This window comes from Podarcis erhardii, assembly GCF_964252035.2.
Source record: "Podarcis erhardii genome assembly, chromosome: 12".
Lineage (NCBI taxonomy): Eukaryota > Metazoa > Chordata > Lepidosauria > Squamata > Lacertidae > Podarcis > Podarcis erhardii.
In genome coordinates this window covers 19965460-20542175 of record NC_138513.1, presented here as the reverse complement: position 1 = coordinate 20542175, position 576716 = coordinate 19965460, and the positions used below count along the sequence as shown (strand labels likewise).

At 40.8% G+C, this 576716-nt stretch overlaps 7 protein-coding genes and 2 long non-coding RNA genes across 30 annotated transcripts in view; 5 read left to right on the top strand and 4 right to left on the bottom strand.

Annotated features, from left to right (window-relative positions):
- The window catches only part of LOC309353005 (macrophage mannose receptor 1-like), a 45993-nt gene extending 24677 nt beyond the window's left edge, over nt 1-21316 (top strand). The window contains exons 19-30 of one of the 3 annotated variants that reach the window (XM_081881848.1): nt 1411-1511; nt 3099-3241; nt 4477-4591; nt 5967-6112; nt 7436-7538; nt 8341-8573; nt 9947-10112; nt 12183-12335; nt 13472-13582; nt 15503-15691; nt 18349-18387; nt 19713-21316. In XM_081881848.1, the coding sequence (XP_081737974.1) occupies nt 1411-1511; nt 3099-3241; nt 4477-4591; nt 5967-6112; nt 7436-7538; nt 8341-8573; nt 9947-10112; nt 12183-12335; nt 13472-13582; nt 15503-15691; nt 18349-18387; nt 19713-19942 (1729 nt within the window). In that variant the 3' untranslated portion in view covers nt 19943-21316. Of the gene's footprint in view, nt 1-1410; nt 1512-3098; nt 3242-4476; nt 4592-5966; nt 6117-7435; nt 7539-8340; nt 8574-9946; nt 10113-12182; nt 12336-13471; nt 13583-15502; nt 15692-18348; nt 18388-19712 lie in introns of all 3 variants that reach the window. The other 2 variants (XM_081881847.1, XM_081881849.1) reach the window with 2 other exon arrangements.
- LOC309325755 overlaps nt 1-61307 on the bottom strand; it is a 111445-nt gene extending 50138 nt beyond the window's left edge. For 4 of the 5 annotated variants that reach the window (XR_014149961.1, XR_014149962.1, XR_014149963.1 and 1 more), the window contains exons 1-2: nt 60497-61307; nt 55090-55245 (exon numbers count right to left, since the gene is read on the bottom strand). This is a non-coding gene — a long non-coding RNA (uncharacterized lncRNA). Of the gene's footprint in view, nt 1-15699; nt 16154-55089; nt 55246-60496 lie in introns of those variants that run through there. The other variant, XR_014149965.1, reaches the window with a different exon arrangement.
- Nucleotides 25990-52446, top strand: SLC39A12 (solute carrier family 39 member 12). The gene is made up of 9 exons (XM_081881764.1): nt 25990-26236; nt 28103-28442; nt 30649-30816; nt 31899-31964; nt 32902-32999; nt 34333-34552; nt 44372-44548; nt 45044-45119; nt 51796-52446. The coding sequence occupies exons 1-9, from the start codon at nt 26166-26168 to the stop codon at nt 51837-51839; spliced, it is 1260 nt and encodes a 419-aa protein (XP_081737890.1). The 5' UTR covers nt 25990-26165; the 3' UTR covers nt 51840-52446.
- Nucleotides 61308-61486: 179 nt separating the features above from the next.
- CACNB2 (calcium voltage-gated channel auxiliary subunit beta 2) lies at nt 61487-194996 on the top strand. 10 transcript variants are annotated; one of them, XM_081882087.1, is made up of 14 exons: nt 61487-62083; nt 71154-71246; nt 149855-149974; nt 169237-169359; nt 172892-173028; nt 174230-174306; nt 179081-179142; nt 181744-181824; nt 182056-182114; nt 183855-183964; nt 189768-189919; nt 190478-190573; nt 191303-191488; nt 192931-194996. In XM_081882087.1, exons 1-14 carry the CDS (start codon nt 61976-61978, stop codon nt 193408-193410), a joined length of 1884 nt encoding a protein of 627 aa, XP_081738213.1. In that variant the 5' UTR covers nt 61487-61975; the 3' UTR covers nt 193411-194996. The 10 variants fall into 10 exon arrangements, with proteins under 10 accessions (XP_081738213.1, XP_081738214.1, XP_081738211.1 ...); XM_081882088.1 differs by lacking the exon at nt 179081-179142 and adding an exon at nt 178618-178637; XM_081882085.1 differs by lacking the exon at nt 179081-179142 and adding an exon at nt 178338-178471.
- Nucleotides 194997-200974: 5978 nt separating this feature from the next.
- Nucleotides 200975-224895, bottom strand: NSUN6 (NOP2/Sun RNA methyltransferase 6). Of its 7 annotated transcripts, none has more exons than XM_081882216.1 (13): nt 224872-224895; nt 222064-222173; nt 220307-220462; nt 219373-219452; nt 218574-218686; nt 217716-217869; nt 216523-216604; nt 212081-212200; nt 208123-208267; nt 207351-207499; nt 204335-204460; nt 202191-202238; nt 200975-201646 (listed from the first exon to the last, which is right to left on the bottom strand). In XM_081882216.1, exons 2-13 carry the CDS (start codon nt 222136-222138, stop codon nt 201440-201442), a joined length of 1455 nt encoding a protein of 484 aa, XP_081738342.1. In that variant the 5' UTR covers nt 222139-222173; nt 224872-224895; the 3' UTR covers nt 200975-201439. The 7 variants fall into 7 exon arrangements, with proteins under 7 accessions (XP_081738342.1, XP_081738337.1, XP_081738338.1 ...); XM_081882211.1 differs by lacking the exon at nt 224872-224895 and adding an exon at nt 224006-224848; XM_081882212.1 differs by lacking the exon at nt 224872-224895 and adding an exon at nt 224006-224847 and having other exon boundaries at nt 218574-218683.
- Nucleotides 224896-225389: 494 nt separating this feature from the next.
- On the top strand, nt 225390-233340 carry ARL5B (ARF like GTPase 5B). Its single transcript, XM_081833967.1, has 6 exons — nt 225390-225580; nt 228080-228140; nt 229772-229919; nt 231196-231279; nt 231986-232137; nt 232751-233340. The coding sequence occupies exons 1-6, from the start codon at nt 225535-225537 to the stop codon at nt 232797-232799; spliced, it is 540 nt and encodes a 179-aa protein (XP_081690093.1). The 5' UTR covers nt 225390-225534; the 3' UTR covers nt 232800-233340.
- Nucleotides 233341-246174: 12834 nt separating this feature from the next.
- LOC309325732 (uncharacterized protein) lies at nt 246175-321722 on the bottom strand. The gene is made up of 6 exons (XM_081834031.1): nt 321623-321722; nt 294964-295042; nt 290881-291030; nt 271969-272040; nt 253950-254071; nt 246175-246896 (listed from the first exon to the last, which is right to left on the bottom strand). Exons 3-6 carry the CDS (start codon nt 290933-290935, stop codon nt 246720-246722), a joined length of 426 nt encoding a protein of 141 aa, XP_081690157.1. The 5' UTR covers nt 290936-291030; nt 294964-295042; nt 321623-321722; the 3' UTR covers nt 246175-246719.
- Nucleotides 315864-554074, top strand: MALRD1 (MAM and LDL receptor class A domain containing 1). Its single transcript, XM_081881827.1, has 43 exons — nt 315864-316162; nt 320352-320489; nt 326753-326847; nt 326932-327093; nt 329592-329688; nt 340116-340235; nt 340954-341100; nt 349748-349893; nt 354135-354230; nt 358590-358797; nt 359450-359596; nt 363340-363449; nt 364123-364302; nt 367985-368099; nt 369649-369795; nt 370719-370871; nt 371701-371806; nt 373235-373602; nt 374338-374759; nt 383387-383474; nt 383998-384174; nt 385528-385702; nt 397936-398092; nt 399868-399978; nt 400993-401206; nt 407048-407295; nt 408180-408468; nt 416541-416786; nt 418924-419081; nt 452832-453012; nt 468182-468310; nt 474202-474363; nt 479675-479832; nt 484916-485117; nt 498508-498783; nt 506673-506798; nt 508393-508456; nt 533291-533373; nt 533466-533562; nt 542852-542915; nt 546644-546709; nt 551409-551505; nt 553024-554074. Exons 1-42 carry the CDS (start codon nt 316000-316002, stop codon nt 551490-551492), a joined length of 6675 nt encoding a protein of 2224 aa, XP_081737953.1. The 5' UTR covers nt 315864-315999; the 3' UTR covers nt 551493-551505; nt 553024-554074.
- LOC309325795 lies at nt 431598-477786 on the bottom strand. Its single transcript, XR_014150013.1, has 3 exons — nt 477596-477786; nt 449749-449823; nt 431598-432500 (listed from the first exon to the last, which is right to left on the bottom strand). It is a non-coding gene; the product is annotated as an uncharacterized lncRNA (long non-coding RNA).
- Nucleotides 554075-576716: the final 22642 nt, after the last annotated feature.

Sequence of the window (576716 nt, the reverse complement as noted above, 5' to 3'; positions counted from 1 at the left end):
CACCACCCCCACGATAGCATCCGCCACAGATCTAAGCTCCCTTCCCACACCCTCCCTGTCCCTGCTGTTGTGCCCATGCTGCTGCCAGTCCTGACACAGCAGCTGCACCCTTGCCTGCATCTGCATTATAATGCAACAGCGGCAGAGAGGGTGCAGTGGCAGCAGCGTGGTGGCAGTGGCACAGGTGAAGCCCCAGTGGGGCTGGCAGCTGCATAATGATGGGAGTGGGACATAGGTCAGATCTGCCACCTGAGGCAAATGGCTTCACCTTCCCGCTTAGAGAGAGCTGAGAGCTGATTGTTGTCATACTTCCCCACACCTGGTATACTCCCCCCCCCCCGTTTCATTTGAGTTGGCAAGGAAGCAGTGCAAAGGCAAGCTGCCCCTTGCTCCCCCACCAACAAGCTTTTTTCAGATCTTCCTCACTACTGCTTCCCCTCAGACTTGAAGATTACAGCCACGAAAGGAGGCTTTTATGTGAAAGAAGAACCAATTTAATCATTTTTCAAATATAAATATTACATTCTACCTATAAAATACAGACATATCATTTTCCTCTAATTAAAATAAACGGCCCCAGTAACTGACAGCCCCCTTACTTCTACCTGCCAGTCATAGGTATTTTATTTTTATTTTTATAGGGCTAGGCCATGGCTGAGGTCAGAGTGAGTCAGAAAGGTGCAATCCTGGAAAGACATAGAGAGGCCACTTAGACATCATAAAGAAAAGAGGAACTGCATTACCAAAAAGCAGGGGCAGGGAACAAAAGAAGGCACTGATTTGCATAAGTCCTGTTTGGGATGTTTTATAATTGTATGTATGAATTTATAAATAATTGCTATAATTTCATTATATTTTCAATACATCTCACCATGCTGAGGGAAGAGAATGACCAGGAGACCTGGGGTTCTTTAAACCAGCTTTATAGTGGACAGATCTTCAAATAAAAGATTGTCCCCTAAAAGCCTGTCAGATAAAGGACTGTTCACTTTAAAATGCGGCACATGACCACTCTTAAGAAGACAAGAAGACAAAGGAGCTCAGTGAGCAGGTTCTTGTGTTTCCATATTTAGCCTTAGAAATTGCTATGGCTGCTAATCATGAGACCCTGCATTTTAAAGAAAGTCCCTCTAAAGGTAAAAGGAGAAAAAGTAATGCTAGATATATACAGTGCCACCAAGAGATGCAAAGCCTGGTGATAAGAATGAAATAACAGTGTAAATAATATTCTTTATCATTGTAAATTAATATTGTTAAATGCTCAGTTTTGCTAAATAGATTATCAGCCTGGTGTTCCCTTTGCTAACGCCCCACAACCCTGCCCCCAATATTTCTTTTGTAAAAGTATGCAATGTAAATGAAGGGCAAATTACATTATTCTGTCCCGTTTTCTCTTACTATTTTCTATAGCTGGTTGGATCAAACTCCAGTGACCTATGCGTCCTGGGCACCTGGTGAACCCAACTCTGGAAATGATGATGAAACATGTGTTGCTATGAAGGCTATCACAGGCAAGTAGAATAAAAGTTTATCATTGGGGGGGGGGGTTATAAGAATCTGCAAACTTGACAATAAATACCTATCAAATATTGAATCTGTAGTTACAATGACTATTCCATCCATAAATATACATTAAATGGGAGTGGAAATCAATAGTTTTACAGCTCTTTAATTGTCTTCTTTTGAATATGACAGGATATTAAAATATTTTAAAAGACACTATATATTTATCATGTGGACAAGTTTATACAGTAAGAGAGATTTTGGGAACTGCCACATGGACTTTTATATATGCTACTTTACTAACTCTGGGACTTTAAGCAGTTTATATTCTGGATAATTGCCAGTGCCTTTTTTCTAGAAAAAAAGGTGCTGGTACTCACCATGTACCCTTCTTGGGCCAGAGAGCTGAAAGAGATTATGCTGAAGGATAAAGAAACCTCTCAGTGTTACTAACACACCTGAAGCCTCCCTCTCTCTCCCTCTCTCCTGTCACCTAATGCGGAGACAGAGCCAACGCAGAGAAGACAGGGATGACTCACAAAGGGAGGAAATAGCCTCAGGGTAGGTGGAGCAGTGGGAGCTCCTAGCTGGGGACAGTCATTGCCATTACATAAGAGGGAATGGGATGCTTCAGCCACTGTATGACACAGCGATGCACCCACTCACTGGCCCTGCAGGCTTTGGGCCTCCTCCGCTCCCAAGCTTTGCCCTCCTGCATCAGTGACAGTTGCCCTGGCTGCTCGGCATCCTCATCGTTCCTTTCACACCAGCCTCGGCCCTGAGCAGCTGCTTTTGCTACCAACTCAGTGGCGAAGAGTCCCAGGAAATGCCCACAACTCTCCTGACTAGACTATGAGATTGCAGTCCCATGGACTCCAAGGCTGGAGACCAGCAGCAGCAAGAAGCACAAGGTTTTTTGAGACAGAAAGGAAAATGCTGTGTAAGAGAGATGCTGACTGGGCCTAGTGGCTGGAGGCCACGCTAGATTGGGGGGAGGATGCCAGTACTGTGTACCATTGAGTACCATTGAGTGCCAGAAAAAAAGCACTGATAATTGCGTATTACATTTACAGGCGACAACCGTTTTAGGTGTGTCTGAATGACGTGCAATTATGCACGCATGCACAGCACTGCACCCAGAAGTAGCTCCAAAATGTCCTAAAGATGTCATGAAAAGAGGGGGAATGGGACAGAGCAGGCTTATGCACATTCCACAAACACCTGCAGGGGTCCGGAATGTAACCCCTGTGCAAAACAAGGACTTCCTGTATACATAATCCCCCTTCCATCCAATATGGAACTTAAAACAACACAGAGTTCATGGACAGGCTCTCTTTGAGGCTTAACCCACATAGGTTTAATTTCAGCATGGCTTCTGTATCATGTGCTTGCAGATCGCAGATTGGAATGATTGACATATACCACAGAATGTAGGAACAGTATGGTGTCTCTCACAAGCTCTATTTTCAGGAAAGTGGTGGCTGCTCTTTGTTGTTACCAATCTTTCATTTGCAATATATACTTGAAGGTCTCTGTGTGCTTTTTCACTTGGGAGTGATTTAATCTTACTGATCAAGACATAATTCCTCTTTCAGGTTTATGGTATGATACAAATTGTGGTACTGCTAATAAATTCATCTGTGAAAGGCATAACAGTTCTGTCCGTTCAACTGTTGCTCCCACAATGCCTGTACCTGTTGGGGGCTGTGCTGATGGCTGGCTTTTTTTTAATAACAAGGTAACTAAGGATCAGGTTTAAGGTGCTGGTTTTAACCTTTAAAGCCCTATACGGCCTAGGACCCTCGTACCTACGGGACCGCCTCTCCTGGTATGCCCCACAGAGAAACCTACGGTCTGCAAATAATAACATCCTCAAGGTCCCAGGCCTCAGAGAGGTTAGGCTGGCCTCAACTAGAGCCAGGGCCTTCTCGGCTGCGGCTCCAATCTGGTGGAACGCTCTGTCACAAGAGACTAGGGCCCTGCGGGACCTGACATCCTTCCGCAGGGCCTGCAAGACAGAGTTGTTCCACCAGGCCTTTGGTCAGGGCGCAGCCTGACTCCCTCCTCTGGCAACCTGCTTAGAATCTTGCTTAATTAGTTGCCATTAATTTGATTTTAATTGATTTTTATAATGTAATATTTTTAGAATGTGTGAATATTTGATTGTTTGATTGTTGATTGTTGTTAGCCGCCCTGAGCCCGGCTTCGGCTGGGGAGGGCGGGATATAAATAAAATTTATTATTATTATTATTATTATTATTAAGAAAGTGACTGCAAATATAACTGGTATATTGTCCCTTCTCAGTTATTATAGTGCATACAATGAGCTTATGACAATGCAGAGATTGCTCTCTGTGTCCACAGTTCTATGCAAGGGCTCTTTACAGAGCTTACAATGAATATTACAGTCAACTTGCATGATGGCAGCCTCATACATTTGGTGGCTGGTCAGCTGCGATCAGAGAAATTAAATGCACACAAGATGGAAAGCTTAAAAGCTCACTGCCCTGCAAAGGGGGCAAGGCCCATTCAGTGCAAAGCTTCCAAAAGGTGTGTGGGCTGTTCCAAAATATTCTGACTATACACAATTGTGGGGTTTGCACAAACCTCAGAACGTAACCCCAGCGCAAGTTGTGAGTGGGCTGTATATTACAAAAAGCATACAATTAAAAGAATATGTTATTCAATCACCCCTTTGTAAACTCCTATCAGTGGTAAATCTACACTTGTAGAGCTATCAGCAGATATAGCTGTAGTTGCCAGGGAGTCTCTCCCCCAACCTGCAGCAGGTAGGCACCTCTGCCCCATCCTCCACTCTATGATAACCCTAGTCAACAAATTTCAGATTTCTGATTCCTCTCTGAAGTCATTAAATAATCCATGTCTGCTACTCCAGTACCATTTCATGATTGTTGATTTCATTAACCATATCATGATTGATGAGAGTTTTGAGTTTGTATTCTTTCCCCCAGTGCTTCCAACTGTTTGGGTTTAATGAAGAAGACAGGAAAAATTGGTCTGATGCACGAACTGCTTGTAAAAAACAAGGAGGAAACTTGGCTTCTATAACAAGCAAAGCTTTTCAAGGTCAGTTCTTTTAAAACATATTGCTCTTATGGACTTAAAGTTTTAGAAGTCCAAGTCCTCCTGCTCAACTTCTCCTCATGCCAGAGGAACTGCTACAATGTGGCTCCTGCTCTTGCCACTCAGGTAACTTGACTAACTGCTTGTGACTTGGAGGAGCTGGAAACCAGGGCAGCGTTGCTGCAATGCACAGAGTTCCCTCCTTCCTTACATACACATATGACTTTAGCCATTCGGGTCCCCAATTCATGAACATTTTACTTGGGAGGAAGCCCCATTGAACTCTGTTGGGATTTACTTGCGAGCTTGGATGGAAACAACCCCGTTTTTGCAAATGGCACACAGTCCCAGATTAAACCCAGTGGAGGCCCCTAGGCAGTCAAAATCTCAGGGGGGCCCTCATGTGCGTGATATAGTGGGATAACATTAAACTAAGAAAGATTGATTGTAATTTTCTTTCAAGATCAAATCAATATTATTTTGATTCGTTGTCATGGGGCTCCTAAAAGGTGTGGGGCCTATAGGCTGCTGCCTACACTGCCTGATGACACAGGCATGCAAGCTACTTTTCACTGCCTCCTTGCCTCCCTTGCTGGAGAGATCTCAACCGCCATCCCTCCTCCCACATTGGCAGCCCCTTCATGCACTTGGACAGGCTCTCCAAAGTGCAGATTTATTCCTGAGTAAAACCTTCCCCTCCAACGTCACTGTAGTATAAACCCCCCAGTTGCCTGCATTTTAACAATAGACAAAGGCAGCCACCAGGGAATCTCCTTGCACCAAATTGGCACGCCAGAAATGGAGAACCGGGAGGGGGGAGGGCACAGAAACTAGGAATCTGGGAAATGACTGGGAGGCATCCAGGAGGAGGAGGACTCAAGGAAGGATGGCCATAGAGGAGAGAGAGAGAGAGATGCAGGAAGATAATGGGCTGCAAGTTAATTAAAGGATGGGCCCCCTGCAGCTCCCTTGGATGATCCTCAAGTCTCCCCAGCATGCCATGGCACACAGATTGACAACCAATGGCCTAATTCATTGAGGGTTTGAGATCCATCAGTTACCCTCACCTGGTCATTGCCAGGGTGTGGCTGCTGTTGCATGCTGAAAGCTTCTAGGAGCCACAGGTGAGAGCTGAGGGCAGGGTGGGGACCAAAGGTGGGACAAACTATCCCAGATGGAGCACGACATGCCCCCCACCCGAGGTACTATCCACCCTGTAACACCCCATACACCTCTCAGCAATATACCTGGTCATAAAATGCTTTAATTACATGGCCAGAATAGATGTGAACAACTTGGAATCTTGGTTCACTTATAGGTTAAGGGGATGTGTTTGTCGAATCTTTTACGGTGAAACGTGTCTTTTGTTTTTATTCAGCATTCCTCACGGTACATTTAAAAAGTGCTTCAACTGATGCTTGGATTGGACTGAATGATATTCATTCGGAGCACACATTTCTGTGGACAGATGGAAGTGGAGTCCACTATTTAAACTGGGCCAAAGGTTTTCCACTTTTTTGGAGTGTAAGTACTGCCTGCAAAGGTTCCCCCACTGCCAAAATAAAAAAGGTCTTCTGTACTGCATCCTGCAGTGAGACTACTTATTCAGAAAACCCATTTTATGTACCACTCTCCCATCAAATATTCATCTGGCTCCTAGTTTGTTCATTTTTAGTGCCAGCCATAGACCTTCCTCAGAATTGGTTATAAATGTACATGTTGTGCACAGAGAATGAATAGTTCCTATTTTATTTGCTAAGGGCTTGCAAAGAGTCCCAAGCAGCACTTTGAAGTTGTAATCATCAGCTGATTCTCAGGGCTTCAAAGTGTCTGCTGGGTCCAGTTCCCTACCACTACTTAAAAACTCTACAATTACTACTACTTTTTTTACAGACCAGTTTTCAGGCAGTGCCCTTCTGGGCACCTTACTCTTAGACATATAGTAATTCACATTATCTCTGATTCATCATCATAGCACAATATTCAAATACATTTTGGCTGGCAAGGATCAGCTCTAGTAAAAACAGGAGGATTTCCCCCATCTCATCTCACTATGCCATCCCCAAATCTACTCCAGAGCACTGGGGAACCCCATCAACTGATGTAGGAAGCACATGGAGGAAGGAGACAGGTAGAAGGTTCTATTGCACAAGAAGAAATACTTGTGCTGATGGAACATTCACCTTAGCACTAACTGAATACACCGCTTGTGTGGAAATGTATCTTACTGGTTGGGGTACTCATTGTGTACTATTCCTGCCAACACTGAAACTGAAAGACTCCCTGTTTCCTGGTGAGTCAGAGGAGTTGCTAGTAGAGCAGAGCTGATGAGAAAACAAGGAGAGTTGTTCATTCAGGTAAGAAGCATAGGTGTCTCAAGTCAAGGAGCCAGTCTGAAAAGGTGTTGCACCAGCAACAGCTAGGTTTCACCTAAGCAGTTTTATAGCTGGCCCTGCTACCCTACCCCACTTCCTGAAAACATCAGCATGCATCAGTTACAGATTCCTTCTCAGAAGTAGGGTTCAGAGATAGGATACCTGTTGCTGTCAAACTTGCACTGTCTGTTTAGTTAGGTTTTGGTGTGAACCTCACACCATCGCTGACCTGGAATCACAGAGGTGATTACGGAGTCATTAAGTGGTGGAGCTTGTTTCTGGGCTGGGTTCAACAGGACATTATAAGAAGTGAGAAATAATAATCTACAAACTTGGCTCAAAATAGTATAGATTAATATTTTCATCTAGTTTAAGTAGTAGAAAAGCATAATATGTTACAAAATAATCAAACCCTACATGTTATAGGTGGCTCTTGTGTTACTTGTTCCTTTGTTATATTTTTATTCCTTAGGAAGACTGTGTTTTTATGATGAAAGAGCCTGAAAATCAAGCAGGAAACTGGAAGGATGGACCATGTTCTGCTAAAAAATCCTACATTTGCCAAAGAAACTCCGGTATGTTTTTCAAAGAGAAGTAACAGATTTTTTAAAAAAAAATTATGATTGCCTGATGGAATCCAAAGCCAGTTTTCCATGTCATATTGATCAAAAAGAAAACAACATTGAAAGCTCTTAATGCATAAGAGATTCCACACTCGCCAGAATAAATCAGCTGGCAGGGGTTAGGGGAGCAGCAGTCACGAGAACCTGTTTTTATAGATGCAAAGAGGTGAACTCTAATGCCAAAGAGTTGCCACAATTATATGCCTCATTTTTTACACATCATCTCTAGGACAGGTAGGAAGAGGATGCTGGCACAGGATTTTTCAGTTTAATGTTGTTGTATTATCACTGTTCAAAGTGATAGGCTTCTTCTATGACCTATGCAAATTCATTTGAATATACGTAGAAAGTCCACTTTGAATGACTGAACTAAAGTTTTATCATCTGAGAAAGGATGGCAGATAGGAAGCTAAGTGAAATCTCTAGACTTCTCTGGAAAGAAATGAATATATGTTTCAAAAGTGCCTGTTGACTACATGTTAAGAATTTGACTTTTTTGTAACTGTAAGGAAAATGTATTCTGAGGCCTCATCCATATCATCTCTAACTATAACTTTCCTGTAATGTTATTGTTAACTCTTAAAATGTTGATTTTCAAGGTTTTTAAATGTTTCACTTCAGATTTTTAGTACTTTGAGATGTTAAAACTTAGGAGATAATGGCATTCTGAAATTTCAGTATCAAGTGAAATCAAATTTTAGGATGGTGTAGTCTAAACTGATCTCTGCCTTTTCTCTTTATTACTTTCCTATAGACCCTGCATTATCACACCCTGAAACGACAATTTCAGCCTCTGGCTATACTGTTTTTGGGAACAGCAGTTACTCTCTCATTGGCCCCCAAATGACATGGGAAGCGGCCAGGAAAAAATGTCATTCTATACAGTCAGAGCTTGCCAGCATTGTGAATCCATACATCCAATCGTTCTTATTGCTACATGTGTTAAAATACAAGGAGCCTGTGTGGATTGGCTTAAACAGCAATATGGTAAGAACATATGATATACATGAACATAAACCTGCTTATCCACATCAAGGGCTTGTATTGAGGGCATAGTTAGAAAACACAGAACTTTTAATAGCTGACTTCATTCAAAATACCCTCAGCATTACTTCCCACAAACAGCTTTGGATATAATCTGTGGGTTACCTATGAGCACGTAGGGGTAGTGCAATGGAGGAGAGTCCTCTATGCCACCCAACTTGCTACCATGGCCACTGCCCACCCACTCACTTTAAAGAAAAGTTCAAACTGCTTCAAACAGCACTTTTGCAAAATGCTTTAAGGCAGCTCCAGTGCTCCCATTGCAGGCTGAAACCCAGGAATAAGAATCCAACAGGGCCACATACACATGTATGCGCATTAGCTGATGTGATGGGAGGTGATTCTGCTTGGTCTGGGTGCATGACAAGCTCCACAGAGAGCTTTCTCATGCACCTGAAGCTGCTTGGTTTGGCTGCACACGTAGCAGGCAGCAAGGAGCTGCTAAGTGGATGGGGTCTTTCTTCTTCTAAAGGAAGAGATGTGGCTGATGTGATGGGAGGGTGATTCTGCTTGGTCTGGGTGCACGACAAACTTTGCCAGGTAGGTTACTGGCAGCCAGTGCAGAGTGATGAAGTGTGGTGACATATCATCCCATCATGCTGCCACCAATCTACCACATTCTGCACTAGCTGTGGCCTCTAGGTCATATTCAAGAGCAGGCACATTGAAGAAGTCCATGTGGGAGATCACCTGAGCATGGACAACTGAGACCCTACTACTGTGGTCCAGGAACGGCTGCAGCTAGCAACTTAGCTCAACCTGGACATAAGCAGTCCTAGCCACAGAAGCCATTTGAGACTCCAGTGATAAGTTGGAATCCAGCAGTACTCCCAAACTGTGAATCTGTTCCTTCACAAGGAACCTCCTCTCAGAGAAGGTTGTCAACCAAATTCTTTGACATAGGAACTGTCCACCTACAACACCTACAACTTATCAGGATTCAGCCCTTCTATTGACCCCTACCCATTACTGCTTCTAGACATGAGGTCAACACCTTCCTAGCCTCTCCTGATTCATATGGAAAGGAGAAACAGAGCTGTGTGCAGTCAGCATTCTGATGACATCATGCTCCATATTCCTGGATAACACCTCGCCTATTTCAATTAGATGTTAAATAGTATAGGTATTATCTCTGGTGTCACCCATATAGTAGTACTTTAAGTTAACCCCCTGAAAGATGATGGTATGTGAGAGTGTGTGTAAATAAAATGAAAAGGAGAAAAAGTAAATAATGTGGAGTTGATGTTATGGGATGCAAATGTCAAAGTTTTTTCCTAAGCCAGCATGTGATGTTCCCATGTGCATTTGAATTTTAGACTGGTGAGCGTTACAAGTGGATAAGCAACCAGAGACTAGTATATACTGATTGGGGCCCTGAAGAGCCAAAGCAGAAAATAGCATGTGTCTACTTACACCCTGATGGTCACTGGAAAACAGGAAATTGCAATGAAACATTCTTCACTGTCTGTGAGCGGCATCATGGTAAGCAAAGGAATGTATCTTTTTTAATATGGGACTTTGCCTACTCCATTTGAAGATAGAGCTGAGAAATGTGCTATTGAAACTTCTGCCTCTTTCATATGGAAAGAACTGTTACAGTTCGAACCATCAGGCCATAACTATCAGGCAAACAAAAATATGATGGAGTTACAATAAGTAATCTAGGATTTGGTAACCACATTTAGTACCCATTGATTTCAATTGAAGAGACTTAGGCAAGTGTTTTTAAGGCAGCAACCCTATATATATTAACACAGGAGTAAGCTCCATGCAACTCTGTGAACATTACTTTGAGTAAACTCTCATAGGGTTGCACTGTTAACCTACCATTGAAGATTTAAAATAGCTCACGTTTCATTAAGAGGATTCTTTTTTCTTTCTTTCTTTTGGTGGCCATTTTATGCCCATTCAGGGCATTGATTTCTCCGAGAGCAATGACATGTAATATTACAAATAGTTGGGAACAATGCCAGCTCTAAATTTGAGATTTCTGCCAAAGCACCAGCTGATGGGCACAGCACCCTATGCTGGGGTGTCGTCCTGCTGGGCTTATCAGGTGGTGACAAGAATGCTCTGATGAGCACCAAGCATCCCCCAGTCTTCCTTACAATTTCTCATAATGCTCCTAATGTAGCATCTGCCGGAAGCCCATGTCCTCTCCTGGTATGTCCTACAGAGGAACTTACGGTCTTCAAACAAAAGCATCTTGAAGGTCCCAGGCCACAGAGAGATTAGGCTGGCCTCAACTAGAGCAAGGGCGTTTTCGGCTGTGGCTCCGATCTGGTGGAACGCTCTGTCGCAAGAGACTAGGACCCTGCAGGACTTGACATCTTTCCGCAGGGCCTGCAAGACAGAGCTGTTCCACCAGGCCTTTGGCCAGGGCACAGCCTGACTCCCTCCTTTGGCAATTTTCACAGAACTCTAGCCCAATGGTTGCCATCAAATTGATTTGAATTAATTTTATAATGAAATTAATTTAGCATGTTGTATTATTTTATTGGTCAGACATGAGTCTGACCAAACTGCGAGAGGCAGTGGAAGACAGGAGTGCCTGGCGTGCTCTGGTCCATGGGGTCACAAAGAGTAGGACACGACTAAACGACTAAACAACAACAATTATTTTATTGTTGTTAGCCGCCCTGAGCCCGGCTTCAGCTGGGGAGGGCGGGATATAAATAAAATTTATTATTATTATTATTAGTAGTAGTAGTAGTAGTAGTAGTATTATGTGCAGGGGGGTGGGAAGGCAAAGCAGGTATTACTGGTGGGCCCTGCCACTGTGCCCAAGGATGCCATGAACTGACAATGGTTTTGGCTATGACTCAAATGAGATAAATTTAAATATTTTCCAATAAAATATTTGAGGGTACTGCCCCCCAAGTTGATTGGCATTGCCATTCAAATGGCGGGAGTGTCATTGATTATGTGGGGCAGGGCTTAGCTCCCCCCCCCAAATATTTTTTTCAAGTTGGCACTCCTGGCGCAGTTGTAACAGTTTTGGGATGGGTAAAAAAAAATAATCACGTGATATCCCCTAGCATTTTGCCAACAAAGTGATCTGAAAAATACAGACATGATAGTTTGTAGGTAAGAAACCTGCTATCAGTCGGGGAGTTATTTTGCTAGGCACCTTTAAAATTGATTCTGCAGAGGAAAAGAATTAAATTATTCACTTTCTGTGTAAAATTATTGACTCTAATTATATGCTTAACCTGTCAATCGCAGCACAGCTTTCCCTCCTTGCCTCTCCCAGTCTCATATTTGCTCTCCTTCCCCCCATCACTTCATGTTTATGTTCTGGACACTTATCTGCAACAGTTTTTTAATGCCTGGATTGGCACCATGAAGCTCTTCTGAGGGCCCTGCTTTGACATGTGCAAAGCTGCAGACATCTCATTTCACTAGCCCAAGATGCCACTAGCCCAAAATGCCACCTTGATATTCTGCTTCATCTCATGGTTTGGGATTTGTTTGCACATCCTTAGTATTTATAGGTTTCTAATATATTTATTTATTTAAAATAAATAAAATAAAATACTTGTTTCATAATAGGCAAAATCCCAACTGAACCTCCAGAGGCACCAGGAAAATGCCCTGAATCAAAACAGAACCTGATATCTTGGATACCTTTTCGGGCACATTGCTATAAATTCTTCACTGGTTGGTTTGATCGCCCGAGAGCACACTTCAAATGTTCTCAGTTAGGTGAGTATTGTTTTGAATTAGATCATGACATAAATTTTCCATGCTAGGAAACTCCTAGTTAGTATGTAAAACCAATGTGGTAAGTGGATGGTGTTGCAGGGAAGTCCTATCCTATGCATGTCTATCAAGAAATATGTCCCATCAAGTTCAGTGGAGCCTAAGCTAAGTAAGTGGGTACAGGATTTTAGCCTTGGACTTTGACCAGAGAGACAGAGGTTCAATTTCTTGCTCACCCACAAACCTCACTGGATGCCTTGGGCCAATCCCCCACCTTTTAGCTTAATATGTCTCACTCGGTTGCTATGATGATAAAGCAGGAAAGAAGGTAGCCTGGAATTGACCCTGTAGTCCTTGGAGGTACTGTAGAATGGCAAGGCACAGCAAGTGGGGTTTCTGGCTGACGATGCTGCCCACACTTACTTTGGGAGAGGCCAAGTTGAGGGAAGATTGGAAGAACAGGTGGTTTGTCCTTCAGAGCACTCAGGTCATCAGCAAATGCCTGACTGTGCTGATCCCTAATAATAAATCTTTCTATTGTTGGGTGCTTCTGTGTGAGGTGGGTTGTGCTGTTCTTTTACTTATCATCCTCATTTGTCGAACCAAGAGATTTATGTATGAATCTTACTGAATGAAAGTTCATTGGTGGGGTGTTAAAAAGCCACATGCCATATGCACACACACATTTATTAACTTTCCATTTTATTTCCTCCGCAGTACCTTTGAGCCCAGATAGAATGTTGCTCCACTGGGGCCAGAGAAGCACTGTGGGGAAACAAAAATTGTGTGTGCCAGCAGCAGTGCTTTCCTTCTAAGCTGACTTATGATCATACATAACAGATGGACATCTAACTTCTGCTTAGAAACTTCCAAGGAAGGGGAGTCCACCACCTCTCATGGGAGTCTTTTCCACTGTTGGAATCTCCTTCCTTGTAATTTGAAACTAATGGTCAGTTTTGCCAGTGTGTATCTATTAAACATGTTGTTGCTTCTGTTTCGTCTTACCTGCCCCTAAGGTCCCAGAGCAATTTACAATGATAAAAGTATGCAGTATGAAAATTGTAATTATTTAAATAAATTAAAGGTGGTATGACAAATTCTTAATGAATTAAGAATTTAACTCATCTGATGTTTCCTAGGTAGCACCTTGGCTTCTATAGAAGATTTAGCTGAACTGAAATTTTTAGTGGAGCACACACAGCAAAACACACGTTGGAATTATTGGATAGGATTAATTAGAAATATTGAAGGTAACTGTTTTACAGTCAATGTTTATACTATAATAACATTTATAATACTTATTTCTAATATAGTTATTTATTAAAACAATGTATATATACAATATTCTCTATGTGGTTTACAAGAAATGCAATATAAGAAGGTAAAAATTGGTTAAAACTATAAACACTTTTGGAAGTGAAACAGCTCAGATGATACCTAACTCCCAGAAAACCTTTGTACATCAAGCCCAACAGTTTTTCCATGTGCTTGAGGGGTCACACCAGCATAAGAATGTAAAGCAGATGTGGTGGGAATGTTCAAAGGTGAAGTTGTTTTAGGAAAATGTTGTCCAGGGAATTTCTTTAATTGCATCTCAGTTTTCTCCTTTTTTTTTTTTTGCATTAGCTAATATATGGAAGAAATTGAACAGTTGAAAAGCATAGAATTTGTAACACTTCTTCTAATGGCAGCATGTACAGCCATAGGTAGTAATTGGAAAACTTAAAATTTTCTAGAAATAGACTAATGTTATAACACAGTTTGGCAAACAGCCTTGCTGGAATTATTGAAGATAGACACCAGTTTAGAAATGAGACAGTTTCCTTGGATTTAGGTGGAAAGGAGAAATAGAGCTGGGTGTCATGGACCCTCAAAACTCTCCCAGTGGTTTCATGTAAATGTTAAATAGCATAGGCAACAGAACAGAACCATGAGAGACCCCGCAGGCCAACGGCCAAGCCATCAAGCAGGAGTCCCCCAGGAGTCCTCCAGGAAGGAATAGAGCCACTGTAAAACAGTGCCTCCAAGTCCCATCCCAGCAAGGTGGCCCAGAAGGATACCATGGTCAATGGTATTGTAAGCCACTGAGAGGTCCTGCAGAACCAACACACTCCCCAGTTCCTGTCATAAGTCATCCACCAAGGCTACCAAAGCCATCTCTGTCCCATAGTCAGGCCTGAAAACAGATTAAAATGGATCCAGATAATCCATCTCCTCCAGAAACCGATAGGGCTGAGATGCCACCATATGCTCCAGAGCCTTGCCCCAAAAGGGATGTTGGAAACTAGAATATTTGTATTTAGCCTAGCAAACTAAAAAAATAAATATGTTGTTCCCAGTGAGCTTGAGGTAAGTGTGCTTGAAGCTATAGCTTCAGATCAGAAGAATAACAGTCTACATTAGGAAATGGCATCTATATGTTAAAGTTCACTTTATGAAAAAGCAGAGCACTTGTGGGAGTTTTGGGTACTGATCTAGAAAAAGTTTTAGGTATGAAAAATATGTACAGGGAGCCCCCCCCCCAATTTATGCGCATTCAGTATGTGTGTGACCATGTATACGTGAATCACACCAAATGCAGAAGTGACCTGGAAACGTCATAAAGACAGCACTGAAATATCACTAAAAGGGCAGAACAGGGTTGGGATGGGGTTTTTGCAGGCTTTTTTCAGTGGGTTTCAATTATACACGATGTGATGCCTTTGAATGTAATTCCCATGTAAACAGGGACCTGCCTGTAATTCCTAGTTTAGAGAAAGGAGAAAAAGAGATGTATCTACTAGTCATTTTAAAAAGAAATACTACATCTAATCTGGTTTTGATCCCAAGCAGTGTGAGCAGTCCCTGCTCTTCTATGTTGTCTATAAAACTTCTATGTTGTCTATATAAAAAAAGCTGCTCCTCAGAGCCAGGCAGCTGTCCAAAATAGAGCTCAGTATGGTCTGGGGGAATGCGGGGGGAGGGGGCACTGTAGCCAGAAATCAGACACCCTCCCCATACTGTTAGTGTATTCAGTGTTCTGATATAATATGGCTGGTTGCTTGTATATTTTCCAAACTAAAAATGGTGAGTGTGTTTTTAAATTGTGTTTCCATATAGAACACCTTGCAATCTTTGTGCTGCTCCTTCCCTTTTTAGTCATTACAGCATCTGTTGATTTTAATAATTAGGAGAATGGTTATGGGAAGATAAGACTGAAGTAGATTTTGTCAACTGGAAAGCAAATGAGCCCACATTCGAGCCTGAAGATTATTCCTCTTACTATAGTGGCATCTGCGCTTACATGAAGGCAGATAATGGGGAGTGGTACAAGGAACACTGCAGAAGATATAACGGATTTATTTGTAAAAGACACAAAAGTAAGACATTTTCTTATTTATTAGCAATAATTCTTATTCAAAACAGTATTTAATTGTTGAGGTGAGTTGTATAGAACTACAGTGAATGTCTTAGTACAGTCTTGTGTAATTTTTTTCTGGCTAGATTCATATTACTATAAGTTTATCCGTGTCATCTCTTTATCTGCCCTCCTCTTAAAGTTGTGTAACAAAGGTGTTTCTGTGAGACTACTGCCCAGAGAGGGACTGTTTCCTGTCTCTGCATGTTTATAATAATCTGCCTTCTTCTATCCTTACTAGCAAGTTCTCAGTGGGGTTTTTTTTTGGGGGGGGGGTGCAATCTTTCCCAACTGCCTTTCTTTTTCTTGCACATTCCATCAAATTGGTCCTACTTTTGTGTGTGTGTCCTCCATACTCTTTGTTACTTCCCATTCTCTTTCCAACCTCTGGCTGACCTTACTGGAGCTTCCAGTCATCAACTCTCTAACAACAAATGGTAAAAGATAGAACCAAAGCTAGAGAATAATCATTTTCACTACTTCTATATTTAATAATGTTATTAACATTTGATAAATATATAATAGCAAAGGTTCCCACTATTATTTACAGTCCTCAGAATGGGTGTATTCAACATTTTAATAAATCGTTCCTTTTATTCAATAGTTTTAAGGCTAAGGTCACCATGCCTGATTTTGCTAAGCATAGGGATTGAGTGAACAGACCGAACATTTCAAATTCAAAACTTGGTCCCCATTTTTAAACAGTAACATATTTTCTAATTGAAAGAAGCACATCTGGAAGCAAATGTCCTATCTGAGGTGCATTTTTATTCTCTCCCTGTAATATTATTACACTCACACCAATTTCCAAGTGATAAGACCCTCTCCAGTCATCTGTACTCTTCAGTTGCAAAAGAGTAACTTAATACTCTCCAGGGCAATTTTACTTAAAGAAACAGATTTGGTGACTTAATAGTCCCCTTTCTTTTTTGTCCATTACCTCCAAGGAAGGATCTTGAGAATCAGGAGTGCAGACCTACTGAGAGATATGTGCACAGCCAATGCATACATGGCAGATACACTGGCAGTCCCCATCCTAAACTCCCAGACCTTGCCATATCTCCAGAATTCAATGTTTACACTAGGCTAGAGACAAAGGAACTGGCAGAGTCCTTGTTTACCTAGGAATGTCCCATCAAGAATCAGTTTTGCTCTAGTTTATCCTCTGAGTATTATATAGAAGGGTAAAAATGTGCAGCACACTAAGCTATTTCTGGAAAAGTTGAAATACAAATGTGGTAAATGGATAATAATTGCGTATTTATTTCACAAGATTTATATATTGCTTGGTTGTAACAAAACCGCAGATAAGACTTGTAGGTAGCAATTGATTACACTGGATGGAAAAGCAGAAGGTTAGCTTATTGAGACATTTGTTCCAAAAGGTGATATATTTCAGTCTACAGGGGATCGGTTCTTGGCAGAGAGTTACAAGTGTGCCACATTTATTCAGAATTCCATGCCAATGAAACCAGCAGGACCTGTTTCCAAATAAATTACTTTTACTGCAACACTTTTCTTAACAAGAACAATGAAATCAGCTGAGGGAGAAATGGAGAGGGACCAATTTGAAAGCATAAGAAGCAGTTATACTAAAGCTAAGCAGGTCTGAAAGTTACCTGGATATGATACTACCCCGAGCCATATGTAAACTGCCCTAATCTCTTGGGAAGAAGTACAGGATATAAGTATACCAAGCAGAGGAATAATTAGGAGGTCCAAGGGCCCAATCTACTTGAATGCAATCCTTTCAATAAACTCCCTCTCCCTACCCCCCACATTCCCCATTAAATCCATTCCATGTACAGTGGTACCTCGGGTTAAGAACTTAATTCGTTCCGGAGGTCCGTTCTTAACCTGAAACTGTTCTTAACCTGAAGCACCACTTTAGCTAATGGGGCCTGCTGCTGCCGCCATGTCACTGGAGCACAATTTCTGTTCTCATCCTGAAGCAAAGTTCTTAACCCAAGGTACTATTTATGGGTTAGCGGAGTCTGTAACCTGAAGCGTATGTAACCCAAGGTACCACTGTAGTTTGTTTCTAGGTACTCCAGTCAATTTGATAATGTCACCTGACCACCTATTGGTTCCTTGTCAAATGATGCTTGAAATAGCTTGCTGCTTACATAACACAACTGATTTTAAAAGCTCACATTTATTTTTTGAAAGTTATTTCTGTAACCTGATCCTGGTATTCCACAACAAAAGCTAAAGAGAAGAATCATTCAGTGAACCATTCACATTTTAAACACTTTTCTAACTTGTGAGAACTTAACATTCATTTCAATTTTTAAAAGCTACTCATGGTAGAATCCATTATACGACAATATTTGAATGTTCAATTGACCATTCCTACATTTTTTTTAATAGATAATGCTGGCTGAATTTGCTGGCAAGCAGACTAACTTTCCTTTTACTCTTCCACATTAGTCTGGCTCACTTTATTGCTAATCAAAGCTCTGAACGGAAAAAAAAAAGGTTAATAATACTGTCTTGCATACCTGTCTTACCTACTATGTTGAAAACATTTGCTTCTGTAGTTTGCTATTACTGTAGATAGATGATAAATAGATACACACAACAATCACACACACCTTAAACATTTCTTTTGTTTTACAGTTATTGAAGAGACAACTAAGTCACCTACAAAAACTGCAGGTAAGACTGGGTTTTTTTAAAAAAAAACCTCAGGTAAAATTACAAGCATCTGTGCTATCCAGAACATTGAGCCAAACATTCTCCAAAAACAACTTCTGACTCAAATTTCTAGGCGTGGGTTGATGCAATAACTGGGACCATAACAAACCCTCAACTCAGCATCTTTCGCCATAGTGGTCTGCTCCTTCCTCTTGTGCACAACAATTCTGAGTTGTTCCACTATTCCCCAGTGAAGTAATGTCTTCAGTATTCCTTTGTTTATTTTTTCAGATATCTATATACTGTATACTGTATACTATATACTATATAATGAAGAAGTGTGCATGCACATGAAAGTTCATACCAATAACAAACTTAGTTGGTCTCTAAGGTGCTACTGGAAGGAATTTTTTTTTATTTTGTTTCTATATACTGTTTAATATTCAGAATTTCTAAGCCATGTGCATAATATGTATTTCTAAGTACTCTCAAACTGCCTCTGCTCTGCTATATGCATTTATGTAAACATTGTTTGATTAGAGAACTGCATCACAATATTCAGATAGATGTGAATTCCAAAGGATAGCTGTGTTTCAGTTTGTGTGTTGTTCTAGAAAGTGTATTTGGTAGGTTCACCTTTATATGTGAAATCAAATTTTCCCCATGTTCCTACCACACCCAGGCAGGCAGAAATCAACAACTGAAGCTTCTTCTAGCATAAGCTCTTCAGTTTATGTAGGCACTAATACATTTCCCTACTGGGGGAAAATGATGGCAACTCTTCTTTCTTCTGAAAAACTGCTACTATGAAGCAGGACAGTTGAGGAGTGGGTGAGAGATCTCGTTGTAATGGAGTATTCTATAGTGTTTTGCGTATAAGATGGAAGCACAAAAGGCAAATCGTCTTTAATCTACAGATGCACAGAATAATAGTATCCTATTTAAGATGTGGTGCAAAGACAACTGGGTGAAGGTATACTATTGCCTTGACATTTTGGGTTTTTTTCAGTTGCATTGCAACATCCAGCTTCTTTTGGGCTGGATTCCTTCACAGCCTGCCAAAGCTATTTTCTTTTTTTAAAAAAGGGGTGTACTCCTATTTTAAGAGGAATCTGAGCTACTCCAGTGCATCTTTTTTGCTTCTGCGTCCCCTTCCCTCCTTGCAGTCAGGTGACCATTTCATTGGCTGGTAAGTTTTCAGCACACTATGCTTATGTGCAGAAAATACCACCCAGACATCCCTCCTGTTCTTACAAGGGGGTTGTCACTGGTTTGCCATAGTATATAGTATTCAGTGTTGTCTATTATATTTTATATATATATATTACATTTTCCCCCGTTGGCAGAGCAAGAAGATAGTTCTGCATCAGAACGTGGCCGAGTTATAAAGGTGGTTTTCCCAGTGTTCTTCATCCTCATCCTCATTGGTGCAGGCACTGCACTTTATATTGTCTACAGAAGAAGATTTCGACAACAACAAACTACTGGTAGCTTCGACAACGCTTTGTATCATGACAATAGGATTCTTATTCAGAATAATGAGTCAGAAGTGCACGTGGAGGACAAAGGAATGTAATGTTATATGCACTTACCTGTGAGTAAGTCCCAGAGAGCTCAATAGGAGTTACTTCTGAATTGACAGGTATAGGATTGCACTGTTTATTCATTCATTTCCGAGAAGTAACCATTGTTGGGAATGGTTTGTCCCAAGCCTTAATATGCAAGGGTACTTTCTATGATCATGCTTATTATGTGGCATTCTCTGAATGCATAATTATTATTTAGTGAAAACATATTCACAAAATATGTTCAAATTAAATATTACTTGACTTGAAAAATTAAGGATTATGTCATTGTTATCCTTTGGCAACCCAGGTACTGCACAATATTTTTGCCATGCATGAAAAAAAACCCACTTGTCCGGTGTTGTAGAAAGAGCAAGGGGTGTATCTCACCCTCTTTCACTCTTCCAGAAAAGATAATAATCAAGATGCTTTTTGTTCTTTTTAAAGGATTCAATATGTGCAGCCCAGGTTCTGATTCAGTACCTAATTTTGTATCCATAGATAGGCCTATTTCTGATTGCATTGTATGTCTAGCCTTTGTTTGTTTGGTGGCATTTCTGCTTATGGCTTAAAATGGCATGGTTTTATTTGTTTTCTTAAATATGATAGTGAAATGTTTCTTTGTGTCCACCCTTGCACTTCTCCTCCAGAAGTGCCAATCATCAGTATGAAAATAGGCTTCCATATGTGCAGCCCAGGTGCTAAGTAAGAAAGAGTAACTGCATACATAGCACCTAGTTGTAAATGCATTTTCTTACCTAAGACTGTTTCTGCCTATAGAGTGTCTTGTTAGAGGGCATGTCTTTGGGTTAGGGTATCGTTTAGCAGGTTTTGTTGGTATTATTATTGCCCCGATCGTCTAAAATGTTTTAAATTGTTTTAAACTGCTTTTAAAGTTGTGTGTTTTTAAAATTGGGGTTTTGTTGTTGTTTCCATTGAAAATTGCAGTGGTGACCTCAGTGGCCCAGCTATTCTCCTATCTTGACAGGTTAGCCTAAATTCTGTTGGCTATGCTCTGGTAACCTCTATGTTAGATTATTGCCACATGTTATATGTGGGGTTGCTTCTGAAGACAGTTTGGAAACTTCAGCTGGTACAGAATTTGGCAGCCAGGCTGTTCACCAAGGCAAGATGGTTTGAGCATATTACACCAATCTTGGCCCAATTACACTTCATTACATATCTTTAGGCATTGGGCAAAAACATTTTGCTTCAACCCGGACTTTGACTGATTAACATTCTAGGGCCTTTTAAATGTGTTGTGGGGGCTTGTTTGTTTTTGTTATATTAACTATTTTGTGCTCTCATTTTGTATTTTTAAGTTGTGAACCCCTCTGTGATCTTTGGATGAAAGGTGATATACAAATCTAACTAACTAACTAAATAAAAATTAAACCATACAAATCAGTATCTGCAACGTGTTCCTTAAAAATTCTACACTGGCATCACACACCCATTCAAATATTATTACAACACAGCAACAAACTGCTGGGAAAGGTGATGGGGACTTTTCCCCTCTCTCAGGTGTAAATGGTTTATTCTGGAATCAAATTCATCAAGAGATATCGGAAATTATTAAAACACACATTCACATTTCTCCTCAGTTATCCTACTAAATATGTGGACAGATTCTATGACGACATTTCACCAAAAGGAACTTTTGATATGGATGCTGTTAGCTGCCAGGATCTCTACAGCACAACAGTGGAAATATTTTTTTTATTTTTTAAAAAAATCTGACTATATCCTGCAAAATTCCCCAGAACATTCAGGAATCCACCAAATTCAATATGTCTCCATGGGAAGACCACCTGATGGCTTAGGTTAGGGGAGAAGTATTGTCTGATCTAGTTCTACACATTTACACTAGCGCATGGTACTTCTCTTATTACTCTGAAATGTGGGTATTATTTATGTCATCATTTCTGCATTGGCAGACTTGCCACATGTACTCCTCCACCACTTCATTTTGTCCAGAGAGTAAGATTCTTTCATTAAAAATGCACCCCATGGATCTAATTACAGAATATATGCACACAGCACACTGATAGCATAGGGGAAATCTGAAGTGTGCAGGTTTCATCCTTTATTCCTCACAATTGCTGTGCAATTGTAAGGCAGCTCAAAGCTCATTTACTAAGTTCGTCAAGATAAGTAGTTCACTGGTTCAGTAGTGGCTGTTGCTCAGTAAATTGTGGTCCTCTATCAGAAAGCTGCACACTACCAAGGGGGCATCATTAAAATATAATATCCCACACTGCTGTGTAAATAAAACTAAACTCTTATGCTGAACTGCTGGCACATATAGAGTTGTTTCTGCTATTAGCCAAGAAGTGAGTATGATAAAGCTTATTAACATCCCCATGTTGTTCAGCTGCTGACAGTGATGGAAATAACTGTGCAATACAGAAATCTGGGGCCCTTGTTCATGGATGTCAGGGGTTCAGGGAGAGAGGCGCAGATGAGGGAGGAGACAGAGAGCGAGGGGGAAGGATTCCAGGGTGACGAGGAAGAGGACGACAATGACCCAAGATTGTCCATGAGTCCGTCCAGTGAATCGGAGGACTCCCAAAAGGGAGCCCCTCTGGTCAAGCCAAGGGGAGCTAGAGGGGGAAGCAGTCAGGAGCAGGGAAACGAAGGGGGAACCCCCAGTGGGAGTTGGAGATCGGGACCGGCTGCTCCGCCGGAACGGAGTGAAGGGGGTGGAGTGACCAGTGTGTCAGAAGGAGCAGAACAGGAAGCAGACTTCCACTTAGACTTCAGACTTCACCTGAGTTCCCCCAATTCCTGTTTTCCCATGTAGAGCTAAGGAAGTATTTGTGAAGATCACCTTCACTCTTGCTCCAGTGAGAGCATCAACTGAATCACAGCAAATCTAAATCTAACTCATGGTGTTTACTGTATTAGCCCGAATATAAGCCGCACCTGCAAATAAGCCACACCTTTAAAATTCAAGGGGGGGGGGAGTCAAAATATGATGTGTGGAATTACGTTTCAGGTTGTTTACCCAGTACAGCCTCCAGACATCAATTCAGAAGTTCAGCAGCCTCTCTGGGACCAGCAGACATAGACAGAGGTCATCTTCACACTGCTGATACTTCAGATCTCCAGAAGAATAGGAGGCAGAATAGAACCCTGAGGCAGTCCATACACATGGAACAGAAATCCGCCAACGGCACCTTCTGAAAATGATTCTCCAGGAAGGACTAGAGACACCATAACACTGTGCTCCCCCGCCTCAGTCCCAATTCAGACAGCTGATCCAGAAGAACTTTACAGTTGGTATTAAAAGCTGCTGAAATGTCCAGGAAAATCAATAGGGTTGCACTCCCACCATCCATTCCCTGGCAAAGGTAATCCTTGTCGTGAGCTAATGAGAGATAGATGCCCTTATCTGTGGATTCAGCGATCCAAATGCTGGCTAACAGTCGTATGCATGACTTTAATGGAGTGCATCCCTCTGATTATATTTGCATTTAGGGAATTATTATGCATTACATAGCACTGGCTGTCTTGACTAAACCATGCATTCATCCTTAGAAAAATTTCAGGCAACCGTGTGATTGGCCCAATTGGGGGGGGGGGGGGGAAATCCAGCAGCCTTTATTAGGGCTGACTAATATATCACAAAGTCATGTTACATGTAAAGCAAAACCATAACATTAATGGAGGGGAGAAGGGAGATTATGGAAATGCCTGGAATTCCACATAATCTAACTATCTTGAGGTGGAACATGGGAAGTTTTATGTAGACTGAATTAAATTACAGTATATTGTGGTAGGGTGCAAAATAGATTTCAGACTGCATCAAGGGCTACTGGGACATAGAAACATGAATGGTTGTTACCCCCTTTTAAAAAAAAATATACAAGTTAGCCATTATTTGGCTCTATCTCCAGCAGTGAGCAGAGAATAAGAATCCAAGTGGGCCACAGAGCATGCCCTTGTCTGCAATGCTTCCATTTAGAATCCAGCACCCCCCTGTCTCCATGCCGAAATACAGCAGCTCCAGAACGTGGGCAGAAGGTAGCAGAGTAGCAGATGTGTCGGATTCAACTCCTGTGCAAAGTTCAAAATAAAATATATATACTCAGGCAGTAGAATTCTTCAGTAATAGTTTACTGAGGTTCAAAAGCGCACAGGATCTTTCTGGATCCCCAGTAAGGTTCAAAAACTTCAGCTCATAAGACTGTATCCAGTTACAGAAGCAAAACACACAGGATAACAGAAAGTAGAACCACTCAGGCAGGAGATATTGATTTGAACGTATTGCAGAACAACCCACTTCCCCAAAAAGATGGGAGACTTTTTGCAAGAAGGACTTTTTTGGGGGGGAAATGTGCTGGGAAGAGTGGGATAACATTGGCATTGACCCAACATCATCTAACCTCCCTGCAAGCAAATCAGAACGAATGTTTGATAAATAGCCAATGTCATCTACTCTCCCTGCAAACAAATCAGGATGAATGTTTGCTACCGGTAAATGGGTTGCCTGGAAGGAGCCCAAATAATAAAAATGGATATAGATGTTTCTTTCTTAAGTTATTCTTACTTTAAGGAGTGGAGGAGGGCCTGGAATCTAGACATTCTGTGAATGAAATAGAAAGCATTTACATTTTCAATACTTTTTTTTCTTTTGCAGGAAAATATCATTTAAAAGACAGAAGTGCTTCTTGATTACTTTATAATTTTTAATGGATAAATTGTTCTGCAGATATGTATCTAACTAGGATATAGTTGCATAAGATATACACTTAAAATAGTTAGCTATATTTTACAATGTACTTTCTGAAACCTGCCAGGAAGAACTTGTACAAAATGTCTATCCACCTCCCTTGTTACCTTAAGTACAACTCTCTCCATAGCAACCAGAAACTTTTCAAAGCAGGAATAAACTAATCCTCTCTGGCTTGCAGAGCAGAGCCAAGGAATTTAAAAAACACTGGGCTTCCCAGCAGCTTAATACTTTGAGGGATTCAAAAGGCCACAAAGCTAAAGATACACAGTCCTCCCTTTTATCCCCCAGAGCAAAGGTAAGAGGAGAGAATTCAAGATGGGGGTTTCCTTCTAACATTTTTTCAGTTTTAAATCCTTTCCTGGTGCCACCCTAAAACTATTTTTAATCATCAAAAGCCCTTCTTCAACATCCACACAGTTGTTAATTTCCCATCTGACTGTACGCCAGGCACTGTTTTGGCAGGCATTATTAGCTGCTTCTACTTTTATAGCTTCTTAGCACTGCTTTATTTTGTAATGAAACCTACATTCTTTTACAGTAAATCAGGTCTGATGTTGTGTATAACAGGCATGAATGCTGTATGGAGGATGCTTCCAGTAAAGGGATGCATGCATACATTGATGTGTTTGTTTAGGGAAGCTTTTAATGTTTAACAGACCACTGTATTTTAATTTTTTGCTGGAAGCCACCTAGAGTGGCTGGGGAAACCCAGCCAGATGGGCAGGGTATAAATAATAAATTGTTGTTATTATTATTATTATTGGCTACAGTAGGTCAAACTTCCTATTTCAAAGCAAAAGTTTGTCTTTTGATACAGAAGGTATATTGTATTGGGATGAAGGACATTTTATGAGCGATGTCCTTTGCCAGTGCTTTTTTTTCTAAAAAAATGTTTAGGGGTACTGTCATTTTCCTACTCATATTTAAATACTGCCCCCCAATGAGGCCAAACTTAGATTCACACAATGTTTAGGGGTATGCTTCCCCCTGCGTCCTCCCAGAAAAAAGTGATGTCCTTTGCGGTATCTGGAATTAGATATAGAATAAATTGTATGTCTATAGGAGTTTCCTGGCATGGGCACAAGCGAATCTTCATACATTTCTAATCATGTTTTGATAAAATTACATATTTTCAAGGTTCTTTTCAGCATGATGAGAACATTAATAACTTTAAGCAAAATGTGATGTTAGTCTGCTTTTTTTTTTTTACATTTCATTTCCCTCTAATCTCACTGTTTTACACTGTTTTCTTCACTACCACTTTAATCTCATTGTTTTCTTCACTACCACCACCATGTGTATGCAAGCTTGCTAATTCAGGATTACACTTCAGGCATCTGATGAAATGGATTGTGGCCCTTAAAAGGTTACGTCTTAATAAATTTGTTAGTCTGTTTGGTGCCACAGAATTCTTTGTTCTTTACATTTAAAGAAAGAATGGTTTTGGATAATGAAAAGTTCACTGGTGTGTTCTTTTCTGCAGGGAGGAAAACTGCATGCAACTAGAAGCAGGTGTTTCCTCACATTTTAAAAGTATTTGTGTCTGTTTTTGGCAGTGGGCGTGTAGGTACAAACAATAAATGAATTTTTAAAATGATGTCATGCTCTATGGCTTAACTGCTAAATAAGAAGTGTGGATTCAATCTCGTCTGAAAATCATACTTGTTGGTCCTCTTACATGGAAACTCATTTTCTGTCTATAGATGTGTAGAGACTAACTGATTTTTTAAAAAATGAGGAGGCAAGGGCATTCTACATATGTGCAATGGCATACTATCTTAAATAAGAGTTGTACAAGTGTTTGCACAGGTTCTATTTTGATGAAAACAACATGACAACTGTCTTCACTTTGTTTTGGGTTCTGAGGCCAATAAAGATAATCTTAAGTCCAATGTGAATCCAGTGTGTGTTGTAGTGGTTAGTGTCAAGGCTTCAGGGAATCCTATCCGTTTTACAGCGGGATGCCAAGAAGTGGAAAAACAAAAGGAGTTTTTACCAGGTAGTTTATTCAATATTCAAAAAGAGAGACTAAGGAATGTGGTCTCTCTTAGTTAATGGCATTGCTCCAAGTAAAGTTCCACCACATCAGTTCCCCCTATTCTATGTCACCCCTGTGCTGATTGACCTGTGCTTTCTGCCTTTCAGTTTTCTGTTCTACCACCCTCAAGGCACACCTTGTTCTGGGAGAGTGGGGGTCAGGAATGCTTTCAAGAGACACTGAGTCTTTTAGCTGTCTCTCCCCTGGTGCTTCTTCTTCCTGCTACTCCCCAATATTTCCCAGCTTCTCCCCTCTGTAGCCTCTGAACCTTCTGCAAACCACTGTTCTAAATCGATACTATCCTCCTCTTCTCGGGAAGGTGCTGGAATGGGGGGGGGGGCACGGTTCCCACCATTCCACCTCAGTCCAGCCCCTGACAGTGTGTATGACAAGGAACATCAAATTCAAATCCCCACTCAGTCATGAAGCTCATTGGATGATCTAGGGCATATAACTTTCTCACAGCCTAAGCTAAGGATAGTTGTGAAGATAAACTGGGATGCAATTTCATGTATGCTGCCTTGAGCTCCTTGAAGGAAAGGTGAGACATAAATGTAATACATAAAGAAACTGGATGTTGCAGTATTATGTGTGTTTGTGGGAAGGCAGAGCACTAGAACTGCAGTGACTGAGAAGTTATGATGAGGTGGTGTTCTGGACTGTACCACTCAGTCTGTGGGTGGGTGATCACATTTTTAATACAGCCCTATGCCTTTGTGAATAGAAATCCAGCACAAAAAAGTGCTGGAATAGTGTTCTTCACCTTCTCTCATTTAGAAACATTCAAATCCAGAATACACACCTACAATTTGAAGCTGTGTAGTGCAGAATACCACCTCATTCTCCCATAAATGTAGACCAAAGCAGAGATGCTTCAACACAGGTAAAATAGAACCTGCTGTTTTCTATTAGTTCAGAGGCTCATAGGTTCAAGCTCTTTGTTGTGACTGGAAGTGACTGGAAACTGGTTTGTATGTACACCTGCAGAGCTCTTATACTAATATGCAATCTTCGTTGAATTTTCCTAGTCCTCCTGACATTATGCAGTGAAAGGGAAACATAAAACCTTTTCATAAACTTATCACAGAAGCCTACCATTATCAAATTGGTTAATGAAGAATGGAGCAATTTACTACAAGGATTTTATTATTGTTGTTGGGGATGGGGGAGAGGAATGATCCATTTGAGTCACCCTTTTACTGTGTAATGCTACTGAACCATTCTACCCACAGTCGACTTAGCTTCCTGCTGTTTCCCTGCAGACCCCCCACATTATTCAGAAACAGCTTGTCGCTGCAAATCAGCTTAGCCAACCATATAAATCCTTCCAAACATATTGCAGCCACTCTAATTGAGGGTTCCCCCCTTTATTGTATAAATTCTTCAGGTTTCAAGTTTAAAGCTGCCAACTGCAAACCAGAATTCAACACCACCAATGCAAACACAGACTATGGGAGGAAATATGTTTCCTGACTCTACCTGTCTCATTCTTTGGATAGCATTTTTGACTTTTATATTTGGACCAAATACTGCAGGAATGCATCCTGATAAAGAAATGAAGGAAGACAACAGCTCTGCCTCTCACCATAGGTATCTGAAAGTTGATTTAGGTATCATGTCAGTTAACAACTATAGTGAACACCACCAGAACCAAAGAGGAGAGATTATCAAGAAAATACTGGAGAGAACTTTATGTCCACAAAGGATTGGGGGGATGCAAGAGGACTGTAATCTGGTCAGTGAGTCAAGTGGTGAATGGAAAATTGTATGGATAACTTAGTAAGCACAGCATTTTCATGTGATTCACTTCTCATCTCAGCAAAGGATTGTGTTGCTATTTATATATTTATTCATTTTATATGTTGTTTTCAACAGATGTGCTATATTCTTCAGGTACATGTGTACATTTATTTGTTACCATTTAGTTTTTTCTGCTTCAACTGTAGCACTTACATAGACACTAGAAAGGGATTCACAAACACTAAAATGGTTCTCTGGAACTTCCTAAGCTAGTTTATTTTGCAGAGCTAAATATATAACCAAAATTATCTTAGATCCATTTGCCATTTCCTGCAAGCCTCAAGTTCAAAATGTTGGTAATGTGCCAGGGATTCAGATTAACAGTCTTTTAGAATGTCATTCACATAAATGGTATTTGGATGAATAGGATCTCATCTAGTTGGGCCCTTAGAGTATGCTGCCTATTACAAGCATGTCCTTTCTGTCTGTCAGATTTTGGAGGGTATAACACCTGTTCTTAGACTTTTTAAAAACCAATGTAAGACAGTGTTTAAAGCAAGGGGGCATTAAATATGTGGCTGAGAAGGGGCATGATCTAAGGAGAGTCCCAAGGGCCAAAGTTCTGAAGGGCTGCATTTGGTCCCCAGAACTAAGGTTCCCCACTGCTGGTCTAGAGCATTTAGACATGGTAAGGGGCGTGGCCATAGAAGCCAACTCCTAGTGGCCAAGGGATCTTCGCTCCCCCAATAAAATATTTGAGGGGCCTGGCCCCCCCAAAGTTGATGGGTATTGCCATTCAAATAGTGTGCATGTGCTGCATCATGTGATTGATTATGCAGGGTGGGGCTTACCCCTCCTATTTTATTCAAGTTGGCACCACTGGATGTGGCTGAGGAGCAGGTGGGAAACACAGGTTCAAATTCCAACACAGCTATGAAGTTTACCAGATAGCTTTCAGCAAATTCTTCTGCTGCTGCTTAAGCTTTAAATATTAACTTCCAAAATGCAACAATAAAGAAAGAACTCATCACACAGTTTTTCTACCTCACTAATGATGCCACATCCAGAACCTTGCATCATAACCTAATACCATGGCTCCAAAAACGGTAGTAGCCAGGAAGTGGTAGCTGTGGTGAAAAAAGCAGGTGTTACAAGAGTAACTGGGGCGAAGTCTAAGGAGAGGAAAGGAAGGAGGTCAGCACCAATTTTCAGAGCAACAAACAGAGATAAACTTTAAGAGGTGCTTGAACAAATTGCTTCTGTTTACAGAACCTCTCCAAACTGCTAAATGCATTTTGAGTATGGTATATTCTTCATCAGAGGTAATAACCAGTTGTTCCCTTCTGGGAAGGGAGAAAATGAAGAAGCGATGAATCATAATTGCATTTGCACATACTTTGCATGTGGTAGGTCCCTGGTTCCAATTTTATGTGTTTGTTTTTCATTTAAAGATCAAGGAGCAGGCGGTGTGAGAAAATGGTGCCTGAGTCCGTGAAGAGCTACTTTCAGCCAGAGTGGGCAATACTGAATTAGAAGGACTTGATAAAAGGCAACTTCTTTTAAAGAGTTTTTCTTTTTAGGCACAGCAAAGGGTTCTGATGAAGAGCAGTGGAGGCTGATCCATAAGGGCAAATGGATAGGATTGCCATATTTCAAAAAGGAAAAATCAGAACACCTAAAAAGATGTTGACTTGTCTAAGAAATTCCTCCCCAGTATTAATTTCACCTTTGAAATCCCCTAATGTCTGGAAAAATATGGACATATGGCAGCCCTACAACCTGCTCCAGCAATGTAGTTCTGCTCTCAACCAACCTGCCTTCTTATTTATGATTAGTTGCTGCCATCTTCCTCAGCCTCAGCTTTGCCCCTGTAGAACTCAGCAGGGAGCATGATGGTGACAAAACTAGAATTAGTCATTGACTTTGGCTCCACCTACTGTTGGTCTCCTTGCCCTCAGCTCTTTTAAGTCCCAATGGACACCAACCACTGATGAAGAGTGTGCTAACAAATTAGAAAACTTGGAGTCTTTCTTTTGGAGTATACCTCTGTTGGCTCATCCAGACTCGCCTGCTTGTTTTGCAGCCAAACTTGCGGGTAACATTCAAGACCTGAGGAAGTAATGTGTACCCTTTCTAATATTATTTGAGATTTGCTGCTGAGCCATGTTTTAAATTTTATGTGGTTTTTTTCTTATTCACAGTGCCTTGAACCAGACACTTTTATATTAGTTGCTGGAGGAGATTTAGAAGCTATTTTAGTGAAGTCTTCCAAAAAATTTCTTCTTTATTATATTACTCATCAAAGAGATATCTGTCCATCAATGTTTAGTCAGAGGAACCAGGATTATAAATTTTACCTAACTAGTATGGTCAATTGAAGAAGCAATGAAAACTTTTCTCTTGGAATGAAACCGAAGATGTAGTGGAAGCAATAAGGAAACATTTAAAAATATCTGAATACCAGGTAAAAGTAAATTGAAGGAAAGCACAGGTAAAATGATGAGCAGATTCTTGTACTGTAGCTAGCTGGTACGCACTCATGCCCAAAGTACAATGGCAGCTACAAAGGGTATTACCCTTTTTTTCTTTAACACCATCACTTTTTACTAATTAAACTCACTAAACACATTTGATGGGCAGTGCTGCCCAAACTTCAAGGATATGGTGAAACATGAAATCAACACAAAGCAATGAAGTTCATAAAAAATGAAATTTGCTTATCAGCTTTATCAGTGAGCTTTTCAACTGTATGTACTGTAGATGAAAAGCTGTGGCAAAAATGGGCATGAACTGGAAATTTAGAATGCTGGCCAAACCTTGCATTATTTTCCAGAAGAACCTCATCTATTTTATGTCTGTCAGGATGGGGCAAAATCGCCACAGCAATACTGTAGTTGGAAATGTATTCGAAATATCTTTTCCTGAGGCTGGAGTTCTATGGATCAACCCTCTGCTAGTTAATCTGTTTTATATCTGAATGCTAAAAGGTTTGTGAATTGCTCAGTATCTAAAGTGAGTAAAATAGCATTCTTTTATATAATGGAGAACATCCTATTCTCCTTGATTAAACATTCAATTTAAAGGCCAATTTGCAGGTTCCTTTAGACTGCATGTGATCATCACAAAACAAGAAGCAGGATTATTAAACTGGCTGTTAGAATTAATATATGTTGCTATTGAACAACAGCCACAAGCCTCATTCTCCCCCCAACACCAGAAAAATGTAGTTTCCCCAATGTCTGGGTGCCCACAATGATAATATTTAATGGATGCTGCAGCAGCTAGCAAGCTTTCTCATTGTAGCCATCCTGAAAGGGCAACAGATAGTTGCAACAGTAGAGAGACCACAGTCATTTGTACCTGCAAGAATTTGTACTCCTGTACTTCTGAATTCTAAACTCTGTGTTCATCACTACTTCTAACAAACATAGTTTGTACTTTTGCATTGTAGACTGATACTCCTACAGATGACCCATTTATTGAGCATTCATTTTGGTTTTCTTGCACAAAGCTTACTGTAAGAGTATCAGGGGGTTGCTCGAGAGCAATCAGGCAAATGCCTCCCTGGTCGGCTGTAAAGCCTTGTTATTAGTGCCAAAAAAACCTTCACCATGCAGAGCACCACTATTCCGTGGCTCCCTCATTCACTGGCAGAATCTGAGAGTGGGCGGTCCTTAAACCTTCCGCAGCAGAGTAGTTTCTTGACGCCCAGTCTGTGCTTCCCCTCTCTGCGCGGAAGCCTACTGCGCAAGGAGGGCGTGGGTAACAGAGGACCTCTCTCCTCCCCGCTTTGCTCAGGCAAGGTGTCCTGGCACCGCCTCGCCTCCCCCGAGCCCTGCAGCTCCTCTCCGCTGGAGGCGTGGTTACTCTCCTCCGCTGAGGAGGTGCTGCTTCCCACGATCTTTGGGGGCTCTCTGTAATCCATCTGGCTTTCCCCCTCTCGCCCCTGAGCCGATGGCAGTTCCCTGACACTTATGTAGAAATTAGACTATCTGGTCTTAAATTAAGCATTCATCCTGATTTCCTTGAATGGTGTTTATATACCTTTCCACTAATCATTCATTTACCCCACACTTCTAAGTGCATTTCCTTGTCATTTTGCTAACAGCAATAAGTCTAGTTTGTTTGTTTGTTTGTTTTAAAAAACACAACTGGATTTGTTGTGCTAGGGCAGCATAGCACTTTAATCCATTTTAATTGTTCAACTTGAATGCTTCTTGCAAAATACTCTGTCAGGAGACAACTTTAAGCCCCATCTATGAAAATGCTCTCATGTGCCTTTTGAATATCATTATTCATACTACAGTGTGATTAAGTTAATTAAATGTTACCATATGTTTGTATATTTACTTCTTCTTTTTAACATCCTATGACCATTTTGGTGAATGGTGGTAAAGGAATCTCTTGATAAATATTACATTGAAAATATTCATCCAATTTTCTTCTGTTTTCAGTGTGTACACATAAGTGTTCTGGAAAGGAAAGCTGCTTTTCTGAACATCAGTGGTGCTGATGAAAGTACCATTCCCCAGCAGGGTGCTGCCTTTCTCAGGTTGACCCTGCATGGAATCTGCCTGACTAAAACATGTTTACCTTCACCATAATTCTTTATGCAATGTATTTTCCATTCTTCAAACAGTATTAATGAACTCCATATAACAGGTAGATTTCAAAATATATCTTTGCTTTCATATCTTTGGCTGGAGAGCCTCCTCTCTGTACTATAGTTTAACCCTCATAGAACCATACCCTCAAACCAGGTAAACTGTAGTCAGGGTGAAATCAAACTGGTTTATCTATGGGATTAAATTGGCAGGAATAAGACAAAAAACAAGATTTACATGGTTTCTAGGTTGACTAGTAATTCTGAAAGCATCTTTAGAGAGAGCCATTTTTTCTAAACACACTTTATTCTTGTTTCTCTTAATTGCCTCATTAATGACATGAGCATCTTCCTTTGAGAAAGTAATTGCTAAGATGCTGTTACTAAATTTTATCTTCTGTTTTTCACACTTACATAAGAAACATTATTTGTCACTAGTAACAGATGGTAGCAGTTTTTGCTACTGCTAATTAATTTAAGAAACAAAATTTTCTTCCTTCAGATAAAATGCCATACAATTAGGCCATCAATTTCCAAAAAAATAGTTGATAAAATAAAAGTCATTAGAGACCAACTAAGTTTGCATGAAAAGTCAGGTATCTGAAGAAGTGTGCATGCACATGAAAACTTATACCCAGAACAAACTTAGTTGGTCTCTAAGGTTCTGCTGGACAATTTTTAATTTATTTATTTTGATACAATACGTTATTTATCAGGAATTAAAAAGTGGTATGACTTTTAATCCATTCTCCACCTTGTCTCATTTCTCACTATTTAACAGCACAATGATTGCATATACTATTTTTTAATGTTTTGAATGAGCATCAGTATAACAAAAGTACTGGTTCTATCACCTTTTCTCTACTTGTAAGACGTACGTATAATCAAGCATTACCTTTGCCTCCAATGGTTTAGTGTATTATCTTACATTAGGCATTGCTAATATATAACCTTCAGATTCACTTGATTCTGTTTTCCCAATTTTACTTTGCCTACTGCAAGATGACCTGCTCATTTGTTCAGCATCTCTGTTTGCTCTGCTTTGTTGTGTTGTGCTGTGCTTTGTTTCATCTGCCTTACATCACAGTCTTGCCTAATCCTCCCAGCATATATGAGCTCTGACCTATGGTTTGTACCCTGGGGTCAGGCAAAAATCCTATTTAATGGAAATGCTGTTGAAATTCATGGAACTTACTTTCACCTTATGAAGTGCTTCTTTGCCCTTTTCTTTATTTGACAACTGGATTTCAAAATCTGAGCTTTCAAGTTAATTTAACAACAGAAATGCAAGAATTGTTTTTAGCATTGCTTTCATCTTTTCTTCTATAGAATATAGCTATAGCACTCTTGCAGATTTACTTAAGACAATTGGATCTATGTTTGGCACAACTCTCATTCTATTTAATTCCTGTCAAGAATGTTACACCCTCATTTTACAGCTATTTGTGAGGTTAGATGTAGGAACTCTTTCTGGAGATTTCCTACTACATCTTATTCCACAGGTAATATTTGTATTTCCTTAAGTTTCAGTTCTTGCACATTAAAACTGCTGATTCCTTCCCCAAATAAACACATTCTACACACACACTAAACTTCAGTATTTTATGATTTGTCTAGATGCAAGGCAGAATTTGAGTATTTTGTAAGTCAGGTAAGAGGGAGACTCAGGAGAGAGGGGGCCCCTGACTTTAAAGATGTTTCAAAATATGCTGGTAGGTTTTTGTTTTTGGGATGTTATTGCTTTATTACATTGTATCACACTTTTGTTTAATATTGTATTTTTATTTCTCAGTCTCATTGTTATGTTGTATTTTTTTGTTTTCTAAACTATTTAGAGATGATTTTAAGTATTAAGCAGTATACAAATATATGAAATAAATGAATGTGAAAAGAACTATACAGAAATGTGGAATAGTCCTACCTCCACCATTAACTGAGCCAGAGTCCCTCCCCATGTGGAGGAACTCTCCACATAAATCAGCATGGGTAGAAAGCCTTTCTCTATGCCATCCAAATAGTTGAATGACAGGGAAGCATTGCTGCTATAGGTGGTAGGAAGTGAAGACATGGTGCGTGAGGCTATCCCATTGTTTCATGTGAGGGGTACATGTGAGCTTCCCACTTGTTATGCCTCACTTGTTTATATCACACTACCTATATTTATCATTTTTCTTACACAGTAATGCAATCTGCTGCATTGTAGGATCTTCCACTACCAGTTCCGCAAGAGTTCATTGAACCACAGTGATACAAATTCACTCCTGGTTCTCTGGATTATAAGAGTATTACTTGTCATTAAGCATTTGAAATGGCAATTCTATCTCTATGTATTGCTGGTAACATCACCACAAGTTAAGACAAAGCGTAGGTACATCAGTCACTACAACCCATACCTAACATTTATTAACTCAACCAGGATGTTTAAGGATTGCAATTCCCTTAAGTTATTTTTAAACATTGCCCTTAATTTTTTAAATATAGAATCAGAATATGTTGACATTAAAACATTTCCTGTAATTAGCGAGTGCCTCCAAGAATTCTGCAATGTAACAATGCAAGTATATTCCCTAGAGGCAAGGAGGGCCAAGAGATAAAACCTGCCCCATGTATTAAATGGATTGTTGATGATGAACTAGGACATAGTTTTATCTTCAACAATTGGAAATACACCAAAAGGAAAATGTACAAAGAAAAATGATTTCTCTCTGCCAAATCTTCTAAAGCACGCCATCAGGACAATGATCACAAACTAAACTGGCCTACGGTGCAATTAGTATATGTATATCTACATCAGGCTTCCTCAACCTCGACCCTCCCGATGTTTTTGGCCTACAACTCCCATGATCCCTACCTAGCAGGACCAGTGGTCAGGGATGATGGGAACTGTAGTCTCAAAACATCTGGGGGGCTGAGGTTGAGGAAGCCTGGTCTACATGGAAGTAAGTCCTTCTGACTTCAGTGGGGCTTAATCCCAAGCTTTTGTGTACACGATTGCAACCCTAATGATTTCAAACAAATTTAGTAAAATAAACTACCATTAATATATTAATATGTGTAAAACTTTATCAAGAACTGCTTGCTTTATTTGCCAACTCCACTTAACTTTCTCACCAAAGCCACCCACTCCTTCCTTCATACCTTGCCACAGACATCCCCAATCTCCTTACTCCTTGACAAAGACACCCCCATCCCTGTACTCCTTCTTCAAAGCTACCTTCCTTCCTTTAAACCTTGCCAAAACTACCACCTCTCCCCTCCCCTTAGATCTAGTAAAACCTCCACTTGCTAGCTTGGGCTACCCAACTGCCTGGCTGCTCACTGACTGGCCTGGGCTGCTGTTCCTTCGTAAGCCTTGGATACCCACCTGCCCACCCACCAGCCTCATATGAATGCTGCTAATTAGATGGAGACACAAGCAGTTTCAAATACACATGTAACCATGTGGACAAGCCCATGATCAACCAAACTATTGCTGTCAGGGACTGGCAGGGCTCTGACGAGCGTGTGACGAAGGCAGGGGAACTAGAGGCTGATTCAGGAGAGGGGGCCAGTGATTTATGTGGTTTGGGGTTCTGGGGTTAGCAATTTGAAAGCACGCCAGTGCAAGTAGATAAATAGGTACCAATGCAGTGGGAAGGTAAACAGCGTTTCCGTTTGCTGTGGTTTCTATCACGGTGTTCTGCTGTGCTAGAAGCAGTTTAGTCATGCTGGCCACATGACCAGGAAAGCTGTCTGTGGACAAACATCAGCTCCCTCGGCCTGAAAGCGAGATGAGCACCGCAATCCCATAGTAGCCTTTGACTGGACTTAACAATCCAGGGGTTCAGTTCTCTTTCCATACTACATAATCACATTCTATGCTACCCATCATGGCTATAAAACGACATTTCCCCTTAAATTATGGGTATTAGGGGTGGCTAACCACGGCTTATAGAGCATATCTGCCCACCAATATTTTTGTCACTTAAAAAAACCAACTGCTGTTTTTCATCCCACCCTGCGATGTCTTGATGCCATAAGCTTTTTTTGTGGAACCTTAAGGACTTAAATTTTGACCATTTAAAAAGAAAGAAAAAATTAATTTCACAACTCTCAATTCTCATGACAAAATTTTGATCCCGGAATCAAAGCTATATTTTGATTCAGAGGTAAAATGAATCCTAGCGATTCAGGATTGCCATATTACAGCACAAATGTATGCATGGATTGCATTGCAATCTTAATGAAGGATGCTTAAAATTTGGGTTAAGAGAACCTCCCCCTGCCACACACACAACATATCTCTGTCATGTAATACCTTGAACCTTGCAGAAGGAGCCAGATACAGATCATATTTTTCAGTATTTTTATCCATAGAGGTGTATGTATTTCTATTGATTGTACCACTGCATCTGCTTTTACCTATTTATTGTGCTTTACGTTTTGTTCTTAGAGTCATTTTAAAACTCTGAGCTCCTCTGAAAGTCTTTGAACTAATGGAGCAGGTTGAATTAATGTGTAACTAGGGATGGAAGAGAAATTTGATTCAGTTCCCACTCAAAGGGATCTAATTCATACTTTCATACTTTCAAAAACACTATGTGAACCAAAACAGAACCATCCTTTAGTAATTCTCTGAATTTTGCAATTCAGTTCTTCAGCCAAGTAATGTGTACTAAAATATACACATATTACTGAATATAATATACAAAAATGAATTATATTAGGGAAAACTACATTGTAACAATGTAAATTTTCAAAAGGATATATTTTTAAAAATCATAAACTGATGTGGAAATTTGGAGAAATTAAGACTGGAAAAATAAGAAACTGAAATTGACAGATTCACCCATCCCTATGTCTAACTTCATTTAACCCAGATGGAAACAAATAGGTATATAACTGCATCTCGTAATGATACATTTCAGTTTCCTTTAATCTAGGAAATTTCAAAACATGACCCCTAAATGCTCTGGAATGATCCTTAGCAGTCCCCTGGCATATACGACTTGCTATCCATTTCAGGGATGGCATAATGCTGTCTTTTCTTCAGGGCTAGTTTCCATGCTATTATCTTAATCCATCTTTGGCTGTTTCTGTGCTGTTCAATCATCATACTCTAATAACATAAAACATATATTAGGTAACAGAACAGTAATTTGCTTCAATCTAATTGTGCCTGCATTGGGGATAATTCTAAGAAAGTGTCCTCCTTTATCTCATCATCTCTCTCTGCATCAAATAAATAGATATGTGATTTTTTTGCTTTTTTGTAGTTTTGACAGGAAAGGCTTCCAACTTCTGCATTTCTAGTAGCTAAAGAGCAATGCTATGGCCCAGTTTAAGGTTGACAGAGCATACATAGCTACAACTTCTAAGGGTGCTTCCAAACAATGGCTATTTTTAAGTTTTAAATTTAGACTGCACATTTATAGTTGATTAAGTCAACCTCAACAAACCTGCCCCAGCCTACAAATAGGACTTTTTTGCAAAAAAGAAAGTGACAGGAAAATGTAATGGAAAGCTTGAGATTGAACTTGCTTTGAAACATTAGCTAAGCTCACTGCTAACAAATCAGAATGAATGCTCAATAAACAGTCAACATTATCTAATCTCTCCATAAACAAAAGCTCAATAAACAGGTCATCTAGAAGTGACCCAAGAGTTATTGCATTAGAAATAGAATGGTTGCACAAGTGGAGCACCTCAAGACTGTGCAACAACTGGTTCCTTTAAGGACTTGTGTAACGCCATTTTTCTTATTCAAATGTGGATTTTTACACTAGAGCCTCCTTTCCAACAGCTAGGAGTAAGATATAAATCTCCCAATGAATTGTTACAGGTCCAAGCACTGAATATTTTACCTAAGCCCTAACCCTCCACCTCCTTAAAAAGGTGGATTTCTTCTGAAACGGATCTAAATTTGCAACTATGCATATAAATCAGCTTTAAAAAAAGCTCAGTTTTCTATCCTTATATATCTTTTTCTTCTTAGTCTCTTTGCTACCTCTTCTTCTCCAATGTCCTTATTTTGTTCTTATTATTTTGTATTTGGTTTCCATGTAAGGCAACAACCACTTGATTCCCCATTTTAATTTGGGACATGCATTAAGCAGACTTAGCATACTGTCACTTTTTCCAGCTTAAGAAACTGACTACAAGCAGTAGCCATCTATATACAGGTTACTTCCATAAGCACTTATTTTACTACTGTCTATTATTAGCAGCTACCCATAGTAAGTATGTACAGTGGTACCTCGGGTTACATACGCTTCAGGTTACAGACTCCGCTAACCCAGAAATAGTGCTTCTGGTTAAGAACTTTGCTTCAGGATGAGAACAGAAATCATGCTCCGATGGTGTGGCGGCAGCAGGAGGCCCCATTAGCTAAAGTGGTGCTTCAGGTTAAGAACAGTTTCAGGTTAAGAACGGACCTCCGGAACGAATTAAGTACTTAACCAGAGGTACCACTGTATATGGAATAGAGTACCATTAGCTGAATGGCTTTTGCTTAATACTACAGTACTGGTAAATGGTAACAGTGATTTCTGCCTGTTTCTCCATGGTCTATCTTTAGCAAATACAGTAAGGTCATGGAAAACAAATTGTTTTCCATCTAGTCTGGGCTTATTATGGTGCTCAGCAGCCCCATCACCCCTGCATGCCAAAGTACAATATGTTAAGACCATTTAGTTCTGTCTTTTACTACAGCCATTACATATACATATACATATACATATACATATACATATACATATACATATACATATACATATACATATACATAATCTATCTCAATAGAACAGTCTCAGGTGTGGCATGCTAAGATTTTGACCTAGCTAATGTGCATAGCCATTTTCAAACTTAAAGTGGTAAAGAGAATCTTTTATTTTTGTGGTAATAATAATAATAATAATAATAATAATAATAATAATAATAATTAAAAAAAATAATAAAAATAAAATTTTTTATTTATATCCCGCCCTCCCCAGCCAAAGCCGGGCTCAGGGCGGCTAACAACAATCAAATAATCCAACATTCTAAAAACATTTCATTCTAAAAATTAATTAAAATCAAATTGATGGCAACCGTTAAGCCAAATTCTGTGCAGGTTGCCAGAGGAGGGAGTCAGGCTGCACCCTGACCAAAGGCCTGGTGGAACAGCTCTGTCTTGCAGACCCTGCGGAAAGATGTCAGGTCCCGCAGGGCCCTAGTCTCTTGTGACAGAGCGTTCCACCAGATTGGAGCCACAGCCGAGAAAGCCCTGGCTCTAGTTGAGGCCAGCCTAACCTCTCTGAGGCCTGGGACCTTCAAGATGTTTTTATTTGCAGACCGTAAGTTCCTCTGTGGGACATACCAGGAGAGGCGGTCCCGCAGGTACGAGGCTCCTAGGCCGTATAGGGCTTTAAAGGTTAAAACCAGCACCTTAAACCTGATCCTGTACTCCACCGGGAGCCAGTGCAGCTGGTATAGTACCGGATGAATGTGATCTCGCAGCGAAGACCCCATAAGGAGTCTCGCTGCGGCATTCTGCACCCACTGGAGTTTCTGGGTCAATCTCAAGGGCAGCCCCACATAGAGCGAGTTACAATAATCCAGTCTGGAGGTGACCGTCGCGTGGATCACAGTGGCTAGGTCAGGGCGAGAGAGATAAGGAGCCAACTGCTTAGCTTGGTGGAGATGAAAAAATGCCGCCTTTGTTATAGCTGTAATCTGCACCTCCATAGAGAGGGAGGTATCGAAGATTACACCCAAACTCTTAACGGACGGTGCTGGCACTAATTGCACCCCCGCAAGAGATGGGAGTTGCCCCCTCAATCCCATATCGTCCCGTCCCAGCCAGAGGACCTCTGTCTTCGAAGGATTTAACTTCAACCGGCTCCCACGTAACCATCCAGCCACAGCTTCCAAACATCTGGTCAGTGTGTCTGGGGCCGAGTCAGGATGGCCATCCATCAACAGATAGAGTTGGGTGTCATCGGCATACTGATGGCAACCCAAAACTCCGGACAAGCTGGGCGAGGGGGCACATAAAGATGTTAAAAAGCATCGGGGAGAGTATCGCACCCTGAGGCACTCCACACACCAAGGAGTGGCGCGATGACAATTCCCCCCCAAGCGCCACCCTCTGTACCCAACCAGAGAGAAATGAGCACAGCCATTGAAGGACTGTGCCCTGGATCCCCACATCCAGGATTTTGTGGTCGACCATGTCGAAGGCTGCTGACAGGTCTAGAAGAATCAGCAGCCCTGACCCGCCTCGATCCAGCTGCCTGCGGAGATCATCTGTTAGGGCGACCAGAGCCATCTCGGTCCCATGACCAGTGCGGAAGCCGGACTGGAATGGATCCAGAGCCGATGTTTCATCTAGAAACCTGCCAAGCTGTTCAGCAACTGCTCTCTCAATCACCTTACCCAGGAATGGGAGATTCGAAACCGGGCGGTAATTGGATAGATGTAAGGGATCTAATGATGTTTTCTTTAAGAGCGGGCACACCACTGCCTCCTTCAGTTCCCCTGGGAATATCCCAGTGCCAAGGGACAAATTGATGATATCCCCCAGGGGGGCCCGCACCTCGTCTGGACACGCTCTAATCAGCCAAAATGGGCACGGGTCGAGAGGACAGGTGGTGGGCTTTCCAGCTCGGAGGAGTCTGTCCACATCGGCTGGGGATATCCGGTCAAAGTGGTCCAATACTGGACCCGAGGACAGTCGAGGGGCCTCCAGTTCCTTTATTGTATCCAAATTGGCAGGGAAGTCATGGCGGAGCAACAGGACCTTCTCCGCAAAAAAGCTCCCAAATGCCTCACAGCTGTGTGTCAAATTGTTATTTAAATTTGGCTGTCCTTCAAGGGACGTTAAAGACCTAATTATACTAAATAATTGCGCCGGGCGAGAGCTAGCGGATGCAATGGAGGCCGAGAAGTAAGACTTCTTAGCGGCCTTCACTGCCATCTCATAGGTTTTCATAAAAACTCTATAAGATGTTCTTGAGGCTCCGTCATGGGCACCCCGCCATACTCGCTCTAGCCATCTGAGGTCCCGCTTCATTTTCCGAAGCTCCTCGGTAAACCAGGGAGCCCAGTTTCTGCGGGGTCGCAGAGGGCGCTTAGGTGCGATCTCATCGATGGCTGCCAGGAGCTGGATATTCCAGCCCTCAACAAGCTCAGTCAATGAGTCGCCAGGGGGGAGCAAGGTCCCGCAAGGCTTGATGGAATCTATCAGGGTCCATCAGCCTCTGCGGGCGAGCCCAAATCGGCTCACCACCTAAGCAGGGTGGGGGTGGAAAGTCAATCCTGGCTTTCAGAGCGTAGTGATCAGATCATGGCACCTTCATCGAAGGAGACATGACCACATCTATACCGACGCCAAAGATCAAATCCAGCGTGTGGCCTGCTTGATGTGTGGGGCCCGAAACAAACCGGGAGAGCCCTAGTGTCGCCATGGAAGACACCAGGTCCAGAGCCTGTGAGGAGGGAGTGGCATCAGCATGGATGTTGAAGTCCCCCAATACCAATAGGTTAGGGAACTCCAAGGCCCAGCTGGCCACCGCCTCCAGCAGGTCTGACAGGGTGGCTGCTGGTGCGCTAGGTGGCCGGTACACCAGCCAGATAGCCAAGTTCACCTCAGAGCCCCACACTAGGCCAACACATTCAATGCCGGGGATCGATGGCGATGGTAGAGCCCTGAAAGAACAATCTTCCCGGATTAATAATGCCACCCCTCCCCCCTGGCCCACAGTTCGTGACTGGTGGAGGACAGAGAAACCCAGGGGCGCCATCTCTCATAAGGTAACAGTTTCCCCTTCGCGCACCCAGGTCTCCATCACACAAGCCAGGTCGACCCCCTGCGAGGTAAAGAAATCTCGCAGGGTGGCGGTTTTGTTGCTTATAGACCTGGCACTGCACAACACCAGTGACAGAGGTGAGTAATCCTTGCTCACCCTACCCTTGTCCCTCGGGATGGGGCGCAGATTGGAAGGGGTATGAGCACATCCGTATCTCGATCGCCTTCGCCTATAACATCTGCCCCCACCGCCATACCTCCCTCACCCCTCCACGGTAGCAATCCCAAGCTCTTGTTCTATGCTCTACTGTGCTTTTCATGATTTTAAAATGGATATACAAGTTGATATCTAGGTTTAGTCTGTAAGTTGGCAAAGAAATCTAGGAAGCCTGCCAATGTTACCAAGTGTGAAGAACTACCAGAAAGCTAGGGGGGGTAGGTTCTGAACCAGGTGAGGGTAGTCAATGGGTGGGTCTAAAACCCCTGGTGAGTTAGAGACTTGTTACTTGTTACTTGTGTGATTGATAGATCCAGCTAATCAATTTTGAACCCTAGAAAGTGAGGGAGATAAGATTTGCCCCACTGGCAAGATCCAGTTCCCCATGCCTGCTATAGGTGATCTTTCAGATGACCTTTAAAAACCAATGTGCAAGATCAGAACTGGGTCCTAAACTTCTAATTCCGAACATGAATCACTTCTTAACAAGGACCTGTAGATCATGTGGGATGTAGTAATATGATTCTGCATCACATTTCCAAGTGAGAAAGATTGGGAATTCAGAGGGAAAGCACGCACATTAACTTTTGTCAGCGAGCCAGGCTGGAACGATAGGAACTGAGATCCCTATGTAGTTATTTAAATACAAATTGGGATGTGGGTGGTGCTGTGGTCTAAACCACAGAGCCTAGGGCTTGCTGATCAGAAGGTCGGCGGTTCAAATCCTCGCGATGGGGTGAGCTCCCGTTGCTCAGTCCCTGCTCCTGCCAACCTAGCAGTTTGAAAGCACGTCAAGTGCAAGTAGATAAATAGGTACCGCTCCGGCGGGAAAGGAAACGGTGTTTCTGTGCGCTGCTCTGGTTTGCCAGAAGCGGCTTTGTCATGCTAACCACATGACCCAGAAGCTGTCTGTGGACAAACGCCAGCTCCCTCGGCCAGTAAAGTGAGATGAGCGCCCCAACCCCAGAGTCATCCGCGACTGGACCTAACGGTCAAGGGTCCCTTTACCTTTACCCTTTAAGAACAAAATACAGTACATTACATGCACGTTTACTCAGAAGTAACAAGAGGACATACTCCTTAGTAAGTGCATTTAGGTTTGCGCTGTTATGCCAATATAAAACGTTCTTTGGCCAGAACATACCCTTGCTTCCCCTCAATTCTCGCATTAAAAAAATGTTCAGGCATTCACACAAAGAATGCAAGGGAAAGGTGATTTCAATGTCACATATAGAAATGGTGTAACATTTTGCACAGAAAGGTCCATCTTAATTGTAGCCACTACTGTGAAACAGTACCAGCCTTTTATGGGCTAATTAATATTTTATGTCTCTCTTCCTCTCCTTAGGAGATTTTGCAGTACTGTTAAGTACAGGTCTTTCTTCAAAGATTGCCATTTTAATGAACTTCTTAAGTGCTCTAACTGCTTTCATAAGACTTTACACTGGCCTTTCAATATCAAAAGATCCTTGCATTAATTACTACACCACACTGACTTTCTGTCAGCATCCAACAGTTGGATAGCTTAGCTCATAAATATGGCGCTGTACTACTGGATCAAGTCTCTGGATGCTTCTGGACTACTGCTAATTTCGGGTAGGATTCAATTATGTAACAGCAAATGTAGGTTGCACAATTAAAGTTGATTTGCAGCTCTTGTGTAACAAACCCACTTCCAACCAAAATAGGACTTTCTGCTATAAGGAAAGCGTTCATCAAACATTCTTTTCTTGGAAGGATTCATTTCAAAACTCTATGCATGTAAACTTCCAGTAATTCTTTATAGTGATGGTGTAAGAGCTGAAATCTCGGAACTGTATTTCTCATTTGATGAAGTAGAAAATATGTTCCAAGCTTACTACAGATTTTAATCTTATATTTAGAAACCTTGGGTTTAAAAGCCTTTACTAATGAAGTTTGTCATGTTTCCCATAAGACTCAGCCTGCCCCACCCACAGTCCCAGATATTAATATATTTGGCTCTCTTACTGCTGCCTCATCTTTTTTTAGCTTCCTGAAATGACTCACATCCAGACACAGAGGCCCTGGTTGATGTTTCTGCTACAGAACCTTGGATTACTATTAGGTTGGTTCTCCCTCTTGCTTCTAACTATATTCTTTCTAACCTTCTCACATTGTACATGGGCATGACTTGTAGGCTGATGGCAATAATGGATCTTTGGATTGCAAGCATTGTTTGATTGCTTTTGGTGCAGAAATCAAGATCACATTGATCTTATGATAGGAAAGAAGGAATGAGATGTCAAGGAGATGAGTAAATATATGACCTTTAGAAGAAATCTGAAAACAGCCTTGTACGGGGAAGCTTTTTAATATTTAATGTTTTATTATGTATAAATGTATGTTAAATGCTGCCCAGAGTGGCCGGGGCAACCCAGTCAGATGGGTGGGGTACATTTAATAAATTATTATTATTATTATTATTATTATTATTATTATTATTATTATTATTCCAACTCATGACAAGTGGCAAGCATGGTAACAGAGGACTGGAGCTAGTGAGCTTGTTCCCATCATGCAGCCTCCCTTCATGTGGCAATTTAGCCGTCATTGTTAGTGCCTGAAGAGGTCTGCTAACTGTGCAGTACAATCCTGCGGATTTCTACTAAGGCTACTAAGAACAAATGAGTTCCTTGGAACATTCCCAAGGAAGTGTGTATATGATTGGTGTGTGTAGTTTTAGGCTTACCATGTATGGAAGAACCATGTATGGCAACTTGAGCTCCTTAGCAAAAAGGTGCGATATAAATGTTAAAATAAATAAATATGAAAATGAATTGCACTGTGAAATTGGTCATTACTTTCATTCAGCAAATCACAGTTCCCATGACTCTTCAAAATAAGCTATGACTAGTATCAAATTAGTGATGAAAATCACAGTTCCCTCTTTTAAATTTGTAACCAATTTGGCAGAATAAAGTATTTTCCAGTATGGTGGGAAAGCAGTAGCTCAGTAACAGAACATGAATGTTCCCAGGTTCGATCTTTACTATCCAGTAGTTTATAGTAGTTTAGTAGTTTATTCTAAGCCCAATCATGAGTCAAATCAGATGCCAATGATATAATTGGGTGCACAACTGTGCCAGCCCTCATTGAAGAACTTGAACTCCCAGTTTGATGACTATCAAAAAACTTAAATGCTTAAATAAGAATGGTACATAAGCAAGGTACTGCTACAGGATACAGCAGGCATAGAAGAAGCTAAACGCAAGCTAAGACATTGACCTAATAAGTGGCACGTCTCCAGAACCTTCTTTTTGAAGGATGGGGTGGGCACAGCACTTAGTGTGGCAAATGACTGGAGTCCCAAGACTAGGCAAGTAAATGGGCATTCCTCTTTGTGGGCTGGGCTTGCAAGGTCTGTTCGTAGTGGTGCCTCCAGCTTCTAGTCACTTTAATGCAAGTTTAATGGAAGAGAATGTGAAAAAAGACCTCTCTTTCTCTTGGAAGGGATAGGATTTACTTGACTAGCTGTTTTCCATTAAGACGTTTTCCAACAAACCATGGTGTTGAGTGATGAAGTAAAATAGATTCTCAGAGTATAAATGATATGTATGACTAATGACCTAGAGTTAAGAGAGCAAATTGAATATACTTTTCATATAATTTATCCTGGTGTAAATGCCCTATCAAATATTTTATTATTCCTTCTCCATTTTATTTTATTTCAAGAATATAGGGAAACCAGTCAAACATCTTTTTCCCCGTGCCAAGAGATGCATATGGCTACCCAACTGGTTTGGGATAATAGAACTTAATGATTCCAAACTGGATGCCTAAAAAGACAATTTTGAATCCATCAGTACAATGAAAATATGAAGCTTCTTAGCAAATGCTGCATTTGAACTACACACATATCCATGCTAAACCAATCTCATTTTCTTCTTCATGCATTCTTAAGCTGAAAGGGTTATTTCATAGTGCTGTGTGCATGATAAACTGTATACTGAACCTTCATGAAGAACAACAGATCAAACAAATGCAGACAGTTGTAATAAACCAGAACCATTTTATTGCAGTTTTAATAACGATGTTTCAGGCTGATTGCTCAAAAGCTGCCAAGATCCCTCGAATAATAAAATTGGAAACATCTGATCTTTCTCTCTTGACAAACCTATCTGGCCATGTTCACAATACCTGAGATATTTCCAGAACTTGTTGTGGAACATTCAATCACTTTTCTATGCAAAACCTATTTGTGATAATGCCTCAGGAGGAAATTTTGTTGTGCTTAGTGTCTTATGCCATTGTGCTTAGGCCATTCAGATGACCCAAGACATGAAGCTTAAACTCTAGTAAACATACAGCCCAAAATGCAATTTTAAAAGAAAAATCTGCTAATGGAACACTTGTATGTCTTCTTCAAAATGGAACTGCCGTATTTTTCGCCCTATAGGACGCACTTTTTCCCCTCCAAAAATGAAGGGGAAATCTGTGTGCGTCCTATGGGGCGAACACAGGCTTTTGCTGAAGCTTGGAGAACGAGAGGGGTCGGTGCGCACCGACCCCTCTCGCTCTCCAGGCTTCAGGAAGCTATCAGCAAGCCTGGGGAGCCCGCGAGATTTCCCGCAGGGCTCCCTAGGCTGCGGATAGCAGCCTGCTGCCTGGAGCGCGGGGAGCGCTGAAGCAGAGCGCCCGTGCTTCGGGCAGACAAGCTCGGGGGACAGAGCTCGGGCAGACAAGCTCAGGGAGTTCCCGCAGGGCTCCCTAGGCTGCGGATAGCAGCCTGCTGCCTGGAGCATGGGGAGCGCTGAAGCAGAGCACCCCGCGCTTCGGGCAGATATCCGCAGCCTAGGGAGCCCTGCGGGAGTTTCGGGCAGCACAAGCTCAGGGGACAGTGCTTCGGGCAGACAAGCTCAGGGGACAGCGCGCTTCGGGCTTCGGGCAGACAAGCTCAGGGGACAGAGGGGAGCCGCAGCGCGCCTCCCCGCTGTCCCCTGACATGGTTTGAAGGCTGGCGGCGGGGTGAAGCGCGCTTCTCCCCGCCGCCTGCCCCACAAGCTCGGGGGACAGCGGGAAGGTGCAGCGCGCCATCCCGCTGTTCCCCAACCTGCTTTGGATTCCCCAACCTAGTTTTGGGGGGGAAATAAAGGGAAATTTTTTCCTTTATTTCCCCCCCCCAAAAAAAAAAACTAGGTGCGTCCTATGGACCGATGTGCCCTATGGGACGAAAAATACGGTAGTTAAGACACCTCTAAACTACCTGGAAAGCTGAAAACAGAAAGCATGTAGTTTATGCCACATTGCCTATAGAAAAGTATGAAAGACAAAAATCTCTCCTTCTAAACAAGTAGACAAAAAATTACCCAAAAAAGGTTACATTGTTTCTACTGTAGCTAGAAAATTGAAATTTGGCACAGGTATAATCTATAGCATCCTAATTACTAGAAATGTCTGAAAATTTGATATTTTTACAACTGACAATCCAAATGTGAGACATTAATATTACTTCATAACATATTAGCATTCCAGTGAAGTTGAAATCAAGTGACATTTTGTAGTTATATATCCTACTTTACAGCAGACAGCCCCCTTTTGAAGACGTCCTGTATGAAGGTCTGATTGGCCCAAGTCCAGACAAAGAATTCTAAGGGGGATTGGGAGCCATCAATAGTTAGTACCTGGATAGCACCTGAGCAGGTAACTTAGTCACTATTTTCCCCATTATAGAGTGCTGCATTTTTAACAGACTTGTAGTAATTATTTCTAAGTTGGCTCTATAATGAAAAGTTAGCATATGTAATTTTTATGCAAATCTATGCCCTCTTCTGACCTCTTTGTCTGGAAATGCATTTCCTCTTTTGGGGCCATCCTACATGAAAGAATATGTGCTGCTAAGCAAATTTCATTTCCCCCTCATCCTATTAAAACAGACTCAGAGACACCAGAAGATTAGCCACAGCAGCTTGAACACCCCAAGGATGATCAGAGGAAGAAGGCTGTTCTTGTAGTCAAGCCTAGGTGGTTGATGAAATAGAGGAAAAGTTGCACCATGTTTTTTAGGACCCACCAACTGACAGCATTGTCTTATATGCTTTGGGACACAGCTTTGCTGTGGAGGGAGAAGTTACACTGAACTGAGCTGTGAGCTAATGTGTGTGTGTGGACTGTGGGGAGAGTGTGTGTGTGTTCAGACTAAGAGAACTAAGAAGTTTGTGAGCAGAGAATTTCTACCATTCCACAACATTAACAAACTGTATTTTAGGAATAGTTGGGATCCCTTTTGAATGTAGTGTTTAATTTAATATCAGACCTCCTTAAGCTCCCCCTTACATCTTACAAACATATCCAGGGTCCTTGATCTGGCTGGGATTCAGGGAGGGAACGTTTTTTTAAAAAATAATAGTAAGGTTTAGAATGCAAACTGCATTTTCAGTCACACTATAATAGGGATTAAACTATTCATATTGTCTGTAGGAATTGAAAGGAGCTGGAGAAAATAAATTTGCCATATTGGCTTGAAGAATTTTATAATGTGTCTTAGTAGCTGATTCTTGACAGCAACTTGTCAAATTTTTAGCTGAGGATCAAAAGCTAACTCAGTTAGGGTATGTTCACATTAGCGGCTTGAAATGCAGCAAGGTCATTTTCCCCTGCGTCATTTCAAACTGCATTTGCACGGAGTTGTCCACAGTAGGCAGGGGATGGGAATGTCTCAATACACACAGGGAACTGTTGGATCAATCCATCAACCTCTGATGGATGATTTAGAAGGATGAGATCTGGCATCAATTTCACTGCATGTGTGTGCCAGTATCCATACTCAGCAGAGTTACATCGCAATGCAGCTCCTTTCTTGGAAGCATCTTTGGGGTTGAAGGTACACACAGTAGGCAAGAACAAGTTGCAAAGCTGAGAATCTCTGCTTTAGATCCATACTTTTAGTTTTATACGGAGATGAGAAAGTGTTTGGATGGCTAACTACCTCAATACTTTTTTATATTCCTTGCTTCAATAGTGTCCATATTGCTAACGGTTGTGATTTGATTGTCATGGCCTTATAAGCAGTTTGTGAACAACTCAAAGCACAAATTCCAGTTATCCACATATGGGATACTCAATCACCAGACAAAAGTTGTACCAGTAGCCTGCCAGAAGTGAATAAGGTACATTTTTGTGGTATTAGGAAACATGGTTCTATCCCCTCTGATTTGAAAGAGAGGCAAACATCTTTGCATAGATTTTTATTTTTACCGTGTGCCTTTGCATCACTTTGCCCCCTTATCTGATGTGAAAACATTGGTTTTGCACTCTTTTTGCTTTCTTTCTTTCTTTCTTTCTTTCTTTCTTTCTTTCTTTCTTTCTTTCCTTCTCTCTCTCTCTCTCTTCCTGCTAGTACTGTATAAGAAATCTGGGGAACTATAATGACAAGTCTTTTGGCTGTCTGCTGTTTTACATTTTCCTACAGTGAAAGTGAATAGCAATTACATTAGCCAATACTCTACAAACCTTCCAAAACTAAGATTAATTACCAGATGTTCCAAGAAGCTTATCATCATCACCCCTTTCAGGCCCATTGTTCTTGCTTTGAATGTACATGCTTTAGTTGGCCCTTTGACACTTCACACAATACGCTAGACTGTTTCAGGGAGCAGCATGCTGCTCCTTAAATGAATTGGTTTGGTTTCAGCACAAGTCCTTTCCCTCTGTCAGTAATTCATTTGCAAGCTGTACAAGAAAAATGAGGACTCTATATGGCTTCTCTTGATTACACTACAGATTCCCTCACAATCTGAATTTCAGTTGGAAAGAATCACCACAGGAGTCTAATCTTCTTTTGCTCTCAATGGATAGGGATTAGTGTTGATAGAAGCTGTATGTGAGACTCCCTCACTGCATCAAGAGAACAGTCCCTTCAGTTAGTATCACTGTTGGAACAGGGACTCCAGCAGTGTTAATATCTTGGAGAATTTGGAGCACAATTTTTATGGATGTGGCCACAGCAACACAATACAAAAAACCTCTTAAACTTCTATTAAATTGGACAGTTGGTACAGCAGAAATGCTCTTAACATGAAGCCGTGATGTGATTTATGCACAGGATAACATTATTATGATCCTTGGTTCTGCAAATACAATTATTTGCCTATATTTGCATAGATGGTGTAGATTCGATGTTTATTGACTCTGTGAACTAGCAACCATCTCTACAAATCAGTCTTGCAATCACTACCTGAAGGGACAGTAAGGCACTAACAGCCTTCAACAAACCTATGAGTGAACTTTCTTTTCATTCTTGCTTGCAGAGAAATTGTGTGAGGCTTAAAGCTTCCATTTAATTTCAGTCTCACAAATGGAAGCTATCAGAAGTTACCATTTGGCTTACTTAGGATGCAATAAAACAGAGATGAGAAGTGCTGTATGAAGGGGCTATAAAAGGTAAAGGTAAAGAACCCCTGGATGGTTAAGTCCAGCTGAATTCGACTATCACCACATTCCCTGCCATTGAATTATAATATAAAAAAGTTTTGAAGCAAAATTGTACAAGGAAAAATGTTGTTTCTGCTCCTGAGATTATGTGTAGGATCATTACACCGGATCCACACACTTCAAATGTAGATTCTCACATGGTCAGCAATTTTGTGACACATGAAACAGTCCTAACAGTTGTTCTACATGTTTGTCACTGCTTACTGGTGTGTACTTCCATTCAAGGAACGAAGGGTATTTGTTCAAACTGGCACATCTCTGCACTAAGACAAAACTGTGGTGGGTCCTTATTCAAGATATGTTGTTTGCAGATGACACAGCCTCGACAGCATCGCATAGCAGGACAGAGTCTTAAACAAAGATGTGCTCTCCCAAGCCCACATTCCCAGCATGTTCGCACTCCTGTGTCAGTGACATCTACACTAGCTTGGTCATGTCCACAGAACAGAAGATGGAAGGATCCCCAAGCAGAGTTGACTTCAAGTACCAGGCCCACTGACAGATCAACTCTGCATTACAGATGTCTGCAAAGGTGATATGAAGGCTGGCAACATCAACCCCGCCCTGTAGGAATTCCTTGCAGTACCTGGAGACAGGCAGTCAGGTCATGCATCCATAGCAGTGACCAGAGAAGGAATGAGCGTGGGGAGGAGTGCAAAGAGAAGAAACATCTGTAGCAACACAACTAGATGCCTTCATCTGCCCCAGCTGCAACAAAACGTGTCTCTCCTGTATCAGTCTCTACAGCAACAGCAGGCGCTGTAGCCTTCCAACAGCTTGACAAAGGCGCACTCCTCTACTGTCTCCGAAGACAGAAGGGATATAGCATTCGGAAGAGGCATTTTGCTATTGGAAAGGTACTCTTTGATCCAACACACATAATGCATTTATCAAGGCATTTATCAGACTATGGGAGAAACTTTTGAACATCAACATAGATCTTAGATTACTTTTATTAATCTGTGAACAGACGGATAACCTGATGACATGGTGCTGCTATCACTCTCCTGCTTTGGTCTCAATAATCTACTGGCAGCCTTCAGTATGTATTGCTAGCAGGATGTGCTTTCCGTGAATTATTCCAAGATCAAAATTCTGGTTCTTGGAAAGCATAGTCCCAGATTCAAATAGAAAATGGAGCAGTAGAATCTAGAGCAAATGCGTTCCTTTATATACCTTGAAGTCCTTTTCGCTGAGACACTGTGGTGGAAGGGGCATATCAAGGCTGCAAACCTAAGGTGCAGAAAGCTTGTGAGACACTAATGAAGTTTTATTGCATGGTAGGTGGAAAGCTGTTTGTAACTGCTCTTAATTTTTTTACAGTACTAGTAAATTGGTTCCCCAAATGCTTTATGGTACAGAGGTTTTGGGTATCAATATGAAAGCCAGTAAAGGACTAGAAATGGTGCAGAATAAATTTGTCAGAGCAGCACTCTCCCTACCTAACGGGACATCAGTGTTAGATGACTGTATATTTTTATTGTATATTTAGTGTCTGTCAATGTTTTGGATGTTGTCATGGTCATTGGCTAGCGCATTAAAAGTTTGATTTGATTACAATACATCAAAAAGTAAAATACTGTTTATATATAATAGAAACCTTAATACTTACGCTATTTTAGATAAGAGTAAGAACTGATTATTGTCTTCTATAATCTTGCTGCTAGTAACTGCTTATCTTTATTATATATAATAATGATCATTTGTTATTTGTACCCTGCCTTGCCCCAGCCACTCTATAAAGAAAAGTTCTTTCTTTATTATATAAAATAACAAATATTTATTGTTCTTTTATTTCTGTTTATGTAAAAAATTTAAGAGAAAGAAATTCTTAAGGTAAATACTGTATGAGGAATACTGTTAAAAACAGGTTTCTTTAAATTTGAGGGACTATACTTCAAACCGCTTATTCTAGATTCAGTTTGTTCCTTCTCTGTAACTAACAGCCATTTATACACAGTTGGCAGTTGATAATTATCTCAATGTTGTTCCCTATTTGATTCCACAGATTAGATATTATTATCACTTTTCACTGTTTACTTGTTTACATTAACATTATTTCATATGGCATAAAGTAGATTTTGGAATGCTGTAAAATGCATAAAGTAAAAACAAAGGAAAGATCTTCCTTCCTTCCTACATGTTGTGAATAGGCAAGCAATGTCTTACACCCTGTGGGGAATAAAAGCTCTATACAGTACTGAGAGTGTTACTGAGAGTGTTACTTTGTCCCTGTTGCCATGGTGCTTCTGCTCTCTATTAGCTTCAGATAAGCCCCAAGTTTTAACTTTGCATCTCACAATGAAGTTTTCTGGTTGTCATTATTTGAATCTCTCTCCTCCTGACCCTATTACACATTCAAGTCTCTAGGTAATAAATCATGAAACATAATTTTAAAAAAGGTTCTTTTTAAAAAGGTTTGATGCTACCTGCCCAACCTAAGATATCCACAACATTCAGGTTCACAATGTCTAAGCACCATAAACAAAAGCTGAGTTATACTTTTCTATCTATTCAGCTTATCAATAAAAATATTTTATGCTAGTGTAATTTAGCTAGGGTTTTCTAATTAGGTACATGGTCTCCAGGAACATAATACAGTACAATGTTATATGTTTTAAACTATTATGTGCAGTGCTTTTATTTTCTAAAAAAAATGTTTAGGGGTACTCTCATTTTCCCACTCATACTGAAATACTGCCAAAGGATTATTTCATGTTTCAGAGATAAGCTCCTCCTGAACGGCACTTTGCCTCTCCCACAATCAGACCTGAAACAGAAGTATTGTGCTATAGATATGGAAGCGGAAGTTCACAATTAAAGGTGAACCTATATAATTCACTCTCTCCAAAACAATACAAGAACTGTAACACAACTATACTTTGAAATTAACACTCTTCTGAATTCTCCATAAAAATGCATATATTTGTGCAAATAACATAAAAGTGTATTATTTAAGGGGAAATTGGTTTTGGAAAATGAGTATATTATGCAAAATTGTATAAAAATGTATACAGTAAGTGATATTCTCACTAAGATGCTGATAGATTTTCATGACGGCCTTTTTTAATAAAAAAATCCAAAATGACGTACAAATACAGAGAACTGAACTTTAGATTAGAAAAATGAGTAACGGAGAGAAATTGAACTTCACAGTCACCTATCCATAGCTATAGGAAGTGTGTGTGCAATGCCTCTTCCCCTGATATACCCCTTCCAGCTCCCCCTTCCAGAGAAGCAGGACAGTGATCAGAAAGGAGCATGTGGGTAAATTTTAGGTGGGGAAAAGATGAAGGTGAAGCAGGAGATGATCAGGAATGGGAAGGAAAGGATCAGTTAAAATTTACAATTTCTTCACATATAATTCAGGTTAAGTTAACTGTGAATAATTCCTTTATCCTTTCTTCAGCCAAGCATATAATTGAGAGAAAACATGTCAGAAATGCCTTATGTATTTTCAGTCATCACTTGTTTTCTTTGTGTGCTTTAGAAGGCTTTCCCCTGCCCCCAGTCATATGTGCAATTTGTTTTGATGAAAACCTACCCTCCTCCCACTATAGTGCTAACAATTCCATTTATCATGACAGAAATCTAACATTTCCTACCTGTATGGCTCCCTCTTCATAGCAAAATGGTCATCTGACTTGTTCACCATGAGGAAAGTGTGCAATTTTCCATGCCACTATTCAGTTTGCAGAAACATGCTAATTGTAGGTTCTGCTTGTGACAAATGAGTCAGTTTGATAAACTTCAAAGGAGACCTGAGAAGGAAGAACAAGTCATTCAGATTATGAGAATACACAGCAGCGCTAACAGGTTTATTTTGCATTTATAAAAGAGCACATCCAAAGCAACAACAAATGCCCCTCTTCCCTTCCTCTTGCTACCAAACTGGGCACCACTCAGCTATTATTATAGGCATAAATCCTACCTATTTGCCCGAACTCATTTCCTGTGTGTTGTAACCTGCATCTCTTCCATTCCAATAAAGCTCATTCAAGCATTATCCTCCTTAGTATTCTCAGGACCACATTATATTATTAGGGAAGGCATTTCAAGTGTACACTTAAACATGTAAAGTATGTTTAGCAAAGAACCATATGCACCACGTTCAATCTCTGCTATCTCTGGATAGTGTGTAGAAACACTCGTGCCTAGAAATTTGGAGAGCTGCTTCCAGTCTGGCCAAGCTAGACAAAGATGCCATTCACACATGAACAGCCTTAAAAAGTAAGTAGTGTGACTGGGATCCTAACTGGGATCCTTGCATGAGTCTGGGGAGCCTTAATCCTTTGCTTCCTGTTGCAGTTCCAATTCAGTTTGCAAGGCCCACTGCCTGAGCTTTGCATTGGGAGAAACATTTCCACTGGTGCAAATGAAAGGTTTTATTTCAGTACAAATAGCACGAGTGAATGTGTGTGTGAATTATCCATATCAGGACTGGAATATGGGGGAAAGGGTTAAATTGCCTCTGACTGCCCTACCAGCGCCCTGATCCAAACTGTGGCCCTCACACTTAAAATTTGCTTTTAAGATGTTTGGAATTGCCCAAGAAAGATGTAAAGTTATTTTTGTATGCCACAACTGCTGCTCGAATCTTATTAGGCAAGAAGTGGAAAACACAAGAACTACCAACTATGGAAGAATGGCAGATGAAGATGATGGACTTTTTTGAGCTAGCTGACCTGACTGGAAGAATCCGCGACCAGAAAGAAGAGGACTATCAAGAAGATTGGAGGAAATTCAAGGGGTATTTGAATAAATATTGTAATATTAAAAATTAGAAGTTACTTGAAAGTATCAAACAGGCCTAGGATTAAATTAGGATTTATTTAAATAAACGGGATTTAGAACACTAAGAAAAGTGAAGAAATTTGATTATAACTGGAATATTGTTGTTTAATAATGATATTGGAAAGCTGTTACATTCAGATACAAGGAAATTCAGAAGGGAGGAACTAGAGGAAGTCAAGTAACATGTTTATAAGGTTGGATTTTTAAATAATTAAGTTTGTTTGTGTTGTTTATCTGTTTGCTGTTATTTTTTATAGATGTATTTTTTCTTCTTTTTTGTTTTTGCTTTGGTTTGTTTTTTGGTTGTGCAACATTTGTTGCAGTATGTGTTATAATTATATAAAACTTAATTAAAATTATTGGGGGGGGGATAAAATTTACTTTTAAGATTGCTTATTGCATATATGGCATCTGGTCTAGTTTTGCCCTCAGGATGGGCAATACTAAAGCTAAATGGAGCAACGGTCTGGCTTATATAAAGCAGCTTCCAGTGTATGTAAGAATGAAACAAACCCAAGAGTAGGAATAAAGGTTCCCAATTATTACAAATACCATAACTATGCAGTTCTGCCATCTGCCTATCAGACAGAGATAGTCAAATAAGTAGCCAACTCCACTGGGGTGTGTGGGTGGGTGAGAGGAGACAATCCCCATCTATTTCTGTATCTGCAAGAATTAGGGTTACCTCTGTCTGCTTGCTGTTCCTTCATGAGGAAGCCTTTGGCTTATCGTTACTGCAACTTCCTCTTAGGCTTCTAAACCATTGGGAGGCATGTGGAAACTACTCCAGCAGCCTTCTCCAATTGCATTGTTCTTGTACTGCTGGTCAGACTACTCATGAGTAAGCAACTGGTTTAGCAGCTTCTGAAAGTCTAAGGTAAAGGTACCCCTGACCGTTAGGGACAGTTGCAGACGACTCTGGTGTTGCGCACTCATCTCACTCTATAGGCCGAGGGAGCCGGCGTTTGTCCACAGACAGCTTCCAGGTCATGTGGCCAGCATGACTAAGCCGCTTCTGGTGAACCAGAGCAGCGCACGGAAACGCCGTTTACCTTCCTGCCAGAGCGGTACCTATTTATCTACTTGCACTTTGATGTGCTTTCGAACTGCTAGGTGGGCAGGAGCTGGGACCGAACAATGGGAGCTCACCCTGTCGTGGAGATTTGAACCGCAACCTTCTGCAAGCCCTAGGCTCTGTGGTTTAGACCACAGCGCCACCCACGTCCCTTAGTCTAGCTGCCACCAAAAGAAGTCAATGACTACAGGGGTTTGTTTGTTTTTGTTTCCCTTTTGAAATAAAGGTAATAAGGCCAGTTTAGGACCACACTGAATGGCTTTGTCCCATGATCTCACCAACCACCTTAAAGATATCTATCCAAAATCATATTTTTCCACAGTGCCACATGTAAAGAAAGATCCAATCTCCTTGCACTCTCTACAACAATGAGGACTCATTGCACTAAACATACAGCTAAGAGCTTGCAGGGAAAGTGACTTTTAAAAAGGAATTGGCCCTTAGCTAGTAGCTACTGAATGAAAAGCTCATTTTCTGCATATAACCTTCCATGCATCAGCATCTATTGGCATATCCATATCCTGCTTTCCATAGCACCTGTCGTCTGCCATTAGCTGTGCCTGAAGAACTCTGGGGAAAACTTAAATAATTTTAATATTGTTACACAAGCCCAGTGCCTGCCTCTCTCTCCACCAAGCAAAGGCCACCAAGCAAAGGGTCATTCTCCCTTTGGAGAACAGAAGACACGGCAGAGACTGTCATGCTTTAAGAAATAGGATTTACAGTCTGCGTGGAGAGAGTCCAAATCTTATAGCATGGCCCAAAGCATTGCAGGCAACCTTCTCTCTTCTCCACAAAGATGGATCTCAGCCTTACTTCCTCCTTTTCCCCAAAAGCCCCTTGCCCGCCCCCCCAGCAGTTACACTGGCAACCTTCCAAATCTCCAGACTCTGGTCACACCTGGGATAAGAAGTTACACTGTCTTTTTAACGACCCACAATGGCTCTCTCCAGGCCCCTAGTTTGGCCAGGCTACCCAGGAATACCTTTGCAGCTTATATTCTCCCTTCATATCACAGATCTTAGCATTTATTAATTTTAGTGTTTAGGGGACCCCAACCCCATCCCGTTCTGTAATAATATGATTAAAATAAGTTTAAAAATAGGGTTTGTGTGAAGGTTTGCATGCACAGCTGTATAGCTTGCCACTAGAGTTGGTGATAGAAAAAAAAACAATAAGGCAAATTTTCAGGTTTTTGTTCAGATAAAAAAGTCCAAGGAATTTCAAAGAAACTAATAAGACTTTTATTAACAGTGGTACATTTTGTCAGTGGGACTTCATTGTAGCTCTGAAGATTTGTGTCTGTTTAATTAAAAGCTGTGGTTACACTAACAGCAAAGAAACATAATTTTAACTTTCTAACCATATGATAGACTGTGAAATCCTTAGACCTCTCCTTGGATATATTTTGAAAAGAGACTAGCTGCATTTTGTTAGATTCTTTGTTTGACTTTGGAGATAAACAGACATATGGGTTTGTGAATGACGAGTGATGACAAAATCCATCTTGGTAGAGCTACTTTGCATTCCTCCCTTCTGACTCTTTCCTTATACAGTTACTTCATACAACAGTATGTTTAATGTACCAAAAGCCTATTACTGTGAGGTGTTTTTTAAAAAAACTACCGTATTTTCCCATGTATAGGACTAGGTTTTTTTCCTAATAAATTATATAAAAAATTAGGGGCGTCTTATACACAGATAGTGCTGAGGCCATTTTCTTAAATCTGAGTTTTATACATGGGGGCATCTTATGGACAGAAAAATATGGTTCATGAGCAGACAGTGTGGCCGGATTTCACACCCACTGCTTCTGCATTTAAGCACTTCTATCTCATGTCAGTGAAAGCAACTGTCTACTTTATAGCTGCTGTCACATTCATTCACTAAAAGGAGGCAAAAACAAATCCACATCTAAAAGCAGCCAACATGTTATGATAAAAATAGCCAACAGTGCCACAATTTAAACTGCAAAAGGGAAAATACTGTACTGCACAAGGGGAATAATAATAGACACAGGGGGAGGGAGATCCTTATGAACAAATATATTGTTAAAATATGCTAAAGGTTGAGTTATTTGTGCCAATAATTTTAAGAAGACTTTCTAAAGTGCAACAGTAAGTCCAGTCTATAGCATGGTAGAACGTGCACTTTGTATGCAGGATGAGATTCAATCTCTAGTTCCACCATATAAAAGGATCTCTGACAATAGGGATGAAAAGGTCCTGGTCTTAGGCCCTGGAGAATTGTAGCCAATTGGGGTAAACAACAAGGTTAGGATGGGGAAGCAGTGGCCCTCCAGATGCTGTTGGACTCCTATCAGTCCCAGCTAGCATGGCCAGTGGCTAGAAGTGATGGGAATTATAGTCCAACAACATCTGGAAGGACACCAAATATTGTAGTACAGGGATAGATGGACCAAAGGTCTAACTCAGCATATTTCCCTACCATTTGACAATTTATCCTCACCAGTAAATGCTGAACTGCTGCTTTCCCTCCAAAATAGAAGTGGCAGCAAGAAACATGCCTTTAAAGAATTGCACATTATGTTTGGCTTGATTCTCAGCATGCCTGACTCAGGAATTTTAACTGTTTGCTTGGGCTTTTTTAAAGAAAGGTGTTTGCTTATGCGGTAGGATTTCCTAATGCTAATTGCAGCATGCGGGTAGTGCTGGTGTTGGGTGTGTGTGTGTAGATTTACATCAGGATAGTGGCTGAGAGGGAAGGGTTAAATCTCCCTTTCCCCACATACTGCAGTCCTGGTGAAAATCACCACCTCCCTCCAGTACAGTGGTACCTCGGGTTAAGAACTTAATTCGTTCTGGAGCTCTGTTCATAACCTGAAACTGTTCTTAACCCGAAGCACCACTTTAGCTAATGGGGCCTCCTGCTGCTGCCGCGCCGCCGGAGCATGATTTCTGTTCTCATCCTGAAGCAAAGTTCTTAACCCGAGGTAATATTTCTGGTTTAGCGGAATCTGTAACCTGAAGCGTATGTAACCCGAGGTACCACTGTATCTTGCATCTGCTGCTTCCAGAGGTGGTTGCGAGAAGCACCTCTCAGCAAAAGACAACCTCTCACTTCTGTCCCTCTTTGGGCCAAGGCAGAAAGCAGAAACGAAAGGAAGCGCTCTGCTCACTCACCTTCTCTCTATGGCCAGGATGAAATAGAGAGAGTTGGCCATCACCTCATATTCTCGCTTGCTCACATGCCCTCTCCTTCTGCTGGGGGTGGGGGCACAGTGGTGGGGAATAGGCCCAGGAAGACCAAATTCTCTATTGTCCTCCATGCTGCTTAGTGAAAGAGGGCAAGGAAGGCGCAGCTGCTGTTCCGAAGATTAGCCAGTCTCTTTTTTTTGTTCACTCGCACTCGAGATCTGGAAGGCTTTGTTGGGTTTGATCCTTCCTGCTGCAACACCCAGGGTTGCCAACTTGAATAAAATAATTGGGGGGTGGGGAGGTAGGTAAGTCCCACCTGGTATAATTGATCCCATGACACAGCGCGCTCACAACATTTGAAGGGCAATACCCATCAACTTTGTGGGGCCAGCCCCCTCAAATATTTTAATGGGGGAAGGGAGCAAAGGGACCTCAGGCCCTAGGAGCTGGTTCCTCTGGCAATGCCCAAAGAGAGAGGGCATATGAGCACATACAGTTTCCCACAGGTGAGATCCAAACCAGTGGCACTTAGTACTTGCACCTGAGGGAGGAAAAAAAATGAAAGGCAGAGAGGGTGCTTGTTTGATATATTTTCTTTACCAGCACCAGATGCTGGCTGGCTCCTTGGCTGCCCTTCCTTCAGCAAAGCGGCAATGTTAAGCACTTTTCCTCTTTTTTTGCTTTGTTTTACGTGCAGCTTGTAACCAGCGTGCCTGACTAGCCAATGCTACTCTTCGCTCGCTTTGGCGTATGTGCCTTGTGTTTTAAAAAAGAAAAACACTTTGTTCGACGGCGGCTTGTCTTGGCCTTCCGAGCAGGAGGATAAAATTCAGGGACCGGCGACTTTCTTGAGGAGAAACGACGGGGCCGCCACTCGACGACCGCGCGGCGGCCATTCCACACACGCCTCCCTCAGCGTTTCCCGCGCTTTCCCCACCGCCCACCTTTCTCGGGGCGGGGGGAAGAAACAACAGGGTGGTCGAGATTTCATCTTCCCTCAGGCGCCTCCTCCTCCTCCCCGTCTCCTCCCCCTTTTGCTCGGCAGTAGTAGCGGTTGCTGCGCTCTGGGCTCTACGAGGCACCGAGCAGCCGCGCTGTTACTTGAGGGCTGGGCGAGGCGAGCAGCTGCGGCAGGAGCCCAGAGTCTTTTCGTTTTGTTTCTCACCATCTCCCTCAGTCAAGCAACCGACCTAAGCAAGCAAGCAAGCAAGCAAGCCAGACGGGCGAGCAAGGAAAGGCACTTGAACCGTTTCAAAATGGCCCATCCCTGAGGGAGAAGAAGCAGCAGCAAGAGCCATCCTCGTGCACCAACCGCCGCCGATTCAAAAAGAGAGAGAGAGAGAGAGAGAGAGAGAGAGAGAGGCGGCGACTACTTGGCGACGGCTTCGCTGAGGCGCTTTGTTGTTGGAAGTGTCGGCGAGTTGTTTCCCCCCCCCCATCCACCCTCCCCACCCGCTTTCTCCAATGGTCCAAAGTGACATGTCCAAATCGCCTCCCACTCCAGCAACGGCGGCGCAGGAGATGCAGATGGAGTTGCTGGACAACCCCCCGGCTCCAGTCCCGGCTGTGCAGGTACAGTTATTGAGGGGTGGAGGGGGACAGAGAGGGAGGGGCTGCTCGCCTAAAAATTAGGGGGCGGCTTTCTTTCCGTGCGGCCCCCGCCCCCTCCATATGGCCAGGGGAAACCTTAATGGTGACTCCGCTTCCAGATGGTTGCTTTTGGGAGCCAGAGTTTTCGAGGCTTCACTTGGCAGTAAAATCCCCTGCCGCCGCCGGCCCCCCCCCCCCAAAAAGAATCCTGCTGGCTTCCATCTTTTTTACTTTACAAGGTAAAGCTGCTATTCGAGGGGAAGAGCAAGAGAAAGGCGAGGAGACTCCTCTATTGAGCAATCTCAGATTAGGCACAGGGTGAAATTCTGCCCCCAACGGCGTGTCGACTCGGATTTACTTCCCACTGAGTTCAGTAGGACTTGCTCCGGGGTCTGTGAGCACAGAATTGCAAGCTAATGTTCCAGCCCTGTGAGTGAGTGGGTTTACTCAGAAGTAGGTTTTGTGTGTCCAGTGGGATTTTGTCACATGCCAATGTATTTAGGGTTTGCAACTCAGAAGTGAGCGCCTCTCTGTTTTTATAAGATTTATGTCCTAGTGTAACTTCAGGATTTCCATCTGGAACAGTTTCGCTCTTGATTCTTTATTAGCATGCACCGGTGTGAATGAAAATCTTTACCTATAAGCATGCGCTCAAATGTGGGTGGGATTGCTGGCTATTTGTGCCCTTAATTATGACTGCAACAGGGTGCTTTTTTCTCCACATGTGAGTGTTCATCACCTGATCACGGTACCATCACAAATAACAGACCCATATTTCGCTGGTCGCCTGCCCCCATCCCACTCATCACACTGTGTACTTTAGTGGAACCTGCTCATGCTTTACTGCCACTCATCAGTTAGTCTGCAGTGATCAAACGTAGAAAAAGCAAGTGTTGTGTGAACCAGGCCAGCGGTGGTTATATTTTACCTTAAATGGTCTGTAATAGGTGCCTATAGATCTACCAAAATCTTGTCTTTGTTCAGAGCCAGAAGCAAGTTCAGAGTTAGAAGCAAGTATCTGTTGTAGGGAAATCAGAGCAATATGAATGGCTCAACTTTGGAAAGTTGGTGGGAGAGGGGAAACTCTGGGCAGGAAAATTCATGTTTTCCCCTTATGGGCACATGGAGAGATATGGCCAATGAGGAGTTATTAAGGCAGGTTCTTGTTGCATCTGTTTTAATAAAACACATAATATGATTTGTTGTATACTCACAATAAAGGTGTTAGAGGACCAGAGTGAAGAGAAAAAATGTGCATGCGTAAGTTTAAGAGCAGGGCAAAAATTCTAATTCATGTAATGACAGTACAGAACAAGTACTTTTGTATGTTGTTGGGTTTTTGTTTTTGTTTTTTTGTTTTTGTTTTAAATACTCTGTATCATGGGGTGTGTTAATGTAAGCAAGCCGTGATGTTTAATAGCTTTACTTAAAGCCAGACAAATATTTGTTATCTGAAAAGTACACGTGTAGGACTATATTGCCATGATTTCTTTCCTTAGCATATCAGTTGTTTCAGCAACAATTTTCTACATGTTACTTTTGGTTTTTAAACCGATATTTCTTTCTCTGGTTTTCAATGTTACTGACAAGGGAACTATTTTATAGATATATGTGTGAGCATGTATATGAAATGTGTTCCTTACTGTAGTTCACACTTCAATTCCATTTTTGAGTTAGTTAACTGCATAAATTGCTGCTGAATGTTTTAAACTCATCAGGGATATGGCAACATCTTATTGTGCATGGTGTTTTTAACCTAATTAATTATTTTAATGTTGGTGAATGAACAAAAACAATGATAAATGCATTACTTGATTGGAATATTCAGCTAAAAAGAAGTATTCTGGAAGGACTCTATTCGTATTGCTAATAAATATTAAAAGATCATTGGCATATCCACCAAGCTTGTCTAACTCCATTCATTACTTTTGCTCAAAATCAGACTTTATAGATTTCATCAGCTAATATCCCCACTACCTGTACAAGTACATTACATGGTGATCATAATTATGCCCCAAAATGTATCTTTTTCTCAAGATACATTTCCCATTCTCTGACTTGTTTCAGGGTTGCATTGACTGGTTCTTTGTAGTGTAAAGTGACCCTGACCTTTTGTCTTAGTATTAAAGATCTGATATCAAAAATATGGACCGCTACAATTGTTTTATTTCATACTGCTGTTATGCTGGTGTCGATGTGATAAATTCTGCATCATAGACCTTCTTTTGGGGGACACTAATGATGAATAAATGAAACATCTACAGTTGAAAAATATCTTTCCTTTTCACTGCATTTTCCCTTTTATGGACTTTTTGCAGTCATAACTGTTGACTATTTACATAGAATAGCATTACAGCTTTTAACAATGAAACAGGTGGGTTGGGAAATTGACTGATTTTGGTCATATGAAACAATAGTGTTTCTCTGTTTAGACAAAAACAAATGATCCTAATAACCTTTTTAAATAAGACAAGCCAATGCTGTTTGAATAAACATGCAATTCACTGGCAATTAAAAATTTAATGGCAGGTTTTTTTAAAAAACAACAACCCTGATATATTTCTCTGTTAATTAAACTTTTAATTTTAATTGAGTGACAAAGCACTGCCTGTGCCTTTTATTTATTCATTTATCAATTTATTTTATTTTTATTTTTGGAAAAACAGCTTTTTGCAATCGTACTCAAAGTAGTCTTTAAATAAATCCATATTGAAAATAGTAGAAAAATTAAAAGTGAAGAACAAATGAATAAGATGAAATGCAGTTAGAGTTTATAAACCTCCAACTGGGAATGCCTGGCCTGCATAACTTTGCACACAAAGATTTTGGCTTGAAGAGTCACTTGAACCAGTGGGAATCATGGTGAGATGGGGTCATGTACCTCCAATGTGTTTCCCTTCTGTCTCTAACCATAATAGGCTCATTAGCTGTGAGATAAAGTACAACATGCATTTCTCAAATTCAGGATGCAACAAACTTGACATTGAACATCTTTGTTATTGTCATACATCACAGGCAGGTCCATCATTTGCAGAAGCACCCATAGGATTAACTACTGTTGCTATTGATGGAAAGCATTACATTCGATAGATAGACAGATAGATGGCCAATTTGTTATCTCTTCTTGGAGCTACTGCAAGATCTGGGTCCTTCTGCTCACTTTGCTTTTTCTCGTCTTATTCCATTCTTCCTATGGAATTAGTATGACCTGGTGGGCTTCTCTCTGGGAAGAAGTTGAATTGGTGATGCCATCCTCCTGCTACACCAGAGATTTAAAGCGGGATCCCTGCATACAGCAATGGGCAGCTTGGTAGGACTGCATCACTCACCTCTACTCCATCCGACAGAGTGGCTGCAGCATATCGGGATGGAGCGAGGAAGAGGCGAAGGAGTTGTGAGGTTGGTATGGTGCAATCATGCCAAGGGAGCCAATCTGATGCTCCTGCCACTGTGTTTGTACCACGCCAGCCTTGCCACCAATATGCCACTCTCCCTCTGTCCTGGTATGCTGCAGCAGCTCAGCAGGATGGAGTTCAGGTGTATGGCACACCCGCACTATGATGTCTGCTGCTGCCAGTTTATATGTTGTTATCCTCAGTATGTCAGAACAAAGATCTTGCAGAATCATTATTGACTTGTCTCTGTCCTGCAGCACTTGCAGCTTACACAGCTCAACTGAGAAAGCATCTTTAACAGGAAAGGTTGCCAGCCTAAAAGCAGTGTCTCTGGGCAGAGAACAAGTAACAGTTGGTTTGGGTGCTAGAGAGCTGTGCACTTGCTCAGTGCCAGCCACTCCAGAGGCAAAGTCCAGCAGTATCTCTTTAATTCAGGAATTTCACCACATTCCCTCCTCTGGAATGTCAGGAGCCTTAAGACCATAAGAGCAGCCCTGCTGGCCTTTCTAGTCAAGCACTCTGTTCTTAGAGTTGCCAGCCTGATGCTTATGGGAGCCCACAGGCAAGGCAAGAGCTGTTTCCTGCCCTTGATTCCCAGTCACACTGCCTTTGATATTGGAGCTAACACAGCCATCATGACTTGTTGCCACTGATACTTTTATCTTCTATTTAATTAACTGGATATAGCTTATTTGGAGAGAAGGGAATTGCTATCTATAAACCATGCTTTTGTAATCTGCAAGCCTTAATATTATAATGTGCTCCACATAGGATCATGCCTGAAAAGTGTTTGAAACCTTCAGATGTTGCAGAATATGAAGTTCTACCTTCCAGTCAGAGTGTACTTAGTTAGCACCATGTGATACTGATATATTTTTTATTTTGTGTTTTATGCTTTAACATTGTACACCAACCTAATATTTTATGGCATGGAATCATATGTTTATAAATACATGAACTACACTTCCTACCACTTAATATCCAGTTAAAGGCAGTAAGTAAATCTTAAGTATTTTGAAATGCAAGTGTACTGAACTGATGTTTGCCACTGTTGTTGCTTTTTGATTCTTCTGTTTGTTGGTTTATCTGGATTTTTCAGTTATTGTTTGGCAGTTTTCCTTAAGGCTTTTGTTTTTTATTCTGCTTTTTTGTTATTTAGTTGCTGTATATTTAATACTTGCTTTGGATTGCCTTCTGAAAATATAAGGCAGCGTAGAATGCTTTTAAATAAAAGCATAAGTTTTATATAAAAATAATTAACATCTTAAAAAAACAACCCATGTTGCCTGTTTAATTAGAATTAATCAATTATGTAGGGACATAGGAAGTTATAGGAGTCAGGCTATTAGTCCCATCTAGCTCAGTATTGTTGACACTGACTGGGTTTAAAGCAGCAGTCCTTCCCAGTCCTATCCCGAGATGTGAGGCAAATCATATGTTCTTACACTGAGCTACATATGTTCCCCAAATCCATAAATGGTTTTGGCCCTAGTTTTCACTAAGCACAATATTTTAGTAAACATTATTTAACTAGCATCTAATGAACAGGACCAAACTACATTTAGAAGATTGCTGGCATCCATCTGTCTCAAGAGGCAATGGAGTGTGCCACCAGGGCTGAACACAAACTGCTGGAGAATCACAGTGCCTGCTGTGGCTATGGAGACTGGTAACTCGTAATTCCTGCCTCCCGCATTGTTTTTTGCAGTGTCAGCAGCACCAAATTTACCTTTCTGGGGTGTAAGCATGGGGCAGTGTGTACGGAAATTCTGGGCTTCCCAGATGGCAAGATGTCTCTCAAGGCCTCATTGATGTGGTCCAAAGGAAAGCAGAGCACCAGCTTGACTGCAGGAGTTGCGAGAAGGAAGATAGGATGCATGTATTGCTATGTTCTTAATTTGACCCTGTTTTGTCAAAATTGGTGTCGGGGGGCGGGGGGACATCATTACACTCTGGACAACCTTTGTAAACGGAGTTAGTACAAATGGATTTTAATTTTGTTGTTGTTGCTTTTGATCTTTCAGCATGTTTGCCATCATTTTCAAACCTTGGGAATAACAATAACAAAAAACCCATTATCCATAACATTCTCCCAAAGGTTCTTTAGGATACACAAGCTTTCTGTACATTGGGCTGCTTTGAGTGAGTGAGCTGCATTTTTAAATGCCCCTGCTAGGGAACAGACCCTTCTGCATATAAACAAGCATGACAGTAAAAAAAGGAAAAGCATGTTTGTCAGGATGTATCCTGACATACAATCCCTATCTGCAGCTTGAAGCAGCATAGCCTAGGAAACCTTTATCACTTGATTGTGCTTGTTTTATAAATTGGCATTGAATGTCTTTTATTTTTAATTTGACTTAATTTCCCTGGTTGGAAAATATGTATTTTATGGCAGAACTTTCCAACATTTCCCGTTGGTGACACACTTTTTAGACATGCATCATTTTGCGACACAGTAATTCAGTTTTACTATCAAACTGGAGGTTAAACTAACCCCTTTCCAGCTCCGGGAGGAGCACAGGGGGTGTTCACACGACACGCCTACACACTACAGCTGACACACTAAAGTGTCGTGACACACTGTTTGGAAAGCTCTGATTTATTGGTTTGTAATATAATGTATATAATATGGCTATTATAACTCCATATTGCACACTTCTAATGTTGTTCTGCTAGTTGAAGCTTATCCCTGCCCTCCTTTTGGATTTACACCTTTTGTTCATCCTTGTTCTCTTTATTCTGGCACCATTACCTCTGACAGTGTAATCTCAGTAACATATATTCATAACAATAAAGAACTCTTCTCCCAGGCCTCAGGGAGGGTAGAAATTCATGGCAGAGCTTAATTGAAATAAATTACTAGTGTCTCCTCTTTAATTAGCCATTTTCCTTATTTATTTATTTTTATACAGCTCCTGGTACTTTAGCAGTTACTTTGTGTTTTTTCCTTAAGCTTGCTACTCCTGATGGTCTCTGTGTTTCTAATTTGGAGCTATTTTCTTTCCTTTTCTTAAATAATCATAGTCTTCTAATTTCCCCCTTATAAGTACATCTTAACATTGCTAAAATTAGATTTCTAAATACGACGGTCTCTGGTTTGAGTAACCTCTTGAACGTTTACATTTTGTCATAGCTTTTTAATTCCTACTTGTTGAGAAATATGCATACCTTCGGAGCCCTGTTTTTCCCCTGAAGTCTTGTCAGTGCCTTATCTGAGTAGCTAACTTCCTTATGTTTTTATTTCCAGTCCCTCTTGTGTAGCTTTCATATTTTTATACAATCACATTCATTGCGCCATAAAGTTAAGCTATGTATTGCTAGATTTTCACAGCTAGGTCATGAAACAGTGGACCCCTTGATTCCGTTTATGACATTTAATTGAAGGGATACTGCTTTAAACAATAGCTGTGAAAAGTTGTATTTGAATATTAACCAAGCTAAACTTTTTTGGACTAGTAACCTCCTAATAATCCAAGGAGGATATTATTGTATAACTACTTGCCTTATTACTCTTTTACACTTGTGGAGAAGAACAATTCTTCTCCTTTAACTTTTTAAAAATCGTTTTCAGTATGTTTGGTAAGTCAATTTTACTATGTGTGTATTAATGTAGTATGTATAAAAATTGACCTAGAGGGAACCAGGAGAGCATCATGGCTGAAGCACTGCCCTAAAGCACCATTTTCTGTGATGTTTACCTATTGCTTTGATTTTTTTCCCTTTAATGTTGGTATTATATATTATAAGTGCTACAACACTACTGCCTGCATGCAGCAGGGAGTGTTCTCTCTAATGCCAGAAGCTGATATCTATTCCAATGTATAATCTTAAGAACTCAATAAACATCCAGTAGTAAACTATCTTCTCTGTGATTATTCATTTGCCTTTTATTATTACCGTATTTTTCACCCTATGAAGGGGTGAATGAAGGGGAAATGTGTGTGCGTCCTATGGGGCGAATGCAAGCTCCTTGGCTTCAGCGATAGCAACGCGAAGCCTCCGAAGCCTGCGCTCCGGAGGCTTTGTGTTGCTTTCGCTGAAGCCAGGAGAGTCTGCTCTTTGAGGCTGGTGGTGGGGGAAAGCAGCGCTTCCCCCCATCACCAGCCCCAGAGGATCGGGGGGCAGCGGGAAGGCGCGTGACGCCTTTGCGCTACTCTCCAACCTGGTTTGGAGGCTGGCGGTGGGGGAAAGCAGCGCTTCCCCCCATCGCCAGCCCCACAAGCTGGGGGGGGGCAGCGGGAAGGCGTGCAACGCCTTAGCGCTGCTCCCCGACCCGGCTTTGAGGCTGGTGGTGGGAGAAAGCAGCGCTTCCCCCCACCACCAGCCACACAAGCTGGGTCAAAAAGCCTGTGCGCTCTTTAAAGGCTGTGCAGCTTCTGCGGGCTTTTCTATGAGGTGGGGGAATTCCCCCATCTCGTAGAAAAGACTGCAGGAGCCGCGCACCCTTTAAAGAGTGCACCGCTCTTGGGGGCTTTTCCCCAAGGAGGGAGAAGGGACTGACTGGCTGAGTCAGTCCCTTCTCCCTCCTGTAGGCTTTTGCGGGAGATGGGGGAATTCCCCCACCTCCCACAAAAGCACGCAGAAGCCGCACACTCTTTAAAGGATGCACGGCTTCTGCTCGCTTTTCTACAAGGGGGAGGAATTCCCCCACCTCGTAGAAAAGCCCGCAGGAGCCGCGCACCCTTTAAAGAGTGTGCCGCTCTTGGGGGCTTTTCCCCGAGGAGGGACAAGAGACTGACTGGCCGTTTCAGTCCTTCCTGGTCGAAAAGCCCGCAGGAGTCGCTGCGTGGGGGGGGAAATCATATTTTTTTCCTTAATTCCCCCCCCTCCCTGAAAACTAGGTGCGCCCTATAGGGCGAAAAATACGGTATTTAATATTGTGTTTGAAGAACTGTGAGTGGAAAGAAAATAGCTCTAGTTACAGGTAGGTAGCCGTGTTGCTCTGCCGTAGTTGAAACAAAATAAAATAAATAAAATAAAATTCCTTCCAGTAGCACCTTAGAGACCAACTAAGTTAGTTATTGGTATGGGCTTTCCTGTGCATGCACACTTCTTTGGATACACTGAAACATAAGTCACCAGCCCCTTATATATAGTGAGAGGGTGGGGAGGGGTATTACTGAGAAGGGTGGTGGGAATGGATGGTTGGCTGATAGGTCTGGTAAACCTGTTGATGACTGTTAACAACTGCAATTGGTCTTACAGGAAAAAGCAAGGGGTGAGATGGCTAAAAATAGCTTTATCATGTATAATGAGATAAGAATCCAATGTCTCTATTCAGACCAAGTCTCTCCATGGTTTTAAGTTTGGTAATAAGTTGCAATTCAGCAACTTCTTTTTCCAGTCTATTTCTGAAATTCTTTTGTAATAAGACAGCTACTTTGAGATCTTGTATAGAATGTCCTGGGAGACTGGAGTTTCCCAGGAACTGGTTTCTCCGTCTTGTGATTCCTGTGCTGTTCATTCAGCACAGTTGGGCAAACACTTGTGTAAGGGGTTTGTTCACTTTGTGCTATAATATGTAGATTCTGGTGCCTGGCTAATTTCTAAAGCTGGCATTTGCTAATATAAAAAATTTAATAATATGTTGAGTATTTGTGTCTGCTTGATATATAGACATGTATGCATAAAGTAATAACTTTTCTTTTTAACAGTCTTACAGCAAAGGTGCAAGAAGAAAACACCGATTCAAAGGTTCAGATGGGAGTACATCTTCTGACACTACCTCTAATAGTTTTGTACGGCAGGTATGTTATTTCCTCCACTTTCCCCAATGGTGTATTATTGTGTTGTGTATAATCAAAACCAAAGGTGATATGGTGGTAACTGTAGAATATATAATTTCATGTTGATGCATCCTGTGAAGCTTAAAAGCCCATATATATTCACAGTAGATCTTATTACAAGTTGTTTTTTTCTGTTCCTTAGGAGTGTTGAAGACCAAGGCAAAGCACTATAATTGAATAGGTAGATTCCTGGCTTGTAGATTGAGTATATAGATTCCTGGCTTAAATATGCATTTAATTCCTGTTGGATACAATAGCATAGGCAGTGCCCCCCCCCCCCCCGTTTACACGGGGGTTACATTCCGAGGTACCGCAATGCTAGTGAAATCATGTATACTGTAATTGAAACTCATTGAAAAAGTCTGCAAACACCCCGTTCCTTCCCTGCCCTGCCCCTGTTCTGCCCTTTTAGAGACATTTCAGTGATGTCTTTATAATGTTTCATGGCCACTTCCAGGTTCAGCACTATGCGCGTATGCACAGTTGTGCACATATTGGAGCTGAAAGAGCAACTCTTGCAGTCATCAAGACTTTGTGGATTTCAGGCTCCAGTGGTTTCAGTAATACTGAAACAAAGCAGGTGTGGATGTCATCAGTCCTTGGATGGGAGATGACTGTACCTTCTGAACATAAATGTAATATATATAAAGTAATTTGACGATACTTCTGTATCCTTGAACATTTCAAATTCAATATTTTAAATTTGGGGGCCAAACTAGATAGGATGTTAATCAGCTTTGCATGCCCGGTTATTTTTTAACAAATAGATGCTTGCTATCTGTAATGGGAAGAAAACTCCCAGTAGCGCCAGTGGGAGTGTTATGCCCATTGTGGATAGTAGGCACAGGCCTTGACAATTTTGCATTGGAACTGCAGCAGGGGGTAAAACATTAAAGCCTCCCCTCCCCCATTCTGTGCTGGCTATTTGTTTAAGAAAATATATGTGCAGGACCAGATTACATGTTATTGCTTTGGGTCTGGCCCCAAATCCAACTTGTCTGAAATAATTGCAAAGGAATTATACTAAGATATTTATAACAATTTCAAGGAACAGTTTGATCAACAATATCAGAGTGGACTGGTGCTTTATGCTGAAGGAGTGTAGTGGATCCAGCTCTTAATAGCATCATCTTGAGACTTTGATAATGTATAATAGATAATATAATTGATATTACAACAGAGCACATTCTGTACACACCTACACAAAATACCACTTTTTAACTTATTTGGCTCAGTTATGTAGCTTTTTTGAATGGAAAATAAACTATCTTTTCAGTATGGATTAAACAGCAGTAGCAGTTTGTTTTACCATGATGATATATGGGTATTTGAAGGAAGAACTCCTGTACTGAGTTACTTACCTGAAGGCATACATAGTTTTTTGTACTCTGTTGTAATCTATTTTATTTAATTAATTAGATTCAATTTATTTTTCTGTAGGCGTTTGACTAGTACTGATGGTGATGATGATGATGATGATGATTTAGAGAAGTCCATAACTTTAACTTTCAACTGTTTGGGTAATGAGATTAGATATGGAAACATAGTTCTTAAGTTTGCAAAATTTCAAAATAGTTTACTTTCAAGTGATTTTTTTGTCTGACTATGATTTCATGTTAAGCGTTTCAAGTAGATCACAGCTATATAATTATTAAAAAGACTTATAAAAGTACAGATCAAGTAAACTAAATTGTGCAAGCAAAATCACTTTGATGAAAGGCACATAACTGTTATAAAGCAATTCTATATGCTATTGGTACTTTATATAAAAAGTTATCCTTGTGAGCCTTGTATTCAGATCTTATTTTAAAGCCTGATGTTTATTAAAAAGAAGCAACCTTATTTAAAAATCACTTTTGTAAATATTAAGGTGTGATAAAGACTACAAGCTAGATGGGCTGCTTTAGACCAATATTTTCAGTGTAGCCCCACAGTGTTTAAATACTGGCAGGATGCCTATTACACTGTGTTCAGTCACAAACAGGGTTATAAATAATGGCAAAGTGAATTTATTATCCATGTGATTTTCTGTAGAGGTCTTTTCTGCCTTTAGCACTGCTTTACACATGATGAATTGTGTACTTTGATATCATTCCCAAGGAGGAAATTACTTGTATCTTTCATTTCCAATACCATGAGTGACAAAATGTGCACATCTTTTTCTTTGTGACTCACTCATCAGAGAGGCCTCATTAGCAACAGGTTCCCAAAACATGCATTTGTTGACTGCATATACATAATAATGGAAAGAAATGATTATATAATAGTTAATAGGAGAAAACTGGCAGATGACACAAGCTACAGAAAAATAGGTTCAAACCCCACGGCACATAGTCAGAATTTGGTAAGGACTATTATCCAGGAGGCTATGGAACTGGGTTACCTATCGGATAAGGTAGGACAATTTTTAATACAATCTCATCCCGTGTACGAGTTTCTTACCTTTTACTAAAGGTACACAAACCTGAGAGACTGCCTCCTGGTCATCCAATTTGTTCCAGCACAGGTTCACTCCTGGTACTCTATCGAAATTTGTTGACCATTTTTTACAGCTTCAGGTTAGTTAAGTCAGATTCATATATTAAGGATATGGCACATTTCTTTCAAATTATAGAACAACATACAGTTATTGAATCAAACATTCTAGTCATTTTAGATGCACAGTCTTTGTACACATCTATTCCCTTGGATGAAGCAAGGTTAGTTCTGGAGGATACTCTAAATGCTCGGAAGTCTTTGGACCCCCCCCCCCACCTTCTTCCTGATGGAATTAATTGACTTGATTTTTGAAAAGAATTATTTCAGATTTGGCCATGATTTTTATTGCCAAATTAGAGGTATTTCAGTCGGCTCACCATTTGCCTCTAGTGTGGCAAATTTATTAATGTATCAGTTTGAAAAACAATGGATCTTGGATCCCAACACTAACCCTTATTTCCATGGCATTGAGTTATATAAATGTATAGATGACATATTTATTATCTTTTCCAATGAACCACATTTGGATGCCCTGGACAATTGGCTTAATTCAGTTCATCCCACGATTAAGTTTAGTTTGCAACATAACAGACAGGTCATCTCCTTTTTAGACAAGATCATATATAGGAGCTCCAATGGGCAATTGAATGTTACATTTTTTACTAAATTTACAGATAAAAATTCCTTTTTAAGATATGACTCCTTTCATCTATGACGCTTAAGAAACAGTCTCCCTTTCAGACGAATGATTAGACTCAAACGGAACTCAATCTGGGGAATTATTAAGAGACTCCAGAATATTAGCTAAACAATTTCAAAATAGAGGATACCCTGATCACATCATCAACAATACAGTCAGGAGAGTGTTCAGTATTAATAGGGAGCAACTTTTTCAAAAACATTTGGAAATTGGATGCATTTGGAAATTGAACATACAGCCTTTGACGTATAGCAAGAGACTATGAGTTTGTGGGTAAGAAGCTGAAGGGCTTTGTGGCCCAGGGTTTTTTAAAATTATTGCTTCCTGTTGAAGACTGTAGCCCAGGAAGAGAGGAAAATACTGGTAGTAAGCCACTGGCTGTTCAGGTGTTTTCATCAGGAAAGGTTTGCCTTCTTGGAGCATGGCCTCTGCTTCTTTGAGGAAGGACTTCCAGCAAGAGATGGGTTGCACCTCGCAGCAGTTGGCAAGAATGTGTTTGCTAAGAGTCTTGCAAACCTGATCAGAAGAACTTTAAACTAAATCCTGAGGAGGAGGGAGACAGTATTATAGATGACAGGGGAACACCTGGTACTGGGAATAATCGCTTCATTGATGCACAGGAAACTGAGTTGTTGCTCGAGAAACCTGCTAAAGGATAGGACGCTACAAGAAGGAAGCAGCTGGACTTGTGGTTTTAGTTTTCTCTATTCTAATACTCAGAGTATGGAGAACAAGCAAGACGAATTTGAGCTCTAAATGCAGAATGGCAAATATGACCTAATATGCATTACTGAAACCTGATGGGATGAGACTCATGACTGGAAAGTAGGAATTGAGGGGTATAACCTGTTAAAAAGGAATAGACCAAACAGGGAGGAGAAGTAGCATTATGTGTAAAGGATGTGTACACTTGTGAAGAGATACATGTCCTGAAGCATGGAGGACAGACAGAGAACATATGTACAGGTAAAAATTATAGGAGTGGGAAACTACTATTGTAGCAGTGGGTTTGCTGTAGACCTCCAAGTCAGACAGAAAACTTGAGTGATACATTCCTACAGCAGATTACCAAACATTCAAAAAGGAGAGAGCTAGTAGTCATGGGAGACTTCAGTTTTTCTGATATCTGTAGGAACTCAAACTCTGCCAAGAATGTAAGGTCCAACAAATTCCTCTGTTTCCTCACCGACTATTTCATTTCTAAGAAGAAGCAACAAGGTGATCATCTATATTCAACCTGGTCCTAACCAACAGAGGAACTGATCAATGAGACATTCCCCGCATGTTTGCACTCCTGTCTTAGCAACGCCTACACTGGCTTGGTCATGTCCACAGAATGGAAGATGCCAGGATCCCCAAGGACATGCTCGATCCATAGCAGTGACCAGAGAAGGAATGGCTTCTGGGAGGAGCACAGAAAGAAGAAAAACCATGGTGCACCTGCAGTAGCACAACTGGATGCCTTCATCTACCCTAGCTGCAATAAAGCATCTGTCTCCTACATCAGTCTCTACAGTGACAGCAGGCGCTATATCCTTCTAACAGTGAGATCTCACTCTCAAATGTGCACTCCTCCATAGTCTCTTGAGACAGATTGATGCCAACAAGATTTGGAGCACAGGATATCTTTTATTTCACTCGCTGTCAAAAAGGGTGCTGTGTTCACAGTGATCTAAGCATTATCTTTTCCCTCTGTTTCCCCCCTCAGCTCTCTGGATATGAAAAAATAATTGAAAGTCATGTGACAAATTGAACTATTCTTCACAAGACTTTCTTCAAGAAAGAAATGATATGATCAACATACACAAATATTACATTTTTTCTCCCTACTGATTTAACTTTTCATCAGCTATAGTGTTTAAATTTTGTGTAGTTATAATGTTGGTTCTTTAAATATGTCTACCCTGACCTAGAAATGTCATACAGAGTGCTAACCTAGGGGACTGGGTTGTAAGGCCAAATTTAAGAATATCATTAAATTCAGGTTTCGAATTTAATGACTAGCTTTCTCTTCTAAAACAGGACTTAGAAACTGGCCAATACCAGCAGATTTTCAACTTGCTTTGCAAAACATATGTTAAATTACCTATAAAAATCCTTTTTGCATTTAGAAATTGTACACAAAGGCCATATTATTGCAAAAATTATATGAAAATGTTCATCCAGTTTATTCCCTTTCCACCTATTCTTCTCCAGTTCACTAATCCGCATTCCAAAAAGTTTTAATTTCCCTGCATAGCTATTCTGACAATTTTTATATCCAAGGAGTAGGATAATTTGTTTTTATCTCCACTGACCATTTCCATTTTCATCTCAGCAGGAAAGCAATTAAGAAAGTAATACTGAGGTCAGGCTGTTCTCTTGGCAGTAAAAAAAATGCACAGAAAGTGCTAACATCTTCCAGACATTGCCAGACAATGAAGTTTTATTTTCATTATTTTATTTTCTTCCATTTATATCCCATCTTTCTTCCATTAAGAAAGTGAACACATAGTTCCCAGGTGGTCACCTACCCAGTCACTGGTCAGACCTATACCTGCTTAGCTTCAGCAAGATAATAGGCTAATGTGTCTGAGACAAGCTCATGTACTCTTTGACAAATTATTGCCTCTCTTGCTGTTTAGTCAAGGGGAAATGAATCATATTGCAAAAAATGTCTGAAGATAGGAAAGCAACCCCTGAGGAGGAGAAACGTGGCCTACTTGTACCTTGGCAACACCATCACTACTTTTACTATCATTTTCAGCACCCATCAGCATAACTGTTGGTGGCGTTGAGGAAGGGGGTTTTATGGTGATAGAAGAATCAAGCCAGGCTAAACAAAGAAGTGATTTGGGGAGGAATTAGCAGCCAGCAGCTCACATTAGCTCAACAAATTAGAGGTTTCACTGTTGCAACTGCCACAAAATCCCCTAGTTATTTGTAATATATGGAGTTCTGCTTTTAATTCCAGTGATACATGGATTGTATCTCTAATTTCATGGGGCTTCATTCATTTCCTGAAATACCTTGAATGTCACAGACAGATGATCCATTGAATTACCGTATTTTTCGCCCCATAGGACGCACTTTTTCCCCTCCAAAAATGAAGGGGAAATGTGTGTGCGTCCTAAGGGGCGAATGCAGGCTTTTGCTGAAGCCTGGAGAGCGAGAGGCATCGGTGCGCACCGACCCCTCTCGCTCTCCAGGCTTCAGGAAGCTATCCGCAAGCCTTGCAAGCCCGGCGGGAGTTCCCGCGGGCTCACAAGGCTTGCGGGCAGCAGCCTGCAGCCTCGGCGAGTGTCCGCAAGCCTTGTGCGCCCGGCAGGAGGCCCTGCCGAGCGTGCGAGGCTTGGGGCGGCAGCTTGCCGCCCCAAGCACGTGGAGCCCTCCGGAGGTCTCCCCGTGCTTCGGGCGAGTGTCCGCAAGCCTTGCGCGCCTGGCGGGAGGTCCTGCCGGGTGCGCGAGGCTTGGGGCGGCAGCCTGCCACCCGAAGCACGCGGAGCCCTCCGGAGGGTGCCCCGTGGTTCGGGCAGGTGTGCGCAAGGCTTGGGGCGGCAGCCGCGGCTGGGGGGGAAATATTTTTTTTTTATTCATTCCCCCCCCCCAAAAAAACCCCGAGGTGCGTCCTATGGGCCGGTGCGCCCTATAGGACGAAAAATACGGTATCTTTTATATTTTAGAAGGTTCATCAGCCATGTTGGGCACAAACTTGCCACTTGTTGGTGAATGCCCAAGCACACCCTTTGCGCTGGTTGATTCCTGCTGACTGAAACTACTCTAATTACAAGACTAACGATCAAGTATCCATGTCAGCCTTCACTGAGAACAACTAGAGGATTGTGGGGAAAGTTGTTGTAGAACTAGTTTACTTTTGCTGCATTGTTACTCTCTTGTCAGATTTCAGTGACAGTTTTGGTTCCATAACAATGATAGACTAAGTAATAGAATTACACATACACATACGCTTACCCTTGATTTTTTTATGGTTTTGATCTTTTATTTTCTTATCCACCTAATATGATTTAGGTCTTTCTCAGTTCTCCTTGTATTTTAATGTTCTCCTTAGTGGAGCATTAGAACTAAATATAAAAAGAGGAATACAACAAAAGGCTTTCGTTTCACATAGGTGTCAGTACTAGGTTCAGGTGTCTGTTTTCTAGCTCTCTTTGATCCTATCACCTTGACACAAACTTAATACTTGGACACTCACACTTAAATGTTTGTGAGGAAAGTTGTCTGCCCTGTTTTATGCGTTCAGAATGGCAGAAGACTTTGTTGAAGAAACCTCCAATGCTGAAGAACTATGGAATTCAAATGAAGCAGAAAATACAGATACTGATATACAGAATACAGATGAAAAACAAAATGCAGATACGGTTCCAAATACTGAGGAACTGCAAAATAAAGATGAACAAGAAAGCAAAGAAGAACCATCAAATAAAAATGAAAGTGAGAATGCAAAGGAAACTCTAAATCCTAAACCTGAAAAAGAAAAGGTAACTGAAATGTAATATTTATGCATTGCTTTATTATTTTAATAGATTTTTTTATGACTAGGTTGTCATACTTTGAACTTTTGGGAGGAGAACTACACTTGAATTACATAGATTGGGGAAAAGAGATATGTTGTCTGGGCAAAAGCTTCATGAAAAGTATAATATGTAGCAGAATCATCTGAGTATTCAAGGAACAGTAAGGTAGATGGTTTGTTTATTTATTTTTTTAAAAAAGATACAGATTCTGAGTGAAAACTTGTAATTTTCATTTATTGGATGATAAATTATTTATAATTTGAGGGAGGGTTATAAATGCTGGTGCTCATTATGCAACTGATTCTAAATGAGCCAGGCTCCCTTTCAAGAGACCTTGATTTTGTGAGACTGAGAATATTTCTTACAGATCTCTCTGTTTTCCTTTAATTCATATTAGTACATTTTAAGTTGAGATGAAAATACTTTAGTGGTTCCTCTTGAGAAAAGCATATTCCATTAGTATTCTCCTTTTTTATATATAGCAAAATCAATTTTAAAACAGACAATAGTTGTAATGGCTTTTAAATACATTTCTATTGCAGTTTTGAATTAATGGTGTTCCTTTTTTTTCTTTTTCTGTTGAAAGACATTAAAGAACCATCCCTAAAAGCAACAGAATGCTATCATTAACAGGGCAGAAAGTTCATTCCTTCGTTTTAAAATGCTTCTGCCTTTTTAGGAATATGAAGACATAAACATACAGCACATAATTAAATCTAAGCACTTGCATAATAGGATAGCACATTTGTATGGTAGTTCTTGAACTTTTAAGATAATGTTTTGGTTACGAACATTTCATCTGATATAGAACAGACTCTGTTTGATGACAGAAAGCGGAAAAATGTTCCAATCTGAAGCTTGGGTGGATGCTTGTGCTATCTTCTATTGGGATTCTATCAGATTGCTCTGAAAGTCATTGGTTCTGTTAAAATGTTCTGCCGTGGACAAATCAGTAGGTTTGGATGGCACTATTTTTATATCTGAAATATTTCAAATTTTCTATGATTGCTATCAAGTCATTCGGTAGAAAAATAATTTCAAATAAAAACCGGTATTAAACTAACATTAATGATGTTAGGACCAAACTGTATGTTATTCAACATATCCATGACTGGATCCCTCAGCTTTTCTTTTCCCCAGCCCAATCAAATTAAGCTATACCTCCTTCTATAGTGATGTTTCACTGATAGAGTTGGCAGCCCTCTGCAACTTCTTTTCATGGAAAGTTAAAATGTGGCCCACCCAGTTCAGCATCCTTTTATCAATGGGAAGTCCAAAAGTAAGGCAAGGACTTCACATCCTCCAATATGGATATCTAGTGCTCCAAGTCTCTACTCAACGCATATCATGCATGTTCTGTTTGAAGGGCTATTATTCTGTCATGAGGGCAGTAGAGTGGTGTCTCCCAGTGTGGTCTGCAAGCGGCATGGCTCAGTGTCCTCCTAGTATGTAAAAAGAAAGACTGGTTGCCAGAAACACTGGCAAATGGCGTACCTACACTTCTCCTTCTTGTCAGAACTTCTAGAAAAGTACCTGATGAGCCTTCCCTCCTGCCATCAGATTTGTATGGGTTGTACCATCAATTGTTAAAATAGAATTTATATTTTGTATTGTCTGCTAAGGAAGCATTCTCATATTTTTTAATGTTTTGTTGCTAATGGTTAGGAATAATCCCTGATTATGAGAGACCAATCTATGAGCTGTGAGTCAGCAGAGAAGTTCAGATCTGAAAAATTCTAAATATGAAAGAGACTGCAGAGTATTTGCTATGGGGTGGCTACATAAAGAATATAAACTTTGAGGCGTTTTATGCTGTACTTGAAAATAAGAGTGCTGTATTCAGCTTATTTGGGTAATTTTAAAGTAAACATGTCTTCCATTAGGCCAGAATTTAGTAAACTGTAGAGTGACTGTGATCTGTTCGAGACTACTACTGCCTCAAACATTACTGAATAGATACTGTTTGCATAAGTAAGTACTGAAACATTTATATTCCACAGAGTGGTGTAGATTTCTATCTTCAACTATTTTCCTAGAACAGCAGTTGCTTACCGTTCTGTTATGCCACTACAAAATTGCCCTTGGGAAAGAAAAAGAGAAAAACAAAGGCACAAAAGATCAGTACAGTCTTTGTTTATCTTATTACAGATGATAAGTTACATTTGGGACCTTTGAATAGAAAACTCCCATGCCACTTAGCAAACTGCCTGTTATATCCCTTGAGTTTAAAAACCAATTTTCTTGAGTATGAGAATTCTAAGGAAAACGAATCATATAGGTGGATATAAATGACTGCCAAACATTTTTTTTATATAATAATTTTTATTAAATTTTTAAACAATAAACAACAACATACATAAAAACATGTTCTTTTTCATTAACCACATTTCATTCTCATCTTTGGACTTCCTCACATCTCTTGTTCCTGCACTCTAAACACATAAATTTTTCTAGCAAATTATTTACTTAGTTCAATTTATATTATATAATTGTCCAATATTGAATCTCAAATTTTAGAGTTTAAATAACTCTTATTCTTTAAAAGTTAATTCTAGGATATTTTTTATCCAAAATTTGTCTTATCTTTCAATTACATTTAAATTTATATTCCTTGTTACTAATTTATTGGAGCCATATTGTTACGAATCTTACATCTTTCTTAACATTCATACAATTTACAATATTTTTGTAAATAGTCCTTAAATTTCTTCCCCTCCTCCTCCACCAGTTCCTCTCCGAGGTCTCGGATTCTGCCCGTCATTTCTGCCAGTTCCATATAGTCCATCAGTTGCATCTGCCATTCTTCCAGTGTGGGCAAATCTTGGGTTTTCCAGCCTTTAGCAATGAGTATCCTTGCTGCTGTTGTGGCATACATAAAAAAAGTTCGGTCCTTCTTTTGCACACTCTGGCCGACAATGCCCAAAAGGAAGGCCTCTGGTTTCTTAGGGAAGGTATACTTAAATACCTTTTTCAGCTCATTATATATCATTTCCCAGAAGGTCTTCACTCTAGGACAGGACCACCAGAGGTGAAAGAATGTTCCTTCAGCTTCTTTACACTTCCAACATTTGTTATCAGACAAATGGTATATCTTTGCAAGCTTGACTGGGGTCATGTACCACCTGTATATCATTTTCATAATATTTTCTTTCAAGGCATTATATGCCGTAAACTTCATACCGGTGGTCCATAACTTTTCCCAGTCAGCAAACATAATGTTATGCCCTATGTCCTGTGCCCATTTTATCATAGCTGTTTTAACCGTTTCATCCTGTGTATTCCATTTTAGCAGTAAGTTATACATTCTTGAAAGTGTCTTAGAGCTGGATTCTAACAGTTCTGTTTCTAACTTTGATTTTTCCACCTGGAATTCTATCTTTTTATCCAACTTAAAAACTTCTTTAATCTGAGCATAATGTAACCAATCTCGCACTTTATCTTTTATTTTCTCCATACTCTGCAGCTTCCAATTATCTCCATCTTTTTCTATTATTTCCCAATATTTCGGCCATTTGGCCTCCATATTGAGTCTTTTCGGGGCCTTAGCTTCCATTGGTGATAGCCACCTTGGGGTCTTGTTTTCCAATAAGTCTTTATATTTTATCCAGACATTGAACAATGCTTTTCTGACAACATGATTCTTAAAGGCCTTATGTATTTTAACCTTGTCGTACCACAAATATGCATGCCATCCAAAAGCATTGTTAAATCCTTCCAAATCTAAAACATCCGTGTTTTCAAGAAGCAGCCAGTCCTTCAACCAGCAGAAAGCTGCTGATTCGTAATACAGCTTTAAGTCTGGCAGGGCAAAGCCCCCTCTTTCTTTAGCATCAGTTAATATCTTAAACTTAATTCTGGGCTTTTTGCCCTGCCAGACAAATTTAGAAATATCTCTCTGCCACCTCTCAAAACACCCCATTTTGTCCACAATCTGTAGAGTTTGAAACAAAAACAACATTTTTGGCAATACATTCATCTTAATAGCAGCAATAATGCCAAACATTATTGTTAATTATTACAATAAGGATATGTGGGAACCTCCCTCAAATTGTGCCCACTATGTTGTCAGGTGCAGCACCAAGTGTGACTGGAGGAACAGCTAGCCTATAAAATAGGTAGTAAATCTGTGACTATACAGGGACTGATCTTAGGGGCAAGTTACATATTTTTGTTGGAAGATTAGCAATTTGAGATTTACGTTCTTTAAAAACTCTTCAGTGATGTCATCTTAACCTGGTGAATTTCTCAGTAAAATCTAGAACTTCCATCTTTTGTCACAGCTTTTCTTCGCCACAGTACTTAGAGTCCCATGCAGGCACAGGGATCTGCTGTATATCTTTCCTTCTCAAGGCAGATAGTAAGAATTCGTTCAGCATCGCTGCAATCTCATTTTCCTTCTCTAGTACACTTTCGACTCCCTTGTCATCCAAAGATTCAACCACTTGTCTCCTGCTACTAACATATTTGAAGAATGTATTTTGTTGGGCTTTTGCTTTTCTCAGTGTGCTCCTCAAAATCATTTTTGTGTGTGTCTTATTGTCCATTTGCATTTATTTTGCATTTTTTATTTATTTTGTTTGTGTTCCTTTTTGTTGTCATGTAAGGACAATACTTCCATTTTCTAAAGGAAGACTTACTGTCTCTAACAGCTTCATTTACTCTGCTTATTAACATTGTTGGCATCCTCTTGGCCTTGGTGATCCTTTTCCTGACCTATGGTATACTGTACGTTCTAGCTGAGCTTCCATTATTGTGGTTCTGAACAATTCCTAAGTACTTTTGCAGAAATGTGACCCTATTGCCTTTTCACTTCCTTGTCACTAATCTTCTCATGTTTTGAAAGTTTTGTCTTTTGAAGTCAAATGTAGTTGTTGTTTTTTATTGTTACTTGAATGTGTATTGAATTTGGCATGACATTAACATTCAGTAACAAATAAAAATGTGTAAGTTTAAATTAAAAGCACAGACTGGTTTGATATGGCACCAAAACTTATTTGATGGCAAGTGAATCTCAGCAGGGTCTTCTTTGGCTGAGATGCCACCACGGAAAGGCCTTTTCTTTACTTGCCATCAGTCTAACCTGCAAAAGTGGGTACATCCAGAGAAAGGCATGTGGGAAACATCCTAATAACCTATCAGATCTGTCAGATGCTGCTGCTGGTTGCTCGTGAGTAACCAGGCAGACCTCCAACCTGTCTTTTACAAGTTTTATCATGCAAACTACCGTATTTTTCGCTCTATAAGATGCACCAGACCACAAGATGCACCTAGTTTTTGGAGGAGGAAAACAAGAAAAAGAACAGCAAGAAGGATCGCTGCGCAGTGAAAGTAGCAATCCCTCTTGCTGTTCTGGCTTCTGGGATAGCTGCGCAGCTTGCATTCACTCCATTAGACACACACACATTTCCCCTTACTTTTGAGGAGGGAAAAAGTGAGTCTTATAGAGCAAAAAATACGGTATTTACAGTGCAGAACTACAAAGTCCATGTCCGTGTTAGTCCCTTGCAGAAACCGGGAGTGGCCCCTTCTGGCTTCTGCCCCAACATAAGAACTTCTGCACCCCAAGCCTCTGCCTCCCTTCCTTGCGTTTTACCCCTCTGCACAAGCTGGGCGACGGAAGAGGAGTCTGTCCCTCCTGGCCAGCCTGGCAAGATGAGGCACTGGGGCTCTCAGCAGCATCCTCGAGCCCTTTCCCCTCTCCTCCACTGGAGGTGTGGCTTTCCCCACTGCTGGAAAAGGAACTGCTACTCAGGATTTTCAGAGGCTCCCTGTATCCCAGCGGCCCCCCTCCCTCCCTCCCTGCCCTGTTCCGATGGCAGTCCCCTGACAAGATCTGAATTCGAACCTTGGGGATATTGGGTCACAAGCAGTAAACAGCTTAATAGGTAAAATTTTTAAAGATATTCTTGCAACACTGTTTCAGCGCCTAAACACCATACCTCACTCATCTGATCTTTTTCAGTTTTGATATATGTTATCACATGACAGGAGTGCAGTGTAGTTTGTTACATCACAGAAAATGAATAAATGCGCACAAATCTGTCATCAGAAATAAAGCGTGCAGAAAACAGCAGTAGGGTAAAAATCAGGAGAGACTGATTGTGGCAGGAAATTCAGCTCCACTTGCATGTCCTGTGAATGTGTTCTTTGACTAGCATGTTTTTTGCTGTTAAGGGGAATGTATTCTCCACCCTGCCTTAATCCGCTTCCCTTTTCTCTCAGCAGCCACGGCTTCTGTCACTTACTTGTGACAGAGAGTGCATTTGCATTGCTTCATTTATTACTGTTTAATATGTGATAGTACTTAATTATGTTAAGAAATAAGTAATAATGCTGAAGCAAAGCTGCAAAACTTTGAGAAGTTTTTATATACAAATAGTTTTAAAATGTGCAGAATTGCTCATTTTAGTTTCCCTGCCTATGATCCCATTTGATTACAGATGGTCGGAAAGACAGTTACTATAGAAACCAGGCCATTTTACTTCAGACTCTTCCTGTTGCTATGGCGTGCTGAGGGCTGTTATGTGAAAAGTGCCACTTATGGTAGCTAGTGTAATAGAGAATATTGATTTCGAGATAACTAATAATAGTACAGTATAAAACGACATCCTAGTTAGCCCAATGAACTAAAGATTGCTGGTCTGGGAAAAATTAGTAAAAGTTTGGTTTAGAGTAATTTCATTTGGAATTCTGCCTGTCTCTGACTAATGCTAATTTTCTATTTATCATTAAATAGGTTTTAGCAGTCAATGCCCTCTGTCCTGCTTAACATTTGTATGTGGTCATTTCTTTATCCCACCAAAATTATTTATCATTCTAAGGAAACAGGGAATGTATGGAGGAAGATGCTGACCTAAAAAGGAAATTTCCCAGCCCTCACAACTTTCAAGATAATAGACCCAGAAGGGCTTTCCAAGGGTTCATTTTAAGTCTGCAGCATTTAATAATTACAGCTGAAGTCTGCTGCCATCTCATGGCAAGAGGTTGAATAAAGATAATTTAACTAAATAAATTTAATGTTTACATGCTAGTTTCGTAAAGGATCAGAAATACTTATTCTTCCATTTCCTCCTTTTATTGTGAACTTTTCACACTTCTTTGTATTAGCTAACAGAGTCACAGGGTGTTATATTCATCCCACTTCTCTGAGGGGCAAAACTTACTGAGATTTGGTTTCCTTTGGAAACAGGTCAGAAATGAAGGAACAGCTTTTAAAGTACTCCACCAAACAGCCAAAGCCCTACTCCCACATCAGATTTATAAGAAGACAGGTGACGTCCTAAGGTGCTCACAGGGTCCAAACCTAGCTCTCCCTGTTTTTTGTCTCCATACTGAAGTTCTCTTCATAATAATAAAATTTTATTATTTATACCCCATCCATCTGGCAGGATTTCCCCAGCCACTCTGAGCGGCTTACAGCATATCTAAAAACATAAAACATCAAGCATTAAAAACCTCCCGATACAGGGGTGCCTTCAGATGTCTTCTAAAAGTTGTGCAATTATTTATCTCCTTGACATCCGAAGGGAGAGCATTCCACAGGGAGGGCACCACTGCCAAAAAGGCCCTCTGCCTGGTTCCCTGTAAATGCTTCTCGCAGTGAGGGTACCAGCAGAAGACCCTCAGAGGAGGAACTCAGTGTATGGGCTGAGCGATGGAGGTAGAGACACTCCTTCAGGTACACTGGGCTGAATAATAATAGTATCTTCACACACAGTCTCCTAGATAACATTATCTGAGATTAGGGGAAATAGTTATCATCCCTTCAGGTATTTTCTAGTTGTTCATGGTTCCTCCAGATGATCAGTTTATTGAGTTTATTGAAACTGAGCCTACAAACAGACCTCTTGGCTACCAGATCCAGGTGATTCTTTTCTTTTTGTGTTTTGATTTTTCACCACCGTCTGCCTTGTGTAATTCTCGCCTCCAGAAGATGAAGACTTCTGGAGAACTTAAAAGCTTGACACGTCTTTTGTGACTTTCAAGTTGGTTCTAAAAATGATATTAACCAACTGTGGATTTTAAAGTTAACTTTGTGGTTTTTGAGATGAAATTATATTGGTGATATTTTATTAGGTTTATAAGTAAGAGACTTCTTTTAGATTTCACCAAGTGATTTGAATAGTTGAGGAGGATTTCAGTCAGCAGGGAAGTCTAGAATATTTGTTTCTTTGTGTGTGTGCACAATAACAAACTTTTCAGAAATAAGATGTAGAGGTGTGTCAGTTCTGTGGTCAGCTTTGCCATCTAGTGGCCAAAACATAATTTCCATCCCATGGCCCATGAGCAAACTGTGAGAGTGCTGTATACTTTTCTCTTTTAGTATATGGATCTTAATATATAAATATTCCATATTAACTTTGACAGTAATTAGTAGTTTATTCTTTTTAAGAAGCAAATACTATTTTTATCTTAGCACTGTCTGTTGAAAGAGATGGTGCAGTATTGGTGGTCCAGTGAACCACTATGTTCCCCATAATGCTTCAGTTGAAATTTTGCTACCTTGTAGTATAGGGCAGTGGTTCCCAAAATACCCCCCCCCCGCAAAAAAAACCCTCAGTGAACCACTTGAAAATTGCTGAAAGTCTTGATTTATATTCAGATTAAACTTCTGAATTCCAGCCTTCCATTAACTTCACTACATTTAAAATAGGAGAATATTCATTTTAATGCATTGAAAATCTGCTACATGAGTACGTTCTTTAATATCTACATGGTATAGTATTTTCAGTGCAACACTAATAAAATCAATATAAAGTTTAAAATAAATGCTATTATTTCCAGAAAATAAAACACAAATAATCAGTAATATACATAACATCAGAAATTCAAATTACTTTCTGCTTAGACAAGTAAGGCAATGCACAACATATTTAAATTATAACTGATAAATTGTCACAAGAAATAAAGTCTTAAATGTTTATAAATTTATATTGACTCCTCAAACATCTTAAGAGGATAAGTCACCATCTTTGTCTCCACAAGTAACAGAGCTTTCAGTCCACACTGATCATCTGCGAGATCATAGAATGAAGTTGATGGTTGTGTAAAATTCAATGAGCTTGTTAGAAGCTGTGTTTTCTTCTCTTCTAGGCTTTTTAAGTTATGAACTACATATGTAAGCTTTCCTGCTCTGTCTACAGTAAGCCTATTCCTTTTTGCTGAATGAATAAGTCCATAAGTACTGAAGCTACGTTCTGTTGCAGCTGTCATTGGTGGCATATTTAAAATGTCCACAGCCACTCTGCTATGCTTTGAACCAAAGCATGTTCCCTTCCACCAAACCACTGCAAGCACTTTTTCAACTGACTTCAATACATATGACTTGCTAAAAAATATCTTCCTTAGCATGATATGCTGCCAGCTCTGCCAAAATATCTTGTGCATCATTTGGTGCACTTGCTGATATTTTGAGATTATTCATTACTTACACTGGCAATATCACAGCTTGACTTATTATTTACTAGATTTTTAAAATGTGGGTTTTAAAACTTATTCTTACATTAGAGTTTACAATTTGTGGAGAATATTCTCCACAGAATTTTCTAGCAGAGAATATTCTCCGGAGAATATTCTCACCTCACATCACTAGTTTTTATGCTGCCAACCACCTTGTGATCATTAGATGAAGGGTGGTATATTGAATGAATGAATGGTTTTTTCCCCTCTCTCTTTCTTCCACCCTTCCCACTCCCAGTTGCTCAGTGAAAAGCCTGATGCCAAAAGTGTTGGCTCAGTTAAGATTAAAGATATGTACTAACTCTACTCTATGCTGCCTACAGGAGCTTTTCTAAAGGTTCTCAGACAGTAGCCAAAAGAACAGGTAATAGCATCTGTGAAGAACCAAAGACGTAAAAAGGGGAAATGAATTTGATACACTATCAGCAAGTTTTCAAAGTGTTTATTTACGGCAGACACATTTTATCTGTAAGCCACTTTAAGTCTCTGTGAGAAAAGTGGGGCATAATAAAACACTGAACATATTGTAATTTCCTGCAGTATAAGCAAAAAACTTTATGCTGTGTCTGAACTTCCTGGAGCCCGACCAAGTGGGCAGGGGGGAGATGAATGAATTAAACATTTGCAGGAAATGAACCCAAGTACTTAGAGGCCATCTTCTTTCTGTTTGAGTTCCTCCATTATTAGTACACTGCTCTTCTCATTCACAATACAGAAGGCCATTAGAGAAGATAACTAGGCATTCAAAACTGTGGTGTCCTTAGTGTGCTGGCATTAAGCTATGTGAATACATTTCATCAGTTCCAGACAGTCATTTGATCAGCTGATTCAGTGTCTGGCTAGCAACAGTCCTGGGATGAGAATGAGCCAGCTCACATAGCTCACTTTTGTAATACTTTATATTTGGAGTTAGCTACTGACATTTTGAGTAACTTTTTAGGGGATTCTGTGATGCTCACCCTTGAAATCCATTTTTGAAGGGTAATAATTATTCATCTATGCATTATAGTCCTCAATAAATATGTTAACAATAATTCAGATTTTATAACATTAATGCTAATAAATATATTAAGTCCTATTTCCTGTTTTCAAACACACTTATATCAACAATGTTTTCCTGACAATTGAGTTGCAGATATAGTGCTACAGGGTTTTATTTTTCAGGTGAAAGAACTTGGGAAACGTTTATCTTTGTCACTTTTATTTGCTTCTATATATGTACTTTAAATCAAATCAAAGCATAGTGAAGGCAAGTACACTCCTACAAGTAGGAAGTGGATCCTGAGAGAGCTGCTTAATCAATCCCTCCAAGGCTAACTTCATGTAGAAAATCTCCCCCTCTCTCTGCTTCTAGCCATTTGACATTTCAAAAGTGCTGTTTCTTTTTCATATGCACATCCTTGCAAGGTACTTCTGAAAACAACCCCTTCCTGGCCACCTCTGCCAATGCATTGTCCTTTCAAGGGACCAACAGTTATTAAGAAACAGTAACTTTCTTTTGTCAAGAGCTCTTGCTACACTTTGAAACTTGTAAACATACATTGTTCCTCCTGTCAGAAAAAGCTTGAATGCCATGCTGAGATAGCTTAAAGAACAGTTGGACATGTTAAAAATTAAAAGCTCAGGCTCATGGTTAGATAGGTATGCACATTTTAAAAAGGTTTTTCACCATCACCAACAAATGTTTGCCCAAGCCAAAAATGGTCTCCAGTGAAGATTTTCAGTATTAGCAAGAAAAATACAATGTTTGATTCTTTACCCCTTGTCCTATACCCAGACATACACTTCTCTACATGATGATAACAGTCTCTTCACAGTCCCAGTTTATTTCTTATCAGTCTCAGAGTAATTCAAGGAACAAAAACTTGGCAGCCCAAAATTGTAAGGCAACCCAATCTCCTGCTACAGGGACAGGGGTATACCTAGGAGTTGCCAGGTTGGCCCTGACAAAGGGCCCAGGCCCAGGAGGACTTGGAGTGGCTAGGAGCCTACCTGTCCACCTGCCCATGTACACTGCACTCCCCAGGCCACTCCTCCACTGCTCTGGGTGGCTGAGCAGGACATGTAGGCTCCTCTCCTCTGGGCTTCTCAGCGAAGGAATCCAGTCACTGGCATGGGCCATCACAACAGCCCTGTGGGGGCTCCTCCACAGTCAGGTGAGTGCAAAGCAGGGCTCAGATGGAAGAAAAATGGAGAGAGTAGATGAGAGTTGCAGGAGGAGGTAAAGGGGAGGAAGGAGACAGAAGGGAAAACAGCAAACAGAGGGAGGAAGGGAGGCAGCAAGGCAAACATATGGACCGGCGGAATAATGGAGGAAGAGGAAAGGCAGAGTAGACCTGACCCAACCCAACCCAGGAGGAAGTTACTGGCGGAGCACGAAAGACAATGAAAAGCAAACCTATTGAGTTTCTGGTCCATGGTTTCTCCTGGCTTCTGAAGTGCTGATACAGCTCCTTGCCAAGGGCACAAGGGCGCCTAAGTATGCCTCTGCACAGGGATGCTATCAAAACACCCAGTTCCAAAACATCTTCACCACAAGTGCACATTTCCCTTCCGTTTCTGTGTGTTGGTGCTGAGTAGAATTCAATGAATATAGTGTTTCTTTCAAGGCAAATTTCCAGGGAGAGAAAATGAGTTCCCATTGAATTGTCTTCTCTGTGGGACATTGTGGAAAGGTCCCCTCTTTCTTCATTTTGCTGCTTCTGAACATGTTCTTGGACCAGTCTAACTCAGGTCTTTTCCAATCTGTAGATTTAAAGCCCATCACAATGCTTTATCTAAGGCAGGGGTGGATGACCTGTAGGTTGTCTACAACTCTCACCATCCCTGACAATTGTCCATGCAAGCTTGGACTGGTCAGAGTTGAGAGTACAACAACATCTGGAGATCCATAGGTTAGCCACGCCCAACATATTCTGCCTGACCAGCAGAAATGATCTCTTCAAGCCAGTTGTCAGTTTCCTTTCTGTCATCACCCCTGTCATTTACACAGGCTGTGATATCAAACTGATTTCCCAGTCTGTTTTGCACCCATAATTCACAGTTTCTATATTATTCTCAGTAGTGGAGCTTGAGGTTTTCAGGGTATACAATTGTGATGAAGAAACCACCTCCTTCCATTACTATAGGCCAGGTCTGGAGAACATGTGGCTCACCAGATATTGTTGGATCTACACTTCCGTTATATAGGACAACACCCATGATCCAACAATGCCAGTGGTTAGGTGATAGGAGTTGTAGCACAGCAGTATTTAGAGGGCCACAGGTTCCCCAGCTCTGATCGTCTCTTGCTTCAACTTTTCCTGTTGCTTTTCCTTCCCCTTCCCCTTACTGCTGGCCTGAATGGACAAAGTCTCTTGATTCTGTCAACTCCTCATTGTTCTCATGCAACTTCTCAATAACCAGTAATTATTCAGTGGGTGCTTGACAGCTAGGCTTCTGTACAGCTTTATCCCATATAGGAAACATGCCTCTTGTTTTTTCCAGAACAGCTTCCAAGCTCTGCTTCAGGATTGCTTTATAGGGTCCTCCTAAAACCTTGCTGTAAAGCCTCCCATTTCCTTACAAAGATTATCCTGTGAGTCTTCTGTTCATGGCTGGGCTGCTGCTTAAGGTGAAACAGGAAGTGCTGCCTCTGGCACTGGCCAAGAATATCCAGCAAGATCTTGCATGCTCCACAAGATGTCATTGGAAGTTGATGGCAGGGGCAGGTAGGGTGCCCATGGGGTCACCACCTCAAGGGCTTCCACCACTCGAGGCAGCTGCTGCACCCTCCCTCAAGGGGGGACCTGGCCTTGCTGCACAGGAGTGCAGTCCATTGCACATTTTAGGTCAGTTACAGCAGTTCAGTTTTTCCTTTACTGAAGCACTATCCCACTCCTAACTAAAGTAATATCTTCCCATGAACATGAAGAAATCATTTGGGCACGTCTGCACTACAGGCCTTAATTTCCTTTGGATGTGGCAGTGCAGGACCGGGGTAAAGTGTTTTTATAAACTTTTTGTGTGTGTGTATATATCATAATGGACGTGAATGCACTCCTATAAGTGGATCCTTAGAAATACTTATGCTTCCCTCCCTCCCCCAAGTATGTATCCCCATTTAGCTAACTTCAGCTATACTTCTCACCCTTCTCTGCCTCTGTAAATTCAGAGCTGTCACCCCCTTTGCAGGGCATCTGCCTCCCCAAATTTCTCATAAAAGGGACCATCTTCATTCTTTGATGAAGCTTAGCATTGCTTTGTCAAAGGTGCTGGCTAATCACAGTGATGCAACTCACAGCAATAAAAATAAATAAATTATAAACATTGCAAAAGGTTACCACCAGAGAAAAATACTTATCTCCAGTACTGTTCTTGGTTGTTTTCAAGGTGCATCATAACTAAATTTGTGCTTACCTTTTACTGTTATTGAAAATATTATGTCAGTTTCAACAGGAAGAAAACACTGTGCAACTGCAGCTTCTAAGCCAGTCAGGTATTGTAGCCAGTAAAAAAAATCTCTGCTTGAAATTCATGTGAAACACGTACTGCAAGACAAAGCTTCTGACAATTTGTGCAGTGGTTCTGTAGTCCAAAGAATCCAGAGAGAATTAAAGTCTAGACTCAGTCATTTTTCAAGCTTGGAGGTGGGGAATAAACAACAGATCAGATATGTCCATTGTGGACCAGAGGAAGCATTGAATCAAGGATGCTCTTGCTAGTTTGTGTATTGGGAAGAAGCCTGTAATAACAGCAGCAGCAGCAGCCACGGCAGCATGAAGAAATCAAACACAAGAAGGGTATTTCACTAGTCACAGAAATAAGATTCTTCTATTTGAGATTATTTTTTAAGTTCAGAACAGGTAATATAAAATCTTCAAGTAGGAAATAATTCATCTCAGTAGAGATGCATTATAGTAGCATAGGGATGAGAACACAGACATTTGGTAATTATATATTCAGCTGAAACAGAAGGGATTGATTTACTTAAAGGAAACACACACACACACACACACACAATTTCATCAGTCGCAAGGGCACTTTTAACAACATTGCTTGGCTGAATGATTTTTCTACCTATTCTCTTTTTCTGGGGCTGGAGAGTAAAGAGGAATGGACAGTGTCTCAGAGGAAATGACAAGACAGTCTGAAGCTTGGTGAGACCATATACTGAGTGTTTTCTGCTGTCCTCTTCATGCAGTGCTGTGGGTTGGCACACCGGCGTCGAGTACGGGTTTCGTATGTAAGTTTCTGATTGTTTTAGAATGGTGATGATTGTGGAGGTGAACATAGTATATTTGATAGTGCAGTTTACTTTATGCAGATGCTTTATGAGATGTTTGTTGGATGAAAGACTAATGAGCAATGGCTTTCTTGCACAGAGCTTAAGAACAGTTCTAACAGGTATTTTTAAAAAATGAAAGAAAGAAAGAAAGAAAGAAAGAAAGAAAGAAAGAAAGAAAGAAAGAAAGAAAACAAAGCAGTAATTCATAAGGAGCAACACAGAAAAAATACTGGAAGCAACTTGTAGCAAATAACTGACCTTTCTGAGATATTCTATTGACAAAAATGATAGACTTAAAAAAAATACATTTGTATGGCAGTTAGGGGTGTATTTGGTCCAAGTATGTAACAAATATATTAAATTTATTTACAAGCCTAAGTGTCAACTATAGACATGTATAGCAGCTACCACCAGCTGCTTAGTGTGGGAAATTCTTCCTTTTTTTATTTTACCTCAATGTAAACATCAGCATGGTGGCAAAAGTATGGCATAAATGTTAATCAGTTTCTGGTGTTTTCTAGAGCATAGTATATAAGTCCTGATTGTTTTTCCATACCTGTATTGCAAAAAAGCTGTTTGAATGTTAGCTCTTGCTGTGAAATTTAGGAATAAAACTGATATATTAGAAGAAATAGAAGGACTGAATGTTAATTGAAATGTGCTGGAGATGCACTTACCTGATGTAATAAGTCTCCTAAGTTTTATGCTTTATGCTTTAGCAGTTCTTTTCTGGTTTACTGTGCAGATGTTACAGGAAGCAGAAGGCTTATACGATGTGGCCAAGCTTATAGAGTTGAATTGCTTAAAGTAGCAATTGGCCTATAATGGTTGGGGAGGGGGGTGTATTTTTGTGATGCAGTGTGTTTCTCTGTGACATACAGTGGATGTGTGTGTTTTTTCTATTTTGATTTAATATTGTATGGCAAACAAAACCCAAGATAGCTAAGAAGGGTTTTCTGTAGCTTCTTTTAATTTCATTTTCACTTCTCATCTTCTTGGTGATGCAACAGTTGACATAACGAATTGCTTTACTAATGGAATAGCACACTCTGCAATCCTATAATGTTGGCACTCTGTCTCCTTTAGAATATGAGTAAGCAACAGAAAATATATGATACAGTTGGAACACAAGAGTCATACTACTGGGTAAAAATAAGTCAATAATTTTGATGTATACAAGGCAAATATTGTGGCATCAACTTTCATTTATTAGTAGCAAATGTCAGGCCCACATATATTTATGAACAATCTAAAACAACACAGGCATACTTGAGAATAAGAAATTCATTGCTTTAATAACTATGTGTTCTACTAATTAAGTTTTAGTTTTGTAGCATTTAATGTTGAACCCATAATTGTTAGTTTCTCATGGAAGCTGTTTCTGGGGATCTATCAAGCAAGACATAGGTCAATATTTAGGCAGCTGGCTGAAACTGAGATGCTTATCTCATAGGAAACAGATTTCAGAATTTCACCAAAAGTTGCATTCCACACACTGTTTCAGAGCCAAATAGGATCAGACTTGATGTTGGCAATGGGAAAGTCTAAGGATGAGTTGAGATAGCAGCCCTTATGGGCACTGATAACCACCTGTGTTGCAGTCTTGGAATTTATCCTAAGCCAGGCACTTGCAAAGAGTCATCTCATCAAGCACTATGAAGCTTTCATTTCTCAAGTTCCTACCTAAATCTGAGTTTCATGTTTCTCAGTTGTATATTCATCATAATTGGTGCCTAAGTCAAGATAATTTTTCATGTGTTTTGAATTTATTTCATAAATCTTACTCCATTACCTCCCCTCCCCAAAAAAGAATACTAGAAAAAGAATGTACTAGCCAGCTTGTATATTCTCTGTAGGCCTGCCATATATTTGGTGAATAAGAAAATGTCACAACTTTTTTTGGGTTAGGATCCTAGGGAACAAGTAGACTCCAGAGCACTCATATTTTGAATGATGAGATCATGATGAGTTAAGGTGAGTCAGTAAGTCCAGCCTTACATAATATGAGAGGGGACATCCAGAGGTGAGGTGCTGAGAAGATGAACCCTGGAACATTCCTTTAGGTCAGGTTCCTCTGAGTCAGACATTGCCTCATCAGCATGTTGATGCCTACTGATGTCTTATAAAAATTAGCTTACCTGATCGTTCAGCCCAGACACAGAGGTCCAGTTCCAAGGACCTTCTGGTGGTTCCCTCATTGCAAGAAGTGAGGTTACAGGGAACCAGGCTGAGGGCCTTCTTGGTAGTGGCATCAACCCTGTGGAATGACTTTCTCCGAGATGTCAAAGAGATAAAGAATTGTAGAACTTTCCATAGACATCTGAAGGCAGCCCTGTATAGGAAAACTTTTAATGTCTGGTGTTTCGTTGTGTTTTTTGTATTCTGTTGGAAGCTACTCAGAATGGCTCCGGCAGCCCAGTCAGATGGGCAGGGTACAAGTAATAAATAAGTATTAGTATTAGTATTATTACCTCCTGCTGATTCTTTCCCTTCTCAAGATATCTGGTTTTTAAAGCAGTGTTGCCCTGTCCTGGAGCTGCTTGCTCTTACAATAGAGAGGATGAAGGCTCCCAAGGAGGGGTGTTTTGGTGCCAGAGTTGTTGGGCAAGATCATATCCTCTGGTCTGGAGTGTCTAGGAATTTTGGGGTATGTGGGTGGGTGCTGGCTTCCCAGGCCCTGACTCATATTCTGCCAAGACTCCTCTAAACTGGGCTGATTGTTGCTTAAGTACTTAAAGGAACGGTTTTCCCCCTAGTGTGCACCCAGAAGCCTTTCAGATTGCAACATTTGTTTAGAGAGTGCTCCCCACATAAGCGGGCAGTTGCGTGTAATGAAGAAGGTATCTTTGGCTATGTTTGAAGCAAGAGAAAGAACATGCAAGTAGTTGGTCCTCTGTGTAGGGAAGAAGGAGAAAAGCTACTGGATACCAGAGAGAAAGCAGAACTGCTCAACACCTATTTTGTCTCTGTCTTCATTGAAAAGGAAAACAGTGCCTAACCTGGTAATAATAGAATAAACAATGCAAGGAGGGAGCCACAGCCCAAGATAGGAGAAGAGGTGGTAAGGGAATACTTATCTACTTTAAATGAATTCAGATCTCCAGGGCCTGCTGAGCTTGTAGATGTAATCTCAGAGTGTCTATCTACTTGTTGAGAATTCATGGAGAACAGGTGAGGTCTCTGCAGACTGGAGGTGGGCAAATGTTGTCCCCATCTTCAAAAGGGGGGAAAAAGAAGGGTTTTAGTACACCACAAGCTTAACATGAGTCAACAGTGTGATGAAGCAGCAAAAAAAGCTAATGCTGCTCTAGGCTACATCAACAGTCTAGTCAAAGTACCCCTCTATTCTGCCTCGGAACAGACCGCACCTGGAGTACTGAGTTCCTCCTGGAAAGAAGAAGATTGAGAGGAGATATGAAAGCCATCTTCAAATATCTAAAGTGTTGTCACATGGAAGATGGAACAAGCTTGTTTTCTCCTGCTTCGGAAGGTAGGACCTTAACCAATGGCTTCAAGTTACGAGAGAGGAGATTCTGACTAAGCATCATGAAAAACTTTTTGACAGGAAGAGATGTTTGACAGTGGAATGCACATCCTCAAAAGATGGTGGACTCTTCTTCCTTGGAGGTTTTAAAGCAGAAATTGGATGGCCATCTGTCATGGATGCTTTTCTTGAGATTCTTACATTGCAGTGGGTTGGACTGAATCTCGGGTTCTCTTCTAACTTTGTTGTTGTTTAGTCGTGTCCGACTCTTCGTGACCCCATGGACCAGAGCACGCCAGGCACTTCTGTCTGCCTCGCGCAGTTTGGTCAGACTCATGTTTGTAGCTTCCAGAACACTGTCTAACCATCTCATCCTCTGTCGTCCCCTTCTTCTTGTGCCCTCAATCTTTCCCAGCATCAGGGTTTTTTCCAGGGAGTCTTCTCTTCTCATGAGGTGGCCAAAGTATTGGAGGCTCAGCTTCAGTATCTGTCCTTCCAGTGAGCACTCAGGGCTGATTTCCTTAAGAATGGATAGGTTTGATCTTCTTGCAGTCCATCCCCCTATGTGTCTCCTGATGGATGCTCCAGAGGTCAGCAAACAGTTTCTGTTCCAGAGACATGTTGAAAACCAGTCTGAAAGAGATCAACGATTAGTTTCATCCAAGAAAATTTCTAACTAGATTGCCATAACAAGTCAGTGTCCTAGGAATGGAATGTTAGAAATGAGGCGGTGGTTATTTAAATCATATGGTTGTGTAGCTATTTTTTAAAGAAAAGATTACACTAAGGTTTCCTTTAGAAAAAGACCTGCTTTCAAAGAGGCATTAATATTCTATTGTCCAGCTAGATAACCCTGACCTGACCTTTTTAAACCTGAAGGGTATTCATAGAAACCTGAGTTGAGGGTACATGATAGAAGCTCCCAAGTTGTTGTACACGGGAGTCCAGATTGGAACGGATACAAATGTTTTTGTCACCAAAGTGTTTCAGAAATTGATTGTAACAAGTTTCTGAATACTCCTCTCTCTCTCTCTCTCTCTCTCTCTCTCTCTGGACTCAGCTGTAAAAGGCCCCTCAATACTGCAAACAACTGCTGGCTGATGCAAAAGTGGTAGAAAAGTTAGGATTCTTCCTGGTGCTATATGTCCTGAGATGCATCAGACAAGGAGACATTGGTACAGATGTTGAGAGTCTCTCAGGATCACCATTCTGGGGAGTAAATGGTATGCAATAAATCTTTATCTTGCCCCAGACACGCATCACCAAGTATATACACTTGACGGAGTACCAGGTGGACAGAAAGTGAGACGGAATCCTGATAGGAATTGCCCCCTTTCTATCATATTTTACAAACTACTATAACATTATTTAGAAACCCAGATCAAGTTTAATGTCTGCTTTTTTGGAGGCTTGAAAAAGATACTGGGTTATATATTGAATGAAGGTGAGTCGTATCAGCCTTAATCCAATTTTGGACTGGAGATATTCAAGGAAACTCAAGGGTACTGGCAACTATGAAATTGATGATACACAATTCTTTCTTCTGACTCAGTGTTAAAACAGTGCTCCATTGTGCCTTGATCATCTGGGTATATGGCACTCCTTGTACTATTACATTAAGATGTTGTGCTTGCCAAAATACTACTTTGGTGATTATATTCTTTCTGTGTATTTTGTATTGTTCTTTTTTACTTCTGTGAATTTGATGAGTTGAATTCCTTATGTAAACCCAGCTAAACTGAGTTGTAGAGTCGAACGCACAGCTTTCCTGTATGCAAGTTACTTCTGCCTATGTTTTTATGTCCCATAATAGTCTAGTATCATTGTTCAAAGCTGGGTAATTGATTTGTGTTCTGATTGTTAATGTATAAGGTTGCAATTAAAGGACATATGTGCATAATCAAAAACTAGAAGAGAAAGCAAATATAAACTTATTGTCACAATCCATAGACTCTTTAAAAGCCCACTGCCCACTGGACAATATGAATACAAATAGGGATGAGAAATATAACACCTCAATACTAAGGATTCCTCCCACCCCCACCCTAAAAAGTAAGGCTGCAAAAGTAAACCACAGAGCCTAGGACTTGCCGATCAGAAGGTCGGCGGTTCGAATCCCCACGACGGGGTGAGCTCCCGTTGCTCGGTCCCTGCTCCTGACAACCTAGCAGTTCGAAAGCACATCAAAGTGCAAGTAGATAAATAGGTACTGCTCCGGCGGGAAGGTAAACGGCGTTTCTGTCCGCTGCTCTGGTTTGCTGGAAGCGGCTTAGTCATGCTGGCCACATGACCCAGAAGCTGTATGCCGGCTCCCTCGGCCAATACAGCGAGATGAGTGCCGCAACCCCAGAGTCAGCCACGACTGGACCTAATGGTCAGGTGTCCCTTTACCTTTACCTTTTTATTTATGGGTAAGCATGCAGAAAATTTAACTGCTGGAAGCAAAAGCTAACAAATATTGAGTTCATTTGGATATTATAAAGAGACTCTAGGGCACTTTTCAAACAAAACCATTATCTTAATTTAATACTTTTTTCATATTGATGAAACTGTATAATTTAAGCAGCACTAAGAAAACTGGTATTGATTTTTACCAGTAGAAGAGTATGAAAGCTGTTCAAAATGCCACATTGAGAATTCCACATTGGACAAGGAACCCACAATGAATGTATCTGGATAATATAAATATAGTCCAAACTTTTCATAATAGCACACTGAGCAAATGTGTGAATGATAAGTCATAAAATGCAACCAGCAATCATGTATTCTGGCCTGCCCCGGTGGATTTTCTTATATGAGTAATGATCTAGTATCTGTATTCAGTTTTGTGGTTCAGAAGTTGTGTAGGCCTGTTCCTTCTTTGCTTGGTTAACACATTATCACATAAACTCAAATCCTGAGAGAATTTCCCCCATCAAAAGATTCTGGTTTAAATTCAACATCTTTCCATGATGCAAGTTCCATCTGCACCAGCAAAAGGTGCACAGGAAGTTTTGTATATATGGGAGAATTTTAAAAAGCAAGTGGTCCTCATTGACCTGGTGCGAAAAGATATTGTCATCCAGAGGAGCTCTGGCAGCCTAGATAAAACACTATACCCCCCCCTTTCCTGGAGTAAGGCCCACTGAACTCAATGTGGCTTTCTTCTGAGTAGACAGTTATTTACTAGATGCAAGTGAGCAGCACCAGAAAACCCTGCTCGACTAGGCGCTGGGTCAGATTTCACCCTGCACCTAGCAGAGCCGGGCCGACACTGCAATATCCAAAGGCCCTGATCCACTAGGTGCTGGGGTGTATTGCACTCTGCACCTTGCAAAGTCAGGCCTAGGCTGCCACCGGGCCCAGCACTGGAGGCAGCAACAAGCAGCTCTGGCTCGCCCAGCACTACCCATTGCCACCCCATTACTGCACTTACCTGACCTAAGAATTCTGGATTGTGGGCTCTACTGTTCAAAACAGGAGCAATTGCCCTCTTCCACTGGAAACAAACCAGGACTGCTCCAAGAAAACATACATGGCAAAAAGGAGCGCTAGGCCCTGGTGGGCTGCCCCCTTACCCGCTTGTGATTGATGAAGTGGATAGCCAGCCAATCAGGATTTTTTTTAAAAAAAATGATTTCCCCCCTTCACTTCTCACTTCCCTCTATGGACCCTAGCCTCATGCTGTGGCCCCCCACTTACACAATTTTTACCTGTGCCCCCTCTGGAATATCCTAGACCCCACCGGGGGGCCATATGGCCCCCAGATGGGAAACACTTAACTATGCCATCTTTAGTCTTCTAATGAAGAATAACCATTGTATGAGATTTCTGCATCATTATGAATTGAAGAAATAAGAATTACTGTCCTTCATTTTTTTAGTACAGGACTTAAAAGTGTCTTAATCTTTTCTGAAAACAAAAAGTGCTGACACTTCTGGATTATGAGGAAGGAAGTTTGAGAGAATTTCTGGTTTGTTTGTTTGTTTGTTTCAATGTGGGTAAATAATACTCCAAGGAGAGCAGGCAGTACATCTGTGGATGAGTACTCAAGGGATTTACAGTGATGTATTAGAATTCTGACTAGAACATTTCTCATCCAGATCCCAATGGCCTGTTCATTGGAGGATTTTTAATCATCATCAAACCTTTATTGGCATCACATACAAACATTCAGAATAAATAGGCCAGTGCGATCTCGTCACCATTTCAACAGTACAGTAACTTGTCAAAGGGAAGAAGAGGCAAGCAATCTATTTCATCTCTGTGGTCTCCAGCAAGGGCAGGATCCTGTAGCATACTTTGGCAACAAAAAAAATCAAACAGAGGAACTTAGCTACTGTCTTGGTGAGCTCCTGGTCTCTCCCCTGTAATAAGAAGCATATAACCTCTGTCTCTGGTTTCCATGTTGGAATACATAGGTGGTCTAGAAATTGTTGGCGGAGATCATCATACATTTTACATTTAAGGACCATGTGAGCTAGAGTTTCCACCAGGTGGGCATTGCATGGGCAGATCCTATCTCCTTTTGCCATACCCGCAAACCTACCCCAAAGAAGGTTAGAAGGATTAGAATTGAACCTAGCCAGCGAAAAAGCCCTTCTTTCTTGCAGGTTAAACAAAAATAGTAAATAATTAAGGTTAAATTGCTGTGCCCAAGAGAGTCGAAAATAAAGAGGGGAACATGTTTTTTCCACAGCTGAGATTAGTTCCTGGCGATCTATGTCAGAAGAATAACTGCAGTGGTTTTCTTGTAAGAGCTTCCTTATGGAGTAGCTAAGAAAAATATTCACTTAACCCCGCTTAGTGTCTTATGGTCAGTTGCTCTGACAACTGCAGACTTGGCAAATCACGTACAAATTGGCCCAGGAACTCTTCTGCTGAGCACAAGTTTGAGCTGTCAGTCACAGCACAGGTCTCCTGCTGACCTATTCCCTCTCCATCCTGGCATCTTCCTTAAGCTTCGGTTTGCTCTTGCAAAACTGTCTCTTCTTCCTCCCCCAAAGCCCTGGGACTGGACAGTGCTGCTAAAATCATTCCCTTTGATTACAAGCTGGAGCTGTCAGTCTTCCTCCCCACTCCCGGAGTTTTTTTGTGTATATTTTCTTACATATATAAATATATATTTTCTTCAATAACACCTTATGTTATGGAACCCGAGTCACTGGTTTCCCTTAACCTAGATACTAAAGTTTGGATTTTGCAAAGCTTTTTCCTCACCTTCCACCCACCACATCCTGATATTGACAGTAAAACGTAAACACATAGTTTTTCACAGATACTTGTCCTCAACTTTTTAGAATGTCTGAATTGCTGAGTCACGTGAAGTTATTCAAGGGTCTCAGCTTTGACTTGTGCTCATATTGTAAAAGCCCACCTTGCTTCATAGGTACCTCAGACCCCTCCCAAGCAATCACCTTGGCGTGTTATTCAGGATTACTAGGACTTTTTTGCACACCTGTGTCGTCTTTGTTTTCTAACAATGATCTTATTTTATATATTGCATTTTCTCTGCACAGAGTGAAATCTGCAGGTTTTTATGATCCTGACACATGCATGTAGTGGTTAGGAACTATTTTTTATTTTTTGCAAGCCAGTCACTTTTTACGTAACTTTTTTGTTTAACCAGTTAATCAGAAAATTAGCGATCTAATGTAATGTTTTGTCCAGAACCATTAAGGTGTGGCATTGGTTTCTTAGCTGCTCTCTGGCCTAGGTTTTAAATTGTTGAGGTTATAAAGATGCCTGAGAGCAAAAATCAACAACAATTTTGTAGTTACTTTCCTGTAAACAGAGATTGAGAATTGTCATTAAGTCTTGCTACCTTCTGAAATGGGGGTGTATCATATGGAAACATATGTGGTTCCAGCTGGGGTCAAAATGATCCCCAAAGCAGAAATAACAAGTACTGCTCAGTGTGGAAATAGCTACAATACAAAAAGCAAAAAACAACACGCAAACAAACCGTGGTTTTGCTGGTCCACAGTGAAATTTTTGTGACACTCGGCAAAAATTCAGATTTGCAAAAGGGTTTGAATGAGTGTGGGGTACTATTGACTCATAAAACCATTGGCTGGGGTAATAAACATACCCTAATGGCAAAATCCAATGCATTCCTGGGATACTTTGTCACACGTGTTTTGTTTTGTTTTTTCCCAGAAGGAAAATCATACCCAAGCTGAAATTTTGGGAAATTGTACAGGTGACAATTTAGGGCAATGTCCTAGAAATAACCCCCTATAGGTCTGCTTACAAATTGTACAATTAAAAGTGCACAATTAAAAATGCAGCTGTGGTAAATGACATATACAGTATATTATACCACACACATTGTTTCATTACATTCTATAGTCATGTTTACTTGCTTCCCATTGAAGTAAATGAGAAACTAGAATTACTTTCACAATTTTGCAACATTAGAACTGTTTTATCCAAAGTTACTGAAATTGTTGTTAATGTGTATTTTATTTGGGTTAGTAATGTAACGTTCAGAACCTTTAACTAATGAGTAATTTTTTTCAAAGAATACATATTAAAGCATATAGTCCTAATCATTTACAAACTAGTAAATAATCACTTCAATCTCTCAGGGAGATAATGCTTTAAATCACGTACTCAAAGCCCTTAGAATATTAGTGACAAAATGCGAAACATTTAAATTCTGCAGTGTGTTTTGATTTTCAATGCTTCCTTGTAAATCTTCAGAAGCTGCTGAAGTGTTCCAACTAGAAGACAATTCAGGTGTATTTTTGTCTTTCTCTTTAAAAGAAACCACAAATCTAGCTTGCCCATGACTCTGAAAATGGATTGTTCCAAATGCAGTAATGTTGTGAGGTGAAGCATAAATGGTTTTCAAATGGTACTGGCCTGTTTGCTGAGTGAGAAGGCAGAGGTCTTCTTGTATAATCCGATTTCAATCAGCTCACGCTAATCACTACTGATAGTTGCAAAATTTAGCCTGGATCGGCTTTGGTAATCTAGATTGACAAGAGGTAAAAGTAAAGGGACAGAAGGACAGAGATACAAAAGGAAAGAAGCAGGGAGTCTGATCTTTCAGTTTTTGTTCTCCCTTCTAGGGCTTCTCTTTAAACAAATGCTGATTGGTTGTTAGGTTACCAGTCTTTTCACAGTGGAGATACATCAACAACAGGTGCACTATGAGGCTCTGAATCAGCAGCAGCAGCAGCCGCTGGATAGGGAGAATGCGCAGAAGGTAGCAACAGGTATATACAGTGTACCTGCTTCTATACATTATTTATGGAAACTGAGATCTTAATTCTTTTTATATGTCAGTAGATTCCTGGAGTTCAGAAATATTCAAGCATAGCAAATCTTAATCAATGCTACCGGAAACCAAACTCTTCAAGGTCTTCTGAAGGCTACTTGATCTCAGTCTCAGTATTTATTTCTTAATTCTCGGGTAAGCTCTAGCCTCAAAGCTTTTATTAATCGGGTGAAGCATTTTTAGAGCTAAAGGAGGACAACTGCACTTCAATATTGTGTGCTTTTGATTTAGATTTTTTGACCATTTCGTCAACTTTTTGTATATACCGAAAGTACAGATTTTTTTCTTTCTGTGAGCATTTCTCATTTTTTCTTTATTTCTGGCTGGATGAAACACTAAGGAGAAAAATGGCTTTTTTAATTGTTTCCTTGCATGATACTCACTGCGCCTGTATCATCTTGGCTAAGGGACTTTATACATTTGGGTAACAGCGAGACTTGGATTACCCCTCCATCAGATTTCACATGCTGGTGGGACTGTTGTTGGCCATCTCAGCACTGCATGTTGCCATGCTAAAGACACCCAAGGGTAAAAATGTGTCCTGGGTAAGTACAAGTAGGTTACCAAAAATGTTCTTCTAAATGCATATTGCTAATTAAGAATTGTAGTAAATAAAGATATCTGTGTAGCATGTTGTTTTCGTTAGCTATTTTGGGACCCAATTATAGAGTAAGTAATGATGACCTATTTTAAACTCAGTCTCACACTATTATATAATCGTGTCCACACACAGCCTGCTGTCAAAAATAAAACACTTTGTGGTATTTCACAAAGACTATGCCATATCACATAATATGCAATACATATTTTTATTTGCAGTTGTTTCAGAGCTAATGCATATATCCCCTTTTGTATGGCATTTACTCTGTAGTAATCCAGCAACCCTGGCCTAGTATCGGTCATATCTTCACAGTATGTAGTGTAGTAGGGCAGTGGCTATGTCTATCCTTTCCTTGTTAGTGTCTAGTACATATTTTCTTACCTTTGAAGTACCTCTGGTCACTGCTTAAATGAATATATTTAGACATAAAATCAGCAGTTGCCTCTTGGCCCCTTGATTGTTCTTCCTCAGTACTGTATAACATACACTGCTTAGAAAGAATATTCTCACTGAGAGAATAGTGCCGCATCAGTTACTGCATATTGCTGCTATATCTAGGTATTTATTTCATTAAAAGAATGACATGTGTAGTACAAGATGAGATGGTTCTGCACATGTGAGAGAGCACGGATAGTGATGGAATCTGCTGCTAACAATAACCACATTCTACAGCAGGAATCTGTACATGTGCAGATCTTCCTCCCACTGTGCTACAGTCTTGCAAAGTATATATCTATAGCAGAGGTTGCAGCATATGAGGGGAAAAGTTGTTTATCTTCCAATGGGGCATTCATTGGCCTGAATCCTTACCTGCATTCACTTCAGGCTAGGATAGTGTTGTTGCTCTTACCTGGAAATGTCACACTTCCAGACCTTTTTCAAGGACCTGAGAGGATCTTAAGTAGGTCAGGCTTGCAGTGGCTTCCTGCTTCCAGAAAGCAGAACAGGAACCATATTGATTGCTGGAACCTGAAGGCCACTGAACAGTCAGCTAATCAACATCCCCTTATTCCCTGTCAGCCAAGGGACATGGCTTGTAAGCAAGGATATATAATTAATTCAGCATTCCTTCACCTTGATTTTATAGCTGCTGAACAAAAAGGAAGAGTGCTAAGGGAAATCAATGGAAGTTTCAAGTTCTTCAAAAAGCAGATAATATTTTTTATTGTTAAATAACATTTATACTATTTAGACAGTACCTCTCCCAGCATCATTATTTTGGCAACATATGGCAGATGGTGCAGGAGAAGCATGGATTAGAAGTTCTAAAAATAGTAACTACCAACACTAAATATTTACGCTTGGACTCTATATACAATCATTTTACTGAAGTGTACAGTAATGACAGTTAGCTGGGACCAAAATCCGAGGATAGGGTTACAGTGGCTGGCATATTTGATGTGCGCTTATAAGTCTGCGTGTTTATGTACCATACCTCTTGTTAATGTTTCTACAAGCATTCCATAATGTTAAGTGCTGAATTGGTAATTAAATTACAAATTAGCTAAGTATGGGAAAGAGAAAGTGTGTGGTTGTTCATTGCACGGAGGTGAGATGAAATAGATGGACTGGAGCATGAGTTCTATAGTCCCTGAAAGGGACATTAATCTGTTTATGTAACTGTTGATCTCTGTTCCTTATGACATGCATATCTTTCCCATTCACACCCCTCCCCTTCATTATGTCACTACTGTGTTTCGAACCCCAGACAGTGGAAATAACAATCCTCTGTTGTGGAGGGTGGGGAATTAAAATAATTAAGAATTAGCAAAACATAATTCTATATAAACATAGACATATGTGAACATTATTAAATTTTGGTAAGAACAAAAGTAATCTGGAACCATAGAAATATGATGTTATAGCTTCTACTCAGTTAGCAGTTTGCCTCTATGGTTTGTTTCTTTATTTTAATGGATATTGCATTTGGAGGATCAGACTCTCAGCCAGGACTTTCTTCTGTTGTGTTACATTGTTTGAGAAAGTTAATTCTGTGTACAGAATTAAGGCTAGAGTGCAGTCATGTTATTTATATAAAATATATAGAGGTAAAGGTTTGCTTAAACAGTTAAGTTATAGTTTGCTTTTATATCGCATACCATTCTGCATAATCAGTGGGGCAGATACTGCAGGTGTTTACAAGTGAATTTATTGGATCCATATTTAATCATATTTAGAATAGTTGAACTCTATGCAACATAGCTTAAGTTTCTTTGATTTCAGTGATGAACTCGTACTATGACTATTGTCAAATCCAAACCAATATTGCAGCACAGATGTATTTAGTTGTTTGTACTGAGGCTCAGACTAATATATTGTAGAATTTGAATCTAGCTTCTTTCTTTCTTAGTATAATATATTAATGCTAATATCACTCTTCATTGCTTTTGTCTAGAATATCGTCTTTCAATTTCTCTTAAACTTCTAACTAAACTTGCTTTTTTATAGTCCCCTTGCTCTGTGGTCATTCCTGCATCTATTCTACATTCACTTAAGTCTTCCTCTACTGAATCTCCATTTTTTGGTGCCTTTAAATAGTTTTAAGTTTTTTCAGTGCTGTTTTTAAGAGGGTTATTTATAATAAATTCATTGTGTGTGTTTTTGTTGTTGTATCTGTTTTCATTTATGCTGTGAGCTGCCTTAGGTCCTGCATTGGGAGAAAGGTGGGATGATTTAAAAAAAAAAAAAAAACCCAAGGCAAAAGTTTGTCATTAGAACCACACAAATTGGACTTGCAATAGTATGCTGTATATTGGAACGCTCTAGCTCAGGGTTCCAGCCATCCACCTCATACTTTCCCCGATCACATGTTCTGTATACTGTGACCACATAGCATGCTCAGATCTCAGTTTAGGAGGGAGTTCCTCCTTAGGTTGTATTTGGCGAGGGAGGGCTTTCTGGATTTTTCTGCTTTTGGCTGCAGTCCTGCCAGCACACACCAGCCAAATTCATATTAGAGAGAGTGGATAAATGCAGTGTATAAAAGCCAAATCTCTTAACTGAAATACCCAGAGGAAAAAGCAACAATATCCTCATGTGTATTTATTAACCTATATTAATTATTTGTTCCATAATTTTCTTAACTTGAACAATTCTATTTGCTAAGTAAAACCTATTTGCTAAATAAAATCACACAATCTAGCCATATACAAAGCATAGCTAGGAATTAAAACAGAATATAATTGACAAATATAGAAAAAGTTATCATTTCACAGGCTCCAAGGTACACACAGGTTGCACTCACACTCAAATTAAGTGGGGAATGTTCAAGCCCAAAACTTTCACAGGCATGTCTTTGTAGTGCTAAAGTTTTGCAGAGGTTTGATAGCACTTTGAAGTCCCTCCAGCTGGGGATTCAAGGCAAAGCATCACCTGACATCATTGCGCGGACAGGCGGAGTCCCCAGATCCCGCGCAGTCCCCCCCGTCATGTGGAATAATGACTCAGGACAACGTGCTATGGGATTAAATTGGCCACAACTTTATTAAATTTCAAATGTGGGTAGACCTTGGCTCAGGCATTGGGCGTTCTCCCTCCCCAGTCCCCAACCGGGGACCTAGGGAGCATCAGGGTTATCCAGTGTGGGGGGGGGGGGATGGGCCGGCTCTGGAGAACATATGTTCAAGCAGAGATAGCCGCCCCCGTTACGCCGCCGCCGCCGCAGGGGAGAGCAATGATGACCTTTCGGCGTACGGTCAAAGCCTCCCTTCAGAAACCCCTTTAACGGGGAACCCTGGTATCGCCGCCGCAAAAAGGAAGATGGACTAAAGGATTCCACCCAAGGCCTGATACCGCCAAAGTTGTGACGTTTTGCTACGGGAAAGGCGAAACCTGCCAATGCAGGGGAATTCCTTTCCGGCCCTTTAACAGCGACCTTAACGTAGCAGCGCCCGCATACCTGTGAAGAAAAGTTAACCTGCAAAACCTGTGAAGAAAAGTTAACCTGCAAAATAAGACATTAACTGAGGGTGGGTAGGGTGGGAGAAGCTCTGGAGCCAAGTGAGGATTCCCAGGTAAGATCCTCCCTCTATTGTGTGGGCAGGTAATCCCTCCCCTACCTGGCCTGGTCTCCTTGGCAACGCTTCCCCCAGGTGGGATTGGACAACTGACTGAGGTAGGCGGAGACCTCCAGGTATCCCACCTGAGGGAAGGCAAAGCCAAGCCTATGCTGATGGGGCCGCTCCAGATCCAGGGCTGTGCGCGTCCACGCAAAGGGCGCCCCCCGTTTTAGGCAGGGAGCGGTCATTATGATGTCAAATGATTGACAGGTTTAGCCTGCTAGTTATTGGGGAGAGGTTCCCAAACCCTCTATTAAACCATGGTAGTGTGTCATGCAAATGCAGTGATAGAGTTATCTTCCTTTCCAGCAAGGGCTTTCACATTAGCTGCAATATTATGGGGCAGTTCTGCAAGTTTAATAGTGTGCAGAAGCTTTATTGTATCGGTTAGGGACCAAAATAGATGATACTTTGCTTCATATCTATGACATTAAGTGCATTTTTTTAAAAGATGTATTGCCAGTTCAGGGCCCCTAATCCATATCAGGGTGACTTTAGCCTTTGTCATTTGCTATGCAATGAGTACAAAGGTGTGAAGGTGCAAAGTGGTTCTTGGTGCATAATTTGGATGAAGATATTTAATCTTAATGAGTGCTAATGTGTTGGTGATTGTGGTGCCTTATATTATTTTAGTTATAAAAATATTAGTATACTGCCGTGTCTCTCATATATGCCATTTACAGCAAGAAAACATTACACCACATAATACAAAAAACCATTGTTGTTTAGTCGTGTCCGACTCTTCATGACCCTGTGGACCAGAGCCTGGCACTCCTGTCTTCCACTGCCTCCCGCAGTTTGGTCAAACTCATGCTGGTAGCTTCGAGAACACTGTCCAACCATCTCATCCTCTGTGTTCCCCTTCTCCTTGTGCCCTCCATCTTTCCCAGCATCAGGGTCTTTTCCAGGGAGTCTCCTCTTCTCATGAGGTGGCCAAAGTATTGGAGCCTCAGCTTCAGGATCTGTGCTTCCAGTGAGCACTCAGGGCTGATTTCCTTAAGAATGGATCGGTTTGACCTTCTTGCAGTCCATGGGACTCTCAAGAGTCTTCTTCAGCACCATAATTCAAAAGCATCAATTCTTCGGCGATCAGCTATGGTCCAGCTCTCACTTCCCAAATTTTTTTTTTAAAAAATGACCATTGTGGAAGCATATGTTCTTAACTGCCTGCATAGGCCTGGCAGAATAGAAAAGTTTTTAATAGGTCTTTAGAAGCTGGCCTTAGGCATAGGTTGATGCAAAAGTGAGGTACAAAGCTATTCCTGTCATTAGGAACAAGTGGACAGCTTTCCATTTCTTCAGAGAACTACAGACATTATGGCAGCTTTGTTCCCTGGGTGGTTGGAATGCTCATAAACAACATTACACACCTCGACAACATACGGTAATTCTGTCAGAATCTTCATCATCTTAAGCACAGTGCAATTGTACATACAGTATATAGTTTTAAAACTACGTGAAAGAGTTATTTTATAATAAAATACCAGCATAAAATATCTTACTTGATAATTCTTTCTGATATAACTATGCCTCTGACTACTGTTGTTGAACAGTGTTCTGTCATCAAGTGCAAATATATTTATTTTATTCTTGTATTGTAAGGCTTGGTTCACACAGTTCCATCTTGAAGTCCTAAATTATAATCCACTAATAGTAAACAGAAATCTATTTATATCTGCTGTGCCACATGCCTATTTTAGTATGGAAACAAGCCATACTTCAAGCATGAAACTTCTGTTTGATTTTCTACATACCATACCCTTGGGATATAGTAACAAATCAGTGCTTTTCTACTTGGTATCTCAAAACAAAAATAAATAGTGAAGAATATTATGCAAAATGCCTTTTCTAATGTACAAATTCTGAATTGATTCAGTTCTGAAGTGCCAAATGGATAGAGCCTGTTTAGACAAATGGAGAACCGAACTAGCTGGTCTTGCAAAAATGTAACAAGACATAAATAGGAACTTTTTTAAAAAAAGACATGAGTAGGAACTTAAAAAAAAAACTTTTAAAAAACTTTTATTTTTAAAGAAATAAAAATAAATACATTTTTGTTGATGAAAGAATATCCAGGCATTGAGTTACACTAAACTGTAACCTAAAATTTCTATTCTTCTGTACTGCAAATGCATGTATGACCATCACAGATTGAAGCCAAGTGCATGCAGATGAAACATTCCCTGCAGAAAAACCCTAGGTTACTTCATTGTGTAAATGAAATTGCACTTACACCACTGAAATAATTAAGTAACAGTGTCAGTTTTCAGTTTCTTTAAGAATAAATTTAATGGCCAGCAAAACCTGGTATTACTTATTATTCCTTAAGAAATTATTCAAATATAGCATATGAATATGTCATTGTAATTTATGAAGTAGCTATCTTTTAGCTTTCGATACCTTCCCAGTTAGGTCTGTTATATGTTTTTCCTCTTTGGATTTCTAACACTGTATTTCACTGTTTCTAGTCAGAGAGGATTTAGGGTCCATTCATGCCATATTTTCTTTACTGTTATTGCAATATCTCACCTGTGCACAACATTATGCCATCATCAGCCCATTGTTCTCTGGTAATTTCTGCTCTTCGAGCAATTTTTTCAAAATATATTTTGTGATTATTATTTTTTATTGAACTGTCACTTTGCTACGTTTGATGGCACTGTCAAACAATGTGCTATACAAACTTTGATTGAGGGAGTAGCCTTAACCTGCTTTACTGGTCTGGCATCTTTCTGCCCCACCATCACCTTCTCTTTTGGCAAGGAGGCAGGGCAGGAGGGGTCTTTGGGGGGGCGGGAATTGTTTTCCATTTCCTGACCTCCACTGATCAGACCAGATGATCAACCATTCAATGATACATTTCAGTCCTCTTGAATTAGCGTGATCTTTTTTTACAAAAGAGACCCCCCCCCCAAAAAAAACCCACCATCAGCTTACAGAATACACCTGTGCTCTCACAGACTGTACTGTAAGAATCAGGGATCCAGTCCTACCATATTGCAAAAACATTGATCCATACAACTCTTTTAAACAGGATGCCACCAAAACCAAAGTCAATTATCACATTATAGTTGCGCCTTTAGAGTGAATCATAAAAATTACAGAGCCTATAAAGGAAAGGCTTACAAATACTGCAGAACTCATTTTGATCTCTTTCCTCTTTAAAGAAGTAACATTCTAAATGTCTATTATCACGTTGCCTCTTTCATTCTCTTCCTTCAATGTGTGGTACTTCAAGTCTGATAGCCAAATCCTATGCATGTCTATTCAGAAGCAAGTCCAAATTATTTCATTAAGGCTTACCCCTAAGTAACTGATTGTCATATATAAGAGTGACCTGGAGGACAACCTAAACCCCCAAAATATAGTGGTTGGCAAAGAATAGGCAAGAGGGTGCCACCAAGGTAGGGAAAGGAAAGTAGTGAGACATTATAGTGGTGGTGTCACAGGAGAGGAATGCACAGGCTTTACTGTTGGTTTAAAGGAGGGTTTCTAGAATGCTTTTAGCTGGAGGTGAACAGTGGAGCATAAGGTAGACTTAGGGGCAAACAGGTGGTGAACAACCCATTCATGTTAAAAGTGAGAAATAGCTTAGCAATCCATGGCAAAGGGAAAGCAAGGTGCCTGGAAAGATTAAATTGCTTCAAAGAGAAACTTGGACAGTCACAGAAATATAGTCAGAACACATATTTTTTAAAAGGAGATAGTCCATTGGCAAATGCTACGGTAAAACAACTCCCAAAATATTCTGTGCATTCATTTATGGGGGAGGGAGGGTGTGAGAAGTATGCTCTGGAACAATCCACCTGACCTAAAAACCACCACCCATTTTTCCTGCACCTCTTACTCCATACATTCATATGTTGCATAATGTGATATTCACTTATGTGTGGATATAGCGATTTAAAGGAAATACTACCACAGCAATGCTCCCATTGTGGACATGGCCTTAGATAAAGGTAAAGGTAAAGGTACCCCTGCCCGTTCCGGCCATCTTGCCAGACTCTAGGGTTGTGCGCTCATCTCACTCTAGAGGCTGGGAGCCAGCGCTGTCCGCAGACACTTCCGGGTCACGTGGCCAGTGTGACGAAGCTGCATCTGGCTAGCCAGCACAGCACACGGAACGCCGTTTACCTTCCCGCTGGTAAGCGGTCCCTATTTATCTACTTGCACCCGGGGGTGCTTTCGAACTGCTAGCTTGTCAGGTGCTGGAACCGAACAACGGGAGCGCACCCTGCCGCGGGGATTCGAACCGCCGACCATGCGATCGGCAAGCGATCGGCAAGTCCTAGGTGCTGAGGTTTTACCCACAGCGCCACCCGCATCCCATAGCCTTAGATACTGAGCATCATATCCTTGGACATGGCCTTAGATGCTGAACATAATAAAACCCAATAATAAGCTCAACCTATGCTTAAGGTGAAATAGAAAGGGGGGGGGAGGACACCAAGTTCTAATCAAAGTGTTAAAAATGTCACCTCTGCATTAAAGAAAGCAGAATAATTGTTGACTAGTGTTGGCAGTGGTGAGATCTCTGATTCAGTCATTTTTGTAAAAGGTGCTAAGTTATTTTGAAAATGCAGAGTAAATGAAATATGAAATTGCTAATTGGGGTGAATGTTTTCACTGTGTGACAGTAGCTCAGTATGTCTATACAAAGGACTTATTGACACACTTCATGTTGATTATCATATTCTGAAAACAATACTGCTGCAAATTGATTGCTAGCATTGAAATCTCTGGCAAAGTGAGTCTTTCCAAGATCATTTGTAAAAGCTCATAAGCCCAATGAAGCAAATTGTTTCTCTGTCATGAAGAACAAGTAGGAAAGTGCAACCTGTCTAATTAAGATTTCTCCCAGTACAGAAGTGAACAGAGATGCAGCAGGGGCCAAAACCCAGGATTACGTCATTGTGGATTACAGTCTAGGACCACAGAACTATTTCCCAATACCTTTCTGTTACTTTCCTTACAAAATGATACATGCTTTTATTTATTTAATTAATTTGTTACTTGTTTTTCAACCAGTCACCATAGTACTTCATAACATTCATAAATCTAATAGAACCATTAATAACTTTATATCTTAAGCAAACAAACATCCCCCACACAAAAGAAATCCAGCTGAAACAGGAGCAAACTCAAAAGCCTGTCTCCCTTCCCTTCCTTTTTGTCTCTTGCAGGGTAGTTGTCACGTTTACTTAACTTGTGCTTAAATCCTAACAGCCTCTCTCTCTAAAAAAATGCAGTGCTAATTAGGACTCTGCTGAAACTTCACTAGAGTTGAACACATTCTTTCAATAGGATCATAGGAGCCAACTCCAAGGGCTGAGGTCCCTTTGCCGCTGCCCCTAAAATATTTTAGGGGACCAGGCCCCCCCAAGTTGATGGGCATTACCATTCAAATGGTGTGCATGCACCGCATCTTGTGATTGATTATGCTTACTTGCCCCCCCCCCCCATATTTTATTCAAGTTGGGATCTGTGAACATGACCCAGAATGGCCACCAAGCCATTTCTACTGCCTTTACAGCATTGTTGTAGCTGCTCACATTCATTCTTTCCATGGGTTGTTGCTGCTTTGTTGCCATATTTTCCTCCGACCCCTTCCTTGAGTGATACTACATAATCAGAAATTTTGTAGCAAGAGTTATGATCAGTAATGTTGGATTGGTAAGCAATATTGGATTATGTGTACTTATACCTGGAAAAAGTTAGTCACAACCTTTTCAGTTTGACTTCTATTTTGTCCATTCATAAGTTGCTAATTTATCTTATGAAACAATGCAGGTAGGTGTGTGTGTGTGTGTGTGTGTGTGTGTGTTTCACCCAGCCTCATTTGTGGTGATATCACTGATGGGAAACATAACTGAGTTGGAGTGAGGACGATGTTTCCTGGGATGCTCACATGTTGAACGTCAGAAGAGCCCTGCTGAATCAGGCAAAGACTCATCTGGCACCTCATTCTGTTCTCAACCAGATGCCTGTGGGAAGCCTGAAAGCAAGATCTAGGTGCAACTGTGCTTCCCATGCCTTTGATTCCCTGCAACTGGAATTCAACAGTAGATTTAGAACATAGCCATTGTGGCCAGTAGCCATTGATAAGATTATATCCATGAATTTGTGCTGTCCTCCTGTAAAATCATCCAAGTTGAAGGCAATCACCCCTTCTTTGGGAGCAAGTTCCATAGTTTAACTATGCACTATGTCAAGTATTTTCTTTTGTCTGTCCTTTCAATATTCAGCTTCAGTGGATGTCCTCTTCATTGGAAACAGTGTTATGCCTAGCCGAAAACAATTTCTCTAACCACTTTCTGCATACCACGAATAACTTTAAATACCTCTTATTTCTATACACCCTTATTGTCTTTTCTCTAAATGAAAAAGTCCCAGATGTTGTGACCTTTTCCCATAGAGCAGTTGCTATAGCCTCTTGGTCATTTTGATTGTATGAAAATTTACATACATCTACAAAAATAAATCCCAGAACACAAACAGTTAAGTGAAATCTAACATATACCAAAATGTTTGATATACAAACAATTTTATTTTAAATGTAGATGTTAGGGACTGGACAGAGGAGGAATGGTGGAGACCGCCTCCCCAGCCTGACCCTTCCAGAGAGGAAGATGAGGGGGGAAGTTGGGAAATAATGGGAGAGGAGGAGGAGGCAGAGCCGGAGCAGCAGCTGACTGACATGTTATCACTAGAATGCATTCCAGACCCACTTTCTCCCGGAACCTGACAGGCCTTGAAAGTGGGAGAGATAAGAGTTCAGTGACAGATGACCCTAAGTAGCAACCATAAAGGGGGTGGTGGTGCTGTTCATGAATGAGGAAGTGGGAGAAAAGTGGGGTGGAGATTTACTTGTGCCAACATCATTATTCAGAGAGGCTACATTCCCAAGCCTCTCTGTGAATATTGAATAAAAGCAGATGGTAAGGACTTTTCCTTGTCTTGTCCATTCCTGGCAACCTTCTGTGGGGGTTGGTTTGTCTGTCGCCTGACAGTAGAACTACTCACGATCGTACAAGTTCAAAATAAACTGACTAGAACTGTATTTTCAATATGTAATAATGGCTATACATCATTGCATTCTTACAAATAGACTGTCATCTGCTCTTACCATCTACATTATTATATAATATTGATATTGCTCTTCTAAGCTATAAATGTCATCATCATGCAGGCAAATAAGAAAAGCCTTTCCCTCGAGCAGCTTACTGTCTAAATAAAGACTGTGCTTTTAAAGTGGATATTTTGACCGAAGCAATTACGGTATATAGTCTAGACCTGAAAGTAGACAAGCAAAGGTCATGTAAATAAAGGGGGGGGGGAGAGACAGGGCCTTTATCTTTCAATGAAGGGATTCACAATTTATGTAATTCAAATAGTTTTTACTGATCCAGTAACAAATGTAACAAATACAAATATAAAAATACAAATGTAACAAATAAAACTGTACGGTTCCCGTTGTCTTAGGAAAGCAAACAATATCCTGCAGGATGCATCTCACCCGGGACACAGTCTGTTTGTACTACTGCCTTCTGGCAGGAGATACAGAAACATCAAGTCAAGGACAAATAGACTGAAAAATAGTTTCTATCCAAGAGCTGTGGCCTTCTTAAATGCAGTAACTCGATAGTGTGACCTGGGAGTTTGATGGGTGTGGGTGTGGGTGTGGCTGGAATGTGGTTTGTTTGGTTGTTGTTGTTGTTTTGCTTTTGTTGTTTTTAAGGGATGGCATCCAATTTCGTTGCACTTGTGCAATGTTGCACTTGTGTAATGACAATAAAGAATCTATCTATCTATCTAATAATGCAGTAGGTATTCATATTTCTGATAGATCAATTTATATCTAATACTCCCCCCCCCTCAAAAAAATACATGATTCCTTAATGGATAGATTAACTTTGTATTGGTTTAAACTGATACCGAACAAATATAATTTCCTTGTGTATTGTGGCCTGTGCTTTTTCTTTGTGGACTCCTGCATAATAGCCACAGTTGGTTCTAGGGTGGAGGTAGAGCACCATCATTTGTAATACTGTTGCATTTATGTAGAATAGGTATTTCATTTAGAAACTGTAAATAATTTCTCTGTTTCAAACTCATGCCCATGCTTAGAACCTTTCATAGCATTTCCTCCTGAAGAAAAAAATATATTTAATTTGGATACCTGTACAAGGCCACTAGTACAAGTTGATAAGATGAAACACATCAACACTTTGTATTATATTTAGTAATATACTATTTACTTGCTGATTTGCTTTCTTGTGTTGTGACTTTGTTTCAGGTTTTACCCTTTGCAACAATTTGCCTCTTCTTGTAAAAGATCCAGGAGAAGGCTAGCTGCTTGGTGGCAAACTCTTTATAGGTTGTGCATAAAACTTACAAGAATAAGGTCCAAAGAATAGTCTCTAAAGAAGTAAGGAACAGTAGAACTCCAGGAATCACAGAAGTATAGTCAGGCCTACCAAAATACAAGAGTGAACAGAAACACTGAAGAGAAAAGTAGTCTGAAACAAATTGGAAGCAGGGATTCTATTAATAACGTTTATATTATTTTATATTCTTTTCTGGTGACCTTCATTAGAGGGGCAGGAAAGTCCAAACAGGATTAATCCAGAAGATTAATCATCTTCTATTATGGCAACTTCTATACTCCTTCCCTGAATTTGAGCTGGTCTTGTCATCTAGACCAGGCATTATGGCTTAGAGCAAACTCTGATCAGTACTCAGAGTAAACAACTTCAAACCCTGATTTCTGAAGCTAGCTTGTTAAACTAAACAGAGTTTGTTATAAACCACAATCCCTGGTTCAGATCACATGCAATCTGACTTTTTTCATTTTTCCTTAAAAAGCTGCCAGTCCTCCTCTAGCTATATGGGAGAGGGAGGGTGAGTGCAAGCTTGAAGCCTCACGTTTTAGCATAATGTGCAAATGTGGCCAAAGTGTCTTTCCACTTAACGCTCTTCTGGCACTGACTCAAAGGCAATAACCTGTTTTAGGCCGCAGAGTAGGGCAAAGTGAATGCATTCAAACTCATTCTTATAATGGCAATGTTAAGAGTATGCTAAAAAAAACTTTTTAAGGGTATCTAAAATTAAATACAAGGATGTCCTGGAAGTGATGGATGAGCAGAAAGAAAATGAGGGAAATACAAGCTGTGGCAACAATTTGTTTTTAAAAAATCCAGAATAATACAGTGAGAATGTACCCAGAAGTCTGTGAAGAAATAAAGTTGTATTTCACTTTACTGTATAAACAATCAATGCAATAATTACAACACATAGCTAATGATGCATAAATCTATTGTCTTAATCAAAAGACACATATTCTATGGATTTTGGAAAGTGGTCTGTCTGTCTGTTCTTTATAAGTTCACCCACCTCTCGAGATACCATTGCAAAATTTGGCCCAAGGCTTCTTGAGGTCAGGGCAATGGTTTTCATCAGTGTTGCAATGTTAGTCACATTTTGAATCAGCGTGGTAAACTAAAATGACTTTGGTGTGACTTCACCCATTTTTTTGGCATATGTATGGCCACCTTCTGAGATATCTTTGCCAAACTCAACATGAGGGTTTCTGAGGTGGGAGCGGTGGTCTTCATGGATGTTTGGAAGCCAGGCACCATTTTGAGTCAAGATGGAAGAGTGAAACAGGACTTTGCCTCATTTCCCTCATAGGTTCAGTCACTTCTCTAGATATCAAATAGGCATGAGGTGCTTTATGTGAGGGTGGTAGTCTTTGTCAATGTTTAGATGCCAGGTACCACTCTGAAACAGCATGGCAGACCAAAATGTGATCTTGACATGACTTCACCCAATTTTTCACTTAACTGATCCAAACTCACAAATTACACTATCCACTTAAAAATCACACACTAAAAATTGTTTCTAAAAGTTCCTGAGCAGTGCAAAGCTGGTACAGACTGATTTCGGCTTGAATTGTTTGTTCTTTATAGTTGTCACAGAACATGCCGGCCAGTTAATTACACTGTTTGAGCTGGAGTTAACTCTCTATTAACAAAAACATGGTCTTCACTGACTTTGCTGAGTGTCAGCCTAAGGAGTACAGCAGCTCATGCCCTGTGGGTATTACTTTATGAAATCAGTTGCTGAGACTGAAAGTCCCTGCCTCCCCACAGCCAATTAAATTCCCTCTTCTTTAAGGCTTTTTCCAAGCAATCAGAGGCTGCGCCTACATGAAGCCTGTTGCTGCTCTGCCTCTTTCAGCCCTCTTCTGGTTCTAAGGAGACAGAGGGGGAGGGGAGCTTGTCACAGCAAAAGGGGCAGACACCCGTGACTCTTCACCAACCTGACACATCTCTGCCTCTTAGCCTCCCTCCTCCCACTCGCCTGCTTCATATTCTGTCCCTGATTCTTGACTTCTTTCTGCCATAGACTCTCCCAGCTCACTAAGCCCTGTTACCTTTCATCTTCCAACACCTCCTCTTCCTGGTGTTCTTCTGACCGCTCATCATTGTCCCACTACACCACTCCCCAGGTTCTGAGCCTTCTTCCCTTGGTGGTTCCCTAGCTGGTTCCTCCCACCATTCCTCTGTGTCCAACCAGTCCATGACTATATTTCATGGAGAGCTAGTGTGGTGTTGTAGTTAAGAGCGGTAGTCTCGTAATCTGGTGAACCAGGTTCGCGTCTCTGCTCCTCCACATGCAGCTGCTGGGTGACCTTGGGCTAGTCACATTTCTTGAAGTCTCTCAGCCCCACTCACCTCACAGAGTGTTTGTTATGGGGGAGGAAGGGAAAGGAGAATGTTAGCCGCTTTGAGACTCCTTAGGGTAGTGATAAAGCGGGTTATCAAATCCAAACTCTTCTTCTTCTATAGCTAGAAAAGCCTGACTCTAATACAGTTTTTCAAGGCATAGACCATGAGTGTGCAATCTATGGCCCTCCAGCCTACGTTAGCTCCAGCCAGTATGGTCACTCTGTCATGCATGTTCCATGGTCATTGTTAAACACTACATGCAGCTCTCACTGTCTGCCCACTTGTTATGTAAAAATTTGCTTCTTGGAACACATACACAGCTGATACAGATACCCAAACAACTGGGTTTTGCCCACTTCCTTGTTTGTGCTTTGCTGGCTTACGGCAGTCATTTTGAGGCAGACGCTGTATAGGGAGGTAGGGGAGAGAGCAGGGCAGAAGTGATTGGACAAATCATTTTTTTCTTTGTCTCCTTTTTGCTGATTGGCTGCAGCTGTTTTAGGAAGAAACCATGGTGGGAGGCGGAAGAGAGATCACAGATTAGAAATGTTCCCTTAGGAAATAAGGGAAATTGTCAGCTTGTTATGCGATCACTTGCCTAACGAATGATTTTCTAGGAATGCTTTGTGTTCAGAAAGCAGGGCCTGTGTGTATATACAGTATTAGCATTGCTCTCCCAACATTTCCAATTTCATCTTCCAGTGTGCCAGTGTAAGGCAAATGCCTTGTATAAGTATTAAACTCTGGTCTTCAGTTTATTTTATGGCTTCTAAATCATATATTGCATTCATTGTCTTTTCAGAATTAGTGAAATAATTACATAGCACTAATGCAATGGAATAATTTCAGTGATATTGGGTGGAGGTTGTTAATGTTATTTTGGGTCTTGAAAACAAGTGACAAAGTAGCTAAATAATTGCTAACTATTGGGCATACAGCCCAACAAAAATTATCTTTAGAAATGGATAGAATGGTTGTGGGTAAAGGAAAGAGCAACAAATGGTGTGATACAAAGGAAAAAACATTATTAAGTCGTCTTAGAAATATTTAATAAGGACTGCATCAAAGCATAAAGTGGTCTAAAAGATGTGCTGTTGTTGCTCAGCTGCTTGTAAATATATCATAAGTTTTTCACAGCAGGGGCACGTAATGCTGATGGTGTGTGGTACTGTGTTTCTGATTTTGTGTTGAAGCATAGAAGCTCTATCTGGCAGTATGCAACAGCCAATTAAAAATCTTGCAGTATAGACTCAGAATCATGTGAGATTAAAAACAAGATGAAGTTGTATATAATGAGGTCTCTTGGGTCATGGGCCCTTTTGTTGTCTTCAGTGGAAACTAGTTCTGGTGTTGTATACTCCCACATCTTTTTAAAAAACAGAATTTTTAAAATGCAAAAGGGGTGCTCAAAGTAGGTTAAGAACAGGTAAGTAGTTAATACATCCTCACCAATAATGAGTGTCATGTCTAGTAAGAAGGGGGGGGGGATATTTTAATATCCTATAAAATCACAAAATATACTCACCATACTATCTGAATTAATTGGTTTGTGACAGATGTTGTGTTGTAGATTATTTGTGGCCAATCAGAGCAATTGCTGCTTTTATAAATTGAGCATAACTGATAGTATAGAAGTAAAATAAATAAAGTTATAGTGTTAAGTGGTAAGAGACATAGCATATTTGGAAAATTCTTTTAATATACCCCAGCATGACAGCAAAATTGACATTGTTGTTGCTGGCACAATAATCCATGCATAGGAAGCAAAAATCATGGTTAGTAGTTAAACTATGGTTTAAGGTAGAACATGTGGCTTACTGGTGCATAGAGCTAAAATTGTGGGTGCTTTACTCCTCTCCTGTTCCTGCTGCTCTTGGTTTACCACTCGTAGTTTGTTTTAGGGAAACAAACCTCAGGCTGGGATTTAAACATAGCACTAAGCCAAATCATGGTTAACTCCTCCCAGTGCAGCAACAGGGGAGGAGTGAAATGCCTGTGATTTTCACTCCATGCACAAGTGAGCTGTGTGTTCACCTTTAAACCACAGTTTAGTTTAAATGTGATTTAAAGTAGCATGCAAACAAGACCACAGATAACACACCTTTTTCAAAATATTTTTCTTTCATTAGTCCAATAGCATTGCAGTAGTTAAATCCAGAAGTTACTAGGTCATGAATATGGTAACCATGGCTAGACTATCCCTGTCCAGGACTGGCTGTAGTTGGTTGACCAGCCATAGCTTGTAAAGGATACTCCATGTCACAGAATCAGCTTGAGTCTCTGGTTATGTCAGAAAATATATTCAGTTTATTAGCCCTCATCCAGCCCATCACTAAACTTAGGAAACTAGTTTAGCACTTCCACAGACTCACCTGATTCAGATGTTAAAGAGAAAGAAGTGGGACCTGAAAATAGATGCTGCAATGAGAAGTGCTCCTGTTCAGTAGTAACCTTCTTCATGATACTCCAGTCCTCTTCCCCCTCAGTTTTCAGTCCCATACCCTAGTCTGTCAGCATTTTGTGACTGTTGAGCAAGACAGGAAGCAGGTCCTCCAGGACTCACAGCCAAGTTGTGCCGTGAATAAATTAAGAGGAAAAATATCATCATTTGCATTAAGTTTTATGTCTAGCTGGAATGTGTCCAGGGATCCTACCTCTTGCCTGCCTTTTTGGATGGGTTAGGATGTGCAGAAACGTAGGCTTTTCTGTGGCTTGAATGTATCCTGCATGGCTGGACTGTACAAAGGTTGCATCCATTGGCCCACCTACGTTGCCTCTGGCCTCAATCATCATTTGCATATGGTCATTGGACTGGAAAAGGTTCTTCACCGCTGCAGCAGGGCTGGACGATATCAGCTTTTCAACATTGCGGTGTATCACCAGCCAAACATTGCAGCCTGGCGATATACCGCAATGTTGAATAAACAAGCTGCATTGGCCTCAGCCCACGAAGCTCCAGGTGAAACTGCTGCAGCTCTCACTGTGGGAGCTGAGGTGGTTTCACCACAGTGCATTGTGGGGTGGGACAACGCAGCTTGTTTCCACGGCTCAACTGGGGTGCGGGAGGACTCCCCAGCGGAGCCAGCCCCGGTGCTTTCCCTGCCCTGATACATCACCCAGGCCTACCCTGAAGTAAAGATTGCCTACTTAAAGTACAGTATGCATACTATAGAATATCTCAGAGATAAAGTACCTAGTGGTGGGTACAGAAATCTGCAAAATCTGCAAAACAGCAAAGTATACTTCAGACAGATTGAACATTTCACTGCTTCATTCTCCCTCTACTACGACTTGCAAGCCTCTTAAATAGTTCTTACCAATTTATTCTAATACAGCTTTCTTGAGGTTTATTGTTTTGTCATTGCAAGCAGGATTGTAAATGGAGTATAGATATAGATATAAATATTCACATGGTCGTTTCACTCATTTTATGGCATAAAATGAGAAAAAATAATCCTAGAGTAACCCTTTGCTAGTCGTTTTGAACAAAACAGCCTTTTTCCTGTGTTTTAAATCAGTCGTTATCAGCCTACATAGTGGTTCAGTACAGATGTTTCCTACACAAGTGTTGTGCTCACATGCTCTTTTTCTCTTTCTCTCCTTCTCTCCACATGCTAGAAAAGGAAATCAACATCATCTGTTTTTAAACTAACCATGGTTCTTTGAGACATTTGATGTTAGAGAGCTGTGATTTGTTTAAACTATGATAAGTTTAAACTATGATAGGAGGGACGCGGGTGGCGCTGTGGGTAAAACCTCAGCGCCTAGGACTTGCCGATCGTATGGGCGGCAGTTCGAATCCCCGCGGCGGGGTGAGCTCCCGTCGTTCAGTCCCAGCTCCTGCCCACCTAGTAGTTCGAAAGCGCTCTTAAGTGCAAGTATATAGCGGGAAGGTAAACGGCGTTTCCGTGTGCTGCGCTGGTGCTGGCTCACCAGAGCAGCTTCGTCATGCTGGCCACGTGACCCGGAAGTGTCTCCGGACAGCGCTGGCCCCCGGCCTCTTAAGCGAGATGGGCACGCAACCCCAGAGTTGAACATGACTGGCCCGTACGGGCAGGGGTACCTTTACCTTTACCTTTTATGATAAGTGAAAAACAACTAGTATCAATCTGTAGTCCTAGATCGTGGCTTGTTCGCAAACCATAGTTTAAATAAAGCACTGCTTCTCAAGTTCAGTCATCAGGAAAGTTACTTAGAAGGATAAAGGCTGGTAGTAATAGAGAAATTGTAAAATGTTCCTAAAATAGAATAAAACAGGCAAAACACACAAATCCAACTTCCTTCTGTTGGATTATATTTGCCACACAAATGCCAATTAAAATAAAATATTCTAGAGCGCTTTTCAAATGTTTGGACTTTTGTTTGTCTACAATTGTACTCAAAAGGACAGAATATTGCTCAGTTCTCATTTAATATTAGGGGCTGCCACCCCTGCTCACTCTGTTTGCCAATGCTGTCTTCCCCTTACCCCTTCCTCCTCCCCTGACCAAATGTCCCCTTTCCACCTCACCCATCCTGCCACCTATCACCCTTTCCCTGCAGCTCACCTCAAGCCCCTCTGCTCTCACCCCAAGACCTATATCATTTCAAAGGCTTGCTAAAACATACATTTAATAGAAGGAGCACTGCACAAGAGGCTTGATAACCGCTGTGTGAAGGGCCTCCCCCTGCCCCGTTAAACCTTGCACTTCACAGTTGGTTCCCACTCAGTAAACAGCTCAGCTGGGCGAGCCTGCTGTTCTTTGTGCTGCAGTTGGCGTGACCACCTGTTATATAGACAGACTGAAAACAGCTTTGACGTGATTACTTTTCCATGCTGACTCCATAATTATGTAGTGCTTGTCATCTTATTCCTGCATCAGGCGGGCACCGCTTTCACACCAGCATCAGCTGCCATCAGTGATGTGGGCCAGGCAGAAGAATCACATCATTTAGCAGTGCAACAATTTCAGCTATGCATAATAGCAGCCACTTTTCTATGTTCTTTTGTAATGTATAGCTTATATAATACTTAAACTGCACATGATGGCATCATACTCCTGTCTCCAATTGTATATTTTAATCATGTCTAAAGTGAAGTGGAGCACTGTTAGGTGGTACTAAACTCTTCCTCTTATTTGCATCTCTTTTCGCTCAACTAGACTCTAAATTTGGGAGTATAGCTAAGAATAACACACCTGTATGAAGGAAAAGTAGATAGAAAATGAATTGAACTTAAATAATTTCTCTTCATTAAATAAGGCGGGACTGGAGGAAAGATGTCCTTTTGCTATAGCTTTTTGAGCATGTGTAACATTTCTGTTTTTTCAGGATACAGTTTGGATAATATATATGCTGTAAAAAAAGGCTAGTGATTTGTGTGTATATACTCAATATTCAAAACCACATACTAAGATCGGTTCATAATTCTCATTACACCTTGCCATCAACATTGAATGTGGTGTGAATATGAATAACTCAATATCTGCAGCTAAAATGGAATGTAATTTTTGATGTTATGCACTTTGCTTATAAATACAGTAAGCCTACAACTTGCACTTGCTTTACTTAAGTGATTGTAACCTTAGGTGGGTGGAGGACAAACAAACAAACAAACAAACAAACAAACAAACAAAGAGTTAAGAGAACTGTCTGAAGTAATCTCAAAACATGGGCAAACAAATAGCACACAGAACTGATTTTTTTATAGTTAAGCAAAATCTATGGTTTTCGACCTGGTTTGGCCTTTGACTCACAAGCCTTTGGCTCACCATCCTTTGGCTAATTCATGTAACACAAAACCATAGTTTACCATTATATCTAAAGACATTGCTTCTTAGCGACTTATGTGAATTTTTCCACATTCTTCTGGATTTTGGGAGTATGCACATGGAGATGGAGAGTGCTGCAACTGAATTGTGTGATGGCCTTTGAACTTTTGAAGTTGCTATTACAGACATTGCAACAGGATTCCTAAAATCAGTCTCAGAGATAACATGAAGAAAGTATTTATTAAAATAAAATGGAACAAGTGACTTGAGAAACTGATATTACATCCTTGATTCTAACCCTTTGTTTTGCTCCTTTGCATATAACTATGTAACATCTAACTATGGAAGGAAATGCCTAATTTTCAGTCATTGAAATTTTTTACTATAAGAAGGAGGAAAGAAATGTGGCCATTATATATTTGTACATATGAATATTTTTAGCCACAGCTTTTTAAATAAAACACATATTGTTTCTGTCTTATCAGAAATTACATCACCGAATCACTGGCCAAGTATGCTATTAGTATCCCTATTCTTGATTTATGATTGCTCAAAAGCTCTTCTGTGCTTAAATTAAAAGTTGTTTCATTCTAACAAAGCCCAATCTCTTTTACTAAAATAGATGTTCCCCCTAAAGAGAGTAAAGGACACTCTGTTAAGTGATGTTGAAGAGTTTCTTTGAAAAAGCAGCAGAAACTGAATCAAATCAGTATTTTAGCAAGACCTCTTAAGGAATTACATTTTTATAATAACTTTCATGTGATAGTTTATTGTGACCTCTTTACTAATATATTCCTTTTTTCAGTGGTTTTTTCCCTGTGATAAATATTTCTATTGGCCTTCTTACAACCCATCTTGTATAAATTACAAGGTGAATGGTGCACTTTATTCAGCTATGAACTTTATTTCTGATGTCAGCAGATGTTAAGCAATACCATGACGAATATGTACATACAGGAAAGTGTCAGAGAATATAATAAACTGAAGCTAGTGGTATTTTACAATGCATTCTTATGCATGTCTACTCATATAAAAGTCTATAGGATTGCAACCTTAGTAACTAACACAATTACTGTAGAAATAAATAATTTCAGCTCTCATACTATCAGTGTGAAAGATTAATGACCAGGAGTTTACAAAACTGAAAATACTATTAAGTAGTTGAAACAGGTTAATTTGTTTGCTATTGCCCATACTTTTCTTTTTGGAGTGGTAGCAAATAGAGCCATAACAGTTTGTTCTCCTTCATGTGGTGAAGTGCTTTTTTTCTGGGTGCTTTTTTTTCAGTGCTTTTTTCTGGGGGGACTCAGTGGGACACATACTCCTAAACATTTTGTGAATCTTTGTACTTTTGTCCATTTACTGTATTTATTTTTCCCTATTTGAACTATAAAATAGTGATTTTCTTGAGTCAAAATGAGAGTAAGGTAAAGGTAAAGGGACCCCTGACCATTAGGTCCAGTCGTGACTGGCTCTGGGGTTGCGACGCTCATCTCGCTTTATTGGCCAAGGGAGCCGGTGTACAGCTTCCGGGTCATGTGGCCAGCATGACTAAGCCGCTTCTGGTGAACCAGAGCAGTGCACGAAAACGTCATTTACCTTCCCACTGGAGTGGTACCTATTTATCTACTTGCACTTTGATGAGCTTTCGAACTACTAGGTTGGCAGGAGCAGGGACCAAGCAACGGGAGCTCACCCCATCGCGGGGATTCGAACCACCGACCTTCTGATCGGCAAGTCCTAGACTCTGTGGTTTAACCCACAGTGCCACCTGCATCCCAGAATGAGAGTACCCCTAAACAATTTTTTAAGGAAAAAAAGCACTGGTCTTATTCATATGTGAGGTCTATGGGCCATCAGAGTTTCCTTTGGGAAGGTGACCATAGCTCAGTAGTGAAACCAATTTAACTGCCTGAAGCCCAGCAGAGCTCCTTTTATTGCAACTTCCTGGCTGGTTTCTTTGATGTGGGAAAGTGCAGTATATGTACAGAGCATGGTCTGAAGGCGCATTATTCAATGGAATTACTGAAACTTTGCAGTTCTAGGTCTGATCAGTGACTGCATAGAAGATCACCTGGAAAACCTAAGTATATTATGCTGGATTTCATCATGAAATAAAGGCAGGCTAGAAAAGCAATATATTCATTTTTTTTCTCAAAGATTTATGTATTTATAGAGAAAGCAATTAAAAGACAAGGAATGAAAGTTCTGCAATGGTGACATAGACATGATCAATTACTCATTCATTTGGTTCCTTTTGATTGGTGCTTAGCCTGTGATCTGCTCATGATCATTTTACTGTTGCCTTAATTTTATGCTGAATATGATTATGGTTTTATATCATGAACTGTGGTTTTATTGGTTATATCCTTCCCTGAAATCAATTGTTAGTGGGCAGGTTAAATATATTTTAATTACATACATATATATATATATATTAAATTAAATATATATATTAAATTAAATATATATTAAATATATATATTTAAATATATATTAAATATATATTTAATTACATATATATATATACACACACACACACACACACACATATATATACAACAACTATATATGTTGTTTAGTTGTTTATGCTGTCCTGTGCCTTTCCCACGCTTGAAGAGAAATCTAATCTACTTAACAGTTTAGTCGTGTCCGACTCTTTGTGACCCCATGGACCAGAGCACGCCAGGCACTCCTGTCTTCCACTGTCTCCCACAGTTTGGTCAAACTCACGTTGGTAGCTTCGAGAACACTGTCCAACCATATATATTTCAAAGGACGCTGACTGCAATTGACCCCAGAGTTTTCCCTCTTGCCATGCTATGTGGTGCTGCTTTGAGTGATTAAAAATGCATAATGTAATAAAAGGAGGAATAGTTTATGAAGGAAACTATTCTTGCACAGTTGCATCAACATGCCATACTCAGTAGGCACTGATACAGAAATGATAAAAATGAGAAATGAATTCCTGCAAAGTATATTTTGAGTCAGATTTTGATTTCACTTTTGCGATTGGGTATTTTAGTCACTAGGAAAGACATAAGTAATGTAGCAGTGCTCAGAACAAAAGTTAATACTGCACAGGAAGGGAAGCAGTCCAGAGAAGGATTGAAAAAAAAGGGGGCTTATGTCTGGCGGACTGATAAGATGGATAGCATCTATTTCTGGAGTTGAACTTCCCAGTGATAAAGAGAAATGCTGTTCAAAGTATCATGGATAAACGACAGCAACGTATTCAACAGGAAAGCCTAGAGATGTGTCACTTCTCCCAGATAAATGTAAAATGGCACTGATGCTGCACAGCCTGTTTATTTCAATAGAGCTTATGCAGAAGCTGCAGTAGCAACACTTCAGTAAATACTAAATTGGGCAGAATATTGTTTCATCAGGTAAAAAGAGGTGAGGAAAAATATGTATATAAAATAAATCCCATTTTAAGTTACACTACTGACATTCTTTTACTGAATTATGCTTCCCAGTATTAAATCTGGTTATATATAATCCATGCACTTTGTTAAAGTGATCAAAATAAAAAGCTTGTTGAGAGAGAGAAAATGAATGCATCAGGTTTGTTAAGAAGAATATGTTTATTCTATTAATATTGCCAACTAAAGCTGTGGTGTCTTTCTGTTGCTTTTCCCAAAGGCATTGCATTGCAAACTTATGCAAACTTATTTATAGTGTGCCTAGTTGTGTAACTGGTGTTTTTTGTAGCTTTTGGCTAAGATTCCAATACCAAGACTTCCTGCTAATTCAACTATGATATGATATTAACAAAAAGTCAACCTGTCAGGTTTTTGAGACAAATTCATGTTTACTAATGTATTACTGATCTTATGGGGAGAAAGTGTGGTAATGGAAAGAGAATAAAATTCATTGGGAATTTTAACAAGCCAAGGGAGGCTGTGTTATGTCAGGAGTGGGGAACTTTTTTTGAACCTCAGGGGCCACATGCCAATAGAGGGTGAGAGCAGAGACAAAGCAACAAAGTTCCATTTGTACAGAAGGTTACTTTCTGCACACATTCACACATCCCTCAGTGTCCTTCATACAGGCAACCAACAGCCATCATCAGACACATTCCAGTCAGGCAAAACACTTGAGTATGAAATAGGGCTAGTGAGTGGTGTGGACTGAGGAGAGAGAGGACAGCTGATGAGGGTTGTGCTTCATAGTCCAAAAAGAAATTAAGGGAGAATTAGCAGCACTATAGGGTTCCACAAGAACCCCAGATCTACTACCTTTAATTTAAGCGAGATACAGTGAGTCCCTTATTTTCTTACCAAGCAAGTCTGGGACCATTCTTGTCCCTAGGATCCCTGGAATACACATACAAGATTAAGCTGCCCCCTTTCTCCAACCTATTAAGTCCTTCCTGAAAGCTCTGCAGTTTCTTCCAACTAGCATTTCTTCACCTCAGGTTGGCTCCTCCCTCCAGGTAAGTTAAGCAAGGTCTTTAATTTTCTGCTTCTGCCTCTTCAGGGAGACGTGCCACTCTGCCCTTCCAGTCTGATCCTGCCTCAGCTGGGGTAGGTGGGGTCTGATTGGAGCTCTATAAACAGCCATTACTGTTTTTTCAGAGCAGGGGAGAAACTTGTTTTTTCTCCTTTTTCTTTTCCTCACACTGTCAGTGAGTTACTGCCTTCTTCCCCTTAGTCTTCCTCATCACTGGAGGATGATTTGCAAACAATGGCAAGCAGGGTAGACCAGTACCCTGAAATGCTTTACTGTGGGACATATGCACTTGGTGTGGCTGATGGTGTTTTGCCAAGGAACATGGTGATGGGTAGCTGGCACCTTTGTCTCCTCAACTGGTCAGGGCATGCTTGGGCAGCCTCCTGATCTGCGGATGCAGCTTTAACACGGGTGCTGATGTTTTTCAAATAGAAGCATTGTTTGAAGCAGATCTGCCAACTGGAGCTGGCTCAGAACTCCTTTGCAGGTTACTTGAAGTGTGCATACAGCATGAGAACCTTCTTATACAAGGTGCTGCCATTGATGAGGATACACCAATGGTTCATGCTTTCTAGCCATAGGTTCAGTGCCTCATCCCACATGTGACTGGGGATCTTGGCAGTTGTAGGTGTACTGGGACTTGCTGCCCCTGAAGCCTGGAGTTTCTTCTCCCTTATATTAATGGCACATATGTTGGACTCATTCCTGCTAAACTTGCATGCCACAGCACATGCTCATGCAGTCCTGTAAACAGTCCATCACTTCCAATTTCTCCTCAGGCTTGGGCACCAACCGCTGCCTCTTGGGTTTGCCATCACTCGAGGAAGATGATGGCACTGTGTGTTTAGGTGCCATCTCATATGCTTTCTAACCTCCAACAGCTAAAAAACCCCTCCAAACTCCACCACAATCACCCCCTCCCAACCTCCTTCCTCAAACTCCAACTCTGCACAAGTCTCAGTGCAAGGGCTCTTGGGATTGCAATTACAACGGTTTATGGGATTGCTAGGTGCTGTTTTCATGCCTTTTCTAACTGCTTCGCACCTCTTCTGGGGCTGTTTTAGCAATTTTAAAATTCACTTCCAGATTCGGCGCAATGTGCGTATACACGGTCATGTGCATATTGAACACGCATAAATAGGGGGCTGCCTGTAAACATCATCATCACAATCACACACACACACACACGCGGCATATTTAAAAGGCCATAGGTTGTTTAACTTGATTCTTACAGTTTCAGTATTTATACCCTGATGGAATGGAAAGGACTTTAAAAATTATTTTGAAAATAAGAACTGAAAAAAGTTCAGGCAACAGAATAGTGTTTGATTAGAAAACGGGATGCTCTGATTATTTTCCCCATATCTCCTAATGAGCAGCTTGTTCTAACAAAGGTTGTAAGTGAATTGCTTTTTGAGCCTCTGCCTCTAATTCGCCTCTCTAAGGATCTGCCCCCTTTTGGAGAGCTAAATCTTCTTGAAGTGCCAGTCATGTCACCAGATGAGATCTCAAAATACCCATTTCCTTGATCATTAATACTATCTTGTACATAAGTGATTGTATAGAAAGAAAAGTGTGCATATACTGTAGTGAGATGAACCGCAACAGCCCTTGGCTATTCCTACTAAGTGAACAGGATTCTTGCTGTTTTTCAAGTACAGCCCTATACTTAGAGCCAATCATTGCAGGGCCAGCTACATGCAATTAGCATGGGACTTTTGAATAACTGACCTATGCCTTTCAACTGTACACTTCTACTTATAGAAGTGGATTAAGATAACACATCTTTGTGGCTGTCTTTCCTTGCTTGTGGAATATTTTTACTGGTGCAGCTTGCCAAATCATAATTTCCTTAACTGCCTACAGCAAGAGGTTTTGTTTTTGTATCAGAGAACAATATTTAAAGACCATTTCAACCGTGGGAAACAAGTACTGAAGCTCTGTATCCCAGCTGTAGAAAGTATATCACGAAGATAGTGAACTTTTAAGAGAAAACTAAGGAACTTCAAGACTATATGAACACAGTGAAGAAGTGTAAAATTCGACAAAGATATGTACCTATACGACAATGAAGATTTTGAAGGGGTAAGTTGTGAACATATTGTATGTGAGAGGGTTGGGTAGACATGTAAAATTTCTGATTATTTTTGAACCATAAGGGGAAATATACCATCACCCCACTTTTTGAGGGAATGGGGAAATGGGTATTTGTGAAAAACTGAAATACAGGCAATATTCACTTTTTGTGTCTAACCTAAACTTAGTTTATAATCTTTTGTATATTTATAAAATTTAAAAGTAGATATGCTTTCTAACCTCCAACAGTAATTGCAAATATACCCACTTTATTTATTTTATTTTGAATGTTTTTAAACTGCCTTTCAAGACTACATCATTCTGTTCTATTAGATGAAGGTGCAATCTGCTATACCCTTAGGTATCTAAGTATGCAGTAGCTTTTCCCAGTTGTGAAAACAAGGACAAATAAAATAAATAAAAACAATGTCATAATAAACAAGAGGAAGAGTTTCTTATCCATGCTTTGAGCTGCAACATTATTATGTAGAAGCATAAGTCGTACTTTCAGGGACAAATAAATGCCCTAGTAAATTTGGTTGTGCTGTTGAATTTATCAGTAGTACAGTATCATTATACATATCAAATATAGTAATAGTGGACAAAATTAGCTATCCTGGAATCATATATTAATATGAGATCCCTTTCCAACATGGTAAATAATATAGCTTGATAATATATCTTAATTTTATTTCTTGAATCAGAATTAATGTTACAGCTTCTGATTCCTTTCTTTCAGTTTGAGCTTCACATGCTAGTTTGTTCCTTGAATAAAAATACACCCATACAAACAGTCATCAGTTTGTTTTTTTTACTACAGTAGATGGAGGAGTTTGAGACAACTGAGTGTTGTACAAATGCTGCAGCACAGTTGTTGACAAGAGTGATACCCTGTCAGATTATAATACCTGCACTTGGAGTTTTGTACTGGTTGCTGATTTGTTACCAGGACAAGTTCAAGATCTTACTATTGGTGTATAAAACTTTTAATGGCTTGGAACCTGTTTACTTGCGGGATCACAAGTGTGTCCACTCTACCACTTTAGTCTGCAGAACTAGCATTGTTACACATACCACATTGTACTTGTTATACAGCTATAAGAAATCGGTATTTTAGTGTGGTACCACCCACACTTTGGAATTCCCTGTGTGTTGACATCAGGCAGTTCCTTTGCTTGTACTCTTTTCCGCACCTCCTTAAAATATCCAGAAACGGTGTTGATGTGTTTTAATTTTTTTACTTTTAATATTAGTGAACTTTATATGTTTTAAATAGTTTTAAACTTGTTATTTTAACATATATTGTCAATCAAGCATCATATATTTTTTTTGTTAAATAAATAAAATAAAGACAAGACTTTGTCCCCATGCTTCAGGAGAAATATGCTTTGGAGTCTCTCAAAGTGCAATTCTGCACCAAATACCTGAAACATGTATTCTGCGTTCTGTGCTTTGCAACATTTGAAAGTAGTTTCCTTGCATTATGTTTTGAAGTACATTACTTCTCTAGTATAGAATCATAGAATTGTAGAGTTTGAAGGGAACTCGAGGATCATCTAGTCTAACTCTCTGCAATGCAGGAATCTCAACTAAAGCATCCATGACAGATGGCCATCCAACTTCTGCTTAAAAATCTTCAAGGAAGGAGAGTCCACTACATTCTCAGGAAGACCTTTCCACTGTCAAAGAGCTCTTACCGTCAGAAAGTTCTTCCTGATGTTTAATTGGAATCTCCTTTCTTAGAATTTGAAGCAATATATCATAATATTATATTATTAAGAGAAGGATTCCAATAACCTTGAAAAAAGTAGTTAACTTATTGCTTGCCTATGTAATGTGTGTAATGTGGAGGTGGGATATAAATATTTAAACAGTAACATCCACATGTAATATTTGCTTTGCTTTTTCAATATAAGATGGCGGCACGTGTAGATGCAGCGGCTGGTTGCTCCTCAACTCAGAATTTGGCTTTTTTGTCCTGCCAAAATAGACTTGTTTATAGTCGGCAGGACATGTTATCTATTCGGCTACGGAGTGTGTGCTGCATAAATTGTGAGTGTCTCCGCGTCTGCAAGGAAGATTTTTTGACTTCAAAGAACTGGGGGTTAAAGAGACACAGGAGAGATCGTAAACAGAAGAGAGGCTGCAGAGGAGGAAGGCGATTAAGGCAATTAAGCAAATTCCTTCCAGTAGCACCTTAAAGACCAACTAAGTCAGTTCTTGGTATGAGCTTTCGTGTGCATGCACACTTCTTCAGATATTGGTATCTGAAGAAGTGTGCATGCACACGAAAGCTCATACCAAGAACTGACTTAGTTGGTCTTTAAGGTGCTACTGGAAGGAATTTGTTTTGTTTTGACTATGGCAGACCAACACGGCTACCTATCTGTAACTAAGGCAATTAAGGTTGAAGACACAACATTATAACTTACCGCTTCCCAGCATTTTCTATGCGAATGTGAGATCTTTGGTGAATAAGCTGGAGGAGTGGAGATTGTGGATAGCAACTGAGAAAACTGTGAGTGAATGCTGTCTCCTGCTGCTTACAGAAACTTGGCTGACACCAATTATTCCTGACTCAGCCATAGAACTAACAGGCTATACAGTGTTCCGCCATGATAGAACAGAGGACTCTGGTAAAAGGAGGGGGGGAGGTTTGTGTGCATACGTAAATAATAACTGGTGCACAAACCACGCTGTGATAGCTAGTCATTGCTCCCCAACTGTGGAATTTATGACGCTTAAATGCAGACCAATATATATCCCCCAAGAATTTACAGTAGTACTGATAACTATAGTATACATTGCACCTGATGCGAACACCAATGAGGCAATGGGTCTTCTGCATGATGTCATTAGCAGACAACAAGGCAAGTATCCCGAGGCTGCATTTCTTGTATGCGGGGATTTTAACCAGGCAGATTTGAAAGTGGCCCTACCCAAATTCTATCAACACATAAAGTGTGCAACCAGGGGAGAAAGGACTCTGGACAGGCTGTATACAAATGTCAAACAGGCCTATAAGGCCGAACCACTGGCACATCTAGGCCAATCTGATCATGTGTCCCTGCTCCTGACTCCTGAATATATTCCATTGAGGAAACGGACTCCAGCTGTAAAGAGGGATATTACAATATGGCCAGCTGAAGCATCCCAACAACTACAAGACTGTTTTCATGACACCGACTGGGAGGTATTTGCCCAACAGGATGTAGAGACTCATACTGAGCAAGTGTTGGACTATATCAGGTTCTGCACTGACAATGTAACACAGAGGCGCCGGATAAAGATCTACCCAAACAGGAAGCCCTGGATGACAAGGGAGGTCCAGGGGTTGCTAAAGGCAAGAAATACTGCTTTCAGAAGTGGAGATAAGTCGTTGTACAGCTTAGCTAGAGCGGATCTAAAGAGAGGTATCCGTGTAGCAAAGGAGGCGTATAGACAGCGGCTGGAGAATCATCTACAAAGCAACAACACCAGGCAGGTGTGGCAAGGCGTACAAGAATTAACAGGGTATAAATCCAAGGATTCCCTGGCAGACGAGGGAGGGGCATCCCTCGCAGAGGATCTGAATGCCTTTTTTGCCCGTTTTGAAGTAACATCTGCAGCAACACCTGCTGAGGCTTTACCACCACCACCACCACCACTCCCTGTGAAGGCTTTGCCACCATCACCACCATCGTCATCATCAGTACAAAGGAATGTGGTAGTCTCTGTGGAAAAAGAAGAGATGAGGAAGGTGCTGAAGGGAATCAACCCAAGGAAGGCCACAGGGCCAGATGGGGTAGCTGGAAGGGTACTGAGAGACTGTGCAGATCAACTAGCAGGAGTTTTCACTGGGATTTTAAATCGATCCCTAGCCCAGGCTATTGTTCCATCCTGCCTAAAGTCCTCTACTATCGTTCCAATAGCAAAAAAATCTAACCCGGAAGATCTGAATGACTTTCGTCCAGTAGCACTCACACCTATAATCATGAAGTGCTTTGAAAAGCTGGTACGAAATTATGTCATTGCCTGTTTACCAGAGGGACTGGACACATTCCAATTTGCTTATAAAACAAAAAGATCGACAGAGGACGCTGTGGCGATTGCCCTCCATGCCGTTCTTGCACATTTGGAGCAGCGGGGGGGGGGGGGTTATGCCAGACTGCTTTTTTTAGATTTCAGCTTGGCATTTAATACCATTCTACCACAACGTCTGGTGTCTAAACTGGAAGATCTGGGGCTCCCGTTATCACTTTGTGGGTGGATATTGGACTTTCTGTCAGACCGCACCCAGACGGTTCGGTTGGGCCCTTATACCTCTAATACACTTAAGACTAACACAGGAACACCACAGGGATGCATACTTAGTCCGCTACTTTATATTCTCTACACGTACGATTGTGTCGCTGCTCACCCTAGTAATAGGGTTGTCAAATTTGCAGATGACACAACCGTGATTGGGCTCATCTCTGAAAGGGAGGGTGAAACGGACTATAGAGATGAGGTGGAGCGGCTGACAGAGTGGTGCAGAGCTAACAACTTGCTCATAAATACAAGGAAGACAAAGGAGCTTGTGGTGGACTTCAGGAGACAGAAGAGCAATGTCCAGCCACTTTTGATTGATGGGGTCTGTGTGGAGAGGGTAACAACGTTCAGATTTTTGGGTATTGAATTACAAGAGGATCTGTCCTGGAGTGTCAACACAAGGGGGCTTGTGAAGAAGGCGCAGCAGAGACTGTACTTTTTGAGAATCCTAAGGAAAAACCATCTTCCGCAGAAACTGCTGCTTGCCTTCTATCACTGTGCCATTGAGAGCGTGCTCACTTATGGCTTATGTGTGTGGTACGGAAGCTGTACTACCCAGGACAGGATGGCGTTGTGCAGAGTTGTGAAGGCAGCAGAGAGCGTTGTTGGCTGCCCACTCTCCACCTTAGAGCAGATTTATGCCACAAGGTGCCATAGGAAGGCACTGGACATAGTAAAAGATCCATCGCATCCTGGTCACTGTCTCTTCGAGCTCCTGCCGTCGGGACGGAGATACAGGACGATGATGACAAGAACGAGCCGTCTCAAGAACAGCTTCTTCTCCAGAGCGATCTCGGCCCTGAATGGGAAACCTGGACTTTGAAAGTCATCTAATCTTCCTTGCTGTATTATATTATATTGTTTTAATTAGTGTTTTTATAGTTGTTCTGATTTTGAGTGGAGTGCCCTACCTGGGTGGATGGAGCAGCCAAGTAATTTCGTTGTCCCCAAGAGGGGGCAATGACAATAAAGATATTATTATTATTATTATTATTATTATTATTATTATTATTATTAGAGTTTTGCAGTAGAATTAATTGGCTTTAATAACATTATTTTAAACACAACTTCTTATATGTAAAAATACTGTAATCATCATCCAGATTTTTCAATTTCCTCCCAAATTTCAATTCCCTCCCCTTTTTATGCCCCCCCCCAATTTTGGACCCCCCTCCCCCGCCTAGGCTTACAGATTTTTTGTTTGGTGTTGGTATATAAAGTTGAATGTGTTTAAGAACCCATGAGGTCCCAATTGAAGAAAATATTTTCATATCCTTATACTACACAAGCAATTATTTCTGAGTCACTGCACAACAAAGTACAGCCGGAAGTGTGACAGAAAAATTAGGGGTTTTCACTTAGATTCAAAACGTGCTGTTAATTACAATTACAGGAAAAGATTAATTCTGAATCACAATAGTGTAGACTAGAAACACAGTGATATAAATTCAACCTACTCCTTGCAAATACAGTACAACAATAAAAACAGCAGTTTATTATTGAAATAATCCAGTATGTTTTTAGGGGGGGAAATTTGCTGTAGCATTGTGGTCATTAGTAGCTTTGTGGTCATTAGGTGATTTGGGGCAAGGGGCAAGCAGGCCTTGGACTAGTTCCTTGATGTCGTGATGGGCTGGATAAGGGCAAATAAACTGAACTTGAATCCCAGCAAGACAGATCTCTGTGGGTAATGGTTCCCATGTCTGAGAAATAGAAGTTGTCTGCCATGGATGAACTTAGATGGCTGCCTCATACTGTGTACTGGATGAGAGCCAACAAACTGAAGCTCAATCCAGATAAGGCTGGGGTACTGTTGGCCACTTCCCTAGACTACCTGGCTGCCTGCAGAGAGGTTGCCTGCTCTTGATGGGGTTTAACTCCTTCTGAAGGAGCAGATAGGCAGCTGTGGGCTACGTCTGGATCCTTTTGTTGTCACTTGAGGCCTAAGTAAGCTCAGTGGCAAGGAGTGCCTTTCATCAGCTTTGGCTAGTGGCCCAGCTGTGCCCCTATCTGAACTGGAATAGCTTAACTGCTGTTGGCAATGCTCAGGATACCTCTAGGTTAGATTATTTCAATATGTTAGACATGGTGCTGCCTCTGAAAATGGTTCGGAAACTTCAGCTGGTACAGAATTTGGTGGCCAGGTTGCTTACTGAGGCAAGACAGTTTGAGCATATTGCACTATCCTGACCAACTGCACTGGCTGACAATTAGTTTCAGTGCCCAATTCAAAGTGCCGGTTTCAACCTATAATCCTTAAATGGCTCAGGACCGCAATACCTTAAGGACTGCCTTTCTATGCCTTGAGATCACAGATGAAATGTGGAAGAAGAAGAAGAAGAAGAAGAAGAAGAAGAAGAAGAAGAAGAAGAAGAAGAAGAAGAAGAAGAAATTAGAGAAGCAATGGCTATATCAAGATATGAAACAAATATGAAAATATCTTGACCGCTCACTACAGTACTTCAGATAGTGTGAACGCCTAACTTAGTGGAAATATTTCCTTTTCCTTTAATTCTATGATTCTGAAGGTGATAGTTCCTTTCTAAAACTAACAGGACCAGTGGTCAGGGATGATGGGAGTTGTAGTCCCAAAACATCTGGAGGGCCAAGTTTGGGGGTGCCTGGGATAGAGGCACACAAACTGTATATATATTAAAGAGGTAAGACACCGTCCTAATTAGAAAACAGATAATTCATTGTTGAAATACTTACTCTTGACGAAACAAAAACCATGTTTGCAGTATCTATAAATTGTCGCCTTTCACCTCCTCTTTCTAATTGTATTGCTGTTTTGTTGTTATGGTTATCCTGAATGCCTACTGTGCTGGTAATGTGGTAGCTGAAGTGAGAGAAATACTTTATCATTTGTTATATATTTCTGTGGTAAGCTCATTTATATGCCACTCTTAATTTAGAAGATTCCAGAGCAGTTATTAATCCAGAAACTATAATTAGTATCATGTCTTCAAGTATGTTCTTTGTGATTCAGTCCTAATTAAGCATTTCTAAGTTCCATTTATTTCAGTGGTAGAGTGAAGTATATTCAGTGGGAACTTAGAATTGCTTAACCTTAATGAGCTCATAGTTTCATGCTAGTAAATACAGGACAGGTTCAATTTAATTTGGTTTTTTTTCTTTTACAACATGTTTAGGCTCCTCTCCCCCCTCCCCAATTAAATGCATTACCAGTCCTTCACTGGCATCTACCAGGGCAGGTTACAACAATTTAATTTTTTAATGGTTAAACAGATTGCAATCACTGGAATAGGAAAGGCCCTGGAAACATGGATCTCATGTAGCAAAAGCCAGTCCAAAGCCGTGGGCTTTCAGCATTAGCTGAAAGCTGTTTGGTGAAGAAGCCAGACACACCTCTGTGCAGGAGGAATTTCACAACTTCGCGGCTCCTGCAGAGAATGCCCTTTCTCAGGACACCCCTACCCCAACCTTCTGAGGGCAGAGGAAATACCAAGAGGACCACATCTGCTGATCTTAACACCTGGGAGGGTCTGTAGAGAAAGAGAGAAGGGCTTTCAGATATTTGAGGCCTAAATCATTTATGGCTCTAAACACCACCATGTTTTGCACCTTGAACTGCACAAGAAATGAACTGGCACCCAGTGCAGCTATTTTAGAACAGGGGTTATTTGATTTCTAAAGGCAGTCCCAGCTAGTAAGGTGGCTGCTTCATTTTGGACCAGTCATCATCAAGGCCATTCCCACTTATAGCACACAGCAATAATCCAATCTGGAACTTTCCAGAGAATGGAATACCATGGCCAAGTCACCTCACCAAGAGGCTATAGCTGACCAACCAGCCATAGCTGGAAATAGGCAGTCCTGGTCAACAAGGGCTACCTGGGCCTCAAGTCACAATGTTGGCTCCAGGAGTATTCCTAGGTTACAAACCTGTTCCTTCCAGTAGACAGCAACCCTGTCTAAAACAAGCTGTCTTCCCAGCTGGACTTGGGAACTTGGAACCCATAGCACCTCTGCCTTTTCAGGATTCAACTTCAATTTGTTGACTCACATGCAGCCCATGACTGTTTACAACAACTGTAGTATGAGAGCAATTGAACTTATTTGTGCAAGGATGCTGAGGCTTCTGGATGCTGGTGTCTTCCTGCCTGTGTCACCATGGTTTACATTGCTGGCAGGTTGTGTGATAGCAATGTCTCTCTGTCAGCATGATTTCAGCCAGTAGTTTTATAATGTACAGCAAAAACAAACAAAATATTTTGTTTAGTCATAGGAGCAAAAAAAAAGTGCTTGTATTCAGTATTACTGATCTTTACAAATTAATCCAGTTGACCTACATTTTTGTACAATTTAAAATTGTTCCTTCAAGCTAATAAATGAGCTGTCTCATCTGAAATGTAGCTTTTATTCTAATTGTACAATTCACCTATTACCTGAGGCAGAAATCTTCAAATGTTGGTGCTTCAGAGTTTAGAATGACTTTCTGTTGTTCATCTTGGTGTATACCCAAGGCTACAACTTTTAATTCCCTGCTCCAGGATGTATTTCTGTGAGTATACGTGCATAGCATTTAAAGGTAAAATTGTACCAGTAGTAGATTCATGAACTAGCATACATTGCCCATTCCTGAACATGCTTATTCAAAAGTAAGGTCCAACGTGTTAACTGATCTTACTTTGGATGATAACATTGTTCACTGAACACTGGGTAAGGGAATCGAGCACAATGAGAGGCTCAACTCCTGACTTTCTTGTGTATCGCCAAACCCTTCTACAGAGTCTGCATACTAATATGAACCATGAAAAAAGGAGAATATAGTATTTCTTTAGAGAAGATTTATGGTCTCTGGGGTGGCAGGCAGAACACTATACAGAACAGGTGAGCTGTTTGCTCCATCTTGGTACCTACTCCATGTTACAGTGGAACCTCGGTTGTCAAACGTAATCTGTTCTGGAAGACCAGTCGACTTCCGAAACGTTCAACAACCAAGGCTCAATGGGTGGTCGGGAAAGTCTGTGGTGAAAATTGAGAAATGCGCCTTGGAAGCCATTCAACTTCCCAGGTACATTTGAAAATGGAAGCAATTACTTCCAGGTTTTCGGTGTTCGACTTCCGAAACGTTCGACTTCCAAGAAACTCAAAAACAGAGGTTCCACTGTATTGCTGTGTTTTTTACCTGCAGAAGCTGACATTCTTTGCCAAGATATTTTTTTTTATATATATAAATATTTATTAAGGTTTTTAAATATAAATGCACACATAATAAACAATCTTACTTCTATCACAACAATTTCATCACTTCTTTGGACTCCCTCACGTCTCCCGCTCCCATTTACATCATTAAAAAATTTTTTCCAAACAAATTATCAACTTGTTTACAATCTCATGTCCACTCATTCAAATATAATCTAGCACTTCTTCCAAAAAATTTTATATTTTCTTTAGTCTCACTTATCATCAAATTTAAATCTAGTTTAGTGGTGACCAGTTTTTTATAATCTAGCATCCTTCTTAACATTCAACCAAATTACAATGTTTTTGTAGATACATCTTGAATTTCTCCCAGTCTTCCTCCATCTTCTCTTCTCCCAGATCACGGATTCTGCCGGTCATCTCGGCCAGTTGCATATAGTCCATCAGCTGCATCTGCCACTCTTCCAGTGTGGGTAGATCTTGAGTTTTCCAGTTTTTTGCGATGAGAATCCTTGCTGCCGTTGTTGCATACATGAAAAATGTTCGATCCTTCTTTAACACCTTCTGGCCGACAATACCCAGAAGGAAGGCCTCTGGTTTCTTTGTGAAGGTATACTTAAATACCTTTTTCAGCTCATTATATATCATTTCCCAGAAGACCTTCACCTTAGGGCATGTCCACCAGAGGTGAAAGAATGTTCCTTCATTTTCTTTACATTTCCAACATTTATTATCAGACGAATGGTATATTTTGGCAAGTTTAACTGGCGTCATGTACCATCTATATATCATTTTCATAACATTTTCCTTCAGAGCATTACATGCGGTGAAGTTCAGCCCAGTGGTCCACAACCTTTCCCAGTCCTCAAACATAATGTTATGCCCAATGTCCTGTGCCCATTTTATCATAGCCGATTTAACCATTTCGTCTTGTGTATTCCATTTTAGCAGCAAGTTATACATTCTAGATAGTACCTTGGTCTTTGGTTCTAACAATTCTGTTTCTAACTTCGATTTCTCCACCTGGAACCCTAACTTTTTGTCATTTTTAAAGACTTCTTTAATCTGAGCATAATGTAACCAGTCTCGCACTTTGTCCTTCATTTTCTCCAAACTCTGCAATTTCCAATTGTCTCCATCTTTTTCTAATATTTCCCAATATTTTGGCCATTTGGCCTCCATATTGGGTCTTTTTCGGGCCTTAGCCTCCAGAGGTGAAAGCCACCTTGGAGTTTTATTTTCCAATAAGTCTTTATATTTTGTCCAGACATTAAACACTGCTTTCCTGACAATATGGTTCTTAAAGGCCTTATTGATCTTAACTTTGTCATACCATAAGTATGCATGCCAACCAAAAGCATTGTTAAAACCTTCCAGGTCCAGTACGTCAGTGTCTTCGAGAAGTAGCCAGTCTTTTAGCCAGCAAAAAGCTGCGGCTTCATAGTACAACTTTAAGTCTGGCAGGGCAAAGCCCCCTCTTTCTTTCGCATCTGTTAATATCTTAAACTTAATTCTGGGCTTTTTGCCCTGCCAGACAAATTTAGATATATCTTTCTGCCACTTCCAGAAGCACTCCGTTTTGTCCACAATCTGTAATGTTTGAAACAAAAACAACATTTTTGGCAATACATTCATCTTAATAGCAGCAATTCGGCCTAACAAAGAAAGCTTCAATTTTGTCCAACTATCCAAGTCTCTCTTAATTTCAGACCAACATTTTTCATAGTTATCCTTGAATAGACTCAGGTTTTTTGCTGTTATGTTTACCCCTAGGTACTTTACCTTTTTAACCATAGTTAATTCTTTGCCAAGAGAGAGCCTGACCTCTGATGATTGTCAACTTGTGCCAGCTGAGACCAGTAGGGGCGGGCAAAGCTCCCCTCCCTTGGGGGAGCATTGAGGGGGTAGGACAAGGACAAGGATCACCATCTTCACATCTTTATGTTTTCTTGGACTTATATTATGGGCCTGGGAGGAGGGAGGAGTCAGCTGAAGGGAATAGGGCATAATGAGATGGCCCTGTCATGTTTTTCTTCATAGTACCAAAGCTATGGTAATGTCACTGAGAAGAGATCATGGATTTAATTTTAAGAGATGAGGCTATGTTCCTATGCACAACTGTTTGGCAGTAATCCTTATTAAACTCAGTTGAATTTATTTCAGGATAAACAAACATAGGATTGTATTGCATGTGTAGATTTATTGTTGCATTCAGATATTGTAAGCCATTTTTAAGGTAAATGTACTAAAATAAATTAAAATCTATTTAAATTTTAAAATATGTGATATATATTTAAAGACTTAATTCCCCCCTTCTTTTCTGCCCTACGTCAGTAGCTAGTGTACTAGTGGGTAAGAATGCATAATGAAAAGATGAAAGGAATTGCTTTTCCATGAAAAGGCATTATGTACTCCCCCTCCGGGACTTCTGAGATTTTTCATAGAATTCTTGAATCATCCCCAATACAAATCTGGTGAAATCTTGGAAAGACCTTGGAGAAATACAAGTCAGAAATCTTGGAAAGACCTTGGAGAAATACAAGTCTGAAATCTTGGAAAGACCTTGGAGAAATACAAGTCTGAAATCTTGGAAAGACCTGGCTAATACCAAGTGCTTCATTGCCTGCGCTCTATCTTCCCTTTAGCCAGTCTCTCTCTAATTCACAGGTCTAATTAAAACCTCACAAGTATTTTGTCTAGGATTGTAAAAAGTTACTTCTGAATGGATAGTATGGGTAATATCTTTTACTCACTGTCCAGATGTCAAACTCCAGGACATCATTATTAGAAATAGTTACTATAGCATTAGTGAAATAATATTGTAACTCTTATTTAGAGGGCATCCCTGGTCAGTTGTATCTATGCGAAGCCCCAGGAAACATGGGGCTAGTTGAACTGCAAAAGATCTGATAATGACTTCAGACTCATAATCATAATATTATTTTATATCCCACCCATCTGGCTGGGTTTCCCCAGCAACTCTGGGTGGCTTACAACATATAAAACACAACAAAACGTAAAACATTAAAATACCAAGATATCCTATATAAGCAACAAACGAAGAAGAAGAAGAACACGTTTACAGTTATACCCAAATTAAAATAACTGCCAACCCCAACTAATCATTTACCCAACACCAACCCAACAAAAATGAAACAGAGTAACAAAAATTAGAATGATTAATCAATTCATTTAATTAAAATGAATTAAAAGAGGGCGGACCAAAGCACATTGCTGTAAGTATAATAGGGTATAATATACCCTAAGTATAATAGGGTTGATTTTGGAGAACTTTAAAAGCACCCTTTGTATATTCTTGAAATCACCCAATTTACTCTTTATTTTAAAAACATAGACTACCGTCTCACACATCAATGCCTAAGTTGGTACGTTTATGCTGTTCAATGAACCATTGTTATGCAAGTGCTAAAAGCATTCACCACTCATCCATTCACCTAGGCTAGTTTATATGTTAAAAGTTGAGCATATGGACTAATATTTGTCTCTGGCTTTAACATTTGGGCTGGTTTTGTTTTGAGACACATCCAAAACGTTGGCTGTAACCCAGATGCATTTTGAAAGCCTAACATGTATAAGGTACTTTGTCTTCGTGGGCCCTCAATTTCACTGCTGCATTGACTTTTTGAAAAATGCTCTTCCATTCTTAACCCAAGGAGGTTTATATCAGCATCTGGCATGTAGAAAAGAAGACATTGCCAACTGTCTCCATGTTATCTTAGAACCAGTTACCTTAGCAGGAAAAACTCAGCAAACATCCATTGTGTTTACATTCCTGCTGAAAAGTATTACACATTTGATGAATGCTGATGATCCGTTTTAGATTGTGTTAGCGCTGTTAAGTTCTAGTAGTATGGGGAGATGATGCAGAGGTGCCTGGTATGTAGACTAAATACTGGGAAATATATAAAGCTTTATAATTCCTAAATTCAGTAGTTAGATTGCGAGCCCTTCAAATTTAGATGATTTCCCACAAGACTCCCAAATTCTGTATTCAGGGGGGAAAGGGCACATAGAAACTGTAAATAGGGATTGTGACATATTAGATTTGTTTAAAGAAACCTTCAACAGATAAAATGTTATAATCAGCTGTTTCTAGGGAGGGAGAGAACTGAGGTTACCTAGGGGTAATGACTAGTGTAATTACTGAGACATTGGAACCTGCAATTATAGAATCTTCTTACTGAGAAATGAATAAAAGCCATGAGAGGTTTCACTTCCCATGATGAATTGTTTGTATACTGTTGTTTGCAACCAAGTACGTTTTGGATATGAATCCCTGCATTTTAATTCTTAAATGGCAGTGTGTCATTAGTTAGCTTTGGAATTATTTGCCATTCAATGTATAGACTAGGAAGTGTATAGTTTGATGATATTACAATTTTCTTTTATATTGCTTATAAGAATTTAAACTTTGAATATTTCCCATTTTTTAATTTATATTTTCAATGCAAATTGTTATCTGTAGGTAGAATCAATGGTATTGCACTAAGCCTCCCCCCTCCTTTTAATGAGTGGACAGCAGGTGGTGGGATAACTTGCTCCAGGGTTTGAAGGAGAAGGGGGCAGATGCTTTAAAGAGTTTTTTTTCAACCCTCCCTCCTGTTTGTGCCTTCAGGCTGAAATGTGGTGAGGGAGGGGACTGTCTTCCCATGATCATTTCTTAATGTCAACAACCTCTTAGCCAGGCTTCCTCAAGCTCGGCCTTCCAGGTGTTTTTGAGACTACAATTCCCATCATCCCTGATCACTGATCCTGCTAGCTAGAGATCATGGGAGTTGTAGGCCAAAAACATCTGGAGGGCCAAGGTTGAGGAAGCCTGCTCTTAGTTATAGAACATTGGCAGGATTTGTGCCTCATTGCCAATTACATTTGGCTTCCTTAGTTTGTTATTAAGGATTATTTGTGATGCTTTAGTGGGATAAATTCTATGGATGTGGGTTGCCTAATTTGGAGTGGGGGGCTGTTCTGGTTTGCTTTTTCTAATTTAGGTCATTTTGTGGGGAGCAGACCTTTTGAGGCTGTGTGTTGCTCCAGGAAGCATTTGCTGCTCATGTTTGTAGGCTTAAATAAATGCATATAAATAATATAGAATCAAATTAATTGTATATAGCTTTACTCACAGGAATCTTTGACATTTGTAACTGATAATGCTGAATCTACGAGGAGGAACATATTGCATTAGTGACAATTAATTGTTTCTTTTTAATTCTTTTGATGATTACTTCAATTGAGTTCACTTGGAAATAAATTTTGTATCTAGTTCAATTTGTTTGATCAGTTGGATTGTTCATCATTATGATATATTGTTTTGTTATGAGATTGCTCATAGTGGCTTACAACCATTAAAACAGCAATGCAAATGTACTGGACGAGTGAGAATTTTCTAAATTAAACAAGCAGTAGTAGGCTTGATTGTTAATGGTCAGAGACCATTAGGGGACAAGTTTGTTCTCCACACCAACATTTACCAATACAGCCTGTTTACCTTTCACATGCACAGCCTCTACCCATATAAAGCAACCCGGACTCTGTTATCATCACCTGAGGCCCTTCTTTGTGTGCCTCCTCCACAAGAGGTCCAGAGGGGCCAACACGAGAAGGGGCCTTTTCTGCAGCAGCTCCCCATTTGTGGAATGCTTTGCCCAGGAAAGTTTATCTGGTGCCTTCAGTATACATCTTTAGGCACCAGGCAATGATGTTTCTCTTCAACCAGGTCTTTGGCTGATTAATATTCTGCAGCCTTTTCAATGTGATTGTGGAAGGGGGGCGGGGCAGGCGGTTATTGCTTGTTTTGTTTTTGTTTTAACTATTTATTTTGTGCTTTTATCTTGTGAATATCCCTGAGATCTTCAGGTGAAGTGTGGTATATAAATTTAATATATTTATAATAATAATGTACATGCATGGCTGCAATTTATTTGAAAGGGGAAAATATGGGGAGTAGGGAAAATATGGTAACAGACACATAGCTATCACCCCCAATAGTGAAAAATTCAGAAGCAGAGTTGAAGAAGGGGAGTAGGGGTGAAGGTTATGCAGAGAATTTCATTTTTCCTTTGCTCACAGCTTCTAGCAGGTGCTTGGAGGTGGGCAGGGACAGTTCCCAAGAGTGGACTGGTTAGGAATTTTCATAAGCATGAAGATAGCAAAGGGTCTGCTGGTCCAGCACTAACACCATTCTCACTATTCATAGAATGCCCAAGGAAGTCAGAGGAAGAAAGGCAAAATTACATGTTTCACATCTTCAAGGTTAAGGGGTCTCCCTGAAAATGACTTGTTCATCACTATAGAGACTATAGTGGGAAAAGGTGTTAGAAGTGTTCATTTTTGCCTTATAAGGGCCTGAAACCCATTGTTGGTTCAGGGTATCATGGGTCAAAAAGCCTGATCCCCACCCCTTGTTCAGGTCAATTGCTCCATGTTCTATCCATTACAGTGGCCACGGTGTTGGATGGGGAATATGTAATAGGGGATTCTTCCTCTCTCTTCCTCACATGATAGCACAATATTAAATACATTTTAATCCTTCAACATAAGCCCTGCAGTACGTGATAACACACGAGTTACTATTATCAACACAATACTGTACTCTATTGGGGGGGATCCAAATCTTAATCTGGCAAAATAAGTGGTGTTTGTCTATGCAGTATGATTCTAACTCATTAAAAACTAAGGAATGAGCAGTATGTGACATAGCCTAGACATTGAGTGAAAGAAATACATTTTATGACAGATATTACAAAAATAAAATAGAGCACAATAGCAGCTATTTCTGCTTTCAAGAGACCTTGCCGTTTTCCAGCTGTTTACCCTTGAGAAGTAAAGTGGTAATTTGACATAGACTAGCAACACAGTGTGATGTGAGCATCTGCGTAAAAGGCTGTGCATATGGAGCATGCCCAGTGATGTGAAAAGCTTCTAGCCCCACCCCCCACCACACACCGAGCTCTGAAGAGATGATATGAACTTTGCACTTGCAAATGTTACATTTTGCCCAGGATTTGTAAAGATTCTTTTATAAGCACTGTATTCTAAACAGTTAAAAAAATAGGCAACAAAGGCAGTTAACAAATAACAGCAGCAAAGGCAGGGGTTTTTTTGTATGTACTGAGGATTGCATCAGTGTAGCATCTCTTACATTATATTTGGTCTGGAAATTCCCCCCACTGAATTAATTAAACATCTTTGCTTTTTGGTGCCATGGGAAAATTAAAAATTTACTTACACTAGAACAGAGACATTGAGGACTTGCAAAACTGAGGAAAGAGCTTGCAGCAGAGCATGGATAGGAAAAGAACAGTGATTCTGCGGTGTTCAGTGTGCACATGTTTTATGAGAATCAGTGCTGGGCTCTGCAGCTGCGGACAATAACTAAGCTGTCTGGCTAATGAAGGCCACCTGGATCAGGCTTCTGAAAAGAGCCAAAGGAGGACGGCTGAAGAATTCTGATATCTGTGTAAGCTCTAAATTTCAATTCGCTGGCATATTTTGCATTGCAGGTGGGATGGGGGAAGGCTTTCATTCTGTTTGAATTAGCAGTTTCCATTCTTTTGCTTGCAACAAGGAGGAAAATCTGAGATGTAAGTTGTTTACATAGTTATTCTAGCATTGTGACCAGGGGTTGGACATGTGCTTGACTCCAGACATGTTCTGTCAGCTGCAATTTGATTTGTGGTCATTTCTTTGTTTTTGCTGAAGGGCTGAGATTTATGCCGTGTTATTTTTTCTGATGGGGAAAGATAGTGTCAGGTGAGGAGGTGCTCTGCAGTTAAGATAAAATTAATAGCTTAAAGCAGAAACTGAGGTGTTTCTCAGATGTAAGGATTTCTCTTAGCAACTTCGTATTTTTTATCTGAATGCTGCTTTTAGTGAGACTCAAATGGCCTTATTTGTGGCTTGCTTATCTAAAGCTATCCTTGAAACAGCTGCACGTCCTTCAGCTCTGCACTGCACCATTACGGTTACTTCACGGAAACTAGCTCTGCATAGCAAAAGGCATATGCAGATTAGAATGAAGGAGAAACAGCAAGTATAGAGCTGGAGAAAGAATGCTGGTTTTCAGAATAGCCTCAGGGTTAAAACAATTTACATAGTAATTCTTTTTCTCATTGATGCTATTGGGAATCACAGGTTTTTAGAATTTGTTAAATGAGGATTTATATCAAAGTGCTGCAAATAAGAATTCTGAACTAGTATATATTTTTAAAGAACACAACACAGTTTTCTTCATTTGTAATATATTCCTTTTGTCCAGGGTTCGGCGGACTCCTACACTAGCCGTCCATCTGATTCAGATGTATCTCTTGAGGAAGACAGAGAGGCAGTGCGGAGAGAGGCAGAGCGACAGGCCCAGACGCAGCTGGAAAAGGCAAAGGTAAGATGCTGTTTCACTCTCTAGATTAATGGAAATGTTGTTTCTAGTAGAACCTGTTGTCTTACTAAATCATCATTGACATATTTTCCTATGCATGATAAAGGCACAATACAACGCTCATTTGCCCCTAGTATGTTCTGACTACTATAGTCAGTTTTACAGAAAAAACGAAGCACTTGGATTTTGCATATGAAAAGCAAACTAGTGAAAAGTTGCTTTTCAGTAATTATATAGAGATATTCCAGAATCTTATATAGAACATGGAATCCCAGATTCTCTCCCTGCGTATGAATACTACTATTTTTCTTTGGTGATTTTGAATTGTGAGTATATGGGGCTAAAGATGTGTGTGATAATATTGTTGGTAAAAGGATGTTGTTTAAAAGAAACTCTTGCATCACTCTTTTTATGCTGCTGCTGCTCCTTTGACTTCACTTGTTGCCTTCCATATATGTCTTAGTACAATAATTTTAATGTAATTTTAATTAACTATATCTTTAGTTTCTTTAGAATGTAGTCTTTCACATCTATATTCTCTATTCTCTTTACCTCACACTGTTCTTTTAAAAAATGTTTCTAATATTCCATATACTTGTCCATCCTATTTTTCTCATTGTCTGATTATATGTGTATATATTTATTTTTAAATGTATCTCCCACCTAATTCAGAAATTGTATTGCCGCTTGCAACTAAGTTCAACAAAATCCACCCTGTGTTTAAAAACATCTTCCAAATAAACAGTTTAAAAGGTCATGTTAAAGCATCATCAAGGTCTTCAGCATTAAAGCCTCTTCTTTAGGGAAAGGCTTTGCAATGTTATTCTGAGGATTTTAAGTTGTGTGGTTTCACTCTTAGTATATTGATGAATGTGCATTGATTCCAGAAACAAGCATTTACCTAATTTTAAAGATTTGGTCCAATCTTTGGAAAGGTTGCCTGATCCATTTTTCATAACTAAGGTATGCTAGATCAGTGGTAGCTTTTTGAGGATGTTACACATTTATTGGGGGGGGATGCTTATGCTATGACATTCTTAAATAATGGGCTGTTCATAGTCATAGCCAACTGCTTGAAGGCTTCAAGCCCTTTGCAATAAGACAAATTTGTGGTACTGGCCTTTGAGGTGCACTTTTTTAGATGGTCCATTTAAGAGCCTTTGAGCTCTGTCTTTTTAGGTTTCCTGCTGAATCTGATGTGCTCTCCCAGCTGCCCTGAAGGAATACTGTTGTGTTCTCTCCCAGCTGCCCTGCTTTAATTCTGAACTATGGAGACAGAAAGCTGCTAAAGGGTTGCAAAATTTAGATCAGTAACTTTTGTTAGTGATGGCCACCCTGAGAAGTAACTAATGGGTCTGGGTTGTCAGAGTTTGATAGCTGTGAATATGTGTGACAGTTTCTTCCTACTCTTACAGACTGCATTTTTATGATACAAATCAACTGCTCTAGGAAAGAGTATGTATTTTACTATCAGTGAAATTAAACTTTCAAAGAAAAGAGATGATAAGAATTTACAGAGAAATAGGAATAGCATTAGTGCACTCACTAATGCTAAGCTGATGCATCTCTTACTGATGAGTAAATCTATGTGAGTGTTGCTATGGGAATTTGGCTTAGCAATGCTGACTTGAATGCATGGACAGCCCTTATGTAATATTCATGACCTCTAGCAAAGCTGCCGTAGGAGTTCACAGAGAAACTGCCAGCAGACCTTGACTTTTTAAAACTGTATTTCCATGCATCAAAACGGTGTTCTCACTTCGGTAGGCTCAGGAATAATCTCCAGGTCTGACATTGTCTCTGACTGTGAGACAACTTGTAAACAGTGGACGTGGGAGGGCACTGGCAGTGTTAAGCTGGTGTTTCAGTACTGCAAAGATGTTAATGTTTGGCATCATTTTTTGCATTAATAAGAATGATAACTGAACACTAAACGACAAACAAGACAGAAAAATGTATATTGTCCGATACTCATATTTAACAATTCCTTGCCATTTCAAAATATTTAGAAGCAGTTATTTATTTTTAATATTGTGGATGAAAATAGTGATCCTGATTAATGTGATCTCACTTCTTTTTGTCATAAAAATGCAGAAAATGTTGGCATACATGAATAATGCACAATACGTTGATGGAAAGCTAAGAGCACATAAAAAGGCTTGTGAATACATAATCAATGGTGTCCATTTTACTTCCTAACTTTAAGGGCAATCCTCCCCCAAACGATAAGCAGTGGTGTACATAAATACATGTAAATAGGAAACTGTTCTTGTTTTGGAAACTGTTCTTGGCTCTTAAAGTCTGCTTTGCTTCTCTTGTTTCAAGGTTAGTTAACAAGTTTTCCTGAATTGTAAAATCTTTTCAACTCCTATGCAACTGTGGAAATGCTGCCAACATGTGGTTATCTTAAAAAGAGTTTTTAAGTAAACAATTCCCTTTTTAATGCTAAAAATTCACAAATTTATTCTCATATAGCCAGTGCTTTTTTTTCCCTAGAAAAAGAGGTGCTGTAACTCACTATGAACACTTCCCTTGTTCTCTTTGAATGGCAAGGGTGCCCATCTGAGAGCTCTGGCAAGTTCTGGCTGGAAAAAAAAGCCCTGCATGCAGCTAATACAGGCATAGGCAAACTCGGCCGCCCAGCTGTTTTGGTACAACTCCCATCATCCCTGACCACTGGTCCTGTTAGCTAGGGATGATGGGAGTTGCAGTCTCAAAACATCTCGAGGGCCGAGTTTGCCTATGCCTGAGCTAATAAATGAAAGATTACGCTAGAACAGGCCAAATCTACAAAAGAAGGGTAGTGCTGCCCAAAAATAAAAGGTTGGGAAACTTTGCTCTCCTCTATACTCTTTAAACCTACCAAAACCTTTGAAGGAGAACCAACATAAAAGGTGGAGAAGACTTAACACATCTTGTCCTTATCTAAACTAATATGTAATGCATAAATCCAAGAGTAAAGTATATAGTGATAATGATAAAAAGCAACAATGTCTTACATTACACAGAGAGTTTCATGTTGGTGACCCCAGAGACAAACAAATTCATCTAGAAACATGTGTGAAGAAACAATGTTTTATTATTAGGTAATACTCTATATAGCATTGTAATAAGAAACATTTTTAGTTCATTTTCTTTCATTCGCAGAGTAACCTGTTGCAAAAGAGGAGATAATTTCTGAGTTCTTAATAGTTGTATAAAAGAGGACATTTAAGCAAGTTTTGCTTGTGTGGGAACTAGGGATGGCGTAGATATTCAAAGTGGAGTTCATCAAATGTAAGCATTACTGCTTGAACAATTAAAATGGCTTGAATTCATTGTGGGCAAATCATTTTAAGCTTGCTTTTAACCAAGTTGGGACTGGCAAAGACCTCCATCATTTTCAGCTAGAGATTGTGAAGCTTGCAAGCACACAGGATCTTGGGCTGCGTGGGGCTGGCCTGCCTTTTCAAGGAATTCTTTGCAGCCTGATCATGTGGACCGTCCCTGGAATGCACAGACCCAACTGCTGCTTGAGCCTGGGAGATACCCTGTTTCATGAGAAAAGGTGGAAATTAGGCTACTTGGTTTTTCAAGCAGCCCAGTTGATTTATGGGCCAAACAAGCCAGTGCTTGCCCATCTCTAGTAGCAAGTTGCACCTGCCAAAAACCCTTCTTTTAACAAACAGATGCTTTCCTCTGCGTCTGGAATATGGTAAATAAATAAAAATGTGGTTTCCAAAAGAGCTTAGAATCCTGGATCATGAGACATTATTATTATTATCCAGTATTGGACAACCTAAGAGCCCATAAGGCCTTGTCTAAGTGTTGTCTAGGGTTCAGATAGAGTTGAAGTAACCTGGGGTGTGGTGAGGTGAACAGGATCCAGATAATAGGGAAGTGTCAAGTATTACAGGATGTGGGAAGCCTTCCAGTGAGAGCTCCCAAGCAGCTTATGCATTGCTTTGATAATAATCTGAAACCAACTGAGGACCTAAACAACAAAGCAGGATTGTCCCTTAGCTGAAAACAGGAGTGGGCAGAGACCCAGTTTGAAGCCAACAGTGTTGCTGGATAGTTCCCAGGTTTATTCCCTTTGTTTTTTTTGCAAGGAACTTTTGTGATACTGAAGATCTTTGGTTGACGGCTGTAGTAGTGAGTTTGTAGAGTTCCTCATTTGGAGTGTGCAAATCTCCAGTTACAGGTGCAGACACAGGCCCCAAACTTCAGAATTCACTCCCCACCCCCCGCCATTCAAGTGTCCTGGAAGAATGTGGGAAAGTGGCTTATATCAGTTCAGACTACTGGTCCTTCTAATTCAGTATTATATTTCCTCTACCAGGTGTCCTCTGGAAGTAGTGTTATCCAATGTAACACTAAGTTAAAAATTACTTAATAGTATACTTGTTTCACTGGTGCAATATTTTGTACCAGCAGAACGTTGTTGCACAATAATATTTAAGCAGTTTGCTTGTAACTTTGTTGTACAAAAGATTTCTGTACTAGCTTACACTAGTGCAACTGTTGCGTTGGATTTCTCTTTTGCGCACCATTTAAACTCACCTGTCTGTGTGCACAACAGCCTTTGCACTAGCAAACAGAGACCATTGGATAGAGTCCCAGGTGTTTGGAACTACAGCATGGTCAGACAGCATGGTCAGTTACGATGAAACATGTTGTCAAAAATACCATATTTTTCAGTGTATAAGATGCCCCTATGTATGACAACCCCTATTTTTTTGAACCCCAATTTAAGAAATCAATATTTCTTGAGTTGCTGAGCTTTGTGGGCAGAGCTTTTTTTGCAGAGATTGCCCTTGAGTTGTTTGGGAGGTCGCCGTCACCCCCACCCCCCACCAATCGCTCGCCACAGCCACTGCCAATCACCCCCATGCCTGATCCCCGTCTAAATTCACTATCCGTGTATAGGACGACCCCCACTTTTTGCCTATTTTTTTTTAGCAAAAAACATTGTCTTAAACACGGAAAAATATGGTATCTGTAGGGCATGAGGTTGGAGAAGTCTGCTTTATACTTTCATTGACTTCCCAAGGATTCAATCTTTCCTAGGTGCATTTGGGGATAGGGTCATTATGGTTAATATGTAATGCAATGGCTTTAAAATTAACATATTACAATTAGCTGTGGAAGGAACCAAACCTTTTGGAGAACATCTTATGTTGTCAAATAATTACTTGCAGTGATACTTAGAACAGCAAATTAGGCAAGCAATGATGCAAAGTATTTTAATACCTCCACTATTGTGAATTGCCAGAGAGAGATCGAGAGATCAGGTGACTTCATTTTTGAAGCTTAAAAATGAACATAATTGGACCTCTTGCCACCTGCCTACCAAAACTATACGCACTATACTTGTGAGAGATTATAAGTTAACAATCATATTTCTAAACTCAAGTGTTAGTCATTCACCAATCTGCCACTGTGAGGCCTTTACAGAATAGCAGTGATTAGTCTTACCTGTTGTTATTGTGTTTAATCATTAGTGTTTCCAGTCTCTGTAGGAAAATAGACCCCCTCCCCAAAGTGCTATAATACATTAAAGACTAGCTGATTCATTGTTGATTTATCCTTAGAATGTAGCGGGGGGCGGGGTGAGTGGAAAAGTAGTTCACTGTAAAACTGAATAGACAAAACAGTTAATATTGAAATAGATTTTCTTAACAATGAAGAAGTCATGCTGCCTTTACCATTGGACATGGAAGAGAATCCTGAACTAGCTGCTTTACTGGAAAGGGACAATTCTTTGTCTTCTTGCAACCTAGACCCATGTCCTCTCCCACTCAATGATTCTTTTCCCCTCCTAAATATTTTGCCCTAACCCACTTCCCTTTTGAAGTCCCACTTATCAGCTGAGTAAGCAGTAGCATAACAGCTTCAGGGAGAGGAGTAAAGATCCTTTTCTCCCTTCCTGACTAAACAACAACAACAACAACAACAACAACAACGCTCCAGTGCCTGGTGTGCTGAGTAGCCCCCAAAGCCCTTTAGAAGTGCAAGTTTTCCCAAGGGCTACCGGCATATTTCATCTTACTGGTTCACTACGGTTTAAAATGTGGTGTTAGTTTTCAAAGGTAATTTGTGCTCTTTCAGTGAATCTACATCCTATTTTAAGGACCATGGGGTTACGTAAAAAAATTAAGTGTCAAGCAATACTGCAGAATTTTGAAGGATAGGTTTTCACTGTCACATGTTGAGATGGACTGAGCAGACACATTAGATTATGGTGTTCATCTAGTAGATGTGGATCTTGCTCATTTTCATGACCAATAAGATAAAATATACTGTGGCACATTAGAGAATAATTGCAATGTTACATATTCAGAAGCCCAAAATTTTCCCATCTATTTTTGATGTGGTTAAAATTAGAGAGATAAAAATTAAGAGGACAAAATATGAATTAGTGCACACAGCCACATATTCTGTATTTTCTGTTAGTGGGAAATTTGAATACTTTGTGCATTTTCTAAATATATTTTAAATGTTCAGAAGTAAAGGAATAAGGATGGTTCTCTGTCAATTCAGGCATTTTTGAGGGTCGTTAATTCCAGTAGAATGAATTTAACCAGATGCTTAACTCTCATCAAAATTATTGTGCCTTACCTAGTCTGAATCGTGACCTATAAAGTTAATGACTTTGAAATTTAATTACATAATCTTTCTTATTACTTTTACTATATTAATACCATTTGTAAAATGTAAAATATCAGAGGTAGATAACTTTTACTCTTTTGCTCAGTTTAATAATTTAACTTGAATGTACCTTAGAGAATCACTCTGTTCCAAAAATACTTTCTACTGCTTCAATATTTAATAACCTTAAAATATCTTCTCTTAGATTTTGTCGAGTTCATATGCTCAGTTGGGAATTTCAAGGTGGTCTGGCCCTTTAACTATTTGAAATTATATAATTTTTACTCAGAGTAGTGTTTCTTACTGGCTGGAGCATTAGGAGAGCCTGATAAGCGTAGAAATTGGCTGAGTATACTATTCACCCCTACTAAGGCCATCTGTTCAAAAGAACACTCTAGTTGGTCTGTTCATTAAATATTTACCTACACAATCATATGGGAGTTTTATTTTGGGACAGAGTTAGGCATGACTAGATATCTCAAAAAACAAGTTGCTTCATCCCACTCCACATAGCTGACTGGGCCTGGTTTAGGTTATACATATACAGAGTGTGCAAACCCTGTGGGTGGTTTCCTGTTTTGATAGGAAATTTCAGGATGAAGCTGTCTCTTACTCCAAAACACTTACCATATTTCTTGTTATTCACAAGAGGGAGTGCAGAAAGCAAAAATATAGACAATAAAGGTATGGGGAAATTGTTGTTATAATAATAATAATAATAATAATAATAATAATAATAATAATAATAATAATAATAATTTATTATTTGTACCCCGCCCATCTGGCTGGGTTTCCCCAGCCACTCTGGGCGGCTTCCAACAGAGATAAAAAATACACTAAAATGTCACATATTAAAAACTTCCCTGAACAGGGCTGCCTTCAGATGTCTTCTGAATGTCAGGTAGTTGTCCATCGCCTTGACATCCGATGGGAGGGCATTCCACAGGGCGGGCGCCACCACCGAGAAGGCCCTCTGCCTGGTTCCCTGCAACTTGGCCTCTCGCAGTGAGGGAACCGCCAGAAGGCCCTCGGAGCTGGACCTCAGTGTCCGGGCAGAACGATGGGGGAGGAGACGCTCCTTCAGATATACTGGACCGAGGCCATTTAGGGCTTTAAAGGTCAGCACCAACACTTTGAATTGTGCTCGGAAACGTACTGGGAGCCAATGTAGGTCTTTCAAGACCGGTGTTATATGGTCTCGGCGGCTGCTCCCAGTCACCAGTCTAGCTGCCGCATTCTGTATTAGTTGTAGTTTCCGGGTCACCTTCAAAGGTAGCCCCACGTAGAGCGCATTGCAGTAGTCCAAGCGGGAGATAACCAGAGCATGTACCACTCTGGCGAGACAGTCCGCAGGCAGATAGGGTCTCAGCCTACGTACCAGATGGAGCTGGTAAACAGCTGCCCTGGATACAGATTTGACCTGTGCCTCCATGGACAGCTGTGAGTCCAAAATGACTCCCAGGCTGCGCACCTGGTCCTTCAGGGGCACAGTTACCCCATTCAGGACCAGGGAATCCTCCACACCTGCCCGCCTCCTGTCCCCCAAAAACAGTACTTCTGTCTTGTCAGGATTCAACCTCAATCTGTTAGCCGCCATCCATCCTCCAATGAAGCTAATGTTAGCTTCATTAATTGTATTTTTCCTCACCCAAAAGTTTGAAGAATGATGGCAAGATGTAAAGAGAAATTTAAGCTGTCGTATAAAAGAAAATGAGTTTGTTGGTTTAACTTGGGTTCCACAAAAGTTTAGTCATGACTTTGAGACCCATTACTTCCATGTCATTTTCTCTGGAAAGGTGAAACAAAGCTTAAACCAAAATCCACAAACAACCCTGGTTTTCTCAAAAGGGACTTCCCCCACTTTGCTGAACAACTGAACGACTGCTATAAGGGCCTGGCACATTCTATGGTATGACCATACTTGGATACTGTGTACAGTTCCAGTTGCCACCTCTAAAAATGGCATTGTAGAACTGGAAAGGGTGCAGGAAAGGACAATCAAAATAGTCAGCCGGCTAGAGCTAATGTCATGAGGAAATGTTACAACATTGGGCCTTTTTAATTTGGGAAAAAGTGAGGACCTGATTAAGGCATATAAAATTATGCATGTGTTGGGGAAAGTGGGTAGAGAGAGGTTTTTCTTCTTGTCATAGTACATGGGACCAGACTCATCCAAATAAGCTGGATTTTGGAAGACTGATGGCAAAAAGAAGTGCTTTTGCGCACAGCACATATGGGATACAGTGATGCTACAGGATATAGTGATGGTCACCAACTTGGTTGTCATTAAAAAGAGGGTAGACAAATTCATGGAGGACTATCCATGGCTAGTAGTCATGATGGCTGTGTGCTACCTCCAGTGTCAGAGGCATACCAGTGTCTCTGAATTGCTGGGGAACACGTGGGGAGACTACTGCTGTGCTCATGTCCTGCTTATGGGCTTCCCATTAGTGTCTGGTCACTGTGCAAACAGGATGCTGGACTGGATGGGCCTTTGATCTGATCCAGAAGGGCTCTTCTTACATTCAATAACTTTCATGAAGCAGAATTATCCTTATTTCATGCTTACAAGTGACACTGGTTTAAAAGGAAAAACAACAACCCTGAAAGCAAATAATGCTAGCAATTTATATTGAAACTACTTTAATTAACTAGCCTTATTAGCAATGCTAGTGCAGTGTTCCAACAAGACCTTCCCATTTAATTCTAAAGCGATTATATGTGCTGTCCTTATCTTAAATACTGCTTGCAGTTTGAAAAGAATGCTGCATGTGCATAAGAATTCATAAGCCTCATAACAATGTGACATTTAAACTCTTACTTTTATATTCATGCTACTCTAACATGTTTTTACAGTACTTATTTAACAAATTATACAGTACAGACATTTTAACAAGCACCATGATAACAAGTGCAGAGATTACAAAGGATGAATTCGTTCTAAAAATGTGTGCTGGCATATGTGAAAACATAGCTTTTAGAAATGTAATTATTTCTCTTTCTTTATAATGATAATTGGTATGCTCAACATTTTTCATGTTACATGATAACAGTGATGCTGAAGAGTTTCAGTTAAACGCTGAGGTCAGTAAAATACTTGTACAGTAAAATACTTGTTCAAGGAAATATATATTCTGTATGTATAATTCATTTGTCTACAACACTAACAACAGTATGAATGAACAATGATACCTGCATATTATTATTTTGAGGGTATTTTATAATACTTGGGAGAAGGAAGATTTCTCTCAGCAGTAAAATACATTCTGGCACACTTAGAGCGAACATGTGGGAAAGGCCCTTTTTTGCGACTCAAATGCCTGGTTCATATAGTCATATGTACAAGCAATTTGTCTGCACATGAAGCCCCTTTGCTCATCCCTTTGCAGAAGGTGTGCTCAAACCAGTAAGTCTCTAGTTAACTATAGTTTGTCCAAACCACATTGGCTGACAACTTGCTACGGTATTAAACTGACTTCAAACCATGGCTTAAGATTCTGGTTAATTTTGATCCATGTGACCATAGTTTCCCAGTTTGGATAAAAGAAAAAACATGGTTAATTAGAGATGTATTGGTTTAATCATGGCTTGTGGGAAAGGAAAGGAGTGAAGGGGCTCACTAAACAAACAATAATACATAATACGGTACATAATACCTTACTATGTAGTATGTTGTGTTGCATTGTCTTGCAGGCAAAGAGAAAGACAGGTAAAGTGACTGCAGAAACTAACTGCATTTGTATTCCAAGTGAGTCTGTTGTCTAGAAAAAAAGATTTACCAGTAGTTCAGATATTTGATTTGATAGTGTTGAGTGTAAAGTCTCTGCATAAGCAACAGATTTCAGTCTGTTTCCAGCAAAATAGAATAATAGATAATATAGTTTGAAGAGCCTCTCTGTCAGTGCAGTCCTGACCTATATTTGTTTCTTTTCCTAAGGATTTCAGGAGCTTCCATTACTTTAAGCATGTGTGTATCATTCTGCCTGAAAGATGTGAAGTCACACTGGGAGAATAAACCATCCTTTCTTTGTTCATTAGCACACCTTAAAATGTTGCTGTTCCAAGTGTTTGGGTTACTTGTGAAGTCAGGTTGGTCCTGAATGCACCACAGCTCCACAGTGTCCCTTGTTTGTTTGTTTTTTTACATTTGGAACTGACAGCTATAAAGATCTCAAACTTCTTTTTATAAAACTAATTAATTCATCATCATAGCTCATCAGCAGTTTTATTAAAGCACCACCACTTAGAATAACCTAATTCAAACAATCATGATACCATAGGCAAGCTGAAGAGAAGCCCCATGATAATTTACTTTCACAAGAATTCAAAAAATATGAATTTCAAAACATTTGGCAGTGAGCTCACGGAACATGTTTCTTAACTATTGAATAAAATGTTAAATATCTGATTTAACATTTGATGAATATGAATACATGCAAAGGGGCATAGGAAGTTGCCTTATAACAAGTCAGGTCATTGACTAGCTCAGTGACTAGCAGCAGCTCTCCAGGGTTCATGCAGGAGTCTCTCTCAGCCCCACCTGGAGACTGGACTTGGAATCTTCTACATGCAAAGCAGATGCTCTGCTACTGAGCTACAACACCCATCCCTAGTAGGGCTCCTGAATAGTCTCTTACATGTTCAGTTTTAACATAGATACTGTAGTTCTGCTAACACAATTCTGTTTGACTTACGCATTGTATAAATCAGATAGAATTGTATAAGGAGAGGCGAATTTAGCAATGAAGATTGCTAAGGAAGGATTAAAAATCAGGTGTGGTGGGCACCACCTGACATCCTAGATAGTTACTGGGTCCCCACTTTCCAGGAGAGCCCACCGGGTTGACACTTACCGTGGGCCTCCATATCAGGCAGCTAGGTCTGCAAACCTCTTTTTTAATTCCCCCAGTGCCCCAGAATAATATTACATCAGACTCTCCTGCTGCTGCTACTTAATAAGCCCATGAGGGGTAATATTTTGGTCCTCAACCTTGAAATGAGCTCTTACAAATAAAACCTTCAGTAATATAATACTTTATGTAACTCTAAGGTAAACACAGTTCGGAATACTCTGTGCACTTCTGGCCACACTGTCTCAAAAAGTACACCATAGTGCTGGAAAGAGGAAAGGAAATGATAGTAAAAATTGATTAATAGATATTAGCCACAATAGTTAAATGACTGCTCCACATTCAAAGGCAACTTCTTAAACACCAATTGTTGAGTGTCAGACAGTGGGGGCCAGCTGTTGCCGTCATACAGTTTTTGTAAGAAAGCACAGAAGTATCTGTTTGGCCAGTAAGGAACAGGATGCTGGACTGATCTAGCAGGGCTCTTCCATGTTCTTATCTCTCAACAGGAATGCTGTTAGACCATTTGAAGTAGTTTGAGTTTATTTTTAGTTTCTGAATCTAGTATCGACATGGAACTCTGTGGGCTTTTTAAATCGGTCAGAAAAATAAACCTCTGGTTTCCATAAATGCATTGTTCTCATGGACAATAATGTATTAAGTTCCTGAGTTTTGATAACTGGCTACAGATAATACTGTATGCAGTTCTGTAAGTATGAAACGAAGGAGAACTGATAAATCTTTTGCAATTGGGTGATGGTGGATTAGAACTTTTGGAGCTAAATTAGCATCTTAGCAATTTATAGTCCAATTAAAGTCCAGTTCTATCCATGTTTATTCATAATTAAATTCCATTAGATTAATGGTGTGCATATTTACTCTGAATATAAGTCCTACAGAGTTCCAAATGAGTTACTCCCATGTATGTACTCAGGATGAGATATTTAATCCCAGGTAACTGTGTTTTGGTTTGCAGCCTTAATTCAGCATTGGTGGTGACTTAGTGGGCAAAATTATAATTAACCAAGTGCTTTAAAAAAAGAAGAAGTTCACCCATTAATTATACCTTAATGCCTAAATAATATTGTGCCAAATTGCATTGGTAAATGTACTTCTGAAATTACCTCAGTATGGGCTGCTATACTCCCTGCAAAGAATATAAACCTGCACACAATAGTTTCTACATTTTCTGCTTTAGTTTCTAAATATGATTCCCCTTTCCCCCTGATTGACTAACATTCATAACTCTAAATCCTTGGCAATGCAGTCCCATATGTGTTGACTCAGAAGTGGGACTCACTGCAGCCTCTTCACATATTAATCTCATGAAGGGGGTCCACATGTAGAACGGGGCAATGGGGCCACATGGCTGGGCCTTTGCCTGAGGTCATGTGGCTTCTTCATGTGGCTCATGCATACATTGAGCATGGTATCTGAAAAGGGGAAACATATCCATAGAGACCTCTTCATGTGTAAGCTTCCACAAGAACTGGGACCCTTGTCATGCGGGTTTCCATCTCCCATGGAAGTCTACATAATCTATGCATGTAAACTTCCCCTGCTCAATATCAATGAATGGAACTGGGGCAGGCGGGTTACAGCAAGAAAGGTCTCATGACCACAGGAACAGGGTCAGCGGTGCAATGCTGCTTTACCTTTCTACACATGGATTCCCTTTGTGTGATTAACACATGAAGGGGACTTACCTTTATTTTCCTGTCCTTCCAAAGAAGCCCAGAGTGGCAAACAACTAGTGATAAACTAGTGCAATTCTTTCAACAGCAGGGTAACACGTTGGTAATACCCTGCTCCAGTGAACAGTGGAGCTGTTCCCCCTTTTTACTGGTGCTTGCCAATCTAAATAATCTTTCCATATTGCTGCATTGCAAATTTAAGCATGGGACCTGGGTGCAAGAAAATCTGAAGCAGAAGGAATAAAGGAGCAGGCAATGTTAGGCCAAAACAGAAATCAGTTAGCCATAATTACTGGTAGTCATATGAGAATGCCATCAGTGTTGACAGCTGCTTTGATTTTGCAGTTTTATATCTTATCTTTAATCCTTTAATCTTTTGTTGGGCAGCATGCAAATAATGACATCAAATAAGTTGGAGCCAGGTTGGGGGGGGACTTTTATTTCTGGCCTGAGACAACCCTGGAAAGGACCAAACTTTCATAGAATCATAGAGTTGGAAGAGACCACAAGGGCCATCGAGTCCAACCCCCTGCCAAGCAGGAAACACCATCAGAGCACTCCTGACATATGGTTGTCAAGCCTCTGCTTAAAGACCTCCAAAGAAAGAGACTCCACCACACTCCTTGGCAGCAAATTCCACTGTCGAACAGCTCTTACTGTCAGGAAGTTCTTCCTAATGTTTAGGTGGAATCTTCTTTCTTGTAGTTTGGATCCATTGCTCCGTGTCTGCTTCTCTGGAGCAGCAGAAAACAACCTTTCTCCCTCCTCTATGTGACATCCTTTTATATATTTGAACATGGCTATGATATCACCCCTTAACCACCTCTTCTCCAGGCTAAACATGCCCAGCTCCCTTAGCCGTTCCTCATAAGGCATTGTTTCCAGGCCTTTGACCATTTTGGTTGCCCTCCTCTGGACACGTTCCAGTTTGTCAGTGTCCTTCTTGAACTGTGGTGCCCAGAACTGGACACAGTACTCCAGGTGAGGTCTGACCAGAGCAGAATACAGTGGCACTATTACTTCCCTTGATCTAGATGCTATACTCCTATTGATGCAGCCCAGAATTGCATTGGCTTTTTTAGCTGCCGCGTCACACTGTTGGCTCATGTCAAGTTTGTGGTCAACCAAGACTCCTAGATCCTTTTCACATGTACTGCTCTCAAGCCAGGTGTCACCCATCTTGTATTTGTGCCTCTCATTTTTTTTTGCCCAAGTGCAATACTTTACATTTCTCCCTGTTAAAATTCATCTTGTTTCTTTTGGCCCAGTTCTCTAATCTGTCAAGGTCGTTTTGAAGTGTGATCCTGTCCTCTGGGGTGTTAGCCACCCCTCCCAGTTTGGTGTCATCTGCAAATTTGATCAGGATGCCCTTGAGTCCATCATCCAAGTCGTTGATAAAGATGTTGAATAAGACCGGGCCCAAGACAGAACCCTGTGGAACCCATTGATGAGCACCCTTTGGGTTCGGTCAGTCAGCCAGTTACAAATCCACTGAGTGGTAGCATAGTCAAGACTGCATTTTACTAGCTTCTTTACAAGAATATCATGGGGCACCTTGTCAAATGCCTTGCTGAAATCAAGGTAGGCTACATCCACTGCTTTCCCTTCATCTACCAGGCTTGTACTTCTGTCAAAAAATGAGATCAGGTTAATCTGACATGACTTATTTTTCAGAAATCCATACTGACTATTGGTGATCACAGCATTCCTTTCTAGGTGCTCACAGACTGTTTGCTTAATGATCTGCTCCACTTTGTGGCTTTGGGGTTTCCTCTAACATTACCCCAGCCTAGGCTCTGGAGGAAATTTAATGTCTTGCAGATACCTCCGTCTCTGTCTAAATGTGTGGCTTTGCAATCAAGCAAAGAGATCTGGTTGCCCCATTTTAAAGAGCTAGAAAAACTGAAGGAATAATGATCAAACCTACCAGGGGGCCTGGGGCACCTTCAGGGCTTCAAATCCTCCACTCAGCTGTAATTTCACAGGGTGTAACCTTGGGGGGGGGGCCATCACTGCCTGTCAGCCTGACCTACCTCTCAGGGTTGTGCAGCTAGAAGGGCTGTGGGGGGGGGGGAGAAGAACCACATACACCACCTTGAGCTTCCTGTAGAACAGATGTGGGATTTATTTGCAAGTAGAAGGAATGAAAAAAAAATCCCTTTTCCAGAGCAGGGATAAAAAGTCTTCCATAAATGGCACTCTTCCCTTGTCCACCCCCCCCCCCACATACGTGCTTGGATTTAGCCATCCAGGTGTTTCATGTACTTGATAGTATTTACTTGTGAGTAGAAGGCAGGCACCAGAGCATTCCCCCCCCCCCACTGAAGAGATCTCAGCCTCCATCCCTTACCCCACAATAAATAAGGCAAACTTCCCACTTTGCATAGGCAAAGTAGTTATGGAGCACCATAACCAAATCCCTCGTGCATGTAAGGTGCCTCAAAGCCAACTCTACTTGAGAGCGAGCGGAGGGGGAGAAGTCATCTGGGACATGATTGGAAGGCAGAAGGCAGCAGCAGGAGGAGCACCCCATACCAATTGTTAATTCACCCAAGGGTGCCAAAGTACCTAGGTTGAAATCCTCTGCCCTAGGGCATTCAGAAACCCACCAGAACCCAATAGTCTCTAGGGGTTGACAATCTTCACTTGTTCACCCCACCCCACAATTCGGGGAAGGATTAGAGCTGTAAATCCAGACTGCATTTAGGTTTAGTGGTGTTTACTAGCTTGTAAGTGTGCTTGAGACTTAAGCTTACAGAATGTTTGCATAGTACTCTGATACTGTTACCACATAAATATATCTGTTTTTCTTAAAATATGGACTTTGAAACTCTTTCAATAAAACACAAAGCATTTTGAAGGCATGCACAATTGCCATGATCATCAGACACACTGCTTCTGCCCTCTACCTTTCAGTCATTAATCAGTTGTTCATACGTGTGCAAAACATCTAGTTGTGTACTGCTGTGCAAAAATGCTGGTTTCTGAATACCTCTTCTTAGGATCTAAGATAAGAAGTTTGACTTTTTTACATGTTGAGTCACTTTTCCAGCTTTATTCATATACATTATTTATAAGCAGAGCTGTGGAAACGACACATTTACAGTGGCGCCTATATTTAGGTTAACACCCTTTTTTCGAAAGGCTCTCTGGAGACTGTTTCTTTTGAAAAACTCTTTCTTTTTTCCCTGTTCTTTTTCATATCTGCTCTTTGATATGAAACACTGAAAGTCCCCAGCTGCTATTGCACAAATACCAAGGGAACTATCAGATAATTTCTAGAAGCACGCAGCATTTTTAGAGAGCTGATTATACATATCACAATATTTTCCTTGCTGTGTTAGATAGGGCAGTCTCACCTTGAATATGAGTGAATGACGCACATAGTAAGAGGGAATAAAATTGGCAATATTAACAGAATTGTTGTGAAGATGTGTGAATTAAGAAAATTAGCTTATTATTATTCTGGAACTTTAGAAATGAGACTTCTCAAACCAAACATAATTTTTAAAGGAATACTAATGCAAAACAGCTAACTCTTGGGACTTCCCTTTGGTAGCATTAGTGTTTTTTATCTGACTAAATCTCTGTTGAACCTCCCCAAGGCTGACTACAAGTTGAGGGGGCCCTGAGCAAAGTGTCCTTTAGTGGTCTCCAATTGGTAAGTGCTAGCACACTACCCTGGCAGTGTTGGTGGGCAGCAGTAATTCTCCCAAGCAGCATCAGGTGACTACGGGACTGCCACTTTAATTTTCTGCAATGCCATAGAATGATGCTGTGATGGGTCATTGTGAAAACTGAAAATTGCTGCTAGACCCAGCTGCCTAGTGTTTAGAGCACTGTGGCAGAGTTTAAAAGGGGCAGGCAGGTATTAGTGGTGGGCCCTGCCAGGTTGTTGAGCTGATAACACTGACCCTGAGCAAGGGATTGGACTAGATGGCTTACAAAGCCATCTCACATTTTTTGATTCCACTATTCTATAATAGATATCTTTTGATTGTCTTTGAAAAGCTGTCCCCCCTTAAATTCATATAGACCCAGAATTTATCTCATTCTTTGTGCTTTCACCTGATCATAACTTTCTCTTAAGCTGTTTCCCTTTCTTCTGTGAGATGTCAGCTTAACTAAGATTGCCATCTGCTGAAATTTACACCCATTTCATAAGCTATACTGGAGGTACAGTTGCCAATGGAGATATATTGTGTGGATGCCAAACCACAGTTAGTCACTGGTATGAAATTTTGCCCAGGTTGTTCAGTTCAAACCATGCCAGAATTTCTTCTGAATGAATCTGCCTAAACTTTGTGGATGTACTTTATACAAGCTGCAAAAATTGCATCCAACTTGTGAATCAAGCTTTAGTTCTCTGATGTTCAGATCACAGGTGGGAACCTCAGGCCCAGGAGCCAGATGTGGTCCTGAAGTCCTCTTTTACTGACCCTCAGAACTGTCCCCAAGCCATGCACCCTCTCCCTTGGCAACACTCCTCACTGGCTTTGCTTTGCAGCCCAAGTGTTTTTTGCCTGTCTGGAATGTGTGCTCGAACATTGATAGTGTCTCTTGCTTGTCTGGCTAATGGAGAGAGAATTGTGTGTGTGTGTGTGTGTGTGTGTGTGTGTGTGTGTGTGTGTGTGTTGGAACTAGCCGACTGTACAAAGATAAAATTTATTGTTCCTCTGCCTACTTTTGCTTCTGAACCTGTTCTCACTGAACTGTGATGCTTGTGTTCAAATATTCTAGTTTAGATAACATGTTAAGTGTGTTAGTACCAGCATATAAAGCCCTAAATGGCTTTGGACTCAAGTACTCACACTAGCCTCTTTCCATTTAAAAAAAATAAATAAATACCAGTTTTAGTAAAATATCAGTTTAGACCTATGGCAAAAGTCCTTTGTCCCCTGGCAGACTGTTGTGGAGGGAGAGGGTTGTTAAAGAAGTGGCAAAAAGGTGGTAATCTGCACATTTTTTACTTTTGCTCATCATTTGCATGTAGCCCTCAATGGATTACCTCAGGCGATTGTGGTCCTTACCAGAAAAAAAATGTTCTCTACTCCTAATGTAAAATAATATATTTCTACCATGAAGGCCACAAACATGAATAGTTTTATAATCGTATTAGTTATATCTTCTAAGCATGTGATATTACCTGTTGTCAGTTGCTAACTTAACTTCACTGCAGAATCTGCTTGTTTGCAAAATAGAGGGGAGAATCACATTTACTATACTATAATGTTCACTGAATTGAAATCACATCTAATTCATATATTGTATCTTTATACATATGTATTCATACTAGGCGACTTGGGGTAACTTTGAGGTTTGCAGGAGTGCAAAACATCTTTAGTAAAATAAAGTAAAAATGGCAAAGCAACCCCAAATTGAGGTGTAACCCCCCCCCCAAGAAAATAGTCCAGTGAGCATGCCCAGTAAGTTTGGAATGCTCACTGACTGGTGGTGTAAGGGGAAGAAAACCATGGGAAGTAGTTGGAATCCTGAACAACTCCACATTGCAACCTTTTGTTTTAGAGCCCCATCACTGATTCCCCCCCCCCATCCTGTTGCAGAGAAGCCATTTCTCCCAACAATATGTATGATGTTTTCAATAGGCAATCACCACATAAAGATGCTGTGTCACTTAATGGGCAAGGGTGGATATAAATGAACGAACTTTCAGATTTGTTGGAAACAGACTCCTTGCATTTGTTCTTCTTTATAAGCTTCATAATTAGGTTACAAAAGAGACTTGTCTGGTACCACAGATGAGATACCAAAGCTGCTTTACTTTCTAATGTCTAGGTAACTGTTAACTATACTTGCTGGGAGAGTTGTCAGTGGGCAAGTCTGGGAAACTTGTCAACAGGCAATGAGTCTTCTCCCTGACCTTGTGAAGTGCCTCTGGAATAATCAAATTTGTTACAGGTCTCCCACTTCTAAGTTATTTGGAAAACTGCCATCTATCCTCAGCATAATATCATCACTTTGATTGCCTCTTATGAAATACTCCCCAGACTTTTCAGTGTTTTCATTGAAGACAAGCACATTTTAATGCCGGGGGAAATATCAACTCTCTTTCTCTCATTTTGCTCTACAGACAAAACCTGTTGCATTTGCAGTCCGGACAAATGTTAGCTACAGTGCAGCCCACGAGGATGATGTACCAGTCCCAGGCATGGCCATCTCATTTGAAGCGAAAGATTTTCTTCATGTTAAAGAAGTAAGACAGCTTATATTTCACTTATAGCTGTGATTGCAGTAATATAAAGTATGCTGCTTTATTTACGCTGGATGGAATCCAGCAAGATTTTACATATGATAGAGACTGTGTGCCACTCTTCCTTTCTCATTTTCGTTTAAAAGTAATGTTTATACATCATGAACAAACATTTGGGTTCCCAGATTGCAGCCACTTTGCCTCATCTCTGTTCCTGCTGCTGCCATACAGCTATGAGCTAAGCCATGGTTTGGCATAGCATTATGTCCAAACCTGGATTTGTGGTTTGTTTCACTCCAGACAAACCATGAACTGTAGCCAAGGGTTTTGTTTTGTTTTTTGCTACAGTTTGTTGTTTGTCTGGAGATAAAACATAAGCCTAGGCTTTGGACATAATGCTAACCAACTCCATAGTAGCAGCAGGAAGAGAGGAGGAGCAGAGTAGACATGATATGATATTCTCTCCAGAAAACCACACATTTGCTCATTCGCACTAAACCATGGTTTGTACAAACTGGGTCAGTTTAAATGCTGCAATGCCTTTGCCCTTAGTAATCAGAAGATTCAGTGAATTGCTTTTGTCTCGTTTTTTCTTTTTCAGACAGTAAGCTAAAGTGCTACATAAATGTTTCTGTGACACTTACAGTAGACTTCTAAGTCAATATACCTTTGGTGTCCATGCAGTTTACCGCGATAGCAGCAAATAAGAGATAATGTCTGCATAAAGTGATTGAAATGGCTAACCTGTAGATAGTAATACATCTGGATACTCTTTTAGACTAGCCAGATTTTTACTCAGGAAAGTAATAGCCATTTAAAGCAGATATGTAATATTCTATTAAAGAGTCTTTTGTGGTTTGAAGAAAATAAAAATGTTAGCAAAAGAAAGAGTATTTGGAAAGAGTATTTGTATTTGGCTGTGTAATGATGAACAAGAAGTATATAACAAATTGGCATTTTTCCTTAACCTAGTCTGATAGCAAATAAGGAGTAACTCCTTCCTTCCTTTTTAAATGCAAATTGTGTCTTGTATGCACACCAGTCTTTTCTGAACCATGAATAAATCACAAATGGTTGTATCCCTTCTGAAGGCCAATTGTCTGCAGTTATAATGCTGTTGTTGAAATACTGCCACTCCTTCCCCTCTCTTCATATATTTTCCTCTCTTTTCTTTTCATTTCTTTGATTTTTTTCTCCTCTTTACTGTGGTTATTGCTTTTTGTGCATTATAAAGTGAGAATGAAGCAATTACAAAAAATGTAGTATTCTTTGTTAATCCTACTCAGATATGATGCATTGAAAATAATGGACATTACTAATTTCAGTCCATTAATTAGACATTAATTAATTATACAACCCTATTACTTCACCCCCAAAGGCACACCCTTCCATTGTCTCCTGAAACAGATGCCACCCAACCAGTCTATATATTTCTATGTAATTCATATGAAACAAACAAAAAAGATACACTGTATTAATAATAAATCCTAGTATTGGAGTCATATTAAGGAAAGAATGATCCTGAAAAAATGTGGCACTATTTCCAATCTTTCTTTTTATTTCTCCAAACATTTATTAGGTATTACAGATACAGACCATTTTAAAGTATCCATATACAAAAGAATTAAAAAATATACAAAGAAGCAGCCATATAAGATATAGTATGTCTTCCCACTGCCATTCACCACTCTTAAGAGATACTATTGACAGAATGTTACCTCTGGGTTAATATCAGACAAGTAGAATCTGATGTTTTCATTGTGCCCTGATGTTAAACTACCCAAAAAGGGGGATAACACACGTTTACGTAACTGGTTGTACAGTGGACAGTAGAAAAGAATATGTTCTACAGTGTCCAGCACATTCAAATAACATCCACAATGTCTATCATTTCAAGGGATATTTAAATACCTGCCTTTAACAAAGGCCCAGGGAGAAACATCAGGCTAAGGTAAATGCCCTATGTTGGGCTGGAATTATTCACTTTGAGATATAAGTAATCCTGTTATTGGTTGTATTTAAACCATAGAACTTGGGGGAGCAGATTTTATTTACAGCTGACTCAATGTCCCCCCCAATAGCCCTTAATCTAATTTTGATATTGTGATAAATATATTGCTCACTAGAATTATACAATAATTTCAAGACAATACCAATAGATCTAATTTCGCTGTGTATGGGTTGGAGCCATCTGGATTTATAGGAGTCCTTAAGTAAATTGGAAACCAGATTTGAAGGTTGGGAACAAAAATGGCAATGCAGCCCATATTTTATAGTGCTAATCCACACCCAGTATTCTGTTATGTGTCTACTTAATTCTGCACACATTGTCTCATACTTGATTGTATCCATACTGGGATCCCAAAATGTAGCTGGGCCAACACTTCAGCTTGAAAAATCTGAATGGCAGCTTGTATAAATTGGTTACCTTTTCGAAAATAAAAACGAGTTACTGCTGAGGAGGTACAGTTTGCTTGTTTATAGCACTTGTGCGATGGTCTTCCGAGATATCTATTGCTGGATTTCTTGTCCTCTTATTTTCCATTTCTCATGTTTCCATGAATTAGAGAAGAGACTACCCATTTTCTCTTTTAAATTATTTACTCTTGCTTTATGGAAATTCAGTATAATGTGCTTTCTAACACATGGGTGCTCCACCTCATGTGTAGTTAATGCATGTCATCTTACCAAATATTTCAGGACTAAGTAAACATGGATTGCTTTGTGGATGGTGACATGATGCTTAATCGTTCAAAACTTGTAGTGCAATCCTTATCATGCAGCCAAACTTAAGTACACAAGTCCCATTGCACATGCGTGATTTTCTCCCATCAAAGTTAATGAGACTCAAAAGCACTTAATTTTGGTTGGATAGAGCCCATACTTTCTCCAACACCTAAAAGTCATTCTGTGTTAGCTTGAAATAGCATTGTCAGGGTGAAATACTTTTCTAAATTTCCTGATGCATCAGGAATGAGTCAGATACTAGGGTTCCTGCCCATTTCTTCCTTAATCCTGTTGTCTGTCCCTCTTCTCACTCCACACCTGCTGTGTAGGGGATTTAGAATCCTTTTATTAAAGCAATTACTAGTTGGCCGAGAGAGTAGGTGAATAAACAAGTCTTGACTGTTTTGTCTTCTACTGCATGAGGGGAATTTTAAGGTACAACATGACTCTTTGGATTACAGCCTGCTAATTCTAGCTTCAAGCTTTTACTTCTTTATTTCAGATATACATCTTTCCTTTCTGTATCCTTTCATCCACATTCTTACTCATTTTGGTTAAGGGCTAAATTCTGATAAATCTAACAACCCCCAGACCCTCTATCTACATTCACACATGCTTGATGATATTTTATTTAGACATCTACTTCCTAGGCTTAAAAACACTATGTAGATACATTATATGCAATTACTAGCATGATCATTTACCAGCATGGTGAATGTGATATGTTAGGATGAGGGGAGAATTCTTTGGCAATAGCAAAAAGGAAAACTTCTGAAATTTAAATTCATTAATCTATTCTTTTCTCTAGAAATTTAACAACGACTGGTGGATAGGACGATTGGTAAAAGAAGGCTGTGAAATAGGATTCATACCAAGTCCAGTCAAATTAGAAAATATGAGGCTGCAGCATGAACAAAAGGCTAAACAAGGGAAATTTTACTCCAGGTAATCAATAACAATTACACAGAGACCGTGATTTAATCTATGGGAAGTTGTTAAAATTAAAAAGCCTGGATATATTTTTCTTCCTTGGTGGTGGTGGTGGTGGTGGGGTGTGTGTAAAAATCCTGTTATTCTCATTCTCCACTCTTATTTACCAGAGCCATTCTTTAAGTGAAGCTTTAATGCCAGGATCGTACTTTGAAGGGAAAGGCTATGAACATGCTTCCAGTTTACATGCTCCTTCTGTCTCTCATAAAGGATTGATGAGAGGCCTTGGTTTTCTGCAAGGAGATTAAAGAAATACAGGAACTTGCTAATTCAGTCTCCCTGCACAAAACCAAGGCCTCTCTGCATCACTCTGCAGCTACAATCCTTGGAGTCAAGTATTGTCTGAATTGGCTCTTTTGATTTGAATTTGTTTCCACATGTGTAGAACTAAGACTCCCTGAGCAAGGTTCTCTTCCTCAATATTGTCGTAAGCTGCTAATTGCTATTTTACTTCTTTCAGAGAGAGAATAAAATTTCCACTTTAGTTATATTTGTGAAAGATGGTATTTTTATTGTTGTCATTTCACAATAATAGCCAAAAGTGGTGAAAAGAGAACTTTTAAATCTCTGTAGTCTTTTCCTCCTATAAATTGTCGACTATATATATATATTCCTTGATGATTGATGGTTGACTACAGATGTGTGGTTTTTTAATTGAAGCTACCATCAACACCCATATGTTTATTGTGGGTTTTATTTATTTATTTAATCTGTCAGTTTTTTGCCATGACAACTCAGAGCCATCAGCAATATTTTAATATGATCTTCAAACTCTATGCAGTCCAAAAATATTGTTTCTGTGGACCCTTACCAGGGTATATCAGGCCTTTTAATATTGAAGTAGTCATTTTAGGGAAGTTTTTAATGTTTAATTGCTTTTTATTATTATCATTATTAATATCTGTTGGTAGGCTGCCCAGAGTGGCTGGGGAAACCCAGCCAGATGGGTGGGGTATAAATCATCATCATCATCATCATCTCTGTTTTGTAGAGACAGATTAAAGGCATCATGTCATTTGGCCTTCAGGACCAAGATTTGGTTTCTGTGGAAATTCCTAACAATTCCACTAATCTTACAGTTTTCACTGAACATCATCACATTTATACCTTGTGAGCATTATATTAGAAAAGTGAATGTTTATTTACTTTACTCTAGTAAATCAGGAGGAAATTCATCATCCAGTTTGGGTGACGTAGTACCTAGTTCCAGAAAGTCTACACCTCCATCATCTGGTAAGTGGGCCATTGCTTTTTTCACACTTATAAATAATAATTAATATAACTATTGTCTTCCTGCACATTACACTTTTCAGTAGAAGTGTGAAATCAACCCTTTTTCATTTTTTAATTAACAGGTTCAGGGTATAGATGATTTTAGCAAGACTCATTCATGTAAAAACTGGTAATGAGGAGTAGAACAGAACTTAAAGAGCATCACTCTGGCTAGTTCATGTATTTATGTTAGAGTGATAATGTAAGTTGTGGATCTTTGTTGAAGGTGATAGTCTCTTAGTCCAGTTATTATGTGGAATATGCTATACATCTACCAGCAGTTTTGCCAGGCAAGTAAAATGGGTAGAGGCCTATAGCTGAGGCTGTGGCTTTACATGGTTTACTGGAACCATGCCAGCAGCAGTCATGGTGGCCTTTGGGGGGAAGGGGTGAAAGTTCTTACATAGAGCATTATGTTCCTACACAGTTAAACAGTGGAATTTGCTACCAAAAGATGTGGTGATGGCCACCAACTTAGAGCCATTTAAAGGGGAATTAGAGAAATTCATGGATTATCAGTGGCTGCTTGAAGGATAGCTGTATGTTATCTCTAAGGTAAGAGGCAGCATGCCTCTGAATAACAGTCACCAGAAACAACAGCAAGGACCGGATTATTGTCCTACTTGTGAACTTCCCATTGAGGCTGCTAGTCTGATCCAGCGGGACTCTTCTTAGATTATTAAACAAATATTTTTAGATCATCTCTAAGATCATGGAAAGAGGATTGGCAGCATCACATTTTGTTAGCCTCTAGACTGTTTATGTGGTAAAACATGTTTTGAAATATTAAATAGATTGCTTTTGATACCTGGCTTCTAAAACTTTCCTTGGTTATCTTGAATGATAATCTCTTTGCCATATGAGCAGTGAGCTTGGTGCTTTCTGTTTGATGGGGCACCAGGAGAAGCGCTGCAGAGCCCAGGGCCAAGAGGAAGGGGCCCTCCAGCAGTCACTGGCTGGGTGGACCTGGAAACTGCCAGGCCATAGCTTTGGCTTGGCAAGAGAGTATATGGATCCAGTTCCTCCAGCGATGGCCTTTGTTGGGCACCTTTGTTGGCGACATTCCAAAGTGACTGGGTGTGTTGTTTCAGTCACAGTATCAACACTTCCAGGAAAATGCAGGCTGTCTCCAAGCATCTACTGAGTGCCTTCACCATAATCGCTCATCACAGCCAGGCCCCCGCAAACCACACTAGTTGGTCATTCTTCTTAAGTCTTGACATCTCCTTGGTAGGAAGCTTCCCTAACTCCAAAAAGGGAAGGGCCCATCAACGTCCTTTGCCATAGTTTAAGTTCTTCTGCTGCTGCCATCTCCCACCCAGGTTAAACTTCTTTGGGGTTATTGGTTTGGGTGTTTTTTGTTTTAGTATGTGATTTGTATTTTTATTTTGTGAACCACCCTGTGATCTTTGCATGAAGAGTGATATATAAATGTAATTAATAAATAATAGAGGAAGAAAGATTAAACATTTTCGCTGAGATCTATAAAATCTCTTAGAGGAATACTTTTTAAATTGATAATAACAATATATCCAGATTTTCTTTTTACAAAATTGATTGAGCATGTAAACTAGAAACATGTTTACAGCCTTTCACTTCCCTTTAATGTACAATCCTGGTATCAAATCATCACTTAAATAATGGCTAAGCAATTGCTGAGTTCTGTTGCCAATGGCACTAATAGTAATAGTAACAGTAGTAGTAGTAGTAGTAGTAGTAGTAGTAGTAGTAATGAAACACCAGCAATGCATTAGGTAATCCACAATGAAAAGCATCATAGAAGTTTAAGCATAGAGAACTTAAGCATATTCATTGCATATTTTTGCTACACATATATGTTCCTTTGGGAGTTAAGACAGGGAGATCTTTGTACTGCTTTCTTTTCATCATACAACCCAGCTCCCTGTTGTCATAAAGACCCTTCTTTTAACATTTCTGAATATATTAACAAAGTTGCTTCGAAGTGTATATACCAAAATTATTACAATTATTGCAGATATAAAATGATATATAATAATGTGTATTGCTTGGATTGGTGACCATAAATAAAAGGTATTTTGTATCAATAACAATTAGAATTTATAGGAAGGAGGGAGGGAGGGAGGGGAGAAGAGGGTAATTAAAATATGCACTTCATGAGCACAAGACTGCTGCAAACTATGGGTACTATTCTGCCATATGCCTCATTATTTGTGTGATCAATAAAGTCACACCAGATTGTGTAAAAATTGTCTTGTTTCTTTTGGCTTCTTGCTATTTTTATTTTTGTGGGTGCGTCAGTTTGCTGTTTGTCAGACTGGTGCGTAGTTAATAATTGTAATGATTTCTATGTTCTGGCACTAGTTTTTCTTGCAGCAGTTAATAGATGTGTTATGAGTTCTTTGTTTCAAATTTGCAACATATTGTGACTATAAAAGTAGAGCCAGTCTTGGGTTCATGGGGACTCTCTGCCTTGTAATCAAATATATTTCTGTACATTATTTCCCCCAAACTTTTCTGTTTTTGCGCACTCCTTCCACATGTGCTGATACGTGCCTATAGTGGGACATCTTCTCCAACACGTGGGAGAACTGTTCTCCCACTGTTTTATATATGCTAGATGGCTACGGGTTAAATACCAGCCATGCACAATTTTAAGGGTTCTTTCTCTGGTTGTTGCCAGTATGGATTTGTTTGGCACTTTTGTCCACAGCCTGTTCTGTGCATCTTCTTTAGTTTCTAAATCCCAATTCAGTTCTCACCACCTTCTGAAATTTTGCTGAAACAAAATTGAACCTCCATGATAGATTTATACAAAGATGGTATTAACACTTTTGCTATTATTTTTCCTTCCACTATTATTTTTTCATATGCCATTAATTGTCTTGTGGCTTCATGTTTAATCTGGGAACTTGTTAAAATGGACCTAAATTGGTAGCCTAATAGACATAATGCTTGAACATTTTCAGTTGAATTTGCATCTCTTTAATGGTAATTGGTCATCTATCTTTGTTAATTTTTCCAATCAATATAATTGTTAGAAAACCCTTTCAATAAGACATTTGTGTGCTCCATAGTGTCCTATAATAGTCTTTCCCTCCTCCTCCCCTTCTTCCTATTGCCTTAAGATGCAAGGCTTTATATAATAGGAATGTATCCTCAGTTTATTGTTCAGTTTTCACTTAAACAAAAGCAGCTGGAGCCCTCAATACCTATAGCATTTCCTAGATGACTATAGATAACTTTCATTTAAAAGACTTTTAAAACTTCAGCTATATAAAACAGGTTTGGTTTTCTGCCTGTTTCACATAATCAAACACTTATTTTTTATAGCATTTAAAATTTTCTGTATGTGATACATTAAAAGTTTTCACAAGAGGTGAATGTTGATCTGTCAAATCATTATAGCGATTCACAACTTTTCATGAAAGGAACCAACAGGTTCCAACCCCAACAAGAAGTCAGACCCCCTGCGGTTAATTGCCCTTAACTACCACTGGCAATATGACCCACTCATTTGAATTCCATGACCCATCAGTAGGTTTTAATCACTTGGGGGGCAGGATACTACAGGCCACAAGATAAGTATGTGTGATATGCATTCTTTTTTGAGGTTAAGTAATCTATGCCACTTGGATTTGGGATTTGCCTAGGGCCCAACCTAGGTCACTAGTTCTGAGAGCTTGGTTATGGATTCAAAGTTGGTATAAACCTTCAGTCATTCTTGAAAGTGTATATTCCAGTATAATGAAGGATACATTTGTATTGGTAAAGCTGGAAAAACTTAAAATTGAACAAAAATTAAATACAATTTATAATTGTATATAATTGTATCTGTATGCCTACATTTAATCCCTGAGTATTGTACATTTTAAAATTCCCCCTTTTGTTTTTATTCTGTTTGATATTTCTGACGGACATCTGACCTGGGATACTGTTGCTTACTATTTCTTTTTAACCCTTTTCTCCTCTCCCTGCCATCTGATAATTGTACATTGTTTATCTATATATAGCTATAGACATAGATGCCACTGGTTTAGATGCAGAAGAAATTGATATTCCAGCAAACCATCGCTCCCCCAAACCCAGTGCAAACAGTGTCACATCACCCCACTCCAAAGAGAAAAGAATGCCCTTCTTTAAGAAGGTAACACCTACTTCCAAGCTGCCATCTGTACACCTGCTCACCTGCACTGCGTCACATTTTGAGTCCTGTTGACTGTCTGCGTCCTTTGACAAGCCAATAACATGCATGCTTTTGTTATTCTTTGTTTCTTTTCCATGCTGCTGTAGCTAAGCAGAAGCAGAAATCGGTAAGTTTACTTGACACGAGTTGTATTTATTCTGCCACTGGCATCATTAGCATCACCTACAGTTTATGTAGTGCAATCATTTCAGTACAAAGGAAGAAACTTATCAGACTGCTAGCTGTTCCAGTACAGTAGAAACAGGCAGACCAGGCCCTGTGAGTGACTTAGTCAAATGTTGCTTATGGTACTTTTCCTTTTTGATGGAATAATAGGCTGCCAGGGGAATTTCTTTAAACATCCACAGAAGTAAACAAAAATTGACAAGACCAGATAATGCACCGATCTAGTGCATGCTTATTCTTTGTCATTTTTCCAGATTTTTTACTTGTAATTCAGTCTTATAACTATAATTCATTTTTGTTAAATCTAAACAGATACTCATCTTGTTCTTTAAAAAGAACTTGCAATTTTTAATTTAGTCAGTATTTAAACTTCTAATCCACTAGGTGCAAAATCTGCAGATGAGCAAGACCAGTGGAAAACTGCAGGCTTGTTTTGGCGGTCTACTGTGAGTTTTTCCTATTGTCATATATAAATTCTTTCCCATTGTTCTTGCCTTCTCCTCCAGCAGTCAGACTATAGCATCTTGCCTGTTAGATAACAGGACTGGGGACTCCCTTCATAGTCAAAAGGTACTCAATAGGGAGGCTGACAAATGTGGTGTATTCTCATACTCTTTTCATCCCTTGTCTGGGAAACTACAAGATGCTCCCAAAGACCTGATTAGAATTTGTTATTTAGCAGCCAATTATGAGCAAGTGGAAAGCAAAGCTAGCTATTAATATTTATTTATTTGTTTATTTTTACTAAAACAATCTCAATTTTTTTTAAAAAAAAATAGATTCACACCTAGCATTATATATACATGATATACTTGTTCTTCTAGAGACCAATGTTTTGCTAGTGTGGTCTATGGCATGCTCAATGAAACAACAAATTCACTACTTTCACAATAGTCCAGTCGTCTTCAGAACTGTTCAGTTCTTCTTGAATTAAAAAATTCCCTTGCTTGCCTTGTTTATCTACATATGTCAGTTGATATGAAAGTTACATTGTCCACTGCTTTACAGAGTACTAGTACATAAAAACGTTGGGCACATTGGGTGTTTTACTTTTTCTCCCCAGAAAGGCAAGATATAAATCCCATAAATAAATATATTTTTTAATTCATCACCTCTGTGATCCCATGTGTATTTTCTGTTAAATATGATTCACTTCCTTCTTTTTACTGGGCTTAAATCTTCCTTAGTAATGAAAGGCTATTTCCAAGAGCCACACCTAATAATTCTTTTTTAGTCCTTTCACTTTTAAAAAGCAGATATCTCAAAATCTCAACAAAATTGCCATGTGCAGGAGAAATTCATGTCATGTGTTGACATTTGCTCACCACAATCTGGATAGATACTCTAATTAACTCACTGTAACAGTCAAAGCACAGCCATCAGATGAAAAAAATATTCCTCCCTAACTGTCTGGAATGAATTTGAAACAGTAACATGGAGGTGAAAGTCTCTTGTTGCACATTTCAGTCCCCTAACATATTGTCACTGACAGCATATTTAATTAGAGCTGGGGAAAGCTAAAGGCTAGCATACAGCTGATTTTAATAAGTACCAGTATTCCATCAAATAAGGTAATATCTGTACCTACCCTAATTTTCAAGGGTTATTAGAGTGAGGCTGGTTTTTGGATAGCCACCATAAAACATAGAGATACAATATAGTGGGATGTTGATTTGGCAAATATAATAGAGTTGTAACATTATTCATGAGGGCTGATACAGTAATGCATGCACCAGGTTATTTATCTTTATAGCAAGAATAATTCCAAAAGTATATATTCATAATTACACAGCAGAGTCAACAGGCTTCACTTCTAAGCAGTTAGTGGATCTGGCATGCAAAAATTAAATTCACATGCTTTTGATGCCTTGGGCACTGTTATTCATTCTTCTTACTTTAACAATTATGTGTCAAATTTACATGTAAACAGAAACAAACACTGACACAACTGTGTTCCATGTTTTAGACTGCTGCTTGTGTGGCATTTTGTGCTGTTGCTGTATTAATGTTTGTCTTTGTTTTCTTATGTTTGTATTCTACCTTATTGCTTTTATTATTATTACTACACTTGGGACATGTTGAATACTGAAATAATGAACAATGACAACATTCTGTGATGTTGACTGATGTATTTATACTATGTAGGCCCTTGAAAAATAGATCTGGCATACCTACTTTTAAGCTTTTTCCAGGTTGGTGGTTTTGAATTTGAAACATTTTGCCCACTGCAAACAAGCAAAACTGAAACAATGTTTTAAATAAGCCACTTTTGGTGGTTTTGGTAATGTGTTTTTTATATATAAAAAACTCTTTTGACCATATTTGCATATAATTGTATGACACATTTTACACATTGAATGGTCAATTATCCATTCATAACTTTTGCATGATAAATCAAGCAAGTAATTTACAAAACATGCATTACCATTAGCAGGAGTCTTTTAGAGAGGATTACTGTTTAGAATTCTGCTAATATAGCATTCAGCAGTTGCTAAGATAATTGTATTTGTGAACTTATATGCCAGTTGATTTGAAAATAAAAGTGTAAGTTTAAAAATCCAATCAAAAAGATTTCAAATTAGTATCATGGTTTAATGAACCATATTTATATTGAGGGGTGAAGACTGGTGATTCTTACCTTTTGTTTGCCTCTTGTCTCTACAGCCTCAATTCTATTATTAAATTGTCTAACAGCTTTGACTATACAGTAGTCTTCAGTTACCAGAAGTTGATGGCAATAGAGTTCTATAGATATAGTCCATTTGCCATTCTTTCAGAGTGATGGTTATCTTTCAGTTACATGGAGTGAATATAATTTAAACTGGCTATGCAAATAAGGTTGGATGGAAGCATTTTTAAAACATTCTCCCAAATATGAATAATCTTTTGATACTTTTGAAGTTGTTGCTGGGAGAGCCCTGGGGGGAAAATGCACCTCAGATTTCCCCCAGTGACACCACTGGAACCTCAGCTAGATAAAAATAATAATATATTAGAATTAACCTTTATGTAGGAATTAGAAGTTTAGTGCTTTTTCTCTTTATCAGACAGAACACATCCCTCCGTATGATGTAGTGCCTTCTATGCGACCAGTAGTCTTAGTGGGGCCTTCCTTAAAGGGATATGAGGTAAGAAATTTAATTTAATTAGGTATCTTTTTCCCCCTGTGTGTAAATATGAGAGGATGAGAACTAGTTCAATGATTTTAAAAGGTATTGCCTACCTTGATGCTGCCGAAGTGTGTGAAATTTTATTAGATTCCCCCACACCTGTGGTTGGCAACATTTTGTTCATTTAAGAGTAAAAATATTAATTCACTAATCTCACATTAAATTGGTTTGTTTCTTCTTTACTTTCAGGTGACAGACATGATGCAAAAAGCATTATTTGATTTTTTAAAACATAGATTCGAAGGGCGGTAAGTATTTAAGAATCTAGACTAAGTTGCATTAGTTAAGACTGAATCCCATCCCCACTTCTAAACCATATTTCTAAATCTGAATAGAATTCACATTTATTTTTCTTGTAATTGCTTTTACTCTTATTTGGGTTTTCTCATGTTTGTTGACATCCTTCTTGAAATAAGCTACCAGAGATCACAGTTGAAAGACCTCTCCTTGAATTTCATCCATGTAAGCCTTAAGGGCTTGAATATGCATGGATGGATTTTGTTTTGTCCCCTTATGCTATATCCAACTTGCTTCTCAAGTGTGAACAAGTTGGTCTCCTTTCCTGTTGTCTGCAAATGTTACAAGCATATTTTCTAAGCTTTATCCAAGCAATATAGCAAAATATTGTCACCAATGAACCTCATGTGTAATATTTTTTTCCTGTGTAGAATTCTGTTTGTTATTTGACATGAATTACAAATCTTCAGAAACTGATATTATTTGATTAGTTTTGAAATTAATGTTGCACTTTACCTTTTTTCAAAAACATTGAAGGTAGCAGATTATGGCTGCAGTCCTATTCCTACTTACCTAGGAGTTCTGGGTAGGATTGACGTCTTAGTGTATATTAGCTGTTTTTAGCAACCAACAATTCAGAAACAAGAAAGCAAAGTGGTACCTGGATACATAACTAAATATATAAACATATAAATAAAAGCAGATTAGGGATACAGGAATGGGCAGAGGGCAGTGGGAGTTGCAAATTATCACCTCAGTCACTGTTATACTGATGGATCAGATGTTACTCTGTCAGCAACATAAATGTATACAACCCCTGGGTTGCTTTTTTAAATCAACTAGCCTCATAATTGTAATATAGTCTTGTTAGCAAGTATTTTGTTTCTAGTCAGCTAGTTTTAAGCATGTGTTGTGTAGTGGAAAAAAGCAATCTAAAGACGATGATCGCTATTTGCTATGACCTGGATTCCACTTTCAAGTGGTAAACTGTTCAGGAAATAGTTTCACGAGTCTCAAGTCTCTGTTAAACTATCTTCTGTACATTTCTGGCAGTTTCCCAACCACTGCTTTAAAAAACAACAACCCACCCCCACCAAGTGTGGGGACATTTTGGCTCTCCAGATGTTGCTGAACTCCTACCCTCATCATCTCTGGACATTGGCCATGCTTGCTAGTGCTGATGGAAGTTGTAGTTCAGGAACTTCTGGAGGGCCAAAGGCTTCCCACATCTTCTCTAGGGTAATGGCAGATCCCTTGTTTTATAGTTAGTTGTTCATTCTGGCTGCATGTGTTTTTCTATAAAATATAATTCCCATTGTGAAAGGCAACTTATTTGATAAAGCTATATTGTATAACTGTTTTAAACACAATTTTTAAGGCAAATTTCCTGTACAGAGATTATACCACTGTTACTGTTTCTGCTGTTACAGCATCTAAGTTGTATTTGATGCTTGCTTTTTTTTTTTTAAAGTTCCTTGCCTAGGCAGTTGACAGTCAAAACCAACACACACACACACACACACACACACACACACACACGAAGATAATTACTGTACAAGGTTTAACTTGGGAGCAGATAAGCAAGAATAAAGTCTGAAACCTCAAGATTTTAAGTGCTGTGTGAAAACCCCTTTTGGCTCAGAAGGGTTAACAACAAACCAAAAGGAGAGGCCCTAACTTGGTGTGCTAAAAGTATCCTAGATTTCTCTACAGTGAATTATAACACTACTCTTTTTTCTTGTTTTGTTCAGTATATCAATCACACGGGTCACAGCAGACATCTCGCTTGCCAAACGCTCAGTATTAAACAATCCCAGCAAGCATGCGATAATAGAACGGTCCAATACAAGGTCAAGTTTAGGTAAGTGAATGGAATGATAGTATTAAAAGTCATCACTAACTATAATAATCTAAAACTTGAAAACTCTTCATTTTATTTAAAAAAGGATTATTCATTATAACTCCACAATCAGTGTCAGGTTTAGGCACTGCCTCCCTGTGGAAGTCAATTTGGTACATCCATAGATCTTACTGAGGTAACACATGTACTTCTTGGGTAATTGTGCACCTGAAATTATGTGCCTGTTTCAAAGTAGCAGGTTTTTCAAAACCATTCTTAGATTCCTTCTGTAGCTTAGTAATTTCACTCATAAAGAATGAAAAAATAAAAAAAAAATGTCCGTGGTATTACAAAAGTTGGTCCAATATTCATCTAATATAAATTCTTATGTACTGGTTTGCTTCATATGTACATCTCACAAACCTTTAGAATAAGTTCAGGCATCTTTCTTGTAAGATATGAGAGCAGGGGCACCAACTCATGGGGACTAAGCCCTTTTGCACCACCAATGTCCCCAAAAAATCAGGGGGCAGAGCAAAGACAAGCAAGCAAACAAAAGCTGACCATATGCTTAGCATGGTATGTGTAATCTTTCTTCCTTGTCAGTATTTATCTTTTTTTCTCTCTTGGCACCATGTAACTGTGGTATTTGTTTTCCTCAGTGCTGCTCTCTTCTTACTCTGTTGTGGCTGATTTCTTAGTCCTTTTGAACCCTTCATTCTTAAATGTGTAGGCAATCACTAATTCTCTTATTAGTCCTATTAGTTAATAGTTTATATTCCAACTTTCTTCAGTCACAGAACTCAGATCAGTGTTTATGGGGTTTCCATAATCCCCCGTCCAAGCACTGACCAGACCTACATGTGCAGGAGGTATTTGCATCATGCTTCCTCAAACCATACACTGGGACCATGGACAGTCTCACAGCTAAAAAAGAACTATTCCAAGTTCATGTCAAGTCATTAGCAATTCAAGCATTTCCTCTTATGAATCCTTCTGGGCATAGCATGTTTGTTGTGTTTCAAGAACAAATAGCTGTTGAAAAGTTATTTGAATCTACATTTGTGTGAGAAAGGAAGCTTTACTCGGAACACATGGTTAAAATCCAGTAGCCATATATGTGTCTGTGTGTACATGACATCTGTATAAGTTGCTGAACCACATCTATGGCTTTTGCTTCATTTAGTCAGTTTCAAGAATCCAACCCCCTTTTTCTTGTTTGTTCCCATGTATGTTACATTTCTAGCTGCTTTTGTTGTAACCTTATCTCATTCTGTATGCTTTGCACAAGAACCTGATTCTCTTGGGTTTTTCCATTCTTTGCTTCATTAATGCCCTCCCTTTCCAGATGTTTTGGGTATGTATATATGGTTGCTAATTATTTTTGCTTTTGTCTTTGTGTTCATGACGTATTGCACCTCACAAAACCACTATCTCTTTCTGATAGCTGGTTTTGTAACAGTAAAAACAAGTTATTGGTGTAGTCTGTATGGAATTCTCTATTCTAGAGGGTATCAATGATTTTAAATGTCAGAAATCAAGTCACAGTTGGCAGGAAAATACTCAGAAAAACTAAGATTGGATATCTAAATTGTGTACTCAGAATCTGTACTGCACTAGTCTAAGATAGTAAATGTGCAAGTACGAAAAGAGTTGTACACAGCTGTTTGTAGAAACAGTTCTCCTTTGTGTAATATATGCACACATTCTTGCATGTATATTAGAGGAGCTTTGCTTTGAAAATCTTGTCTTAGAAGCTTTGTTTACTTGTTTTGTTGCTATACATGCCATGCCGGTTGTGTTAGAAAAGACAACCTCCAAATGTTTGAAAAATTACTGTATTTTAACTAATGTGTAGTTGATGTGTGTTCATCCAACATCCCTTGTTTCTAGCAAAAGATACCACATCCATTGTATAGTGGTAGCCCTTAATAGCATTATAATCTATCACTATAAGGAACTAAAGTTTCCATTGCTTTTTAAATATGCCATTTTTGTAGTAAACTGTTTACCGCATTGTACACAGAACCCAGTTCTTAGCCTCAGAGGATCATGAATCTAACAACAGTTCACACACCTAATACAGCCCTGATCAAGAGTTCTCCATTTCAAGGATTAGAACCGCTAATTTGCACATATTTGTATGATGAGCCTTTCACCCATCTTAATTCTCTTAATACTGCATCATTCATGGCCAGAACGCCAGAGGGTTGGCTTATAATTCACAAAATAATCGTACTGAAGAAGAAACCGTTACAAGGATAGAAATCAGCAATGCTTAAAAATCTATTTTTAAGATATTGTTCTTTATTTTTTTATACCATAAAATATACCTTTACCTTTAAAATCTTCTCTCTTGGAGAAGAAAAATAACATTCCAGGCAAACAAAATTTGAATAGAGCCAAAACACCCTTTGGGAATTTTTCAGTTCAAAAATGGGGAAAGCGGGGAGCTGTTTCACCACTGCCTATCCCATGATCTTGTTGATTGTGTGTGTGTGGCACCCACATGTAGCTGTGGAAAACAAACAAACAATTCTCTATCATGAGAGTGGAAAGCACTGCACTCCTACTTGGTTTCAGATTTTAGCACTGTGACAAAGTCAGACCATGATACATTCAGTGCTTTCTGCCCTCACCATGGAGTCTTTCAGGTTAAAACAAGAAAGGCACCCACCAGCAACTTGTAATAAAATTGTGAAAAGTAAATTGGGGATTTAAAATGACATATTGATCATTCTGCATAATTTCAAATAATAGGATATAAATATATATATCTATAACTAACAGAATTATTTGATTTGATTTGATAACTGGTTAAGATAAACAAATCCCAAAAAAAGATATAAAGCAACTCCACTTTTCTATAAAACTATTTTCCCACTGTCTACCTTCCCTAACTCTGATTATGTTTGTTAGTTTTATCAACTAACATGTACTATGTCCAGACTTCAAGCACCCAGGCTTCTAATTCAGGAGGGTCTGTTTTTTACCCGTACCTGACATAATGGTCATATGGGCTGTTAAGAATTGACTTTAAAATCTTCATGCAGCACTAAATCTTTAGTATAGCTAAATAATAATAATATTAAAGGGTTTCTTGGTCATTCATAAACCATAATCTATCCTTCTCTAATAATACTTTATCCAAATATAACCTCATTTGGCGCCAAGACCACAAAATGTGAAAAAAACATCTATTTGAGATCACCAGCATATACTACTGAAGTTGGGATATATTTTGTTTAATCTTCTTGGTGTCAAGTATTGTCTTGTAATATGTGTTCCTCTTTCACATATCTATTTCCATATTTTAAACTAAATATTTCTGGACAAATCTGTTGCCCATTGTCTTTGATAGCAGTTTCTTTGCATTTCAAAATGCAGTAAAATGCCATGAGCCAATGCATTCGAAATTCCAAGAGCAAGTTTACCTCACAGTGCATGCCTGTTTGACCTCACTAAAATTACCAAAATGGATCCACAGTCTGATAGCCCGAGTACAGGACCAGCTTGCTGATGGGATGGGACAATTTTGGCTTCAGCCATTAAGGAGAAAACTCTGCTTCACACAAATTTCTTACATGGGAGCAATTTTTGTGTCAAGCATTTTATCATGTAGCACATTATCATGATAAGTAGCAGGGTTATTTTACTGAATTAATTTGTCCTCAAGACAGTTCAGTATTGGTGTACAATTCTTTTTTATTGATTAGGCAGTGGGTTTTTTCCTCTTTTGAACACCGTTAAATAGCTTCCTTCTTTAGGAAGACATTCATTTCATTGACTGGCAGGTTCTCATATTTAAATCTCATTAGTTGTTTGAAGTGAAATCTGGTGAAGTTAATAAAGAATAGAAATGTAGAAATGTACAGAGGACCTAGTATCCAGAAGTTGTGTCAGATTAGATTTGATATTATATATTTTATATATATATAAAGTGTGTGTGAGGGGGGCGGGGATTCCCATTCATAGGAAATGTGGCTTATATCTAGAGGCAAAGTTCTGATATAAGCCCAATTAAATATGCTGGTGTCAATCCACCAGCATCTAGATGGGATTGGGGCTAAGGCATTTAGTGTGGACCACCTTTGTTCAGAACCTAAAAATCTGTTCCTAGCCTAGATGGATAGATATTTCCTATGTTATATTTTGATATTTCGTAAATTAATGTATTTTTCTATAATTGTTCCTGCTCAGTTTGTGAAATACAACATGAAAAGGTCAAACATATATATATTTCCAAATACACCTTTGCAAATTTAGGCCACAATCTAGCCAAATTAAGCCATATTAATATCTCTGGTTTCAGTTAGAATTTGTACTTAACGTTCCCATTGAAATCATAATTCAACTTTTGCTGAACTGTGTGGTTGTTTGCCATTAAAACAAGTAGCAATTTATCAGCTTCTGCAGAAAATTAAATATCAATCCACCACATGAGATTCTTTGTCTTCCTAAATATCACAAAAAATGCCACTGTAATTACAAATTATAAGACTATAACCCTGTTGAAAGTTCCAAGAGCTAATCCTCGCTTGAAGTTTTAATAAATGTTAACACCTTGCTGCTAAAACATACTTGCCAGCATAGCAACTGCCCAGTTGCAATCTGGAGACCTTTCCTGGCTCTTAAATAGACTTTCATCATGAAAGAGGGAGCAGCTTTTAATGTGAAATAAAACTGGGTAAAAATGTTTTAAATATAAGGCAACCTCTGGAATGTTGCCATTTTGTGTATCCTGGATCAGTCTCCACTGAGAATACTATGCTTTGACTGAGGCCAAGGATGGAGGCCTCCTTTTCCTTCCATCCCATACTTATCCTCTTCCAGGAAAAAGTAGCAACTGACAGTGCTTGACACTGCTTTGAAAAGGCTTCCAGCACAATGACCTTTAGTCACACACACAAATTTGTATGGAATCACTTTTAAAGAACTGCTTTTTGAGACTGCTTTTGCTCCATAAGGTCCAGTGTTACACATGAGACACCTTTCTAGTGAATTATTAAGCCATTCTTTATTATTTCTTTCTGATTTTCAGCAGATCTCTGGACATGTTTTTAACCTTTGTACTTGAGACCTTGTGACTCTTTTGTTCATGTTACAAAAACTAGTGACACAGTTGAGGAAGGGCTGAAAGCACTGTAAATACATTTCATTTTTTTTAAAAAAATTGCAACTATATAAATCACTGATATTCTCAAGGCGGCTAGCACGTATATTTCATTGACATGCCAAAGACAGATAAGAGAAGTGCCTATTGAAATAATTTTTTTTAAAGTTGAAGTAATCCAGTACAGAAGCGTAAGACAAATATTGATAGAAACAGAGAGAGTAGGATTTGGTCACCCATTACTTTGATTACTATCAGTTGAAGATGGTTTACTGGCAGCTACAATGTGGGATAGTGATAGGTGTGGTTTTATTTCTCTTTACTTTGACACGCAGTAGTCTTAGGGCAGCAGCAATGGCCCTTAGAGAGTATGCTATATGAGTGCAAAGCATTCAGTTTGATTAATGTTCATACGCCACTCTTATTCTTGGGCCCTCGGTGGTGCCAGGAACGGCGCTGGATCGGGCTAACCACCCGAATGAAAATGTGAAGAAAGGCCAGTATCCCAAGATACTGGGCAGGAGATGAAAATTCTGAAAGATTCTCTAATGCGTATACCCAGAGCTCCTGACTGTTATTAAAATGGCCATAACCTGTTGGCAATTTAGGCTTCTCCAACCTTTTAGCAAACAGAATCATCATGTTCTATATAAAGAGTGAGTGTGGAAAATGAACCTATCCATAAACAAGTGTCTCTTTGCTTTTCCACAGCTGAAGTTCAGAGTGAAATTGAACGAATATTTGAATTAGCAAGGACGTTACAGCTGGTAGTACTTGATGCCGATACTATTAATCATCCAGCTCAACTTGGTAAAACCTCTCTGGCTCCCATTATAGTGTATGTAAAGATTACTTCTCCAAAGGTAAATATTTTCCACTGGTAGTTCAACGTTTGGCCTAACCTTTGCTTCCAGTCCCATGCTGTGGTGTGGAGATACTTGCGTTGCCTGGAAATATTGATGAATTTCAACTTTGAAGTACTGTGTGGTAAAATATATTTAATGAGTGCCTGGCGTGCTCTGGTCTATGGGGTCACGAAGAGTCGGACACGACTAAACGACTAAACAACAACACATAAGTACAGTTTGCCGCCGTATTTCTGACTAAGTCCAAAGGAAGAGCTTATACAATTGACATCTTTTGTATGGGATCTGGCTTCACAATATCAAGCAACAAGAGTGAAATCGCTGGCCCTGAATGCAAAAAGAAACTAATTTTAAAGAATTTAAAGGGGCAGTGTGGCTGCTTGCTGGTCCACTGTGACCGACCCTGCAGTTGATCAGTGTTTTCTGTGCCCCTGCTTTAAAATACTTCCCTCATTACAGTATCTATGCATGCAATCTGTTTCTTACATGGTTCAAAATTGATTCCGTTATATTTTCATTCTTTCATATTTTAACTGTGGTCTTCTTTTCCCACAGGTTTTACAAAGGTTGATAAAATCCCGAGGCAAATCTCAGGCGAAGCACCTTAATGTTCAAATGGTAGCAGCTGATAAACTGGCTCAGTGCCCTCCAGTGAGTTATTCTTAACATTATATGGATAGAGCTGTGGAACTGTAACTCATTCCTTTTTCTACTGATTGAAAACGACCTGAAATTAAATCTGTGTGTTCATTTTTGCAGCAAGTTCTAGCCATGAGTTCACAAATCTCTGTAATTAATTATTCCACAGTTCAACTATCTACACACATGCAAAACCTGTTCTAAAAGCAATAACCATGTTAATCAAATGGTGGGAAAGGATCCTCCCAATTGGTGCAATTACTGTTTTTGGAAGACAGTTCCATGAACATAGCCCAGCCAGCTGGATTTGAGGGGATGAATAGTGCATGCAGCACTATGTAGCACAGTTCCTTATCCAGGTCAAAAGGCCACTAAATAACTCCTACATCAACGGTCTCTTCCTCTATGTACCCAAGTATTGGATATTGTATGCTGGGTGCTATATCCTGGTCTTCTAGCTTTCTGTTGTAATAATGGGTTTTCCCTTCTTGCGAAAACCTCTCTCTTGTACTTTCTGTTGCCAAATGAAAACAAAATCGTAACCAGAATGGTGGAAATAGTGATTCCCCACACCCCAGAGTAGTAAATTTCTGTGTTGTATGGCAAAACTTTGGCTGAGTTTAAGTGTCACATGAGTTTAATGATTTGAATATTATGAGCATGGTTTTCCATAGTTCTTTGGTTATGGCGTTAGATGATTTATTTATTTTGCATTGTTTTGACTGAATTAATCATTTCCAGGAAATGTTTGATGTGATTCTGGATGAGAATCAGCTTGAAGATGCTTGTGAGCACCTGGCTGACTATTTGGAAGCTTATTGGAAGGCCACACACCCTGCTAGCAGCCACCCTCCTCATGAGCTTCTCACTCGCACACTGGCAACCGCCACTCTTCCTATCAACCCAGGCCCAAATGTTAATTTGCAGGTAAAGGTATTTTTTGGGTGCCATTTGGTTTTAAGGCTTTCCTTCAAGAGTCCCTGCTGTGTACATGCACTGTGGTGGCTGTTTGTGTTACAAAAATGGATCTAATTCCCAGTATTAAAAGATCACAGGTGTCCTCTCAGCTTTCAGATCCGATGCAGCTGAAAGATGAGCTGTTCCATTTCAGCCTAAAATAAGTAAAATATCTGAAAATGGAGACAGGTTGTGCAATTTACAACAGCCAGATTCCAGCCTAAAGCAAAGCCCCCAGTTCTGGCTTTATTGAATTAATAACCAAAAGTAGTCTATATAAGGTTAAGTAGAAGTACTTTTTCTAGGAGTTATGACTGTAGAAAACATCAAAAGAGTTCTGCTCTTGCCTTAACTCTAGTTTTGTAATAAAAAATGAAATTGTAATATTTAGGATAATATCTTAAGTATGAGCATTTCATTAGGAGTAGCTAAATCTTTTGAATTTGCTTTTAAGTGATTTTGTGAAAATTGTAAAAAAAATGATGCAAGTTAAGATGATTAATCAAAACTGTTCATTTTTCAGTGATTTCAAAACATTGTGCTGATGAAGATTAGGTTTGATTATGCTTGGTAATTTTCACTTCTGTTTTCAGTAATGTGCTAGGAAATTGAAACAATAATTTCACTCTGTTTTTGTTTTTTGTGGCAAAGTTCAACCCTTCTGCAAAAATAAATTGGCAGTTTAAAAAGACATCTTGCCACAACTAGAATGCACTTACAACACAATCCAAACATGTTTACTCAGAAGTAAGTTCTGCTGAATTCAGTGGGGCTTACTCCCTAGTATGCTTGTGTAGGACTTAAAAGCTTAAGTGCCTTAAAAAACACTACAGCAGTGATATTATTGGTGTTATAATACAAGTGCTATCAAGCTTGAATCTCTGAATAATTTTTATTTTAAGGACAGTATCCTGTTTTTAAAATGAAAACTCTTGATTCACCTACATTCTGTGGTTTGCTATTGATCTTTTTTGCAGTGATGTCTGCTTTCAAAAATCTTTCAGGTTTATCTCATGCCTGATTCACCCACCTCATTGCCAGATCTGCTCTTTATTTTCCATGTGGTGTTTCTGTGCTGGGAGGTGGGGCTAATCAAAATGTTCTGAAAGTTGATATGATCACCAGAGCTCAGGGCCTAACTGAAAATAAAGTGAAACTAACTTTGGTTTCTTTGTGGCATGAAGGTTCACTTGTATTATAAAGCAGTATCTCCAGTAAAAGTTCCAATTCTTGTATTCCTAGATTTGACTATAGTTGTTAGCCATAGGTTGACTTCAGACAGCTTACTGTAGAATAGCATTGTGAAAAAGATGTCTGCTTAACAGTTTAAGGATCATGACATTACTGGTTTATGAGGCGTTTTCTGCTCAATATTTGCCAGTGTGAAATTACAACTCTGTTGTATTAATCAGGGCTCTCAAGGAGATCAGAGGAATGAACAATCAGCCCCTGAACGAACTGGTTCCCAAGCTGAAGAAGCAGCACGGGCCGAACCCACCAGGAAATCTCAACACCGCTCTTCCACTTCAGGCCATAACCATCGTAGTGGAACTAGTCGTGGCCTGCCTAGACAAGAAACTTTTGACTCTGAAACACAAGACAGCAGAGATTCAGCATACGTAGAGCCAAAGGAGGATTATTCTCATGAACACTATGATTCTCATCGAGATCACAGTCACAGGGATGAGTCCCATGGGAGCAGTGATCACAGGCACCGAGAATCAAGGCTTCGCTCAAAGGAAAAGGACCGAGAGCTGGACCATAATGAAGGCAACAAGCAGCGTAGCCGTCATAAATCAAGGGACCAGTATTGTGACAAGGATGGGGAAGTGATATCTAAAAAACGTAATGATACAGCAGAATGGAAGCGAGAGGTGTACAGTCACCAATAACGTTTGGCAGTTTTGTGTTTCTTTTGAAGTTGTGTATGACAAAGCCCCACCCCACCCCCTTTTTAAAAAGAACAAATCTGGGTTTTCATTGCAGAACATGTGGTATCCTGTATGCTGCTTTAAAAAAAAAAATTGCTGTTGCTATCACAGCAATAGCGTGAAATAGAATATTCATTTTGATTAGTGCTATAACACATTGGCATAGTACAACTGCGAAGTCCCTGGTGTTGTACCAAGCTTTTCTCCCCCCAAAGCCGTTTTTGGTAGCTGCCACTTGAACAATATCTGTTGTCATCAAGGTGTTGTTAGTGTTTTCAGACAAAATACAATTGGTGTTTATTAACTTCCCATGTTTTTCAGCAAGCCAAAATCAGCACATCCAAAACTGAAGCTCTCATCTGTTTTGATTTTTTTTAATCGTTAGGCACCTGATTTGCCATTGATTTGAGAGCCACTTTCTGTTGATTGTACTTCTAGTGGACTACATTTGGAGACAGAATTCAGTTTTGCCTTACACACAGGGGATCATAAAGTCAAAATCTCTTTTCTATGTACTGGTACTGTGTACTGTATAGACAGTTTATAAATGTTATTTCTGCAAACACCTTCTTATATAAGATTGACCACACTGTTTAAAGTCCTAATGCCAAGTCAGCAGATTTGTTTTTGAATTACTGGCAACTGGAACTAGCCTCATTCAGGAAATTTGTTAACAAGGTTCACTCTAGACACACTTTCTTCAGTAGCAGAAAGCTTATATTTAGTGTAAATAGGAATACATTAGGATAAAAGGTTGGATTGTCCTTGCAAACTTAAAATCATTTTTGCATTTTTAAATCTACAGCAAAAATAATGTGACACTATAAATGCTCTAAACAGGACACACTAATTGCAGTGAGCACACAGATAACGTTTTTTCTTGTCAACTTGATAGGCCACATTTGACATGGTGCAAGTGTGTGTTTGTGTGTAAAACAATTTATGACAGGAGTGGTTGTAAAGGGTACACAGAAGACTTTATAGGCAACCCATATGTTATGAATCAACCATAATTTCCACCTTTAGCTGCTCAGGTATTACGATTTGTACACACATGCAGTACAATGTCAGGAAATCCTTAATTGTACTTTCATGAAAAGGGATTCCCACACTTTCAATACGCCCTCTTATCAAAGGACCACATGATCTTCCAGGCTTAGATTTCAAGCACCACACTGGCCATGGCAGCAGAGAACTCATTTGAGCAGCTAAATATGGCAATTGGGGCTGAATCATAGCACATCAGTTGGTCCCGAGAATGTAATTATTCCAAAAATGAGTAAAGGTTTTCCTTCTGTCTGCAACTCTGAAGGTCCAAATTGCAGGCAAGCAACATGAGGAAGTTTATGTCTACAGGTAATTGGGAAAGCATCAATCTGCTGGCTCTTCGTTGAGGATCCAGGAAAGTAAAAAACACAGGCAAATGTGACTGAGTGTTTCACTGGAAATGTAAAATCTTTTTGTGTTTTAGAGTATTTGTTTTAGTAAGAAAAGTTTACACTGCTTGTGGAGAGTTATTTTGTTGGAAAATAAATTTTTGTAGCTTCTCCACTTTCCTATATTTGACAATCTCTGTATCCTGGTTAACATGGCCTTCCGACACTTGCCTCTGGATTTTAGCCTCTAGCAAGTTCCTAAAAGGCTATTGTAACTTTCTGACAGAAGCAAGCAAGACTCCAAACTGAATTTCAGGTTTGCCCTGTACAGCTAGTATACTTGTAATGAGAGCGAGTTAATACAGTTGGAAAAGGGAAGGCGGTAATGGAGACAGGTGCTCCACACACACAATTTATGTGCTGGGGACTGGAACAAGTTCCAGAATACCCAGTGGGAAAGACATTCACATCATTCTTGTGGACAGTGGTTCCAAATCGGGGGGTCAGCGTAACCCACCCAGGGGGTATGTGGCACCATTCAAATAACAAAAACTACCAAAGAGAAATAAAAAATGTCAATAATATGGGGTACTTGGCTTGGCTTTTGAAAAACGGAAGCTGCAGTACTTAGCTAATTGGTAACTGCTGCGCTATGAGACTTTAATAGGACTCGAAGAATTAGAAGGAACTCAGGGAATCAGCAACTCTGTCTCTCTCTCTCTCTCTCTCTCTCTCTCTCACACACACACACACACACAAAACCTACTACAGTACTATGGGGTAATTACAATATAATGCTAGACTGCCAATGTCCAGGGTTAGGTGAACAGGAAGCTATTTATCCCAGAGCTCTGTAGACACTTTCTAATTAGGGAGAGTATTCCCACCTCTCCACCCATGATTCCTTGGTGGGGGGCTTCTCACTATTTGTTGTATTTCGGCTCAAATTCCCAATATTCTAAAGCCCTACCCCCCCCCCACTCCCCTGGCTATAGTCATTACTCTTAATACTTTGAATCTGGCTTTTAAAGCCCATTCTTTATTGCTGCAGGATTTCTTCTACTTAAAGTTAATCTTTGCAACACTTTGGCAGGATTTCAAATTCTTCAGCTTCTGCAACAAGCTTCCATATAAAGCTATGAACTTTGTAATTGTCCAGCTGGAACTGGAAACTCAATGGGTTTGATTCAGATAGTTCATTTGGACTGCAATTCTATTCACTTATATGGATGCAATTCAACTGATCTCAATGACACTTTTGAATAGAAATATATAAGATTGCTATGTTAGTTTCCATTGAAATCAATAGGTCTTAAAGGTGACAACTAGCTTGTCTCATTGATTTAAATGGGATTTAAGTACAACTAACTTGGTTTAGATGCAATCCAATGTTTATTCATTTCTTCATAGTATGCACGATTAGCAAACTGATGAATTCTAACAAATCTATTGGTGTCAAGGCTGAGTACTATAGCTCATAATCTTTTAATGATTACTATTTGGTACTTAATAACCCTATCCATAATGTGTTTTCCTCAATTACTCTTAAGAGAAAGAGAAGAGGTAGGCTGGCCTTGTACTTCTTGCAAAGTGATGGGTCATTTTTCTGTTACCAAGCTGCTCACCAAGAACCTGACATTCAGGCAGACTACAACAGGGTTTTTAAATAATCAAATCAATACTAAAACACTCAGATGAAGAAAGTGCTATGCATTGAAGAAAGTGCTATGCATATACAACTTTGCTTTATTTACAGCATTGTAAAATGGCAAATGCCCTTTGCCCTAATAATCAGGATTTGTGCTGAATACTAAAAGCTTTTTAACTTAAGTGTTTTTAACCTTGGAGAGGGTTGCTTGTTTGTTTTTTAACTGAAAGCTGTGGGAAGAGAGCTGGAAAGAGCAGAAGCTCCCCAATTAGTCATTCAGGGTAGGGGTAAGTATGGTAAGGGGCACTTGGCACAGGCACTTAGTGGAATCCTTCCCCCAAAGAGTCTCGCCTGGTGCCTTCACTGCATACCGTTGGGTGCCAGGTGAAAACGTTTCTTTGTGACCAGGCCTATGGCTGATTAGCACTTCATGGCATTTTTAATGGGGATTTGGGGGGGTTGCTTTTTTTTTTTTTTGTGTTCTCATTTGGTATTTTTATGTTTGTAAACCACTCTGTGGTCTTCAGATGAAGGATGGTATACAAACTTAATAGAACAGTAATAATTAATGATGGTAATAATAATAATATGTTGACTGGCAATAATGAAGATGCAACAGTACATTTAAGAAGGATTTTGATCTTAAGTCAAGATTATGAAGAATGGGTAAACATTTATAAGTGAAATTTATACTGTTTTTATTTTTTCGTCTCCACTAAAAGTTTGGAAACAAAACAGGTAATGTAATGGTTTTCCAGACACTAAGAGGGCTTGCTAGGTATGCAGAATTAAACTGCAGTATGTATGCTAGTTACCACGGAGTCACAGTCAAGTTAAATTCCTACCCTCAGGCTCATATAATTCAATAAATTTCCTTTAAAAAGGCAAATCTCAATGAATAAAGAGGAAGAAATTTTAGGATTTAAAAAACCCCTTCTACTTGATTGAGTTAATGCACTTACAAATTCAAATTCTTGCCACGACAGATTCTTGCACATTCTGTGCCATGGAAGTAACAAACATGTACATAGTAGACTCTATATATTAACCTCCACAAACTCACATTTCCCCCTCGGGATTTCCACTCCAATTCTCGCCCTCCGCAGGAAACACTGAGGCTGGGCTCCCTGATTTTTTCAAACAATAGCTAGCTTCTTGCAAAGCTTATGTTAAGGAATAGAGTGCAACTGTTTAAGCAAAAGTAAAACAACCCAGCATTACTGTAATGTATGTGTTGCACAGGCTAGGCCTATTAACATTTAGTCATAAATGCAGGACCTAGTCATTGCCTCCTTTTTCTTGCTGACTTACATTTCACTCATGGTGAAACAGATGCTTTAATTCAATGCCAGGCTGCCTCCACTCATGCCTTCTCTTAATAGCATCTGTCAACCTTGTTTCACCCTCCCATCTACATACAGCCCTGTTGACAGTAAAGTAAGTCATTAATGCAAATGAAAACACATGGTAAGTAGGTCCTTGGTGGAGGAAGGCAATCACTGCACTCCTACTGTCCTGAATTTCAGTGATGACTCCAACCTGTATCAGATCTGAAAAACTAAAGGCAAGGGAGGACAGATGGAGGCTATGTTGTAAAGCCAGCTACACTGGAAAACGTTTACCTAGCATGCAACTTAAGGCAGATTTTTGGTCCATAAATATGTACCTCCCTTGTTCTCTTAAACCAAATGTTTTTTGATACAAGAATACGTGAACCACACTGCTATGTTTTAATACTTGTAAGAAATCCTATGGATTCAAGCGAATGTTTAGTGCTGGAAGCAACTGTGTGTATGTGTGCACACGCTATAGAAATGCAGCAGCCTCTGATGCTCAGGCAAACAGGAAACCTCTTGCTGTCTCTCACACAATGCCCTCAAGAGTGGTTTGTGGAAGTTGTAACCTCCTCTACACTGAAGTCAATGACTCAAGTTCACATTAACTTCAGAAATAAATTTAGTTAGATCTTCTAGCAGAAAAACTTACAGCTTTGCGCAGCAAAAGCCAATTGTGCCCAAGCCCAATTAAGATTAACGAACAGAACTTAAATTCAAGATGACAACAATAATAAAAAAATATTATTTATACCCCGTCCATCTGGCTGGGTTTCCCCAGCCACTCTGGGTGGCTCCCAATAGAATATTAATAATAAAGCAATAAAACATCAAACATTAAAAACTTCCATAAACAGGGCTGTCTTCTAAAAGTCAGATAGTTGTTTATTTCCTTACACAGTTCCACCTGATTTATCTGTTGCTGAGTCTTCCCGTTTCAGACAGGATTTGTATGATCACATTTGAATCTCCCCTCTCATATACACAAGACTTCCTGTATCTACAGTGGTGCCCCGCAAGACGAATGCCTCGCAAGACAAAAAACCCGCTAGACGAAAGCGTATTCCGTTTTTCGAGGCGCTTCGCAAGACGAATTTCCCTATGGGCTTGCTTCCCTTTCCCCCCCTTTTTCTAAGCCGCTAAGCCGGTAATAGCGCTAATCCGCTAATAGGGATGCTTCGCAAGACGAAAAAACCGCTAGACGAAGAGACTCGCGGAACGGATTATTTTCGTCTTGCGAGGCACCACTGTACATGCAAGGACACAATGTTCCAGGCTACTTTTTATGTGTACATAAAGCAGGGGAAGATCTAGATATTTCAGTCCCTCGCTACAGTACAAAACTCAATTACCAAGTTTCATTCCATTGCTCTCAGTGAAACTTGTTTATGGTATAGAAAACTAGCACCAAATTGATTCAGTCAGGCTTTCTACTTGATGGTGATTTCCTCAGCAAGCTGAAACTTCCCTCCCGTGTCATAGTCTTGTTGCTGAGCAAAAACATGCAGAGCTCAGTGCAGTGGGAAACCAGCCAACCCAAAGGGTCTCTGAGGTGTACTTGCCTGGAGGCAGAGTCGGCATCCAAAGTCAGGTCCAGTCCTAGGGTGGGGCAAACAGCAATCCATGTGGTTAGACAGTCCAGGGGTCAAAGAATCTGATGAGCAGGTGGCCAAGGGTCAAGACGAGCAGGGAGCAGCAAGTTAGGCCCAGAAACTACAAACGTTACCAGCATCTCACTGCTGCTGGAAACTCTGCTTAAGAAGGCTGAAAGCCAGCTGGTTCTCATCAGGGCCTTCTCCTCCTGATCAGCTGCAGGTGGAGCCACTCTGCCTTCTTCCCCTTCAGGCTGCTGTTCAGCAGGTGAAGCTGACTCCTGGCCCATGACACCCTGTGATTCCTATGATGACTGCCCCAATGCTGTTTTTTCCTAAGCTTAATAGCATTGGGCAGGGGGCAATTTCCATCAAAATTGGGGAAGATGGTGGGAAGGTTTAAAGCTTCCCCTACTATCCCTGTTGTGCTGCTAAGCTGACTGGGGAACAGCTGAGAGTGGTGTAAAGGGCTGGAATGCAAAATAAGTTATTTTTTTAAAGATGGATCCCTTCTTCCTGCTGCTAATCAGTTGATCAATAGGATCTTGATTAATCAGTGGACCAACAGAAGAGCAGAGGAGATGGGTTGTACTCTTGCAAACAAGAGATAAGACTCAGTTGGTTAGACCATGGTGCTGATAACACCAAGGTTGCAGGTTCGATCCCTGTATGGACCAGCTGCATATTCCTGCATTGCAGGGGGTTGGACTAGATGATCCTCAGGGTCCCTTCCAACTCTACAGTTCTATGATTCTATGATTCTAAGACTCTGCATACTGACCAGAGAATGTGCTTGCTGCCTGCAGAACGTACAAAACAAAGGTCAGATATATCCCCCCTCCCAATGACTCTTGGAGATTTACATAATGACCAGAGGATGTACAGGATTCTGTAGATATATGTGCATTTCCCAAGTTCCTCTGGAGACTATGCATATTGCCTGCAAAATGTGCACTATTCATGGATGAATTATGTGCACATTCTCCCTGATGCCTGGTGCATCTGTACACTGGCCAGTTATGCACATTAACCACTCAACATTCCCCATTCCATATATATTACATCATTCTAAACTGCTTGGTGGCATTTGTTCTAGTAAGTGGTATATAATTAAAAAATAATAATAATTACTGCTGGAATTGAGTATCCACTTGTTGGTTCCTGAAATTCAGTGGAATACCCAAATCTATAAATCACAAACATATTACAATAGAAGCATTTCTAGGATGCAAAGGCTATTTAAAATAAAAATAAAAATGAGACAATATAAAAGCAATGTGAATGCTAAGATTTTGAGTTGCCACTCCTTCTAGGGCCAAAGATGATGGTGACGCTTGAAGGAATTTTTGGTCTGTTAGCTTAATAGTATTTCTTTATATCAGTCTCAGAATAAAATATGGGACAGCTGATCTTGGAGTTCACAAATCTGCATTCTCCGGAAACAGAATGTTAGAATGCTGCTAGAAAGTCAAGATACAAGGAAAATAGGATTAGGCCTTGAAAGATATCTGCTTAGAAGACATGGATTAATAATTTAAAGCACCAAGATGTACAATATCACTTAAAAGATTAATATTGTTTTGTAAGAAATGCCATTTAATAATATAAAATTGTTTTTCAAAAACAGCAATTTGAGAGTTCGGATCAGGTTTTACAACATGTGACAGTGTATTTAATTACTGATAAAATACTTTGAAAGCAGATTTTCTACTGTACATAATTGCAGCTTTTTTTCTAAAAAAATAAATAAATCTTTTAGACAAACTGAAAAACAAGCATGTTTCTAGAATCAGTGACCTACTGCTAATATAAAACCAAATGGAGCTTTACAAATTGAAGCTGCCCCTTCCCTCAGACTTGTTTCTCCAACCTGTGGATCTCTCCCAAAGGAAACAGCTGGCAGATTTTGCTGCTGCTATGGCAACTGTGTCGTCAGTCCGTTGGCTTGGCAACATTGCAGCAGCATGAAGGTAGCGTTCAGAATGCTCCAAATGTTAACAGAAAGGGTGCTTTTTATGTTGACTTCTAAAGCCATGATTTTCACGGTACTTTTATAAATTTTGCAATAAAAAATCCTATGCAGTCCTTATTTGCCATGCTTATCAAATCTTCGTATCTGAATTCTTGCAGTGAATTAAAATCCATTCCCTGCAAAACTGCTTCAGATGGATCAAACCTCTGCAGCTTTTTCAACTGCTCAGGTGACAGCCCAGCTCCCATCATGCCTTCTCCTCCAATATGGGGCTCCTTTTAGAGAGGAAAATAAAACAAATGGGCTTAATTGCTCTGCAGTTCATTATTTATTTACCCAAAAATGAAAGCCAGTATTCACAAGGGTCAGTGCCTCTAAATCCACCACCGTAGGCACACCCTTGGAGTACTTTTACTGCAATCTAAACTGTCCTGGAGTTTGCCTTGCTACATTCCACTGGAAGGAAATATATTTGTAGAAAGGCTGAGACTAAGGAGGCAGCAGAATAACACCGAAAATAATTTGCTCATTATCAGTTAACACTGATGAAATTTACACTAACGAAACACCACTTTTTAAAAAAATGAACATCATATGCAATCTAATTTATGCTTGAGTTGCCATGTTGTGTCAGCAGCAAATCAGTGATGGAAGGCTGAACATGGATGCGCAGGTGTTACAGTACTGAAAATATTGAGATAATCACACTATTTTGCTACCCAACAGGGGTGGGCTTTCCCAGGACCCGAGGGCAAGTAAATCCTGATACTACTGACCAGAACATGTTGAGACTCAAGCTGCAATCGTATGCATACTTACGTGGGAATAAGTCTCACTGAATTCAGTGGGCCTCACTTCTGAATAGATCTGTATAGGATTGCACTGTAACAGTGGGTGGAGCTTCACTTAATAGTCACTGCTGCATATACTTGTACACCCCAAAAACCTTGCAGGGTGGCCAGGAAGGATGGAAGATCCTTGAGAATGGTCAGCAGCGGGACCTCAGGGCTGTAGCATCAAGCTCCAACAGACCCAAAGGCCTGTGATCTTTCCCTGCCACTGTCTATTGCTGGGAGGAGTCCAAGTCCCTGGGTAATAAAGAGAGAGACAGCTCCCCCCTTAGCTTTGTGTTCAAGGAAGGATGCTTCTTTGTAAAATACATAAAAGGAATGAGTGGGGGGGCAGCCTATGAGAGTCTTTTTCTGGCTCCAGCACATGGTGCCAATGAGATACACACAAAAATAGCAGATTTTTGCATAATCAGGCAGATCATATATATAACCGATTTAGGGACCTCGTAAATGGAAACCCTGATTTATGTGTGCTTCTTTTACATGTCTCCTTCCTCAGAGAAATGTAGTAAGACACTTAATGCTGTTAAAGGTTTAACCAAAGAAAGCCTCATACAAAACAGTTCAGTTCATCAAGTGCTTCTTCTAGTCTTTACATCTAAGGATGGCATTGAATCACTTTAATACGTTATGCACTGGAATTTCAAATGTAACAAACAACCATAACAGTGCATCAGCATTTTCTGTAGACATGCAATAAGACAAGCATGATTACAAAAAATACACAAAACCCACTATCAAATTAGAGGCTGTCTCAGCCATTTAATCCTGCAAGATTAAAACCTAATCCCTTTAGCCACTGTTAGTGAAGGTCTGGGAGAAGCGAAGTGCAACTAATTAAACTCAAAGTCACACAATTATCTGATGCCTTCTGAATACACAACTTTTCAGAGTTTTGTGTCATATCTGATGCAGTGTTTTGGTAGGCATGTATTACAAACGTATTAGATACTAACATTTACATTAGTTAATGATTCCCAAGCAGCTGCCAACTCATAAAACACTGGCACAGCCTGCTGAACCCTGCACAGGGAAGGGCAACAGAGTCATAGAAGCTCATCCACACAGATGTTTCCCCAGCCCTCTCTCCCTGCAGGATCAGCAGAGTGCCCAGACTCAGATAAGTCAATGCAGGCGTATTCTGTGTCCATCTGCTCCTCCTCCCTGTGCCCTTTGTAAGGGGGAAACAAATGCTCAGAGACAGAAAAATGTTGAGCAGGCCACATGGTGCTGCAGGTTCTGGCCTTCTTGGCAACCTCTGCCAGCTCATAGGACTCGATGATTCTGTACCAGCAGGTGTAAAGCACTTGAGGTGCAGCTTGCACTACGATCAGGGAAGCTACCTCACTGGGGAAAGACCTCTTAACTGTTGGCGGGATCTTAGAAATCACTTTTAGCATGAGCACTGGGACAGACATGAGGACAGGCAATGACCATTCTTAAGAAGGCATGGAAGGCTAAGGTTTGGGGAGAGGTCTCCAATCAAGTCTCTGCTTCCCTGTCTGATGAACTGGAAGCTTTGGGAAGCAATGGCTGGTTTTGTGTGCATGTGAGGGAGGGTGGGGAAACCTAAAAGTATAAAATAATCATAGAACTGCACAGTTGGAAGGGACAACGAGTGTCATCTAGTCCAACCTCCTGCAATGCAGGAATCTTTTGCCCAATGTGATGCTCAAATCCACAACCCTGAGTTGTGTGTTCTCTACCGACTGAGCTATCCTGAGTACAAGAATGCCAAAGCTTTGGGGCTCCCCCCACCCGCTGAGGATGCTGTGCATGTTCTGGGTGGAGTGTGTGTATTTAGGCGCATTGAGGTGTTTCAGAATATGGAATGTTTCGTTAATTTCTGTGTCATCCTTTTGCAGGGGCCATGCTAATCTTCTCTGTATCATTCCAATTTCAGTCTATGTGCTGCCGAAGTAGCCACAGCAGAGTGAGCATAGGAAGCTGAGCAGAGCTCAGAGTGGCAGCAAGTAAAAGACAGGGTTGTTGTTTTTAACTGTCAGCAAGCATGTAATGTCATATCCTAGTGAGAAAGATGCAATTTTTTAAACAACAACAACAACAACAACAACAACAACAACAACAACAACAACAACAACGTGTTCTTACCTGTGACTGAAGCTGAAGGCATGGGAAGGTCTCCAATGCCCAGGCAACTTGCTCCTCATTTTCAGAAAGCGTAATTGTGCAGGTACTGTATACCAGGATGCCCCCTGGCTTCAGCAGCTGCACTGCCTAAGGAAACAATACTCTCATTTTTAGGATACCAGCATTTCTCAAGCAAACTTACTTTTAGAATGCAGAATTACACAGTCCATATTCATTTTGAAAGGACCAAGGACAACTTCTCATGATGTTGTTTCAAGCTGCCTTTGTGTTGTGAGCCTTGTGTGTGTACCAGTGTGTACTGTCCTCCGCTGCACTGCCTCCCCTGTATCCTGCAGACAAATATATTATAGGCAACTAGCCTAGAGTGGCAAGTTAACAAGCAAGGGTCAATCTATGTGGCCAGTACACATGGTTGATAAAAATCTAACAATTAAGATCTTACACCTTTGATGTTTTCAGTCCCGCAAAGACACAATATATTTTAGCAGATATTATCAGAAGGTAAACAAACACTTCCAAAGTTGCCTCTCCTTTAGGAAAAGTGGAATGCATATACAAAAGCTGGCCTTGTTTAAACAAATATTTGAAGGGTTCTAGGACACGACTGAAACTTCCCTTCTTTTTGGCTCAGCAGATTCCAATACACAAGGGAACACAGCTGAATAAATCATGATTGTTGATGTTCCCAACCTCCATCTGAGCACAGCAGTGATATTAAAGATGTCTTGGGACAAGGCAAATAGGGCACAAAGCCATCTTCCCACTAGATTCGCTAACTTTGTCAATTTGACAGAAATGAACCCTCCTTACTTCTGTCAATACAAGAGCTTAGTATCTGAGATGGTTTTCGGTAGCCAGGGTTACACTTCCAGTGGATTTGAAATTTTATTTCTGTCATTCTGTTTGATGTTTGAGGGTGGGGGACTATTCTATGCACATTTAAGTAATATCATGCCCAAGCCCTACAGATGGGGCAGACTAGCAAGCCAAACAGATAAGTAAACTACGCCCTAGGAATTCTCAAACATCTCTGACTATACTGAAGAAATTATGTACTACCCTTTTTATTTTAAAAGGGAAAGGGTTAGAAAAGACATCTCTTATCAATTGAATCTTTACCAACAAAGGTGAATGCCTGTGCTAAATTTAACTAGATCTTTTTATGTTCAAAAGATATTGTCTTCCAGCTTTAGAATTGATTGGCCGTTCTGTATGGTTTGCCTCCACATCACCATAGGCTCTGCCGCCAGGATAACAACAATGTGTTTTAGATAGGGAGCTTGATTTAGCCTTGTTACACATCTATTCCAATGTTGCTATTGGTTCGAGAACAATGGAGCTCAGCGCAACTCCAACCAGCTGAACTTTTGCAAGTGCCATGAACTGGGTGTGCTCAAGAAAGGATGGCCAAGTGCCAACTTCTACAGTGTAACCATGTGCACTTCCCTTGCCTCCCTTGTACTAATAAGACAAGGCTGTGAGCTAAAGGGTCAATTCCTTTTCCTTTTTTTTTTTTTTTTTGCAGAGGGATCATAGCTCGCAGATATGCAGGCAACCCCAATAATTTATTGTAGAACCCTACAGAACTATGAATCACTCCCATTCCCCACCTCCAAGGAACTGGATTGAATTTAAAAGATACATTAAGAAGCTGCCATTTAAAAGTACAAAATCCACAGAGTGGGTTTCAAGTACTTGGAAGGGGCTTGGGCTGGCTAGTAAGCTGGAGTTCCTTGGAGAAACTTGATGAAGGGAAGCCAGGATTGCAGACTAAGATTATGCAATGGATGGAAGCTTTTCTTTTAATCCAGTATATAAAGACAAAGCAGAGGAAGCTTTTGAGGTGCTTCGAATGAGGAGTAGGGCTGTACAACATTGTTGGATACCTGCATTGAAATAACGTCTTGGAAAATGTCTCAACAAGGCAATATACCTGTGAACAAAAGGTGGAGACTCGACAGCTTCCCAGGAGGTAGCTCGGAAGAACACATACTTTACAGGCACCTTGTCTCTTGCTTTGTTTGCTCTCTCCCTCCTTCCTCCTAACCATAAAGCTTCACTTAGACCTCAGTTAATTACGCAGAGCCTCCAAACAATCCAGGAGAAACCCCCCACGGCTAGACAACCAAAGATCCAGCCCCAAAGTAAACAAAGAACTGGAAAACACTTCTTTCTCCCCTCACACTCACCCCCACTGGTGAAAAAAAGAGAGGAAATTTTTGTTTTATTTTCCGTGGTGTTTGTGTTGGTGGTTCCCCCTAAAGAGCTTTCCTCCATATTAAAAAAGGGAAAGATTGTGGGATGAGGGCTTTTAGTGGGAGGCCTTCGGTGGAAGGGGGATGGAGAAGAGAAGATTTAGCTGGCTTCCTTATGCTGAAATGGAAGGTTGGATACTGTGTGAGAATGATGGGGAGAGTGTTTTTCAATAAGCAGTGCAAGCAACTGCGGGTCTAATCACAAGCAAGCCCTACTGAATTCAATTAAGCTTACTCCCAGGAAAGTAGAAGTTAGTTTAGTTGAACTCAGTGGGGCTTATGCATGCATAGATTCCACTCAAACCTCTGAGTGGGGAAGCAGATGCAACTTGACTAGTAAATCACTTGAACTCTTAAATTAGTTGAAAATATATTAAATATATTATATGGAAGTTATTATATATATTATATGGAAGTTTATTTAATATTTTTATTAAATCTACTTTTTCCTTAGATTTTAAGTCCCTCCTCAAGGCCCTCGGCTGCTGTGAGGAAACACGGCGCACCCTCTGCCACTGCGGGGAGGCCCAGGAAGGCCCTCCACCGCTGCAGATATATATCATGATATATTGAGATATCATCATATTTAGCTAGTGATATATTGTGATGTTGAAACCAGATATCTCCAGCCCTAATGAGGAGCCAGTAATGAATGTAAGAATTCTCAATGAAGCACTGCTTAAAAGCAAGAAAGTGTTTGAAGTGATGACCCAAGGGTCAGGTTACTTATTCTTTGGTAGTTTTTACGGCAAAATACATACCACTCTGAAGAGCTTGCGCTGCAAGGGCCTGTAAGAAGTCACTTCCTTTAAAGACCAGGAATACACCATATTTGGTCTCTGCCCCATGCCACTACAGGGAGCATCGAGAAGTATTCTGTCAAATGATTCTGGTAAAAATGGAGGTCCTTCTGCAAAGAGGAACATGATCAGTTAAAAAAACTATAGCCAATTTATGTTGCATACTTAACTTTGCTATTGTTTGGGGAAATGTCACAAAAGAATTTATTTAAATAGCATGAGCTTGACATCAGCTTAACACAGCTAAATTGGTATAAGCTGCAAATACAGTCATACTGGCCTTGGTTTCAAAGTCTTTATAACTGCTGATAAATCACCATTATGTTTGGATATAGAAAGCAAAATGTCCTTTCCCTCCTACTTTCTGACTGAAAGATCTGAGTCACATTCTATTGCTGCACATGACAGTTTCCTCAAATTTGTATTGCTGATGTTGAGTGAAGACTGAATTTGTGTGCTGAGAACCACCAAAAAGAAACCTGACCTGCCAACTGCTACCTCACTTGCACTTATGAAAGATGCCCCAAATTACCAGCCATTTATAAATTATATAGCGTTTTTGAGGTTTAAAGGATCTGGATAAAATGGCAAGTCAATATTAACCAACATCCAAATTACACTAAAGCAATAGTAGTCCTAGTCACAACAGGGTCTTAAGGATTACCATAAAAATCCTGATCCTCCTCAGAAAACACAGCTACAACAAGAACACCGAAATGAAAAATAATATTACCTTGCCCATCCTCTCCTTTGCCAATGGCAAGTGCCTTAGTACCATCATAACAAAATGCTTTAATGCAATTCAACTTCAGTAACGCAGCATTTTGCTTTATCTTTTTCACTTTTTCTGCAGTCTTGTCCAGGGCAATTACTTCTCCCTGAAAAACATGTTGGAAATCAAAAGAGTAGGAATTTATTACTTATTTGTTTCATAAACTCCTATATACCACTCAATTGTAAAAAAGGGAAAAAAAAGGAAAAATGAAAACGAAAAACCCTCAAAGCAGTTTACAAAAAGTTAAAACAGTAAACTGAGGAAAAACATCATGACTATACTTTGAAATATACAAGTTAAAATACTATAAAACAGATTAAAATCACCTCAACTTTCTTAGCATCTGAGTGGGCTTGTCTAAAGAGGAATGTTTTTAGCAGGCACTGAAAAGAGTACAGTGGTACCTTGGGTTACATACGCTTCAGGTTACAGACTCCGCTAACCCAGAAATAGTACCTCAGGTTAAGAACTTTGCTTCAGGTTGAGAACAGAAATCGTGCTCCGGTGATGCGGCGGCAGCAGGAGGCCCCATTAGCTAAAGTGGTGCTTCAGGTTAAGAACAGTTTCAGGTTAAGAACGGACCTCCGGAATGAATTAAGTACTTAACCTGAGGTACCACTGTACAGTGAAAGTGCCTGCTTGATATCAATAGGCAGGGAGTTCCAAAGGGTTCTTACAAAAGCCCAATGGGTATTATGTGGCACCTGCAGTAATGCCAATTCCACCAACTGAAGCAGTCAGCTGCTGCCCTGCCAACTCCTATCAGCCCCCACTGGCATGGGAGTGTAGTCCAGCAACATCTAGAGGGCCACAGGTTTCTCATTCTTTCTTTAACCACTGCTTTGCTTGACCAAGCAGTTACCATTCAATCTGCACATTACACATAAAGACTTCTTTGTACGGGAATGGGTTATTCCAGGAGAACACTGTATAATGTAGTCAGCTCCAGCCTCTTCCAATTGCTTAAATCTTGCAGTTGTTGCTTTTGTTTTGTTTTTTATAACAGCCTCTTAAGGTATCTTTTAAATAGTACAAACTGCTAACTAAAATGTTTATGGGACACGCTGACTTAGCAAACATGTGTCCATTAAAACTAAATCAAATTGATGGAAACAAACACCACCACACATAAACACTTTCCAGTACGAAAATGGTTGTTTCTTTAAAACTTCCAGGCTGTACCTCATGCCAGCAATTTCTCCATAATGAAAAACTGAACAGTTCAGTAAGCAAAATATGATTATGTCAAGGAGGCTGTCACATATCACAAATTGCATGGCTCCTCTGTACACAACACATGGCTGGCCGTAACAAAGTTTCCCTGCTAAAGAATGCACAGGTCACAACTGGAAGCAGATCATGCTACAGCCCACTTGAACTTCCCAACCTACTTGACATTTTATATACAATCCCTTTTCAGTTGAAATATGATTCATCTAAATGCATACCACCTTATTCCAAATTTCTCAAAGGGGTACTTTTTGTTTCATACATACTAAAACTTACTCAAACAATTTATTGCAAGATAAAATGTCTCGTAAATTTTCTATGTACTTAGTACTCTTTGCCCTATGTTTCCTCCAGCCAAAATATAAGCATTTTAGTAGACTACTAGAGCTGAATGGCATGTAAAAATACAGTGGTACCTTGGGTTACATACGCTTCAAGTTACAGACTCCGCTAACCCAGAAATAGTACCTCAGGTTAAGAATTTTGCTTCAGGGTGAGAACAGAAATCGTGCTCCGGCGGCGCGGTGGCAACAGGAGGCCCCATTAGCTAAAGTGGTGCTTCAGGTTAAGAACAGTTTCAGGTTAAGAACGGACCTCTGGAACGAATTAGGTAAGTACTTAACCTGAGGTACCACTATACACTAATTTAACATGCAGCCATGCAAAATTCTGCAAAACTGCAATATGGATTTCCATATTTCCTGCTCAGATTCTTAATTTATTGAATACCGAAAAGCTGAACACTTCAGTGAGCATGATACAACTATGTCAAGAAGGCTTCTTTGGGACCCCATAAGAAGGCAAAAGTCAGAGCACAAATGGTAAAAAGGCAGAAAGCAAGCTTTTTGACTGCTGCACTAGGGGACAGCTCCTCTCCTTGAACCCTGTTTCCTTGCACCTCAAGCTAGCACATCTATTTTATTGGATGGTTTGATGAGCAGGCCCATAGTGAGTGTGCCAGGATGTAGCAATCTTAGAGGCCATGTCCCACCCATCCGGTTCAGGGAACCACCCACTGACAGCAGCTTAGTTTTGTCTGGATTAAGCTCCAATTTGATGGCTGTCAACCAATCCACTACAAAGGCGAGACATCGGTCTAGTTCAGGCATGTCCAACCGGCTGGCTACCAGCCTATTGCTGGGTTTCCTTGGTTGATCCTGGTCGTTCGTGGGATCCTGATGGCCCCTCCCCCCACCAAAGAAAAAACCTCAACAACATTGGCTCATCCTCACCCCCAAAACCTCAACAAATCTGGTCAATCCTCCCCCCAAAAATCTCAACAACTTTGATGAAGCCCTGGTCAATCCAGTGGGTAGATCACTTCCAGTTTTTTTAATAGTGGGAGTAGATCGCAGTCTCTTGGAAGTTGGACGTGCCTGGTCTAGTACATCCACTGCCACATCTGCAGATGTAAAATGGAAATGGAGCTGTGGACCATTGGGATACCTTCCCTATGTCTGGGCAAAAGACTGTCTGAAATATCGGGGCATTTCACTTTGATTGGGCGCACAAAAAGAGCTGCTCTTCATCTGCTGACTGATAAAGTAGGATGCTGCCCCAGGTTCCCTGGGCACAAAAAACGGAATACAGGGGTCTCCTCAGCATGGGCCAACTCCAGCTGTGCTGTCTGTGAATCTCCAAAGTATGTTCTAGTTTGTGGAAAAGTGTAAATCCTGGATATTGAAGAGAATGCTCGCCCAGCATTATGCAGTAAATGATGCAACTATAGGAGCCCCACCTCCTCCTTAGTCTCTAGGGATGTGTGTAATTTCCAGATAGAGGTGATGACCTTTGTCAATCAGGCTAGATAGGTCAATTCTGCTCAGAGAAACAATATAGTCTTCTGAGAAGTTCCTCAGTCCTCTCAGATGCCCTGAGAGTGTATGGCTAAAGAGCAGCGTATACATTTCTTTAAAATGAAACAAATAAATCCTGAATACCAATGAGAAAGTGTGAAAAGGGGTGGCCCAACTGTCAGAAGCAAAGAGAGATGACTGGAGATGGGGGAAATTGAAAGAGAATGAAGGGAAGAGGTTCTGTGCTCCCCAAGTTAGGAAAGACGGGTGCCTCTAAGAGATCTAAAGTCCCTTCCTTCTCTTTACAAGCAGAAATTGTCCCTTTAGATTAGCTCCTGCCAATTTCCAAAAGGCACAAGATGTTAAACTACTCCATGCAATTTAATAACTCAAAAGTCACAAAATATAGCAGATCCTAAGGCACTCATGATTAAGTCATTATTTGATCTTATTGAAAATGGTGGGCAAAGTGTCATGTTGACAGTTTGGTTACTCAGTACTCACTTTGTTTTTACACAATGAAAAGTACTGAAGTTTAAATTTATTTTAAAAACCAAGCTTCTACACTAAAAATAGCCCAAATTAATTTGTATTAGTTCTTGCAAGACTTTTCTACTTATTTTTTTTCCAATCTATCACATGTCCACCGAAAGGAAATCTACTTGTTCGAAATATGTTGTGATAGGTAAGCCAGAAAGATTTATCTTTGGTTCAGCAATTCTGCTATGCTGCAAAAATCAGCCAGTAAATCAGCAGCGTGTTCAAATATTAATGGTGTGCTACTTTGAGTTATCTGTGGATCTCAGCAAACGAGTGAAACAAGCCATGCTAATGAAGCACAGGTCAAACTTTCCTCACTGAGACAGAAAATGCTCAGTGACTTCACTTACCTCATCACACATTAATGTTGCAAGATGGGTTGTTTTCCCCCCGGGAGCAGCACACATGTCCAAAATTCTGTGTCCTGGCTGAGGATTTAAAACATAACTCACAACTGAAGAGGGCAAATTCTAGTAATGGAAGAGAAAAAAACTAGATTTGCTTCAATGATGACCAACACAGGAATATCTTACTTAAAACTAATTCTATTGTTTGTTTCCTCCACTAAAAGGCAAAATTGTGTGTGTGTGTGCTCTAATTCTGTAAGCAGTGTTCAAAACATTCACAGCATGATTGATTGTAGCAACTATAAACATGAGAAAGGAATACCTATTTTGACAGAAAATGGTGTTTCTTAGGAGCCAATACATTATAATCAACCAAACTGATTGAGGCAGCAATCCTAAACACTTACTAGGGGGGTCATTCCACGATAAATCACCTGATTTTAATACTCAACCGAGCTCTTACATCTCAGATTTTGTTCAAAATCTTTTATGTGTACATACTTACAAGATAACCTCAAATTAATTTTTAAAGATTTTATGGTCCAGAATTGGGCGCAGGAGAAAAATTTCGATTTCCGCATGATTTAGGCTAATACAATTTCTGCGTCAGTTTAGAAAAAACCTCTTGTTCCGCTTATTTTTCAACCAATTGGGCTTATTTTGGTATCAAAATCAATTTAACTTTGGTCAAAATAAGATATAAAAATAGGAAATAAAAATGGTATTAAGTGCCACAGAAAAGGGACACTGACCAAAGTGAATGTTAGTCATTTTCTACCTTGGTAGGTTTGATAAGCCATAGCACGTAATCCACAACCAACACATGCATCATACTTTTTTTGTAGAATGGGCTAACCATGAACTTGCTATGTTTTAAAAATAAGAAGGGTGTATTTGTGGTTATAACATATTTTAAAAATTAAGTTTTATTAATTATTTAATAAAAACAAAATATGTCTTGGAACCCTTGTTCATTTTATTGTGTAAAACACTTCTGCATAGCTATTTTGTTTCCCATGTTATATGGTCAATGATGCTGTTTTGATTTAATTTAAATTAATTTGAGGTTATCTCATAGGTAATCTACACATGAAAATTTTTTGAACAAAATCTGAGACATGAGAGCACATGGCATCAGGTGATTTGGCGTGGAATGATCCAGGGAGGCTTGTGGAACGTATTTTAAAATCTTCAATTCCAAAACATAGTGTTTTTATTCTTGTGTTTGGGGAAAACTCTAGCAAACTTGTAAACTTGCACTGTGTTAAGATTTATTTAAAAGTATGTATTACGTTTCACTACTTCATTGTATCTCCTAGATAAATGTCAAAAACAGAACTTAAAAGGTTTCTGCTTAATGGGATACACTTCTGCCCACCCTACTGAACATGTGCAAAGGGCAAGGTTTATTTAGAGCCCTTGTACAGGAAAGAGACCCATGCATGCAGCTACCAACCAATGACAGTGCTTAGTGCCTATGAATGCCTGGATCTAAAGAGTCCATAGGAGCAGCACAGTGCACAGCTGAACTGCAGTGTAAGACTCTACACTTCCAGCAGCCCAGTCCCCCAAGTATGTGACAAGATGCTTGAAGGTTTCACTTCCCATGGCATAGAAGTGAGGACGCACAAAATGGGGCTTCAACCCCAGTACAAGCTGCAGCAAAGCACTTCCTCTGGGGCAAGGGCAAAGTAAGTCACCAAGTCACCAAATGTATAAGATAACAAAACGTGTCTAATTTTACATTAATTGTGTGTTAACATTTGTATCCCAAATTGTCCTACAGATTTGGACCATTTACTTTTTAAATGCACTTCGCTTTACTGCAAATTGCTTTTTTACACACACAACCTACTTGTGTCATCCCTTCAAAAACATCAAGACAATACGTGTTTACCTGGGAGTAAGCCCAAGCAAGTTATACTTCCAAGTAGAAATGCACAGGATTGCACAGCCAATAAATTATATATTACATATTTAAAGGCTGACTGTTATATATACACAGCTAAGTCACATATATAAACACAAATAATTGCATTAATTCTCCATTAAAACATATATACAGAAGAAACTGCTGGTGCCTACAGGCAGAAACACATATTACCTAATAACATACATGGTGAAAACATTAATCAATAATATTGGCTTAATGGTACACAACATTAACAACACAGTGTTCATCAATATATTTTTTCCACACTCTCAGTAATCAGGCAGTATCTGTTTCTCAGCTACATGAGCTTACATGTATATACTGAAGTGTTCTTGCATTATAAATCAATTGGTGAAGCATGGAAAATAGGATACACAGGGGGCTGGTACGAGATGATTTGATGACACTTTCAGCCAAATTATGTGTATTGGGTATGATTTGACCAGGAGGTATAAAGCTCTGTCTGAGATGGTCATCTGTGATCACTTATTCATATACAGTGGTGCCTCGCAAGACGAAATTAATTCGTTCCGCAAGTTTTTTCTTCTTGTGAGTTTTTCGTCTTGCGAAGCACGGTTTCCCATAGGAATGCATTGAAAATCAATCAATGCGTTCCTATGGAAACCGCCTTCAGACCAGGTCCGGGGACAGTCTGTCCCCCGACCTCTTCTGAAGGCTGGGGGGGGGGGGGACAAGGGCTTTTCTTCCCACCGCCAGGCTTCAGAAGGCTGTTCTGAAGGCTGGCGGTGGGAAGAAAAGCCCTTCTCCCCACCTCCCGCCCCGCAAGCTCCGGGGACAGGGCTTTGCTGCCGACCGCCAGCATTTTAAAAGCCCCCGGGACAGCAGAGGTCTTCTGAAGGCAGGCGGTGGGCGAAAGTCTTTGCTCCCCCCCGCCTGCCTTCAAAAGCCATCCGGGATAGCGGAGAAACGCGCTGCGCTTCTCCGCTATCCCGGGAAGGCAGGCGGGGGGGAGCAAAGACTTTTGCCCCCCGCCGGCCTTCAGAAGAGGTCCAGGACCTCTTCTGAAGGCCGGAGGGGGGGGCCGAAAGGCTTTGCTCCCCACCGCCAACATTTAAAAGAGGTCCCCGGAGATTTCCCTATGGGCTTTCTTCTTGCGAAGCAAGCCCATAGGGAAATTCGTCTTGCGGAACTACTCAAAAACGGAAAACTCTTTCGTCTTGCGAGTTTTTCGTTTTGCGAGGCACCACTGTACATTCAACTTCTCACCGAATGCTACAAGTGATGAGCATACACATGTCCCTTAAATCTTCTAGTTAAGAAGTAGTGCAAAGCTGCAGCAGAGCAAGCTTACATACTTTTGCTTCCAATACGGGAGAAAAGTCAACAAATGTTTTGGAGAAGTGAAACACTGGTTTATGTTCTATAGTTGAAATAACACTGGAAATGTGGATGGTGGAAATCTGCAGCCACAAAGTGCAATGATAGATAAAACAGAAGGTAATTTCTTGTTTCATGACAGGTTAAATTTGTCTTCAAACAAAACAAAACGCAAATTCAATCGACGGCACCTACACACACACACACACACACAGGCATTTCTTGGGAAATGTAACAAAATCAAACCAAGGTTTCTTATTGCAGAGCTTTCCTTATTGGAAACAATATATAAATAAAGACTTCTGCTTTGGATGCACTGACCACTTTAGATCAACAAGATGAAACAACATAGATCTGCAGAGTTGTGTGTCAGCTCAGGGACTGGATTCAAGGCTTATGTTGAAATGAAATGCCCTCCAAACTTTGTCACTTTGTTCACAACCTGTGAAATGGGAGGTGGGGGAAAACTTACCAGAGGCATCAATCATGCTCCACACTGCGGACAGGCACCATTTTTCTTCAATGCAAATTCAAATTCTTCCCTAGCAGATGCAAAACTGAGGCTAAAACAGAAAGGGTGGGAGAGGAACCAATGCTTCCTGACCCCCCCCCTTTGGTATTTGCTGAGAGGAAGCATGGAAGAAAACTTCACCTAGCAGGAGCTGGGACTGTCAACACAATGCTATTAGGACCCATTGGCTGACAGCACAATCACCACCACCTGGATCATATGAGCATGCGTTAGTGGCATAAAATGTGAGGGAAGTACGATTTTTGTAAAACTTTTGTTCTCTCTAAGCCATTTCAAAGCCAACGCACTTCTCAAAAGAAGTTTTGGATCACCTCTTGTTCAGACCCATTGAAGTCCACTATCACCCTATTACGTCTAAACTGAACTATAGATGAAGCTGTCCATATCATTTATTGATATCTTGCCAAAGGCAATAAAAAAAACAGAATTAGGTAACATTTCATTTCACAGCACAGTGAAAACAGTCCACGCCTAGCATGTCAGATATAAAATACTTACAGAGCTATTTTAATTGAATTTCCCCCCAAATTACTTATTTGCTTAGATGTGAAGTCCAACTGTGTTCAATGGGGCTTAGAATGCAATAGAAAGGGTTGTGACCTCAGAATTCAGAAAGCTAGTGTTATTTTTAATATGACTTACCTGCAGAAACAGATAACTCGATAACATTTTGTCAAATGAAGGACTAAGGTAAACTGGTTCTGTCATTTTTATTCCCATCCCTCTGAAAGGCACAATGCACACCGGTAAGAAAAAAAATCCTGATCTGAATTTCTAAAACTGTATTATACTAATAATCTTTTAATAAAAGATCCAACACTTCAACATAATATTGGCCAGTAATTAAACAGATTCTGATCTGACTTTCATAAACACAACTAAGAAGGGAAAATTGAAAATTTGCAAGATATACAGTGGAACCTTGGGTTGCGAACGTGATCCATGCGGGAGGCACATTTGCAACCCCCAGCGCCACGTCTGCGCACACGCGGGTCACAATGCAACGCTTCTGTGCATGTGCAAAGCACGGTTTAGTGCTTCTGCGTGAGTGCTGAAACCCGGAAGTAACCCGTTCTGGTATTTCCAGGTTTGGTGCAGTGCGCAACCCGAAAATGCGTAACCATCTGTAACCCGAGGTACTACTGTACTATAAACTCAGCATAAACTTCTAACTTTCTCTCTCTGTAATCTTGGTTTAATGTTTAGTTGCCTCTCTTGTATGTGGACTAGTTGTCATCTGATTTCAAAGCTAATGTGGTGGTTCAGTTCCTAGGATAAAAATGTAAAGGTGGTCTCAAATTATTGCAGTTATACACCCTGACTTACAAAGACACAAATTTGGAAGATGACACCACTCAGCGGCTTCATGTGGATGTTAAAGAGAATTGTAGAGTTGGAAGGGACCACAAAGGTCACTAGCCCAACCCCCTGCAATGCAGGAAGCTTTCTGCCCAAGGTGGGGCTTGAATCCATGACTCTGAGATTAAGGGTCTCATGCTCTACCAACTGAGCAGTAGCTGTGTTCTGTTAGAAACTGAGCACTACTAGGACTTGTTTCTTCTTGATTCCCAATGTATTTCTTATCAATAAAAAATTCAGTGGCGTGAGCAAATTTTTATTCTGAAAGTGTGGCCCAGAGAAAAAAATTTGAGAACCACTGCCCTAGAAGGTGATGGCTGGGAGATGATACTCAACCCCATGCAGTTTCCAGTGTGGAGTGCACAGGCCTCAATCTTTTTACCCATTCTATGGTACTTTATAATATGATCATGGGACATCCAGAAAGTATAACACATACATATTATTCTCAAACTTTATTACAATTTCTGACTTACTTCAGTGGGCCAGTAGAATTAAAGATTTCATTTCGGCTCAGTTCAGAAATCCCATTTCCGATGAAAACTTTGCTTCCGAGAAATTCTTTGGCCCCTCTTTTACACTTCCCTTCAATATCAGAGTATACTGAAACAGTATCTCCAGCTTTCATGACTAAGGGAAGAAAGGGAGAACATTTCAAATAATATTTTATTTGGCACAAGAACTCACTAGGGACTTCAAGTAGGCCACATACTTGAGCCCCGACTATTTACAAGAATCTGTTCAGGTCAAGAGTAGCTCTGGAACAACTTCAGTAATGGCTATTCCGCATGCATACTTGGCAACTTCTTCTGTAACTTTTTAAAGCATGTAATCTACAAGGAAGAATAGTTAATACTCAAGTTACTAAAGCTTAGGGACCACAGAGTCTGAGGCAGAGAATGAAATAGATGCAGTGGTAAATGTCTGGTTTCCTGATTTTGTCCTTTCTTACCAAAACCATAGGACAGGATAATCAAGTTTGTTAGGAAATGCATTTCTTAACAAATTATTTAAATACTGATTACATAACTTATAAACTTCCTCAACTGGAACTTGACTCTCTTATAGTGCAAATCTGCCAATTTAGTAGTAGCACCTACTCTTTTACAGAATCCTTTTAACAGAATTTCAGAACAAAGGATGGTAGGGAAGTAAGACAATGGCTGCAACTTGCATTCAATCTTACATTCACAAACTACAGTTCTAAACAGTCTAGTATTGGATATTTGAAGAGATATTAACACTTAAAAAGGGTAGCTGCTATCAACTACAAAGTATTATTTTCCATCAGTCTTACAAGATGAGGAAGCGTGAAGGGGGGTGTTACTACATACATTTTGAAGCAGATATGATTCCTGGAGCATAGACGTGTGCTCCTCGAAGCACCGCATTCCCACACTGTGCACCAACAATAACTTCATTTGTCAACTTTTGTACCTCCTTTCTGCTGGGGGCAGGGGAAGGAGAGAGTTAAGAAAAACCAATCGGCACAATTATAATTCACATCTGCTGTTCTTTGCTGCCTTTCTAATACCACTACTATCCACCTTTTTGGCGAGCTGCAGTACCTGCTACAGCCGTAGAGTTAGTTGGCCAAGCTGGACTGCATTGCAAGGAAGGCTGAAATCCTAACTCCACTTTTCAGGAAGACACACCAATGAATTTGATGTGATTTACCTCCGAGCAGACATGGGGCTCATCGAGACTTCCTTTTGCAGCACAGGTCCATGCTTCAAAGCTCCGTGTCCAAGCACTATAACAACAACAACAACAAAACCCAAAAAAACCAACCCGCTGAATCAGAGCAAACGGCAATACACGGAGAACCCAAATCACTGCCTGTTCTGATTCAGTGTTATGGAGTGGGTTTTCCTGGGGAAAGCGGCAGTGCTTGGATGTAGGAGTTTTAAAGCATGGACCTGTGCCTAGCGAAGGAGGGGCAAAAGGTAAATGTGGATGAGCCCATAGTTAGGCTTCTGCTGCAAAACATTATCTATTTTACAATGACCAATATGCCAGTTCTAAATATTTGCTCTAGCACATATGTTTTCATGCTCCAAATCAGTCTATGAGCCATCAGAAGATGAAATACAGATAAACTCCATTAACATTAAAATTCTAAAATACACAGACCTGGGCCCAATAACAGGAATAAGTAAGATGTCAGGAAGTTTTGGATGCCGAAGAACCGGAACAGTAAGACTTGTGTACTGCTACATATGGAAGAAGAAAAAAAGTATATTTCTTAGTTTTGGTTAATGAAAAGGACCTGAGTATTTTATAGCTATTTTATTCATTGACATTATTTATTGTCATTATTTACTTACTAGGTTTCTTACCATCCTTCATCATGTTGTTTCAGGGCAAGTTAAACAATTTAAAACAGTTTTTGTTTTTTAGAAAAAAATTACACTAATATTTCTATTAGACAGAAATGTTTAAGGTCACAATACATTATGGACTCTCTAATATAGCCATAGTGCTAATGAATCAAGATAGTTACAGCAGTGATGGAGTTTACTTCAGAATTCAAAACTGACGGCCAAATACAGAGTTGTTGTTTTTAGTTACTCTTCCTTATACAGGTATGACCAACCCATCCATTTCTATTATTATTAGTGACTACAGAAAAAGTGTGCTGCCTTGCATCTTCATTCATGGGTGCACTTAGAAACTGGCACAGATCCAAATCAAACACAGAGAAAAAGAAAAACCTGCAGACTGGACGTGAAGGAAATCATGTTTGCATTTCCCCGCTTAATTTCCTGCTTCCCTGCATGAAAAGCTCCCTGCTCATTAAAAGCTGGCATGGCAAGAGAAGCTTTAGCATGGGCTCCATACTAATGTGACCCTGCTTTTGCCATGCATAAGCTGCCTCTAAATTCCAAACAATCAAGCTTCTTATTTGCAGGAGGACAGGGGGCACTTGGATCTTCCTAGGCAGGAAAAAATATTACAGCATTTCATAATGTCCTGTTACACAAATCTACTAATGTGAATCTAAGTTGCACCACATTTAGTGAATTAACTGATGGCAAGACCAGTAGTAAGGAGACACTACACAGACCTTGTGGATCTCTTCAGAAAGCAGACCTCTTACATCTTCCACAGATGCCAGGTGGGTGTTCACTCGAACAGTTGTGAAAGCTGGTGGATGGGATAAATTATTTAACAGAGATTCATATTTCCGTTCGGCTTCCACTGCACCCAAAGCAGTTAGGAGCTTAAAAAAGAGAAGAAAATACATTAGGTCTGCAAAAATAGTGGCTTATACTATAATCCCAGGAGTACAGAATTGCTGATTCAAACTCAAGGCACAAACCAGTTAAGCCACAGTATATCAGGTTTGGATAGAATCACACTAAACTATGGTTTAGATAGGTGCAAGTCTAGCCTCTTTCCAGGTGTATACACTCTGCCCCCCTTACCTTCTCAAAGTGGTAGAAGTTCAGAAATTTCCACTTTTAACCATGGTTACTGTGGTTAACATTAAATACAGTTGGTTTAACTAAGCAAGCTTCAGAAACCATGGTTTGAAGTTTGCTTGTTTAGAACCAACCAGAATTAGGGTTGATCACAATTTGTTGGTATGTATGGATGACATGACAATCCGTGGTTAACCAAAAGCAGAAGCCTCCAAACTCCTCCCCTCCGTCATGTTGGAAGAGGAAAGGGTATGCAAGCCTAGGAGGACACTTGACTTGTTCACGTACTGTGTAACAAAAATTAAGCATGATACCTCTTACAGGCTGCATTAGGGTAAAATGGCAATCCTAAACATGTGTACTAAGATAAAAGTAAACCCATGTAGGATTTGCTATAAATTAAAGTACACATTCTTAACCAACTGGATGAGCAACAGCCTAAATGGGGAAGAATTTAATGGGAATAAGCAAGCATGATTATCTTGTGTTCTGTTCAAAAAATCTATTTTGTTAAGATTGTTACCCACCACGATCTTCTGTGGATGGGATGAATGATTTAAAAAAGCATTTATTGTGAATATATTTTTTTGCCAAAAAGATTAACCAAACTTCCCTTTGTGCTGGACTGGGAGGGCGGATTCAGCAGAAGTATACCTCCACTGAGCCCTGCCAGTCTCTGCCCGCAGAGTGGCATGGAGCTCTCTCTCTTCTGTCAACCAAATGTGAAGGAAAATGTAAGTGCCACCAACAGAATCTCTGCTGGAGGACAGTCCTCAAAGGGGAATTCCAGGCAGGGCCTGAGCTGACCTAGGATCCACTGGATCCCAAACCAGCCCAACTGTCATCACGGTAATCCACGTGCTGCCTCCACCCACATTGCATTCTAGCTGGTGTGTGCAACAGGGCTCCATCAGTGGCTCCATTAAGCTCCGTCAAACAGTGGCGGGGGTCAGAAATCCACCCCAAATCTTTTAACTCAGACATACCAAAATAAGAGAGAAAGTGTGCCTCATTAAATTTTAAAAAATAAATACAGTGGTACCTCGGGTTACATATGCTTCAGGTTACAGACTCCGCTAACCCAGAAATAGTTCTTCAGGTTAAGAACTTTGCTTCAGGATGAGAACAGAAATCGTGCTCCGGCGGCGCGGTGGCAGCAGGAGGCCCCATTAGCTAAAGTAGTGCTTCAGGTTAAGAACAGTTTCAGGTTAAGTATGGACCTCCGGAACGAATTAAGTACTTAACCCGAGGTACCACTGTAAATGACAGATCTCATCTGAGCAGCTACCTTAGCTGGAACTAAAAGTATTCCTGACAGCAGCCATCACACACACACACACACACACTTGTGTACCTCTTCCAAACATCTCCTTTCTTGGACTCGCTTTACGGTATTTACCTCATCGTTTTTAAACGTAGCTCTCAGGTACTCTTCAACCTTTGCCCTCAATGAGATTTTGGGGAAAACAGACATAGTCTTTACTGTCTCATATTCTTTTTGGAACACATCTGGAGAAAGAAAACCATTTTCACATGAACAATTCAAAACCAAACAAATTCAGATTAAAAAGCTTCATTTATCATCTTTTTCTCCTACATTGTCATAGAATATGAAAAAAAATTAAGGCAAGACATAAGTAGACATCGTCAATTCACCAACTTTAACATTCAGCCAAACAGTGCCATTCCCAAAGTGAATGTTGGTTTATAGCAGTAATAAGCTGCATTTTGTCTGCTATATGTTGCATCTGGTTGTATCATAAATTATGTAATGTAATGATTATTGAAGCAATAATTTAATATTCTATGAGAATGAGTGGCACTAAATAAGCTAAATGGTCCTGTACAACAGTTAGTATGAAGGAAGCATGAGGAACAAGGCCAAGATTCCAAGCCCATTTTTAAAAATGGCCTGACAATAATCTTATCATTGCATCCATCTTTTTCCCTCTTGGATTGGCATGGAAATACTCGGGGGGGGGGGCCAGACTCGTCCAGGAGTGAGCAGTTACTAATCGCGAACTTTTTCGGCTGTGTCCGTATTTCCATTTACTGTAGCGCACTCGCTGGATTTAAATTGCTGGATTTTTCACCTGTGTTCACAAGACATTACCCAAAACGCCTAGACACCCTGCACTTTACTGGGAAATGCCGCTGCTCGATTTGCTTCACGCAAATTTGAGCCCCTAATTCGCCTCTAGTCGGTGCCAAACAGGCGTGACGACATTATAATCCGCTTTGAAACGGGGAGGGGGGGGCTTTGGAGTACATGTTAAATTCGGTCCCGTGTCTACTTCGCCTCACATCTCTTTCCACCCGTTTTAAAAGGGGTGTGCGTGTGTCCTCGAGGGAGGCCATTTGCAAAGGGCTCCCTTTTCCCCTCAGGAGCCGAAAAGCAGAGCCCGCCTCCGTCGCGGCTGCCTCGGATTGGGGCGCCATCTGCTGCCGGGCGCCGAGAGCGACCCCGGCGGGGACTGAGCACCGGGACGTGGCTTCCCCTCTTCTCCCCGGGCTGGGGCTGAGGCACCGGGGTCCCCCATGGCCGTCGTCCTCCCGCGCCCCTTTGCCTACCCCAGCGCCTGAGCAAGGCCGCGCCCAGCCTTCGGCCTCCCTCCTGCCCTCATCCGGGGAGGCGATAGGAAATGCCGCCCCGTCCTAGCCCAGCTCCGCCTCCCTCCCTCCCCCTACTTGGAGAGCCCCCCCCCCCCCAGCACGAAACTGCAGTTATTTAGGGTTCCTCGGGAGTAAGCTCCGTTCAGGGCAATGGAGCTTTCGCTCCAGAACGTGGGCGCCCACGGGGGAGGACGTGGTTACCAGCCGGAGAGGGGAACGAGGGAGGCAGCAGCCAAAGACTGCTACAAGTGATATCCAGAGAAGATGAATCCCAGGGTAATGGCCCTATCCCATGCGCATTTACTTGAGAGTAAAACCCACTGAACACAGTGGGATTTACTTGCAAATAAACATGCATAAACTTGTGCTGTCAACAATATTGATAATCTATATAGTTATTACACTTGCTAATGCCTCTATAATCATCCTGATTCTTTTAACACTTGGTGAAGAGAGAAATAATCACATTTCCCTTCTACTATAAGCTTTCGGGGGTTATTCTTAAATGAAGTGGTTGGCAAGGAAAAATAGGTTAAAAAGATACTTCCTGAATGCCAAGATCTAAGTTTGAGGCAAGTGCTCTTTGATGAGATTTAAAATCAAAAAGCATGCAGCAAAGTAAAGCGTTGAAATAAACCCATTTAAAATATGCCCTTGTGAGTTCCTTCCAACGTTTCCCTTTTCCCTCAGCATAGAAAAATCTACAAATTTAGGAATGGTTTACTTACAAACTCTCCAAAGGTCAGGTTCATGTGATTTCCCATACATCAGTCAGAAAACACAGGCTGTACAACTTGGCTCAGTTAGTGGTGAATGTTCCTAAATTATTGGTACAGGGACACAACAATGGCTTGTAAGAGCCATGCAGCTAAGATGTAGCAACTACCTTAGCCTCTTCACACACTAAGTTTCTCTGGTAGACAGAAGCAAACAAAGGCATTGATTACCCCCCACCCAAGGTGAGAGGGAGTGACCTAGCTAAGCTTGGCAGGGCAGCTTACTCTATGGCATTAACCCCTTCATGCATTAATTAAACTTAACCATGTTAGTTATATGAGGCTGGTTATCCCATAATTCTCTTAATTGCAGATTGATTATTGTCTACATGTGTACTTAGAAGCAAGTTACACTATAAAAGCTCAAATGTCTTCCTCCGCAGGATGCCAATTATTAGGACCAAGCAGACTCTATTAAACCTTATTACTATTGTGGCTTCAGGATTTTTCGACATGGCTACCTACACTTTTCCTACATAATCAGACATGCTGACTTCAAAGTGCTGAGTTGGGCGTGGCGTGGGCAGGGGAGTTTACTTGCACAACTGAGCCCTCGGGGAGACTCAGTAGTTTACAATCCGAACTTTTTTAAAAAAATAAAATTGAAAATAGCCTTTGACCGCCACTATTCTCCATGCGAATATCTTCGCATTTCTATGGTGATACTACTCTAATCTGCATCGGAAGTCATTGGTGAAAATCGACTTTAAGTCACGGCTGCGCGATATTTGTATCATTCCATATCTAAAAATCTAACTCCGTGTGGAAAAACCCGGCTGTCCCTGTCAGGAACCTTCTGAAAGAGGGAAACTATTCACCACGGGCGTGGGAAAAGAACGCCTCCCTCACGTCCGGGGCGGAGGATGACGTCACTCCCGCGGCCCCTTCCTCGTCCAAAGGGAAGCGGCGAAAGACCGCAACGATACTAGTCACTTCCGGCGCCTTGCTGAACCAATGCCAACAGAAAAGGCCTGGCTCTCGCGCCCCTCATATGGCGCCGCCCGAAAAAAAACAGGAAATGCACGTAATGTCCGGGCGGGCGTATCAGCTTTGACCGTTTTTTAAGCCGGAGCAGTTGAAATCACTGATCATGACTAAGTCACGCCCATTCCCTGCTCTGAGAAAAAAAAAAAAAAAAAAAATTCCACCCCGCCCCACAAGGGAGGGTGCGCGTGAGAGGGAAACTGCCACCCTAATCCCAGTTTCGGCCTTTCGTCAGCGGCAGTCGTGGAACGTGCGTCGTTCCTGCGGACGCGGTGACGTCAGCGCGCCTTGCGGAAGGAAGGCTTGGGGAAGGGCTCTCGCGCCGCTGCCGTGGTCGAGAACAGGGGGCGGGGGCGGGGCGGGGCTTAGGCCCCTCCCACTTTATCCGCCGCGTTGGCCACGAGAAGACAGAACCGACGGGAAGGAGGGAAGGCGCTCGTCAGCAGCAGCGGCGGCGGCGGAAGAGGAGGTCGGCGGTTTCTGCTGGCCAAGTCGGGATGGGCTTGATATTTGCCAAGCTGTGGAGCCTTTTCTGTAACCAGGGTGCGTAGAGCGGGGCTGGGGCTGTCGGGGCACCTGCGCCGCCGCTACCGGGGCTGCTGCTTTTGCTGCTCCGTGTGGCATTTTTGCCGGGAGGGTTTCGTCTCGGGGCGGGGGGGGCGTGTTTCCCGGGCTGCCCTTTAACGGGGGGGGGCCGTCGGGGAGCTCGGTTGAGGGAGGGCAGCAGGGGGAGAGGATCGTGATCGTGAAGAGACCTGGGGGGATGTCTCAGCTGTGTCTGTAACAATTAGGGCTTTGCATTGGGTGGGAAGCGGGGTATTTATTGAGCCCTTTCTCCCAAGGAAGGAGGGGGCAGCGTGCATGGGTCTATTCCCCTACCCTCCCGCCGTATGCTCACAAGAGCCCCTGGAGGTAGCTGAGGCCGAGAAGGAAGAAGTGTATGGCTGGCCACTCGGGGTCTTTTTTTGCGGGGGCTTGAACTTGGGTCCCCCCCGCCCCCAGTCTTGGATCTCCCACGTTACGGAGGTGTACGAAAAAGGCAAGAGTGGCGTTGGGAGAGGGGACCGTTTTTATTTATTTTGACAGGGCGGAGTAACAATAGGGTAAATACAGTAATATGAGGAAAATAGTGGGCTGAGAAAGGAAAGGACTGTGAAAAGTTAATACAGTAAAGTTGGGAAATTAGGGGAGAGGAGGCCACTTGCTGTGAGTAGGAGCATCCTGTCTGTTTACCAAAGGTGTTTTAATATAAACAGGGCAACAAGGACTGGTTTTGAGTCAGCGGGAAGGTGAGCTGGAGAAATAGGTATGATGAATAACAAGGGTGAATAATGGGGAGGCCAGGAAGTCAATTAGCCTGTAGATTGTAAGATGCTAAGTGCCAGCACATTTCAACCAAATTCAACTGGTAGTATACAGAACCTGTGAACAGGAATGTGGCAAAAAGTTAAAGTTGGAGTTTGAGTTTTCCCCAAAATGTAAAGAAATTCCATGAGTTCCTCAGCCTTGGCTGTTGGTGAAATCTGTGCAGGAAGTAATAAATTTGTGTTAAAATGTTGCAGTGTCTGTAACAACTTGCGAACCACCTTCTTTCATTTTTCTTTTGTGTTTCTTGAGAAAACACCCTGTTGAATGCATTTGCAGAGAACAGTCATATTGCCAGCTGATCGTTTTTCCTTTTCTCTGTTCAAATTTGCAAGACGTATATGCTTTTGTCTAATCTTATTTTAAAAGCTTTGCCCGCAAAATAAATGCACCTGTGTTCTCCAAGGCATGCTGTTTTTATACAACAGCAATCTGTTTTAATTTTAAGAACTCCAGCAATGCAGCATCTGCCTTGCATTCTTTAAGCTAAAATAGCATGCCAGATATATACATGAAGAAGCCATTCTGATGTCGTTCCTAAGGTGTGGGGGTGCCATGCAAAGCTGCCTTAGTGCATTCCTTTCTTAATGGAATACCTGTTAACATTTTATGAGGCATAATCAATAACTCCACTATCTTGAAGATGCTGAACAAAGAATTCACACAAGCCTACATTGTTTTAATTACATGGTTCTGATATTGGACCTCTAAGCTAAAGAAACTAACAGTGGTTTCATGTAAAGAGATTGATGCAACAGCTGTCATGCAAGACTTGCTCATCCCATGGATGTGCGCAAAACCTCTTGCCCTAGTGGTTGGCCACCAGTGTGTGATGAACTTCATGAGGTGTTTTCTCACTTAAGACCTGCTGCTTGGATTTGCCACCACGTGGAAACACTCAGTTTCCATATGCAGACCTAATGTCCGCACCACTCTTAAACTACTGCCAAAAACAATACCTGCTTGGCAGTAGTTTATTCTGTAATGGCTTCATTGAAAGACTGGTAAGAATAGCAGAAATCGTGTGGAGAGCGACAGTGGTAGGTTGTCTTAGCAATGATACATCTTTGCAAGAGTTGCATTGGGGAAAGAGGGAAGACCACTGAGCTTGATAGCTCACAATCTTACCTTTATCATGGGCTGCTGAGGCTTGGAAAGGTAGACTTCCAAGGAGCTAGTCTTCACTCTTTATTTGCCAACTTTGCCTTGGTTGATAATGAGCTCATGGGCTTCTAAGTAATTCATACTTGATTTTCAGTGACACCTGTTGACTTTGGAAAACAGCCATAGAGGCATCATTGGCTGTCAAAAGATCACTGTTGTTTTCTATCCTAGATACATCTTCCAGTCTTTTTGGGGAGGGAGATGTTCAACATGTTTGGAGTAACAAGGATGGGGTGGGGGCTCAGATCTAATCGCAAAACACAGCAAAATTAATCTATGGTGAGCCAGAAAAGACTTGGGGGGACGGGATTGAGTTATTGAAAATATGGGTAGAGGTTGTCTTACCTAGTTGTATATGGGAAATGGTTATTGATAGCTATCCAGATGGTCATATGAACTACTACACCAAGAAAAATCTAGAAGCATCATTGTATTACACTTTCATATAATCTATGGTATGTGATAACCTCAAGTTTACAGCAGCTTACAACTGTTCACTATTATGTATTGTAGAACACAAAGTAATAATTGTGGGCCTTGACAATGCTGGAAAGACCACCATTCTATACCAGTTGTAAGTATTTTAACAAGATAACATTCATTCCTTCAGATATGATACTGTTCACAATTTGACCAACACTTGGAGCAGGGTTTTTAAGCACAAAGAGAACTTGGGACAGCCTGTCTGTCAAAATATTTGAAATTATCCAGCTTCAAAGGTCTAGGAATCCTGTTGTCTTTGAAGCTTGATTTTTTCCCCCCAGACCTGAGCAGATACATGGAAGCTTTCCTATGATCTTCTAGTATGTTAGATTCTCTAATTATGAGTCATTCATAAATGCAGAGAGTTTATCATTCAGCCCAGCTATTACCATTGGTGGAAGGATAAAATCTTATGGCTGACCTATCACCTACTTGGGTTACGGTATAATGTGGGCAATACAATGTTGCTTGAAAGTATTACTTCACTATAGTGCAGTAGCTACTATAACTGTCAGAAGCTGTGGCTATAAAAGAGGCAAACAAGGTAGCTGGCTGATATTGCTTACAGGAAGATACAGATAAGCTCTGAAAAGGCAAAAAACCCCATTTTGGTATAATCTTGCTAGTTATTAAATAGCTTTGCTAATCTTGTTACATATAGAATGCTTTGAATTATGTAACTCTAAGCAGGGTGGATATAAATCAATGATTTTTTAATTTAAATCATTTTTTTAAAAAATATGGATTTAATTTTTAAAAATTGCTTTTGAAGGGAAAATCTTTCTATTTAAGTTACATTATAGTCCAAAGGCTATTCATCAGGAAATAAGGATTTGTTTAAGTTTTTCGTGTGTGCTAAAACTCAGTCTAAGGTTGTTGTTTTTTTAAAAAAAAAGTTTAACCACATCAGTAAACATACATGGATACATATGCTATAATGTCATTGTTTTAGTTTAATAAATTGTTTAAATTGTTATTAAGGAAATGATTATTTTTCTCCTTCCAATAAAGTACAGCAGAAAACTTGTCCAAATATAAACAGTTAACTTATTAAACTTTACAATAATTATTGGTCCATGTATTTCTAATAGTATAACCAACTCATTGATTTTTGATATAACTATAAAAACTACTCTGAAAATGTATTAATCCAAAAATGAAACCTTCATCTGGTTGTAAATATTAAGATTATACCAGCAAGAATGAGTCTTTGTGTAAAAAAAATGATTTAAATCGATTTTATTTAAGTCAATCCACCCTGACTCTAAGGGTACATTATAGAATGCAATATATAATAGCTTACCATCTTACTAAAGGGACAGTTAACTTCCTCTACATGGTTGTGCCCAAGGATATACAACCATCTTAATAAAAGGTAAGGTTGTTAACACAGTTAGCTGGCAGCTCTCTTTGATCACAGATATACCTATTCATGATGAGAGGCAGCAGTGAGCTCACTATCTGCCTTCCAGTTCACCGGAATCTTCTTAAACAATTACAAGCACACACCTGTGATCATATGGAAGAATTTCACGAAAACCTATAAGCTATTTCTCAAGAGCTTAAATTTAAGTAAAAATAAAATTGAGCATTTTCAGATAAATTCTGATTGAGCTATTTTCTGTACAATCTTCTTTTAATCCAAAGACAGGAATTGTTCTATGATGGCATATTTCTGTATGGATGACCTTGATAAACATAAAACTTTTTCATCCCCTTTAGCCTAATGAATGAGGTGGTTCACACATCTCCCACTATAGGAAGCAATGTTGAAGAAATAGTAGTTAAAAACACCCATTTCCTCATGTGGGATATTGGAGGACAAGAGTCTTTAAGATCGTCCTGGAATACCTATTATTCAAATACAGAGGTATGTTGATGCTGTTCTTAATTTAGGCAACCCAAAAGACCCAGGACTGTGCTGGCAAACGTGTGTGACAATTTTCTGAGGGTTCCATCCCCCTTGGCCCACGAGGCTTAAGGCAAGATCCAAGAGAGAGGAAGGGAAGTAGCTGAGGAGAAAGCAGTAGAAAAGTTTTTTGTATTAAGCCTCTGAAAGGCTTTTTAGACCATCGGAAGTGCTCCCCCTTCCTTGGCCCACCATAAGAATGAGCTCTTGATGTTGATCTCTGGTAAATATGAATGACGGGGTTGAACTGGGAAGCATTCCTGACTCTTTCTAGTGTGCCTGTGTGGAAGCAACAAGGGTCCAGACACTGCTCTTGTTGCTATTGTCATTTTGTTTTATTGAGCTCACTTTCCCCACCCTGTACTGCCTCAGATAGCAGTAGGAAATTAAAGAATGCTGTGTACAGGGGACTCCCCACTTACACAGGGGTTGTGTTTCAAGCCCCTGCCCCCATAAGCAAAATATGTGTAAGTAGGTAGCTTGAAAGTTTTTTTTTTGAGTGGCTGTGTTTCCCCTCCCCCTTTTGTTTGGAAGGGTAGGAGCCAAGCAAGAGCTATCTAAGGGGCAGCAGATACTCCCTTCCTCCCCTCTCCTCACCTTCAGTCTCACCAGTAAGGGCAGAGAAGCCGCACAGCTGAGCCCACTGCAGGGAACGGTTTCCTGCCCATCAGCTGTTGAGCGGGGTGGCGCAGCAGCAGAGAGGGTCCTGCATGCCATTTTGGGTTCAGCTCTGGAGCCAGTAAGCTTTATAAAACAGAAACCTTTTTTGCGATCCACTTTGGAAGCAGAAGATGCCCCCACCCCAAGAAAAGTATCCACAAGCTCTGTGACCTGAGAGAGACTGGAAAAGTCATGCAAGCGAGACCTGCTGCAAAGCTTCTTCCCTGCCTCTCAGGTGATGAGCGTGGTAGCGCAGCAACAGCAGGGGTCCCTGCATGCCTTCATCAAGCCAGCGTTGGAACCCTGCTCCTTCATAAGCTAAAAGAAAAATCCCTCTTAAGGCTCTAGGGAGGGGCTCCTCGCAAACCACGAGGACTCTCCAGCTCTCTCTCACCCTTTCCAGGTTTGAATCACAACATTTATTTATTTCCCAGTGATCATGCGCAAGTTGAACACGTGTGCTTGTATAGCCATTTTGTTGTAACACAAATGTATCATTTCATTCAGTCATACCTTAGTTAGAAACATGGTGGCTACCTTTAGCTTTTTGTCCACCTTTTCTTCTTTCTTTCCACAGTTTATTATCCTTGTAGTGGACAGCATTGACCGAGAGAGACTATCTATCATAAAAGAAGAACTATACAGAATGTTGGCACATGAGGTACGATATTCTATATTCTGTGTGTATTCTAAGAATACAGACAATGGCTGGGACACAAAGCATTGCCCAAAATATTACACAAGTTGAAATTGGCAGAGCCCCAAGTTTTGCTACATCCCATAAAGTGTGAAAGATTTCTTGCCCCTCAGGAGCAGTTTTTCAAGAAATGCAGGTGGCTGCAGTAGATAGGGGAGAGGGGGTTGGCAGAGAAGAAGGCGGGGTGGGGGTGCTTCCCTTAGGTAAGTCTAGTGCCTTTTGCTTTTGCAACAGCATATTTGGATCCAAGCTATTCTTTTTAAAAAATAGCCACAGAAATGAAGAGCATTAGCTAATCTCCACAATCCTACACATATTTACTAGGCTTTTGAGTTCAGTGAGACTTCTACCCAGGAAATTGGGTACAGGGTTGTACCCTATTTTTTTTAAAGTCTAGTACTTGTCTCCATATACATCATAATGAATTCTGATTTGGTTGGCTTTAACAATATGTGTTGAGACTGGTGATAAGAGTTGATGCTTTGGAAGGGGAAGTGTAGCAGGAACAAATCTGCAACCTATGCTTATGCAGTTGGCAGAATTGCAACAAAAGCAACCTTAAATATAGTGGAAAATATCTATTTTTGCTTTCTTTTTTTTAAAAAATCAAGGATTATGTAGCTGTTAGGGCCATGGAAACATAAATTTTCTAAATACACGTCATTTACAGGATTTGCGGAAAGCTGCAGTTCTCATCTTTGCAAATAAGCAAGATATGAAAGGCTGTATGTCGGCAGCTGAAATTTCCAAGTACCTCACCCTTAGTTCCATAAAGGATCACCCATGGCACATTCAGTCCTGTTGTGCGCTAACAGGAGAAGGGTAAGTAGTCATAGTGTTAAATAAATGCTTGTGTACAGAAACTGGCAACTTGTCGGAAAGTATTCACGCTCGACAGGAAGCCATGGGTTAGCACAGCAATACCCAATGTGCTGCACTCCAAAAGTGTGAAAGCAAAACCTCAGGCTCATTTGCCCCTCCTCCTGATCTCCAAAAATCAGATGCACAGCTCCCACCCCATCACAGATAGAAGTGTATTCCACTTGTGCAACCATCCATTTGGATTAAATCCAATATTGGGGTGGATTCCGTGCTACAATTCCCATGCAATATCACCTGCTTGCTGTGCCATAAATTTCAATCCCTCACAGTATTCCCAGATAGCTTTCAGAAAGGCCTCCAATGACCAACGTGCATTTGAACACACAATTTGTCATAATAATAGAAGTGTGTGTGTTTTTTTCCAGCAGCATGCTCACATTTATTTGATTCAAAATATTTTATTTTTTAAAAAATGTTTTGTAAGATCGTTTTAATACTTTGGTAACATTTAAGTAGAGAAAAGCAAAATCTGTACAATTGGTGACACTTAGCATAGTGATTTTGCCCCCTGTATGTTTATTATTAAGACTTGGGTTTTCTTCCCCTTTTTCAGATTGTGCCAAGGCCTGGAATGGATGACTTCCCGAATTGGAGTAAGATAACTTCTTTTCTGGAGTCAAAGTGACACTTGCCTATGGACAAACTCCTTTGCGGTACACTTGGCTGCTGAGGCAGCAACAAACTTAACTTAAAACTTCTGAAACCTCCACAAGCAACACTTGAATCAAGTGCAGCTGAACTTAAACTCAAAAGTATTTTTTAACATTTTTAAAATGCACTAATCTTGGATGGATGAACAAGTGGGACTATATGAAAGCTCTCCTATATAAGCTAAATGACTGCCTTGTAACAATTTGCCATTGAAAATGCTCCTTATTCTTGCTGCTTACAGTAATTGCCTCTAACATAGGTCGGTCTCCTTCCTTTCCTGTTTCTATGCTGCAACAATTAGCTTTAAGAATCCCAAGGTTATGGGTACTAAAGTCAACGTGATTCCAGTTGATCGGAGTTCAAATATTGATGCACACTACAGGAGTTCTCTAACATTGAAAGTTATTTATTTGCTGTTGTTGCCTTTTTGTTTATGTATTGCATTTTAAGACTTGGTGAACATACACCTTTTTTAAAAGAAAGAAACTTAAATTGACTGCTAAGTGTTTTATATATTCGGTTTACCTGAATTTTTTTGTTTATTTTTATTTTTGGTAAATCAGTGAATATGCTGCATGTTGGCAAGAAGGACAAATTTGAGTGCATTGTGTTTTAGCAATGCAGGTTTGAATAGGGGAAAGTGTTCAAATAAGTGGAGGTATAGCTTCTCTAACAATATTGTCTCGTAACAGTACGTGAAAGCCAAACATTCAGCATTTGTATTTGTTATTTTCTGTATTACCCAACCTTCATCCTTAGGTGCCAAGGAGCATTGCAACAGTTTTAAATACAAACATTAAAACGGCTCACAATCACAAAAATAGGATGGGTCCTACAAAGTATACATCTCAGGGTGTCAAAGGCAGATGAAGAGTTATGTCTTCTGCCCCAAAAACATATAGTGAAGGATTGAGGCAATTCCACAACTTAGGGTCTGCCACAGTGTATGTGCTCCTGTAGGCCACTGCACCCCTGAATATCTTAGGGTGGTTGAAGTTCGCCTCTGCCAATCTTAACATACAAGAGGATCTGTAGAGGAGGAGGTGGGCTTTCAGATATCTGGGCCTGAGTTGTTCAGGGCTTTAAACACTTAACACAGAGGGCATTGCAAGGATCCAGTCTGTAAGTCACTAGAACATGGAGTGCAGTGGCCAAGTCATTTCTGTGAAAAAGGGACTGTAGATGGCGAGCCAGCTGGAGGTGGGAAAAGGCACCCCTTGCCACTGAGGCCTCCAGTAATGGGTCTGAATCCAGGAGCACCCCCCCACCCCCGGCTGTGGACCTGCTCCTTCCAAGCAAGTGCAATCCTTTGGAAAAGCCAATTTTTTCTGGGTATTCCGCTTGTCAGTGAAATTCTACAATCAGATTCTGGATGATTGTGGCACAGAAATCATTTATTTGAATTGTGTCTGTAAAGTATGCACACACCTTCAAATGTGAGGCCTACCTACATCTCTGTTGGAGAGAATTGGAGCAAAAAGTACGCTTGAAAATAACTACTCTGTTGGCACAAATTGAACTAGCTTTTCTACAAAAAGCATTAACTAATGCATTAAAGTGGTTTGCTTTGTTGTCGTCCCCACACCAAGAAATCACTGTAAATTTTTCAGTAACAGTTTTCTGTGGTGTTTTTAAATACCATTTTGTCTGCCTTCTATAATGTCAATTGATTCCCCTCTCAGTTGTTTTCTGTCTTAAGGCAATGCTGGTAATGTATGTGATCTGACACTTAGCATTACGTGAAAGCTCTTGTATTCAGTGCTTCCCTGAAATGCCAGACAACTTCAGAGGCTGCAGAACAGCTGCCCTTTGTGGCTTAACCTGTGTGTGGATTGGGGTAGAAATACTGCATTGCAACTGGGGCTGAACTGAATTTCCATTGGGTTCATTTTCTCCCGGTGAAGGTGACATACTTTAGTGCGCACTAATTTTTTCTCTCCAACCCCCCCCCCCCGGCAAATGGTGTTCTGTAAGAAAAGAACCCCTCACACTTTGGAATCGTGATCTCCCCCAGCAATTCAGTTTGAAAGCAATTGTTATTTGCCTCTGTTGTTGCAATGTGTAAGGGGTGAACCCTCATGTCATTTTGCCTTCTTTCTGTTCAGCCCTAGCATGCCAAGCAACGGTACAGTAGCTTTCATCACTGGGCTTGTCAAAAAAAAACATGCAGTGAGATCTGGGCTTTTTTCTCTTAATGGCGTCAACTTCTTTGACTTGCACTGTCGAATATAGGCACATGTTCCTGTAAAATTAGATGTGCAATGTTATATTTGCTAAAGGCCGCACACGGCAAGAGTTAGAGGTATAAGCTAAGCATCAAACCGAAGACCTTTGCTGGGATAAGTTTAAGCTGCCTTATTTGTGTGAAGCTCCTTGTTCCTGTAGCCCAGTATTGTTGACTCGGGCAGGGGTCTTTCTCATCACCTGCAACCTATTCCTTGTTCAAGCTGGAGATGCCTTGGGTTGAATTTAAGACCTTCTGCATGCAAAGCATGTATTCTGTTCAGCTATGGTTCCTCCCTGTGTACGTTTTCATAGCTATTGAAATATATTTAGAACTTTTTTTCTTAGCATCTTAACAAATACATTTCAAATGAAGTCTATTTCTGATCTTAGTCCCTGGTCATTAAAAAAATTCTTCAGGGATGTTTGTGCTAAATTGGAAGATTTTTCTTTACTGGTACTATCTGTTGAGAATACCATAATTTTTCCAATTTGCCCTGCCTTCTTCATCTTGGCTTTGCTCAAGAGCTGCACAGGAACTGTGAATTTACCAATAGGCAAGGAAGCATTCAGTGTTTAATCTGTACTTAATGATGCCACAGGGTTTGAAAAACATGGCCCTTTTTGTCCAAGATAATGTTTGTCATTTGATCACTCAAGTGGTTTATCAATCTTGTACACTTTTTTATAACAAATGATCAGCATGGTATTACATTGTAATTATTTTGTTGGGGTGAATTAAAGTGCTTGGCTGTGTAAAGCAAGACTTATGTTTTTTACACTTACAAATACTGCTAGCAGTGAGTGCAATATTTACTCTGAAAAGGGCAAGAAGGGAAGTGGGGACTGATTTGCCAGTAAAAGAGCTCTGCTAGGGGGCATATGTACAGTAATTTTACATGCATGTAAACTGGCTCTTTGGACTGGAACCGGTGCATCTATTTTTAACTTTGGTGTGTTGCAATTTGAATATTTCAACGGTGAAAAATTAGTTGCACCATTTGAATTGAAAAAAGAACACAGAACCAGCATTAAGGAAAAAAACATGATGAGGGAGAGTGGAGATGAGTGCTCTAGCTGCACCCCAGTGCAGCTGCCCTCCATGAATTGGGGGGATAACTTCTAAGAACATAAACACCTTGCTGGATCAGGCCAAAGGCCCATCTAGTCTAGTATCCTGTTTGCACACTGGCTATGTGAAGCCTGCAAGCAGGACATGAGTGCAATGGTGTTCTCATATGGGAATATGTCTGATCTTTTAAAACTATCCAAGTTTGGTGATCGTCCCTACCTCTTGTGGGAGTGGATTCCATAGAAACCTGCTCTATTCTGGTAGGGTCCCTGTGATTCCCATCCCCATGATAATGCCTCCAACTTGTGAAGGGTACCTGCAGTGGTGGGTAGAAATAGCATACTAATCTTTACTCTTCGCCATCCCATGAGGGATTTAGATTGTCTGGCTAGTCCAGCAAGAATGCCCTTGTGTGATAAAGAATTAGCCTACAGTGCTTAATTAGCAAAGCTTCTCTTTAGAATACAAGCTTTTGTAGAAATGACGCTTAGCTTGTAAGCTGGACGATGTGACTTAAGACCATTGGCCCACGTAACTCATTATTGTCTACGCAATAATGGCTCTCCAGGGATTCAGATGAGGGGCATTCCCTTAAACCTTCTGCATGCAAACAGATACTCTACCACTGATGCTCTTCTGCATACCACTTTTTTGTTGATCACTTGGTAAAATTCTGGAGTACATCAGAACTTGATCTAAGAATGTGTTTGAAAAAGGATCTTTCTCACCTTTTCTTTTGAAATAGTGTTATGGTTTTATTTTACACTGCGTATGTCAGAAGGTGTTTTCAAGGGCTAAAAGGTAAAGCTGGAGAGGTGCTATATTCAAAATGTGACGTACACATCTCTGAGTAGTCCAGAAAACTGAACAGATGTGGGACCTTAAACTGATCCTTTCCCGCAGGGTGGACGAAGGACCCTCCAGCACTCACTTGGTTTTGTTGCTTGTTCTATTTATTTTGTAAAGTTTAAGGTTTAGAGTAGTTTTATCTGACACCCAAAAAATTAGTATAAACTCTTCCATTCCAGCAAGGCAGCATGAATTTGCCAGTTACTGCAAGTGCTGGTTAACCAACTGCAATCTCAGGTACGTCTTTTTAGAAGGAAGTCATACTGAGTTCAGTGACGCCCTCAGGTAAATGTTTGTGCGTTCACAGCCTTAGTCTTTACACTGGTAGTGAAACGGATCTGCCTTCGCAACCAGAGATGCCACTGTAAAAGGACACATTCTACTCATGTAAAAACATGCTGATTCCCGGACCGTCCGTGGGCCGGATTTAGAAGGCAATTGGGCTGGAGCCGGCCCCCGGGCCTTAGTTTGCCTACCCATGACTTGGAAGGATGCTTATGTCACCTCCATTGTTTCCAGCTTCTAATGTAAGAGCCCTTCTCTACAGCAGTCAGGAACACTCAGGCAGGCAGAGAGATGTCAAAGGCGTATTTTGGACAGTGAATCAACATGGAGAAACCGGAAGCATGATGTATGCAGAGAGGCCCTATAGCTCAAACACCCATGCTTTTGAATAAAAAGGTAAAGGTAAAGGACCCCTGACAGTTGTCCAGTCGCGAACGACTCTGGGTTGCGGTGCTCATCTCACTTTACTGGCCAAGGGAGCCGACATTTGTCTGCAGACAGTTTTTCTGGGTGATGTGGCCAGCATGACTAAGCCACTTCTGGCGAAACCAGAGCAGCGCACGTAAACGCCGTTTACCTTCCTGCCGGAGCGGTACCTATTTATCTACTTGCACTTTGACGTGCTTTCAAACTGCTAGGAGGACAGGAGCTGGGACTGAGCAATGGGAGCTCACCCTGTTGTGGGGATTCGAACTGCCAACCTTCCAATTGGCAAGCCCTAGGCTCAGTGGTTTAGACCACAGCGCCACCCGCGTCCCTTTATGCTTTTGAATACAGGAGCCCTAAAGTTCATTCCCCAGCATCTCCTGGTATAAGGATCAGGTAGCAGGTGATGGGAGATACCTTTGTCCAAGGCCCTAAAGAGCTGCTAACTGTCAGAATTAGGTAGTCTTAACATCACATAAAGCAGGTGCCTACATTCCTGTTCTGTTACCAGTTTAATGTTAAATGTCACTCTGAGCAAACTAGCAGGTTCTTGCTTTGTGGCAGGAACATGAGTGAGATGATCTTCAGGTTTCTTACAGGTCCCTAATCCTGTGATATTAATATGTTTCAGGATCACCACTCCTTGTTTTATAGCCCAGAGGTATGCTGAGGATTCCATCCAGTTCAGCAGCTTCTATGGAGTTTGAATGCTGCATCTTGGGCTTAAAGTGCCTTATTTCCTGCTACTTCAGCTGTGACCTCGAGGTGGCACTAAAGGACTTAGCTATGAAATGTTGGAATTATACATCACTAATTTAAAGGTGGCCAGAGGTGCAGGGTGGGAGTCATTCACCTTAAATTAAGAAAATGTCAGTGGGCAAGACTGTAATTTAAAGGGAGGAGAAGCCTAGATAGGAGTACCCATTAATTAATGTTCTGGATGTAACATAATGTATAGCTCGCTTTTCGAAATGGCTTATGTGCACACATGACATACAAGCAGGAGCTGCCTACTTGTTGCAGTTGTGTGTTCATGTTCTGTTTCGTCCAAACACAATTTGGCGAATGTGTTTTAGGTTCCTACCTCTCCGCACTCCTATGTACCACTTGAAAATTGCTCTGGGTCTTAGTGGGCCACTTAATGATTTTTTAAAATATATTTTTGCCATGTTGTAGCAACTGTAAAGCAGTACGCTAGATACTCTATGATTTTTACTTGCTTCTTTTATTTTATTTTTTTATTATATTGTATTTTATTGTATTATAATAATTCTATGGAATAGAATAAAATACAACACAATCAAATACAATATAAGAAATAAAAGAAGTGATTGAAATACAATAACATATTAATATGAATATTTAATGTGATGGACTTGCCATCTCCCATCCTTAACCACAGATCCACAGACATGCTGCAGACCACCGATGGTCCACAGACCACAGCCTGGAAACCCCCGAAATAGAGAATAGCTGAACATGGCACCATGTACACACACCGTTAACAAAGCTTTTTGATCCTGTTTGTACTGCCTAGGATCTGCCAGATGTGGAGCAATTTCTGTTCCTTGCCCTGTGCAACTAACAGCATTGGATGCATAAACAGACAGACAGATGGGGCTATCCAGGAAGCCCAACTTCTGCTGGCTCAAAACAATGAGGGTGCAGTCTGAGACAGTGGCAGACAATGCTGCCATAGTACGAGAGGCAAGCTGAGGAGCAACTGGGGCAAGTTGAGGTGGGGACGGGCCAGCTACAGAATCCGTGGTGGAGCACAGCAAACACAGACACAAACATATACCTCAGTGCAGATGCTTCAAATAGACAGTTCATGAGACAAGTAAGGTCGTCAACAAAATGTAACATGGAGCGCTCTTGTTCAGGATCCTACCCAACCATTTATGTCCTCTTCCTGGGATGGGAGAATATGTGTCTATTTCAACTACACATACTTTGGCTTAGGGGTCCTGGGGACTTGACCAGGGTGGCAGTGATCCAAAGGCTTCCCAGAGTAGGTATAATATGTCTTTTGTATTACTTGTCACAAGACCAGTGACTTCACACACCTGTGTGGTTTGAATGCTAGAGAAATGTATGAAACACATCACTTGAAAAGGGAGGCAAAAGGCTGATACTTCTTATCAAATGCTAAGAAAGGAATGCCTAGAACAGCATCATTCTTGATGTGTGGTGGAACTAAACATAGGTTAATTATCTCCATAATTTCTGTTGCAATTTGTAGAACACATTTTCCTTTAGCTGTCTAGACATTGCATTAGTGCTATACATTACCATTCTGCAGGTGCCAAACACTGCTAATTTATCATTAAGCAATTCAGTATTTGTCAATAGTGTTTACAACTGCATTCAGTGATTTATCCAAAAGATGGATTTTCTATTGCCTTGAAAGGGAGGTACAAATATGACAAAAGGAAGCTTTCTGTATTGACTAAGTTTCTTTCCCCCTCCACATCCATTGCTACAGATAAGCCAAGCTGCAACCTTATGCACACTAGGGTAAGGGACCCCTGACCATTAGGTCCAGTCGTGGCTGACTCTGGGGTTGCGGCGCTCATCTCTCTTTAGTGGCCGAGGGAGCTGGCGTACAGCTTCCGGGTCATGTGGCCAGCATGACTAAGCCGCTTCTGGCGAACCGGAGCAGCGCACGGAAACACCGTTTACCTTCCCGCTGGAGCGGTACCTATTTATCTACTTGCACTTTGACGTGCTTTTGAACTGCTAGGTTGGCAGGACCAGGGACTGAGCAACGGGAGCTCACCCCATCATGGGGATTCAAACTGCCAACCTTCAGATTCGCAAGTCCTAGGCTCTGTGGTTTAACCCACAGCACACTTACCAGGGAGTAAATTCCTTTGAGCTCACTTCTGGAAGAAAAAAATCTGTATAACTAAGCTGTGAGCATTTGTTCACTTTGGTCTCCAGGTGGACCCAGATCTCTGGGCTCAGGGGTTTAATTGGACTTATTTGTAGGAATGGAAAGTTTCATTCTGTCCCGTCAGTTACCACATATCACCAGCTCAATTCAGTTTACATTTAAAGGCAAAACTAATTTGGCACTTTCTAAAGCAGTATACAAACTGAGATGTAGCCACCCTTCAAAATTTAAATTTTCCCTTATTCTCAAGCTAAGTAGTACAAATATGCAAATACCAAGATAAAACTTTGCATCACAATTCACAGATTAATGAAAATAAATGTACAAAAAATGTTTTGTGTTAGGGAAAATATGCCAAAATGTGCAGGCTATGGCAAAATTGCATGCAGAAATGTGTTTATTATGAGAAAGGCGCACTGAATTTTCATGAGGACTTTTAAAAAAGAAATTGCAAGCTGCTGTGGAACTGTGGAGAACTGAACTTCATATTGGAAAAATGAGAAACAGAAATTGAAATATGTACCTGCCCCTATACCAGTTTGTGCTGGTTTCATAAGCACAAAAATGTACTCATACATATGAGTCCAAGAAGGAATCTGCTGCCCATTCTTTGTAGAATGGGCAAAAAAGCACCGTAATAGAGTGCAAAGAAAGAAAAGGAAAGAAGATGAACTTCCTTGCCAGCACTTAAAAGTGGAAAATTCAGCATAAGCTGATTTGTAATTCAAGTAATGACCTTTCATACACTACAGTTGTATGACATTTTCTCTCAAAGCAGTTTTTATTCTCTGTGTATGTAGGCATGAAAAAGAAGAGGGGAGCTGGAGAACAAAATGCAAGCTATCCCTTTGGATGAATAGGGGACACAATAGCTCACAAGTGTGATGCAGGATGTAAACAAGTCCCAAGAACTAGCCTGATGTGGGATACAGGAGAACGTTACAGCCACTCTCATAGAGCTTATTTATAAAATGGCACGTGGGAAGACAACTTACCACAACTCTTTTGCAAGAATTGGTTCTCGGCCCATCATTATCTGATGACATTCTGGTTTCATCACATTTATATGCCCATGCTACTTCTGTTTAGGGTAGTTTGCAGCAGCATGCAATCTTCTCCAAACCAATGCATGATGGTGTCTTCATATGATTTCTGCAATACAAACCAGCCATGAGCAGCCTCATCTATGTGGGCCACACAAGAGAGACTATGTGACACTTGGGAGGGTACTGAGTAGTTCTGGGGCCAACGTTTCCAGGTGATGGGGGAAATATTCTGTCTGATATGCTAGCAAGCAGCAGCCAGGCAGAGTTGACAATAAACTCCTCCTTTTCCATTCGCCAGTGTGGTGCAGTGGTTAAGAGTGGTAGACTTGTAATATGGTGAACCGGGTTCGCGTCTCCGCTCCTCCACATGCAGCTGCTGGGTGACCTTGGGCTAGTCACACTTCTCTGAAGTCTCTCAGCCCCACTCACCTCACAGAGTGTTTGTTGTGGGGGAGGAAGGGAAAGGAGAATGTTAGCTGCTTTGAGACTCTTTCGGGTAGTGATAAAGCAGGATATCAAATCCAAACTCCTCCTCTTCTTCTATGATTTTAAAACTCTCCACGTGGAGCTTTCCCATAGAGAAAGCTGCATGAAAGTAGCCACCCCCTTGACCCATTGTTATGTCTTTTTAGCCACCACTTCCTAGGGATTCACTTGGGGCATGATGTCCCTTACTTTTCAATCCATAACATTCATATAGATTGTGGACAGGAAGCGGTGACTGTCAGTGTGTCATGCTGAGCCAAGCATTGCTTCCTCTACACCAGAGATGGGGAGCCTGTGAACCTCTAGATCTTGTTGGACTACAACTCCCATCATCCCTGCCCATCGACCATGGTGGCTACAGCCAATGGGCATTGGAGTACAACAGCAGCTGGAGGGTTACAAGTTCCCTATCTCTATATCCTTGGATGCATTCATGGAAATGTACCATGGAGGCCGTTCTGGAGTGTCTTAACCAGGCTCTGCAGTAAGGCTAATGCTGGAGTGTGGCAACATCTGGACAAACTGGAGGATGGTGAAATTTGGGTGAGTTGGTGCTTTTTGCCTTTTCATCACTTGCATTCCATATGTGACTGCTACCCAACCTGACTTTCTATTTGTCTTTGTATCTCCTCCCTGATCCTGATCCTCCCTCACCCTGTCTCCTTTTTTCTTTACACATGGCTTCACCCCCACTCTAAAATCCTCAATGTTCTTCCAAATTAAACAAATTACCCTATGCTTTACAGGCAGCAGAATTGATCAGGGATTGAAAGCCCAGGACAAGAGGAGAAAAATGTAATCAAGAGCCATTGCTTCTAAGCTTGAGAGCAAAGTATTTACTTAGAAAATATATATAGATCACGTACACAGAAAAATCTCTAAGTGGTGCACATAATAAAATTATCAAAAAAGATAAAAATCAGCAACACCTTTAAAAAAAAAAGAGAGTGTACATAAAATAATTATCAGTAAAGCACAATAGAAAACCAGCTAAAACTTCTGAAAGCAAATGTACATTACTAAATTATATGACTAGGAAGACTTGATGAAACAAAGTTTTCAGCAGGTGTTTAATATGGCAAGGACTGTGAATAGGCAGGGGCAATCTCTCAAGTAAACTGGTCCCAGGCTGTTAAAAGATTTGGAGGGGTTGTCTATAGTTTGGGGATTTAAGTGAATAACTTTCTATTTTAGCTTTACAAATGACAGTGGCAGTTCTAATCACGGATGGTAGTCTGTTCTCAGCTAGAAAACATATGTATAGAATTGTTCATTATCTGCAAAGCAAGAAAATGAACAATATGCAAGAAAAACACAATATAAATGTAAATAAACATCCATAATTCTTTCTTTCTTTTAATGGAGTGAAAGCAATTCTCTATTGATGTATTTTTAAATCTCTTCTTCAACACAAGCTTTTTCTGCCTCTTAGCAGGGAATTGCTTCCAAACGCCCACACACCTCCTGCAAACACTCAACCCCAAAAGTACAATAAAAGTACGATAAAAATGTTTTAGTCCTAGACATGTTGTGGTCCTACTGGAAGTTGCTTCTAAATTGCCACTTCTCTTTGCCATTTTTCTCTTGCTGTGGCTTCTCTTAAGGGAACACCTCAGAATAATTCTATCATAACATTTTTTTCCAGAGGGAAATTGCCACTCTTCAGTCGTTGCAAGACTAATGATAGGAAAAGGGAAAATGTGGACCTGTGATATGGATGAAGAGCAGGCATCTACTTTCCACTGGTTCCAGTGGAAAGTTGCATAGATTCAGGGGAAAACCTTTGACATGTTTTGTGTCAGTTACTCAAATGCACCCTCTTCAGTGAAATGTTGTTGAAATAGCTCTGTCCATTAGGACAAATAAATGCATGTGATAATGAAATATTAGTACTGTAGTAGTAATAGTACCCACCCTTCACCAGCAGGTCCCTGGCTCGGTTAAAATTTAAAATTCTGTATTAAAAACGAGTTGACCCTGAATGGTATGGAACTCACTGACGCAAAATTCCACCACATCTTCTTCTGATTTTGTCTGCCCATGGCAGCCATTTTGTGCTGGCACCCACAGCACTTGTAGCAAGGTATGAGTACTGGCACCTCAATTTTATTTATTTTTTTACTAAAAGAAGAAGAAGAGAGCACAGGATATATTTGTTAGTTAACTACATTTCCTCAAATTTTCCAGCACCTTTCTAAATTTGAAGCAAGACTTCAATTTGCATTTTGAAAAAGAATCAAGATACAGCTTTTGGGCTGTGTCCAGGCTTAGTCCTACCTGGAGTAGGTACATTGAAATCAAGTTAGAGCCAACCCAGTGGTTGCTTTTATTTTTATTTTTCCTGCAAGATGCAGCACATGCTCTTTTTATTAAGGGGAAAACATGCAGTCGTTATATATTCAGTTCTTGTGGTTTCTTCAGACAAACACAGAATAGGGATGGAATGTATGAAACAGTAAGCCATCATAATTTATTGCTTCAGTGATGCCCTCTAACAGAAATGAGGGCTGCCTGGTTAAAATCAGTAAGCCCCACTGGACACAGTAGAGGAGGCATAGGCAAACTCGCCCCCCCCCCAATGTTTTGGGACTACAACTCCCACCATCCCTAGCTAACAGGACCAGTGGCCAGGGATGATGGGAATTGTAGTCTCAAAAACATCTGGAGGGCCGAGTTTGCCTATGCCTGCAGTAGAGCTTACTACTGCATACATATGCCAAGGAGTGCTCTGCAAGGCTTCAGTCCTATGCACTTGCATGGGAGTAAGCCCTATTGAACACAGTAGGATTTACTTCTGGGTAAACATGCAGAGGATTGCACCATAACCGAGTGCAACCTTGGCTTGGAGTTCCACGTATTCACTGATATTCCACATACTTTGCCAAATGTTTTCTGTCTTTCTTCTGCATTAATTCCTCCAATTCCTTTTTGTTTTTTGCTTCCTTTCCTTGGACTTCAGGTAAAGAAGCATCTTGTACTGATATGAATTATATGTACTCTGATCCTTAATAATTGAAGACAATTGCTTTCCTTCTAATTCAATTGCTGCTGTGACCATTTCATCCAGTCAGATAAAGTGAACAGTAGCCATTGATTTTTGCAAAGCCTCCAAAAATGTTGCACTTATCATAATGATTATCCCAAATGTAGATTCCTCTGCCCCTCCCAGTAAGAAAATAAATCCTTTGAGTTTACTGTCAGTGTTCTCTAGACTCATTATTTTGTAAACTCTGTAATTAGTAGTGACCAGCATACTTCCTAATGGCTGTAAAATTAAGAGCCAATGTTACTATGACAGAAGCAAACCTGTTTAGTTTGACCCTGGTCTGCCTCAACCATGTAAACAGGAATTATAGAGAATGTCCACATTTCAGTGCAACCTTCCCTAACCTGGTGCCTTCCAGAGATTGTCAGACTACAACCTCCATCATCCCCAACCATTAGTCATGCAGATTGGGGATGATGGGAGCTGGAGTAAAGTGATATTTACAGAACCCTAGAGGAGTGTTTAAAAATGTGATTTCTCCCCCACAACTGCAGTCTGAAGTGGTGCATCCTATTCTCTCATTTCAGAATTCCACCACTGTTTTGCCACCTCATTCTGCTGCATGTGAACTGTAGGACCAGGCCTTGGTCATTGTGGGTGTATCCATCTGGTGTCCCTTAACTGATGGAAGGTGTCCGTCAGTTGAACAGGAAAAAAGGCCATTTTTGGTGACTCCTGCCCATCCCCACCCCCCGATACCCTTTAGAGGATCCCCCAAGATTTGGGAGAAGATTTGGATGAGGGAAACTGCAAGAAGGAAAGACAATCTCAGATAATTGCCTCCCTTCTCATTTTGCTGACTGATGCCTTCCGCCAGCAGAGAAATACCAATTGAATATCTGGCATCTAATAATAATAATAATAATAATAATAATAATAATAATAATAATAAAACAACTTTTATTTATATCCCGCCTCCCCAGCCAAAGCCGGGCTCAGAGCGGCTAACAAGAGTAATATAATGCAACATTCTAAAATCATTTCATTATAAATATATTCCATTATTAAGGACAATAGGACATGTTGTTGTAATATTTCTACTTTTACCTCACCATTTTCTTCCCTCAAAATGAGTCAGATTTCTTCTAGGATACTGGTTTCAAACTGGGTTCTGGAAAGCCCAGAAACATTTTCCTCAGAAGCTTATTACCAATGAGATGGTTGGCAATGGCATATATGTTTTCTTGAAATACAATTTGCATCCTATTGCTGGTCTTCCCCTCCAGGAACAGGGAAAGCAGCAACATAGGAAACTGCCTTATACTAAGTCAGACTGTTGGTCCATCTAGCTCAGTATTACTGACAATGACTGGCAGTCTCTCTCCAGTGTTTCAGATAAGAGTCTTTCCCAATCCCTGGAGATGTTGGGGATAGAACTAAAGTTCATCCTCACAGTGAAGCCCAACAGGCCCAGTCAACATCCCACACCCTGCATAAGCAGGAGTTTCATGACTGTCAGGCTTGTTGGTGTTCCTTAGAAGTGTTCCCTAAAGCTACAAAATCTGAAATACGAATGTTTTCTAATAGCCGTAAGTGAAGACATTAGAGGTCTACTGTAGGATGCTTACAGTTAATGTTTCCAAGTAACCTTCTCTGTCTTGATTTTGTTGATGAGTAGTCTTCACTTTCAGAAAGAATGAACACTATTTCAGAGTGATGTGATAAGTGCAGCAGTTCATGTTTCAATGCAGAAATCCACTCAGTTTCCATTCTTTCTTTCTTTTTGAAAAAAGGAATTGTAGTGAATTTGCAGTCTGAATAAAAAGTTAAGGCTGCAATAATTCTGCACACAGAGAGCACGGGAACTTCAGACAAAGCACTCCTAAATTAGGCTAATATATGTGTTTCGTTCCAAGGGAGCCAAGCAATAAAATCCTTGAAGCAACCATTACCATAAGGTAATTGACTGTATCTGCAAGTTAAACGTTCCAAGAAAGAGACAAAGTTATTTCCAACTGACAAGGTCAGTTATCACCTGTCTGCATCCCCACTGGTGAGTGTTACTGTGAGTAACTTTCAACACAAAATAGCAAGCAAAACTCGGAAGGTTTTTCAAATTACCCTTTTTACATACTTCAAAATAAACAAATGTAACAAGCTTTTATAGCTATGCGATTAATTGCAGTCTTGAAGTCTGACCTTCATCTTCACACACCTGCTTGGGCATTATATAGGGAGTTAACCAGCACTGAGGACCCAGTGTGGTGCAAGACCACTGAGATTGCGACCACTGATGACTTGAGATGGCGACTGGCAAGCACAGTCCCCCTGAACTAAGGCCAAGAGCTGTTTACCCTTCAGGACCTGTTAAGGGGAGGTCCCCTTATTGTCTATATCCTGAAGGCTAGGTGGAATGGTGACATGTCCTCTTAAAATGGTGGCGTGTCCACCAGCCTGTCCATTCCCAAGATCTCACTAGGCTTTGAAAGATGAAGAGGCTCTGAGATCTCGTGGGAGGATCGCCCTCTCCCTCCAGCCATGGTGTCCTTCATGCAACCCTGCAAATCATTCAATGGTTTCAACAGGTTTGTTGGGCCACAATTTATTGTATACGTACTCAAAGGTTTCTCCTGACCACTAAAGGGGCCTAATGATCTAAGAGAAGTAGATGTTACTATTTTTAAGTGCCGCTGAGTGCTGTAATGATCACTTACAAAGGCTGCTGCAATTCCTGACCCGTAACCCAGATGTTTTATTTTTTAATAAGTTCAATTAATTTTTCAATTATCTGGAATGAGCTAAAAGAAGAGAATGGAAGCGGGGGATGACACACAAGCTACTTTCAGGGAGATGGAGAAGACTGTCACTTTTTAATTAGCGAGGGCTTCCTGTGAGGCAAAGCTGCTTTGGAGACATTTTCTGAAGAGGCTGCCTTAGCCCTTGCACCAAGAAGATGTTGTCAGGACGATAATTATAACAAATATACAGACAGAACTCCTGGATGCTTTCAGACTAAAGAAGCATAATGAAACCGACGTGATAACTGAACGAACTCTCAGCTGACCCTCCTCGCTCCTTCTAGCAGGTGACAAAGGCCTCTAGCAGTAAGACAAGGGGAATTAAAATAAGAAAAGCTTGTAATAATTATGGAGGCCAGCAGGGAAATGAACACTCTAAAAACACAAGAAACAGCAAGGTGGAATTACTCAAGCAGCTTCATAAAGTACATTTATTTTGAAGTTTGCATAATGCCTGTTAAGGTGCGTGTCAGAATCCTTAAGGTAACAATGTAGATAAAGTTGGGGGCGGGGGTTTAAGCAAAAAGCAAAATGTTTTTGGCTTGTATCCATTAACGATTTGCACTAGTAGAAAGTGCTTCCACTTGTGCGAGGCAAGGCACCTGATTTTCACTGATTTCCCCCATCTAGTGATGAATAGCATTACAGTGGTACCTCGGGTTACATACACTTCAGGTTACAAACGCTTCAGGTTACAGACTCCGCTAACCCAGATATAGTACCTCAGGTTAAGAACTTTGCTTCAGGATGAGAACAGAAATTGTGCTCTGGGGGTGCAGCGGCAGCAGGAGGCCCCATTAGCTAAAGTGGTGCTTCAGGTTAAGAACAGTTTCAGGTTAAGAATGGACCTCCGGAACGAATTAAGTACGTAACCAGAGGTACCACTGTATTAGTCTATGCTCTGGGGTGGTGGTGAAGGATACAAATGTTCTGATGAAAACTAGTGGACCCCTTGCTGATAAATTCAGCAGGTGGGGATCTGAGAACTCTAGAAAGAGAACAGGTACATAGGTAGAGGTGGCTGCCCTTGGGATTATCAATTCAAATCTAGCAAAAGGTTGTCATGATTATGTCCTTGAAATGAACCCATCAATCAACCATCATGACTAATGGGTCTCACACATTCCAATGAAATTTAAGCATGACATGGTTTTTTTCTGGATGAAGCCCATTTTGTGCCATGTTAAAGGTGGAACTGTAGCAATACAAAGCTGCCTTTCCCTGAGTCATACCCACTGGTTCTTCCATCTCATATTGTCTACAAAGCAGTTCTCCATAGTTTCAGACAGGGATTCTCTTCCAGCCCTACCTAGAGATGCCAGGGGCTGAACCTGGGACCTTCTGAATGCAAAGGAGATGGTCTGCCACTGAGCCATGGCCCCTCCATTTAGCCCTGATGTTGTTGGACTCCAATTCCCATCAGTCCCAGCTAGCATGGCCAGTGGCCAGGGATGCTGGGAGCTGAGGTACAACAACATTTGAGCCATAGATTCCCCATCCCTGTGCTAGAAATTTGTGTTCACTGCAGCGCAGCTCACCTATAAAACGAAGTTGAGATGTGGGGTAAGCTGCTATTTTGTGCCATGTCTCATTTGAGATTTTATCCTTAGTTCTGTAATGTTCTAAGGAGTGGTTGTTGCTGTCAGAAGGAAGGGAAACAGCTATCAGTGGAACAGAGCTATAAAAGGATATTTCCTTTCTCTCCCCCTGGGCTGTTAAGTAAGTTGTTTGCAGCAAGAGAATATCCAATACCTCCATTTCTTTTGTTCTCTAGTTGGAATAAGCAGCTCAGCTACCTCTTGAGGAATAAAAGAACCAAGAACTGATTTGCAATAGTGTTGGAATCTTTTTATTTTATTTACTTTTTAATGGCTGTGCTCATCAGCGGTTACTGAACTACCCAGGCAACAAGGCTGCAAATTTTCTGCTTCACTCTTTTTGCAAAAACAGGGGGAAGGATGCTTACCAAGATTTTTGTAAACACTTAGATAATAATGCAAATAATATTGCATTCAGCCAGTGTTGGAAACCTTAGGATTTTGGTTTATCAGGTACAGTATTAAAAACAGCTTTTAAAACAGGTAGTTTTTTTGTTTCAAATAGTAATTAAAAAAACCCCTCTCTTGCTTTGGATCCCTGCATTACTGAGAGGATTGAATTAAATTATTAAACATGAGTCTCCCATAAACTTTAATTTGACAATTGCAAATGTGATATTTGTATTGGATACAGGGTTTTCTACTATCCAGGCTTGTAGTCTTGTGGATGCAGAGATGAGTTCAAAAACATTTAGTCACAATGCATCAGTGACTAAGCTTCTAGCCAGCTACAATTGCTTATTTGGTGCTTTGCTCTGCTTTTTACTCTCTGTTTCTGGTCGCTTGCTGGGGTGGTGGTGGGAATTGTTTTCTCCTGGTGGACTTGCCTTTTTGTCCCCACTATCAAGATAAAGTGTCACCAGGCAGATTAAGTTTAGCATGACAAAAGCACTCCAGTTGTTGGGGGAGGGGTTTCTAAGCCAAACTGCCAAGGATCTCTCCATCCAGCCTACTTCTGGAAAAAAAGCAAAGGAGCTGTAGATTTACTTTCCCAAAGCCTGAGAATTCAGGCTTTAAACAAAACTTGTGAAATTCCATTAGAACACAAGAAGTTTAAGAACTATGCAGCTTAGCATCTGGGGAAGATTTTAAGGAGAAATTCCAGGGGAAACACTTTTCAGAACAGTGAAATTTCAGTATATATGACATTTATTTGGGGGAAAGGAGGAAACAGATCACACAAACAGAATATAAAATCAAATCAAAGAGTCAATCTAATTCTCTTAGTAACAATTTAGCTACTTCTGTAGAGTCTTGGGTTTTAGAGAATGTGTTGAGTTCTTTGCAGAAAAGATGGCCTGAGAATACTAGCCTCTTGCAGAACATCTGTGGTCACCTAAATTGTATGGTTCTGAAGGAGACAAAGGTGCTGATGCCAGTAAAAGTGTTTTGTGAATCAGTGGCATCTCTGGTCCAGGTAGTTCAGGTACCTAGTACAGTATGTATTTAAATGATGAGCCTAACTTCTTAATGGTTTTGAACTTCCATCATAAAAGTTCAGACCAGTTAGACTACTGTGTGAGAGAGAAGGAGGGAGAGAGGGGAAGGAATTAAATTGGAAAGGGGGATTGGAGATAAAACCAAGGCTATCGGTTTATTCAGGTGGTGGTCAGCAGGCATCCAGAGTCTCAGAGGCTTTAGATGTTGCTGTTGATCTTCTGTGGAATATGTTATACCCTTCTTCATGGAAGCAGAGTCAATTATGCAAATAAATCAAAACAAAAATATGCTCAATAATATGTCTAATTCAGATCACATAATTCATTAGTTTTCATTGGCACAAAATTTTGGTATACTTTGAATGCAGAATGTGGATTTTTCTTCTTGTTCAGGGATATTTTTCACAGTTCCAAGTACTATGAACATCTGAGTTGGAAGATCATTGTTGTTATGTATATTTGCCATCAGACGATTAAACAACTCAACTTACTGTTCAGCTCAGTAGCGAAAGTCTTTGAAACTAATTATTACTGCAATTATACTTGCAATCTTCCCCAGGCTGCAACTGCCTTTCCAGCTCTGAGTCAATTAATAAAATACCCTATACCACAAAACTTCTACTAATAAATGATAGTCACTTCTTCTTTTTACTGGCAATGAATTGGCTTTTAATTTTTATTCTGTTCCTTTATGAGGAAGTTTATATTTAATAATTCATGTTTCTGCTGCCTCTAACTAAAAGATGGACAGATGTAGAAGCAGTGGTAGTCAATCTTCAGGTACTCCTGAAGTTTAGTTACGTTTCAGAGAAGTGTCCAACAGTTAAAATCCTCTTCCTATAGGTCAGGGGCACCAAGCCAAGTACACAATACTCTGAAACAATTTTTTTCATTACTGGGGATCTCAAGGTCCTAGGGTGCAGGGACTTGAACCCCTTTCCATAGAGTCAGTGGCACAAACCACCTCTAAAACCCTGTTTAAGAGTAGCACCCCAATATAGTCCTTTTTAGGGGGGAATCCTAAAGCATTAGAACAGAAGATGGGCCTTCCAGTGAAAAGCAGGTGGAACAACTGTCCTGTTTTTGTGATGACAGAAAATAGGCTCTATATTCTATGTTGTTGGAGGAGACTCTTGAGAGTCCCATGGACTGCAAGAAGATCAAACCTATCCATTCTTAAGGAAATCAGCCTTGAGTGCTCACAGGAAGGACAGATCCTGAAGCTGAGGCTCCAATACTTTGGCCACCTCATGAGAAGAGAGGACTCCCTGGAAAAGACCCTGATGTTGGAAAGATGGAGGGCACAAGGAGAAGGGGACGCCAGAGGATGAGATGGTTGGACAGTGTTCTCAAAGCTACCAGCATGAGTTTGACCAAGCTGCGGGAGGCAGGAGAAGACAGGAGTGCCTGGCATTCTCTGGTCCTTGGGGTCACGAAGAGTCGGACACAACTAAACGACTAAACAACAACAACAATGATTATGAAAAGACAGTATTGATAGTAAAAGAATTAGTAATTAGATATTAGCCCTTGTGAAGTAGAAGAAATGGGGCTTTATAGTAGACACCATGTGACTTAAACTGCAGGTGGGAAATCTGTGGCCCTCCAGAGGTTTCTGTGGCCCTCCAGTCACCATGGCAAATGGCCATGGAAGATGGGAGTTGTAGTCCAACAACAATGCTGAAGAAGCAGTACTTGTAAACTACTTTGTAGCCTAATTTGGCATTACGCAGCACTTACATTAATAAACAACAAGATCTGGAGGGCTACAGTTTGACTTAACACATGGATGTGAAAATGCTAATAATTAATAGTAATATTTTTTGTATTCTACCTTTTTTCTAAGTTTTGATGGTTTGTCTAATTAAAACGCTTATAAACCAATTGCTATTAGAGATATTTTTAAAATAAATCTAAGCAGTGTGCAACTTAAAAATAAAGAACACCATTAAAACAAAGTATACTGTAAAACCAGTAAAATTCAGGGAATTGAGACAAATGAAGGTCCAAACAGGGGTAGGCAATATTTCTGGTAGAATTCAGGTAACATGAAGTCATACTATTAATACTATAGCTTTGTATTTATTATTTACTAAAATAATACTGTTTACCAAAATAGCACTGTTTGCCAAAATAGTACTGGTATGTATTTCAGCATTCAGAAAACATGACACACAGTTGCTCTGGTGAGAGAAATCTTTGTGGACTGGCTTTTCCCTGCTGCCTCCATCAATGACTATGTCACTTTTTAACACACTTTATGAAAATATACATTGATATAATAAGAAAGACACATTCAGTTATAGAAGAACTCCATCAATGTCATTTTTAATTGAGAGCGGTCAGAGCTGTCACAGGACTGTCACTTCTATAATGGACATGTTGAAACATGGAGGAATTACTAAGGCGATAGAGACAGAAGTCTATGAAACTGACTGAGTGCTGGGGACGGGCTGCAGCTCAGCAGCAGATCATCTGCTTTGCATGCAGAAGGTTCCAGGTTCAGGTCCTGGCATCTCCTGGTAGAACTGGGAGAGGCCCTTGTCTGAAATCCTGCTCTGAGTTACATAGACCAGTAGTCTGGTTCTGTATAAGGCAGCTCTCCCTCTGACTTACGCACAAAAGGAAAATACTGGTGAACAAGCCTGGAACCATTCACAGTTGGAAATTATGGCTGAAACAAGACGAATGAGCTGCCAATATGCTTTGAGATCAAATTTAAGGTTTTACAGTTAGCAAGACAACTTGGGAGGAGGATATTCCCTATATACCTGCTGATAATTGTGGACACCTAGAAGGGCCCTTCTAGAGGGGGCCACATGTGCTGGAGGTTTGCTCCATGGTAGCTTGGACTAGATCCTTCAAGACAGTAACACCTGCCCTGTGGAACACACTACCTGTCAAAACTCATTGACAGGCTGCAACGCTGTGTGCATTTCATCAGATGCTAAAAACTTATTTGTTTTTACAGGCTTTCCTAGAAGGATAAGTTCTTACTTGTTTTATTTTGTTGCTGTATACAGTATTGCTGTTGGCAACCATCTGTTTCAGGAGGCAATGGAGGAGTGCGCCTTTGGGGGTAAAGTCAAACTGTTGGGCAGTCGCGGTGCCTGCTGTGGCTGTAGAGACAGAGACATGTTTTGTTTCAGCTGGAGCAGATGAAGGCATCCAGTTGTGCTGCTGCAGATGCACCAAGGCATTTCTTCTCTCTGTGCTCTTCCCACTGTGGTACTGTTGTGATGTTCATTGTGATTTAGAAATATTCATAATACTAACAAACCACTACAATACTCTTAATTCAGGATTTCCCAAACTTGGGTTGCCAGCTGTTTTTGAACTACAATTCCCATCATCCCTGACCACTGGTCCTACTAGCTAGGGATTGTGGGAGTTGCAGTCCAAAAACAGCTGGAGACCCAAGTTTGAGATACCCTGCTCTAATTTAATCTCTGTTTTCCCATCCTGTTCTGCTCAAAAGTGAGCATTCTCTTCCTAAAGAAAATAATATTGCCAAATTCCTAACCAAACTTGTTTTTCAGAACTGAATTTCTCCCTGCAATGCCTTTGGCCTTTAAAAAGGAAATTTATTTGCTACTGCCTATAAAACTTTACTACTTTGTTGCAATGTTTAATTGCATTACTGCCGAACAGAGCCTCAGGAATGTGTACATCAAATTCCACTATTAAATCTGACATTCCTAATCTATAAAATATATACACACGGTTCCAGTTTGTCATTTATGATATCTTCTTTAGGCTACAAATCAAAACAAAGCATTTGTATGCACATATGGGAGAAATTGTAAGGTGTGGAGGGATGTCTTGGTGTCCATGGTGAATCACACAGCAAACAAGGGTTTTCATTTAAATTACTTTCATAGGACCTGTATGTTCCTACTGCCTGTATTCCAGAGAGTTACCATATACGTGCAAATGGCTCACACTAGGCAAGTGATATAAGCACATTAGCTTTTTCCTTTCTGATAGCTCCCCGCAGAGAAACACTGCTGGAGATCATCCTACGTGTTGAATTGATATCATTTCTTTAGGGTCACTGACATTTCTTAAAGAGACTTCTATGCTCTGTGATAATTAAGCCAAAACATATTGCCATTATCTGTCTCAGTAGTAATGTGGGGTTCCCCCCCCCCAAGGTGTAATGGGCTGATCAAATATTTAAGGAACTTAGCAATATTTCTTAAGGTTGTGACTACAAGTTTCAGAAAAGGCTCGTCTTCACAATCAAGCACCGTTTAGCTCCATTTTATATGCCTAAATAAGAATGAAGTCCCATCCTCTTGTGCCCTACACAGGTCATGATTGAACTGTGAAGTCTTCCTGTCAGGATCTAGAGTCCTGATTTCATTTACAAGCCCACATACCCAAGAACTCTTGATGTTGCAGAGGGTCATGCAGCTTACATCATCATCTTATTTACCCCTGAAATAGTGTCTGAAGCTAGTCCAAGGAGCTGCTATCCCAACCTGAATAACAGGCTAGATCTCAGCTAACAGCTCAATCCTAACCATGTCTCCTCATAAGTAAGTCTCATTGAGTTCCATGAGACTACCAAGTAAATACATATAGCATTACTCTTAACTGGGACAAAGCCCCATTAATATCAATAGGACTTACTTCTGAGTAGACATGGTTAAAAAGTAAAGGTAAAGGGACCCCTGACCATTAGGTCCAGTCGTGGCCGACTCTGGGGTTGCGGTGCTCATCTCGCTTTACTGGCTCAGGGAGCCGGCGTACAGCTTCCGGGTCATGTGGCCAGCATGACTAAGCCGCTTCTGGCAAAACAGAGCAGCGCACGGAAACGCCATTTACCTTCCCGCCAGAGTGGTACATATTTATCTACTTGCACTTTGACGTGCTTTCAAACTGCTAGGTTGGTAGGAGCAGGGACCGAGCAATGGGAGCTCACCCTGTCACGGGGATTCGAACCGCCGACCTTCTGATTGGCAAGTCCTAGGCTCTGTGGTTTAACCCACAGTGCCACCCGCACCCCTGACATGGTTAGGATTAGACTGGTAGGGTTCAATCCAGTGTAAACAGGTGCTTCAGACACCTTCAGTATCTACAAATTAAAGCAGGCGTGAGGAACCTGTGACCTTTCAGATGAATGTTGGACTCCATCTCCTGTCATCCCTGACTGCAAGCTGCGCTGGCTGGGACTGATGGGAGCTGGAATCTGATAACATCTGGAAGACAACAGATTCCACATCCCTGGCGTGTGCTGGTCCTGCAGCATTTAGCTTAGTGACTTCATTGTGTTAGTTATAGCAATTTTTTAAGGTTTATATTCTTTCCCTCAGATAGCTGCATTTTAAAGTCAGGTCCATTTTTCTACCCCCACCCCCACCCCTTCATTTGTCATACTAAATCTTCATACTGTCAAAACTAGCCCAGACTTTGGTAATGGACATGTCAGTCTTCATCTCTCCAATGACCGCAGTTTTCTCTCACCTCCATGTTTTCCCATCATTGGCTCATCATGCCATCTGCCTTTCTCTCTCTTGTATATTATCAGCCACAAAACTACTTGGTTCATTCTTCCTTTTCAAACAAACATTCTGAATTTAATTACTAAATGGGAGAGTTGGCAGATCAGTTAGCTTTCTTCAGGGTAAGATGTTGTCGCTTAAAGCAAGAAAGAAGAACCGATCAAAGAATTATCAGAGATATGAAGGCAGTCACATATAAGGATTGTATTTATGTTTTGAGATGTTAAAACAGTAGCATTCACTTTGTTGGGCACACAGTGGGCACCTAGTCAACAGGTGAATGGTGCCACTCTAGTGTAAATAGGTGGGCTTTCACTTTGGTGAATGTCCAACAACCTTAAGATGAATGCATGAAGAAATTCTGACTTTCTTTTTTGTGGTTACCAAGCTCAAAGAAGCATTTCCCTGAAAATCTGCCTTAAAACTGCAGAGTGAACTCATGGGAAGATGCAATTTAGCAAAATAATTCTTGCAGAGAAACTCGCATATCAGAATAGTATCACTAAAATATTAATTGAAGAATTTTTGGGGGAGGAAGGATACTTTTATTTCCTTTATTTTATGACATGGTATTGGGGTGGGGCTACGTGATCCTATAAAGAGACACAGTTCCTGATCAACTTCAGAAGTTCTGCCCAAATATAATCTGCCTGCAGGCAACACACCATAATAGGCCGACACGCTTGCTGGCTCACAGATACTTTGGGGAGGATTTCTCAGCTTCTCAAGAAGTGTAATTATTGATGTGGCTGCAATTATTGATGCACCTTTCCTGTTCAGGGTCAAGAGAGATCTTGAGGGGGATTATATATTCTTGAAGGGAAAATAGGGACCAAAATCCTTAACTATTGCTTCTATCTTAGGTCCAAACTCCCACTAGTAGAGGTTTTTAGTGTGTATGGCTTTTCCTTTCAGAGAAATTGGAGGGTGAAGTCTTGATTGGTGGTGATCCTGATATGTCACATTGTGAGGGTTTGGGCAGGAAGGGTTGAGGAACCCCAACCCTAGCTGTCAACTTTTCCCTTTTCTTGCGAGGAATCCTATTCGGAATAAGGGAATTTCCTTTTAAAAAAGGGAAAAGTTGACAGCTATGACCCCAACTTCTCTGTTCAGGGTGTGCAAATTTGCAAGTCTTTTAGTCTTCCATGGACACATGGCAGGAGATACATTCTGCTGACCTAGGTTTCATTTTCTGTTCCTCTCAGTATGGGTTCCCCTGCATAATCAATTATGTCTCAATTGACTGTTCTTTCCATGACAGCTTGAAGGGGGGCTGTAGGCCCCAGGAAGATAGATAATAATTAACCTTTGGATTCTGGGCACTAAGCAGGAATCCCCTGTATGGTATCGGAAAAATACTCTCCTAGCACGTCAGGAATCAGTGCAGGCGTCAAGTGATGTGATACAACAATAGGTAAAGGTAATGGGACCCCTGACCATTAGGTCCAGTTGTGGCCAACTCTGGTGTTGCAGTGCTCATCTTGCTTTATTGGCCAAGGGAGCCGACGTACAGCTTCCGGGTCATGTGGCCAGCAGGACTAAGCCATTTCTGGAGAACCAGAGCAGCGCACGGAAATGCCGTTTACCTTCCCACGTGGAGCGGTACCTATTTATCTACTTGCACTTTGATGTGCTTTCGAACTGCTAGGTTGGCAGGAGAAGGGACCGAGCAACAGGAGTTCACCCCGTCGCGGGGATTCGAACCGCCGACCTTCTGATCGGCAAGTCCTAGGCTCTGTGGTTTAACCCACAGCGCCACCCATGTTTAATTGTAATAGGGATTCCTCCTGCCCTGTTGTATGGGACTCTATGCAGTCCTGAAGGGAGTGGCCATAAATGAATCATCTAAACAATGCTGCTCCCCTGTTTTTACCTACCCTCTCACCATATATCCAATTGTGGTGGGACATGAAGCAGGGACTCTCATGCCAGTCTTAAGACTCAGGTAGATTCATATGAGAGATGGATCCTTGTTGTAGGTAGTTTACTTGCACATGCTATTTCTGTGATACAATATGAGCACAGATATACTGCGGTCATACCACTGTAATAATATATAGTAAGACTCGCTTTTCTTTACTGTGTAAATCTCATTAATTTTTAGTGCAACACATCTCTAAAATAAGGTCCGTATATCCATTTACAAAACAGACAAAACTGCTAGCATTTATAACTTTCTCTAGCTATTTTATGTTCTAACATTTTATCCATTATTACTCAACAAGCTTCTCACTAATTTGATAATTAAATGGCCTGCTTGTGTTTTTTCTGCAGAAAAGCAATGGAACTATTCTGTTATTGAATCTGATAAGCTCTTTCTTTATATGATTAGAAATGCTAAGGGAGGATTTTTCATTTCCAGTTCGCAAAGGCAAACTTTTAAATAAATAAATAAATAAATGCAGAGATAAATGAGGGAATCTGAGCTGTTTTAATGGCGTTTGACTCATAAAAGTGTCTAAGTGGTGTTTGAAATAAAAAAAATGAGTTATGCATTCATAAAAGACATACAGATTTGTTCCCTGCTGAAAACTACTTGCATATTTGGAACGGGAATAGTAATAAGATTTCCCCTAATTAGAAAACTAATCATATTTTCCCCACCAATCTAAGCCCTGTTAACTCATGATACCAAAACCTGGTAAGATGTTGTTCCATGATGGAAAAAATGGTGGGATAAAAATGAATTAAATAAGAAATAAATAAACTTGAGTATACCTAAAATAGCTCCTGCGATCCCATCTGTGTTTTTTCAGAGAAGAGGGAGAGCAATTTCTGAAAAAAACAGAAACTATTTTAGGTGCTATTTTAGGGAACTATTTTAGGTTCACTCAAGTTTGTTTATTTCTTATTTAATTCATTTTTATCCCACCATTTTTTCCATCATGGAGCGACATGCCAAAAACAAACACACATGAGGTGAAGGTACCCGTGTGTGTGCCACAATGGTCAAATTATCTCTGCCCAGTAAGGGGTGCAATGGATGGACCAGCCAAAGCTGTTGATAGGTGTATTTTACTACAGAGGCCACCTGAGTCTACATGGACAAAGATGGCTCCAAGACCCCCCCCCCAAACTGCTTATCTGTGTTTTTTTTCAGAGGGAGTGCAACACCATCTAGAACAGGCAGATCCCCCAATTCTTGAACCTGGGAACCACTTGCCCACAGTGTCCTAGCAGGATTCAGCTTCAGTTTATTGACCCATATCTACTCCATAAAGTGCAGTGGTTCAGCTTATGCACAGCCTCTCCTTATATTTAATAAAAGAGTAGAGCTGAGAGTCAATAGTATACTGATGACACTGTGTCCCACACCTCCTGATGATTGTTCCCAATGGTTTTATGTAGATGTAAAATAGCATTGCGGACAAAATAGTGTCTCGAGTCATCTGGCAACTAAGCTACCAAGATGTAGGTGTGAGTCTCCGGTACCAGTCATGCGGGTAGGAGCAAAACCATCATAAAACTGTGCTTCCAACACCCAAGCCATGGCCCTGCCCATCCGTCAAAATGGACCGCATCTTCTCCGTGTCTTTTTGTTGTTTAGTCGTGTCTGACTCTTCATGACCCCATGGACCAGAGCACACCAGGCACTCCTGTCTTCCACTGCCTCCTGCAGTTTGGTCAAACTCATGCTGGTAGCTTCGAGAACACTGTCCCACCATCTCATCCTCTGGCGTCCCCTTCTCCTTGTGCCCTCCATCTTTCCAACATCAGGGTCTTTTCCAGGGAGTCTTCTCTTCTCATGAGGTGGCCAAAGTATTGGAGCCTCAGCTTCAGGATCTGTCCTTCCAGTGAGCACTCAGGGCTGATTTCCTTAAGAATGGATAGGTCTGATCTTCTTGCAGTCCATGGGACTCTCAAGAGTCTCCTACAGCACCATAATTCAAAAGCATCAATTCTTCGGCGATCAGCCTTCTTTATGGTCCAGCTCTCACTTCCAAGCCATGGCCCTGCCCATCCGTCAAAATGGACCGTATCTTCTCCATGTCTTATATCTGTCAAGTATTAGTCCATTCCAATTATACATCCTGAAGGTAGGTTTCACTGGGCTGCAAATCACAAGGACAAAGTGTCTCTTGAAGAGCTATGGAAGGAGTAGGGACTAATAAGGAAGCTGACGGGAAGAGGGAGAGGACCTTCTGCTGCCTGTGGTGAATGAACTATTTGGTATATGGGAGCTGCTTCAGGCTATGCAAGCCAAATAAGGTGAGGTAGTATATCTGTTGGTTGGGCTTCAGCCCTTTGGCTCTGGGCAACTAACTATTCATATCCTATATAGAAAATGGAAAAATTACCTACCACTACAAGAATGTTTCGGAAGGATAAACGAGGTAAACTTTATTGCAGATTAACATATCCTTAGGGATTGCAATTATGGCAATAAATCTAAAAGAGCTCGTGAGGTAATATATGTTCATAATAAAGTATTTAGCTCCTATCCATAATCTCATGAGCAGAAGGGGGAAGAGAGGTTTGGCGAAGAAAACAACATAATTAACAACCCACTTAATGGCAGGCATTACTACACCTCTCCAGAAGAATATGCGACAAAACCTGAAATGCTTAGAAAGCATTTTCAAAATAAATTTTATATACGTTGTGGCATGATTGCTAAACACCAATAAATATTAATGGTTGGTGTTTCTTTTTTGTGTTGTTTTTTTCTGCAAGTGCAGTAAAACACTTTATTTACTCTAAGCAAATGAATGACAAGGGCCGTGATTTAAGACAATGATCTGGATAAAATTTATTAAACAAGAGATTTGTGTGACTGGATTCTGAACTAGTTGTGTTTTAACTCAGAGGTGTGTTTTAACTCACTGACCCTGACTTCCTGTTAGGTGTTCTTCATTCAGCAACCTTAAACACCTTCTGCATATGAACATAATCCTGATTCTCAAGGATGTTTTCATGGCTAACAGAGAGGCTATACCACGACCAGCATAATGCAATCAAGATATGTTATGGTACTTTGTGATGCATTTCACAGCTGCCATGGCGAAGATCCAAAGACATAGCTGCAGCCACACATGAGGCTTAGGCTATTTTAGTTAAATTGTTGGCTTTTCTCCTTTTGAATGCCTGACCCCAAATGCCCGAAAGAGTAAGAAGTCTTAGTTGCTTTGTGGCATGTTGTGGTTTGAAAACAATAAGCCTAAGGTCTCACCGAGCATAATAAACTGTAGTTTTGCGCATCTTTGGATTGTGGCTAATATTACTGCGTTATATAAATGTTGTTATAAGGATGTTGCGGCATCCTTTTTGCATGCACTTCTGTTTAAAAACTGCTTTCATTCTGTGTTCTTTTGTGATGCAGTTGATTTTAAGGAACACCCACGCTCTTTTGCAGGAACACTCATGGAACATAATGACCATGTCTATTTACAGCTACACAGAACCCAGTAGACATTATAGATAATGTGTGTGTAAATGATTTGTTAGTGACTTTCACTTTGAATCATTGCAATTAGATGTTTGAGGGGGTTGTTTTATTAAAAACATTAATCCCAAGCAACAGCTTTCTTTTTACTGGGAGTTGGTAAGAACTCACTAGAAAGGTTCAATCAATCCAAACAAGGAGTAAGCAAAACTGTTATCTCTCAAATTGTGTTTGTAGAAAAAAAGCACGGGAGGAAAGAGAAACAGCCTTACTCTATGAAATTCCCCAAACTATTTCATTAGTAACTCTGCTTTAAATTGATAAAATTTTAATGCAGCTTGCAAAACTATCGTTTTTGGGGGAGAACATTAATGACACCCCTGAGAAACAACTATATTTCTTTAGATGGTGTCATAAGATGGTGTGTCACTTTGATTTTTTAAACGGCTTATCTCACTAAGAACAGTAAAATTTCCTGGACAAAATAGCAAAAAGGTATATTGACTTTTGTTCTCATGGCTGAATCCAGGCCATGCCAGAATGAATCTTCCTTCAATGAAATGTCAATGAAATGAAGTCCAAGATTTTACAGATCCTCCAGACTTCAGTGCCATCCTACAAACCCTCAGCATCTTTGGAGAAGTGGTGGCAGGCCCATCTGCAGCAGAGTGTTTTCAACTTTTCATTTTTAATGTTTATAGATTACGTTCACTCTTAAAATAAACTGCAGCCATTTCATTAAATCAAGCCGCATCAAAGAATACATTTGCTCTGACTCTAAATTTGGACTCTGTCCAACACAGTAGAGCTGTGCCAGAATTTACTTGTAATAGTTAACATGTATTTTGGTGCATTGTCCTTTTTTACTGATATGGGGTATAAGTTTCATAAAAGACTGCAACTGAAATAAATAATGTGGGGAAGTCTTTTTTAAAAACCTGAACCTGTGTTTAAAAAAATCCAGCATGCTTAATGTATTCACACCTAAAAGTGCTAAAAAGCATTGTGGATATTGAGCTGAACCAGCAGGTGGGAGTATTCAGCCTAGAATTTGATGTAGTTTGATACCCAATACTCTCATGCTCTAATGGTAGCATCAAAACCATAAGACTTCTGGAAATCAGTGAATAGAATATGATCCATTTACCATTTTGAAAAAGGCAATGATCATGAAGATGAAGACCTTCTCTGTTTATATTTAATATGCAGCTGGTCTGGTTTTGCATATTAGGAAGTATTGGCTTCAGGCAGGTTCAGTTCCTTAATTCCTGTTGTCAGAATCTGTTCGATCTTAGTAATGCTGTAATCCTGCCAACACTTACAAGGTGGTGCATCTTGCTGAACTCTGTGGAATTTATTCAGAACTCAAAGTAAACTATTCAGAATATGTATAGAACAAGCTGCAATCACATGTACATTTTACTTGGGGCAAGCATCACTGAGCACAGCAGTACTTATTTTTGTGTAAATATATACAGGTCATTGCTGTTACTTTTAACAGAAGGGATGCTTTGACGTGTATCGTGTGCAGATCCTTAGCATGCTATAAATAAACAAACACAATCTATCTGTACAAACAAGCACAATTAATAAGTGTAATAGTTCTGTGTCTGTCTTTATTGAATGAGGAAGTGTAGAATAAAGATTGGGTTGTCTCATCCTGTCCCATCACATTCTTCTACAAGCAAACATGTATGTTCTGTCCCGCTCATTATGCTGGTGATTATAGAGTAAGTTGGCCAGGTGCAAATTACGACAAGGGTCCTGTGTCTTTAATAGTTGTATAGGACAGGAAGGTTCAGCAGGTGTATATGACATTCCTTCCTCTTTATAGCTATTAAAGGTGCAGGAGTCCTGTTTATTTTTGCATCTGGCCATCCTGATGCAAAGTTATGAGGAAGACCTACTGGTCTGTTTATCTGTCAGGAATATTAAAAGGAAAATATAAGGGAAAGTTGACTGAACTGTGGACAACTGCAGGAAGTAAGAGGTAAATGCCTAGTTGAGTAAAAAAAGCCACAGCAGTGACAGCATTAGAGGAAATTGTACAGGATGAGGCCATATATGAAATGGTGATGCTATGAATTCATACTGCCCGCCACAGAAATATCACTGCAAATTTGCAACAGATTACTAGGAAGCCTTTTTTTTTGGTTTACAAATGTAGTTCCTATGGGCATTTACTGGCCACATGAACTAGATGAAACCATGAAATGAAAGAGTGAGACAAATGAAGCATCAGTGTACAAATTCCAATTGGTCAGGCCATGTGCTGTCAAGCAGCATTTGACATGAAATGAATCAAGGCAGGTGAGACAAAAGAGATCAAAGGGTAGTTCTCTGGGGGAACCAAATGAGAAACATGTGCTTCATTCCATTGTGCAAATGCAGCGCAAATAAACTTCATGATGAGACGCTGTACACATAGATCAGCAAGGAGAGACTGTGTTTATTTTATAATGTGTGGCATTATACATTTATCACTAAATGTTTGTTTCTGAAATGGTGAAAAGAGGACCTTAGTCAAGGATTAAGAACATATGAATGTGGGGGGATGCTCCCCTAAAATCCAAGAAATAAATGAATGTCAGACTCTAGATAATATTTGGGATATTGAAGGGAAAATACAAGCTGCACAGGGATTCTTGAGCTAGCCTATGCAAGCCAGCTGGCTAGTTAAGTGCAGAGCCATTAAGAGAGTCATTAAGGGTGTGCTGGGAAGAAGGAGGAGAACAAAGGCCAGACCTCCATGAGGCACTGGCAGAAGGAGGCTGCACTAAGAGACCTGGAACTATGACTGACTGCTGCTTCAGACACAAGTTTGCTGAATCTATGAAAGATGCTCTTGGGATATAATGTTCTGCACCTTGGGATATAATGTTCTGCACCTCCTCCAGGTGTAAATATGGGTTAATAATATTCCTTAAAGACAGTAGCCTCCACTGTGCCTCAATCCTCCCAATGGAAACACAATCCTGGGTGAGCACCTGGGACCCCTGGAATCTCACACCCTTTGTGGAGATTGGGGTGGTGTGTAACAATATATTCACGGATTTCACTGGGTTAGAATAATGCTCCAAAATAGCCCAACACATCTGGATTAAAGACATGATAGAACCTCTGGAAAGAACTTAAAAGTCCAGAGTGCATTTCTGAGTACACTCGGTTTTCCCTTGCCTCTGTATCAGGAAACCCAAGAGGACATGATCACTTCCTCCAAAGGTTCCCAGCTGCTTCCACTTCAATGTTCAATTCCTTCCTGTTGGTGAGGACTAGAGTCTTCAGTGTTCGCTGCCAAACATTCAGTCAGCTTTTCTTGCTGAGACTTAAGTGCTTACTTTTACTACTAGAAGCTGAAATCTTGCCTGCGGCTGTATTTTTGGTTCATGAGTAATGCAATGCTTGTGTGAGCACTCCCATCCTGCCCTGCCTCCAAGTTGATTTAAGATTTTTAAAAGGCCTTGCAAGGATCATGCATACTCTCCAGGACAGTCTGCCTAAGGAAAATAGAATGTCGACCTAGTCTGCTTGCTGTTCCCTTAGGTATATCCTGCCAGCTTCCATATAACATTTTTCTCAAGTAGAACCTGCTCCTAGCAAAGCAACATTTTAAAAACTGCTTTGCACCCACTAAAATTGCTCTAGGGCTTGTTGACATACTTCTCTGTGATAAGATCAAGAACACAAGGCTTGCTGGGGATTTTATATGTACTTCTATACCCTTAAGAACGACTTGTAGATGCTAGTGAATATGTAAATGAGCCAAGGCTGCAAGTAAGTTATTTATTATGGATTTATATGCATTGTGCAACTGGCAGCTACATTTTATTGCAGCAGGAAACAAATCTCTCAGTCTCCTGCTGTTTGAAGGTTTGGGAAGATTTATTAAAAGTTTAAAGGGGGATTTCTGGATTGGATAGAACATATCAAACCAGTGTTAAACAAAACAAAAAAGTCCTTAAATATAACAAAAAAAAAGATGACTTACTGGCTTTGAATATTTGCATTTTGTATTCTATGTACAGTGGTACCTCAGGTTACATACACTTCAGGTTACAGACTTCGCTAACCCAGAAATAGTACCACGGGTTAAGAACTTTGCTTCAGGATGAGAACAGAAATTGTGCTCTGGCAGCATGGTGGCAGCGGGAGGTCCCATTAGCTAAAGTGGTGCTTCAGGTTAAGAACAGTTTCAGGTTAAGAATGGACCTTCGGAACGAATTAAGTACTTAACCTGAGGTACCACTGTACATGTATCCACACATGGATCACATGTGCAGCTGTTCTAATAATGCTGTTAAGGGAGGGGAGGTTAGGCTGAATGCTTGGGTCCTCTTCTAATAGCCAAGCTACCTTTCTGGGTGACAAGCCATTAAGGGGAACAAAGGAAGGGGCTCAGTGCAAGATGGCAAATGGGTGAGGGCTCCTCCCTCAATTCACAGGTAGTTAAAAGGACAAAGGCAGAGTTGAGAGTGGAGAGTGAGTCATGTGAACTAGAAGCAACAGACTGGGAACCCAGAGCGATGCTTGATTTCTGTTTGTATCCAAGGCTATGGAGGAAGCAAGGCCCACTTGGGGTATTAATGCTATGAACCCGTCCATCATAGGTTCAGGTTGTAGATATGTGTAAAGAAACCATATATCACAAAGGAAACACAAACCCTGGGTACACATCTGAAAGCCCGGAATCTCGCACTGCTTGGAGATTGTGATGGCATTCAACAATACATATTCTTGAGAACATTTCTTTTCCCTGAGGGCTCTATGACTTTGCCATCTGTTACTCAAGCTACCGATCAGCCTGAACTCCATGACTGTTGACTTGCTACAGTGGCAGCATTTGTTCTGGGCACTGGCATGGGGGAGATGGAGAGAGCTCTTGGACTATTGCTGGAGTAGCAGTTGTTGCCAGAGTAGTGGCCCATGTGGTAGCAGTAGTAAAGGAATTGGATCTGATTATGGGGTTGGAATTGCAAGTGTGTGTATGTTAGCATCCACCTATGTCGGTCATAATTCCAAGCTGAGTCCAGGAAACTTCATGCAGCTCCCATCAGCCCCAGTCATCATGGACAATGGCAGGCTAGGAGATCCTTTTACTCTCCAGAGGTTGCTGAAGCATAGTCACCATCCCTGGCCATTGGCCATGCTTGCTGGTGCTGATGGAAGTTGTAGCTTAGTAACATCTGGAGGGCCAAAAGTTCCCCATCCCAGGCATAGCCAATTGAAACAGGATTATGGAGAAGAGCACATCCACCCAAAGAGGAAAGAGGGCTGCTACACCAGCCAAGAGCCAGGTATACTCCACTCACCTTTGTACTGATGAAGAGAGTGGTAGAAACCCAGGAAATGCCTATTGACTACCATTTGCTACTGACTAATATAACAGATCTGGAAAATCATGAAAAGAGAAGCATTTCCCCTTGATATTGCTAGCAAAATGCCATGGTGAATGGTACTGAATATGAAATAAACTATTTCAATTGTGTGGAATGACTGCTACCATAATACTCCATTATGTCTCCTGACACAAAAGACTTCATCCTTCTAAGGCTTCAAAACACATTAACCTCATTTTTGTGGGGGGTGCAGGGTGCAAAGCCACTCTGATAGTCATTTTAATCAAGTGGAAGCTAAGCATAGGGGCCCACTCAACCAGCAACTGAAATAATTCTGATTTCAAGGGAAAGCGTTGATCTGTATCACTGCATTCACTCAGCAAAGCAGCAATATTAAAATGGCTGAAAAAAGGGCACACTTTAATCAAAGTGATTTTCTTTTGACAGTCAAAAATATATTGTATTGCCTTAAGCAATATCTCTGACAGAATGTTTTCCTTTTAGATAAGATTTGATGTATGAGGAATAAAGAGCATCTTGGGGTTCTTTTGTTTTATTAACGGGAAAGAAAGTGAAAAAATTTTTAGAGAAAAAACATTTGGAGCCTTTCAAGGAACCTCACATTTTAGGTTAGCATAAAATATATGCAGTTAAAATCTGAACTACATCACCAGTAGGTTTTAAATGGTCTATAGATCAACCCAAGTCAGTGTCAATGACTAGTCCATTGAGTCTAGACATTGTCTTTGTCTCCATTGTAATGGTGATAAGTGTTGTTCAAGGAATGGAGGAAACCACACTGACATTTTTATTACCCCCTGCATGCTTAGGGAGTGAGTTGGTTGCTTAGAGACTAATCTTGGGAACTGCAAATAAAGGCAGATGGCATTATTCTAATCTAGAATGATATTGACAGAGGTCAATACTAGCCTTCGTTTGTGCGCCCTTCACTCTGTAAAATACTTGATTCTTAATTACCTTGGTTGAAGCATCATGTTTGTTTAGGCTAAGCAGCATTTTATAGTAGATGCATATAGATGGTGGGGGTGGACAATTCTATAGCACAAAGCTTATTTCTCACCATCCTACTTGGCTGCTGCTTATATTGTACCTTCACGGTTGGAGGCAGTATGTCTCTGAGCACCACTTGGCTCAGTGGGGAGAGTTTTGTTGCACCGAAATCCTGCTTGCGGCCTTCCCATAGACATCTGGCAGGCCACTGTGATAGCAAGATTTGGTGACTTCATTTTACCTCTTGCTCTGTGGTCACATATCAGACATCAGAAACATTCTCATACCTTCAAATCAAACATATAAATATTGGCGGATGCTATTTTCAGGTAATATCTAGTCTTCCCAGAGCTTTGAAAGCATATTGGTTCCCTCCCACCCATCCAACAAAACCCTCTCTGGGCCAGTAATAAAATGCTGATTAGGAAGTAACAGATGACCATCATCCATGGCACACTGAAAACACAAATGCATTTGTAAAGTGAAGTGTTCCATAAAGCTGATTTCCCCCCACCCTTTAAAGTGTCTATAAAAATGTTACGTTCTTATTCAGCATGTCTTCTTTAGCTCTGCAGCATTAAGTTAGAGAAGACTAGAGGCAAAAACAAATCCAATTTTCTATGGGCAGAAGAAACTGGAGAATGTACTTTTATTTTAGTACTGGTAATAACCCATACAATACAAATTATGTAGCTTGACATTAAATCCCATGTTAAGTACACAATAGGGAGGTGTTAGGAGCAGAAGATGAGTTTTGTGCGTGTATGGGTTCAGGATTTTTCTGAATATGATGCATACCTCTACCTAATACTACAAAATATTTGCACACTATTCAAATGCAGAAACTTTCATCTGCAGGAAAACAGCCCTGGGCTTCCCACAGCAGAGAATTCAGAAGCCTGGGCACAATTGCTGAGAAGGCCCTCATATTTCCTGCTTGGCAATCTGCTCCTCTTTAAGGGAGCAGAAAGGCATGGAGTGGGGCCTTAGATTAATATGTGAGTCATTAAGCAGGGTGATATTGGACAAGGCGGTTCATCAGGTATCCTGGGCCTAGTGTTCCTCACTATATGACTGCAGCTTCCAATGATGCCTTGTCTATAGCCCTATTCAGTCATTTGTCTTCTGGGATGGCTAAACATATGAGCAGGAAGAGCGGCAATGAGTGAGCAAGCTCCAGCCACTCTCCACCACTGTCTGCATTGCCCTCCACAAGTTGGAGCGTGATAATCTGCAGGGTTCTGCATCAAGCGAGGAGGCTAAATGACTGGGTTTGTGTGAATTACAGATGAATCACAGATAAAAAGCCAGAGAATTAACATTTGTATTCTGGAACTCACAGTGCTTTTCAACTGAGTCTCTTCATATGTTTTGTCAATAAGTGTTAGTGAAATCCAATTATGTATATTTATGTGTGGTCCATTTTAAGAGATCAGCAAATGTTATTGTGTGCTAACTGGGCTGTAGCAATAACGGGATATCTTCTATGTCTGTCTGTCACTTGGATTCATAGGTTAGAATCCTATCATTACTGATGGCTTTTACAAAGACTTTGAGCCAGTTCTCATCAGTTCATCTACAACCCAGCTTGCCAGCTCCATTCTTGACAGCTGCCTTAGGTGCATTACTTAATTTCCTTACCCATTTTCTCATGCTGTCTTTGATATGATGAAAAACATACTTTTGTAACAACATATTTTGATATACATCAGGATGGTGTAGCAAGTTTCTACTACTACAGGTGACCAGATGCAATGAAGTAAGGCAATCGTTAGGACACTTCTGCCTGCAGGCTAAAATTTGGTAAAACTTTTTAAAAAAAGACTAAGTTGTGTTTGACAGTAGAATACTACTACAAGAAGATCAAGCTCTAGAAGAGTCTGCTAAAAAGGAAAGTTGGAATTAATGGAGTCTAAAATTGATTTAGTAAACTAGCTCTTTGATGGAGTGGAAACTAGAACTGCAGAAAGAAAGATACAGCTAATTGAAGAACATAATTTAATTCTTGAAGCAGAGTGTGAAGCTCACCGAGGGGTAGATTGCAGCTTTAATTGAAGAAGGATTTGTATGTTTGTATGCATGTGTGTTCCAGATCCTTTTAATGTGCTGTTTGTCCAATGATATGCAGAAAACTATTACTTTCAACAGTGATATACAAACACGACTATGCCACGAAGACAAATGGTCCCCCCCCTCAACTCACTGGTAGTTAGAAAGACAAAGGCAAAGTTAAGAGTTGAGCTATGTGAGCTGGAAGCTGGAAAAGCTGCAGGCTGGGAAGACACAGAGAGAGAGAGAGAGTCATGCCTGGTTTCTGCTTGAATCCAAGGCTGCAGATAGCTGCAGAAGCAAGAACCTGTTCGTGCCCCTCCATCATAGGCACAGGTTGTACATATGTATAAATAAACTATAAATCATAAAGACACCACAGTCTCCATTGTGCCTCATTCCAAAGGAAACATGAACTCTGGGTTCCTAGAATGCCTGGAATCTCACATCGCTCAGAGATCAAGGTGCTGTGAAACAGTTTGTTCAGTTCATCCCTTTCTATATTGGCAGCAGGGCTGGCCTGAGACATTTTGGCACCTGAGGTCAATCGCAAAAGCACCCCCCTGAACCAGGGAATAAGGGGTGAGTGAAGATCTACAACAGGAACAAGGGGGAAAATAAAGATCTGTATCAGAATCTGCTGTTCCTGTGGATCCTGTTGCCCCAACCTTCCTTGTGGGTGGACCGGCTCTGGTAAGTAGCATCCGTACATGCACACAGAGGGTCAAAAGCAGCTGTTATTGTTTATTAGATTTCTTACTGAAACTCTTCACCATGAGGTCCTAATGCTGCTTACAACAGCAAAAACAGTACAAATAAAATACCGTATTTTTTGCTCTATAAGACTCACTTTTTCCCTCCTAAAAAGTAAGGGGGAAAGTGTGTGTGTCTTATGGAGCGAATGCAGGCTGCGCAGCTATCACAGAAGCCAGAACAGCAAGAGGGATTGCTGCTTTCACTGCGCAGCGATCCCCTTTGCTATTCTGGCTTCTGAGATTCAGAATATTTTTTTTCTTGTTTTCCTCCTCCAAAAACTAGGTGTGTCTTGTGGTCTGGTGTGTCTTATAGAGCGAAAAATACGGTAAGTACAAATAAGACCAACCTAACATGCCCAACAACCAGCAGTTTAGACCCCATGCTATACTATCCTTTGCTTCTCTATACAGTGGTACCTCGGGTTAAGTACTTAATTCGTCTCGGAGGTCCGTTCTTAACCTGAAACTGTTCTTAACCTGAAGTACCACTTTAGCTAATGGGGCCTCCTGCTGCCGCCGCGCCGCCAGAGCACGATTTCTGTTCTTATCCTGAAGCAAAGTTCTTAACCTGAAGCACTATATATGGGTTAGCGGAGTGTGTAACCTGAAGCGTATGTAACCCGAGGTACCACTGTATAACTGGTTAAGAGGACCTCTTCTGTTTAAGTGAAGGCAAGGGTAGCATCCAAAACAGCAGCATTTCCGAAACAGACAATCAGGCAATTAAGCATCTCTCAGGAAGTTAGTTACCATGGAGAGCAAAATACTGTCACCGCCAACTGCGTTCTCTGAACCTACCTGCTAGAAGCTAATCAGAATGAAGCAGAAAGCCATGTTAATTAGAAAACAAATTATCTAAACCCTGCCAATCAAGTCAGATGTAATGAAAACTGCAGTACATTTGCGGAAGTGTAACACTCAGAAAGTTAAATGGACTCTACAATGTACTTAAGCATCCAGACCACATAATTTTACCTGCACAGATATGTAACCATTTCCAAAAGGGGTAGCGACATAGTGTCTTGCAGCAAAAGTGACTGGTGGCACCTGAAAGACAAACAAATTTATTATGACGTATGCTTTTGTGGGCTACAGTCTACTTCCCACAAAGAATCTATTAGAGGAGAGAAAAATGACAGAACACTACTTGTTGTCAATTACAAGTCAAAATTAGATTATTTGTTTATTACCCCAGCCACTCTGGGTGGCTCCCAACAGAATATTAAAAAAAAAAAAAACACAACAACATTAAAAACTTCCCTAAACACTGTATTCCCTAAATCACTATATGTTCAGTTTTCTACAGCCCATCCCAGACAATGACATTTCCCTCTTCCAAGCCTTGGATAGAAGGCCTGTAGTTGCTTACAAAGAGCATTCACACAACCTAAGACAAAGCTAGAATTTCCAAACTCTTCCTCTCATTGGCTCTAGCTCCACCTACTGCTAGGCTTCCTGCCTTCCACCCCATCATTCCCAATGGACACCAGCCACCACTGCTTAAAACAGCTACTCAGCAACAATGACAGGGATATCTACACAGGGAGCAGACCCTGGGGCAGACTGATGCCACCAACTCCATCCACAGCAGTATTACAGGACCCGGTAATGTCATCCACCCCACCAGTGGTTCATTCACCAGCTCATCTTCCAAAGGGACATAAGTGATCATCCACCATCACTGCTCTTCTGCATTGTACATGGTGCAAAGAGGCCAGTCTCTATGGAAAAGAATAATGGAAACAAATCTGTCATTGGACGTGGCTTGTGGAAATACTTCAGCCTCCCAGGACACTTTGTAACTGGCCACCCTTAATCAAAGGAACTTCAGAGGAGATTACAACATAAAACCACTGGATACATCAAGAGGTTCAGTGCTATCACTTGTGGACTGAGTTGGCACAACTGATTTTTATCATGTTGGCTTACCAGTGCCAGGATGTGTGTTAGCACCTAGTTTTTTTATGAATGGCCACCGTTAGTAAGGTGATTTATCACCACCTGTACATGTCATATCTTTCTGACCTCACTGTTTATAATTCACCACACACACACAATGCACACACAAGCAAAATCATCTATGTGTGTAGTCCACAAAAGCTTACATCACAACACATTTTTAATTTTTAAAGTGCCACAAGACTCCTTGTTGTTTTTGCACATATATTTTTTAAAAAAGTGAGTCCATGGCATTGCTTCTCTGTTTATAATGGAATCTCAACTAGAGAATGACCACAAAGAAGTAAATCATTTTGGCTGATTTGGTCAATCGTTTTGCTAATACACAGGGCTTCTTGGGGGAATATGTAGAATGTAGAGTTAATGAACTAGTCCAAAATAATAGGTGCTCTGTGGTTTGAAATTCTGGAGGTGACACACTGCCTCCCACATACCACCTACTGTAAATGGTGCTCCTGCCAGTTGGGTGGTGCTGCCATGCAGGAAAGGTTTAGACACAATGGGACTTTGGGGTCATCTAGTTCTCTAATTCTAGGATTTTAACTTTGGTAATCTTTAATGCAGCTTTGCAAATTCTTTAGTAGCTTATGATGACAACTGTAGCATAGCAAATCTATACATGGCCCAAGGACACAGATTTTCATAAACATCTGCTTAAGCATTTTACATTGTGCTGAGGGATTAGCCTCCCCCCCTTTTTTTCCTGGAGGCCAAATTACAGTTTATGTTTCCAAGACAGAGTTGTTTAAGGATCTTCAGGAAAACCGGAGAGAGCAAAAAAATATAATTTCAGTATTTAACGAATAGGTAATTGATTTCATTGCAATTACTTAAATTGTGCTCATTCTAGTATGTGAATCATCAGCGAAGTCCTAAAAGCTTGCTGAACCACTTTCACAAATTTCAGGACCAAAACATTATAGGATGAAGACTCAAACCTATTGGGCCTTGTATTATAGTTTTAAGATGTTCGACTGGGTAATTTGCATTCCCTACAAAGTTGTGTTGATTTATATATTAATGATGTGCTTACTTATGGAGACAATGGTTATTTGCAATTGTTTCTATTGTTGTTGTTTTGGATTGGCATACCTATTGTTAATTGATATGTTGTGAGCTGTTTTGAACACAAACTTCTGGAAAAGCAACATGCAAACAAACAACACCTGGATTGCCAGTAGTACATGTGAAAAGGATATTTAAATGTCTTTAATAAGAACAGAAATTGTGCTCCGGCGGCAGCAGGAGGCCCCATTAGCTAAAGTGGTGCTTCAGGTTAAGAACAGTTTCAGGTTAAGAACAGACCTCCGGAACGAATTAAGTACTTAACCCGAGGTACCACTGTAGTACAAAAGGATCTAGGGGTCTTAGTAGACCACAAGCTTAACATGAGCATGATGCAGCAGCAAAACAAAGCTAATGCTATTCTAGGCTGCATCAACAGAAGTATATTGTCAAGGGAAGTAATAGTCCAACTCTATTCTGCCTTGGTCAGACCACATCTGGAGTACTGTGTCTGGTTCTGGGTACCACAATTTGATGCTAAAGTTCCATTTCTATGATGCTTGCTGTGTTGCTGACATATGTGGGCCCTTCACATGCATGTGTGGTCCTTAGACATGACTCACACTCCATGTGCACATCTGGGCTGGGCTAGGCATACTCCAAAGAGGTTCCCATGATGCTTCTGGGTTTGTATGTCATGAGTATTTATATAAGGTTCCATCAGTCAACAAGTGATGGACATGTATTTCAGAAACAGCTACAGTTCTACCTTAGACACCACTAACTACAAGCTTGCTTCCCCCAAGAATATCTGTTTTAATATTTTATGCCCAGCTGACACTTGAGCACCAAGTCATAAAACCGACATTTGGGAAGGAAATATTACTTCTCTTCTATGCACCCTACCCTTCCTATCTGAACTCTGTGAAGGAGACTAGACTGAGCAACTGTAACTTGCCCAAGGCCACCCACTGGATTTCATAACTGAATGGAAATAATAGTAGAGCCATGACACCATATTGGTTCCAGTGAATCTGGCATGTACTGTGTAGAAGAAGAATGATGCAGACATTTAGTATTCTACTAAAATAGCAGTTAGGCCTGTTTTGCTACCTGGAGCCTATTGATTCCTATAAAACTATATCAATATAAATGGCTTGTGAACCACCCCTTAAATTTCCTAGGATTTATATACCCATGGATATTACAGATATTCTCAGAGGTAAATTCCCCCCCCCCCCTCGTTGTTCCTATAGCATGCAGGGAAATTATTTATGCTATCATCTGTATCCCGAAATAATAAAAAAGAAGGGTTCAGGGTTTGTTGTAAACCACTCTGATGTTTTTACTATAGCATTCCCTGTAATTACCTGGACCAATGAATTAGCATGTCCCTTGAAATCCCGCATACATTCCCCCACAAAACTCTGTTTGCTAGTGTGTGTTGAATAATGAAATTTATCTCTTTAATTCTTGCAGGCCAGAAGAAGTTGGTATTGTGATAGGAAAACATAATTTTAAAAACATGTCCTTTATTTTTTTACCAATTAGATGCACAGATAAAAGTGAAGACTGTTTTCTCTGGCCTATTTATATAACCATAAAAATGATTTCAAATCACAAAGGCTAATCTAAAGTTGATATTATATGGATTTTTTTTGGTATCCAGCAAGTCACCTTGTAAGAACAAATGCATGTTGTTGTTCTACAGTTGGGGAAAGGTAGGCTATAAAGGTATGAAGATAAGAAAATAATTTTAAAAATGGGCTGCTTGTCAGTTCGAGGCCCTGAGGCATTTTTTTTGTACCTTTCAAATTTTGCAGTTCCATGCCTGACTTTTGTGGAGATCTGAATTAAGAAATAAGAAAAAGTTAGGAGGAGGTTGAGCTTTAAACATTATCCCCCCCACCCCATTTAAGAAAGTTTTTGGGTGTGTTTCATTTTGTTTTACAATATTATTTTTAAAACTTAAATGCCATTTATTTGTGGTTGGAATTCCATGCTACTCAAACTGGAAAAGGTAGAAACAAAATATTGTGCTGCTTCTGGGATTAGTGATAATATTGATTTAAAAAGAGACCCACACCAAAAAAGACATTCTTCTAGCAAAGTGCTAAATTGCCATTTCTGTCTTTGTAAATCTTTAGAAGTTCTACACAGTTAAATCTAAAGCCTTTTGCAAATGCTTCTCTTTAGTTCCTCAGCAGCAGATGGATTTGCAGATGACCCATATTAATTTATGATTTAATGTCTCCTGATAGGGAATCATTGCATGCTGTTGGGACTCACTGCAGTAGTAATGCCTTTTGCTACGGTAAATGTCCTCAAAAAAGCAGGATCCGGATCAATGCCAATCTTATATTCAAGTATCAGTGATTATTAATGGATAAATTATTTTGCCAAAGTGCTTTAAGTATTAACTAAAACGGAAGCAGATAAATTTCATTTGGGAGTTTCTTTTTATGTTGCAGGGGGAAAATGATTGAAAAATAAAGAAGTATGTTTTTAAATAAAATCCTTATTTCATATACTGCAATGTATGAGTTGTTGGCCGTAGCCCAATCTGCACTATGCATTTAAAGCAGTAAAATACCTGAGTTCTATGGGAAAAGGAAGTGTTTTAATAAACACTCTGGGAATCACAGCTTTGTGAGGGGAATAGACATCTCTTAACAACTGAGATTACAAAATCTTTGTGAAAGATCTTTTCCTTTATCTGTCCAAGGGATGTGGAAACTGTGACCCTCCAGATGTTGTTGGATTCCAGCTCCCATCAGTCCCAGCCAGCATCATCAATGGTTAGGGTTGATGGGAGTTATAGTCTAGCAACTTCCAGAGGGCCACTGATTCCCCATCCTAACCTACCCCGTGCAGAATAAACATGCAGAGATGCACTTGAGCCTTGCATCACTTGCAGTGTGTGTGGAAGGAACCCAACCTGAGCAGAGTTCATAGCCCTTATTAGCATGATCTCCACAGGCTCCATCCCATACTTCAACAGGATGCAGTTACACTCCAGACAGTTATATTAGCTTGCATAGTTTTTATTTTGAATGCTGGAAGCAAAAAATCCCTTGGGTTGTCTGCCTATCACCTATCTTCTCAACCTTACAGAATGAATAGGTAGCATTAAGTGTGGTGTTAGAACCTTTGAAATAAGTTCCTTCTTAACTCATAAGAACATAAGAATAGACTTCTGGGTTGAGTCCAGTGGCCCATTTAGTCCAGGATCTTGTTCTCACAGTGAACAGCCAGACGGTAAATTTAAAGTCCTCATGGTCTCCATAATGGGGTGGTTTAAATGGAAACAGGAAGCTGCCTTATACTGAATCAGACCATTAAGTCCATATAGGTAGCTCAGTATTGTCAGCACTGGGTGACAAAGCCGATATGCTATCACTGAGATATGGCCTTTCCTTCACCTGGGCTTCAGTCCAACTTTAGGGTTGCAATGAGGCTGATGTGAGGGCAAGGAGGAGATACAATTAGCCAGCAACCACAATCTTCCATAAAAGAATTGGATATAATAAATATGCTCCTCTGTACTCAAGCTTTTGTCCTTTATTTTTCTTTAACTAACAGAACCCCCAAATCATGTTTATATTTATATATCTGCAATACAATCTCTTTAAAGATATACAAACATGCCCCATGCCCTGTATTGCTCGACTACATGTAATAGCAAGAGAAGTCTCTCTCTGTCTCTGTCTCCCTCTCCTTCTCTCTCTCTCTCTCTCTCTCTGTGTGTGTGTGTGTGTTTTCCACATGAGGACGTTCAGATCCAGAAATAATGACTTTGACTTTAGCCAGACCCCTACAGGTGGCAGATAACAAGAAAGGTGGGCCTGATTGAAGAAGACAAGTGTGGGCCGCCAGGGTCACATTCCAAATGGTCTTTAGGGGATAAAACTGAAAAGAATTTAAAGCCATCACTAGACAAGATTTCAGTGACACAGAATCTTAATGAATTTGATTTCTATCAGCCTGGTTTTTCCTCCACTAGAATATAGCTTTAAATAACAAAAGGGCAGAGGGCCAGTTGCCTTATGTTCACTGGGTCATGAGGCCTTCTTTCTGCACACAATTATCAGCAGCAAGCATTTTGTGCCAGTCCCCGCTTCCTCGAGAGCTTAAGAACTGAGGGAAAGGAAAGGTTTCTTTTCTCACAAAGGAATTGGTTGAAAGCCTTGTTCTCTGAGATGGTAGGTGAAATGTTTGTTCATGCCAGTCCCTAGACCAGGGGTCGCCAACCTTTTCAGATCAGCAGGCACATTTTACAATTTTGAAAGAGTGCTGGAGCTGCCAGTCACAAAACAGCTGCTGCTATGGAGGTGCATGTCGTAACACAAAATGGCTGTCAAAACGAGAGAGGCAGTCCTGCCTTCCCCTGACAAACATACCATGGGAGGTCAGCTATGTCCTGATGGTCCTGAATGTGGAGGGCACTGCCATTTTAGTTTCAATTTCAGTATTGTTTTTATTGCATTTAATACTGTGGTTTTAATTCTTATGAAAGGTGCCTTGGACAGTGGTAAGGCAGGCTACATTTAAAAAACAAAAACAAAAAAAGAGATAGATTATTATTATCATATCTGTGCAACCTTTTGAAAAACAAGTACAAAAGTTTGATGTAATCAAAGCCACATACTGAAAGACGTGGCTTGAATCCAGGTTCCTCCAGCCTGAACCACACTTAATATGAACTGGGAAAAATCATTCCATGCTTACCTCAATAGTGAAAGGCACATAATTTCTCCTTTCTTTTCCTTTCTTCTCCCTTTAGCCATGAGCATTGATAGATAAGATCTGTCTACTTGCAAAATCGCTTTAGTTGCTTGCTACCTACCCCCTCAATCTCTGCACACACACAACACTTAATTACCTTTAATTATTTTTGTTACATTTACAGTTAGAGCAGCTGGGAGGCACTCATTTTTCCTTTGCTCAAGTTCAAAAAATGCCTAGCTTGTGGTTAGCTGCATATTTTAAAAAACACACACAAAAGATGTCGTGAAGAATGAACACGGTGGAAACTGAACACACCAGTATTTCCCCAGAGGTAAAATAAATCCAGTAATAATCTTCCAGAGGTTCACTAATCAAACACCGACATCTTTTTCTTTTGCAATAAATATAACAAAGAAAGTGATTGTTAGTCCTATGGCACACTTCCGAACACCTGGACTCTGAAAGAAAGAGCTGAGCCTCCAAGAATGTAAAACAACAAGGAACACAAATATGACAAGATTGCTAAGGCGGTAGATGCGCAGAAGGTAAGACTAAATAACAAAGGAGTGAGGAGCCGAGTAGCTTCAACCCTGCTGTTGTGTGCTACTCCCTGATGTCTACACATACAGCATGAATATGAGGCCCTCTTGAGGGATGACGGCTGTATAAGCAGACACCAAGACACCATGTGCAATGTCCAGGACAGAGCCATTCAATATAGCCCTGCTTCTTGCGCCCATGTTCAACAAGGGGTTGGACAATACCCAAAGAGGGCTTAAATCTGTCAATAAATGGGATTGCTAATTCCTGACATTGGGCAGGGCTCAGAGAAGGCCCTTCATTTTTGTACATGTGGGGCCTCCGCATTCCCTCTCCAGCTGAAGCTTCCTAGTTCTGCTTCCTTCCATCTGTTGTCTTCAGCCTTGGGTCCCCAGATTTTGTGGAACGACAACTCCAATTTAGCCAATGGCCATGGATGGTGGAAATGGTAGCCCAACAACATCTGGGGACCCACGATTGAAGAACACTGCTGTAGGGGATCCCTTGACCCTTGACAATGGCTTTTTAGGAGATGTACTGGGACGCAGTGGAATGGAGAAGGTGAAAAAGAACCATCGCATGGGCATAACTCTGCCTGCAATTTTCTGGATTCCCTCCATTAGAAATGTGTTCATGGATGCATTTGATATACTTTCTGAGTAGGGAAGAGTCTGTACTAGAATAGCAGATTGTGACCAGGGATTAAACTCCAATTCCACAACTGGTGTGGAAACAGCTTCCTTGTGGCTTCTCACATTGGCCCAGTAATCTCAAGACAAGGTGGGGGGGGGATGTTCATTTGAATGGTGTAGTGTTCATCTCAGTTGAATTTACTTAGGTGCAGGGCTTTTTCTCATTCGGAACTCATTGGAACTCAGTTCCAGCACCATTGCCATTACAAGGGAGCTGTTCATGGTAAGTTCTGGCACCTCTTTTTATCGAATAGCATTGCAGGTGTTTCAGTTCAATTTCATGACAAATTGCACATCTGAAAAATAATAATACTTAGGCTGGGTCCAGATTAAGTAGGTAGGATTCATTTCCCAAATAAGCCAGTAAGATTTAAGCCACACCTAACTTGTTCCATGGATTTCAACAGTACTTAATTCAGTCTGGATCCATCCTATGGTGTTTACATTCTGGATGTTTTTGCAGTATTACTAGCAAAGTCTAAGTCAAACTTTCTTTTTCTAAGTTCTGTCTTGATTGGTTTATACTTCTTTTTCTTTTTCTTTTTTTGAGAAAAAGGAAGAGAAATAACAATTAAAACTTTAACTTGATTCATTTTGTCTAGTACAAATAGCTTCTCATTGAAAGGAACTTCTGTCTCAATGATTCATTAGAGGTAACCACCCATATCTTAGTTCATAAAAAGTTCATTACATTCCAATCTCTTTAAAATGCTGAGTCAGAGGAACATGATAATGGAAGAAGCCTAGAAAATAATATATCCAAAAACTGAGTACAGTTGTAAACGTCTTATGTAGGGGTTGTAGTGCTCTTTATTTCTTTCCTATAACATTTGACAACTGACATCTTTTATAACCAAGAATGCAGATCTACTTTGCATTCTCTTTGCATTCAGACACCTGAAAATTTCATTTTCGGGACCAATACTAGGTCAGTTTTTCTATTTAAGGAGATTCAGTTGGTGGCTCCATATCCTGGCATCTTCTGTGCCCACTTTGGGAAGCAAATCTGCACTCCTCAATTTTAAGTGCAAAACTGAGCTATGGCTTAGAGACCGATGATAGCTGAGGTCTGGTCTCCCATAGTCCAGTCTTCCCTGAGTTTAGCATCTGCACCAGCCTGCACTAATGGCCTTTGCAGATGATCAAAACTAATTTTAAAAATTCATTAAACACCATTTGCAGTTCACTGTTGGGCTTTAAACATTAAACAGCACTTGCTCAGATCAAGCACTAGTAGTGTAAGATGCTGGGTTTTCTCAATGATTAACTATTGCAGATTTGAGATATGATTTCTCTTAGATGAGGGACCTGGGGGCTGAATATAGCCTTCCAGGCCTTTCCATCTAGCCCTCAGCTCTCTCCTCAGGACACCCCCCTCCCACTTCCCTAATTCAAACCATCCTTTAGGGTGGGATTTCCCAAACCCGGGTCTCCAGCTGTTTGTGGAGTATAAATTCCACCATCCCTAGCTAACAGGACCGGTGGTCAGGGATGAAGGGAGCTGTAGTCCAACCATAGCTGGTGAACCATGTTTGGGAAGCCCTGCTTTAGGGCTTTTATTTCCTTTTCTGGAATGTGTCCTTCAACTTTAATAACACTTTTCTGGAGGGAGAATAAAGACTTCAGTGTGCTATATTATCCACTTTATCATGAGATGACTGGAAAATGGAGTTATGATATCATCTCTGAAATTAAATATATACATGCATGCTGAATCAAAAAGTCCATGGAAATAACGATTTCCCCTCTCACATGTGCTGTTACCTCAGGAGAAGATTGAAAGCTGTTTTAACATTCTTGTCTTAACACCAGGCGAGTCTACAAATCTGTACATTGTGCGATATTTCATTTGATTGGGAAGAACAATGAATATTCAGAAGTTAACCCTCTTAGTTTTATTGCACCTCTCTTTTCCCCCATCTGGCCATTACCTTATCTGCTTTGAATAGAAAGCTTAATTGTTGCCAAGGTTGCTTCACTTTCTCTTAAACCGTAGCTTTGCCTGACTCAAAAATTCCAGTCACTACGAAGTTTGTAGCAAAAGGCCAATTAACTAATTTCACCAGCCTACTGAAAGGAGTAGACTTTTTCTAATGAAAGCTGTTTAGCAAACGTAAGGCTATATAGTAAAGTTTCATAAGAACATAAGAGGGTGCCTTCTGGATCAGCCCAAGGCCATCTAAATTTGCTTCACCACATCACAAGTGGGGAGAGCGCTATTTCACTCAGTCTGCCATGTAGACTTTCCATAACCATCAAGCTAGCCGTGAGGACAGGATGCTGTACTAAATGAGTCTTTGATCTGATCCAGCAGGGCCTTTATGGCAGCAAATTACTGTGTGTCTCTCCTGAATCTTCCTCCATTCAGTTTCATCAGATGACCCCAAATCCTAGTGTTATGGGGTGGGGGGACTTCTCTGTCTACTTTCCACACACTGCAAAAGCTTGTCAGAACAAAAATGCCTTCAGTTGTGGGAGTCCTTGTAGCTTCCCTACATCTTCTGCTGCAAGTACAGATGCAATGATTTATTTTTTGCAAAGCTTTCCTGCAATTTCCTTATCCCCCTTATCTGATTTTTAAATGTATCTTTAATACTTTAAAAGCAGTGTGTGTGTGTGTGTGTGTGTGTGTGTGTGTGTGTGTGTGTGTATTTTGGTCCTAATGTTTTGTTCACATTTTTGCCTGAGCTAGGTTGTGTTTAGTTCTCATTTGAGTAAGAATTTCATTTTCTGACAGAAACCTTCTTGCATGCAATAGCTGCCTAGAATCTGCTTTTTAAGAATGCCAAAGTCTTCTTGGACATGGAAGATGTATTTCAGACTAGGAATCAAACTCCTAAACATGTTTTGTGGAATCCCCCACCCACCCACACAAAACCGTAAGTGTGATGATGGTCTGGAAATACATTATTGGCTTATGAAGTATCATCATTTCCAAAGACAGTCAAAGCTTTCTCTCAAACTATCCTCTTCCCTCCCTCTTATGGCCCCCAAATGGCTATAATATGGTATCTCGCTATCTTGTTAGTTTCTGCAGGACTGCATTTTGTGTGTGCAAGATGTACGTTTTTGCTGACCTGTTACAAAGACACCTGAGTAATGAGCCATGCAGTAAAACTTCCAGAAATCCTCTATAAATAGCATTTTCTAATTCAAGGGAGGATGTAACACTCTTCTCTTTTGTTCAGGCACATGATTTAAGAATACCAAAATGCACTATACAGTATAACCAGTTACCAAGTAGGGCTGGCAGATTTAGCAGTTCTCCAGCGACAGTACAAAATGTAGAGAGATTATCTTATTTGGGACACTACTCAACATCCACATCTTCTTGTTGTTGCTGCTGTGGTTGTTGCTATTTTACAAATTAGTTTTTTGTGACCATGCCCAAAGGTCACACAGGGCTCTTGTAGCACAGGAAGTTCAGAAACTGCTGTACAAATGGTTGAGAGAGCCTCCCATTTTAAGTTGTGTTTCATGGCAGTCCACATTCTATGGGCTATATTCATGGACCCAATCATGTCACCAAGAGTGGCCCATTAGGAGATTTCTCTATGGGTACCAAATGCACCGTCTTAAGCCCATACTCTTTTGCTGCTTCTTGCAAGCTCTTAAAGTGCCCCCACAATCCTCTAAAACAGTAGAGTGGATTCTGGGACACCCTCTCATTTTGTACACAGGGTGACACAAAGCCTGTGATGACACAAACACATCAGGTATCCCTGCAAACACTTCCTCCTACAAATTTCTGGCAAAGAAAGCAGCTATCCTGTTACTGTTCAGGTTGCTGTATTTACAGTTTTCATTTGAATTCAACCCTTCAGCACCAGCATTCAGAGGAAAGCAAAGCAAATACCTCACAGCCTGTAATTTACCGGTACTCAAAATAATTTAACTATGCTTTCTGTACCCACAACACACTTATTCTGTGATTTCCAGTCTTTAGGAATATTTCAAAGGGGTTTCCTTTTTTCCATCTCTGGTTTAGTATCAGATTGTGGATGATGTCTTAATACTCAGCAGCTGCATTTTAATGCGAACCTACCAAATGTACAGGTCCCAAACTAATACACAAATCTAAACACTGCTCTCCTTTGAAATTCTCATTTCTCCAAACTTTGCAATGCAGTCCTTCAATCAAGGAACATGTGTAAAAATATATTATTGCAAAAATGTATACAAAGAGATCTATACTAGAGAAAGGTACATACAAAAAATGTCTTCTGTTAGGGGGAAATGGCTTGAGAAATTCATATATCCTAGGCAAAATTTCATACAAAATGCAAATACTGAGACCCCCAAAAACATGAATTTTCATGCAGACTTTTAATGGATATTAATGAAAATGCAGACATATATTTCAATGGGGTGAACCAAATCTGATTGGAAAAAGGAGAAACTGAGAAAAAACAATGTTGACAGATTCACCCATCTTCAGCTCAGTCATTTGTGCAGTGGTAATAGGTAAGATTTTTATGCTGTTGGCCAATGATAGCTCATTGATAAGTGTACCACATATTTGTCACATTCACACTTCACATGTGTAGCAGTTAATTTAAAATATAGGCTTACATATAAAAATGTAATTTGTGAGTCAAACTACTATATTCCTATGACAAAATGTTTTGTTCTATTCTATTTTTATCCTACCCGTCCTTTGAGGAACTTAGAGCAACACAGAGCTCATGGTTCCCCTCTCCACACTTTATCCTCACAACACTGTGAGATAGGTTGAGCGGAGAGAGGCTGGGCAGGAATTTGAACAACTGGAGTCTCCCTGGTCCTATGTAATCCCTGATTGTTGGACTACAAATCCCATCAGCCCAAGATATCATGGCCAATAGTCAGGGATGATAGGAGTTGTAGTCTAACAACATCTGGAAGTCCAGAGTTTCCCTATCCCTGCTCTTTACTTTGCTGGCTTCCAAAATAGGAATTTTGACTGAGGTAACAGATAAACAGATATCTTTTTATTTTTGACATGATTAGGCTAGCATAGATTATAATGATTTTGATCCACCCTTCCATTTAATTTTCCTGATTTCATTACAGCAGAGCAGTTTTCTAATATAGATGCAATATTTAATCCACGGCCATGCCCTTCTGCTTGTTTGCGTGACTCTTTTTGAAAAACGGTTCCTGCCTTCTGAGAATGCTTAGAGAAAGGGCAAAAGTTTTAGGAGACCAGTGAGAAGAATAAATTCACTTCCTTCTAGGGTAGCTACCTGCAGTGTAGCAGAAAGCTTAAAATTTTTAGTTTTTAAGAATCCAGGGACCTGCACTTGTGTTACAGCAGCACAGAGAATTGTTAGGGTTTTTTATAAAAACACCACAAACAGCAAGTCTCTATATAAAGGGAGGCAAAGGAGAAATATTATTCCTCACCACCAGAGAAATAAGAGATTGATTCAATCCCTTCCCTCTGAACCAGTTTTGCTTTGAGGTGGCTGGAAATACCATATTTTTCTGTGTATTGGATGGGGGTTTTTGACTCAAAAATCATGTCAAAAAACTGGGGTCGTCCAGTACACGGATAGTGGCATCGGTTGGTGGGAGAGCGGCTTCCCCTGATGCCACAGCAAGCGGGGAGCGATCTGGGGGGTTTTCCTGCCCACAGCTGCATGGGGGGGGAGAGAAGCTGTGCGCTGCCAGCCAGCTCGTTGGCAGGAGTGCGACTTCCCCCGATGCTGCTGTGCGCAGCTAGCGCTCCCTGGGTCATTTCCCACATGCGGCGGCATTGGAGGAGGTTGCGCTCCCGCTAACCAGATGGTTGGCAGGGCCGCAACTTCCCCTGATGCCGCTGTGCATGGGAAACACTCCCTGGATCACTTCCCGTGCACGGCGGCATCAGGGGAGGTTGCGCTGCTGCAAACTGCATGACTGGTGGGAGTGCAACTTCCCCCATGTCACTGTGCGCAGAAAACAATCTGGGAGTGTTTCCTGACCACAGCTGCGTTGGGGGAGAGACTCAATAACTTTGGGCCATCTCCCCTCATTTTCTTAAAATGGAGTCCCCGCAAAGAGGGAGTGTCTTATACAAGGGGGCGTCTTATAGACAGAAAAGTATGGTATGTGTATTTCTGGGTAGCTAAATGTTTGTCACATTGAGAAAGCATTATTATTTTTATTATTAAAAAGGGAAAAGGTTGAGTTTTCTAAAAAAGAGAAGAGTGTTACAGCTATGAAGATAAATGCAAACACCTTAATGTTTAACATTTCTGTGCTAAAGAACAAGAACATTGGAAATATTACTGCAAAGCAAACCCAAGTCCTTATTTAAACTATTTGTCATCCAAGTTAGTATTTAGCTTTGCAGTTTCTGGTGAAGAATATGCCAACAGAGCTTCTACCACCACCACCAGCAGCAGCAGCAGCATTATTAAATAGCCTTCTAAGCAGTTTACAAGTATAAAATACAATTACACAAGCATTAAAATACTGTTTGCGGGTGCAAGACACCCTAAATTCCAGATCCAGCTATGTGTTAGAATTAAATTAAGGCTTAGACCGAGTGTTAAAACTGGTTGCTAGACTCATGTGTGTATTTGAACTGTGTACTAGATGCCTTGAGCCCTCTGGAATCAACATGCATCAAAAGCTGATTAAGCCAGGACTAGCCTCTTACATGAGCTGATAGTCTGGGGGCAATGAATGTTTAGGATCAAGGGCAACTTTCATTTGCAAATGAGTGGGCTTACTCCTTCCCTCCCTCAACTGAGAGTTAGTTTAAAAAGACAATGCCAGTGTTTTAGGTTAGGATTTTAGAATTGCAGTTGGGAGTTATGTGACAGATAGTAAACAGTGGGTTTGAGAGTAATGTTTGAGACAAATGGTTGGGTGACAAATCTAACCCACCCACCCCCCTCCTGACATTGGATGCAATAGGAGTGAAGCTATAGGAGAGAAGTTATCCCTTTCCCTAAGGCAGGGGTCAGCCTACTTTTTCAGCAGGGGGCTGGTCCACTGTCCCTCAGACCTTGTGGGGGGCCAGACTATACCCCACAAATAACCCAGAGAAGCATTTTAAATAAAAGCACACATTCTACTCATGTAAAAGTACTAGGCAGGCCCCACAAATAAGCCAGAGATGCATTTTAAATAAAAGCACACATTCTACTCATGTAAAAGCACCAGGCAGGCCCCACAAATAAGCCAGAGATTCATTTTAAATAAAAGGACACATTCTACTCATGTAAAAACACGCTGATTCCCAGACCATCCACAGGCCAGATTTAGAAGGCGATTGGGCCAGATCCGGCCCCCGAGCCTTAGTTTGCCTACCCATGCCCTAAGAGATGTCCTGTTTTCCTATTAGCTTCGCCATGTGATTTTTTATTCAAGAGCCATTGGAGATTCTAGAGATTCCTAAATCTCAAGCGAGTATTCCATGGCATATGCATTTCTTACAGGGAGTTTTGCATACAAAATGAAAACCCACCCTCCAGTGTGGAGTAATGGTTTTAGTTGTTGAGTATGTGTGATTAGCATTGGGTCAGGAATGGCTGAAACAACTTCATTTATGATATGCATATTCCTAAGATACTTTCTCTTCAGTAGTTAGTCAGCTTTAGTTAATATAAATCGGTCCTGCTGCCAGTGCAACATAAGCAAAAATGTGAAGGAGTGAGTGTCTATCACTTGCTAAATGTCATGCCTCCTCTGTGCATTGTACATTAAATCCCAGGACCAATATTTAATGTCTTTTCTGTCTCAGAGTGCAGAGCTAGCCCTGCCAATTCACATTGAATCAATTCAAGCAGTAATACATGTTTAATTTAGCACAGAGCAGATGACTCGCACTGGCAAGAAATACCTACCGGATGATAGCTTTGGCAGTAATCCACACCCAACAAATGATAGTCCAAATATTTCCATCCTATTAGTGAGAGTTATGGGGCAATTCAGTTGGGTTACAGCTTGATAATTAAGGTTTTAACTTGTTCATAAATGACCCGGAGTTAGGGGTGAGGCAGTGCAGTGCCCAAGTTTGCTGGTGACACCCAATTATTCAGGGTAGTTAAAACAAAAAGGGATTGCAAGGCGCTCCACAAAAAGCATGAATGGGCATGAAACATCCATATGCAGTTCATCTCAGTGGTACAACCTCTCACTTATTTACTGCTGGATATGGCACCTAATTTATTCTTATACGAAGCCTGATTATTAATGAACAGGTCAGTTTGTGTGGCAAAATACATTGTCGGCATAACCAGGTGACATCTGAAGGTACAGAAGTTGGCCACTGATCCCCCTTTATGGTAGATCATTGCTAACTATCTAAAACAATGGAGATACAGTGGTACCTCAGGTTAAGTACTTAATTCGTTCCAGAGGTCCATTCTTAACCTGAAACTGTTCTTAACCTGAAGCACCACCTTAGCTAATGGGGCGTCATGCTGCTGCCGCACCGCCGGACCACGATTTCTATTCTCATCCTGAAGCAAAGTTCTTAACCTGAGGTACTATTTCTGGGTTAGCGGAGTCTGTAACCTGAAGTGTATGTAACCCGAGGTACCACTGTACTGATGAATTACCACACCTACTCATGTCTCAAATTGGTGAATATTGTATGCTGATTGCTAAGTCAATCCTCTTTATCACCAGTTCCAGCCCTACCATTAGGCAGATCTCCTTAGATGGCAGTCAACATTTCAATCAAGCTATCCCAATATTTTTTTTTCCTAATTAGTGCAAACCCCATTCATGTATTATGTTAAGTTGGGGGGGTTTTTTGCCCACATGTAAATCATTTTACATGTTTACACTGAAATGCATTTCCAATTTTAATGCCCACTCACCGTGTCTGGAGCTCCTCATGACACCTCATCCTTTTTTAACCACCATGAATAATTTGGTGTCAATAATACAATCAGTGTAGCATATAAATGGATTAATTTTATTGTATACTAGAGTACACATTGCTGTCATAATAGGAGTTTGTTTTTGTAATTTTTGCTGTAAGTACAAAGTGTACTTACAAAAAGGTAACTTCAAAAGGGCCCCATTTCATTTGACACAAGAAATGCAATTTGAATGGGTTGCAGATCTCAGCCAAAACAGTATGCTTAGGTTATGACCTGCCATTGATTTTACAGAAGAAAATATTAAACTTCCATGGAATCCTTTTTAACTGTTTTAGAATTGATCCATGCTAGAGCTCCAATGGAAAGAGAAAGAAATCTGATAATCAGATTTGACATTTTTGTTATTGTATACTTTTGCTAGCTTGATAGGAATTAAATTAGAGCAGATTTGCACTTGGGCTCTAAAGTCTTGTCCCAAACATCAGGAATCAAGGTGGTATTTTAAAATCTACATTCTTATTGAAATTGATTGGCAGGTATTTGTGGAACAATAATTGGGATATGTACATAAATCCCTAACAATGCATTATCAGGGTTTGATTTTGTTATCATTAGGGTTGTCAACCAATCCAGCAAATTACAGTAAATGGATTTCATTAACTGATTAAATCTGCATTAAATCTGTATGTGAATAAAACAATAGTTTTGAAGAAAAAAAGTGTTATTTGGCCTTTTTAGCTGATGCCTGCCTGTGCTGCAGCAGGCATTTTCTTAAAAAAAGAGATTCCCTCCTGGCTGAGAGAAAAGTGTTTTCCCTCCAATAATCTGCCACCTATAGCTTTTATCAGTTCTTACATCAAAAGTAAAAAATAGTTGCCTAATTTAAATGGAGACACCTTTTAAGTTGATCAGAAGATTTTTGATCTATTTGTCTAACCAATTACTCAGTGGGGAGGGTGATTTTGTGGCACTCACTCTTGTGTTGGTTGACGTCTGCAACAGGGCTAACATAGTAACACATTTGGGTACTTCTACAAGTTGAATCAGCAGCAAACTACAAGTTGAATCAGCAGCAAACATTAGTTGTAAAAACACCCACGGACACACTCACAGAGTGTGAATCATGAATTAGGATGTTGGTCACTGATCATGACCATATTATGTATGCAGAGAAGGCGCCATCAGTGTGTGTTAATAGCTGGAAAATGCTCTGATGTTGTTGAACCTAGCACATAGATACCCTCACTCCAGATACAGAAAGCAAGTACTGCACCTTTTCCTGCTTAAGTTGTTATGGTCTCAGTACAGAACCAGAAAATAAGCTCTGGTCCCTCAGTGGGATCAATGTCCAAACACTGAAGATGTACACAGTGCTTTTTTCTGGGGGGACACAGGGGTATGTATACCCCTAAACATTTTGTGAATCTAAGTTTGGCCTCATTGAGGGGCAGTATTTCAATATGAGTAGGAAAATGAGAGTACCCCTAAACATTTTTTTTTTAGAAAAAAACACTGGATGTACATAACACAACATAGTCATCCAGTTGCGTTTTTGAATGGTGGAAAAGTCTGAAAAACACCCCATTTTTTATTGTTTTGAAAAAATAAAAGTGTTTTGCATGTCTTCTAGCCATTGCTCTCGCAATCAGTTGGTTCATGAGCACAAAGTTTATATTTTAATAGACGTTGCCTACACTCTCTCTGCTTCCCCACCCCAGTTAGTGTGTGATTAAAGACTTTTTGCTGTGCAATGATGTACTAGATGTTAATTAGTAATATTAAGACCTTCTCTGCACATTAAATTCTGAAGCACACACCTATTATGTACAGCTAAAAATGCAACGGGTAAGTATAACAAATATCCTTCTACCCCAACCCTTGCTTGCTTGCTTAAAAGTACTTGGTTGCTGTGACAATCCTCCTATCAGTGGATCAAAGATTCCCTTGCTTTGAATGATGCTATGTGCTGTTCCAGAGGTATTGTCTGGGGGAAAATGGTAACCAAGCAAAACTTGTGGTGGCAGCCAAACTCCATTTTAACAACATGCTGGCTCTCTTTCTCCATGAAAGGTGGGACATTTTATTTTACAATCAGCATACATTTTTCTTGGGTTCATTTGCTATGACAATGAAAATGTGAAATTCTGTTTTGGATTTACCTCTACATAGATGCACAGCATAGCACACTCCAGTCTGTGAAAGAACATTCTTCATGAATGAGTCATTGTTGAATTGGCTGCTCAAAAGGAAGCTCAGAGTAGTCCATAAATCTTCCTTACATTTTGTTATTAAAGAACATGGATTTTTGTCTGGTAAATAAAGGGAAAACACTCATTAATCCACTTAGTTCTTGTATGAGGCAGGGAAGGGGAAATGATGCTTTATGAACAGCAAACATTTTGTAGACAAAAGAATGGTCTAAAAAAAAATCCAAAACACCAGTCTGAAAACCTTCCAGAACTAATACATCATGACTTTGAATCTGTTATGTTGTCTGCACAGCCTTGTTCTGTTGTAGTGGGTTAACTCAGTTGAATTATATATATTATAGAGAGAGATCTCTGTCAGAATGAGCCAGATGTTTGCCAGCCTGGGATCTGGAACATCTGTCCTCTACCAGTTTCGCTGTTTCACCAGCATGGTGCATGTCATGAGAAATACCACCAGAAAGCTGAAAGGGAGAGGAAAATAATAGATTGTGGGGCAGTATTCAACATTCGTCATACTCTGAGTAGACCAATTAAAATTAATGGACATGACTAACTTAGGTCTGTTCACTTCAGTGGCTCTACTCAGTGTAGAACTTAGTTGGCCACACTCTTACGTGCGAGGAACTACCATACACATAATAATATTCTGCTTGGAATAGCAGTAAGGAAATGGCTTTTTCAGGCAAGGTCATTAAAACAACAGTAGTCGGCAGGTATCAGTAGCCAGCAATCAACTGGGCTCATGGTTTTAGAGAGCAATCCAGAACAACTCCAGGATCAGAAGAATAAATCTACCGGATAAAAATGCAGCTAGGTTGCCCCCCCCCCAATTCCAAATTTGGATCGAAGTTGGTTTGTGGGGAAACGTCTGAAAAAGTTGTATTTAAAAAATAAATAAATGACAGGATAGATACAGGATAGAGATGAATTGTGGCTAAAGGTGTGTGTACATCACTTCCCAAACCAGCAGTGGGTGTGCACTGGATTGCAGAATAAACAAGGGTGTGTATACAGCTTTAGTATCAAATCAAACAAATTCAAATTGTATTATGTGGTCACAGATCTGTTAAGAAAAATGTATACAAGGTGTCCACTACCTGATTGACAGAATTTGATTAAAGTAATGGGTTTTTTCTGAGGTATTCAATCATCCCATCCATCAAGTATGTGCTCAATATAAAGCATATTTAGTGCCTCAAACTCAGCAGTCTATTAGCTAAAAGAGACAGTTCTCGTATTTCTGAGAGCATATTGGCTGTCAGTCCTGCTCCCTGTTTTGCAGGCCTTTTTCCACCTGGCCTGGTGGGGCTGGGCCCCGACTGACTCCCGCTTTTTGGGTTGGTGTGTTTGGTGGGGGTTTGCTGTTGTTGGTTTTCTGTATCCTTATTTTAGATCTTTTTGTGATTTAGGTGGAAACTGTTCAGTTTCTCTGTGTATTTTTTTAGTTTTTTATTATTGTTTATGACTACTTGTCTTATGTGGTAGTTATGTATCATATTTTCATGCTGTACGCTGCCTTGAGCATGGTTTGAACAGTGGAATATAAATAAAATATAAATAAAATAATGCATGTATGCGTGAGAGTACTGATAATATGGGTGTTTGTGGGTTGTTGTTTTTTTTTAAAAAAGAACACAGTACTCAGCAAAGGAAATGCAGGCAGTAATTTAGGCTTAAATATGTCTCATGGGTATCACCAAGCATAAGTACAGCTATAATTTAACTTGTGGTATTAATATTACTAAATGTGTATATTTTTAAATAGTTCAATGCATCATTTAGCTAGGTGTTGAGAAAATTATAGTTCTTTTATTTAAAGATGGAGGCTCTTTATGCAGCCAATATATTTCATCTATCTTAGTTTATTATCTCGTTTGATTCTAGACAAAGGGTGTCTACAACGAGGGAATCCAATCTCAGTTTTGACAAGGCTTCTCAAATCCAATGCACAAAATTCAAGCTTCAGTGTACTTTTAAGTAAAGAGCCCTTGCTACTCTCCTTCTGTGTATAAGTCTCTCTCTCTCTCTCTCTCTCTCTCTCTCTCTCTCTCTCTCTCTCGTGTGTGTGTATTTGTGCATGGCAGAGAAGTGCTCTGTGAAGTTGCTGCTGAGCTCAAGAGGCTGTGACATTATTAATTGAGAAGACTACATTTTATTATGGATTGCTCGGTCATTTAAATATGTATGGTTTCCATTTTGGTACTCACAGCACAATGAGAAAGCAAGTGTGGGCCTGAAAATATTGTTGTAGGCATCCTGTTTGGATGGGCAAAATGACATTTTTGCTAGGTTTTTGCATGGTTTATGTCTGACGATATTCTTTCCACTTGCATTGATGGCTAGATGGTTGCTTGAATGAGCATGGATGGGTTTTGATGGCTAGCAGCTACTAGCTACTGGGAACACTCCACTTACTTGCAAATGTGTGTTTGTGGGTTGGAGAGAAAAAGTTCAGAACTTACAAATGCAACCAGTGAAGAGGAAAATATCAAGTACAAGTTTTGCAGCTGGCTTGCAAGAATGAGCTTTGGGGTGCATCAAGAGTAGGTTGTTTGTGAGCCTAGGTGTTGGTTTGCTCCCCTTGTCTGTACAATGCTACCCCTGGAATTAGTCTCTTGGGAAAATTGGGATGTATGCAATGTACTTGGTAGCCATGAAGTAGCAATGAGAACCAATGTGATTCAGAAAAGAATGACTGCTGGGCTTCAGTATGAAAGATCTGAATCTGAGTCGCCTTCTCTGTCATGGAGTGGCTTTAATTCAGCAGGAAAATAATAGAAGAAGAACTACAACCCACCTTTATCCCAACTTCTACCTTACTTTAGTAAATGAATACCTTAATATTTGCTGGGTCAGCATTCATATACGTCTATATCATTTAGTGTCTGACAGTATACTAAAGCTGAAAACATGACTGCTTACAAAGAAATTAGCATGTTCCCCATATTATATGCAAATAATATGTAGCGGATGTTATTTCCTCCCAGGCAAATTGCTTACTCTGCAGACACTCTTAATTACTTCCACTATCTCAGTTTGACTTGCTGTTGAAAATCTATTTGGGTTTTTTATGGTGGCATTTAGAGTCTTCCTTTTGCTTCTGAGTCTGACTTTTTGTACCAGCACTTGGAAGATGGGATACAAAGTTGCCCTTCAAAGTTGGCCATAATTCATGCTTGATTTCTTTGCTCATGAAGGGAAAATAACAATGTTGTAAATATTCTTTAAGCAAAAAAGTTTGCATTAAAAGAGACTCGGTGCTTTTAAAAATGTCTGCTTAATTCTACCAGCCTCTTGGTTTGCCATTGTTGTGCTCATATTCACCTGTTCAGTGTGCAACAATTAATGCTCTCTTTATCAACTCTCCATTGTGCGCATACAATTGATCTGTAAAGCTTTGGAATATTGTTAAGCAAAGGGCTAAGAGCCCAAAATCTAGAGTATTCTGTAACTTCTCCTTCTCCTTCTCTGTCCCTGCCCCCTGCTTTAAAAAGAGAAAAGAAAAATACTGCATCAGTTTAATGAAAAATCAGAATTAAAGACCCTTCTAAAAGATAAATGAGCAGCTCTTTCGAAAAACTCTCCACTCTATAGTTTTCATGATCATACCTTTTCGGTATCATTTTGGGGGTTATCCTGTGGTTGGAAAAAATGATAATGGCACTTCTCTTCTTCTGAAGATAGTGCAGTCTAGCCTAGTATATTATTGATTTGTGGATTACTGCTTGCTTCTAATTTATCTGCAGGAGACAGAGCAGATAATGGAAACAGCCATGTTGACAATGCAGCCTGTAGAACACAGGAGACACTGCTTCATCGTCCCAAAGCTCTATTTATCTCATTTGTTTACATCTATTAGTATAATTCTATATTAATTATAACTGGCACCTCAGCCCTATAGATCTGCTGGAACAGCAATATCCTAGGATTTGGGATTCTGTTCTTGTGGCAGTGGCTCTGTGGAGGATGTACCACATTAATAATTACATTGCCCAGTCTTCTCTGTGATCAGAACTAAATGTTTAGACTCACCTCTTGAGGGGAAAGCCAGTTGGTCTGAGTTGCATGGAACTGATTTCCTCTTGGCTTCTTGTAAGATTTGCTTTGGCACCTGCAAAAGCCCAAAACAGTTTATTACTTGCTCATAATGTGGTAAATAAATAAGATTGCATGCTATTGTAAATATTATGTTTTTTTGTAATTATTCTTAATTGTTTACTTATCTTCTGTTGTAGCTTATGGCTTGCTGGCTGGCTGGCTGACTGGCTTTATAAGGAGTAAACATAGTCCAAACTGTCATTCTGATAACTTACCATAAGAAAATCCACCCAAAGGTTTGCTTCTATTTTCCTGTTACTGTAATTTTTGTTTTGAAAAGTTTGCTAGGATGCGCTGTGGAAACACCATAACTTCTGCTCCTGCTATTGCCGTTGCAAGAAACAACTTTGTGAACAGTAGGATGAAACACTAGTACAGTATTGTGTCAGTGGCTTCCGCTGAGTTGTTTGTAAGTATAACATCATTAGCTGGGGCATGACACCAGGAGGCTAATCCTGTGCCCTTTTTCTCTCTTTCTTTATAGTGAACTTTATAAGCAGTGAGTTTTCTTCATTTGGAGATTCATGGGTTTCCTGTTCCATGCCTTGTAGTACTCTTAATTAAGGTCCACATATGGGGTTGTGCCAGCAGAGAACACCATACAGGAAATCTTCTCCCTCCCTTTGTGGAATCTCAGGGTCTGGGCAGTAGAAATCCTTCAAGCATTGAACCATGGAAGGATGTACATTCAACATCAGAACTTTGAACTGGACTCCGAAAATCAATAACATGGGGACTGGAGGAGGAGGTATTTGGGAAGATGTAGATAGATGTGTATTTTATTCAGGAAATGCTAAAGAAATATCCACCGCTTTTATTATAATAACTGCAGTGAAGCTTATTAATTTATGAAGGTGAAGCACCTTGAAAATAAGCATGCCTCCACTGATGGTAATAAAAGCTCCATTTATCATTAAGTGTGTCAGGCTGAAAACATTATCAGCGCTCACCTAATAAGCAGCGATGGAAGAAATGGAGTGCAGCACACTCAGGAATGCACCCATGCACTAGTCACGCTGTAATACCGTCTGATTTGCATTATGACACCCTCGGGAAGAAAACAGTGTTGACAGGTGCATCAAAGCAAAGGCATGAGACCTCTGAGATGGATTTATTCAAATGGGCAAAGGAAGAAATACAGCAGACATCAGAAGGAGAAATGGGGTGGGCAGAAGCAGTCAAAGAAAACAGTCTAGCTGCAGCTCAGTTCTGAACATCCTCTCCATTCCCATGAACTGAGTGGGATTTACACGAATATTAAACATGTAGGAAGTTAAGAATTGCTTCCAGTATTCGGAGCACCCAGTAGTCAGAGGTATGATGAACCAGCCCAGAGACAGGCCTATCAGATCTCCAGACAAATTATTCAGAGCATGGGCTAGCGATGGCTTAAAATCAGGGCTGGGGTCAGACTTCAGGGTACTGCCAATGGGTGGCATCCCCAACATATACCCCCAATGCATGGTATTTTTCTTCTTCTGCCACTGCTGTTGCTGCCAAGGCTACAGCAACACCACTCACCAAGCTTTGCTGAACCCCTGGGCAGTTTTTTTAAGCAGTGGGTCAGTGCTGGGGCCATTTTTAAATAAGGGTCAAACTCTGTTCCCATCTGTGGTGACCACATGCTACTTTAATTTATCCTAAATGCACACACCAATTTTGGGTAAATCCAAAATGCAACATCTAGGCCTGTAGGTCTATGAAAAGATTTAACAGATCTATAGACCTGGGCATTGCATTTTGGATAAATTAAGATGGAAAGGGAGAGATGGCCACTGTGAATGGGAACCAAGTTTGGCTCCCACGCGAAACAGTCACTGCCACTCATTCACTACTAAAACAGCTGTCTGAGGCCTCAGCAAGGAGTGCGGGAAGTGACTGCATGGCTGGTTCACATCTTCCTCTGGACCTCTAAGGCCCTGAGCCAGTGCCCCACCTGGCCAGCTGCTGTTGCTGGGCCTATTTAGAACCATATGCCTCAACTGAATATGTATATGTGTGGTGGTGTTTTTAAATGAAAGTTTAATGCCCATCCATTCTAGAAGCATCTTGCCTCAATGTCAGGCTTGCCGTTGGCATCCACGGACCTTGCTTTATGGCTCGTCTGCAAGTGACTGATCAGCTAGGGATCTCCCCAAAGGATAAATGTGTTTTACTTCAACATCACTGCTGAGTACCATGAAATATTAACTTTATACATAGAACTAAAACTATCTTCAGAGCCAAAGGACTCTTTGAAACTATTTTTCTTGTTGATTTATTCATTCATTTTTCAAGAGGCAATAAGACATTTAGCATCTTGAAGTCATTTGGTACCTTGGAGGTTTAAAAAAGCAAAAAGAAACCCTACTGAGCAGTATTTATATAATAACATAATGCCATGGGTAGCAAACATAAGACCTTATGAAGCCCCTTGTGGTGGCTACCCTTACTCATGCTACACAAATCACTGAATTATCTCCAAGGACCATCCTAGTTGCAAGGAACTTGATGCCTTCAATACAGCAAAAAATCTAATTCACTAGTGCCTGTTATTGCATGTTTTTGCAACAGCCTACACTGTGCACCCATTTCTAGTGTTATTGTTGCTTCTATAAATGTATGTTGGGTGTTATAGAGCTTGCAAATACTGTGCAGTGTTGCATATCAAAGTAGACATGGCAATAAATTCAGATGAAACTGACATTTTTGTTGAGATCAAAAGGAGATGACTCAAGGGCAGGGGTGGGGAACCTCCAATCTTCTAGATGCTGTTGAACTACACCTCCCATGAGTCCCAGCCAGCATGGCCCAATTATGAAGGAGTTGTAGTCCAACAGCATCTATAGGACTGGAGGTTTCCCATCATCCCTACTCCAGGAAGCTACTGTGTGGAGAATATGGCCCTTCACACCTTCATTTATACCATGTTAGCATTAAATAATATATACGCATATGCTATCTTCTACCTTGGAAATCTAGAATAAGAACTGCATGCCTGCCCTTTGATTAAGACTGCAATCCTATGTAGATGTACTTGGAAATAAACCCCCCGAACCCAAATACAGTGGAACTTACTTCTAAGTAAACGTGCAGGATTGTGCTCTGTAAAGTCAGCATATTTCCTCCTCATGTGAAGGACAAGAACCGTTCAAGAAAGATCTTCTTGGACTTTTGGAACATGGAACATGAAAAGCATTGCCTTATTCCCAATGTGCTTGCTCTTTCATTTACAACTCATTTACCTCCCACATATAAACCTATTTGGTACTTGTATTATACAGTGAATGATTTTCCAATTTAAGTCACATTCATTCATATTTTATGTAGTGTCGGGGGGGGGGGGTGGAAGGCTTTTCTGGTTTAAAGCTTAACATTTATTGTCATAATGATAATCCTGTCTTAATTCTACTTCATTCTTAAGACATTTAGTTCTGCAGAGTGGTGGAAATGAAACTTGCCCTCATTACATGGTTGCACAGAAGGAGGTTGGAAAGTTCTTGCAAATGGAAAAGATTTGCTTGTACAAAAAATGCCTTTCATATTGATATCAACATGCCTTGTCTAATTCTCTCCACGAGCACTCTGTGACATTAATAGTTGAAATTTTCAAATAGCAACCTCTAACAACCTATGGATACATTTTACATCAAGAATTGGGAACTTGTGGCCCTGCAGTTGCCGTTGGACTTCAGTTCTCATCAACATGGCCAGTGATTATGCAAGCTGTAATCTAGAGAACCACAGGTTAGCCATCCCTGTTCTGCATGTTGAATTTTCCCAATGGCTGGGATGTAAAAAACATTACTTGTTCCACATACTAAAGGTCTGGCATTTCTTAAACAGGAGCCCACGGTGCCACATGTCAAACCACCTGAGGGGACTTCTAGAAATAAGACACACCCTTCAGATGTTGTCAGACTACAATTCCCATTATTCTTGATCATTGGTCTTTCTGGCTGGGTTTGATGGCAATGTAGTACAATAGCATTTGGATGACACCATGTTGATTACCCCGGTAGATGGCATGGGAATCTGCTCTTTAAAAAAGAAAATAAAAAATCCCACTGACATGCCTATGAATCCCAATCAATTTGTCATCCAAGATCTGTCTGTCATGTATAAAGAGTGCAGCAGTGGAGGAGCTCACATCAACTCTTACCGTTGGTTACGCTGAGTGGGACTCAACAACACCAGGAATACCACAGGTTCCCTACCACTGGAATAGGGAAATATGTTTCCCACTGGAGTTGAGTCAGATCTACTCACTAAGGAGAGCCATTCCAGTTCAAGAAATAAGACTGGAGCCCTAAACATACCCAACTCCCTTGACTGTTCCACATAAATATTGGTTTCCAGACCCTTGATCATCTTAGTCACCCTCTTCTGTACATGATCCAGCTTGTCAATATCCACTTAACAGTTACCTCATCTAGCCCACATTTTACCAGCTTCTCCATAAGAATATGATGGGGGAGTTTGTCAAAATTCTTACTGCACATCCAGCACATCCACAGCATTCTCCTGATCCACCAAGCTTGAAACATGGTCAAAAGAGAGAGAGATTCATCCAGCATGGATTGTTTTTGAGAAACCCAAGCTGGTCTTAGTAATCACAATATCCTTTTCCAAGTGCTCACAGACTGACCATTTAATTATCTTTACTAGTTAAACCCACTCCCCTTCATATGAGCCAGAACTAGATTGAAAACCCTTTCTTCTTTCTTTGACTATCTATGATGTGACCTCCTTGGTTGCAGATTTCACTTCTGGAAGTGATACCTATACTGATTACCTCGCTAAGTTTTAGATAGTTATATGACCATGGAATTGTGTGATTTTGACCTCTGCTGTGATGCAGTCATGGATTCATAAACTTTCATTAAGCATAAGATCAGTTGAGAAAGGCGTTAAGTCAGCAGTGAGCTAATAAAAGAAGAACTGAGGGATGAGACTGAGAACAGGAAAGATGGAATATTAGCAAGCAAATCGAACGTGAAAAATGTCAACAAGTGGCACACAAATCCATATCACACCTTAAGCCACTTTACACTTCTAGATTTTGAGATATTGATGCATTTAATATTAGAGTTGTGAATAAAAGTGTATTTGACTAATGAATGTGGGACCAATCTGTCAGTCAAATTAAATTAAATTAAAATACGCATTGAGAACTGTGCCACTTCAGAGCTGAGGTATTTAACAACATGACGGGATATTTTATCCTCAGCAAAACCCTCTTGCCCCATGGAAAGTCACAGTGTTAGAAGACTTCAATCAGACTTTTTCCTGATATGCTAATTTTCCATGCACGTATGGTTTGGATTATTATTTTTTGTATATGGAAACAAATCATCTCCCTCTTGTATTCTGAAGTACAGTCTCAGGAGAACAGCATCTTGTGGTGCTACTTTTTCCTGCTGAAAATGTACACTAGTGGCAATGTGGAGACACGTAGGAAAAATCTCCAGATAAAACACAATTTTTAATGTGTGGTAAGATGTAATTTCTCTTTCAGAACCACTGTTCTGGCTTTTTGATCCAAGAATTGAACACTTTCTTCTTCTTACAGATGTGGACTGCATGATTTAATTGCAGCTGTTCTTGCTTTTGAGAATCACAGTCATTCTGTTTCCTTTTCAGATTTGAGCTCTTTTTAGAAAGTCATTTCTCCTTGATCTTTGCCTTGTTTTTTATATCTTCTTTCAGTGCTTCGCATAGTGCTATGCAGCTCTTCTAGAATGTTATATCATCAAAAGTGAAGCTTCAAAATTGGGATGCATCGAACCATATAAAGACAAACATTTGTGAATACATAAATAAATTAACCTCAAAGACTTGTCAAAACTAAAGTGTACTATGTGTACAAAGTAGAAGCATCAAGAAGGAGACTTGCATGTCTGCATATATGTAGTTGTCGAAATACAGTTACATAAAATGCTGGCCAGATATATAAAGGAGTCCAAATAGCCGTATCTGAGTGGAAGATCGTATGTTTTGTATATATAATCATCTCCACTGACTTCTAGTCTATTTGTAGCTCTAATTAAATGTCATTTACAACTTGGGATCAGGATACCTAAAGGGTCTTGAGATCTTCAGACCCCCTTCTCTGAGTGCCCCTGCCAGGTGAAGTGCAGTAGGTAGTTAAGGGTGAAAGGGCCTTTTCAGTAGTGGCACCCTGGTTATCATACGTCCTTCCCAAAGAGGCTCAACTAGTGCCTAACTTTGTTGTCATTTTGGTACCAGGCAAACACGTCCCCTCCAGCAATGTCTTTATTTATTTATTTTATTTAAAATTGTATCATTCATTCAATCAATCAATCAATCAATTTATTGTACTAGCCAAAGGCCATGACAAATACATACAATCAGTTTATAACTCAAATAACATTCACCTCATTGGGGCTTGTGCTCCTTGTTTCAGTACATGGCCATTCATGATTTTTGAAGTACCTTTCCAACTTATATTACACTAATTGAACCGTAGGGGCAGGGAGAATGGATAAGTGAGATGGAAATCAAATTAGCCTAAAGGAAGCAAAACAAAAATAAAACCACTGCTTTGCACAGGGAACAATAGGCAATAGTTGATTTTAAAAATCAGCATAAAATATGAAGAGGGTTATTGGCTATTGGGGCTTCCTTAACAGCTGGAGTAGGGCTTTTAAACTATCATATTTTGCTCAAGAAGCCAGCTGCTTTAGAAATTAGGCCACAGGGACTTTCAAACCCTTTTCAGCAGAAAAGAAGGAAATATACTGCAACTATTTTAAAGTAGAAGCAGGTCCCATTTGCTTGAGACCAGAACACCTGTGCAATACTATCACACTTCCTTAAAATAATCCCTCCTCAAAAGCCATCTTTTCATGATGACTTCGATTCAGCCAGTAGTCTCCATACCCTACTGCAACTGAAGTCATGTCTATATTGAATTCAGTGGGGCTTATGTCCAGGTAAGTAGTATTTGGAGTGCAGCCTTAGCTGATAACTAAGTGCTGGACAACCTGTTTATTGAGCATTTGATTTGTTCTTACAAAGCTTGTGGGGAAGTTATTAGCTGTCACACCAAGCAATTGTTATTTCACACTTTCTAGTGTCTTTCTCTATTACATTCCTTACTGCTATAAGCCTGTTTTGGAAGTGGGGTTTGTTGCTCACAAGCTCCAAATCCACTTTAATTGAATGTGCTGTTATATAACTGAATCCCAACTGCAAAATAGTCTGGACAGTCTTGAAGTGTGCTAAGTACTTGCAACAGAAGTAACATATGGTCTTTCTCTGTTTACCCAGCCTCAGTTTCCCTCACTTTCATATGTACTTCCCCCAATATCACATTTTAACTGTTAAGCTCTTTGGTGCAGGGAGGGATCTGTCCTCTGGTACTCTGCAAACAGCTATGAACACTAATGGTGCTATGCAATTAAATAAACCCATTGTGTGCCCAGCTACAGAGTCCCCGCCCCAGTGTGCCTAATATTAAAGGGTGTGTGTGTGTGTGTGTGTGTGTGTGTGTGTGTGAATGAATGAAAATGACACCTATCTGGGATTTAAAACTTGAGCTATGAACGCTGATGAGGCTATTCAATTAAAGAAATCCATTATAAAGCAAAATTCTCGTAATCTGCACACAGGGAGCACTTGCTTTCTTTAACTTCCACTTTCTAGTTCTCTCTGAGAAGTAGGAATGACCAGAGCTCTGATCCTTCAATATTTCCCTTTCTCTGTGCCAACTTTCTTGATAAACAATGAACAAAACAATGTAAAGGTCATGCTAAAGTAGGTTTCAGAGACCAAATTACTCCTTGGAAGGGGAATCAGCCTTAGATTTGGGCTTCTCTGGAAATCTGTTTCTCTATATAAGATAGAAAAACCGTTTGGGAAACCATATGCGGTTTGCATAAGGCTGTCTTAAATGTCTTCAAAATGTATGTAATCTCTTATCATGTTATGTTATATTTTTGCCATGAATATAAAACCAAAGGAAGCCAATGGACCCTGACACAATCTGATAAATTCTCTTTTTGAAGTACCTAGATAGGCTAAAAGGGAGACATCTGAAATGGTAAATTCAAAAGTGAGTGAGGAAAGTGGTCAGTGGCCTATATTTCTGTTTCTATTTGTTTTAATTCTGCAAGCAGGATTTGCCCAAAAGCCAGCTGTTGTAATATCGAGCTTAAAAAATGTGTTGACTCCAGATAATTAAGCTAAGGTTTGATTGATTGCTAAAAACCTATGTCTTTCTATACAAATGTTTTTAATGCTTAAGAGCATTAAATAAGGATTGGGGTTTCAGTACAACAATCATTTCTACACACCAATCAGTGGGCTCATCTGTCTAGTAGTCAACACCCATTTTTCCCATTCTGGTTAATTCATTTTTCACTTGGTATTGGGTCTTGCTGGGATGCTGATAGACCAAAATGAATGGCTGGTGGCAATACTTTGATTTTTAATTTCTCGAGAGATTGCTTCATCCCATGAAAGCCTGTATACTGTTTGTGTTGTATGTAGATTCTAGTTTCTCTGCTAGGTGTAGCCGTTGCATTGCAGGCAACCCCATTAGGAACACTGTTAATCCTCATGCCCTCATATCACACAGATAGATATCTTTTATCTTATCTTTTCCAGTGTTCCTCTCAACTGAACCCAACTTTTCAAAACATTTAAATAGCTTCTTGTGTTTCTTGTTTTGAAAGCTTACTAATTTTAGTGAATCAGAGAAGAAGAGAAGAAGAGTTTGGATTTGATATCCCGCTTTATCACTACCTGAAGGAGTCTCAAAGAGGCTAACATACTCCTTTCCCTTCCTCCCCCACAACAAACACTCTGTGAGGTGAGTGAGGCTGAGAGACTTCAAGAAGTGTGACTAGCCCAAGGTCACCCAGCAGCTGCATGTGGAGGCGCAGAGACGCAAACCCGGTTCCCCAGATTACGAGTCTACCGCTCTTAAGCACTACACCACACTAGCTCTCAAAATACAATTTGGGCAGCTTGAATTTCCCATCATGATATAGATTTCAAGCAGTATTCCGTTGGCATTGCAGCTACATTACAGTAAATCAACCACACAGTTTTTACCTCCATGTCTTAACCTGTATGTGTACAGGTGGTATTCAAACATTCTATCCCCATGGCTTCTAACGGAAATGGTGGACATGGAAATGGTGTGCGAGAAATGTCATGGAGAAACTCCATGTACTTACTGGAGAGACACTGAGAGGTTGTTTATTTAAGAAAACAAACAATCCAGTTTTAATAAAGAGAAATAGCAGAGCTGAATACAACAGAGAAACTTACATCAAAAAGCTAAACAACAGACCCTTTCCAACTCCATCCTCACTCTACTTAAACCTTGTTTTAAACCGCCACTTCCCCTCCTAGCATCTCCCCTGCTCACTCTATTCAGACCTCTGCCATTGTTTAGAATCACCACTGTTATCATCTCAGTATTCCTCCAGCTCTACTTTATTCAAACTTCTGCTGTTGTTTAAAATGGTGACTTTCCCCCTCCCAGTATCTCAAGTCTCTGCCATTGTTTAAAACAGCCACTTTTTCCACTTCAGAGTCCTCATGTCTTTCTGATTATACTCAAACATTCTCCTCCTTCCATTCCTCATCCACCACATGCAAGAGGGATAAAGCATGCAGTGTTCTCAAATATTGCATAGTACGAAGGCACTTTACTCAGATCTCTGCCGTTGTTTAAAAGCACATTTTTCTTTTCAGTTTTCTCCATCTCCACTTTACTCAATTTTCTGCCTTTGTTTTAAATAATGTTTTCCCTTCTTAGTGTCCATTCTTCTTCACTCCCATACCATGGAACCAAACAATGAACTTCTCTGCTTGGTATCAAATAAGAGAAAATATGCTAAAAATACAATGCCGATGTTATTTGACACCGGTTAAATTGGCCGAAATGTATAGAAAAGACTCAAAAATCTGTTGGAAATGTCTAGAAGCTGAGGGTGCATTTATGGTGGAAATGTAATCAGGCAAAGGATTTTTGGGAAATGGTGTATAACAAGTTAGAAAAAATATTTTAATTTACATTTCCCAAGAGACCAGAATCATTCCTTCTTGGCATAATTGGAAATGAGTTACCAAAAAAAGCCCTTAATTTATTCTTGTATGCAACAACAGCTGCAAGGAGAGTATACGCAAGATACTGGAAACAAAGAGAGATTCCAGGGAAAGAACAAATGTTAAATAAACTAATCAAATATGTTGAGCTTGCAAGTATGACATCTAAAATAAGAAATGTAGACAATAAACAGACGAAGAGTGAGTGGGTGTATTTAGGGGAATATTTACCAAAAAAAAAAATGATCTTAAATATAAATTCCAGATAGGGCTTACCTCTTCACCAGCAGTTCACAATACAAAGGATATAGGAAGGTGGAAAATAAGGTGAAGGTACTGTATTATTGTATATGCAGCTAATTAAGATGTACAAAAAACCGGAGCCCGATTTCTGTTCTTATCCTGAAGCAAAGTTCTTAAGCTGAAGCACTATTTCTGGGTTAGCGGAGTGTGTAACCTGAAGTGTATGTAACCCGAGGTTCCACTGTATAAGAATGGAAAATGATATGAGTGTATAACTGAAAATTTACAAATAAAAGCAAAAAAAGCAAATGCAGGATTATGAGGATGAGGCACTATAAATCCAATGGAGCCTGAGTGATGATATTCTAACATTTTTATTACATAGAGAAAGACCACTGAAATGAAATTTCTATGTGCTCCTGAAACATCACCTTACTCCCCCTCTACTAATTGGTATTAAGATATTTCAATAGTATGAGAATTATTATTTCAGTTTTAAATAATTCATGTTACATGTGATTTTTTTTCTTGTCCTTGATGGATGACTGATCATTTATTTATTATATTTTCTGGTGCTTTATTTTCTGAAATAAATTTTTAATGGGCATCAAATCAATTAGGATGCATTTTGCTATCGTAGATTTAACTGTTAACACATGGGTGCTGATGGCTTAGAAATTGGTGGTTGACTTAGGGAGCAATCCAAACCCAAGATCCACCAGGATGAATAAGTTAGACTGAATCCAGTAGATACCCAGCTTGTTTGGATAAAGCTTGTGGCAAGGGTCTAGAGCGCAAGTGGTCGCCCTGACCGATCCAAACACCAACAATTTAATGTTAAGCCAATGAGAAATCTCATGGCACCAACTAGATAATTACTAACAATGGACGAAAATGCATCATTCCAAATGAATGCAATAGAACATGCCATTCTGATAATAAATCCTCTTGATAAATTCTTGCTTGTTGTTTAGATTAAACATGATTACAAAACTGGCTGAATCACAGAGTATTCTAAATATAATTATTCAGTCTTCTTCCAAGATACTCTAATCCCATCCCATTTGCCCTCAAAGGACACCCATTTCCTCACAACCATTATATCAGGCATAGGCAAACGCGGCCCTCCAGATGTTTTGGGACTACAGCTCCCATCATCCCTGACCACTGGCCCTGTTAGCTAGGAATGATGGGAGTTGTAGTCCCAAAACATCTGGAGGGCTGAGTTTGCCTATGCCTGCATTAGAAAATTCATGGTGGTAATGATGAGTTTTTCTGTTTGTTTATTTATAGCATTCTTATCCTGTCTTTCCTCCAAGGAGCTCCAGGTGGCATATGATTCCCCACCCCCCATTTAATCCCCACAACAACCCTGAGAGGTAGGTTAAGCTGAGAGCCAGTCACTGGCCCATGGTCACCCAGTGAACTCCCTGACCGGGTACAGATTTGAACCCTGGTCTCCCAGGTGCTGGTCCTACACTCTGACCAATACACCACACATTTATTTCCCACCTAATCAAAATCATTTGAAGGCTGCACACTAATAAAAATAAAAGAATCATAAAACCTTTTTTTAAAAGTCATATTTACAGATTGCACCACTAACACACAAATAAGACTAACTAAAGCAGCAGTATCTAAATAAACCATCACACAAAAATGTTTGCCTTCCAAAAACCTACAAAAATGATGAATAAGCTGAAGCTAACAGCCGGTGCAAATAATTGTTTTCACCTGTGCAGGCGTGAATCGCAGATGTAGGGAAAAACATTTAAGTCTGGGATACAGTATTTTGTTGGCCACCCCGATTGCAAAACAATCATAAACAGTTGATAGCAGCCCTATCCAGTTACTCTTTCATGCCTCTGATCCTCTTGTACTGTAATTCCCATTGCATGAAGGGGGCAGCAAAGATCACTTGCCCCCCTGCCATGTCCCTATTGTGGGAATTAAATTTTATTTTCCATTTGCGGAGCATGTGAAAGACAGCTCTGGGTTGTTTATACCTTCAATTAGTTGTGTTGCCCGCCCCTCCATATAAACTACCCAAGACACTTTCTTTTAAAGTTTAAATAACACAGAACTTTTACTTACTGTACTTGCAGTTGCAGATTAAATATACAATGTGGGTAGGTGATACGTCAGTTGCTAAAACATCTTCCATAGATTAAGCTGTTACAAACTAACTAACTCTGAAGCAGACAGCAGCACAACGCAACATACCTGCTGCTCTAATGGTTAAACTGACTTCCGGGTTGGCGCCTCCGGCAATGGTGGAGTTCCTCCGATCGGGAGGAATTTGCTCCGTGGAAATCAGGGTCTGACCGCCACGGCGAAGGCGGAGACCTACTAAAATCACAGGCGGGAGAAGCTTGTGAATGTGGGATTCGGCTGGCACCCTTTGCGTCTCCCCTGCTCGTGGGGAAACCCAGTTTTGGGGATCCGGAGCGACGTGGGGTGAGTGGCGCGGTGCTTCGAATTGACTGCTTTTTTCACGGAGTGAAGCCGCATTGCTGTTGCCGGAGAGCGCTGACTTTATCCTGTGGACAATTTGACTTTAAACAACTACCCATGAGTAGAACGGAAAATTGGATTTACAAAAGTCTTAATTTGGTACCGAAACGGGAAGGTTTCAAACAGGAAGTCCGCCTTCCCCTTTTGTAAATAGATTGAAGCAAAGAAGCTGCAAGCTAAGGTCTTGGAAAGCCTTATGTAAAGGATTAAACTTCCATCGATTAAAATCATTAAACCCCCCTTGGAAGCAGGAGAAGAGGGGGGAAATTTTGGATTGTGTAAGCCTGCAGGAGAGAGTGATAAAAATTAAATTACCACTGCTCTGAACCTGGAAACGGGCTGCCAGTAGATTGAAGTTTTGGGAGAGTTCATTGACTGTGAATAAAACATGTTGACAGTTAGTTAAATAAGAGAAATATATTGTTTCCATTGTCCTCTTCTGCGTTTAAAAAGGAGGAAAAGTAACTGAAAATTGAAACTAACTTTACTTTTTGAACTGTGCTTGAAATGATTGATACAAGTGGAGACTGTTTCCCTCTAGAGGGAGCTTTGGAAACTGTTACAAGAGTGGAGCTGGGGAATCTCCAGCTGCAGGATAAGAACTGTGAGAATCAGGGATTGACCTTGGACCATTTAAGAATGTCGACAGGAGAAGCCTTAGTGAATGCATTTTGTAAGATAAGCTATTTGTTGGAACAGCTTCATAAGAAGACTGATGTTATGACTACTAAAATTGATAACTTGGGACAAAAAGTGATTAATCTGGGACAAAAAGTGAGCACCAATACAGAAATTATTCAGGATTTGGTACAGGAATTTACAGAACAAATTGTGGAGAAGGAGAAAGTTGTTGTTGTCGAACCTAAAGTAATACAAGTGGGAGCCTCAGCCTTACAAAGGCAAATTGAGGACTATAAGTTGAGGCCTTTTATGATTGAACCTAGAAAAAGTCAGATTTTGAGGATCGGAGCCCGGCCTGGACTGGAGAAGGAAAGCTGGAAAGATCCCTCCATGCAGGGATTAACTGACTTTTAGGACATGGACTTGGGTCAGGAGGAGACTGGAGTTCTGGGGGCCTTTGGATTTGGAGGAATCTTGAAACACTTTATGAATCTTAGCTTTAACTATGGAATCTTAGCTTTAACTAACTATGGGATCTTAGCTTTAACTATGGAAATCTGGCTGACCTGTCGAGAAGGAATAAAAATATTGTTAGGCCGGAGTTTCCCTGAGATCTGCTCTATAGTATCAAATAATATGAAGAAGACCTGCAGAAGGGACTTGGAAAAGAGTTAAGAGCCTCGGACATAAGATCTCCAGGTTGATGGACTGTATGGAGTTGACGGAATTGACTGGCAGAGTCCGAGACCGGGGAGAGGAGATGGTGGAAGAGGATTGGAAAATTTAAAGTCTGTATATAGAAATACTGTAAAATTAATGAGTGATAGAAAAATGTTGGAATGAAATTTTATGGCCTTAGTGGAAATGTTATAAGGAGTTAAGCTTAAATATGTATATTAGTTTTAATGGAAATAAGATTAAAAATATGTTAAGACATTTATATGACAGAAAATAGAGAAAGATGGAAAGGAATTGGTGAAACAATTAATAGAAGTGGAATACAAAAAGGGAGGTGAGAGGAGGTCGATGAAACAAGGGAATGAAAGACAGAGTATGGAAAAGGTATGATGTATGCTTTTAAATTGTTTTTGTTTTGTTTTGTTTTATTTATTGTGTTTAGTTTAATGTGTTAAGGTTGTGTTTTGTATTGTTTATATATTGTATTGCATTGTATTGTTTTTTCTCTTTCTTGTTTTCTTTCTCCTGTCTTTTTTCTTTTCTTTCTTTTTTGTAAGCTTTAAAAGTAATAAATATTAGTTTTTTAAAAAACACAACTGTATGTACTACTAGCTGTCACGGCAGTACCAAAAGCCATTACTGCTTCAGGCTTATAGCATCTCAGAGTTCTACAACTCTTTACATACGCATTTTGGATGCTAACATCCCACATCTATTGCCATTCCTGCAGCTCCTCAGTTTTGTAATGGGAAGTCTTTTCTTCTTGAGAACTTAAGAACATAGGAAAAGCCTGCTGGATCAGGTCAATGGCCTGTCTAGTCCAGCATCCTGATCTCACAGTAGCCATCCAGATGCCCATGGGAAGCCTGAAAGCAGGACTTCAGTGCAACAGCACACATGTGATTCCTGGCAACTGGTATTCAGAGGCCAGTAGAGTCTAGACCAGTGGAGGTAGTGTAGAACCCACATAGAGCTTAGAGATCACGGCTCCCCTGGAAATCTCCCTGCTGCAGAAGTTCAGCCTCCAGCATATAGTGAGCTGCAGGAATAGTGACAGGGATGGACTAAGGTCGATAGATTCATCCCTTCTTTCCTGCTTGCACAATCATAATTGCTTATGGAGGCGAGAACAACTGTATGAGTAGAGCTAGTGTTCAGCTCCATTACTTTGATCTCATTTGGAAATGGACAGTCATCAGTCATTAATGCCATTCCATGTATCTACAGTGCCACAGTGGAGCATCATTATACCAATATGAACCTCCTATGAATAAAGTGATTGTGATGTTGTATATGAATTTCATGGAGAGGTAATCGCCGCCATTAGATCAGCAAGCAGAACTGTGTGGTTAGATTAAAGCTACCCTCAGTGACTACAATGGATCTAGGTAGCTGATCAGTGAAAACTAAAATATAATGTTTACATTATATGCCTGTCAGTGTCAAAATTAAAGCTCATGGCTTGTGTAATCAAAACAAGATGCTCTAATTCCCCATCCTACTTAATTGTGATTTTGTCATCAGCATTTTAAAACAGTATCGTATTTACATAATAGACTTTAATTGCCTTGTTTTCACATGGATACAAGCAATTAAAGCTGTTTTCATGGCCCAAATCTCGTAATACTTTAAGGAGTTCTAATACAGAAAGTGATTTGCAAACTATTTTTATGGGTGGGGGGTAGTTAAAATGAAAGTTTACAGCCCTTTATTGGTGTATCTGGATAGGATTTGGCATTTCATTTCATCACTCCAGTCAATAACAGCACTGAAGGATATATATCATAAGTTGCATTGCAAAACAACCGTATTTCGGAATTGCAGTTTAAAAATTTAAACCTTAATATTTTCTTGGTGGGATACTTAAAAACTTGACGGTAAATGAATAATGCATTTGAAAACTGTATTCATGCTATTGCAAACATTTATAAAGGAACAATTTTATTCCAAAATGAGAAACCTGATGGGAAGATTAATGTACTGACATCATCACCCCTACTGCATGGCTACAACTCCCACATGTTTTCTTAGGACCCAGCTGAATTGCAGCCTTCCAAGGGTACTGTACCCTTGTTCTTTGCAGGCTCACTATGACAATATGACATGCTTCCTGGGTCGAGGCATCCTTACTGGTAGGCAAGCTCAGCAGTGAAGTTTCAGAAAGGTGGTGAAAATACTATGGGTTGGGGATTGGAACCCTCCTAAACCCCCAAAATTAATAAATGGTACTTTTTTGATTATTTGGGATATGAAGAGAGAAATACAAGCTGCAGAACCAGACAAGGAATCCCTGGACTGGCTTATGCAAACCAGCCTGGCCGGGCTACTGAAGAGAAAAGTCATTAACAAGACAAAAGGTGTTGATGGTCCATCTAAGAGGAATCACTGGGCCTGGGCAGAGAGAGGTTGCCAAGGTGGTTCCCTCACTTCAAGAAGTGGTCTTCTCAGTAGTGGCGCCTGCCCTTTGGAACCCCCTCCCATCAGACGTCAAACAGATAAAACAACTACACAACTTTACAAAGACAACTGAAGGAAGCCCTGTTTTGGGAAGTTTTTAATGTTTTAGATTTTGCTGTGCTTTCATTATGCTGGAAGCCACGCAGAGTGGCTGGGGCAACCTAGTCAGATGGGCGGGGTATAAGTAATAAGTAACTATTATTGTTATTGTTGTTGATGATGATGATGATTAAATAATGAGAGAGGCACCCGCATGTCAGCGCTCTCACATAGTCTCTTTGGTCTCACTTTGTGCAAACTGAGAGTTCATTACCGTTCTCCTATGACTGCACATTGGAGGGAAGGACAAACAATGGTAGCAGTGAGCAAGTCATTTTTCTGGGAATTGCTGACTTTTCCACTGAGGAATCCCTGATAAGCCAAGGAACTGCAGGGTTCCTAGTAAACAATTTGAAAAGCATTGGTGTGTAGAATATCGATTCAGCTCATCAGGGGGCAGTAATTTAGTAGAGGCAATTGGTGGGAAGAGGCTATACATCAGTAGTAGTGCACCTGCACTGCATATACAAGACTCCCTGCATTCTTCAGCTAAAAGGATCTCGAGTAATAGATCTAGTTCCTTCCCATGACTTGAAGAGCTAGTCCAAGTGCACTGTACTGGGACTAAATGGACCAATAGTCTGACTAACTATAAGAGAGGTTCATATGTTCACACAAGCTGAAAGCCATACTTGCCTCCTGAAGACTTTTTTTTTTTTTTTTTTTTTTTTTTTTTTTGCTGTGACAGATTTGGAAGCTAGCTCTAGCTGTTCTTTTGCTGGGAAGTATAAATAAGTTTGTTGTCAGGGCACTCATTAAGTTGGTCCACAGCCCCTGCTGTATCATGACTGTTAATGTTTTTCAGGTTAGCACCCCAGTCTTAAGAAATCACATTACTATATGCATATAATTCATTTGTAGTGCCACCTTCTCCTCCTTCTCAAGTTGCACAGTTCTATACTTGTGAGTGCAAACTGTTTTGGAATTTTTTGAAAATAGGATTTGCTTTGGGTGCTTCCACCCCCCTCCACTTGTTATGCAATGAAACAGTTTTTCTGTAAATACACTTAGACAAATGCATGTTCTACAGTTCATGATGTTTATAAATTTGGAAAATTGAGTGGAGTGTCAAATGGGATTATATATTAAAGGAAATATGTACAGTGTTGCCGGGCACTTCCAGATTCCTTAGCACAGCATAGGTGCTGCACACAGGCTAGAGCATTATGTTTTGGCATTCAGGACCTATTAAATTTAATACAATTGCAGTCCTTACAAGCACAACTTTTCTCCTTGGGTAAGATGACTGCTACCTCACTAGGCATGAGACAAACAATACTGCCAGAAGCATATACATTTTGTCAGATAAAACTAGCATTATTGATTTTAAACTTTTCCTTATTCCATTCCCTAATCATATCTAGATCACATATGGGGAGCCTATGGCCCACGGGCCAGTTGTTGTTGTTAATTAAATTTATATACTGCCCTTCGTCCAAAGATCTCAGGGTGGTTCACATGTGGCACACAGCTGATTTCCATGCATGTTGGGCCGCTTTGCTATCTGATTTGCCTCATCTGGTTTTCCTCCCCCACTTTCCTGATGGTTGATTGATTTATATTGTTGTTTTTATAACATTTTAATTTAAAAGTGTTGGCAAAGTCTTCTTTCATACTCGCGAATAAAGGTAAAGGGACCCCTGACCATTAGGTCCAGTCGTGGCCGACTCTGGCGACTCATCTCGCTTTATTGGCCGAGGGAGCCGGCGTACAGCTTCCGGGTCATGTGGCCAGCATGATTAAGCCGCTTCTGGCGAACCAGAGCAGCACACAGAAACGCCGTTTACCTTCCCACCGGAGCAGTACCTATTTATCCACTTGCACTTTGGCGTGCTTTCAAACTGCTAGGTTGGCAGGAGCAGGGACCGAGTAACGGGAGCTCACCCCGTTGCGGGGATTCAAACCGCCAACCTTCTGATCGGCAAGTCCTAGGCTCTGTAGCGCACCCGAGCAGACCCTTGCAAAAAGCTCAGTCTATGCTTTTGTTTGAAATAATGATTTGGACTGCAGCACCAGTAGTATTGCATCTAGCCCAGTATTGGCTGCTTTAACTGGCAGTGGGTCTCCAAGGTCTCAGGTGAAGATCTGTGCCATACCCAACCTGATCCTTTTTATAACTGAAGATGCCAAGGGCTGATCTTCTGCATGCATAACATGTGCTTACCACTACGATGTGGCACCTCTAGGTTTGTTTTTTGTTTTTTAAATGGTCTCATCCCTTCTTGTGGACACTTACTTGTGAATAACTTGAGAATAGCAGTGCAATTCTGTACATGTCTGCACAGAAGTAAGTCCCATGGTGCTAAGTGGGACTTATTCCCAGGTATGTGAGAATTACAGCCAAAATATGCAAAAGTTTGGGTCGCTGTTCTCTTTGGTCAGAATAGATAAATTTCAAAGTGTATATTCCAGGGTGGGGAACCTGTGACCTTCCTGATATTATTGGACTCCAGCTCCCATTATCCTCAGCCAGCATGACAAAGGGTCAGGGATGATAGGAACTGGAGTCCACCAACATCTGGAAAGCCACAGGTTCCTATCCCTGATATAATGTCAGAAGTTAATCATTGACATAATTCCCTGTCTAGAAATCCTTTTGTGAGAATAGTTCACAAAAAGCACCTGGGATTTGAAACTGTATTTTAAAAAAGCTTGAAATACTTTTAATGTCTTTTTTTACAGTGGGTGTCAGGTGTGAAGCTAATGCATAGGGGAAAGGAGTTTATGTCAAGTTTTTTTTTTGTTCTTTTTCTAAGAACCACAGAGCAGAGAAGCAGAAAGACAGAGTGAGGTGGAATTTTAATCCTGGAGGCTTACTTGAATGTTCATATTTTATGAGGATTTAGCTATTAAAGGTTCATGCATAAGGGTGCCATATGTGAATATTAAATTACACTAATATTATTCAATCTCTAATATTGAATTACCCAAGTGCTTACAAAAATACATTCTACAGTCTCATGCTGCTGCCGGAAGGTAGGATGTTAAGAGGTAACATATGATATGTAATTACAGAGGGATATTGACATCCCAGGCTTGCAGCAGAGCAGAGTATCATGTGGAACCTGCCCTTTGGGCAATTTTCAAACTTTTGTATAATGATGTATCTCTGCTGCTGGGACTACATTTCTATCCTTGCAATTGTATGGATTTCCATTGGTCTAACTGCCTACCTTCAGGCACTATCCAGAATTTTATGACTGCATTTATGTTCTCAAGGCAAGAGTTTCCACATTATCAATGCAAATCCTCATTGCAGCAATTTACCTGTCCAGAGGAGTCATGTTGCTGGCTGATCTTGCCCTCCAGGGAGTTCTTGATTGGTGTTTCCCTATCTAGGTCCTGCTTTCATAGTGATGTACCACCCAGGAATGATGTTTGCAGAAAAGGAATGTACATCACAGCAGCCGCATTTTTTGTAAAATGTCTTGCTTGGGCAAAGAGACTGGGTAACTTCAACATTAGGACTAATCTGACAAGAATTTGACCCCCTCCCAAGCAAGGCAGGTTTATTAATTTTAATGAAGTGAGATAGAAAGTGCAGAACTCTCTTTCCTGCCCGTGCCCCTCCCCATAAGCACTGGGGGCTACCACAGTACCTTGCTTCCCTTCTTTCTGTCATCAGAGAGTCTCCCATCAGGGCTGATGTCTGTTTTCTGGTGAATTGTGACATGTTCCTCCTTGAAGCAGGTGAACAGCCAGGAGGAAGAGCAGAAAAGTTGGGAGATCCCAGGAGCCAGCAATGCCCCTACCCTGCAAGAATGTGGACTTTGGCTAATCCAATATGCCAATCCTGGGTCCAAGGAATTATGATATTGTAAGAAATTTGATTAATTTTGAGAGGTTACTAAAAACCCTGATAACTGAATTTAAAAATGTGTGTGTCATACTTTTTAATCAGTTTATCGCTGCTGCCATTTGATTTTATTAATAAGGAGAAATGGCCTTTAGTACTGTCTTGCATACTGTGTGCCACTGTTAATTCAATTTATCTGATGTTCTTTGTAGCACCAGGCAACTGAGTTGCACTGTAAAGCCACAAACTACTTCAGCTTGTCATAAAATGTGGAGCAATCCGGTTAAATATTTTCCAAGTTTATACCTGTATGAATATGAAAACTGAACACATTACATAAGCCATGCCGTACTAGAAGGAAAACTTCTTCTAGACCTGCAAAGTTTGAATCAGTTTTTAAATGCATTTGTATTTTGAAATGGCATTTTTGTATACACATTTTGCAGGGTAATTGCTGCAATAATTCCATCAAGGACAAGGTATCTACAGAAACATTTTCAATGTACACAGCCAGCAACTTTTGTGCCTTGCTGTGTATCAATCTGGCAGCATTTTGGCCTTCTAAAGGAGACCTTTTTCAATGTTGTGATGGCTCTGTGGTTCCATCAGTGGAGTTGTGTGATTTCACCTACCACTGCAAGGATTGTAGTGATGCAGAACAATGTAAGTAGATGTCACTAGCCTTCAGTGCATTTCCTTTTTATGATGTTAAATAGATTACAATACAAATCAACAGTTTCTCAGTGTTGTCCTAGAATCCAGTATTAGTTGGATGCAATTAGTTCCTACCTCAGATCAGCTTTAAAACAAGTTGTGTAAAACATTGCTGTGGAAATCAAGTTCATATTTTGAAAATGGTAAGAGATCATAGACCCAGAATGTGATGATTTATTAACTTGGTAAGCCTTTAGTAAGACCTTAGTATCATGGAACATTTGCTCCAAGGAAGAAGACAGTGGAAGACAGTGGGGGGGGGGGGTTGTGCGGGTTGGGGTGGGGTGGGATTGTGATAAGGTTGGGTATTTTGTGATTTTATATTTCTCTTGATTACTGTTCTATGTACATATTTATATTTGCAGGGTTATTGTCCCCATTTTATTTAAGTATCGTTTAGAAAACCAATGCCCCACCTGCCCTTCTACTGCTTTTGTATCATTCAGGACAGGCTGCAACAATTAAAACAAAACAAACCTACTACAATGAATAAAATAACAGCATAAAAGCTGAAATAGGCTTAGCAGTTAAAGCATTCTAAAATAAGGGTCTAAACTTGGCTGAATATCTCTCCTCACTTTTGCAAGATCATTTTGCAAGATCATGTCCTCCATGAAAGTAGATTGGGGGTATATGGCAACATTAAAGGAATGGTGATCTAACTTTCTGAATGTTCAGGGTTGAGGCCTAACCTTAAATCTAAGATGGGTGAGACCATCTTTCACTCCTAAGAATGCTGTGTTCCAGGAATGCCAAGTGCTTTTTAGTATTCAAGCAAGCAAGCAAGCAAGCAAGCAAGCAAGCAAACAAACAAACAAACAAACAAACAAACAAACAAAAGAAATAAGGAAAGACCCTTGGCCAAATTTAAATAGACACCCCCCCAGCAAATTCTTAGAATTTGTCTGCCCCAAGGATTCATCTAATATTTGGGAATGTTTTTACCCACCCTCCACAATCTGCATAAGATGCTAATTAAAACAGTGTACCTTATTCTTGTGCAATCATGCTTAGAAATGTACTGCACATGCCACAATGCACCAGTTCCTTCTAACTAGTATGATTTTTTACCTATCATTCATCAAATGCCGACAACATCTGTTTTAATGACAAAAAGTTAATGTATGTCTTCTAAGATTTGAAGGGGCACCTGGTTAACAGCCAGTTTACTTACTGCAGCCATCTTGGAAATCTTTGACAACTATCAGTGAGTTTGGACTGTGGCATTATAAGAGATTTAAAAATGGACACTAACCAGACCGGTTTATTGAAAAGCAGAGTTTGTTTATACATTACTGGAATATGAAATACCAAGATTATATTCATCTGTATATATTGCTTTCTTTAATATAAATCTGGCCTGCATTGTTGCTACTAGAAATTTCAATTATATTGCCACATAGATTGATTTAATGATAATTTTCATGTCATGATGATTCCCACCCCCCCATTGTATGTTTGCATTTTCATAATAATAAAGGGCTCAAGCTATGAGCTGTAGCTTCTTCTCCATGCCCTGTCCCCTTCCAAGAAGTTTACCTAGAATTCATAGACTGTGTGGCTCTTTTAATCTTGGAAGGTTTACACATAAGTCCTTTTAAAGAAATGTGGCCTGCATTTCAATAAGCTATTAACTTCAATATTATGGGAGGTAAAAACCTTACATTTGAGTAGGACATGCTAGCTGAGAGTGAGCCATATATTTTACTGTGCTCAGTTCTTCATGAATCAGTTTTCAGCATGGGGCATCAAGTGTTCACATTTTCATTAGCTCTTTGAACTGACTTTCAGATCTAAGCTGCTTCTGCTTTGCAGTTGTGTAAGAAGAGGAAGACAAATGGCTGACAGAGTGATTGCATATTGAGTCAGGTTCAAGATAACTTAAAATTATTAACCTAAGGAGAAACAGTTTCTCCTTAAAGTATATACATTCCATCCCCCCAAAACATATACTACCAGATACTTTTTTAAAGTATCTTCTGTGGCCTGGAAAATTAAACGGGCATGGCTGAGCAGTAGTTTATGTTTAGACAGAAATGTGAGATACTGTGAAATAATGATAAGATGTGTAAATCTCAGACAGTGTAGGGAAACATGTGTAAAACAACTCACCCATTTTGCTCCGTCTTGTATGTTTCAGTTTTATCCAACAGGTTTATCTCCAAGCTGATTATATTCAGTGATGATTCTGAAGGGTATATAGTATAAATTAAATTCTTATTCCAGAAACAATGGTTTTTAACACTTCTCTGCTCCCTGAAATTAGTTTTTCTGGTAAGGTAAAGGGTAAAGGTACCCCAGACCATTAGGTCCAGTCGCGGATGACTCTGGGGTTGCAGCGCTCATCTCGTTTTACTGGCCAAGGGAGCCAGTGTTTGTCCGCAGACAGCTTCCGGGTCATGTGGCCAGCATGACTAAGCTGCTTCTGGCAAAACAGAGCAGCGCACGGAAACACCATTTACCTTCCCACCGGAGCAGTATCTATTGATCTACTTGCACTTGACATGCTTTTGAACTGCTAGGTTGGCAGGAGCTGGGACCGAGCAATGGGAGCTCGCCCTGTTGTGGGGATTTGAACTGCTGACCTTCTGATCGGCAAGCCCAAGGCTCTGTGTTTAGACCACAGCGCCACCCATGTCCCTTTTTCTGGAGTCACCCCTAATTAAATTAAATTAGATAACTTTTAAAGTATTATATTGTGAAAACTATACAATCAAATAGAATTACAAATCAGCAAACTTTTTAGTATTAAAAGAGCATCATATTTTGATGTCTTTAAATAGTTTAGGAAACTGAAGAAAACTCAACAGAAAATATTTAGTGCACAAGCCACTTTTGGGCAGTGCAATCCTGCACATGTATACTTAAATGTAAACTTCCTTTGGAATTTTCTCCCAACTAAGCAGGTATAGGCAAGCTGAATAAATGCAAAGGAAATTGCAAGGAAAAAGTGCTGATTGCTTAAGTCAAATGACATTATTCTATACACCTAATGTTATGCTGTTCCATTCATTGTCAGTTTTCCCCTTTAGACTTTCATCACTGCACCATTTCAATCTTGCATGCTGATGTAAGTGTTGTTTTAAGGCTGGTGTGGTTTTTAAAAAATGCCTTCCATCTCCATTAATATTTTGCAACCGCCCACCTGAGAAATGTGCAGGATCAAGCCTAAGAGATCTCCCTCTCCATCAACAATGATTATAACTTTTTTTGAAGATGTTATGAACATATTGCTGAAAATGCAATCTAGCAAAGCATTATGTTGATGAAGTTACAAATGTTTGAGCCAAATGCTTGTTTTCAGTGATTAATCTTCATTGCTCTAAAGGAAAGGGCAATGCTGCTGACATGTACAATATTGAATCATTAGTGCTAAATGCTGCCTTGGTTATGTTAGCAATATTTGCGAGAATTATTTTTTATGAATATCTACTTTTGCTAGCCTCTTCAATTTTCCAAACATTTATACAGAATAGATGAAAAAGCACAGAAAGACAGATTATTTTTATTGCAGGGGGAGGATGTTCTGCTGCATCCATCTTCTTTTATACCTATTTAATTTTTCCTTTTATCATGTACAATGTTTAAGATGTGCAGGGGAAAAACAGGTTGCAGAGTTCTTCCTGGGGTATTCTTCCTGTAAATGGGGTAATCTCTTGTTTGAAAACTCCCTGCAAATGGAGTGCTGGGCTAAAATAATTCTCTTTGATTTGCTAGTCAGTCATCCAGCTTGGTCATATGCTTAAAGGTATGTTCATAATCAGAACTGGACTCTATGTTTCAATGCAAATCTGAAATAGTACCATTTGCTTTTGCTCAAATGCTGGTAGATTCAGAGAGATGATCAGTCATTCCAGATTTGTTTTATGTGGAGTAAACTTCCTTTCCATGTCTAACTACCTGATAGAGATGGCAGATTTTGATAGTGTTTTTAACATGTAGGAAATAGACCTGTGATCTTTTATACTTAAAGTTCATTGTTTTAGGTAAATTGTAATCTGAAAGCAATAGAGCAGAATTGGCATGCTTTTTATTCATGAAAAATGTTAATAAGTACATGTTATATATTATGGCATTTTGTATAATGCAGGTGTTCATTATGGAATGCAAAGTATGCAAATAACCCTTTTAATATTAGGTTCCTATTATGGAAAATGTGATTTTGAAAGTGATTTGTGCAATATGAACAATGAGAAATCACCTGTTGACTGGATAAGGAGAAATGGAAGGAACATCATAGGCTCTCCTCATTCTGACCACAATGGGAACAACACAGGTAAGGGCAACTTACTCTCTTGCAAATAATAAACAAATCTATCATCATATAAATTAGTGGTGAGGAAACTTTGGCCTGCTGGATGTTAGACTCCAACTCCTATCAGCATAGCTCTACACCTGAGAGCATATGTATATGTGTACACATTTATCTACCTATCAACTAAAGATAACATTTCATGCATCTGTTGAAGTAATACTTTTCTTGGTCTGGAGTCCACAAGACACATTATCATTTTTTATTCAACAAATTAACACAGCTACTCTTCTGCAAATTATTATTTTCCGTTAGGATTAAAACTGTCTTCTTTGAAAACCTAAACATTTTATATATTCAGTGATACTGTTTGGCTTCTGGCCCTTTTCGGCCTTCAGGAACATGAACCCTATAGTTTGTTTTAGTATGGTTGCCACAGAGTATTCGGGGGTAGAGGACGGAATAAGTCAAATGATAAGGGACAACAGTGGAGAGGAAAAGGGAAGAATTCTCTTGCATATAATTATGTTGAGACCAAAGATATTATCAAGTGATAATTAACCATCATAAGAAGATTTTTGATGGTCCCTCTAGATATACTTTGAACCTCTGGTAACACTGGAAACAAGTATTCTCAGTATTACATTGCACCCGAAGAAATCCTTTTACAGTACTCTGCTTTTTTTTTAAAAAAAGACATCTTTTAAACATTTCTTGAGTTGGTAATTTTAAGACTTGGAAAGTGTACTAGGAGGCATAAAATTGGTTTCTGACCTAAAGTAGTCTTGGTCATTTTATTGAATTTAAATGGTCATCAAAAGTAGGAGATTGGTAGCCCCATTACAAATGGGAATTGGACTCAAATACGGTCACAGCCTCTGACTTAATACCAGTCAATTTTCAGCTGCACTTTCAGGAAATTCTTTTTTTATTCAAGCTGGATGTAATGCATGGCAGTCATAGTTCCTGCCCTGGGTGACTCTCTGAAAAGGTATGGCCTGCCACTTTCCTGGGTTTGCAGTGATATGTCGTGCTGGGTCGAGAATAGTGACTGCTTGCAAGCCTAGGTGGAATTGGCAAATGTCAAGTTGTGGATTTGTGTCTGAGCAGGCCAGGGGTCAAAGTCAGGAAATCAAAATGAGAAAAGAGTGACTCACCCAATCAAAGATAACATATTCCTGAAGTTCAGGGTCCAGGCCAAGGTTTGAAGTCCGATAAAAAGGAAGGAGCAGAAAGCAAAGACAGCCCAAGGAATGATTTTAGGCAGCGAGATGCAGAGTTACAGAAGGGTGCCTTGAGCACAGCCCTTTTTTGACCCTTAGGATATGTCACAAGGGTTCTGGCTGAGGAGACTCTGAGGGGATCGAGCGAGAGGTGGAGGAGCTTCTGAGGAGAGAGGAAGAATGGGAAGGGAGAGTTTAAAACATTGACAAAGCTGGAGGGAGAGAGAAGGAACCATTGAGAGAAGGCTGTGGAGGAGAGAGCAGCCTCTGCCTTTGCATAACAACACCAATTCAGCCAAAGCTCCCACCAGGAGCAGAGCTTGAGGCCTACACCTGGATTCCAAGTTTGAGAGATTCAGACTGCTCACCTGGGTCTAACTCGGTTATTTGGCCTCCATCCAAACTCCTGGGGTGGTTCAAATTGTATGCCTGCCTCTTGCTCCCTCACTATTCCCCCCCCCATCCAATTCTGTTAAGTTGGCTATTTTTTGCTGTTTCCTTCCAGGGTGACAACAGAGGCTGATACACTAGAGATACCACACACTGTTATTGGGGGTGGGGGCTGTCATTCTTTCCCCTCATCCACCTCACTATGATTTGAACCCAGATCCCATGGTTGTCTCCACAGCAAGAGGTTGCTGTTATGGAATTTGGGGTCACTTTAGGAGTGCCAAGGCAAGGCACCTCTAGGAGTACAGTGGTACCTCAGGTTACATATGCTTCAGGTTACAGACTCCGCTAACCCAGAAATAGTGCTTCAGGTTAAGAACTTTGCTTCAGGATGAGAACAGAAATCATGCTCTGGCGGCGCGGCAGCAGTGGGAGGCCCCATTAGCTAAAGTGGTGCTTCAGGTTAAGAACAGTTTCAGATTAAATACGGACCTCCGGAACGAATTAAGTACAGTGGTGCCCCGCAAGATGAATGCCTCGCAAGACGGAAAACTCGCTAGACGAAAGAGTTTTCCATTTTGGAGGTGCTTCGCAAAATGAATTTCCTATGGGCTTGCTTCGCAAGACGAAAATGTCTTGCGAGTTCCTGCGGGGGTTTTTTCCTCCCCCCCCCTTTTTCTAAGCCGCTAAACCGCTTATCCGATAAGCCGATAAGCCGCTAAAAGCCGCTAAACCGCTAATAGCGCTAATCCGATAAGCCGTCAATGGGCTTGCTTCGCAAGACGAAAAAACCGCTAGACGAAGAGACTCGCGGAACAGATTCTTTTCGTCTTGCGAGGCACCACTGTACTTAACCTGAGGTACCACTGTACATGGCAAAAATCCAGGCCCTGCCTCAAAGGCATTGCAGCCTGGTCTCTGTTTAAGGGTTAGGCCGGGGTTGGGAACTTGAGGCCTGGCCACAAAATTCAGCCTTCCTGGCCTCTCTGTGGCCCTTGGGATTCTCCCATGGCTGCTCCTCCTCCTCTACAATCACACAGTCTCTTACCAGGCCTAGCTTGTAAACTGCTTGAGTGCTTTTGCCTGCTTTTGAAGTCTGGTAACACCTCTTGCCCAGATGGAGGATAAGAGAGGGCAGACCCTCCAAGTGTCCCTATTTTCCAGGGACGTCCCTGATTTAGAGAAGCCGTCCTGGTTTCTGATTTGATCCTGGGATGTCTCACTTTTCCTTAGGATATCCTTATTTTCACGGAAGAAATGTTGGAGGGTATGGTGGGATGTCCCAATTTTCATTGCAGAAATGTTGGGCATCCTAGCTGTTTAATGTTTAATGCTTTTATGTTTTTATATATGTTGGAAGCTGTCTGGCATGGCTGGGGCAACCCAGTAAGATCTGTAGGGTATAAATAGTAAAATTATTATTATGGAATGGGATGTCCCTATTTTCATTGGAAAAATGTTGGAGGGTATAAAACTGAGGAAGTGGGACTTCCGGGTTGGCGACGCGGGGACCCCTAAAAACCATGGGCGCTGAAACCCATGGACATGGTGACTCGGCTGGCACCTTTTGAGCCCCGCCCCCGACCCGCGAAGGAGCCTTTTTAAAGGCTACGGAACGGGTGACAGGGGGGGTGGTGGTGCTTTGAGTCCTCTGCTTCCCCTGCCGAGCGAAGCCGCATGCCATTCGACGGAGAGCGCTGACTTCTTCTATTGGAAATTTGGACTTAAAAGCATAACCCGTGAGTAATCGGAACTTGGATTAAAAAAGGCGAGAAATTTTTTAAGAATTCGGTACGAGCGGGGGAGGCGTAAAAAGGAAGTCAGCCCCCCCCCCCCCGTTGTAGAGGAGCTAAAGTAAAGGACTTAACATCTAAGATTGAGCGCAACCCTATTTTGATAAAGTTATGAAATTTCGCGATGGAAAACTATAAGATTGAGCTGGAGGAGAAAAGTGGAATTTAATCAAAAAGCAACCCCCCCCCCCCGGAACCTGGGAGCGCTTTAGTTAGAGCGCCGGGAGAAGACAAGGAGAGGTTTTGACAGCTGTCAAAGAGCTGTCAAAGCAGAAGAACAAAAATGAGAACTTTGTTACGAGGACTTTGCCGGTTATATTTGTTACAAATTGGATACAAAATGTTTAAAACAAGGAATAATAAGTTACTTTGACTGGTGGACGTGATCTGGAAGGGAACTGAGTTATTACAATCCACCTAGAGGAGCCGAGGGATATTACAAGTTGTTGGCATCGAATTTGACAGAACTTTTTATCTCCTGGGAAACTGCAGAAATGGAACACTATTTTGGCTACAGAGGTTTACACACTAAAGTAGACAATAGACTTATCTATTGAAGAATGGAAGGGACTTGGCATCATGTTTCGTTCCTGAATAACAGAGCCTCTGCAGTGGAATTTAGAAGCTTTTGGAATTAGAACATTTGTGCAGGAAAACAGGAAAAGAAAGAGGAGAGAGATTAACAAGAACAACAAGAATAATAAGAATTGGACAAAGTTGGAAGTGGGAACATTTGGGACATCCAGATTTGAAAGGTTTAAGAAATAAAATTGGAGTTTTTACTCCCAAGTATATAAAAATCTGGATGGAAAAAATGGGCCTTTTTGAGATAGACTCCTTCCAAGATTGGACATTTAAAATTAAAGAAGACTGGTAAAGGACTATGGTTTTAAACAAATGTGGGAGCTCCAGGAAGACATCAGATGTTGATTAATATGGGGAACGCAACCAGGAAAAGGGGGAGGGAAATTTGGAATCCAAAGGGTGTAAAATCATATTTTATTTTATTATATTTTAATCTATTATGTATATTAAAGGGGGGAACGCGTGGAAGGGAATAGGTCGATCTTAGGAGATGGGAAAATATTTTTAAATTGGGTTAATGATAATAAGGTTAAAATTTGGGATAATAAATTGCTGAATTTATTTGTAAGAATTGGAATATAAGAGGGGGAGGGGAGGGGAAGTCCTGGAAAGATGTTACGGAAAATAAGATCTTAAATTTGGATGTTTTGTTTTTTTTATATTGTTATAACTGGAAACTTTTAATAAATATTATTAAATAAAATAAAATAAAATAAAATAAAACTGAGGAAGTGAGGGCTGAGAAATTTGCCCTGTTGGTTGAGGAAGGAAGAAACCTGGGTGGGATGGTGGCCAGTCCTTTAAAAGGAGACTGGCATCCTGCCCCTCTTTGAGATCTTGCAGGGCTGTGAGATGTAGGCCCCCTGAGATCTCATGAAAGAATCACCCCTCCACACCAGCCATAGCAGCACCTGCCCTACCCCAGAAATTGCCCAACAGCTTCACTTAGCCACTAGCAATCATTTTATTTTCAAAAGAATCTCAAAGAAATATACAAAATACAAATACAATGCAGCATATTAATAATAAAAACCTATTAAAAAACACCATGCTATTTAGTCAGTAACACAGCTATCCATATCCCTCAGTACAAAACCCCAGCCAGTCACTTTGTATGACAAAAACAATCATGTCTATAGCCTTGGAATACAAATTAAAATAATCAATTCCAACTGGGTTAGCACATTCACTGTTGCATGCCTGTGGAGGGCAGCCTTGTTCTGATAAGACTCTGAATGGCTGTGAGCAACTTTATCTCATCAGTGCTCTTGCCCTGAGCTATAAACACCAATGCCCATGTGCCTATCAAAACAACGATTGCACATCTATACAACCATACAGCAAATAGGATCTGTGAATATCATAAAGCATATGACTTCCCCACAAGAATCCTGTGAGCTGTAGTTTACCCCTCACAGAAGTAAAATTCCCAACACCCTTAGCAAACTACACTTTCCAGGATTCTTTGGGGGGAGTCATGTGCTTTAAATGTATGGTGTCCATGCAGCCTTTGATTTAGGAAAAGGAAATGGAGAAAGTAAACTTCAAAAATTAAACAACTATAGAGAGTGGGTGCAGTAGTAGCACTCCTTAAATTAAAGTCCACTGGCCAGGTGTTTCAAATTGGTCACAGCTGGTTTCAGTTCTCCTAGATCATCCACAACATAAGGACCCAGTCAGCAGTGGAATATCTGAGCAGATAGATTTGATGGCCTTGTTCCCATGTTACTTACTCACCTGGCACTAATTAAGCTTGTGAGTGTTCAAAGGAGAGGGTGGTGGCTTGATGGACAGAAAGGGAGAAGCTGTATATAGTTAGGATTTGGCACGGAAGGGGGCAAAACTGGTGGAGTGGAAGAAGGTAAGAAAGGTGCTTTCTGAAGAGTCATCAAAGCTTTTGAACCCCAAAGTTTGCAGGAGGAATCTGATTTACTGCAATGCACCTTGCAACATCTTTTTAATTGTCTTAATATAATCTAAAAGCAGCAGCAGCACATGAAAGCTGGGGTATGAGAAAATGTGGCATTGAGTTGCTGCTCAGTTTGTACCAAGAACTCTCAGCTTGTAAGAAATATATCAGCCCTGATCAATCTGTTCATGGAATATAAAGTAGATTGTTTCACTTTAACATCTGATGTGTGACTCCCAGTTGTCCTAACCCACAGTGCTCAGTACTGGCTACAGGCCACTTGCCTAATCCATTATCCATTTTCTTTTCTTTTTTTCATACTGAGTTTTCCAGAATTCTACAAAGTCCAGGAAACCAACTTCTAATTTTTTCCCTTCCTATCAATAGCCCATTTCCTTACACTGTCCTCTGAACACATCCCATTTCCGGCAATTCTGAGGAGCAGAGTGGTCTTTGTGGCTAGCAACCAGCTCACCTGCCAGGTAACTGAACTATCTCCTCTTCATATTGCCTGCTGTCACTGCAGTTTGCCGACACACTTGGACTGTTCCTTTTTTTCTTCTTAGATTTCGTTTTACTATTGGATTGGTCAAATAAATGGAACCCTCACAGTGGGACTCCAAACCAATTCTGATAGAGCCTTGGGGACCGTATGGCAAGAAAGAGGAGGAATAAAAAATCAGTGGCAAAGAGCTGTGATCACAATCAACAATACTCTGAATGTCGAGGTATGCAAGCTGCTTGGGCATATTCCAATACTGGGATGAGTGAAATGTCAATTTAAAGAGAAGAACTTGCACTAGAAATTTAATTCAAGTGAATAATAAGGTGGAATTCTGATGAAAAATTCATGGCTGGTATTACTTGACCTTATCTCAATGATTTAATGGAAGCATTCATTTTGTAATTATGCATGTAACTCAAACTGAAATTAGCTGGATAGTCACATGCTAGTATATGAAGTGGGAGGACATAATAATGAAACCCACTTACAGTAGCCATGCACTTACACTTAATTTTCAGTAGCGTTTTGCTTTGAATGTTGAACCAGACTTGTGCAACTTATCCCCCTCCAAGCCTAACATATCCTATGAGCCACGTAGGGCTTCATAGGCACCCTATTTGTCTTCCTTCCTGGCACTGAAAGAAAATGAGGTTCTTAGTGATTTGCCCAAGATCCATGTCAGTCAGTCCACAGTTGGACAGGGATTTCAATATAGGTTTTCAAAGTGCAAGTTCATTGTGCTGATTACACAACAGTAGTGAATCTACATATGCTTTCCAGTTTCTCAGAAAAGCAGCAGCCTTCTTTAAACCTATTAAAACAATTTAGGAAGATACATATAGTGGTTTATATAGAAAAAGCATTAATTTAATAGTAAATTAGGTTGTTGTAAAAAATAATAATACTGTTGTACCAACTAAAAATGTAAAAAGCATTTTCTTCTGGGTACTGTCTGGTTCTCATAAGTCAACCTATTAAGAAAATTGATTATTCTGATATGTATGTCCTTATTCAGTAGGGCAATAAATAAAATCATGGAAGACTGAAATACTAACCCTTTACATTCAAGCTTCTTGGATTATAAATATTATGTCCTTCGAGATTCCATATTATGCATTATTCCTGAAAGTAAATGTAGAATATACCCTGCCAAGATAGAGTAGATACCTAGTTGCAGTCAGATCTCTAGTTATTCCAATAAAAACTTATTCTTGCTCTCCATTAGCCATCCTGTACAATGCTGCCTTGCTTGTCTCTAAATGCAAGAGGAAATTTCTCTCTGACAGACCTCTGACTAGCACAAAATTGTACTGTTGTTTTTGGATAATTAACAGGATTGGATCCTGGCACTATAGTATTACTATAGTATTACTGCATCCCTTTTCATTTCCTTCCTGATGCCTGAAGAAGTTATAAGTCTAGGCTTGTGGTTTGCTACATGTATTTATTTCTTTATAATGGCTTGCTTAGTTGCACTTAGTTCCCATTAAAATCAGTCGGACTTTTGACAAACTAATAGGCTAATAGTGCAACTAATAGGCTGGATCCAACACATTATTCATATCAAGCTTCTTAGTCATGTTGATTTACAAGGTAGCTAAAAGTATAAAATCACAATAAAACAGAAGCAGTGAAGACTTGCTAATATGCATAGGTTATAATTATATCAGTGCTTAGAACTGTATTACTACAGTTTTCAAGCCTATAGCAAACAAGATTAATGAAACTTCCATTTAGGGACCAGCCCTTTATCTAACGTCTGTTCAGAAAAGAGTTTTTAAAATCTAGGAAACTCAAAAAAACAACATCTTTCCTATCTCTAGTAGGCCTAGTAGCTTAGATCCTCTCTGGTCAGTAGAAGAAGGAGAAGAAGAGTTTGGATTTGATATCCCGCCTTTCACTCCCTTTAAGGAGTCTCAAAGCGGCAAACATTCTCCTTTCTCTTCCTCCCCCACAACAAACACTCTGTGAGGTGAGTGGGGCTGAGAGACTTCAAAGAAGTGTGACTGGCCCAAAGTCACCCAGCAGCTGCCTGTGGAGGAGCGGAGACGCGAACCCGGTTCCCCAGATTACGTGACTACTGCTCTTAACCACTACACCACACTGGCTCTCAGTTATGTTATGTGCTGCATAGAAGTAATGGGTGCACAGGGATGTAGTTATATTCATGTTCTGCTTTTCCTCTAAGGCATTCAGTGTGGCATATGAAGTTCCTCAGCCACCCATTTTTCTTCCCAGAACAACGCTGTGAATTAAGTTAGGCTATGAGAGAATAAGTTAGGCTATGAGAGCAGAGTTTCCCTGCTCCAACTTTGACACTTAAACCTAGCCTTTCCCACTTGCTTCCCTCCAGAAGATTTGGACATCAACCGACACCACCCAAAGGCCAGGGATGATGGGAATTGAGGGCACAAAGTAGGGAATGCTACTCTAAGCACTATGACACAATGGCTTAATGGGGGGGATTTTTGGTGTCTGTTCCCCTGTCCTATCTTCTAACACTGATGCCAAAAAGGAGTGGGCACAGAGGACATGTTTAAAGAACACATCTGTGTTAGGCCGTAAGACCTTCTGTTAAACTAGAAAGGAACAAAGAGAGAGCCACAGCTTCTTCCAAGCTCCCTTATAAGCTTCCTTGCAGATAATTTTAGATACTTCAGTATTGTAATAGACAGTATTACTACTGAATAGCCATGTCTCCCTAATATTCTGGTTATGCAGGTTTCCATCAAAGGACAAATATTTGAAACTTGGACACCAGGAGAAACCATTGCTATTGATGATGTTTCAGTCACTGAAGGATGTCTGCTAGCTTTTGGTAAGGATGCATTCTTGTAGCTGTACTAAATTATTTCTCTGATGCTTAATTAGGAAAAGAAAAAACCCACAAGGCAAGAATGCCTTGTTGACATTCTAAGCGTAGATACTAATGAACCAGGGATTTCAGGCATCTTTTTTGAATTTACTTGCATAGCTGATCTTAGCTTGTGGTGAACCTTTAGTATGCAACAGATGCCATGGGGAGAATCTGACTGTTCATGTGTCATTGTACCTGGATGCTGGCTTGCTGGCAAAACAAGCTAGTTCAGTGAGTAATGCCTGCCACATGCAAACAAGTAATCAATCTTGTGATTTTGTACACTAGGAACTTCAAAAATTAAAAGCACAGAGTCTTGATGTTGACAAAAGGTGGCAGTAACAGATGAGTTTTAATGTATTGGGGACTATACATTTACATGGCCAGACCACAAGCTGGTGCTTCTTTCTAGAATACCTTCTGGCCTCCTAGATTTGTGCCAGGCAAATCTGTTATTTTTGTGATTTTTTTCTTGTGTTTCTGGTGTTGGGTCCAGGTTTGGGGGATCTTGTGGATAAGATGCTCTTGAGGCCTCCCCTCCCTACCCCTAGCAGCCCACTTCGTCCTAATCATTGATGTTATTGCCCATTTGCATACCTTGTGCCCTGGGCCCAGTCTACACTGGGAGTGAGAGTGGAAGGTGAGTGGAAGCTGCTGCTCTCAAAAACTTGTTCATTTCTTCCAGAGAGGACAGATGTACAAGCAGTGAGTGGAGGAGTAGGTTCAGGAGGTGATTGGGAGTGGGCCCCCTGTTTTTTGGGCCTTGGCAGATGCCTAACAATGCCAACCTTTGCAGTCAGCCTTATAAAACATCTGCCTTGCACCTCTGCTCCATTGATACTGACCTTCTGGAGACTGCAGTAAAAGAAAAATGTCAGGGGCACAGGGCCAGAGTTTTGTTGCCCTAAATATGTGACCCCAAATAACTGTCTGCATTACAATAATTTGGGTTTACTGGCAATAATGTGGAGTGCAAGGCAGCAACTAAAACCTACAAAAGATACTGGGAGATTTGCCAAGCACATTTAAGCCCTTGGAGTTGCAGAGTTCAAAGATGACCTCAAATTGTCTCTTACAATGCAGCACTGGGGGCCCATCAGTTTATTTTAGTGAGGTGATTCATGTTATATTCTAGAATGTAGTGTTTATGTCTCAGATAAATTTAGCTCCAGCAAATAGTTCTGAGCACAGGAGTCCAAAACAACCAGAGTCTCCTGAGACTGAAGGAAAAACTCGCTTCTTCACTACACATGTAGTTCCTTACACCTTTTAGGATTCTGAGCAATATTGTTGCATCGTAGAGCAAACATAACTCAAATGCCCTAGGAATTTGGCAGTACTGTGAGATTTATTTCACATGGTACCTTTATCAAAGTAAGAAAACAATACATGAAGAGCATACGTTATACCTGTGGAGCTGGGCATTTTACTGTTAGGTTTATGTGTGTTCTGCTTTAAGAGTTTGTTGTACTTGCTTTTTATTGATTATATTATATTATTTTATGAGTATGCTCTAGACATGCATATTTATGAAATAAAAATAAATAGTAGTAGCAGTTGTTTATGTATTTTTTATTTTTATGTATAATTCTTATACACAGTGCTTTTTTTCTAAACAAATGTTTAGGGATACTCTCATTTTGACTCAATAAAATCACCATTTTATAGTTCAAATTGGGGAAAACAAATATAGTAAATGGACAAAAGTACAAAGATTCACAAAATGTTTAGGGGTATGCGTACCCCTGCGTCCTCCCAGAAAAAAGCACTGCTGATATAGTATATATATTTTATCTTTGCATGTTTTTGTTTGACCTGTCCTGCATTTGGATTTGTATAAGCAATATATGTATCTTGTACCAAGCATGACATACATTCCTTTATCAAATGTCTGCTAGCTTCCAAACAGTGCCTCTGAAGAGTTTTGAACATATTAGACTCTACCCCTGTAGTTTAGTTATACATACGGTATTTCAAAACCAAGCGTCTGAATCTAAGTACACTGTGGATTTAGAGCCAGGCTTGTAGCACCTTGAACACTAAAGAGATTTGTTGTAAGATAAGCTTTTGTGGATCACTTCATCAGATGCGGCTTATGCTGCAATAAATCTGTTATACTTTAAGGTGTCACAAGATTCTTGGTAGTTTTTGATGCAATGGGCTAACATCAAGGGTCTCCAACCTTTTGGAAGAGAGCGCTAGGGGTGCCAGTCTCAAAACAGCTGCCTTGGAAGGGGTGTGGCAGAACACAAAATGACTACTATGGGGAGCATGGCATAACACAATAGAAACAGCCACTCCCAATGACGTTATGCTTACCATGGGAAATCAGCTATGTTCTGCTGGTCCTAGTGATGCAGATCACATTGATGCTGTTGCTGTCTAATAACAGGGAACATTCCTCACTACTAGCAAAAATGACCTCCAATGGTTCCCCCCCCCACACACAATTACATTTTCTATCTTGTGCCTAATATTCATGCCTAATATTCATAGCCTGATATGGGTCCTTCAGTACACAATACACAACTGCTGTGTCTGTTGAGAGGGTCGCATTCATGTGTTATAAGTCTGCTCATCCTTTTTGAGTAGTGAAGTGCAGTCTGTTTCTCGCCGCCGCCCCCACTAACAGTACATGAATGCTCCCTTAGAATGCCACTCATGTGTTTTGTGTGTGGATAATCATGCCTGAGTATGAAAAGTCAAGTGTCAAATGGTCCTCAGAAACTGAGTTTCAGGTAGTTGCCGCTAGGTTGAATGGATGCAATTGCTAGAGTGAATAGATGTAACAAAGGGCAAGAGTCTATGTCTGTATCTTCAGTAGTTGTATAGAAGAAGGAATTTTGGCAGGTGTGCAGCTTGTAATTTCATGGCACCGCAGGGGTTCAAAAAGCTGTCAACCCACTCTATTGCCAATATTCTTTTAGAAAACCTACTATCTTGTTTCAAATGTTTTTTAAAGAGACCAATCTGTTATAAAAAGAAAGGATATAAAAAGTACAAAAGAGCTGAAGTAGATATTTAATTCTATCCCTATGAAGTAGTAGCAGATTTGGACTTTAAACAGAACCTCTGCTCTTAGAACAGATATTTCTCTTTCTCTGCCTAGCTGTTCTAGGTTATCTTGAGAATTTAAACATTTCCCCAATCTTGCTTGATATGCATAGGAAAATGTCAGTTTGATAATGACTCCTGATATGTAAGCTCTTGGTCCCTATCGCAGCCCATTTTCTGTTCACATAGACAAACTATAATGAATTTGCATCCTAAGTTTTTCCTGAAAATTATCTGTGAATGTTTTGTGCTATATCTTTTCCAAATATTTGCTGAATATTTGTAGTATTAAATTTCCTTATCTGACAGTTGATAATTGATGATATTTTATAGTTCTTCTATGCCTTTTGACAGTATTTGATAGCTTAGCTTCAATGATTTAGCTATGATTAATAGCTGCTGCATAATGGTGTTTAATAATTCACAGTATTAAGCTAACATATACCACATACCTGTCTACTTGGAAGAAACTCTACTTAGTTAAATGGGGCTTACTCTCAAGTAAGTGAGTATAGGATTGCAGCCATACAGTAGTATTTTGTATTCGGTGGCTTTGAAAGTTACATGGTATATAATTCCTGATAATATGTAAGTGCTGGTAGCTTATGATGCTTTATAATACAAAAATATTAAAGCGACACCAGCAAATATAAACCACTTGACTTTTCATGTGAAATGAATGTGAATGAATTTGAAATTTCATATTAAAAATGTTAATACAATTGGAAAAAAAGATTAGTTTTTGAATAATTAAAAATACTAGTTTCAGCTCTAATCTAGGCACTGTAGAACACAAAGTAGATTTTTCCTTCTTCTTTTTTAGTTTTCCATTGTTTTCAGATTTATCGTGAATCAGCATTTTTTCTCTGTAGCTCAGAGGTAGACTATATGCTCAATTTCTGACATCTGCAGGTAGGGTTGGGAAAGGCTCTTATCTGAACCTTGGAGAGATAGCACCAATCTAGGGCAGCCTTATGTCCAGATTTTCCCAGATATTACAAGGATTTCAAAGGCAGAATTGATGTCGGGGGGGGGGGATTTCCAAAATTGCCGGTGGGGTGGGGTGTATTTTTGTTTTTTTAAAAAATGCTCAACAGTTTTCGGGTTGTCCTGGTTTTACCTTTTGAAATATGGCAACCCAAACCAATCAAATGTGCACAATATACGTTGGATGGACCAATGGTTTGACTCGGTATAAAGCATCTGCCCAAGACTCATTCATGTACATATGTTCATAATATTTGATGACTTAGGCCCAAGTGTTGGCTTTCTCTTTGAAAAGGTAGATTCCCTTGGGAGGTGGTGGACTATCCTTCCTTGGAGGTTTTTTTTAAAGCAGAGGTTGAATGGCCATCTGTCATCGATGCTTTAGCTGAGGTTCCTGCATTGCAGGGGGTTGAGTTAGAGGACCCTTGGGTCCCTTCCAATTCTAAGATTCTATGATTGACATAGAGCAATATTTTATGCTACTAATTTATAATGACTGATTCACATATGCAAGTTGTCTCTTGTTACTATAGTCAAAGAATGATGGAAACAAGTATATATGAGCTAAATAATAAGATATCAGATATATGAAATTGCTGTGGTGTGTCACATCTGCAAGATATGGCTTCTGTGGAAATGCTGTTCACTCTTTAAATTAGCGATTTCCCACTCCAGGTACTGTTCTTTTTCAAGAACCCTTGAGAATCTGTTCTAGGCCTGCTCACCCTAATTTGCTTCTCTCCAGATAATTGGTGTTGCATCTGGCTCCTTCCTATCACAATACTTCGGCAATTTCCCATATGTCTAGCCTCTCCAGTGTATCCCCCACCCGCCTGCAGTCTTCAACAATCTTTCTTGTTGCTTCTTACAGTTTAATTCTTAGCTTCTGTTGCTGCATGACAAGTTTCAGCCCAAGGCCTATATTATTCTCTATTAATATGTTCTCTTGTCCTGTGGTTTTGGCCTAGCTCTGGTGTTGTTGCTTTTTAAGTTACAATTAATTGACATGAGATTGGGAGGGGTTTATTTATTGTACAGGCATCCCTGTCACTTACATTCTGGGCCCCCACATGCATGACCGGAAACCCATAAAGTGGGGAGCACCCTCTAAAAAAGCCTCCAAATCCTGCCCCCCTACTCATCTCCAGCTTTCTGTCCACTCTCGTGCCAATCCAGACAAAAATATCTAGAGTTGAAGCTCTGGGGTTGGCTGGAAGCTGGAGGATGCATGGGAAAGCGGCTGCTGCTGCTGCTACACTACCCCACATGTCAGCTGTTAGGCGGGTAGCCTGAGCAGCCAAAACAAAGACCTGCTGCACCTCGGGTCTCTTCAGGGCTTCCTCCTCCCTCACTGATGTCCTCCTCAGCCTCCTAGGAGGGTCTCCTTGCTAGCCACGAGGACTTTCCAGCTCTCTCCTGCCATTTCCGGGTTTGAATTAAATTATTTCCCGGCCTTGCACATATAGGTGGTCAAATGCAAGTTGATTGCACTCAAGTGGGGGGGGGGGGCTGTATCTTACATGGTGGCTTTTTCAGTATAATTGCATAATCCAAAATGGTTAAAACTCTGCTACTTCAACAATTATTGAAATACTGTCAGACCTTGCCAAGAACATGGAAGCAAACTCTTGTTGATGTTCAGAAACTGAATCTGCTTTCTGCTTGAGTTTTAGCACAGTAAAGTCTGGAAGCTTCCCTGAGCTTGGTAAAACAAGGGATTGTGCTGTCCCTTTGCTTCTGTTAGCAGAACTGGGAGGAAACCATTTTTCTGGCCATTCTCTCCCCGCCTCCGCAGCCCCCATAGCCTCAATTTGCTCCAGAGAGTTGGGGACCCTTCTGGATCAGATTTACTGGGCCGGGGGTGTGAGGCTGCAAGAGGGAGGAGGAATAACTGAAGAATGATTTCTTTCCAGATCTGCTAATGGAAGCTTTACCATCAGCTAGAGTTTGGATTTGGATTTGAGCTAAGCGACACTGTTGAATACAACCCATAAAATTTGCCCTGAATTGTGATTAGTTTGTAGAACATGCATTAAACATTTGTCTTTTGCATAGCTGTTTGACAAAAGGCTTTATTTCATTCAACCTGCAAATTTTGACATCAAAACAAAAGCTTTGAAGAAGCAATCCTTTTCTTTTAGCACTACCAAGAAAAATAGAAAAGTGAGTCCTACTGCTCAAGGGCATGTTCATCTTGTAGTAGTGTAGAAGAAAGTTATTACCTCAAGGACTGCCTCTCCCCATATGAACCGGCCCTGACCCTGAAATCACTAACTGAAGCCCTTCGTCATGTGCCTCCTCCACAAATGGAGGGTCCAGAGGGTGGCAACACAAGTGCAGTTGTACCTCAGCTTCCGAACACCTTGGGAGTCAAACATTACGGCTCCCGAAAGATCGAAAACTGGAAGTGAGTGTTCTAGTTTTCGAACTTCTTTTGGAAGCCGAACATCCGACGGAACTTCCACTATTGTTTCTGGCGTGCCTGTGCAATCAGAAACCAATCGGAAGCTGTTCCTTGGTTTCCGAATGTTTCAGAAGTCAAACGGACTTTTGGAACGGATTCCCTTCGACTTCCAAGGCACAGGCCTTTTCTGCAGTGGCTTCCCGTTTGTAGAATGCTCTCCCCAGGGAGGCTCGTCTTGCACCTTCATTACCTATCTTTTGCACCAGGCAAAAACAGTCTTCTTCTCCCAGGCCTTTGGCTAATTAAATAATCTATGGTATTTTAAAATGTGTGTGGGCTGGGGTTGCTGTTTTTGTTTTTTACTATGTTATGCATTTTTTATGTTTTTACATTGTGAACCACCCTGTGATCTTTAGATGAAGGGTGGTATATAAATGTAATTAATTAATTAAAATAATAAAGTGTGGTCCTTATTGACTTTCCACGAGACAGGCCTCTCTATGCTTCATTCCTCTGTGATATAGATTGTTGTTCAAAGCAGTTAGCATGCACAACGAGCTCATCTTTTCTGTGTGTACTTAGAGATGGCAAATGACACATTGATTCTTTCATATCAGTAAAATTAAAGTAGAATGCCTTGGAGAAGAGAAAAAAAGTAATACAACTACATTGGCTACTCAGTGCTTAGCCATGTAGCCCAGAGGGGACAATGTTTGCAACTTTAAGGATTACAAGAAAATGGCTCAAATAAGTTTGGAATATTGTTATAGATCTATTATAAACATCCCATTACTAACCCTGATTTATTTCTGAAGCAATTCTCATTTCAAATGATTTATTGATCATTTCTCTTTTCTTCTTTTTTTCTGGCTTCACCAGTTGTCAAAATTAATTTATAGTAGAGCAATGCACAGTACAGTATTCATTGTCAAGAAGCTTGTGAAGTTGGAAAGAAAAAGGGAAATGCTATTCTTCTCAGGTTGTATCCATGGTGGCCTTGCATTAGTGCTTCTGCTTCCATAAGATGGGGGGGGGGGGACGAGGACAATGAGACAACCCAATTTTTGCCAAGTGTCACTGTTTACTGTGGCCTTTACTGCAGTGTCCCATGTTGTTCTCTAGGGTCCTCCAATTCTTAAATGTTGCTTGCTGTGTGGCATGGGGGACTGTGGTGGGTAAGGATTTCAGAAAAAAAGTTGATGCCCTGCCTAGTAAAAGTGTGTAAAAGTCCATTCTGCTGATGCAAAGCAGCCATTAGCAAACGCTCCAAATGTCCCTATTTTCCAGGGACATCCCTGTTTTAGAGAAGCCATCCCGGTTTCTGATTTGATCCCAGAATGTCTCTTTTCCCTTTGGATGTACCTATTTTCTTTGGTGAAATGTTGGAGGGTATGGTAGAAGGTCCCTATTTTATTGGAGAAATGTTGGATGGTATGGAGTTATCCGGTCTCCAAGCTGTCTGAAGGCAATCTTGTATACAGAAGATGTTCTTTTTTTAATGTTTAATGCACTAGATAGTGGCGCCATTCAAGTCAAACTTCAGGGTATTGGTCTCAGGCTCAGCAGTCTGGGAGTGGGTGTCCAAATGTCTACCAAAGACAGCAATAAATGGTGAGGGCAGCAAATAGTCCCAGTTTCTTTTTTTTTTTTAAAAAATATTTATTAAGGTTTTTTTAAAATATAAATGCACACATCAAACAATCTTACTTTTATAACAACAAATTCTTCACTTCTTTGGACTCCCTCACGTCCCCCTCTCCCATTTACATCATTAAAAAAAGAATTTTTCCAAACAAATTATCAACTTGTTTACAATCTCATGTCCACACATTCCAATATAATTTAACACTTTTTCCAATAAAGTTTTTATATTTTCTTTAGTCTCACTTATCATCAAATTTAAGTCTAGTTTAGTGGTGGCCAGTTTTTTATAATCTAGCATCCTTCTTAACATTCAAACAAATTACAATGTTTTTGTAGATACATCTTGAATTTCTCCCAGTCTTCCTCCATCTTTTCTTCTCCCAGGTCTCGGATTCTGCCAGTCATCTCGGCCAGTTGCATATAGTCCATCAGCTGCATCTGCCACTCTTCCAGTGTGGGTAAATCTTGAGTTTTCCAATTTTTTGCGATGAGAATCCTTGCTGCCGTTGTTGCATACATGAAAAATGTTCGATCCTTCTTTAACACCTTCTGGCCGACAATACCCAGAAGGAAGGCCTCTGGTTTCTTAGTGAAGGTATACTTAAATACCTTTTTCAACTCATTATATATCATTTCCCAGAAGGCCTTCACCTTAGGGCATGTCCACCAGAGGTGAAAGAATGTTCCTTCATTTTCTTTACATTTCCAACATTTATTGTCAGACGAATGGTATATTTTGGCAAGTTTAACTGGGGTCATGTACCATCTGTATATCATTTTCATAACATTTTCCTTCAGAGCATTACATGCAGTGAAGTTCAACCCAGTGGTCCACAACCTTTCCCAATCCTCGAACATAATGTTATGCCCAATATCCTGTGCCCATTTTATCATAGCCGATTTAACCATTTCGTCTTGTGTGTTCCATTTTAGCAGCAAGTTATACATTCTAGATAGTACCTTGGTTTTGGGTTCTAACAATTCTGTTTCTAACTTCGATTTCTCCACCTGGAACCCTAACTTTTTATCATTTTTAAAAACTTCTTTAATCTGAGCATAATGTAACCAGTCTCGCACCTTATCCTTCATTTTCTCCAAACTCTGCAATTTCCAATTGTCTCCATCTTTTTCTAATAATTCCCAATATTTTGGCCATTTGGCCTCCATATTGGGTCTTTTTAGGGCCTTAGCCTCCAGAGGTGAGAGCCACCTTGGAGTTTTGTTTTCCAATAAGTCTTTATATTTCGTCCAGACATTGAACAGTGCTTTCCTGACAATATGGTTCTTAAAGGCCTTATTGATCTTAACTTTGTCATACCATAAGTATGCATGCCAACCAAAAGCATTGTTAAAACCTTCCAAGTCCAGCACGTCAGTGTTTTCGAGAAGTAGCCAATCTTTTAGCCAACAGAAAGCTGCGGCTTCATAGTACAACTTTAAGTCTGGCAGGGCAAAGCGCAAATAGTCCCAGTTTCAACACTTAGTGTGGGAATACCGAGTCTAATGCCCACAGCTACCACCACCCCCACTTTCCCCCTTTTAAAATCTTTGTATAGTGGTCTGGCAGTTGTGTTCTGTGCAGTGAAGCTCCAGCTACACCTGCCATTTTCATTTCCCCTGAAATGCCTCTGGGCCCCACAGGGGCAAGTTACACTACACATTACATCCAAATGCGTATACCAAAGTCTTGGCTTTTTAAAAATGAAAAGTCGGTCATGGGAGGTTGCAGTGTTGAGTGGAGGAATGGTGGAAGTGAAGGTGATTCTTAGCCCTTTCCATGTAGCTTTATTTCCACTCAAAAGCAATTCAATAAATTAATATTATTTTTCACACTACGTTCTTTTCAGAAAGGGTGAAAGCAAGTTTCTTCAATTCCTCCCTGTCAAGTAGTGCTGCTTCTAATAGCTCCAAAGAGCTGGGTTCTTCCCTTGTTGCTGCAGTTTCCCCCCATGAACATTCATGTTTATAGATCTATGTATGTCTATTTCTCAAGTGCATGACCTAAACATATCCAGAATATTATTTGATTTTGTTAAGAAGCAGTGCTACTTAGTTATATTCAAAGGGCTCATCCATGCTTTTCCCCTGGGCCCAAGAGCTTTTTCCATTGTTCCACGGCTGTGCCTTGTGAAAAACTGATCTTACCTGATGAGTTGGATCTTAACTGTTCTTACTTGCGGAGTTGAAAAATCAAAAGAGAGATTTTGAGTGACCAAGCTTCAATTCAGTGTAGCCATAATACTGATTTTGTATGTAGGAATCTCAACTTTTCTTCTTAAAGTTTTGATCTTGCTCTTAGCAGATACTTCACTGTGTAAGGAGAGAGTCCATGCTTGTGAAGAGACCCAAGTTCCAGATCAAGAGCACTTCAGTAATCCTTCCGGCATCCCTTTCAATGGCACACACGGAGGATTCTGCTGTAAGATTTATTGAATATAACTTTATTATAATTAATTTATAAAACTAACTCTTCAAAATAACACCCAGTCTACATTATTTTTATTACATGGTCATATGCTGCTGAACTCTGTAAACAGCACCTGTAAACTTACACAGGGGTTATGTTCCAGGGTTCATGCCTAAAGCCAAAATCGTGTATAGCCAAAACCATTGCATTCAGTGGCGGATGGGATTACCAAAACCATTTTTGCCAGAACCCTGCCCCCTTTCTGCCCCCTTTTATTTTTATTTATTATTATTTTTTGCCAAAGAGCTTATATGGAAGATAGACTACAACCAGTCTTTATTGAGCATTTATTCTGATTATTTTAAGAGGCAATTATATAAGAACAAGCTTTCACCCTGATTTGCTTGTGGGGTGTTTGCTTTTCCTCCCACTAATGATTTGCTCATCCCACACATTGCAATGCATTTTGTCCTACCTTTCCAAAATGTAAAAGCTCATTTTTTTTGCTAGGGCAACAGACTTTAATTGTGCAATTCCAAAATTCTGGTATGTGTTTGAATCCCTCCCGCAACATATTGACAGATTCAGGGGCACCCTGGATATTTTCTTTATGTGGGAGCCCAAAGAAAGGGAATATGAGGAATTGAAGGAACAATGAATTTCCCAATAATGAAAGTAATGTGAGATTCAATTAGCTTAAAGGGGAGTAACACATTGTTCTTTCATTCAGTTCAACAGAACTGCAGTTTTAAGATTCACATGTGTGACTGGAATTCTGATGCATCTGCAGAACATGTTTCCTGGGTTCCTGTGAAAGAATTAGATGATCGTGGCTTAAAATCTGTTCTTCTGAAAGATAGAAGCAATGACAGCAATGGTAATAAAAATGAATTAAATATGCATTTGTCAGCTGATGTGAAACCTGTGGTAATCATTTTTTATATATAAAGAAGGACCTTCATGAATATAGAATAAAAAACTGCAGATAAAGATAAGAAATTTCAATGAAAGGAACATATTCAGAGTATGAGGTATGATAGTCAAGGCTCCCCCTTGTTCAGTTTCCAATTTTTGTTTGCTCATTGGTTAATTGTAATTAATTTTTATTATACTTCCTCTTGTTGTCTTTGAAAGGTACTTTACCTTTACCCTGCCCTCCAGTGAAGCTTGGCAGCAGGTGGTATGAATTCTGAGCAGGGATGCTCACATAGTTGAGGACCCTTTCCTTAAATTCTTATCCCATTCCTAGGTTGCAACTTCTGTTACTCTTTCCAGCTGGAGAGGAATCTAGGGAGACCTTCTGCTCTTTAGAAGAGCTGCAGCAGTGACTGCCCAGCCTTGGCTGTGAAAAGGATATGTGAGTGAGTTTGCTTTCCATAGATGTTGCCTGCAGATCCATTGTAGGGAATTGTCTTGGCCCAAGACCAAATCCTTTGCGTGGGATTCTTCTCCCTTCCTTCTTAGATTCATAGTGCAGTGTTGTTGAAGGCTTGTTGAAGAAGGGAGGGCCTAAACGTGGAGAGAGAAGTGAATTAGCCTCATGTTATTTGCTTCCTTCACTTGTGTCCATGATCTCTATATTTTTAGGAGCTAATATGTTTTTGTATGCTTATCTAGAAAGTAGCTTCTGTACTGTCAGGCGCTGGTGGTGGTTGCTCGTGAGTTTCCAGGCAGGACTCCGACCTGTCTTTTACAGGTTTTATTGGTGCAAACTATGTACAGTGCAGAAATCCAAAGTTCATGTCTGTCTCAGTCACGTGCACATTCTGGGAGTGCCCCTTTCCGGTTTCTCCCCCAGCATAAGAACTTAGACACCCCAAATCTCCACCTCCCCTCCTTACGTTTCAAACCTCTGCACAAGCAGGGCGATGGAAGCGGTGTGTTTGCTTCCTGGCCGGCTGGGCCTTTGCTCTCAGAGGCATCTTTGAGCCTCCCCTTCACTCGGCTATCCCCTCCCCCCCCACTCCGCTGGAGGTGTGGCTTTCTCCACTGCCGGACTAGGAGCTGCTTCTCAGAAGCTTCGGAGGCTCTTGGTATTCCCCTGCCTCCCTCCCCCATTCCGATGGCAGTCCCCTGACAGGTACCATTATTAAAATAAACAGAACTAAGTTTGAAGAGTCACAGCAGATCGCTAGAACACATTCTTTGCACAGAGAAGATCCTATACAGTGGTACCTCGGGTTAAGTACTTAATTCGTTCTGGAGGTCCGTTCTTAACCTGAAACTGTTCTTAACCTGAAGCACCACTTTAGCTAATGGGGCCTCCTGCTGCCGCTGCGGCGCTGGAGCACGATTTCTGTTCTCATTCTGAAGCAAAATTCTTAACCCGAGGTACTATTTCTGGGTTAGTGGAATCTGTAACCTGAAGCGTATGTAACCCGAGGTACCACTGTACCCTTATGTGTGGTTTCTCTGTTGCCATCAGTCAGAGTAGGCAATGCTGAGCTATTCAGATTCAACTGTCACATTTAGTGTAGGGCGGCTTTATCTGTTCATATATAGTTCAGTGTTTCATCTTAAAATAACTGCTGAAGCACTTTAAGGTCAGAAAAGTATAAGATGCACAGAAACATCATAATTTCAGGAATGTACCCCAAGGTTTCAGTTGGTTCAGTCTCACTCATGATAGCTCAGACACCAAGCCTTTCTTTTCCTTCTATTTATTCCGAGGATAAATGGATAGCAGAGATCAGCTTTATAGCTGAAGCACAAAAAACAAAACAAAAACCTCTCAATGTCACATACCACTCTCAAAGGCGGCTTGCTGAGGTTGAGATTTGCAAAGAAAATGTTTTATTTTCTAATTTTGTTCAAGCCCCCTCCCACATAGAGAGTGAGCATAAAATTAAATCATGAAGGCGACTGGACAACAGTATTCATGAAACAAAATTGATTATAGAATATTTGCGAGTCTTTTAATGTACTCATACATATAATAAACTTCTCTTCCTGACCTTGACAAAAATTTTTCTAGTTGTGTGATTTCTATTTTCTGTGTTATTAAACTCTTGAGTTTTATGGCACTTGCGCTAGTTGGAACTTTATTGAAATGGATGAGCTTTGCATCAGAGGAGTCCTTGGACTAAAGAACAGAATGCTGGCCGCTAGTTTAATTGTCCTAATGTTAAGAGATCTATTACCTGTTTGTTTATAGCATTTTCGGTATTGTTGTTTTCCTGCTGTTATAATTGGTATCTTTACTGGATTTTTCTTTCCTATTAGCTATTTGCAAATATAGTGGACAATTATAGAGTTTCAGAATAAGCACATCATTTTAGCAACATATAGAATTATGTAGTAAAAATCTTAATCACCCAACAGAGAGTATCTTCTGGTTTAGTATTGTATTTAGCAAATATTTTCTTCCTTTTGCACTGTAAAACATAAACAAAAAACAAAGCCCAGCTATTTAAGATTATTCGACCGTTGCAGATTAGACTGCATTCCCCAAATCTAAGTTGGTGAAATATATACATTGTTTTTTCTGCCTTCTCCATAAGTGATTAGATTAAACTCACTGCTCATTGATAGATGAGAACATGTAACATGATTTGGTATGAAAATCAGAAATGTTTAATTCATTGCATCTGAATGTACACCATTAGAGCAAAACTGTATCAAGCACAAGCCACTTTAGGGCGTTACTTTATTTTTTATTTTTTTTATAAATATTTATTAAAGTTTTTAAATATAAATACACAAATAATAAACAGTCTTACTTCTATCACAGACATAATTTCATCACTTCTTTGGACTCCCTCACGTCTCCCGCTCCCATTTACATCGTTAAAAGTTTTTTCCAAACAAATTATCAACTTGTTTACAATCTCATGTCCACTCATTCAAATATAATCTAGCACTTCTTCCAAAAAATTTTATATTTTCTTTAGTCTCACTTATCATCAAATTTCAAATCTAATTTAGTGGTGGCCAGTTTTTTATAATCTAGCATCCTTCTTAGCATTCAACCAAATTACAATGTTTTTGTAGATACTTCTTGAATTTCTCCCAGTCTTCCTCCATCTTCTCTTCTCCCAGGTCACGGATTCTGCCAGTCATCTCGGCCAGTTGCATATAGTCCATCAGTTGCATCTGCCACTCTTCCAGTGTGGGTAGAGACTTTAGGGCGTTACTTTAAAATCCAAGAGTGTAACAAAGGAATAAATGTATTTCTATTTACCAGTGAAAGTCTATGCAGCATTTTCACATGGCTGTACAGGACGCTGATATTAAAATTTGTCCATAGCCCTGTTTACACATCTCCCTCTATGTGATTTTAATCATATGAAGGGAAAGAACTAAACCATGCCCATTGTTCCCATCCCTGCCAGCCTATCCCACAGTCTATGCCAGGGGTTGCTTACCTGACACCTGCAAGTGCAGTAACATCCACCAGTGCTTCTTATGGCACTCATGAATTGTCTCAGTAAATAAATATCCTCTCAAATATCTACAGTGCATGCTTGCTGTTCCTGCTCAGTTCCTGTTTACACTGGCTTGACTTACCCTACATTAAACAAGGCCCCTTAAACATGCACACATTTCATTGGGTGCCAGGATTTGACAATAATGTCAAAAAATACCCAATTAATGCAGATTACATAATATTAATGACAAATGTGTCTGGGAGCTGTTTCATTGATTATTTATTACATTTTGATCCCACCTTTCATCTAAGTGAGTTTAGGGCAGTGTACATGACTCCCTGTGAGATAGATTATGTTGAAAGGAGGTAAAAAACCTACATTTCAATACTATAAATATAACAAGATTACTTAAACAAAAATAACAAGGGAGTTTCATAGTTTCACCTTAGTCCTTTTCCATGATGTTTCTCACAGTCCCTCATAATGCTTCCAAAGACAAAGAGTGGGATAATCAACCAGTCTTTACTAGCCAATACAAATATTTGTTTATATTCAGTGGAGGTTAGCATAAGCCCTGGTTTGCAGGATCTGAGAAGATTCTCTCTTTGCCTACTTTTAAATGAACAGATTCCCTAATCCAGTACATCTAATCATGAATCTCTTCACATGGAAAGTTCTGAGAAGCACTCATGTGAAAATCATTTTGGGGCAAAAGGTATTTCCATAAGCCTAGGGAATTCCCAAGTGATAAGGCAAATCCATGTTCCGAACCCCTTACGTTCACCCACTGTAGGGACCTCTCACCATGTGGAAGCATTTCTCAGTGGCCGCCTGAGTGCTGCAACATGTTAAGTGCTCTGTTGTGAGTACACCTACAAAATCTGGCTCATGTTATCTTGCCTAGAATGTTACCCTTTGGACATGCAAGCTGGGTTATCATAGCATTCATTCATCAAAGACTGACCTGTAAACTTAGTCCTTTTAAAGTGGTAATTATTGTCAAGGGAAAGTTTACTGACAGCTCCAAAATGAGATGCAAGGTCCTGTGCCTAGTGAGCTTCAAGGATATAGCCGTCTCAAAGCATAACTCTCTAACAAGGGCTTTTGATACACAGATGCATACAAATGAGTGAGATTAGAAAACCTGCTTGAATAAAATCTAATCTTTTTTCCTAGATACAGTCTTTGAGCTATTTGATCTCAAGTTTCTAAAAAGGGAAATTGAAATAGTGCCGGGGGGGGGGGGTCCCCTATTAATACCCATGCCATATTAATGTCAACCTATGCCCTGAGTGCAGAGGAACTTACAACTATCATTGAATATTTGTGTTTATTCAGGAACCACTATTTTGTCTTAGGCTGCAGTCTTGTGCACATTTACCTGGGATTAAGGTATCCTGAACTCAATAGGACTGACTTCTGAATACACATACAAAGAATTGCGCTGTTAATTTGTTGCTGTGCATAGTCTTTGCTAGACAATGCAATTATCTGTTTATATCCACTGAAGTTGGTGTTAAGATCAGAGTAAAAAGGTAAAGAGACCCCTGACTGTTGAGTCCAGCCACAGATGACTCTGGGGTTGTGGCGCTCATCTCGCTTTACTGGCTGAAGGAGCCGGCGTTTGTCCGCAGACAGCTTCCAGGTCATGTGGCCAGCATGACTAAGCTGCTTCTGGTGGACCAGAGCAGTGCCATCTAACTTATTTGCAGTACCTAAGAAAATTCTTTCCTTGCACAATTGTCAAACTACATATGGGAGCTTTAAGGGAAAATAGCAGTGGGAGGGAGAGAGTGTTGGCAGGGAATTGGTGTAGAGCCCTAACCCAGATTGGGAGAACATTGTGCATCGGATCATAGCAACTGCCTTTCCTTCCAATACAAATGGCCTCCCCCCCAATAACCTAACATGTAGTTCAGCCTTTAAAGAACTCTCATTCTAAGAGCCTCATTTTAAATGTAATGGATCAGCTGATCTGTTACCGTGATCGTATCTTTTTTTCTACCATGGGAATATTCATGACAGCAATGTTATACACCAGCATGGATGGCAACTTGTAATCATTTAGCCTGAGGTCTCATATTGCAATGTGCTGCAATCACACAATGGGAAGTTAATATCTAGAAGCCAGTCTGCATGGTGAGAATAATTTTACTGCACCCCTGCTTTCCCCATTTTCATTTGGTAGCAGGTATATGGTAAAAGTACCCTTGCTATATTGCCAGATAGTAAAAATAAGCAGATTCCCATACATATGGACATGGACAATAGTGTTATGAGTTCATGGGTGCTAGACATTTCTAAATTCCTGGAGTCAGTAAGTGTTAGAATTTAATCAGACCCATGTGTAGTAAGTTGTGTACTAGACACTTCTAATCCCCTGGAATCTGCAAGTGTCAAAAGCTGATTAAACCAGAATAAATTTCCTAAGTGAGGTGATAGTCTGGGAGATGAGCCATTAAGAAAACAGAGGATGAAAGGGGCTTGGTGTGAGACAGCAAATGAGTCAGGCCTTTTCCTCAGCTGATAAAGCTGGACTTTAGAGAGTTAGGAGTTATGTGACTGAGAAACAAAGCAACAGAGTGTGATGTTTGATGTCAGTTTGGATCCAAGGTCATGCCTATGGCAGAAGCAACACTCTCTTGGGGTGTTGGTGCTAGGAACCCCTCCATCGTAGGCTCAGGTTGTATATTTGTTCAAATAAATCATATATCATAAAGACAACACAGTCTTCACTGTGGCTCATTTCCAAAAGGAAACATGGACCCCCAGGTAAGTGCCTGAAATCCCTGGAATGTTTCACTTCTCAGAGACTGGAGTGATGCACAACAATATGTTGAACGCTAATATAGGGCATGGTCAGTTGTAGCCTCCCAATATTTTCTTTTGTACAATGTTCTGAATCACATGTTGGTGTGCTGCTAGTGGCCCTGGTTCTACAACCTGGGCAGTAGGCAAAGGGTAGCCTTGTGCCCTACTTTACAGAGGACAGCCCACTATTTGAAGAGCGGTTTGTAATTTAGCATATGGAAACCTGTGGCCTCTTTTTTTGGGGGGGGGCTGGTACTGCATGAATGGCTACCCTAAATTGTCATGAAGGAAAAAGAGAGAAATATGCAACACAGAGGGCCTGTGGTTTACACAAGAACAACCACTCCTGGAGCTTAAGCCCTAATAATGAGAAACTCTCAAAATTCATATCAACAAACTATGAATCTCCAGTAGCAGGAAGCTGTGAAAATGTTCCCATCCTGACACTGATTGTCCTGTAGATAAGAAGAGCCCTGAACTTCTGTTTGAACCAGGGTTAAGTGAAGAAGAGGTCAGCGAGCCACATGAACAAAAATGCCAGAAAGCCAGGGATACTACTGCCTTAAAATTTTCCTGCCTTGCCAATCAACTCAAATTAGCATCGCCATCCGGTGTACTTTAGTGCCAAGGTCAAATTAAATGACTCGATGCACAGCAGATCAGCAGGAAAAAGAGAAATGCCTGACCTCATTTTAGAATTTGCCATTGCCCCATTTGGCTACAGGGCCATCTTTTTTGTTTGATAGAAATTGTTCTGAGAACAAGCTCTCTATTTCCCATCCATAATGATATTCACAGAAGCTGAAGGGTGAAGTGTTAGAAGATTTTAACTATCAGCTTCTGAAAATAGCCGGATAGTCCAATGATTCAAGAATAAGAAGTGATCATATATTTTTAAAAGAACAGATGTCTGCTCTTTTTATTTCAGACAGTTAAAGGAAAATATGAAGGACACAAGTCATTCTCTTAGGCCTCCATAGAAATCCTGTTATCGGGAGCAAAAGGTCAAAAAGATCTGAAATTACAGCTTTAGCTGTAAACCCGTGTGCTTCTGCAACTTGGTTGCACAATATGCCTTGCTATGAAACTACTGCAGGGGTCTTACACTGATTAGATCTCACCTCCTTTGGTACTTTCGTCAGAAAAATAGCTTTTTAAAAGCTGAAAACATTTTATTTTGAAAATATTTGTTTATATTTCCAGTATAAAACATACGTGGAAACTCATAGAGAATGGAAGCAGATTGCTCCATATTAGGAGGGTGGAAGGGCCTGAGGACTTCTTCAAATGAAAGCTACAATGGAGACAACACACTGGCCGCTGGGCAGACGCGATGCCTGTATAGCATTAAGTCTATGGCGGTGGTGGCTAATATGTGGCCCTCCCATTGTTGCTGAATGGCAATTCCACTTACCCTTGATCATTGGTTGTACTGTCTACACCAGCAACATCTGGAAAGTCACACTTTAGCCATCTCTGGACCATGGCTGCCAGGATTTTTCTGGTTACAGATAGGTAGCCGTGTTGGTCTGCCATAGTCAAAACAAAACAAATTCCTTCCAGTAGCACCTTAAAGACCAACTAAGTCAGTTCTTGGTATGAGCTTTCGTGTGCATGCACACTTCTTCAGATACACTGAAACAGAAGTTTCCAGACCCTTCTATATAGTGAGAAGGTGGGGAGGGGTATTACTCAGAAGGGTGGTGGGAATGGGTGATTGGCAGATAGCTGTGATGAGCCTGTTGACGACTCTTAACGACTGCAATAGGTCTTACAGGAAAAAGCAAGGGGTGAAAAGGTGAAAAGGATTTTTCTGGTCTGATTTCAAATTTGTTGCTGGTGTTTAAAGCCCTAAATGGCTTGAGACCTCAATACTTGAGGTAGTGCCATTCCCCACATACTCGTACCTAGGCGTTAAAATCTCTTGGGGGGGGCGCCTCTCATCTGTGTTCCACCTTTAGTAGGGCATACATGTGGAGATGCTAGGGAAGGCCTTATCTGCTGTAGCACCCTGGCTGTGAAATGGCCTCCCCTTGGGGACCAGTCCTCATTGGCTTCATTTTGGCACCAAGCATTTTGGCAGCATGACCTGCTGTTGCATTTGAGCTAACTATGTTGATTCTTACTGCTGAGCATTGATTTTATGTTGGCTATGATTATTAATGAGTACTGATTTTTGTGGTTTTGTGTTGTCATTTTATGGACTGTAACCCATCTCTGAGATCATCTGATATAAGGTAGATTAGAAATAAGGTTACTATAAATTGTTATCATTGTTATCATCATCAATATTAAAGGAACAAATCATTTATTTCTAGAAAAACTAATGGAGAGATTCTTTTTCAGGCTGCTATAAAGGGGTCAACACATCATATGAAAGCCCAACTCTGAATGGCTCAATGTGTCATTGCTTTGGTGAAAACTGCCATATTTGGTTTCATTACACCATGGTGGATAACAGTGTTCTCAAAGCAGTACTTTATACTGATGCGGTGAGTAAAAAATTGTGGATATAATTCAGTTTCAGACAGAAAAACAGACTTCCTCTCTTGCAGCACATGCCCAATCTCCCTTCCTTTTTCATCCAGTTCCCCAGGAACAGGAACGAAGCTTTTATAGAAACCATTGAATAGTAGCACATTGTTTTAAATAAGTTCTTTGTGCATTTTTAGTAGGAAGGTATAATATACTAAGCTCCAGCAGAAAAGCTGGAAGGATGGAACATGTCTGCAGAAACAAACACTTTTTAAAAATAGGATTAATTGTTTTTGCAGGCTTCAATGTTGTGTTTCCCTGAATGATTTAATACATTCTTTTCAAAATGGAAACAACAACAACAACACCAGTAGTGGGGAAAGGGTATTTGTGGTTTTTTAAAAAATACAATTTCTTAATTTTACAGACCTTTACATTCACCAAAGCATATATCATATATTTAACATCAACTTCCTTTCCCCTCCACTTTAATAGTTCGTTTTAGTTACCCTTTTCCACTGCATATTCTAATCAGTTTGTATTCTTTCCTTTTTCAGTTTTGTCTCCACTTTATATTGCTGAATTTATTCTAATCCTGCTAACGCCTTAATTTGTTTACAATGTTTTTTTCCCTAATATTCTGCAAATCTTTTCCAATCTTCCTTAAAAATTCTTTCTTCCTCTTCTAACCTTCTTCTAACCTCTTATTCTATTAGTTAATTTAGCCATTTCTGCATATTTCATCAATTTCATCCGCCAGGGAAAGGATATTTGTAGTCAGGACATAGATCTTATCCTTCTCCAGAAGAATCGAAAGAGAGGCAATGAAGAATACATTTGTCTACCACCTTCCTGCATTGCTTTTGTAGTAGCTTCACAAAGGAGCTGATAGCACACCATGCCATTTACTATATAGATCTTTCACACTGTATAGAGTACCTGCACATCATTGTCAGCTACTGTGAAGAATGATTCACAGGGACAGAGCACTGACCCAGAAAACAGGAGATGGACATTTCAATCCCATGCCCGGGGGGGAACTGTAGAATTCTGGCTAACTTGGGAGAGGCTGAAACTCCTTGGTAAACATCTGATTTACCTGTAAAAGATCTTTAGTTCAATCCTTGCACTTCCAGGCAGGACTGGAAAAGGTTCCTGTCTGAAATCATAGAGAGCTGCTGGCACTCAATGTAGACAATACAGAAGTAGATGGAATGTTGATCTGACTTGATACAGGGCACTTTTTTTGTTTGTTTGTTTTGTTCTAATAAATATGTGGCACTAGTATGGAGGCTCACCATGTGATGTAGAAAATCCATGTCGCAGGTGATGTTACTTTCCCCTTGCAGAAGACCCACCATATGGATTTCCCTCCCAGCAACTTGCATGTGGGGCTGTAACATGTAAATTGGCTCACAGAGTCAAAAGAAATCTGTGAATTCTATGGCATGGAGAGAAAGTGGTAGAAAAAGAGTAAATGATAGAAAAAAAGCTCACCAGCTAAATTATGCCTGTATGTTCAAAGGCAAAAAAGCACCATGGTTTTTTCTTCTTCTTCTTTAGCTAGAAGAAAGGGTTTGCAAGTCGAGTTATGAGTTTCATTTCCACAGACGAACAAACAAAGCAAAAACAAATTAAGTGTTTTATGCCAGCAAGTCACATATATTCAATGTATCCTGTGGCCTCAGAAGAATTCTATTAAAATTATTTCTTCTTCTTCTCCAAGTACTTAACCAAAATCATAGGTCAATTAGGCACAATTTTTGTAAATAAAGTAGGGAAGAGATTAAAAGACTTGGCACAGAGATTAAATCAATTAACTGAAAATAGGCATTGATATACATAGTCAAATATAATTTTGACAGCATACATTATCAGATCTCAGACCTTTCTTTGCAGCAGCCTATTTACACTTTTTATGATTCAGTCATTATACTCTTTTCCCAGTCAAAATACAATTGCTTTGTGGGTTCAGCTAGAGTTGCTATTAGCATTTATCCGCTATCCACCCTGTTTCTTGCTGCCCTGCATTCAAGGTTGCTGTTGCTGTTTTAAGATCAAAATCTTGAGGTTAGGGGAATTAATGTAACCCCATAACCTATGGCACAGAGTTCTTGATGACAAATGAACCTTCAAAAAAGCAGCCAAAAATTGAGCCACAAAGGTACCAGGAACATTTTTTTGAGGATGGAAACCAATGGAGCTGATGAACTGTAGGGCAGTGCTCAGAACACAGTGACACTTAGATGATCTATTACCAAATTACTTACTTTTTCTTCCTAGAAGGAGTGGAAAGTGTTTTCCAAGCCTTTGTGATGGGAACGGAGACAAAATTAGGCTTTCTGACCTGGAGGTATTATAACAAAGCAGGGGAGTTTTCACCTCTTGAATGGGGTTGAGCTTGACCCTTTCTGACTACTGAATAGCTTCATTCCATCCAATTAATTTTTTTCTAGAGTTTATGTGAAATGTGAAGTCACATTCCTAAGGAATTAGTCTATATACTACACAAACTAGCACATCCTTTGCTGCCTTAAGAGCAGCAAAGCCTTGAAAACTGTGACAGGTCTGATTTTTCAACCTGCAAATGAAACTTAAGAGAACAGTGACAAATTGAAGTAGCTGACAGGGCACAAAGAGAACTTGTTCTTTTCCATTCCATAATGGCAGCAATGCTACCAAGTAATGTGCAATATAATAAAACTTTTGGTTTTTGAACTGTAAGGAACTTTGACCCAAGAGCCTCAGAGTCCTGCGACCAAGACCAAACCATGGCACCATGGGCAATATAGTTTAGGCCCCAGAGAATATTTCCATTGTAGAAGAAAACTGGTGTGTAAACCACCATCTTGTGATTGAAAGGGAATCTGAACCCTCTGGATCGGCCAGGGCTGATATCATAGGAACCTTGCCGAGTGCCTTCTTTTTTCTTGTACTTTATGTTCCAACTTAAGCGACCACCTCAGGAGACCCTATAGAATTATATATAACCTATGACATATCCTAGAGGTGCGGGTGGCGCTGTGGTCTAAACCACTGAGCCTAGGTTGGTCTAAACCTAGCCTAGGTTGGCGGTTCGAATCCCCGTGACGGGGTGAGCTCCCGTTGCTCGGTCCCTGCTCCTGCCAATCTAGCAGTTCGAAAGCACCTCAAAGTGCAAGTAGATAAATAGGTACTGCTCCAGCGGGAAGGTAAATGGTGTTTCCGTGTGCTGCTCTGGTTCGCCAGAAGTGGCTTAGTCATGCTGGCCACATGACCTGGAAAAACTCTGCGAACAAACGTTGGCTCCCTCGGCCAGTAAAGAGAGATGAGCGCCGCAACCCCAGAGTCATTTGCGACTGGACTTATCTGTTGGGGTCCTTTCGCTTTTTTATGGCATATCCTGGTCCTGCCAAGAAACTCTTAGGTTTAGATATTTCTGTTTATGATTTATGTAACTTCTTAGCCTCTTGTCTCATGCAACCCTGTAGTGAAATCACTTCTTATAAGATCCATATTTCTTCACCCTGGCCTGGAGGGAGGTACAGCTAGAACTGCTCTGGCTATTTTGGCTTCCATGGTCTTAGCTTCTTTTGACCTATACAAAAGAAAAGATTAGGGCTTGTGTTTGGAGCACATGATGCAGTGTAAGGCACAGGAAAACAGATACTTCATCTCCTGGAAGTAAGTCACATTGCATTCAATGGGGCATGCTTCTGAGTAGAAATTCATAAGATTGTGCTGTTTTCTAAACAAAGTTTCATGAGCATTGGCAGAGTAGATTCCCATTAACCTTTTGTCTCATGTGGGGAAACCACCCCACATTTGTCTTTTTGTCTGCCTTGTAACTTTCCATTGCAGTTTATTTTACATTTACATAGATACCTCCTGATAATTGCTCAATTATTGTGCCTAATTACTGCAAATGCCTTGTCTTCCCTGGAGTCCGTGCAATCAGAGCAGTAAACACAGCAACGAAGTACAGAAAGCCGTGTTTCTCCAGGCAGCAGTGACAGGCTGATTATGGTTCAGAAAGTTCGGCTAAGCCAGCCTTTCCCAAACTGCTGCCTTCCCCATGTTTTGGACAAAACATCCACCAGCCCCATCCAGCATGACTATGGTCAGGGATGATGGGGGTTGGAGTTCAACACAACTAGAGGGCATCAAACTGGGGGAAGGCTGAACTTAAGTGGTTTGACAGAAGCCATAGATAAAATGGATGCACATTTATAAATATGTATGTAAATTTATGAACATATATGTGTCTTATACCTGTCAGGGTGAACAAGTGGTGCTGTGGAGAGCCAGTGCACCAACTAACAATGAGTGGGTGAAAGCAGAAATACAGATACCAACAGATCTTAAAAAAACCAAGGTAAGAGAAAAACATTTAAGCATCCCCACTTTGAAAGGTGATCCTAGGGGTGCTGCTGAATATATGGAGAATTCCATGTTCTGGGATTTTTCTTCTATGAACTAATGCATGCTTGCAGCTGGAAGAATATATTTCATGTAAGAGAACAGGAAGCACCCTGCAGGCAAAGTTCTTTGGTCTACAACTTCTTTTTCAAGCATCTCAAGCAGTGGTGCAGCTAGGGCTGGACCTTGGCACCAAAGTCCAGAGCCTCCCAGCCCAAGGGAGCCCCAAATGAGTACCGAGAGAGTGGCCGATTGTGGAAGGAACAGCCAAGTGACCCCACATCAGCACTCAGGCTGGCATGGGCATGCACTGGGACTCATGCTGGTCTCCCTGCCGTCTTATCTTCTTCTTTTTAGAAACAAACAAACAGAGTCCCCTGTTTTATAGCTGGGGTGGCTGTACAGGTAATCATTATTTTCAATAAATATTAATTATAAGTACCATAATTTATTATAATAATACTAATACTAATACTACTAATAATAAATGTTTACCTGCCAAGATATTATCCTTTTATACAGCAAAACAGTACTTATACCCAAGTCAATATGTTTAGCATCAGGGCAGCGGAAGCAAACCCCATTTCCCGCCTGTAGTCCTACTGATACTATGATGTAATCAAGTTTGAACTAAGAAGCTAAATATGCTCAGTGTATTTCTAAAAATAAAATAAAATAAGGGTTGGTAAACTTCTTGGTTTTTTGCATATTGGGAATCTAGAAGTAGTTGTTAAGCATGGAATGGCAGGAGGGGGAAGAGGAAAAAGGTTGATGGTGTGTGCCACACAACTGCAGTAATACTCAAGTCTGTCCAGAGGGGGGCTCATTGCAACCACTAAGTCCACGTTCTAAAATAATCTGCCTGTACCACTGACGCTCAAGTTTCCACCAAGTATTTGATGACTAGGCTGCAGGTTTCACGAAAGAGGGAGGGAGCAGAACATGCATAGGTCCTGACAATCCAGTCCATATCACCTCACACCTCACACAGAAGCCTGAGACAAATTCTGCGCATGGGCCACTGAGGACCTTCTTAACATGCCAGGAGCAAAACTGCTGCCCTGCAAGAAAGTAACTTTGTGTTGCAGTAAGCCTGTTACCATATCTAACTTAAAACTCTTCAGTCTTATGTATTTCTTAAATATGTTTTATTCCATCTTTTCTCCAATGAGCTCTGGTGTATATGACATAGATGATTATCCCCCTTTATTTCCTCTCGGCACCCTGTGAGGTAGGTTTGGCCAAGAAATAGTGACTGACGCCAAAACCACTCAGTGAATTTCATGCTCAGTGGGGATTTGAATCCTGTTCTCTCTGTCCTGCTTTAACCCTCTAACCACCACGCTGGTCTGGCTCTCCCTCCCAAAGCCTACCAAGTATAGAAATCACCTGGAGTGTAACAAGAAGTGGACCTGCCAGCAGCAGCTCCAATTTATTTCACCTTTAAATTCAGCCAGCCAGTTGCTGCTAGGTGAGTGAGCCAGTGCTGTTGCAGGATTAAGCTTTCCATTAAAAGGGCAGAATGGAATTTCAGAAACTATGGGCGCACCTGGCACTTAAAAACATGCTGCAGGAAAATTACCTCCAGGCAATTTCCTGCGTCAAATCAATTTCCAGCATAACAAAAACGGATTACTTTGTTTGTAATTCCTTCCTTCCTTCCAACTTATTTTTTAATAGTACTTTTTACTGAGTATATTGTACAGTACAATGTTCCTTCCTACTTTTAATCCAGTTGTGAAATTCATGCCTTATTTGAATCCTAAAAGGAGCATTATTTACAAACAATATGGTTTTTTGCGCATATATATATATATATTCTGAAATTGATTGAGCAACTACATTAACTGAACTGCTTAGGAGATAGACTAGTCTGTGCATTGTGGATATAGAGTTCAGAGAATAAAAGCAATAAAATATCTGACCCTGTCAAATACCATCCTTGATTCCTTTTTCCTCTTTTCTTTTTTAAAGTGTTTTCCTCCTCTCTCCCCATAAGAGTTGCCGGACTGCAACTCAGAGACCCTGTCAGCTACTTTAAATATTCTAAGGTAGCAGGAGAATGTATAACTTTGGTTTGCAATATCATTTCCCCATTGGTCTCTCAATGTAGGGACAGAGGAGAAATTTGATTCAGTACACATTAAAAGCCAAATCTATCAAATTCACAGTTTTTTAAACAATATGCAAATAGAACCACATCTATCCTTCAAAATTTGCACTTTTCTGATTATGGCAAGACAGATTTCCAATCAAGCAGCATTTTTTTAAAAAATGCATAACTTAGGGAAAGTGTGCATACAAATGAAGGTGTTGGTGAAAATAACATCCAAAAATGCATTATATTAGGGGAAATTGCTTGCAGAAATGTGTACATTAGTACTACATATAAAATGTGTTTATTAGGAGAAATTCACACTAAAATGCAAGTGGATTTTCATGAGGATTTTGCTTATAATCACAAATTGTTGCACCATGTGAAAAACCGACTATAAGGCTGGAAAAATGAGAAACTGAGAGAAGTGAAATGGACAGATCCTTCTACTAATCTGTTGTCCTTGCTCAGCCTATCTTCTGTGGGTTGAACCAGAGCCTTGCAAGTGATGAGGGATGTCAAAGCTGACTGGTGAAGGCATGCCAGTATGCACCAATGCTGACTTCATTGTACTGGGCAGTGCAATGGGGCAGTCCTCAAAACCAACAATTTCAGTTGTGAACCATTAAAAATAAAATCAGGAAGCTGCATTGGCTGAAAAGGGCAACCAACAGTGCTTACCTACAGTGGTACCTCTGGTTAAGAACTTAATTCATTCCGGAGGTCCGTTCTTAACCTGAAACTGTTCTTAACCTGAGGTACCACTTTAGCTAATGGGGCCTCCCGCTGCCGCCGCACGATTTCTGTTCTCAACCTGAAGTAAAGTTCTTAACCCGAGGTACTACTTCCGGGTTACCGGAGTCTGTAACTTGAAGCGTTTGTAACCTGAAGTGTCTGTAACCTGAGGTACCACTGTATTTGGATAGTACTTGAGCTGGGATCTGCTCTGCAATTCACCTCAGTGTACTGTGACTTACTCTGGCCCTGTTGACACAATTATAACTAAGATTTAGGAAGGTAAAGTACCTTATTTCACGTCTGTAGGGGTTAAAGGCCTATAGGAAGGCTCTGACTGAATTTTAGCAGAGAAGCAAAATGGATTATATACTGATCTCTTGTGAGCTTTCCAAAGAAGGAGATTTGTAAAGATAGGAAATCTGAGTACTTACCTCTCCATCCCTGCTAATGGCTTTGGTGTGTGTTAACTTGTCCTTTCTTTTTGCACCAGCTGTCATTCAGTTTGCTGTAATATTGAATATATTTCAACAGTTCATCATTTTAAAGGGCTCTTGAATTGATCCGCTTGTGTATATTACACAAGTGGAAATTATGTTAGAAAATGGAGTTACATGAGCCTGTTTGGCCTTTACGAAAGTGCAACCAAATCAATATATGCGTGTTTACCTGGAAGTTAGTCCCAGTGACTTCATGTGGATTTGTTCCTCATAAGCAGCCAACAATCTGAACTTTTAATTGAGCATTGATTGGAGCCCCTATGTGCATTATACACATGAATGGGCATCATCTGCAGAAAGATGCTTCAGGGCTTCCCCTGGCCCTGAGCTCATTCAGCTTTTTCTGGCTCAGTATCTGACATCTGGGCAATAGGCAATATAGGGAAACCCTATATGGATAGACCTTTAGGCGTTAGGCTTTCAATGAGAACTAGAATTTTCCAGGTTTGGGATTCCAGCTCATGGGGAAGGCACACAAATATTCATGCCTAATACATACACATTAGACCATGTGGCAAGGGGAGCAGTCATGCAGCCCCATAGCCTCTTCATGTAATTCATGCATGAAGGCGGCTTAGATTTCACATAGAAAGAATTTATACCCAATCCAATTGGTTAACTGAAGCATAGGCTTGTTTCATACAGTATGCAAGCTATGGCATATACCATACATGTCCCATATCATGTACATACACTTTTACCATTATTATGTAATATTAGCACACTATCCTTTAATAGATTGTGTGGATGCGCTGCTAGCATGTTGCACAAAATTTGGCCTGTGTGCATAGAAAGTGCATTAAATGTGGTACATGAGTAATGACTTTATCTGTGGCTCATGTCCTACTTTAATCAGGACAAATGTTAAAAGAGGTTGCATGAAACACTGAGCAAATACATTAACCATGTTAATACCTCAGTCTCCATTTGTTCCGCTTTCCATTGAAATAATTTGGTAAATATAAAATAGTAACCATTCTCGCAGCTTCTTTTAGAAGGAACAGTCGAAAGCAACATGAGCACCATCTGCTTGCATCACTTTCATTTTGTGGGAAACATGACATCAGAATTGCCAAAGGTTTGTTCTTCTGAACGATTTGCTTGTGCCAATGGCCAATGGATTGACAGTAGTTTGGCCTGCGATTACCACCTGGACTGTTTGGATGGAAGTGATGAAGATCCAGCAGCTTGTGGTAAGTTAAATCACCTGTTCCAAAGATGGTACAGTGCCAAAAGGACTAGTGAAAGCATTTACACTACAGAAAGGAGTATTAGAAACAAACAATGATTTAGCAATAACCAGAGTTTCCCTGGGTTTGAATGTAACAGGAAACTCTGGTCATAGTTTAGTGTTACATCTGAATAAGACCAATGCATATTCAAACCTAAACTAGTAAATTGAATGCAAGAACATTTCAATGTTTTAGAACCACTGTTGGACTAATCCCTTAATATTCAGATAGCCTGACTGCAATTATAACTGCTTTTCAGGTGTCATTCCTGGTTGTTTTTATATTGAAAAAAGTATGGTTTTACAGCACTCATAAGGGCTTTTTTGTGTATATGAGCCAACTGAGTTATTAATTAGGAAACTTATCCCCTACTTTTAATCTTCAGTTTAAGATTTTCATAAAGACTTCTGTGTTAAATTTATTGCAGCAGTTGGCAATAGATGTCTTAAAGTCATCACATAGTTTTCATTTTAAATAAACTTTTTGGATTTGAATGTGAAACCCCAATGATTGCTTTATTAAGACAGATTAATTTAGATAATAATGCAGTAACATTTTTGTATCAGTTTCCCACCCACCCCCTTGACTCTATTTGTGTTTCTTTTTTCAATAGCAAATTACACTCTCTGTGACTTTGAGTCTGACCTTTGCGAATGGAAGACACTGAACACAAAGGATGTACAGTGGAAGATAATGAAAGCACAAACTTCTGGGGATTCCCTCCTTCCTGGAACAGATCATACAACTAGCAGCAATAAGGGTGAGTCATGCTACAGCATTTTTCTGAGCTTTCAAGCACATTGTATGTATATATGTATGTATTAACTTTCAAATATGCAGTCTTGGGGTCCAAGTTACTTTGTATTTCCAGTGGCTTAAACATAAACAGTATGCTTTTAAATGCAAATATTGGCAAAAAATGCACTTTTAAATATGCAGTTTGAGAGGATGTTTTAAAAATTCAGATTAATACAGGAATCAAACAGGACAGAATTATAGGTAAAACCCCGTGAAAGTAATGTGAACCAGACATAAGACACATTCACTCATCCCTACTGTTGCTGTCACTGACTGATTTGCCATTAGGCACTGCCCAATGTGCTAATTATTACCAGCTCTAAGGTTAGTTCTTCTTTCACTGGGTAAAGGCAGACAGCTATCTGGGTCATGTAGAATGATAGCAGTCAATCCTAAATGCCCCTGAATCAATGAGATTTAGGTCCACCTAATCACAGAACCATAGCACTGGAAAGGACTCTGGTGTTCCATAATATTGGTCTTTTTGGTATACCATTTATAGGTAAGATGTAGATTTCTGTGGAAGCTTGCCAGCTGGTTTTTGTTTTTGTTTTTAGTAGAACAGTACCATTGTCATCTAAAATGCTCCATTCTAAAAACTCTCAAAGATGTTATCTCCTACATAGTGCATATCTGTAGTCGCTCAAATCCAAAGGCTGATAGTTTGACAGTCCTGATTAGATCTTTAATTAAGTTTCCCTCCTCCCACTAGCACAAATAACAATGTCAAGCCTATGGGCTTCTTGAGAAAAAATACAGCTCATGCTTTGGGCTTCCATGATCTGTAAGACTGCTAACATGCTTTAAAAGTACTAGCCTGTGCTGGCAGGTTGATGAGAGAAACTGAATAACATACATAATAGATGATTCAATGTGGTTGAGAACAGATAATGTCCAAGTTGAGATGATTATATCTCACTATAATAGACTGAGATATGAATAAGCTTTTTGCCCATGCATGCAGCCTCTTCACTCCTTCCTTTGCAGCATGCGCAATCAAACCAGGAAGCCCCTGATTAATCATAGTTCTCTGTTTAATTTGAACCAGGAGCTTCTAGAGCAAGCCACAATATCCAACCAACTTTAAACCATGGTTTAATCTTCTGGCTTGTTCTGAAGCTGATAACTAGTTACTTGGTTGGAATGAAATGGGAAACTACAATTAGTTAGAACAGGGTGGTTCTTCCCAAAGCCGGGTAAACGAAATGCTGGGAAGGAGGTGTGCAGGGCTCTCACAGGGTCCTAGAATTCCTTCCCAAAGCCTAGTTAGCGCTTTCTGAGCTTTGGGAAGGAGGTGGGTGTGCTAAGGCACCCTGCCAGAGCCTCATGCCTCCTTACCAAAGCCTGACACCTCATCTTTTATAAATAAATGAATGATCATTTTTCGTGGAATGTTTTCCTTTTTATCGCAGAGCATTTAGTGTGTGTGACACACATACAAATGGCATGCATGTACAATTAGCTGCACATACAGCTAATTCAATGTATATGGGTAATTGCCGCTGGCGTCTGTCAATTTTGGGAGACAATGGAGGAGTGTGCCGTTGGGGGTGAAGTCACACTCTTGGAAGGTTGCAGTGCCTACTGTGGTTGCAAAGACTGATACAGGAGACACATGTTTTGTTGCAGTTGGGGCAGATGAAGGCATCCAGTTGCACTGCTATAGATGGAAATGCCGTGGTGCATACATGGCATACAAATCCTTTATCCGTGCAAATTATCATGTAGTGCTTCAATAAGGAAGAATAGCAGAACATGGGTGCCCATTTTTGGGCAACGGTTCCACACGATTTGAATAACTTTAAATTATTCTTTTTAAAGACAATTTTCTGTTAATGGCATGCATTAAATCTCTCTAACACATTCAAGACCAAGTAGCACTGGTCTCATGTAGCTTTAAATTTGCAGTTCTCTTACAAGTGAAATAATTGAACCAAAATAATGTGCTATGGTCTAGTCAATTTCAGCACCACATGGGACCAAGAGAAACAGTTGTAAATGAGGGGGAAAGGCATTTTCATTACAATGAGTTTCATCTCTTCCTCCTGATAACTTTCAAAGTTATCAAGCTATTGTTGCTTGTTCAGGACTAGAGCTTCATTAGCGGTATATATGCACTAGTTGTAATGCAGAATTTGCTTTGTTTGCTCAATTTAATTGATCGTCTGTGCACTACATTAATTCCAAACATAGTTTGCAGCACTGTATAGGGCAATGGAAACATACTTTTGTCTTCCCAGATGAGACCTTATGTACTCTGCTGTTTTCTAGCTCTGAAAACAAGCCTTGTGCTAATAGTGGGAGATGGGTGAAAAGGGAGCAGAGGGGCCTTCAGCATCAATCAGTGTTTGAGCAATAAACACCAGAGTGATCTCTTTGAGTAGTGCCAGTGGAAGAAGAGTACTTCGGGCAAAGCAATTAATCACTCCATGACTCAGCATGTAATGTCTCTTTCTTTGGTTTAAAATCTAATGGCCAAAATAGATGAGATATCAGGGGATCCATGATTAGCTCTCATGCCTTTTATTTAAAGTTAAAAAGCAGTCCTACAGGATGGTGGTGGAGGGGATGGGTAAAGGTCTGATAGGAACAGTGGTGCTGGAAAGGATGAGAGGGTTAATAGCCCAAGAGTCAGCCTCTGAAGTTTACTGAGAATTTACAAAACTTACTATGACTGGGTACAAATATAATAATAAACAACAAGAACTTAAGAACCCAAGAAGAACTGTGCTGGATCAGACCAAAGGCATCTAGTTCAACATTCTGCTCTTACAGTGGTCAACTAGATGTCTATGGGAAACCTGCAAGCAGAAACTGAATGCAGTGTTCTGTTGTTTCATACATGAGCCTTGAGTTTGTGTGCTGTCCCTCCCCACTCCTGGTGTGGCCGTGAGGAAGAGATCTGAAATTTCAGCTTCCAATTTAATCTAACTACAGTTAGCATTGTTTTTACCTCTAAACTGTGGCTAATCATAATTATGATTTATTGAAACAAGGAAGCTTCATAAACTGTAGTTTGAAATTGGCCTGTTTCAGTAAACTATAGTTGAGATCAGAAACGGGGGGCGGGGGGATTCAATTCAGTTCGCACTTTGTGAAATGTTATCTGAAGCAAAAAAGGGTTCTCCTGTTAAATTTGCACTTCTTCCAATTTTCCACTTGCAGTTCTCTAGCCAAGCAATGTAAATAAAAATATGTATATTAAAGTGTGTGTAAAAATGCATAGAATGGTGAAAATGATATACATAAAAGCATTATACTGGGGGAAATTGCTTTGCATGTGTGTACATTAGGCAAAATTCTATACAAAAATGCATGTATTTGGAGAAATTCACACAGAAATGATGATGAATTTTCACAGGTTCTTAAAGCAAAATACAAACTGATGTGGCAGTTTCGCCAATACCTAGATAAGAGTAACCAGTTTGTCCGCATTCAGACATAATACTTAACTGTTGTTCATAAAAAATGGAAGCAAAAACTTCTGATCTTCCATGCCAGAGGAGAGGGGAGGATGAAGTACACAAGCCAGAAACACACCTAGGCTTGTATGCACAGGACATAATTTATTATTAGGTCTGAATAAGACCATATCAACAAGGCTTGAAGAAGAATGTCCCCAAGAAGTGCATTAAAGGCATGTTCATGTCATTTATGTTTTCAGGCAATGAATGTTCCTAACAACCTCCCTATTTTATATTTCAGGAACCTTTATTTATGTGACTGGCTCACCGGAGGCAAACACTAAGCCTATAATTTCTCACCTCAGCAGCCCAGTCTTTACAAAACTCTCCAGCGATGCTCTATGTTGCCAGGTAACTTGGTGATATTTCCTTGCCATCCTTTGCATAAGCAGTTTTTGTCTTCCTGTTTAGCCAACCGAATTAGACCATATGTTGCTTTGTGGTTGGGGCTAGGAACTTATACACCAACAACACTTGGAGGGCCAAGCCCAGTCCTAGCCCAATCCACCCCAACAGCAGCCTGCAAGATGCCCTTGGGTAGGGTCAACACCAAATTTCAGGGGGTCTTTGGCATGGTATAACAAATGCCCTCACCCCACTGTCAATGTCCCTGCCAGTGCCCCTGCTGACACTGGAACTCACCCACCCCACCACTGGAGAGCCCCTTGTGTTCCCCATCTTCCTCTTTGCTACTGGCCCCTTCCCTGTCCCCCCCTCCCCTCAAGAGGCACTGGCAGCTTCTCTGCCAGCTCTTGACTCTAAGAAAAGGCCAAATAAAGGTTCTTCTTCAGAACCAGGCATTCTGAGGAATGCCTGTGCTGCAACCTCAAAGTTTTCTAAGTATTTGACAATAACAAATTAAAAGCCCAGTCGGTTTTGGAGGGGAGACTGGAGGATGCTTGCAGGTCAGTTACATTAGATTTGTGATTAAAGGGTACATGGAAAGATACTGTGCATTCATAGTTGATTGTTTTGTGATCTATTGAAGGGGTTCATAATTTCATTTTAAAAATCCTTCCAACAGATGAGATTTTGGTATCAATTGTCCCAGGATTCCCAGCTGAGTGTCTTTCTTCAAACTGCTGTTGATGGGAATTTGCAAAGCTTACATAACTCAAAGCCTTTCAAGAGCACAATGCAGTGGACAAAAGCAAATGTACTTTTAAGAAATATAACTGGCGATGAAATTATAGGACCTTTTCAGGTAAGCCCCTTACCCGCACCAAGGTACAAGTGTACGCAAGTAGTTATTTGCTGCTGGTATTCCTCATTGCAAAATAACTTTAAAACTTTAACAGTAACAATGTAGTTGGCTGGATCCAGATTAAGTCAGTTGTCCTAGTCACAACTAATCTGTTCCATTGATCTAAGTGGGACTTAAATTCAACTAGCTTGATATGGATCCAACTCAATACATTACTTCAGTTGAAATTAAAAAATAAAGGAAAATGCTGCTAAATAGTATGGCACATGTTAATATGTATCTAATATTGGTTTAGAAACAATTGTAGAATGTTCAGAATTTCGCATTTCTAGAGATCATATTTATCCTAGTAGATATTGCTAAGTAGCATTTAGAGAAGGACTTGGCTCAGGAGGCTTTATGATTTCTATACACTCATTCAGAGGCCAAACCCTTTCAGAGCTAGTCAGAGTCTGTAGGAACGTAGGAGGAAGAGCTTTCCAATGTTGTTGATATTCAGTTATATAAAATTTTAAAAATGATGTGACATTAAAATGAGAGCCAGTGTGGTGTAGTGGTTAAGAGCGGTAGTCTCGTAATCTGGGGAACCGGGTTCGCGTCTCTGCTCCTCCACATGCAGCTGCTGGGTGACCTTGGGCCAGTCACACTTCTTTGAAGACTCTCAGCCCCACTCACCTCACAGAGTGTTTGTTGTGGGGGAGGAAGGGAAAGGAGAATGTTAGCCACTTTGAGACTCCTGAAGGGGAGTGAAAGGCGGGATATCAAATCCAAACTCCTCTTCTTCTTCTTTTCTTACAAGGTTTGAAAAATATTTTATTTTTGGTATGAGTGAGACTTTCCACATACTTTAACTGAAATTTGGTAGGGCTGCCAGAGGCTAGATCAGGTTCATATCAGGAGTAGGATCATCCTGATGTTGCTGGACTACCCCTCCAATCATCCCTGACCCTTCTGGCTATGGCCAATGGGAGCTGGAGTCCAACAGGAGGACCATGGGTTCCCCATCCTAGTCTATGTGAAACTGATCCTTTCAGGCACATTAATCATGCACAGCCTTTTTAGTAACTTCATTTATGGTGTTTCACTTGCAGTGTTGTCACCATTTTTTGGTCCCTGCAATATCCCAGGACCTGGCAAATATGATGTTATATCTAAGCTAACAACATAAGTAGGAATAGTCAAGCTCCCAACATCTCAATTCAGACTGGGCTGAATTGGACTTTTTTGACTTAAATATATATATGTATATTGGGAAGGCCTGGTGCATTCTAGACGCTTTCTTCCCTGGTTGGCCTCCGCTGCAGCATATCTTCCCTACCTTCAGTTTTCCTCTGTCACCTTGCAACTTCCTCCCTTTCCCTAACAGTGTGCAAAGGTGGGCATAAATGGCAGCTCTGTTGCTTAGGTTACCAGAGCCTTACCAATAGGAAGTTGTTGAAGCCAAGATTTATTGAATTGTACTTGGCTATGGCTTCTGACTCAAAGGCTTCTCCCACTCAGCCACTCCTTAGCTGCATTCCTTTGTGTAGGCTAGTTTTTTCCTAGTCTGAGGAGCAGAGCATCATGGGAGAGCAGGCGACAATGCAGGCCTTTAGGCCTTCCCACTCCTATCTAGGGGGTGTTATACCCTGTTCACAGTGCCCCAAGTTGCCATACATGTGTGTTAATAACTTGGCAGCTTCCTCACCAGTGACAATTATGGTATTGTCACTGATTGGCAATGTTTCTCTAGCCAAATTCTTAAAATGACATATGAATTCCTCAGAACACGTCACTGTCGTTCTTCCCTTCCACCCCAACTCTCTGTGATTCTAATGTGGAGTCTGCTGTTGAGCTAATGTACCATAAAAAGCACCCTTACTGCACAAGCCCACTTCGCTTCATCCTGGACACCATAAATATTTATAGCGCAAGAGAGGCTTCTGTTTTAAGCATTGTTCTTCAGTCATATTTCACTTCTATGAGGCCCTTAAGCAAACAGCTATTTCTCAACAGCGCAACGCATAGCCCTCCAGTGACCCCCACAATAAAATGTGTCTCTATTTGTTAGCTGTCAGCCATTTATGTGTTTACACAAATATCACAACAGATATTATTTCTCATTGTGAAAATGCCTTGTTGGCTTCGGTGGGGATGGCAAAAATGAATTAATGGGAGAATCAAACTGAATTGCAAACAACAACTTCTGCTCATCTAGAAAGCCATGTAACTCAGGCAGCCTATTCTAATGTCCCGCTAACATGGTTGCTGAGGCCCTGTTGTATGAATTGGGTGTTGGATGTAATGACCTTTTATGGTCCCTTCCTTAGACCTTGAGATGTGGATGTTTGTGCTTTGTGAAATTGACCCCTTTTCCACTTGGATTATGCACTTTTTAACCCTATTTTTCAGTTGCCTTTCTTCTTGAGTTTTTACAGTTCAGAGGTGTGGAAGTAGAGAGTAATGCAAACCTTAGACATGTTTCTCTCTGTGTGACCTTCATTCCCTTGTTGAGGATGATATATGACTAGCATAGTTATGATGGGCTTCTAAACTAGTCTGATCCATATCCCCCAATCTCCTAAACCATGATATTTGTCTATATTGTATGTGCATGATATTCTTTCAAGCAGTGGTCTTGATCTTGGAATACTGAATAGAATTCTGACTGGCTTAATGCCAGTGTTTTCAAACTGGGCACAGGGTTACTCATACATTTATCACAGGATGAGTACTTCAGTTGTTGGTCCAAGTTTATTGCCCCAAAAGATGCTTCAATTGGTTTGTCCTCAGACCTTCTCTTACATAATGGGGTATTACACTGCTCTTAATTCAGTAAAACAAAGGTTGTGGGATTTGCGGGCCTTCTGTGATTTGCGGGCCTGTTCATACTCATCCTGCTCACCAAATGCCATGAGTATACAGTATGTTGGGTTGTTTTTCACAGCTGAATATTTAAAGAATTAAACAGTTGTCAATTATCATAGACTTTTTACTATGTCCAGATTTAATGTGTTCCCCTCGGAAATGCTCCGAGGTAAATTTGCCGCTGTTCCTTACTTTGCAAGATTTTCTCCCTGTAGTAATCAGGAAGTAGAATGCATGAAGCACATTCTCCTGTCCTGAAGACTATAAGCAGACCCGACAACATATGAGTAACCCACTATTGGCAAATCTACAGGGAAATTCTATGCCATTTCTATTCCAAGTTCCTACTGGATAATAGGTTTCCTAGTGTGACTTCGGCTGTTGCCAAGTTTCTGTCTGAGGTGGCCAAGATCAGAGATCAATTGGTATTAGACAAAAGACTGAAAAGTCATAGTCTTATCATCTGCCCAAGCAGTTTGTGTGCTTTTAATGTATTTTATATGCTATGAAAGTATGTTGTATGCATTGAACTCTGTTGGCTCTTTGGACCGCAATAAAGAATTGATTGATTGATGAATGGGACTTATGTTTTGACTTTGGAGTGAGATGATATTTTTTAGATTACATACAGTAGTTCAATACTAAATATGATTATTAACGAGACTTTGGGTATTGACATATCTATGGTATTGTTGGCTAAGATAGTTGCATATTCTTTTTTGGGGGGAACCAGGCTAGCTGCAAATGGAATTTAACTTCAAGTTTATTTAATTTGTAAACCCAGAGCATATATGTATAAGTCGTATTTAATAAGGTTATTTCATTGGTCTTGCAGATAATTCTACAAGCCACTCTTCAGTCAGCAAAATCCATTGTTGCTGTTGATGACATCAGTATAACAAAGGCTTGTAGGACTAATTATAATTCATTTTCAAGTACTGACCAAAAAGGTAAGTACAGAGCAGCATTTTCAAATTGGTTTGCTGACCTATTTGCAGTAATTGTTCTCCCTTTGTTTATGCTTCCACAAAAATATATTACTTAGGCATGATATAGTTACAGCGCCATTCTATACATGTCTACTCAGAAGTAAGTTCCATGGAGTGAAGTTCAATGGCACTTACTCCTTGTTGAGTTGATAAAGAGCTGCCACCTTAGTTGGAATCAGCAGGCTTCTTACAAGTTTATGAGGTTTTGTGATTTGGTTTTTGTTTGGTTCCATATGATTGATTTTTGTGTGCATTCTGGGGTGGAATCTAGACACATGTAAAAAACGCTATGAAAATGTTTTTTTTAAAAAAGTTTTAAAATATATATTGAATTTGCCATAAGCTCACAATCGCCATCTAGTGTCACATTTGTATAATGTGCTTAAAACACACTTAAAATGTTCTATTTGCAGCTGTGTAGCTGATTCCCAAGTATAGGTTTTTGTATAAGTACCTATGTTTTGAGGATGTATTAGAATCATGCATGTCAGAGTTTACATTTATTCAATGGCCAATGACAGATACTCAAGTTTACCCTAAGAAGTGTGGGGCAAGCTTTGATTGCCTCCATGCTGTCTTACATGCATGTCCAGTTGGTGCATATGCACATACAGTTCTGTACATAAAGACTCAAATCACATATTTAATCTCTAGACTGTATATTGGATGTCTTGGACCTCACAATTTGAGCCTGTGTACATGAGTTTGTACATGAGTATTCCCCAATTAGACATAAGGGCCCTGTGTGAATGGCTAGCAGTATTCAAAACAGTGAAGGAATATCGAGTAGGGAGTCTCTCAGTTCTCACCTCATGCAAGAGAATAATTTACAGAAGTATAGTCAGATGTAATCCAATGCAGGAATCACATTATTCTGTGATTCAGTATGTGCAGAATTTGGCATGTGGTACAGAATCTTCTGACTGTCATGGAATCTGCAGAATCTAAGCTATGGATTTGTAAAGCCATTGACCATTGATGGCCCACAAGATCAGGACAATTTTGCAAGCCTTTCTCCTGATCATACAGCAACAAACATTGAATTAAAACCCCACTACTTCTGCAGACTGAATAATATATTGAATACATTAGTTGAAGGGAAAGAAGAAGTGTTGCTAGGCAGGAGGGGTTATAGCCAACGAAAGTTTACTCATTGGGTGAAATTCAACTATGTTTTATTCAGTGTAAACCTACGGGAATTAATGTGATTAAGAAAGTCATGTCCATTTATTTCAGTGGGTCTACTCTGAGTAGGACTAACATCTAGTCTAGTACTGTTTTCTCTGACTGGGAGTTGATCTCCAGGGTCTCAAGCAGAGAGCTTTTGTATCTCCTGCTACCTGACCCATTTATCTGGAAATACTAGGAATTCAGTCTTGGAACTTTTTGCATACAAAGTATGTGCTCTACCCCTGAGCCAAAAATATGGCAAATGTGTTCTGTAGATAATACTTTTATCTGCTGGTTTTTTTCCTGGCAAGAATAAGCAACTGTGTTGTTGTTTTTTAAGGGGCAACAATGTTGGAAACCTCTGATTCTTCATCTCTTTATTGTCCACCTGGATTGTTGGCATGTAAGAATGGAGACTGTATTACTTCTGACAAGTTTTGTGATTTCACTCCTGATTGCCCAGATGGCAGTGACGAAGCCCTCTGCTGTAAGTGAAAACACATTGATCTGTAATTCATGCTTAAAGATCTTTAAATGTGCATGTCAATAGCCTTATGGCTATTTCATTAGGAGGATCAGTTAATTAAGGCAAACCACACAGAAGGTGAAGCACTTTCACCCAGCGTCTTTATTGATGTCTTTGTGTACAGTTGTGGCTACTTCTCAGGTTAAAACTAAAATTGAAAATGACTTGTCAGAATAACAGAACCTCAGAAAGTGATATCTGGAGTTTCACTTTCCAAAGGAGGAATTCAGCTTTGCTTTCTTAAAACAGTCTCTCTCTTAATACAGACACTCACACCAGGGCTCTATAGTGTTCTAACTGATTTGATAAGGATGATTCACACATGTCTGGCATGTGGAAACAGGAGCAAAGCTGGAGCTTGTGAACACACCTATTCAAAGCTAAATAATACTCTAGATCAGGCTTCCTCAACCTCGGCCCTCCAGATGTTTTTGGCCTACAACTCCCATGATCCCTAGCTAGCATGACCAGCAGTCAGGGATGATGGGAATTGTAGTCTCAAAACATCTGGAGGGCCAAGGTTGAGGAAGCCTACTGTAGATCATGCATGGACTTTCTTTGATCCCTTGGCCCACCAATTTGTTTTCAAGTGTACTAGTTGTGCAAACACTGTTTTGTTCATAGAACCAGGTCCTCTTGTGTCTCCCTTCCCTGCGCAGTCGCTTTCACCTCCAAATAACTGCCTTGGAAGGTTGAGGGAGCCTCCAGAACAGCATAGGAAGTGGTGTGGTGGTTGCAGGGCTATGGGGCATCAGCACTTTCTAATTAGGCACCTTCCAATTCACCTCCCCTTCCAACTGCATCTTGTCCTTCTGTATACACTGGTTGCTAACCTGTCATGTCAGATAAATTGATGCAGACTAAAATAAATATATATATTCCAGCTGCTAAATGTGACTTTGAAACAGACAGCTGTGGCTGGATGGAAACAGCCAGTGGTGATGCATTTGATTGGGTAAGGAGCTCCAGAAGCGGTCTACCCCCTGCTTTCCAGAAGCAAGCTCCAGCATGGGACCACACCTATAACCAACCTGCAGGTAAGGTCTTACCCATAGCCAGCTTCAGGTGTGAGTGGGACCTCAGCACAATATTCTTTGGTGGTTCCTATCCTATATCAGGGGGTTTCTCTGGGATATTTTACCGGTGGTTATGGTGGGCAGCAGCACCTGCACTCTAATGATCAGGGGATGACAAAGTCTTGGAGCCACCACCATTTTAATTTGCCACAATATTGGGGGCATTGTAGGAGTGAAAATGGTGGTGACTCCTAGACCCAGCCACCTGGCACTTATTGGCAAACCAGGAAAAAAAGCATTATTTTAAAAGTAAATACAGGACCTGTGGCTAAGGTTGCTACATAGTCATGCCAGGCATGATCTCAATCAATCTAAGTAGGAAAAGCCATCCATAGGTGCAATTTTATGTCAGAACATTTTTCAAGGGATGTGGTACAAATACCGTATTTTCACCAGACCATAAGATGCACCTAGTTTTTGGAGTATGAAAACAAGAAAAAAAATATTCTGAATCTCAGAAGCCAGAACAACAAGAGGGATCGCTGTGCAGTGAAAGCAGCGATCCCTCTTGCTGTTCTGGCTTCTGGGATAGCTGCGCAGCCTGCATTCGCTCCATAAGACGCACACACATTTCCCCTTACTTTTTAGGAGGGAAAAAGTGAGTCTTATAGAGCAAAAAATACAGTATGTGTGGCTTTTTTTCTTTATTATGTTTTTAGATATGTGGTAAGCCACCCAGAGTTGCTGTGAAAACCCAGTCAGATGGGCGGGGTATAAATAATAAAATTATTATTATTATTTATTATATGTACTTAGTGGAAAAATAATTTCATTTTGCTCTTCTTAACAGGCCACTTTATGTTCATTCTAAGAAACAGCAGCAGTTTCTCACAGACTGCACAGCTACGAAGCCCAAAATTCAGCCAGGCTGGATCAGGTTGCACAATGACCTTCTGGTATGAATGAAGTTTGATTTTTGTGTTTAGAGGAAGACACGGCTGCCTTTGAAATGAAAAAGAGGACAGTGTTTGTCATTGTATGTGCTTTGTTCTGCAATATGTGGAATGCATTTTTAGTATTTGTTTTGAAAGTAGATTTGGATAAATTCACTACCCAAGAAAAATGTTAAACCCTTTGAACACATTTAGAGCTTCTACGTCTGCCTACTTAGTATATTCTGATTATGGCCCATTTCTACTAGTGTAACTCCTGGTTTATTACAATGATTATATTACATTCATATAGCACTAAGTCTTGCACCACTGCTCTGACATAATCATTGATTTCAAACTATTCAAAGTATTTTGTGTGGTAGTGTACTAAATTCTAGGCTGGATCTACACCGACCTGTTTAACATTATTAGAACAATATTAGATGTATTGTTCTAAAATGTTACAGGGCATACGTTTAAAGTAAAGCTTTTCTTACCTCTATCAAAACACTGTCTCCCTACTAGAAGTTGCTGGTTGCTCTGCAGCACCTTCTGATGTCACATTTTAATAAGGCATTATGAATGTTAAAAGTAGAACGTCATGTGGCCATATGGTTATCGAAACCATTCCTTAACCCTTAACGTTAAAAATCCTGAGTGTAGATCCTCCCCCAGACTCAATTGAATTAAAATCATTTAATTAATATTTTGTGCTATTTAAACAACAGCATCTTTATTATTTTGTGAATTCTAATTTTATTTTGGACTTCAGTCAGAAATCAGTTCCTAGTTCTTTCTGACTGGTTGTTTAACGTTCTTGGGGCTAATTTTTCTGTTTTGTTCTTTCTGGCTTCAGCCTTCCAGCAGTCCTTCTTAAAGGAAATAGAAAGAGGATCATACCAGGGTGATTAACAATGAAACATGAACTCCTTGACTGTAGTTTTTGAGTTTCTGTATCCTTGAAAATACCTTAGCCATTTCTGTCTCTGTGAGCCCATGACATTTTAAATTCCCTTCAAAAATCCAAAGTTCTCTCAAATTCAAAGTGTTTAAATGATTAAAAATCTGAAGCCTGATTAAGAGTAGATAAGCCAGTGTTCCTGATCTTATGTACTTTAAATAGCACCAATTGGTTAGACTCATTTCAGCTATAATTCTGCTTAGTATTATGAATTATACAGATACTGCATTTGTTTTTTTGTATGTAAATCTCTTTATATGCAGTATTAGTATTGGAAGGGTCAAAAAACGCCAACAATAATTGTCAGGAAAGACAGTCTATCCTTCTCACATGATTAAACTGCGTCAATTCAAGTAACAACTTGGTGTCTCAAGCAAAGCATAGGTACACTACAAAAAAAAAAGATGTTTGAGAGCAAATTTGTTCTCTCTGTGTGTATTTGTTCAGTGTATTGATGGTGTTGATCCCTAACTTTTAGACTCCCTTCTCAGGTATTACAACTGTGGACTATCAGTTGGAGCAGCAGAAATGCAATTGCTTGTTGATGGACAAAAAGATCCTACAGCCCTTTGGAGGATATATTACAATCAAGGAGATCAGTGGCTAAAGGGTTTCATTCAACTTGGCCGCCTTCCACACCCATTTCAATTATCTCTAGATAAAGTCAGCCTTGGATTTTATGATGGTGTCTCAGCAATTGATGATATAACATTTGAGAACTGTGCAATGCCACCTCCAGCATTAAACTGCGAAGGCCCTGATCATTTCTGGTGCCAAGACTCAAAGGCTTGCATCGACAGTTTGTTATTGTGTGATCTTGTTGATGACTGTGGAGATGGGTCTGATGAAGACAAATGCGGTAAGACATTGAAACATTTCCCCTTAAATTGCAATGGTCAACTTCAAGCACTGAGTAAATCTTGTGCTTGCGTCTCAGGCGATATCACAGTTCTGTTCACTTCAGTAGACCTAGCACACTGAGTACTTAGAAGAGGGAAGGATTGCACCCGTAAAGAAACCAAGGCCTGTGGAAACTGAATTTTAGAAAATGCAGTCCTTTGCTCACTTTGGATTAAGATTTGCTGATTTCCTTCAATTTTTAAAATAGTGCCTCATTCTTAGCACAGTGCTAAGAATAAGTAGGAAATCAGTTGAATTTTCTGCATGAGAAGCCTAACAATTTAACACATCCCATTAGTTTACACTAACTAATGTAAGTTAGTTATCATTCGTCATTGAAAGTGTCTGAAAATAGATACAGATGCTTGAGCAAAAGTGGCCTCACCAAATTTGCTGCCTGCATTCACAGGTGGCTACTTTTGGGAGATGGGATCTGTAAAAGGTACGGGGGGCGGGACTTACTGTTAGCAAGGGTGGCAGAAGCCCTTTTCAAAACAACAAAGGTCTGTTTTTGAAGCTCTGCTGTCATGGGTGCGAGTAGAACTCCTCTCAGCAGCTGACAACTGGCAGCCACCAGTTTCTTCTGTGCAGAATGCCCCACATATAGTATTGACCTGTGGTGTTCCGGGGGCGGGGGGATGTGGCATCTCTCTGGCATTTAAAAATCAAAGGCATATACATTCACTGGTTTCAGCAACTGAGCTGCAGTGTGACTTTGAACTTGGCCTCTGCAACTGGGAACAAGATGTGGATGATGACTTTGACTGGACCAGAAACCAAGGGCCAACCTCCACTTTTAACACTGGGCCAATGAAGGACCACACTTTGGGCACAGCCAAAGGGCATTATCTTTACATTGAGTCTTCAGAGCCACAGATGTTCCAAAACCAAGCCACTCTACTAAGCCCAGTCTTTAACTCTACCTTTACTCATGGAAAGAAAAGCTGCATTTTTCGCTTCCATTATCATATGTTTGGAAAGCACATTTACAGGCTGGCAATTTCCCAGAGAACTGTGAGCAATACAAGGGGACAGCTGCTGTGGCAAACATTTGGCGATCAAGGCAACAGATGGATAAAGGAAGTGCTCTATGTTGAGAGTTCAGAGCCATTTCAGGTATGCTTGCTTAGAGTGACACGAAATGTTTATGAAGATTTTTCCTTTCCTTTCCTTTCCAAATGGAAGTTTGACTGTTAGATCACATTTCCTTTGAACCAATTTCTGACCAAACATTAACTGGGCATATCTTTTGTGGATATTTAGCAGCAAAATATATTGCAAAGGGATCACTAACCTTTAGGGGCCAGTGGGCACATTTTGAATTCTGTGAAAGTGTTGTGGGCACCAGTCACAAAATAGCTGTGTGTGGGGTGTAGCATAGCACAAAATGGCTGCCACATCTAAAAGATCATAAAATGAGGGAGGGCCACAATATGGTGTGGAATGCAGGAGGCTGCAGTGGAAGGTTATAGGTGGAAAAGTTCTGTTTCATAAATGTGAACTAATTCCATCCATGGAAGGGAATTTTGGATCTGTGTCATTCAGTCTTTGCTTGTCTCTTTGGTGGAAAATCAATTCCTGATGCAAGTTTCATTTACAGAGCACAGTGCTGCTCCATACTCCCCCTCCCCATACAGTTGTTTGAGTTTCCTCTGTTGTTTCAGACTAATCAAATATATTAAACATACATGGCTAGCAGTGACAAAATGGTATACAAAAAGGTCTTTCTTATGCCTTTAATAATAGCTATAGAAATCTAAAGGCCTCTGTAATCAGGTACCCATAATGTTAGTTTAGGGCATCAAGTAGTTTGCTTGTTTATCACCTAACATTTGCTCCTAAACTGTGCTGGATTTTATCCATTCTGTGTGGTTGGAAACTGTGTTAATTGCCCCCATGTGGCGCTGCCAAATTATAAGAAACCACTAAAAATGCCTCTGATATCTTATTATTCCATAATAACTGCTGCAGGTCTTTATTAACGACTCTTACAAAGTTCTGTTCATACATAGCTACATCGTATAAGTTGATTACCCCTGCTGCTTTTTGTAATTCTCATTATCCACATATCCTAGACTGAATTTGCTAAAATGCTGAGAATGGGAATTTAGTGTGCAATTTTGCATGAAAAACTGCAACAATGATTTACATAACATTAGAGAGTGAAGAATTATTCGGTACTTGAAAGAGCAACCTATTTAAATAACCAAATATTTATTCATACACTCTCAGATTTTAGATTCCTCTTGACGTCCTGCAGATACAGTTTTTGTTGGTCACATCACTATTCATAGGCAAGTTATCAAAGTCTGAGCTGGAAGAAACTTGATGTTTGCACTAGTCCCTAGCATAAACTAACAGAAAATACTACTTTGTGCCAAAATAATTTGCTGTCAGACTGCTTTACTTTCATGTTGTTTAAGTCTAACATGAAATTCACAACATGCTATACATGTCTACTCAGAAGTAATCCAGCTGAGGCCTAAGGGACTTATTCTTGGGGAAGAGGTTAGAGTATTGCAGTCTCAGAAATAGGAAAATTGTCTGCATCAAAGAAGTCATGTACACTGGAACAGAAATCCAGACTACAAAATGGAAGAGATGCAGCTCAGTTTTATTTGACAGTACAACTAGAAGTAAGTACATGGCTCATGTGGTCCCAGAACAATAAATTTGCCCATACTGTAAGTCTGTAGTACCATAAAACTGTCCATGAGTCTCCAATCACAATGGGATAATTAGCAAACAACAATGGCTCACAGCAAGCTCTTGACGCTTTTAGTACAGAGGGATAGCCAGTCCCTCTGATCTTCAGGTGTAAGCAAGACTTAACTTTTTTCTGAATTGTCCAGGGCAAGGCTTTACCAAAGGAACATTTGGTGTTACTGAATAGGTTTTGCCACACAGTCTACATAAACAGTGCTTGCGAGGAAGTGAACTCCCTTACAGCCAGATCCTTGTCTACCAGATGCCCATCTTCTGTGAAATCCTAGGCCTTCACATCTATTTTTGAACAAACTTTCATTTTATAATACTTTTGACTTGTGAACCTGTGGAAAGGGTCCATTGTACATCACTTAGTTTTTTAGGAACATAAAGAATGGGTTCAGAAAAAAAGCATTTAGTTGCTACTGAAAAGATGGGGCAGGGGAAACAGAAGAGGAGGAAGCAATAAGTTTCTAATTAGTTCCAATACGAAGACTTTTTGATTCAACTCCCACTGTGTTAAAATGAAAAATAGACCCAATTTTTGGCATTAGCAACAACGTGATGAAAAATGACATTGACTCGAAAGTCAATTTTCTTAATTTTGAAACACTGGATTAAAATTAATTGCTTTGCATTTATCATATTTGCTTATATCTTATCTCATTTTTCATCTCACATTTTCTTCTGTGTTGTTTAAAGGAATGAAGGCCTATCTTTGTTTGAAAAGTTTTCTGTGCCTTGGCTACTTAGTTCAGTTTAATGATTTATAACCAGTTTAGCATTTGTTTCTCAAAATAGTTTTAGCTATAGGATGCCTTATATGATTAATCATATATAGCTGATTCGTTAAACTTTGGGGAGGAAAATGAGTGTGTTATAGACAAAGATATTTTACTTTGTCTTTCCTCTTACACAGTTCTGTAGGAAAAAGGTATCCAAGAAAACTTGGTTTACATTTTGCTGTAAACACATAGATCTGGAAAAGACTGAATTGCCTAGAGCATATAATGCATTCAGTCACAACAGGATGCATCATGGTGACAGCATAGAGAAATAGAGAAATAGACAGAGGTGGAGCAAGGGTAGGACAGGAACAGGAGTGGGATGACTTGCATGGCATCTTTCTACCACCAGATCAGCTTGGTCTGTGCTTCATATGCACAACAGCTAAATTGCAACAAAGAGGGGAAGAGAGATTGCAACCCATTTGCAGACAGAGGAGCTTAGGGGAGTGACGTGTCCTACTTTACAGAGGGCAGACCTCTATTTGAAAGACTGTGTGACCCAAGTCCTATTTAAAGATAGGAAGGGACAGCAGGGGCCTTGAAGTTGTCCATCAACCATTGGTACCTGGACAGCACACTATGCAGGAACAAAGTTCACCTAGTCTCTTCCAAATGCTGGTAAAACGGATTATATTTCTATGTAAATTATAGTCATTATTTCTAGATTTGCTTCTCTACAAACAAATTAGCATATGCAGATATGACACAAAACTATGTCTTCTTTTTTCCTTTTTCCTTTTTTTGTGTGTGTGTGATCTATTGCCTTTTTAAAAGTGATGAATCAGTAGCCACTCTAGAGGCAAAGGGACATGGGCTTTCCCTCCGTGGTCCTTTAAAGTGGCTTACAACTCCAGGATCTGGGAGAAATTGGGGTCTGAATTAATTAACCATCCAACTCAATTTTCCCCTTCCTTTTAGGCCTCAGGCTGACAAGATGGAAGCTGTTAGCATGTGCTGCCTGTTAGTCTATCTTGCAACATCAAGACCCACACTTGTGCATTATTTCATGTTTCCAGTATTCTGTGCCCAAACAATCTACTCTGCTTTTGAAAATAGAATAGAAATAGAAGATGTCACACATACACCCAAATTAAAACAATAAGAAATGTGAACATATATATATATTAAAATACCATAAAACTGCAGAATAAAACGAGCAGTAAAAAAAGTAAAAGAAAAATCCAGCAGCTATAAAACACAAAGTTAACTTCTCAAAATCTCAGAAGGTAGATTAAATAACTATACATTCTGAATAACCACAGAACTTATGGAGGAATTGGAAAGAATGGGATTAAATAACTCTACATTCTGAATAACCACAGAACTTATGGAGGAATTGAGAAGAATGGGTCATACTACTGTTGGAAGGAATTGCCTTCATATCTGCCAAGAGACATATTAACCTATGAATTTCCATAGCATCAGCTTTGTCCTTACTGCAGCAGTTTTAGATAACAGAAAGTTCTAAATTTATTCTAAAAATAATCAGTATTTCTCTTTAATATACGGTAAGTTAAATATATTAAAAAGCAGAGACATCACCTTGCCAACAAAGGTCCGTATAGTAAAAGCCATGGTTTTCCCAGTAGTGATGTATGGAAGTGAGAGCTGGACCATAAAGAAGGCTTATCGCCGAAGAATTGATGCTTTTGAATTATGGTGCTGGAGGAGACTCTTGAGAGTCCCATGGACTGCAAGAAGATCAAACGTATCCATTCTTAAGGAAATCAGCCCTGAGTGCTCACTGGAAGGACAGATCGTGAAACTGAGGCTCCAATACTTTGGCCACCTCATGAGGAGAGAAGACTCCCTGGAAAAGACCCTGATGCTGGGAAAGATTGAGGCCACAAGAAGAAGGGGACGACAGAGGATGAGATGGTTAGACAGTGTTCTGGAAGCTACAAACATGAGTCTGACCAAACTGCGCGAGGCAGACAGAAGTGCCTGGCGTGCTCTGGTCCATGGGGTCACGAAGAGTCGGACACGACTAAACGACTAAACAACAACAAAGTTAAATATAATGTATAATTCTCATTTACAGAGAATTATTTCTTATGTAATATTTGACCAACTACATATGAGCCTTGTAAGTTTCATTCAAGCTGGATCTGCAAAGTTCTTAGAGCTAAAAGAAACTGGAAACTATTTATCCTCATTCAGATAATAAATGAGATGTGAAATTAGCTTCATGGTAAATGAGTTCCCTGGAGGATGGTACAGTATATATAATGGAATCTGAGGTTTGCACATACACAGCTGGCAGATGCTTTTTAAAATGGCTTGAATTTTGGAACTGAATTCTGACAAATCTTTCTTCACTACAAAAAAAAAAGTAGATAAGAAACTGACCCTATTTGCACCTTTACAGTGGTAACTATGGCAGAACATTTAATTTTTCTTTGGAGTTTTGTGAAAAACCTCTTTGCTATGTATCATGAAGAGCAGAAATCAGGATTGCTTAGTAAGAATTATCTTGGATATATCTAAGGGTCAGTTGTGTTGTGCTATATTTTTACGTATTTGATTACAGGTGTGGTGGGTCTTTGCCCCTCCCTAAGCCTCAGGGGTGGGTGTGGGTGTGATTGGGGTCACAGCTGGGAAGGAAAAGGTTAATCATCCCATTGCCTCGTCTTGCAGTCCCAGTTAAAATCGGCCACCTCAGCACCAGTAAGTAAATATGGAAAAGAAAAACACATAGTAACTTGCTATGCACTTAAAGTAACTTCTTGTTTGGACCTAAGAGCTCCCAGTTTGGAAACAGCAGAAACTGTACTATCAGGATTTTCTCAGTTAATGTTCTCAATTAATGACAATTAGTCTGAAGTCTGTGAATGCAGTTGAGTATAAGGGTGGAAGATGGGCAGGAGAAGATGGCAACTGTGTCAGATGATGGCAGGTCCAGAATGTACAGTAAGTAGTTCTAATTTTAAAAATAAAAGGTAAAGGTAAAGGTACCCCTGCCCGTATGGGCCAGTCGTGTCCGACTCTAGGGTTGCGCGCTCATCTCGCTCAAGAGGTCGGGAGCCGGCGCCGTCCGAAGACACTTCTGGGTCACGTGGCCAGCGTGACGAAGCTGCAACTGGCGAGCCAGCACCAGCGCAGCACACGGAAACGCCGTTTACCTTCCCGCTATAAAGCGGTACCTATTTATCTACTTGCACTTAAGGGTGCTTTCGAACTGCTAGGTGGGCAGGAGCTGGGACCGAACGACGGAAGCTCACCCCGTCGCGTGGGGATTTGAACCGCCAACCTTTTGATCAGCAAGTCCTAGGCACTGAGGTTTTACCCACAGCGCCACCCGCGTCCCATAATTTTAAAAATAACATCCAGACAAAACAGTTACTATTGGTTGGTGGTACTGATGGGTCTGGAAGAAGTCTTCAACCTGTTCTAAAAGAGTTTTTTTTTGTTTGGGGGTAGGTACTCTTGATTTTGCCTCAGTTACAAATGTGCAGGTGACAGTGGTAGTCAAGTGTCTTTTGCCACCTCTATTTGCTTTGCCAAGTGTACCCTTTCCTGAATGAAGACCTAGCTCCAACAGTTCATGCTACTGTATCCTCCTCTATTTAATAAGTGACACAGATCTGTGTACACAGTGCTGAACTTAAAACACAGCTAGGACAGACACAGGATAGATATGGATTGTGTACACATCATGTGTACTCTGCCTCCAAGACCAGACTGAAAGGATGTGTTATACTTTATAATCAATATCCCATTATCCAAAGCAAGGCTATTATTTATCCGTAACATATTAAATAAAGGAAAACCCCAAATTGAATATTCAGACTAATTTTGGAAATAATGTGGCATTGTACACAAATAATTTTGACTATATGTTTATTGTAATGCAGTCTTGGTATTTTTCTTCCTTTGACAGTCTCTTAGGATGAATTCCTTTCACGTTATTATTCTCCCACATCCACACTTCTATTGGCAAATTTACTTTATCTGCACTGAATTGTAGCTAACTGGAGTTTGTCTGCCTATCAAAGGGAAGCTCCTGGCATGTAAAAACAGACACTCATCTTTTTTGTATCTTGCAAGAATCCTTCCTATTTGTTATTCATTGCTAGTTTTCCGAAAGTGAAAATATTTACAAGAACTAATTAGCTGTAGGAGAAAGGATGTAGCAATACATAATGTCTAAACATACATTCCCACATTTGACCTGAATCTGTTTACCACATCCCCATCCTTCATTCCCTCACCTAAATGCCAATGATACAGAACTGAAAAGAACATCATCTTATGTAAATGTCTGATGAGGAACATTTGTTTTTGAAAATATCAGTTGCATTACGATTTAAGTTGCACTTTTCCAGCTTATTTTTTTCTTGTCACTCTTTAGTTTTGAAAAATATGGATGTATTGTCTAAATTATCACCTGTAGCTTATGGCGCATGGAAATCTAATATTGAAACTAAGATGTATCTTTCTGTTTATCCATACTGTGGGATTCATGTGTCTGCTTTTTATGATTGACGAGAGCATTATTGTAGGGCATGTGCATGCAAGGGTTTTATAGGTGTTCAATCATTTCCCCAAACCACATGACATCTGAATGTGCAGTTTTGATCTACTGCCTGTACTGCATAGCTGATGTTGGAAATTATGCTATCTACATGGATGGTACTACCCAGACTGGGAAACGCTAATCTGTCCTTTTCCAAAACAGGAAATTTATAAAATTTAAAGAGATGGGGGATCCAGTCCTGATTTTAATGTCATCTCATCCAGTTAGGCCTTGATAATGAAACTTGTTAGGGTGTGTAGGAAGGAAGAAACTGGTAGCTCCCCTTCCTGTTCTTATGTAAAGCAAGAAAGGAGCACACAGGCACATATGTTGGGAATGTGTCCTCATGTTCCTTATTTGACCGTGTTCTCACTATTCTACCCTGGTTAGTTCTCTCCAGGTTGAAGGGCCCTTGGCAGAAATCCTTCATTTTACTGTTTCCAATAATAGATTTTGGAATCAGAGCAGATAATCAGGCTCTCCGTCTTTTGTGCTGATAAAGAATGCCCTAACAGTGTCCAAGACTAAGACTAAGACAGAATATGAGCTCTCCAATCTAAAATACTGTGGACAATATCTAAAAGATCTCACAAGAAAAAAGTGTCCCTCTGTCTTTGTTTGTATTCCTTCCCAGTGCCTGACATCTCATATGGCATGCCACTTTCAAAGCTTCTGCAGACTTCAGGGGCAGCTTAATTGGGGAGCTACCTGGGTGTCTCTCTGTCAAGGCAAGTCCTTTAAACTCTGGACATAATGAAATATAACTGGGGGTATTTAACTAAATAAAAGCACTGGCAGAAGGATTACTGCCAGTGCAACGGGGCTTTATGTCTTCTTCCCCCACATGCCCCACACTGTCCTCAAATATTCTCCATAGGGGTAGGGGAAACCCCAGAACAGATTTATGGGGTGCATGGGGTAAGGAGATGGGGAGAATGTTACATTGCACAAGTAGAAATCTTGTGCTGACCAAACCAGCAACTTAGTGTTATGTTGAGTCCAACACATTGTATTTGAACTGGAGTTTAAATTTAGGTTGCACCACTTTATTTAGCATAAGATAAAAACCATAATAGCATGGATATTGATTATACTCAGATATCTCTTCAGCATGATGTGAAGTTCTTGTGATTCGTTCCTGCCCAGGTAGTTGAGTCATATACATGTGCTTCCAGGATAAGGCCTCACATATGGCTGGGGTGCCATCTAAAGGGAACCTCCATATAGAAAGTCTGTTCTCTAATACCATTTCTTGAAATGCTATTTCTTTACTGTTCGTCGAATAATATAATAGCATCTTCATTTTGGTTCATTTTAATGGTATTCCCCTAATATTATGCTTCAGACACATGATGACTGAAATCATTAACGATGATTAATTATGTAATGATTACTACTGAATGTGCTAACAATGATGAGGCTCTAACTATAGAATCTTGCCATAATTCTATATTACAGTGATATTTTAATGGGCTTACACATGGCTGTGTAGCCAACCACACTAATGCTTTAAGTGTTCCTTGTGATTAAAAGGAACACCAGGGAGAGTTAATCATGATTAGTTTCTCTCATAAACACAGTTTATCCTCAAGAAAGGCTATAAGCGCTTCATAAAAAGTCAAAATCGTACTCTTTTGAGGGGAGGGTATAAATGGATATTAAACATGTAATTAGAAGTGGAAATCCTCTCAGTGGCGGTGACAGATGGCTTTTTAATTATTGCTTTTTCTTAGCTCTTGGTGGAAGGTACTGTGGGGGATGGCTTCACTGGAGACATTGGAATTGATGACCTATCTTTTATGAACTGCACACTTTACAATGGTAAGGAGGAATCTAGACTTAAAACTTTTAGTGTGGCCAAATTGTGACTTATAGTTTGCATGCAAATGAAGTTCCCAATCCCAGAAATGCAGAATGCAGGAAAATGAATAGCCATTTTGGAAGAAATCATAGAATCGTTGAGTTAGAGAGAGCTTTATAGACCACCTAGTCCAACCTCCTATCAAGGCAAGAATTCCAGAGCTCTATATGAGGGAGAGCCCACTGCCCTTCCAGGTAATTGGTTCCACTGTTGAATGGCTCTTAGAGTCAAGGAGTATCACTTACTGTTCAACAAAAAACAACAACACCTATCCTCCTATAACTTAAGTGCATTAGATCTTGCAAAGAGCAAACACCTATACCTGCCCAGCTATTTGAATGTCACCCGCTCAGTCTTCTTTTCTCCAGGTTAAACCTCTTCTCATTGGGCTTGCTTTCCATGCTAAGGGCCATTCCTCATATATGAAAAAATAGGGTATTTGCGAAACTCATAAGAGATAACTGTAACCATTTGCTTCTTAAGGGAATTTGCCAGTTGATTCAACAACTCCATCAGGGACATCCATTCCTGTGACACTTCCTATGAACAACTGTACAGAAAAAGAATTCATCTGCAGAGCCACTGGCCAATGCATCAATATCACCCAGAAGTGTGATTTCCGTCCTGATTGTTCTGACAGATCTGATGAGTCATCTTGTGGTGAGCATAAGAACTATTAATGGATACTGCTGCATTAAGTTGACCTGATTCTTTCATGGTGCTATTCCATGTTCATATTAGATTGCTATTCTATGTGCATATCTCAATTTTTTTTTGTATCTTCCCCATTCTCAAAGTAATTCAGTTTAGGTTTTTCACTCAAAGAAACTGTTGTGTGCTCTTTCGTTTGATGCTGGGATTTGAAATGGCAGTAATTTAGAAGAAATGCCTCCAGCATGCATTGTTCTGCCCATTCCTCATTTTTAAAGTTACATATAATTGTTTGGTTTACTAAACTGACCAATGACTGCAAAGCACCTTTGCACTCATCTGCATGCAAAAGGCTATGGAAATTTGAAGCAGTGAGTTGAAAATATGTGCCATTAAGTTATCTAGCTTGGTTTCTTATGCAAAATAAGCCTACAAGCGTACTGTATAATCATTGTTGATTTCATAGTACTTGATAGAGCCAATTTAATAGCTCATAACCAAAAAGCTCAACCTAAAAAATTTGCTCTGCATAACACATGGTAGGTCTTAATGGTTCCATAACAGTTAATGAATTTAATATATATATTCTGTTTCATTCTTGTTAAATAAATATTCTGGAGACAGTGGCTTTCAAAACTTGACAGGGATGCCACAGACTTCAAAATAGCTTTGTGGTTTTATTGAATAAATGAATTCTTTATTTATAAAAGGCAAAAGCCTTCACATCAGTTGTCATACCTAGGAACATAACAGGCTGTCATGTCACCAGTACAATTGACAGCCTAAATTTAGGAACAATTATTATAAGAACAAAACCCCTTCACTTATGACTACTGTTCAGAAGGAGAACAATATTTTGTTTAATACTACAAAAGCTAACTTTTTGAAATGAGGGGAGGGGTTGCTTTTAAGCAGAGCTATAAAAGAAACAGTCAGGAAAATAGTATGTTAAATCTGCTCTCTTGTAAGAGACACAAATACAAAATCATGCTTTAACAATTCTGCTGATCATATTTAGAGCAGTAGCCAGCCAGAACCATTTTGTTGGTTGGTTGGTTGGTTGGTTGGTTGGTTTTGGAAATTTTAATGTCCCACCCTTCAGTTTAGAACACAACTTTCAGTACAGTATATCATAAAAAGGCTAAAAACCATCACGGGGGAAGAACATTTTGGGCAGGCTCTTATTGCTTGAAATAACAAAGTTTCCATTGCTCTGACACAGAGTACCAGTGAGAGTGTTCACACAGCAACTACTAGTGCCTTGTAAAGAAACTAGCCAAACTGTCCATGGAAATGAAATGACACTTCATGTCTATATTGTTCAATATAATTCCAATGTTCTTTTCTTTCTTGTTTCAATAGCCTCAGATGCTTGTGACTTTGACAGTGGACACTTCTGTGAATGGTATCAGCCTGCTGCTCAAGTGGCAAAAACAGCTTCAACCCATACTGTTAATATATTCCAGTGGGGCCTTGGAAAAGGAGCCGAAATCCACCCAGGTGGAGAGGGCCATAGACCGTTGACTGATCATACTACGTGAGTGCAATGGTCAAACTACTCAGAGTTATATGTATTTCTTTCAAGCTGTGTGGATTTAGCCAGCTGTGATAGATTTTAACAGTGAGTGTGCTGCTGCTGCTGCTGCTGCTGCTGCTTTGGTCTGCTTAACAAAGTTCTGAACAATTGGAAACAGAAAACACAATTTACTTAACAGAGTTTTTCCAGGGTTTCAGGCATGAGATTCTCCAGACATATCCAGAATGCCGGAGATTGAACCTGGACCTTCTGCATACAAAGTATGTCTTCTACCACTTAGTTACAGCTCTTCCGCTACCTTTACACTGTATTTCTTAGACTTCTAGTGTCTCTGTGTGTTTGTGTTTAGATTATATAAATTATATCTAGAGCCTCCAAAGTCTGGTACATATGTGCATTGTAACAATGGAACATTGTATTTTGAGTCAGACTGTTGGTGCACATTGAATAGCAGTGGCTCTCCAGAGTTCAGACCGAAGGCTTCTCCAGCCCTACCTAGATATGCCAGGGATTGAATTTGGGACCATTTGCATGCAGAGCAAATGCTCTACTATGGATCTGTAGCCCTAGTCAAGGTTTTGGGATTGAGCTGAAGGATTGTCCGCACTGTGCCCTGTCCTCTGCTCTCAGGCACAAATTCCTCCCAATCCAATTTGTGAGTTCCCCACCTGTTCTACCTGAGTTTGTGATTTTACCTGGCAGTCATAATCCAAGAACACTCACTTTGAGGCCCTGGCTTCAATATCAGTTATATGTACAGTGGCATCTTGGGTTAAGAACTTAATTCGTTCTGGAGGTCTATTCTTAACCTGAAACTGTTCCTAACCTGAAGCACCACTTTAGCTAATGGGGCCTCTCGCCGCCGCCACACAATTTCTGTTCTCATCCTGAAGCAAATTTCTTAACCCGAGGTACAATTTCTGGCTTAGCAGAGTCTGTAACCCGAGGTACCACTGTATTGCTTAACTCAGGTTTACTGTGGTGGTGGTGGTGGGATTCATGTGCAAGAAGGGATGCATGCTTAGGTTTTACAACTAAGGAAGGTTTGAGAACAGGCAATGGGAGGAATTCAGCATCATGCTTTTCCAATTATTTCATCAGTGCAAGCTTGGCCAATGGAACAATCTCCATTTACCTCCCCCAGCATGGTGTTCTAGTGGTGCTCCAAAAACTCCTGAGCTAATAATGGAGGGTGTAAGGAGCCATGTGGGGGGGGGGGCAGGGCCCCATTTCACCAGCAGGATGGTGCACTTGATTCCATTACCACACCTACTGACTTGAATCTGACACAATTTGAGGATAAACACTTTGAGCCCAGACTTCGTACAGCACCTACGGCAGGCAATGTCTCACACACCCTCCCAGGTCTTCACATAACAAACAGTGGAATTGCCTTGGACTCAAGGGGGGGGGAGTGGCAATTGATTTCTGGTGGGTTCATTATGCAGACCATCATTTCCTCATAAAAAGATTATTTGGATTTGTGCATGATTTGCTGAACAATAAAAAGATTTAATGTGTGTGTTTTGTTGCATGCTAGCTGTGTTTGCTTGTATATAAATATGAGGTCCTGCAATTGTCTGTAAGCCAAACTGTGGCTCATTGGATCATTTAGGATATATTTGTGTGGATGGCCTATTCACATAAGGCTGTATCAAGTGCATAACTGCTAGTGGAAATGATTCTAAGAATTCTTATATGGCTTATCTTGGAACAGGCATCCTATGGTGCTGTTTCCCTAGTGACTCCCACTGTTTTCTCAGATAGACTCTGTTAAGTTATTGGCTGAATGTCATTGGGGTAATAGCTGCTCTCTGTTGGGTCTGGATCTGATTTGACATGACAGTCAAAAGCAGCAAGCAGTCATATAATCTTATACCCTGACCAAGTGGGAAAAACTGGAACTGTTAAAGCATTTGCCAAGTGAAACCTCAATTTCATATTGTGCCAAACCACAGAAGAGTTGCAAAACTGTAAATAAATCATGCCAACTGTGATTAGATGCTGTGCTGGAATGTCTGCTTCCATCTTTATTACTTGAGAGTGAGATTTTATCCCATTGTTTCCTTTTCCTTTCAAGCTCAGAGGATTTATGATGGAATGTTAATGAGATGTGCTCTGTTTTGGATGAGCCACAGAAGAATTGTGAATTAATTTCAGCTCTTTGTCAGAAGCAGCCAAACTTAAAGCACAACAAAATAACAACAACAAAAAAGAACAGTAGATAATTTTTTTAGCTAGTATTCAGCAATTGTTGTGTTAAATATAGAATTCATCTCTGGTTCCCTTTGGTTTGTGAATTATTAACCATGCTGTTTTTAATCAGGTAGTGGGAAACCTGAGAGCTTTTTGAATTATCAAAGGAAGAGAAGTGAGTTAAAATAAGTAAAATCAAAGGCATTGTGAAAGAAACAGGAATCACATTGATTACCATCCAGTCTTGGCTTATTTATGTGCCTATAATATGTTTAGTTTGGCTACCATCAGGCTTGTCCCAGTATCCTTTGTTGGTAAAAAGTACACTTCTATTAGGTTATTTATTTATATTTACTCACATTTCTAGGTCACTGTAGTCACAAAAGATCTTAGGGGTAGCAAGAAGAACTTAAAAATTTATACCAATACACACCACCAACAACAACAACAACCAGTTTAAATTCGTCTAAAACAAATAACATCTATTCAGATGTGACCCACACTCAAAAAGTAGAAACAGTCTCACAGCTGGAGCTTTGTCCTGGGTTGTTGTTTTTTTGGTATGTGTAACTGCAAAATAGTTTCCACTACCTAGGTTTGCTATATTTCAAAGTGAAAAACTCAAAAAAGACAAGAAGAGAATATATGGCAGCCCTACCACTACCAAAGAGATACGTTGCCTTGATACTTAACAGTGGCTTGCCCTTTGGGGAATGGAAGTTCAATGCAAAGCACATCTCTGGTTATGTGTGTATGTCTTCCACAACACTCCATATCACTTTTTGGCCATTAACTGCAAAACACTAAGGATTTCTCAGAATGAACTAAATTCCTCTTTGCTCACCTACTGAAAAGTCTGGGTACCTTTTACCTATAGTGCATATAGTGTATGATTGCATTCATAGATTAACCTGAGTAATTTTCTTCTGACAAGAAATTCATTTTGCAGTTAATTATGTTACTGTGGATTAAATGGTAATTATCTGATTCTCTAAGGGCTCTGATTTCTGTGGAGTTGATTCTGCACTAAGCCAGAAACAAGGGGTTTCTTATGGTGAGGGATATTGGAAAGTTTGCCTTCCTATTTTCATAGTCTTCCGTTTGGACTAGTGGAGACTGACACAGTAGTTGATGTGACTTTCAAGCAATGAGGGCACTGAATCAACACCCCTCTCTCAGTTGAGACAGGGAACTGAAAGAGAAGAACCATTAACCTGCACTAACTCTGTGGATGAAGCTACATGTGGGAGGGGGGTTTACTGAGGGTGAGTGAAACCCTCTTCAGGCAGCAACACAAAGAGGAGGCAAATAGTTCCCAGCACATCTTTTCTGCATGCTTTTCAAAAAGCCTCTCCCCCCACCCTGCCCTTTTTCAAAAAGTCCTTCCATAAGCAGCCAAAGCAAAGGAGATGGAATGGTCTCAGAACTTCCCCAACCCCAACATCCTCCAAAAACCCAACGGGGTAGTAGCATCTTTCCTTTTGATTTGATTTGTTATATTTCTATGCTGCCTTTCATTCAAATCAGTCCCAAAGCAGCTTACAAACAATACATAACAAGAACATTATAGAACACAATAAAACATCACAAGTACAGCATAAATCATATGAAATAATTAACAAGTCACCAGTGGAAGAATTACAATCTAAAAAACATTGTAAACAAAGCAACAACTAAAAAAATAAGCTAAACACCGCAATTAAGACAAAAAGCATATTATGTGATTAACAGCATTTATAATCCATAAAACAATATTAACAAAATAGCAACCAAAAAATAAACTAATTGCTGTTAAGATCATACACACCCGCTCCACACACCCATAACTCATAATATCTCACTCTATTCAGCTCACTAAAGTACATATACACATAATGCCTGTGGCAGCAATGCCGTTCTGGAAGTTCTTTGGGCAGGAAGTAGGGTTGCACAGGTGAAACCAATCACCCTCTGATGGCAAACAGAGTCTCTCTTCCCTCACAGTTCTTCCTCTGGAAACAACTCTCTTATGAAGGCTCCTAGGGCTGGACAGGTGAGATAAGCCATTACTGTACCTGCTGGCCAACCCAGAGTCTTTCCCCCCCTCATCTATCTCATCCAGTCTCTCCTATGCTCTCCCATTTTTGTCCCACATCAGCTGCCCAGGCAATGTCTTTGCTTCAGAAAGAAGGGGAGGAGTTAACGTCATAGCCAGTTGGAACTGAACTTCAGCAAGTACTCTGTGTTGCAGAGCCAGAGGCATCAATACCTGTCCCTCTGTTTGTGTCAGTGGACTCTCCTTGCTTAGAAGGTTGCCTGCACAACTCTATTTCTAGAAGGGCTAGAGACTTCATTAAAAAAAAAGCTCAGAGTTTAGGGCCCCTTGTGGCATAAATCCAGTTCTGACTTCACTCATTGGCTAAAAACACTGAAAGGTAGGAGCAGCCAGGCTGGTTCATTTAACACAAATTGCTTAGCTAGATATCTGCACATTATGCTTCATAACTTTCTTTCTAGAAAGTTTAGAGACTTGGTGTGTGTTTTTATACAAAAAAAGTAAGAAGTCAAAGTCTGGCACCACTGTTCAACGATGATCCTATTGGATCATCCTCTAATGATTTTAATTGAGGAGCAGGAGAAATAAGTGAAAACAACACAACAAACTAGAAATACTGGAATTAGGCAGTTAATTGCAGTCATATCTCAAACAGATTCTCTCAGTTATTTGGTCCCCTCAACCACAGGGGCCCTAATTTTACACATTCTGTGCATACCTATAAATCTGCTACTGGTGCTTACCTCGCTGAATGCCTTTTGGGGAGGGACAGGGTTGGAAGAAGGCTCATGTCTTTTGCCAGTCTCATGCCAAATAAACAATAACTTGCAGGCTTTTTGACGACGTCTTCATGATGGAAGTTCCCAAAGAAATAAGGCTGATTTGTGGGACACAACAATAAGGGTCTAGAAAAAGAAAATCTGTATAAACTCTTTAAATCATAGACTGAAAATTATGAATCCAGGCATACTTAAAATTTAAGAGCAACATTATATACCATTGAGAGTGCATTTGTGTTTGCAATTTAGCTTTTCAGTATGGGTGAGTGGGTGGAATGAAAGGATAAATATTTTTCACTGCAATGTGTTTATGTTGGCTCCTTTGGGGTGGAATGTGCTGACAGTATATATTTTTAGATAGATGTCTCATTGAGATAGTGTGAAATTAACGGAAGTGCATTCAAATGACACTTTAAGAAACAGAGATCATAAACAGTGCTGGAGAGTATTCTTTATAATGTAGTACTTGAATCTGTGTGGTGAAAATGGCTCTTATGTAGTGTTCTTTACCCCCCACACAATCATTTTTCAATAGTTAGTAATGTCTCTCCTCATGTGTGTGTATGCATCTCTGTGCTATATAATGGTATGTATACTTCAAGCTCCATTAAATATAGTCACATCAGACTATATTCTATTCAACATGTAATGGAACGTATGACATAAATTTACATTGCCTACTTAGCATTCTTTCAATCAGTGTTATCTTCTGCAAAAAAAAAAAAAGCCTGTTGTTGCATAATGCACAAAAGTGGTGAACGTGAATGGCTCCATTTCTGCTTCCCTACTCATTTCTGTCTTTCAGTCAAGTCATGTACTTAAAGCTCAACTCTTCAACAGCAGCTGCATTGTGGGAAAGAGCATTCAAATCTCTTCCCAACCATGAAGTTCAATAGTGCCTTTGGGCAGGTCTCACTGGCCAAGGATGCATGTCACAGTAAGCCAGGGGTCAGCAAACTTTTTCAACAGGGGGCCGGTCCACTGTCCCTAAGACCTTGTGGGGGGCTGGACTATATTTTGAAAAAATAATAATGAATGAATTCCTATGCCCCACAAATCACCCAGAGATGCGTTTTAAATAAAAGCACACATTCTACTCATGTAAAAACACCAGGCAGGCCCCACAAATAACCCAGAGATGCATTTTAAACAAAAGGATACATTCTACTCATGTAAAAACACACTGATTCCCAGACTGTTTGTGGGCCCGATTTAGAAGGTGATTGGGCCGGATCCGGCCCCCGGGCCTTAGTTTGCCTACCCATGCAGTAAATTATAACATATGGATTATCATCACCAGGAATGAGTAGTGTGCTGGATAGGGATGGATGAATCAGTCAAATCTGGATTTTCTGTTTCTCGAATCATAAATTCAGGTCACCTCATTTCCACATCCGTTTACAAAACTTCTGTGCACAGCACTGAATTGCTCCCACTGCGCCTCTCACTTTTCCAAGCTGGGAGTGACAAAGTGCAAGTCTTGGCTTAACATGGTGTGCACACCCACACTTATGGTTTCTTCCTAACAAACCACAATAATTCTGGCAAGATCAAACCTTTGCTTAGCATAAAGGTTTGTTTGGAAAACAATGCGCTGGCTTGCATGCCATGGTTAACCAGCTTGACGAAGAGAGAAGGAAAATGATGCAGGCGTATGCACTAGACTAGCACATTGCTCTTTATCGATATTCTATTGCTGATGGTTTAGCATGATGTGCAATTGCAGCCACTCCTTGAGTGCAGGGTTATGGCTAGTTTGTTTGGTTTACAATTCTTAGAAACAAAATCACTTTTCTATAGAAGGCTCCTCAAAATGGCTTGCAGCAGGGCGGCGGGGGGGGGGGAGGGGACAAAACAGGGACAATCTTAAAACATTCCCGAAAGCATAAGATTGCAAAGAACAGCAAAAATAATATGGTAACACCAAAAATTCACAGATGAGGATAGAAACCTGAACAGCTTGTTAGAATGCTCATGGGTCTATGGTCAAGCATTGTACACCCTCAGCAGCACGGCAGGAAATCACTGTGCCAGCGACCACACTTCTTACAGCACTGGGACATGGTGTAGGATGTCCAATATTATGCTTGTTGTTTATTTATTTAATAGACTTGTTAGTTGATTGCCACCCAAAGGTTTCCAAGCAACTTACGACGCATTTAAAACAAAGACATAAATGCAGTATAAATACACGCGTGCATTTATAAATATACGGTATGTGGATATCAGTTCTTGGGTTGGTTCAAATAAGACAAGGTGATTGTTTAAATATCCCATTCCCAGGCTATATAGAGAGCTAGAAGGTATCCCACACTGTAGTAAATAGCATGAAGCAGCTATTGCATTGTACCCAGAGGCTTCTGAATCAGAACACAAGGTTGCCCAAAAAACACTGTACGTAAGATGCAGGGAAAATAAATCCAGCACATACCAAACCAAGTCTGTGCTCTCAAATTAGCTGAAGGTAAAAACAAGTAAAAGAACAATGCATTCTTTCTTCTTCAACCAGGCCTTGGGCTGATTAACATCCCATACCCTTTTAAATGTGTTGTGGGAATGGGAGATTCTTGGTTTGTTTTTGTTCTTATTTTTGTTATGTAGTTTGTGTTTTTTTATATTGTATTTTTATGTTGCGCACCGCCCTGAGATCTATGGATGAAGGGCGATATACAATTTTAATAAATAAAATTACTCTTCTGCTATTAGAATAGGTTCACTGGCTGGCTAGTGACCACTGTGGAAAACAGGATGCTAGAAACTCTGAACCTGGGAGATTAAAAAATGGGAAACTTGGGAGGAGAAGCAGAAGAATGGAATGGGAAAACAGCATGTCTGACTTTAAAAGTAGCATGGCACAATGGAATTTTGTTGCATGCCCCAGTGGCTATATTTAATCATCAAAAAAACAAGACAAGGTTTCAGCTTAGACACCCATGCTAGCCCTGGCCTTCACATAGGACCAGATACAAGTTGACATTTGGATAACAACCCAGATACTTTTGTAATTGCACAGGACCCTTTTCTTCTTTTGTAGTTGACTTTGGAGAAGATCAGTCTACATCCTACTCCCCAAGAAGGGCAGTGCCAAAGAATGCTCTAACTACCGCACAATTGCACTCATTTCGCACGCTAGCAAGGTTATGCTTAAAATTCTACAAGGCAGGCTTAAGCAGTATGTGGACCAAGAACTCCCAGAAGTGCAAGCTGGATTTCGAAGGGGCAGAGGAACTAGAGACCAAATTGCAAACATGTGCTGGATTATGGAGAAAGCTAGAGAGTTCCAGAAAGACATCTACTTCTGCTTCATTGACTATGCAAAAGCCTTTGACTGTGTCGACCACAGCAAACTATGGCAAGTTCTTAAAGAAATGGGAGTGCCTGATCACCTCATCTGTCTCCTGAGAAATCTCTATGTGGGACAAGAAGCTACAGTTAGAACTGGATATGGAACAACTGATTGGTTCAAAATTGGGAAAGGAGTACGGCAAGGCTGTATATTGTCTCCCTGCTTATTTAACTTATATGCAGAATTCATCATGCGAAAGACTGGGCTGGATGAATCCCAAGCCGGAATTAAGATCGCTGGAAGAAATATCAACAACCTCAGATATGCAGATGATACAACCTTGATGGCAGAAAGTGAAGAGGAATTAAAGAACCTTTTAATGAGGGTGAAAGAGGAGAGCGCAAAATATGGTCTGAAGCTCAACATCAAAAAAACGAAGATCATGGCCACTGGACCCATCACCTTCTGGCAAACAGAAGGGGAAGAAATGGAGGCAGTGAGAGATTTTACTTTCTTGGGCTCCATGATCACTGCAGATGGTGACAGCAGTCACGAAATTAAAAGACGCCTGCTCCTTGGGAGAAAGGCGATGGCAAACCTAGACAGCATCTTAAAAAGCAGAGACATCACCTTGCCAACAAAGGTCCGTATAGTTAAAGCCATGGCTTTCCCAGTAGTGATGTATGGAAGTGAGAGCTGGACCATAAACAAGGCTGATCGCCGAAGAATTGATGCTTTTGAATTATGGTGCTGGAGGAGACTCTTGAGAGTCCCATGGACTGCAAGAAGATGAAACGCATCCATTCTTAAGGAAATCAGCCCTGACTGGTCACTGGTAGGACAGATCATGAAGCTGAGGCTCCAATACTTTGGCCACCTCATGAGAAGAGAAGACTCCCTGGAAAAGACCCTGATGTTGGGAAAGATTGAGGGCACAAGGAGAAGGGGACGACAGAGGACGAGGTGGTTGGACAGTGTTCTCGGAGCCACAAACATGAGTCTGACCAAACTGCGGGAGGCAGTGGAAGGCAGGAGTGCCTGGCGTGCTCTGGTCCAGGGGGTCACGAAGAGTCGGACACAACTAAACGACTAAACAACAACAGCTTGCACATGTGAAATCACTCCTCCTTGCCCTTGCCAATGATGTTCTTAAAGGTGTACAACTGCATTTCAACAACATTCATGTGCTATCTGGAGAGAGAATTCCATTTTTTCTCCAAGCTCAGAAATGATGTGGCTATGGTGCACAATGAAATCTGCTTTCCTAATAATTTTGAGAGAAGCCACGTGGTGACTGTGCTCAGCAAATGAGAAGGGAAAGCGTGTTTATTGTGCAATAAACTGGTAATGTGGAAAATCCCCCAGGCACTTCAATGAAACCATTGCTGCAAAGTATGCTTCAGAGTTGGGTTTTATATGTATAGCCTGTAACAGAATAACTTGCCTTTTAAAAACAATTCATACTTGACAGATTATATTGGTTTTTCTGAATATTTGAACTGTAATAGGAATCTACATCTGCATTTACTTACTTCTCAACTGCTGCACACGGAAGTACTGAACAGAATTGGTAAACTGTGCTGAGAGCTGAACTTTCATAGAAATTATAACCTTCCGAAATGGCTTCTACCTTTTTTAAAACTGTTTTTTAATAGTCTGGTTGAAAAATACTGAATTGCATGAGAAAGCAAATGTACTTATAATATAGACTTTGAAAACTTTAGATGTTCAGAATGTTGAGCTCCCTTCTTTGCCCAAGTAAGGAAAGAATTATGGGGATAAACAGTGAATCAAGTGGTTGCAACAAAGCAAGGTCAAAATTGTACAGTTTATAGCATTCTTTCATAGGATCATTGAAGCGCATTAAAAAACTCTATGAGAGAACTCAGGAGACAGGGTAAAGAAATCTCACAGTATTGTATCTCTGCGTCTTCTCTCGTAAACATTACTGTCATGAGAAAAGAGAGAATGTGCTTAACGCCCACTTAGCAATTCAGGAGGAATTTTCCCAAGGGCAAAACAGCAGCAAGCATCATTTAAAAATAAAATAAAGACAACAACAGAAGACACAGATGGGTAAAATGTATCTTTTTTTTCTCTACTGGTGAGCATGCAAACCTAAATTTTGTACCCTCATAACCTGCAAATATATTTGAAGTTAAACATTATTGATTGGTACTTGGAAATATTTACATACAGATCTATTTATTTATTTAACACACATATATGCCATTCTTCAGTTAAATGAATTTCTTAGGGTAGCAATAATAGCAGGTTAACACTGACAATAGGTAAATAGCCTTGTATTAACACAGCAACAAAGTAACAGTGCAGCACATAAAAACACAATATAAACAGGGGGGAAACCAGTAAGATATTAGCAGATTAAAATCAGGGGTTATACTAGAAGTCTTGTCAAATGAAACTGTTTCTGCCTGGCATCATTCCCCCTCAGCCCCATAAATCAAATTCGGCACTAAACCAAATGGGAAGGGCATTCCAAATTGGAAGCTATAATTGAGAAGGTCATTTCTCTGGTTACCACGTGTTTAGGAAGACGGAACTGAGAGAAAAGTCTATGATGACCATAGCATTTGGACAGGACCGTGTGCAATACATTCATACACATGCATGTATTATGCACATAGCCACATAAACTAGAGAAATATGCTCACTGGATTGGATAAAAAGATTCTTGGTGTACTGATAAGCAGACCAATGGAAATAATTGTTGGGGATCTCTTTACCACTAAGGCTGACTTAAGAGTTGCCTTCATTTCATTTTAGATTATTACTTTGTGAAATTTCACCCAAAATTGGTACCCACGTTATAAGTGGCAAAAAAAATGAGGGGGATATTTAATTATTTTTCAGAAGGAATTTTTTGAGCTGTGTTGAGTGTGGGTTTGTGCATGCTTACCATTGGTAATTGAGCAGCAGATTCTTTAAAAGCATTTCCCACTCTTCCAGTGTAACACCAGAGCCCCTTATGGTGGTTGTCAGGGAACTGCTTTCGGAGCTCAGGGTGGTGGAGAGGCTCTCGGATGCTGGGAAACCCTCGGATGCTGAGGAGGGAACCAGTAGGGAAAGGGGGAGGGCTTCCGCTGAAGAAGGAGGGGAGGAGGAGACAGTGTCGGAGGTAAGGCTCAGAGACGCTTCCAGCGAGACCAGCGGTGAGAGCTCAGGACCTCCCCTTAGAACGCCCACTCTGCGCAGAAAGCTGTCACGCAGGGAAGCAAGGAGGAGACTTTCTGTCAAAGAACTCTTATGTTGGAAGAAGTTCAGGAAACGCCCACTGACGGATTCTGCCAGTGATTAAGACAGCCACAAACTGAGGGCTGTCCAGCTAGGGAGAGTTTTAACTAACGGCTCAACTTGGAGCGTTTTGGGAGCTTACGCACAAGCAACCCCTTATCCCATTAGAGTGGTCAATAGCTACCTGCTAGAATTACTATCCTAGAATTCCCCCGGAACAATGTTACATCAAGATGTAACATCAAGGGGCTTTTTTTGGGGGGGGGGGTATGGTGATCCCTGTCCAACTGCTAATAGTAAATATTATCACCACCACCACCACCACCATCACCCTCCAGATGTTTTGGGACTACAGTTCCCACCACCCCTGACCACTGGTCCCGTTAGCTAGGGATGATGGGAGTTGTAGTCCCAAAACACCTGGAGGGCCAAGTTTGGCCGTGCCTGCCTATACATTTGGACCACTGTGTTTGTTTATTTTAATCGTTGGATCCCACTCTTCCTGCCTAAGGAGATTAGAGTGGCATACACTAAAAACAGTAAAGTTATATAAATAAGCAACAACAGCACAGAACCATACTTCAGGCAAAATTTATAGGACTCAAAAGCCTGATTAAAAATAACCGTCTTATGGAGTGAAAAATATGGAATTCATTTGATTTGTGAATTTCTCTCTTTACAGGGCGACTAAGGAAGGCTGGTATCTCTATGCAGACAGTTCCAATGGAGAATTTGGACATACTGCTGACATTACCACTCCAGTAATTTCTCAGACTGGACCGAAGTGCAAGCTGGTGTTTTGGAATTACATGAATGGGGCAACAGTGGGTTCACTGAAGGTAATAAAAAGACAGTTTATAGACTAAAAAAAGAAAGAAGAATATTCACAACCTGCATGATGATTATGATGATTACATTTATATCCCACCTTCCCTTCAGGGAGCTCAAGATAGTATACATAGCTCTGAGATTACATCCACAAGCTCCTTTAGTACCCTCAGGTGCAGCTCCTCAGGTGTTTCCTTACCCCCTTTCTTCCTATCTTGGGCTTCAGCTCCCTTCTTATATCATTTATTCTGTTATCACCCCCTGAACTGTCTCTATGGCAGCTAGTCATTGTTTAAGAACTGAGTTTGCTCCCCCCCCTTTGCTTCCCTGTCCCTTTCCCCTGTTGTGTCATTGATGGTGGGGGGGGGGAGGGAGGATTGTAAGCCTGCAAGAGGGACTGTTTCAATTGATCATACATAAGCTGCTCTGGAAGCCTTTTTTGGCTGAAGAGTGGGGTACAAATGTTCTAATTAAATAAAAGAAATAATGTTGATATGTGAGACTTCTCTGTCAATGAAAACTGTTCCATTTAAAGGGAATGGCTATTTCAGTTTGCCATGTTATGTGCAACTGGGAGATGATTTTTCTTCTATTAAAATGAAAAGCCTCTCTAGATAGTCCTGGAGCTAAAACTGCAGATCATTATACCTGGTGATAAATCCTGGAGAGGAAAAGCGTTTTGGGGAGCTGATGATGTACAGTTCTGTCATTGCTGTCTAGAATCACAATTTGACATACATCACCATACTTCCATCTCCTGATGTTGTCAGTTTGACTCAGTTAAGACACTTTAGCTTCAGTGAAGCATGTTTAGGGCAGTTGACTCCTGGGAGCAACCCGTCACAATTCAATGAATATTTACTGAGGCAGGAAGCGAGGAGGACACCTCATGCACCTTCGGAAGTTCAAACTAAACAAGAGCTCTGGAACTTGATTGCAAAAGTTTTTTTATGCAAACAACTGGATGTTTAATGTACTGCGAAACTAAAATGAGTTTTGAAACTGAATACAATCATGGGGTAATAGCAATTTTAACTGTTCTTGGTATTAGGATTGCTTTTCTTATTTCTTCGGCATACCAAACGCAAGTGTCACTACTTGCTATTCAAACCAGTTGAAGTGGAAATGATCAAGCCTTGTTTACACAATCAAAATTTAAAAGTTGTTATTCTGGGGCTCTTATCCTCTCCCTTATGTGTTAATCTCCAGCCCTTTTCAGGCATTATTCCCTCCTTGCCCTTCCTTGCCCCGCTAATAACATTGTGCAAGGGCAAGCATGGGGATGTTCTCCAGTGCCCCATGTCATGCCCCCACAGGAGGAGTGCTCAGTTGCAGAAAAGGACCCATCGCCAAATTTCTTGCTGTTGTGAATACTGGATACACATGTGAAAGACCAGTTCTGACCAGGAGTTCAGTGATTGGGTCAGAAACATTGGCTTTAATCATGTGGTTCTGGTATTATTGAGACACATTCTGCAGATCTTACTAGAAGGAAGCCATTCCCTGCTAGCGCTACATGTGACAGCAGGTTAATGCTTTGAATGTGTAAATAAATCAAAGGCTGGTGTGAGTTAAGAGGCTGCTATCCCAGATTCTGTTAAAGAAAAAAAAGCCATTCACCATAAACATACTGCATGTTCAGAGATTTGTAGGATAGTTATTATAACTATTTCTTTTCATGTAAAAATGAAACATGGAGCTAAACTGAAGCTGTTAAATACTGTTTGTCTTACGATTTGCAAAACACAAGTTGCTCATTTCACTGTAGATGTTGTTCGATTTTTAGGTGCTCAGAAAAGAGGGAAACATGTCTTTTGAACTTTGGTCACAGAGTGGCCCCCAGGGTCCTCAGTGGAACAGAGCTGAAGTGCATTTAGGTGTTCAATCTTATTTTCAGGTATGTGCAATTTTGTTTGCCTTCTTCCCTTACTATTTCAAGCTATTTAATGTTTCTGTTGTTCTGCGCTCGTAATGTCAGCCTTAAGACATCATTGCATTTTGAAGCAATCAAAATCAAAATGATGCCTCTGCTGTAGAATGAAGTTCATTCATTAATGGCACATAGAAGCAGAAATTGGAGGCAGGATGTTTCTTAGAGAATCTGTTACTTGAACTGACTGCTTTATTGTTGCTTTATGGCCGAGATAAGGAACCAGTGACCCTCCAGATGTTGTCGGATACAATCAACCCCAGGCAGCATGACCAGTGGCCATGGACGATGGACATTGTAGTTCTACAATATATTCAGGGTCACATATTCCCAATCCCTGCTTTATGATGTCAAAACCTTACCACAGTTGGCAGAATCACAGTCTTTGGAAAATAGAATAATTTAGCAACAGATTTTCAAGACTCTTTAAATTTTTTTAGCCCCAGTTGTATTTCTGTTTGTCTCTATATATTTGCTTGTTTTGTATTACAAAGTAATGGTGATTCTGCATCGTACCAATCTTCCCTGTTCCCTTTTCTGGCAGTAAAATATGAACAATGTTAACTTTGGAATTGTTCACTCCCTACCAGCTATCTCCTTTGTGTTTCTCATGTAGCATTCTTACCAGTAGTGGCACTTGTAATATATGGAGCTGCCCTCCTGCTCCAGCATTGCTGCTGCTTACCTGGATAGTTTGGAGTGGTCAAGTCGGGGCCATGTGGGTGCCCTGGCAGGACCAATGGCTTGGCAGCAGCAATCCCACTACTGTACCTGTCCAGCCCTGAACTCTCCACCACTCTTCCCCTCCATATCTCCATACTGGTAAGCATTAGTAATACTGGTGTCGGGAGAGAAGCTTCACCCCACTGATGCTACCGATGCTCACCACTATCATATGGATCAGAACATTGTCTATTTACTAGAGGTGCATGCTTGTATCAGAATGTGGCTATTTATATTTCTACTTTCTCCACTTCACAGGTTATCTTCAGGGCGAAAAGGGGCATCAGTTATGTGGGAGATGTGGCAGTGGATGATATTTCATTTCAGGAGTGTTCCCCCTTACTGATCCCAGACAGACACTGTACTTCTGATGAATTTACCTGTGCCAACAAATACTGCCTCCCAAAGGATAACCTTTGCGATTTTGTGAATGACTGTGCAGATAACTCAGATGAGAATCAAAGCATTTGCAGTGAGTACGGCTGTTCCTTGCTTTAATGAGCAGAAGTTATCAAGTCTCTAGTGAATTATTTATATAGTAGCACTGCTGCCAGTTCATTAGTGGTTCCGAAATGTAAATGAAAAGCAAAATTAATGATTTTGATATGCTTGTTATACTGGAGTCTGCCTCACATACACCCACATGTTCATACAAACAGATGTCCCCACCGAAGAGTTTGCCAACCTCCTGGGTGCCAAAATCCCAAGGACTCCTGCGTCACCCAAGTAAATGTTTTGGCAGGAGGCAGCTGCCTAAACCTTGGGATTTAGGCACCCAGGAGGTTGGCACCTCTTAGCTGTTTGTATGAACATGTGGGTGCATGTGATTCCAGTCAATATTAGTGATAGTGTCCAAGGCACCTGGAAGTTGTATTAACCAAATTAAATAATGTGCTTCAGGCAATGGTGTGATTGTTATCTTAATTAATGTAAAATAAGAAAAAATGACTTGTTATTTAGTGTACTGGTATGATGCTGCTCAGCTTGCGAGAAGACACAGGGGGGCACCGGGCTATTACAATAGCATTTTGGTTTTACTACAGTTGCAAAATAAAATGTGGAACCAGCCCTACACATACTTTTCTAGAGAAATGGGTTCCAGTGCAATGAAAACATATCTGATTCTCATTTGTTACACGGACACTGAGAGGGGTGAGTTTTGGCAGCATCAAACAGGGTCCTCAGAGAACTATGTGGAACTTAGATGTTGTTGCCCCAGCACTGCTGCTGTTACTCTGTCATCTAGTGCTGTTATGTTGCTTCAGCATCAGCAAATGCTTCCCTGTTGCTTTTCTGGGTGGAGAAAGAGTGGGTGTATGTTAACAGTGTCATGTGCAACTGAGGGTGTGTGGATGTCTCTGCCTGTGTACCCAGGTCTTCCTACCACAATCTCCAACATATGCCCTTTGACTTTCTTGCTGCTACTAACCTTGTGGTCCACAGAGACAGACAAATTCCAAACTTGCTGTCGTATTTTTGCCAGTAACTTTCTTTCAGCGAGTTGATGTCGTGTTGATGCTGCTGCAATCTAAGTCTTGAACCATATTTTAAAATACAAAAAAGTGAAAATGAGGTTATATATTCATAGAAATTTATTCTGAGCAGAAGCAAGCTAATAAACTATTTATTGCATCTTAAACTTGACCATAAGCTGCTTCCAGCTAGTTAAAACGGAAATTAAATTGTACATTGCTACATGTTCACTCCAGTGGCCAAGATTTAAATGAGCAAAGGGCTTTGATTCATGTATTTTTAAAACAACTTTTAAAAGATAAAGTTTTTTTTAAAAAAAAGCTAATACCCCTAGGACATTCATCCGCTTTCAGTGTTAAAGCATATGAAAGGATGATTAAGCAACAGTGGTCACAGATGACAGGGCAAATCTCACAAAAATAATGTGTTCTCTCCAGACCAAAAGGGGATACAGAAGATGCACACTGTCCACCGAGCCCCATTCTGTTCCCAGTAACCACAGGACACCTTTGCCCGGCGGCCCATAGATTGCAGCAAAATACTGGGCATGGCTTTGCCCAGTATCTTCTCTGTGTGATGGGCTCATGGGAAAAAGCTTCCCAATGAGCCCTTGTTGAAGAGGGGAGGGGAAAGCCTATATAAGGCTGCTTCCCCTGGATATCACAGCCATTTTGTTTGAGAGTTTTCCGCATGCCCACCCTCGCATTCACTGACAGGAAAGGATTTTTTTTCTCTCTCAACCTGATTGGCACTTGGGTGGGGTTTTATTGCCTTTTCCTCAGGGAAATTATGGCTTTCCTTTGTTAGGCAGAAGAACATTGTATGAGGGTGGAAATGGCATTGGTCAGGATCAACATAGTATAGAGGGGACTCCAGGGGCCTGAGGGGAGGACTGACCACAACAAACCAAAGCATGGGTTCAGTACCTGCCTGGTTGGAATCTGCACCCTGGTCCCCCAGTGAGACCTTGCTTGTTTGGCTTGTACCACAGCAAGGTTCAACACTGGCTGACTCCCGTCATATAGGTTTGGGGCGATCCAAATCCAGTGGATCCATTCCATCAACATAGGGCTTGTGGAATGATGAACTGATCCGGGGACCCAGTGCCATGACAACACTTGCCCTGCCTGCTGCTGTTAATTTGGCCTGATTTTATCCCATCACTGTTGTACAGTCTGGTCATTTTGCTACTCTCATGGGTCACATAATGTGCCTGCCTGGGCAATTACATACCTACCCAGCAAATTGCAATTTGGTGCTCTCAAATTTGCAAGAAAACAAAGCAAAATGATGCCAAAACATTTTAAAAGATTTGGGGATGAATCCTATAAATATTTCCCAATATAACAAGAAAGGTTTCATGTTGAACACTGCATCTTATGCATCCAAATATCTTATTTCATTTTAACAAGGAATGCTAATTTGAAAATTTTAAGTACAGGCAACAAAAAAGGGAAAACTCCATTTTGCAACATGGCAAAATCACATGTTGCAGTCCTTAGTTACATCATGGGTGAGCTTGAGTAAAGCCTATGCTTAAATAAAATTGTGTTATTCTGGAATTGCAGAGGCAAAAGAAGGGAAATTTTGACCTCTGCCACTGGCTAGGACACTAAGGTGTACCGGGTGGTTTTACCACCTGTCTTTCAGAAGGAGACCAACTTGGTCCCATCTTAAGACTTTGCAATAGATTTTTGTTTTTTTTAAAGGGGATTTGTCCCATTCTAGTGACTATTTTTCCTCACCTAACATTAGATCTAATCTCCCCCTACATGCCCCATTAATTTATCTTGATAATAATAAGAATGTCTAAGAAAAAAAATTGACACAGTGAAACAATTCCTCAGCAGATAAAAATGTAATTAAGTTTAGAATATAATCTATTGTTGAAGTCAGGTCTTTTTTGACATAAGATAATTAGGTAGCTATGCTTACTTCATTTCCAAAAGGAATATCATTGTTCAAAGTGTGCCAAATGATGATGCCGTCTTAGCTGTGATAATCTACTATCACAAAGCACTGCTTGGGATGGACCTGCTTACACGGTGATCTCACCCTCCAGAGAAGTGCATGACAAAGAAAATGCATTTCTTGAATATATTTTTTAAATAAATTAAAATGAGAATGTAGTCTGTACTGTCTCTTGACAACAAATCACGCTTGAGATTTATGAAACCATGTGTTGACAATGCTGAAAGTGGACCAGCTGTGATGAACGTCTAATGTTTGAATTGAGTTTTGTTTAGTTTTTTGTTTGAAGTTCAGTATCAGTCTCTTAAAGCTGACATAATCATTGCATTTGGGAGCTGCAGTGGCTATGTGGTGGTTCACTCTTTGATGTTTGCATCAAGCCCTGATTCTTTAAATCAGCAGGGCCCAGGAGGACCAGCAGTAAGAAGTCTTTTTGATGGAAGTGTTGGCATAATACTTGGGATTTGTTTTGGAAACTTTACTTGTTTTGGAGCTTGGGCCCAAGATAGAGGAAGGGCAGTCTCAGTGAGATGTATTTATTATGGTTGCAAATTCAAACATGCACCAGGTTTTATTATTACCTATTGCATTTTATTCCACTCTTCCCTAAGACATAGGTTAGGCTGAGAGTTATGGATGTACCAAAGAACAGCCAGTGAGCTTGTGGAGTTGAACCCAAGACTCCCTGGTCCTAGTCCAGGCATAGGCAAACTCGGCCCTCCAGATGTTTTGGGACTACAACTCCCATCATCCCTGACCACTGGTCCTGTTAGCTGGGGATGATGGGAGTTGTAGTCCCAAAACATCTGGAGGTCCGAGTTTGCCTATGCCTGTCCTAGTCTAACCATTGCAGCTTAGTTTCTCAACATATGAAATACCAGCTTTATTATCAGGTTGCAGTCCCTTAAATAAAATGGGAGATTTGAAGATTAGAGTAGAGGATCTTTAAATGGTAAGAAAATGAAAAGCCTTTTCTTAGTCTGCTTAGGTGAGCTGCAGCAAGTTTGATTAGGTTCCTTAAAATGTGTTGAGAAGCACCCATGTATACGTGAGGTTGGATGGTCATTTGTCATGGATGCTTTAGTTGAGATTCCTCCATTGCAGGGGGTTGGACTACATGGTCCTTAGGGTCCCTTCCAATGACTGTTCTATGATTCTCTGCCTCTTGTGCAGCTGTCCTTTTTTAGTTGATGATGGCTCGTTCCATTATAGAGGTTCTCACTTGATGCAGCAGTTATCAAGTGACAAGCACATATGTGTGAGGCAATCCATCCTTGTTTCCCAATGAAACCTCAATACTGTTGGGGGGGAATATCCATTTTAAAGTAGCTCTAGTGCCTCTTTTTAAAAAGACCATACAACTTTCTTTTTCACAAAAATATTGGGGGAAACATACATTGTGAAACTTTAATTTGCCTTCTGCAATTCTCCAAAGCCCTTTCCTCATTAATTTAGCTAGCTAAAAGAATACTTCAGCATAAGTTTAGATTTCCCAGGTTGTAAGATGGAAGTACCACTTACCGTCAACCAGAGAGGGCAGTCCAGTGCAGCTGCAGTGGTGCCTGGTTGTTTTCTGGCTTTAGCATGGGATGACATCACTTCCTCCTCCACTGGCTGCTGGAGCTCTCCCATGGTTGCAGCCAGTCATGGGCAAGCCTCTCATTGTTCTGACCTTCATTTCTCTCTGTGTTCTGGGAGACCAGGGCAGAAGGAATCTGGTCACAGCAGGAGGGGGAGACTCTCTGGATTCTTCAGCAGCCTGCCTCATCTCTCTCTCCTGCCACCCTTCCTCTCCTGCCTCTGAGTCTAGACTGCCCTCTGCCACAGCCTCTTCCTGCTCACTAAACTCTGTTACTTCTGCAGCTTCTGACACCTCCTCCTTCCAGTCTGCCCCCTCTTCTCCCTCTTGACATGCATCACCATCCCACCACAAATCCCCTGCTTCTGAGTCTTCTTCCCCTGGGGGTTGGCTCTGCATCCAGCCAGTCCATGACAGCAGACAGGCTGGTAGATACAGGATACACACCCAATGCCTACACCAAACCCTGATGACATCTCTAATAAATAAACTTGTGGCTTGTTTAATCCCAAATGGTTGTTCTGTGCTTATTTCAACTTCCCACCGCCTGCAGCATCATTGTGCCTGGACTTGCAAATTGTACCTTCTCTTTGAATATAAAAGAACATATCTAGTCAAGCTGTTTTTTGCTCTTTTTTAATTATCTCTTTTTATACTGAAGTAACGTTAAGTCCAAATATAACTAATTTCACAGGTAATTTCAATATGAAATAAGCTGCATCCTGCTGTTTCTTTTAATAGTTTACCTTGTTCTCTGATGGTCTAATTCCTGTATCTAGTATAATTCTGTATGTTACTAAAATATATAAAAAGTTTGTTCTCTTTTGCTTGTCTAGAATAATTGGTTTGTTGCGATCTTTGAATCTTATAACTCAGAAACTTAAAATAATAGGTTTAACAATTAAAAATTTAAAGATTTCTGTTTTTCTCAAAATATTATGAAATAACTATCTAAGGTACCGGATATTTTTGGTTTACCCATATTGCCTCTTATAAACATTCATTTGTGAATTGCAATTAGATACCTATTGGGTAAAATAAGCCTGAATTAAACAAAAGGCTGTTTGCTAATCTAAATTCCTTTTAAAATAATGTCATTATCACCATCAGCCTTTGCATGATGGAGCATCAGCCACCTGTTAAAAAGCCTTTCATTAGTTAAATGAGACTCGCTCCATTTTGAGCATAAAGGCAGAATATGTTTGTTATTGTGGTGCTAATTTCAGCATTTTGCATTCTTTTTCAATTTTAGACACTTTGAATTTTGTTGGGGTTTTTTGTTGTTGTTAGGTATGTCCATTGGGCGCTGTGATTTTGAGTTTGATCTCTGTGATTGGGAACAAGATCAGAATGATGACTTTGACTGGAATCTCAGAATTGGAGGAATCCCAAGAGCAGGCACTGGGCCAGTAGCTGATCATACCTTGCAAGAACCATCTGGTCATTACATCTTCATAAAAAACTCCTTCCCTCAATTGCCAGGGCAAGAAGCCAGAATTACTAGTGTGACTGTAAGCAGAAAGAGCAAAAATTGCAAGGTATGTGAAGGACTGTCTAGCAGGAACAATAGAAGTTGATTACTAATTGCAAGAATCAAACATCACTTAAGCGTCCCTTAGAGAAAATATTTGGTTTTATAGGTATCACCTTGTTCCTTTAATTAGCCAAGTGCTATTGTAAAGCAGTATTATATTGCTTTCAGTGTAGAACCTCCAAAAAGGGAAATAGGTTCTGTTGAAAACTTCATTTGTTCTGAATGAAATACATTGCTTAAGTGACATTAGTGTTTGGATCTTGGCTGCTGGGTGTAGAAAACATCTTATGATAAAAATGTACAGAATAATTTGTGTGCCTCTGATAAGCTATTGAAATGAAGCAATGATAAATATTTGAATAAAAAAGATTATTGCGGTTAAAATGTCAGTTGGATTCCACCCCCAAACATTTGATAGTGGGAAATAAACATTTATTTTTAAAGGAAGTTATTTATTTATTAGGTTTCTAAGGTGCCCTACTGTGGAACTCTCAAGGCAGTTTAGAAGCATATTAAAGCAAAAAGAAACAATCAAAAACAACAAAGTTAACTCAAAACAACGAAAGGAAGACAGTGTATTTTATTACACTGGATCTAAAATGAGACTTCATGGGTGATACTGAACCAGTCTCCAATAATTCAGTATCTCTATTAAGAAGTGCAACTGCTTCATGTTCCCCTGTCCCACCACCTTCCTCTTAAAACCTGGTCTTTACTGTAAAATTATTAATGGACTATAGATATTTAAATGGATAAATATTGCAAATCCACTGCACACTGACAGATAGTCTGTTGGATTCTTTTCTCATGGAACCATAAAACATGTTTTCACTATGAAGCGAGTCTTATTTAAAGTCACTGCTCCATATTTACTCCTCTTCATTTCAGGTAATATTCTACTACCACATGTATGGAGCTAACACTGGATCACTAACTGTCTACCAGGTGACAGCATCAAATCCCCCCCAAGTATTATTCAACCTCTCTGGAAATCAGGGGAATTTCTGGAAAAGAAAAGTGCTGCTATTAGAAGCCTATGAGGACTTCCAGATCACCTTTGAAGGGCGTGTAGGAAAAGGCTACAGATATATAGCCCTTGATGACATCGTGTTTACAAGGGAATGCTTGCCATCATCAGAGTTCTTGCCAGATGAACCTACAGCATCACCCCCAACAGGTAATTACTTGAGAATGTCAAGAAAGATCTCTCTCCCCACTTCACTTTTCTATTTCAGTAATATAGAAATCAGCACATTGATGGGATGTGGTCATTGAAAAAGCATAAATATATTTGAGTCACTTTAAAGAGGGAGAATCTTTTTGAACTTCCCCATCACATATAAATGCTTGCAGGTTGCACAAACATTTCCCCTGTGTAGCAACGGATCTCTGAAGATCGCTGGATTACTTCAGACTTTTCTGAAATGTGTTAAATGAGGACATTACCCTAGTAATTGACAAAGTAATTCAAAATCTGCCGTGTGCAATGGAGCTGAGATGCAGGACACCTTTTAAAATGAGATCCTCTAAAATAAGAGATCACTTAAAATAAGGAGCTTGTTGTGGTTTTGTGCAGGAGAGAATTGTACCAAGGTTACTCCAATTTGTTCTGGGTTGTTGGAGCCCATAGTTGAAGTCAAAGCCTTTAATTTATTGACTTCTCTTGATGGAACTCTTTACTTTAGTACTGATGGGTCTGTGCTTCGGTAAACAGAACAATCTTAGTTATATATCCATATCAATGCATACGGCTGCTCTCGGGGGCATGTTCTTAAAGTCTTGTTTACAATTTTAAGTGCAAAAGTCTATTTTTAACAATGTTACATTTATGGTTTAAAATGCATATCAGAGTAGCTAAAGATACCGCCATAGTTCCTGAGAACTGTGGGCAGAAAGAGGTTTGCACAAGGGGACTTTCCCATCTCCTCTTCCCTACTGTTAGGGTTGCCATATTTCAAAAAATAAAAACCAGGACACCGGGGGCATTTTTGAGCGCCACTTGCATTAGGTGCTCCTACCTGATTCCCTTTCCCATTGAACCCTAGACCACATCCCCATACTTATCTGGAACGTTCCCTGATCCTGAAGAGAAACATTATTTCCCTCCCAGCACAACCTAATATTTAAGTGAGTGTGCTTTAGAATCAGAGCCTGAAAGCAATAAAATTGATGGTGATTGTCAGACATATTTCTTGCAATTTACTGCCCCCTTTGACAAGGCATTTATTATTACAGGGAATTACTGAAGCCTGGAGATATGGGTGTGCTTGACAGGGAGGTGTATTATGTTCCATCTCCATTGGCCTTTTGTTTAGCATATGATACCGATATGGTGTTAAACTACACTGGGAATTAAGAAAATTTATTATTCTTGTTGTAGACATATTTTTTTTAAAGCGCCCTTGCTGCTTTGGAGACTCTGAACCAAAGTTCTGTGCTTTATTGGAAAAACAAAACAAAACCTTCTTGGCCACGTTCACCTGGCAGTTTGTAAGCAGTTGGGAGACTCTTGGGATGGTTGGAAATTCGAAATCAATTCTTTTGGACAGTGAAAGCTTTTCATTTCTTATCATCATGCCAGGGATGTTAAAGCCTTACAAACATTCATGTGGGACCCATTTCCTTTTATAGAATATCCAGGGTTTTAGTCATATGTGAGTGTGAGTGTGTGTGTGTATGAATATATATATATTCTCTAAACACTTTCAGATTAACACAATTGGGCAGGAAGCTCATTAATCACTTCTTTTGTCCTATTCTTGTTCACCTGCCACGATTTGGTACTCAAAAGTTTCAAGGTCAGTGCTTTTAATGCAACTTTTTGCTGGAATTGTGGCGATCCAGAGACAATGGGATTAGCTGCACTAAAGACTCATATCTCTTTGATCTTTATTATGCTGAGCACAGCATGTTATAGTGTAGGAAACTGCACTGACAACAAAACTCAGCTTAAAAAAAAATAGTGCTCTGTTTTTTTTCCAGCTCCCAGAAATAAAGTTTGCCAGCCATTCAGCACTGACTGAGTTCTTTATTTGAACAGTATAATGACAAGGTTGTGAATAATTAAGTTCAATAAATTGAGATGACCCCCAAGCTGAAACACCCTCCATCTGTTTACTGAAGCACTTCAAAAACTTAATCATGCCTCAGACATTTCAAGTATAGCACACCTTTTCGTTTAAGACAATTGCCATCTCACATCTCCTACAGGATATATTTTCTGATTAAGAGTTACAGCTATTACATTATGCTCAAAAAACCAAAGCATAATTAATTTTAGAGTATTGTATATAATTAAATATTTTATGTATTATATGTATTATATGTAATGTAAACACAAATAGCATAATTGTTTTTTGGTTTTGGAAACTGGCGCTACCCTCCATTATTTTTGAAAACGATTAACTTCCCAAAATCTATGTAGAGGATACTTATGACTTTGAATACTTAACTACTACTCCTATTAGTACTACTAGAACATAGACAGCTCAGTCAGCACAGCATGAGACTTTTAATTTCAGGGTTGTGGGTTCAAGTTCCACATTGGGTGGAATATTCCAGCATTGCAGGGGGTTGGCCTAGATGACCCTCGTGGTCCCTTCCAACTCTGTGGTTCTATGATTCCACTATTAAGACACCATCAGTGTACATGGTATCTTATGAACTGAAAAAGATGTATAGAGAACTATAAGCAAGTATGTCCTGCAAGGTGTTTACAGCAAGGAAGGAAGCTGTGTAAGCAGTAGAGGAAGAAGAAAAGATCATGAGAAAACAATTATATAAACCTGAACCTCCTGAACACACAGAGACCCTCCTCAGAGGTTCTGCTCCAAATGCTTGTGCCATCATAGTTACAGTACATAGATGCTTGAGCTAGGGCCATCTCAGTAGTGGCACCCAACTTATAAAACTTCCTCCCCAAAAAGGTTCCTCTTGCATCTTCCATGGTCGTTTTAGGCACTTACTTGGCAAAGAAAATATTATTTTGAATGGCTCTGGAGCTCTTTGCGTTCTTCAGCGGCTGGTTCTATATCCTGGTATGCATGTCTGTCCTTCTCAGTTAATTTATTTCTCACCATAGTTTTTTTGTATTTTCCAAAAATATTATGGATTTCTTGTTAATTTTTCACTATTGTTTTTTTTTTAATTGTTAAGTGTTCTGTCCCAGGCAATGGTCTCATCTAGACTGATTTCTAGTCAGAGGAGGGTTAGTTCAGGCAGAGATCAAGTAAGGCAGGATGCAGTCCTACTGAGGGAAATCTCTATCTATTATCTATCTATCGATCGATCTATCTATCTATCTATCTATCTATCTATCTATCTATCATCTCTATCTATCACCTATCTATTTTCAGCTTAGATGCTGTTTTTCAGAACTAAATGTCCTCCCAAACTGGCTCACAGTCAGAAAATTATTAGCAAAACAGCACCAAACAGCACCATCAAAATCACATCCCTCAAGTCACATGTAAATTAGACATTTGAAAAATCTACAACTGACAGAACAGTATTTTTTTTTTATTAAAAAAACACACCATAAAAATAACAACAGCCAGGCTAACATCATCAGATCCCAGCAGTGGTCCCATCCCTGCTCCCAAGCTTCCTGAAATACGTCGGTCAGCTGACACAACAACCTCCAAGCTTCCTGCTACCTTTTGTCTTCAGTAGCAAACCCATCTCTGTTCTCTCATGTCCATGGATTCTCTCTTGGAAGATTGTTTGACGCAAATCTATATCACCTTTTTCTTCACACAGGTTGGCTTAGTTTGCTGCTTTTTCTGTGTCTTAGGTATTCTCCTCTAGCAGAATTGGCAGCCATACTTTCCGAAGGTTGTGGTGTGTTTTCAAATACCCTATTATGCCACCTCTTCCCAACTGCAGCCCTTTGCCATCTCCATGCCAATTGGCCAACTAGCAAATTGGCCCTACTGGCAAAAGTTAAAATACAATACACTAAAGCAAACCAACAGTAATAACAGCAGATAAAAACCGTGCTTGAATAGTCACACAACTATTTTGTTTACACTGTTATAAAACAGACATGGACATTGGATCAAGTGATTTTATTTTATCTATGTGTTTATTTTGTAATATAGGGAGAGGGAAGATGAATCAGAATAATAGAATTAGACCCAGACTGGATGCTCATCGAATGCTAGCTTATTGACAACTGCAACAAAACTCATGGATGCTGGGTCAGATTCTTGGTGAGAAATAATGAGGGGAAGCAGAATTTTTTAGGTGTATTCTCTGAACAAACAGGCATGTATTGCTAAGAGAACATACTTTAGCATGCTGTGTCTGTTCACAACGGAGCCGCAAGACAGAATATATGACCCAGTTCACTTCTAGGAATAAAGATTGTGGGATGAATAGAATTTAATGTGAGAGTAGAAAACTCTTCAAAAGTATTTTTGTCCACCTGCCCCCAATCTCTTTAACAATAACTTACAATATCCAGATCTGTCAGGGTTTACATGAGAAGACCTTTCACCTTGTGAAAAACATGACTCTTCTGTGCAAGCTTAAATATTTGTGTTTTATACTTCCACTTCTCCTGATAACCTCTATCAGTGACCTTGTTATTGTTTCCACTTCACAAATATCAGTGTAAACTGGGGGTTTATAATGCTATTCATCCCATTTGCCTTGGTATAGTTATCTTGAAGCCTCTCAATACATACTAACTATAATATACATGTTTTGTCAAAGGGAGAAAAAGACTGCCTGCTATAGAAGTCGAAATGTTGCTGTGCAAATGTTAGCAGTAAATTTCATTCTACAAGACAGAATGATCTGCAAGTCCTGCTGTGGACACCATTAGCAAAATGCCTTATTTGAAATTCTGATAGTCGTGTTTACAACCATACGATGCAATACAGGGACAGACTCTGTTTGTGCTCATTCCATTTTCAATGAATCTTCTGTCCCAGTGTTGAATAGTTTCAAAGAACCCTGCTTTCCTACTAAGTGAAACCGATTTTACAATGCTGCTCCTTTTCATAAGTCATTTTAGACTAGTCCACAATCCGGTGTTTGGTTTCAACCCACCAATTCAGCAGAATGCAACCCCAAATTTTTGTTTTCCAAACCACTGATTAGAATTTTATCACAGATGGTGAAAACAGGTTACACCCATTTAGTAATTCTTAAATCTGGATTAATCCCAAGGTTTACTCTTGTAGCTTGAGTGGTTTGGTAGGTAAAGTAAAATTACTGAAGGAATAGGCTGGTAATAGAACTTTCTTCCTACCCCCAAAAGGCACATGTATTGGACCTAGGTATATCTGGCTGTATTTGGATAGTCTCTGCAAACAGGAACCTTAAATGCATGGAGGTTGGGAGCCGGGTACCCGGATTTGAAACCCAGAGCCAGAGGGACAGAGGGATTTTGTTGAGGCTGCTCAGCTGATGTGCAGTGTAGCAACTGCTGCTGCGCTTTCCTACATGTCAGCTGTTAGACAGGGAGGGAGAGCAGCCTCAACAAAGTTCTGCTGCCCCTCTGGCTCACAAGGAGATGATTCCCAGAGCCTGAAGAGGACATTATCTTCAGGCTTTGGGGAGGGTCTCCTCATGACCCATGAGGACTCCCCACTTATGCACATTCCACTTAGGTGTCATGGCCCTGGAACGTAACCCCCGCATAAGGGGGAGTTGCCTGTATAGTGGTTGACGCCCAATCTTTGGAGATACAAAATCTAGCAGTTTGGTCTGCCTCCACTACTATAAAAAGAATATAAGGATTTACCACTACAAATTCCCCTCATTGGTAGGAAGTTTGTGATCCCCACATGTAGATGAAGTATACTTCTTCCTTTATTCCTGTTCTGTTTCAAAAATTGAGCAGTGTGCAAACACTGAGTAGCATTACTGTAATTTAAGAAATCACCGTGATGCTTAATATCTTACATCAATTACTGCTGGGCAACATGGTGACTTGCAATAATATTAAAGCTGCAATTAAAACATTGCAACCAGTAAACAATAGAAACTGAATAACGCAACAGCAGGAGGAGTCAAAGTGACCATAAAGCAACAAAATCACTGTGCCTTTTGAAGACTTTGCAGTGCATGCAAACTCTTTTTTAACATGGCGCTTGGAGTAGGCACTGGGTGAATAATTAGGGATACAGAGTCCCAAAGCTAGGTCACTATTTCAGAAAAGACTCTGTCTCTGGTCACCATCTTCCTAAGATCTGGCAGTAGGAGGCCTGGTGGGGAGTGGTGTTGTTACTGTTACAGCAGCAACAGAAGAAGATAAAATCTGTGTGGTTGCATTGGGGATGTAAGGAATATGTTTTGGGGAGTCCATCAGTGCTATATGCTGAAGTCTGAAGTCTGGCTCTTACTTTGCTTCCAAGTATTCTTCCAAGGCATCCACAGGTATAGCCCACAGCAGTAGTCTACTATGGATGTTGCCAGGACATGAATACCATGTGGCCAAGCAAACTCTGTCCAGCACCATGATATAAAACATTCTCATTTTCAAAAAGTTTTGTGTGGGGTTTTTTTTACTACATTGATTCTAAAAGTTTCTGTGTAGTCATTATCATTATTTGTTGTAAATCCTCCTCAGTTCATGGATTTTATCTTAGAGACACTAACATCTCCTTGGAGTCTATTATGGTCAATGTGCCTGCCCTGTAAGAACAAAAAGTCCACTTGCTAACAGCTTCTGCAGATCATTGCTGTGGAAAAACATATTGACCCCTTTCAAAGGAGTCTCTCCTGTCCATTATAAATAGCCAGACCACTTTTATGACTTCTGTTTTATCAACAGATAATACTGTGAATATTTTGAAGCAAGCAATGCTGTAGAATTGCACTGCAAGGCTGCACCCTAAACACACTTTCTCAGGAATGAGTCCTCATGGTTACAGTGGGATATACCTCCAAGTAAACATTCATAGGATTATGTTGTACAGCCCATGTATTTTAATGGAAATTGTTCCAACTGCACCCTGGATTGGGAAACCACATGTTGAGATTCCTGCATTGCAAGGGTTTGAACTAGATGACCCTCAGGGTCCCTTCTAACCCTTTCTATGGTTCTATGGCATCTATAGGGTTTAAAAGAACTCAGCTGTCTTTGGATTATGCCCACTCAGTTCTTATTAGTGCGGAAACACTGAAAACAACATTCTGTATATATCTACCAAGTTCCTTCTGAACTCAGCAGAGCTTATTCTCAAAAAAGTGGGTACAGGATTGTTCTCTTAATTGCCTAGTTCTGTCTAGTTTGGGGCCAGTGTGTTGCAGCATAGAGTGCAATTTTTAAAACTAGTTATTAAAATTATTTTGCACTATTTTTAAAAGAAATTGTTGTGGCTTTCCTTATCATCCCCTTGGTTGGCTCTCCTTATTACCTGGTGTGCATATCTCTGTGACAGTTAGTTTCTTTCATTTTCCCTTTAAAAATGAAACAAAACAGCAGCATCCCAATCCTCACATGTTTGCTTGAATTCAGTGCATGTGGTTTTAAAAGGCTTTTCTTCTTGATCGGTAGGTTTAGAACTCCACCAGAGAGTGCAAGCACATGCATAAATAGTTTATGTAGTTTCATTTTGCTCAGTATGCCTATTAATGTGTAATGTTATTCCTGAATCCCCCCCCCCCGGCATGTGCCATTCACTTACATTTTCATGGAGACTTCTTTGGCAAGGTCTTCTTCTTCTTCTTCTTCTTCTTCTTCTTCTTCTTCTTCTTCTTCTTCTTTTGTAGCTTAGTCTGATCTCCAGATACTCCAAAAGGACTATCCTCCAGCTAAACAATTTCAGAAAGAATTACCTTAATTCATTTCTGCTAAAAATGGCGTTCAAAAAATTTCAAATGTGATAATGGTTTTCAGACTTCATGCTAATTAGCATCTACATATCTGTCAATGAACTCCTGAATATAGTGGACCATTCAGCCCATTCTGGATGTTAGTCAGCATTTTGAACCTCAGGCTTATGTGTGAACTGATCACACCCATAGAGCACATTTATTTAACCCTTCCTGCGAGGAAGGTTGAATCAGTGGTGGTAGTAAGCCGTAATTCAAAAAAGCTTGACTATCATTACTGATCACTTCATTGAGTAATCCAGAACTTCCTGTCATGCACTTTGTAAATCACTAATGTGGTTCAACGCCTCACTCTGCAGTAAAAGAAAACGTCAGCAATTAAGTCAGGCTAGAAACAATGGAATACATTGTCATCAAAATCCTTCTCTCTTCTCTTTCTGTTTGTGTGTATATTTTTTCCAGGCTCTTGCTCACATGGTTATTTGGAATGTCTCAATGGCAAGTGTTATAGACCAGAACAAAGCTGCAATTTTGAGGATGACTGTGGAGATAATACTGATGAGAGAGAATGTGGGACCTCCTGCACTTTTGAAAATGGTTTATGTGGTTGGCAGAATTCCCTAGCGGATAACTTCGACTGGGTTATAGGAACCAGCTCACCTCAAAGCCTCAGGCCTCCAAAAGACCACACACTTGGAAATGGGAAAGGTACGTTGCCACTTCAGCACAGGGAATTTATCTGCATTCACAAACCTTATCATCCCATCCCATGCAACACAGGGCAAGTTCTAAATCGGATTAGAGTCCTGTTATGAATATCTAAATTGGTTAAATCCCCAATGCTGAAAACAGTTCTATAATGCAGTTATAACACTGTTTTGCAAAGCAGCCTCTTCTTAATTGTTGCTTTCTCAGAGTGCAAGGGAGTTGCACACTTGTTTCTCAGGTTGCAAAGAGAAGCCATATCACATCGGTACCAGGTAACAAGCCGAGCCAGTCACCAATTAGACATTTCACTGAGTGAATAATTCCACAGAGTCAAGACTAAACATTCAAGCCTTTGTCACAACACCCCTGTGAGCAATCTAAGTTGCCAGCTGAAGCTGGGTAATCGCTCCATAAAAAATTAAGGGGTGAGCTAGCAGCAGAAGCAAAGGCCCAGGTGCTGAAACCATAGCCTGTATATGTAATCCAAAAGGAAAGAGATACAAACAGAAGAGCTGGGAATGTCCATAGGAGACAAGTGGCTTCTAGCATTGTTCCGTGTGGCTTATCTGCTTCTAACAATTCCAGCTTTCCATTTTTATGTTAAGTTTCTAGCCTTCATGTTTAGAAGAGTGATTTGATCATATGTGGGCAAAAATCACCTCCAGAGTCTTTATTGCTAAAAGGGTTGCCTAACCTGGTATTTACAATGCCTTTTTCATATTATGTACTTTCCTGTGGCTAAGCAAAGAAACATCAATATAATTGTACCTCTTGCTCTATAAAGGAACTCTGTTTGTAATAAATGTTTCAGCTGGCACCTGAAACATTTTTGCAAATGATTTTCTTTTCATCATACACTGGAAAGTCATATTTCATGCTATTTGTTTGAACCCTCAGTTCCTCAGCATCATTATTTCCATGGCTGTGATAATACACAATATGCCTATAGTGTCAGAAGTGACCTTTTCTTTGCAGTGTTTAATGATGATTAGATCTTCCCCCTGGAGTTGGCATGCCAGCATTCATTTCCCAACAATATTGTTGCAGACTTAAAACAACCAATGAATGTCAAAGTGAGATTCACATTGTGGGGGGTATGAGGGATCTTCTCCATTAAGAGCTTTTATGTCCATACAAAAATATATGTTGAATTGTATGCCACCATCAGCATGCACAAAGCTTTACAAAGAACAGAGGGACAGGTCTCTTTCCCAAGGATATTGCAATCTAGAAGTCAGCAAATGAGAAGCAAAGGAAGTTAGGGTACCCACGTGGTCATGGGAAGAGTATACATTTGTACATTTACAAATGCTTGATTACAGTTGAAATGGGGATCAGAAGAGTGATTATGTTAGAAGAACTAGGCATGGAGGAAGGGTTTAATTTCCTTTCATGGTCACAAATCACCCCATGTAGGAGAAAAGCCATCAAATGCAGAATCAGCCAAACCAGTTGCTATGACAACAGCCCAGTGCTGTCTATATAAGTGATTAAGGCATATCAGCTCGTTAGTCAGTCAGTGAGTCTGTCCGTTGTGCCTTGGAATTGCTGGAGCAATATAAATACTTTCCACTTGTATATCTGTGTCTGCAAAGCCTACAAGCTGAATCCAGAACTGTATTACTGAAGCCTGAGCTTCTGTAGAAGTAAACTATTTTGGACCTTAAGCTGTCCTATGAATGCAGAAGGTTAGGGAAACCAAGTCAAGTTGGTCTGGGCAAAGAATAAATTATTGGGGTTGCAGCCAAGTTGTCCCTAGTGGAATGTCTGCTACCAAATACGTTCCAGGTGTAAGAGTTTCATATAAGGGTTTTCAGCAATAAAGAGGCTATAATGGAAGCTGTTCAGTGCTGGAGGTGGTTCTTACACCTACATATGGGCATGGGTGGAACACAGTACAGCATCTGCTATGTGACTGCATAGATGACTTAAAAACAACACTTAAACAACAACTTGTTTTCTAACCATTCCACAGACCTCTTCATCCAAAAATATTCTGTGTGATAAGAGGTGGCTAAGAGAGGTTTTGCTTAGTACAACAAGCTCTGTAGTGGTACTTTTTCCATTTCTCTCCCCCCCCCCCCGGCTGGTTTATTATTGTTGCCGTTTTCACATCCTGCATCATTTCTGATTCCAGGACAATTCCTCTACCTTGAAGCGATGTCACTAGGAGTAAGAGGTGAAAAAGCACTTCTCAAGAGCTCCAGATGGGCAGAGTCTAGCACCACTTGCATGCTGAGTTTCTGGTACTACATGTCTTCAAAAGCAACAGGACACATCCAGGTTCTCATTAAGGTAATAGTTTCACTTCCCCATCGTCTGTCAAATAATTGATTCTTCCACTCTCTTTGTCAAAGTGACATGAAAGCTTCTTAACAGAGGGGCTACTAGTCACCAAACCTACTGTTTAGTTTGTAAAAAAACAACAACCATGAACATTTGTTGGTAAAATAGAGGGGGTGGGGAAAAGATAGGAGTGAATTGAAGCAACTGCATGTTGCCGCAAAGTGTGCATGCTCTGAGTCTGGAACTGATTTTAGAAACCCTAATTTAAAAGAGGTGGCATATAGGGCAGATCAAATTAACAGAATGAGAAAGGAATGAAATGGAGAAAATCTGTTCATTCCTTGAGTGAATTTGCAAAATAGTATGCACCCAGAAAAGTCATAGCACAGGATTTTGTTTACCTTGATGAAGAAGAATTATGATTATAATTTAGCACAGAGTATGCAGAATCGTGACTGCATAGCTTACTTCTTCTCAATGAATGTCTGGCAGCATTTTAATTCCACATTGTGTCATGGTTTACTTTTAACTTGCATTGCACCCGGCTGCTTTGAAAGCACCCTTTAACACCATGGCATGTCATTTTAGGGAGTGAAACTCAATTTTTGCAAATTTCTTCAGTGAGAGGTCCTAAAAATAGGTTTTTGGGTTTGAGGAATTCAAATCTGCTGTTGTTTTTGTCATTGGACAACATTTAGCTTCATAAGTCTGCGTTTGATGAAGAAGCACATAAACTGCTTTCGGAAAACCAAAGAATTTTAATTTTACCTTCTGAAAATGTCAGTAATGCTAAATAATAATATTTAATGTAAGTGCAAGTACTTGGTAATCTTTTTAGTGATTTCTATGCAAATTTACACACATTTTACTAACAAAGCAAAACTGAATTATATTTGTTTAGTCGTTTAGTCGTGTCCGACTCTTCGTGACCCCATGGACCAGAGCACGCCAGGCACTCCTGTCTTATATTAACTTAGCCCAAATAGATTTTGAATTCTCGAGTCATATTACAACTTTTTAGCACCCCTCATTTTTGGAATTTGAAAATTGAAAAATTCAACATGCCCTATGTGTGACATGCTATTAGTTTTTTAAAATGGTATTGTCCTACCATAAAGTGAGGCAGAGCAAAATGAAATGCAAAAGAGGAAATACCCTTTTACATAACCTCTATCTTCTGTTCATTATGAAGAAATTGTTCATTAAGAGAGCTTTTCCTATCTGCACCCTTTTCTCTTTACTTTCTCCATGCAACAGTTTCCCTTCAAACAACAGACAACTGTCACTTTTTTTGATACTTTTCATGTTAGCAAAATGTTAGCTTTGTATATGGTCCCCTGTCGATTGAGAGCAATATGTAACCGTGCAGTTCTGAAATGGTGGCATCTGTCATCAGAAAATGTTCAGCAGCCAACATAAATAGAATGAAAACATAAAAGACACACCTGTGTCATTTTATTTCTGCATTTCCTTCTCCCCCAGCACTCTGCCACTTTTGTCTTTAAAAATGACATTTTACCTTCGCTATTCCACATGGATGAAAGCATTATTCAATCGTGATTCTTGGCAGGACAGGTGGAAAGGTGTCACCTGACTTTCTAAAAACAATCAAACAAACATTAAAACCAATGGCATGGTTAGCTGCTTGACTATTATCCTTGGCCACTATTGTTTGTGCACAGGTTCTGTTATGATGCAAATACAGAATAGTCTGAATGGGACACTCCAGGGAAAGCTGCACTGCCAGAGCTTTGCAAGTGCTTCAAAGGCACACCGCACAATGGGTACAGATGGAAAGTGCGTATATGGTAGGAAATGGTGCATTTATAAGGCAAATCAAACCATGACTTCCATCCTAAGATAAGTTAGCTGAAGTTTGCAGAAGGAAAATATACCCTTTTCTATTTCCTCCAATTACCTGATTGTCCTCCCCACCCTCCAAAAATGTGGAATAGGATGCTGGAGGTGGGGGTTCCCAGAATTGGGATCAGAACCTAAGATAAGTTATTGACATTTATGGAAGGATCGTTTCCCACCCCCTCTGCCCCTGTGCATTCAGCCATAGCTACCTTAAGTTAATTTAACTTAGGCTCGAAGCCTATGAGTCTAGTATAAATAAACACACTATTAGTAATCTTACATCCTAGTGTGGAATCATTATTTTCCAGTATAATAATAATAATAATAATAAATTTTATTTATATCCCGCCCTCCCCAGCCGAAGCCGGGCTCAGGGCGGCTAACAACACTAAAACAGTACAACATTATAAAACATTATAAAAATGGATTAAAATGAATTAAAATCAAAATTGATGGCAACCATAAACTAAAGTTTTGTAAAGATTGCCAGAGGAGGGAGTCAGGCTGCGCCCTGACCAAAGGCCAGGTGGAACAGCTCTGTCTTGCAGGCCCTGCGGAAAGATGTCAAGTCCTGCAGGGCCCTTGTCTCTTGTGAGAGAGCGTTCCACCAGGTTGGAGCTGCAGCCGAAAAAGCCCTGGCTCTAGTTGAGGCCAGCCTAACCTCTCTGTGGCTTGGGACCTTCAAGATGTTTTTATTTGAAGATCGTAAGTTCCTCTGTGGGGCATACCAGGAGAGGCGGTCCCGTAGGTACGAGGGCCCTAGGCCGTATAGGGCTTTGAAGGTTAAAACCAGCACCTTAAACCTGATCCTGTACTCCACCGGGAGCCAGTGCAGCTGGTATAGCACCGGATGAATGTGATCTCTAAGCGAAGACCCCGTAAGGAGTCTCGCTGCAGCATTTTGCACCCGCTGGAGTTTCTGGGTCAGTCTCAAGGGCAGCCCCACGTAGAGCGAGTTACAATAATCCAGTCTGGAGGTGACCGTCGCGTGGATCACAGTGGCTAGGTCGGGGCGTGAGAGGTAAGGAGCCAACTGCTTAGCTTGGCGGAGATGAAAGAATGCCACCTTTGTTATAGCTGCAATCTGCGCCTCCATAGAGAGGGAGGTATCGAAGATTACACCCAAACTCTTAACGGACGGTGCTGGCACTAATTGCACCCCCGCAAGAGATGGGAGTTGCCCCCTCAGCCCCCCGTCGTCCCGTCCCAGCCAGAGGACCTCTGTCTTCGAAGGATTTAACTTCAGCCGGCTCCCACGTAACCATCCAGCCACAGCCTCCAAGCATCTGATCAGTGTGTCTGGGGCAGAGTCCGGGTGGCCGTCCATCAACAGATAGAGTTGGGTGTCATCAGCATACTGATGGCAGCCCAGCCCAAAACTCCGGACAAGCTGGGCGAGGGGGCGCATAAAGATGTTAAAAAGCATTGGGGAGAGTATTGCACCCTGGGGCACGCCACACACCAAGGAGTGGCGGGATGACAATTCCCCCCCAAGCGCCACCCTCTGTCCCCGACCGGAGAGAAACGAGCGCAGCCATTGAAGGACTGTGCCCTGGATCCCCACGTCGGCAAGGCGGTGGTCCAGGAGTTCGTGATCGACCATGTCGAAGGCTGCTGACAGGTCTAGAAGAATCAGCAGCCCCGACCCGCCTCGATCCAGCTGCCTGCGGAGGTCATCTGTTAGGGCGACCAGAGCCGTCTCAGTCCCATGACCAGCGCGGAAGCCGGACTGGAATGGATCCAGAGCCGATGTTTCATCCAGAAACCTACCAAGCTGTTCAGCAACCGCTCTCTCAATCACCTTACCCAGGAATGGAAGATTCGAAACCGGGCGGTAATTGGATAGATCTAAGGGATCTAATGATGTTTTCTTTAAGAGCGGGCGCACCACTGCCTCCTTCAGTTCCCCTGGGAATGTCCCGGTGCCAAGGGACAGATTGATGATATCCCCCAGGGGGGCCCGCACCTCGTCTGGACACGCTCTAATCAGCCAGGACGGGCACGGGTCGAGAGGACATGTGGTGGGCTTTCCAGCTCGGAGGAGTCTGTCCACATCGGCTGGGGGTATCCGGTCAAAGTGGTCCAATACTGGACCCGAGGACAGTCGAGGGGCCTCCAGTTCCTTTATTGTATCCAAATTGGCAGGGAGGTCATGGCGGAGCAACAAGACCTTCTCCGCAAAAAAGCTCGCAAATGCCTCACAGCTGTGTGTCAAATTGTTATTTAAATTTGGCTGTCCTTCGAGGGACGTTAAAGACCGAATTATACTAAATAATTGCGCCGGGCGAGAGCTAGCGGATGCAATGGAGGCCGAGAAGTAAGACTTCTTAGCGGCCTTCACTGCCATCTCATAGGTTTTCATAAAAACCCTATAAGATGTTCTTGAGGCTCCGTCACGGGCACCCCGCCATACTCGCTCTAGCCGTCTGAGGTCCCGCTTCATTTTCCGGAGCTCCTCGGTAAACCAGGGAGCCCGGTTTCTGCGGGGTCGCAGAGGGCGCTTAGGTGCGATCTCATTGATGGCTGCCAGGAGCTGGGTATTCCAGGCCTCAACAAGCTCAATCAATGAGTCGCCAGGGGGAGAAAGGTCCCGCAAGGCTTGACGGAATCTATCAGGGTCCATCAGCCTTTGCGGGCGAGCCCAAATTGGCTCGCCACCCAAGCAGGGTGGGGGTGGAACGTCAATCCTGGCTTTCAGGGCATAGTGATCAGACCATGGCACCTTCATCGAAGGAAACATGATCACATCTATACCGACGCCAAAGATCAGATCCAGCGTGTGGCCTGCTTGATGTGTGGGGCCCGAAACAAACTGGGAGAGCCCTAGTGTCGCCATGGAAGACACCAGGTCCAGAGCCTGCGAGGAGAGAGTGGCATCAGCATGGATGTTGAAGTCCCCCAATACCAATAGGTTAGGGAACTCCAAGGCCCAGCCGGCCACCGCCTCCAGCAGGCCTGACAGGGTGGCTGCTGGTGCGCTGGGTGGCCGGTACACCAGCCAGACAGCCAAGCTCACCTCGGAGCCCCACACTAGGCCAACACATTCAATGCCGGGGATCGATGGCTCACTGTAAAGTTTCCCAATGGTCATTTTGTTAGGCACATGATTGGAGTCCCATTGACACAATCTGCCTCACTCCAGGCTTTGGATGTACTACATATTTATCGTGGAACAATCGCCTGCCATTTGTGAAATTCAAAACCTTGCTATCTTCACCAAAATGTATACTGATTTTTTTTGTGCTTGAAAATTATCTGCAACAAATTACTGTCAACCTTGCCCAGTTATGCTGAAAGTAATTCAGATGCCTGAAGATAAATGGAAATTTCAATATTTAGTCCCCTGGTGATAAGCTATCAGAAATATCAAAACAATAGAAGTATACCCCCCCGCCCCACGGCCGCCCAAATTAGCACAAATGTCTAACAATCACTGACCAATCTTCAGCTAGCTGCTCAATTTAATGGATCATTATGAGAAGTGTATACTGCTCCCAGAAGCTCTCAAGCCCATAAATCAAATAGCTAGGTGATAAATGTCTGTTCTGATTATTGATGTGTTTTCAAAATTAGTGTGATGTGGCAGTGATGGCCATGTGCAGAAAAATCAAAATGAATACATTTGCTCAGAAAGATATTCAGAATTAAAACTTTATGTGGAACCACTCTTTTTGCTTAACTACTTTAGACATGAATAACAGTAAACTACTTACTTTGTACTTAATAAGCTCAGTGTGATATAAATATCTAACGATGCATGAAGGTGTTGGACTTTGGAAAATTAATGTTTATAAGAAGCAGCTATTGCCATGAAGATAAAGCTTTTGCTATATGCCCTGGAGAAGCTGCCTATACTATTAAATGGAGTGCTATGCTGAGACATTTGGTCCAAACTTTTTTCAGCTCTTGTGGGAGAAGGGGTGAAAATCTCAGAGCATTTGGACCAAGGTGGCCAAGGTTTTGGGTTTGTTTCTTAAAAGAATAAAAGATTCACAAGCTGCTTCAAGCGTCGGCTAGGCTACCCTCAACAACCTGCCAGTGTCCCCCTCAAATTAAGGACACAGTGCCTCATGGGAGTTATGCTGCATCACAGGGGGTGGCCCATCCTGTTTTACCACCTGAGGCGAAATGGGAAGGTGCTGCCGCTGCCGCCAAAGCCTCACGTGAGCTTTTAAAGATTTTTCCAGAGGCTGTAGCAGCAGCCACACAACTCTGGCAGTGGGAAGGGTTCGCCGCTCATGGGATTGCAGCAACTGCTTCAGTCTGCCTCATGGGTGGGCCGGCGTGCTACACCATGATGTCATTCCCTGGTGCAGTCTTAGGGTGGGAAATGTCTGCCTTAAAAGAAAGGAGCAACAGATAGCTGAAGGCACATTTGTATATAAGAAAGACCTGTAAGACTTTTTCTTAGTTGTAAATGATATGTGGAGTGGCTTCTTTCCTGCTGGGGACCATCAGACTTATAGTTAGAAAACTAACCCCCACCCCACCCAACCGCTTTTGCTTTGTGCAGTATTTTTAGCTAAACAGAGGCATTGTGGGACCTTTCCTGTCTGGACATTGCCAGCCTGCCCCCTCATGTTAGCTCTGTCTTCAGTCCCCAAAGTAAGGCTTTTCAGGTTTAGGGAAGGTGAGAGTGGAACTAGCAGGGTTGTGGGAAATTCCATTCCTACTTGGCATTTGCAGTGTCATATACTTGGCAACCGTGTCTATATCATGTTTTTATTTCATATAAAGAACAACAGATTTTAAACGACTATATTTATATAATCCCATTGCTGCTTAGAGAAAAATAAATCTGCACTTTTTGTTTTTGTAAAGACCTTTATCTTCCGCTCAGCTTTTAGCTCAGCTCTCTTGATCAAACATCTGGCGCTCATTAAGTCGATGAAATATATACAAATTTAATTACTATTTTCAACAGTAGGTTGTTGAATTGTGTTCAGAAATAGCTTCAACAGTAGATTGGGGAGTTGTGTTCAGAAATAGGCCACAAAGGGATGTTTCCTTTAAGTCTCCAACTGTCAGCTACCCTAAGTTTGACCCCATTTTGATTGACATACCACTTCATTGGTGCTTTCATTTGGGTTCAAGAATATACTGCTTTTGCGTGAAGTTTATGGTATTTTACTATACTTTCTCTCTGGCCTACATAAACATTCTAAAAGATACCACATAGAAAATCCCTATTTATATTTGCCAAGGCATAAAAACAAAACATGGGTAAACCCAAGAGGGAAGACTGGATTATACTGGATGGTGCAGGGAGAGGGTATCTTCTCTTCTCACTCACAGTTTCCCTTCTCACTCACACAGAGTTTACTATAGATCCCCAAGCCAAATGGAGGACATAGATGATGCCTTCCTGGAACAGATGGCCAAGCATGCAAAAGGAAGGGAGATAGTAGTAATGGGGGACTTCAATTACCTGGATATTTGTTGGATGTCAAACTCAGCCAAGAGCATAAGGTCAAACAGACTCCTCACTGGCCTTGCAGACAACTTCGTTGTCCAGAAAGTGGGAGAAGCAACAAGAGGAACAGCCATTTTAGATCTGGTCTTAACCAATGTTGATGACCTGGTTAGTGGGGTAGAAGTGGAAGGATCATTAGGCGCGAGTGATCATGCTCTTCTGAAGTTTACCATACAGCGGAAAGGAGCAGCCAAGCATACTAGGACTCAATTTCTTGACTTATGAAGAAAGCCGACTTCATAAAACTTAGGGAAGTGCTGGGTGAGATCCCATGGACAGTAATACTAAAAGGAAAGGGAATTCATGATGGCTGGGAGATTGTTAAGAGGGAGATCGTAAAAGCACAACTTCAGGCAATACCAATGAGACAGAAACATGGAAAGTGCCTAAAGAAGCCAGGGTGGCTATCTAAAGAACTTTTAACTGAGTTAAGATTAAAAAGGATGTGTACAAAAAATGGAAAAGGGGGGAAACCACCAAAGAGGAATTCAAACAAATAGACAGCACGTGTAGACACAAAGTCAGAAAAGCTAAAGCACAGAATGAACTCAGGCTTGCTAGAGAGGTTAAAAGCAACAAAAAAGGCTTTTATGGGCATGTTCATAGCAAAAGGAAGAACAAAGAAACAGTGGGGTCACTCAGAGGAGAAGATGGTGAAATGCAAACAGGGGACACAGAAAGGGCTGAACTCCTCAATGCCTTCTTTGCCTCAGTCTTCTCCGATAAAGAAAACAATGCCCGACCTGAAGAATTTGGAGCAAATGATTCAGCAGAGGAAACACAGCCCAGAATAACTAAGGAGATAGTACAAGAATACTTGGCTAGTTTAGATGTATTCAAGTCTCCAGGGCCAGATGAACTGCATCCAAGAGTATTAAAAGAACTGGCAGATGTGATCTCAGAACCACTGGCAGTCATCTTTGAGAATTCCTGGAGAACAGGCAAAGTCCCGGCAGACTGGATGAGGGCAAATGTTGTCCCTATTTTCAAAAAGGGGAAAAGAGAGGACCCAAATAATTACCGCCCAGTCAGTCTGACATCAATACCAGGGAAGATTCTGGAGCAGATCATTAAGCAAACAGTCTGTGAGCACCTAGAAAGGAATACTGTGATCACCAATAGTCAGCATGGATTTCTGAAAAATAAGTCATGTCAGACGAACCTGATCTCGTTTTTTGACAGAATTACAAGCCTGGTAGATGAAGGGAACGCAGTGGATGTAGCCTACCTTGATTTCAGCAAGGCATTTGACAAGGTGCCCCATGATATTCTTGTAAAGAAGCTGGTAAAATGCGGTCTTGACTATGCTACCACTCAGTGGATTTGTAACTGGCTGACTGACCGAACCCAAAGGGTGCTCATCAATGGTTCTTCTTCATCCTGGAGAAGAGTGACTAGTGGGGTGCCACAGGGTTCTGTCTTGGACCCGGTCTTATTCAACATCTTTATCAATGACTTGGATGATGGACTCAAGGGCATCCTGATCAAATTTGCAGATGACACCAAACTGGGAGGGGTGGCTAACACCCCAGAGGACAGGATCACACTTCAAAACGACCTTGACAGATTAGAGAACTGGGCCAAAACAAACAAGATGAATTTTAACAGGGAGAAATGTAAAGTATTGCACTTGGGCAAAAAAAAATGAGAGGCACAAATACAAGATGGGTGACACCTGGCTTGAGAGCAGTAAATGTGAAAAGGATCTAGGAGTCTTGGTTGACCACAAACTTGACATGAGCCAACAGTGTGACGCGGCAGCTAAAAAAGCCAATGCAATTCTGGGCTGCATCAATAGGAGTGTAGCATCTAGATCAAGGGAAGTAATAGTGCCACTGTATTCTGCTCTGGTCAGACCTCACCTGGAGTACTGTGTCCAGTTCTGGGCACCACAGTTCAAGAAGGACACTGACAAACTGGAACGTGTCCAGAGGAGGGCAACCAAAATGGTCAAAGGCCTGGAAACGATGCCTTATGAGGAACGGCTAAGGGAGCTGGGCATGTTTAGCCTGGAGAAGAGGAGGTTAAGGGGTGATATGATAGCCATGTTCAAATATATAAAAGGATGTCACATAGAGGAGGGAGAAAGGTTGTTTTCTGCTGCTCCAGAGAAGCGGACACGGAGCAATGGTTCCAAACTACAAGAAAGAGGATTCCACCTAAACATTAGGAAGAACTTCCTGACAGTAAGAGCTGTTTGACAGTGGAATTTGCTGCCAAGGAGTGTGGTGGAGTCTCCTTCTTTGGAGGTCTTTAAGCAGAGGCTTGACAACCATATGTCAGGAGTGCTCTGGTGGTGTTTCCTGCTTGGCAGGGGGTTGGACTCGATGGCCCTTGTGGTCTCTTCCAACTCTATGATTCTATTCTATTCTATTCTATTCTATTCTATTCTATTCTATTCTATTCTATTCTATTCTATGACAGTGCACCTCTTTTATCTCCAGTCCCCCAGATGCCCACATGTAGGCATAATTCAAAAAGACAAGCCCACATAAAATCCAATGCATAGAGTTCAAAACCTCATTCCCTGATTTTAATACATTTATTTTGTTACAGCTTCCACATGTACTGAAAAATGATCTGATTCTCCGTGCTTCAGATTAAGATCTTTGGTCCATAATAAAACTAGACCCAAACTGGCTGCAAAGGGTGTGAAGTGGGATAACACAAATGCCTTTGTTTTAACATTGACCTTTACTCTTATCCCAGGCTTATTAATTTGTAGCATTCCCTTCCCTTTACCTTTACTAGCAAAACTACATTCTGAATTTAGTGAAATCATGTATCTTGTAATTGCAATATGCTACTCAACCAGTAAAATTATTTTATTTGTATAATCATTGGCATAGTTTTTGGATATTTATACATTCAGGTAGCTATCCCATAATGGTAACATGAAAACAGTAGGTATTTTCACTGCTGTTGCCTGTCACAATCAATTAATTGCATCTAAACAGAAATGAGCAAAATCTTAATGGCATTTTGGAGAGCAAGACATACCAGCCAGCTAAAGTTAGCCTATATAAGGGCAGCCCCATAGCCTGACCTACAGCTAGTGGAGCAGCCAGGCATAATGCCAGCTGGAGACATTTCCTACAATCCACAAAGCTGTTAATGGATTAATGTAGTACTGAATCTGTCACCTGGACACTGTAGCTTCTTACCAGGTGTCATCAGCCATCACAGCTGTTGCCTTTTTCAACTAGCATAAGGAAGGGATGGGAACCAAAAGAGGTAATATATAAATAGCCTGTTTATTGGTCAAGATCCAGGTGCTGAAAATACACAGTCTTCTGAAATGTCCTGATTAGGTTTGGTGGAATGTGATTTCCATTACAAACATTAGAGCAAAATCTAGAATAGGGGGTCAGTTCTGGATGAGATGCCACCAAGATATATATCACAGTGGGCTGTCTTGCAGTATTTGCCTTGGTGCAGAACAAGCATTACATACTCTCAAAGTTCATATTTGATTCAGATTTCAGACTTAGTTGGAGAGAAATTTAAGCCCTGTCTTATACCCACTCACCTTGCCTTCAAGTTCCCTCCTACTGCCTACCTTTATTGATGCTCTGATGGCATCAGTGGAATGGAGGGACATCTCTATCCCTCCTCACCTCTCTGATGTCACTCACTATTATTCTGCATGCCAGGTGCTGGGAAATTAGAATTCAGAAAATTAGATTCAGAAAAAGAGGCTTTTTCCAAGGTTTTTTTTTTTGGGGGGGGGCTGTTTTCCCCACCCCAAGCCGTGTGTGTGAGAGATAGATAGATAGATAGATAGATAGATAGATAGATAGATAGAAGGAGAGATTGGGGGGGGGGTAGTGACATGTTGTATGGTGTGACCAGGAGACGCAGTTGTGGAGCCACATTCCTACTTTGTGAAAGTAAAAATACTATAAACAGCATAAATCTTCTTCAGGCATTCTAGTGTGTAAAAGCAACATGTGATGAGGTAGAGCAGGGACAAGCCTGCTAACTTTCCTTTCCCCTCCCTCCCTGTCCACAAGCTAGAGGGCAAATTTCTGCAGGGGGAGCCTCCAATACTCGTTGAGACTTTATCTTGTGGTGAGCCTCCATCAACACAAGAGGCTCCCTACTTCAGAACTTCACCCTCTAACTCATGAAGGGTAATGGAATCAATGGTGGGACACAGAACATAACATGTCCATCCTCACTTTATATCACGTTTATGCTGCATTTTCAGACCATACATTGGGCTTTCTCTGGAGTTATTGAAATCACAGCTTTTCACCTCCCTATAACATGCATGCTGGTAATAATCTGTGTCAGTAGCTGACTTTGGACCAAGGGTTTGATGCACTGTACTGAACTGAATAAAAAAATTCCTTCCAGTAGCACCTTAAAGACCAACTAAGTTAGTTCTTGGTATGAGCTTTCGTGTGCATGCACACTTCTTCAGATACACTGAAACAGAAGTCACCAGACCCTTCTATATAGTGAGAAGGTGGGGAGGGGTATTACTCAGAAGGGTGGTGGGAATGGGTGATTGGCAGATAGCTGTGATGAGCCTGTTGACGACTCTTAACGACTGCAATAGGTCTTACAGGAAAAAGCAAGGGGTGAGAAGGTGAAAAATGGCTTTGTCATGTATAATGAGATAAGAATCCAATGTCTTTGTTCAGACCAGGTCTCTCCATGGTTTTAAGTTTGGTAATAAGTTGCAATTCAGCAGCTTCTCTTTCCAGTCTATTTCTGAAATTCCTTTGTAATAGAACAGCTACTTTGAGATCTTGTATAGAATGTCCTGGGAGATTGAAGTGTTCTCCTACTGGTTTCTCTGTCTTGTGATTCCTGATGTCAGATTTATGTCCGTTTATTCTTTGGCGTAAGGTTTGGCCTGTTTGTCCAATATAGAGAGCTGAAGGACACTGTTGGCATTTGATGGCATACACAATGTTAGACGATGAGCAATTGAATAGTCCCGAGATGGTACTATTGTACTGAACTGAGTTTCTAACTTTGATGGGAGCTGCCTGAGGCTTGAATCTGATTGGCTATCTGTTTCAACTCCCTGTAGGCCATGGTAGCAAAATTAATCCAAAATGTTAATAGAAACAAAAGGTAAATAGCTATCAGTCATAGTGGAAAATCAGTAATAATAGAAAATCCTTTGGGAAAGTAATGAGATCTTTAAAGTATGGGCAAAGGATTTTATCATTGGCTGTGTTGCATTTTCTACAAATGAGAAATGGAAATTCTAGGCTTATTGCAGGTAAATTATCATAAGAGAATCTTATGCTACTCTTAAACTGCCCAATTTAAAAACTCAGTCAAAGCTTTGCTGACCTGGAATAATAAACCTTTCCAGTGCACACAAGACTGGATTGCTTTGAATAAGGGTCACTAATGTGTTTTTGAGTTTTCTGACAGTGCTCAAAAAAATGGGTGAGTGGGAATATTTTTAGAATGTAAAAAGTATGATTTCCATAGACTGGATAAAAATTCAGGTAAAAGAGTAGTAAGAACTGCAGTTGGATTTTTGGGATTATTTTCAATATTGGCCAATTTTTTCCTTTGAAAAGATGGGCAGATTTAAGATTCACATTCACTATAGTCCCCCACCTTTTCCCTACTGCATTAGTAGCCTGCTGCAAATGTTTGAAAGGGAAAGGTTCCCTGTTCTTGATCTGGATCCACTTTAAAAGCAGGAGATGGCTTAACTATACTGTTCCGTTTTCCTAGTCATTTCAGCAGGTAGCAGATTTAAGTGTCCAAGGTTTGTTTTCAGCATACAATTGCTGGAAGCAAACAGGAAATGGCTACAGGGTCACATCTCCATAATAGTTGGATATTAAGTATGAAATGCCTTTGTGGGAGAAGTCTCAATTTTTAATTATTTGCATCAGTTTACATACTGCAGAGACACTCTCCTGTGCAAAAAACTGGTGTTTAGCTGCCAGGTTCCTGCTTTTGAAATCCACAGCACCATAAAAGAAGGACATATGACCTTCTTTTCCAAGGATAAACCAAGATTACCAAAAGGTACAATGCAGATGACTCCTCTTTTGCTGGTTGGAAAGATGAGGGCTGCAAATACTTTGATGTTTTCCTCTTGAGCCTAGCTAGACCTGGCAAAAGAAAATAGAGATTACAGGCAGGGTAGCATTGGCATTGACACTTGCTTTTTACCTACCAACGCCAACTCCTGTTGTGCCCCTCCCACTTGCCTGTTTCCCCAGATGCAAATATACTTGGCGGCAACAGTTGGCTCTGGAAACCCACCCACAATTCAACATTTCCATTGGAGACCCAGAGCATCTCTCATAGTGTAAGCACACAGCCAGGAGGCCACTGATTGGGAGAGGGCTTGCCTCATACTTGGTGCTAGACCTGGTAGCAAAGCATCTCTCCTTTTAATTCCCATTTTATCCTATACTTAATCCCCCCCCCACCGTTCAAAATGAGCAAATTTGCATCCACAAGCCCTTAGCAATTAAAATTTAATATATGCCCAGTAGGATAGTTGTGTCCTTTAATGATTCTATAGTTTAGAGACGTGGGCTGTGTGTGTTTCTGCAGAGCCTTGGAAGTGTTCCACTACATAGCAATGGCTTTGGTTAATCTAGCAGGCTTAGAACATCAAGCACAGTGGCTCATAGAACTGTGCAACTAGTTCCACATGCATGCCCAAGGGAGCTTTGGACTTGTGTTTCTCCAGCAGCTCCCTCATGGTGCTTGGCAAACTGCTTTTGAAACTGACAAGAGCTTCAAATATCCTTTGTGATATGCCATGGAAATCTTCTGTTCAAAGAGAAGAAACAGTCAAAAATCTGACAGGACATGCAGAAGCCCTTGGGTCTGCCTAAAATAGCAGTTTGGATGCAAGCCGATATGTTTTAACTTATCTCAGTGAAATTGAAAGCTGCTTCAACAGAAAATAATCCAGCTCTTTGCTAAAATGGTTGTTTTTTAATTTCTCGTGTCTAGCATAAAAGCTAAGGTAGCCATTGAAGGAGAAGAGATCCTACATTTAATTGTGGTGATGATCCAAAGTAATTTACTTTACTGAAAATAGTAGAAGACACTAGTTTTCTAATTAATTGTATAAAAAGGTCAAATAAGGCTTTCATGTAAACTGCATTATTTAACAATCATCTAAGTGTAAGCCAAGGAAAGATTCTTTAATTAGAAGCATCAGCCCATTGCAGCTGCCAGCTTCCTGCAGGTTAGGAAAACAAATTTATGAGCGGTAATACTTAACTAATATCTTCCTGGTATCTAAAACCATATTTAGGGCTGTATGTATTTCAGACTAAAAATCAAAAGCAGAGATTCTGAGAGTCCATATTTATTCTGTCTCACATAAAGATGAATTTTTCAGTAAAATATTGTTGCACACCACCCCAGTCTCTAAGCAGTGCAAGATTTCACTCAGGGTTTGGTTTCCTTAGGATGAGGTACAGTAGAGACAGTGGTGCCTTTAGGATATATGGTTTGTTTACATATACAGTGGTACCTCGGGTTACATACGCTTCAGGTTACAGACTCCACTAACCCAGAAATAGTGCTTCAGGTTAAGAACTTTGCTTCAGGATGAGAACAGAAATCGTGCTCCGGCAGCCCGGCAGCAGTGGGAGGCCCCATTAGCTAAAGTGGTGCTTCAGGTTAAAAACAGTTTCAGGTTAAGAACGGACATCCGGAACGAATTAAGTACTTAACCTGAGGTACTACTGTATACAACCTGAGCCTTTGATAAAAGGGCTCACAGCATTAACACCCCAGAAGGTCTTGCTTTTCCCATAGTCACATGCTTGGATTCAAGCAGAAATCAAGCATGTCTCTCCCTCTCAGCCTTCTGCCTGCCACCTGCTTATGGTCCTCAACTCTCTCTTTGGTCCTTCTAACTACTTGCCAGCTTTATTTATTTTGCTAATGGACACTGAAATCCTGTCTCAAACCACCAAACTCTTATGCAGCCACCTCTCTGACTTCTGAGATTTCAGCAAACATTATGCACACATTTTCAAGCATACATTAGTCAGTCAGGGATTTAGAAACTTGATCTTAATGTGATATAAGGTAGCTTGAGGAAGATGAATTTTGTGCCCATAGTGGTACAATCTTTCCTTTTCTTTGTATTCATACAGAATTGCAGTTTTGCATTCATACGTCATTGGCCCTATGTCTTCTCCCCCCACATCTTGAGGGTGTTCATTCAGTACATTCTTACAAGTCACATTGTACCTGAGCAACTCCACATGGTTTGTAGTAGTCCATGTGCCACGTAGCAAACCAGCAGTGTTTATTTGGAGATCCAATCAAGGCCAGTGTATACCATGCCAAATTCTGACCTAACACTCCTTGGCTCCCCTCAATCAAGGTGGGATCATTTGTCTTAATGATGGTAACTCATGCTGTGACTCCAAGGATTTTCTCTTCAGACATGTCTCAGTTACAGTAACTACTAGAATAATCTCTCAGGGCATGTATATTTCCCCCCTAAGAAAGTGAAGAGACTAAACTCTAGATAGGTTTGCACAGGAATGAAAAGTGCTGGAAAAACATGTGTTCACTGGAAATTTTGCAATAGAATAGATGTGAAGAGGCATGGCCTATATCATGCTGGAATCGATGCATCTGGGAACAAAATTGAAGCATCATGCAGCTTTAAAGCCATTTGTTTAGGCTTGTATTTTGTACATTTTGCCATCTCACCAGCTAAAATATTACCTGTGCTACTGAGCCAGGGCAAAGATAAAACTGCCCTACCATCTGTCAAATGAAAACCCGTGGCTTATTTTTAGCTTTTATTGGCTCTTCACCTGAACTGTTCCCTGGCACCACTACCTGACCTACACCAATTACTTTCTTCACTTTTCTCACTTATATTAGTTTTGTCTAGGAAAGAGAGAGAGAGAGAGGGTGTTATTCCCAAATAGGGGTTCTTAATTTAACCAAGAAGTATCCATGTTCAGATAGGAGTCTCTTGTGCTAGCAAACTCATTTCATTGATCAGTGAACAGGGAAGGCCTTGCAGTTCAACATACTATGCAGTTTGTCATATTTGAAATGTTTCTCTTTGGCAGTGTTATATTCTTGACAGTCTGATTTTGGCTAAGCTTACATTACAGATGTGTAAGAATTTATTATCTCAAAACAGTACTTGTTATGTACCACTTAACTACCCACTTAACTGGGTAGATCCCAAATCCTTTGATTCTAGATGTAGTAGAATGTTAACCCCCATTTCCCTGAATGTTTTAGCAATCTTTCATGCTCTGATTGGATCCCAGACTACTAACCGACTGGGAACTGTATATCATCCCTAATCTTGAGCAAGGGGCAGGTGGGGCTCATCAACCTGGAAAGGTAGCCCACTTAGGAGAAGGAAAACGCTAACCATAAACCTCTGCAGCCTTGTGGCTATACTAATTAGTGAGAAAGGTTTCAGGAATAAACTCTGAGAAAAAGTCCGTACCCATTACCTTGCAGGACATCTTCAGGAGAAGAAAAGGCTAAGGAGAAACCCTACACAAATCTGGAGCAGGGTCTCTAAGGTGGTTGGATGGTGTCTTGTATGCCTCCTTCCAGCACTCCTGCAGCCACGTTGGTGCCAAATGTATTGCTCTGCTTTTCTTTGGACCACATCAGTGAGGTCTTGTCGTCTGGGCAGTCCAGGACCTCCATGCACACTGCCAAGACTTGTGCCCCAGAGAGGACACTTCAGTGCCGCTATGTGGGAGGAGGCAGTTATGAGTCTCTGCAACCGCAGCAGACACTGTGATTCTCCAGCGGTTTGACTTCACCCCTGGAAGCACACGCCATTGTCTCTTGAGACAGATGGATGCCAGCAACCATTCCTGACCATCTCTGTGTAACCTCTGTTTAATTTGGAACAAAGGCAAGTAAGAGGAGATATGATAGAGGTGTATAAATTTGAACATGATGTGGAGAAAGTGGGGTAGAGGAGAGAGTTTTTCTCCTGACATTACAACCGAGGATCGTCTAATGAATCTGATTGACAGGAGACTTGGGACAGAACACAGAAAGGACTACTTCACAAAAGTAGTACAAAGTGTAGATTTGAACTCTGGAATTCTTTTCCATAAGATGTGGTGATGGGCACCAGTCAGGGATGGTGTGTCCTGTTTCGCTGTGCCCTGACTCTTGATATCACCTGCAACTGCTAGCCCTGCCAGTGTCAATTTTGGGTGGTATTGATGCTCTTAGATCAGGGCTGCAAACTGGCAGAGGGTCCTGAACAACCAGTTGAAGACCAGCACCAGTTGAATATATTCCAACAAAAAAATCCTGGGGTTTGGTCTCTAAGTAATTTCTAGTCAATTAAACAAATTAAGCTGCTATATTCTGAATCAGACCCTCAAGCCTTTTCCACCTGAGATCTTTTAACGGAAGATTCCTGGGACTGAACTTGGGACCCTTTGCGTACAAACAATGCTGTTGAAACACATGCTTTTCTCACTTCACAAAACTCAATTCCGTTGCCATTTGAGCTCCCTTGCCCTGAAATTCTTTCTCTGTTGATAATTAAAAACAAGATATATTACAAGCATATGTGCCAATTTTGCGCCTGCTTGGTCGGCATTCATCAGACTAACCATTCAAAGATGGCATTGTGCTTTTTAGCACTCACTAAGAAATTGATTGCTTTAATTCCTTACTCTTGCTTGCTGAAATTGACTTGAAATTTTAAAATGGGGGTGTATTTACAGAACAGCGCCTTGGCTCCTGGGCAATCAATTGGTTCATGAATGTCAGTGTTTGGTTGCAGGGACACGGTAGTGGAGGGACACCTTGGATCTGTGCTTCTTCTCAATCTGCTACTGAGAGGTTTATCTGGAGGTTACAGGGGAGATTTTCATGACTGCTTTCTCTCTCTCTGTGTGTGTGTGTACATATATGCATACAAAAGAAAAAGACAGGATATATAGATATATGAATGAAAGACAAGCTGTTCTGACTACTCGTGGCTTCTACTCGTCTAGAAAATCTGTGTTCCTCTGCCTTGCAAATACCAAGCAGCATTGTAGGGACACACATTGTAAGGTCTTTTAGAGACAACAAGAACAGCTTCAAGCTGGGGGATAGCACTGTTTATTTTGGCTGCTGCAGTCATTTTCTGGCCAGCAGAAAAGGATCAGGGAGAGGAACATTTTGAGCAGGAGTAGCTGGCTTTTCATAGGCAAAGGTCTACACTGACACATGGGTCAACCCTCTGGGGGCCTCATGTCAAACTGGTATGGCTGAACTGCAACAGTGGTGGTGGAGAGAACTGCAATTCTCAACACCATCTTCAGAAACCTTATTCTACACTATTTAAAACCGTTTTCATAATTCATGATTAAGTTTAGTTTTTAAAAAAATAAAAATCAAAGGACAAGTTTGGAGGGGATGTTGTAGGGGTGCCACAAATAAACCATTTGGGATCGTGGTGAGGGGACTATAGGAATAGTCAGCTTTAAAAAAAAATGGCATCACAGCAAAGGACCCATGGGAGTGGTCAGGATTTTACCACACAACTTAAAAAAACCCCAAAAACAAATTAGGGGTGTCCTTGAGGGTCACAAAAATCTTCTAGAATTATGCTATCACTAGCCTGTGGAAAACAGTCAGTATATTTCTGTATATATAATAAAAACTTTCAGGATTATTTTTTCTGAGGGCAGAAAAAACTTTATTTTGGAGAGAAAGAGTGTTCCATACAGTAATCATTTGTCTCATTTGAGGGTGCAGAAATTTAGAGCACATGGATGAAATAATACTTAGTTTCATAGGTTCTTCTCATGGAGAAGCATCTTCCATCATTGGAGCTAAATGAGGGGAGGAGACATCAAGGCCAGAAGCAGGACCCTTGTTACTCAGTTAGCCCTAATGGATTTAGTGTTTTACTGTTTTGACATGGATGTAGCTTTGACTTGTTTTATATTATTTTGATGTATGTTGTGGTTTTAAATGTTGTGATATTTTGTGCTGAGCTGTTTTCCGTTAACTTCTTTGAGACTGGGATATAAGACTAAGATGTCAGCAGTAAATGAAATTGTACACGTGCAAAACATTGCAAGCCCATTTAGTACAGTCATGAGGTTTACGATGTGTGCACCAATGCCAATTCATTCCAAGGCGAATTTACATGTGCACTCCTACTGAGCTATTCCTCCCCCTCCTTTATGATTCATAAATTTGTGCCAAGAAGCAAAAGGGATACAGGCAGTATTCATTCCTCTAGGTCAGTGGTGGCTCACCTGCGTCTCATCAAATGTTCTTAGGTAACAAATCTGATCATCCCTGACCATTGGCAATGCTCGCTGGGGCTGATGGAAGCTGGTATCCAACAGCATCTGGAAGGCTACAGGTTGCACATTACTCTGAAAAGCAGGCAGCTTTTCTTTTCTTTTCTTTTCTTTTTTGGCAGCTTTTCTTTTGATGAGAATGACAACATCTCTTGTCTCTTAGCTAAGCAAAGCAAAGCAAAGCAAAGCAAAGCAAAGCAAGAAACTAAGAAAAGGAGCCTGCCTTGCTACCTACCAGATGCCCCATTTGGAGTTCCATCTGTTGTACCTTAGGACATACTGCTATTACAAACCAATTTGCCCAAGAGTTTTGGCTAAATTCCAGAGATATCCCTGCCGTGATTTATTTATTTATTTCTATATTATTTTGCCATTGACATACTAGGGGGAGATGTTGGCAGATTGCCAAGAAGATTTTTTTGTGGGGGCGGGAATATTTTTTTTAAAAAAAAAAAAATATTTTCCTTTGTAAATTACAGAATCTCTGAAACTATGATGCAGAAATATTGGCACCTAGTATGCTAACTATGAAAGAGTCATGGAAGGAGAGATTTTTCAAAATGCCTAAAAGGAGCATAGTAATGTAAGCATTTGTAAATATGGGTAATGCGGGGTGGGGGGGGTGGGCTATACCTGCAGATGTAAAACTGTTAATGAAAAGCTGGTATAAAATTCTGGTGGGAATGTTTGGATGGAAAGCTTCTGAAAATCTCTGTGTTTTTGCAGCCTAGAAATGTGGACGATGGTGTGTGGGGCTGAAACAGTGGCTGCCTTTTGAAGCAGTGGCTGCCTTTTGAAGCAGTGGCTGCCTTTTGAAACAGTGGCTGCATTTTGAAGCAGTGGCTGCATTTTGCAGCATCACATGGTGTGCATGCGTAATGAGAGCATGTTGTGCAGCCCCGACTCCCCTCAGTCACGGTGGGCAAGCTGGCGTGCCTGGGCTTTAATAAGGTCTAAACTACAGAATGATTGTAGCCAACCTCTAAAAAAAAGGCAGCCCATCCCACAACTGCAAGGTTCGGTAGGAAGTAAATACAAAGAAGTGAACCTAGGAAGCAGTCTTGTGTGAAGTAAGGTCTGTCAACCCCAGTATCATCTATTCTGACTAGTACTGGCTCTCCAAAGCTTTGCTGCAACCTGAGAAACCTTCAACTGGAGATCCAAAGCCTAAAAACAGGGACCTTTTACACAGAAAACTCTGGGTCTCAAAAAACTTAGTTTCATTGCAGTGGAATTGGAACTCAGTTTCATTGCAGTGGAATTGGAACTTATGAAATCAGCCAGACACCCTTAGTGCCAGGCAACATTTTGAGAAACTAAAAGTTGAAGTGCAACTCTCTTGAAACCTCTGGCCTGTCAACCTGTGAATTTGGGGTTCTCCTTTAGTATTTCATTACCATGGAAAGGCACAGCATCATTCTCTTTTCAATATTCTGCATAAAATGCTTCATTTGCCACTTTAATGCAGAACCCATTTGATATATTTGCAGTGTAAATGCTGCTCTTGGATGCTATTGTTGCCTGTGTGAGGTGTATCTAATTACTTTGAGGCTGCAAAGAGAGCTGTTTTGCAACAAAAGAAAATTGGCACTTTCTCAGTCAGACAGATTACCTTTCTCAGCAACATTTTATGTTGCTGAAATTACTAATAAATTGCAATTTGTCATGGTGTTTGTGCTCCAGAACTGTCAGAGGAACTAGTTCCAGAATTGTTGTCAGAGGAAAAAACAAAATCCCAAAACTTATGCTTTTATGAGAAAAATAATGTCTACATTAATAATAAAATACCTAACATATCTAGATGAAGACATTGCTGCTGAAATCCATGTACTGTATTATGCTCAGGCTACACAAGGGAACAGGTGTCCTAAATAAACATGGTCACATTAATGCTATGTTTTATTTATGTCCCATGACACCCCGGGAATGAAAGTGCAATTTTCTGCATCCATACAAAGGAATTAGCAAGTATAACTGTTGAAAAAATATCACTGTGTTTTCAAAAGTAGCAATGAGACCATATTCGGTTCACATAGTAATTTTAAGATTAGATTTTTCTGCTTCCTCCATTAGCACTAAGGTGAAGTAGTCATGTGATTATATGAACACATGCTCCAAAATATTGTCCCCGCCACTGCAAAACTACTGAGATGGATCTAAGTGAGGGTTGTTGGTTTTTGGGTGGGTGTGGTCCCAGATGACTATTGATCCAAAGTTGGTTGAACTGCATGCAGATTGCAGTCTCTGTGTGTGGTTAACTAAAAAGAGTTGCAAAATTGAAGTTACCCCGCCCAAATGAAGACAGGCATCTCTTCTGAGTTAGTGTCCTATTTATTGTTCAAGGTCAGAGTTAGAACTATAAATGAATTGTAGTTGATGTTTGCACTTTCCATAAGGTCTCTTGGTATAAGGCTAGAGGATATCCAGATGACAACCTTTCATACCCTGGAATGGAGGAGGATCCATGTGAGTTTTTAAATCCCTTCCTTTCTTGTCTGGAACCCTAGCCAGAGCAACACCGCATTCAGACTCCTGTAGCGTTGGACAGAAGGTTAGATTAATGAGGCTTCTGCCGTAGAAGTCAAAGGCTTTAATATCTTCTAAAATGTGCTGCAAATTTATTCTGCTCGTTTGTATAAATGGTTGCTCAAGGCTGCTAAAAGGGGACTGCACATAGACCCTTAACTTTTTAAAAATACAGAGGCCTGCATAAATATATAAGTAATTGCTAGATCTGAACTTTGACAATATTTGAGGTGAGAATACCACGCTGCTGCTCAAAATTGAAATGCTTCTTTAGAAATGGCACCAATATGAGATTATTCTCAGAAATAAAGTCAATGGAAAGATTGCATTCTTTAAAGTTATTGAGAAAAGCTAGTCACTCTGATAAATCCTTGTAGGGAGATATTCTACAGTAGCATTTATATAGCACTTACAAAGATTAAAAACATTTCACATTCCTAGTCTGTAATCTTTACAATGAGTTTGTAAGAAAGGTTGATACTAGAATTGCTGAGGCAGGGTCATGAGCAACAGTTTAAGGTGAGCCAGGAGCCCAGAAGGAAGACCTGGGGAACAAGTAGGGATGGGGAGGAAATTCTATTCACTTTGCCTTTGAGGGAGAGCCTACAAAATTCACATTTTCCAGAACAATATGTGCACCAAAACACAATCATACTTTGAAATTCAGTTTTCTGAATTTTGCAATGTAGTTCTCTAGAAAGGAATGTGTATGAATGTGCTTATATTAGTGAAAATAACATAAAAAAAGTTTCACACTTTTCTTTTGGTTTGCTTTCCTCCTTTCTGGTGACTGTGTTAGGACCCCTCCACATGTCCAGTTTACTGTGCATCTGTAGTGATCTGAGTTCATGTTGCTATCAGAGCATTCATAGGCAATCACACTTTCAGTACTATTTGTGCCTACAAAAGTTTTAGGATGATCATACTGATTCATTTCTTATCAGTGTATATCCTGTAACATCTTGTTTGACCCTCATAACTTTTCATTCCATAAATGCTTATCATAAAATTATAGAGTTGGAAGGTCATCTAGTCCAACTCCCTGCAACGCAGGAATCTCAACTAAAGCATCCATGGCAGATGACCATCCAATCTCTGCTTAAAAACCTCCAAGGAAGGAGAGTCCACTATCTTCCGAGGGAGTTCATTCCACTATTGAGCAGCTCTTGCTGTTATTCATGATGTTTAGGCAGAATCTCCTTTCTTGTAAATTGAAGCCATTGGTTCAGGTCCTAGTCTCTGGAGCTGGAGAAAACAAGCTTGCTACATCTTCCATGTGACAGCCCTTTAAATATCATAGAATTGAATATCATAGAATTGAAGAGTTGGAAGGGACTACAAGGGTCATCCAGTCCAACTCGCCGCAATGCCGGGCTCTCAACACATGGTCCCCCATCCAATTTTTGTAATTAGGGTCAGTCAGGGCCTCGCCTTCCCAGTCTGGGTGGGAAAAGCCAGTAAGGCAGGGAGCAGGTCTTCCAGACTCACAGCCGAGATGGTCTCTTCCCCCAGACATTTGAAGATATTTTTTGTTCCAACAGGCATTTCCAACTGTGGGTCTTTAGCACAAGTGTCTACTCTGTTAGGGTTTAGTTGTGTTTCAGATATATTCACTGTTCTTGTGTTTTTAACATTTAATTACCTTATGTGGAAATCATATTGAGATGGTATATAGAAGGCAATTAATAGACTGATCATTTAGTATTACATGTCATTTGCCCTCAATTTGTCTACAGAAGGTTGCCTACTATGACTGTGTTATTACTGCTGTCTGTACAGTTTCACTTGGGAAGGAGGTATAAGGGGCTTTTAGTGGAATCTCAATAAGAGTTGGAATGAATAATACTACTAATAATTTTATTATTTATACCCTGCCCATCTGGTTGGTTTGCCCAAGGAAAAGCAGATGATCCACATACAGCTTCTTGGAGCAGGTTCCAGAGTTGAGGGTCAGAGATGAGGGTTTTAAGTGAACAACAGACTTTGGGGCAGCTCAGGATGGCTGGATTTTTCCTTGTTAGCATTAACTAGTTAGAAGCAGGTGTGGACTACCTGGATTTTCTTCTTTTGCACTTGCAAAAGAATCCCAAAAGGGATTTTTAAAAATCCCAGGTGGTTTCACCAAGAAGAAAGATTTTTAAAGGAAATCAAATGATCCTCTTTGGGCTGCTCTTGACAAGAATAAAAATGAAAGAAGACGGGAAGGTCAGAAGAGTTAACCTTCCTTTGAGTTATGAATGAGGATGCGCATCCCTTGGCACATTGTCATTCACTAGGCTGATAACAAGTCAATATAGAGAGTTCGCTGGCACTTTATAACAGAATTATTGGCAATAACTCATCTTAGCTCTGACAGGGTATTCTATTTTGGGAGAAAGCAGCACTATGTATAATCTAGTATGCACACACAATCTAAGGAAAACAGTGATGTTTGGTATCCTTGTCATGTTCAGATATCACAAAGAAAGACTTGTGGTGATGGCGTTCTCTAATTAGCAGCTCCTTCGTAAAAAGAAAAGAAAAGTGACCGTTCAATAAATCAAACCACCTAAACCTGTAGTCTGACAGCAGAATAACAAATTCAGTTGCTCCTCTCTCACCCGATGCTTATCAGATATCCAGCAACTATAAACTGGGTCCTTGGCAAGTGAACACAAATAGCAAAATATTCCTTGTTTTGGAATATGAATGTTGTAATGTTGAGCTTGACTATGAAGTGAACTTTAGTTCTTCTCCAGCTTGCCTTTCCCCAGAGCCTTGCTTTGCTGAAGGGATGGGGTGGGGTGGGATTGTGCAGGGGAGAAAAAGTGTGCAAGGAAAGGGTTAAGAATCCTCTTTCCTCCCACATCTTCTCCACTGGAGAAGCAGGCACCTATTGTTTCAATGCCAAGAGCATTTCTATTCCACCATGCTTATGCAGGCAATTAAGACTATATCTTTCCATCACAGTTAGTTGATTTCTGATTTTAACTTTTTAATTTATTTTTTATCTTATGGTTTTATGTACATTGTATACTGCTCTGATTTTTAAAAAAATGAATTGCTGGACATAAATATTTTATAAAAAACAACTACAACCCTGTCTACAGTTACCTGGGAATAACCCATGTTGAACTCAGTTGAATTGGACATTTCTAGCTCTATATTGGAGCCGTGACTCTTCTCTCACTGTGTACTTCACAAGTGAAACTGAGGGACCTGCCATATGATAAAAGGTGTTCACAGAGGACACTTCCCTGCAGCAACTTCGGGAATTCTTAATGCAGATTGTCATGCGTGATGATTCTGCATGTGTATAACTTGCTACAGGCACACACAGATAGAGATTTAGGTGAACATTCAATGGGACTTACTCCTAGGTAAGTCTCATTGCCTTATGTCTAAGATTGCAGCCTCCAGCAAAAGGATTGATTGAAATTAGTATACCTTTCCCATGTGAAAATGATTATGCTCTCAAATTAGTGGAATATTTCATCTCACACCACAAGAGGGAGCATTTTATTCCTGTTTGAGATATCATTTATATTGACAGATGATGTGCATTAAATAATGCAATTTAAAATGTGAAGTACTAAGTCCCTCTCTCCCTTGAGTCCCTGAAGACCACAAGTTATGATGAAAGTTGGTAACTGATGGCTATCCTTTGCTATAATAAATAGGGCATTTCCAGATGCTGGCTTTCTCCAGAGGCAAAGGTGCTTTTGTGAGTGGCTGGCACACTAATACACCAGAAGCTCACAAGGCAGCCTTAGTTGTTCTGATTTTTAGTTCGTCTCCTACTAGTCCCAATATGCTAGCATATTTCCCTCAAATGTACAAGCATCCAAACAGCAGCATTGGTGGACATCAATGGATGTCCCAAACTCATCACGGAAGCCCTATACAGTACCTTTATAACGACCACCTGTTCTTTGGGGTACTTCCTCTTTGACTTCTGCGTTTGCAGCTACAATGACTAGAAATGGTAGCGCTGAGAACTTAGAATTGGAAGATCAAGATTTCAGGAGAGAGAGGCAGGCAGGCAAATACCACTTCATGGCCTGTTCCAGAATGACTTTCCTCTCCCCTAATCCAAGACAAGCTACCATAGGTGCCCCCTCCCAATGTCTGCTGGTGCAGGGCTGAGCTCCTCCAATCATGAATGGGTGGAGGAGGCCAAGCATGGAGATGGACTCTGCACTCAGACTCCAACCCAACCGTCTGCCTCTTCATGATATGCATGCAAAATGCATGTTGAGGGGTTGGAAGAGGCTAAGCACTGGCCTCTTGAGTTGAAGGCAACCATCTGAAGTCCATGTACCCGAAACCCTGGAGCCTGGAGTGGTGGCAAAACGATGACCCCTTTTCCTTCCCTTCCCTTCCCAACCCTACCACTGTGCTGTCTTCCAATGGGTTGCCGCTTCTGCTGCACCTGCTGGTCCAGTCTCCAAGGCAGGGTGAGCAGGGACTACGAGTCCTATCATGCCTTGACCCCCCTCTGCCAAGCTCACTTCCTCTGTTGGCAGATGTATGGGCACTGGGAGGGGGGGAGTTAAATAACACTGATTAAATGTTCAATTGTGGCATCTCTCGTTCCTCGGACAGCTTGAGCTATGTGTGAGAGGATGTGAACAGTTTGAAGCTGGGAATTATTTACAGTGTTGGACAGCCTCCAATGGACAATAATGTGTAAAGGTCACAACTAGGTGAGATTTAGTAGAGTGGTCAGAGACAAAGTGTAGCTTTTGTTTTATTCTCTGCATTCTTTGGGGATTTGAGGGGTGGAAGCATAAACAAAGAATTACAAAGATGAAGAAATTTCACTACATAAACCAGCGTGACCTCTTTATTCCTGGAAAGAAATATAAAGTGGATTTGGAAATCACAATAAATAATTTATGGGAGTCCAGATGACTGACAAAAGGCAAACAGTGCTCCTATGTTTTTTAACTTGTTTGTGGAGAGAAAAGAGTGAGATGGAGAGATGCTTTTTCTCCACTGTTTTTTCTTCCAGTTTGTCAGTTGCTGTAGACAAACATTTCCTTGCTCTAATGTCAGGGAATCAAAGAAAGTGTATGTTAATCTGTCCAGTCTGTCTTCAGGTTATTGATTTTTATTGTAAAGAATGAAAAGGGTTATAAAATACAGTCCCTAGGTTTTTGCTACAATTGTACTGAAATGTTTGTTTTAATTTCAGCTTCCATCAAAAGTAATACATATTTCTCCAAAACGTTGATAACAGCTACACCATCATTTTCCCAGCTCAGTTTTCTACAACAGGGATTTGATGTCAGCAAATCTAACAGGGTTAAAAAACAAAAACAAAAAAACTTCAGAGAGAACTTAGTCTATTGACAGGAACACAAATGGAGTAGAAATGTTAACAAATTACAAATGCTGTTACCTGGACAAACAATAGTGAAGTACTATTGGAAAACTGGCTCAGAATTAAGAATATCTTCATTAAACTTGCCTCCAAGGAGCACAGGGTAACTTATAAAAACCCTCCTTATTTTATCCTCATAATAACCCTGTGAGGTAGGTTACTCTGTGACCTTGGCTCACCCAATCACTATCATGGCAGAGTGGGGATTCAAACCTGCATCTCCCTGGTCTTAATCAGCACTCTAACCACCATACCACAGTAACTTGGCACTCAGCAATACAGCTGCAAGTAAACTATATTAAGTATGTTTTAAGTGCAATATACAATGTGACACTAGATGGCGATGGTGAGCCTTATGAAAAATTCAATGTATTTTTTAAAACGCTTTTTTAAAAAGCATTTTTAGAACGTTTTTTATATGTGTGTAGATTCCACCCTAGTCTTCTCTACATTGGTCAGTTGGGTGATTTAACCTCCTTAAAAGAAAGGTGGTATATAGTCGGTTGTCTTACTGATTGTAGCCAGTCATGTTAACAATTGTTCTTCACTACTTTTACAGATTTTATGTTGCTGTATGCTGTCCTGACATTTTATGAGCGGGCAGTATATAAATACTTCTATAAATACATTAAATAAGTAAATGCAATAATAAATTAAAAAAACATAAGGGTCAAAGAAGCTAACTAGAGAGGAGTTATAGATTTCCAGGATTTCTTTGCACACACTTTGTGTGAAATGCATCTCTGTCCCTCGTAAGGCTCAGGCAGTGATGGAATGGGTAATAATATAGCTAATTCTGATTTGATATTTGGGTTCTTTGAGCCCTAGTAACAGACAGATTTAGGGGAGTATAACGGGTTCAGTCACACTGGGCACGGAGCCTCAGGGACACCACTAGGGGTACCATAACTCTGATGTAGACTGGAGCATGAGACGGGGGGGGGGGGCGGCGGCACAGGATATTGGTGTCGCAAAGGCACCACTGGTACTAAGTTAGTTCAAAAACAGAGGAAAAACTCTTTAGAAAGATGCTGGCTGGTATCTCTCTGCCTAGGATTTTGACTAACCCTCAGATGAAATAATAAACATAGCTTGGAGGCAAGGGTATACTGGGAGGGTGGAAGTAAGGGAGGGGTCTAAAGCCTAATTACAGAAAGAAAGAAGCCTGCTGTCTTGAGATCCATCATAGAGACAGTGCAGTTTAGAAAAGAGTTGTGTGTATCAGCTTCCTGGGATTGTCCTAAAATGGAATTGACCATGTGGATAGTCCAATTAATTAAGGAGGGGTGTGCTTTCCATCTCATAATCATACCCAATGGGGAATTATTCGCTGAATTAAGGGGTTAATTGTATTTAGATATGGCACTGGATTCTGGAATTAATTTGAGGTGATTCACACAGTAGGCTTTCCCTGTCCACCACAGTGATACACTCATGGCTCAGAGCAAAGTGAGGTCAAGCATACAGTCTCAGACTACCGGTATATGGTAAGTTCCAGTTGAACTTCTCAGTAAGGCTTCCCTTGAGCTGGTGATTGGTACTGTCAACGTGCACAGTGCTCACAGTGCTTTAAAATAGTGTCCTTGCACACAGCAATGGCATGCATATAGCTCAAGCACTCACAGTCCCCAAAGAACTGACAACAATGATCTTGTGATGAAAGTAGAATCTGTTTTTCTTCTCCAAGCAAACTCCACAATATGTTATTTTGAAAAATATGGTTTTGGACCTTTCAAACAGAATTTCAGTTAAGAATGTTGGCCTATTTATACTTGAATATTTTCACTGTATTTGATGTTTTATTAAGTATTTATAAATTTTGAAACAGCAGAAGCTAAGCAGCTTAATAGTAATGGGCTCTTCTAGCAGTTCCAGATCCAGAAATGTTTACAAGGTTTGCAAAATAGCCATTTATGTATCTGATCCAAATGGCCTTTCGTATTTGAACTCATTTCAGTGGTGCTATTCCCTATGCAACAGATAAAGCATATCTGTAAACGTGTCTAAAGGATTATGGGCCTTACTGCTTCAATACTAGAAATGTCTAATTCACTTTATTATCAGTAAATACTTAAATGGATCAATTTTGCATTATAATTTTCCATTATTAATTTCCACTTCAGTTAAAGCTTCTGCTTAATTCCTCAGTCAATGGCTAGCACTTTTATTAATTAATCAGACTCTTCCTATTAATAATGTTTTGGAATGTTTTCCCACACAAGAGAGATTTCAAGGGCAAACTGCATGTATGTGTAAAGACAACCAAAAGAATAGATGCAATTAAGTGCTCTGAGTCTTTGTATTCTCTCTCTCTCTCTCTCTCTCTCTCTCTCTCTCTCACACACACACACACACACACACACACACACATATATGTGTGTGTGTATATATATATATATATATATGCCCCCACACACTTCCATGATGCAGAACTATCCAAATTTGTCCCTTGGAGTTTGTCAGTCTCACATACTTCACTGACAAATTTGTCTAACTGGTCTCTATATCTAGGGTTGCCATATTTCAAAAAGTAAAATTCCTGAAACCCATAAAATTGTTTGGCTTTTTTTAGTAACCCACCACACTGACCACCCTAGAATCATGGTGGTGGGGTGGCAAAAGAGAGAAGTGCACTCAATGGGCTTTATGGAGGAAGAAGAACAGAAGAAGAAGAGGAGGCAAAAAGGAGAAAGTGTTAGGAGCATCCTACTCTCGTGTAGGACCCTGGCAGAGACACATGCCTGACTGGCATGTTGTCTCCCTCCTTGTCGATCGTTCAAAAGCTTTCTCCAACCTGAACATCACAGCGACTGATGCCTTGGAGACATCAGTACACTTAGGGATCTGCAGAGTATTCACAGTTTGTGGAACAGAACTCAGTAGCACATCTTTTTGGCTAATCTACGTTTATTTACCTATAATACACTCGGAGCATTCTGCTTTAGCTCCTTCCTCTTTCTCATCAGACAGCAAAGAGAGAAAGAACAAAGGACAATAGTCCCACTTCACAGAACACAGTAATACCAAAACATCCTGTCTCTGTCACTTCCCACACTGTGGAATGAAAACATACACTGTCATGTGATAGACAACAATCCCATGACTGCAGACACGGGGAATGAATCTCCAACAGAAAGATGGTCATACTTAAGCTGGGAGTACATTTGCACTCACCATTCAGGAGAAAAGAGTACACTTGTTTTCTAGGGTCCAGCAGCAGAAAGCACCATGTTGCTGTGGAGTGAGGAGCTGTGTGTGCAGAGAGACAGAAGGAGACATAGTTAAGCAGGGGCAGACTTTTGGTCTTTCAAATTACAGCTGTGCCCTGTGTGATGCCAAAAATCTGCGTTCTCTGCCTATTGCATTTCATTCTGCTCAATTCACAACATCATAGTTGCGGTGACCTGCAGCGCCCCCTAGGCTTGGCGCCCAGTGCGATAAGACTGGTCATGCTGCCCCAAATCCACCTTGTGAGTTAAGGCTGTGAGTTAAGAGACTGAGCCTTGAACAACAAACCCTCAGTTCTTCTAGTATATGATAATATTCACGGAATTTGTCTTTTTAAATACAGTTGGAATCCCTTTCTATTTTTTATTTAACACTGCACCACAATGAACCTTTTACTCCTTAAAACCACTTGCAAGATCCCTGGAGACCTCTCTAATGTGCATGCCCACCCTCCATTCTTATGGCATAATCTTATGGCATAATTGCAGACTATGTCTTCGCTACATTGTCTAATAACAATGATCATATCCCTTGCTACCCTCCAGTTTTATTGTTGCATGAACTGACGGCATTTCCCCCCCTTCAATTATATTGATAAACACATAGGACATGTTTAAGTACTAGAGTGTAGAGAGAAGTAAGTAAGTAGCAGGCACTGTATTGCAAGCAACAAGTGCTGCCTTATGAGTAGCCTCTGTGCATGGAGTAATTTCTACCCATTTTACTTCCTGCCAGCTGAGGTTGCTGCACCTCAAGCTGACAATTATACATGCTGTGGAGTGTGTGCCACTGTTCAAGCATATCCATCATGTCTACTCTAAAGGTAAGTCCCACTGAATTCAGTGGGACTTATTCCAGTCAAGTATGTGCATCACTGCAGTCCAAGAGGGTGTAATTCTCATTCAGTTAAATGTTTCAATCACTTTAATGATACTGGTTGTAGGCCAAATGTGGCCTTGACATGAATAATGAATGGATTTTTAGCATTCCAAGTAAGGAAGGTTCAGAAGTCATTGTAGGCAAATTTGTTGTGTAAGCCATCATTGATTTTCATTGGCATTCGTATTGTTTCCATAGCTAAGTACTAATTGGGGCCTTGTTTGTTTTAGTTTGCTGTTAATCATCCCATAGCTGCCAAATCAACTGCACATAAGAGAGACCTAGAGCAAAGGCTATGTATTCAGAAAGTCTGTGTTCACTCCCTGGAATTGACTGCACTAGTAGAAGTGTTTTATATATCTCTATCTACACATATAGTGGAATCAGTTAAATTGTGCTGTTCATGTGCCGTTGAATTAATGTTGACTTGAGCATGTGCATAGGAGTAGTCTGCTGGTTGCATATTTGAACTACATAGTGTTATCTTTTTTTGCTGGATATTACAACTATAAATATATTATGCTGAGTATAACCATGTTAAATATTTATTCTAAAATTATGCATTTTAGCTACTGAGTTTGTGGTCACCGGTGCCAGGTAGGGATGGATCCATCGGTCTCTTTCCAGTGACTGTAAATTTCACATTCATTCATAAGTCCCTTTTTGTCTTCTGGTGTCTTTGACACCGTTTAACTAACTGATCTATCTGGTCAGGTGCCCTTATCTATTACTTGTTAAGTTGTATTTTTAAGTAGTATGTGATTCTGGATTCTTGCCTTAATATGGGGTTGTTCCCTTGTAGTCCTATAATTGTAGTAAAATATAATCTAGCCCTTGGGTTGCATCCTGTCAGAGCACTTTACCCCAAAGTTGGAGGCTTTGTGAGGATTGCATATTTGTGTGAATCTCCTATGTACACAATACAGAAAATGTTAACAAAATCAGTAGTGTATTTTCAGACCAAAAAAAGATTGCCTCCAGGCGCTGCATAATATATTTTACTTTTGTGGCACCTTAAATTGCGGGTGTTGTGTAACCCAGCTGTAGCTTTGCCATGTAATAAGAAAATTTGCTCATTTTAGCTGCTTGGATGATTTGAAGCCTGAAAAAGTAGCAGCTGGGAAAGGCATCAAGAATGATGTAACACTTTTGAAAATAGGTCCTGTACATGACAATTTGTACTTACCGGTAACTGTCTGTTCATTGAAGAATCAGATTTATCATCACCATCTGTTTATTTATATGCACTTTGCTGCAAAAATTTGCCCAAGTGGCTCACAATGTATCAAACAAACAACAATAATATCTCAATTCGAAAAGCAAGAACAAAATAATCATCATGTAAATAAATCCATACATGATCTAAAACAACATATAAAACAATACAAATATGCTAACCTAATGTAACAGCTTAAAAGTACAGATTAGAGAGAATAATGTCCAAAACAATAGCAAAATGATAGTGTACAAATCTTGGGGGAAAGTCATTGTTCCCTAAGGACATTTCACAGAAACTTACTATAATTAGCTTACATGTATTGAATGGTAGGAACACCTCTCACTTGTGGCAACCTTTACTCCCAGCTCTTACCTGGGTCTCCTCTCTGTCATTACCCTGAATCTCACATGCACGGGTAAAGATTTCCAGTCCTCCTTCAAGACCCACATAACCCCTTCCTGAAAGTTTGACTTGATTATAAAAGTTGTGTTGCGTGTAATGCAACAGTGAAAGTAGAAGATGCCTGAGTGAGTTACATCATTTCCCCGTGCATCAGGAATCTTGTGCAATGTGACCCTTTGCACATTTACCCATGGATGTTTAAGTTCTCTCTTTTCGTGAACCAAGGACAGTGGTTGCATCACTCACTTGCACATTCCCTTTCAGTCTTTATTCTCTGCTGTAGGTCAGGGGTTGCCAACATGGCACCCTCCAGTTGTTGTTGGACTGCAACTCCAAACAAATCCAGCCACTATGGCCAGTGGTCAGGGATGTTTGTGGTGGTACCTTGCAGATGATGACTAGCCCTGCTTTAACTAACAGTGTTTCTTGTAACTTTCACTTTCTTTTACCCACATTTCATACTCATGGCAGGTGCAAATTCAGCCTTCTGAGTTTTGCATTCACTCAAGCTTTATTCTTTTCTTTTAAGACTGAGAGTGGTCTTTCAAAGGTTTGGAGTGATTCTGGAGACTATGGTGGCCTTTGGAAGAAAGCAGAAATACATCTGGGGAAGCTGAGAAATTTTGAAGTTCTGTTTGAAGGCATTCGGATCAAGGATCTTGGAGGAGGAGCAGCAATAGATGACATTGTATATGAGAACTGCAGCACAGGTAAGGACTTCTTACTTAAAATGGTATTTGCTGAAAAAATAAATGCATAGAAATGTTTTTTTAAAAAAGCAATGCAATAATGGTCAGGTTCACACATAACACTAAGCCAAGTTCATTGTCTTACTTTGTCCAACTCATCAACTCGAGCAGTTTCGGGACTTCCGGGTTGACGCGATCGGTGTAATGGCGGATTCCCTCCGAGCTCCGGAGGGAATCGGCTCCTCTGAGGACGGGTCTTGCCGCGCCGGCGACGCGGGGACCCTTAGAAACCACAGGTGCGGATACCTGTGGACTTGGTGACTCGGTGGGCACCTTAAGCGCCCCCCCTGACAGTCGAAGAGCCTTTTTAAAGGCTGCGGAGAAGGTACGGGGGGTGGCGTGGTGCTGAGAGTAAAACCGCTACCTCAGTGGAGTGAAGCCGCAAGCCATTCACCGGAGAGCGTCAACTTTCTACCTGAAAATTCGATTGGATACAAACACCCCGTGAGTAGAAGAAAACTTGGACTTTAAAAAATCGTTATTTTTAAATCGGGCAAACGGGGGGATGTGCTAAAGGGAAGTCCGCACCCCCCTTTCATACAGACAATTGGAAGCAAGGAGCGAAAATCTAAGATCGGAAAAAAGATTTTAAGAGACTACGGAAACTGGTAAGAGACTTTAATAACTTTTAAGAACAAGTTTTATTTTGCCAAGTTGTCCTGGAGGGAAGAGACGAACTTTGGAAACTTTTGTGACCCCCCCCCTTGGACCTGGGAGCGTCCTGCACCAATCTAGCCTCAAGGAATCGGAGTTTGACAGCTGTCAACTGAGCTGTCAAACAGCTGAACAAAGGACAAAACTGTATTATTATATATCTCATTGGTTTAAAGGTGTTACATATAAACAGACGTGATTTGAAACAAAGTAATAAACAATAGGGTAAAGGATTGCTGGCGTAGAACTTTGAACAATGGCAATCCCCCTAGGGGAAACCAGTGACACTACAATGGCTGCAGAAGGAAAATTACTAGCACAAATTGAGAGAGCCTCTTTTCTCGTGGGAATCTTACAAGAACAATACATGACCTTGATTTTTAAAACAAACAACCTTGCTGATGGAACTAGAGACTTGTTCTTGAGAGACTCTGTAGCTCAACCAAATATGACATCTTTGGAGGGGGTGAAGGAGGAAGTCGGAGAAGAGAAAGTGTGGAAACCTATGTTGCCAGAGAACAAAGAAACCTTTTGGATTACAAAGTATGAAGACATGAGACTGAGGAGAAAAGTGAAGGAGGAAGCCCTTGGAAACTGTGGAATTATGAAAATTAAAGGAGTAAAGAAATATAACTGGGACTTCCTCCTCTTTTCTGGCCTTTATTATCTGCAACCTGGAGGACTTTTGGTAGAACCCTGGCAACAAGTTTTCTCAATTAGGTTTGAACTGGGAGAAGAGGAAGTAACTGTAACAGACACCCTTCGAGACCTGGAAACCAGCAAAAAGGAATATCAACAGAAAAACCGGAGAGAGACTGAAATAGACTTGAGGGCTGGAGATGTGAGGAATCCTGGCTAGGAATTTTATGGGAGGATAACTACCTGGGAAGGGACAGATACCCGGGCAGGGAGGGAGGGGGGAAAACAGATTTTTGAAAAACTTTATGATTTTTGGATATTGTAAATTTGATTTATACTTTAATATAAAAAAGGGGAGATTGGTATATAAATTTTGATTGATCTTAGAAAAAAGGATTTATTGCATATAAGAAGATAGGGTAATAATATGGGGTTTAATAAGATGAACTAAGTTGGAGAATAATGAGATTAAGTTTAGAGAGAGGAATAAGAACTTGCTGAATTAAATGGGGGAAGTGGGATGTATGTGGGGGGGTGGGGGGAAGTCATATGTGTTGTTTGTTGTTAAAAAATTTGAAAACCCAATAAAAATTTATAAAAAAAAAAACAAAAAAACATCAACTCGAGCAGTTTCAAGAAGCATAGGCCTTCAGTATATTAAATAATAAATTTACAGCTTATTAAAAAAATAAAATCACAGCTGTTATGTTTCCAAGGGGTTGCTCGAGAGCAAGCAGGCAAATATCTCCCTGCTTGGCTGTGAAGCCTTGTTTTGCTGCCAAAATAAACCTTATCTGTCCGGAGCCCCACTCTCCTGTGGCTGGCTCAATCGCTGGCAGAATCCGTGAGTGGGCGGTTCCTAAACTTTCCCCAGCAAAGCAGCTTCTGGACACCCAGTCTGCGCCTCCCCTCTCTGCATGGATACTTTCTGGGCAAGGAGGGTGTAGGTAGCGGAGGAAACTTCTCCTCCCCGCTTTTCCCAGGCAAGGAGTCCTGGTGTGCTGGACCCGGGGGAAAGGTACCTTGAGCGTAGTCTGAGTCCACACGAAGAGGGGCGAGGTCCGAGGCGGAGAGCCGGGCGGGGAACAGGAACGCTGGAACAGGAGGCCGAGCAGGGTACAGGAACACCGGATGGTCAGGAACAGGAGGCCGAGCAGGGAACAGGAGCACCGGATGGTCAGGAACAGGAGGTCAAGCAGGGATCAAGAACACAGGAAGGTCCAAAGCCAACAACGACGTTGCTCCCGCAACCTGGGACCGGGCTGACTGGGCTTTTATCCTCTTCTAAGGCCAGGGGCGGTCCCGGCCCCCAGGAGCCCCGCCTCCTCTGGCCTTAAGGCGAGCACTCCTCCTGGGAGCAACCAGTTCCCTTCGCCTCTCTGCCCTAAGCCTCTGCAGATCAGGAGAGGCCGAAGGGTTACTGGGCCCTGGAGGAGGCTCACCTGTAGCCACTGAGTCCTCAAGCCCCTCTGGGGCCTGAAGGGTTTCACCTGGGGCCAGCTCCTGGTGCTCTGCCACAGGTGCAGGCTCTTCAGCATCTAGGCCTTGCCCCAGTTCAGCCGGCCCTGGAGGCGGGGACTCCTGTGCAGGCTGGGATTCCTCTGGTTCATCCTCTGAATCGGAATCCCAGGCCATCACACCATCCCCCCTCCCAGGCCCCCCCCCTCAACCGAGGGTCCGGACCCGGCTTGCCGGGGTACGTCGCATGGAACTCTCGGAGGCAGGCAGGTGCGTGGACGTTGGCCGCTGGTTCCCAGGAACGGTCCTCCGGTCCGTACCCCTTCCAGTCAATGAGATACTGCAGCTTTCCCCTGCGGTATCGGGAGTCCAGGATGCGTTCCACCTCGTACTCAGGCTCTCCCTGAACCAACACTGGCTGCGGTCGGGGACGGTTCGGGTGGAACTCGTCGGGTGGGGCCACTGGACTCAGAAGGGACCTGTGGAAGACCGGGTGAACCTTCAGGGTTGCGGGTAACCGGAGACGGAATGCCACAGGAGAGACTTGGTCCACGATAGGGAACGGGCCGGTGAATCGGGCGTCCAACTTCCGCGAAGGTCGAGAAGGGTGGAGGTGGCGAGTGGAGAGCCAAACCAGGTCACCGACGCGAAGTTCCGGCTCCACCTGGCGGTGGCGGTCGGCCTGGGCTTTGTACGCTTCCTTGGCCTGGTGCAGTTGCTCCACCAAAAGCTGTTGCTGGGACTGGAGCTCTTGAAGCCACTCCGTCACCGCCGGGACCGCGGATGCCGGCAGCACATCTGGAAACAGCCGTGGATGATAACCGTAACTGGCCTGGAACGGGGTCTGCTGGGTGGACGCATTCACCGCGTTGTTGTAGGCGAACTCCGCCAATGCCAGGTGGTCGACCCAGTCATCCTGCTGGTAGCTGCAGTAACACCGGAGGTACTGCTCCAGCACCGCGTTCGCCCGTTCCGTCTGGCCATCGGTCTGTGGGTGGTAGGCTGACGAGAGGCAGACCTCTGTCCCGAGGGTCTGGTGTAATGCTCGCCAGAACCGGGATGTGAACTGAACGCCCCGGTCGGACACCACGCGCTCAGGTAGGCCATGCAGGCGGAAGACATGCTGAAGGTACAGCTGAGCGGTTTCCTTGGCTGTGGGTACAGATGGGCAGGGGGCGCAGTGCACCATCTTGGTGAAATGGTCGGAGAAAACTAGGAGGCAGGTACAACCATGAGACGGGGGTAAGTCCACTACAAAGTCCAACGAAACCGTGTGCCAAGGGCGCGGTGGAACTGGCAATGGCTGAAGTAGGCCGGGGGTCGCCCGGTAGGGCCCTTGGCGCGCCGGCAGACATCACAACCAGCAACGTATCGAGCCACGTCAGCCTTCAGGCGGGGCCACCAAAACTCACGACTGACCAGATGGGTGGTCCGATACCGTCCAAAGTGCCCCGCTGCTGGGGCATCATGGGCCATCCGGAGAACCTCCAGCCGCAGTGGCCCTGGCGGGATGTACAGACGACCGTGGTGCAGCAGAAGGCCCTGATGCAGGACCAGCCCCGGATACTGTGGGCTGGACCCTTCAGCCAGCTCCTGGAGTCGTTCCTGGGCCCAAGCGTCGACCCGCTGCTGTTTCCGCACCCGAGCCTGCAGTGGCTCCACCTCCTGGGTGGCCAGGAATGCAGCTGGAGGTAGGATCGTGGTGGGTTCTGCTTGCTGTACCGTGTCTGAGTTGTCTTCAGGTTTCCGGGACAGGGCATCCGCCTTCTGGTTCTGAGAGCTAGGGATGTAGCGGATCCGGAACTGGAACCGGGAAAAGAACAACGCCCACCGGATCTGTCTTTGGTTCAGCTTGCGGGTGGTCTGGAGGTACTCCAGGTTCCGGTGGTCGGTTCTCACCTCCACCGGATGTCGTGCCCCCTCAAGATGATGGCGCCAGACCTCAAAGGCCACCTTGATGGCCAGTAGTTCCCGCTCCCACACAGTATAGTTACGCTCCGCTGGTAGGAGCTGGCGGGAATAGAAGGCACAGGGTAAGAGTGGCGCTTCAGGTCCATTCTGTTGAGACAAGACGGCACCAAGAGCCGTACTGGAGGCGTCGGTCTCCACCACAAAGGGTCGAGAGGGGTCAGGATGTTGTAAGATTGGCGCCCTCTGGAAACAGGCCTTCAACCCCTGAAACGCCTCCTCTGCCTCCTTGTCCCAGGAAAACGGCGTCTTTGGGCGCAGTAGCCGGGTCAACGGGGTGGTGCGATGAGCATAATCTGCGATGAAGGTCCGGTAGTAGTTGGCGAACCCCAGGAAACGCTGTAGGTCCTTGCGGTTCCGGGGTGCCGCCCATTCTCGAACCGCTGCCACCTTCCCAGGGTCCATCTGCACCCCATCTGGAGAGAGCCGGTGTCCAAGGAAGTCCACAGTCCGCTGATGGAACTCGCACTTGCTGAGCTTTGCGTACAAACGGTGCTCACGCAAGCGCTGCAGCACGGTCCGGACATGTCCCTCATGGCAAGCCGGGTCCTTTAACAAACTAATCAAAAAGTGCACCTTGGTGCGGTCGTCAGGGAAGTTCCGGGCTCGCCCCTGAATATACAGCTTGGCTTGGGCGAGGAACATGGGAAAGCTGGCCGGGGCTCCATCAAATTTCTCGGGCAAAGCCACTGGGTACTTGCCAGGAGCCGGGGCGTCGGCCCCAGGAGCCGGTAGGGCTTCCAAGCGCTGCTGAAGTGCCGTAACCGCGTCGCTGAGCTGCTGCACGGTGTGAGTCAAGGCCTGGTTCTTCTGGGCCAAAGCCACCAGCGCAGCCACCTGGTCAGCCATGGCCTCTGGCTCTTCCCGAACGCACCCCAACGAAGGGGGAGTGTGGGTGTGGCGGGAGCAAACTGTGCTGGACCCGGGGGAAAGGTACCTTGAGCGTAGTCTGAGTCCACACGAAGAGGGGCGAGGTCCGAGGCGGAGAGCCGGGCGGGGAACAGGAACACTGGAACAGGAGGCCGAGCAGGGTACAGGAACACCGGATGGTCAGGAACAGGAGGCCGAGCAGGGAACAGGAGCACCGGATGGTCAGGAACAGGAGGTCAAGCAGGGATCAAGAACACAGGAAGGTCCAAAGCCAACAACGACGTTGCTCCCGCAACCTGGGACCGGGCTGACTGGGCTTTTATCCTCTTCTAAGGCCAGGGGCGGTCCCGGCCCCCAGGAGCCCCGCCTCCTCTGGCCTTAAGGCGAGCACTCCTCCTGGGAGCAACCAGTTCCCTTCGCCTCTCTGCCCTAAGCCTCTGCAGATCAGGAGAGGCCGAAGGGTTACTGGGCCCTGGAGGAGGCTCACCTGTAGCCACTGAGTCCTCAAGCCCCTCTGGGGCCTGAAGGGTTTCACCTGGGGCCAGCTCCTGGTGCTCTGCCACAGGTGCAGGCTCTTCAGCATCTAGGCCTTGCCCCAGTTCAGCCGGCCCTGGAGGCGGGGACTCCTGTGCAGGCTGGGATTCCTCTGGTTCATCCTCTGAATCGGAATCCCAGGCCATCACACCTGGGACCGCCTCGCCACTTCCGACTCCTGCAGCTCCTGTCCACTGGAGTCGTGTTTACTTTCCTCCGTTGAAGAGGAGCTGCTTCCCCCGATCCCTTGAGGCTCTCTATAATCCATTCGGCTTTTGCTCTCCCTCCTGAGCCAATGGCAGTTCCCTGACAACAGCTATATTTTGCTGTTTGGTGGTTATGACAGTGTCTTTACCTTCTATCCCAGGAATAGCTAACATGGTGCCGTCCAGGTGCGGTGGACTACAATTCCTCTCATTGCTACCCATTGGAATGTAGTCCAAAACCTATGGCGGCCACCACTTTGCCCCCTCCTGTTCTATCTCCTCTGCATTATTCTCACACATGGATGCCCAAACATTAGCCCTTTTTGTCTCAAGTGTCTGCTACCACATTCTTGGGGTGTGATTTACTCTACAGCAAGAAACAGAAATTCGCAGAAATGTAGAAAGCCAGATTCAGATATTATGACTTTATGACAAATCTATGGTCGCAGCTGGGATTATCTGTATCTCAATGTCTTCACCAACAAATCTTTCCAATTGTGTGTGGATCCACCTGCCAAGGCTCCAATACCTACAGGCAGAATTCTCTAAGAGTCAATATAATTTGTTAAGCTTGTTTTATGTCAGAATCAGCACAAATCTTCTGATTAGCCCTGGCTGAGTAAAAATCCCCACAGATTTTTGAATTGATAGCACACCTTATTTGATACGACTTCTCGCTACTGCCTGAGGAAATGCTTTATCAACTTTTCCCCAGAAACAGCTGTCCATTGCCACACATGGTACTGATGGTATGGTGCTGTTCCTATATCTAATCAACTGGCAAAACACCCCAGTACAAAAATACCTGAAAATGAAAGTGCTTATCAAATGTATTTTGAGGAATCCTGCTAAGCTTTATTGCTCTTTGATAGAATTCTACTTCCAAGAAATCTTTCTGAACTTGTACTTAAATAAATAAATATACATTTTGTTCATTCCATGGATCCAAGACCTTAGTTCCAAGTTCCTCACTTTCTGTTCCTGAACAGTTTAATAAACTATGGCAGTTGCCTTTATAGAAAAGTGGAAAGGGGAATCACTGAGGGCACAACCCACAAAGGATGTTTTCTTCTGTAAGATCCCTTTAGATAAAAGGTTACCCTCTGAATTCAAAGGCAGTTTGGTTACTAAACGCTTTACGGCTTTTAAAGAAGGGAATTGTTGGTGCAATAATCTACTGCATGTGGCATTTTCCCTTTAAGTAGTTCTCCTCTCAGAGAAAGAGTTCATTCATCAGTCATCCTTTTTATTAGTGATTTAACATTCACACCTCCTCTTCTTTGCCTCCTCCTTCATTTAATACAGGCTGTGCATCTTCAGAACACAGTTCCTCATTATTCCTTAAGATAGGAAGAGCTACAGCTAATTAACTATTGTCCACAGTACATCTAATTCAAAGAAATGCAGGTTAAAAAAAAACCTAAATAAGCAAACAAAATATTAAAGCCTTCTTTTTTTTTGTTTGTTTTCCTCCCTTTAATTTCTTTTTATACTTAAAAGTGATCGTCCTTGTTTTCATTTGGATTCACAGGAGCAGCATTCATAGAAACAATATAACCTTCAAAGAAACAACATAACCTTCAAAGAAACAATATAGCATCAAGAGAAAAAGAGGGAGAGGGAGAGAGATACCTGCCTTCAGAATTTTTTTGTTTTGTTTCATTGCAACACTTTATTCACCTCCTGATTCACATCCACACTCAAAAGTTCTCTGTTTTGAAAGTAGCGTGTCAATGGCTATCTCAAAAACATAGCATGACAGCACTTATATGTTAAGTATTTTTAGAACTCTTCCCAATTTTAACTTTGATGTCTACCACAATAATTTAAAAGCTGGTAAAATATTTGCATGGCTAGCTATTTAATCATAATAATAATCCTTCTTGAGAGTGTGCCACAGACATGGTCCAAGATTCATAAGTTTTGATTTTTATCATATGCACTGAATCACAGCACCTGTGCATGGCTGGCAATTTTTTTTCCTGTTGGCTACTTCAATTCTTCCCACTGTGAGTGATGCTTTGTGCTAACATGATTACATTTGGTATCTGTCCCCAGTGTCATTGATCATTTGCTGTGGGTGAAATTTTTTCAGACTGTTACAAACTATTCAGGGCTTGCTCATCAATAGTATATTATAAATGCAGAAGGCACAGCAGGGGGCTGACATGATTACTAAGACAAGAAAAAAGAGAGAGCAGCACATATTAACAGAGAAAGGAGAAAGCCCAGGCCAGGATTGTACAGACATGGTTTGTTTTATAAATGTCATATAAAATACCATATGCCCATTAAAAAAATTCTAATAGATTTTAACCTACTAAAACTATTCACCTACCAATTTCACCCAGCACTTAGCATTTATACATTGCTGCTGCTCTCTATGCATTCAAAGCACTTAAGATTATCTCAGGAATCCGTACAACAAACAGTAAGGAAAATGAAATGCATCACAATAGCAGTGAAGGACATTGATATTACAGCTTTTTATATTGATCATCAGGCAGGAGTATATTTTTGCAAGTTTTGCATATATAATTTCCCCACAAGGCTTCTCACAAGAGGATCGCAACTGTTCATTTTGTATTTGAGGCATAATTATAGTTTGTTTTCCACCACCCCCCAAGAAAAAAACTTTTATAGAAAAGCATTGAATAGAATTAAATCATAATTTATCATTTACCAAGGGGGGAAATTAGCAATTTCAAGAAAGGCCACACAGTTATTCCAAGGATAACTTTTTAAAACTAAGAGTAATTATTTGCATTATGGGGGGTGGGGGGGCGGCAAGAAGGGAATGCTGGGAGAAATGAAAGAGAAGCTATTCATGCCATTCTTGCTGTACTCAAACATCCTCTTCTATTCCTCGACTGCCTTGTGTGAGAGAGATAAGGGATGAAGAGCCTGCAAATATCCCACAGTAACTTCCCACAATGTATTTCACTCCTAGTACCTTGTGTTGTTTTAAACAAGAAGATCCAGCTTCCGTGTAGTAATTTAGAATGGATATTTCATCAACAAGCAAACACCCATATATGCGCAACAGCCATCAGCTGAACTTAACCTTCTCTAACTGAACAAGCTAATGACACGCTTGCTCTTTAAAGTCTATTTAGCTTAAAGATACAGTAACAGATATCATCATGGGTTTGTGTGTGCAAAGGGGACTGCAGAACAGAAGAGAGGAGGAGCCACAGAAATGGGAGTGGCGGAGTTACTAGAATGAAGGAAAAGGGATAAAGGTGAAAATTGGGTTGCAAAAGGGGGGTTGCAAAAATGGTTGGAAGAGTCGGCATGGAAATGGAGGTAAAGATGAAAACAGAAGTACAAACAGAGCTGCATAATAGGAGGGGAAGGTGGCACCATAATTCGACTAAAGGTGAAAGGGGTTGTTGCAATAGGGTAGTTGCAAGTGGAAGTGGGGTTCCACAAAAGGAAGGAGGGACACAGGCATAGGAGTGAAGGTGAAAGCAGTGCAGTATAACAGAAGAGAGAAGTGGGTTAAAAAATAGACTTGAGGAGGTGAAAAGGGGATTGGTAGTTGCGTAGGGTAGGAAGGGGAAAGTCTCGGGAATGTGAGGGGAGCTGGTAAGCAGAGTAAGCAGGGGACAGAGCCCTCTCTCCAAATACAGTGGTACCTCGGGTTAAGTACTTAACTCGTTCCGGAGGTCCGTTCTTAACCTGAAACTGTTCTTAACCTGAAGCACCACTTTAGCTAATGGGGCCTCCCGCTGCTGCTGTGCTGCCGGAGCACGATTTCTGTTCTCATCCTGAAGCAAAGTTCTTAACCCAAGGTACTATTTCTGGGTTAGCGGAGTAACCTGAAGCGTCTGTAACCTGAAGCGTATGTAACCTGAGGTACCACTGTAAATATATGCAGGTTGCAATATGAGTCAAACAATGATGGGATTGAACTAAGGGGTTGGCCGTCCACAGCTTGTGCAGCTCTTTCAGTGCCTTGGCATTCCTCTATAGTTCAACAGCTCCCCATAGTTTACCTTGCAAGGACACTTGGAAAGCACAGCAGGCAAAAACAGGGAATGCATGCAAGTGCTATACCGCTTCATTAGATTTCTTTGTCATTGCGCTTTCTGTTACTCCAGCATGTTACTCTTGGCTGGTTCAGAGTAAACTAGTTGAATTATATTTGGGGAAACAAATTTTATTTTATTTTTTTCTCCGGCATCCTTTTTAGTTTGTTCAGTTTATCTTGTTTTTGTAAAAGTATCCTGAATTTAAAATGAAGAAATGCTCCTAATTATGACAAACACTATTCTGAGTGAAAACCATTTCCTTCCTTCCTTAATGAAATGTCAACATTCAGCCAAGGGCTGAAAAACTGGTAAAGGGATACCTTGCATTTAGTAGGCACGGGGGAGAAGCTTGGTTTAAATCGCAAATTCACAGTTAAAGAAACATTCGCACAAACTGAAATACAACTAAACTTCTCTGGAACTTCTCTGAATTTTGTAATGCAGTTCTCTAACCAACACATGTGTATATTAGGGAAATAGCTCTGGGAAGCATGAAGGCAATTGCTCTTGCCTGCTGTTGCTTTTGTATTTAATGTAAGTAACCCCTAAACTTGGATAGTTCATATTGTCATTTCATACAGTCCACAAGTAAAGCCAAAGATTAATTTCTCCACATTGAAAGAGGAAAATGTCCTCTATTCATTTGAATTCATTGCCCATCTTGGAGTGCTGAGGTTGGGATTCAAGTGTGTTCCAGGATCCCACACTTGAGGTACCATCTTCTCCTCTGTTGCTTATATTTGTGTGTTGCCTTGTCCTTACATCTCCAGTCGTAGTAGTACAGTTGGCATCAGCGGCGTAGCGTGGGTTGTCAGCACCCGGGGCAAGGGAAGTAATTTGCGCCCCCTAACCCGGGGCAAGGCAAGTAATTTGCGCCCCACGCCGTGGCGCCCCCCTACCAAGCCTCTATATTCTGCGCTTGTCAGGCTTGGCTGCTGGCCCTCCGTGGCCTGGCAATGGACTCAAGAGACCGGCCATGGCGGCGCTGGAGGGCTGGTCTGGGGCCCGAGAGAAGCCTCGGAGAGTTCTCGCTGGGTTGACCTCGCAGCCTGGGTTACCCTGCGGGGCTGTTGTGAAAGGCGAAGGCGAGCGGCAGCGTGGCTTGCAGCGGAGCAAAGGGCACGACCACGGCGCCGGGACGTGCCCTTTGCTTGTGGCCCTTTGCTGGGGAGGCTGAGAAGGGCGCCCCTTTGCTGCGCTCCCCCGGGAGGTCCCCCGGGAGCAGAGCCCGCTGCCTGCGCTGGCAAGGAGGATGAGCCCAGCTGGCAGGCCAGCCAGAGAGTAGCCTTGCGGGCAGCGAGTGGCTGGCTCCTTGCAGGCGGCGGCGGCAGCGCAACTCCCTCCTGCCGCGAGAGGCGGGCAGCAGCCGGGCCTTGGACCTGCAGCCAGGAGCGCTGCCTCTTCCCGCGCCCCGAGGGCTCCCCGCGCCCAGCAACCCGGGGAAAGCGCCGCACTTCCACCACTGGCCCTGCTTCCACCACTGGCCCCTGAACCCCAAGGCTGAGGCTCATGGCGCGCACCCCAGCTTGCAGCTCCTCCGCCGCCCTTCCAATGGGGCAGCGGCCCGCAGGGAAGAGCAGGCGCGCTCTCTGTCCCCAGCTGAAGCCGAGGGGGGCTTCTGGTAGCCCCGGGGTGGGAGGTGGAGGGGGGTCACTGGCTGCAGCCGCCTCGCCTCGCCTCCGTTCTCCTCTCAAATCAGACACAGACGGCTGCTGACAGCGAGGAGAAGGGGCAGGGGGGGAGAAGCGCAGCGTGGGCAGCGGGAGGCGGCTGGGGGGGGGCTCGCAAGAGAAGCGCGCCCCGCGGGACTGAACCAGGTTCCTCTCCCCGGCTCCCGCAAAGCGACGTGCCCGTCTTGTGCTCTCCGCAAAAGGCGCCAGATCAAAGCGGCAAACGGTACAGATCCACACCACGCCCCCCGCGGAACAGTCGTGCCCTCCACATCACAGGCAGCTCAGAGTTAAACTCTGCGCCCGAGGATCTTCGGCAACTCCGGAGGCGGCGAGTGCGCCCCCCCAGATGTTGCGCCCGGTGCGGCCGGCCCCCCTTGCACCCCCCACGCTACGCCACTGGTTGGCATTCCTGGTATGTTTGTATCTTCAGCCCAGAAGCAGAATATCTTAATACAATTGTTAGCAATGAAGCATTTCCACTTTGCTGGCTCACTTTGGATACACATCGCTCTTTCAACCATTTATCCAGCACCAAGTTCTCTCTTGTGAATGCTTAAGTTTTATGAACAGGGTGATGTAGCCTCATGTTGTGCACTTCGATAGGTGTGATGTGTGTTCTATGGCTCAGTCAATATGCTTGTGGGGTGCCTTGGCTCGCTGACGTTTGTTAGAAGAACCACATACCTGAATTCACCAGAAGTGGTGATTGTAGCCGAGTGTGATCACCTGGGTGTCAAGGAAGGATAAGACTTTTTTTATGTACGCCACTACAGCAGCAAGGATTCTTCTAGCAAAGTATTGGAAGACACAAGAACTACCCACACTGGAAGAATGGCAGACGAAAGTGATTGACTTTATGGGACTGGCAGAAATGACCGGCAGAATCCGTGACCAAGAGAAGGAGACGGTGGAGGAAGATTGGAAGAAGTTTAAAGTATATCTTAAGGACTGTTATAAAATTGAGGAGTGCTAAAATGTCAAGGGGAAGGAAGATGCAGAATTACAGCTGAAATTGTTTGATGATTTAAGGTGAAATCGAGAAAGATAATAAGTCTTAATTTAATTGGTAAAAAGGGTTGCTGAAAAATTGTAAAACAAGGATGCAAAAAGGAGGAGGTATGGGGAAGTCCGAGAAAGGAGATTATGAAAATGAGGTTAAGAAATGATATTTTGTGTGTGTGTTTGTTTTTGTTGATGTCTGTATGTTGTTGTTGTTTTATTTTAAAATTGGAAAATTAATAAAAATTATTATTAAAAAAAAGAGTGTGATCACCTGGAATCTGGGGGAGGGACTGTCTATTGGCTTCCTGCACAGCCAGTGGATGATGTCAGCTCCTCTGCTGACCACAGGAGTGGTCAGGAGTCACCTGCAAAATTCAAATGGGAAATGGCCTATTATGGCCAGGAAAGGAGGATAAAAGTCGGCTGCACTTTTTCCTAGCAGCGCACTCCAAGTTGGCTTTAGGTGTCTTTATTATGTCCTTTCATGCCCCCTGCCCCGGCTGGCCTTTATGACTAACTGTACGTGATCCTTCAATATTATCCTCCATCATGGCTTTTGGGTTGGAGAGGGAGGAGGTTGTCGGGTGTAATCTTGAGCTATCAGTTGATTTCAAAGTGAGTCTTTTAAACTTGTTTGCAGGTATATTATAGCCTCATTCAGGCATCTGCCTGAACATGCATGGGAGCAGGGGTGCACATGCAAGTTCAGCCACCAACTTCTCTGGGTACTTGGGCTCCTCTCAGACTTTTACATGTATAGCACAGCAGTTTGCCAAAGCTTCTAAGTGCATTAGGTTGAACATGCTTGGGAAATTCCCCAGGATTGGAAATTCTGGCTGATCCTGCGACGTTTTCTTAGTGTGTTAAACCAAGCACACTTTGAAATCCCTTCAGACCTTCACGATAAACAAATGAAGATATTGAGATATGTATATCTGAGTCAGATTTTATGATAGGCCATTTTTTTTCTTGCCTTCAGTATTCAGTATTACAGTATTTCAGTGTGCAATGGGTTTAAAATTTCTTGTACACCCCAGTCAGCATATCATCATCATCATCATCATCATCATTATCATCATCACCATAATCCCATTTTTTTATTACCAAGCATGTTTTATTTAAAGTTTTTCTTTCAAGATATAGCATAAGTGTAATACAAAAGTAGGGTTTGTTCAACAGACTAACTGGAATGCAGTACTTGCATTTAACTTTCTGCTCAATTATTTTAACTGATTATATTTGCTTGCTAGTTTGAGCAACCAGGAGACTACCTTGCTGGGTGTTTGTGTGTGTCCTAAGCTTTATTTTCCTCCTGCCCCCACCTTTCCTCAACTATACAGGAGCTGGAGTTGGCAAAAGAGAGATTTCCTGCCCATAGGGAAATCTCCGGGGACAGCGGGGAAGACAGGGGTGGTGGGCTTTCCAGCTCGGAGGAGTCTGTCCACATCGGCTGGAGATATCCGGTCAAAGTGGTCCAATACTGGACCCGAGGACAGTCGAGGGGCCTCCAGTTCCTTTATTGTATCCAAATTGGCAGGGAGGTCATGGCGGAGCAACAGGACCTTCTCCGCAAAAAAGCTCGCAAATGCCTCACAGCTGTGTGTCAGATTGTTATTTAAATTTGGCTGTCCTTCAAGGGATGTTAAATGGCACTGAGAACTCCATAATCTTGAAAACTCATGATGCAATGGTGGAGGCGGTGCCTTTGGGAAACAGGAGGAACTCTATGTCCGAGTTTGTGTATGCATATTGGGCTTTTCGTCATTGCTGCCTTTGTTCTATGTATTTTTGTCTTTACTGGCAATGAATGTTATCATACCCCCCATGCATCTGGAGACCAAACAAGCCAAATGAAGTGTTGTCCTCATGCTGAATTGAATTTCAGTCTGCTTAAAGCTTCTCATCCATTAAGCTCTGAATATGGGCAATAGAGCAGTCTAGGCAGGTACAAGCCATCATTAAAAGTGAGCGGGTTTGAATAACATCTGTTGGAAGCAGAAAATCACTAAAGTGATGGTGCACAATGGGTAAACAAATCAAAAAGGTCATTCTTTGATTTAAAGTATTGATTTAGCTGTCCTGTTGGTTCCAGTTGGAGAAGATTCTGGGGTGTGCCCTACTGTTACCGACTTCGTATGTTGGAACAAGAAGTGCATTGAATCTCACCTTGTTTGTGACTACAAAGCTGACTGCAAAGACTTGTCTGATGAAGCTGATTGCAGTAAGTACTTCTATCTCTCTGCATTAATGTAAGCTGCTTTTTTTTAAGCTTAAGTGCTATAAAATAGCTACTCAGGACAGGATTGTTATGAACATGTTGCTTCTGAGCTGGTTCCCCTTGACTTTTTCTTCTTCTTATATCTGGATACATTTGCTACACCAAAGAGGCTGCAATCCTATGACCACTTTCCTGGGAATAAGCCTAGGAAAGTCAACTGAAGTGGCCCTCCCCAGGCCGCAGTTGGAAGTTCCATCTGCTCCCCACTTGGCTTCAGGACAGAACTTCCACTGAGACACCTTTAGGGGTTGTATCTTGAGAAGTTGCATGAGCTTGGGGTCGGGGTGGTGCACCATGTCACCTCGCACCCAAAAATAAACTAAAGATTCCACTCAGGGCTTTATCTGCTAGACAAGATGGCACAAGCACAGCCAGCTTTTATCCTCCAGCAGTGGACCAGAGTGAACACTTGTTCACTCTGGTCTGCCACCCAAGCCCTGCCCCCCACCAGGCTCTGATTGGCTAAAATATTCAGAATTCTGGCGGGCTATGCCATCATCCCCCACACCTGGCTGAGGAGGATCCCAACGTCTGGCTGCAAGGGCGAAAGGACTTTTCCACTCCCAGGGTGCCATGCCCGACCACAACTGCCCACCCAAATGTCGGTAAGTGACCCATATTAAACAAAGTGATGTAGAAGAAAAATATGCTATATAATGCTAATATTTTAAAAACTTTGCCAATTCATTTCTTTTAAAAAAATTAAATACATTTCTTACTTCTGGGTAAGCATGTATATAATTGGACTGGTTCACTTGGCCTTTTGTACCTTCCGTTTCTCCAGGTTGGTAAATCATGTACCCCTCTCCTACTCAGTGAATGCATTTATACTGTCTAGCATGACAGTGGGTGTAAATCTTCACAGAGTTTTGTATATTCTGATCTCACAGCAGCTATTCTTGCAGTGCTAATGGTAAGAGGTCAAAAAAGAATGAACTAGAAATGGATGAATCTGCAGTATGCATCATTTGGCATGTAGATGTCCAGAATTCTGCTGCACCCCATTTCCGAATTATTCTGTGGTTTTAAAAAGAAATACATGATTTAGAGGTAGAGAATGAGATTTTTAAAAAATGGTTTGGTGTGGTTCATTATATTGGTAGGAGGTTATGCCTTGTTGGTTTGGCTGATATATCATGTGAACAACAAGTCGTGATTGTTGGCTTTGGGAACAATTAGTTGGTCTTTCATGCTTGATTCTAATTCCTGAGTAGGTATTTATAAAGTAGAATTAAATAAGATAATATGCTGTATCTGTGGTTTATAGTTTTGTTTCTTATTTCTTTTGGTTTAACCATGGTGATTACCATGGTCATGTCTAGCCATGCATAGAATTGATGTCCAGCACTCCAGCCTTTTGTTAGATAGATAGATAGATGATAGATAGATAGATAGATAGATAGAGATAGAGATATAAATTATATTCCCTTTTCCCTTTAACCTCTGAATAAACTGACCAAGACTGGCTGTATCATTATTTTGCTATGTAAACCTGTCTTAAATGCACCAGTCCATTTCAGTTTGGTCTCAGTGGCCTGCCATAAACAAAATGGTTGGGATGTGCTCAGGTGAAGAGGAAGCAGAAATAGTGGTTAACCACTGAAATGGCTACATGTTAAGGAGCTCCTGCATCAGAAATAACTGCATATTTTATTATCAATTTTCCGTAGAACTGATAAATCCAGATTAAATTAAGAAAAACAATGGGTTGATACTTAGATGATGATGACCTGGTGTGGATGGTGCAGAAAACGTACATGCACAAGCAACAAGGATTACACAATAAACTCCTGTCAGGAAGCCCCCAGTGTTTCCTTTTTAACCATTTGAACTTTAAAATATTTTCTTCTGCCTTCCAGTCAGACAGTCTCCCACAGTTGTTATGCCCCTTAAAAATCAGCAGTGGTAGTGATGTAGGGAAACTGCATGCGTACCTTGAAAGCACTTTCAATTTTGCTGAACGGCATTCAATTATGCATGGGTTTTATTAATAGCAGGCCTCGGTGCTGATGAACCATCTAGTCAAATGCCTTGGCATATTGAAATGAAAGCAATTTTAGAGACAAATGGAACAGTCCTTTCCCCGTCACCTGTAAATAGATTTGGTTTACATCAAAAAGAAAAGGATGTCAAGAAGGTGCAAACAGGCAGCTGACTTCATCGACCCAGCACATACTGCTCTTAAGTATTTATTGTAAACAATGCAAGCTGAATTACACTGGCAAGATATTGTGATTGAATTATTGTAGCCAGGTGATCTTTTTAGTAGTGATGAAATGGCAAGGCACAACATTTAAAGCATTTCAAAGTCTCATCCATTTCCGCGGTAGACAGAGATGATAAAAGAGTGGCCGCATTAGTCTGTTGCAGCAGAATTTGCAGAGTTTTGTGACACCTGGGAGACACATTTATCATGCCGTGAGCTTTGGGAGGCAAGAGCCTACTTCATCAGATGCACAATACGGGAGGTGCTCAGTGCATCTGATAAAGAGCGCTGGAACTTGGATTTGTCATAGACCCTGATAGTGAGTCTGACACTGATTCAAAGGAAGAAGCAATCCCATATCTGGTCCCCAGCAAAGACCTAGATACTGACATAGTAGACATGCTTTACAGGACCTGTTTGTTTGTTGCTTTTTTGGTATTCCTAAAAGGCCCTGTTGGTTCATGTGGTCTTGTTTGGTGGCACTGCAGCACAGCATAAATGATTGCAATAACTCCCACTGCTTGATAGCTGCCCTGATGAATAAAGTGAATAAAGCGCCTGGGCTCTGCTGCCAGAAGCTCCCAGTTCAGTCCCCTGGTGCCGAGTAGAGGTCACTCATGTGAACCTTTCCCCATGCCTGGGGTGCCAGTTGGGTTGGGGGGGGGGGAGGCCATTCTGTATTAGTCACATGCCCTCTCCTGCAGTATGGGACTTCACTATATGGAAGTAGCTCTGACACTGCTGGCATTGTGTGAGAAGGGCACTTTAACCTCTGCTTGCTCCCAGTAGCTCCAAATTGTGGCTCTTGATTTTCTGACACTTATAGAAGAACTGTGCCTCTCAGGGCTGAAGTAGCACCCTGGTGACTACCTGGGTGGCATGGCAACAAGCTATGTCAATAGCGTTCACCTGGCATCTCCTCCATTCAGGTCTGAGCAGAGTCAACAATCCCATTTAGCCAAGAGTAATACTGCCCTGTTCATTCGGTTAGGAATACATTTAACAAGTACTACTGCAATTACTATGCTTTATGGTTTTGCATTGATCTGGAATGCTGAATAAATCTCTGTTGTTTCCTTTCTACAAGAGTGCTAGAGTATTCTATTGCATTGTTGGTTGTTGAAGATACCAAAAGTAATCCCACCTATTTAGATTGATTTCTTTTGCTCAGGCAAGCTGGTGTGTAATTGAAGACCAGATTCATTTATAGTCACATAATAAAAAGTGGGGAAATCGAGAGTTTTTCAGATACCAAAGGGGGGAAAATCAATTTAAATTAAAGTCTTTTCAAATTTAAGTTAGCTCTTTAAACTTTTTCAGTTACAAGAATGAACAAAATACACAGAAAACATTTGAGCCTTTAGCACTGCATCCCACATTTTGATCTAAGGTGCTTTCATGCATCACACATTTTCCCGAAATCCATTTCCAGTGTCTAAATAGAGAAATTATTTCGTCCGATGCCTGATATATGCGAGCACTTGCTCCTTAATAGACAAGCGAGTGTGTTGTCCTGCAAGTAGCTCTATTTTATCAAGCTATACATTCATTATTTTTGTTTTACTTTTTTTCCTTTGAAGGGCTGTTCACCCACAGGAAATGTCCCTCGGGGGCTATAGCTGATGGTGAGCAGAATCTGAGGCCCGGCAAGGTTGCCTTAAGGTTCCCTCTCTCGGCTGCCTCATTCCTTCTCTACCTTTCCCTTGTTCTCACTTGCCCAGCAATCCATTCCCAGAGGGACAGCCCTAAGAGCAAGAGCAGGTCCACAGTGTTTGAAGTGCCAAATAACACTAAGACTCTTGTGGAATTAAGCCAAGGGCCAGAGTGGTGCTTCTGGGAACCCTACAGACAGGACCTCCTATCCTTGTGTGTGTGTGTGTGTGTGTGTGTGTGTGTGTGTGTATGTGTGTGTGTTTTAAAAAGCATACATAAAAGTGGGAGAGTTTTGCAGCAAATGCATCGCTGTCAACATCTACTCACCAGCAGCAACAGCCCCCATATCAGAGACACAAAAACAGACCCTGCATGTACAAATGCCTGCCAGCACAGGATGCATCCAATGAAATGGAATCTAGTTTCCAACAGCTGATGCAAGAATAAATGGATTCAGAGAAAAGAAAGAATACTCTAAAACTGAACTAAATAAGTCAGTCAGTGAAGAAGGATCAAGATAGCAGGAGGAAAGATTCACATTCTTGTCAAAACAACAACAAGTGAATGAGAATCCAACTGGTTTGAATTCTCACACGTGTATAAGGAATCTTATACTTCCAACAGTGCAGATGCACCTGATCCAAATCTGGCTACTGCCATAGGTCCTTTCGTATGTTAACTTCCCTCCATGGCACCCAATAACAGTGCAGTCCTCTACTCAGAAGTTTAATGGTGCTTACTCCCTGTGTGTTTAGGATTGCAGCCAAAGCCACCCACAATGATTATACCTTGTTACTAGGTCACAGCCAGGCTAGGGAAATGCCCAAGAGAATCCAAAGTCACATGTGTGAAATATTTGGTTTCTCTCAAGTCTGCCTTTTTGGGTGAAGGTCCAAACATTAGTTTTCTTCTTACTATTTAAGCTGGCACATATTTCTGCTTTGCCTATGCAAAGACCTGCTTATATATCTCTCTCACCATCTGGAAAACCTGAGTGTTTCCCCCCAAAGCAGCAATACTTCTTTGCAGGGAGGTCATTTATCATCTTAACATATGTAAATTTGGATTTCTGCCGATGAAAGTTGCACCAGTTAACAAAGTTGTACTATCATTATTTTGAAAAATGTAATCATCATTTTTGACCTCCATCTGAACTGATGTGTCTCTCTGTAGTCTCCTTTTGTAAGCAGGTAAGACTCTTGCATTCGGCTGAGCTTCTGGAGACTCGTGGTGACTTCTTTCTTTGGCTTTTCATAAAGTTTCAAATGTTATTTTTTACTATTTTTGTTGAATTATTTTAGTTTGTATGGATTGCTATCATTTTTATTTATTTAATTAATCAATTGATTTATTTTCTATACCGCCCTTCATCTAATTATCACAAGGTAATTTTCAATATAAAAATAATAATAATACACAGCATAGTAACAAACAAAAGCAATAACGCACAGTTTAAAAGGCCATAGATTTCATTAGCCAAAGACCTGGGAGAAGAGGAATGTTTTTGCCTGGCATCTACAGATATGTAATAAAGGTACCAGATGAGCTTCCCTGGGGAGAGCATTCCACAAGTGGGAAGCCACTACAGAAAAGGCCTGTTCTTATGTTGCTGCCCTCCTGACCTCTCACAAAGGAGGCACATGAAGAAGGGCCTCACATTATTATTGCAGGGTCCAGGTTGGTTCATATGGGGAGAGGAAGTCCTTTGTATTTTCAAATAGTTGTAAACCACTTTGTGAACAGACTTGTATTATTACAAGTAAATAAATAAATCAAGGATGGAGAACTGGACCAGTTTGACAGGTAGATGGGACTGTCCACTTGTGACCCATTTCCCCCATCCTACCCCCCATGGTGTGGAATTAAACCATGCAGGCACAAGACCCAATGATTGTTGGGCTATCAAAGCACCATCCTTGGCTTGAATGGAAGCTTCAACGATAATAAATAAATGTGGTTTTCTTTGTGTCACCAGGCCAATATACCACCGTCCCAGGAAGCTGTAACTTTGAAACACAAGGCCACGACTGGACTGCTGTGTGTGGATTTACACAAGATCCTGAAGATGAATTTGACTGGGACATTCACAGCAAAGCTGTCATAGAACCAGGAGGTCCACTCAAGGATCACACACCAGGTAATACGCTGTTTTGGGGAAATGATTGAAAGCTGTTATTCCTGAAACAGATATCCTCAAGCCATTTGCTGAATGAGCCAGGTCCGTGGTGGACACGAAATCAATTTTGTGTGCTGTGGAAGGAGGCAAACCACGGCGAGCAAATGCTACCAGGAACTAATCAGAAAATGCCAATGGATGTTTTGTTTTCTTTGGTGACAATGCAAGCATAAATAAGACACCACAGAAGACAAATGGGGAAAACAGAGTGCATTGGATTTTGCCTGACAGTGCTGCCTGAACGGGAATAAAATAAGACAGCCTGACGTGGCCAGTTATCAGCTATTTTCATCATTGCTCTAGTTCACAACAGACAGTATAATTTTATAGGTTGTTCTTTTCAATGCAGCCCTGGTGATAGCATTCCCGATGCTCTGCTATGGTTGGGTGCATTTATTTATTCATCTCTTAAGAATGGGCTGCTAAATAATACATAAAGATACTAATTAATCAGAAATCCTTGGGAGAAAATACTGTTCTGGTAGATTAAATATGCCTTCTGTACATTTGCCTGCATTTTTTAAAATAAAAAAACCTGTTAATTAAAGTAGTGCTTGTAAACTTTCCCCCTTCTAGGCCTATTTTGATGAAGAATTAAGAGCAACAAATAGTGTAACAATTGTTGACTACAGTGGCAACTGGCGCATCCAATCTTCTGTTGTAGTAGGTTTATTTGTGCAAGTTGTCTAATGGATTTTCTAAATACTTCCATGGGTCATCACACAAGCATGATGAAGGAAGTATTTTGCTTTAATGGCTATAGCTGTCATTGAAAAAGAATTCAGCTGAGTCCAGCTGATTCACACATGCATCATTTGATCATCTCTTGATTACATACCACATGGCTCTCAGCTGAATGTGTGAAACTCTCTCCATAGAAAGATAGTGACAAGGCTCACTAAATACCTAGAAAGGCAGAACAGGATTACAGTAGCAGGTCTCCCCAACCTCTGTGTGTTCAAGTCAGGTACAGAGCCAAATGCACATAAGCTCTAGAGAAAGACCTTTCGCTGAATGAAAGAAGGAGGTAAGGACTGCCACTGAACTGCCCTTCACATTTTCTGTGTACTATGCTCTTGCCTGAATAGAGCTATTATTTTTGAGTTTACTGTGGATGACAAAAAGTTCTAGCTGTGGGGACAATTGTGGCGATACTAGAAATATTTGTTGTTGCTGGCATCCGTCTGTCTTGAGAGACAATGGAGTTCGTCTCTGGGGATGCATAAGCAGCACGGAAGTGACCTCCCCAGGGCAAAAGCCCGGGCAGTGTGTATGGAGGTCCTGGGCTTTCCAGACAACAGGACCCCCCTCTCGGCCTCACTGATGTGGTACAAAGGAAAGCAGAGCAATATGTTTGGCACCAGCTTGGCTGCAGGAGTTGCTGGAAGGAGGCACACAAGGCACCATGCAATCATCTTAAGGACTCTACTCCTGATTTGTGTAGGGTATACTCCTTAGCCTTTTCTTCTCCCAAAGATATCCTGCAAGGTTGTTGAGGTTTAGGACACAGTTTCCTTTCTCCTAGATGGGCTATCTTCCCAGGTTGGTGAGCCCCATCCGCTCCTCACTTTGCTCTAGAACATGTGCAGAAACTGTCTTCTTGACCGTTGGACCTACTGTTGTTTTTGTCTTTGCATGTAAGGGAAGTCCAACCTTGCTGTATACAGTGGTACCTCGGGTTACATACGCTTCAGGTTACATACGCTTCAGGATACAGACTCCGCTAACCCAGAAATATTACCTTGGGTTAAGAACTTTGCTTCAGGATGAGAACAGAAATCATGCTCTGGCTGTGTGGCAGCAGCTGGAGGCCCCATTAGCTAAAGTGGTGCTTCAGGTTAAGAACAGTTTCAGGTTAAGAACGGACCTCCGGAACAAATTAAATACTTAACCTGAGGTACCACTGTACCTACATTACTAATCATATATGTTATAAAGAATGTTTTGCCTTTTTTTCTATAGACCAACAGAGCTTCAATTATAGACTCCTTATCCATTGCAAATTTTTAGGATAAATTTTGGGTCCTTCTCGAGTGTTTCTGCTTTGCTTGAACTCTGAGGCCCTGCTCCAGTTCCCTCAACAGTGCAAGGCAGGGTGGGGCATCCCATTTACTCAGGGTTTCCAAGCAGCCCCACACATCACTCTTCCTTGAGCTTCCAAAAACAATTTCAAACCTTTCTATTGACTAGACTAGAAGTTGTAGCCAAATGGCCTCTTGTTAGGCCCCTTCACATAAACCCACTAAAATTGTCAGATCTGGATTAAATGTGCCGTTGATTTGCTCCAGGAAGGTGATGTTTATGTACTTAGTAAAGATACCTGACAAATGAAGACAAAAAGTCAAATGACACATCACGTGGAAACTTGCAATCAGGATCTTGTGAGGGTTTTTTTAAAAATTAAATAATAATAATATTAACATTAGCCAGGAAAAGTGATTAGACTGGTGTTTCAGTACTGTACAGTACAATAGCTTTAGTACTTCCCCCCATGCCAGTTTCCCAGTTTCTCTCTACACTCTTTCCAAGACAGCTACTTGCCCCATGGCACAATATGGGGATCACTAATATTGCACAGCCAGTGGTGTTTTGTTCTTAGACAGTTGTGTACTGGAACTCTTTAAATAAGGTAGAGATGGGGAAGCTTAGGATCAGGGGCCAAATTCATCCTTTCTAGCCTCTCTTATCCTACCTTCAGAACTATCTTCAGACCATACCCTTCACCAGCTTTGCTTTGCACCCTTCTTGAGTGCTTCTGCCTTCCTTGAACTCTGAACATGCTTCTTCCTTACCTGAATAGAGGACTGAATATGAAGAAACTAACCTACTGTACAAAGGGGAAATTTACCCTCACCCCCTTTGCTTCTGACCCTGCCCACCACTGGAATGTGGTCTGCAGAAAGTTGCCCAGAAAGCAGTTTGGTGCTATGACTGAAAAACTTTCCTCAACCTGGAATAAGGGAATGAAAAACCATTAGATAACCTGCTTCAGGGAGTTCAAAGTGTTCTTCACCCTTCTTTGTGACAGTTGTCCAGTGGTATCTTTTTAGGGTATCTACTCATAGCCCAGGATAGGCAGTGAGAAGTGAGCATAACCCTATTAAATTTGTGTCACAGGAGGATCCTTAACCCCAAGATCAACCCTGATAAAGTTATCTGCCAGAAACCAGGTTGGCTGATTCTGGATACATACCCATTGCCTATGCCAAAGCTGACTTGCATCAGGAATCAATAAAAGTTGTAGCCATTTCAATCCCAAGCCGGTGTCATGTCATTTTTGCTGCTTCTACACCTCCAACCGCCTCCCCGGTGGCCCGCTGTGCCTGGGTTTGCAAAGTGGATGGTTTCTATTATCCCACACAGAAGTGAGAGAGAGATAGTCTAAGGATGCTTTAGCTTCTAATGAAGTGCACTTGTTAGAACTTCCTTAGGTAGCGCATTCTTTTGAACTAATCTCAAAGTCTTAATAGGTTTGTTTGCATTTCTTTTCCTGCAGAGGAATACCATCAGCATGACTCCATACAGACTGAGTACCGGATGCAAACTTATTGTTCTAATTAAAGATAAGGATGAGGAATTTGAAGAAACAAGAGGGGCTTAATAAACCTAACAATATTTTGAAGAATTAAAAAATGCCATTGTGGAGACGATCTATATGTCTCTGTATTGAACGCCCTTAGTATTACCATGTTTTGCAGTTGTACATAAATAATTATCAAACAGAAACTTTTGGAAGCGTTATTTGGCTCTGTATTTCCCCCCTTTTTATTAGAAAACAGAGGGAAAATATTTAACTATTAAAGTAGAGACGAAAAGGCTGTGGAGTATTTCTGTCGTTATTATAATCTGTATAAGTAAAATTATCAAATATTCATTATATACCCCTTCATTCATTATGCTATATAATTGACAATCTAAGCAGGTCTAACAGCAGTGGTTTTCTTTTCACAGAAACTGGACACACTGCCACTGCCAAACATAACTGACTCCTATACCAAACAATTATGTAATTAAACAGCAGTCCCCAAAAACCTCACAGCCTTCTGGAACATTTGATTTGTCTTTAGAAAATATAAACATTTTAAGCGCCATTCCTGCTTTCTAGACCCATAAGGAAACCACAATGTTTACCACAACTCACTTGTCTCAGAAATGATTGGCACAATAATCTAGTGATCTTTCCTACCGCAGTCCATGGTAATATTTTTTTGCCACAGTTGATTAGACTGTGATGAAATGGTCCTCTGAATTTACTAGCACAATTCCGGAGGGCATTCCTAAGGGCAGTGCCACAATCAGAGAAAGGGTCATGGTCACCCAGGTAAAAGATGGTGTTTGGGTCATCCTTAGAGGGGTTCAGGATCTGGAGTAAATCACACTGGGGGGGGGGCTTTCCTTCATTTCCTCCTGCCTCTACTGCCACTGCTCCTCTTCATGGTGATAGTGGTGGTAGCCTTTCCTCCTGTGCCACTTCCATTTTTTTCATTTGCTTCAGTGGTAGGGCTATCTGTGTCCCACTCTCCCTTTCTCCTTTGCTGTAGGAAGAAAGGAGGTAGAGAGGTAAAGAGCCTCACCAATTGAGTAGAGGTGTGTCCCCCATTGTGTGGGCCATGGGTGGTTGTTCCTGTTGTCATCTCCGCCCCCCGCCCCCCCCCAGGCCAGCCTTGGATGCTGGGATGTGAGGAAACCAATGATAACAGCCTCCAGCTGCTTCTCTTGAGCCCCCCGCCCCAGCTATTCCTGTCTGTTGTGTGTGCCATGAGGCCTGCCATTCTCCTCCTAAGCTAGCCTGCTGCCCTCAGGTGTGGTGGAAGATGCTGTTCCATCACCAGTGAAGATTCAACTGCTTGTGTGGTTTGCTTCTCTACGTTTAATTGGGGGAGGGCACCATCCTTTCAGGCAGCAAAATGTCCGTCATCTACTTATTTATTTAGAAATCAGCTTTTCCCATAGATAGTTGTATGAATAAGCACTAAGTCTCTGCTGCTAGATTCATAAAGATAAAATCCCTAGTCACTCTGGTAGTACGTAATGTCACAATTGTATTTCAAATTAATCCAAAACTTCTATTCCTTGGATCTGCATTATCAAGCAGATGGATCAAAAATCCCCACTCATTCAACTACAAGAATACATTGAAGGACTGATTGTGAATATAATAACACGCTTAAGAGTTTAACAGGATAACGTCTTGCATCTGACACCCTAAGAGAAATATTTCCTTTTGTTTTAAAACATTAATACTAACAGGATTTCTTTTGTTTTCTTGAAGGTAATGGGAACAATTTTTTGTATGTCAATTCATCTACTCAACAAAAAGGGGACAGAGCAAGAATAGTTACCACCCAGTACTTCCCATCCAGTCTGGGGATATGCACATTGCGCTTCTGGTTTTGGCCATTTAATTCCCCTGAAATTGGATTGTTAAAGGTAAGCAAAACAAAGAATTTAATATCTAGTAGATTATAGTTGTATTATTCATCCTTTTCTTGGTTGCCAGTTCCATTATTTCCCACACTATAGTCCAACCTGCTTGAAAAAACAAAGTCAACATTGGCAGCGCTACGATGTTCTCATTTCAGAAGAGCTGTGCATGCAGTCCCTCCCAGTCACTGTACACAATCTCAAGATAATGTTCTTATACAAGAACAACTTATCAACTTATTTTCACACCGTCCAATCTGTTTTGCTAGATATTGCGTGTGGAATGCAATGGAAATGTAATGTAATTGAGGGTGGACATATCTTTCCATTTCAGTTTCTCTCAATTTCTCATTTTTCCAGTCTTAAATTCAGTTCTCCACTTTTCAATCTCAGTTTGTGGTGTTTTTTTTTTTTATCCTCATGAAAAGTCATCAGCATTTTACTGCAGATTTCTCCGAATACATTCATTAGCATTTTTGCAAAGTGGTTTTCCCTAATAGTGTATGTTATTTTCACTAATATGTCCCTTTTTATGAACATATATCTTAGTATTTTAATTTTTGTACAGCTGGGGAACTGCACTGCAATATTTGGAGAATTTCAAAGGATGGCTTTTGTTTCAGTTTTGTTATTATTTAAAGTGCAAGTTAGATAAGTTCACCTTTAAATGCAAACTGAATCACATTTCTCCACTAACAGTAAATGCACTGCATTAATTCCCGCACTACTCTTTTTTTACTAAGGTGTATGTGTGTGTACTGAACATTGGCTGTGAGTTGCATGTTCTGCACTGCTGGAGAAACTTGGAGCAAAGCAGCCTTGACTGTTTTCATCTCCATTGTGACTCCCATGGCTCTCTGTGGCTTGTGCTTTTCTTTGAAGCAGCTATGTATTGGTGTTCCATATTAGGAACTAGAAAGATTTTCTAGTAATGATGGTGACGTTCTGTGTACTCAGAAGATTGCTTCTAATGGAAGCCTTGTCCTTGAAGCTACAGATCTTAGGTATGTGATACCTGAAGAACCGCATATTGTTACCAGCGTCCAGAAACTACTGGATTGATTTTGCAGTAGTTATTCTACTTATTTAATAATATGTGCAGAGCATTGATTGCTGAAGGTCACTTTTATGTGGCTCCTGAACTTTGTGCAAACCAGTCCAGGGACCATACATCAGCCATTAATGAGTTTTTCCTGTGTTGAATTTTGTGGACTTTCACATTATACACAGTTACTTGGCAGTATATGAAATTAATCCAGGATTTTTAAATGCATTTTTTGTGACTTTGTAATATAGTTTTTAATAATTATTATTTTAAAATCCTTTGCATCGGGTCAGTGGCGTAGCGTGGGGGGTGCAGGGGGGCCGGCCACACCAGGCACAACATCGGGGGGGGCGCTCGCACTAGCAGCTCTCCGCCCCTACTAAAAACCACGGGTTAGGGAGCCTGCGCTCGCTCGGCTTGGCGAGAAGGTCGCGGAAGGGGGAGAGCGAAGCCTTCTGCCGCGGGTGAAAAAAGGAGAGGAAGCCGGGCGGGCGGGCTGGCGTGGGTCTGGCTGCGCCTGCTGCTGCCGTTGCCGCTGCTGCCGGGGCTTTAACAGCTTGGCGAAGCGGAGAGAGAGGAGCTTTATGGTAATTGCGGCTCTCTCTCCACTGGCTTTCTGGGTAGCGAGCCGAGCCCAGCAGGGAGTCTGGCGAGGGGGCTGGAAGAGACTTTTCCCCCTTTTTTCCACCTCGCCTGGTCAAAAAGGAGAGCGGAGTCTCCTCAGGGCGCCCTCAGGCAGGGCAGGGCAAGGCAAGCAGAGCGAGGAGGAGAGAGAGGGGAAGGGGGGGGAAGCAGCCAGGAAACGCTGCGGTGTGGAGGGGGAATCAATTAAGGAGAGAAAGCGAAAAGCCTTGGAGAAAGGGAAAAAAGGAAAGAAAAGAGGCAGCTCCGGGAGAGCGCGGGGAAAAGAGAAGCCTCGCTGCTGCTGCTTGGGAGAGTGGAGTGGAGGTGGCTGTGCTGCCGCTGCCACGGCTGCTGCCTCTACTAGCGGCGGCTCCCTGAGTGCTGAGCCCGCCGGGGGGAGGGGAGGGGAAAGAGGAGAGGGCGGGGAAGGGAAGGAGGAGGCGGTGGAGGAGGAGGAGGCAAAGGGGGGCAGCGTGCAGCAGACGGAGCCTGCTCTCCCAGCGGCAAGGTGAGGAAGAGCAGCTTTCCTGGTGGATTAAATCCCCAGAGCCAGCCCAGCCACACACACGCCACCGCCACCGCTAGGACGCGGGGCTCTCGCCAGGGAAGAAAGAGCATGTAGGCGCCGTCGCCAAGGAGCCGTTGAGCCCAGCAGTGGCGTAGCGTGGGGGGTGCAGGGGGGCCGGCCGCACCTGGTGCAACATGGGGGGGGCCGCTTGCACTAGCAGCTCTCTGCCCCTACTAAAATCCATGGGTTAGGGGGCGCAAATTACTTGCCTTGCCCCGGGTGCTGACAGCCCACGCTACGCCACTGCATCGGGTTCCTGTTACATAATTTCCAGAGTGGCAGCTGTGTTAATCTGTTGCAGTAAAAATCTCGAAGAGTCTTGTGGTGCCTTAAAGACTAACATATTCATTAAGGTATAAGTCTACCCTTCACCAAAAAAAGTTTGTGTTTTAAGTACCACAAGACTCATTGTTTTTGCAGATGATAAAAAACAGATTTGTCGTGTTGTTGTTGTTGTTGTTGTTGTTGTTGTTGTTTTAAAAAAACCTTTAATAATTATTTCTAGAGGTTGTTTTCTCTGGTGTAAACATACTGGTGTTGTAAAATCATGTATCAGAGGCAGCACTGGATGAATGCCTCTGAAATACAGTAGCAACTAATCAATGCACCAACAGATACAAAACTTGGAGAGTGGAGATGAAAACCTAGGAACATTCAATGTATATTTCTGGCAACACAAAATTCATTTTCCTTAAGGGACAAGTATAAAGGTACATGGTGTGATGCTGTCTGCTGTTCTGTTGAAGAAGCACAGCCCTTCTTCTATTGCATCTCTATTGGATCTCTTCCCTAACGCTAGTGCCAGGTGTTTCACAGGGATACCCTATTATTTAGGCATTGCAGACATTAATTGGTGCGTAGGCAGGAACAACCTCACAACAGTGTCTTGGAATTAAGAGATATCAGTAAGGCAGCTAGAAAGCAAAGTGCTTGTGTTTCAGGGAAAAAGTCAAAACATCTGAGAAACCCTAAAACAATAAGTGGTGAGGATCAAGTGAAAAGTCTTGTACAGAAAGAGTTTTAAGGCAAGTCAAATAAATGCCCACGGCATCAGAAATAAATTTAATATTCCCCAAATTTAAAGAATAAATTCATGCTGGTGGAAGCCTCTTCCACACACACGTTTCTGTCATGACAGCCAGTGCCAGACTCGTACAGTTACATTCCGGGCCGTTTCTACACATAAGCGAAATGCGTGTAAGTGGGGAGCCCACTGCAGTACATACAGCCTCCCGCCCAACAGCTCTTGAGTGAGGTAGCACAGTGCCAGCGAAAGCTCCTGTGCACCATTTTGGAGCCCTTGGGTTCTTTTTGTCTGGACTTTGGGCTCTGGGGAGGGTCTCCTTGTGAGCCACAAGGAATTTCCAGCTCTCTCCCACCATTTCAGGTTAGAATTGAAATATTTTCTGATGCTGTGCATCTACACAGTCGTACATAAGTGGTCGTGCATAAGTGGTGACTAACCTGGTTCACAGTGTTGTTGTGGGGATAAAGTGGAAGAGAGCTTTATGTATCACCCTGAGCCTGCAACCTTATACAAACTTATCTGGGAGCAAATCCCAATGAAGCTTTCAGTAGATAAGCAAAGGATTGCACAATGAGCACCTTTGAGGAAGAGAAGAATATAAATGTATTTTTTCCCCGCAGCAAGACTCACAAAATCTACTTCTTCCAATGCAAAAAAGGGACTGATATTTTCCCTCCTCCGTTACATATTTGTACTGAGAGTGAAGGAGCGAGGCTGTCAGATGAACCATTCAGTACAGTACTCTTTTTATTTCTTAACATTCTCAGTATCAGACCTTGGCACCCCATGTTACTTTACTACCTAGATAGAACAAGTTGAGGAGAATAATTGCAGTTTCCCTGTTCAGCATCCCTTCACTGCAGTGCTGCTTAAACATACTGCCATAATACTGGAAGTTAAAGCAAAAATTAATTCCCCTTGTGATAATATATGTCCAATATTTCAGTTTTCCAGCTTGTTAGGCAGTTCATATTACATAAATTGCTGTGAACTGGGGTGTAATAAATTACAGCAGAGGACAGGCCAATTTCATTAAAAATGACTAATTTTTTTATTACTCCATCGCACTTTTGAGGAAGGAAAACACAGAGTGGATCAGCAAATTTTTGTACTATTTCCCATGATTTGGAAGTGATGCCATGCTGTTCTGTGAAATGCTGCTTAGCAAATGCAAGTTTACTTCTGCCAATCAGAGCCTATAGCAGTTCTAAGGGGAGGAAGAAAGGATAAAACCTCAAAAGGATGGCTGAGCTGAGAAGATGGTTTGTTTTGGCTTACTGATAAATGCTTCTATGTTTATAAAATCTATCATCGCTATCTTAAGGAGCTTGGTATTGAGCCATCAATTATATTATATTGTATGTGCAAATATGTATTAGGAGATATTTACCCTTTTTTTTGAACTTGTATCTGTGAGTTTTAGAAGAAATAAAAACAACATTTTCAATGCATTTCTAAATAAGGGTCCCAAACCTTTGGAGATGAAAGTACCAGAGACTTCAACAGGTCTTTCTTTTTATTTAAACTCCTAGACTTTCTTGACCAACAGCTGGCAACTCCCCACACACCCTAAAAACATCCCTGGCATAACACTACGTGGAGTAGTGTTCAAAATCCATTTGCTGGAAATGCCCCACTTTTGCTACCCACTTCTCCCTCCATTTATCAAGCTATTTCTCTCTCCTGCTTTATCCTCCACTCTCCATATGATGTATTCTCATTGCTATCATGAATATGAATATGTGATTCCTTCTTTCTTTTGCATGCATTATGACAGTTCTGTACTTACTAAATTGGTGTGTTTTCTGTATTTGGCTATCAATAGGTGTATGCCATTGAAGAATTTGGAATGGATATATTGATGTGGGCAGCAACTGGAAATACAAAAAATACATGGACCTATGCAAATGTGGTCCTTTCCAGCAATAGTCCTTTCAAAGTGGCATTTGAAGCAGAAGTAGGAGTTAATGAGCCCATCGAATTTGCTCTTGATGACATTTCTTTCATACCAGAATGTGTATCAGGAGGTACGTAATTCTACAGATAAGTCGCTCGACACATATACTTTACTCATTATCTGTTTATTAATACATTTATAATAGGTCCTCTCTTTGATATAAATACTTTGGGAACAAGTATGTTATTGTACACAATACGATTGGACTCCCCAAGATACTCAAGTGGTCATTTACTCATTGCATTTGATGTGTGTTTTCTAACATGAGTAATTCTCTTTCAGAAAAAAACATGTGTGAGGCCCCTCTGAGGACCAAGCTACATGAAACAGTCACAGGGCCACCTGCCACTTACTTCCCCTTAGTACTTCTCCCTATGTATCCCCCCCCCACACCTACATCCTGGGCTCAAATGCATTACGACCAAGCAGTTTTCCACTTGTCCTGCTTTCTAGGCACAGAGCAGTTTTCTGTTTGCCCTACCTCTCCCTGGGAAAAGCTGCTCTTTAGCGCTGAATCAGAGCAAACATCAATCCGCTGAAAACCCAATTGACATTTGCTCCAATTCAGCAATAAAACCTGGGTTTTCCCAGGGGAAGACGGCAGGACAAGTGGAAGTCTGGTTAAGCCCTGAGAGAAAGGGGAAGAGATTGCAGGAATGTAAACCATGGACAAGCAGAGGTTCATCATGTGAGATAGGCTTTGATGGGTAGGAGAGAATATATTAATTGCAATTTATCCCTCCAGGCACCTGCATGTGTGGGTTAAACAGAATTTTACAATTTTTCCCTTGGGCGCAAAATTTGAAAGCCTGGGTAGTAGGTTGCAAAGCCTTGTTTTGAGCAAGTCCAGGTATGAAATAAGCTGGCTCTCCCTTTCTTACCATGCTTCTTACCAAAGAATCAGGCAACAAATATAAAAATATAATTTACTTATAATCTTGCTTTTGTTTGACAGCAGTAAAAACTAAGCAGGCAAAATATGCAAATTTACAGTATAACCAGCTTCAGGCATCCGCCTGAGCTGGAGCAAGGACAGGGTATGCCTGTTCTTATGGCTGGTCACAGGAAGAGAGAGAGGAACAGGAAGTACTATTTGCTTCTTTCTGTCCAGGAGAGGAGGGGAAATGACATCACACAGAGCCCTCTCTACCACTTGTATTTCCATGGTCTGAGTATCTACCTATCAGCAATACAGCTCTGTGGTGTTACCGCTTTTTATGCTAACCAACAAGAATTTGCGTATCACCTGTCATGTTGCTCCTTATCCTGGACTGTCTTTGTCTTCTGGATTTATATCTGATGAGGGCAGATCTGCATTTGAAGAGCCTGATCTGCTATTATTATGTCTAGTTTGGCCTCTTGAAGGTAGTTCACATTATAGAAAATTCATTCTTTTTTGTAGGGATATGATCACCCAGGTAAATGCCTTTATTTGAATGTAAATGAGGCAGCTGTGTGCAAATAGTCATTTGTTTAACTCTCCATGTTTAAGAAGACTATTTTGTGTGTGATTGGCAATAAGCAGATGGCAACTGTGGCACTTATGGCTAAGTGAAAAATGATAGCAGTGCTGGAAAATATGCTCATGAATAATATACCACTAGTTGCTCTGCTCTAATTATGACCTCCAGTTGCAAAACACCTCTCTCTCTCCAGTGAGTTGTTTAACCCCATGTTTAAAACAATGCCTCTTTTGTCAGTGATGATAAAAACATATCTTGTGGGAAAGAACCAGCATACTGATATGAACTTGAAATATTTGTGGTGCAGCACTACTTTTGCACTTGTGAAAAAAACAAAGAATTGTTTTAATTTCTACAGCGTAGTTCACATGCATCACAATTGACTTTGTATTGCTATTTTCAACCATAACCTTGTGACCTTGGTTATTAACAATCACTTCTATGGATATGAAGCTGAAAATACATGTTTCCAGCCAAAGTTGGGAACTGTTAAAATGCAATGATTTCAAGGGGAGTTATTTAAGAAGAAACTTTTTAAACTCAACCCAGTCAGGGACTTTACGCCTCAGAAGGGTTGTTAATGAATCAGGTATATATATTTTAGATGATGATAGGTCAAATCTGACAGACTTATAAATCCAAGGTTTACTGTGTGCATAACCTTTGCTCAAACTGCTTCAAAAATTGCATGATTTTGTCCTTGTTAGTCTGGCAGCAAAAACCAACTGATGCTGGTTTGGTTGACATTCACTCTAGTTGACATCAGTGGTATGGCGCCACAGTGAGAGATCAGTAAATCACCAACACGATGGTGTGTTATGTTAGAAGACTTTTGAATTATGGATATGGCATTGCAGCTGTTTCTTGGTTTGGATCACTGCTCACAACTTCCAATGTGAAAACACCAGCATCATCAGAATACAAGTCTGAGAAACTCTGCCTGTGCTAGTAATAGCAAACGTAAATATTTGTTTTGTAATGGTTTCAGCTACACAAATAAATAATATTTGTAAATAATATTTGTAAGTGTAAATATAAAGGTGGCATTATATTTAAATAATGAAATTAATAATGATAATATAGAACACCAGTGTCTGTAGATCCTTTGTGCTATGACCTTGACTCTGATATTTACTTGTTAATGTTACTGCTGTAACTAACTAAGCTGCCCTACTGTGTTGAACTGGATAAAAATGCCCAATGAAGATTACTTTTTGGAGGTGAGTGAATTTAAATACTTTTAGGTTAAGGTTACCAGGTTTTCCCCAATGAATCCGGGGACACTTTTCAACTTCGACTGACTTTGTTAGGAGACTGATTTGTAAATCTGGGGACTGTCCCTGGGAAATGGGGACGTCTGGTAACCTTATTTTAGGTCTTGCCTAAAATACAAGATGTTTGTTCCCTTCCCTTCCCTTCCCTTCCCTTCCCTTCCCTTCCCTTCTCTTCTCTTCTCTTCTCTTCTCTTCTCTTCTCTTCTCTTCTCTTCTCTTCTCTTCTCTTCTCTTCTCTTCTCTCTTCTCTCTTTTTTCTTTTTTTGAAAAAAAGAGAGCCCAGCACCTCTTCAAGCAGCTTGGCTGTTCATCTGCATTCCTAGGAGAGAATGCCCCGGGAATGATGTGGCGCTCCCAGTGGCTCAGTTTTTTGAGGGAAATAATAGGTGCCTCCACTGACCACCCCTTAGACATTCGTAATCTTCTCTCCCTCCCCACCCACCCACATTGCCTCCAAATATCCCTCTTCTATTTTCACATGGGACAAAAGGTCCCACAAAAGTGAAGTGAGGTAGAGATTCTTGGCCCAGCTTTAGTTTGCACTGTGATCTCATGAAAACGTACAGATAGGAAACAGGCATAGAGCATTCCCAGTTAATTAAGGCTTATTATGGAATAAAATTAGTTACATTCCTTTTTTTAAAAATAGGCAGGAAGAGTCTACAGCCAATTCTGCTCAATTAGAGGGGTCGGACTGTCTCTCTTTGATGAAAAGCAACAGCTCCTTAACTTTTTGCCTTTTAGGTAAAGCACACTTTCTTCTCCCCTTTCCCCATATTTTTCTTCATATATTTGTATAAAAGCTTTGCATTTTAAAAATGGATTTGTGTGTGTTTTGCACACAGCACTTAGCTTTGTTCCACATTTTTTTCAACTCAAGATAAAGGAATAATATGAGAACTTGCTGTCACACTTTTCTTGTAATGTTCACTTCCCTTAAAGGATTGCTTTGTTGCTGCAGACTTTTTGTCTTTCTTTCTGCATTATTACTTCTCCAGCCTCACTTTAATTACTTTAGGTTTCCCAGGGCAACATGTTCTAAATGGAAGCAATCACAATTTAGCTGGTTGGTAGCTCTAAGCAATAAAGCATTATCAACTTCTTAAGTTCATCAGAGGTTTTATTATTTTCTTAAACAGCAATTTGGCTAGAATGCTACTCCCCCCAGCCATTTTTTTTTTAATGTTCGTGAGAAAGTATGATCTTGTGTCCTTCCAGTAAAATGCCAGAGTAACTTCAATACTTCATTCACTGTAAAACTGAGTGTTGTCATCTGTTGATGCTTCTTAATATTGTTCTCTTCAACATGAGTTTTGCCGTTACTGACCTACTGAGGTGCTGTATATTTGAAATTGTGGTGCTGAGTCATGTTCAGCCTTAATGTATTTAGTTACTGTTCATAATAGGGAGCATTTCATAGTGTGGTTTCTAGCGTTTTCTTACATTGTACTTTCTGGAATCTTGGAGCGCTCAGCTGCCTGTTATGTATTTGGAGGGTAGAGACACTGTTCAAAGTGTGCTTTTTGAACCTCTTGAGCTCCTGTAGTTTTCTGTAGTGGCTCATGGGTGGGGTTTATATCAGACATATTAGCAATAGAGGTCAATTGTATTTGAAAGGCTTGCTTGATCCTTGATCTTTCCTACTACCCCAACACAACAACGCTAACAATAACAGGAAGAAGTAGAACAATGGGTTGCAGTGTTCAGTTCACATACCTGGGAATCAGGGGCGCCGACTTATAAAAAATATTGGGGGGGCGGGGGCCCATACCGACTTATAAAAAATATTGGGGGGGCCCAAGACCTCCAAACCGCTGCTGCTGGGGGAACGAAAGGGGCAAGCCCCGGGCTGCCCCGACCTTAAGTGAACCTGTGAGGGCCCGCCCTTTGCGGCAACCGATTGGCTGCCGCCGTGGGCGGTGAATATTAATGAGCTAGGGGGAATCCCCGCTTCTCGCGGGGCTGACGCCAGCCCCGCGAGATTGTTGATGGGTCGAGAGATCGGGAGTGGCTTTGTTTTAACTCATTACTGAATGTATTTTAAAAGGTAACTATCATCAAACAAGGAAAATAAAAAATACCAACATAATTTTGTGATTTTACAAAGCATAATATAACTAATAATTTTCTTAAATTATTGGGGGGGGGCAGAGCCCCCCAAACGAATTTTTGAGGGGGCTCGGGCCCCCTCAGGCCCCATGGAGTCGGCGCCTATGCTGGGAATAGTCCTCTGGGCTTCTATTTCCTTTGATGGTTGGAGACAAAACATGACTGCACAATAGTAACAGCTCAGACTGCAGTTCTTATTTCAGTCCTTGACTGCCTAGCTTCAGTCCTAGTCCCTGGAGCTACTGCAATGCTGAATTGCAATATGTAACATCGGGGGGGGGGGGAGATAAAATCCTCTGGGCAAATCATACAAACCTAATGCAATCAATAGTGAAATAAAATAAAACTTGATTTTGGAGATGATTTGGAAAATGAAAACTGGGCTAGAACTATGTCTGTATAAATTTAGCCATGGCCAGCTTTGTGTTTAGGGTGTTCTAGACAAAGTGCTCTCCAGCAAGCCTGTTCCTTCACTGACTAGATAAAAGAGTAAAATCAAGGGGGAGGGAAATCACAGCCATACTTTAAAATGTACTTTTAGTATTTTAACTAAGTACTAAACAGATTAAAACCACCTCAACTTTGTATGCATCTGGGTAGATGCTTAGAAACAATAAGATTTTTCTCAGGAGCTGAGAAGAGGAGAATGAAGGCACCTGCTTGATCTCAATAGGCAGGGAATTCCAAAATGTAAGCGATGTCATGCTAAGCAATCAAGTTCTTACAAATACAGAACAGCTATTATATGGTACCTGTAGTAGTGCCAGTTCATTATTTTATTTGCTTTTTATTTTATATTTTGGAAATACATCCAGCAGTGTTTCCCAACCCTTTTTTTTTTATATAAATTTTTTTATTAAAGATTTTCTTAATACAGTAAAGAAAGAACCAAAATAAACAGAAAAAGGAACAGAAATACAGTTAACATCTTGTAATAACCATATTTTCTTTGCTTTTTGGACTTCCTCACATCTCTCGCTCCTGCATTCCAAGATTATACAATTTTAATCAGCAATCTATCACCTTGTTTCCATTCTTATTCTATAGTGCCAGTTCAAAGTGGCCAATCAAAGTGGTCTAGTGGGCATATATGCCACTATAGGCCACTGTAGGAATTTAAAATGACATTTAGGCTTGTACCATTGCCTAAATTGAAGTGTTTTTTGTTTTACTTTTAAAGGAGAGCCCAAGGCAAGCATCATCAGGGAGCCCTGCCAGGGTGTTGGGATCCTGGCAGCTGGCCCAAGATGTCAGATTCTGACTCTGGCCCTGGAATTGAGTTCATGTTCTTCTTGCACTGCAACAGAATGAAAGCAAAAGGGAAATTCAGAGGGACTTGAATGGGAGTTGGAATTCTGCTTTCACAAGTCTGCTTTTCACAATCGGACTATCAAAACTGGGTAACCAGTTTACTTGCTTTCCTTTTTTGACGGCTCCATTCCCTGATCTCTTCTTTAAGTCTACAAAATGATGGAAAGATTGTATTGGCCACTCCTGTTAGTAACAGCTTCTATGTCTAGATTCAGGTATGGACATCTGGAGCCCCATTCTACCTCAAATGCTCTCAAGCACTGTTAGAGATTGTTTGCTGAGGTGTGGTGCAATTTGTTACAACAGCAGCTTTGTTTCATAAATACAATCTAGAGGGGGAATTCAGAAACATGAGCAAGAAGAACACTTTGAATTTGTCTGTGAGTCAGGAAGCCTATGCTGTCCCATCAAACTCTAATGTTTCCCGAGCAGATGGCCTCTGGGGTAGATTAGAACTAGATTACCTATTCCTTTATAGACCAAAAGCAAGACCTTGGGCACTCGCTCCCTGAATTATAGGCATCAGTAGTCTGTTTAATGCTTTGGTGAACACTCATGATAATTCACAACCCTGTCAGGAAGCCCATAAACATTGAAAGTTTGACTTTGTGAACATTGCAATGATCAGTCAAGTATGATACTTGTCCTTGTAGAGATCAGTTCTTTCCTGCAAATGAAGGTACACATGGAATGCTAACACTTTGTTGCTTTGGGGTTTCAATACAGCTGGGAGTCTTCTTATGCTGGGAGCCTTAACTGGTATAATTTTGATTTATTCAGCATTGCAGAAGAGCACTGTTCTTTTTGTATCTGTTTAATTTGAGTATCTACAATCTAAACAGGGATAGAAATTCAGGGTCTAGTGAATAATTGAAAATTCACTATTTATTTCACAGGATTTTGCTGTTAATTGCAGTTCTGGATCTGCAGATTTCTCTTGATCAGAAAAAGCTCTTAAGAATAAATAGTGTGTCTAAATTCCCTTTTATGGGATGAAATCCTAAGCACACATATGGATGTAAATCCTATTGAACAGATTAGCTTGCAGTCAATAAGAAAATATCTCCCTGTTTGATTCCTCCAAATGTTTTTTTTTTTAAAAAAACTGGATTTGCTTTTGCTTTGTTAGTCATTGCTTATCCATTTGTACTTCTGCATTGTCACACACTCTCTAGTTTCTTTAATTGTGCTCAAGTAGTGCTAAATGCTGCCTCAAAAGTGCCTTCCCTATTTGTTCAAGAGGATGAGAGGGCAATCGTAAGTACAAGAAGGTGGCATGAATTAAGCCATCATAAATTAAGTGGGGGCAAAATATGCCAGATCCACACTCTGTTCAGAAGCAGGGCTGCTGCTGGTTGAGCAGGTATATTGAGAGCCAGTGTGGTGTAGTGGTTAAGAGCGGTAGTCTCGTAATCTGGGGAACCGGGTTCGCGTCTCCACTCCTCCACATGCAGCTGCTGGGTGACCTTGGGCCAGTCACACTTCTTTGAAGTCTCTCAGCCCACTCACCTCACATAGTGTTTGTTGTGGGGAAGGAAGGGAAAGGAGAATGTTAGCCGCTTTGAGACTCCTTAAAGGGAGTGAAAGGCGGGATATCAAATCCAAACTCTTCCTTTTCTTCTAAGCCTGGGAGAGGGAAAGCAAACTTTTAAATAGTGTTTGAGTTACACCACTCTTTTTGTCTGGTTCCCAGGTCACTGATCTTGCTGAATGGGTTTGGATGTACTGTAGCCTAAGTCCCCTTCCCTCCTGCCACACCCACACCACACTGCTTTTCCAGGGCTTGCACTGGTTTAAGATCCACATGGGTCCTGGCTGAGCTGACTTGGAGGAGATACACCAGTGTTTTTCTGGCTGAGAACTTAAGTTAGTGTAGCCCTGTTGAGCTGGAAACCTCCCAGCTCAGCTAATGATGTACCAGGTCTTCACTCACGCCAGCAGATTTATAATAATAATAATAATTTATTATTTGTACCCCGCCCATCTGGCTGGGTTTCCCCAGCCACTCTGGGTGGCTTCCATAAAAACCAGAAATACACTAAAATATCACAGATTAAAAACTTCCCTGAACAGGGCTGCCTTAAGATGTCTTCTGAATGTCAGGTAGTTATTTATCGCTTTGACATCTGATGGGAGGGCGTTCCACAGGGCGGGTGCCACTACCGAGAAGGCCCTCTGCCTGGTTCCCTGTAGCTTTGCTTCTCGTAATGAGGGAACCGCCAGAAGGCCCTTGGCGCTGGACCTCAGCGTCCGGGCAGAACGATGGGGGTGGAGACGCTCCTTCAGGTATACTGGGCCGAGGCCGTTTAGGGCTTTAAAGGTCAACACCAGCACTTTGAATTGTGCTCGGAAACGTACTGGGAGCCAATGTAGGTCTTTCAAGACCGGTGTTATGTGGTCTTGGCGGCCGCCCCCAGTCACCAGTCTAGCTGCCGCATTCTGGATTAGTTGTAGTTTCCGAGTCACCTTCAAAGGTAGCCCCACGTAGAGCGCATTGCAGTAGTCCAAGCGGGAGATAACTAGAGCATGCACCACTCTGGTGAGACAGTCCGCGGGCAGGTAGGGTCTCTGCCTGCGTACCAGGTGGAGTTGGTAAACAGCTGCCCTGGATACAGAATTGACCTGCGCCTCCATGGACAGCTGTGAGTCCAAAATGACTCCCAGGCTGCGCACCTGGTCCTTCAGGGGCACAGTTACCCTATTCAGGACCAGGGAGTCCTCCACACCAGCCCGCCCCCTGTCCCCCAAAAACAGTACTTCTGTCTTGTCAGGATTCAACCTCAATCCAGATTTGGCATTAAGACTGCACCCTGAGTCTAGTAATTATTACATTGACTTAATGTACATCTTACTCTTCCCCCTTTTCTGATATTTGTGGGAAATAATTCAAATCCTGATCAAGGAAATTTGTCCCTGTGCTGATATCAAACTTTTTCAACACTTGAAAGTACTTTATCAATGTTTATTATTTAATATTGAAATCAAATGTCTTTAGGGCAGCTAGAAGAAAAGGGTATCTGAAAACAAACCACTTATTCAATCCTAAAGCTGCAATCCTAAACCCAGTGGGACTTACTACCACATAATCATGCACAGGATTTTCATAATTTAAGAGGGGATTATAATTTTTTTGCATCATGCCTAGAAACCACCCCTACTGCTAGAAGACAGTACTGAGGAGCCACTGGGAAGTACTCTCTGCAGACAGAGATGTCTTTTTTAGCCATCAGTCAGTCAGCTGTTCTTAACCTGAAAGGTTGTATTTAACAGGATGTAATTTCCAAGTGTTGCTAAGGCCCCCGAGAGTCAGATCAGAGTTCAGTGGCATGCCAGCCTAGTTCATGACTTCATTGCTTTGGCTACTAGTGAGGGCACAAATCATCTGGAGGACCTGCCAACTGCCTACCGAGGAGTTAGGCTTACTGTGATCAGCAATTGCTGGCAATTCTAACTGCCCAAGTGAAATGATGCATTTAGTACTGTAACTTCCAAACCAGCCATAATTCTTTGCTAAGAGAGAGGAAAACAATAACACACAAAATAGCTTCCTGTACTCCCCCACCCCCCGTAACATATAAGCACAATATTGTATCCCACTAGTAGTAGCAACAAACTACTATAATGGTACAAAGCTGTATGAAAATATTCTAGTCTCTGATGTGTTAGGAGCCTGTGCTCTTCTTTGGCGTATATTAGCATTGGACACAGCCACAGGATTTGTGTTGTATCTGTAGATTTAAACACTTTAAGATTCAGATCTGTTTCTGTGCTATTTTGTGGTCTCATCACTTCATTTTGTGGTTTGGGTTCCAGGCTACTCTGTATAATCTAAAACTCTGTGGCCCCCATTCACCATAATGGGGAATCTAAAAACAGCTATAATGTTTTCCTTGACCAAAATGGATGGAATAGTTGGGCGGGGTATAAATAAAAAATATATTATTTATTACATGGAAGCTCATTAAGACTGTATTAGACCTGCCAAATTGCAGATAAATAGGTCCAGAAGCTTTTAGTGGGAGAAATGATTCATTTCCCTCCATAATCCTTCATGAGTAGGGAAAAGCACAGGGGATGGGTGGGAGTCTTGTTCTTTCTCACCTTAAAACAATTAAGAAGTGGCCAAGTGATGTGTATTCTTGCTTGTACATGTTTTAAAAGTTTGAACCATCACACCAGCTTTCCCATTCCACTAGTTTTTTGTGCTATCCAGAAGGCTTCCTGTAATGTATTTTTTGTGATTTAATTGTTTTATCTTTTTGTAAACCACTTCAAGTTTTTTGTTTATATCAAGCAGTGCATACATTTTATGAGATTAAATGAATAAATGTTGGCTCGTCTGGTTTGCCATACTAGGAATTTTCTGAGTCAGCTCTTAAGCATTGTAGTTTCAGTTCTGCATTACAAGGTGCAACCTCCTGGTTCCCCCTCCATAAGCCATTTGTGCTAGAATTATTTCTGTTTATGTATCCTCTGTGTGGCCTCCTCTTCATGATGCTTTTCATCTCTAGTACATCTTACAACATGAGACTGTCTGGAATGCTGCCTGTAGAGTTCTGATTAGCAATTTCTTTATTTATTGTTAAAGTAGAGCAATGTTTGTTTGTTTTTTTAAAAAGCAACCTGCAATGAAGCTTTTGGGGTTGTCGTTTCTTTAAAAATCCTCCACTGCTATGCTTTAACAAAAAAAAGCAAAGCCCACAGAAAAGCTAGAGAAAGATAAAAAATATATAGTAAAACACAGAACTATACAATACAAAAAAAGTCCAGAAACAAAGCAACAGAACGACACAAGGTTTTGTGAGCACCCTGACATTGCCCTTCAGGAAGGCAGCAAAAAATCCCAGTTCACCTCATTAGTTGGCCCATGCAGAGCCAATGCACACCCCTAGCATATGTTTTCTTGTCAAAGGCCTTAAGAGCAGCATTTTTCTCTTAAATTCATTAGAAATTCACATTGTTTCGGTAAATATGGGTACAGTCATCAGAGTTTGTTGGTTCTTATCAAAGCAGAATTTGGTGGTTTTAAAATATAATTTTGCTTTGTTGGTATATACACAGTGCACACAGGAGAAAGTTAACTATGCCAAAGTCCCACTGAAATTAATGGGATTTTGGAACTTCCCGTGCTTAGTTCACAGTGCATCACCAGCGTGCTAAACTTTCCCTGGATTGTGTCCTCTGTGTTTTGGTTACAATGATCACTCCTCTATGGAAGTATTGTGTCACAGAATGTCACAGAAAATGAGCCCTTGGGTTTTAGATTTTATGTGGTATAAATGCTTAGAGTGTCAGATAGGGCCCAGGGAAACCAAGGTTCAAATCCTCACCAGCCATGAAACTCTCTGAGCGATCTTGGGCCCGTCATTCTCACTCAGCTTGGCCAGCATCATGAGTTAGTTGTGAGGATAAAATGGGATGGGCAAGAACTCTGCACATTGAGCTGAGGTGCTTGAGTAAAGGGTATGAAAATATAATAAATAGTATTGTAGCTCTTTTAATGGGTGTGCTGGTTCCGGGGGGTTACCATGCAGCATGGTCCGAGTCCAGTCCGAGGTCAAGGGTGTGGTATGGAGGCTGTGCGTCAAGGCTGAAGCGGGGTCCAAGGCAAGGAGTTGGGTGAGGTCAAGAACTCTGGCAGAAGAGCAGGACAGGGTGCAGGCAGGAACAGGTTTCCAACAGCGTTGCTCCCACAAACTGGGACTGGGCTGGCTGGCTTTTATCTGCCCCGAGGCATAGGGTGGCCCTGGTCCACAGGTGACTTGCCTCTCCTGGCCTGGAAGCAAGCACTCCTCCTGCAAGAACTTAGTTCCCTCTTCCTCTCTGCCCTGAGCCTCTGTAGCTCAGGAGAGGCTGGAGGGTTACTGGACCCAGAGGCAACCTGGCGGGACTGAGAGTGGAGCACCTGCAGGCAATGGGTCCTCGATCACCTCTGGAGCCAGAGCAGACTCAGCTGGTGTCTGCTCCTGAGGATCCGGCACAGGTGAGAACCCTTCAGGTTCAACTCCCAGCCTCAGCTCACCTGGTTCTGGAGGTGGGGACTCCTGTGCAGGCTGGGATTCCTCAGGTTCAGCCTCTAAATCCGATTCCCAGACCATCACAATGGGGTACCATCACTCACACAAGAAGTTGCATCATTGTCCACTTTGAATGGCAAATTGGCAGTCGCACGCTATACTTAATACCATTTTAGGATATTGCAATTGCAAAGAAGGAGTGAATAGGTATGTTTATTACCTGAGATGTTGATACTTAAAAATATCCTGAAGGGGGAGAACCTCATTTATCTCACATAATAAACAGCAATGTGTTATACTTCCGATTTTTTCTAAATTGAAACATTTCATTTAGACTATATATAAATGTTTATTACTGCCTTTCTGCTCCAGGAACCAAAGAATACCATAGCATATATCTGTGTTAGCTGTGTCAACAGTAAGATCTAACTAATTCCAGCCAAAGTTTGGTGCTAGAAGAAATACTGGATCATTAATGTTAATGAAACATGCAAACAGTTTTTAAAAAACCAAGTCTTTATTGTATAGCGTTGGACTGGATTTATGGAGATAAGAATTTGATCAACCATCAGATATTTCTTCAATGAATCTCAGGACCACCACTTTTCATTCTTAACTATATTGGCCTCTCAATCCTAAACACATTTATTTTGATGTACTCCAATTGATTTCTTTCTCAAACCTCCTTCTAAATAAGCTTGCTTGAATCATAGCCTTGGTCCTTATGTATCCTGACCTCTGTTAAATTCTTTTTCCAAAGAGCAAGTTGTCAGAATGGCATAAATACTTAGGCCCTAATTCTGCCAAGGAGTTAAACACTCTCATTATTCAAGGCAAAGAGGATGACTCTTTTTCAGAAGTACAAAAAAGAAAAAAAGAAGGTTTGACTGCCTGTGGTTATAAAGGAAATTAAGGTTACAATGCCAAAAAAATACTTACTTGGGAGTATGCCTATTGAATTCAGTGGGATTTTCTTGTAAATATAAATGCATAGGCTTGTGCAGCAAGTTGCAGCAATCTTACCTTTTACTCAATATCTCCTATGTCAGATGCATTATTCCAGAAAGAAGTGGCTAAAAAGCTGAAACTAATTCAAAGCATGCCGTCTCAGTGAGAAATAACTTGCTCCCATGTAAGTGTGGAGCCTAAGTTCACTCTGCAGATTTCTGAAAACAGTAGCTGATAGGGTAAGAAGGCTCCCTGAAAAGGTAAGGAGGCTCCCTGGCCCTGTAATTCAAGCAGGTAATCTGATAATTGAAATTCTTTTTCACATCCTTTCCCCCTAGGACCAATTGTACCACAACCTCAAACCTGTGGCAGTGACAGATTCACATGCAGCTACATAAAGCAGTGTGTGCCTCTTTTTGCAAAGTGCAATGGAGTGGAAGACTGCACTGATGGGACTGATGAAATGGCCTGCCCTACTGAGCAACCTACCACAGGCTCCCCGAGACATTGCAAGGAAGCAGAATTCCAGTGTGCTAACAAGTCGTGTATCCCATCACTCCTGAGATGCGATGGTGTGGCCGACTGTAGGTTCAATGAAGATGAAGCCAATTGTCGTAAGTTCATTGTATACAAAAACTACAACCCAAAATCAATGTAAAATATTATGATTCTATGGGTAATGTTTGATTTGTTTATTTTTACTTAAGCCCCTGCCCACTGTTGTTGTTTAGTCGTGTCCGACTCTTCGTGACCCCATGGACCAAAGCACGCCAGGCACTCCTGTCTTCCACTGCCTCCCGCAGCTTGGTCAAACTCATGTTCGTAACTTCAAGAACACTGTCCAACCACCCCATCCTCTGTCGTCTCCTTCTCCTTGTGCCCTCAATTTTTCCCAACATTAGGGTCTTTTCCAGGGAGTCCTTTCTTCTCATGAGGTGGCCAAAGTATTGGAGCCTCAGCTTCAGGATTTGTCCTTCCAGTGAGCACTCAGGGCTGATTTCCTTAAGAATGGATAGGTTTGATCTTCTTGCAGTCCATGGGACCCTGCCAACTAGTATAACATAATATTGAATGATATGTCACATGGACGAATAACAAAGATAAGTCCCAGGGGTCTTTAGAAATTCCCAGTGCACCCTACAGCAATCTTATCACATTTGAGGCAAATTATAATTTATAATTTGCCTCAATTATTACTGAATTATTATTGAGTCATCAGGGCTAGAAAACTGGTGCTTAAAGGTCTGACTTGGTCATAGTCTCTACTTGAGACAGCAGAATAGGAATGGCTCCAGCTACTACTTATTCTAAACATTTGCAGCATCAATATAATAACAGATCAATCTTGTGCATATAAGGAGTCTACATTTCCCTGCCCTCTGATGTTATTAAGAAGTAGAATTGACTTTTAGGTGATGAAAAATTAAAGGCATGGCTCCATGATACCCTCCCATAGAACAAATTTCTTCCTTGAGTTTAAACCATTTGGGTTGAATACCCGTGATAAAGACATATTTGTGCGTGTGTGTGTGCATTCTTGGACTGATGGAAGTTTCAAAATAGTTAAGATAATTTTATAAGAGATGAAAAACCCAAATAAGGTATGCACCTCAGTTACTGGCAAGACCTAGTAGAGGCATATGTATGCCCACTGGGAGTTAATTTAATTTAAAATTTAATTTTAATTAAGAGTTAAGAGCTAAATTAATTTAAAATACTGTTTATACAGTATATTTGGAATACAGTGGTACCTCGGGTTAAGTACTTAATTCGTTGCGGAAGTCCGTTCTTAACCTGAAACTGTTCTTAACCTGAAGCACCACTTTAGCTAATGGGGCCTCCTGCCGCCGCCATGCCACCGGAGCACAATTTCTGTCCTCATCCTAAAGCAAAGTTCTTAACCTGAGGTACTATTTCTGGGTTAGCGGAGTCTGTAACCTGAAGTGTATGTAACCTGAAGCGTATGTAACCCGAGGTACCACTGTACTGGCACTGGAGGTAAGCCCATTTGCATGTATGGCAATTTTGTTGGTTCAAAAATGACGAATAAAGAAAAGAAAAGATGACCTCACTCCAGAGTTCTGTATATATACAAATGGGCGCATAAATCTCCATGTATGAGCGGACTTGCTCATTTACTTCAGGGGAAGGCGCAGCTATTTTTATGAATCCCTTTGTGCTGCCTCTCATGGAAGCGAATGAGATAGCACTTACAGATAGAACTTATTTCTGCTCATGTTTCTGCAAGAGAGCACAAATAAGAAAATCTCATCATATTAATAGATCTGGGTTACAATTCTAAACTCAGTTTTCTAGGAGTAAGCCTTGTTAAATTCAATGGGACTTAATTGTGTGTAAATTTATATAGAGATTACACTGTTAGGCAGCAATCCTGTGCACATTTACCTGGGAAAATGTCCTATTAAAAATATAAAAATAGTATGCTGTAATTACTGAAAAGCAATATACCATGTTCTATTTCTTTTTAGTATTAACGTGCTACACATTTGTATTAAATGTTTGCGACTGTCATGAGGGCTAGCACACATAAAACATTGCTACATGTATGTGTTTTACGTTATCTCTCCTGAACTAGCAAGCCATGTGGCTCCTATCATTTAATGCATCTTGTTTCCCTTCCTGTTATAAATTCCTGATCTGTACCGCAAGCCACCTAGATCCTTTTCTGAGTTTTGAGCCCCAGTTTTTATTGAGTGAAAATTCCTTTCCCAGAACAGGCACTAGACTGGGGTGGTGTAGTTGAATATGTTCTGTAGAGATAAAACTTAAATCCAGAATGAAAAGGGAGGCAATCAGAAAATCTTTCACTCAGATCTTTGTAAACCCTCATCTCCACTACTACTGCCACCACAAAATTCTTGCCATGTGTGATTTAAAGATTTGTGTAGACAGGAGGATTCCAGCAGTGCTGACAGAAGAGCTTGATAGTAGGGTATATATGTTAATGTTGCATTATAATGATTAATATGGTGGGTTTTATTTCCTGCTCTGTCTTCCAGAAGCATGAAATTACTGCTTATGGTTACAAATGTTGTACTTAGCCAGTCCTTCCACCACCCCAAATTCTTACAAACAGGATATAATCTCACTTATTTATTTTATTTTTTAAAAGTGCATGATTTAAAACAGAGAAGGAATAAAAATTGAATTAATGGTAGGTAGGTATACATTGCTCATTTGCCGAAGTAGAGTGTGGCTTCACTGCTGACAGCAATGACTGAAAAATGATTTTCCTGTCCTTTATTCTGCCATTAATAGGATCTGGGTTGTATCCCTATAAGCCTTGAAAGACAAAGTGTTAATGAATTTTATTTTATTTTTAAAAGGCTGAGTCTGTTTTCCCCTACCTCCATCCCCTGTGGTGGAAACAAATATAGTTGCACCCACAAAAACTTCATTAGCATTCAAGATCCAACATAAATGTCATATTAGGATCATGAAACATTAATAGGATGGTGTTCATTGTCCCTCACAAAAGTCAGTTTTAACTATCAGAGAACCTGGACTGCATGCAATATTCATTAACTGCAAAGCAAGAAATGCAACTTAAGTATAAACATTAAAACAGCCAGAGAATTCTAGAGTTACAGTTAAGTCCTTGCCAATATCTTAACTATATGCAGAGAATAAAAGCTGCTCAGACCTCATTCCTGAGCAGTCCCTCGTTCTGAATAGTCACATATGCCGGACTCAGATGCCTAACCCTTACCAACAATTGACATAAAGGAGGATGTTTCTGCACACAGAATAACTGTATCAGGTGATAGATTGCTGAGAAACTTGTAGCAATTTGGATCTGTCTGTGACAAACTTTCCTTGAGTATCCATAAAAACAACAAAAATAGCCAAAGTCTCCTTCTAGGTTTGAGCATTCCTGTAAATACTTAGGGTAAAACTGTACACAGTTCCCTACAGGATTGTCTTTGTGGTTACTGAGGCCATCTGATTATTTCAGAAACCTACCCTACCCCTATATAAATGTTTGGTGTCCTTAGAAGGTTGTTGGTGCCATCGCTGAGTGCTGCCTAGCTGATGTCAGGGCCTTCTCAGTACTGGTCCCCCACTTACTGAATGCACCTCCTGGTGAGGTGCATCTGCTCCCCTCGTTATTTTTTTAATATAATGTTGTTGTTTTTAATTTGTAGTAAAGTAATATCGATCAAGTCCAACAAAACATGTAGAGTGTTACATGTCTATATCAATTGCATGTGAAAAGAAAAGTTGAGTGGGGACATAGTAAAATAACTAAATTATTAAGTGCATTGTGAAGGCTTCAGCTATCTGTTACATAATCTCTCCTTAAGACTGAGTGGCTGGATGTCTTACATTAACATCATTTCTACTTACATAGTTGATATACGGAGACCATAACTTATCAAAATGATTGTGTTTAGTTTGACTTCTTACAACCCTTCTGTGTTGCATTAGTGCTTGGAAAGAGTCAAATCCCAAACTTTCCCTTGCTATCCCTTCAGAGTTTGTCCCCATTTAGGTGGAATTTTAAAATATTCCTGTACAGTGGTACCTCAGGTTACATATGCTTCAAGTTACATATGCTTCAGGTTACAGACTCCGCTAACCCAGAAATAGTGCTTCAGGTTAAGAACTTTGCTTCAGGATGAGAACAGAAATCGTGCTCTGGTGGCACGGCAGCAGCAGGAGGCCCCATTAGCTAAAGTGGTGCTTCAGGTTAAGAACAGTTTCAGGTTAAGTACGGACTTCCGGAACGAATTAAGTACTTAACCTGAGGTACCACTGTATTTGGCTGCTGAAATATATTGCTTGTAATTGTGATACTATTTGGTTTTTATTTTTATAATTAAATGCTGAAATAATTTTCATTTTTCTGTTGTGTGCATTATGCTTTTCATTCTCACCATACTTCCATTTTACACACACACTACAAGAATGTTTTGCTTGTTTGGATAGTGTTTAGTGATCATGGATGAGGAACTGATTCTTTTAGGAGCATACTTACTTTTAAAGAAGCATAATGTTTAATATTTTAAATGCTATAGTATTATTCTAAAAATTGTCTCATATGCAGAATCAATATGGATTAAAGATCTTAATCACAGCTAAATAAAGGATTTTTTATGGAGATTACACAAAGTGAAAAGGGGGAATCATAAATGTAAACAACAATAAAAATACAATAAAAATATTTAAGAACAATTATGAACAATTAAAACTGTCACATACTCTCAGTTAATAATTCCATAATTCCACTCTGGAAGTTCACAAATTAAGGCAGTCAAAATCATTGGCAAAAATATGTCCCACAGTGGGTTTGCACCACTGTTTTTTCTTGCTTCAAAATGATTTTTGAATACTTCTGAAATCGTACCTCAGCACTAATGAATCTGATCAGTTCATATTAACCAAACTAACTGAAAAAAACTAACTAAAAATCAAGTAGTCCTCATAAATTGAGCTAATTGAACTAATCCTACTGAAAGGTGAACTCTCCAAACTAATCAAAGTCAAAATAATTAATTCATTAAATCTTATTGTTTGCTGCTAAAATGCTGAGTTCAGTCAAGCTAAGGGATATTTGATTTACCTCTGTGTGGGATCTGTCTGAAACTCTGAGATGTGACATTATGGGGTGATACAAGTTGTGGTCAGAAGGTTCAAAGATTATGTAGTCACAAAGTTCATGTTCAGTAATTATCTGCTGTAAATTCAGATTGCTAGATCCGTCAAATGGGACATACTATCTGCTATTTTGAATAGTTTTTTTCTGCTCTGTGTTCAAAATTTGAATCACATGAAATACCTTGAGATACCTGTCTCTAATGTGGCTCTCGGTGTCATTTGGTGAATTTACGGTGATTTCAGAAGAAGAAGAGTTTGGATTTGATATCCCGCCTTTCACTCCCTTTTAAGGAGTCTCAAAGCGGCTCACATTCTCCTTTCCCTTCCTCCCCCACAACAAACACTCTGTGAGGTGAGTGGGGCTGAGAGACTTCAAAGAAGTGTGACTGGCCCAAGGTCACCCAGCAGCTGCATGTGGAGGAGCGGAGACGTGAACCCGGTTCCCCAGATTACGTGACTACCGCTCCTAACCACTACACCACACTGGCTCTCACTGTATTTTCCACACTGGATTTCACTGTAGTTATTCTTGAATTAACACAGTTGCCCTCAACCACCCAGCCATTCCTTGTGGGTATGAAAGCCCCGAAACACAAGCAGGACTCTCTGCCTATTCATAGTTGCCCAGCACTTGCCTATAGTAATGCTATTGCATTCGTATGTAATAATACGATTAAAGAGATTGTATTGTTGCTGAAGTGGGCAAAGGCCATTGTTATTTGCTGATGCAGCTACTTTCAGAATTTGTTAGTAATGCCCTGGCTTTGAATGGATAAATGATATCAGGCCTTTGTAGCTGTGCATACATTTGTCATTTCCTTGGTTTTAAAAAAATTATTATCCCATTCTTAGACCAATTCTGCTGAATGTGAAATTAGTCAACCAACAATGCCATTGGGGTGGGAAGAAATCTGTCCATAGTCTCTTAAACAATGATACTGAAAAATAATAATCTCAGACAATACTACAGAACATTTCATTAGTTATAGTAGCTCTAATGACAGAACGCTGTTAGTTTCTGGAAGACTAAGCACAGGCATTCGGGTCACATCCTGTTGATCAGTGATCCCATCATGAATTAGTTGGAGGCTTATGCATTTCCTCCAAGATTATCCCTTTAGAGTTCTTTGACGTTAGATGATCTTAGAGATTATAGTGGAATGCTGCAGCATGGCAGTATACAGCTTTAGGGGGGGAAACAGGATAGATTTGATATTTTTATGCTTGCAAGCACAGTGTTTTTTAATTTTTGCAACACAAAATAGAACATTTTAGAATATTTGGTGATTTATTGGTACTGGGATAAATACTCTCTTGCATGGAGACAATGTGTAATTATTTTCATCTAGCTGAATAGTTACAATATTAAGTTAAATAAAATAATCTCTGGCATACAGCATACACATCTCTGGTCCTGAAATGCAAGTTATATTCTTGTTCCTTTTTTGAACAGTGTGATTAATTTTGTATATTGAAAAAGCGGAGCATACAGTACCTACAAAATAAAACAGACAGATCTCTTGCCAGTCACCATCGAGGTTTCAGGGCCTACCAAGTACCATACAACCGCAAGCTAGAGCCATGGGAGAGAGGGAGCGAGAGAGAGCTCACCAGTGTGTTGTACTGGTTAGAGTGTTGGATTAGGGCCTGGGAGACCAGGGTCTGAACTCCTACTTGGCCATGAAGGTCACTGGGTGACTTTGAGCCAATCACTGCCTCTCAGCCAAACCTACCTCACAGGGTGTACAAATGCATATTTATTGCATTGTGGATGAAACATCAAGCAACAATTTGCATATGTGAAACAACCATCACATTTTAAATTTAATTTAATTTATTAATTTTGTTAGTCATGTTATCCTTCCCAAGGCAACCCAAAGAGCCAAACATTTTTAAAAAACAAAAAACCAAGGGGGGAAAGAAATACATTAAAAACATCTCGCCCACTTCTAAAAGGCCCAAGATAGTTAAAGGCCAATGGCCTAGGTATGGAGGAAAGTTTTTGCCTGGCAACTAAAGATATATAATGCTGGCACCAGCCAGCCTCCCTGGGGAGAGCATTCCGCAAACGGGGAGCCACCACACATGCCATACAATATGCAGAGATGTTTCAAACCATGTCATACTTTTCAATGGAGTCAGTTCAGACAGTCTACTGGGTCATCAACTGCTGAGCGGTCAAACTGTGTACATTCATTGTACAGAATGACCTTAAGGGCTAGTATTTGAAGCATCTCCACTGGAAAGATAAACACTTCTGGAGCATCTGTTGAGAATTCTTGTACACACAGTCACATGACACATATTTTGAGAGTGTTGAGCATATGTCACATGCTCTGTCAAGTATTATTTATCTATTATTCTTGTAATAATATACAAACACACCCACACATACTGATAATTTATATACTTTCCATTGGGGGGGGGAACCCCAAGGTGTTTCATATATAAATAAAATAACACAATATCACCAGCTCAATAAAACAAAATTCAAAAATCAATCACAGTAAAGTGGGAATGCTGAGAACCAATATTAAAGATAGGGAAGTGCCTGGCTAAACAGGTACATTTTCAGTTGTCGTCAGAAATATTCCATAGACAGAGCATGCCTGGATCTCCACGGGGAAATTAGAGAACACAATGGAGCATAGGAATGAAATTAAACTCCTGCACATATCCAGAACCAAGCAGTTTAGAACTTTATAGATTAAAAATAACAATATGGATTTAAAGGGGCTGCCACAAAGATGACTAGAAACCAGAACAGACCCTATAACATTTCTGTAAGGTTAAAGTGAATAACCAGCTATTTGTCTTGTTGCCATGTTGTATCACTAAATAACAAGGCTCTCTAACCATCTTGTTTGTTTCTCCTTTCATTTAGCTATTAAAGATTGCTTCAATGGATCTTTGTTGTGTCCATCGACTAATAGCTGTATTCCAGTTTCTCGGCGATGCGATGGCATTGTAGATTGCATTGATTTTGCTCCTGATGAGTCTAGCTGTTCAGGTAGTCTGCCAATTTTTTAGTCAAAATTTCATTCACAATAAACAGGCAGGATTCTTTAGCCTACAGAAAACCACTCACATGAGTGGTTGATGAAGCGGGCTGCGTTCCCAGGCATGGTGGAGTCCACCACCCCAGAGTCACTGATGTGGAAAATCATGAAGGATTCACTGCAATGAAATGTTTTTGAATTTATCTTGGAGAACGCTTGTGTGCATTTTGAGTGTGTAACTGTGTTTAGACATATTTGAGAGAGAAAATTCATGCTGTACCAAAACTAAACGCAATAAAGGCGGTGAAATTGTCCGAGATTAGAGTTGCCAGGTTGAAACTCATAAACTCCCCTGTACCACAAAGCAGCTGTGGCTTCTCTCTCCCATGTTTTCCAGCTCCTTTCTTCTCTCCATCTCCTTTGTTTGCTATAGCAAGCTACACAGTAGGTACAGTGGTACCTTGGGTTACAGACGCTTCAGGTTACAAACTCCGCTAACCCAGAAATAGTACCTCGGGTTAAGAACTTTGCTTCAGGATGAGAACAGAAATCGCGTGGCGGCAGCGGGAGGCCCCATTAGCTAAAGTGGTACCTCAGGTTAAAAACAGTTTCAGGTTAAGAATGGACCTCCAGAACGAATTAAGTTCTTAATCCGAGGTACCACTGTACAAGAAAAACAAGGAAGGAGGAGTGATCAAAGAAAGAGGGGGTTTTTTTAAGCCTGTAGCTTCCTTAATCTACCAGTTCAGTGCTAGAGTCAAAGTAAGGGTGAGTTTTTGGTTTGCAAGCTGACAACCCTAATGAGTAATGTTAAATAGGCATAGATATTTGAAACTTAAAATAGAAAACAGGGTCGGCATCAGAGGTCAGCATCACTGGGCACCAGGCAAGGCCTATGCTGCAATTTCTCTCTGGCGCAGAAAGAAAGCAGCAGTAAACCGTGGAAGTGAGCAGGAGAAACTGCCACTGCCACTGCTGGCTCGCTCATTTCCCATTTCTTCATGGGCCATTGTGTGTATTGGGTCCAGAGGCAGAAATAAGCACCTGCAGGAAGGGCAAGGGGGTGGGGGAGTTCCGTTGAGGGACTTTTGCTCAAGGACCTCTCAAAACCCAGAGCTAGCACCGATAGAAAAGTAGGATTTGCCTCAGTAAACCAGTCAATATCACCTTCTACATTGTATAGTAGAGTTCTGTGTCTAAAACTGAATAGGCTTCTTATGGTAACATAGAAATATTGTGTGATCCAGCCATTTAGTACTGTTGAAGTCAGCTGGACCATGCCCTTTATAAATTAAGAAAGTCATGTGTTTAATTCTCCCATTGAAATAAATGGGGCTTGACTTTGACAATACAGTGCATTTAGTACTACTGTATGTATGTATTGAAATATGTAAGCTAAGTTGTATAGGCAAAACAGGGTGTGGATGTGGATTTGGGGTGTGTGTGGATTTTTTTAAAAGTATAAAATATATGCTTACCTCAAGTAGTTATGGAATATTATCCTTTAGATGGTAAATCTTCTAACTGTATATTGTCTAATGAATATGTCCAACGTTTTGCATATGTCAAGAACTTTTTTTTGTAACTTATTTTCCCACCCTCCAGATTGTCCCGAGGCATATTGCAAAAATGGAGGAACATGCAGTAAGGAACCTGTTCCCATCTGCCAGTAAGTTTTGCTTCTGTTTTCTTTTTCAGTACATTTATTTCAAGGTCAATGGGATTGGCCAGCCATCCCTCTCCTTGCTGATGAAATTATGTCCAATGTTCCTAGGCTCTGTTTTCCTTCCTTCAGAACAATATTCATGCTGTCATACTGCCTTAGTCCTAGGCAGATATGAAAAGGATGTTATGGTACAGTATGTTTGGGGGGAAAGTAAGAGGCAGGCAGGAGTGGTGCCAAAGGAGGAACAACACTTCTGGGGTCAGTAGTTTTCTTGTCCAGGGCTCAAAAAAATCTCCAGGCCCTAAGGGATTTATTTTACTTCTTTCAGAGAGAATAGACCCAGTGTTCTGCAGCTGTGAGAAAGATGAATTCCATGCGAGGGATTATTAAGAAAGGAACTGAAAATAAAGCTGTCAATATCATAATGCCATTTTACAAATCTATGGTGTGACTGCATGTGGAATACTGTTTGCATTTCCTGTTGCTTCACCTCAAAAAGGATTTTGTAGAGCTGGAAAACGGCCAGAAAGGGCCAGCAAAATAATCAAGGGGATGGAGCAATGCCCTGTACAGAAAGGTTGCAACTTTGGGGGCTTCTTAGTTCAGAGAACAGGCGAGTAGAAGGAGACATATTAGAGGTGTATAAAATTATGCCTGGGTATGGACAAAGGACACGGGTGGTGCTGTGGGTTAAACCACAGAGCCTAGGACTTCCCAATCAGAAGGTTGGCGGTTCAAATCCCCATGACGGGGTGAGCTCCCGTTGCTCGGTCCCTGCTCCTGCCAACCTAGCAGTTTGAAAGCACCCCAAAGTGCAAGTAGATAAATAGGTACCACTCCGGCGGGAAGGTAAACGGCGTTTCCGTGCGCTGCTCTGGTTCACCAGAAGCAGCTTAGTCATGCTGGCCACATGACCCGGAAGCTGTACGCCAGCTCACTCGGCCAATAAAGCAAGATGAGCGCTGCAACCCCAGAGTCGGTCACGACTAGACCTAATGGTCAGGGGTCCCTTTACCTTTACCTACGGACAAAGTAGATAGAGAAAAGCCCCCCCCCTTTTCTTTAGGAGGCAGTATGCCTCTGAATTCCAATTCATAGAATCATAGAATTGTAGTGTTGGAAGGGACCCAACATGCAGTCCCCCACCCAATTTGAAACCATACTGGAACCTGCTTGTCTTTGCAAATGTGCTTGCATTTTTATTGCTGCACCACTGGAAACCATAAGAGGGGGAAATGCTCTTGTGCTCTGGTCCTGCTTTCAGGTTTCCCATAGATGTCTGCTTGGTCACCATGAGAACAAGATGCTGGACTAGATGGGACGTTCAGCCTGATCCAGCAGGAACTTCTTATTTTTGTAGACAAGTAGCAATAAGCCTGACCCCTTGTCCCAGCCATGTTTTTGGCCTTGGATAAGTCATAGGGCAGGGCATTCTCTCCCTGATTTTAACAAGTGGGCAGGCTGTTATGGGAGGAGGTGATCTCTTGGGACCTACTGTTGCCATTCAAATCAAAAAGCAGAAATGGTCAAGTGCAGGATCATTATACTAGTACTGTGTTACATGTCAAAGTGTGGAACTGGTGCAGCAAAATGCTGCCCTGGTGCAGAGATTTGACACAAGGCAACAGTGTTGGTGCAAGTGCAAGTCAGATATGGCAGAGATGAGCGAAATGAAATGTCACCTTTGCCTCCATATGTTGTTGAAGTCTAACTCTCACAAGCCTCAGGGATGATGGCAGTTGTAGTCTGAAGGGCCCACATCCCTGTTCTAAACAGATAGTATACTATAGTACAAAATGTATGTGAGCAAATATTTTCAGTGATCTGTTGTGTAGAAAAAAGTTCTAATTAATATTAATATCACACGTTTAAATGGTAGGAACTTTTGTTTAGAAAATATTTGAAGAACAAATGGGAAATGGTTTAACTGAAGGATTAAAATGGTACTTTGTCTTTATGTTACTCATCAGAAATTCAAATTGCCTTGATTTAATGAGTCCACCCTGTTTGAGTTTCAAGTTAGGGAATTAAGAGCAGATGGAAGATCTGGAAAGGCAGCCAGTACTTATGTGTGACTTTTTGAGGGTGGTGCATAATTATAAACGTTTTATGAAGGCAACCATGTGAGGATCCATAATACTTTTCCTTTTCTCCTGCTACCACTTCCAAAATTAGGCCAGCATGAATGCCATTCAAAGTTGAATTTTCTTGGCTTGATTACAAACCTGAATGAGGTTAAAATGTCAATTCACAAGAATACATGAGGAGAAAGCCAGCACAAATATTGATGGGAAATGTGTTTCTAACTTCAGCGCCAGATACTTTGTGCAGAAGCAGATCTATAATTTATTCTTTCTTATTGCTTTTTACATTCAGAAACTCTACATGGATGCAAGATGTTTGTTTACTACTTAGGTATTCATCAGTTTCTACTGTTGTGTCTCACCTGAAATCATAATACCGCACTTAATATTATAACCGTATTTACATCAAAAAGTGTCTGGTACAGACAGCAACTATTTTGCACAGTGGTTCCATTCCTGGCCCCCAAACACATCTGTGGATCATGCATAAGCCTGCTATGCCCCGTTATGCTGTGTTACACCCTTGCCACCATTCCGCTGTGTTCTGCCCTCATTGCTCCCTTTTCCAGTTCCAAAAGGACACGCGTGTCAGCGGTTGCACGTCAGTTGGACACGCCTAAAATGGTTGCCGCCTGTGTAGGTACCACTGTGGCAGGAAGGTAAACGGCATTTCCTTGTGCTCTGGCTTCCGTCACGGTGTTCTGTTGCACCAGAAGCATTTTCGTATGCTGGCCACATCACCTGGAAAGCTGTCTGTGGACAAATGCTTGCTCCCTTGACCTGAAAGCAAGATGAGTGCTGCAACCCCATAGTCACCTTTGACTGGACTTAACCATCCAGGGGTCCTTTACCTATATATAAGTAAATTATAAGAAAAAAGTTAAACTGTTCATACTCAATAGTTTCTTTTAATCTGGTTTTAATAAATAATTTCCCTGTATTTTAAAATCTTTTAAAAGAATGTTTCCCTACAGCTTTTAGGTTATTGGGGAAAAAAGTCAGTTGAGCATTTGTTTAAATTAAATTACCTTTGTTGTTGCTGCTGCAGAGTGACTTCCCCCCAATACTCCACGGGCCATTGGGCCATGCTGGGGAGCATGTTGCCTCACCACTCCTGGAAATGGGAGGGGGGGTTCCCAAGGGACATAAGGACCTCAGTCTAACCTACTTCGCAGGGCCATTGTGGGTGGGGAAACAAAATTTACTTTTACACTTTGAGGCCTTTGGAGTTTGGAGGATAGAAGTGGGATGGATGGACTGAGAAAAATAGATACTTTCACAAACGACCCTGCACAGACAAATACCCAGCACAGATTATACACCTCTAGGAATTAAATAATGTGAGAAGCTGTCCTTGCAGAACTATGTACCTGTCACTTTGGTCAATTTGTTAATCCCAGTGAAATCAGTAGGATGTACTTCTAATAATGTCTTCAGTATCAGGGCATTAGACTGTGATACAATAAAATCGCACTCAGTTGTAGATATGTGCCATAACTTTTAACAGGTGGGATGAGACACCCCTGGTGTTAAATATCAGTGCCATTTATTTTATGGGACACTAAAGTAGGGTGAATACTAAGCAGCAACTACCCATGAAATACATTTTTAGCAGTCATTCCATATAATCACAATTTTCAAAAATGCACAGAAGGTTCATTGAATGAATGCAAATAATGATTAAACTTTGAGAAGGCAGCAGTCTTCTCTCAGACCTATGACTAACAGAAAAGCAGGCTACATTTCTTGAGTAAATTTTGAGCTTTGAACGTATTTACTCAAATCTGCTTATTTGAGTGGATTTTTAAAGAAAATTTAATTGGTAGTGGAAAAAGTCAATAACGGTTTCTAAAATGTGATCCTTCTCATGAATACTCCTGCCATTAGAGCTTTGAAGTTTCGAATTGGGTTGCTTCATCCTCCTATCGTATTTATTTATGTTCCCATTCCTAGCTCATCCCATTCCTAGGTCTTAGAGGCTGTTTACAAATATGAAATATGTTTCTCAACATCTAGTGTCCTAAGGTAAAGAGTGTAACAATTCATTCAAAATAATCCAACTCCATTTTCTTCCTAAACTCCATCTTTTTCTGAGCCAACAACAATTCAAGGTCATGTTTTTCTGTAACTTTAGAAAAGAGGAAATAGCTTTGTGTTGAATAGTGCCATAGGAGCGGGACTGTTATTGCTTTGAAGATCTCTCAGATGACCGCTCTCTTCGGGGTGGCATTTTTTCTGGAAGGCCAGTGACCAGATTTAGCCTATCAGTCATCCCAGAGCCAGCACTGTGACCCACATAGTTACCACCTTCCAGCACAGTTGATAGCTGGGTCATTTCCTCTTTACAAAGAAGTACAAAACTTTTTTTCTGAAGTAGTTTCAAAGTCAAGCCCAGCCACTGATGAAAGCGATATGCATCTTTTCTTAAAGGATTTTTGAAGCTGGGAGAGGCGTTCACCCCTGCTCGGAGAGTAACCATAGCAGCACGTTCTAAATATTTCCTTAGGCGCTCTTGCTTGTATTTTATCAGCCCTGTCGGATTATGCGGTATCAGAGCCGGAGATATTTTTAGCATCTGATCCAAATAATTGAATTCTTAATGCAAAAGTAGTGCAAGCCTGTTCGACAAGGAAAGGAAATCATTAGAGAACAGGGAAAGTGAGAGTGATTCGAAAGCCTTGGAAGATGACTGAGCGAGAATTCATCTTGCAGGGCTGAGGTTTGCAAATCCCTTTACAGGACTCTGGGGTAGGCTGCATCAGTACTTGGGATGCTGAAAGCATACTGTGGGTTGTCTGATAAATGCCCAGCATTTTCGCTTGGATTCCCACAATTTCAAGTTGTATCCAATGAGGCAAAAACACAGGCCTGTTTATAAGGCAGGATGCTTCTCCTGAAAGAAGGCAGGTGACTGCAAACAATGGAAAGAACCAGGATGAGGGCCTAAATATACACCTTTGCATCCAAAGTGGTCATTAGATCTTGCAAAAGTTCTTCTCCCATGATGATTTACATCCTCTCTCAATACAATTAAGGTTTGGGTCAATGAGGCTTAGGAAGAAAATAGATCTTCACAGGGCACAGATTGCTCTTAGGAGTATTGGCTTTATTGCAAAGGTTAACCAACGTTCTAGGAAAAATTGTTTTCTTTGAAAGAAAAATTACAGAAGATGTGGAAGAGGCTGTTTTGTGGGAGGAGAAGGGTAACTCTCCTTGTAAAGGAGAAGGCTGATTGATTATTCAGTATTATTTCTTCTGTGCAATTACAGGAGATTGTGGAAGTAGGTTTTTAAAAAATACTCGGAATCATGCAATGGTGGCAAAAAAGTCAAAGATATTTTTCATTTTGCATGCAAGGGAGAGAAAAAATCCCAAACAGTTTTTTTTAATGCATTTGGGACTAATATTAAAAATGGCAATCAGACAAGAGATCAGTTGCAGACAATATTAATTTTAAATAAGTTTTCCTTATGTTTTGACCTAATGTTTGTTTTTCAGCCAGTTTTCTATCAAACATGTGTGCCAGTAGGAACACAAGAACTGTTGAATATTATCAAAATAAGCCCATGAACAATGAAATCTTCTGTACTAGCTGGATGGTTCTTGTTGATTTTAATGGCTGCTAATACAGCCATACCAGTACGCTACAGCAGCTCAGCCAGAAAAGGTCAAGTGCAGAACCACCAGGCTGTCCACTGCTGGGTTCAGGGTTGAGCTTACCTTCTCAGTGCAAGGTGGCCATGAATGGTGTGGGTTTTTTCCTCTTTCCATTAACTATTTCTCCAGTGCTCTGCCTCCTTCCTCACACTTCCTGAACCAAAAAGCCTCATAGGTGGAGTTACCCCACAGCTTATCCCCTAGGCTTTAACTGAAGCATGAGAACCCACTAAGGCTGGCTACCGAGCACCTCCTGAGATCAATGCACTCACTGGTTGTGTTTTTAGGGGGAATTCTTCCTTTCTTACCCTTAAAAAAGCACATTTCTGTGTTCATTTCTTTGAATGTAAAAAGACTTTACTTTTAAGAAATAACAATGAACAGCTGTTGGGAGCATGGCAGACAATCTCCCCAGCTTCTTGCGCTTACAAGTCCCACTGAAGTGCCCTTGGGTTCACAAGAAGTATGGGGAGCTAGGAAGGATAGAGACTTACAGAAAAACAGAAAGGTGATTTATAGAATTAAAGAAGGGGTGTTTCCAAGAATCCACAACCACCTCAAAGTAAGGTAAGCACACCCAAAACTCTGAGTGTGCTATGAGAATTTCAATGAAATTTTCTCTCCCTTTATAATTTTTGAATACCATTTCTTATTAATTGATGGAGAATATTAAACACACACACAGAGGGAGGGAGGGAGGGAGGGAGGGAGAGAGAGAGAGAGAGAGAGAGAGGAAGAAGAAGAAGAAGAAGAAGAAGAAGAAGAAGAAGAAGAAGAAGAAGAAGAAGAAATGACTCATTTTCATTGATGCAACCTCCATATGAAAGAAAATCTGTGGAGGTCGCACATATGGTGCAGATCAGTGAAATTTGCCCACTAAGTGCTACCTAGGAAAACTTGGGTACACTTTAATCTCATTGTAATCAATGGCTCTCATGCTGTTTAATGTTCTTCAGAACCAACTAGGTTTCATGGGACTTAAGCTTGCTTACCTTATCTTGATTATTCCTAGTGGTTGGAGGTTTGTTGTAGTGATTATATTTGATAGAAAGCATTAAAGGCTTTCTGTGGACTCCAGAGTATTTAGCTTTCTGATATGGCTGTATAATATTCCAAAACGTGATTTCCACCAAATCTATACCTGTACAAATTCTAGAAAATCTCATATTTATTTGTTTTTAAGTGAAGTTTAGGGTTGTTGAGCCCAAACTACTTAGCTGGGTTTTCACATAGAACAAATGCAAGTCTGTGAGTTGAGTAACCTTATGTAAAACAAGCAAATCCCCAAATGTTTGTCTTTTATGCAGTTAATACAAAATACAGTACTACAGTACTAAAGCTTTCCTTGCTGCTCAGTTCGATTGGCTGCAGCTATATCTTTGAGAAAGTCACTTGCTGTTGGGGGGGGGGAAGAGCGAGGATTTGCACGGAGAGAAAAATGTATTATCATCTGCTCTGTGCTTTAGGGCCCAGTGTCCTGACCTCTGACCAGCCTGTCTGCCCCTATTAGACTCCCTGTTGGTTCAAGAGCTGCAGGCTTCCTTGTGCTCCTCTGATCCTTTTTTTACCATTCTTCCTGCTCAACCAGCATGAGCTCAGATATCTGAGAAATAAACTCTTTATGCCGTTGCTAGGTGGCCAAGGAACTGCCTAACACATGCAAAATCTAGCAAATTAAGTAAAACTTCTTGAACTTTCCCTGCCAGATTATAGTGTTGACAGACTGGTACTGCTCCTTTAATTTTAATTTTTCACACACACCTTTTCTCATTACTAGTTTTTTTTAATGTTTGCCATTGTGCTAATTGGCTACCAGTCTACATTTCTTCTATAAAAGTTGTTGCTATCTATTTATTATTCCCACACAGAGTTTTCTTATATATGAATTTATCACTCATTTTGTTCCATGTTTGTTTGTTTGTTATTTATACCCTAGGCTGAGAGAAATGTATACACAGAATAGTCTACAGATCACATTTTGCTGCTAGGGATTTTTGTTACAAATGTAAATATATATTTGCTGTGTAACAGCAGAAAAATTACGCACCAAGTGGCTGATCACTACATTTGTTCACTGATAACTTGTTCTTATTGTCAAACCAAAGCAGCAGTGGAATTCTAACTTTGTTTTTAGTAAAAACAAAACAAATTCCTTCCAGTAGCACCTTAAAGACCAACTAAGTCAGTTCTTGGTATGAGCTTTCGTGTGCATGCACACTTCTTTGTTTTTAGTAATTACCCAAACCGAATTGCTGTTAAAATTATTTTGTAATGTTCATCTCCTCCCAGCCCGGGACAGACTGCATAATCTTTGTAAGCATCCATCCTTAGACACCCCTTCAAGATAAAGTTTGAAAAATGTGCCAAATTGCAAAATTCAAACAAGATTCATAGTAAGCAATGTAAATATCATTATGCATACTCAGGATTACAGAAAGTTTCTTGTTGAACATAGTGTTATAATGTGCATTGCTGCTCTAGTTCTCTGCTGGCAACTTATAATATAGCAAGAGGTGCAAATGTCAGGCAATACTAAAGGGGTGATAATCATCCCTGACAAGAAAAACCATATACTGCAATGGCTGTTGATGATCTTTCCATTAAAAGTATTTAAATGCTGGGTCATTAACCTGACACATTACTGAATTTTTAAAGCACTTTTGAGTGGAAGTCTCTCTAGTTAAAATCTGTCCAGACATTGTGGATATATACAATATAGTATTGCTGTTACTATATTTCTTTCTTAATTATCAACTTTAAAAAATGTGAGTCAGTTTAATACACCTATTTGAAGTTGGAAACTTGGGTGGGCACAGATATTAGTAGGAACCATTGGCGATTACACAAATCCATGGAGTCCATCAATGGCTATTAATCATACAGGAATGCAGGAAGCTGCCTTATTTCAAGTCAGATCAGGGCTGGGTCTAGACACATCAAAGAAGTGTTTCAGTTAAACACATTGTAAACTCTGTATGAGAAATCGGGTTGGGGAAAACAGGATTCCACAGCGCCATCTGGTGTCACAGTATTATAATGCATCTACAACACATATAAAGCGCTTTTTCTTTGCCAATGTAGCTGAGTCCTAGGACTGGTTCATCTAGCTCAGCATTGTCTACCCTGACTTGCAGTAGCTCTCCAAGATTTCAGATGGGTTTCCTCCAGTCCTACCTTGAGATGCTGGAGAATGAATCTGGGCCCTTCTGCATGCAAAGCATGTGTTCTGCTTCCAAGCCACAGCCCTTGCTCCAGTCATGATCAGCAATCTAATGCAATCTAATGGCTAAGTATTATGTCACTGAATATTACAGAGTACTTCTTACTGTCCTGGTTGTGGTCATTCCTAGTGGTTGGCTGTTATGGGTCACAATTGTGTTCATTCATCATTCAAGAGAGGCAAGCACACTCGCTAGATATTGTACATGACCAAATAGTGGAGATCTTGTGTGGTAAAGCAGACATTAAAGTGTAGTTCCCTGTGTTGTTCCTCCACCCCATTTTTTAAAAGTCTAAAAAAGTCAAAAGAAATCTAATGGGACTTCAAATCTTGATGTAAGTCTGGTGTAGAGGCAGAGGGAGGAGAAGCTGCTTAACCCTTTCCCCCTTTGGTGATACCCATATTTAGGCATTCTGTTACATCTTGAACCCCTAGACATCGACAGTGTGCTAGCCACACACACCAGTCCAATCCTTGATGAGCATTAGAGGCCTTTAAGTAAGTGCATCGGGCTCCATCCATGGGGACAGAAATCCTGATTGAAAGGAGTCATACATGCACACATATGTACTCATGTTCCCTCTCTTCAGACTGACACCAATTACGCATTGACTGGGAAGGTACAGCTAGCATGTGCATCAGCATCTATAGATCAAGGCTAGTCTCTGCAATCTCAGTAGTCCTTCCACACATTTGTTACCCACTGAGTTTGTTTTGTTGGAATCCCTAAACTGGTTTTCTTCCAGAGGAGAAGCAGCTTGGAACATGATTTTGAGTAGAAAAGTGGCCTGAGGACAAGAAGATAGGAATTTCCCCTGCTTATCATTCCTCCATTTAAATTTGCAGCTTCCTGAGGCTGGTTTTTTGAGTGTGGGTGGCTGGCAGGCTTGTGCATCATTTGGCCCTTTATAAAAAAGGTATCTTCCTATGCCCATAGGCCATAAGACCAGTATAAGAAATACATTTGTGACATTGTTTCAGGAATCATGCAATCCAGAACCACTGGCATTTTGGCTTTAACATTAGTGGTTTGTGAACTGCGCACAACATAGTACAAATTCTTTATGTCTCACCAATGGTCATGGAATGTAAATAACTGACATTGCAGCTTGCCTAAACGTAATCCATATTGTACCAACACGCTCCACACAGTTAATGCTTTTAGAATGTATCTTCCATTTCTCTTCAGATTGTTCAGTTGGCAAGAAGGGGAAGTGGTTGTTTAAAAAAAAACACCTCTCACTGGTCTAAGCTCTGTCTGCCTCTCTCTCACACCCCCACCCCCACCCCCAACAAAATACAACCATACAAGGAAAGGGTGGAGTAAAGGTTGTTGGATTAAGAACTGCCCTATTCCATCTACATTTACTTTGGGGGCTGCTGACTAGGAAATGTCACAAGAAAATACAATGTATGCTTAAGTTTTGTGTGTTTAGTTAAGCCATAGTTTTAAGAGCTGGGGAGCTGCTTGCTTTTGCCAAAAAAACCCCACCTAAAAGTAAGCACATCTGCTCTAACTTTAAATGGGGGTGCAAGTTATGCTTTCCTAATCACAAGATATATGACATACCTGTGGTCTCCATGGATTAGTTCCTGGTTCCTAAGCGCTTCAATTCCAGTGAAGTCACTGCCTACAATGCATTGCCTGGGCAAGCCAAGCTTTTGGCAGCCGACTCCTGAAAGAAGGCTGAAGCCCAAACCATAAGAGCCATGTCATCAAACAGTTCAACTTCCTTTTTGCTGTGTGGGTGACCAGAGAAACAGCAATGGGGCTTTTTTGATTGAAACCTCCTGGCTAGCAGCTTAGTTGCAGCAGGCGCATTTACAAAAAGGCACACTAGCAAATAGAAGCAGGAGCTGATGCAGTTTCACTGCTGAGCAAAAATGTTCAAAAGGGAAAGCCCTTTTTTGCAGTAGACCACACTGCTTGAAACATTTGCATCTTCCTCCTCCTCTGTGAGTGGTAGTTGTAAGAAGAGCCCTGCTGGATCATATACCAGTATTCTGTTCTCGTAGTGGCCAACCAGGTGCCTAAGTCCACAAATGAGATATGAGCATGAGAGCACTCTCCCACTCATGATTCTTAGCAACAGGTGTTCAGAGCAGCCTGTCTCTGATGCTGGAGAGAGTTCCCAGACAGCTAGGGATGAGGGAGAAATGTGGTGTTGTTTGTATTTACAGTAAACGAAAATCTACCTAATTGACACTTCTCAAACTAATATGAACTAAACACAATAATCCATTGAAATTTGCACTTCTCCAAATATTGTGATACAGTTCTCCAACCAAGCAATGTATTAGTAGAAAGTTTGCATAAAAATGCACATCTTAGCAATACTAGCACACCAAAATGCATTTTATTAGGGGATATTATGTGCTACAAAACCCTCTCTTACAGTTCCCATGGGCAGCGGTGGTTGTGGCATGGCCATGGCCAATGGCAGGGGATGAATCCTTTGCTGCTGCTAAGACTCATGAGTGGGAGAGTGCTCTCGTGCTCATATCTCATTTGTGGACTTAGGCACCTGGTTGGCCACTGCAAGATGGATGACATGTCTCCTCCACCGACTATGTGGGATGATGGAAAGCACACAAAATTCAAAGTGGTCATTTTTAAATTTAAAAGGCCAAATAATGGGCAAGCTTAGGGGTGGGTCATTCCAGGTGGGCCTGAGTGAAACCTTACCCTGCCTGGCTTCAAACTGGTCTACCACCTGCCTTTTTAAACCAGCTGTACCAAAGAAATGCTTATTGGTTAAAACTGTGCGTGCACACACACACACACACACCGAGAGAGAGAGAAAATTACAATAAAATGATGAAGAATTTTCATGAGGATTTTTTCATTTAAAAGATTCACAAATTGCTGCAGAAATTGCTGGAGAACTTAATTTAAGAGAAATGAGAAATTGGGGAGAACCAAAATTGCCAGGTTTATCCATCCCTACAGTTAACATAACTAATAGTGATTGAAGGAAGCTTGCATTGTTCTTTGGTTTTTTTCCCTGTACTACTTTTCCTAAATGGGATTTATCTGGCTGTTACTGATTGTAAACCCTTCTGAATGTATTTGGCGATATATTTGAAATGTGTTATTAGGCTTGCATACCTGAAGCTTCAAACCACTCACTCATTTTATGCCCAGAGGGAGCTATTGGAAAGCTCTGGACTTTAATCAGCAGAGCTCTCTCTGTTCTTTTGACTCAAAGTTCTCCTTTAAATGTAAAGCAGTACATGATGTAAAGAACCTGTGCTGCTTGTTGTATTAGCTCTAGGTAACAGAAATGAAGGAAAAACAAAACAATCTGGCCTGACTGCCAATTAGACCACTGTTCCTTTGGTTCTGTTGTCCTGGGCTAAATCTTTCCCATGTGGAAGTCCTGGGCCACATAGGATGATTAAGTCTAGTCAAAGGTGACTGTTGGGTGCAGCGCTCGTCTCGCTTCAAGCTGAGGGAGCTAGCATTTGTCCACAGACAGCTTTCTGGGTCATGTGGCCAGTATGACTAAACTGCTTCTGGCACAATGGAACACCGTGACAAAAGCCAGAGCACAAAGAAACACTGTTTACCTTCCCACCACAGCGGTACCTATTTATCTACTTGCACTGGCATGCTTTTGAACTGCTAGGTTGGCAGGAGCTGGGACAGAAGAACAGGAGCTCACCCTGTTGCACGGATTAGAACTGCCAACCTTCTGATTGGCAAGCCCAAGAGGCTCAGCGGTTTAGACCACAGCACCACCCATGTCCCTATGCTAAACAAAGGAAATGTATCGCTCCCAAAAGAGTATAAATGGACACTGAAGACAAATGTAGAAAGGGGGCTGAGGGGCTGCCTCATGATTCTTACAGAATTTTGAGGCCAGTTAAGCCTGGCTTCTTGACAAAGGCAGGTGGTACTTTGGACCAAAGGTGAGAGAAGTTCCATCTTTGATGTAAATCTAGGTAGTTGATGAGAAATTTAGCTAGCAACTGTTTCCACAGCCATGGATATACATTTCCACCATAAAAGAAGTGGCCCATTCCATCCAGTTGGGTTGTTGATGATGATGATGATGATGATGTTTTTAAGGAATAAACTATGGACCAAACTACAGACCAAATGGCAACGCCTTGTGGATCTAATTAGGCCTACACACCACAGGTTCCCCACCACTGCTCTAGATGATGCTTCCAGTATACCTTAAACATTAGTTTAAAACAAACATAAATCAGTTGTGCTTTTGCCTCTTTATTCATTTCTTGAAACTATGCTATGTAGAAATTGAAAAAAGCTGCAGTTTGTGCACATAAGGCAGGATGTAGAAGGAGCTCTACTTATTAAGAGTTCTACATCTTGTTCAGGGGCTTAAGTATATATTGTTTTATGAGATATTGGATTTCATTTTGTACAGTCGGGCAGTAAATTGTCTAAAGAGTGGTTACAAGTGATGAAAGCAAGGTGGATAGTTTGTTGGAATAGTGATAATAATGTACTGTTTGTTGGGGGAATTAGATATAGCATTAGAATAAGGAAGCCTTATAACCCTCACCCTACTTGTTCATATTCTCATAGTATAGGGTTATATTATGATGGGTTCTCTGGGTACAGAATAGTAGCTACGTTTTATCCCCCCCCCCCAAACTTCAAAACCCATTCAAACTATTTTTGCTATTTTGGCTTGAAAGGTTCCATTATGGAAGAAATCCATATGTCAAGAACAGTGATCTTCAGCAGGCCAAGAGATGGGATCTATCTGAAAGCCCAACCAGCAGCATAGAACCCATATTCAGAATCTCATACATAAGGGGATGTTGCCCAGCAATAAACTGATGGAGACTGTCCTTCCAACAAAACAAAATGGTGGTGGTAGCAACACTTCTGAGTCCCAACCAACCCATTGATCATCACTGGCCTAGAAGTGTCAAGGGCACAAAATTTGTTTCAAGTAGAGAGAACACAGCAAACCATTTTTATGGAAGGCATATTGTCAAAGTAGGAAGAGCCTCATTTAAAAAGATATGGATGAAGCTGTAAAACAGAAACTTTATTTACCATAAAGATGTAATAGCTATGGCAATTAAAGAGCCATTTCAAATCCTTGGTATACCTGAAACTCTTGCTTTTAATGACTGACATCTCCATTCTTCTATACTTTGAAAGAAAAATAAAACCAGATGCTAGGCAAAGCCTACTTAAATACATGAGAAGCTCAAGTGGTCATTTGTGATAGGAATATTTCTAAAGCTGTCAAGGAAATAGGTGGTTTAAGAACTGTTTGTAGCAGCAGCTTCATTGATTCCTCAAAGATGGCATACTATTGTTACTTGCAGAGTTCAAGGTAATATCCAGCCAAAAGCTTTCCTATACTACTTTAATGATAAGGGCTTACCCCCAAAGAATCCTGGGAACTGTAATTTGCTAAAGGTTCTGGAAAGTGATAGGTGACCCTTAGCAAATTGCAGTTTTGAGTATTTGTTTAGAGGAGCTATGACTGTTAAAATTGTGTGGGCGTGATTTAAATGTGTGATGTGGGTGTGAAGCAAGTTTTTTTTGGTTCAGCCCTAATTTCAGTTTCATTGAAGTCCAGGTTGCTATGAAGATTTGACAAAAAGTAGAGTGAGTTTCCCTTATTCTAGTCAAATGTTTAAAGAGAGCAGTTCAAACATTGTATAAATAATCCTGTTATTTAATATTCAGACCAATTTTTCCTGTAGAAAGGTGGGGGGAGATCAGTTCAAACATCATGTACAGATAACTAGTAATTTCATATTCAGGCCAGAATAAACTGATTTATTTCAGGTATTTGAAACTAACTCCCCCCCCCCTATATATATCACAGCTTACTGTTCTTTCTGTAATTGAACTTTCATCTGCCTTACCTAATATCAGGTGAGCAAAATAATGACTCCCTACCCCCCAACATGGCTATTTCTTACCCATCCTAGATTGAAAAATGCAGAAATAGAAGCATTCTTCCCCCCCCCCCCCAGCTACAATTAGATTTTCAGTCTGCGTACTCACTCAAAAGAGGTGAAATGCGTTAATTCTACTGGATGTGGTATACGTGTAATATACATATGCAGCACAGCAACATTGCCCTCTTCTGCTTGAAACTGGACCTGCTCCTCTGGCTTTCATCATTTCCCTTCCTGTTGATGGCCAGCGATTCAAGTGTTGTTGGCCTTGGCCTTAAACAGTTTCGGCTTATACCCCCAACTTTGTTTCCCCCTTTGTAAGACTTGGTTGGTTTGAGTTATGATAGATATGAGTGTTCTAAACACCAGTTTATAAAAGCAAACAGATATATCTATCTTTAAATAATTATACTTCCACACAAAAATGGCCTTAGCAAATAGCCAACAGCTGACAATATATTTGTCCTGGTAGGACTTGGCGGAAGCTCTTTTTTCCTAATCCTCTTTGCTTCTCATTGTAGAGTTTTACTCCACCACGGCTGCTCTGGTATTTACAGAATGTTGTGGTTTCTTAGGTCAAAAGCTAGAGTATTTCTATCTCTAGTCAGCTTGTCACTCAAAGAAGTGCAAATCCAATCATGTAACACAGTTCAACACTAGGTGGTTGGGGTCACTTGCATTCATGGGGTTATGTTGCATATAATTTATTTTAGTGGTGGTGTATTTGGTTAGGAGTGCTTCGAAAAGCAAGCTCATCAGTTCCAGTGCTTATTGTTGTTAGCCGCCCTGAGCCCGGCTTCGGCTGGGGAGGGCGGGATATAAATAACATTTATTATTATTATTATTATTATTATTATTATTATTATTATTATTAACAGAATTGAGACAAACAGGTGCAGCTCATAGATTATTGCAAGCAAAGTTAGCAAGGCCTTACATACCCCAGTCTTGCAGTTTCCCCACCTAAAGGGACAAGTAACTCATCTTGGGGAAAGAGGAGGCAGAGGCGGCCAGTAGTTCAGAGGCTCTGGCCAATTGTCTGCCCTCACCAGGCTTTATGTATGTAGGTTCAACCCATTTTACTGCTTTCCTGCTACCCAAGGGAAAGGGGATGTTAAATTACTGGTTTCCTTTCATTATAGTGAAACAGCACTGTTTTCTTATAATAGAAAGAAGTAAGGAAAAGGTTTGGAAAGAAACCCAATCATTTATCATAATGCTACACAAAACACACTTGGTTGGTTGGGGAGTAAACCCCATTGGATTAAGTAGGATTTGCAAGTAAACATGGATGGGATTATGCGGCACAGGATTTGTTTTTATGTAGAGGAGGAAACTAGAAAAGGTGTCTTTCCTTCCTTTGCATCGTTTTGTAAAATGTGGTTTCTAAAAGAAGAAGCATCTCATAATTATGAGGGGAACATCCAGCATTCCCCCTTTATCTATTTGGTCCAATGTAAAATAAATAAATAAAACAAATCAGCCTCAGACATTATTGTTTGATGTTGTCTTCTGTGGGAGTAGATGAATTTACGTTTGCTTGGGAATGACAAAATGATTTATTCACTCCAATATCCACCTGGCAGAAGTAATGTCCTATTCTGGCAAACTCCAATTGAAACAGGCCATTTCAGCTGATAAGAATACCACACTGAGATTTGGGGGGTGGGGGCGGATAAGAGAAAGAAGCGCAGAATTATATCACAGAATTGTTTTTAGGACATGTGTGACATAATGCATACAATGAAATACCATCATTGTTTGAACCTATAAAATAACAGACTGATTAATGTTATCGGGGCCTTGCAGATTCATTCATGGGGAAGATATCCAGAAGGTAAACAACAGTGGGAAGCTGATACTTCGCATCCTTTGACCGGGATGAATGGTCATGTTCTGCTTTCTAGCACACTAGAGTGCAGATGTGACAAAAGTCTCTGAATATTGCAATATCCTATCTGCTGTATGATTATTTAGCAGGTAATAGAGCCATGACTGTTCGGAAGGTAACTTTATTAGGGCAACTCCTGCTTATAGCTCAACTGATTTCAATTAATTTGAACATCAGGGGTGCAGGACTGGGGGAGAGAAGCAGATTACAAAAATAAACAATGGTTTCCAGAGTGGTAACTGTGTTGGTCTCTTGCAGCAAAAACGACAGCCTGTCTTGTGGCACCTTTAACTAACACCTTTATTATGACAAAGACTTCCATTGATTAGAATTCACTTCATCAGATGCATGAAGTATTATCTTTCATTACAGACATATATTCAGAGAGGCTTTTGCAGAGCACTGGGCTTTGAGGGGCAGGGAGAGAACTGTAAACAGCATAAATAATTGTGACATCTTATAACTGAAATCACTAATGAGACTGGGTTTAGGAACAGGATCTGCTGAAGAAAAAAACCTGTGTTATTATATTATGCAGGTAAAATCAGTGAACTCAGGCTTTGCTGATCAGGGTCTAGTAGGCAGATGGGTGGCTAAGTTTGTTTGTATTTTTCCCAAATGAACTCAAAAGCCGCCTTCCATTTGCTTACTAACTTAATGTTTTCAGATATACATAACATGAATTTGTGTGTGTTCGTGCTATTGATATTAATTTTTGTATCTTTATTTTAGATGTTATGATTTATGTGGAAATTGTTTCAATTTGGTTCAATTTTTTTGATGTTTTACTGTTCATGGGTACTTCTGTTGTGTTTGTAATTATGTAGGTTTTTTCATGTTGTATGTTGCCTTGAGCAGGGTTTTAACAGTGCAAAGACTACAAACAAGTAAAATTATGTATGCATGCATGTATGTATGTATGTATCTACAGTAGTCTGTTAAAAATATATATATTGTTTTTGGAATAGTTAAAGCATGTATACAAAAACATACCCTCCAACCTTTCTCCGATGAAAATAGGGATATCCCATTCCATAATGATAATTTTACTATTTATACCCCATACATCTTACTGAGTTGCCCCAGCCACTCTGTGCAGCTTCGAACATATATAAAACCTAATAAAACATTAAACTTTTTTTAAAAACTTCCCTATACAGGATTGCCTTCAGACAGCGCAGGGGCTGGATAACTCCATACCCTCTAACATTTCTCCAATGAAAAAGGGACATCCTAAGGAAAAGTGGGACATTCTTGGATCAAATCAGAAACTGGGACGGCTTCTCTAAATCAGGGGTGTCCCTGGAAATTAAGCAGACATTATATAAGATAGCAACCTAAGTGCATCTAGAAAGTTCCTGACTATGATGATAACAGGCTAGACTGAGGCAATTATAGATTTCTAATACAGATTCAGAGGTTCATGCTTATTCTTCAAACTAAGCAGTCCCTCTAGACTTTTAAGAAGCAGTCTTGAACAGTCAAATGATTGTTTGAAAGCCCTTCCAGTGTTAATTAAAGGACTTGCTTGATTTAAATGTAATCATTGGTGTTAATTTTTAAAGTTCCTTCAAAAAGGCATTACCTTTAAAGGGGTGCTTTATTAACCCTGGTTATTGCAGACACGTGCACATCTTTATTCCATTTGTGTTTCTGCTTCTTAAACAAAAGCTGCAATTTTAAAGAACTTACTCAAACTTTAGGAACCTAAGAATACATGACACTTTGAGGGGAGATCAGGAGTTTGCCAACTTACGTGGTCAAGAAAATAATTCATGGAAACAATCCTATGGCCAAGATTGAAATGAACAGCTTGAAATTCAAGTTTCAAAAATTATTTGACAAGGCATGGTGCTTTCTCACTTCTATACTTTAAATCCAAGCAGCATTTTATTTGTGCCCTATCACGTTTTGGGTGGCCAGCATGCACAATATTTAAAATGATACGTAAGTAAAATAATATTCAAATGCAAAATTGTTTAAACTTGTCTGGCACAGCAGGTGCTTCCATCGTAGATAAATTTCAGGGAGGTACAAATGATGCATACACAGAGTATAGGGACTGTGCACCAAGGACTGGTGCCAGCGAGCAGCCAGTTTGGGCCCTAGCCAAGGCCCAGGGGCTCTCAAGAGCACCCTGCCCTAGACTCATCCCTACTGCCCCACATCCTACTAGCTACCCTCCTCCTGGACTGGACAGTTTGGGCTGCACATGAACTTGTGTGGTGTAGGCTCCCTTGAACAGCAAGGATTCATCTTACATTCACAGCTACTGCCCAGCATGAACTTAGTTACCATACATTCTATGTCTGCTAGTTTTATGCTAAGCAGCCACTGTCCATATGAACCAAATCACTCTAATTCTAGCAATCATACTCCACACACCTTCCTGCCAAATGCAATGTGCAGAAGGAAGCCAACAGATATCATAAAACAATAGAGTTGGAAGGTATCCCAAGGGTCATTTAGTCCAACCCCCTGCAATGCAGGATTTTCAATTAAAGCATCCATGACAAATGTGGCCATCCAACCTCGGCTTAACAGTCTCCAAGGAAGGAGAGTCCACCATCTCCGAGGGAGTCCATTCCACCGTCGAACGGCTCTTACTGTTAGAAGGTTATTCCTGGTGTTTAGTTCAAATCTCGTTTGTTATAACTTGAATTCAGTTCAGGTCCTACCCTCTGGAGCAGGAGAAAACAAGATTGCTCCATCTTCCATGTGACAACCCTTGAGATATTTGAAGTTGACTATCATATATCCTGCCAGCCTCCTCTTTACCAGGCTAAACATACGCAACTCCCTCATAAAGCTTGGTTTCCAGACCCTTCATCATTTTAGTTGCCCTGTTCTGCACATGTTCCAGCCTGTCTATATTCATCTTAAATTGTGGTATCCAGAACTGGACCATAGAATTCCAGGTGTGGTCTGCCCAAAATACCCAAAATCCAGTAAAGGGTCAAGGTAGTGAAGGCAACAGTAGCTTTTACAGTCCTTTTTCTTCTCTTTGTTGAAGGAAGGGTGTTGAGCTGAAAATAATCCAATGGGATCTTTTCTTCTCCTTCCCCCTTCCCTTCCCCCACGGTAGCTTCTTGAGAAGTAACAGGAATTATTTTTCTCATCAGGCCAGTCACCAACACTCAGCCAGCCTACATTACATACCTGTTGTGAAAGTATAAGTAAAGGTTAAGGGACCCATGACCATTAGGTCCAGTCGTGACCGACTCTGGGGTTGCGGCACTCATCTCGCTTTATTGGCCGAGGGAGCTGGCGTACAGCTTCCGGGTCATGTGGCCAGCATAACTAAGCCACTTCTGGAGAACCAGATCAGCGCACAGAAACGCCGTTTACCTTCCTGCCTATTTATCTACTTGCACTTTGACGTGCTTTCGAACTGCTAAGTTGGCAGGAGCAGGGACCGAGCAATGGGAGCTCACCCCGTCATGGGGATTTGAACCGCCGACCTTCTGATCGGCAAGTCCTAGGCTCTGTGGTTTAACTCACAGCGCCATAGGAGACACAAAATGGCTGCAAAAGGAAATTTACTGCTTGTATCCTAGGCGTAAAATTTTGGTTCCGTTAACCAGAGTGGTGTATCTTGATACTATAAATAGCCATATTTTTCTCCCCTCACCCCTCAGATGAGTACAGACACAAGGTTGCAACCAATCTTAATCTGGCCTGATTATTGTGTGTTTTAGATACATAAATCCCCCTTGTGTTCAACTGAGCTTACTCCCTTGGCCTTTAGCCACTGGGGGTGGGTCATTGTGGACTGCTTTCATTTTTAAATGATTAAAAAATAATAAACATGTTTTTACTATTTTAGCTTTTCAAGTAAAATGGTATTGAAAAACATACAGACAGAAAAGTGCATGGAGTGGGGTCCATAACTCTTTAGGACCCCAGGGATTACTGATTGCTTGGTGAAGAAGAAGAAATGAAACCTGCTCCCACTTTCCAACATTCTGCCAAATTGCACCATTATAAATCCAGCCCTGTGGGTAGAGTCCAAACAGGATGAGTCAACCATTCTTCCTACAGTGTGACTGTGCCTCCCAAGCAGATTGGAGAAAACATTTTGGCAGTTGGATATAAGGATATGTACGATAATGGAGGAACCCTGTTGGCTGGCTTATCTCTCATCTGCCATATGTTGTCAGGAAAAGGATGTTCCTTGTCGGGATATTGAAATATTTTGTATATAGAAATGGTTATCTTTGGGCTTCAGATTGCAAATGGATGGCGTTTTTATGATAAAGCACAGTTACAAAAATGTGCTGCCGCTAGTTAGTCATGAAGCAATTAGTCCAGGCAAATTAATTGCTTGTATTTAATGTGGAAATTTTAGAGCTTTGTGGCCTAGGGGATTTCCTTGGTAACTTCTGACAATTGCCTGTCTTCAAAATAAATTGGACTCTGGCAAGGAGGCTTATTAAGGAACCTTTCCTTTCCTTGCTAGTGTAGAATGAACAAATCCCACAGAGGGTACATATTTGATCACTTCCCGGGAAGGTCTTTATTCCACAATATTATTTGTGTACCATCAGGCTGCTACTCAAGACACTGAGCCCAATAGCAGTAACTTGGGTGAAAGAAAACAACTCATTTTCCTTCCTGATTTTAAAGAGTTGTTCAGTGCAGCCCAAGTGTGGCAAGAGAAGAGCAATAGTTGTTGTTGACCAAATTGCTGAGGGCTGTATGTACCATCCATTGCTTGAGTACTGTTTCTGCATACAAATGCTCCCAAGGAGAGTAGCTGTCTTAGTCTGTGGCATCAAAAAGATAAAAAGCACTGTGATAAGAGAGGCTAACCTTGTAAGATAGGTCATCGTTGTTATCCCCAAATTGCAGGTGTGCAAATGAGGCTTAGAGAGAGTGACTTGCATGATGCTTAGTGAGTTCATGGCAAGTGTAGGTTTCAAACTGGGGCCCGTTGTATTGAGGCGTAAGAATTCATAGGTAAAATCTTGTGTTGCAAGCTTGGGATTGGGCTGGATCACCTTCAGGATGTTTTCCAAATAATGTGCTTCTATGATTGTAAGAGTGGGAGATTTAGACAAGAGATAGACTGCTGAAGTGGTCAAGTTGGTTGGACAAGTGTGGCCAGACACTATTTATTGGGGAATTATTAGTTGCCATGGGAACTATTTGTTATATCTTCCTGAATTACTAGGAAGTAGACAGAGATTGCTTTGGAAGAGACATGCCTTTCCTCCTTACCCCACCCCCACCCAAGGACCTGCAGGAAGGGGCAAGCTAGGTTTGAATGTTAGAAGAACCAAATGGAGAATATGGCATTTTTTGAGGCAGAACAAAGCTGGGTTTCTTGGGGATCTGTAATCTCCTTGCAACTGACTTGTCACCCTAGAGTTTTGATGTGGGAGTGGTGGATTTGGCAATCTATTGGAGCCTTTAAGATTCCCCTCCACCTATGCTCAACCTATTTATTTGTTGTAAAGAAACCAAAAATCTCCAGTTACCTCCTTCCAAAGAAAACCAAACCTGAGAAGGTACCCTTGGAACTTCCTACAACTCAAAGAATTCAAGTGAGCACAGAGAGGGGGAAGAAATATTATTCTGTTCACATTTAAAAGTGAACTTACTTAATTCACCCTTCCCAAAACAAGAGGTGGACCCAAACACAGTCATCCTTTCAAATTCACGCCTCTCTGAATTTTGCAGTGCAATTGTTTTGCAGCCAGTCATGGGTATATTAGAAGAAATTGACACTAAAATGCTGACAATTTTTTGTGAAGACTGTCAGGACTTGGAAGATAATGAGAGGCTGGTGTGTCTGTGTGTGTGTGTGTGTGTGTGTGTGTGTGTGTGTGTGTTTAGGATCAAATGCAGCATTTTGAAACAAAGAGGGACGGAGAGAGAGCTGAGAATTAGCTGGTGGCTGAGTGCCTCTTAGGGGTGCAAGCTGCCTTTCTATGGAGATCTGATGAGAAGCTGTATATTTACTGCTTGCTTCCACTGGCGCACTACCTGTAAATAGGCCAAATACAGCAATGGAGTCCTAAGTCTCCAGTCAGCTCTCCTCCAAGTGAAGTGGAACATGTGTAGTGCTGCCTCTGAAATTTTTACCGCTTGCAAAGTATGGAGTGTATAACAATATTATTTGTATTTGGCTTAACTGGGCCCTCATGCCTATCATCTAAAAGCACAGACAATGGTGTCATGCAGCCCCGAATATTGTGCAACAGCTCATATATCAAGTTGCTGCTTTGTTATTTTGCAAATCCAAGGCTGACAATTGCAGGTTTGCTGCCTATTTGAAATGGTTATCTAGAAGAGTAATCATATGGCTATAAAAAACCCACAGATCTGTATTTTCTCATTTTCTCATTGTTGTTTTCCCCTCTACATCTTCCCCCCCTCTCTCTTGCCTCTCTCGCTCTGATTCTTTCCCTGATTTCATCACTGTTCCACCCAATCTCCTGAGATCTAATTTCATTGCTTCCCTTGCCAGTTTCCAGCTTTCCAGAACTGCAGCTTTTTGTCTTCTGCTTGCTTCATCTTTAATCTGTGCATCGACATTTTTTCCACATTCAAAGAAACTCACTCTTTCCTTTAAGACTAGATACATAATAGTGGAATTGTCTTCCATTTATTTATTTTTAAAGATCTGTTGTCCTCTTACCACTTGGTCATCATGAACCTTATTTCTGAAGACCTTAATACCCAGGCGACATCATTTGGCAGTTTTTCTGATACACAAACCCCAGGCTACTGTACGAAAGGCTATGAGGTTGATATCAGTGCTTTGAATTATGCCTGGAAACAAATAGGAAGCCCATGAAATTCTTTCCATATTGGAAATATATATTCCATGATGCTAGAACCAGACAGGAAAGTTTGCTCCACATTCTACACTAACCAAAGTTTCTGAGTAGTCTTCAAAGGCAGCTCCACATGCAAAATATTGCAGTAGTCTGAACTGGATGTTAGTAGGGCATGGACTACTGTGACCAAGCTGTTTCTGTCCAAAGGGGGCCATAATTGAAGCACCAGTTTCAGTTAGTAAAAGGCTTTCCTGTGTCACATGCATACTCCTTAAACATCCAAGATAAGGGCCAGGTCTAAAAGCACCCTCGAGCTAAGAACTTTGGGGCATGCATCTTCATCTTACCTAGCTTTAAAAAGGCAGTGGAATTAGAGAAAAGTGAGCATTACAACCAGAAATGCCCTAAATAAGAGACTTTGGGGCTTGCAATATGGTGGTTGATTACTTTTCAGTCAAGACTGAAAAGCATCTATAGGACTAGAGCCTCTTTACTAATACTGTGGTACCTCGAGTTACAAACACCTCAGGTTACAAACGCTTCAGGTTACAAACTCCGCTAACCTGGAAGAGTTACCTTGAATTGAGAACTTTGCCCCAGGATGAGAACGGAAATCGTGCCCCGGCGGCGCAGCAGCAGCAAGAGGCCCCATTACCAAAAGCACGCCTCTAGTTAAGAACAGTTTCAGGTTAAGATCGGACCTCCAGACCGAATTAGGTTCGTAAGTAGAGGTACCATTGTAGTGTGAAATCACAACACAGGGTGTTTGTATTAGCACAGGTTGCCAGGACATTGTCAGCACAGCAGTAAGGGAAGATGTACGGTAAATACTTAGGTATAAACTGTGGGATGTTTAAATTGGTATAATTTGCTGCCTAATTTTGGAGTGGCAATTTGGTAAAAAAAATAATTAAAACCCTAATGTTTCCTGGAAGGGGAAGTAAAACAAAAAGAGAAACAAGATTTGTTCTTTTAATTAGTAAACAAAATATTTTCTCCATTAGCTCCCAAATAGGTCCATGGAACTGGCTATGGTGATGAATGCTATCGTGTTCTGCTTTCCTGCCCTTCCAGTTTGTTCTGGACATTTAAGATGTACATGTTAATTCTGAGCTAGATTCCAAGCAAATCTTATTCACACTTTTACATGGACATTGACAGATTATGTATTGCTCATTTCAGTTGCATTATTGAACTTATTCCTCATGTAGGCTCTGTTTGTACCACATTATATGTTATGGTGCAGATTTAATATTCATTTTCTCATATCTGACAACAATCCTCCCCACCCGCCATCCCCAGATGTGAAAAGGAGTGGAAAGGAAACCGTTGCCACATGAAGGCTAAGTCTCCTCCGACTCCATCTTCTGGTTCCCTGCAAAATGGTGAGTCCAGTCAAATCAATAAAATATCTTCAGGCAATTTTGTGGATACGTTTCCTTGCTTATTTATCTCATTCCCTTGCTTGTCTCTGCAGATACTTGGACTGGGCTAGGGATTGGATTAGCTTTCCTGTTGATTGAAATTGCAGTCGCTGTTTCATGCATCCTTTCAAAGAGGAAATTGCCAAGAACGTAAGTGAAGTCTTTCATTGTGTACAAAGAAAATCAGGCCCCGGTGTGGAACAAAGCAGAGGGAATAGCAGCCCATTTTCTTAGTTCAGCTTTTTAATCTTGCCTCAGGGCTGTGCACCAACAAGAATACTACAAAAGTTTTTCAACCCTAGACAACTTCAAGTGGATAGAAGGGTCAAAGGGGAATAAGTTGAAACTTGATTGCTTGAGCACGAGTGGTTTTAAAGACACATTAAAGACACATGCGCGTAGAAATTCAGCAACATTGATTTTAGGGGCAGTTTCAAGGGATAGCTGTGGCATTTTGCAAAACCTTTCCAAAGGCAAATCAAGCAGCAAATGAATACTAGCTTCCATAGTGTCAGGGACCAGGGACCATCATGGGGTGATGGAGGCAAGGACTCCGAACCTGAAACAGAAGGGCACGTGGGGCCAGCCCCAGAACCACTGTTACCAGACCCCCCAAGGTTATGGCATTGCCTTCTTCTAACTCAAGAGGACTCCACTGCAGAAGGCTCAAGAAGACCTGAGGCTCCTCTACAGGAGTAGGAGATAACTATTATTGATAGCTGGCCCCTTTCAATAAAGCAGCATCTTGCAGCACAGATGCTGCTAGCAATTGGACTGCTAGCAATTAGTCCTACTGCTGCAGAAGGACTCAGTTCCAGCTTGTTCCTTGCTGGAGCAACTTCGGACTTCTATATATTCCCAGAGCACTGCCTGAAATTTGCTCTGCTTTACTCTCAAGCCATGCCAGTGTGTGCTGAATTGAGTCTGTGAGCAGTCTGCATGCCAGATGGATCTCGCAGTCAGCTTTGGTTGTGCTAGTAATCAGAGAGTGTTTCAAAGCTGGGCACATGCATATGTTTCAAGGTTCAATCTTCTGTATCGCTAGTTGAAAAGATCTTAGGTGGCCCAACTGGGAAAGACTAAGACACTGGCGAACAAGTCCCACTTAGGGTACACAATACTGGACCAACATGATCTGTTTCGACATGAGGCAGTTTTATGTGTTCACACCTGCTTGGGGAAGGTATGATCATTGCAGGTCATCTGCTCTGTCCTACTCTGTTTTAGTTTCCTTTTTGAAATTTCCCCCTTATACACCTACCTTAGGTTATATCCTTTCTGCATAATCAGTCAAAAATGTGTCTCAATCTCTCAGCCTAATTTACCTCAGAGTTGTTGTGGGCATAAAATGGGAAGAGGGGGAGTTGTATGCACAACTTGGAGCTCCTTGGAGGAAAGGTGTGATATAAGTGTGAAAATAATAAATAAATATAACATTGAGCTTCAAGAGGTATAGAAATATGTGCTGCTGTGACATCTTGAGCATGTTTTTATCAGTGCTTGATAAATGAGAAGAAGTACAGGTGCATTTACTGTGCAGCAATGCCTTTTGGAAGTATGGGATTATACTGCAGAGGAAAATACCAGGATATTTCTTCCTTTAGCTTGTTCCTAATTCTCTCCTCCCCCCCCCCCCGTTTATGGTGGGGGGCTGGGGAGCAATGGGAACTATGGAATAGGGCTTCTGTGAGTTGATGTTGGTGAGAGAAGTGTGTATCAGAGGGTGTGTATCAGACAAGGATATGGAGTGTCATCATCACCAAGGAGGTTATTTGCTAAATAGAATTAAACTTGCAAAGGACTCTTGACCTCCATGATGTCAAAATATAAATTCCAAGTGTGTAGGGCCAGCTGTATTGATAATTTCAGAAATTATTTCCTTTGAAGTTTCTTCTGTGCCTCAGAACAACATCCAACTCAGCAAAATTTTTAACTGACAGAAACCCAAATAAATCTATGCACATGATAGTGCTCTGATGGCTTGAGGCAACTGGCTGGCGAACATAGCACTGTCATTTACCCGGGAGGAACATCTGACCTAGGAAATTCAGCTTCAAGGCTTCGTGCCAGAGGACAAATTCATGTAAAAGTGTTGTGTGTCCATATTCCAATTCCACTTCATATATTTTACTGGTGAAAAAGTCAATTAAAGTTTTGTGAAAGTCTAGTCTACAGCTATTGCACCTCTTGAAGAAAAAGTGACTAATGGAGCAACATATGAGAAAGTGAAGGTTATATAATGAAAAGCAAATTGTATGGAGATAAATTCATGCAATGTGCAATACAGAAGGATTGGGCTGGGCTGGGTGGTGGACAGCTTTCTTGAAGGGTGCTGTGGGTTGACGTTGGTGGTTAGGACAGACCAGGTGGAAGGCTTGAGAAGTGCCGCAGAACATAGGATAACCTCTGTATACAGGTACACGGTAAAAAGAAGACCTTGTTGTAGTCTGTTTCAGATTCAGCAGTTGCAACTGACCCTACAAAGGTATTGCTAATGTGAATGCCCTATTCAGAAGTGAGCAGTGCTATTTTTCTAGGAAAAGAGGTGCCAGAACTCACCATGAACACCTCCCTTGCTTGCTTATAATGGCAATGGCGCCTACCTGAGAGGTGCTGGAACTGAGTTCAGGCAAGTTCTGGCTGAAGCAAGCCCTGGAAGTGAGATAAACTTACAGCAGGGGTGGGAAACTTGTGACCCAGCTTTTGCTGGACTGCAACTCCTGTCAGCCCCAGCCAGCATGGCCAATGGTTGGGAATCATGGGTGTTGTAGTCCAGCTGCATCTGGGGTTCCACAGGTTCTTTACCCCTGACCTACAGGCTTATATGACCCTAAAGTATGTTTTTGAAAGTATCAGGCTATAGTGGTTGGCAAAGTGGTTGAACTATTGTTTTATGTTGAACTACCATTTCATACAGGTTTGACACTTGCAGTGCTAAATATTCTTCATTACACCTGGTAAGAGTGTAGCTTCCAAAAAAGCTTCACGTTAGCTTCTTTTTTTGTGAAATGCCAAGTCTTCAGTCAGTCATCTGGAAAAGTCGTTTGCAGGATTGGAACTCTTCCTGGATGTAACTCAACAACAGCCAACCCTGTGGCTTGGCAGAAGGACATGTCTTTGTCTCAATGAAAAGCAGATATAGGAGTAACCCTGTTGCTTCTGGTTAACACAGTGAACAAACTTTTTGTTCAGAAATTCCTAACTGGTTAGAATATCAAGGCTCTGCATATTAATGATGTCTAAACTCCAGAGATTTCGTTTTGGAGCAAAGGACTAGAAAATAGCTAGCAGTCAGCAGCTGTTTACCTCTTCTATTGGCGGCTGTCCTCATTTGACTGAATGAGGGTAAAGTACTTTAATGTCTTTCAGCTGATTGGTGTGTAGGAGGAAAATATTTGTGTCCATCCTGCTTTCATTTTATTTCAAGCTTGAATTAAATGTAATGGGGTGGATCAAGGATAAGTTAGTTGTGCTTCTTTTGTATTAAAATCAATGAGATTTAAGCTAAGTTGTGACTAAGTTTTATCAATTATTTCAATGGGAATTAAGTGCCACCAACTTTCTCCAGATCATGCAAAGTTGCACCAACTCAATCCATCTAACTCAGTACTGTCAACACTGACTGACAGCAGCTCTCCAGGGTTTCAGGAAATAGTCTTTCCCAGCCCTACATGGTGACATTGGGGAGTCAACCTGACACCTTTTCCATGCAAGGCGTGATGCCAGGTAACTGAGCCAAATGCCTTCCCCTAAACTAAAGATGCCAAAACAAATATATTTTATCCAACTTAGCTGCATCAATCATTGAAGCCAATGGCTATGAATCTAATGAACCATCTCTCTAAATGCACATTGTTCTTCTGCTGGATAAATCACTCTGATCTGGAGAACTTAAGCCAAAATAGGAGCAGGACATTGATTTAGATGGGGAAATTGCAATGTGCCTCTACCTTTTACAGTTTTTAAACACAACTGGATTAAATTTGCAGGTACGCTAGCCTCTTCTAAGAGAATGAAGCTTGCCAAATTTCAGACAAGTAGGCCCATCAGATTTTGTGCTGGGCACCCCAGGCTCTACTCTGTTGGCAGATAGGCCTGTCAATTACAGTGCTGGCTTGCTTTCTGACACCATTCCTTCCATCTTTGTGTCTTCTTTAAAAGGAAAAGGCTCCAGAGTGTGTTGGAAATCATTATAAAATTAATTATATCATATGTAAGAAAAAATACACACCCAAAGCTTCAATTTCCATGTGTTGTGGTTCCATCTGTATTCACATATTTTGACTCCCACTTAGTTTTAAACAGATTGCAGTACACCCCTGTTTTACTCTTTTTATCCAAATTGAATTCGAAGCTATGAAGAGCATAGCAGGTTATAAATGAGTAACAATATCTTACTTCCAGGTAGGAAGGAGAAAGCACATATTATCCTCTTTTCTGAATAATCACTTTTATCTATTTATAGTTTCTTCAAAATAATTTATTGTCAGCTAGAAATCTGCTTCACCATTTAGCTAAGAGAGCTTTAATTCATAGTCCCCTTAGTCTTTTCCCCAAAGGACATGCCTTGACACATATTATATGTTTGTGACTATGTGTGTGACAGAATGCAAAGAAACGGCATAGAATGTTCTTTTGCTATTCAGAAGCAAACAACAAAACCATTTGTCCTTTGAGATGGAGCTGGGAGTGGCAATAATGAGTGATACGGAGACCCCCAGTAGAAAATGATGTAAAAGGGCAGAAAGTGCCTGAGGAAGAAGTGAAGTGTAGAAGGAGGTGGACCTGGCTATGTATTAAGAGCCTAATCAAGCAAGAAATACAGGATTTCTGAGCCAATCAACAAAAGCGCCACTTGACTTGACTGGAGTCTATCTTGACCCATGTTTCATCAGCTGAATGGAATAAATGGAATAAATAAGATTCCGTTTTTCCCCAGCTCAAATTGTGCGCAGCAGAACTTTGCACTGATAAAAGAACATGTTAGTTATATTTATGGAACCTTTTGTGCATCTTTTAAAGTTTGTATCTGAGGGGTCAGTTTATTTCATAGGTTGGTTGGCATCCCCCCCCCCCCACTTCAAAGGGTTTTTCTTGCTTATTAGGTGATATCTCAAGTGAAGGTGAGATGGAGTAAGGGCTGGCTTCTCCATATCTCAGATGACAGCAAGCTTTCTCCTACTTTGTTTGCCCTCCTACATGAGCAACCTAGTCCAGAGATCTGTGTGCTTCAAGATGTAGGATCCTGATTCACATCAGTGGAGGGGCTGAATCCTTGTGCACAAAGGAACTGTACACTAGGTTAGGAACACAGGAATCTGCCTTATGCTGAGTCAGGCCATTGGACCACCCAGTTCCATAATGTCCACACTATATATCACTACTGACCAGTGCTTTACACTGTCTCATATTATTAAGAAATATATCAGTCAAAGCAAATGTAACCTGTTTGCTGCCTTCATTGACCTATCTGCTGCTTTCAACTCAATCAATCGTAACAGACTGTGCGAGAAATTCTCAAATGCTAATACAGATCCACGACCATTATTATTAATTCTTGAACTGTCTAGTGGTACCGTAACACGAGTCAGAGTGGGCTTAAAGGGAGGTCTCACGGAAGCATTCAGGACATCAAGAGGCTTGAAACAAGGCTGCATATTGGCTCCCACACTTTTTAACTTTTATATAAATGATATGGTGCCACAGCTAACACAGGTGCAATCCCCCTCCCCATCAATTAGTAATAGGAAGATATCTTGCCTGCTGTACACCGATGATGTGGTGCTCTTATTGCTCTCCCGATTAGGTCTTAACAATCTGCGTACAGCTTTCAGCAGGTATTGCAAGTGGGAAGAGCTCATTGTGAATTACTCCAAGACCAAAATTATAGTCTTTGGGAAGCATAGTCCCAGATTCAAATCGAAAATGGATCAGCAGAACTTGGATCAGCTTACAAAAAACAGTAAAATCAATAAAAAAATCACAACCATACTTTGAAACATACAAAAGTTAAAATACCCAAAACTAAAAAATTCTATGCAACATTTGTGCTTTATCAAATTCTTGAATTTGAATGTGGTCACCTGAAACTATGCTGTGAGGCAGCAAGGGGATGGTTGGGACAATGCAAAATATTATGGATAACTTGAGACATCAGTCCATACCACTCAGGTCAAAGCATTAATGAGAAACAGAATTTTGCACATGGAAAACAGGGGCATAGAAATGTGACAGGCCTTGGGATAGTGTGAATTTTGTCCCTCCTTGTGTAAATAGCAACACATCTTGCAGAAAACTCTCCAGGGTTCTCTTTAAATGTAGCTGCAGCCGCATGGGAACCCATTTTTCATGAAACTATGCAATCTAGCTGAAGACAGCAGCTGAATTATACTGCTCTATTGATGACTGTTGTTTCAATGGGAAAGATCCTTTCAATCAGCCCTGTCTTAAGTGATTGCCCAATCAGACACAGCCCCCCAGTCATATGGGATTGTCATTTGGAACAGTGGCTTCCACAGAGCCTTGGCTCAAGTTGCATTGAGGACTTGGGTCAAAAGAAAGAGTGGAGATATTGTAAAAGAAAATAATAGCAATAAGAGGGCACCCAAATGCTTATTGCTATTCTAGGAGTTCTTTAAGCCTTGATTGATTTTTTTGTAATCCGTATTGCCTGTCTCCAACTTTGCTTGGTAAGGATGAGATATCTGCTGTGAAATGCATGTTACATAATAATTATTTGTAACTCTATATATTATAAGTGGGGGGGGCACAAAAAAACCAGTTCTCCATGTGTTCTACATTGGCAATCCAATATGATTTAAGTTTTCCTCTCAACAGTATTTTTGGTTACTATTTTTAAAAACTGACTGAACTCTTTCACTAAACATTTGTTATCTCCAGAAATCCAGGCCACCGGCATTTTCTCCCCAAACTTCAAATTGATCCCTGCTTTTTCTCTCTAGCCTTGCTAAGTTGGAACTATTTTCTGTTTTCCTTTCATAGACAAAGTACGATAATATGAATGAGTATAATATTCTGGCCTATTTTCTGATTACTTTGGACAAGTTGCAGGCCATGGGTTGGCTTTCTCCTTCTTGCTGTAAAGTGGCAAGACAGCTTCATAATTGTGAGACCTTGCGAAGGCTAGATTGCTGATTACTTTAACCATGAGCTATTATTTCCAATAAGGGTAATGTCTGTGTTATGTCAGACAACAAGTAAACATTATAAGAATGAGATTAGCTCAGATTACTCCTCGGGACTTTTTAGAGGGGCAGTATTTCAATATGAGTAGGAAAATGAGAGTACCCCTAAACATTGTTTTTTAGAAAAAAAGCACTGCATACATACATATATACATACATACATACATATACATACCCACTTACCCCAAATGTACTAATACAGATAGTGATCATTTTGTGCATGTCATTTCAGCTATGGAAGCGGGAGGAACAGGGACGGAACGGGCTTATGCCTGACCACTGAAGCATACAATGACCCAGAATGCAGCCCCTGCACAAACAGGGAGTTGCCTGTAGTATGTGAAGCCTCTACATCATGATAGTCTAGGAACACAGTCCTATATAGTTAACTGGGGGGGGTTACTTTGTGTTCCATGGATTTTACTCCCCAGTACATGTGCACTGGGTTGCAGCCTAAGACTTGGCTGTCCAGGTAAAATACTTAAATCAATGCACTTAATGGCAAAGGCAGCTGAAATGGCTTTGCAAATAAAAGGCTCCTTAAGGTCAGTGGGACAATGTTGGGGTATGTGGTTTTAGAGTCCTAGCCATGTAATTAACTGAAGTGACTTTGACTCAACCACTGTTTGTATGAACCACAATGTTAAAGCAAGCATGCCATTTCTGCACACAATTGATGGTTTCTAGCAACACATGGATTATTACTTTTCCGACTAGGGAGCTTGTTACTGCCTTTGCTAACATAGCTGATTTCTTTTTTAAAAAAGAAGAAGTGTGGATTGGGGTGGAGGGTGTTCTAAATTACACTCGTTTCAGTAGTAAGAAGCTGCTTTGTTTTAAAGATTCTGATAATGAGCAGCTGGGCCTGAAGGCCAGGCCATAAAAGACATCAGCAATCTGCCATCTCTTTACAATTCTTTAAAAACCAGCAGCACCAGGGAAGGGTGTTGGTGAATTTCATCAGGACCATGGAGCTAAAAGACAGGTGGCTATTCCTTTCCCCATGCATCATTTTTTCTAATGTAGATATTGTGGAGGGGAAAATAGATTTGATCCACATGTGGGTAATGAACAAAAGAATTGTCTGGATGCCTAGATTCAAAACATGGGTGTTTGCACACTTTCAAGCAGGAGAGAGCTCCAAGCAGAGTTTAAAACACACTCAGAATTAAGCAGCAATATAGCGTGGAATATAGGTTATTAAACCCTTTTGCAAATCCTCTTTAGTCTGCTTTGAAGCTCTTGCCCACCCTCTCTCTACCCCTCTTGCAATGAGTAGACCACACACTCTTAAGTCAGATCTATAATGTATTTATTGGGGAATGATTGCTGTCTTGGAAAACAGAGCAAAGACTTTGCTATAACAGCAGAAATGTAAGAAATATATTTATTAAGGAATTAATTCTGACCATTGCTACTAATCTGTGAGAAACATTTTAAAATGATATATAACTCTGGCAAAACAACACAAAATGCATATTAGCCTAAGTAGTTTTTGTTGGAGACATAATAACGCTAAATGCAGATTTCCACAATATTGGTGGGGTGCGGGGGGAGAGACATGAAAAAAACAAAAGGCTGAGGGGGAATTTCCCACATTATTTGGGATATTTCTGGAATAGCTATACCCTTTTTATCCATTGATTTTCTTGTGTAGTTATGTAAAAGAATATACTGTAATCTTTCAAGAATTAATCATTACTTTGGCAGCTGTAGCAGAAATAGAGCTTTCTTGTATATGGGAAACTTTAGAGAGTCCAATACCAGGCTCAGGTTTTTTTGCAGAAGCTTTGCAGTTAAAAACGATGCCCCGGATTTGATTCAGATGAGCAACTTGAAAGACCTTTGTGGTCAGCTGGGATATTTTTCTGTTCCATTGGAATGTTTCTTTGGGAATTACAGGTTTTGGATTAAATGGTTTTCTCAGATGATGATGATGATAATCAAATTGTGACCCTTTTGGTCACAAATTGGCATCAAATGGTATTTAGAATGCAATGAAAATCTTGTTTGCCCCTCAAGGGGAAGATCTAAGATTGGAAAGTCCATTTAATTTAGCACTTTGATGGAAAAGAAGCCATTTTTATTGTATTTCCCATGGCATAATTCTAATTACTAGGGTATCATTTTATCAGAATTTATTTTGGTCCTTGTTTCCCCTTTGACTCCTGTCATCTTCGTAACCTAAAGTAGTCTCAACATGCAGTAGCCTTTGACATTGTGTCTTTTTATAGGAAACGGGAAGAGAGCCTCAAAACTGCATTTGACAACCCACTTTATGAGGCACAGAGTGTAAAGGTAGGTGGAAGCAGCCTTTCCTACACATGTGGAAATGGATAGAATAAACCTACAATTGTTTTCCTAGTATATTGCCCATCAAATGAAATGAGAGGATCCCTCAGTGAAGGTATTTAAATGGAGAATACAAGTGTTTCAAAACTATGACATTTCTTACTGGCAGTTGTGAACAGATTCCTGTTGCAACGTTATTCTCAGCACGCTGGTAAACTCTACTCTGAAGGCAATTCGGTGCTAGGAATATCTCTGCTGCCACAGTTATTATTTTTGCCGAAGGCTGGTAAATCCAGGAGACGCCAGCGTGAGTTTCTGTTCATATTCTCTCTGAAGCTGGGGGTAGCAGTGGTATCACACATGATTTGCAGGTTCAATCTTTGGCGTCTTCAATTAAACAAAGCAGATGGTAAGTAAAGTCCTCAGAGTGAAATCTTGTGGAACTACTGTCAAACAGAGCAGACAACACTGGATCAAATCATTTCACCTGGTATGGCATTTTTGGAGGCATTGATTTGCAAAATATGGCAATTGTATAAGTGTAGCGCTTGATGGGTAGCATCCATAAAAGACTAGTATTTTCTTCACTCCACCTGTGATACTCGTGCAACTCCTCTGAAATTCCGGAAACACAAAATGCTGTGTGCAGCCTTCTTTTTAATCCTGTCACCGAGGTGTCAAAATATGTACAGCAGCAAAATTGTACTGAGAGCAAACCAAATGTAGCAGAAAATGTACTCTTTGGCTTGAGCTTCCCGAATCGCATTTGCTAGTGGCAAAGAGCTTATTGTTGTTATAAAAACCCTACAAATGGAATTAGGAACCTATCTGGTGCATATCGCCTTCGTGCTTCCTAAAAATAGAGGCAAACACCAAATAACACTATGGGCCAAAAACTTTGCTCTACGTTAAATCTCTATGATGTTCCTCTGACTGCATTTACAATTACTTTGCAACCACTTGTGATAGTTATTAACTCTATTTATTAAAAACTAATGAAATGGACTTTATCTAGAACTATTTGGAATCAAGAAGCAAATTAAGTCTATTGCATCTTCTCTGCCATGCTCTGATCAGCACTGCAGTGCAGGATTGCAGTGACAAGCAAAACTTCCTTTATCTTTTCATGAATATGTGATAAGATTTTGCTTGTCTCTTAAGTAAAATTAACCATGATGTGTCACTTACTTTCAGTAAAAGCCTCCTCACATCTGATTTTAGATTAGATTGATTCAGTTGCAGTTTTGTCATTCACTTGTAAGAGGTCTGTGTCTGTGTTAGAAATACACTCATTGCAGTCCTTCCAATTTCATCTCTGCGCTCTTATGTTTGTTCAAACAGATCCAGGCAGGATACATTTAGTGGCAGGTTGAAAAATAGAAGCATGATGATGTCAGAATCAGAAGCTATCTTTTCAGTGCAAATTAAGATAGCCTAAGGTGCTCTGATTGAATTCCTTTTGTTTTCCTTAAATATTTGAAAGTTACTCAGGCCGATCTAGAATAAGTTTCATTAAAATTAGTGTGATTTAAGAACTGAACTGGGAGTTCAATTCTGTGCGCATTTTTTTTGGAAAATAAGTCTCATTGTGCAAAGTGGAACTTCTAAGTGAACATGCATAGGTTGGGCTGCCTGAACCATTTATTTCATTAGTATCTAAGTATGCTTAGCTTCTTCAAAATTATGCCCTTGTTTAATGGGACTCAAATAGCATCTCTCCCTCTCCCTCTCTTTCTCTGCATCTGTGGTGCATGTATTGTAAGGAACCTGATCACTGAATTAAAAATGTAACTGCATTTCTAATGAGCAATTGACAAATCAGACATTGTGACTCCAAGGATTTTTGACATGATAACTGCCTGTAATGATTGTCCAATAGCAGTGCATAGCCAACCCGGAAGCATGTTTTGTGACATAGCATTGCCATAGCTGTTGAAATGCCCCATTAGAAGTACCCTGTTCTAAGAGCATAAGAGGAGCCCTGCAGATCAAAAACACCTATATAGTCCAGGATCCTGTTTCCCACAGTGGCTAAGTAGGTTGTTGTTGTTTAGTCATTTAGTCGTGTCCGACTCTTCGTGACCCCATGGACCAGAGCACGTCAGGCACTCCTGTCTTCCACTGCCTCCCGCAGTTTGGTCAAACTCATGTTGGTAGCTTCGAGAACACTGTCCAACCATCTCATCCTCTGTCGTCCCCTTCTCCTTGTGCCCTCAATCTTTCCCAACATCAGGGTCTTTTCCAGGGAGTCTTCTCTCCTCATGAGGTGGCCAAAGTATTGGAGCCTCAGCTCTAGGATCTGTCCTTCCAGTGAGCACTCAGGGGTGATTTCCTTCAGAATGGATAGGTTTGATCTTCTTGCAGTCCATGAGACTCTCAAGAGTCTCCTCCAGCACCATAATTCAAAAGCATCAATTCTTCAGCGATTAGCCTTCTTTATGGTCCAGCTCTCACTTCCATACATCACTACTGGGAAAACCATAGCTTTAACTATATGGACCTTTGTTGGCAAGGTGATGTCTCTGCTTTGGCTAAGTAGGTACCTAATGGAAACCCTCAACCAGGACATGAGGACAATACACATCTCCTTCTGTTGCTCCTCCAGCAACTGATATTCAGGCATCCTGCCTTTAATCCTGGAGGTGGCATATAGCCATCATGACTAGGAGCCATTTAATTTACCTAATCTCCTTTTAACGCCACTTAAGTTGGTGACCACCACCACATTCTGTGGACTCTCCTTCCTTGGAGGGTTTTAAGCAGAGGTTGGGTGGCCACCTGTCAGATTCCTGCATTGCAGGGGGTTGAACTAGATGGCCTTTGAGATCCATTCCAACTCTACGATTCTGTGAAGCAGGTTCCCTAGTTTAACTGTGTGCTGTGTGAAGTACAACTTTTATGTCTTGAATCTTCTAAAATTCAGCTTCATTGTATGACCCCAGCTCCCAGTATTATGAGAGAAAGAGAGAACCTCTTCACACCAGACGTAATTGTAGAAGCCTCTATCATGTTTCCACTTACCCTCTATGTCTAAAAAAACTAAAAAATATTGAGTTGCTGAGACCCTTCAGTCATTTCAGTTTTCCTTCTTGCCAGCTCCGTAGCAGCATCCTTTCAATAGCTTCCACAGCTATTGGACACTAGCTTAGAGCCCATCAGCATATTTGTGGAGTCAAGGTTATTTGACCCAATTTCCATTACGTTACACTTACCTACACTGAACCACAGTTGCCAGCCCTTTGGAGCTCTTTGCAGTCCTTTTTTGTTTGCCCCTGCATTATTTGTTGTCATCTGCAAACATGGCCACCACTAACTTCAGGTCACTTATGGACAAGTTAAGAATTTGTGGTGCCAATGGAGATCCTTGGGGAACTTCACTTCTTACCTGCTATTGCAGCTTGTCTTAGGATTGGGACACTAAAATCTCCCTTCCATTTTCTGTCCTAATGAGCAGAAGACCAATTACTGGTATGTCAATGTATTGCCATTGGCTCTTCTGGTTTTAGCAATATGTGCATTCAGAAAGTTTACCAGACCCACGCAGCAGTCCAAGAGGCTTTGCTAGCACTCTCCTAAAAATAACACCAGGTTCCCTAGGCAGCTTATGATATGAGTATTTTATTTTCTTTTTTTTAAGCTGCAAGCTTTAGGACTGATAGAGTTGGCACTATTACTGTTGTTTTGTTCACTGTTGAAAAAGGTTGGCCCGAAGCTAATGCCTGTCTCTTTTGTAGTCTACAGAGTATGCTGCCTCACTGGGAGTTCAGATCAGTGTTTCTCCGTGGCAGGCACAGCAGGAGGTAGGTGTGAATAGTGTTCTTTTAAAAATGCTTTCTGAAAGAATTATGTGCCTTAGAATGAATTGTTAAAATGATTCCAATCCACAACCGGTAGATGAGGAGTTCATCCTTCTGAAACTGCTCAGGGCTGCATATAAAAGCCTTGTGTACATTTGCTAATTGTTACAAGAATACTAATACAGTAGTTTGGTTTCATCAGCTACTTTGCTAAGAAAGTGGTTCATATGTAAGGATGGAGCAGGAATCCATTTTCAATGGATTTAAATATGGGTTCTAGAGGTTCTGACCCGGTCAAACTTTGTTCACCTTGGTGCGCTTCGTGCATTGAGTACCTGCATATGTCTAAGCTGCTCATGCAAAAGAAAAAGTTTATTAATGTAGAACAGTGTTACGAAGGGTGCGTGTCATTCCCAATCCCTCCCAAGCGGGAGCAAGATTCCATGGAGTTCCAGACACTTACCCAGAGTCATGTATCCATTGGGAGTCAAGATGGGACAGAGACTGTCGTGACTTAAGAAATATGGTTTATTTTTCAAATATTTAAACCTAAAGTGTTCAGTATAGGGGGTGCAGAACATTATATCTTGCCCCTCTTGTAGCTTCAGCTAGCTTGGCATCCAAAGCAGCAATCAGTTGTGCCTCTCAGTCTGCACTGCATAGAGTTCTGCCTACTTTCTCCTTCTTGTGCCCAGGACATCTTTAGATTTCAAAAATGACATTTTTTTGTGACATCACACACACACACACACACACACACACACACACACGTCACCCTGGCAACCTGCCAATTCTCCTGTCTCTGTCTACTCCTCAGAGCCAGGCGTGGGGAAGGACAGTTCTCTTGCATTGCCAATGGCCCCCTATGTCTCCGCCCTTGGGTCACCATTGTGCATGAATGGCTCTGCACTTAGCTAGCCTGGCCAGGCTGATTTGCAAAGCACAGTTCTGCATCATGAGTATCTGGGTATGGACCTTTATATTTGCCTCATTCTTCGATCTTCAGTAGAAGAGTTGATACCACCACATTTTGCAACAACCGGTTGAAAGTGATAGTTGTACCGTACATAGTTCCCACTGAAACTCACTGAAACATGCAGCAAACTTAGCCTGGATCTGACCTTGTGTCTTTTTAAAAGGATGATATCATGTGTTTCTTATCAAATATAGCAAGCATTTGGTAAGATCACAAATAAATTCCAGAATCTTCCAAAAATCGAGTGATGGCTGCATTCTTCTTTTTCCATAATCCTCGAGTTTCTCCACATGGAGCCTGGCAGCCCAAGCCCAGAAGCTTCACCACAGGATGCTCAGTTCAGCTATGCAATCCTCCATTACTCCTCTCAAAGCTGTACAGCAGGCAACCTTACCCTGATCAGCAAGGCAGTTGCTTTAGAAACAGTCTGCAATGACTAAAACACAAGAGTGCATTGCCTGGAGGTTGACATTCATCTTCTTGTACGCTGAGTAAATATGCACAGTGTGGCTTTTCTTCCACATCCATTTAAGTACCAAATAAAATAAAATAAAATCTATCAATAATCTTATTAAAGATTTAGAAAATATGATACAGAACCATGTCCCATCAGCCACATCAGCTATAGGGTGCAAAACAGGAGAGGGCTTCTGCACCTTTAACAGTAGTGTAGAAGAGAGAATTTCAGTTCCATAAACTACACCTGCTGGAAAAAGATCCCTCTTCTACATACCTATTTTTGATGGGGGAGACTTGTCCTCTTTTGCATTTGGGAACATGGGAAGCTCAGTATTGTCAACACTGTCTAGCAGTACTTTCCAGGGTTTCAGACACTTCTTTCCCAAGCCCACCTGAAAGTGGATTGATCCTGGGTCCTTCTGCTTGGTTGCCCTAATTAGCAAGAATGTCAAGTTTTGTAACTATATAAAAGACTGAAATGAAACATTATCATATCATAATCAGTCCGTGCTTCCAAGTTTGCAACCCAGCTCTGAATTCAGTTCACTCTTGTACATGCTTCTCATTGCCTGTGTTAAAATGAATTGGATAATCCTTTGCATGTGTACCGTACTTCCTACATGCAAATTGGTGGCTTACACAACAGGGTAATGAAAAAGGTATAGAGGCTGCGGGTAGCAGGGGAAAGATTCTTGAGGCAACTCCTGATGGCAGTTTCCCTGGTGACCAAGAGCCACAAGAATAGCCTCCTTGAAATGCTATCGCTGCCATTTACAGGGAGGGGGAGGTTTCAATGAGGCTGGGGCTGCATAAATACACTAGCAGAGTCAATATAGTAGTCCCATCAGGAGTGCCAACTTGACCCCGGGACCATGGGTGCCCGGGGTTGTGGGTGTCGTGCAGCATGTACAGTCCTAGCACTGAAATTTGTGGGTACCCAACCCCTTCATGGGGAATTTTGTGGGTGCTCAGTCACCATGGCCCCAGGGAGTTGGCATCTATGAGTCCCATCAATCTCCCTGCAGAGTCCTGATCCCTCCTGATGATAATAATAATCAGGCAGAACGATGGGGGTGGAGACGCTCCTTCAGGTATACTGGACTGAGACCGTTTAGGGCTTTAAAGGTCAGCACCAACACTCTGAATTGTGCTCGGAAACGTACTGGGAGCCAATGTAGGTATTTCAAATGGTCTCGGCGGCCGCTCCCAGTCACCAGTCTAGCTGCCACATTCTGGATTAGTTGTAGTTTCCGGGTCACCTTCAAAGGTATTCCCACATAGAGCGCATTGCAGTAGTCCAAGTGAGAGATAACCAGAGCATGCACCACTCTGGCGAGACAGTCTGCGGGCAGATAGGATCTCAACTTGCGTACCAGATGGAGCTGGTAAACAGCTGCCCTGGATACAGAATTGACCTGCGCCTCCATGGGCAGCTGTGAATCCAAAATGACTCCCAGGCTGCACACCTGGTCCTTCAGAGGCACAGTTACCCCATTCAGGACCAGGTAGTCCTCCACACCAGCCCGCTTCCTGTCCCCCCAAAACAGTACTTCTGTCTTGTCAGGATTCAACCTCAGTCTGTTAGCCGCCATCCATCCTCCAACCGCCTCCAGACACTCACACAGGACCTTCACCGCCTTTACTGGTTCTGATTTGAAAGAGAAGTAGAGCTGGGTATCATCTGCATACTAATGAACACCCAGCCCAAACCCCCTGATGATCTCTCCCAGCGGCTGCATGTAGATGTTGAAAAGCATGGGGGAGAGGACAGAACCCTGAGGTACCCCACAAGTGAGAGCCCAGGGGTCTGAACACTCATCCCCCCCCCACCACTTTCTGAACACAGTCCAGGAGGAAGGAGCGGAACCACTGTACAACAGTGCCCCCAGCCCCTCTAGACGGTTATGGTCAATGGTATCAAAAGCTGCTGAGAGATCCAGCAGAACTAGGAAACAGCTCTCACCTTTGTCCCTAGCCTGCCGGAGATCATCGACCAATGTGACCAAGGCAGTTTCAGTCCCATGATGAGGCCTGAATCCCGAAAATGACAGTGATGCCACCGTCACAAGGCTATTGCTATGGCTCTGCCCCATTAGGCAGTGATGATAGAACCAAAATAGTGGGTTTGACCTACTATTCCCCCCATGCTGATAGTGTTGGATTATTTGGACTGCCATCAGTCAGTCCTGGGATTGTCAGAGCCTTCATGGACATTGTGGATAAACATTTCCATTCATAAGAAATCTAAATTCACATTAAACTGAGCTGCCAACCTTTAAACTGCTTTAAATATCCTCATGTGCACACAGGCATGTTAAAAACCCTGGCCCAGTCTATTTGTATAGATGTCCCTTCTCCTACAGAATAACTTGGTCAAGGGACTAGCAGCCCTCTGAGATAAAGGCTGTAAAGATCAAGTAAAATATAAAACCTAGCAAATTATAAAATATGTGGTGTGTAGCAGTCAAAGTTTTGAGATTTCTGGACGCCAGAGGCACTTGGGTTCAACTCACCAAAGAGGCACACTGCTCTGCTTGTGCTAACTATCATTTATTAGCATGAACTATCACATAGTAGCACTGTGAAAGTGCAATGGACTCTTATGAACAAAGCATTTGTTTGCACTAGCTGAAAATCCCAAGATGCATTGCAAAAGTAATGAAGAGTCCGATGGCATCTAAAACATCAATAAATATACCATCACATGGGCTTTCACAGGTAAGAGCCTTCTACCGCACACATATTCATTCAGCAGTAACTAGGTACGGGGGAGAAATTCAATTTTGTATGTGTTCAAAGGCATATTTGCACTTTCTGAAACTATGTGAACAAAGCCATCTCTGAATTTTGCAGTGCGGTTTTCCATGTACAAGTAATGTGTACATTAATGGATACACTAAGTATAGATAAAAGACATATATTAGTGACACTAACATACAAAAATGCAGTATTTATTAAGCAAAATTGGAAAGAGTGTATTAGGCAAAATTGCATACTAAATGTTTATATTGGGAGAAATTCACACTAAAATGCTGGTAATCTTTTCAGGAGAACTTTTTTTAAAAAAATAATTACAAGCTGATGCGCGAATGTGGAGAAATGAGAAACTGAAATCAACATATTTGCCCATTCTTGGCAGTAACTTATATGAACTTCTCTTCTGAAATTAGTTTTCATTTTATTTAGAAATCTCATTTGTTGTGGTTATTCTTTTTTGCAATTTGACACTTTGTTTTGAAATAACTTCTTATTCCTCCCTTCTTTCAGCTGTTTCGCAGTAATGACATCATGGCTTCTTCCTTTGCCAACCCCCTATATGGCACAACTACAGGAAAAGAGCAGACGCTATGAGATGTCTCTGGAAGTGGGTATAAAACAAGACAGAAACTTTATGCAGATTCATTTGCCGTGATGTTTTTCTGTTTCTAAAATCAAATTGAATGATGGCATAGCATTAGTCACTTGAATGAAAATGGAATGATTTTTCATATTAGAATAATTACCTTCTCCAAATAACACTTCATTCAAAATAGCATCCACCCACATGGGAAAGCATAGCCGTACGTGATATTTATGTTGGCAAGGAACACTCTTGGTAACTTTAGTTTTCAACTGACTACATGGTTGAACAGTTCAAATTCCAGTTGATTAATAAATAAAAGTTTCACTTAATCAAAAGCAGGATTTGGGCTTTTCTTGGCATGCCTTTTCTCCCTCTGCTTTTATTGAAAAACAGTGACTCAAACTTGTTCATAATGTTAAATTCTAGAACTTGAAAGGTTGCATTTGTCTCAACCTTCAGTGAAATCCAAGAGATTATAACCGACTCATTCTTAGATGGAGGTACTTTTCCTGTGTGTAAGCTGTAAATGCAACGGGTTTACTTGAAAGAAAACTCACATATTTTGTTTCACTTTGTCAGACCCATGGCCCATTAGCGAATCAAACACAGCCACAACCTCCATGCCATCTCATCCCCTGTTTTAGTTGTTGCAATGCAAGGGATAATGGTGAACTGAAGCTGGAAGCTCTGCAGAGCATATGATCAGTGTGATTTGATTGCTTACGAAGATAGTGGCCAATCAACTTTCCCAAGATCTACAGGGTGGTTGTGAGAATAAAAGGGGGAAGGAGAACATTACATACACCACCTTGAGTTCTATGTTGGGTGAGGGGAGGTAGGTTATAAATGAATAAATAAGATTTGCTTGGAATTCTAGACATATTTAAATCAAGGGTAGATAACCTGTGGCCCTCTGGATGTTTAAGTCAGACTCCAGTGTCCATCAGACCCAACAAGCGTTTCCAATGGACAGGAATTTTGGGAGTTCTTGTTCAACAACATCTGAAAGACAACAGGTTAGTCATCCCTGGTTTAAACCACCCTCAGTTATTTGACAGCTGTCTTTACTCTTTGGGCATATTCCCCACAATGTGAGCAAAGGTTGAATTGTGGGAATAATAATAATAATAATAATAATAATAATAATAATAATAATAATAATAATTGTATTACTTAACCCAATTAAGCAATGTTACTTCTGGATGCTGTGCACCACACAGACACACAACTTAAAAAATAGATTCCTATATATAACTATTCAACTGAATACAGAAATTGAATGGATTTTTTTTTTTTGAAAGTGCTATTTTTATAGCTGTTTCCTGTCACAGGAAATGAGATCTGTCATTCTTCTGGACTAGCCCTGCAGCAAGGTGGGACTTTTACCTGAAATCATCTTCAGTTTTTGCATTTAGATAGCATCTTTTTAAGAAAGAAAGAAATATAATAGGTGCTTTACTGCTTTCATCTCTCCCATCCTGCAATCATTGTTCAATACACTTATTGCACAAAGAACAAAAGATGCATTTATATTTCCAGAATGACAACTGCCTCATCCTTGACAGTCCAATGGAAGCAATCTCTTTAGAAACGGACCACTGTTATTTAAGAAAGTCAGTCTCTCCTCTGCCTTCAAACCAAGAAGGGAGCCAGCAAGCTTCTCTGTTCCAGTGTGAACATTCTCTTCTCAGAGGCATTGCCAGCGTCATCCTTTGCATGACCAGCTTCCAACAAGCAGAGTGCCCATCCAAATGGATTTTCAGACGAAATCTTACCTTGGTGTTCACTCCTCATGTACATGAAACCTCAATTAGGTAAACATCCATTGCAGTATTTCTAGAAGGCCAAGAAGACACTGATTATTGAGGAGTCTCTTCATTTGAAGTTAGCCACCACAATGGCTGTGATCCAGAGAGCTCTTTCTGCAAGTGAAAGGCAGTTTAGCTTGCGCAAGAGGAGGCCTCTGATTTCCACCACCCACCTTGTACATGCAGTGGCAGCCCCCGTGTTGCATCCTATGCCATCATGAAAGGTCTCCTGATCTAAAGAAGATACCGTGGGGTACACCAGGAAGGTGGAAATACTTCATTGTCCAAGCAGCACTGTACTTGCAATTGTCTGGATCTTGCCTTGTGTTTCTTTTTGAGGCATATGCCAAAGAATTGAAAAGAAAAAATGCAATGCTGCCACAAGATTTGTTGTTATCGGCTTGTGTATCAAAACCACGAACTGCATACTGATTTCCCCTTCCCAGCAAAAGTTAGAGCAAGAATTGAGACACCGAGTGCTCTAGATCTATTGACATTAGCACATAATAAATTTGAAAAATATGCTTTACCTGAGATTGCTGGGTGACATTAATCATAGGAATGATGCCTCCTACTGGATGGAACAACAGAGTCCACTGAAGCCTTTTGCCTCTTCTCCAGCGAAGGACCCATCCTTTGCCTCAGTCCAATCCTACCTGCAGTTCTGTCTCATTCTCTCTTGAGTTACCTTCCTTATCTTGGTCTCGTGCCTTTCCTATTGTGTATTTGGTTTTTGGGGGTATGTGTTTTTACTGTGCTTCTTCCTCTCCCTCTTTTGGTGCTACTACTGTTTCAAGAATTGAGCAAGAATTGAGACACCGAGTGCTCTAGATCTATTGACATTAGCACATAATAAATTTGAAAAATATGCTTTACCTGAGATTGCTGGGTGACATTAATCATAGGAATGATGCCTCCTACTGGATGGAACAACAGAGTCCACTGAAGCCTTTTGCCTCTTCTCCAGCGAAGGACCCATCCTTTGCCTCAGTCCAATCCTACCTGCAGTTCTGTCTCATTCTCTCTTGAGTTACCTTCCTTATCTTGGTCTCGTGCCTTTCCTATTGTGTATTTGGTTTTTGGGGGTATGTGTTTTTACTGTGCTTCTTCCTCTCCCTCTTTTGGTGCTACTACTGTTTCAGTTGTACTGATCGCATTTTATTTTTATACCTCAGTGCATTACTTCTTCATCTGCCCTATGAACATTTGTGTGTATGTTTCAGTTCTTGTTTATTACCTTCTCCAATCGCTGCTGTTCTCTCACCAAAGAGAACTTGCCCCAAACCTGAGTCATGGCTTCCAGGATTCCGATGGATTGGAACCAGATACATAATGAATGTGAAATATTTTGAAAGTGCTGTACAAATGATGATGATGATGATGATGAACAGCCAACACTGGTGTTGCTACCCTCAGTATATTTTGCAAGCTGTGTGGTCCATTCTGATGATGAACTATCTGTTTCTGCTGTCTCACGTCTTCTGTGCAAGGAGGAAATGATTAGGCAGCCTAAGTTAGCAAATGGACATATATAACAGTTTAGGAAAATTAGGAGATATAGTTTCTACAACCATTTTTACTTTTCTCCCATGTCCCAATGCATTATAAAGCCATTTAGGTGGCCACTTAGGCCCTGATCCAATTTCTGTTGTAATTAATGAAAAGATGTCAAGCAAATTGAGCAAGTCCCTCACTAGACTCAAGGCCTTCCGGCCTTCCGAAAAAGCAATGTTTTTCTCTTTGGGCTGCCAGGAAAAAAACCAGTTATAACAGAGGAGAAAGGGGGGTAGGGAATGCAAATCCACACAAAAAATCTACATATACCAGGCATACATTTCCTCATCTCTCAGAAAGAACAAAAGGCTGCACCTCACTTGCATATGAAACACACATGAGCTTAATATTTGCCCCTTGCCTGACATTTTTGTTTTGAACTTGTCAAATGACAGCATAATTCAATTTCAGCTCTGGCTTTCTGAACTGCTAATGGCCAAGATGTATGATAACATGAAAACAATTTCTGTACATGAATCAGGTAAGCTATCTGGCTGCTAACTCACATACAGATGACAGGATCCACACATTCTGAGAGGGACAAAGAAAATTCAGTGCAATGATGAAAACATCTCTTTCAGGGTGCTCAGAAAGAAAATACAGCAGGGCCTCGTTCCTGGACGGGAGAGGAAAAGGCAGGCTGCAAGAGCAAGTCTGTTGATTGCTCAGACTAATGAAGAAGCCTGATCCATAAGTCTTTATAGGGCTATGTATATAGTTGGTTATAACCCTCAAAAAGCAAAGTCCATCTTGAGGTGGTAGATCTACAATCTGGTTGTAGATCCCATTCCTACATAGGATAAATGTTCTATTCTTCACTGTCCATAAAAAGAAACTATGTTGGTCTGTGTGAAGAAAATGTGTTGCAGCCCTGGCCCTGGCCCTGCAGCCCTATTCTTTTAAATAAATAAATTTATTGCTAATTTATGAAAAGCAGTCCATAAACACTTTTTTAAAAAAGAAATGTCTCTAAGTTACAAAGTCCTTAAGATATGTGGCATATAAAAATATTTCATACAAGTTAAATCTTTCTAGCGGCAGTTGAACTAATGAAGTCAGATTTTGAGAAAAGAAGAACAGTATAATCTCATTTGGGACGTGCTGTCTTCCTCCTAACCTTTTCTTTGGAATATGGTGTAAGTTTCTAAATGCTTTTGGACTGAATATTTTAACAGTGAGGAAATGGTATTTTTTTTAAAAAAAAACAACCAGCAGATGACAACTGTTTACATTTTACTGAAATATAAACCATATTTGAATCAATTTACGAGAAGAACCTTGCTGCAGTAGAAACAATTTATTTGTCAGTGTGTTGGTGATATCATTTGCTCCCCAGATCCAAGCTTTGTATCTGAACAGTTTGGACCTAAATATATATTAACCCTGATCTAGGCATTCAGCAATGCTTGGGTCAGTTTAAACTAGGCTCCAGTTGTCCAGAGGCTGTACTCAGCCCCTGGCCTCCTCAGCCTACCAAGTTCAAAGTTCAAAGTCTAGGGGTCAATCCATGCAAACAAAGGCTAAAGTTCAAAGGTCAGGAAATACAGTGCAGGGTCAATCCAAGTAGCTAAGACTGAAATCTAGCAGTCAGGATACAGTCCAGAGTAGGGTTCCCATGTGCCTTCCCCCACCCCAGGTCACATCCTCTTTTTCAGGGGTAAAATTTGAGACAAATTGCATTTATTTGCTTTGAATGGCTGTCATCGTGTCCCCTTTTTTGCTCTGCAAAATATGACAAACCTAGTCCAGAGTCAAACCCAAAGCACTGTCCCATAGAGGTCCAGGAGCACCCAAGTCAATGTCCATCCACATGGGCAACTGAACAGACACAGCATCTCGGCTCTGCTTCCTGTTTGTACTTTGCATGCTGATTGCAGCATCTGGGCTTGACAAGGCATGTGACCCTCACTTGTTTCAAGCCGACTCCAGCTCCTCCCAGAGCTAGTGAGCCTCACCTGGCCAGCTAAGGAGCTGGGCTGTGGGCCATTGCCTGCCACAGCCTGCCTCAGCCATCCTGCTGTTCCCCACGCCTCAGAGCCTGCCATGTTTGTGGGGACAGGGGCCCCTCTGACTCCGCTGATGGGTCCTGTTGCTCTGCTTCCTGTTCACTGACCCCCATCCCCTCGCCATCCTCTGTCACCCTGTGAGTACTTCCTTCCCCATCCCCCGTTTGTGTCCCAGTCCCAGCTACAACCCTCATTGGGATCTACTTTCTCCTCTTCTTCCTCCCCGTCATCCTGCCAGTTCATGATAGAGGCCCATGGACCTCCTGTTATTGCAATTAACATGGTTTCCCTCTTCTCTGCAGCCTTTAATATCTGTTGTGATTTATTCTGCTTATTGAAGTTTCCTTTCTTTTCAGTTTGGTTTCTCTTTTCCTTTATCTGCAGCTTTGCATTAGCTCCCTCTTTCTTATTGGATTGAACATAAAACTTCTTTGATTCATTTTTAAATGGCTTTATGGCTTTGGTCCTGGTTATCTCTCATCATACTTGTTGGTTTCACCAATCTCACTCATGTTCCTGTTCCATTTGCCTAAGACATGTATGTTTGCCACTGATTCTATCGACTTCTACTGTTGCTTTATTTAATGAACAATGAGAAGTGCATATTTATTATTTATTTCTTTATTGCTTTTCCTTTATGGTGTTTCTTGTTACTCCTAATTAATAGTTGGCATATATTCACTCTTACTTCCTCTCCTTTAATTCATGCTCTTCCAATTTTGGTATGGCAACAGGTTTGGGAGGAATACAGTGGTATCTCGGGTTACATACGCTTCAGGTTGCATACGCTTCAGGTTACAGACTCCGCTAACCCAGAAATAGTACCTCGGGTTAAGAACTTTGCTTCAGGATGAGAACAGAAATCGTGCTCTGGCGGCGCGGCGGCAGCAGGAGGCCCCATTAGCTAAAGTGGTGCTTCAGGTTAAGAACAGTTTCAGGTTAAGAACGGACCTCTGGAACGAATTAAGTACTTAACCCGAGGTACCTGTTGGTTTCTGCTCTCTTCACTGTGCAGCGAAGTGCTTGTCACAAGACAGGTGTTTACATTCCACAGTCAGCGTACTGTTGGGTTTTCCCACGGGAAAGGGAGACTGGATGTGACGTACACTGGTTTCCTGTTTTTCACTGTTCTTTGCAGTTCAGTGTGTGTGTGTGTGTGTTTTTTTTCCTCTCTCTGTGCTTTAGAGGAGAGAGGATGCTTTTCTCTGCTCCGGCAGAGGCAAGATGTTTTTCTGTAACATACCAGCTTTGAAGTGTAAATAAAGCAATATAGAGTATGTGGCACGTACTCCTCATCCTTCCGCTGTGCACGGGACACTGCTTATCAATAACATTTGGTTCCGGGCCCAGAAAAACACAGTCATCTTAAGAATGGGCTCCAGAAGTCGAATCGGAGTGCCGGCAAAGGATCGGAATGCAGGGGGACAGATCGGAACGGAATCTGCTCTGCGCGTCAAGATGATTGATGAGGTATGTGCTACTGCTCCGGGCAGCCTGCCAGCTTCTAATTAATGGCTTTATGGCTGGACTTTGAACTTTTAAAGCCGTTTGCCGGGCAAAGTTACTATGCGGGGAAATCGAAAGTAACTTTTAAAAGTGCTCTTGGAGTAAAGCAGCTGCAATAGTGACACAGCATGGATTTAAGGCAGCATAGAGAAAGCACTTTAGAACTTTCCATTTGAACTTGCCTTTGGAATAAGGTTTGAAGCAGCTGCAGATAAGCAGAGTGGCACAGGCTCACAGGCAGAGGCTGTTTTGAACTTGCCTTTGGAATGAAGCAGCACAAACACAGCTTGTATAAAGCAGCCTGATTTAAAGCAGCAGAGATGACGCAGAAGGCTAATGCCAGAGTCATGATGGCTAGCTGCAGAAGGCTGGATGAGGCAAGTGGGGAATCTGTTACCACTGATCAGCAAAATGCTCAACTCAGAGTAGACTGTGATACTGCCATGATTCAGAATCAAGCAGATCGCCAGGGTGATAGCTGCATGGGCAAGAGGGAGACTTCACAGACGTCATCCCATAGTGCAGTGGAACCACCAGATGGTGCCAAAGCTTTGAAGGCAGTGAAATGCTACTCGTGTGGACGTCTAGGCCATATGAAGAGGGAATGCAAATATCCCAGGGCCAAGACAGAGCAGCGCAGTGGAAGCTCATCGCGTGGAAGAGGCCAGAGCAAAGGCAAAGGTCCAGTGTCCAGGACAACGCAGCCCAAGGCAATGGTCTCACGCTTCACTCCAAAAGTTGCAGAGGTCCAGAAGACGTCTAGATCTTTCTTCGTGGTTGATTCAGCAGCGACCCACCACATGTGCAACGATAAGCGACTGTTCGTGTCTTTTACACCGCAGGAAGGTGCGATTCACCAAGCGGATGACCACACAATCCCCAGTAAAGGCTACGGAACTGTTGTTCTTCACAGTTTGGACTTATCGATACAGAATGTGCTTTATGTGCCGGATGCCAAACATAATCTGCTCAGCTTTGGACAGCTGAATGAGCGGAATATTGACGTTTCCTTTAAGAACAAAAGGTGCATCATCACAAAGAAAAATGATTATGTATTGTATGCTTAATATGTTGATCGTTTGTATGTTTTGTATTATGATGATGTTGTGCAGGATGACACTTGTTGCATTGCAGGTTCTAACAAAAGTTTGCATGCAGAATGTATTCATGATTTTCATAGAAAATTTGGTCATTTGCATTTTGAGGCAGTATCTAAAATGCCTGCCTTGGTTGAAGGTATGACTATTAAACCCTGCAGGTACCACATGAAGTGCAAGGCATGCGCAGCAAACAAGGTGAAAATGGCTGCGAAAGGTAAGGTGTCTAGTAGGCAAGCTACAGAACCATACCAAATTGTTCATGCTGATTTGGTTGGACCACTAGCGCCCTCTTTGGGAGGAAACAGGTACTTCATGGTTCTCATTGATGCATTTTCCAGGTATATTTATGTGTACAATCTCAAGCAGAAATCAGAGGCTTTTCCTAGGTTCAAGGAATTTTGTGCTTGGTTGGAAAATGTGCATGGTAAGAAGGTAAAGACTCTTTTCAGTGATCGCGGGGGAGAATTCACTTCTCAGCAGTTTGAAGCATTTCTGACTGAGAAAGGAATTCAACACGATTTGTCTAGTCCTCGCTCGCCATGGCAGAATGGACTTGCGGAATGAGCAAATCAGACATTGCTTCAAGGGTTAAAAACCTTGCTGCATGATGGAAATCTACCAGAGAGTTATTGGGCCGAAGCTCTCTCATGTTTCACTTACAGTTATAATCGCAGGTTATCTTCAGCGATTGGTTGTACCCCGTATGAGAAGATGTTTGGCAAGAAGCCATACATCAAACACATGAAAATTTTTGGTTCTGACATGTGGGTTCACTCACCACAAAACTCCAAGTTAGACAAGCGTGGATTGCATGGTATCTTTCTAGGTTATCAGAAAGGTTCTTACAGAATAATGATGACTGACTCAAAGGCAATTAAGCTCACAAGAAGTGTTGAGTACAATGCCAAGTGGGGGGAGAATGTGGGAATTTTCCAATGTTATCCTGATGACAGTGATGAGACTGAGGATAGTCAAAAGCAACCACAACAACCCACACCCACTGATGAAGGTTCTGATTCTGAGTCTGAAACTGAATCGGGTGATTCAGAGGATTTCAAGAGTGCGAAAGCCTCTATGCGACCCTCTGAAAGCTCTGATCAAGAATTGGAAGAACCATTGTTCACAATAGGTCACTTTTCTCCCAAGAAGGAAGAGGAGAGTGTTGAAGACCTAAGGCTAATTCGCAGATCACAAAGAGCCACAAAAGGCAGACCTCCAAAGAGATTTGCTGATGAGTTTGCTAAGATAGCAGTAACAGCTGTTAAAAGCTCCAAGAAGGTATTTGAACCTTCAAGTTTCCAAGAAATCCAGGATTTGGATTCAAAGGAAGCTGAGCCATGGTTAAATGCCATGAAGGCTGAGCTTGATTCCTTGGAAAGGAACAAAACATGGGAGCTTGTTCCAGTAGTTCCAGGAATGAAATTGCTTGGAAGCAAATGGGTCTTCAAAGCGAAGACTGATCAAAATGGCAAGATAGTCAGACACAAAGCCAGATTGGTAGCCAGAGGTTTTGCACAAGTACCAGGTGAAGACTATCACGAGACCTACTCACCCACAGTGAGGTATGAGAGCATTAGGCTTATGCTCAAGCTAGCTGCAGAGGAGAATCTACACATTAGTCACCATGATGTAAATACAGCTTTTCTGTACGGATCTCTAGATGAATCACTTTATATGCTTCCACCTGATGGCGTACAGGTAAAACAGGGATTTGTTTGTGCTCTGAAGAAGTCCCTTTATGGTCTCAAACAAAGTGCACGGTGTTGGCACACAAAACTCACTGAAGTATTGTTTTCTCTAGGTTTTAAGCAAGGGAAAGCTGATCCATGTGTATTTGTCAAAGAGGAGGGGCAAAAGAAACTGTATTGTTTGTTTTATGTTGATGATCTTTTATTCTTTTGGAAGGATGTCACAATGTACAATAACGCCCTAGCTCAACTGAAAGAGCACTTTGACATGAAAGATCTTGGTGAGGTAAACAACTACCTATCTCTAGAAATAGAGAGAGATCAAGATGGTAACATTCTAGTACACCAGTCACGGAAAATTGCTGATGTGTTAAGCAAACTGAACCTGATGGATGCTAACCCTGTGGACACACCGATGACAACAGGTTATCAGGTAGATGACACTGAAGAAGCATTTTCTGACACTACACTGTACAGAAGTGTGCTAGGCAAGCTAAACTTCATTGCCAGATGTTCAAGACCAGACATTGCTGTTAGCTGTAATTTGCTAAGCAGACAAGTCAACAATCCTACTGTTAAGGATTGGAAAGCTCTGAAACGCATAGCGCGGTATTTGAAAGGCACTATGCATTACAGACTGAGATTTAACAATCAGAAGTCTGGTGGTCTTGAGATATTTGCAGATGCAAGTTTTGGAAGTGACACTACAGACAGGAAAAGTACGTCTGGAGTTTGCTATATGTACAATCAGGGTCTATTTGATTGGTCATGCAAGAAGCAAACAACAGTTAGCTTAAGTACTTGTGAAGCTGAACTGAATGCACTGTCTTATTCACTTAAAGATTGTGAATGGTTGTTACAATTGTGCAAAGACATGAAAATTCCTGTCAAATGTCCAATCCAGGTTTACCAGGACAACAAAGCATGTTTGGCTTTGCTGAATTCTGAAGGTTGTAAGCAAAGCACAAAGCACTTGCAATTGAAGTTGCAACATGCTAGGGAACGTATTCAAAAGGGACTCGTAACGGTGTCCTATATGCCAGGTAATGAAATTCCTGCTGATGTATTGTCCAAAATTGTATCAAGGGATCAACACTGTACCTATGTGCAGAAGTTGGGTTTGTACTGATATTGTACGAACACGCTGCCCAGTGATGTTCACAGAAAGGGGGAGGATGTTGGTTTCTGCTCTCTTCACTGTGCAGCGAAGTGCTTGTCACAAGACAGGTGTTTACATTCCACAGTCAGCGTACTGTTGGGTTTTCCCACGGGAAAGGGAGACTGGATGTGACGTACACTGGTTTCCTGTTTTTCACTGTTCTTTGCAGTTCAGTGTGTGTGTGTGTGTTTTTTTTTTCCTCTCTGTGCTTTAGAGGAGAGAGGATGCTTTTCTCTGCTCCGGCAGAGGCAAGATGTTTTTCTGTAACATACCAGCTTTGAAGTGTAAATAAAGCAATATAGAGTATGTGGCACGTACTCCTCATCCTTCCGCTGTGCACGGGACACTGCTTATCAATAACAGTACCACTGTAATTGTGGAGAATACTGCCCCCTCACTATGTCCACTGGGCTTGCCTGAGGGGCATATGTTGAATAAGACTTGGCAATATCAGCTTTTCAACATTGCGATATATCATCAGCTAAACATCATGCTATAGTGATACATCACAGTGTTGAAAAGGAAGGCGCATCGGCCCCGGCCCTGCGTGGCACCGGGATGAACCTGCAGCAGCTCCCTCCACCATCAGTCCCTGGTGCACAGAGGGAGGAACAAGGAGCATCAGCCCCCACCATGCAAGGTGCCAGGGTGGAACTGCTGCCAGTGCCCAGTGCAGGGAGAAAGGAGGCGGCCAGAGATGGAAGGTAAGGCACCAGCAAGCAAGCCCCACCTACAATATACCACCGGGTGAAGGCGCCATTGCACTCTGGCCCTCACATCGGCCCTGGACAATGGATTGATACATCACCCAGGCCTAATGTTCAAAAGGGACTACTCTTTGGCCCTTTTATCAGTTCATGTGGGATCAACATGGATAGCTGGCCCTGATGAATACTTGAGGTTCCCGACCCCTATGGTTGTAATTCATGGGCAGTCATTTAATTTTATCCTGATTCTAATTTTTAAGTTGTATTTTAATCAATTGTTTGATTGTGTTTTAATGTATTTGATATTTGATGTTAGCTGCCCTGAGCCCGGTCTTGGCCGGGGAGGGCTGGGTATAAATAAAAATTTGCTTACTTACTATGGAAACAGCATGAATATGCCCATGTGCATAGGCCCCAATATTCACCTTGTTAGAGGGAATGTCAGTTGAGCAGTTAGTTTGCAAAACAACCTGCTATTGTACCTCATGGAGAATGTGCACATAACTCAGCCATGAAGAGGGAATTGTGCACATTGCCTGGTCAATATGCATCATCTCCAGCAGGTTTTTGGAAAATGTCCATATATCAACTAAATTTTGTGCATCCTCCTGCCATTATGTATAATCCCAGAAAGCTTTGAGGACTCAGCATATTTCAACCAAATGTTATTCTCTGGTCAATATGCATAATCTTCAACAGGCCTCGGGGACAGTACATATCTCAACTGCATTTTGTACATTCTGTGGGCAAAATGCACATTCTCCAGGCAGTGTTCTGTTATGAAAATCTGTAACAAACAGGTTTTTCCCCAGATGTTGTTGGCGCCACCTACTGTTGGTCTCCCTGCTTTCTGCTCTACCAATGGGTACCAGTCACCACTGGGACCCACTCATCGTGCAACCTATTATTTTAAGGAGAAAAAGTAGCTTGATTGTGTGATCCTCAGTTTGGACTAAAGTTCAGTTCATCTGCATATGATGAAGGAGGGATGGAAGCCCAAAGCTTCCTCTTGCATCCTTCACATGTGCAACCTGCTTTCAAAGCACTGTGAAATCTTTTTTTTATTTGGTCAGGGCTTTCATGGATGAGGAAGGGAAAACAACCTGAGATGACTAGGGATGGTGCAGAAGTAACTGAAAGATGCTGTAACCATCCGTCTGGTGGTAATATATACTGTCGCTGAATGTAATGGGGGCTCATCTCTGCAGAGAAAGGAGCCCAGAGGGTTTTGTGCCTGTTTTTCAGATAATGCAGTTCAGATAATGGAGTCTTTCTACTGCACATCCGCTAGTCCGTGGCTGAATTTTGTTTCTATTATACTTCCCATTCCTTCGGAGCACAAATGGCAAAGAACCTGCAATTCACATATACAGTATTTATTACTTTGTATGCACGGCGCCTTATGTAGAACATGTGTTTTTATCCCCTATAATCTATGGTTATAGAAAGTTGATAGAGAGGCAGTTTAAAAAGAGAGAGCACCCTGCAGATTAAGGTGCAGCCGGCATCATTAGAAACACTTTACTGGTACATTGTGCCACTCTTTGATGGGAAAGCAGTGGTGCTTAGAAAAAATAAGAGAAATAGATATACATTCTGTTTGACTACAGGGTCTAATTATACATTCAATGGCCAGCTTTATGGTGCACATCTACAGCACCTATTTATATTTGATTATGCAAGAAGAGAGGCTGAAATGTCCTAAACCAGGGGTGGCCAACTCCCAAGAGACTGCGATCTACTCGATCTACTCACAGAGTTAAAAACTGGCAGTGATCTACCCCCTTTTGGGGGGTTCGGGTCAAAATTGTTGAGTTTTTTCAGGGAGGAGGTAAAACGTTGAGCTTTTTTTAGGGGAGCCACAGTTCCGCTTCTTTGCGGGGAGCCAATGATCTACCAGTGATCTACCACAGACGTCCAGTGATCTACTGGTAGATCATGACCTACCTGTTGGACATGCCTATACTAATGAGAGGCTGAAAATCTTCCCCTTCCTTGTCCATATTGCATGAACAGCCAATGGAAGCTCATCCAACTGGCCCCCAACTGTCTCCCTTCTTACTAATGCCAGAGGGTGGCCCTCGCTGTCAGCTGCCTCCTCCTCTGTCTCAGTGTTCCCATTATAGAATTCAGCAGGAAAGAAGAGGGCAAAAACTCGAGGGAGTTGGCTCGGCCTGGCCTTGGCTCTGGCTCCACCTACTGTTGGCTTCTCTGCCCCACAATTCCAAATGAGTATCAGCTGCAACCTCGACCAGCCCATATCATGCTCCTGTTTTAATGGCTGTAGCTCAGGCAAAAAATTGCACAAAACCCACAAAAGCAACCCTGGACAGATAAGCTAAATAGCACAGCTGGCAGTGATGTTGTCAGGGGAGGATTTTGAGACAGAATTCCAGGATCCCTCTGGGGCAGCAGAACGAGAAGGTGGCCACTATATGGAGCAGAGCTGGCTTACCACATTTTGAAGTAATACTTGCTACCATCTAAAGGGCAGGACCCCGTAAAAATGGCCAAGGTGTAAAATTAGCCACTAGTTGCTGATCAGGTCTTTAGCAGAGAGGTAGACTAGAAATAAATCAGGCCAAACAGGGAAGCCTGCTTTCAAACAGCAAGGGCTTCAGGTTGGACCTGGGTAGTTTTCAACATTAACCGGAATGGTTGCCTTAAGGAATTTAGCATTTGTAAGCAATGTGTGCTTGTTTCTACCTTCTACCTCCCCCTACTTATGCATAGTGGAAACAAAAACATCTTAGCATTTTTAAATGTAAAGATGCTCACTCCATCAGGTTTTCTATATTTCTGATCTGGACCTGTCTGTTTCATGAGATAAAAGCTCTCTTTTCCTTGACAAAGCTAAATTTGATTTTCAACATGCCATTTTTAAAATTCTAGTTTGAGGTCATATACCCCACAATATTTCTTCAACCAAATTTTATTATGACTCTTTGAAAACTGCTTTATTTAATACACTTCTCAAAAGCTCCTGTTCCATGCTGGTTGCAGCCCTGAGAAGGAATGTTCCTGTTACAAACTGGGAAGAATCCCCTGCAACATTTTGTTGCAGTTTCTCATGCAATTTACTGTAGCTAAGCATATGGCCCAATTTAGAGCCCAAACAAGGAACAAAAATCCACTGTGCTAGCAGGAGACTGTAGCTGACAGGGTTTTGCACTTAAAATAAATTAGTTCTTTCTTGCTCCGAATTGGATAAATATGATAACTGAGAAGCAGAATTTCATGTCCTCCAAGAAAAATAATAATAAAGCAGCTTTCTCCAAGGCTCACAAAACTTCAGAAGAGATTTTGCTGGGAAACATTTTAGGAGCCTTATTTAGCTATCAAGTTGGTAAAACCCATTAACAATTCACTTTAATGACTAGAAGATTGCAACTGTTTTTGAAGTGTGTTTGACATAGTTATATACTGTGGGCTGTGAAAATAAGCCTTGCGCTCTTCAAAGTTCCATTCTTCACAAGCAAAAAAGGTAGCTAAGGCAAAACAGAAGAAAAAGGAAACAGTCTATAAACAGGATACAATTTCTCCTACATAATCAGATTTTTCTTATTCTTTTGATTGGACAAGTATCTTTAAGATATTTCATTTTAATTTCATCATTACGTGTAAAAAGAAACAACCCAGGAATGGATAAAATTAGCCATTAATAATTCCTCCCATTTTGTGCTATGCAGTAGAGTAAATGCATTTACAGTTTTAGATATTCCCCCTCTAAGACCAAGAGATAACAAGGATTTATTGAGCCTGAAACATTATGTGTATCTTTTGAAATGCTTTATCCTAGTTTTCTTATTGCCTGAATAATAGCTAGAGCTGGAAGATGAATTAAAGATGAAACACCTCACTCTGGAGAATGTTAGAATTGCAGTTAGATTGGGGCACTCCCTGTTTTTAACATGGTAATATTTACTTGAAATGCCCCAGGCCAGCCTTCCTTAACACTGTCCCCACTCCTGATGCTCTTCAACTCCTATCACCCCTGGCCACCATGGCTCAATTGCCAGGGATAATCAGGATTTTAGTCCAAAACGTCTGGAGGGCATGCAGTTTTCACATAGACACACAGGCAGGTGTGTCATATGAAGTCTGACCATTAGAACAGACTGACCACTGGTCCTGTTAGCTAGTGATGATGGGAGTTATAGTTCCAAAACATCTGGAGTGCCAAGGTTCGCCATCACTGGTCTAAGGGATCGGTCCTGAGCTGAGATCTGTTTTGCCCAGCAGCTCAGCATCCAGCATACTTTATGCCCGCAATTTAAGCTGGCATGATTTACACCAACTTCCTGTGTTGAGAATGGCCCAGTAACTCTGCATTTCCTCCACTGACTGGCAGCAACTCTCTAGGGTTTCAGGCGAGGGAGTCAGTCCTACTCAGTGATGCCAGAGATTGAACCTGTAGAGTGTATTCTCTGCCATTCCCCGTCAAACAAGATCTTCAGACCTCACCAGTTTTCTGCCTGCTGTGCAGCTGTGAATGCCTTTCCATATCCACTTCATGAAGTTCATGTGAGCCCTTGTTTTAGTGTGAATGAGGATACACATGGCTTTCCTGTATGGAAGCTATCTGTATATCTGTACAGTGAGCCACTTGAAGGATTGTCTCCTATGAACATCTGCTCATCCTTTAAAGATCAGCTGCTGTGCCCTTCTGACACGTCTCATTGCCTCTTGAGGCACAACTTGTTGTAATACCCCAAGAGGGTTTTCTGTATGGTGATGCCTAATCTATGGGACTCTCTTCCCCAAGGAGCTACCCTAGGTCCCCTCCCTCACTATTTGTATTCCATCAACATCTGACATGATTTCTTCTAAAACAAGCTTTGGATTCCATTGTTGCTTAATGTAATTTACCTACAAATTGTTGCTTTTTTTGTCCTTTATGTTGTTGTTTCTTGATGCTGCTTTTAGTTTAATTAAGATTTGTTGTTATTGTTGTGTTTATTTTAATATTTTATAAGCTGATTTGAGTAACTCCTCTTGGACAAGATAGTACACATTTATATATGTAGATGCATGGGACTCTTAATCCCAGAGTTGTGAGTTTTATCCCCATGTTGGGCAAATCATTCCTGTATTGTAGGGGGTTGGAATAGATGACTGTTGTGTTCCCTTCCAACTCTGTGATTCTATGGTTCTATATGCATCACCACTCATGAATTGGCCTGAAATCTGAGCTCTTTGATTGATAAAGTATGTTGGTGTTTTCTTAGTTGTCTTAAGTATAATTTATACTTTAGCGGAACAGCTTCTAAAAAATTAAAGGGTGTGAGGGGAAGGAATGCCAAGGACCACGTGAATGAATTGGGAATTGAATTTAGTTACTTTTTGGAGAATGTGAACTGGAACTAATTCGGTTTCAAAATTAACTTACCGAACACATATTAAGACCTGATGTACGTGTCCGTGACTCATGTGGTAGAATCTTCTTGGGTTCTTCCATACAAGTGCTTATTATGGGATTGGTCCTCCTTGTGCATCCACATGAAATTGTTTGCATCAAAATGCCAGCCCATATTCCACTGCCCCTGTTGATCCAATCTACCCTTTCCAGAAAAAATCCAGTAAGTTAAAAAAGAAAAGAAAAAACCAAGCCCAACCCTATGAGCCATTTGCAACAACCTTGAAAATTAAGTCCTTCTCTGGCAGCACCCTTTCCTTGGAGCTGCCACAAGCAAATCTAATCCACATTCCTCTGTGGCCCAGGTTTCCCAAACTGCACTTTCCTGCAGAAAGAACACCATCTGAATTGTAGTTATTTCCACAAGGGCACAGACCTTGAGTAGTGAGAAAGCAGCTGCCATTCTGGGTTCATTGAAACCCAGGAATCCGACTGCAGATGAAAATGTTGGCACTTCTATCTGCTTTGTGACTGGCATTTCTTGTAATGAACTGCAGCAGACATACATGGTTTCAAGCAGAAGGCAAGCCACTAGTCTTTCGCCTGGAAAAATGAATGCACCTCTCAGTTTTGTCAGATGGTTCTGTTTTCTGGGAACTCGGGGCTGCAATCAGATAATGCCAGCAATTGAGTTTTTGTAGGGGCACCCCACATAAGTCTCGGTAAAAAAACTGGGACAAGCTTAGTGACAACTAGAAATGGGAGAAAAATCCAGTCCAGTTCACATTGTAATACCAGCCTACCAAATCCGCATTTGCTGAAACAATATGCAAACCAAAACATAGTTCTCCTTCAAAGTTCACACTTCACTGATTTTTTTAGTGTAGTTCTTCAACCAAAAATGTGTACGTGGATGGAAAGTGTGCATAGACTGCATCTATTAGTGAAAATAACATATAAAGATTGATTATATTAGTGGGAAATTGCTTGCAAAAATGTGTATCTGAGGCAAAAGCACATACAAATACTTGACCATTTTTAATGAGAACTTCTTTTTTAAACAATCAAAAAATACGCAGAACCGTAGCAAACTGAATTTAGGATTAGAAAAATGAAGAACTGATTTGGCCATCTCGTGGGCACATGTTTTGGGTTTGAATCCTGGTATTTCTGGGTTGAAAGCCACTAGCTGCTACAAGTCAGGATGGAGCCTACTGAGCTGGACCAATAATATAAGGTAGGTAAGGACCACCAGAAAGCCAAAATGAAATAGGTGTCTCTTGGAATTAGGAGTTGCCTATATTTTATGACAGGTGTATGCAATGCAAACACTAGGGTTTTGGAGAACCTGGGCAAAACAGCCTCAGTGAGTTCCCTTGACCAGCAGGAGAAGAGAGTGTTGTATATCAAGCATTCATTCACACTGCCTCTGACCTTCTTGAGATGTTCTAGCTAACGTGATGGTGGTGGCACTGTTGATAAAGTGCCTGACCTTGTCAGCCTCTGCAGCCAGCTCTGAGCCACTGCTGCAATGAAGCAGATTGTAACCAGCAGCTGGCCTACTACAACACCGGTACCGGGGTGTGGGGTCTGGGGAAGTTTGAGAATTGGCATCAATGCCAGTTTGCCCACTTGAAGCTGAAACCCCCCAAGGGTTCATGCTAAACAAACAAAAACATGTGGAAATGGAAAGAGTCCTGCAAGCTAACTCACTTCTCATGGCTACCAAGGCTTGTACCTTTCAGAGGTTGCCCTCCTTCTAAGCAACTGTTAAGGGGGTAAGGAATGATCTCTTCAGGCAATGCAAAGAGTTCTGAGTCATCCAGAATCATGCTAGAGCATTCCCTTTTCCTGCAGGCAGAAAGAGCAGCTGCCCAACAGTGGCTGGTGAAGTGGTTTGCTAGGCAAAGCTGCCAGCAGCTGCTTCGTGGTCATCAGAAGGGGAGCAGAATTCCTGTCCATACCTTTTAGGCACCTGGAGGCAGGGGGAGTCACAGCCAGCCAGGGGCGGAGGAAGGGGGATGCGGTAGGTGCAGTCCGCCCCGGGTGTCACCACTGAGGGTGGTGACAAAATGCCGGGCAGCACTCCCCGCAGGGCCTGCAGCATATCCGAGCCACACGTCTCTCCTGGGAGAGGTGTAGTGGCTTGAGCGCTTGCAGGCTCCATGCTGCCCAAACGGTTCATCTCCAGCTGTAGGGTGGCTGAGTGGGAGGAGGCAGGCAGACACTGAAGGCCCCGTGGTGCACCCCAGGCACCTGAGCAGCTTGCTCTGCCACTGCAGCCAGCAGCGTGTAGCTGAGATGGAACAGTCATTGCTGCTGATGAAAGCAGTGTGCGTGCGTCCTGGGACGATTGATCCAGTTGTGTGCTTACATTCTCCAATGCCCACTGCGGACTTGCATGCTGGGGGTTGGGGGTTGTTGTTGTTGTTTTTTGGCCTCTGATTTCTCCATACATTCACACCCCTCTCTATCTTCCATCCAGGCAACCAAGAGGCAATATCAGAGAATGAGGGCACATTCCAGCCAGAGAAAAACACTTCAAGAGGGCATGAAGTATGGCTGGTATGGGGTGTGGTCTGGGGAGAGCTCCAAGGGCCAGAGAGATAGTGAGTTCTGGAGGGCCACATAGTTTCCCTACCCCTGGCTTAAAAGTATGGACAGGAATTTCTCTTCCCACTCGGTCCTCCTCACACAGTGACTGCTGCTGGTTTTGACCCATGAACTACTGTATTTTTTGCTCTATAAGACTCACTTTTCCCCTCCTAAAAAGTAAGGGGAAATGTGTGCATGTCTTATGGAGCAAATGCAGGCTGCGCAGCTATCCCAGAAGCCAGGACAGCAAGAGGGATTGCTGCTTTCACTGTGCATCGATCCCTCTTGCTGTTCTGGCTTCTGAGATTCAGAATATATTTTTTCTTGTTTTCCTCCTCCAAAAACTAGGTGCGTCTTGTGGTCTGGTGCATCTTATAGAGCAAAAAAATACGGTATTGGTGGCTGCCTCTGCTGCTGCTGCTGCGAGAATTGTTGAACGCTGGGGGAACAACTCACCCCAGCAATGGATGTTTATACGTCAAAAACGGTTTGCAAAGCTATAATCTATGGTAGTTTATTGTGGTGGGAAGAAACAAAGGTGGAATGACAGTAAAAAAGGGGATAGCTTCCAGGTGCAAGATGACACAGCAAATAGAAATTCCGCTGGACACATGGAGAGACAGTGAAGTTAGCAGTGTGCAGTGCAAGAACCTGAGGCAAGGATTTCTCCGCTCCTCCCCCCCTAGTGATTGATGGTGTTAACAGGGAAAGCAAGAAGCAATGAAGGGCGAGAGCAATGTTGGAAGAATTTGAGCCCAGTCCTTAATTGGTAGGAATTTATCCCTAGGGTATTCGACTTAACATAGCCTGGATGCTGTTTGTTATATTTGGGGGAATGCAGAGGAGGAAGATAGCAAGTACATTCTTCAAAACACCGATCATAAGAGTGTTTTATTCAAATATTTATGAAAACAACTGGCAACTGCAGTTTTGTTCACTAAGAAGTTATTTTATTTGGTCTTGGGGTGGGGTTTGCCATAGTACGATGTTTGTGACACTAGGTCCATTTTATAGGTGGCAAACTGAGGCTGAGACACAAGAGCATGCCCAAGTCCACCCAGCAAGGCCACAGAAGAAGGAATTTGAACCTGGGTCCATATTTGAGGGGCAATTGTCGTATTACTTTTTTTGTGTCATGGAAGTTCTTACTTTTTTTATAAAAAAAAGCATGCATAAAGTAATCACACACACATGTGGGTTGGGTGTGTATTGGCCCTGATGCATATTTTGGAAAGCAAATGCATGCATCAGCTGTTTGATGTAAGTTTCAGGACCAAACTATAGAGTTATGTAGCTTACAGCTCTTAAACAAACATATATACTAGATGCAAGGAAATAATAATACCTCAATGGGAGTTTTACCCAGGAATTGAGAGTTACACTCATAGAAGATGTCAGAACATTAAACCAAAGTAATCTTAATGCTCCCTAAAGCTGACCATAAAATTACAGGCCTAAGCAGTCTCTGTCTGCTTGGAACTTGACCAGTGTTATGGTCCTGAAGACGGATATCATAAACAGCTGTGGAAATTACTGTATTGCCTGAGACTTTTAAGGCCTTTAGAAGGAAGCCAGACCTTTTATAACCTCTGCCCCTTAACCCTGGTACTTGTATACCCTCTTTTATCACCCCATGTCCTATTTTATTCCTTCCTCTCCACATTTGCTGTTATATACAGTATCCTTTCTTCTTTCCAGTCACTTCCCAACATACCATGGGGTGTGCATTGCCTTGTTTGTTTGTTTGTAAAATATGTTGGCCTCTTGAAATTTTTCAGAGCCATCCTATACTATCAGTGTTCAAGGACACATTCCAGGCAAGCCAAACAATATCTGAGGACTGATAGAAAGGCCTGGAGGGTCTGTGGTTTTCCTTCTCTAGTCTATTTAATGCAACTTCTTGTTTGTTATGCGCTATCAATTTGGGCAGTGTGTTGCTCCGAATTGACCTGGAAGGGTGAGGCTGTCTTAACTTTTTGAATTCCTTTCACAGAATAGGTAGGTAAAGGTAAAGTACCTCTGGACAGTTAAGTCCAATCAAAGGTGACTATCAGGTTACGACGCTCATTTCGCTTCAGCCCAAGGGAGCTGGCATTTGTCCACAGACAGCTTTCTGGGTCACGTGGCCAGCATGACTAAAATGCTTCTGGCACAACGGAACACCGTGACTGAAACCAGAGCACATGGAAACGCTGTTTACCTTCCCACCGCAGCGGTACCTATTTATCTACTTGCATTGGCGTGCTTTTGAACTGCTAGGTAGGCAGGAGCTGGGACAGAGCAACGGGAGCTCACCCCATCGTGCAGATTCGAACCGCTGACCTTCTGATCAGCAAGCCCAAGAGGCTCAGTGGTTTAGACCACAGTGCCACCCTTGTCCATGTTCTATTTTCATAGAATAAGAATGCATGCAAAGGCCAAAGTGCTTCAGTCCTTCCTAATCCTGTGTCCCATGGAAGACTGACAACATGTGCAATTGAAACTCTGTTGGTAAATAAAGTAGTACCTTGGGTTACAAACACCTCGGGTTACAAACACTTTGGGTTACGGACTCTGCTAACCTGGAAGTAGTACCTCAGGTTAAGAACTTTGCTTTAGGATGAAAACAGAAATTGTGTGGCAGCAGGAGGCCCCATTAGCTAAAGTGGTACCTCAGGTTAAGAATGGTTTCAGGTTAAGAATGGACCTCCAGAATGAATTAAGTTCGTAACCTGAGGTACCACTGTATGAATGGAAACCCTCTGGCAACTTTGGAAGGTGGGCTCTTAATTTCTGAAACAGACATTGAACTCATTCCTTAACATCAAATATCCTTGATCTTGCACTGCCCCAATAAAGCTTTTGCAATTCTTATTTCATTCATCTTCTCATCCTCAGTGTGAGATAGATGGGTAATTATCCCAGCAGGTGTTCTTTAAACGTATCAAGCCAATTACTTCCCACTTTAAGAATTTCACTTTCAAAAAGATAAATCTGCTAATGTTGCATTAACAGACCAAACAGGCTTCAAGAAGCGTAACAGCTGCCATCTTCCTCCGGATCTACAATTTCTTCTCTCTCCAATGGCAAAATTAACACTGCATGCTCTGCTTTATGTATTGTAACAAGAGAAAGCATGGTAGTGGATTGTTTAATGGTGATACGAGTCACTATTTTCAAAGTCATACGTACAACATCTAAGAATGAAAAGATGTTAAATGGACTCCTGGGTTGCTGGCTTTGTAATAGTAAGCAGGTAACTGTCTGAAGCATTAGTGGAAAGAAGAAAGGGAGGGAATGGAAGATGAGCATGTTGCAAAGAATTTGTGAAGTTCATTCTGCTGGAACCTTAGCAGAACCCCAACATTTGCCAAAAACATAATCAAACCTTCCTGCTACATATGACGTTTATTAGTGTTTTGATTTGTTTTTGTAGCTTGGAATATGTTTTCTACACTCCTTGGGCTTTTATCGGCTGTCTCTTGGTCTTTGTTTAACTTAGCCCTATTCAGGTGTTAAGTACCCACAGTACGTCTGGGTACAGTGGTACCTTGGGTTACAGTCACTTCAGGTTACATACGCTTCAGGTTACAGACTTCGCTAACCCAGAAATAGTACCTCAGGTTAAGAACTTTGCTTCAGGATGAGAACAGAAATGGGGGTGCGGCGGCAGCGGGAGGCCCCATTAGCTAAAGTGGTACCTCAGGTTAAGAACGGTTTCAGGTTAAGAACGGACCTCCAGAACGAATTAAATTCTTAACCTGAACATACAAAAGGGAATATTCAGTAGCAGTTGGTGGGGCAGAACTGCTTACCTTAATTTCAGCTGGTGCAGAATTCAGTAGCCTGGTTGCACACAGGGGCAAGACCGTTTGAGCATATTACACCGATCCTGGCCCAACCACACTGGCTGCCAATTCAAAGTGCTGTTTTTTTATCTATAAAAGCCCTAAATGGCTCATGACAGCAATACCTCAAGGACTGCCTTTCTCCATATGAACCTACCCAGACCCTGAGACCATCCTCTGAGGACTTAAATTCAGTTCAAAAATTTTAATTTTTTTTTTAAGTCCTCATAAAAATTCATTAGCATTTTGGTGCAAATTTCTCCTAATACTGTATAGATGTTTTCATGCAATTTTGCTCAATATACACATTTTTGCGAAGCAGTTTCCCAGTTATATAATGCATTTTGGTACATTATTTTCACTAATAGAATGCATTTTTTATGCACACTTTACCCCAGTGTATGTATTTTTCTACACATTACTTGCTTGGAGAACTGCATTGCACAAAAGTTGGAGAAGTGCAAATTTCAATGGGATGACTAGGCTTTGGTTCTTGCATTGTTTTGGAGAGTACAGATTAGGTAGCTTCACCGTTAAATGTGAATTGAATAGAATGCATCTCCGTTCCCTCAACATTTAGGATTTCTTCCATGGGTTCAGAACCTCTAATTCAGTTTCCATCACCATGGAGGGAGCCCCCCATGCAGATATCTATTCTCATATAGGAACCCTTCAGACAGATGCTGTCCCCACGTTTCTCACTGAGAACTCAGATGGTACGGTCAGTATGCATATCTGTGCACACATTTCTTACTTGGGGGCATTGAATGCCAGGGCTCTTACAGTTTTATATTGTGTATTTCTTGTTGTTGCAAGCTGCCTTGATTGTTTTAATTCATGTAGCCACATCTCTGTGTGCACATTTGAGTCTGGCATATCAGAGGCATACTGTGGTTATATTACTTTTTTTTTTTTTTTTAGTTTGTTCTCCCCACTCTGCCAATTTAAATCAATTTAAATCCTTTCGGATAAAAATCCAAACCTGTAAACAAAAATCCATCGTGTTTCACAGCGAATAACCAGAGAGATCAAGGGACAATGGAGGCTAAGAGTTCTGCTTCAGTGCGCCAGAATGCCAAAGCATGAAAGGGTAAAACAATTAATTATAAGATTGATGCAACTTTAAACATCTTGCTTAGATAAAATCTGATTTGCTGCTTATCCTTCTGGGCTAATGTATGACTGTATTTAGCTGTTACGTTTGAAGCACTGCAGCCCTATTTATATAATTACAATTTGAAAGGTGAATGGTCTTGTTAATTACTAAGGATGATATTCTCAAAAGCATACAAGTGAATAGAATGCCATAGTATTGGTATGCAACAGTGAACTGATGGCTGATTTTTACATTACAGTCAACACATGGGAGTCGTGTATAGCGCTGTATAGCAGAGATGCCATGCAGCAGCTGTTGCGTGCAAGAGATGCTCACTGTTGGATCCCCCTGACAACATAGGCAGGAATACAGATGTTCAATGCCTCTATTCCACATCTAGTGCAGGAGCGGGGAACCTCTGGCCCACAGGCCAATCTTGCACCACCAGAGGGTCCACATTGGACCACCTGTCAATCTTCTGAAGACCAGCCCATCACTTGATGGGTGTGTGTGTCAGGTTTCAACCCTGCTGGGTGCTGCAGAGAACAAGACTGAACCCTCTGCTTATCTGCCGATGAGCAGATCCTATTGGGTGCTGTTTTGCCAGCATGGAACAGATCCTTGCAGAGTGCGCAGCTGAGCTCTCTGCTTATAGTTTCTTGCTGGGAACAAACTGCTCAATCAGACCTCTCCTCCTACCCCCAGGGGTCAACTTTGATAGGTGGGCAGGACCACCTACCTGTCAGTCACCTGGTGTCATTATTACATTAGATGGTTATTTGGTGAGGCTCTCTTCATTCTCATCTACAGTTACTGTGGTGTGGTTGAAT

What these genes read in the sequence shown, in the direction of transcription:
- SLC39A12 (XM_081881764.1), top strand. Translation starts at nt 26,166, where the DNA reads ATGCAACTAGAAGCAGGTGTTTCCTCACATTTTAAAAGTATTTGTGTC. An exon ending in TTTTGGCAGTGGGCGTGTAG is followed by an intron (nt 26,237 to 28,102) that starts GTACAAACAATA and finishes TCAGGTTTCAAG; the next exon opens with TTTAAAGCTGCCAACTGCAA. An exon ending in TGCAAGAGGACTGTAATCTG is followed by an intron (nt 28,443 to 30,648) that starts GTCAGTGAGTCA and finishes TCTTATTCACAG; the next exon opens with TGCCTTGAACCAGACACTTT.
- CACNB2 (XM_081882085.1), top strand. Translation starts at nt 61,976, where the DNA reads ATGGTCCAAAGTGACATGTCCAAATCGCCTCCCACTCCAGCAACGGCG. An exon ending in CTCCAGTCCCGGCTGTGCAG is followed by an intron (nt 62,084 to 71,153) that starts GTACAGTTATTG and finishes TCTTTTTAACAG; the next exon opens with TCTTACAGCAAAGGTGCAAG. An exon ending in GCCCAAATGTTAATTTGCAG is followed by an intron (nt 191,489 to 192,930) that starts GTAAAGGTATTT and finishes TGTATTAATCAG; the next exon opens with GGCTCTCAAGGAGATCAGAG.
- NSUN6 (XM_081882211.1), bottom strand. Translation starts at nt 224,045, where the DNA reads ATGTATGGGAAATCACATGAACCTGACCTTTGGAGAGTTT. An exon ending in AATTCTACTGGCCCACTGAA is followed by an intron (nt 216,605 to 217,715) that starts GTAAGTCAGAAA and finishes TGTGCCTTTCAG; the next exon opens with AGGGATGGGAATAAAAATGA. An exon ending in CGAGTTATCTGTTTCTGCAG is followed by an intron (nt 212,201 to 216,522) that starts GTAAGTCATATT and finishes TTCCATTACTAG; the next exon opens with AATTTGCCCTCTTCAGTTGT.
- ARL5B (XM_081833967.1), top strand. Translation starts at nt 225,535, where the DNA reads ATGGGCTTGATATTTGCCAAGCTGTGGAGCCTTTTCTGTAACCAGG. An exon ending in GAGCCTTTTCTGTAACCAGG is followed by an intron (nt 225,581 to 228,079) that starts GTGCGTAGAGCG and finishes TATGTATTGTAG; the next exon opens with AACACAAAGTAATAATTGTG. An exon ending in TGTGCGCTAACAGGAGAAGG is followed by an intron (nt 232,138 to 232,750) that starts GTAAGTAGTCAT and finishes CCCCTTTTTCAG; the next exon opens with ATTGTGCCAAGGCCTGGAAT.
- LOC309325732 (XM_081834031.1), bottom strand. Translation starts at nt 290,935, where the DNA reads ATGAAGAATGTTCTTTCACAGACTGGAGTGTGCTATGCTGTGCATCTA. An exon ending in ATGGTTACATATCTGTGCAG is followed by an intron (nt 254,072 to 271,968) that starts GTAAAATTATGT and finishes CTGTCTCTACAG; the next exon opens with CCACAGCAGGCACCGCGACT. An exon ending in ACAGCAACAAAATAAAACAA is followed by an intron (nt 246,897 to 253,949) that starts GTAAGAACTTAT and finishes TTTTTCAAAAAG; the next exon opens with AAAGAAAGAATGGAAACTGA.
- MALRD1 (XM_081881827.1), top strand. Translation starts at nt 316,000, where the DNA reads ATGTACACAGCCAGCAACTTTTGTGCCTTGCTGTGTATCAATCTGGCA. An exon ending in GAACCTGTTCCCATCTGCCA is followed by an intron (nt 508,457 to 533,290) that starts GTAAGTTTTGCT and finishes CGCCATCCCCAG; the next exon opens with ATGTGAAAAGGAGTGGAAAG. An exon ending in CGTGGCAGGCACAGCAGGAG is followed by an intron (nt 546,710 to 551,408) that starts GTAGGTGTGAAT and finishes CCCTTCTTTCAG; the next exon opens with CTGTTTCGCAGTAATGACAT.